At 40.9% G+C, this 512140-nt stretch overlaps 12 protein-coding genes and 2 long non-coding RNA genes across 46 annotated transcripts in view; 8 read left to right on the top strand and 6 right to left on the bottom strand.

Moving 5' to 3' along the window:
* Nucleotides 1-33122: 33122 nt before the first annotated feature.
* GLRX (glutaredoxin) lies at nt 33123-40763 on the top strand. Its single transcript, XM_082191510.1, has 3 exons — nt 33123-33392; nt 38006-38118; nt 40486-40763. The coding sequence occupies exons 1-2, from the start codon at nt 33186-33188 to the stop codon at nt 38114-38116; spliced, it is 318 nt and encodes a 105-aa protein (XP_082047636.1). The 5' UTR covers nt 33123-33185; the 3' UTR covers nt 38117-38118; nt 40486-40763.
* Nucleotides 40764-43853: 3090 nt separating this feature from the next.
* Nucleotides 43854-78652, bottom strand: RHOBTB3 (Rho related BTB domain containing 3). 7 transcript variants are annotated; one of them, XM_082191470.1, is made up of 13 exons: nt 77548-78652; nt 74419-74601; nt 73981-74206; nt 69288-69480; nt 65468-65619; nt 61682-61793; nt 60290-60655; nt 58880-58992; nt 57698-57818; nt 53462-53635; nt 50494-50660; nt 49018-49114; nt 43854-47359 (listed from the first exon to the last, which is right to left on the bottom strand). In XM_082191470.1, coding segments are annotated over exons 2-13 (1839 nt in total). In that variant the 5' UTR covers nt 74421-74601; nt 77548-78652; the 3' UTR covers nt 43854-47243. The 7 variants fall into 7 exon arrangements, with proteins under 7 accessions (XP_082047596.1, XP_082047593.1, XP_082047594.1 ...); XM_082191467.1 differs by lacking the exon at nt 77548-78652 and adding an exon at nt 76989-77253; XM_082191468.1 differs by lacking the exon at nt 77548-78652 and adding an exon at nt 77087-77253.
* Nucleotides 77314-90215, top strand: LOC309514379 (carnitine O-palmitoyltransferase 2, mitochondrial-like). The gene is made up of 5 exons (XM_082191453.1): nt 77314-77574; nt 79229-79309; nt 81229-81335; nt 85577-86875; nt 89671-90215. Exons 1-5 carry the CDS (start codon nt 77396-77398, stop codon nt 89997-89999), a joined length of 1995 nt encoding a protein of 664 aa, XP_082047579.1. The 5' UTR covers nt 77314-77395; the 3' UTR covers nt 90000-90215.
* Nucleotides 90216-99480: 9265 nt separating this feature from the next.
* RFESD (Rieske Fe-S domain containing) lies at nt 99481-113751 on the bottom strand. 2 transcript variants are annotated; one of them, XM_082191380.1, is made up of 5 exons: nt 113600-113751; nt 110091-110355; nt 108344-108524; nt 108214-108248; nt 99481-100108 (listed from the first exon to the last, which is right to left on the bottom strand). In XM_082191380.1, exons 3-5 carry the CDS (start codon nt 108519-108521, stop codon nt 99839-99841), a joined length of 483 nt encoding a protein of 160 aa, XP_082047506.1. In that variant the 5' UTR covers nt 108522-108524; nt 110091-110355; nt 113600-113751; the 3' UTR covers nt 99481-99838. The 2 variants fall into 2 exon arrangements, with proteins under 2 accessions (XP_082047506.1, XP_082047507.1); XM_082191381.1 differs by lacking the exon at nt 110091-110355 and having other exon boundaries at nt 113600-113727.
* Nucleotides 102922-107710, top strand: SPATA9 (spermatogenesis associated 9). Its single transcript, XM_082191379.1, has 5 exons — nt 102922-103215; nt 103979-104067; nt 105039-105266; nt 106411-106506; nt 107427-107710. Exons 1-5 carry the CDS (start codon nt 103155-103157, stop codon nt 107667-107669), a joined length of 717 nt encoding a protein of 238 aa, XP_082047505.1. The 5' UTR covers nt 102922-103154; the 3' UTR covers nt 107670-107710.
* Nucleotides 113752-117184: 3433 nt separating the features above from the next.
* Nucleotides 117185-130514, top strand: GPR150 (G protein-coupled receptor 150). Of its 4 annotated transcripts, none has more exons than XR_014211937.1 (3): nt 117185-119291; nt 127812-127924; nt 129977-130514. XR_014211937.1 is itself a non-coding variant. In XM_082191364.1 (2 exons), the coding sequence occupies exons 1-2, from the start codon at nt 117989-117991 to the stop codon at nt 127844-127846; spliced, it is 1338 nt and encodes a 445-aa protein (XP_082047490.1). In that variant the 5' UTR covers nt 117185-117988; the 3' UTR covers nt 127847-128471. The 4 variants fall into 4 exon arrangements, 1 of the variants encoding a protein (XP_082047490.1); XR_014211938.1 differs by lacking the exon at nt 129977-130514 and adding an exon at nt 129058-129950; XR_014211939.1 differs by lacking the exon at nt 129977-130514 and having other exon boundaries at nt 117185-120170; nt 127812-128471.
* On the bottom strand, nt 122157-141540 carry ARSK (arylsulfatase family member K). Of its 2 annotated transcripts, XM_082191362.1 has the most exons (8): nt 141031-141540; nt 139543-139672; nt 137636-137795; nt 135729-136011; nt 131728-131899; nt 128678-128899; nt 126586-126810; nt 122157-124871 (listed from the first exon to the last, which is right to left on the bottom strand). In XM_082191362.1, exons 1-8 carry the CDS (start codon nt 141193-141195, stop codon nt 124591-124593), a joined length of 1638 nt encoding a protein of 545 aa, XP_082047488.1. In that variant the 5' UTR covers nt 141196-141540; the 3' UTR covers nt 122157-124590. The 2 variants fall into 2 exon arrangements, with proteins under 2 accessions (XP_082047488.1, XP_082047489.1); XM_082191363.1 differs by lacking the exon at nt 139543-139672 and having other exon boundaries at nt 141031-141128.
* Nucleotides 141541-143806: 2266 nt separating this feature from the next.
* Nucleotides 143807-187801, top strand: SKIC3 (SKI3 subunit of superkiller complex). 3 transcript variants are annotated; one of them, XM_082191336.1, is made up of 41 exons: nt 143807-143899; nt 145336-145430; nt 145949-146092; nt 146630-146721; nt 147381-147456; nt 148383-148523; nt 149718-149816; nt 152535-152643; nt 153584-153724; nt 154215-154316; nt 155119-155258; nt 155619-155705; nt 155804-155907; nt 156019-156145; nt 157851-158030; nt 158534-158658; nt 159619-159872; nt 160600-160702; nt 161387-161563; nt 162425-162569; nt 162675-162753; nt 162855-162916; nt 163000-163056; nt 164321-164389; nt 165484-165558; nt 165903-166044; nt 166714-166807; nt 167541-167618; nt 168926-169050; nt 170573-170696; nt 173196-173417; nt 174654-174726; nt 175544-175597; nt 175714-175825; nt 176324-176452; nt 176667-176788; nt 178206-178364; nt 181901-182053; nt 183569-183699; nt 185114-185237; nt 186123-187801. In XM_082191336.1, the coding sequence occupies exons 2-41, from the start codon at nt 145341-145343 to the stop codon at nt 186204-186206; spliced, it is 4704 nt and encodes a 1567-aa protein (XP_082047462.1). In that variant the 5' UTR covers nt 143807-143899; nt 145336-145340; the 3' UTR covers nt 186207-187801. The 3 variants fall into 3 exon arrangements, with proteins under 3 accessions (XP_082047462.1, XP_082047463.1, XP_082047464.1); XM_082191337.1 differs by having other exon boundaries at nt 143842-143899; nt 145339-145430; XM_082191338.1 differs by lacking the exon at nt 143807-143899 and adding an exon at nt 143906-144386.
* Nucleotides 187802-189555: 1754 nt separating this feature from the next.
* On the bottom strand, nt 189556-223410 carry FAM81B (family with sequence similarity 81 member B). 2 transcript variants are annotated; one of them, XM_082191377.1, is made up of 11 exons: nt 223396-223410; nt 221631-221810; nt 217934-218004; nt 214404-214517; nt 212678-212936; nt 206408-206526; nt 202623-202752; nt 199591-199697; nt 195206-195341; nt 191572-191767; nt 189556-189927 (listed from the first exon to the last, which is right to left on the bottom strand). In XM_082191377.1, exons 4-11 carry the CDS (start codon nt 214478-214480, stop codon nt 189794-189796), a joined length of 1158 nt encoding a protein of 385 aa, XP_082047503.1. In that variant the 5' UTR covers nt 214481-214517; nt 217934-218004; nt 221631-221810; nt 223396-223410; the 3' UTR covers nt 189556-189793. The 2 variants fall into 2 exon arrangements, with proteins under 2 accessions (XP_082047503.1, XP_082047504.1); XM_082191378.1 differs by lacking the exons at nt 214404-214517; nt 223396-223410.
* Nucleotides 223411-223810: 400 nt separating this feature from the next.
* LOC309514359 lies at nt 223811-229846 on the top strand. The gene is made up of 3 exons (XR_014211953.1): nt 223811-226578; nt 228091-228242; nt 229000-229846. It is a non-coding gene; the product is annotated as an uncharacterized lncRNA (long non-coding RNA).
* A 4960-nt stretch (nt 229847-234806) lies between these two features.
* Nucleotides 234807-408076, top strand: MCTP1 (multiple C2 and transmembrane domain containing 1; the record flags this gene model as incomplete). Of its 10 annotated transcripts, none has more annotated exons than XM_082191343.1 (23): nt 234817-236093; nt 286269-286383; nt 292469-292611; nt 293669-293748; nt 294466-294574; nt 299121-299168; nt 301990-302028; nt 307033-307203; nt 311328-311458; nt 318856-319042; nt 323487-323580; nt 337749-337851; nt 341312-341414; nt 341746-341847; nt 342161-342235; nt 343776-343895; nt 344325-344411; nt 375749-375868; nt 386895-386948; nt 402441-402550; nt 403786-403895; nt 404821-404918; nt 406131-408076. In XM_082191343.1, exons 1-23 carry the CDS (start codon nt 235356-235358, stop codon nt 406200-406202), a joined length of 3009 nt encoding a protein of 1002 aa, XP_082047469.1. In that variant the 5' UTR covers nt 234817-235355. The 10 variants fall into 10 exon arrangements, with proteins under 10 accessions (XP_082047473.1, XP_082047469.1, XP_082047471.1 ...); XM_082191348.1 differs by lacking the exon at nt 234817-236093 and adding an exon at nt 237241-237271; XM_082191350.1 differs by lacking the exon at nt 234817-236093 and adding an exon at nt 250582-250799.
* Nucleotides 408077-417265: 9189 nt separating this feature from the next.
* Nucleotides 417266-450689, bottom strand: SLF1 (SMC5-SMC6 complex localization factor 1). 6 transcript variants are annotated; one of them, XM_082191358.1, is made up of 19 exons: nt 450000-450073; nt 449871-449950; nt 449032-449145; nt 448523-448598; nt 444306-444549; nt 442224-442386; nt 440907-441038; nt 439145-439198; nt 436859-437011; nt 434663-434829; nt 431996-432133; nt 430998-431157; nt 428598-428745; nt 427195-427340; nt 426032-426195; nt 425392-425525; nt 423393-423485; nt 422606-422788; nt 417266-418537 (listed from the first exon to the last, which is right to left on the bottom strand). In XM_082191358.1, exons 3-19 carry the CDS (start codon nt 449143-449145, stop codon nt 418044-418046), a joined length of 2763 nt encoding a protein of 920 aa, XP_082047484.1. In that variant the 5' UTR covers nt 449871-449950; nt 450000-450073; the 3' UTR covers nt 417266-418043. The 6 variants fall into 6 exon arrangements, with proteins under 6 accessions (XP_082047484.1, XP_082047485.1, XP_082047482.1 ...); XM_082191359.1 differs by lacking the exons at nt 449871-449950; nt 450000-450073 and adding an exon at nt 450373-450689; XM_082191356.1 differs by lacking the exons at nt 449871-449950; nt 450000-450073 and adding an exon at nt 450434-450689.
* A 16971-nt stretch (nt 450690-467660) lies between these two features.
* KIAA0825 overlaps nt 467661-512140 on the top strand; it is a 165405-nt gene continuing 120925 nt past the window's right edge. For 3 of the 4 annotated variants that reach the window (XM_082191339.1, XM_082191341.1, XM_082191340.1), the window contains exons 1-11: nt 467661-467768; nt 468565-468704; nt 471090-471258; nt 476944-477619; nt 489435-489602; nt 494855-494949; nt 497298-497525; nt 499191-499456; nt 501547-501697; nt 504808-504998; nt 508237-508419. In XM_082191339.1, coding sequence (XP_082047465.1) covers nt 468574-468704; nt 471090-471258; nt 476944-477619; nt 489435-489602; nt 494855-494949; nt 497298-497525; nt 499191-499456; nt 501547-501697; nt 504808-504998; nt 508237-508419 — 2258 coding nt within the window. In that variant the 5' untranslated portion in view covers nt 467661-467768; nt 468565-468573. Of the gene's footprint in view, nt 467769-468564; nt 468705-470123; nt 470253-471089; nt 471259-476943; nt 477620-489434; nt 489603-494854; nt 494950-497297; nt 497526-499190; nt 499457-501546; nt 501698-504807; nt 504999-508236; nt 508420-512140 lie in introns of those variants that run through there. The other variant, XM_082191342.1, reaches the window with a different exon arrangement.
* Nucleotides 476915-483098, bottom strand: LOC309514360. 2 transcript variants are annotated; one of them, XR_014211954.1, is made up of 4 exons: nt 482251-483098; nt 477967-478113; nt 477201-477273; nt 476915-477100 (listed from the first exon to the last, which is right to left on the bottom strand). It is a non-coding gene; the product is annotated as an uncharacterized lncRNA (long non-coding RNA). The 2 variants fall into 2 exon arrangements; XR_014211955.1 differs by having other exon boundaries at nt 482466-483098.

Raw genomic sequence — 512140 nt, 5'->3', positions numbered from 1 at the left:
TTATGTTAAGGGTCACATATATTGACAGTGCCAAATTAATAATAGTGTTACAAAGCTGTGGCCAGGAACCAAAATGGCAGTCAATGAGATAACATCAATAGTGTAATTCTCTTGCTAAAATTTTAAATTTTAAATACAGCACATAATGTCCTTATGACCTCCAAGTAGATCAGGGGTGCAGGTAAGAATCACATTCAACATGGGGACTTCCACACTCTATACACTGAAAGCACATGGTTTCCCCCAAAGAATCCTGTGCTCTCTTGATTTTTTTAAGGGTGTTGGGAAGTTTAGTTCTGTGTAGGGTAAACTATAGTTCCCAGGATTCTTTTGGGGAAGCCGTGTGGTTTCAGGGTATGGTATGCATATGACCTAAGACAGGAGCAACAGGAACTGTATTATCTAGTAGGTGAGGGCTGTTTCTATTACTAAATGAGTTACAGTAAAAAATAAAAAAGGCATGTCCAAAGTAGTATTTAGCATACACGTATGTCTGTCTACAGTTAAAACATTCTTCCTGACAATCTATGGTGAACTCGTCAGTTCCTTTAACTAGATCAGGCATAGGCAAACTCGGCCCTCCAGATGTTTTGGGACTACAACTCTCATCATCCCTAGCTAACAGCACCAGTGGCCAGGGATGATAGGAGTTGTAGTCCCAAAACATCTGGAGGGCCAAGTTTCCCTATGCCTGAACTAGATGGTTTGTGCAGTTTCTCTCACTAACACTACTAATCAAACTTTAGAAATATGAGTTATAGGGCAGTAGCTGGATATTTTCAAGTGTCTTGCCTATGAAACTGCTTTACTCTTAACTGAAATGCCCTTTAAAAAACAACCAACCAGGCGGCTTTTTATTTTGTAATGGAAACATTACAAACATTTTTCAGTCGGATCTGTTAACGTTGAAAACAGGGACTTCAGAGACTATGGGTTCTGTGGAAGGGTTTAATATAATAAACCAAGGTAAGAACAAAAGGCAGGATTTTTATCATGGACCTATGTCCGGTTGAATTAAATCGAGAGGCAGATCAAAACAAAAAACCTTTGGACATGACCTCCGAAGATCTCTGCACAGAACAGAACATGCTGCAAATAGACACAGTATGTACTGGCCGGCTTAAGACTGCTTCCTGCAGCATTTAAAGTCTCCCATCGGTCCTGCTGGGAAGATGATTATCCAGAATGTGGCACCTTTTAACTTAATATGTGTTGAGCTAGCATCTTGGCCAAATGTCAACGTGGCAAGGCCTTGTACATCTGGAGATCCTTCCTTTAGAACTAGGCCTGAATGAATTTTAATGAGTCCTCATGGCTAATAGTCTATACAAACAAGCATTGTTCTCATCCTTTCCCCACCCTCTTGGCTAAGCAGACCAGCTTGCCGGATAAGGCCAATGGCCTATCTAGTCCAGCATCCTGTTTCCAACCAGATGTCTGTGGTAAACCCACAAGGGCATTAAACATACATTAAAGGTACATGGCGTCCCCAGCAAAGAATCCTGGGAATCCTAATTTACCCCTCCCAGAGCTACAATTCCCAGCAGTCTTAGCAAACTACACTTCCCAATATTCAGTGGGGTGGGGAGCAATGTGCTTTCAATGGACCTTAACATCTTAAGTCTTGCACTGTAAATATGAAAGACTACTGGAACATCATTTATACTGTATTTTATGCTTTTTTGTTGTTGCATCAATTAAGTGTTTTAAATTTGTTGTTAGCTGCCCTAAGCCCAGTTTTCTGAACCGGGAAGGGGGAGTAAAAATTAATAATAATAATAATAATAATAATAATAATAATAATAATAATAATAATAATAATAATAATTTATTATTTATACCCTACCCATCTGGCTGAGTTTCCCCAGCCACTCTGGGCGGCTTCCAATTGAGTGTTAAAAACAATACAGCATTAAATATTAAAAACTTCCCTAAACAGGGCTGCCTATTATTTAAGAAGGGCTGCAATTGCCTAGGTAAAAAAACAACACATGAATACAACCTGCACATTTCCTTTATGTTTAAATGTGTTGCTTTCAAAATGAAACAAAAAACATTTCCTCCGGCAGCAACTGGAAGAGTGTAATGAAATGGCTTGCTTGTGTCAGGGCCAGATAAAACAACTCTGGCCCACCAGGAGCATGCATGTTTCCAAACTCTAGCTTTCCCCCTAATAACCTTCAGCAAATGCAAGTCTTAATGTTTGTTTTCCTGCAATTTATCCAGGCTGTGGTGGTTTCACAAGAGTGCCTGTAGTGTTCTCGCCTACAGTCAACTTGGCATCATTTGTTTCTTAGGCTTTTAATAATCATGGCGCAAGCACTGAGAGGTGAATATTGGAAGACTTTCATCTGCTTTAGCTGAGATTCCTGCATTGCAGGGGGTTGGACTAGATGACCCTTGGGGTCCCGTCCAACTTTACAATTCTATGATTCTACTTCATCCCTGAACAGGACCAGTGATAGGAGTACAGGGGTTTCACATGTACTTAGCCAGCAGAGACCTCAGATTCCTAAATTTATTTTGTTTGTTTGTTTTAGTCAATCAGACATTTCTGAAAAAAGTTAGCACACCAAATGTGGAGGCAGCTCTAAGACTTCAGCACCATTGCTAAGGACACTTAATCATTGTTGAGAAACAATCAAAGCAAAAAAGGCTGACCACTCCCACCAGGGTCTTGGGATGCCCCCCCATACCAGCAAGAGTGGTGGCTGCTACTAGCCTGAAGCTAGACAGAGGTGGATCCTGGGAAATGGTTAAGGACTTTCCTCTACATTCAAACGATTTAATTCACTCCCCAAGAGCACTGCCTTTACAGAATAAAAGGCAACTTGGCTGACTTGGGTATGTGTTACTCAGAAGTAACTCGCTTGAAATAAATAAAGCTTCCTTCCTACTTAGAAAAAAAGATGCTATTGCAACATCCCTGGTGCCGATTGGTTTGTAATCACTGGGCTGTTATTTATGAATATGCAGCAACCATAAACAAAATAGAAAATGCAAAAGGAATCAGCAAACACTTTCAGGCTGCAGCAAGCTAAAATTCCTATAGGCAATGCATTAACTCAATGATCCTTTTTTATTTCTCATAAAAGTTTTGTGTACGTGTTTTGCTGAGAGCTGTGACTTGTGCTCGTGGCTGTAGATTTGTATCTTGATTTTACTCCCAGGAGCTCCAGGCTGCATACATTGTCTTCCTCTTCCCCCTTCACAACAGCCCTGAGAGGGAAGCTAGGCTGGGAAACAGCAGTTCAGACACCCAGCAGTGAAACCGCACACACTTACGGTAAGAGTGTGTGTGTGTGTGCACGCGCGTGCGTGTGTGCGCTTGCCCTTATTTTTCCTTATCAGAGCCTGCCCTTTGCTTTTTTCCCTATGAAATGTTGCCTGTAAAACAAGGGGGCCAGTGTGAATGACATATATTTGTGTTTTGCTTTTCCACAAAGGAGCTCAAGGTTGTGTAAATTACCCACCCCCTTCTTCCGCTTTCAACTTTGCAATAGGATCCAACCTATTCCTGTAACTAATGTACTTTTTAAAAAACCTGCTTTCATATTGGGTTTTATACGGTTTTAACATGCCCTGAAACCTTAAGGTGAAGGGTGGGCAAGAAATCAAATAATAATAATAATCACAATAGCCCTATGAGGTAGGTTAGGCTAAGTTAATATATGTACATTAGCAGCAGTTCTTGCCAATGGACTGAGGGGCAGAGAGGTGCTATGCCTAGGAAATCCTGTTGGCATCCCTCTCCAAAGCTTACTGGCACTGCCAGAGTCTCTTCTCCTCCGGCCCCACCCACTCCCCAGAAAAAAAGCACACATTTCTAGAGCATTTCGATAAGTATTTGAGCAATGAACATTGCAAAATTAGTTACTATTCCAGTTAGACTTGGGCAATGCTGAGCTACAAACAAATACCGCGAGTGGAAAGGCTTTAAACTGTCAGTTGCAAAAGCGGGTGGTTTGTTATGCCTACTGATACTTAAATGTTTCCTTCCTCTGTAAAAGGATCCCCTTTCCTTTCCTTTCCTTTGACTGCTATCCCACATCGCGCCAGCTACAGCATGGCCAATATTGTGGGTGGGCGCAACTGGAGTGAATGGGGGCTGTGTAAGCACATCCGGCAGCCCTGGGAATAAGTTATTTGGTAGTGCTAATGGAGGAAAGAGTTTCACCTGGATCAGGCCCATTGTTCAGCCTTACACAGAATTGTAGAATGCAGGAATCTCAGCTAAAACATCTCATTGTTTTGGGAAGAGATTTTTTTTTAGGGCTTTCAAATTGTATTGTTATAAGAATTTTAAGGTCTTAAATATGTAAAATAAATATTCATAAATGTATAAACCACATGTCTAAGACCCCACAGAAAAAGTCCTGAAACTATTTGTCTCTTCCAAATTGACCTCAAATATTTCTCTGCAAGGTCAAAGGAAATGGGGAGCCTCCCCATTGTCTCTTTGCTCACAAATCCTGTCTCAAGGGCACATTTAATATTTGAATAGGGTAAGCCTGTGACCTGGATTCAGGAATTGAGTAGTTATCATAACAAAAGAGTGGCCAGGATGCCCGGGTAATCCAGTCAGGTAACCTGGCAGACAGGATAAAAACAACTCAAATTTCTGTTGTAGTCTGCCCCATCTCTGATGTTCGTATGGCGTATTTGGGGGGTACTCTTGGGCTACACCCCTTCTGTGATGTTTGTATGATGTGTGGAGGGGTGGTCCTGAGCTACAGGGTGGGCAGTTCAAAAGTCTATATTAGGGTTTGCACACCTTTGTCTTGGTTCCTCTTCTTCTCTCCTGCGTCTGGGGGCAGCACCCTGTTGCAACAGCTTTAATAAAGATCAGGCTTACTAGCTGCTTTGCTACTCAATATTCTCTGGTTGGCCTCTGTTACTTTCTCCTACTGATGGAGAACCTACAAAGGACTCTAAGGGCTCTTGTGTACCCCATAAGGAAAAGGGAGCAGTTTTTGTTTACAACAGTATGTACTCAGGTCTTACATTTGCTTTTAGCCATGCAACTCAGAAGTTCTTTATTTATGCCTGATTGGAACTGGCCTGTCCATTAATTTTTTTTAATATATCTGTTCTCTTTTCCTAAAGCATGACATTCAGTGTCCTGTATCAGAGGAGTGGGGGACATAATGCAGTATGCTTGAGGTGCAACACTGCCAGAATTACATGCACACCACACATGCAATGTGTAGATTCCTGCCATACTTTTCAAATAATCATTTGCCACTTTTTACATTAAGGCCGAGCTCTGACTGTCCCCCCTGTGATCAGAGGCGTTCTCTGCTACAGAAAACTTATTTTCATGGAAAGTTTTCTCTAAAACCAAGGTTTTATTCCATTACTCAGTGTTTTCCTGGAACAGCTGCCAAAACCTTTCACAAAGGTGCGACAGTATAAAATAGGTCAGCGGCTCTTCCAAGAGGTAGAGTGTGGTTTGTTGACTAGAGGTCAAAAGCAAACTTAGACAGCTTTCTGAACTTCGCCTATTTGCATTTCAAAGCTCCAGTGATTGCCCGTAATAGATTTGAGAGGCAGAAACTCTTAATGTAAAAAACGACCTTTTGTGCTGGCGGGTTAGGCCAAAAGAAAGGTAAACACAGCAATCCCACTTTATAAATCTTGTGTCTTCATGACGGCAAGTGGCTTCCTGCAATCATCGCCATTATTTATAAGGCATCTAAATTTACTAAGCAATACACAGATTAAAAAAAGAAGAACAATATATTATTGCAAATGTGCAATCTCTAACACACGGGTGGCAAGATCAGAATATACCGGTAGATCTCTGGGTGACTGGCAGTAAATTAGCTAAGGTCATTTGATTCCCAGTTACCCAACAACTGCAACAACTAAAAAGCATTTTCCCCTGCCCCAAATTACTGTAGGTTAGAGTGCATTTCAACATGAAACAATACGTGACCTTACTTCTAGTACTGATCACCAATCTGTGAGCTGAGCATATGCTCAGAAGCACTCTGCTGTACCCTCTTAGTGTATGCCTGCCCTTGCTAAGACACTATTTGGACCTGGCTCAGGCTGTTGGACCTCAGGGTTCTGGTAAGTAACAAATTAAATCCTGCAAGTCTGGGGCCTGCCCATCTGTAACCTAAAAGAGATAACACAGAAGGTAAAGGGTGGAGGAGGGGAAAGGAAAACAAGCAAACTCAGGCACCACATAGTGGTTAGTATGGCCATCTTGAATGAAGACAGTGCAGGGAGAGGAGGACCCAAAAGGCAGCTAGATTCTTCGCTGAGCTAATGGAGTGGGTCCTTCTGCCTCAGCTGGGCTTCTGCTGCAGCCAGAAACTAATACTGGGAACTTGTACACAAGTGAGAGTCAGTAACTGTATATTACAATGACCCCAAAGATCAAGAAAATAGAAATCTGCCCAAAAACCTGTTCCGACCATAATGCCTTGAAGATGGAAATGAAAATTACAACAACTGGTCAATTCAGATGGAGGATGAATGACACCCTGTTTTGAGATAAAGAGATCCACATGAAGGCCCAAAAAACTTTAAAGGACTACTTTGAAATAAACCTAAAGGCCGATGTGGAAAAAAGAGTGATCTGGGACGCAAGTAAAGCGGTGATGCGAGGATTTCTGATTCAACAAAACTCAATTAAAAAGAGAAAGCAGAGTGAGAAGAAGGAAAAGATTTTGGAAAAGATAAAAGAAGGAGAGAAAAAACTAAGATCAAAACCGAAGTCTCAGGAGAGCTTGAGAGAGATTAAGTTGTATCAAACACAATATATGGAATTGATGAACCAAGAGATTGAATGGAAGATAAAACAAATGAAACAAAAGACATTTGAATCGGCGGATAAATGCGGCAAACTTCTGGCATGGCAATTGAAGAAAAGACAGAAATTAAATACAGTTACTAACCTAGAAGTGGATGGAAAGAACATATCTAAACCTAACGAGATCAGAAACTGCTTTTTGAGTTATTTTAAAAAACTTTATTCTCAAGGACCACAAAATCAAGAGGATATAGATAAATTCCTTAATAAATATGGATTACAAAAGATCTCTCATCAAAGCAAGGTGGATCTAAACCAGAGAATAACAGAACAAGAGATAGAGGGTGCCATTCAAGACATGCAACTGGGCAAATCTCCAGGGCCAGATGGACTGACTTCCAGATATTACAAATCTCTGAAGGAGTGGCTGGTTCATCCGTTAAAGGAAGTCTGTAATGAGATCTTAGAGGGGAAAAGGGCACCAGAATCGTGGAAAGAAGCGTATATTTCACTCATACCAAAGACAGAAACTGAAAAGACTCAACTTAAGAACTACCGCCCAATATCATTACTTAATGTGGATTACAAAATTTTTGCAGACATTTTGGCAAAAAGGTTTAAAAGAGTGTTGATGGAGAAGATTCATAAGGACCAAGCAGGCTTTCTCCCAAAAAGACACCTATCAGACAACGTAAGGAATATAATAGATATTTTGGAATTGCTAGAGGTGAAAATTAACACTAAAGCAGTGCTGATTTTTGTGGATGCGGAGAAAGCCTTTGATAACATTTCTTGGAGTTTTATGAAAAAGAATCTTCATGGGATGGGGGTAGGCCAAGGATTTGAGAATGGTCTGGGTGCGATATACTCTGAACAAAAAGCTAAGTTAATTGTAAATAATGTGGTAACTGAGGAACTCAGGATAGAAAAAGGAACACGACAGGGATGCCCTATTTCCCCACTGCTTTTTATTTCAGTTCTGGAGGTGTTGCTGAACATGATTAGAAATGACCAGCAGGTTAAAGGTGTACAGGTCGGAGATAAACACTATAAGTTAAGGGCATTTGCAGATGACTTAGTATTGACCTTACAAGAGCCTGACACTAACACGAAAAGGGTGTTGGAGATAATCCAGCAATTCGGCCAGGTAGCTGGATTTAAATTGAACAAACAAAAAACGAAAGTCTTAGAAAAAAACTTAACAGCCATGGAGAAGGAGAAATTTCAAGAAGAGACAGGACTGACATTGGTTAAGAAGGTGAAATATCTAGGGGTTTATTTGACATCAAAAAATCTGAACTTGTATAAGGACAACTATGAAAAATGTTGGTTAGAAATTAAAAAAGATCTAGAAATATGGTCAAATTTGAAATTGTCAATGTTAGGCCGAATTGCAGTGATAAAGATGAATGTATTGCCTAGAATGTTGTTTTTGTTCCAAACTTTGCAGATTCTCGACAAGATGGACTGTTTCAAGAGGTGGCAGAAAGATATTTCGAAATTTGTCTGGCAGGGCAAAAAGCCCAGAATTAAATTTAAAATACTGACAGATGCTAAAGAAAGAGGGGGATTTGCCCTGCCGGACTTAAAATTGTACTATGAAGCAGCAGCATTTTGCTGGCTGAAAGAGTGGATGCTCCTCGAGAACACAGACATTTTGGATTTGGAAGGTTTTAACAACGCATTTGGTTGGCATGCATATCTATGGTATGATAAAATTAAGGTGCATAGGGCCTTTAAAAACCATATTGTTAGAAAAGCATTGTTCAATGTCTGGATAAGATATAAAGATCTGTAGGAAAACAAAACCCCTAGATGGGTCTCACCCCTGGAGGCTAAGGCAGTGAAGAAACTCAATATGGAGGTCGGATGGCCAAAATATTGGGAAATCTTGGAACAGGAGGGAGATAAATTGAAATTACAAAGCTATGAGAAAATGAAACCTAAAGTACAAGATTGACTTCAATATTTCCAAATAATGGAGATCTTTAAACAGAACAGGAAAATTGGCTTCCAGGTGGAAAAATCGAAATTAGAAACTGAACTGTTAGAACCCAATATTAAGAACTTGTCAAGAATGTATAATTTGCTGTTGAAATGGAATACACAAGATGAAACAGTTAAATCGGCTATGATTAAGTGGGCACAGGATATTGGTCATAACATCATGTCTGCTGACTGGGAATGGTTGTGGAACACCGGTATTAAATTTACGGCATGTAATGCCTTAAAGGAAAATATTATGAAAATGGTTTACAGGTGGTACATGACCCCAGTCAAGCTAGCAAAAATTTATCATTTGCCTGATAATAAGTGTTGGAAATGTAAAGAAACTGAAGGTACTTTCTATCACCTTTGGTGGACATGCCCGAAGATTAAGGCTTTCTGGGAAATGATATATAACGAAATGAAAAAGGTACTTAAATGTACTTTTCTTAAAAAACCAGAGGCCTTTCTCTTGGGCATTGTCGGCCAAGTGGTGTCAAAGAAAGACAGAACTTTCTTTATGTATGCTACAACAGCAGCAAGAATACTCATCGCAAAATATTGGAAGACACAAGATCTACCCACCTTGGAAGAATGGCAGATGAAAGTGATGGACTATATGACACTAGCTGAGATGACTGGCAGAATCCGCGATCGGGGAAAGGAGACGGCGGAAGAAGAATGGAAGAAATTTAAGATTTACCTTAAGGACTATTATAAACTTGCTGAATGTTAGAATGTCGAGGTCTGAGTAAGAAAGGGTTACAGCGAAATAAGATTAGATAAAGAAAAGAGTAAGAAGACAGAGGACTGACAGATGTATTTAGAGTTGCTAAAAACTTTTTGGACATTGGGATGCAGAAAGGGGAGGTACGGGGAAGTCGGAGAAACACAGTTTATGAAAAAAGGTTATGAAACTATACGTGTTTGTATGTCTTTTTATATGTTTGTATTGTCCTAAAAAATCTGTAAAACCAATAAAAAATTTTATAAAAAAAAAATACAATAAAGGACACGTTCCAAACATTGGAGTAAGGGTACAATGCAAGGCTAGTGAGGCACGTATGACAGGGACAACCCCAAACAGAGGGCCTGAAGCGCCTCATTTAGTTCCTAGGCCTAAAGTTCCCCACCCTTGAATTACAGTAATCCACTTCTGGAAGTAATTGAAGCATGGATGACTGAAGCCAAATTTGCCTTCTCCAGGTAATAATGGTCACATCTGGCATATCAGCTGAAGCTGATAAAAGCCCCTCCAAGCAACTGTAGCCACCTGAGCACCCAGGAAAAAGCTGACAGCTTCTGTTTCTGCAGCAGTTGCACAGTTGGCTCTGCTGCTGGGTGTGTACGTCATGCTGACTTTGTTGTAGCCTGAGCATAACACCCAAGCCTGTGATGGCCAGGAGATTGGCAGGCCAACCAGTTGTGGGTTATTCTGCTGGTTTCTGGCTTCTTATCAACACCAACCAACTGGCAAAGTACAGATCTACTGATATTAGTTCCTGGTTCTGAGCTTCTTTTTGAATCAGTCCTAATAATCCTTTGGTAAATTGTAGCATGGGGTTTGCTCAACCTTATTCCAATACTTGGCATTCCTCCCCTTTTTCTTTTATAATTGCAAGGTTGTTTTCATTTGCTGCATGTCCAGTGAAGATGAGATACAGTACAAGCTTGCTGTCCAGTATTTTAGACTTTTAATTAAGCAATAACTAATTTATTAAAAAAATATTTAAAAAAACAACAATTTATAGTGAACCTGTGGATCCTATAAGTAGCAAAACAAAAAAACCACCATCCATATAGAAGGGGGAGTTATTAGCAGGCTAGGAGGATCCCTAAGATTTGAAGAAGTGCAAAAAATAAAAATATTTAGGGGGTGGAATCTAAGGGGTGTAAATGAAAAACAATCTATTGAGGACTAGGCACATGCCATGGGCATGTTATACTGACTGTTGGGGGCAGGAATACAGAAAACTAGAGGAAGGAGAAATGGAATGGAATTTCCTGAAAGAGGGAATGGCTGGCTGTTAGGTGTACTCTGCACTGCAAGATTTTGTTGCGGGTGCCACCTGTAATTTTTCCTGCTTGTGAGCTGTTTTCCTGTGCCTCTGAACAAATCATAGTATAGGGATAAAGGACAGAATGGTAGCTTCCCCCAAGGAGAAGTGGGGCAGGACAGAATCACAAGGCCTTTCAATTACCGCAATTAGTCAGGGCCTTGATCTTAGGTCTTATTATCCAGCCCTGTTTCTCTTCAAGTAGGAGGAAGCATGGCTCATCGCCATCATCGCTTCCTGCACTCACTTTGAAGCCCAGTTGCCAAGCAAGCTTGGCCATGATGCAACTGATAGGAAGCACTAGAAGATGCAGGTGTTTATCTCAAGAGACATTTAGCAGGTGAGCATTTATAAGAATTTGAGAGGAAAGTCTCATAAAGTGATTCTGAGCCCAAGAAAACAAGGCATTTCTTATATAGCTTACACATTAATATGGTTTATGGAGTTCCTTCAGTGTAAAGGCTGTTCTACAAAGTAAAATACTGTCACAGTTTTTTTCTGACATTTCGTCAGAATCTCCCTTCATGTAACTTGAAGCCATTGGTTCAATTCCTAACCTCCAGAGCAGGAGAAAACAAGCTTGTTCCCTCTTCCATGAGATATTGGAAGATGGCTATCATATCTCCTTTCAGTTGCCTTTTTCCAGGTTAAACATGCCCAACGTTGACGGTCTGGTCTTCCATATACCAAAGATATGCTTGCAGATGACACTACGTGTCTCCCTGTCACATCTAAATGCGACTTGTAGTACAGCTCACAGGTGAGGTTCTTGTGAGCAACTCTCCACAGAAAAGATACCCATTCGCAAGTTGAGTGTGCATTCTGGGCTGTTATGTGCGGTTGTAAATGTGTAGAGGAAACCTGAAATTCTTTGAAATCCAGGAGAACTACACTCATAGGCCATATGACTAAATGGACTGTGGGTGGTGGTTCCTTCCTCAGTAAGCACTACTTCATGTCTGACTGTCTTTGCCGCCCGTCACCTCCTAGGGAGGAGTCACTCGGGGTTGAGCCGCCAGCTCATTAAAAACAAAGAATCACAACCGATGCAAAGGAAGCTGATGACAAACCCTTGAGCAAAAGGGCTTATTAAAAACCCAGCCTCATCTAGCTATTTAGCACTATAGTAGTAGGTCAGGAAATTTCACTGAATGGGTGGGTGAAGGTATATAGCCTGTTTGTAATTAGCAAGCCAGATTGCATTCAGCCGAAACTCTGAATCTTCCTGGGCCAGGCAATTATAATTCCTTTTTATAGCGTCAACTTCCTATGAACCAAGGTGTATCGATGGAACAAAATGTTGGATGGATCTGAAGGAGACAGGAAGGTTTAATTTCTACTTCAAGCAGTGAAACATCGTCAGCTTTCATTCTTTCTCTACCTCTGCCTCCAGCCCAGGCTACTGTGATCAAGAGTGGCTACCAAATTTCACAGGAAGGAAGATTTGAAGGGATTTTTAACAAGAAGTCAATCAAGGAAACTAACATAGTTTTTCCATAAATTGGTCTCAGGACAGGCAGAAAATGAATATGTAGGTTGTGAACAAAACTCTATTGTCCCCCACCTCTCACCAGCATCGGAACATTTAAATATGAATTTGAAGGACCTGGTGAAGAAACTCCATTTCCAAAGGAGTTAATGAGAAACTGCCCCCCAAAGTAACTTGGAATGAAATTCTCGTCACCCTGTGGATCTGCGTCAGGGGTTTCCCATGGTTTCGCAAGTGCCTCTGTCCTCTTGAAATGGCTCGGCCCCTGAGGGCATCCTATTGCGTCAGCATGAATAATTCCTTTGACAAAAATGCCAACTTTTGAAAGCAGCTATAGCAAGCACAGTGAAAAGCAAAAATTCAGCCGATGAAAACGGAACATAACTCTGTTTATTATTATTGTTCGAGTGGGGAGGTGTTGCTTCTTAAAAATCCAGGAGTAGATGAAAGTTTATCTTTCAGTGCTTGGTATTATAGGTAAAGGTACCCTTGCCCGTATGGGCCAGTCATGTCCGACTCTAGGGTTGCGTGCTCATCTCGCTCAAGAGGCCATGAGTCGGCGCCGTCCAAAGACACTTCTGGGTCACGTGGCCAGTGTGACGAAGCTGCAGCTGGCGAGCCAGCACCAGCGCAGCACACGGAAACGCCGTTTACCTTCCCGCTATAAAGCGGTACCTATTTATCTACTTGCACTTAGGGGTGCTTTCAAACTGCTAGGTGGGCAGGAGCTGGGACCGAATGATGGGAGCTCACCCCGCCGCAGGGATTCGAACCGCCGACTATGCGATCAGCAAGTCCTAGGCACTGAGGTTTTACCCACAGCGCCACCCGTGTCCCTTGGTATTATAGGCTTGGTATTATAGGCTTAGTATTATAGGCTGCTCTAATCAATCCCTGGCAATTGGAAGAGAGGATAACTTGGAATGGCTGTGTCAAACCTATATGGTCCATGTTTTTAAATATAAACAAGTTGGGAGGGTGCCCAGCGGGGGGGGGGGGGCGACAACAGGGAGGAATTCAACATCGCACTTAGTTAATTGTTCCATCAGTGTAAGCATTTCAGCTTGCTAGATGGAATTATCTGCACATTCCTTTCTCTGTGTGCAGTTCTGGGGAGTTTCCTCAACCACTCAAGCCAGTTTGGGAGGATGTGTAGGGGGTGCAGGGGGGCAGAGAGTGGGGAGAGCCTCGTTGCACAAGTGTCAGACTTTATTAGGTGAATCAGACCCATAATTGTGTGCCAAAGAAATCGAGATTCTCCTCTCAGAATTAATTCATTATGATATTCAGCTGAATACCAAAGCACATAACTTTTATTAAATGTGTTGTAAAGGTCCTGCTCCGAGGTTCCCTCTGATGGTTCCCTCAATGTGAGAAGTTACAGGGAACCAGGCAGAAGGCCTTCCCAGCAGTGGCGCTTGGTGCTCTCCCTGTGGAATGCCCTCCTGTCAGATGTCAAACAGATAAACAACTATCTGACTTTTGGAAGATATCTGATGACAGCCCTGGATAGTGAAGTTTTTAATGTTTGATGTTTTATTGTGTTTTTATATTTTGCTGGAAGCTGCCCAGAGTAGCTGGGGCAGCCCAGTCAGATAGGCATCATATAACTAATAAAATTATTGTAACATTATTGCTTTTGTCCCACCTTTTCTCTGAAGGAGGACAGTATGGTTCTCCCCTTACCCCCCCCCCCCCATTTCAGGTAAATTAGGCTGAGGCTGAGACAGTGACTGGGCCCCAAATCTCCCGAAGAGCCTGTGCAATAGAGTGGAAGTTTGATCCTGAGTCTCCCCACTCACACACCAACCAATATAACCACTTTACATCATTATTCCTTGAGAATCTGAGGGCAAGTAAAATGACTCAGCAGATGATAAGGAGACAGGAAGCAAGACACCGATTGTGAACAAGGAATTAGGAGGGACAGAAAACAATCTCTCAAACTGGGACAGGAAGTTGTGTGATGCAGTGATAGTTGTTTGAAGCCGGTCCTGCCTTGTGGATACTAGAAATTTGCTAGAGAGAGCATCTGGGGGAAATGTTTGGGATTTAGAGGCTGATTGCCTAAACTTTTGTGTCCTGAATTTCACTTCTAGAAATATGGGAACCCTAAATTAAGAACTCCAGGTTCTGGAATCCAAATACAGTCGTACCTCGGAAGTCAAATGGAATCCTTTCCGGAAGTCCGTTCAACTTCCAAAACGTTTGGAAACCAAAGCGCGGCTTCTGATTGGCTGCAGGAAGCTGATTGGCTGCGGAAGCCCCGTCGGACGTTCGGGTTCCAAAGAACGTTCACAAACCGGAACACTCACTTCCGGGTTTGCAGCGTTCAAGAGTCAAAACGTCTGAGTACCAAGGCATTTGGAATCCAATATACAACTGTAGCTTCCTCTAGCAGTCGTCCTTCCCCCAATCTGTCTTCAAGAGCAGCCCCACTGAGAGTGCATTACAGTGGTACCTCAGGTTAAGTACTTAATTCGTTCCGGAGGTCTGTTCTTAACCTGAAACTGTTCTTAACCTGAAGCACCACTTTAGCTAATGGGGCCTCCTGTTGCTGTCACGCCGCTGGAGCATGATTTCTGTTCTCATCCTGAAGCAAAGTTCTTAACCCGATGTAATATTTCTGGGTTAGCGGAGTCTGTAACCTGAAGCGTATGTAACCTGAAGCGTATGTAACCCGAGATACCACTGTACAGTATTCCAAGCTGGAGGATACCAGAACATGGATTACTGTGGCTAGCTTCGTGCAGGAATGCCCACAGATAGTGAAGCAGCCATAGCTGGAACTACCAGCTATGGAGGCCCCATGGACAGGTCTGGATGAATGAGTACCTCCAAACAATGCCCCTGGTCTTTCAACAGGTATGCAGCCCCATCAAGCACAGGCCATCTCTCCAGCTCCCAGACTCAGGAAGTATCTCCTGTCTTTTCTGGAAGATAGCCAATGCGGCACTAGCTTCTTAACTAAGCACTGGAGCAATTAAGAAGCAAGTTCTGAGCTCGATCTGTTCAGCAAAGCAAATTGTAAGGATTTATACCGTGCCAAAGGTGTGTGGCAAGCCTTCTTTGAAAAGCACTTTGAAAAGTCTTTGGTCTGCTGCCAGCAGTCTGCTATCTAAATTGGATGCACAGCAGCAACAAGGCTAATATTTTAAAAGAATAATTCTTCATTATTTCTGTCTGCCTGGCCCTAATTAGCTCCTACTTTGGTGAAGAGAAAAATCAAATAAATTGTCATTTACATTTCCCTGATTCATTTCTAGCCAGCACCACACCTGCTGTTGGACTAAACGATGCAGTTGGTCATTGTAGGCAAGCAAGAGAATTCTGACTCAGCTGCTGAACCAGAAGTCTCAGAAACCAGCCAAAATTTCGCAACAGAGCCAGAAGTGGAAGGTAGTGTTGTGAGCAGTAATGCACTCAAATGCATAAGTCAGGGGTCAGCAAACTTTTTCAGTAGGGGGCCGGTCCATTGTCCCTCAGACCTTGTGGGGGGCTGGACTATATTTTGGGGAAAAAAATGAATTAATTTCTATGCCCCACAAATAACCCAGAGATGCATTTTAAATAAAAGGACACATTCCACTCACGTAAAAACACGCTGATTCCCGGACCATCCATGGGTGGGATTGAGAAGGTGATTGGGCAGGATCCAGCCCCTGGGCCTTAGTTTGCCTACCCATGGCATAGGTCCTATTCTGCTGTAATGGGCTGATAATAAACTACACCTATATATTTGAGGGGCAGAGAAGGATCTTTTGTAGGCTGCTATTTTTTTTAAAAAAAACTGCCCACATAACGCAGGTTAAATATTGTGGCTCCATCACTTTCATATCTGTCAGGGGTTCAGGAGCAGAGGCAAGGGCAAGGGAGGAAACAGAGAGCGAGGGGGAGGAGGCAGAAGAAAAGATGAGTGATGACGACGACCCGAGATCTCCGAGTCTTTCCAGTGAATCAGAAGATTCACAGAAAGGAGCACCAGTGGCCAGGGCAAGGGGGGAGCCTAGGGGGACACCCCAGGAAGATAGAGCCAGAGGGGACTCAGAGGGGAGCAGTTGGAAATCGAGACCAGCGTCACCGCCAGAGAGCAGGGAAGAGGAAGGGCGCCAGGAATCAAGCGCTGGCAGCTCACAACAGGAGGGAGGGCACGAGTCAGGAGTGGCCACACCTCCATCGGGGAGCGAAGAAATGGTCAGACGGAAAGTGGAAGGTTGGGCGCGCGCGCCAAGTTCAAATGCACAGGGAAGTGACGCAGTAGGCAGCCCGGAGAGGGAGCCAGGTCCTAAAGCCCGGCGCAAGGAGACAGGAGGGTCCGGGGGGTCGGCGTCAGAGGAATCCCGGAGGGAAGAGACCCCGGGGGGCAGAGGGACCCAGAGGAGAACAGTCAGGCGGAAAAGGTGGAGCAGGGCTAGGATATTAAGTTGGTGCACAAGGGGCGGAGACTCAGACGGAGCTTCGCCGATCTAACCATAAGACGTAGAGTTGCACGCAGCAGCTTGAGAATGGAAACTGTAACTCAATAAAGACTTTTACTTAATGATCGCTGGCTAGCGTGATCCTCTGTGAGCTAGGATCGGGGAGCAGCTCTGACAGTATCCTAATCTTAAAGCCTGCTAGCCATTACAAAGACAAAAATACCAGTCTTTTGGCACATCCACTTACACGTCACTGACATGACAGAGCTTTGGTGCAAAACTCTTGTAGTTCCCTGTCACTGCCTTAATATGGAACTTGGCAAAAAAAGAATGATCCCAACAGGCTCCCTGTGAAGTAAATGGTGATGAATTAGCTGCTATGTGGTAGCCAATAAGAAGTAAGATGTTCTCTAGGGCAGCTCAACCCATTTTGCCACCTGAGGCGAAATGGGATGGTGCTTCCTCTGCCCACCATGTCACTTACTGGCTGGCCTTTCATGGAACTCTCTCACAATATCTTCCCAGAAGCTGCCGCCTCACCACACTTCTCTGGCAATGGCAGCCTCTGTGCCCTTCATGGGCCTTGTCCAAGAGTGTCTGTTACTGGGTGGGCTTATTGGTTTAAAAATGTGCTGGAGGTGGGAATTATACATGTTGTTGTTTAGTCGTTTAGTCGTGTCTGACTCTTCATGACCCCATGGACCAGAGCACGCCAGGCACTCCTGTCTTCCACTGCCTCCTGCAGTTTGGTCAAACTCATGCTGGTAGCTTCGAGAACACTGTCCAACCATCTTGTCCTCTGTCGTCCTCTTCTCCTTGTGCCCTCCATCTTTCCCAACATCAGGGTCTTTTCCAGGGAGTCTTCTCTTCTCATGAGGAGGCCAAAGTATTGGAGCCTCAGCTTCACGATCTGTCCTTCCAGTGAGCACTCAGGGCTGATTTCCTTCAGAATGGATAGGTTTGATCTTCTTGCAGTCCATGGGACTCTCAAGAGTCTCCTCTAGCACCATAATTCAAAACCATCAATTCTTTGGCGATCAGCTTTCTTTATGGTCCAGCTCTCACTTCCATACATCACTACTGGGAAAACCATAGCTTTAACTATACGGACCTTTGTTGGCAGGAATTATACATAGTGCTAGTCATTTGCCCAGCCTTTCCCATCTACTGGTGCCTAGCAGAGTTTGGACTAAAAACTCCATACCCTCCAACATTTCTCCGAGGAAAAGAGGGGTTTCCTATTCAATAATAATAATATTTATACCCTGCCCATCTGACTGGGTTGCCCCAGCCACTCTGGACAGCTTCCAACACATATAAAAACATAATAAAACATTAAACATTTTTAAACTTCCCTTCTATACATGGCTGCCTTCAGATGTCCTCTTAAGTTACTTATCTCCTCGGCTCAGGAGTCACATAATGCCATACCCTCCAACAATTCTCTGGTGAAAATAGGGGCATCCTACGACATGGGTGAAAAAAGGGACGCGGGTGGCGCTGTGGGTAAAAGCCTCAGTGCCTAGGACTTGCTGATCGCATAGTCGGCGGTTCGAATCCCTGCGGCGGGGTGAGCTCCCATCATTCGGTCCCAGCTCCTGCCCACCTAGCAGTTTGAAAGCACCCCTAAGTGCAAGTAGATAAATAGGTACCGCTTACCAGCGGGAAGGTAAACGGCGTTCCGTGTGCTGCGCTGGCTCGCCAGATGCAGCTTTGTCACGCTGGCCACGTGACCCGGAAGTGTCTCCGGACAGCGCTGGCCCCCGGCCTCTTGAGTGAGATGGGCGCACAAACCCCAGAGTCTGTCAAGACTGGCCCGTTCGGGCAGGGGTACCTTTACCTTTACCTTTACCTTTACGACATGGGTGAAACTAGGCTTTATTTCTCACAGGTCTAAGACCCAGTTTGACGACCCCCCCCCCAGGCTGGGAACCTCAATGGTACCCCTCTGGAGGTTTCACCTGGGGCAAAAAACCCAGCTAGCCCTGCTGCAGCTACGGCTCTGCCTAAGGAAAAGTGGGACATTCCAGGATCAAATCAGAAACCGGGGCGGCTTCTGTAAATCTGGAGCTGTCTCTGGAAAATAGGGACACTTGGAGGGTCTGTTATAATGTGCTAGAGGTGGGAATTATACATAGTGCTTCTGATTTACACCAGCCTTCCCCAAACTAAAACTCCTGTCGTCCCTGACTACTGATCGTGCTGGCTGGGCTAAAGAGAATTGTAGTCCCAAACAGCTGGAAGGCACCTGGTTGGGAAAAAGTCACTTTACACCCTGTGCTTTATAGAATTACACAAAAGTTCCCAGCCTTAGGAGCATACATTCTACATTTAGATCAGTGTTTGCACTGCTTTTCCTCTTTGTATCTGCTTAAGCCACTTCCAAACAGATGCAGAAACAATTTGTCACAGGATTCCTACGTTTATGGGATGATCTCTCATCTCCAGGTTATGCTTGTTCAGACTTCCATCTTATTTGCATATTTAGAAATACCACACCTAACGCTTTCTTCTTCTATAGGAGAGACCATGTTCCCAGGAGGAGAACCCAGATGCAATGTAAAAATGCCAATTTAATGCACTTCTAAACAGCTGCGCCTGCTCACGGGAATAGGGCTATATGTGTTTTCCAGACTATTCAGATTCAATACCCACATTGCCAGGAACCGCCGTGCAAATTAGCAACACTTGTTTAGCACATTACATGCTGCATTAATTGTATTCCTAAGTTTTGAGAGAGAAAAGCTGTTACACACACATCTGCACAAGCCCTTGTCGGTATCAAATACTCAATGGCGTTTAATGGAAATGGGGTTATTTCTATCAACATCCCCTCCTGACTTTGAATGTGTTTGTGAGTTGCTTATTTAATTTAGGAAAGATGGCTTCCTTGCTCAAGTGAGGTCACATTGTTAAAAGTTTTGGTAACAAAAGACGTAGTAACAAAAAAAAAATGCTAGTACAGTGGTACCTCGGGTTACATACGCTTCAGGTTACATACGCTTCAGGTTACAGACTCCGCTAACCCAGAAATAGTTCCTCGGGTTAAGAACTTTGCTTCAGGATGAGAACAGAAATCGCATGGCAGTGGCGCAGCAGCAGTGGGAGGCCCCATTAGCTAAAGTGGTGCTTCAGGTTAAGAACAGTTTCAGGTTAAGAATGGACCTCCAGAACGAATTAAGTACCTAACCAGAGGTACCACGGTAGAGGTTGGTCAATATGGGCCCTGCCTCACTAACCTGTCTCTACCCTCCAGTCCAGAAGGTGGCACTGTCTGACAACCTCTCCAGTTTAGTCTCAGCGTTGCCGTTGTAGAACTGAGCAAGGAGGAGGATGGGGATAAAAGTAGAATTAGTTTGCCTGTCGTTGGCTCTGGCTTCACCTCCTATTGGTCTATCCGTCTTGTGCCCTAAAAGATCTTTGGATAATTTGGTGGTGAAAAAAGACACAAGGGGAAAGATGACTAATCCCAAGCAGTGGTCACCAGCAGCTGATGGGTGCAAACAGCACCCCACTATTGATGACTGGTTCAGTGGGGACTTTCAGCCAAAGGAAACCTCCACACTTCCACAAGTGCAGAGCAAAAGTAAAAAAAAGAGCAAAGCATTCATAATGGAGATCAGGGAGGATGTGCCAGTCAAAGTAATGGTGCAAGTTGTTCCACTAAAATTGGCACCAGAGATTCACACAGGGCAATACATGTACAAAGGGAGAAACCATGTGCATGCTGCGGTCAGTTGTGTGCCACTAAGAGTGTCCATCTTCACATGTTGTCCCTTCCTGCCTCATAGCCCTTATCCCTTGCACACAAAGGGAACATAAACACTGAACGTATATGTGAACATATTCTCATCCAGGGAAGAAGGATTTAGTTCCCTTCCTTTATGAGTTCATATGGGGTGTCAGGGGAGGGGTAGCACCTCTGGCTGGGGGTGGGGAGAACGTCATGCTCCTTCTGGGGTAGCTTGTCCACCTTTAGTCCCCCACCCTTGAAGTGCCCTGCAGAGCCAGAGGAGGACACATAGGAGTTCGGATACACAGGAATTTCAAATAAAAAGATGCCCAAACCTCCAGAGTGATCAGGTATAACAATTTATCAAAGAAGGGTACAAACTTACAGCAAAGGTCCTTTCTCCTTGCCCCTGCTCACAGCATTCATGTGGGATGGACTCCACAGTGAGGAGATGCCTTGTCCAGACCCAAGTAAAGAGACACACAACCTTTATAGGCCCAGGCAGGTCACATCACATGGGAACACCGGGAGCTGGTCTTAACCATTACCTCCTCCTCTAGCTTGGCCTGGGGCCTGTGGATACATCAAACTGTGAGGTGAGAGAGACTTTCTGCTGGCCATCAGGCAATGGCTTTTCCCACCTGCTTTGCCCCACACTCTTCAGTCCTGGGAGCCTTTCCCAGACCATGACTTTAGGAAAGCAGAAGCACCTGAGAAGAGGAGTTCAGGGATATATATATATATATATATATATATATATATATATATATATATATATGCTTTCGTAGATTTTCACGGGTACAGGAATGCAGGTTTTGGTGTCTTCGGGTGTCTTCCCGTGTAAGAGTCGGGGTGTCTGGGCGACGTTTCGACGAGGTCTCACTCGTCATCTTCAGGCTGGTGCTTTCGGCTTCTTGTTACTGGAACAGAGCAGAATCTGGTGTATCTCTCTTCACTCAAGTACCCATTAATGAAGCCTTGACAGCCATCCAAAACAAATACAATCCCCCCAAATACATCCTGGACCTGACCAACCACTGCCTAACCAACACGTACTTCATCCACAATGGACAAAGATACAAACAGATAGAAGGAGCACCTATGGGATCACCCCTCTCACCGGTCATCGCAAATTTGTACATGGAACACTTTGAAACCAATGCTTTAGACAAGTCAGAACACAAACCCAAACTTTGGCTCAGATATGTTGACGACACCTTTGTAATTTGGCCACACGGGAAAGAAAAACTAGATAGCTTCCTCACACATCTCAACAGCCTACACCCCAAAATACAATTCACTATGGAAATAGAAGACAACAACCAACTCCCCTTTCTTGACGTCCTAATCTACAAAAAACCTGATGGCTCCCTAGGACACACTATCTACCGGAAAAAAACACACACCAACCGCTACTTACATGCACAATCACACCACCACCCTGCACAAATAAACTCCGTAGCCAAGACTCTCATCTCCAGAACCAAACGCCTGGCTGACAAAGACCACTTGACAACTGAGTTACAGAATCTCTCAAATGTGTTAATCGCCAATGGATACCAGAAAAACAGGGTTACGAAGCTAATCCAAAAAGAAACACCCCCCAAAAACCAAGACACAGAAGAAAACAATGGCATGGCCCTCCTTCCTTATATCAAGGGCACTACAGACAAAATTAGCAAAATCCTCCATAAACACAATATCAAAACAGCCTTCTGCACCAACCAAAAAATAGCCAATATCCTCAGAAACCCAAAAGACAAAATCCAGCTGGAAAACCAAGGGGTCTATGAAATACCCTGCAAAGTCTGCCCAGCCACGTACATTGGACAAACAAACAGACGAATAAATGCACGTATCGCAGAACACAAGAATGCCGTCAAAAAAGAAGAAAAAACTTCCTCTCTTTTCCAACACATGAAAGAAACAGGACACGAAATTAATTTTGCAGATTCCAAATTGCTCTTTAACATGGAACATCACCACAAGAGAATAATCATGGAAGCCATCGAGATAGAGAAACACCCTCACAACATGAACAAGCGTGACGACACGTCCCGCCTGCCAGACATCTGGAAATTAGCCCTCCCCACAAAAACCGACACCAGAACCAGAGGCACACAGAACGCCGTCACCAATCAACCACACCAGACCCAAACCCAGACCCTCTCCACAGACATATTACAGACTCCATCCAGTAGCCAAACTATAGTGGCACCTCCGGATGCTGCACCCCCCTGCAATCCCTACACAGATCTGGCTGGCACAAGGCACAAAATCACAGCTCGCCCCTATACACGAAGCCAAGCCAGAGCACAACTAAATGCAGCACAGCCATCTTCTCAGAAAAACTCTTCACAAGCTCAAGAGGTCAAGACACGAAAGCTTTAGCAACTAATCTACACTTAATGACCCACCCAGTGGTATTCAGAATATCACTCATGAAATCACTCAAGATATCCCTCAAGTAATTAAGGAACAAAAGAAGAAAAGGCACACTAATCTAAGAACTTCCTCTCTGCCCAGAACGTTGGAGGCTATACACCACACCCCTCAACAGTATTTATAGGAACTCAAACACCAGATTCTGCTCTGTTCCAGTAACAAGAAGCCGAAAGCACCAGCCTGAAGATGACGAGTGAGACCTCGTCGAAACGTCGCCCAGACACCCCGACTCTTACACGGGAAGACACCCGAAGACACCAAAACCTGCATATATATATATATATATATATATATATTTCTAAATTGTGTGTCTTTGCTTCTCAACTTTATATTTTATATATTGTGTTATTTTATGCACTGTGACTTGCTGTTATTTTTTATTGGTTATAGTTTAGAAATTATTTGTTGCGATCTTTAAGAATAAATTTCTGTTTAATTATTATTTGCTGATATTTAATTTTATTGTGTACTATTATATGCTAATGGATATTACTTTATTCGATATAAGTTGTTTATTTTAAAGCTATGTTTTTATTGTGACATTTCTTTGTTGGATCAGATTGTTATAAGGTGTACGATATTTGTTGTTTCTTCAGCTTGCAAAGCACCTTGTGTATAGTAATATAGAAAGGTGGTTACGAAATAAAAGTAAAATGAAATGAAATGAAACAAAATGGGGAGGGGAAGCTTGTGAAACACATACGAGCTTAGCACTACAGCTGCTATCAGTTAGGCAGGGGTCATCTTGATCATCAATATGCTGCAAGCAGGGCTTCCAGACCAGCTTGCCTTTTGGGTCAACACAACTCTCACCTATGGCTCCTAGAAGCTGGCAATATGCAACAGCAGTCAAACCCTGGAATAGCTTTGGCTGACCAGCTAAACCAGGTGAGGGTAGCCAATGCGCCTCAAACCCTTGGGGAGTTAGAGACTTCTCCTGCCTGCATAGACAGATTGAGCCGATGAGGCCAATAGCGGGTCCAACGATGAAGAAGGCAGCTTCTGCATGTGCTGAATTTGAAGGCTATGGGTGAGCCATTAGTTGCTCATACAAAGCTCAATTAGAGTTGGACCAGAGTCACTGACCATTGATCAATGATTCGCTGACCCGTAATGGCCAACAGTTGTACTCTCCGGGACTGCAAATCTCGGGGAGGTAGAATTTATGCATAACACAAGTGAGATATCAACAGTCCTTCGGGAAAAACGCGATTCTCAAAGCTGATTGCAAGCAGCGATTCTTTCTGCTGTTTAATAAAATGGAAATGTGGTGCAACAATACAATGCTGCCACCTAGTGGATAATCAGCATACTGTATGCACCTTTGAATATATAACACCATGAGAAAATACTTCTTCGAACAAACTCATAAAGCCAGCGGGAGGAGGAGACTTAGACAACTGTGGGAAGTCGGGGACCTTCAGTCCACACAACTGCCTCATAGGGGCAAGATTTACCCGGACGAGTTGCTGTGCTCATTAGGCCTGGCTTCCTGAGCCGACCCAGTTTCCTTGAATAAAGAGTTAACCTCATTGACGCCGTGTGATTTATTGCTGACCTGCTCCTGACATCCTTCTTCAGCTGTGAGTAACAGCTGCTGCCACCATCCCACTCAGCCCCTGAGGGGAGAGGGTCCCTCTGCTGCCACCTTGGAACTGGAACTGGCTCTGAAGGCCCCCCCCCAAGGGCCCCCACCTACTGCCCTTGTTGCTCACTGCTGCTGCCACTCAGCGGCGGAGCATATGGCTGTGCTGCCTAGGGTGGGCCGCACTCCTGAGGGGGCCGGGGCGTGGAGAGTGCCCTCCCAGGTGCGGGATAGCCGCTCAGGTGCACGGAGTGGTGTGAGCGCCCTGCAGCCAGGGGCAGAACGAGCCGCCAATGGCAGACATTTGGCACCAGGCCCAGATGGGGGGGGCCATATGGGCCACTTGGCCCAGGTCTCCAATTCCAAAGGGGCCTCAGTCAGCATATTCACAATCGCAGGGGATGCACTGGGGCGAACGCGGAGGCGGTGGGCGGATTCCCTGGGGCCATGGCTGGCAGTGTGAGAGAAAAGCTTCCCCGGTGTCCGGGGCGGGGCCTGCAATCGGCTCCTCACAGGAGCACAGAATGGGCACCGGGTGGGTGTATTTTTAAAAAGCACTATTGTATATCTATATTTTCCATTTTGTCCTTATATGCAGATACGGTTCAAGCCTTGAAATAAAATTATTTGTCAGCATAACGTTTGTGAAAATTATTTATATACTTACTTATTTATAAGACTTCAGGTATCCTCAGGGTAAAAAAAGGGGGGCACATTATCTACCTGGCCCAGGCCTCTGCCTGGCTCTGCAAGGCCCTGTTTGGCGCGCCACCCACCCACGACTTCCAAGCCTCCCCCAGCTGTAAAAACAAAGAGGGGAGGGGCAAAGCGACGCAGCTCCTCCCCTCGGGGTAGTCTTTGGAGTCGCGGTTGAGCTGCGTGCCAAATGTCAGCCCGCTCAGCGAAGACACCAGGAGGCCGCCCCCACCGCCCCCTTTCTCCGCCCCTGCTGCCACCTGCTCCTCTCCTCTTGACACCTTATGTCAACACTAAACTGCTCTTCAACTTAAATGCCCCCATTCCAGCAAGTGAAAAATGGAAGGCAAATCTTTAAAAATGTAGTATAAACATCGACAACTGGGGAACATTGGCCTGCAAGTGCTCCAAATGGAGAACAGCCTTTACCAAAGGTGTCGTGGGCTTTGAAGACGCTCAAACTCAGGACAATAGGGAGTAATATGCCAAGAGGAAGGCACGCTTGGCAAACCCTCACAGTGATCAACTCCTGCCCGGAAACCAATGTCCCCACTGTGGAAGGACATGTGGCTCCAGAATTGGCCTCCACAGTCACTTACGAACTCACTTTTAAAACTGTGTTTATGGAAGACAATCTTACTAGGCTACGAGGGATCACCAAAGAAGAAGAAGAAGAAGAAGTCTCTTAAACTTAAATGACCCAAACAAGCAAGTGCAGAAGTAAGTTTTGAGCATGCCTTTTTGAATTGCCTTCCGAGATGGGACAGTCAGGGACCAAAATTAAATGGGATAGCTTCTACAATTTCCAATGTAGGAGCCAATGTAGGTCTTTCAGGAGAAAAGTCTCAGAATGTCACCATCACCAACTTAGTACAACAGCTTAAACATGTATTTCATTATCTTAATTTCCCTGAAAAACAAAACAAACCCTATTTCTGTTCTCAGGATGTATATCTTACACTTTTCCCCCCTTCCCCAGTCACAAGTGGTTGTTATAGCAACAAGACAGCTGTATACACCTACTTTTGACTCACAGCCCAGAGTTATTTATAGCTGCTGTAATTCCTCATGGTACTTTAGTAATGGAAACCACAGCGAGCTAAAATTGCACAATTGATAGACTGGCATCTTAATCTAGTCTCCGTGCTTGCTGAAATTATCCACACCTCATGCTCCAGTTCCATATTCATCCCTCCAAAATGAAACAAGGCGACATGGCAGGGTGTAGAAAGGAGCAGACGGTTGATATTCATGCCTGTCCAAGTCATCCTTAATAGCAACACCTCAGGAATATGTTTTATTATTGTTGTTAAATGAACTTGAAATGCCTTCACCGTCTCCTCAACCACAATGAATAAACCTAGGGATGAAATAGTTTATCTATGATAATCCTATAATAAAACAAGCAATCAAACAACCACTTTTTAAAAGGTCAGCTCTGTTGAAATTAGGTACATTATGGCACTCTGGGTGCACCAATATGCTGCTGTTTTCTTTTTCACTTCCCTTACTCCCAGGGATATCAAAATAATGAAGCTATTTTCTGATGTGCTAGAATCTGAAAAGTGGGGTAAGTATAGTTTAAGATGCCACAACATGAAGAAAAACCTGAAAATTGAACAATTGTATGCCTCCCCCCTCAAAATGCAGGCCCCAAAGTGCACACCCAAATTATTTAGGGTTCAAGTTTTTCTAGGGGACGCAAATTTTGGTGGCAGGGCCATGCAAGCTGTATGTTGTGCACAGCTCTGGGTACCCATGGTCGCATCCTGATCTCTGTCACACAAAAAGGTCATGTTACACCCCAAAATAAGTAAGCTACTTCCACAGTAGATAGAAAGCAGTAGCTTGGCACACCCATAGTTCGAAGCATGTTTGAAGATTCGTACGCTTTGTCCCCAAGTAGAATATACTATTATAGGCCACCCGAATCCCTGCCAAACCATCCACAGGATTCCAGGGGTCTTGGAATCCTCAACCAGAGTCTGTGCATAGGCTAATCCAGGAATTTCTCTGCAGATTGTATATTCCCTTCATATCCCAAATAATCAAAATCCTACCATTTCTTAATTTCTAGTGTTTAAGGCCCCCCCAAAAAAACCCAACCTATAACAATACTCTCACGCCACTTATTATGCTGGCACCCGTCTAGAGAAAGGCACTCTGGTTACAAGTCTGAAAACGGGACTTCCAAAGACGTAGCAATCCAGACTGAGAACGTGACATTTACTGCTTATTCTGAAATGGCCCTCAGCCCAGCAAAGGACTCTGAGTTCCTGTACGGGGCAGAATGCTGGGCTGTGGGAGTTCCATTTCCTCTTCACACACTTTAAGCTGCCTTGGAGGAACTTCCCGTAACAGCTAGAAATGTGCATTTCTACTCTCAGAAAGGAAGTGCAATCTGGGTTCATCCCTTTACTTCCTTTAAATTGCTCGCATCCTGCCTTGCAGTTACAAACACTTCAAATGCTGCTTGCAAGACAGAAAGAAATAATTAAAACGCTGGAAAGAGAGAAACTACGAAACTACATTAAAATGGCGAAAAATGACAGCAGAATCTGAAAGAGCAAAGCAGCAAGATCGATAAAGTTTTGAATGAATTAGTGTGCAGATATATAACTATAGCCAAATAGGAATAATATTCAGCATTTGAAACAGAAGACCCTCCAAGTGTCCCTGTTTTCCAAGGACAATCCAGGATTACAGAAGCCATTCTGGTTTCTGATTTGATCTCAGAATGTCACCGCTTTTCCTAAGGGCATCCCTATTTTCATCAGAAAAATGTCGGAGGATATGGAGTTATGCTACCCCCCAAGCCAAGGAAATAAGTAACTACTCAGCCTTTGGAAGACATCTGAAGGAAGCCTGTATAGGGAAGTTTTTTAAATGTTCAATATTCTATTATGTTTTTATACATGTTGGAAGCCGCCCAGAGTGGCTGGGGCAACCCAGACATTATTATTATTATTATTATTATTATTATTATTATTATTATTATTATTATTATTAATCTTCCCTATTTTCATTGGCTAAATGTTGGCAGGTCAAGAACAGTAACGCCACCCACCACAAATATTAATGCTCCTTCCTTAGCAAACTGAGAGGTGGTATGGTGTAGCAGTTAGAGGGTCAGAGTAGGATTGAGATGGTTTGAATACCTGCTGAGCTCTGAATCTGACCAGATGATGTTTGGCTAGTAACAATCTCTCCATTCAGCATATAACAGAGGTGTGATGAGGAAGGAGGAGAGCAATTAATGCCACCCTGAGCTCCTTGGAAGAAGGGCGGCATAAAATTGTAATTGATTAAAATAAACAAACCCTTGTGTGATTCCGGGACACTGCACAGCACCCTGGAATCTGTTTTCTGTTTGTGTGTGTGTGCTTTTTGTAGACTTCTCTGTTCATTTCAGCGGCAGGAACAGTACATATTCAAGGAGACCTATGGGGTTTAAGAGGACCTAAATCAAGAGCACATCTCTAGTCTCCTAGATGTGTTTTCTGTATAAGGCACATGGGTGCTAAATATTGCAGATGATGACTAGATCACAGTCAAAATGCAACTTGGCATCCATAGGTTTGTGCCATGACACAATTTAAAAAATTGGTTGCAATCAGCTTAATCCCTCCTGAGGGTTGAGTCTGCAGGCTTGAAAGGCTGAATAGGCAATAACACAGCCAATGTAATCCTTGTGATTTCTGTGCCAGAGCATATTATTGTATTTGTTATCCTTCTTAATAACATTTTTTTTAATTAATGCAAAGTTAGACAAGTCAATCCAAAATGATAGCTCAGGATTCCCAAGTGCTTTAATAAAAACTCACTCCAGCCAATGATATTTTTAAAAATTCAATAACAAAAACGAAACAAAAAAAAAATCTCCATATGGTAAGAAATTTCAGGGTTCCTAAGTAGGCTGGTCAAACTACGCATCAATTTAAAGTCACAGGGTAAATCAATATCAGTAAGTCTTTTTCTTGATTCAGAGTACAGTGGTACCTCGGGTTAAGCACTTTATTCGTTCCAGGGGTCCGTTCTTAACCTGAAACTGTTCTTAACCTGAAGCACCACTTTAGCTAATGGGGTCTCCTGCTGCTGCTGCGCTGCTGCTGCACAATTTCTGTTCTCATCCTGGAGCAAAGTTCTTAACCCGAAGTACTATTTCTGGGTTAGCAGAGTCTGTAACCTGAAGCGTTTGTAACCTGAAGCGTATGTAACCTGAAGCGTATGTAACCCGAGGTACCACTGTAAGGCACTTTGCTTTGGAAGAACTGAAAACTTCATAGATGAATATCCTTGGCATTTAGTTTCAGGGCAGTAAGAAAACTCAGCACTGCAGTGCTCCCAAAAGACTCTAGATAATGGGTTGCCAATGTGTAAGTGTGCTTGCTAGTACCTCCTGTGAAAGATGCAAGTCAATACAGTGGTGCCCCACAAGACGAATGCCTCGCAAGACGAAAAACTCGCTAGACGAAAGGGTTTTGCATTGCTTCGCTAGACAAATTTCCCTATGGGCTTGCTTCGCAAGATGAAAACGTCTTGCGCTTTTTTTTTAAAGCCGCTTGAAGAGGCGCAGTTGCGACGGACCGTGCTTCACAAGACGAAAAACATCACAAGACGAAAAGACTCACAGAACGAATTATTTTCGTCTTGCGAGGCACCACTGTATCAGCTCAAAAATCCACAATGGGTGAGAGATTATTTGCTCTTCCTGCTCAGTTCCTGTTTGCCCAGGCTTGTCGTCTCCTACAGGCCCTCAAGGCAGCATTTTCTGACTGGCACAGTCTACAATTCCTCAGAATTCCCCGTGTGCTCCCTCACTGACCCAGGAAGCTTCGTCACACATCCTCTAGATTTTGCACGTAGATATGAGAGGCGTTCCGGTGTCCTCTTCTTAAAAGATTTCTGCTGATGAGAAGTGCCTAATCCACACGCGGAACAGCTTCAAACATAATGCCTGCGACATGTGGAGAGACTCAGAGTGGCCTTCAGATGGTGGCCAAAGCTTATAAATCTGGGTTAAAGTTTGCACCCTGATATCACTTTGTGAGTACACATGCTTGTATCCCATTTCGATCAAGCTGATTGTGGGGAGGCAGGTAGCTCAGTTGGTAGAGCATGAGATTCCTAATCTCAGGGTTGCGGGTTTGAGCCCCACATTGGGCAAAGAATTCCTACATATCGGGGGTTGGACTAGATGACCCTCGTGGTCCCTTCCAACTCCACAGTTCTAGGCTTCTGTGATCCCTAATTTATCCTACACTGGCTCCCAGTAAGTTTCTGAGCTCAATTCAAAGTGTTGGTGCTGACCTTTAAAGCCCTAAACGGCCTCGGTCCAGTATACCTGAAGGAGCGTCTCCACCCCCACTATTAAACCCAGACACTGAGGTCCAGCTCCGAGGGCCTTCTGGCAGTTCCCTCACTGCGAGAAGCCAAGTTACAGGGAACCAGGCAGAGGGCCTTCTCGGTAGCGGCACCTGCCCTGTGGAACGCCCTCCCACCAGATGTCAAAGAGAAAAATAACTACCAAACTTTTAGAAGACATCTGAAGGCAGCCCTGTTTAGGGAAGCTTTTAATGTTTAATAGGTTATTGTATTTTAGTGTTCTGTTGGAAGCCGCCCAGAGTGGCTGGGGAGGCCCAGCCAGATGGGCGAGGGATAAATAAAAAATTATTATTATTATTATTATTATTATTATTATTATTATTATTATCCTCACGACAAGTGAGTTAGGTTAAACTGAGAGCATTGACTGGCTCAGGGAAGCCACGTGGCCCCAGCTGATAGCGATGTGCCATCTCCACAGCCGGGAAAACCTATGTCCCCACTGTGGAAGGACATGTGGATCCAGAATTGACCTCCACAGTCACTTATGGATTCATTGTTAAAACCGTGTTTATGGAAGACAATCTTACTCGGCTATGAGTGATCGCCAAAGAAGAAAGAAGTAGTACATGACAAACATGGGACTGCAAGTATGACAGGCAATGACAGTCCAGAGTTATTTGCCGACTTTGTGGCTTGTTTAGCAGCAACATACAGACGCGACACAGCTTTCCTAGCATGGCTGTGGAGATGACACTGTTGCTATATGTTGACAATATGCCAAGTTTCATGACACTGCATTTCAAAAAGGGTTTTGCAATAGTCTCACAAGAGCTGCAGTTGTCATATGTGAGGAGTCTTAGTCAATCAGGGAGTCAGAACAATGCATCATTCATTCATCCCAATGTCCTGTACTGCAATACACAGATCAGAGGTTGTGTCCTAAATGGGACAATCATTTTCCTGCTATCCAGTTTGGTACGTTAACGTAATGGGCAGCTTACCTAACTGATAATCTTATAATCATGTTGATAGATTTATATAATAGTTTTCAGCTCAAGCATGCTACTCCTTCCAGAGGCAAGCAGTTCCTCAGGTCACCTGTGTGAAATGCACTGTGAAAATGGCATTTTCTTTGGGTTGTCTCCAATGGTGTGTTTACTCAGAGTAAACCCACTGAAATTAATGAAGATGATCAACATAGATCTTTTAATTTCAGTGGGTCTGCTTTGAAGAAAACCAACAATGGATGCAATCCTTTTCATTTAAAATCTGTTGCAGGTTAACTCAATTTTTTATGTATTTTTATTATAATATTAAGAGAAGTTATTTCCTCTGTTTCTTCAGACTCCTTCCTTCCTGCCATGTTTTTAGAGAGAGAAATCCAATCTGTGTGTTAGAAGTTACACCCTTTTTGATCTGAAAGCATTCTCAGAATAACCTACTTCATATGATCGTGGGAGGATATAACAGGAGAAGCCCTTGCAATCTGGGCAAAACCAGTTGTGTGCACCCAGCTCAGTCAGATGAGGGAAATCCTAAGGCAGGTGAAAATCTGAAGCTGCTAGCTCTTAGTGAGACTTTTGATCTATTCTTTTGTTCCTCCATGCATAGTATAAGAGGTTGTGTGCATCCAGTTATACCTGATGAGAAAAAGAAACACATGAAAATGTGACAAATACATGAATCTGGAGGCCAAGGCGGGAGCCCCCTCCCATTTCCAGGATCTGAAGAGTGCAGTCCCATATATGTTTACTCCAAAGTAAATTCCACCTTGTTCAATGAGGCTTCCTGCTTAGCTTGGTTTATTTCATTTACTTTACTGTATATTTAGTTGTAATAACATGTTCACTATGGGAACCTTTGGGCCAAAGATAAGTATATAAACACACTGTATGATGAATTCTTCTTCTTCTTATTTTCTACACAGGAGCCCTGCCTTCTTTTGCATCTGGCCACTCTAGTTTCGGATTTCAGTCTTGGAAAGTGCATTGTATCAAGGCACCTGTTGCTTCTAGCTCTGTGGCTATTTTGTCACAGGAACAAGCCCAGCAGAGCCAGTCAATACAATGTCAGCAGGGAAGAAGAGGCATGACTTTCTGTTGCAGACCAAGCTTTTCATTTGGTTGGTTAGACCACAGTGCTGATAACGGCAAGGTTGCAGGTTCGATTCCCCCTTCATTGCAGAGGGTTGGACTAGATGATCCTCAGGGTCCCTTCCGATGGATTTCTAGCCTGCCTTTCAATCCCACAGAAAACTGTGGAAGCATATTTACTTGGAAGTTGGTCTCACGCTGTTCTGTAGGAGTTGCACCTCAGGAAGCAAGTTTGACTGCTGCAAGGAAGACTCTTCTATCCAAAACAAATAAAAGCCATGCAAATGCTATGAAGCAAGTAATTTCCATCCAAAATGGACTAAGGGCGCGCCAGGAAATTATTTACCACGCAGCTTGTGTAGGGAATACAGACCATAACGCTTCCACTGGGCAACTGTTCATAGTCCTTTCTGACATTTTTTTTAAAAAAGAAAGAAGAAAGCCGCAGATAAGAGAGGGCGAGGGCTCCTCCTACAGGGTGTAGTCCCTTAAAGGAGGAGCGACGGCTGCAACTCATAAAAGAGCGCACAGCGCGGCGGGAGCTGCTGCAATCTTCCAGTTGCGCGAGGCTGCTTGTGGCGAAGGTCCCAGAATGGCTCAGCAATTCGTCAACAGCAAGCTGAAAGCTGATAAGGTGGTTGTATTCGGCAAGTCGAGCTGTCCTTACTGCCACGACGCTGTCAAGCTCCTGGAAGGACTTCACCTCAAGCCTGGGCACTTCGAGTATGTGGATCTCACCACCCGAAGCGACATGTCTGCTATCCAGGACTATCTTTTGGAGTTAACGGGGGCCAGAACAGTGAGTTTCCTTTCAATAATCCTAATTCTTGCGCGCGAGGGAGAAGGAAAGCAATAATTCCCCCCCCCCCGCTTTCTAGCCGTGCATTTCTCTTTAGATTCCTCCACCCTACCGTAGGAAGTGGCTCTCCGCCCCCGCCCCCCATGACATCAACTGAAAAAAGCTCTCCAACATGTGGACATCACTGGAAGTCCTTTTACGCACGGCTCAGGAAATGACCCCGCCTTGAGCGTCTACAGCAAAGCCCCTTGCAAAAGGTTCTGAGCTCTCAATGGATCTCTGGGGCTACTTTGTGCGGAAACGAGCATCTGTCTTTGGATCCCGCTGCGCTCAGTGCTGCTGCCATGTAATGACGAGAGGATTGCTGGAATCTTGCGTTAACGCCCATCCATCCCCACCTGAGTCACTTTCTGTGAGAAGCAGGATACTGGACTGTAGAGACTTTTGGTCTGGTCCATAGGGCGTTTTGTGTTTGCTAGCTACCTCACAGGGATGTTGTGTGGATACAGTGGGGTGGGTGGGAATTGTGTGCTCTGCCTTAAGCTCCATCTGGGGGTGAGGATAGGACAGAAACAAAGCTGCGTAGCTGAGGTGGCCCTGATACCTTAAGGGCCACTTCTGCTACCCAGCTTTGCAAAGATCTCTGTTCTTCCAGGGAAGCTCAGGACCACGTTGCCCTTCATATGTCCTTGTGAGGTATTTTTTTTGCTTGTAGCTCACCTGAAGTTAGGGGGTGAACTACAGAGGGAGGTGCTGAGAGTTGTTAGGGAAACCCCTGTTCCTCTCACAGAGATGCAACTCTGTAATTTAACAACCAATCCCTCTTCCCCGGGAACTCTAGAAACTGTTAACTCTATGAGGAGAACAGGTGTCTCCCAGAAATTATCAGCAGCCTTAAAAAACTATGGTTTCCAGGATTCTTGGGGAGAAGCCATCACTGTTCAGTAGAGGTTTCAAACCACTTTAAATGTGTAGTGCAGAAGGGTTCAAAGTCATGCTCATTTAGGCTATGGTGGGGTTAGCAAGCTAACACACCACCCTGCTCTACTTTTTTCCGTTGTGGGCTTTAACAGAGTCCAAGCAGCCCTTAAAAAAAAAAAAAAGACACATAGGCACATGTAAACTGCTTTGTTTTCTTACAATCAAGCAGTATATATAAATGATGGTGGTAGTGGTGAGAGCAAGTGTCACATGAGATGTGATGGGTAAGATAAATCATTCTTGACACTCACAGCAAGAATGCGCATCTTCTGGAACAGTTTCCAGAATTCTTCTATAGGTGAGAAAGATTTTTGTAAGACACAATGTAAGTCTTTTGAAACATAACTATTAAGAAGCGAGTCTTTTGAAACGTTGTACCTAGAAAAATGCGAGTCTTTTGAAACATAGCTAGTAAGGCGTGACTCTTTTGAAAGATATTGTAACTAGTGTACACAGAAATTGAAATATTTCAGTATTTTAAGTACTGTACTTAAAACCAATCCCTCCAGGGGTGGACCAAACTAGCAGCCTGATAGATCACTCCTGTAAAACCTTGTACTATTTCCAAAAGAATATGTGGCAACTATAACGTAAGCTAAGACATAACAAGCTTGTTCTCATGTTGTAATAGAGAAGCCATTCCTGTGCCACTTCTTCCCTTTGTGAAACTTAACGCAACTTCTTCCTTCAAACTTTTCAAGATGAGCAATGTGCCTGGAGCAGGGACGCTTTAGGGAATTCAGATTTCTTAACAGGGCAGGATGTTGAGTAAGGGAGGTAAATCCCTTTTGGAATTCTCAATTAGTCAGACTTCCATTTAGTTATGCACTGCAGGGCGAAGAGTCTGAGTTTTGTGTTCAGGCCATACCCTTGCGTATATGAAGCTGGCTTCTCTGACCACAGGTTTTCAGAATTTCTACCTCAGTGCCTCTCCTTTTGTTACTGGATTCCATCTCCCATCATCCCTGACCATCAGCTAGGCTGGCTAGACCTGACGGGAATTTAGAGTCCCAACAGCTTCTTGGAGCCACCCCAGTTGTAAATGAGGCGCATGGTGTCTCAATCATGATGATAATTGGCACAGCCCGTTGGTGGGTTGCCAACATTTCTGCTGGCCCTGCCCTTGTCTCTTGAATGGCTGCCTATAATGCATAAAGTTAATGGCCAGTACTTCTGTTTCCGCTTTCTGAGCTGGATGTAAAACAAAGGAACAGCTGCACTTAACTGCATGTCATAATAACTCTATACAAACCTTTGGGGCAACAGGGTATACTGTAAACAGTCTGGGTTGCCTCACCTAAAAAAAGGGGGGGGATGCTGTAGAAATGGAGAAAGGTTCAAAGAAAGAGGAACCCAAATTATAGAGCAACATCGCCATGAGGAAAGGTTACAAGCTTTGGGAGGCTTTTAGCTTTAAAAAAAAGGTTATCTCCTCTTCTCTGGGGTCATCCAGTGGAGATGAATGTTGGAAGATTCAGGACAAACAAATGGGTACACTAATTCACATAGTGCATAATTGGAATTGACTACCAACTTGAATTGCTTTAAAAGGGGATTAGATAGAGCTTTTGGTGGCTATCATTCATGATGGGGTATATATTACCTCTATGGGACTTCCCATAGGTGGGCCACTATGGCAGCAGAATCCTGAAGGACCTTTCATCTGATTTCATACGCTTCTTCTTGGAGAGCCAGTAGAAGCCAAATCCCCAGGGAATTCCCTGTTTGCAAGTCCCACTGAAATGAAAAGAACCTGTATATAAGAGTGGTTGGGTGGTTGCCCATCCCATTCACCTCAATGGGATTTGCACCACAGAACTTCAGAAGGAAGGAGGGACTGTGCCTGTTGTATTGTGGGGACCTATATCTAATTAAACTTAACATTATTGCACTGAGAACAGCACCTCCGATTAAAATCCACAGCTTAATGCCGCAAAATGGGGCTTCATGTGAGGAGTTTCATACTGTGCTGGTGAGCAACAGATAACAGATGTTGAGTAAAACCTCCTGAGACATTAGCTTCAGGCCAAGAATGGCGGCAGGCACAAAAGTGTCCTGTTACCTTGGCAGACTAGTTTATAATGTCCCTGGTCTTCTTAAAATGTTCTGGATAGGGGCCCTCTGGGAGTTACTGCAAGCTGCAACGAGAATCCTTTGTGCTAAGAAGGCACTTCCTCCTTGGAAAAAGCAAGTTATGCAAATCTAGGCAATGAATTCCAAGACCTATGGCACAGTGACCTTTGCCGTAGTGCATGGGAGGGTAAATCACACCTGCACCTGATGGAAATTTGTCATGTGCAAATTTCCTGTTACATGAGATCCAGCTGCAATAGTTCTTGTTACAACAGTCTTTTCTGCATCCTCAAGAGATGAACTGCCTCTAGTATTGCTTGCCCTGAAATTTACAGCATCACACACAACAAGAACGTGTCTTCATGGCCTGCAAGATACAGATGTGACCTTGCGGGTCTTTGGCCCTGCTGCTCTGTTCCATTTGCTTGCCATTCTATCCCATGGTTCACAGCACCGAAGAGAAGCGGATTGAAGGAATTATTGGAAGAGGTGCCATCACTGTATACTGTCTTGGGAACTTCCGGCACCCGAAGTGAGGGGAAAGAGTCTTCAGATTTGTACCTAGAAATCCTGCTCACCCCAGGAGTGAGGAAGGTCTGATCCACAGTCTTAATTAGGCCTGGCATGGGTCTCAATTTGCCCTGGGAGGCTGTATTTTTTTTCTCCTCCCCACGCCAACTTGCTGCAGGCAGGGGTGTTCCGGGGGGGCGCACTTGGTACCATTCCAAAGGAGGGATGACAAAATGCACCCCCAGGACATGCACCATGCCCCCTGGAACGAGCGCCGCTCTGGGTACTGGAGCAGGTTGCTTCGCCTCTGGCTGCATGCACCTGACATCACATACGATGGCGGGTTAGGGGCTGCCAATGCCCAGTTGGGAACGTTAAAATTCACTCCTGGTTGTGCATTGGCAAGGGAGGCATGTTGTCACTGTGAGTCACCTGACTGAGAGTGAGAGCAAACCAGCTGGCAACGACTGCCTTACGTAGTTCCCCATAGGGAACGCAGGAGAAAAGCTGAACTTCAAGTAAGTGCCTGTCAGCCTCTCAGACCTTGCACTTCAAGGTCTCTGGGATCAGAGCTCCATGAGGAACTCTGTAGCCAGCCAGGGCTTGCAAAGAGCTTTGTTCTGCACCTTGAACTCTGACTATCAGCTACCTGGCACTTCAAAGCACCACACAGGATTCAATGTAAGCCCTGTGTGACACTATCAAGTCCCAGCAATTGTCAGCACTTCAAAGCACCCCATCGCCAAATGTCATTGTGACATTGGATGATTGGCAGGTGTCTGGCCACACCCAACTGTCAAATTTCACCCATAAAGGTAGGGGAGATAAGGATCAGGTCTGCTGGCTGGATCCAGTTCTCCAGCCCTGCACTACCCTTATCCCTCTAACTTAGTAGTCAAGCTGCCACCTCTCTCTCTCTTAACGTTTATCTTTTGCTGTCATTCTTATAGCTCTGTTTTAAGCTCTTGCCTCCCTCGGAGACTATGCTCCTAAAATCCTTTTTTCTTTGCCGAGTAATCCTAACTAACAACTTTAACTACTTCTTCTAGGTCCCTCGTGTCTTTATTGGAGAAAAGTGTATAGGTGGCTTTACAGACCTGGACACTCTATATAGGAGTGGAGAACTTAAATCCACTTTGCAGAAGATTGGAGCCTTGTGAAGGTAAGTGTTTGGATATGCTATCCAGCCAACTTGAGAATGATGAAGAAATGCAGATGCAGCCCTGTGAGCCAAACTATGTGTTACATTCAATATGTAAGAGCAGTTCATCTAGTGCTTCATTTTGCTTAATACTACAGTAAGTGGTCTGTGGCACTTTCGAAATTCACCAGCTATTGGCCACTTGTGACCACACGAAGACACAAGAATGATGCCTGACATCTCCAAGATCTGGAGAAGCTTGCCTTGAAAGGTCCTTGGATCTTGCCTGTTTTCACACACTAACAACAACATAGCCTTTATAATTCTACCCATGGTATTTTATCTGCACCATCAGAGCGAATTTCAGGAACCAAAACGGTCTATTGCAAAAGACAGCCTTCTGAGCCGTCTGGCCCCCAAATGGCGACTAGACATTCTGTTTTGGTGACTATAATCCTGGTTTAAGGAGCCATTTGGTGCCTAGCTTATATATATCTGAGTTTCTAACACTGGGGTGGGTGGAATTGTATCAGGTAGCACATAGGGAGAGGGGGATTAAACCTTCCCTCCCCTGCTGCAATTGAACCCCCATATAACCATTAGCTGTAGCTGGGTGCTTTTTAATAAAGCAAGCTGCTGTGACAGGAAGGGACTCTGGTCGTGATCTTGGTGATGGAAGGAAGGTTTAAACTTCGTTTCCCCATGCATAGTGGTACCCATTACAATTCCCTCATATTAATAAAAATTTGTAGCTGCATGCTTTGCATAGCATGTTATTTGACTCCAGTTAAACTAATGTTGTTGTTGGCCGTGCTGGCTGGAGTTGTAAAAAAAAAACCCCTACAAACGAAAAAAATCAGGTGGGCACCGGGTTGGGGAAGACGAGCATAGCTCAAGTAGCTGCAAATGCAACTCCTTGCACACAAAGCAGAAACATGTGACTGGCTGCTCCCACAAGCAGCATAAAGGATTCCTGACATGCACAGAGGTTTATTTTGAGAAAAGCTTGCTGCAAAAGTATTTTCAAAATGTGCAGAGGAATCTTGCTGCAGGAATGAGGAGGCAACTTTAAAATGGCAAGAACGTATCTTGGCATCTCATGCTGCACATCAGATGAAGAGAAACGAGGCTTGCCAGCATCTTGCTCGCAGCTAGATATTGTAGGGCAGTCGATTTCCTGAATTGTATTAGTTTAAAAGAGGCATACCAGAGGCGGGGGGGGGGGGTATACTTTTTCTAGGCCAAGCACACAGCTCTTCTGAAGGCCTAGACACTTGAAATAATAGGGTTGGAAACATGCAGGGGTTTGCAAGTGCCTGAGCTCTGGAAATGAACAGCTGCTTCACAGGTCAGTTGCCCTTGGAAGCATTCTCGATGTTCTTCTGTCTGGGAGCCTGGCTTGGAACGCTGGAAGCAACAGCTGGAGAAAGGAGCTTTTCAATATGTTCTGCAGAGCCTGTTAACCTTTCTCATTCCCACAGAGCAGTGACTTCACCCTCCAAGTCAGCTAGAGGTAGCTTATGCTTAACCCTGTGTCGCAGAATAAGTGCCAGTCCTTGCCAAGTGTAGTCATTGCCTCAGTTCAAGTTGCACTTACACCCACGCCATATAATTAAAGCAACAGCTTTTCCCAAAGATTCCTGGGCCTTGTAGTTTACCCTTCACAGAGATACAGTTCCCCAGTACCGTTAACAAACTACATTTCCCAGGATACTTTGCTGGAAGCAATGTGCTTTAAGTGCATGGTGTGGTTGTAACCTTTAAGCCTCTGCTTTTAACAGAGGGGCATCACTCACTGGAGGAGGCAATAGGAAGTGCAACTACTAAAATTGCTAACTGTTCCTACTGTGCAAAGAAGTGAGAGCCTTATAATGGTGTGCAACCATCTCGGTACACTTTTGCACCAACAGAGAGAGTGCAGAAAACATAGTTTAGATAGGTTTGCACAGTCCAGGGCAGTTATTGGTCACTTAATATTCTTTTTTCAACTATAGTGGTACCTCGGTTTTTGAACGTAATCCGTTCCAGAAGACCGTTCGAGTTGCGAAACATTCAAAAACCAAAAACTAAATAGCCAACAGCTTGGCCCCAGGATCTTGCACTCAGCGGAAGCTGTATGGCATGTTCGACTTCTGAGGTGTGTTCGAAAACTGAGGCATTTACTTCTGGGTTTACAGCGTTCAAAAACCAAAATGTTCATCAATGGAGACGTTCAAAAACCGAGGTACCACTGTATTGCATTTCCAGTATAATCGTCTCAGTGGCGATGGGTTTCTTTTTTGAAACCAAGCTTTCTCCCAAAGTACTGCTCAAGATCTTCATAGCTGCCAAATGTCATTTCATGGAAACCTTCCAGTGTTCATAATGTGTCCCTTTTTTAATTTTCAGAGCAGCAATGGACTGGAGGACAGCACTACCTCATGCTACTGCACTATCTTCTGGAAATGAAATCGCAGCTGCCTGCCTCTCGCTTTATCCTGCATCTACTATGTTGCTTATGGTGCATTTCAATGTAGAGTAATGATGGCCGAAGGCTTTGGTCACTGTCTGGTTTTGCTGAGCACGTGGCTGTAACTTCTGGCATGTTTTAGTATGCACCATCTCTGCTAGTTTACATGGGGACGGTCAGAACCTGATGCAGTGGAATAAAATGCTTGTACTAAGAAGGAGTTTTATTATATAATTTATATGCACATATACACTGGTAGCAATCTTCATTCTCTAAGAGCTGGTCCTTGCCTAGCCCAGACAGCACTATCCATGCACATAGGGGAGGCATCAGTGGTCTGGGGGGGAGAACGGCAAAGTTTGCAGGGAGGGCTCTTAAAGGGAGCCACAGAAAACATCCCAGGGAGGTTTGAGCATGCTGCATGAGGCACAGAAGTCAAGTTAACTTGTGGAGAGTAGGAATGAAAAATCCAGCAGGAGAGGGAATGCAATGTCTGGGATTCTGAGTATATTCTGAGAATGTACTGCAGCATTTTGTTGTAGGCCATACTTCTTCCTCTCATACAACCAATATCATTAGCTTTGTTTACTTCCTTCCAACATGGGTGAGTCCATACATTGACACCTGGCTTTTTCCACCTTGTAGAAATTTGGTTCCTGCCCTCCTTCAATCACTTCTCAAAGTTAGCTGGTCCTTCAGGCTCAGAATAACAGAGCCCTTTGTATCTGCCCATACTCATACATTATTGAGTCATCCATCATAAAAGGGATTTAAGTGGTACAAGGCAGGGTGTACCTGCCTTATTTGCTACAGCTGCATCCTAAAGCACCCTTTTGGGACTCTTGTCTCCTATGCATTTGGGCATTGTTTGTGGGGCATCAGTCAGCATACTTCAATTTTTATGACTCTCCATTCTTCTAGTGAGCCCTAGATTGTTAGGCCTCTGGGCAGGGATCTGTACAATGCCTGCCCACAAAAGTTAATGTTTAGATTTAATAGCACTTAATGGCAAAGCACTTAGCAGCTGTTCTCTTGACCTTCACAATTACTTTCTGGGGAAAAAGTTTCACCTCTGTTTAGAGGTGGAGTTTAGAGGATGCAGTCACTTAACTCCATGCCACCCAGGAATGCAACAGCAGAGAAGGAACTTAAATCCTGTGCTTTTAAGGGCTGTGATCAGTCAACTTGTTGCCTCCTGTGCGTTGTACAGGGGTAGCACTGTCCAGCAAGGTGATGAGTTCAGTGTCAGAATATTTCCCTGTATTTGAGAACAACAGCACCCTCAAACTGATATGCCACTAATTCCCTACACAGCTAATTTTCCTATAGAATGGGTGGCACTGTGGTCTAAATCACTGAACCTCTTGGGATTGCCAGTCAGAAGGTTGGTGGTTCAAATCCACGTGATGGGGTGAGCTCCTGCTGCTCTGTCCCAGCTTATTGCAACCTAGCAGTTTGAAAGCAAGCCAGCACAAGTAGATAAATAGGTACAGCTGTGGTGGGAAGGTAAAGAGTGTTTCTGTGTGCTCTGGTTTCTGACAGTGTCCCATTCCACCAGAAGCAGTTTGGTCATGCTGGCCACATGTCCCGGAAAGCTGTCTGCGGACAAACGCCGGCTCCCTCAGCCTGAAGCGAGATGAACGCCACACCCCATAGTCACCTTTGACTGGACTTAACCGTCCAGGGGGCATTTATCTTACCTTTACTTCTGCTATGGTAATTTGAGAGTACAAATCGGTACAGGGGAGACTTGGATTCCAGTCCCCACTGAGCTCACAGACTGAGCTTGGGCCAGTCACTGTGTCTTAGCCAACCCTTCATCAACCTACCCAGAGATGCCACAGATTGAGCCTAGAACATTCCACAGCCCTTCACCTGAGATGCCTTTTGATGCCATTGTTGTAACTGACAAAGAACTGAGTGGGAAGACAGGATCCATCCCTTGGGGCATGTGCATGGATCCTGAGGAGCATACACTGCCACCAAAGTCTAGCTCTGGAATGCTCCACACATGCTTTCCCAAATATAAGCCTACACTGGGACCTCACAGAAGCACTGGGCTCTTGCGCATGTATACCTTTGAGTCATGCATTGTTAAGTTATTGGAAAGCGCTAGCAAATATCAGGTGCCTCTGATGAAAGTGTGACACACCTTGGTGGAAATCTATTTTCTTGTCAGCCGTACAAAATGCAAGGTGACTTAATTTTTCCACCCATGAATGCTATTGAAGTTTGTGCTTTGTTGTCAAAGGGAGAGGCCATTATTCTGCGAAAGCTGCTAAGTTGTGCAATTGCAGATCTTTTTTTGAAGTTGCTGTCTTCAGGTACAATTATGTGTTTTAACATAATTGAAACTCTTATATGTTAGCACATAACATAATGGTTGTATAATAGCCTTTAGTATGAACAAGGCTGTTTCGTTTCATCTCGGGCCATTTCCATCTGGAGAACTAAAACAGGACTTTGAAGGCTGATTGCTGTGTTATGTTGCAAGTCATTCTTGTGATGAAAATCATAGAAAGAACCTACCTACAAACCATAAGGTCCCAAGGCAGGTTATAACATTTGAAACAGTTGAAAACTATGAAGCAGTTTGTAAATTATAAAAAATGGGAAGTAAAACAATTCTCGATGCAGCAAGTATACATGATTAGTCCCACAAAAATACTTTAAACTGTCAAATGTATAGGTGTGTCTTTAGCACAGTGAAAACTGAATAATTATGGTGTTCAATGCACCTCTGCAGGGAGCAAGTTCTGCAACTTAGGGGCTGCCACTGAGAAGGCCCTCTCCTGCATTGGCATTGTCTCTACTTCTGAGGTTGGTGAAACTGCCAATCTTAACACCCAAGAGGATCTGTAGGAACGGAGGCGGTCTTTCAGATATTTGGGTCATTTATGACTTTAAACACCAATGTGTGTGTGTGAAATAGGCCCAGAAACAAACTGGCGACCAGTGCGGTCATTTTAAAATAAGGGTTATATGAATTCTAAATGGAATCCCAGATAGTCATCAGGCTGCTGCATTTTGGACCCTGGAAGTTTCTGAAATGTCTTCAAGGGCAGCCCCATGTAAAACACATTGCAGTAATCCAATCTGGAGGTTACCAGAGCAAGTACGGCAGGTGAGGCTATCCATTTTGCTTTGGTTAAGACCTTAATCCTTCTGAGGCGAGTGCATTGTCTTGGAAGTTTTGTTTTAATGCAGTGCACACTCCTAGTATGCGGCACAATGAAGTATCAATATAATACAAATTTACTGTGGAATATGTTAGACTTCATCTAGCATGAAACTGATTCCCCCCCCCCATTTCTAAAGATGATCAAATACACACTGAGTATAGTTTGAACTATAGCTATTTAATGGATAAATAAGCACATGAGATGAACACTTAGTAGAAACATTTTATTGAGTTAAATATTAAATTTAAAATCTTGTAAATTTTAAGCACCAGCCAACATGTGAAATTATTATTACATATCCAACACATGCCATGATAAAATAAGTGTTTCTTTGAGCTACAAACACTCTCATCCATGTGACAAGACTACAACAAAGATTCTTGTATCTTAAAGTTGGCTCTCTATACATCTCCATGCTGGCTTGACATTAGCCCAGGTTCATAATTTCACTTTAAGAAATTATAAGAGTCTGTTATCAGAAATTATTATTTAAATAAAAATAGACATCGAAGTAATCCCTTCAGTGTGAACTCTCTTGAATGCTACTTACAATACCTGCATATTAATTAATAATTGTATAATTAGAAATGTGAAATCTACTAGTTGTCTTCTAAAATAGACTTACATCAATTGCCCCATGAAACCACTGTAGGAAACTTTAGGAAAGTTACAAGTTGCTATCATGTGTTTGCAGATGGGAGGGCAGTGTTTGACTATCTGAGCAGGGATTATGGTACAATGCATGTGCCTATAAGGGAATCTGGAAGCTTTTCTGCCTTTTTGTGGTTCATTCAGCAGACCCAGGAGTCTAAGCTACCCGGGAGTTTCTTGATTTATTTATATATTAAAACCAAATCATGGCTTGCTAATTTTCAAGCTAAACTAATTCATACATGTTCATACTAATTCTAAACTGATTCAACTATGCATTTTTCCTAATCCAGCCAGGGCCGTATACCATCTGCATGAGCATCGAAGAACACAAACAGGTGACCCATATGTGGTTTCTAATCCTAACCCCCTCCAAAAAAAACTAACTAGTTCCCCTCAGTTCCAGAAAGCTTCTTAAATTGCTATACTTGCCATATTGCAGTAATACTAATGCTCTGTTTTCTTTCTTGCACAGTTCTATCCAATTACTGCTGTACACAGCGTTGGACCATAGCAGGCCAGATTTGGGCCTTAGGGGTGTAATTTTTTTTATTGCAGAATGCACATCTATAGCAAACTCCTATGTGTGGCTATCCTCTTTCAAGTGAAGAAATTGTTTACAATAAATCTTAATTTTAAACATGTTCAAGCCCGGGCGGAATTCAATGACTGAGTCACATTAGCGGAAGTCCTACACAAAAGCCTTGCACAATGGGGCTTTCCCTCTTCTCCTCCCTCCCACTCCATGCCCCCAAAATTTACTTGTGAGAACCCCTGGAGTAGCACACAGGGAAAGGGTGGGAGTACCATTCTGTCCGGCAAGCCAAAATGACAAAACTATCACCTCAGCGCAACAATGAATTCCTCTCATTATTTCCAAGGTTACTTGTCAACATCACCGCAACAAGTTATCAGATCCATTTGAGCCGCTGTGCTTGTTTGTAGTATGCAATGTTGTATCTAAAACATGCAAGTACAGAGTGCAAGTAAGGAATTACAACCTATTTTGTGTGCTTGCGTACTTAACATTAGACATTTAGAAGGGAAACTGTCATGCTTGCCCTGCTGACCTGCGGAAAATGTATTGCAAAATGCAGCAAGTGTGTGTGTGTTTTATAATTGGCCTCCATAAAAACCACACTGCTGGATATTAGTTTCTAGTAAGAGATCCACAAATGCTTCAAAATTTTTTTTAAAAAAGGTTAAAAACCTAATAGAAAACACTATTTACAAGGGGCACTGAAATGCATGTGGGCTGTAAGGGAGGAACGCTTGGTGTAAATCTCATCTCTGGTGACATCAACAGGATCCTACACCTACAACATGTTTGCGCATGCGGAAGGTACAATGTGGCAGCCTCTGGATGTGCACACAGGTGTTGAGGATAGGTGAGGAAATACAGGCAAATATATATATATAGCCTCATATGCACGCAAAAGCAGACAATAGTCTCAGCAGGGACATGCCACTGAAAACCAATGGGAGGCAGCTCCTGCTTTCCAGTAGGGATTCAGCCCTCTGGATGCTGGCCAATCCAGGCATGCAGACTGGATGCGGGGTGGCTACACACAGGACCTCTCTGGAAGAAACTGACAAAGGACAGGAGAATCTTGCTGGGAAATCATACGTCTGGAGATGTGTAAAAAGGAAAAGCCAGGGCTTGTGAATTAAACTTTGGTGACTGGGAGACTGGGGTGGCAGTCTGATCGCAATAGCATGCCTGGATCCCCTGGAATCTGCAATGTCTAGCTCCAAAGTGGTCAAAGCCGATCTGTCCAGCTGGCTCCTTTCTTCTCTCTTGCAGCCTCTAGGACATCAAAGTATAAGCAACAAGCCCTGGTCAGGGTTTTCAAAGACTACACCTGGCTGCTGAGTGTCACCTTGCTCCATAAGATTTGCCTTGCAGATTTCCAACCCTTGCATTTTCATGCCCTTGGCTAAGCTCCGAATGCAATGTACGGTACTTTGGAAAAGCGTTTCTGTCACATGACCCCTTTAGGGAGAATTTTCCTGGAGAAATTCATGTGGACTTAATTTGTCATCTACTCAGGAAGAACTGGCAAAAACGCAGTAGCGTTACACGGTTGTGACAATGTTTTGGTTTTTCTCCACATGGAAACACATTTGTAGAGGATATATACACACACCAGAAACAATGTGGAAGAATGCTTATTACTTGATCATTTCTTTTGCATTGCAGGATAATGACCAGCAAATAAATGGCACTATTTTAGATATATTAGACCATTCAGTGAGGGGAAAACATAAATCAATATTTTCTAGAAAGATAGTGATGTATTTTACACCATAACATAGGAATTTAATGATGCTAACAGGAAGTACATTTTTTCTAATCACCAGTGCAGAAACATAATACTCTATGTTTTTACAAAATTCTTAAAAGGCCCCAAAATAAATTACAGAAATCCTTAACAGAGTAACTAGCAAACAAAATTAGGTTCTACAGTTTCCAGACAAAGAGAACCTACAAACATTTAATGAATTTGGAATCTCCTTCAGACTCTTAAAATCCCAATCACGGGCTGACATGATTTCCAGGCTCTAAATAAGTCTAAACTCCACTAAAAACCTGAAATAATATGACATGAATTGATGTCTCTATACAAGGAAATTAGACCCAGCAGCAGAATTGGGAAACATCCAGGTTAAATGCTTATGCTTTTCTAAATTTTGTTTCACATGCTTTTAAAAAAATACAGTAGTTATTCATTAGCAAGTGCAGTATTAGATCATAGTTTCACAGCATGTAAGCTCAGCATTTGCTTTCAGTCTTGTGAAGTTGTAAGATTCCTGAAGCAATTGACTTTCTTCTCTTCATAACTAAAGATGGATCAGCTTTCAGTTTACATTACTACGCAATGGCATTTTCGAGAATGAATGTAGTTCCTGTACTCTGCAAGCTGTTTCAGGTACATACTAGAAGGCCATCTATGCATCTCGACAAAATTGCGTTCTTCCACTAAAATGAGAAAAAGGGAAATGTATTTCTCATCAGGTTAAAAGATTGCTCTGTCCAGCATGCTATTTCTAAACAACTTCAGAAGCTTTTTCTCTCTAAGCTAGAAATCTGTAAAGTTCTACCTTGTATCAGATCTGAATTGCAGTTTCATACATTCTGCACTCAACTTGGGTTGGAAACAGACAGGGTAAAAAGATTCTAACACACTACGGATTTGAAAACAATATGTGATGTACTTTCATCTAACACCATGTTTAATGGACTTAGTAGATACAATACTAGTTATGACATCCCAATATAATCTGGCTCTTTTTAAGGCTGCAGAGAAAATGGATGTACATTCAAAAGGTGCTACTCTGTACAACTTTTAGAACCCAAAGTATCATATTTTACAGTGCCTGGACCACCAAATCCCTACTCAGAAGTTTTACTTATGTGATCTCCAAGCACATGAATGGGGTCGCGCCAACTAGCCCTGCACCCAATATCATGTGCGCTAATCCTGCCCATTGATGACTGCACATACAATGCAAAAACATCTGCAGGGATGCACTCTTCACAGGTACGACTATAAGCGCAAAGGCTTCCACACAAACTGGAACCCTGTGTAATCTGGGTTCCAGATGCTGTGGAAGTCTTTACACATACAGCTATTCCTGGTATGAGATACTGACTTACAGAACTTTTGGGTTTCACATAAGAGTGCTATAGGTGTTCCAGATAATTTTGTTTCTCACGAAAAATAAAGTGGTATAAGGAGCCGGACTGTAAAGCATTTAGAAAGCTAGCTATTGTAATTTGCTTTGCTTGGGTGTGGAAGCAGATAGTGGACAACAAAGGCCTCTTCCAAATTTGGTTTCTATCTTCCATCTAGATCTGGGCCTCCTTCCTTCTCCTCCGGATGAAAAACTTGGCACCTGATAATAAAGTGCATAGATTGATTTTCCTCCAGACTCAAAGTTCTTGGAGGCTGTTCCAGGCTTTCCCTGCTGTACGAATTCCTTCAAGGTCCCCCCCCCCTCATTGGATCCTTGCTGGAAGGGAAGTTTTTATGAGTCTCAGCTTTCTCCTCCCACAAATGTTACTCTCAGCATTCTTTGCTACGTTTCCCTCATCTTGGGATGCTTGTTTGAGTAAAATGAAGCTGGAACCACAAATGTTTACAGTATTACCCTTGATAATGTAACAAGTGAGTGGGGGGTAGGTTTGTATGAACAAGTTATGCACCGACCTCTATTTTTCTTTACACCTGTAAATTTCTTGAATTAAGTCTTCATAATTCCTCTTCATAATTTTATGTCATGAATGTCCACAGTGTGGCATATCAACAATTACAGATATGTTGTCCCCCTGATGCATTCATGAAACTACCTGTTTGTCTGACAAAGCTCCATCAATTCCATAGTAAAGTTGGAAGGGCAGATTCTAGGTGATTTAAAAGTTGGTGGGCAAGATATCATCCTATCACTGCTAAAATAACATCAGTGACAGTGTGCACTCATGTTGATAATGAGCTGGATCCAGACCTCACCATGCTTAGAGTACACCTACTGAAATCAATGTAACTACTCTAAGCATGACTGAGTTGCTCCAATCCACCCTAGCATTAGTCCAAACATCAACCTCTTTTGTGATTAGGAAGCAAACTGGTAAATTACCCGAAAGGTCTTCAAATTCAGGTTTTTGACTGAAGATTAAGTAGTTAGAAGCAATAAAATGAAGCAGCCAGTTTGAAAGGCAATCAGAGTTGTGAAACTGCAAGAAATGGAAATAAAATACAGAGGTACTCGAATATTATAGAAAAACACATTTTGGCAAAAGCATTAACTAAAATGGGTAGACGTTTATCTAGAAACATCATCTCTCTGATGTGACTGGAACACTCAGTTACCCCATCTATGTGACGCTAATAGAAACTGCTTATTACTCCAGTGTCTGCCTTTTATACGCACACATGCATATGCTTCATTTTGCCTGTTGCAATGTGCTGTCCTACTCAAAGTAAACCCTGTGCTGTTAATGGACCCAAGTTAGTTGTCTCTACTAATTGTAATAATGAGTCTACTATGAGTACAACTAACACTGGCTACAACCTATATATACATTCTTCCTGCACTTTGCAGAAATTACAACCTATCATACAAAAAGAAGAAAAACAAATAAACCAAGAGGATTTAGAATAAGCCAAGTTATTTGGCAATTCTGAGGTAGAAGAAACGGTAACATTTCTCATAGACTTGTGAAGAGAACATCACAGGCCAAGTTAGAAGTGGGTGGAGGCTTTTGATAGGTCACTTTATGACAAGAGTGGTGGACCTGTGGTGCTCCTGATGTTGTGCATTTTAACTTACACTGGCCCCTGTCAGCATGGGCAATGGACCAGGATAACGGGCGTGATAGTCCAGCAACAGCTGGAAGGCGGTCACAAGTTAGCTACCCCCGCTTTATGGTCTTAATATTTGAGGCGGGTATCATTTCCTGATAGCTCTTTCACTGTTGTAAGGTAAAGGTAAAGAGACTCCTGACCATTAGGTCCAGTCGTGGCCGACTCTGGGGTTGCAGCACTCATCTCACTTTATTGCCAAGGGAGCTGGCGTACAGCTTCCGGGTCATGCGGCCAGCATGACTAAGCCGCTTCTGGCGAACCAGAGCAGCACACGGAAACACCATTTACCTTCCCGCCACAGTGGTACCTATTTATCTTTGATGTGCTTTCGAACTGCTAGGTTGGCAGGAGCAGGGACTGAGCAATGGGAGCTCACCCCATCGCGGGGATTCGAATCGCCGACCTTCTGATCGGCAAGTCCTAGGCTCTGTAGTTTAACCCACAGTGCCACCTGCGTCCCTCTTTCACTGTTGTAGCTGACGATTTAACAGATGCTATGCTTAGCTCAATTCTGGAAAAAGGCTAATCTGCAAATTTCTTCAAGCCATTGCTAAAGGGACAGGAGCAGCCCTGGCAATTTGTTGCTGTTATTGTTGTTTACTGACAGATGGCAACCATGAAATAAAAAATGATACTTTGGAACACCACAGCTTTCCCTGGCTGGGGGGGGGGATGCCAGAGAGAAACCTTTTCCTTACTCAAGCACTGATTTAAGGAAATGTGCATGTATTTGATGCTTAGCACTTACCTTTGCTTTCCGAAGCAAGCTGACAACACTCAGGCTTGTTGATGCCAATTCCCTACTAGGCATGCTCTGGAGCTGCGTGATGATATACAGCTCACAGATGTGCTGGAGCCTTGACACCTGGTACATCTCAGCACAAATCAAGAGCGACATAGCTTGCAGAATGCTGGCTGGTAAGAATATCAAACCGGAGTTAGATTACTGACCACTTGATAGCAGGCTACTCAACACAACCCTTACATGTCTGTTACTGGTGCTCTTCTATGCTCCCTAATTCAAATAGGTCAGTGGTCATTTTTAAGCCGCTCTTCCTCTACACGTAATCGACTAGTTTACTAGCTATGAGTCCAAAATGGCTATGCCAAGAGCTATCAGAAGAGTCCCCTTCCATTTACCAATCACAAAGCATCCTTCTTGAGAAAAATGGTGGTTCTAAGGGAGATTTGTCTACAATCTGCTTTAGCTGAAGTATGATTTAATGTCACTGGCGTCTATAGAACTAAATAAACTTAAATACTACTGTTTGTATTTAACTGGGTAGTGAATATGTCTCTTGGGAGACGCATTTTACTAAGTGCAAGGTATGACCCAAGCTGTAGAGTCCTGCATAATCAAGGAGTTCCTGTTGCTGGCTGTAGAAAGGGCCACCCCCAAAGAGTACAAAAGGTCCTTTCTTTTCCTGTAGCTGCCAACTGGGAAACCCCATGACCCACACAGACAGCAGCATAGCTGTAGTTTCAGAATATTTTCGTGCCTGCTTCCTCAAATGGCAGAAAGAAACTAAAGAAAAGAGGGTGAAGTGAATAAAAAGAGAGAGATGTGATTTCTTTCTTTTAAAGTGCTGTTTCTTTTCCCTTTGGGGAAAGTCATATATAATTTTAGGGATTGCCACTGCAATCTACAATACAGTTATCAAATCAACACCCAGTAGTTTCCAAGGTCATACCATAAAATATTCACATTAGCATGCCCTATTTAACAAGAAATCAACCTGAAACATTTCTTTTGAGGGTTTTTTATGAGAATGTATGTTAACCATTATTATCAATAAAAGTTAATTTATAGAAGTTAGTACAAACTCAATTTCAGTGTTGATTCTGACACGAAAAAGGAGATCTTTTGTTAGTCTGCTGTCTCTTTACAATGGGGTCAGGGAGACCGAGTACACAGCTGGGTGTGTCTGGTAAACAACTGTTTAATGAGATCTGAAGCGAGGAATGAGTCAGCTGGGAATGGGGCAGTGTCGGTAGAGGAAATTCCCTGAGTAACAAATAAAGGTGTGGGTGGCATGTCACATATTGATTGGATATAAATTATCAACCCGCAAATTTCTACTTGCACAATGCTGGATAGAAATTTGCGGGTTGGGTATTTCTCTCACAGTGAGACGCATGGATTAGTGGTTTGAGAAATGTGGAGATTTTGAAGTGTAGCTATCTATATTCTATGTTGTAGGTTTTTTTTATTTTCAGCCTTTTATTCTTACTTGTTTTCATTAGCTCTGAGCCAAAAAAATTCTGAATGGTGGATTTGGTTGTCTATTTGTTTTGGGGGTATAGATTTTACAATCATTCACTTTTTACAAGTCATCCAACATGATGACATCATTCAATTATTGCTATCTTATATTTCTCTGTGGTTCTTTTGTCTTTTATCAGACCTCAGAAAGTCTTTTTTTCCCCAGGGGAACAAAAGAGCAGCACAATCTCTCCAGGTGAAAATAAATGCCTTTTGCATTACCATTCCGCCTTCTTTAAAGTTTTTGTGTGTTTTTTTAATGTGGACAGTGACATACTAAGAAAGAGGACCTATCACAGCTCAGCAGGCATTTATTATAAAATTTGCAATGAGTGCCATTTTACGGCCCATTTCTTTTTAAAAAATCAATTTCTTAATTATCACTACAACACTTTTCTGACTGTTTTTTAAAATGAAAGGGAGGCACGGTACAATAAGTCTATGGTGGTTTTTTATGATTTAAACAATCCCTACCCTTTTCTGGTCACACCACCATTAACCATGTCGATAAAACAAGGAGAAAGCTTTAAAAAAAATTAACATAATTGTATTATACTATTACAGCACCATAATAGATTAACGTTATAACATTTTGGTGATAATGATGTTAAACCCTTCTCTCTCTTGAGCTAGAAAAACACTTTACCAATAATTAAAATACTGATAAAAAAATGAAAGATCATAAAAAGGTGCCCACCACAAAGTAAATGTACGCTAAGGTTCAACTGTCCCCCATATACAGCAACTATGCCACACTGTTGTGGACAAAACATGGAGGGATAATAGAAAAACCATCATACTCCTGGGAGTGTGAAAATCAATTACGATTCTGCCTGTAGCTTCCAACAAAAGAGCAGTGACTGAGTAGCACTAGGAATCACTCTTATTGAAGCTGGCCTGAACTGAGCCTTTATAAAAGGTAATCCAGGAATGCCCAGAAATATTTTCACCCAATATAAAAAAATCCAAGGTTAAGAACCAGAAAATTCAAAAGGTACAACACTATGCAAAATGTACTCAGCAGCAAGTCCACTTAGTTCTTAATAACTATACTTAGGATTACAGCTGTGCAGAATACATGCAAGTATACTCGAAAGTAAGTTCCATGGTGTAAAATAGAAATTACCGTATTTTTCTGTGTACAAGACTGGTTTTTTTTAACCAAAAAAATGGTTTAAAGTTGGGGCTCGTCTTATACACAGGTAGTGCTGAGGGGTGTTTACTTAATTTGGAGTCCCGAATAATAGGGGGCATTTATACATGGGGGTGTCTTATACATGGAAAAAATATGGTATTACCAGTGAAGTCTGCACAGGATTGCAGTCTTCCTCAGCTGTAGAAGAAAAATGATATGATGGTATCTACTTCTGTTCCCTCTTCCTTCACCAATGAAGGAGCAACCAGAGCACCAGAAGTATATGAATATACAAAAAAAGTTTAAATATTTGTTTACCTGGACAACAGGAGTCCGTATACAGATACTCTAGAAAGGACAAGAAAGTGTCTTTGGAAATCCCATAAACTGGAACCAGAAAACTATTAGATTCTGCATAGTTGCCATTGAACATAGCCGCCATTACCTCACAGCGAGCCACGAGGACTGCTCTGTGAGCGGGCACTGTAGCACCTGCAAGAAGAGGGGTCGGGGAGAGAAAGAAAACCAAGGCAATGATTTCAACATTTTTATGCTGAAATGTATTTAAGTTAGGGATGCGGAATCTGTGGCACTCTAGATGCTATTGGACTAAGGGGTTGATGGCAGTTACATGTATAATAACACCCAAAGGGCCACAGTTTCTCATCGCTAATTTAAGAGCAATGTTTTCTTAAATTATTGAACACTGGTGTTCCAAGAAAAATCTGCCATTGTTAACAAATTTTACAATATAAAACAAAATAAAGTGACAGGATTTATAGTGATGCCTTCACTTAATGGGATCTGAACCCACTGTCCATTTAGGATGAAATATTTGGTTTCTGGATCTACTCTGGTTGCCTTCAGTACACCTAAGTTTACAATCCTCTACACATTTACTGCGGGAATCAGTCCAATTTAATTCAGTAGGTTTTACTTTTGAGTAAATATGCTTAAAATTATATGGCACACTGGCCTGAACCCAAATTCCGTAATTTATTGCACCAGCAAAGAAAAAGACTGTGTGTGTGTTTCTATTAATGCTGCCCATTGAAACTTTGTAGTCTGTGGCACCAATCTGTAAATATGGCATCCATGTGTACAATGCAAATGTCTGCAAGGAGGCTTCCACATCATCTGCAACCCTAACTATTCAGGGTTCCATATAGTATAGAAGGCTTTGTGCACTCAGATATTCGAGTAAAGATTCCCACCCAGCCGATGTGCATCCTGTAGACAGAGGTGCCTGAGAGCAGGGCTACTCAGCACTGGTATCAGGGTCAGAGTTATGTTCTTGTTTACTGCAGCCCCACTCTTTCCTCACATGATCAATTCAGTTTTGAATAAAATGCCTGAATAGGACTTAATTCTTTGAAAAAAGCACTGATAGAAGCAAAGTGACATTTGCTCTGCCACAGAAAAACTTCTAAATGGCTCCAGCATTTCACATTTCTAATACAGTGGTACCTCAGGTTACATACACTTCAGGTTACATACGCTTCAGGTTACAGACACCGCTAACCCAGAAATAGTGCTTCAGGTTAAGAACTTTGCTTCAGGATGAGAACAGAAATTGTGCCCCGGCGGCACAGCGGCAGCAGGAGGCCCCATTAGCTAAAGTGGTGCTTCAGGTTAAGAACAGTTTCAGGTTAAGTACGGAACTCTGGGACGAATTAGGTACTTAACCCGAGGTACCACTGTACATTGATCTGCAGCAGTATGAGAGAAATAATGCACTGGTGAGGCATTTACCCATAATTTTATTCATTTCCAGGCCTAACTTACGAGAACTTAAGTATTTAAAATGCACAATCAGAGGCTCATTTTTTAAAATAACTGTTTCAGGTTCAAAACTGTCTTAGTGCCACGCTCTATAACTTGGAACTACTGGTTTAATTCCCTGGGATCTTTCAGTAAGGAAGGAATAGCACTTTTCACATCCCTAGAGGTACTCCTATTATTACTGGAATTAAAAGATCTGTGTCCTGACAAAAATCTGGATGCAATCTGGTAAACACAACTGCACTCTTTTGTGCAGTGCATTCTTAAATTAGGTGTTTTTCGCTCTAAAGACAAAACACTTTAAAAAGTACAAATTCATTTTCATTGTGTTCTGTTTGTAATAGATGGTTGCACTCTTGTTAATATGAATATATTCCTCTGTGGCATCTGTTTGAGACAAGCAATGAAACCTATTGCTCCCTCAACTTCCTACAAGAATTGTCCAAAGAGTAGCCCTTAGAACTGAGCTGTCTGTCTCACCAAGCTCTGCATTTGTATTTTGTTCTCCTTTCAAAGGACTGTTTGTTTTCTCTGCATACTGAAGGCGGCATCTAGAAAAGAATTCCCTTGTACGCATGTGCCTAGTTCATAGAGATTCAGACTTGGCTGTGGCTTTTCAAAGCTGAAAGCAAAATAATTAAACAACTCTTTAATCCTGTGCAAGCAGAAGTTTGAAGTTGATCAAAAATACTTGCCACTACTTGCAGCAAAAACTGCAAGGTTTTTAGCGGAGGCAATTAGAATAAGATCTATTATTTTATTAGTGATGTAAACCTCCAAAATGTATTTGGTATAGTTAAGTTTTTACCTCTTTTGTCATTACATTTTATTTTATTGCTACGGCTAGTGGCTGATGCAAATAAAGATTCTTCTAATTCTTGCCACTACTCCTGTCTGTGTATAGGCATAGAAGTAGTTAAGGGTTGCAATTTTGTACAAAATCCTGCTTAAATCCCACTGAAGTCAATGAGATTAGGCATTGTTAATAGTACACAGGACAGCAAATAAAGGTCCATGACTGGCACGGCAAAAATGAAGAAATGCCAGTATCATCTGTAAAGGCAGCTGTGTTGGCGTATAAGAAAATTAGGCCAATATATAGGCCAACCAAAATAGAACAAGTTAGAATTGCAAGTTTTTGAGTTTTACAGAACTGTTCATCAAGGTAGACGGTAAACAGAGCAATGTGGGGACAGGTGGGCGATTTCTTTTTTATTGTTTGGTTGCTGTTGAAAACATGGAGTTTGAATCTGGACATAGTCTTACAATGGAATGGGGGGGGGGAGGCACTAGCAGACATTAACATGAGGCTATTTAGGTGCTATGTGGCTCTCACCTTCACTAATATAAGGCCTGCGTCCTGGCCGAGAAGTGGTGCCAGGATAGGTGCTGATTTCCTGCGAGATCTTGCGAGATCTCAGCAAAGTCTTGAAAGATGTCTAGGAGTGCCAAATATCTCTTGAGATCTAAGAGAGATCTTGCAAGCTCTTTCACGGGTAATAGCCACCACTGCTTCTCCACAAGCGGTGACACAGCTGGTGGTACAGCTGCAGTGCCACCAGTAGGTGGCTAAGTGGTGGTGAGTGTCCCACTGGTGGTGTGGCAGAACAGTATGGCACTTCCTGTTTTGCCTTAAGTGGCAAAACAGGATGTACCACCCCGATCGTAGGATTCCAGAACTTACAGCTGTCAGCTCTGAGGGAAAGCAGGCAAGGACCCCCAGTCCAAGTGAGGCTCGCTAGCTCAGGGAGGAGGTGTGTGATTCCTTGGCTGGAGAAGGCTCAAGTGAGGGTCAGATGCCTTGTCAAGCCCAGAAGCTATAACAGGCCTGCATTGTGGTTTCCACTTACTAAAAAACCTGTGTGTTTTGCCTAAGGGTATAACAGACAATTCTTGAGTTTTGAGGGATCAGGTATCAGCCACATTTATGATTCTTTTTCCCAGCTGGCCCCTAACCATTCTCATATTACCTCCTTCCTGATTGTTTTGAGATTTTGGTTGTCGAAAGCTTCTGAAATAGAAAGTTTCGGTTTTCAAACTCTTAGTGAATGCGCCTCAGAAGTCAAATGGCTTCCGAGGTGCATTTCTCCATTTTTTCAATGGGTTTTGCCAACTGGCAATTGCACCTTAGTTGTTGAATGTTTCAGAAGTCCAATGGTCTTCCAGAACGGATTACATTTGACAACCGTGGTTCAACTGTACAGGCTCCGTGACTTTAAAATCAGCTTTAAAAAATGTTTCCTCCTTCCCATATCCCACTTCTCTGTTTTTACCATCTAGCCTGCTGAAAAGGTCTGGGAGACCTGGAAGCTTTGAAACTATTTTGTGATTATTTTAGACAGCCTACTAAAGGCACTACTGTAATTGGGATTTTGCAATATAATCAACTATCAGATGAGATTCCCCTCTCTCCTATCATACATTCGGCTTTGAAACATTTTCGCAGCACTATAAGAAATACTGCTGGAAACCACAGGAGGGAAGAGTGCTCTTGGGCTGGAATCCTGCTTGCAAGTTTTTCACAGGCATCTAGTTGGTCATTGTGGGAACAGGATCCTGGACTATATGGGCCATTGGCCTGATCCAGCCGGCTCTTCTTATGATAGGCTCTTACATATGGAATTCTTCCTCATATTATGATAATGAAAGCATATCGATGATGCTACTCATTTTTATTGAAATAGTTATTCAATTTATCACCAGGAGGTATTTTATCACAGTTTGACTACTTAAAGGGAAAAGGTGGGGAAACAAATGAGATAAGCTTCATACCTTGTATTTTGAACATGACATCAGCTAATACAGTTGTGTTAAAGAAGAGCCTGAGAGAGCTGTTACATAACTGCAGGGGCCTTTTTGACAAATATGATCTGCAATTTCTTGAGTTGTTAACCTGAAAAAGGAAAAGACAGAGGAACATGTGAGTGCCAATGCTTTTTAAGTGCCTACCTTTGTTCCTGCTTTTGAAGCAAACGATATGAAACCACTGAGCCTGTTTTTTCCACTTCGTTCACAACTGATCAGCAACATCTGTTGCACACTTTCAAAAGCTCTTCCTCCATTTTCATTTCTACTACCATAAATAGGTATCTCACAATGGTTCTTACTCTAAATATGTATCCTGCCATTGCAAGCCCCCCACCCCCGGGATGCACAGACCATAATTCTGACACAGGGTAGTAATCAATATTTCCCCTCCAGTAGCAGACCCTAGCCCCTCACATTTTGGGAAGATCCTCTAGCTAGACACCTAACATCGGGAAGATCAAGGGGGGAGGTTGTAAAAAGAAATGTAACATTCTCCTACGCATACATAGAATCCTGAACACGACACTTTGTTTCTGACCAGGGGGCACAATCCATCACAAAGTTATCCTGCACTTATCTTGTTGAAATAAACAGGAGTTGTGCAAAAGACCAGCCTTGCACATTGTGTCCCAGCCTTGGGTCAGATGAGTGTGTCTCTCTTAAAGGTATCCAAAAGCTGGCAGCCTGAGACAGCTACTTCACCTAGAGACAGTAGGGCTGCTTCTGCATCAATATTCATAAACAAAATAAAGTAATACTCCCTTATATGAACCAAATATCTTCCCCTTTGAAACCTGACGCTTGTTAGAATTTAAGCTTCCCATAGCTGCATTTTAAACTCTTTCATTGTTAGGAAGAATATTAATAAAGAAATAACTGTTTAATAAGGATCGTTTTTGAATACTCTGTCATCACCCCCCCCGAGTTATTAAATCCACTTATTCAAAAAGTTTATAATCTTTCCAGTTGCTGAATTCACCATCTTCCCCTGTTTCTATAGCCTAACTAATACTGAACTTAATGGTGAGTCATTTGGACTTAACACCCTTTATTGATAAATATTGTATCTAAGGGATCCAAACCACTCCATCTGGTCCTTTTTGCAATCCAATAAGTGCAATTGAAAGATAAAATAATGTGGCTTACCTTTCCTGGAATTTTCAAGATACATTTTACTCTCTCAAGAACAAGCTCAACGTTCCCAAGATCCTTCAGCTTCTTTTTGATATGTTCTTCTAATAGTTCCCATTGGAAAGCACCTGTGGAGATGAGATAAACAATACTTCTAGGCTATGGCTCCTCTCAGACTATCAGTTTTTTAGCTCCAGAAATGTAGTTATTACCAATATGTGCTGCACACAACCCAAGCATCTTCTCAGGGGGTGGCATTTCTGCCGCAGGGACACTGCATTTTTATATCACTGAAAGAACTATATTTGGTACCTGGGAAAAGGAAAATCTCGTCTCTCCACATGCCCGAATAGCAAAGTCACTGTTATTGTGCTTGATGTTAGTAATGTGGGTGTCATCAGCACTAATAAGACATCCCTATGGTGTGAATGACGAGAAGTGACAAAACTGCCTCCCCAGTTCCTGACTTTTAAATAAAGAAATAATTAGAACTGGAGAGGAGGAATCTGTTTGCCCTTAAACAACTGGCCTTGCAAAGGTTGTGAAGTTGCATCCTTCAATGCACACATACACAACAACAACAACATTTCAGCATCAGACTTGGAAGAAAATACACGTTTAGACATGCCGCCTAGATTCAGAGTTCTGCATGTGTTTTGATGCATAAACAGATTTCCTGGAGAATATGGCATCCCCACCTAGTGCAATAAACCCAATAGGCATGTGACTGGAGTTGTCCTCAAACACACTGAAAGGAACAGTCCTTTCAAGAGCAAGAACTCCATGTGTAGACAGGAGCACACAAGTTTAAGGAATCTTAGGGCAGTAAAATTGGGTACAATCCACCAAAGAGTGCCACTGCACTATTTCCATTTTGTTTGTTTGTTTATTTCCTTCTTCAAAGGCTGTTGACTGCAATAGCTTGGTGGATTGCTTTATTGCACCTCCTTAGTAGAGTAACCAAGTTGCACCTCCTTAGTAGAGTAACCATCTCCAAGTTTAGTCATCAATATCACTTTTCCTCCATCGCCACTATTCAGCAAAAGTTCTTAAAATATGTAACAATCAGAAAACAACAAAAATGACTTGATCGGGATAGTCTGGTGCCCAACCAACTTAAATTGTGCAAACAAAAGTTCTGGCAACATTTACACTTCCCACTGAAATCTCCTTCATTAAAAAAAATAAATCCCTACATAAAAGAACACCAGACATTTGGAAGAAAAGTTTTCAGATAGTCTACTCCCTGACATAATAGTAATCTGTATGCATCTACTTCAAGTCTGAAGTGGTTAAGTTCAGGTGCGGATTTATTACAACAACGAGAACTAGGCCTCTAGCGAGATGGTATGCAGCCCCATTGCAGTAGGTTAGCTCTTTCTTGCTAAAAGACAAAAAACAGCCAGAACCATTCTGACAGGATACCTGAGTAAATGAAGTGCAGAATGTCTGACAAACAAGAACAGAAGAAAGAGTCTTTAACAATGACTCTTACTGGTGAGTTGCCTGATGAGTTGTGGTTTAAAACAGGAAGCACAGCTTGCCGGTTTGCTGCAAAGAGGGTCTGGGCAGTTCGAATGATGGAGGAATCCTGAATGTCTGCTGGACTCTTCACATTAAAGAGTAACATGAACACATGGCTAACAGAGCACAGAACAATCCTGTGAGCTTCTGCTACTTCCTTCAAGTCTTCAGAATAAAATACCACATCTGCACACTGGCAACAGAACAGCAGGTTATGTAAATCGGAGTCATAATGCGAGGCTTCACCTTTTAAGATTGGCATTTTTTCTAAAACAAAACCAAAAAAATAGAAATAATGAATAAACTGTTTGTAACTCCAAATTTGCACTAGGCACAATGCAAACAAAAGCATTTTTATTCCCTGGGACTGGATTAAATGAGGACATAACAGTGTTTTCCTAACTGCCCTAAATACATTTCTCTTTACTACACTTTGGCCATCAAAGGAAGCCCAATTTCTCTAACTTCTCAGGTTAATACAAACTGTAAAAACATTTACTTAAAAATTAGATGTTTCTGAAATTAATCATTGGAGAATTGCTTGAACTTCAGTTGTTTTAAAGGATATAGCCAGAGACTGTGAGGATAAAAGGCTGCATACTCACAAAGGCCAAACTACGTTTTATACTGAACATCATCAGCAACTGCTTGTAATAGTGAAAAAAATGCAGAACATTCTGATGCCAGGGTAAATTGTACTAGATGCCAGAGAAGTCTGAGGAGCTACACAGCATTTTTGACAGCAGCCATGCACTTAACATAATCAGAGTTCAAGAAACTCACCTGATTCCTCATCATGGGCCAGGGCCCTTTTGCCATCTGGCCAGTAGAGGATGTAGGGTGGGGTGGAAAATAATACCAGTGGAGAGTGAATAACAAAAGCTGTTAGGTGCCAGAGAACTTACAGCTGGCATCTATTTAGATACTGGCACCAGTACTATAATTATTTGTTGTAGCTCATACTTTCCTCTAGGCCCTGAAGCCCCTCTGCTACAGCAAGCCTGCCAGGAGTTAGTCCCAAAACAGGGCATTCCAGGGATAGGGCAGCCTATCGTCTACCAGAGCCCTCCATTCCCCTGAATGATCCTAGGATCAGACCCATCAACTACACAAGTATAGAGCTACTGTGTTAATTTCTCTTCCATTGAAATGAGAGGGTTTGTCAAAAACACACTCAAAAGAACCATAAAAAGAAGACCCCCACCCCTGACAGCGCAGGCCAGCAGGGCTTTAAAATTGATAAATTCTCCCTCCATCTCCTGTCACTTAGATGTGCTCTGTTGGAAATTATACCTGGCTGATCAAGTTGAGGTGGCTTAACTCCATGGCACTTATGGTTTTTTTTCCTTTTCTTCATTTTTTCAGAAGATTTCTGATTCAAGCTTTGTATCATAAAATATTCCAGCTAAAATAAAATATACACATATATATTTACTTAACCTTCTAAGATTTATTTAAGAAGCCACAGCAGATCAATTATGGTTAAATGCTGATTGGACACTTTAATCAACTTGAAAGATAACAAATTTCTTATGTACCTTTTCATACAAAAGCAGGAGCACTGAACATTTAGAAGATATTAAGCAAAGTAGAAAGGATGAATCCTATAGTTTTGATGTTAGTGGCAGGGAGTTTGGCTGTTTCAGAACTGACCAAGAGCCCAAACCTCCATGTGGTTTTTAACCTTTCTCCCATTAAATTAGCCTCATCTGCCCAGTACAAGAAACAGGGCATTTCCTGCAGCAGCCTCTATGTCTATTATGGAATTCCCTGTCAGTGGAAATGCAATAAGCCTCCGCCTCTTTGAAATTTTAAACATTCTTTGAAAACGTTTTGTAGGAAGGCTTTTTATGTAAAGGGTGTATAGGGTGCCCAATGCAAGAGAAGACTATTCTGGCTCCCACCCAAGACCAAACCACAGAGGCATTTACTTGCAAGTAAAGAAGTAAATTTTGATAAAAACTTAGCAGCTAAGAAAGAACATAATCTAGTCCATAGATTTGCATACACTGGACAGGCTGCAGAGCTGGCCCTCTCTGTATGGAAGTAGACTCTAGAGCTCACAGGTACATGCCAGTCCCTATGCCCATGCTTATGAGTGCCTTGCCATAGTTCTGCTAGGTGCTGTGTTGTGCACAGAGCCTCCTTGGTGCAGCAATGGGGGCCTCATAAGCCTCTCTGAAGGAAGAACATGAAAATCATCCAAACTTGAAGTGAGGTATTGTTTATTATACCAACAAATCTTGAAAAGATTAGCCTTTATCATTCCTGCTTCAAAATAACACTAATAGAAATTAGTACAAGGAAGGAACACCATGCCCAAAGTGCTTATAGAATAAATTTAGTAGGCAAAGCCAAGCAAATGAGGACAGCTCTCACAGATGTTAATTTAAAAACAATAACAAATCAACATAATATGTATTCAATTAGCTCCCTCACAGCTAAATTACTACTCTGTACATTAACTATCCTGTTTTCCATGGGAGAAACCGAACGTCTATTGAAGTTCATTTTTAAAGTAGCTGATTCAACAGACAAACTAAAGTGCCTACTGACTGCAAACCAAACTGCAGAAATCTTAAAACAGGCTCACTTCCAATACACATTTAAGATTGGCAAATCCATTAATGGCACTAAATATTGTTTCCCAGAAATAATTTGGAATCTATTGCTACTGTTTTCAAGACAGTGATTCATTTGAGAATGCCATTTGCTCTATGATCTTGGGTGTAATCTGTATCCATTCAAACCATTTCTTTAAAAAAATCTGATATGGCTAGCCAATGGCTAATGTAATTAATGAACTGAAATGAACTATTTATCACTTTAGAGACCTTTTAAATTAATAGCCCAATCCTCTGAATGTCTACTCAGAAGAAAGCCTTCCGTGAGATTAATTACCAGGAAAATGTGCATATAACTGCAGCCTAAATCATTTTTAAACTAGTTGTGGCATGTGAGGGAATTGCCAATGTACCATCCTCAAAGCTGCTGTTTGCCAAGACTGGGATGAGGAAGGACAGGTTGGTGATGCACATGTGCTTAGGCCCACTGCTACCAGAGGTGTACCTAGGCTCCTTTGTGACCTTGGCAAGGAGATGTATCAGCACCACCCCTATGAAGAGATATATTGAGGAGATATATTGGTTCCTCTGATGCCAGGAAAGACCATGGACCCAAAATTCAAAAACTTTGCTTTTCATCACCTATTGTACTCTGCCAGTTGTTTCCTCCTTCGCCACTGGAGTTGGGTTGGGTCTGCTCTGCACCGCCTCCCCTCCTCCTCCATTGATCCATCTGCCTGCTTTCCTCCATCCCTCTGGTTCCTGCTTTCCCTTCTGCCTTCTTCCACCCTCCCTTCCTTTTTCCTCCTCCTGCAACTCTCACCCTGCCTCTTCTTTCTTCCATCTGAGCCCTCACAATTCTAATAGCACCACCACCCACTGGGGAGGGCCCCCCAGCAAGTGACTGGATTCTATTGCAAAGGCACCCAGGAGCCTGCAGGTCTTGCTCAGAAAAGAGAGCACAGATGGGCTCTGACAGGGCCATCTTCAGCATATCTGGTGCCGTGGTGCAAAGATCCCTCCGGCGCGCTGCCTCCCCCCCCCCCCCATTTCTCAGAGTTGTTGACCTTTTCCCAAGCCTCTATGGGGATCGCTCTCCTCCCGCGGAGGCTTGGGAGGCAAGCTGCACACCCGCCATCCATAGGGTTGACGGGGCACAGCTGGTGGGTGTGCAGGGAAAGGGGAGGCCGCCAGCAAAGCCACGCAGCTCCCCCACTCACTGGGGTGCCCCTGAGAGGCCACCGCCCTGGCGCAATGCGCCAGTAAGCCCAATAGGAAAGACGGCTATGGGCTCCGAGCCACTCGAAGTGGCACAATTTTTGTGCCCTCATGGGCCTGTGTCCTTAGCAGGGGCCAACCCGACCAACCCTTACGTACACCCCTGAATGCCACCACCAACCCATTGCTTCCGCTGCCCTGTCCATACTAATCAGCGGCAGCGTTGCCCCAGCTAGGAGTATGCAACAACAGCACTTCTTACATATTGCAACTGTAAAAAATGTGTTCAGATTAAGGGTGTAATACTATACTCGCATACTAGGAGCAAGTCCCACTGAACTCAAAGGCACTTGTGTTTCAGAAAGCACGTTCACGATAGTGCTGAAACACTTTTGCTGCATTTCAATTTAATTTAGTTCCACTCCTCCAAGTACTATTCATTACACTGGTACCTCGGGTTAAGAACTTAATTCATTCTGGAGGTCCGTTCTTAACCTGAAACTGTTCTTAACCTGTGGTACCACTTTAGCTAATGGGGCCTCCCGCTGCCACCACACCGCTGGAGCATGATTTCTGTTCTCATCCTGAAGCAAAGTTCTTAACCCGAGGTACTATTTCTGGGTTAGCGGAGTCTGTAACCTGAAGCATCTGTAACCTGAAGCATCTGTAAGCCGAGGTACCACTGTACATGTAGACTTTCTCCTTCCAAAATAGTGGACTTTGAACAATGAAGGAGGTGGCCTTAAAAATGGCTTGGAGAAAAGGCAGTGCAGGACTGCTGTCAGTGAAAATACCCCCACTTCCTAATATGATTTCCTGTGGTACCTTGAGCAAACTGTTCCAATTATACTGTTTATTTCACTTATACAATTTACCCTTGCAACAACTCTGATAGCTTTAAGCTAAAGTTTAAACTGTAATAATGAGTTGCCACATTTATACCCCATCTTTCCTTCAAGGAGCTCAAGGTGTCATACAAGATTCTCCCCCTTCCCATATTATCCTCTTAATAACCTTGTGAAGCATATTAGGCTAAGAGGGAGTGACTGACCCAGCTTCACAGCTGGGTGGCAATTTGAACTCTGTTCTCCCTGGTCCTAATACAACACTTGAACCACTACACCATGCTGGCTCTATAATTTGACCTATGTCATCCTCCAGTGGACTTCAGGTCAGAGCAGGGGCTGTGATCCTGAGTAGCCAATGTCCATATCCATCCAAAAATAACCATAGTCCAAATTTCAAAAGATATTTGAAATCTTACCATTTGATCATTCTGAGATTCTTTTCTACTTACCACTCCTCCAAAATATTTTCCTATGTAGAAATCATTGAGACTGTGCAGTTCCAAATAAGTAGCTCCAAGTTCCTTAGCAAGCTGAATCCCTTCAGAAGCTGTAACACAGCTCCCTCTGTCTGAGATGCACAAAGGACAAGTGCAGGGAACTTCTGAGAAAACAAATTATTTATGCAAAATATTTTAATTACATTGGCTCTTCTTCAGTAGCTTCAAAATCATACTAATGAATTAATAGCACATTCAACAAAAGGTAAGATTTTTAAATCTATTAACAGCATAAATAATGCAAGTACAAATGCAGAGCTACTCCAACAAGAATTAAACAATATTTTTCATGTTAATTATATTATACCTTACTATTTTTGAACATGGGTTTTATTCAACTAAATCCTACTCAGCGTAGATCCACTGAAATTATTGAACCTAGTAATGTACATATACTTCAACAGGTCTACTCTGAGTAGGACTAGCACCGAATACCACCCCTTATCTTGTTATTCGCTGTTTGTCTGATGTATAACACCTAAGGTTGCACCAAGGCTTTCTACAATGATCCCCCCTGAAATGCAAATATGGCTTGCCAAAATGATTAATGTGCATGACACAGTATCCCCCCCCAAATGAAATTAAGTGTCTTATTATTGTCACTTCACTTTTCAATTTATCAAAAGTTTCAAAAATTTAAGACAAGTTTCAATGGTAGGCCATTATAAATCATAAGGCAAATAATGAGGAAAGCTTGGAAAACTTTTCAAGGACATTTGCCAGACCACAATTTCCTCTAATTGCAGTCAGCATGATATTACACAAGAATTCTGCATTCCTTACTAGGCAGTGTCAGTAGAACCACGGACAGAGTAAACAAGGCTCTGCAGACAGCATTATCTATTATTTTCATTGTTAACTGAAGGAAAAAGGTTTCCATATAAAACAAACTTGTGCTGTTATAAATAAAAATATTTAAGTGCATTATTATATTGTATTATCAGTGTACATGGGACTGATATTCAAAAAGACAAGATCTTCTTGCCCCCTAAATTTAATCTCTAGTATGCCCTAGGATATATCAAATTGCCTATGAACCACATCAGATAATATTTCATGAAAAAGAAGACTGCTATCTACTGACAGTTCTTACTGTAAAAGCAGTGGTGCAGTCACACTGAAATAATCTCTCTTGGGTCATTTATATTCTGATTATCAACTACTCCAAATAACTTGTTGCCTTGCAAAAGCATGACAAAAATGACAAATATAAGGTTGGATCCAATGGTAGACATAGTCAAAGCAGACCCACTGAAATTAATAGACATGACTAACTTGGGTCCAATAATTTTAATGGGTCTATTCTGAGTATAATGCAGTTTGCTAGAACATAGATCTGTATATATAATTGCAGAGAGAGAGAAATTTGAGACATCGATACATTTTCACCAAGCATCAAGTTCATCACCTATGGGTAATTTTCAAGGTTTACTTCATAGAGTTTGGCTAACATGCAACACAACCTTTTTTATACTTTTAGTGTTAACTGCCCACAAGTATTCCAGTAAAGAAATTTCAATTGGGAATCAGGTATTACATCAATGAGGATAAATTGCAGCCTTTTAAATAATAAGTGTGATGAATATCAAACTGGTTCATATTATTACAATCTTACTATGGTAGAAACTATTGTTGAATTTGATGGCATGTTTTCAGATAAAGTAGAATAGACTGTTTATTAACAGTGTGATCATACAAAGCAGTTTCATTCTTGTACATGTTCTCCTTTTTTACACAAATTTAATCTGGAAAAGTTTCTCCTTTTCCTTCATGTTGCTATTCAATACAGTGGCATCATAGTTTTAATTAAAAAGCATTTCAAATAGTCTACCATACGGAAATGGTCTGCAAGGTATTGGGACCCATAATGCAACAAAGCTTAAGAATACAGTGGACTGCATTACAGCAACCATATTTTAAAAACCACTTAAAAGTAGCTGCAACTTACAACAATATAATGGACAAAAACATGACAATGTATTAAGTAATGAATAAACTTTTAAACAAATGCTTCCCAATAAGAAATTACAGACTACTCTGATGCTACTACTTTTCAATAATCGCATTAGCTTGGAAGGTACCAGAAGTAAGGAAGAAACAAAAACTTTTTCCACTTTTGACACTGTATCAGATTTCACACAAATAATGCCTTCATCAGAATTCATTAAACATCATTAAAACTAAAAGTGCATAGCTCATAAATGCCCAAACAACATTCTAGGGGGTAGGAACGCTAATATGCCTGTCACTATGCCACAATGAATACATTATGTTAAAATTTCAATTTTCCTGTCAACCTGAAATAACCGCTCAAAGATGCTACCCACTATGCCCCTGCCTGAATAAATGCTCTAGACAAGCCTCCTTCAGTTTCCACTGAGAGCAGGGTAATTTTGCCACAGATGTGTTTGGGTCATTCAATTGCTCATGATACAGATACACAGCAAAATTACCCATGAGGCATACCAAAATGGAGACATAAAGTAACACTACTCTGGGCCATGCTGAGTAAACCTTTTCTCGAGCAAGGGCTCAAATCTGTATCTCAGCTATTAGAAGCTTGAGAAACAATGGCACAGCTAAAGTTATGACAATGGACTCTGCTCATGCAAAAGCTAAGGACGATGAGATTCAGAACAGATCTTCACATACACGAGAGAGTGCTGTAGAAATCAAATGTGCAAAATCATTTTTTACCATGTTTATCAATTTTTCAGAAGATGGCATTCATTGTTTCATCAGCCAGAGCATAAGTTTCACCTAACAAACTTGTGCAGTGGGATAAATAGGCAGGGATTTGCCCAGAGCTTCATAGCTCAAAAGGGATTAAAGCCTCAGTCCAAGTTCAAGTCGAACACATCAGGCAACCTTTAAATAACTTTTTCATGAGTGGCTCCCACTTGGGCAGCAAATAATCTTTTCGGTTCTAACCAGAGAAGTATCAGGAGGGGATGCCAATTTCATGGGGCGGGCACTTTTGATCAGCCCTGCCCATATGGTTGGATCATTTTAATGTAATTGCAACTGTGCAGGATCCACTCAAATAAGTTAAGCTCCTACACAGTCTGTGGGATCCCAGCAGACCACACACCTGAAGGGTACCAATGTGGCTTCAGCACAGACAATACAGCCTGCATGACTTCAACTTCTGAATGCAAAGGTGACAGAGGTATGCCCTTTTAATAGAATCCCTTAGCTACTGGAATTGACCTACAGTATGTAAAGTCTATACTAAGGAAAGGAAATGATGTTAGGAAGTTACCTGTTACACACAGAACTGATACTGTGAAAGAGTAGGCAAATGTTTGGCAAGTAATGCTAACAATGTAAAGAATTTTCCAAGCAAATGACTGATATGCAATGTCAATAAGCATTTTAATGTTGCAATCTTACCCACACTTACTAAGGTATAAGCCCCACTGAACACTCTGGGACTTACTTTCAAGTCAGTGTGCACAGGAGTCTGCTGAAACATATCAAAAGCGGCAATTCTGAAACCAACTAAATTTAGCAAACTTGCATTTCCTGGCTTAGCCCCAGTAACAGCCCAAGAATACACAAACCTAAGTGCTTTACCAATCATGTAGAAGTGCAATTCTGGAACAAGTCTCTTGACTATAACAAATCTAACCAACAGTACAAATATTTTGTGACCAAACATTAAGCTTATCGTAACTGAACTAACAGCATAGTTTTCCCCCACCATGATTAACCCAACACTTAGTCTCATATCGATACCTCAGCTGTTTATAAGATGAGCTCCAGCACATACCGTTTTGTCTTGCACCAACAGCAGAAATTATGACAGGAATTGAACAGTGGTTTAATGCTTTTTTTATCAGTGGTGCATAAATGTCCTTTACTTCTTGAAATGAAGACTTGTCATTTACAGAGTATTTAATCACAATGATATCTGCTTCTCCAATAAGGTTCCGAGATGTGTACCAGTCACTGTCAAAAATATCCTATACAAAACAAAAAGATGGAGCTAAATTCCATTTTCTATGGATCAAGAGCAACTGGCAAAATAGTCCTCCACACAAAAGTAATACAAAAGAGTGATTTTTTATGATGAACTGAATGGTTGCTAAAGTCAAGAACAGAATTTGTAATCACAGTTTTGTTTGTTTTTACTTTAAAGCCATTTGCATAGAGATGGCTAGAATTAACAAATTCATTACTATGAAAAAATACCTTTAAACTTCATCTCATTCATTTTTGCAGCAACCCTGTCTTCGATATTTCCACTTTAGAGATAGGGAACTGAGTGCATGACACTAATTGGTGAGTTAATAGGTGCACAGCAATTTGGATCTAGACCTCCCAACTCAAAGACCAACATTCAGTATGGTTTTAGAACCTCTGGTTGTTGTGTTTACTGGTGTATTAATTATAAGCAATCTTTATGCAGCAAAATTGTTTTTAATTTCTAGTAAATTGTAGCTACAACAATCTGTTCACAGGTACAAATATAACTTAAAAACACATGAGGTTCGTTTTTAAATATGCTGCCTTTTAAAGAAATTAATGGGAAGGTGTAATTCAAAGTCACCTGCACTACTGACAGCTTAATCTAGGCATAACATCCCTGGCGTGGTTGTACCGTATGAATACTAATCATAATTTAAATAAATGTGTCTTCTTTTCTGAATATCAGTAACATTTGTAGCCATAAAAATGGGAGAAATCATTCAAATCCAAATGAAGTACTTACTAATTTTTAAATGCATACCCAAACTTTCTTTTAATAAAGAACTAACCAACTATAGTGTTATAGAAGAGAACTTGGCTTATTTTTCCTCTGTGAGATACTTTACTATTATTTGAGCTTGTTCCAGCCTACACATTCCCAGCATACAATAATCTGCATTCCAGTACTTCCTTTGACTGGCACTTTCCCCCATTCTCTTTTCAATTATTATAATAAAATTCTGAATGTCCAAGTATGGAGAATGACAATCTTTTGTTTATTCTTACAAGCAGAGGCCACCGGATATTCTACATTTGTTTCTCCAGTAGTATTCTGGAAAGTTCACTACTAGAGAATGGAAAGGCTAGTCCAATATCCTTGCTTCTTATGCAATGTATACTTATTACTAGCTGATGAAAGGCTTTCAGAGTAATCTCCTGCTCTCCTTATTTTTCAGTTTGTAAAATTCCAGTCTGCAGAAGTGCAGAAATAGCACAACAATTTGAGATTAGCATTAGACTTCCCAACATTCTAAATAACACCAGAAAAAATAGAGAAGGAGATAAATTCAGAATGTTTAGATTTGTGGGAAGTAAACACAAGTCGGGAACAGAACAGAAAAGTACATTCAAAGGAGAAGGAATAGAGAAATGTGAAAATTGAAGACACAGAAAACAAGATCTGGAAGATTAATAAAACCAAAATTAATGCATTAAAACTTGTTTAGTGAATGAATGTACTGAGAAGTGTTAATTCACAGGCATATCTCTGTACATTCTTCACCCCACCATTCTAAATGTTGATCAAATATTTGCCCAATTAGAGAGTAACTATGCTGAAATCCCAGACTTCCGCAGGCACATTAGGAACCTTGATATAATTCTTAGGCCATGATAGTTAGGTCCTTCTAGACATCAATTCCCTCCATTTCAGAAGTTCATAGATGGATGTAGATCCTTGTGCAGCCAAAGTAGCACCATCCATACTCAAGGAAGAGGGAAATGGCAAGATTTGCAAAAGTGCAAAAAAAAAAAAAACCCAAAAAAACCCCCACAACTTTAGGGGGAAACCCCAAGGGAGGGAACCCCAAAAATAGCCCCGTGAGGACTGAGCATGCTCAGTGCAACAGAATGTTGACTGGGTGGAAGAGGGAGAGAAAGTGTTCCCTGGGAAAGGGCATGAGTAACTGACTGAACACTAAACAGGCATAATTAATGCTGCAATGGTCTGTTACAGGTCTCACTTGTTTGCTTTACTTGCAAAACAAGTTAACAACAATGGAAGTATTTTATATCTAAAAAGTACCTCTTACCCATAGGATTTGGAGCTATTGTGGCTACTCTTGCACAACGGTAATTATCCTATATTTCTACCACATTGTACTAGAGCTAGACTGATCAACATGGCAATAGCTGCCTGACTTGTAAATATCTGGAAAGCTCAGATAAATTGCTGCAAAAAACATTATGCCTGAAGAAAGCTGACACTGCAATTGTATACCTACGCACCTAAGAGTTAGTTTATTTCTAAGTAGATACATATAGGAATGTGCTGTTTAGTCAAACAATTTGAGATATGCATAAAATACTAGTTTTCAACACTAATAATAAATAGCAGAAGTAAGCCAACTTCATTGCATTATGTTCCAGACAGTAAATGCAAGGTCAGATGAATCAATAATGTTGACTGTCAGTTGTCTCTGCATGCTTCCATACACAAACATATGTATGCATATACTAATCATTGCACAGCACAGATGGGTAAAGGTAAAGGAACCCCTGACCATTAGGTCCACCCCAGTCCGACTCTGGGGTTGCCGCACTCATCTCACTTTATTGGCCGAGGGAGCCGGCGTACAGCTTCCGGGTCATGTGGCCAGCATGACTAAGCAGCTTCTGGAGAACCAGAGCAGCGCATGGAAACACTATTTACCTTCCCGCCGGAGCGGTACCTATTTATCTACTTGCACTTCGTGCTTTCGAACTGCTAGGTTGGCAGGAGCAGGGACCAAGCAATGGGAGCTCACCCCGTCGCAGTTTCATTACTGAGTTACTAATGAAAATTCAATTTCTCCCCTACAACAGCTACTATCGCACTGACGTTATATGATCATGGTTTCACTACTTAATAGTGCTTACAACAATGTAGTGAAGAGTAACACAATAGTAACGCCTCACTCTACCCGTGCCACGTTGTACTTTAAGTGCCCTGCCATTTAAATTATTTTTTGTTTTTCCTGGTTTCCATATACAGTGGTGCCCCGCAAGACAAATGCCTCGCAAGACGAAAAGGTTTTCCATTTTTGCGTTGCTTCGCTAGACTGATTTCCCTATGGGCTTGCTTCGCAAGACGAAAACGTCTTGCGCTTTTTTTTAAAAGCCGCTTGAAGAGGCGCAGTTGCGACGGACCGTGCTTCGCAAGACGAAAAACATCGCAAGACGAAAAGACTCGCGGAACGAATTCTTTTCGTCTTGCGAGGCACCATTGTACTCTCTTCAGATACTGTGCACTTCTGCTATACAACACCTATCCCAATATGTTGAAAATGGCTATAGCTCAGCAACAAGATTACCCCTCTTCCATTCCAAGGGGTTGCACATATAATGGCACTAGAGATGGTGGGTATCAAAATTATAAGCTGCTTTTTGGAAAAGGCCCAAAGGATGTGGTCCACATCCATCATATAATTTCAGGGAACAGATTCTTGTTAACAATCTACTGTATGTTACATCTTTAGATACCAGTCAACTCCAAAATAACCAACCGTTCAGTCACTTGAAAGATTTTCCTTGATGTACGCCATCTCAAAACATTTAGGAATTTCTAAAGAACCATAGTCTTCAGCCATTTCAGACCTGGCCCCCATGTTTAAATTTTAAACTGCATATGTCTGCCTTTCTTCCCCTCTCTTTCATTTTACTCACATCACATTGTTCCTATTAAATGCATACACAAACACTCCAAAAATGGTGGTGGTGGTGCTTTCGATGCAGCCCAAGTGTGGTTGGGAAGCCATGATTTTTTATAGAATATCTGTAAATGAAGATGTTGCATACAAGGATTGAGGGTAGGGAGGAAATCTCTTTAAGTGAAAATAAATGAAATTTACTAACAGAACCATAAGTTGACCAATATAATTTACCCAAGGTCTTATCAAAAAGTTATAAATATGATTCCTGATAAGTGACCCTATCACTAACTCCAGAAACACTATTAAGAGCCAAATTGGTATATGGTCAACTTATTACAAAAATAAATAACAGAACATGCACTCTTTTCAAAACTTTGTAATCATGCAACTGTCAATCAAATTCAAAGCTGAAAGCCTCATAGAAAATTAGTTGCTTAAACTGCTTTACTGTTCTATCAGTTCCAGCTAAATGTCTGCATTTATACAGTTTTTCAACCCTCCAAGATGTGTTTATTCTCTGAAACACATGACTTCCATATCAGAACAGGAGGTGATGGTCCTCTTTCTTTTGATCTTTTCACGTTTCTTCAAGGAATGAACTTATTCTAATGGCTGTAATTTACAGAAGATAGTGTTTTCAGTTCTCTTTTTCTATGAAGCTATATTCTAATAACCTTATACTGGTTTAGAAGTTGACCAAACTAAGGCAGCAATCCTAATTCCACTTACCTGAGAGTAAGCCCCACTGAATTCAATAGGACTTACTTCAGAAGACATGATTAGGATTGCACTGAAAAGCTACAATATTAGCATAATTAAATACATTTAAGATGGCTCTGTTAATTTCATATTACAGTCTCTTACCCAGAGAGGACAGTCATGTACCACCAATCTGACATTTCCAAACACACAGGCTTGATATTCGGTGAATGCAGGATTTCTAACATAGTTGGCAGAGTTTAACAACAAGCTGCTGTCAGTCTCTGAAACCAGAGCACTTCTCCCAAGATAGGTCCAAATCAGACTCCTCTGCTGATCATCCTCCGAAAAGCCGCCTCTTTCATTTCCAAAAGCTACAACGTGAACGGACCTACAAATAAACAATGTTTTTAATCTGCTGGTATCAAACATCTATTATGACAAAATGAAGAGAATGTGGGAAGGGGAGAAGAGGGGGGGAAAGCAAATGATGTTTTTCAAGCGACGACAAGAATCATGATTATTTTCTCAAGGCACACGGGGTTTTTTTGTTTTTGCCGGAGACAGGAAACACTCAAGGAACAAATAACACAACCCACGTACATGATCTTAAATCCAAAAGCAGGAGAGCAAGGTGACTATGAATCCTGCAAAAGCTGCTTGCATTATAAATCCAAAGCTGCTTGGGTTTATTCTTTCTCCATTTCCTGAGGTTGTTTCATTCACCCCGTCGACGGCTGTGGGGTGCTTCCGCCACCGTCCTCCTCCTATTCAGCAATCCCTTCTCTGCAAGTGGAAAATGAGCGTTAGCTCTCTGTGACAACAGCTCGCTGCTGCCGAAGGTGAAACCGGCACGTAAACTCAGCAGCTCCCAGCTTCGAGCTCAGCCATTTGCCTCGTGACGTCAGTAAACCCTACCAACAAAGGGTATTAGCACCCGCAAAGGGAAGAGCGGCTCGACATTTCTGCAGAGCCAACATAATACGGTCAGGTCAGCAGAGGGAGAGAGAGAAACAAAGTGTGGCGTTGGGAACAGCAGCATCTCACCGAACGGAAGGAGCCTACGTGGTACATTGCTGTTGCTGCTACTAGCGGGAAAGAGATCCATAAATACATGAGCTCACTGGCAGCCAATCCACTTCCAGTCATTCCCAAATGCGGGAAGGCGGGCAGCCCGAGCTGGGGCAGAGGCGTCAACACTCAAGAAAGAAATGCCCTCAATTTGAAACATTTGCTTTCAGACCTTTCACTGGCACAACAGTGTCATTGTTTTGGGGGGAAAGCGTTTCAGATTCTGCATCCTGCTTTGTTATTAATAGGAAGGTTAAATTGCATCTTATATTTGATTGTAAATATACATGATTTTTTTTAAAGGTGTGGTCTCTAAATAAAGTATATTTTGTTCAGTAAGAATTTGTTCACTATGTCTGTTACCTTTTTAAAAGAGAAATAGGTATTTTATGAGGCTCTTAAAAAAAACCCTGCTCCTAGCAATGCCACTGCAAATCAATTTCGCTATATAAAAAAGGAATTCTTAACAGTAATAATATTAACAGAATATGCATGGCCTCCAACTTAAGTTGCAGATCTACTGAAAGCAATGGACTTTTACTTAGATGGATGCAACAATATGGGCTGTCGCCAATGTCTGTTATACTCAAGAGTATATCTATTAGAAGTAATTGACATGGCTTAGGCATTACTTTAAATGGGTTAACTTTGAGCAGAAATTAGTTGGATATCACAGTATGGCTACCAAATATGAGGAGGGGGAGAGTAAAAGCAACAAAGAGCACTTCAGACAAGTTTGCTCTGGATCTTGTAGCACATATTTCTTACAAGGACTATACAGAAATCTTAATTTTATTTGCAGTAAAATGTTTTGGCTTCCACCTTCATCACCTGCCCTGATAAAAATGATGCTGTTTCACAGGTGGTAGTTAAGAGACCTTTGAGGATGCTCAGAAAGCCTTCATTCCCTCAAGGGTACTGGTACTGGTACCACCCACTAGGCTGAGGTCATGTGGTGTTAATGTGTCCAGCATGTACAGCCAGAAGTTCTCCCTTTTTTGCTAACACTGCTGGATCTGTTGGCATATGTCTAGAATTACTATTGCTAATTCCAACAGACCGCATTTCTCAGAAGTGTTTGGCAAACGCTTTGTCAAAATTGCCGATCTGTGGTTTCTAAAACTGTGCGCCTAGCTTGTAGCTTTACCTACATATAGTTGATACACATGAGAGGAGCCTTCGTTTGCTTTGTTTTTAATCCTTAATAAATGCAACGAAGGCAGGAGGCATTGAAATACTACTTCTGGGTTGTGCAATGTGTTGCTGTCCCAAATAAAATATGCAATTAATTCCAATAAAAACATACGGTCTGCAGACAAGGATGTAGCCAGGATTTTTGTTGGGGGAGGGAAGGCTTTTGTTGGGGGGGAGGCTCAATTAAGTATTTTTATTGATTTTAATTGATGGGTGGGCAGCTGCCACCCTGCTCACCCCCTTTGGCTACACCCATGAGTCTTCTCTTTGAGGCTGCAAATGTATTTACACCTTAAAAAATACGAGTGACCTTATTTATACTGTGGAACTATTCTCAGCATGCCTCACTAGGCCAATAGCAGAAAGAGATGGGGCGGGGGGGGGGTTCAATACTTTTGCTTGCTGCTCCTTAAAATAACAAGGTTTGCCCTCATGTTGGAAAACTGGTTTTAGGTGTGGGGAAGCAGAACTTCCTTTTGCACCTTCTTCCATAAAATGGGTCCCACTCTGGGACAGATTTAGGTTTGATGAGGTCCTAACCTACTGAAAGTAATGGGGCCCTTTATATATCCAGCTGTTCTTTGTCAACAACAAATTGTTGCTGTTTTTTGTGTAGAATATATGCTATATGGTAATTTATCAACCTAATAGGTATCTAAAGCCATTTGCACATAACAAAATATGTATTTTATCAAAGTAATTATTGAACTGAAATACAATTAAAAAGAAGTATATTAATAGCGAAATGCAACCCTATATATAGGAATGAGCAAACCAGTGGTATTTTAGGGAGCAGGCTAGCAGGCAGGGCCCATTGCTTACATCATAGGAGTCTACACAACACAAACCACTGGTGCTGTACGTAAGTTTTTTTTATTTGTTTTTTATCTTCTATTTTGGAAATTCACATCGTTGTTTTTTTCCTTTAAATTTTTAAAGCTGTAGCTTGTTTAGCTTATACGTAAACCCGGCGCTGCAAGGTAAAACGGGCGACCTAGAAACATACACCGACCGAGGTGGAATAAAATATGAGGCGGGGGAGCTCTACCCCCCCACCCCCGACCAGAAGAAGAAGAAGAAAAGAGCACGAAACGAGGGGGCCATGAGGGAGACTCAAAGAACAAGGCCGCCTCAGCGCTCGCCTGCGCCGCCTCTGCAGAAGAGCAACGGCCTCCCTCGCGTTGCCCTGGTTACCGCCCGAGCGCCCCACCCCACCCGCCGCGGCCGTTTGCCGCCATTCTAAGAAGCGCGTGCCGGCGAGGATCGGTTGGCGCCTGCTCTGCTACTCCCGCCCGCCCCCCCTTCTCAACGTGACATGCACCGAGCAAGGCCACGGTGGGGCGCCGCGGCCCTGTGGAGCAGCGCGGCCAGGAGCCGCCGCTACTGGAGGACCGTGGGGCAGCTGGAAGGCATCGTGTCGGAGCAGGACACGGACCATCACTTCGTGCACCGGAGCACCATTCCTACCATGCACTTCCAGCCCAGCTTGCCCAGGTTCCCCCGCGTCGCCGTTGCTCCAGACTTGCAGGGGGTGGGTGGTGGTGTGAGGGAGAAAGAGGAGCTGAGGAGGAAGCGGGAAGGCCAGCAGGTCCCTCGTGCCTTCTTCTTCTTCCTCCTCCTCTTCCCCAAAAGCCACTCGTTCCAGCTCCCACAGGGGTTATATACGCACAGTAGTTTGCACTTAAGAGCAAACGCAACAAGGCACCTCAAGTGAAAGCCGGCCCGCTTGTTGGGCAGAGTGCTTGGGGCTGATCCTACTTGAGTTAGCGCCTCCTTACACCCTGAAGTGCAAAATGTAAGATTTGACCACGTTGTGAGTCGTATCAGGACCATTTTTAAAAGCTGTCGCCTTAAATACTAATGCAGTCACCATCTGCAGAAACTTATCCTGTGCAGTATATTGGGTTGTGATCCTATGGCCACTTACTTTAGGGCAAGTTGGTTGAGCTTTGTGGAAGTACATTTTCTGGTAAACAGACAGGATTGCGCTCTTAGGCATCAAGGCACCACAAGACTCTTTTTGTTCATGCCAGCTGAACACTAGGATCCTTTATGGGTACACCATGCAGAGATGGAACACTGATAAGGGACATTAGCAAAGCCCAGAGCTTTCCGAGCTTTTCATGTTGGTGACACACTTTTTAGACGTGCATCATTTTTTGACACTGTAATTCAGTTTCACTAGCAAACCAGGGGTTAAACTAGCCTGTTTCCAGCTTCTGGAGGACTGCAGGGAGCATTTGCACAACACACAAACTGCAGCCGATGCGCTTATGCATGTCCTGAGTAGAAGGACCTGAGAAGGATTCCTTCATTGATTGATTTATAAATAATATTTATTGACGTTGTGTGCACATCTGCCCACCTAACATTTGTTCTATTAAAACTAATCTCATATCAGTTTTCCTGGTAAACCTAAACATTAATTAAGACTAATTACGCCTTAATATGTCTAGTTTAACGGGAATAGTTGCACCCTGTTCAATGGCTGCTCACAGTCCATAAATGGATGTAGTGCACAGGTGGAAAGTGTGCAGCATTTAATAACTGTTTAACCATCCTGATTATACTGCAGGATATAAATTTGTGTATCTGTTGTGTATCTGCATGCATGTTTCTATGAGCATGGGGATAGCTCATACTGGTCCTCACCTGCTGACATTGCAGATATAAATCAGTATGAGTCAGGCACTGCTGGTTTGCTACTGTAGGGGGTCCCTGATATGTGATTTATTTTGCTTCCTCTGATTTTCATTGTGCATTATATCCTTTAAATCTTAGAAGGCATAAAGATTCAGTGTGAATGTATCATTGTGGAAATAGAACTAGTAGTCTTTCCACTCTTACTGTTTTTAACATTTGTAGATAAGAGGCTTTGGTGTCTTCATTATTTAAGTTGTCTTTAATTTTTTTAAATAATACTTGTAGCAAGTAAGAATCACCTCTGGGTGATCAGGCAACAAAGGCTTTGCAAATTAAAAGAGTATTTATTCTCCCCCACTCCAGGTAATCTATAAATTATGTGTCTATGTGCCATAAATTATTAATTTAAATATGAATGAACAGGTGGGCTGGTATATTGAAGGGGAGGTAGTAATCTCTGAGGATTTATGTGCCGGATCTATAATTTGTCAATATCCATTTGTAGATTGCCTATTCCAAAACTGGAGGATACTATTAATAGATATTTAGCTGCCCAGAAGCCACTATTGAATGAAGAAGAGTACAGGTACAAGAAATGACACTTGCAATTATTTCAATATGTCAAATGTAAACACAAAAATTAACATTTGCTCTCCAGCTCTATCACCAGCAGCTGCTTAAACAACTACTCTCTTGTATGGCTCTGTATGTGTTTTCTATTGGTGCTCCTTGCTAATAGGAAGAGCTGTAGCACAGTACATGCTTGGCATACTGATTGTCCCAGGTTCAATCTTCAGCATCTTGTCTGAAACCCTGCAGAGATGCTATTAGTTAGTGTAGAAATAAGACAGAGGCTGTGTACACACTAAGCCATTTGTAGCACAAAAATGTACCGTAACTTTTCTGTCCTCAACAATCTTGATGCGCTGGTTATCTCCCACTTGGACTACTTTGATGCGCTCTACGTGGGGCTACCTTTGAAGTGACTCGGAACTACAGTTAATCCAGAATGCGGCAGCTAGATTGGTGACTGGGAGCAGCTGCTGAGACCACATAACACCTGTCCTGAAAGACCTACATTGGCTCCCAGTACATTTCCGAGCACAATTCAAAGTGCTGGTGCTGACATTTAAAGCCCTAAACGGCCTCAGCCCTGTATACCTGAAGGAACGTCACCACCCCCATTGTTCAGCCCAAGGCCCTTCTGGCGGTCCTCACACTGCGAGAAGTGAGATTACAGGGAACCACGCAGAGGGCCTTTTTTCAAATGGACACATTGTGGGGTAATGCAGAATCAATCTGCAATGAGCTTTCCTTTTTGAAAATGGAACCAATTTCTCAAGAAGCACTTTTGGGGGGCCCAAAAAATAAAAAAGATCTAGATTGTGTGTGGACTATGTAGAAAAAAACAACTACACAGTCTCCAGTGGCTCTTGACGAAACTGTTGTGTATACACAGCCTGAGCCAGCTGGACATATTCTCTGACTCAATGTAAAATAGCTTCTTATATTTACTGGTAACTCCTTCCCAGAACAAATGTATGGTGCCACTTCCCGCTCCTCAGAAACCACAATTTCTGTGAAACCTTTGACTTAAAAACATAGTTTGCATCCCTTTGACTTAAATACATAGTTTGTATGTTGATGGTGCTGTTTCACTGATAATTAGGGGTCCAGCCCTTGTTGTTGGTTGGCAGTGCACTTCCTCTCCCTCTTCCCCCAAATTCTTTGGTGTGTGCAGATTATGCAAGGGAGTGGTATGCTCTACCACTCACTTCCTGCTCGGCTTTGGAGAATCAGAAGTGGCACAATATACTAGGGATGGACTTCTGCCTCTTCTGCCTTCTTTTGCTGAAGGAACCAGGGAGAGGGGTTCTGGTGTGACTTCATACTGGGTCTGAGAGGTGGCAGAAACAGCCCAAGTCCTTTTGCTGCTTCTGCTTCTCTAAAACCTAGCTGCTAAGGCCCCTGATAAGAGAGACAAGTCCCACCTCAGGTTCTTTCCGCATGCACAGTGGAAGACTCTTCTGAGTTCTCTGGAATTTGTAGACACCATAGGGGACCTGGAATTTGCGTTGATAATACAGGTCAATGATTCATGCAGCAAGATCAGGAAGACCTGTCATAGCAAACTGTCTTTATGGACTCCTAAATAGAATTCATATAAACATTTACTTCCTCAAAAACTCCAAGCCTGGAATTACAACAATTTCTGTTTACAATATTTGTTAGCCTTGACTTTGATTAAGGAGCACACCTAACTTGACTCTTTTCAGAGTCATATTTACTTCACCCCTAATTTCATATAATGTTTATTTAATGTGTGATTCATTGAAACACTGCTCCTGCACAACCTACATTATTGTCCAGGTGTGTAAGGATGGCACTATATATTGCATATATGTGTTACATAAAAGGGAATATATTAATGAAATATTATAATTTATTATAATAAATACTATTGAAATCCAGTGCTAGGATGAGTAACACTTTTTCAATTTCTAGAAATACTGAAAAAATTGCTAGAAAGTTTGAAGCTGGAGAAGGGAGGTTAATACATCGTGATCTTCTGGAACATGATAGACTTAATAAGCATACAAGTTATATAGCAGGTTGGTTTTTAATTTTCTTGCAATTAAAAAAATGCCCATGAACTTTCTTACTATTGTTGTTGTTGTTGTTTAGTCGTTTAGTCGTGTCCGACTCTTCGTGACCCCATGGACCAGAGCACGCCAGGCACTTCTGTCCTCCACTGCCTCCCCCAGTTTGATCAAACTCATGCTAGTAGCTTCAAGGACACCATCCAACCATCTCATTCTCTGTCGTCCCCTTCTCCTTGTGCCCTCCATCTTTCCCAACATCAGGGTCTTTTCCAGGGAGTCTTCTCTTCTCATGAGGTGGCCAAAGTATTGGAGCCTCAGCTTCACGATCTGTCCTTCCAGTGAGCGCTCAGGGCTGATTTCCTTCAGAATGGAGAGGTTTGATCTTCTTGCTGTCCATGGGACTCTCAAGAGTCTCCTCCAGCACCATAATTCAAAAGCATCAATTCTTCGGCGATCAGCCTTCTTTATGGTCCAGCTCTCACTTCCATACATCACTACTGGGAAAACCATGGCTTTTACTATACGGACCTTTGTTGGCAAGGTGATGTCTCTGCTTTTTAAGATGTCTAGGTTTGCCATCGCCTTTCTCCCAAGGAGCAGGCGTCTTTTAATTTCGTGACTGCTGTCACCATCTGCACTGATCATGGAGCCCAAGAAAGTAAAATCTCTCACTGCCTCCATTTCTTCCCCATCTATTTGCCAGGAGGTGATGGGCCCAGTGGCCATGATCTTCGTTTTTTTGATGTTGAGCTTCAGACCATATTTTGCACTCTCCTCTTTCACCCTCATTAAAAGGTTCTTTAATTCCTCTTCACTTTCTGCCATCAAGGTTGTGTCATCTGCATATCTGAGGTTGTTGATATTTCTTCCGGCAATCTTAATTCCGGCTTGGGATTCATCCAGCCCAGCCTTTCGCATGATGAATTCTGCATATAAGTTAAATAAGCAGGGAGACAATATACAGCCTTACCGTACTCCTTTCCCAATTTGGAACCAATCAGTTGTTCCATATCCAGTTCTAACTGTAGCTTCTTGTCCCACATAGAGATTTCGCAGGAGACAGATGAGGTGATCAGGCACTCCCATTTCTTTTAGAACTTGCCATAGTTTGCTGTGGTCAACACAGTCAAAGGCTTTGGCATAGTCAATGAAGCAGAAGTAGATGTCTTTCTGGAACTCTCTAGCTTTCTCCATAATCCAGCGCATGTTTGCAATTTGGTCTCTGTTTCCTCTGCCTCTTCTAAATCCAGCTTGCACTTCTGGGAGTTCTCGGTCCACATACTGCTTGAGCCTTCCTTGTAGAATTTTAAGCATAACCTTGCTAGCGTGTGAAATGAGTGAAATTGTGCGGTAGTTGGAGCATTCTTTGGCACTGCCTTTCTTTGGGATTGGGATGTAGACTGATCTTCTCCAATCCTCTGGCCACTGCTGAGTTTTCCAAACTTGCTGGCATATTGAGTGTAGCACCTTAACAGCATCATCTTTTAAAATTTTAAACAGTTCAGCTGGAATACCATCACTTCCACTGGCCTTGTTATTTGCAGTGCTTTCTAAGGCCCATTTGACTTCACTCTCCAGGATGTCTGGCTCAAGGTCAGCAACCACACTATCTGGGGTGTACGAGACATCCATATCTTTCTGGTATAATTCCTCTGTGTATTCTTGCCACCTCTTCTTGATGTCTTCTGCTTCAGTTAGGTCTTTACCACTTTTGTCCTTTATTATGGTAATCTTTGTACGAAATGTTCCTTTCATATTTCCGATTTTCTTGAACAGATCTCTGGTTCTTCCCATTCTGTTGCTTTCCTCTATTTCTTTGCATTGCTCGTTTAAGAAGGCCTTCTTGTCTCTCCTTGCTATTCTTTGGAAGTCTGCATTCAATTTCCTGTATCTTTCACTATCTCCCTCACATTTTGCTTGCCTTCTCTCCCCCGCTATTTGTAAGGCCTCGTTGGACAGCCACTTTGCTTTCTTGCATTTCTTTTTCATTGGGATGGTTTTAGTTGCTGCCTCCTGTATAATGTTGCGAGCCTCCACCCATAGTTCTTCAGGCACTCTGTCCAGCAAATCTAAATCCTTAAACCTGTTCCTCACTTCCACTGTGTATTCATAAGGGATTTGGTTTAGATTGTATCTTACCTGTCCAGTGGTTTTTCCTACTTTCTTCAGTTTAAGCTTGAATTTTGCTATAAGGAGCTGATGATCTGAGCCACAGTCAGCTCCAGGTCTTGTTTTTGCTGACTGTATAGAGCTTCTCCATCTTTGGCTGCAGAGAATATAATCAATCTGATTTCGATGTTGCCCATCTGGGGATGTCCATGTGTAGAGTCGTCTCTTGTGTTGTTGGAAAAGCGTGTTTGTGATGACCAGTTTGTTCTCTTGACAGAACTCTATTAGCCTTTGCCCTGCTTCGTTTTGATCTCCAAGGCCAAACTTGCCTGTTGTTCCTTTTATCTCTTGATTCCCTACTTTAGCATTCCAATCCCCTATAATGAGCAGAACATCCTTCTTTGGTGTCACTTCTATAAGGTCTTGTAAGTCTTCATAGAATTGGTCAATTTCAGTTTCTTCAGCACCAGTAGTTGGTGCATAAACTTGGATTACTGTGATGTTATTACTATTATTGATGTTTATTCCAGAGACAGTTTAGGAATTATTTTTCAACAACCATGCTCTCTCATTATGTGCTGATTGTTTCCCCCCACCAGATTATATGTTTGTGATAAAGTAGTCATGTAAGAATTCCACTTCATGTGGAGACTGCAGTTGAATACTCTATCCCAAAACCTAAAAAGTTGATTGCACAATGGCTAGTTCACTCATGATATCTAGGTGAATAACAGAATTGTCACATGATCATTTTCCATTTTCAAATTGCAGACAAAACATAATTCAAGCAGAAAAACTAAGCACTCAAAATGGTCAGCTGAATGAACTCTGTACCTCTGCTGAAACTTTCTGTCTGGTAGACTACACATTATCCTGTATCTTTTGGTCCTCAGAAGCACATATAGTATGACCAGTCTTGACTTACTTGACTATTACTCTCCACACACAAAAAATAATTGTTATCTTCAGTGTTTTTCAAAGTTCTTAAATCACTGGTTTTGTTTCAAGTTTTGGAACAGTCAAATCTCTGTGTTGCATATTCTCCAGATAATATCCTTATTTAGTATTCATTAGCTTATTGAATTCCTGCCAACCTAGCAGTTTGAAAGCACACAGTGCAAGTAGATAAATAGGTACTGCTCTGGCGGGAAGGTAAACGGGCGTTTCTGTGCATTGCTCTGGTTTCGCCAGAAATGGCTTAGTCATGCTGGCCACATGACCTGGAAAAACTGTCTGCGGAAGCAGACAAACGCTGGCTCCCTCAGCCTTTAAAGCGAGATGAGTGCTGCAACCCCAGAGTCGCTCACGACTGGACTTAATTGTCATGGGTCCCTTTACCCTTTACCTTTAGCTTAATGAATACACATATTCTGTTAGTATTAGGTGAATAAATATTGACCAATATAAGAAGAGCTTATTGGATCAGACCGGTATAGTTGAGCACTCTGTTGCTGTTGACTAAGTAAATATCTATGGGAATCCCATAAGCAGGACATAAGCACAATAGCACTCTCCCACTTAAGATTCCCAGCAACTAGCATTTAGAGGCATACTTCTGATATTGGAGGGAATATATAGCCATCATTGATAGGTTTATCCTCCATAAATTCATCTAATCCCCCTGTGGAGCTGCTTAAGTTGTCAGCCATCACTAAATTCCATAGTTTACCAATACCCTGCATGAAATACATTATTTCTATTTCTCTGTCCTGAATCTCCCTGAAATTCAGCTTCAACTGATTACTCTGGGGTATTGAATTTTTCAACACCACACATACTTTTGTGCATGTCTATCATGTTCCCTTATGCCTGCTTTTTTTCTAAGCTAAAAAAAACATAAACAAAAATCTTCTGCCTAGGGAAGTTGCTCCTTCCAATATCCTTTTTGAGGTGTGTGTGTGTGTGTGTGTGTGTGAGAGAGAGAGAGAGAGAGAGAGAGAGAGAGAGAGAGAGACGAAAACTGTTCTTATTTGGGTAAGACTTCAACTTTCTTAAGGTAGACTTTTTTCTTTAATGGCACATGTGACAGTGATTGTTATCCACACTGGTGACCTCTTGGATTTGATTGTGCAACTATCTTTGATATATCAAAGAGCCAAATGTGCATTTTATTAACTGGTTTTTTGTTTTTGTTTTTGTAGGGCCCTGGTATGATATGTATCTTTCTGCAAGAGATCCAATTGTTTTAAACTACAACCCTTTCATTACTTTAAATCCTGACCCAAAACCGGAATACAACAGGCAAATAGTGAGAGCAACAAATCTGGTTGTATCATCGTTAAAATTTCTTAACAGCCTGAAGAATAACTATTTGCGGCCAGATATATATTATGTCAATCGCAAATGGGGTCAGAGTAAAGTATTCAAACATTTTATCCGTATTCTTCCACCTAGTATATCCTGGTATGGAGCGTATTTGGTGAATGCATATCCTTTAGACATGTCACAATATAAGTCACTCTTCAACAGCACCAGAATTCCTAATTTAAGCAAAGATGCATTGTTCACAAGTGAATTTGCAAGACATTTGTTGGTGATGAGAAATGGACATCTCTATGTTTTTGAAGTATTGGATGCTTTTGGTAACATTTTACACCCATCTGAAATCCTGGCTCATTTAACACAAATAATACACGACGCTGATCGGTTGCCTAAGTTTGAACTTTGCTACCTGACAACTGAAGATAGAAATACCTGGGCAACATTAAGACAGGAACTTGTTCAAAAAGGTAACGAAGAAAACCTCAAGAAAATTGACAGTGCCGTATTTTGTCTTTGCTTAGATAGAGCTTCCCCCCAAAATGAACTTGAGCTCACTCATTGTTTTCTTCATGGATATGGCTTCAATCGCTGGTTTGACAAATCTTTTAGTCTGATTGTCACTAGTGATGGTACTGCAGGAATAAATTTTGAACACTCTTGGGGAGATGGAATTGCAATTCTGCGTTTTATTAATGAAGTCTATAGGGACAGCACAGAGCACCCGGCTCTTGTACCACAAGCCAGTCCAGCTCTATTTGTTACATCATGTGACAAGCTTGAATTTAATATGGATCACACAATAACATCTGCTATAAGTGCTGCACGTCAGAAATTTGATCAAAAAAGGGGAATGTTCTGTGTTAGAACGCTTAAGTATAAAAAGTTTGGAAAACAATATTTAATAAATCAAAATTTGAGCCCTGATGCTGTGTTTCAGCTTGCATGTCAGATGGCTGTCTATCACCAGTATGGAAAACTTCTTCCTTCTTACGAAGCATGTAGTACCGCAGCTTTTAAGCATGGTCGCACTGAAACAATTCGACCAACATCTGTGTACACAAAAAAATGTACAGTTGCATTTATTGATCAACGAGGGAAGCATAGCACTGAAGATATGAGAAACATGATTGACGAATGTTCGAAGTATCATAGGCGCTTGCAGCTGGAGGCTACATTAGGTTAGGCCTTTTCAACATTTTCTCATTCATATTGGATTTCTGTTGTTTGACTTGTCTTACAGAAAGGGTAATGTTTCCTAGGAGTTTTCACATGGAGATACATTCATTCTGGCTTTTCTTCATTTAACTAAAGACTTTGCTGAGAGATAGTGCAGTAATATTTTTCATACTTTATTTCATTTATATATCCCCCTTCCTCTGAGGAGCTCAAGGCATTATACGTCATTCTCCCATGCCCATTTTATCCTCACAACAACCCTGTGAGGTAAGTTAGGATGACAAATTGACAGCACAATCCTGTCCATGTCTGCTCAAGATTAAGTTAATTGAATTCAATGGGGCTTACTTATTACTAGGTAACAGTGCAAAAGATTGCAGCAGCCTTTGTGACTAGCCTGAGATTTATGGCTGAATGGGGCTTTGAACTCCAGTGGCCTTAGCCCTGATCTGATCACTACACCATACTGGTTCTTAAGAGGAGAAAAATGCCCTTTCTCTAGTATATTTATAATGTTAACCTCTCACCACATGCTTTTAAAATAAAAGATCTCTAAATGAAGGGTACAAAACATGTTGAAATGAAGATATGTGACTTTTAAAAAAGTCTCTTCTTTGAAGGATTCTCTGTAATTCAAAATTGGCTAGATTTGCAATTATGAATAGCTATTTGCATTTTGGTTATTATAGGTCCAGTGCTGTGTCCCTAGAGGAGCTCTTTGTATTAATCCCACCAGCAACATCTATTCTTTACGGTGTCTGCATTCTAAAATCTTGTATCTTTTGTTATTCTAGCAGAACTTGGTAGGTAGCATCACCCCAGTGATACAGCATTAGGGCTTTTCTTTCTTTTGGTCTGATAAAAGATTCTGAATAATTCAAAAGCCAGCTTTATTCATTTATTTTATTTATTTATTAAATTTGTATACCACCCTTCATCCGTAGATCTCAGGGCAGTTCACAACAAAAATACAAGCTGAAAACATCTTAAAAACAAGAACAACAAAAACAAAAACATTTCGACATTTAAAACACAAACTGACATAACAGTAATAGCACCTCACTTGATAGCAGCTTACAGTGGTGCCCCGCAAGACGAATGCCTCGCAGGACGAAAAACTCGCTAGACGAAAGGGTTTTCCGTTTTTGCGTTGCTTCGCTAGACGAATTTCCCTATGGGCTTGCTTTGCAAGACAAAAACATCTTGCACTTTTTTTTTTAAAGCCGCTTGAAGAGGCGCAGTTGCGACGGACCGTGCTTCGCAAGACGAAAAACATCGCAAGACGAAAAGACTCGTGGAACAAATTCTTTTCGTCTTGCGAGGCACCACTGTACTTAGGTCCTTTGGAACTTCATGAAACTAGGAGAGTCTATTCACTACTGCCCTGTCCCTAAATTAAGGTCATTGAGGGATGCCAGTTATGTTTTACCACACTTCAGTGACATCTGCTGTGTGGTAGCCTAAGAGAGGGCCTCCTCTGTGGTGGAGCCCCAGTTGTGGAATACCCTCCCTTTCAGGATATGGCTATCGCCAACATTTGAGTTTTTGTCACCAGCTAAAAACAGTATTGCTTAGATATTTGCTAAACAATTCTCTTAGTTATGTAGGTTATCTGAATTTGTTTTAATTACTATTGTACTTGGTGTGGTTCGTTTTTATCTGCCCTGTAATTTGAAGTCTGTTTATTTGTTTCAGTGTACTCTCCTGAGATTGCTAGATGATCAAACACAGCCTTAAATAAAATAAATACTCTATGAAACAGGAATGTTCTAAAATTTGGCATATTTCCTAACAGTCATAGACATTCAGATGCCATGCTAAATAGTGTTTTAGGATGGCATTTATGAGCTACCTTCCTTCCAGGTTTACATGCTTCCCCCTCCTATTTCCTCCTGTAGCCTGGAGGCGCTTAGAAGCTTAAATTTCCCTTTTTGCATCTAGACCACAGACCATAGTTTACCATTAAATATACCAACTTGAAATCATAGATTATGAAGCTGGTTTGTTGAGACCAATTAATGCTAAACCACACAATGAAAAGTAAGAAAATAAACGCTTTCAGATTCTTGCGCTCAGTTGTGTGGGAAAATCACAGAACTGTAGAGTTGGAAGGGACCAACCCCCTGTAATAAGGACTATGCAGCTGTCCCATACGGGGATCATACCTGCAACCTTGGCTTTATCAGCACCATGCTCTAACCAACTGAGAAGAGATATAGCACAGAAGATCGGGAGGAAGGTAGGCACATGCATGTCATGCTAAACCAAATGTGGCCATACAGTAAGATGAAGTATCGTTATGCTTAGTGGGGAGACATTTCAGTGTATCTTTGGGGATACTCATGGGTGTCTAGCTGTCTGGCATCATTAGACAAAGTTGCAGGTCATTCCAGGATAACAGGAAAATATAAAAATCAGGAATGGCATCAAGTCAATGCTTGAAGAAACCGCTTGAAGCTGTTTAAAAGCTATCACTTAATGGAGGTGTTTTCACAAAACCATGTGTAAATAGTGTTTTCTATTTCATATAACTAGAATGGAAAATTATATTTACTAAGTATATAATCAAAATGCTGTAGCTCACTTTCTGTACATTAGGTTGTATCCAAGGGTAGTCATAATCAGGGCAGACCGCTTGAAATTAGTAAACATAGCTAGCTTTGCTTTTCACCTGAGCTTTTGGTCATTCATGTGTGGGTTTTCAAGTATTTGTGGCCTTTTTTAGTAGGCAGGATCTATAAGCCCTGTTGTTGTTTTAATACTTACCCTATGCATTTGCCCTTTTTTTAAAATCCAGGCCAAGGATTTGATCGCCATTTATTTGCCTTGAAGTACCTCGTCCAGCGCAGAGGTGGACGTATGCCTGATATTTATAATGACCCAGCCTACAAAAACATAAACCATATTATAATTTCAACTAGTACATTAGGCAGTGAAGCAATTAATCATGGTGGGTTTGGACCAGTCGTGCCAGATGGTTTCGGAGTTGGATATAACATGTTTGAAGATTGGGTAGGAAGTCTTATAACTAGCTATTTAGAAAAAGACTCAGAAGAACTTATAAAATACCTCGAATATACATTGAATGATATATATGATGTCTTAGAAGGAAGAAGTCTTAAATAGTATCAAATTTTCTATTATATGGAGCTAGCAAAATAATGATGCAAAATTAAATATTTATATATTTTGCAGAGGACTATGAAATGCAACAGTTAGAAAATAAACATTGTAGAAAGCAAAAATTTCAGACAATGGTTAAAGTAGTTCTGTGTCAATGTCAGTATACTAATATTGTAATTTCTTGTTCTTATTGTATATTATTGTTACTACTATTAATGATTTTATAGTAAACATTTTTTATGCAATATTTTTTCCATTGATTGTATTCACTGCTGCTCATCTAGGGAAATCATATTGTGCTGAAGAGTATATAATTTTGAGACTAATCCCAAACACTGCAAAACCAAGCAATATATATGCTGGTGTTTATATGTGTCACCCAGTCAGCCCGCTCTCAAAATGCTTCTTTCCCTCCCATTCTCAAGTGTAGGAAAATATGTATATACATTTTAGCATGCAGAGTCTGCACTGCATTATATTATAATTTCAAGGAACTTTTCCTTTCTTATATGCACATCAACATGGGAGCAAGGAGCAGATCTGAGTAGCTCTGCCCCTGATGTCCCCTGCTCCTCCACTCAGACTCTTAAGTCAGCATGACTATCTGAATGGAGGGGAAATGCGGGTCTTCTGGGGAGGAGTGATGGCAGACTAGTTGTTGATTGCTGACACTCACATTGGCAGAGATAATTATGTGGTGATTAAAGGTAATCAAGATGTAAGTCTTGGTTACCAAACTCCCTGAATGGAGGGGAACTTCACAAGTATGTACAGGTTGTGTGTGTGCAGTTTGTTATACCACATCAGTTAGAAAAGGATATAAAAATCCTCCCGCATTTTTCTCTCAATAAACCTAATCCTATTATAACAGTCCTAGTAATTTGCATGAATTCCCTTTAAAAAGAACTGGGACAGGAGTTTAGGGATGATTCGTGGAGAAGCATGGGGTGGTGAGGAGGGGCTCCAACAGAGAACTACTTGTTGTAGCTGTTGGTTGATTAATCAAATCACACTGTTAAGTCTTGTCTCAACTTATTACTCGTAGAGGATGCCATTTATACTTAATATTTCTTCAATAAAAGCCATGTTACTGACTTACAAAGAAGAAAGATAGCCAGTGCAAAAACGGAGTAAAACAACACTTAAATAAAAGCAATGTGGTGTCTGCAAGGCTCATTTTATAAAAAGTAGCTTTCAGTGAAATAACAGTCACCCAGTAGACGTGATAAAGCTTACAAATCCTAAAAGCTACTGAATAGTTTGCAGAGACAGAAAAGGAACACACACTAAAAGCAATTGATTAATCTGTGTACAGAGAAAACTAGCCAGTTTAAAGTGCACAGGTCACAAGTTAGAACCGTTAAGAAAGTAAACAATTAACGACATAACTTGCCGAGCAGTCAAAATAAACAGACCAGAACACAATGGGATATTTTCCTCCTTTGCATCAATGGAGATTTCTGCCACATGGAAAGCAATGGAAAAGAATATCCAGATTTTTGACAGATGAAATATGCATGTTTAGTTCTTTTAAGTAATCCCACTGACATGCAGGCCGAGACCTAACCTAGATGTATATTTCCGATACCGGTGAAGTATGAATCCTGAATTTCATCCAGTAAGAAATAGAAAAGGGGTAGTAATCAATTGTTGGGGATAATTGGGCTTTGACAGAGACAGCAGCCACTGCAGATATTCAGTATTGGACCCTCAGAGAAAGTAATTTATATATGTAATTTGGGACTCAGTCTGGTACTACTTCCCGCCCCCGCCCCATATCAGGCTTTGAAATTAGTGTGAGAACATTTTAAGCAGTGGATTTCTTTTGCAACATCGATGGCATTTGTTTCTGGCAGTTAACACACAGCAGCAGCTTCTGCATTCTGGACCAACTTAAGTTTCCAAACTATCTTCATGGGCAGCCCATGTATTGTAGTGCATCAAGAGGTGATGAGGGCATGCATAACTGTGGCAAGACCTTGTCTCTGTGGGACAGATTACCTGCATAATTCAGGAGTACTCACTGTTGCTCAGACACAGACCACTTAGTCCAAAATTGGAGTTATGAGTATGATGTGAGGACCTTTAAAAGTAGCATCCTCACTACTGCCTCTTTCGTACAGTTTCTCCCAGAGAAGTATTGGTTAGATACAACAGGGATGGGGAATCTTGGGTCCAACGGCTGAATGTGGGTCCCTTGGTCTCTACCCAGCAGTCAGAACTCTCCCCAGCCACACACCCTCTCCCTAAACTGTAGTCCTCACCAACCCTGATCTGTACCTTTTCCAGGTACATTTAATGTTTTAATGAACAACCTGGCAGAACGAAAGCTCCTTTTGATTTTAGTCCTTCGAAAGAGGGAGTTTGAACAAAGTATAGACGTAGTAGGATTTATAAATTTTTTCTCTACATTGCTGGAAAGGTAATTTAGCAAACAGATTTTATCAGAAACGATTTATAATTGCCAAAGGGAACCTAGAGTATGGCATGAAAGTATTACGCACTACAGCTACACGTACTGTAATATTAGAAGCGTAATGTGAAATTTGCAGCTATTGGCAACAATCCAGTACTAAGCAGGACTGCAAAAAACACCTAACTCAATGGCTATGAACATATTACCAGCTAAAAATGCTGCTACATCATTTGTTTTCTCAATTCGGATTAAAGTTGGTTAAGGGGGGAAAGCATCAAAACAGTATTTTATTAAAAACAACAGAATAGATACAGGGCAGATATAGACTGTGGCTAACATGTTAACATCACTTCCCAAACCAGCGGTGGGAGCACCCTTGATGCAATGTAAACAGAAATGTGTGCACATCCTGTTTGTCCCCCATGACTTCAGCAAATGGATTCCAGGAATGGTGTAATAACAGTTTATTTCACCAGTCATGTGAGGAGGGCACTGCCTGTCTAATATGTCCTAGCAAGAATTGGAACGAAATATATAATTAGTGCCTTTCCAACCAATCTTTTTTTGTCAGTGTAGAAAATATATATGCAGTTATGTGCAGTAACAGTACAAACATATAAATATCTAAGTTCTATTAAGCTAAATATAACCAACTTTCCTGAGTAGATATGCATAAGTCTGCATTCTCAGTATCCCAAAGCATACAATTGATAAACAGAAAAATAAATTGTAATATTAATATACCCATGGCAGAGTAGGCCACTAAATTTTCTTAAAGTAAAACTCACACACATTCCATCCAACATTCACTGTACTCTGTTTTAAAAGTCAAGGGAGGGGACTTTGGAACTTTTCATTCATTCTGAAACAGAATTCTAAGAATGTTAGGCACTATATAACCCAGAAACCAGAGCATTTTCCCCACCTTGCTTTTTGGACAGGATCAGTCAAAGGAAGATATGAGTGTCTTTAGGAAAATAATAGGAATTGTGACATACATACATAGGCAGCTATTTTGCTGTCAAAAATTCCAAAATAGCCTTGTAATTATCAACTAATAAAAATCTTAGTCATTCTTCAACTTTTTAACATTGCTTTTACTACTTTAACAATTGAAGGGAAAAGGTAAAGGGACGCCTGACCATTAGTTCCAGTGGTGACCGACTCTGGGGCTGCAGCACTCATCTCTATAGGCCAAAGGAGCTGGCATACAGCTTCCGGGTCATGTGACTAAGCCACTTCTGGCGAACAAGAGCACCGCACGGAAATGCCGTTTACCTTCCCGCCGGAGCGGTACCTATTTATCTACTTGCATGTTGACGTGCTTTCGAACTGCTAGGTTGGCAGGAGCAGGGACCGAGCAACGGGAGCTCACCCCATTGCGGGGATTTGAACTGCCAACCTTTTGATCGGCAAGTCCTAGAATGCCCTAGGTTGGCGGTTCAAATTAATTTAGTTCCCTCTTAAAGTTTCCTCTTAAAAAGAATAGTGACCCAGCAGTCTTCCTTTTAAAAGTAATGATAAAGTTTGCTTACATGCAGTTCACTGTATGGTCCTGAAGGCAGGCTTTATCTAGTAGTCCCTTTCCCCTGGTAAGGGAATTTCAAAGGGAGGAGCATGTTTTGGAAGCTAAGTCTGCTGAAATTCATCTAGAAAACAGTTAAAGGTACAGGAGCCTTGTCCTCTTTCACATCTGACCACATCACTTTCCCTCTTTCCCAGACACATAATGCATACTTAAGGTGAAATCTGGAATTTTCATGTGATCCCGAATGCTCTACCGAATGCTCTAACTGTCCTCCCCCACCCGAGTACCGTAATTTGATTATTTTTTTCTCTCCCTCCTTGTATTGACTTATTTTTCAGGACGGCAATCGCACTGTTCAGGAGTCTAGGTCTGTTGTGGCGAGAGTGTTCTCTTCCGCTCATGCAGTAATGATTAGGCATGGGCTAGGTCATCTCTCCCGCTCTTCAAAATCAATTGCTAAATTTGTGCAGCCACACCTTACTCAAAAATTGGCAGAGCTGCATAGGGTATCACATGGTCTCTTTCAGTAACTGAATGCTCCCAAACAACCTCTTTATAAATTGAAGGTAGGCAATGAGTGTGACTGCTCCATCTCATATTTTCTTTTCTTTTTATTTTTTAAAAAAATATTTTATTAGGAATTTCAACATAACCATCTCATATTTTCTAAGTGAGTTCTAAGTGAGTGTGTGAGGGATTTTCCCCAAGGCCCCCCCCCCCAATAATTTGTCTGGGGCAGCAGCAATAGTGTGTGGGCACACAGAGAGTTAGCAAACCACATCAGGAGCTCTGCATGGAAATATTTAGGAACTGTCTAGCATGTGAACATTAGATTGTTATCCATGTTGAGCTTTATGTCCCATTGATTTAAATAAGGAAGATATAAGCAAGTTCTTAACTCTCCTGTTCAAACCAAAGGAACTTAAAAGTGCTAAACTTTTAAAGGATCATGTAAACCAAACTGCAATATGGCAGAAGAATGAATCCCTTGATTATGAATCCCAGCTTGGTATAGTGGTTAAGAGCGGTGGACTCGTAATCTGGTGAACCGGGTTTGCGTCTCTGTTCTTCCACATGCAGCTGCTGGGTGACCTTGGGCTAGTCATTCTTCTCTGAAGTCTCTCAGCCCCACTCGCCTCACAGAGTGTTTCTTGTGGGGGATGAAGGGAAAGGAGATTTTTAGCCGCTTTGAGACTCCTTAAGGGGAGTGGCATACACAGGATGAACAAGTTAAATCGGTTATGATTGATTGGGCACACAATGTGGGACATAATATAATGATGGAGGATTGGGAGAGGCTATGGAAGAAAGGGGTAAAGTTTACTGCATGTACAGTGTTAAAGGAAAACATAATGAAAATGATGTATAGATGGTATTTAACTCCGGTTAAATTAGCCAAGATTTATCATAGCTGTGATAATACATGTTGGAAATGTAAGGAAAAGGAAGGTACTTTTTACCACATGTGGTGGACATGCCCCAAGGTGAGAGACTTCTGGGAAAAGATTTATAATGAATTTTAAAAAATGATGAAATATACATTTATTAAGAAACCAGAGGCCTTTCTCCTTGGAATAATAGGTTATGAATTACCCAAGAAAGATGTAAAGCTATTTTTGTATGCCACAACTGCTGCTCGAATTCTTATAGCCAGAAATGGAAAACACAAGAATTACCAACTGTGGAAGAATGGCAGATGAAAATGATGGACTATATGGAGTTGGCAGACCTTACTGGAAGAATCCGCGACCAGAAAGAAGAGGAATATCAAGAAGAGTGGAAGAAATTTAAAGACTATTTGAATAAATACTGCAACATTAAAAATTATAAATTACTTGAAAGTACTAAAAAGACCTAGGATGAAATTAAGAGTTAGTTAAATAATTGAGATTTAGAACCTTAAGAAAAGTTAAGAAATTTTATTTTAATTAGAATACTGTGTTTTAATAATGATATTAGAAAACTGCTATATTTAAATACAAAGAAATTCAGATGGGAGGGCTCAGAGGAAGTCCAAAACATGTTTATGACGTTAGAAGTTTAAATAACTAATTAATTCGTATTGTCTAGGTGTTTGTTGACATGTATTTTTTATTTCTTTTTTCTATTTTCTTTTTTTGTTTATATTTGTGATTTTGTTTCTTTTTTGTCGAAGTATGTGTTATATTTGTAAGAAACTTAATAAAAACTATTTTAAAAAAGAGGAAACAGCAACCAACTCTGCAGCTGCCTCCACACACCAAGTGACTATGAAGGAATCATAAAGCAGGGGAAGCATCCAAATGCCACTAACCAATCCCTGGAGAGAATTATAAGAATAATTGAAAGAAACAACTCTGCAACTGCCTCTTATGTGTATACAAGCAGATGTACCTCTTACGTGTATACAGGCAGACTCCATTAATAAAGCACTGGAGAGAATTATAAGCATAATTGAAAGAAAAAAGAGCTCCAGGGAAAGCAGCAGCGATAGTCTCAATGCAGATGGATGGATCTTGAAGAATGAAGGAAACAGCAAACTCTGCAACTGCCTCCACAAGCGGCGGAAGCATCCAAACACTTTTGGCAATAGATAAAGAAAACAAAGAATAATACTGCCTTGTACCTAATGCAGGTAGGTAGCCGTGTTGGTTTGATGCAATTGAAATAAAAAATAGTCCAGTAGCACCTATGATTGTTCTAGATTTAAACTTCTGTGTGCATGAACACTTCTTCAGATACACTGAGACAGATGTCACCAGACCCTTGTATATTGTGGGAGGGTGGGGTGGGGTTTTTCTGGTCCTGGGGCTTTGCCTAGTTGTATCTGATTTATTGCTAACTCAACTTTCTGTCTTGTAATCATGCCATTGAGTAGAGATCTTTTGTCTACGGGAATTTTCTGCAATTCATTTGCATTAAGAAATTGCTTGATTCTATCTTTGTCGTCTTTACCTTTTTTATAGAGTTGTTTGAAATATTTCTGAAAAAAATTCCTTATGTCTGCAGGGTTTTCCACAGATTTCCCATCAGATACAATATTTGTAATAGTATTTTGTTTCTGTCTCTTTTTTAATTGCCAAGCCAACAATTTTCCACACTTATTTGCAGATTCAAAATTTCTCTGTTTCCTTATTTTTATTTTCCATTCTATTTCTTGAATTATAATTAGAGAAAATTGAATCTGCAAGGCCTTAATTTCTTTTTGTATCTGTTGGCTCTTTGGCATTGATCTTAAACTCTTCTCTTTTTCTTTTATTTGAGAGAGAATTTTTTCTTTTTTCTGTATCTTTTTCCTTATTGAATTCTGTTGTATGAGGAAACCTCTCATTACAGCTTTACTGGCATCCCAGATGACTCTTGTTTCTACCTCTGTGTTCATATTTAATTCAAAGTAATCTCTTAGAGTCCTTTGGGCCTTGCCAATCATCTGTTCATTCCTCAACAACTCATCATTCATCCTCCATCTGAAGGAACCCTGCGGACATAATTTCATTTCCAAAAACACTGCATTATGATGAGAGCAAGTCTTAGGAGTCGGTCACCAATGGACCTAATGGTCAGACGTCCCTTTACCTTTTCCCTTTAATTGTTAAAGTAGTAAAAGCAATATTAAAAAGTTGAAACATGACTAAGATTTTTATTAGTTGATAATTACAAGGCTATTTTGGAATTTTTGACAGCAAAATAGCTGTCTATGTATGTATGTCACAATTCCTATTATTTTCCTAAAGACACTCATAGCTTCCTTTGACTGATCCTGTCCAAAAGGCATTTAGTTTCACAGTATTTTGTCTTTTAACTCGCTCTTCCAGTATGTATGCATTACTGTACAGAGCTTTCCTATGGGCTTGGTTTTAAAAACAAAGTTCAATCGTACACTAGAAAATGGTTTCAGAACTCTGAACTCCAGAAAACCGTCATCAAATTACCGTAAGGGCAGTGCAGGAATTTGGTTGTTTTCTTTTCCTTCTCAGTTGTCCTTGTCAGTCAGCTAGCCACATACTGTATAGGAAGGGCAGATTGCTCCCAGCAGCTCCACCTACACAGCAGTGAGTGCCAGGCTTATCCCAAACTACTGTGTAAAAGGGGCTTTGTTGCTCACAAACTCTTTCCTGTGCACAGTTTCTCGCTACTGGAAGAAAAGGGCTCTGTTTGCAGCTAGGAGAAAAGGGCAGATTTCTTTACTTAGCAAAACCCCCAGACCGGATTAAATGTTACAGATATGTGTGGTTTCTGCTGCTGCTGCTTATCCTTTGTGGTGGCATAACTTTTGAAAGCTTTTGCAGCATCTCTGCATCAGTTCTAGCACCTACCAGGGATTTGCAGTGTTTGTGCGAGGTTGGCAAACACAGTAGGATGGGTTTTTAAATACTACATCAGCCACATAGAAGGGCGCCACACGGTATTGCTTTGCACTTAGATAGGCCATCATCCAGGGGTACCAACTTGAATAAAATATTGTGTAGGCTCAGGTAAGCCCTCCCTGCATAATCGATCACATGATGTGGTGCATGCATACCATTTGAATGGCAATGCCCATCAACATTTGGGGGGGGGTCCTCTCAAATATTTCATGGGGGGTGGCGAAGGGACCCTGGCCTCTAGGAGTTGGCTCCTTTGCCATCATCAGTTGCCAGAGTTTCCAAAGACCAGGAGAAAGCAATCTGAAGACCTGTCAACCACTTGTTGGCAAGGGAGAAAATGCAGTATGTGGCACATAAGAAACTACAATATGTTCCCTGACTTGCTTTTAGCCTTACCTTCTGCATTTTCAGCAAAAGTTTCATAAGTATTTCAATAGACCTTTGTGATGCATGCATATCATCTAGAAACAAAACTGACAAACTAAGAGTTAAATACTTGCATTCCTCAGAGCATGGCTGTACCTAGGTAAGATGCATAACTGAGTAATTGCACATCTATCAAGACAAGAATAAGCATGAAAAAATGCCAGTGTGTCAAATCCTTGAGCATCATATCGTGAAAGTGAAGCCATTATCAGAGAAGGATTACGTGTCTCTGTGTTAAAGATGAGTGATAGACTTCTCTAAGTCATGGTCCTCCATCCTCTGGCAAGCAATTTCACCCTTTTCTGGAGTACATTCCACCAATTTGGGCCGCCCAGGTGTTTATCACTGCATTAGCTTACTGTATCTCTCTCTCTCACTCACACACACCACACCCCTACCCTCTCTCCCTACAGCCACATAGAGGCATACCTAGTACTCTGCCACAACACACACCAATTGCACTCTTCTCCTTGCCTGTCAAGAGAGGCATGGCAAACTACCAAGGAGTTCAGCTTTTCCAGGATATACCTTCAGCACAGTCAATTTGGCCCAAAAGCAGCCTGTCACTTCCAGACGATACATGGCTGAGCTGGCCTCTTGCATTAGGCAGAAGCTGGGCTCCGTCCTGCCCCACTTAAGGGGAGATCTATGCACTGCTAAACAACTGCACAGCTGGACAGCCTTCGGGAATTCTTGCAGGAACCAATATGAACTTTGGTGATCATTTTGAGAAGGATTGGATTAAGCGTGAGAAAAAGAATCAAAGACTCCCAACAATAACAAATCATATTAGCATACAAGCACAACATCTCCAATTATATTGATAACATTTGTACATCATAATACTTTTAAAACATCATTTTATATTCTGGAAGCGAGACACACTTCTGAAGGCTGGATCAATATAAATCGTCTAACATTCTGATTACTGGCAAAATTAATCTATTATAAGCACACTATACTATATTCTCAAAGGCACAAATACTTCTCTGATCAACACCCTTTTTAGAGAGACTGGAGCTCAGTTTCATATCATCACTCAGAAGCTGAATGCACTTTAGACAGCAAGGATAACATTCACATTCGCTGTTATTTTAAAGCCATTTACTATGAAGCACAGAAGATGCTATTTTTTCTTAGGAGGCAGTATAATCCTATTGTGTATGTTAGCATAATGATCAGAATCTATATTGTCATCTGTATCTGAAAGAGTCACATAAACATTTCCGCTATCCACAGTAACTCTATGAGTCCTCTGTTTTACTCCTTTCGACTGCCATTTGGGTTTCGGAGATGGCTCCCTGGGATTTATTGCTTGATACAATCCTTCACCTGTTGCCAGAGTTATTTTATACCTGTGCCAGGGACAAATAATGCACGGCTGTCCATTGATGTCCTAAACACACAAAGGAAGGAGGGAAGAACAGATGGGAAGGGAAAAATAATAAAATTATTATTATTATTACACTGAACATGCCCCCCACAAAATCCTTCATACCACTATAATAGGAGTACTAGGTTCCTGGTTGTTTTTTAAAAGCATATAAATGTAACAAATAAAACAAATAAATAAATATCTGAAATTTCACAAAACGTGGAAATCTCAAGAGTGCAAACTCCTGGAAAGTCTCCCTTAAAGTTCATTGGAAAATAACTTTAGTACTGGTTCACTCTTAAGGACACCCCCCCCCCTTCTGAGATTGTGTGGCGAGTTCCCGTCCCCATCCCCCAGAGGAAATAAAGACACATGACACAATTATTTAAGGTTAATGGGCTAAATATGGCCACAACTTTATTGGTCACAGGTGATGAGCGGTATTGGCTTAGGCATTGGTCCTAACAGACTATCTGGCTTCAGCCCGTCCGCTTGAAGTCCAGGAAGGGTTAACCACCACTAGGGGGAGTCCTGCTGATGCACATCAACTAGGAACTCCCCTGGGGTCACAGCTCGGGAGCGTGCCTTAGGCCCTCACCTCCATTGGCTTCGGATAGGGCCATGCCCCCCAGAATCCTTTATCGGACTACCCTTCGCGGGGCGGGTGATGGCGCTTCCTCCCCTCTTCCATCTACAAAACGTTGTTAACCCAAGGTGTAAATTTGGCAGAGAAATAGATGTTTAATTCCAAGCACAAAAGGACAAAGTTCCAGAGCAGGTTTGCCACCCTAGGAGAGTGCGATGATTGCTTTGACAGGACACCGACAACCGCTTGATTGTCAGTCCAGAAGCATACCTGGTGATTCCTGAAATGGTCAGCCCGCAAGTGCACCACAAATACGATAGGAAAAATTCTAAGAAGGTGAGGTCACGCATGATAGTTTTTCCTTGCCAGCTGGTAGGCCAACGCTGAGCACACCAGTGCCCCCTAAAGTAGACACCAAACCCCAGGGAACCAGCTGCGTCAGACTGTACCTGAAAGTCTGAACTCAGCATCAAATTGTCCTGCCACTAGGAAATGCCATTGTACTCATCCAGGAACTTTAACCAAACCTCCAGGTCTGACTTGACCATTTTAGAGAGGCGAAGTCATAGAATCATAGAGTTGGAATAGACCACAAGGGCTATCGAGTCGAACCCCCTGCCAAGCAGAAAACACCACTGACAGCTTAGCCAATCGCCCACAAAAAGGGTGGCTAGCGGACACTACCCGGCATGCAAAATTGAGGTGACCGAAGAGTGATTGACTCTGCCCAAGGGTGACCTTCTTGAGAGGCAGAAGTTGCAGAATTAATTCCTTAAGTGCTGCTAGCCTCTCCCTTGAGGTTTGAGGGTACTGGCGGCGAGCGTTTGCTCGAGTGGCGGTTAGGCATTGATATGGGTATTGGTATGTAGATGATGGGGGGAGTCAGGAACCTGCCACGCAATGGTGTAATAACAGTTTATTTCACCAGCCATGTGAGGAGGGCACTGCCTGTCTAATATGTCCTAGCAAGAATTGGAACGAAATATATAATTAGTGCCTTTCCACCCAATCTTTTTTTGTCAGTGTAGAAAAAATATATGCGGTTATGTGCAGTAACAGTACAAACATATAAACATCTAAGTTCTATTAAGCTAAATATAACTAACTTTGCTGAGTAGATATGCATAAGTCTGAAATTATCAGTATCCCAAAGCATACAACTGATAAACAGAAAAATAAATTGTAATATACCCACGGCAGAGTAGGCCACTAAATTTTCTTAAAGTAAAACTCACACACATTCCATCCAACATTCACAGTACTCTGTTTTAAAAGTCAAGCGAGGGGACTTTGGAACTTTTCGTTCATTCTGAAACAGAAATCTAAGAATGTTAGGTGCTGTATAACCCAGAAACCAGAGCACTTTTTCCCACCTTGCTCTTCAGCTTTTATGCTAGTCTATCAAGGACAATAAACTCAAGAAAACAATACAGTGGTACCTCGGGTTAAGTACTTAATTCATTCCGGAGATCCGTTCTTAACCTGAAACTGTACTTAACCTGAAGCACCACTTTAGCTAATGGGGCCTCCTGCTGCCGCTGCGCCGCCGGAGCCCGATTTCTGTTCTTATCCTGAAGCAAAGTTCTTAATCTGAAGCACTATTTCTGGGTTAGCGGAGTGTGTAACCTGAAGCGTATGTAACCTGAAGCGTACGTAACCCGAGATACCACTGTACTTGTTAATGTGGTTTCTGTGATGTAAAAAGAAAGCCATCGGTTTTTACATTATGTTATTTTGGAAAAGTAGAGACATCACCTTGCCAACAAAGGTCCGTATAGTAAAAGCTATGGTTTTCCCAGTAGTGATGTATGGAAGTAAGAGCTGGACCATAAAGAAGGCTGATCGCCGAAGAATTGATGCTTTTGAATTATGGTGCTGGAGGAGACTCTTGAGAGTCCCATGGACTGCAAGAAGATCAAACGTATCCATTCTTAAGGAAATCAGCCCTGAGTGCTCACTGGAAGGACAGATCGTGAAGCTGAGGCTCCAATACTTTGGCCACCTCATGAGAAGAGAAGACTCCCTGGAAAAGACCCTGATGTTGGGAAAGATGGAGGGCACAAGGAGAAGGGGACGACAGAGGATGAGATGGTTGGATGGTGTTCTTGAAGCTACCAGCATGAGTTTGATCAAACTGCGAGAGGCAGTGGAAGACAGAAGTGCCTGGCGTGTTCTGGTCCATGGGGTCACGAAGAGTCGGACACGACTAAACGACTAAACAACAACAACAACATTTTGGAATGATCATATTTGAAAGTCCTGGCTGTTGAGACTACAGTGATGGGGGGGCTATTTTCTTGTGTACACATGATGTCAGGAGTCAAGGAGGCACTGTGCTTAAGAGGCACATTGTGTTCTCATAAAGGTTTATTGCCTTGGAGGTGAAGATGCACACATGTATGGCGTATTGACATACATATATGGCATAAGACCAGATTAGGCTAAATTCAGGAGCTGTAGATAGACACCAGGGCATGCAGGATGTCTTTCAGGCCAATTGGCTGGATATGTGGACAGCTGGTCAACAAATTTGCTGGACAAGGTATGAGCTACTCTGTGTCTGAGTCTTGAATCCCCGAATGGAAATGAGTTCTCAAATCCTGGATTCTGGGAACACTGCATTCTCTACACCTCGGTACTTGATTATTATTTTTTAAATCAGTTTCTACCAGATAAGCCAGGGGTAGGGAACCTCATTTCTGGGGGCCAAATATGGCCCTCAATGCCTCTCTGGCCTGTGGAATTTCCCCCAGGCCACACCCCTTCAGCACCAGCCATGGCCCTCACTAGCCCTAGTCCACACATACATGTTTTTGCCTAGCGGGAATGCCTTGGGTCTCACCTACCACTAGCATGTGGCCCTTGAAACGTTGGCCAGAAGGGAAAGCGGCCCTCGGTCTGGAAACGGTTCCCCAACCCTGAGATACACATGCACCTGTACTGTGTCTGTATCATATGCCTGGTTAAATACTGGAGAAAACTCATAGAATATGTTCTTGCTTCCTTCCCATCCACTTCTGCCATCCAGAAGTTTCAGAAGGCAGCAGGGCTCACCGGCTTATTCCCGAGTCATAATAAATGCAGGAGGTGAAGTGGGCTGGCATTTCAGATCCCAATATTGGTTTCAGGCTCAATAGAACAGAATTCTGCTAATTTAGATCAGCCAGCAATTGGCTGGACAGCAACCATAGTTCTTTGTTCTGATGCTCCAACCTGAATATTTCATGTCTGAACAATGCTTAGACGATAAGTATAATTTTGAAGACAGGTGCTTTATTCTTTTTGACTACTGTTTTTCAATTCAGCCCAGATAATTCAGAGACTCTTCTTGGAAATTATAGATGAGATTAGGGATGAATTCCCCAATTTACTGAGACTGACAAGCTCAAACCAGGTAATGTTTCTGAGCTAATACTAATACTGTTTCACTATGATTAGAAAGTTAAGTTTATTTATGCAATAGTCTGTTAAAGACTGCATTTGCTACAAACTCAGCAAAGTTTCAGCTTAATGTTTTACTTATACACAAAGTTAGAAAAATAATTAATATATTCAGGGGACACAAGTTTTGGCATAGCATACCTCCAGAAAGCTGCTCCACAGATTATTATTTTTTTTAGTATTATTTTTATCCAATGATGATAAAAACGATATTATTACTAAATCCCCAAAATAAGCATACCCGTGTGTGCATCTATTGAGTTTTGGCTAATTTATCCAAGTAAGCAAGGTTAAACTAATGTTTCTAAAGCAGTCTAAAGATCTATGGCATACAATGTTCTTTAGTAAAGAGCCCAAGGGTTGTAATGCTAATTTCCCCCCTACTGGTGTTTCTGTGAATAATTGTCTAAAATACATGTCAACTTGGTGCATTTGCTGGAATGTTGGACTAGGAGGGACCAGGGTTCAAATTCCCACTCAGCCATGAAGTCACTGGATGACAGCCCAGTCACTGTCTCTCAGCCTAACCTCCCCCATAGGGTTGTGGGGAGGGAGAGATCCATTTATGCCATCTTAAGCTCCTTGGATTACAAGTGAGATATTACTATAATAAATGAATGAATGCCAGGGTCAGATGTTTGAAGATCTCATCATATATTCATTGTCCCCAATGGTAAACTATTACTACATCAGCAATAGGGCCCAGTGTGGGAATGTTGAGGATAGTAGGAGAGACTATATTGATTAAATATTATCCTTCCTCACTCATGCTAGTGAGCTAGTAGCAGAGCACATTCCCTTCTACATTGCAGGAAGCTAGTTGATGCATCAAACCGGCTTTCTCTGTTCTAGGCCTTTCCCCCCACAAAGTACCGTAATTTGACTATTTTTTTCTCTCCCTCCTTGTATTGACTTATATTTCAGGATGGCAATCGCACCGTGCAGGGGTCTAGGTCTGTTGTGGCGAGAGTGTTCTCTTCCGCTCATGCGGTAATGATTAGGCATGGGCTAGGTCATCTCTCCCGCTCTTCAAAATCAATTGCAAAATTTGTGCAGCCACACCTCATTCAAAAATTAGCAGGGCTGCATAGGCTATCACATTGTCTCTTGCAGAAACTGAATGCTCCCAAACAACCTCTTTATAAATTGAAGGTAGGTAATGGGTGTGACTGCTCCATCTCATATTTTCTTTTCTTTTTTTAAAAAAATATCTTTATTAGGAATTTCAACATAACCATCTCGTATTTTCTGAGTTCTAAGTGAGTGTGTGAGGGATTTTCCTCAGCACCACAACAGAGGATGAGAAGGTAAAATGTCCTCCTCCATGCCATCTTGAGATTCTCATAATTATAAGCCCCATCAGCCAATGCTATTTGCTCTAAAAATGTTAGGTGCAAAGACCCCTTTTTTTAACATTCACATACAGTTTGATCTTCCTTGTGCAGACAAGGATTCAATATGAGATAAGATTGAGTATGGCAGCTTCCAATGTTCCAGTGATAGCATATTACAGCACAAACAAACAAAAAGGAATCTTGTGGCAGACTAATAGATATATTGTGGTACAGGCTTGTGGATTAGAGACTAGTGTTTTGTGCATATTTGCTAGAAACTAAGTCCCACTGAGTTCAAAAGGGTTTACTTCCATGTCAATATGCGTAGGCTTGTAGCTTTATGTTCTATTGAAATCAATGGGAACTATTTCCAGGAAATATGTTTAGGATTTACATAATGACCTGTCAATTTGTAAACCTGATCTTCCCCAATAATTTGTCTGGGGCAGCAATGATAGTGTGTGGGCGCACAGAGAGTTAATAAACCACACCAGGAATTCTGCATGGAAATATTTAGGAACTGTCTAGCATGTGAACATTAGATTGTTATCCATGTTGAGCTTTATGTCCCATTGATTTAAATAAGGAAGATATAAGTAAGTTCTTAACTCTCCCGTTCAAACCAAAGGAACTTAAAAGTGCTAAACTTTGAAAGGATCATGTATACCAAACTGCAATATGGCAGAAGAATGAATCCCTTGATTATGAATCCCCGCTTGGTGTAGTGGTTAAGAGCGGTAGACTCGTAATCTGGTGAACTGGGTTCACTTCCCTGCTCCTCCACATGCAGCTGCTGGGTGACCTTGGGCTAGTCATACTTCTCTGAAGTCTCTCAGCCTCACTCCCCTCACAGAGTATTTGTTGCGGGGGATGAAGGGAAAGGAGATTGTTAGCCGCTTTGAGACTCCTTAAGGGGAGTGAAAGACAGGATATTAAGTCCAAACTCTTCTTCTTCTCTATAGGAAAAATCCATGTTCCTTTATGATGTCCTTTCCTATCCAACGAAGACCACCCTCATTGGTGTAATGAGCATTTCTTATGCAGCACTAATTTATTTGGTAGGTTCATAAATACTGTTCTTTCTGATCCTTCTTGTTTCGTGCTTCCCCTTCCCTTCAGCAAATAATTGAAGCCATGCATTATTCTTCAATTACTGTGCACCTTTTTAGTGCACATTACCAATGCCCAGCTGTAGCTGGCTTGCTAGCTGTGACCTTTCCTCGACCAACATTGCCTACCTACAGTAGCATATATACGGGTAACCTGTAATTTAGGCTGTTGCTATTGCACTCTGCAAAGGGCAGCTATTCAAGACAGTCCAGAAATGGCCACTGGCACTAAAGCAGGATCAAGGGTCACTCATCCTTAAATCTCAAGAGGATGATCATGCAACTGTCAATATGCCAGCATTTATTAAAAGTGTTCATGAGAACAAGTGTTGACCACATGCAGCATTTCTTGATGTGATGGTTCAAGGGGTGGGACAACACACACACGTATACACACAGCATTTTAGACTGAAACCAGTCCAGAAACCAGTGTGATCTGCTCACCTCATCCCCACCATGATTCTATCCTTTCCCCCAGGCATTTAATGTACAGCAGTACCTCGGAAGTCAAATGGAATCCGTTCCGGAAGCTCGTTTGACTTCCAAAATTTTCGGAAACCAAGGTGCGGCTTCCGATTGGCTGTAGGAAGCTTCTGCAGCCAATCAGAAGCCGCGTTGGACGTTCGGGTTCCAAAAAACATTCGCAAACTGGAACACTCACTCCCAGGTTTGCATTGTTTGGGAGCCAAAACATTTGACTCGCAAGGCGTTCACGAACCAAGGTACGACTGTATTGATACAAGTAAGGCATCCTAACCAAGTACGGCTATACTGCAAAACTGTATCTCTTAAAGTTAGGCAGAAATGCAGAGGATTCCAAACCTTTTCGTTTCTTTATGCTTAAAAATGTACCTCTTATGTGTATGCAGGCAGTCTCCATTAATAAAGCACTGGGAAGAATTAAAAGCATAACTGAAACAAAAAAGAGCTCCAGGGAAAGCAGCAGCGATGGTCTCGATGCAGATGGATTTCCCAGAGTCAAGGAAATGGCAAGCGACTCTGCAACTTCCTCCACACACCAAGTATCTTCAGAGTTGACTATTAAGGAATCACCAAGCAGAGGAAGCATCCAAACACTACTTTTGGCAATAGATAAAGAAAATGAAGAATAATAATGCTCCCTTGTACCCAATAAATGTAAAGGCACCCCTGACCCTCAGATGTCACTTTTGTTTCTTGGACGTGCCTTTTTAAATTCAGAACTATCACTCCCTAAATAAAAAAGCAGTATCACTCTTTTTTTCAGTTGGCAGTGCTGAAGTGAGGATAGAGGGGCCTGTACAGTAGTACCTCTGGTTAAGAACTTAATTTGTTTTGGAGGTATATTGTTAACCTGAAACTGTTAACCTGAAGCACCACTTTAGCTAATGGGGCCTCCCTCTGCCACTGCGCTGCCGAAGCATGATTTCTGTTCTCATCCTGAAGCAAAGTTCTTAACCCGAGGTACTATTTCTGGGTTAGCGGAGTCTGTAACCTGAAGCGTATGTAACATGAAGCGTATGTAACCTGAGGTACCACTGTACACATGTTCCATGGGGCCTCTTTTAAAAGACTCACCCTGTATATGCACAGTAGTACTGCATTACTGTCGCATTATGTTAATAGCATTCTTATTTATCAGAAGGTTCTGAATGAGGAAGTACTGTATTTGCATACCTCTATATCTCCTTCATGTAAGGGACCTCCTGTATCTGTTAAAAGAACAGAATACAAAATTAGAGCAGAGGCTCAAACTAGCTAACTTTTAAAGTTGTTCCAAAAACACTATCTTTGGAAAAATTCTTACGGTAACAGCGGCAATCCAGAGCATAAAACCTTCCATCGTGATAGAAAACAACAACTTCTCTGTCATGGATGACCACTGTTGTCCTCCGTAGTTTTTTAATATCATCTTCTCTGCCAACACAAACTGGACTTCTGTCTTCCTTCTTTTTAGACCTTTCAACAGAGCTGTCCTCATTCATATTCTAAAAGCAAGAGAAAATGCACTATATTACTTAATATGACTGTCAGAAATAACCATGTTGAGGAAAGAAAATCACAACCATTTATAGCTGAACAGTAGGCTGGTGCACAAAGAACTTTCACTGCAAACAAACGATATACAGTGGGACCTCAGTTTACAAACTTAATCCGTTCCAGAAGTCTGTTCTTAAACCAAAACCATTCTTAAACCGAGGCGTGCTTTCCCTAGTGAGATCTCCGTTTGCCAGTGCCCTTCCACCGTTCGGCTTCCATTCTTAGACCAAGGTAAAGTTTGCAAACTGGGACACTACTTCCGGTTTTGTGGAGTTCGTAAACGGAATAGTTCGTAAACAGGGCTGTTCTTAAACCGAGGTACCACTGTATTTATTTTACGTGGATCAAATGGTATCCTCCTATTTCAAGCATGATATGGAAAGGGTGAATAAAAATAAAACAGGCGTAGTACATCCTGTTTGGCATTTGAAAACCTTTCTGAAATTTACTGTAGACTACGTATTTTAAAAAGAGGAATTCATCCATTCATGTGTGTGGCGATCCATTCTGTGAACTGGACGATTTTCACCCTATCTTTTATCCACGTATGGTGGTGTGAAAATTTTAAAGGTTATCTGATTTATGTGGCAAGCTGTTGAATGCAAATGGCTTGTCCCATAAGGACAGCGTCACAAGGATCAACTCTTTAAAAGTCCTCATCTGATGGCCAGTATATTGAAACAAGTAACCCTTGTTCATGGCCGCAACATAGCAACAACTTTCCACAGCAATAGCAGAATGTTAATCAAAAGCTAAAGTAAAGGGTGGAGGTTTTGTGTGTATGAACATTTTTCTTTTCTTTTCTTTTCTGAAATGCTGTCCATTTTCATTCTGTGACAACAGGGTATTATTTGTTCAAAGGTATGCAAAAACCTTGATTTTACAACTTGTCACAAGTTCTTCTGAGGATGCAGTGGCAGCCAAAAACTAAGATATAAAGCATATAGGACAACCTGAACTGGAGGAAAAAAATCACATTCATTTTGCCATCAGTGACAGCTGTTAATTTTGTTGTATAATACACAGTTCTTGAGGTGTTTTTTTAAAAAACATATTGCACAAAAATGTGTTTTGAGAGCCAGAACAGATAAAGTGTTTAATGATTTTCTGAGTGCTTAAAGCTGCAATCTAAGAGACAGTGGAGTAAATTGCGTAACTGTCAGATCTGCAGTCACTGTGTCTCGTCTTCGGTCTTAGCTTATAATACTTTCCAGCTTATAGACCAACACTAAATGAGCCCCAGTGAGTTCAATGTGAATTCACTGCATTAGGCATGCATAGAATTGTAGAATAAGATAAAAGGAAATACTTAGCAGCACAAGATGAAAGAATACATATAATTACAGGCAATATCTTAAACTTTCGCAATGGAAGACGTTGTACAAAATAATACATATGAAAGAGAGAAAACAAGATACTTTCTGAATCTACTTTAATCATATTTCACAATCAGAAACACCTTTAAATGAAAAGTCAGTGGCACTGCATTTAAAAACTATTGTTAAGAATGGTACCTGTGTGGAAAGTGGCAGATTCACATTCCCAGGGAAATCTGAATGGTGATCCTCTAAGGCAGTAGTATGGCAAACGACACAGAAGTTGTATTATCACAGAAATATAGAAGGAAGATTGTAAGAGGTGGGTGAAAGTTCTGAATCATCAGCTTCCAAAGGTCATATCCACCACGTATGCCTTTATACAGAGAAGTTCTTTACTGGGAAAGATGTTTTCGTAGAGCTTTCACACAGTGACGTTGACTTAGGAGAAGATGCATCCTGCCTGAGCAGATAGGAAAGTTAAGAACCAGGCTGCACTGAATTGATAAGGATGTTTTAGATAATCGCTTGTTCACCTTAAAAGTAACCCCTAACCTAAAGCAACTAGATATTTTAGAGTACTGTAATCAAATGAAACTTTATTACGGAGCATGACCAAAGCCTGCAATTTTATCATGACAAGTTGTTTGTTGTTTACTGTCGTTACAACATGTATCTTCTGTACCATGAAAAATAAATAAAAACATGGTTTTTAAAATAAAGAAGTAGCCCTAAACCAGCCTCCTCCAGGAACGCTGGATCGCAATGATGAAAATATTACTCATGTCTCAGGCTTAACAACAACAACAACAATTTATTATTACAGTTGGAGACCAGCTTGTGAAACACAAATGGGACTGCCATCCCAAATAAGAATTATTTATTTGTACCCCGCCCACCTGACTGGATTTCCCCAGCCACTTGGGCAGCTACTGTTGCCCATGATCAAGGGTGAATTTCCACCCCCCCACCTCCGTGCTTTATTTTCTGATAAAACATCCTGTTTCCTAAATTCATTAGTAACAATGAATAGGTAAAGGTAGGTCCAGTCGCGACCGACTCTGGGGTTGCGGTGTTCATCTCGCTTTACAGGCCGAGGGAGCCGGCGTACAGCTTCCGGGTCATGTGGCCAGCATGACTAAGCCGCTTCTGGTAAACCAGAGCAGCGCATGGAAATGCTGTTTACCTTCCCGCCGGAGCGGTATCTTTTTATCTACTTGCACTTTGACGTGCTTTCGAACTGCTAGGTTGGCAGGAGCAGGGACCGAGCAGCGGGAGCTCACCCCGTCGCGGGGATTCGAACCGCCGACCTTCTGATCGGCAAGTCCTAGGCTCTGTGGTTTAACCCACAGAGCCACCCGCATCCCTAACAATGAATAGAGGCCAACTATAAATCCAACACTAGACAAGTGTTCCAGTCTTGTACAAGTCAAAGTGGTGTATAAACAGTACAACTGAACTTTGTTTGAGAACTCACTCTCAGACAAACATGCATATATATAGGATCAGGCTCCAAAAGGCCTCCACTCATTCCAGTGAAACAATACTGACCCAAGCAACATCAGAACCCCACAACTTTTGCAGACATAATCCCAGTGAGATGAATGGGCTTTGTGCTATCACAGAAGCTTTGAAATATTTAATCTATGCAGTTCCCAGCACACCAATACAATCCTTATTCAGCCACAAGCAAGTGGAATCTGATTGCTCATACAGGTGTGTAACTCGTAGCAGGGTCTGTATAAACTGGCCATAAAAACTCTCAGTACGGAGAGAGTGTAAAAGGATTTCAGCTGCAATGGGAGAAGGCCAGCTGTGGACACTCGCCGATGTCTATAGCAAATTTGATTAACTTATGTTTCCCAGCTTTCATTCTTCCTGTGACTCACCCTTCTTACTGCCAAGCAGACTCTTAGCTGGGAACACTCTGAGATTTGTGATGAACAAGGAAAGAACTGCCTGGAAGTAAACATACTGGCACAGCATCCATAGAAGCATTGTGTTCAGAATACAGAAATGTGAAGGGGGAGGGGAGGGAACCACCTAGTAGCGGTTGAAGTTGCCAACTCCACTGTGATGCAATGACAATCCTTACTGTATGTTAATAACTAGATCTTACCCCTCTCTGGGGCAACCACCTGAAAGAAAATGGGTTCTTCTCACTTGCACATCTTCTTTTATTTGTATGCACATTTTTTAAAGTTGTCCTTTGCCTAATATCTAACTGTAACTTAAAATAAGCCAGATGGCTTAGAAGCCAAAAGTCATGCAAGTGTGGTTTATTACATACTTATTAAAATGTAAAAAAAGAGAAAAACACCACATGTGGGATTTATATAATGTGAAACACACAAGAATCCTTCCGAATTTATAAAGCTTTCGAGAAATCTATGGAATAAGATAGGAAGTGGGGAGGAGTATTAAGTTGCCACTGAAATCATATAAAGCTTAAAACATACATTATGATAATCACAGAATTGTAGAATTGGGAGGTCATCTACCCCCTGCAATGCCCAACGTGAGACTCAAACCCAAGACCCTAAGATTAGGAGTCAAATGCTCTACCAACTGAGCTATAATATTATAATGGGCACAATTATTATTTTTAAAAAGTCAAGTCAAGTAACTTAGAAAAATATATCATGGCCATAATCCAGTCTCTCACTAGATCATCTTTGCCCACTCCTGTGTGTGCTGTTTTGGGGTGAGGAGCTGTCCTTCTAATTTAATCACTTCCCCTTCTTTCTGGCAGCTTTACTACAAGCAGACAGCTGTGGGAAGCTAACAGCATTCATGAAGTACAGCCTGGATGGGGCTCTATGATATCCTATGCGAGTCATACTCACGGTCATTTGTATCCTGTGTTACTCAGAGTAGACCACTGGAATTAATGGGCATTATGACAGAGGATTCACTGCCTCCTGCTGTTTTTGCAGTACATTTTTAGAGTAATTGGCTAGAGTGGTTATATAGCTATAACTGAGCCACAACTTTGCTGTACTGTAAATTACAAGTGTCTAACAGGAGTAGCTCATAGGGAATGCCCATTTTTTGAAACATGAGCAGAGAAACCTGAGACCCTTATCGATTTAGTTTAGCTCCTCACGGCAAATGTAAATATAAAATTTCACCCATGCTACACAACACTCTTAACAATCAAACTGCAGAAATCTACCAGGTTAAATGCACTGTTTAAAATATCCCTGCTTCTTTGAATAGGTCTCACTTTCCAAAGAATATAACGACTGCAAGATGTAGCGCGTGTGTAAACGGGAGTTACACAAATACATTATTTGAAAGGCGTGCGGCGGATCCACACGCCACGGCGTGATTTATTTCCATTTATACTTCCATTTACAGCTTCGGAGCCAGGCGTTCTCCTCCCTCCGTACCCAATTTGGCCTCAAAGCTTAGAAAAACGTCGGCAATTAAAGACAATATAAAACTGATAACAACAACCGCTAGGCGGCGATCGACACAAAAAGTCTTCAAGCAGCGTAGCCTTGCCTAGTAGGCAACACGCATGTGCACGAGCTTTATCTCCAAGCTCAGACTGCAATACCCAGCAGCCACCGCGCTCCATGAGACTACAACTCCCGAAGGTCCTTGCGCTGTCACCCCCTTCCCCCCGCCTCCCTTCCTCTCGCGCGTGTTATGTGGGCTTAAGAGGGAGGGGGAAGGGAAGTGGCTTCTTGACGTCTACAAACCTGCTTAACGTGGCCTAACGCTGCAGTAGCAACCGGAGGGCGAGACCCACGAGTTGAGGCGCGACCGCAAATCGCTGAGGAACCGTTTTTGCTTCTCCGAGGCGTCACGCCATTAAAACGCGAAGAGAGAAACGCTATTGGACGGCGATGTATCACGTGATAGCGGCTGCTGCACCTTTCCTAGATCTAGAACGCAGCCCTAAATTCACGCTGGAGGAGAGAGCAGTCCATTCCCACTGAGCGGAACGTACTTCTGAGTTAATATGCGAAGGGCTGCGCTGTTAGGAAAGCCAGAAAAGCGTTGGGGGGAAATAATAAAGAGACACCATATGGTAATGCAATCTTTAGGCCACCTGTACGTACACACAGAGATAGAGAGTGCAACCAGGTCCTAAGCAAACTTTAGAAGTACTCCAGAACTCTTCATCACACTCAGTGCTGGCTTTCCGTATAAGCTAAACAAGCTATAGCTTAGGGCCCCACTCCCTCGGGGGCCCCCCAAAAATGTAAAGGGGGGGAAACTGGGTGTACATTTCCGAAATATCAGATAAAAAATAAAATAAAACCTACATAAATTACCATACAGCATATATACAACACAAAAAACAGTGACAATTTGTTGTTGACAAAGGACAGCTGGACATATAATGGGCCCCATTACCTTCAGCAGCTTAAGGCCCCATCAAACCTAAACCCAGCCTTGATCACACTTGAGGAGCAGCAGAAAGGATGGAGGGCATGGGCAATAGCCAGGGACAGGGAACAACAGCTCCCCCAAACAAACAATCTAGTAGAAATAATTAGAATGTTTGAAATTGAAATGCTCACTGAGGTCACTTGGATGATGCTATGGTGCATTCTAGCAACGCAACTGGCAACCTGACTGGGGGACAGCGCTAGACAGAGGATGCTGACAGGTGAGTGTCCTGCCCCCCCAACATATATCCTGGCTACGCCCATAGGTGGAGGAGTGGGTAGAAGAGGGGTTGCATCCCCTCCTCTGCAATCATGTGGTGGTTGGGGCCAGAGGCAAAAGTGGGCAGAGCAACAGAGGTAACTCTAACTTTGCACAGTTGTCTACACTGTGGCCACATAAAAGCCAGATGTTTCTACACACCTGCACATATCTTTCCATCCAGGCAAGCAAGAGCCATTGTCACAATTTAAGAACACGTTTCAGACATGCCCAAAGCACTAGACAAGGGTACAGAGCACAGCTGGTGGGGATGGATGTGACCTGAGGACATGGGTTGTTGCCTGGGGAGGGTCCATAGGATCGGGCAGAGAAGTCTGAAGGACTGCATTCAACATCTGGGCCACTGGTTCCACAGCACTATAGTAGCCATTATGGCTAGAAGCCATTGAGTTCAGATGGAATCAGACTTTTGCCTTACAATCCAAACTCACTGATTACAAGTCGGCTTCACTGGTTTCAGGCTCAACCTATATCAGTGTTTTGAGGGTCAAAAATGAAATAGTAATATTAAAAAGTCAATAAAAAAATGAACAGAAAAAGTAGTAGCAAATTTTAAAATAACACAAGCAGCATTCTTGTTGTTGTTTAAACAACAAGGAGTATTTCTAAATCTTCATTTTTGGATTATTTTCTTTATTTGAAGATGAAAACCTTGGATGCTTTTCTACCATTTCTGATTCATTTCTGATGGGGGCGTACTTATAAAGAAGTACCATCTGGTAGAAATCATATTAGAAATGCCTTGGTGTAGCAGAAAGATTTATCCTTTGCAATAAAAATACAAGTACATTCATGCAGTATTAATCTGTGGCCAACCTTTCTGCGGCAATTCTTTATAATGAAAAGATGCAGAAAAAAAATATTGTAAATCATAGCACAATAACAAATATGCCTTCCAACAGGATACAACTTTCCAAACTACCATGGCAAAGAATCGCTTTTGGTTGAACAGGATTTGTAAACAAATTTAGCTGTGTATGTGTATATGGGTTGTTTTAATTAATAAAAAAATACCATAATAACCAATAAATACCAATAACATAATGACAGTCAATCAGCCTCTTTGTGTCCCCCCTCCCAAGTGATTGAGCTACTCTCCCCAAGGACCTCTGTAAAGTCACTTGATCATTTAGGCTTTTTTTTGTTCTTTAGGATTTTTTTTTTTAAATTCAGGGGGAAGGTAACTGTGTTTGGCTACACAAGAAAAAACACATTCATATCCTATCTTTCTTTCACCATGGAATTTAAGACAGAATACACAGGCAGTCTTGCATCCAGGACTGAGCAGACTCAGACCTGCTTAGTCTGAGCAAGGTGGCAGCACCTTAAAAAACATATTTCCTGTTTGATGAAGAGGGCTGTAGTTTACAAATATCTATGCCTCAATGCACTTGTCAGCTGTTAATGTGCCACAAACTGTGGGTCTGCATCTTAGTTACTTCATTTGTTCCTATTCTCCAAGGGAAAAATGGAGAAGACCTTTTGCTGGTCTGATTTCCCCTTTCTACCAAGTTGGGCCCCTTCATGGATCACTGCCTTGCCGTGGCAAAGGGGCTTGAATAACTCAGAGAAGCTATGAACTATGCCGTGCAGGGCACCCAAGATGGACAGGTCGTGACTATGCAAAAGCCTTTGACTGTGTTGACCACAACAAATTATGGCAAGTTCTTAAAGAAATGGGAGTGCCTGATCACCTCATCTGTCTCCTGAGAAATCTCTATGTGGGACAAGAAGCTACAGTTAGAACTGGATATGGAACAACTGATTGGTTCAAAACTGGAAAAGGTGTACAACAAGGCTTTATATTGTCTCCCTGCTTATTTAACTTATATGCAGAATTCATCATGCAAAAGGCTGGGCTCGATGAATCCCTAGCCGGAATTAAGATTGCCGGAAGAAATATCAACAACCTCAGATATGCAGATGACACAACATTGATGGCAGAAAGTGAGGAGGAATTAAAGAACCTTTTAATGAGGGTGAAAGAGGAGAGCGCAAAATATGGTTTGAAGCTCAACATCAAAAAAACGAAGATCATGGCCACTGGTCCCATCACCTCCTGGCAAATAGGAGGGGAAGAAATGGAGGCAGTGAGAGATTTTACTTTCTTGGGCTCCATGAGCACTGCAGATGGTGACAGTAGCCACGAAATTAAAAGACGCCTGCTTCTTGGGAGAAAAGCAATGACAAACCTAGACAGCATCTTAAAAAGCAGAGACATCACCTTGCCAACAAAGGCAAGGTTTATATAGTTAAAGCTATGGTTTTCCCAGTAGTGATGTATGGAAGTGAGAGCTGGACCATAAAGAAGGCTGATCGCCGAAGAATTGATGCTTTTGAATTATGGTGCTGGAGGAGACTCTTGAGAGTCCCATGGACTGCAAGAAGACCAAACGTATCCATTCTTAAGGAAATCAGCCCTGAGTGCTCACTGGAAGGACAGATCCTGAAGCTGAGGCTCCAATACCTTGGCCACCTCATGAGAAGAGAAGACTCCCTGGAAAAGACCCTGATGTTGGGAAAGATGGAGGGCACAAGGAGAAGGGGACGATAGAGAACGAGATGGTTGGACAGTGTTCTCGAAGCTACCAGCATGAGTTTGACCAAACTGTGGGAGGCTGTGGAAGACAGGAGTGCCCGGCGTGCTCTCTTCCATGGGGTCACGAAGAGTCGGACATGACTAAACAACAAACCAAGTTGGGGCAAAAGCTGTGAAAATACCACAGGAGCACTGTGGTATGGAAATCAGGAGCAATAGTTTCTAGCTGTTTAATCTGCATCAGTGAGTTGCAGTTGTCAGCTATTTAACTGCCCACTATAGCTATGCCTATAACATCAGCTTGATGTGCAGACATCAGCTGATAAGTGTTGATGCTGTGAAAAGCTTAACAATTTCTGTACATCACACTGCTGCAGGGGGCACAAGACAATTTTAGCTTTGATAAGGTTATGAAGAATATGCAGTTTGTTCTTGGTGGCATCCGTGGCATGACTTCTGGGCTTTTCTAATACTGCAGGATTTGTTTGTGCTTTCCTTGCAACAGGTTTTCTAGCACATTCAAGCTAGATATAAACCCCTTTGGGAAAGCAACAGTGAATTGATGCGGCCGCTACACAGGGGTGCGGGGAACCGATCTTTTTCGTTTAGTGAGAATTGATCGCCGGTATTTAGCTGCGAAAGGCGTGTGCTTTCGGGAGGCGTCTGTGGAAAATGTGACAGTGAAGATACCCTGATTCCGCTCAAGACGACTGCAACCGTTGAATTGGAGGGGAGGGCGAGATGGGCTGAGGAGTGGGCAGAGCTCACAGGCGCGATGGCTGCAGCCTGCTGCGCCCACCCACGGTGAGTGACAGGTGACAGGCAGAGCCCCTATATATGCTGCCGAGGGCACCCGTGCACAATCCTCGCTGCCATGGAAGACACGTTCAACCCGGACAGCCTTGCCGTCGGACCCAACTTATCCGGCATCGCGATTCCCGGGTGGAACTTGAACCTTTCGTCCCCCGGGGCTACTCTTGGGCAGCCTAGCGCGCGGACCCTGTCGGCGGGCGCGATCCTGCTGCTGGCGCTGGTGGGCAACGGCTTGCTCTTGCACCGGCTGCGCTGCGGAGGGTGCTGCTGCGGGGCCCGCTTCGGACGGCGGCGCAAGATGGATTTCCTGCTGGCGCACTTGGCCATCGCCGACCTCTACGGGTGCGGGCTGGTGCTGCTCTCCCAGCTTCCGCCGGCCGACGTGGAGCCGGGGCAAGCAGCGTGGCCTGCAGGGGACGCCACTTGCCGCCTGCTGTGGCTCCTGCAAGGCTCCGGGCTGCTGGCGCCCTCGCACATGCTCGTCCTGATCGCGATCGAGCGGCACCACATGGTGAGGGGCCCCGCGCACCCGCCGCTCTCTTTCCTGCCCGTCCGGGGCGCTTTGGCTGCGCTGGGCTGGCTGCTGGCGCTGCTGCTCGCCTTGCCGCAAGCTTTCGTCTATCGGCTGGCGCCTCCCGAGGCTGGGGGCCGTTGCCTCAGCATCTTCCCGCAGCGACCCCGCTGGCACGGCCAGACCTACGCCGTGTACTGGGCCGTCGCGGGCTTCGTGGCGCCCGCCTGCCTCCTGGGCGGGACCTGCGGCCGCATCCTCAGCGCGCTCGGCGGCGCACCCGGCGCCAAGGACGACTACGACGACGCCGAGCCATCGCGGGGGGCAGCGGGCAGCGGCCGCCACTACGGCGCGGAGCTTCCCGGCGCCTCCGCCGCTCCTCGCCCGCCTCCGCCGCTCTTGCTGCGGCTGCTGCCCGGCGCCAAGTGCGCGCTGCCCTCGCCGCCTGCGCCGCGGAGCCTGCCCCGCGCGCGGGCCCGGGCGCTACAGCTGACGCTGGCGCTGGCCACGCTCTTCGCGCTCTGTGGCTTCCCGCGCTTTCTCCTGGAGCTCGCCTTGGCCTTCGCCTCCTCCGAGGGCGGCGACGAAGCGCGGGCGGCCCTGGGGAGCATCATGGCGGCCACCAACAGCGCCCTCAACCCCTACGTGTGCCTCTTGTTCCACAGCCACGGCCCGTGGGCGCGGCGCCTCCAGCGCAGGCTGTGCCGCTGCCCCGACGGGCAGCCCCGACGGCGGGCTCGCCACCGGCATCGCCCGCCGCCGCCGCAAGCGGGTGCCGAGCGCCCTGGACGCTGGCTGTGCCCTTGCCAGACCAAGCCGCCCACCGTCTCCACCGTCGTCCACCTCCAGGAGGGTGAGAAGCCGCTCTCCGCCGCTTGCGAAAGCGGCTTCTAAACAGTTTCTGGTGGGATTGCAGGCACCGAACGTTTTATGCAGTATCCCCAGGACGTCGTCAACAAGTATTTTTGACTCATTTAGCCCGGATATTTCTGGGGAAACCCGACGTTTAACACCTACATACCCCACGACCTCTGTTACCGCAATCCCTTGGGGATGTCTCAGCAGCCGATTTGCCATATCTGGCCTGGAAAGTACCCAAGGAGGAAGACAAAAAAGCAAAAGAGAACTGACAAATTATTATAACGCCCACCTCAAGCACACTAGGTGTTCTCTTCACACAGTGTGTCAAAGAACTTTGTGCTGGGGTTCAAGCTTCCCTGTGGGCTGCTCACTTGCTCAAATCTGGGAGACTCCCATCTTAACACCGGAAGTCTGAGGGCTACTGCCTACTCCAGTGTGGAAAACGCACTCTGCACTTGCTCAAGAACCTTAATTAATACTTCACACTTCACAGCGCTGACCCATTGCTGAAATTTGGCTGTGAATCTGGAGCCCTTGTGACCCTTGCTTAGTTTAATCGATTATGAAGCCATGACCCTCTTTCAAATCAAGGAAACCCAGAAGGGCCAGGAGATTCCACTTGACCATTTCAGATCTAGCTGCTATTTTAAGCCCTTGCTGGGAATGTAGGAACTTGTTTCCAAGTAAATGGGCCTAGCTTGGACATGGTAACAGTGAAATGTTTTAAACTTCCTGAAGTTTTGTTCAATTCATTGCACTCCATAACTTATGACGGGACTTGCACAATGTGGTTTTAGCACAACCATTTTGTTAGGTTTGTCAACAATGGGGTTCTGCATAATCTGCTTTCACTCATCACAGCAATTTTCAGGTGTGTTATTTTCAAATTCCATTGCCACAGATTTTGTCCCTTTTCAAGAGAAAGGGGCAAAAATAAGGACTGCTTTTGCTATGCAAACTGACCGTTTATACTGCCTTTCTTAATTTTGTCATCTTCCACACAATCAGTGCAAGTGAACTTAATATTAGAGATTTTGAATATGAAACATATAATTGTCTCTGTTCAGTACAATTGGTCTAATTAGCATATAAGCTGTAATGAAAGCTGCCAGTGACCTGTGGGCAGAGGTTGAGAAAAATCAGCAGGTACAAAATGTAACTTGCAAAACTGAAAGGCTTTTAAGAATGCTTTATGCAAATGTAGTTCCTTTCTAAGTGGGCATTAGTGGCAAGTATGCAAAAATATGTGGTCTTGTAACAGGTGTGAATAAATGTCATATATAAGTACCCCTGACTGATAATCTACAATTGCAGTAGTTTCTAAAGGAGTATAATTACTTTCACCTTTGATAGTTACTATTCTGTTCTCTTTTCTCACATAATAGTAGAGTTCATTCCAGCAGGTGGATTTTTATTTTATTTTTTGCACAATTTGCTCTAGAAAATAGCGCAAGGAGTTGATAATATGTCTATGTTCTGGGTACTCCACTCCTTTTTCACATAAAAAGTCTGTTTCTCAGTAAAAAGGTTGAAGCTTTTGTACAGTTGGTCCCTTGCACACTATATAAAATGATATTTGGGTGTGCATGGGTTCAATGAAGGAAATTAGCATTTATAAACAAATAATGAACCCAACAATTCCAGCACAAGCAAGGATGTATGCACAGGATACATGTAAGCAAATTGTAATAGAACAGAGGGAGTGAAATAAAATGAAATGCAACAAGTGCTTGTCTGAACACAGCCCAAGCTGTTTATTAATGCTGAAATGAATTCCAGCATCCTGTCCTATTTCTCCCTTCAGAGGCAGCATTGCTTAAAGCAGTAGTAGCTCAGTGTCCCACTAGCTTTCATTTGGGAAAACACACAAAGATGTTGTGTAGCTCGTGTAACAAAACATTAAAAAGTAGGAGCACACAAAAAAGGGCACTTCATCATTAACCCATGACAGAAGTTCTGTTGTTCAGGATTTCCAAGCCATCTGCAACTGGAGCTGGGAATGTTAGCCTCAAATGCAAGCATTTTCTGAGAGTAATGGGGGTATATTTCTGCTGTAGGAAAAGGCAAAACTCGTTTTTCCTTTTCCTTCAGAGTCCCCCCCCCCCAACGCTGCAATTCTAGGATTCCTGCTTAAACCATTTATTGCAGGGAGAGGAGTTTGGGGCTGTTGTTTTGAATTTCATAAGGCAATCTCAAATGGGTAGCATACTGGCAGCCTGTACGGTTCTTACAGCAAGGGTGTTGCATGCTGATGCTAGGCTGCTCCATTCACGAGACTGGCCACTGTATTCTGCTCCAGCTGCAGCTTCCAGATCAACCTCAGCCTCCACATGTAGGTCTTGGAGGCTATTGAGCACAGGTTCATAGCATGGGGCCACTCATGTTCAGCATTTGAGGGAAATATGATGAGATTTGCCTACACAAATACCACCTTTCTTTCATTTTAAACTTCACCTCTGTTCCAATACATGGAGGTTTGGCAGGGGCAGGGAGACAGTAAGACAACTAGTTTTTCCCACTGCACTAGAGAGCAGATCCAAATTATTCTGAGTTTCTTCTTATTCTTTGCCCTTGCATTTGCTTGAAGGATAGGGGACTAGCTGTGTGTGTGTGTGTGTGTGTGTGTGTGTGTGTGTGTGTGTGTGTGTAATCGAAAGGACAATGGTTGCTAGGGAGATTTAACATATTTGAGTAGCAAAAATCTGCATGCATATGTCTTGGATATTTAGACCAAATGAAACAACATATGCTGCTCACACTTAAACTGCAAATGCAAGCCGTGTTGGTATACCCAGACAAGTATCTGGCGTGTGTTGCATGAAGGTTAAACAGTACTTAAAAGGCTTATGCAATACAGTAAAAGAAAACAGCGGTTTTTAATAGCTGCAAGCCCTTAGAAGAATAAGAAGGAAGTGTAGATGAATCTAGCATTACCTCACACAATGTTAACCACCACCATACTACTAACTTCATGGGGGGGGGGTGTTGTTAAAAAACCCCACTTGTAAATTGCTACACAAACCATTAACCCAAAGGAATTCAGGACTGTATCACACAATCATTAGTCACAAATGGCATCAGTATGGTGGGGACCTAAAATTGCATGTATCTCTTTTGTGTTCAGTAGTAACTGAGGGCATTGCCAGACTTCTCTGTTTTGTAGGAGGAATTGAAATGCATACCAGAACTTCAGGTTTCTACATTCAAGGTGGGTTAAAGGGTTATGTTGCTCTTGTACAACAAATCCACTTTTTTAAAAACTCAAGACTCTTTGTGGTTTTGAAAGTGACAGAAAAATGCACCGAAAAGTGGAGGGTGAACAAATGATTCCATGTAAACATAACCACAAGCAAAATGGAGGATGAATGCTCAATAAGACTAGGTATAATCTAACCTTCCTATAAGCTTTGTGCAAACAAATCGGGATGAATGCAAATGGATCACCTGGAGGGAGGCTGAACAGGTGTGCTTGCCCTTGTTCGGCCCTAAACTGTTAATACTGCACTTTGAAATGTTGTGTTCTGACCAAGAAAAAAAATCCAGTTAGAACACAAACTCACTCACAAAATGAATACTTTAACTAGTGCAAGAATACGGTAGCTTACAAAGTATCCTGTGGATGCTGTTGGACTCCAATTCCCATCATCCCTGACTATGAACCATATTGGTTGGGGCTGATGGGATGTGGTGTTCAATAACATATGGAAGCTCAAAGGTTAGCCACTCCAGTTAGGGCACTGCAAATACTATACTTGCTATTCCAAGTATAGTAATACAAATGTGTATAGTGCTTTCAGAATGTTTTACATGCATCTGATAGTTATCCTTACAACACTGTATGGTAAGCCACTGATTATTCCCCGTATTGCAGGCAACAGCGGAGAAAGAGTGCCTAAGGCACCTAGTGAGTTCATGGCAGTGACAAGATTGAAACCTGAGAATTCCTAATTCACAGCGAAGTCCTAGCCACTACAGTATATACTTTCCCACCTGAAAAAGTATAGTCTTGGGGCTAGTGCAGATGTAATAAGCAGCTTTTGTTTCTGTTTTCAGTTGACTGCTTTTTATTGCTTTGTCCAAACCTAAAACTCGGATTAGTCTTAACAAAGGTTTAGGGAAACAAGCAAATTGTCCTGCTCCAACTATGTCAGGGCTTAGTTCTTAGGCAGAGGCTGGGGTAGCCCTGTCTGCTCCTGCAACTAGGTGAAAAGCAGACTGAAGTCAAGGTGTAGTCCATGCCAAAGCACAATAAAAGCAGTCCATCAACAAGCCTAGCTCTAAAGGCAGGATCTTAGTAGAAGCCAGCAACAGAGGCCATCTGTCAAAAGGCATGGCAGAATAGACAAGGTGGTTCAAAAGAGTTGCTAGATTTCAATATGTGCTGTTCCAGCAGCTTCTATAGTCTGGTCTCCCACACTTCACCCAAGACTCCTTACTATGAGTAGCTCTATAATTTTGGCCTATCAGACATGTACTGTTTTGGTAGGTAGATGCCCAAACATGGGACTTTCTGGGCTCTATGCTCTCCGGGGCTGGGAGATGGTTCCGTCTCCCCCTCTGAAAGGGGGATGAGTTGGGAACCCACCTCAAGAGTCCTTCTAGAGCAACCTCTGGACACAGGCATGGTGAGATTTCCCCTGGATGTTAAGGGCTTCTTATCAGTGCTAGAGATGGTGGAGGGGTGGTGGTTTCCATTTATCCCCTAGGGTATCCTTTGCTCAGGGGCTTTGCTGGCAGAATACTTTTCCAAATCTTGGCAGGGCCCAGTGTGACATCACATTCACAAAATGCAGCTTGAAGTTGGTTGGTTTCTCTGAACCATAGTTGAGACTCAGCATGGTTTGCTGAGGTTTGAACATAATGGTAAACTCTCGTTAAAAATGGAAGGAAAAGATTTTGATATCCCCTTTGTGGCTGTGCCAGAGGAGAAGGGGGATGGGAAGTGCAGACAAGGCTCACGCTAACAACCATAATTTAACATTATGTCCCAATAAGGCCATTATATCAACTTCCATGTTAATCACAGGTCACTTAGCAGGGATTCTTAACCAGAATTGAAATCAGGTTCTGAAGCTGGCTAGCAAATCCTGTTTAACAGGCAACTGGGGCTAGCTAGCATTTATAGCTTAGCAGAGTGGATTTGTGTCGGGAAACGGGAAAGACTGGAGGATAGCATCTGACCCCACGTCCCATTTCAGTATCTGTTGCAGTAAGAGGTAACTGCTTATTGCACCCACGCTGCCTTTTTATATTCAGGAGCAGATTGTCCATTCTCACTTTCTGCAGACATTTCACACAATTGTCTTCTCTTTAATCCATCTATCAATTGCATCCTCATACTTCTTTGGGTCCTTCTTCCAGTTCTGGTGCCACCTGAGGTTAGCTAAGGTATCAGAATAGTTTTGTCCTAAACTTTGTTTCCAGTTGATAAACTCCTGTTTGTTGTACTGTTCAACAGAGGCAGAGACTTTGGGATAATCAACGATGGAGTAGAGTTTTTTGTTCAAATACTGTGTGATCTCTGGAAACTTGGTTGCTACGTTTGTTAGTTCATCTGGATCAGCAGAGAGATCTGCAACAAAGAACGATTAAGACAAATTAATGAGCCTGAACTTGAAAAAAGCAGTAGCGCAGAACTGGAGCATTTGTTTGGCGTGCAGAAGGTCTCCCAATTTCAATCCCCAGTATTCATTTTATTATTATTATTTTGCTTTTATATCTCAGCTTTCCTCAAAGGAGCTCAAGGTGGTGTACATGGCTCTCCCATCTCCATATTATCCTTACAACGAAGCTGTGAAGTAGGTGAGGTTAAGAGATGGTGCCTGGCCCAAGGTCACCCAGCAAGATTCCTATCTGAGAAGGGATTTGAACCCTGTTCTCCCACATCTTAGTCCAACACCCTAATGGCTACACCACCCTAGTGTAGGTTGGGCTAGTAAAGCCCCCTGCCAGTCAGTACAGAGCAGGAGAAGGGAAACTTTCATCTGAAGGACCATACTGTGTTAGATACTGGAGGTGGTACATAGCTCCATCTTCCTTGAAATCCCCTTTTCAAGCCACCTGAGTTGGCAGCCATCACTACACCTCACAGTAACAAATTCCATTAAGTATGCGCTGCGTGGAAAAATACTCCTTTCCCTCCCCTCGAAACTCTCACCATTCAGCTTTATTGGATGGTCCCAAGTTCTAGTTTTACAAGAGGAAGAAAAACGTCCTCCACTTTCTCAACACCATGCATGCTTTTATATACCTCTCTCATGTGCCACTTTACTTACCCTTAACAAACAAACCCCCCAAACCCTCAAATGTCATTACTCCTCATAGGGGAGTTGCTCCCTTGATGATTTTGGTAATGTACCCAGGCCTAGACTACAGCATGCCACCTTTTTGGACCTTAACCTCTTTGGGTGCCTAGTCATCTGACCACATTGTCCAATTTGAGAGGATGGAACCGTAGTGCAGTGGTCAAATTCAAACCCAGGTTTATGGGTTTAAGCAGACTGGGCTATGCACAGTTGAGACATTAAAGAGACAACTGTCCTACCTGTCTCAGACTTTGGCCAGTGATTCTAGTGTCTTCAGACTGCACTTTTGCTGTTTCCAACAGTGCAGTGCATTGACTGCAGAACTGTGTTTTGATTTAACTGTCATATTTTGTTTGTACAAACTTGCTTTGTTGCAAAGGAGGGTGCTGATCCTTATGAAGAATGGGATGCTAATTACTATCGCTACTACTTTACTACACTGCTTCTCTGCTCTTCTGGTGAAACACACAAGACATGATGCAGCAACAATTAATCATACGTCTGGTAGTTTGTGTTGCTTCAAGACAGGAGCTACATAGTTTGATTTGTCCCTCCCTATGAGATACTCGTGTGTGGCACTGTGGGTTAAACCACAGAGCCTAGGACTTGCTGATCAGAAGGTCGGCGGTTCGAATCCCCGCAATGGGGTGAGCTCCCGTTGCTCGGTCCCTGCTCCTGCCAACCTAACAGTTCGAAAGCACATCAAAGTGCAAGTAGATAAATAGGTACCGCTCCGGTGGGAAGGGAAACGGCGTTTCCGTGCGCTGCTCTGATTCGCCAGAAGCAGCTTAGTCATGCTGGCCCCATGACCCGGAAGCTGTACGCCGGCTCCCTCGGCCAATAAAGCGAGATGAGCGCCGCAACCACAGAGTCGGCCACTACTGGACCTAATGGTCAGGGGTCCCTTTACCTTTACCTTATGATACTCGTGCGGACCAGAACAGAGGATCAGACTGTACATTAATCAAGTAGCAAACGTACCAAACAGCTGAGGAGATACTGAACGACCATCTGAGTATGCTATGTATTTCCATCTGTCAGTTCTCAGCATGTAGGTCGAAGAATTCACATTGCAGCCATGGAATTCACTCAGAATCCAAGTAGAATGTTGCTTCCTAGTTGGGACTTTATCTTCTGCCTGTTTCAATACCAGGGGCATCAGTGAATATCCACTGAGATTTTTTGGTATGGGTATTCCAGCAACGTCTGAAATTGAAATTGTGACTTACGTCAATTTGTTTTTAAAATTTGGTATTTACATTATTTAAAAAGAATTAAACATAATTAAAAGAAAAGGCAGAAATATATAAAACCAACAAGGAAATAAATTATATACTATGTCAACCATTACAACTTGCCCTTTGCCCTTTATAGTGATATTTCTGATCCTCTTATCTTTGCATTTATATTAAGTCCAAGATGCCTCTTACATTTTCTTACTGCAGAATTAATACTAGCTACCTAGGGAAATTATTTCCACAAAACTTCAGTTCTGTTCTAACCATTAGCAGTTTATTTGTTACTTTTAATCAACTCATATGCGATGCAAAAGAGACAGATAGGGAGATTTTTAAGTCACTGAAATTAAACCTAACATCTTTCTGAACTAAGGGTGGCATCTAATTGCAGTGTCCTGTTTGCACAAGTAAGACTTACCCTTCCTTCTCCCTGAAGCCCGCCCCCCCCATCTGCCGAATTTAAACAACCTTTAAGATGGAAGTACAACACCATAGGTTGCATGCAGTGCTGTCACTGCACAAAGGGAACAGGCATCCACCTGCGCAATAGAACTTCCTGTCCCTTTCCATCCCTGCATATCCTCAAAAACATACTTCAGAGGGCTGAGGAACCCTCTGGAGTGATTTTTTTTGGGGGGGGGTGTCCATGGTGTACTACAAAGAGAAATACAGGATGGCAAAATCTGCTGCAGGAATAAAAGTCTGTTTGTGCCATGTTAGATACAACACCACACTTTTAAGGGAAATTGTTAAGATGTGACACATACATGTACAGAAACAAACTGTAAAATCAAATGGTAAGGCACACAGACAGAGACTATATTCCTATCTACTACAGATAAGGTCAGAGCTTACTTCATCAGTCGGAGTGTCTGAGAAAATAACATTAATCATTTGTTTGTTACTCACCTAAATAAATTAATCATTTTTGAATATATTTTTTGTATTTTTTTAATATTCTGAATACAGGAAGGAAGAACCAGGAGAGAACATATGGAGAATGAGAGCACAGGAAGGAAGGTGATTTAAAAATACGAACTTCAAGAAGAGAGAGGGGAAATTAAGACAGTTGGAACAAGAAGGTAGGGGCTGAGATTTGATTGAGAGACTGTGTGACTCATTGATTAGTAATGTTAAACTAAAGTCTCTAGTTAGAATATTGGGTTTGAACTAAAAGTACTAACTATCTTCCAGCAGTGTAGAAATCCCCAACTTCTTGGCGACCTTTCAGTGATTCCTTTGTAAGAGCTCACCTATTCAGAAGGCTTTGCCCTCACTCTGAATTGACCCAATTTTCCCTCCGTAATACTGTCATGTCAAATACAGTTAACTATGAAGCATGGCCATCTTATCATGTTCACAGAGTGATTTCCAATTGGTTAGGATCGCCCATGTGACTGTGCCCAGGAAGCATCATCCTCGCACTCATTAATTTTATGCTGCACATTGGGTTACTATCCAAGCATTAACCAGACCTGCTTTGCATCAGAAAGGTTGTTGTACCATGAGCCTTCAGACAATGCCAGGGTAAGTGAATTACCGTATTTTTCGCCCTATAGGACGCACTTTTCCCCCTCCAAAAATGAAGGGGAAATGTGTGTGCGTCCTATGGGGCGAATGCAGGCTTTCGCTGAAGCCTGGAGAGCGAGAGGCGTTAGGAAGCTATCCGCAAGCCTTGGGAGCCCGCAAGGCTGCTGCCCGCCGGGCTCCCAAGGCTTGCGGGCAGCAGCCTGCAGCCCGAAGCACGGGGCGCGCAAAGGGGATGGTTTAAATTTTTTTTTATCCCTGCTGGTCATGTGAAGTGAGCTTGCTATTCCAACAGAAATATTGCTTACCGAGCATGGTAGGGTAGATATCCACAAGGGACACCACATTGGGGATGAATTGCAGCTTAATACTCGGTCCCATTATAAGGAGAGGAACATGTGAGCTTGCTTCGTACATGCTCATTTTGTAAAACTGCCTGTGTTCCATGGCAAGTTCTCCATGATCTGCAGTGAATACGACAAGAGTCCTTCTGAGTAGTCCTGTGTCATTTAGAGCAGAAATTATCTCACCTGCAACAAAATATAAGGGAGGGTTAATACGCAAACATCAAAATATTCATTAAACATTGACATGCATAAAAATAGTTTTTAGATGTCACAAGGAGGTAGCTCTTCTGCCAGTGCAATGAAAGCACTAGATCACGTTGCCTGTGTTCTCATTTATACAGAAGCCATTGCTGTTTCAAGGATTCCAAAGAAAAGTCCTCTGGGAGGATGGAGAGAAGCTGATTATGGGAGATCATGAGGGGCAGTTTATTTTCTCCTTGAGAACTCTGAATAAGTTCTTTCCACAGCTAAATATCAGCATGCACAACTGTGGCTTCCATACTTCCAGAAATCTCCATCCGAAATGCTGCATTTTGCTAATCTGTTGCTAAACACCCACAGTTATCCACTTTTAGAAGCTCACATTTATGTCTGCCCTACAGATCTCAAAGTATGCTTTAATAGTCTGAAACTTGCAAGAGTTTTTAAAACTGCACTGAAAGATGAATCTGAATCCCATTTAAGGTGGTGCACAAGCTCAGATGCAAGATTTAGGCCACAATCCTATACATACTTACATGGGCGTAGCTGGGGGGGCAGGGAGGGGCAGCTACCCCCCATAAATAAAAATCAATAAAATACATAGCAAACTGAGGTTCTGCCCTCCCTCCCAACAAAAGGCCTGCCCCTCTTAACAAAAGGTCTGCCCCCACAACAAAAAATCCTGGCTACCCCCATGCATACTTATTTGGATGTAAGATCCACTGAACACAATGGGACTTGCTTCTGAGTAAGTGTACCTAGGATTTGAGTTGTCAATATCTGGGTTTGTTGTAGTTCTCTTGAATTCACCCAGTGTTTATTATCATATATGAAACTGTCAAATTTCTCCTGAATTTCTACATACACTAAGGATTTTCAAAGAAGTTACAACTACTGGCATGGATTGTAATAACTGATCAGTAAGCCCAAAACATGGAGATTTTCCATACTGCTCATAGATCATCAAAGAGACAGCAAGGCACCAAAATTCTACCCAAATAAAACACTTGACGTAAGCTCCTTCTCACTTCTGTTCTCCATCTCTCTCATTACACTTAGGCTTTTAGGAATTAAAGCTGAAATTCTCAGAATGCCAAATTCTGCAGCAGATGAGAACAGCATTCCAGATGTGAAGCCAACATATAAAAAGAAGATTCATAATAATTGAGAGGATTCCTCACTCTACCGCACTTCAGTTTCAGTAGATGTTCCTTGACCATTTTTCTGCTCTTCTGGCAATAACAATATAAAAATGCTACAGTGTCAGAATTGATGTGCCTGAATATCCTTTCATTTCCAACCTCTTCCCCCAAGACAGCCATCTCAGAATATTATTTCCATAAAGTACATGTCTTACATGTATTAAGCCACAGAGAACAAATACACCAGATTAATTACATTCCCTCCCCAATGACACTCCTGTCAGAATTGTACTGCAGGCACGACAACACTCAACACTCCCTTTGCAGCACTTTCTGCCACAGATGTTTGGTAAAGGTACAGGTACCCCTGACCATTAGGTCCAGTCATGGACAACTCTGGGGTTGCAGTGCTCATCTCACTCTATAGGCCAAGGGAGCCAGCGTTTGTCCACAGACAGCTTCCAGGTCATGTGGCCAACATGACTAAGCCGCTTCTGGCGAACCAGAGCAGCGCACGGAAACATTGTTTACCTTCCCCGCTGGAGTGGTACCTATTTATCTACTTGCACTTTGACGTGCTTTCGAACTGCTAGGTGGACAGAAGTTGGGACCGAACAACGGGAGTTTACCCCATTGTGGGGATTCGAACCGCCAACCTTCTGATCAGCAATCCCTAGGCTCTGTGGTTTAGACCACAGTGCCACCCGTGTCCCTCAGATGTTTGATACAGACATCTAAAACCAGGTTAATGTCATTTGTGTGGTGGTGGCTGAGACCAGGTCTCAGGAAGATGTACATGGGCAGAACCACATGAATGATGCCTTATGTGATACATGCAAAGGCCCAGCTCCTTTCCTCAAAGGAGTTGCAGAGTCATGCAGCTCAGATGTATCGGATGATATCTGGACTGAATCAAGAGTAGACCCATTGAAATAAAGGTGGTCAAGTCCATTTATCTCAGTGGGTCTACTAAGTTTGACTTAGTTGAATATCCTCACAGTACAGAGCTACATTTGTAAACATAATTACTTGGCTCACATAATACATTATTTGCATCAAGATTGCTGTGTACACTCCTGAGATTGTGTCCCGGCCTCTTGCATTTTGCCACCTGAGGCAAAACAAGGAAGTGGCTACCCTTCTGCGCAGCTGTACCTTCCTCCGGGAAGATCTTGCGAGAGTTCTGTGAGATCTTGCTGGAAGAAGATGCAGCTGCCACTGCAGCTGCGCAACCGCAGCAGGGGTGGGGCGCAGGATTCTGTTGCCAGAGGCAGCTGCTTCAGCCTACCTCATGGGTGGACTGGTTCTAGTCCTGGCCTCTGCAACTGAAATGACGTTACCATAGTCCTTAATACATGAACTGAAACATATTGTTTTCTTCATGGATCAGATTCTAACTTTGTAGGCAGAGTATGATAGAAGTTTTATTAAATAATAGATTAAAGAAACCCCAACAGAAAACATCTAGTTGTTACTTTCTGGAAAAAAATCTTTTTACGCGAAGCTTAGCTATGAAAAATATATAGGCTGCAGTTCTAAGACTTTGAATAATGCATAATTAGGACTGTAGCCTCTACATGGCTAGAATCAGGGAAGAAAACGATCTTTGCAGTAATAGTATTGAGAAATACATTATGATATTAGTAAGAGAATCAGGATATCACTTACCAAGCATTGCATCCGTTTCTGCACACATGGCATAATAATGTGCTCGGATATCTCTGATTTCTTTCTCCGTAAATTTCTCTGTGCAGTTCTTTGTATAAGAGGAATAGTAATCTACTGGGTGCATCTCTGAAAATGGAAGCCATTTTGGAATCTTGATGGCTTCGTATCTCACCTAGTAACAAAGGAAAAATGTTTTATTTTGTCAAAAGGTAACTATCATCACCGTCCAATTTGCCAGCAGCCCAAGGTAGACATACTGACTGAACATGAGGACTCCATGTTTTATAAATGAGGGGAGAAGAAGAGGGGAGGGCCCCATTGCGCAAGCAGAAGTCCTCAAACAGGGCTTGTGATGATGTGGCTTCTTAGGCGAATCCTGCCCAATGCATTATTTACAGAGCAGGACTAAAGTGCATAGTGCTTTACAGAGAACAAGAGCACAGGATCCTGCCCTGAGGGGAGTGCAATCTGTAATATGACCCAGAGGAAGAGGAGGGAAATGGAGACAGGGATAAACAGGTATGTTCAGTTGCACATGCTTAGAGAATGCCATGAGAACTAGGGACTTGCGCCAAAAAGCTTTGCAGAGAAAGTGCGCTTTGAGGAAGGTGTCCAGGGTGGTGGTATTCAATGAAGGGTAACACAAAGTACACTTATTGAAATCAGTGGGCCTAACTTAGTCTTGTTCACTAACTACAATGGATGGACTCAGGGTAAAACTTAGCTGAATACCACCCCCAATCTGCTTCTCAATAGGTTAGAACATTGGTGTAAGGAGAGAGTCCCTGACCCACTGCTGTTCTTATCAGAGATCTGTGCAGCAAAATGTAGCATGTGTTTAGAGGCAATACTCCAGGCATTACCACTACACTTGGTGCTTTTTTCCTGCCTGTGCAATTCATTCAGAATGCATAGGTAAAGAGTTGGATCTGCTACAGCCCGCTTCCATAAGGTTCAGTTAGATTTTAGGAGATTATCACAGCCTTCCACCGCAATGACATCTTTTGCAGCCAGCAGCTTCTTCCGGTTCCACTATCCCCTCCCTAACTATACTAACGCTTACACAAATCATCTACAAGAAAGACTTTTCCTAAAAAATTGAACGTGTGGTCTTCCTTGCTCACCGCAGTGCCTGCGTCTAGGAACAAAGCCACACGTCTTAAAGATGGCTCCAGCTGATACCTTACAGACCATCTGCTTAGCAACATAGCGTACTGTGAGACCATCAAGTTGATGCACTGCTTTGAATTGATTCAGCAAATGAGAGAGCTTGATCAGCTCTATAGCGCTAAGTTCCATTCCAACCTAGAAAGGCCATTGCTGCAACCCCAAGAACTACAGAATTAATTCTATGTGCCCGGCAGGACACATACACATACACATAAACATAAACATAAACATAATGGCAACTCAATATTCAAAGCAAAAGTCAAAGTGTGGCATACTGCATAGAAACCCATGGCTCACAGAAAAGAACTCCTTTGTTTAGCAATCAAATCATTGCAATATATTAACTTGATAGCAATCCTCTGGAAGTGAACACCCAATTATTATTTTTGTAGAACGTGTATTCAAGTTCATGTTCATATTTAGCTTCAATGTTAGTTGAAGCCGATTCAACTACAGTGGTACCTTGGTTGTCAAACGTAATCTGTTCCGGAAGACCGTTCGACTTCTGAAACGTTCGACAACCGAGGCGCAATGGGCGCTCGGCCAATTCCATTGAGAAAATTGAGAAATGCACCTCGGAAGCTGTTCGACTTCAGAGGCACGTTTGAAAATGGAAGAATTCACTTTCAGGTTTTCGGCATTCAAAAACCAAAACGTTCGGCTTCCGAGACACTTGAAAACCGAGGTACCACTGTACTGCTACTGGGCAAATGTGTTCAAGTTAATTGCCATCAATGGAGACAATGTCACAGCTAGAGAAATGAACAGTGCTTATTGGTTGATGTGAGGCAACAGCACAAGAGGTCTACCCTATTGCACTGCTTGGAAGCATGTGATTGGCTACTGTGAGAATCAGGATGCTGTAATTAGATGCATGTTTGGTTTGATCCAGCCGGGTTCTTGACTTCTTAGATGTTCACAGCTGTCCCCTCAGAAAACTCTGGAGCGAACAAAAGACTATTTTTGTCTGGCTCCAGTTTTTCCATGGAATACACATTATGGTATACTCCAGAACATACTACCCATACTTCTCATTAGGCATTCCAACACACAATTATGGGGTGGATCCTAGCAGAAGGCACATAACCAGGGCTTTTTTTCAGCCAGAACTCACTGGAACAGAGTTTGCACACCTCTCAGATGGGCACCATTGCCATTATAAGAGAACCAGGGAGGCATTCATGGTGAGTTCCGGCACCTCTTTTTCTAGAAACACTGCACATAACTTTCCTCCCATTGGGCCTCTCCTGTGTCAACAGTCAAAAGCCTTCTCTACAGCTCATGCTGGCCATGAGGTTGTCCCTGCCACACAGAGGGATGAAAGGTGACCTGAGAAGAGTGAAGAAATTGGTTGCACTTGGTTCCCAAGCTAAGAACAACTTCATGTTCTCCCTAGTATAAGGATATTCAGGGACTAGAGCTAAGACAAAAATTCTAGCACAGAACCTAGAAAATGGAATACAAGGTGTACACTTTCTGAGCTTATTGTACTTCACTAGCTCAATACAGATCCCTTGGAGTGGATGGCAACAGGAAAAAAGGAGTAATCAAGAAATCATTCAAACAGCTGAAATTCTAAGACATTGCAATGATGGAGACTAAAATTGAGCACTATTCGCATTATATATATAAAAAGTAAACCATGTGCTGAAGATGCTTTTGTGAAGAAATGGTTGTTTCCTTTAAAACATTCTGCTGAATTACAGGGTTACACTGCCATTTAAGCAGTGGGAGCCATGGCAACCAGTCTGGAGAGTTTTGTGTGACCATTGTAAAAACAGAACCTGGAAACAACTCAAATGGAATACAAATAAACAGGAAGAGCTGACTCCCCCTCACAGAAAGAAACCATGTATGCCATCTTGAACTCATTGGAGGAAATGTGGGATAGAAATGTAATACACAAATAAAATAAAGAATATCTTTACATCATAAGCTTAAACTGGTTTTATTAGTCATTCTCAGGGCTTTTTTTTCCAGTCAGAACTCGTGTGGGACTCACTTCTCAGGTGGGCGCCATTGCCATTCTAAGAGAAAAAGGGAAGCGTTCATGGTGGGTTCCGGCACCATTTTTTTCTAGAAAAATAGCATGGGTCTTTCCATTTATCCAGGGAACCACAAGCATAGCGGTTTTTAACAGGAAGGATGTAGGACTAGATATTCTGAAAAGAGAATTCTCAGCACTATCACCCTACTATAATTCCTGGGGGGCCAAGGAGATTACAGTTTAGTATAAAAACGTAAGTACATATCTGCTGTACTTGGTCACAGACAATCTGGCAACATAATAAAATACAGTCGTACCTTGGTTCCCGAATTTAATCCATTCTGGGAGTCCGTTCGACTCCCGAAATGGTTCAAAAACTAAGGCACAGCTTCCAATTGGCTGCAGGAGCTTCCTGCACTCAACCGGAAGCTGCATTGGGTGTTCGGCTTCCCAAAAAGTTTGCAAACCAGAACACTCACTTCCGGGTTTGCGACGTTCGGGAGCCAATTTGTTCGACAACTAAGGCGTTCAACTACCAGGATACCACTGTACTGTGGTTAATCTTTCATTTCAGATTTGAGTCACACAGCATTAGGAACATAGGAAGCTGCCCTATACCGAGTCAAGCCATTGGTCTATCTTGCTCAGTATTGTCTATACTGATTGGTAGAGGTTCTCTGGGGTTTCAGGCAGGAACCTCTCCCAGTCCTACCAGGAGGTGCTGGGGACTTGAGACCCTCTGCCACTGAGCTATGGTCCTTCTGTGGGTTGAGGAATAAAATGCTCTAGAAATACAATTCTTTTTAAAAAACTTATATCAAGCTATACGCTAATATTTGCATACCCTCTGTAGCCAATAAGGAGACGTCCGAAATGTAGATGCCCCATAATTTTCTCCGGAGGAAGGTGAAGGATATGGATGAGGCAAATTTAGCCCCAAGTAAAGAACGAAGGGTTGTGTCAAGTTGGTGGCTTTGTTTCTTAGCCAAGCTGCAGCATCGTCGGTGGCCTTCCAATCTTTTTGCATGACTCTCATATAGGTCTTGTTACCTACGAGTTCTGCCACAGGCCTGCCTTCTTGCTGAAGCAAAAAATCAACGCTTCTGGTCCAGGCTTCCACACGGTTACTGAAAATCAGAACAGTATTCAGTATATACCAGTACTTTATTTCCATGTAGATACAATCACGGGCATAGGGACACGGGTGGCGCTGTGGGTTAAACCACAGAGCCTAGGGCTTGCCGATCAGTAGGTCGGCGGTTCAAATCCCCACGATGGGGTGAGCTCCTGTTGCTTGGTCCCTGCTCCTGCCAACCTAGCAGTTCAAAACCACGAAGTGCTAGTAGATAAATAGGTACCGCTCCGGCGGGAAGGTAAACAGCATTTCTGTGCGCTGCTCTGGTTCGCCAGAAGCAGCTTAGTCATGCTGGTCACATGTACGCCAGCTCCCTCAGCCAATAAAGCGAGATGAGCGCTGCAACCCCGCAGTTGTCCGTGACTGGACCTAATGGTCAGGGGTCCCTTTACCTTTACCTTTATAATCACAGGCAAATTAACATTATGTTCACATTTCTGACATGCCTGCCATTTGTATTCAGTGGTTTATGACATTAAATTTTAACTGGGTTTATAAAAAGATATTCATATCAGTTTGCCTTTGCAAATGATGTTCAAACATGGCCCAGCAGTAAGCCTTGTACCTGGCCACTTCTTTCTCTTCCTCTGACTTTGCATGGCTGTAGCAACAAGCTGGGAAGTTAAATTTTGCTTGTTGTGACATTTAAAAACGGAGAAACCGTGGCTAGGCTTAAGTAAACCAGGATTAGTGAAAACAAGTCAACTCAAGTCATACTGAAAAGAAAACAGGTTTGACAACTAACTAATTTATATTAAACATGGTTTAGGGTTTGGCTGTAACAACAAACCATGGTTAATTTAAAATGGAAAGGGACATTTCTGATCTCTTCCAAGCGATGCTGGAGAAGGGGAGGCAGCCTCCCTCTTCTCCCCTTGCAATCATCTGCATTTTCAACTCTCTGCAGCATGCACAAAGGAAAAGGGAGAATATGAAACTTGAGCTTCAGTAAATAGGGCTAGACGTGTTAGAAGTGGAATGACACATCCAATTATTTTCTCCTTATGCAGCATAAAGAAACTATGACCCTCAGAAAGGTTGCCTACAAGTGGCTGCATTGTGAAGAAAAAGACCAGACAGTAATATTTGTTCAAGAGCAAATGACTGCAGCTCTCCCAAGGTACTTAGTTCTTACAATAAACCCTTCTGAGAAGTTTGCTGCCTTTAGAATGGATTTTGTAGCTCCCTGACAATAAGGACTTCTTTGAGCAATGATGAGGATTTTAGTTACAAAACTAAAATGTTTCGAGAAAGTGTTTTTTAAAAAAATCATCTGAAAAAGTGCTACCAGTTTCATATACTTAATGGAACAAAAATTTGACGGGAACACATTTTACAGATGAGTGAACTGTCAGAACTTGAGGTTACTACAGAGAACACATCCATTTATGAGTAGGTTTACAGATAGCACAAAACAAAAAGTACTGTTTCAACGTAAAGTCTTAGGGCCTCAAAAGGGGTGTTGTCAGGATAAATGAAGTAAATATTGAAAAGCACTTTGTACATAGAAATGATAAAATAACAATTCTGTTTTAGCCAGGAGGCTTTCTATTAGCAGTTATCACACCTCTGATTAACCAGTTTTAACCAGAGATAGGGTTTCCCCAATTGCTTACCTCACTGAGTGATGCCCTGAAGTATAATCCAGTTTTCCATATTTCTGAGCATAGTAGCCATGTTTTTCCATGAGGTCCATCCATGTTGTGTGATTTGGATCTAAACCCTTGAAATTATTCCAAGATTCTGTTATGTGAGTGAAGAGGCCACTCCACATAGCTAAAACAAAAACAAGAAACACACCCATAATAGAATTGGTTGATGAATCATATAAAACATATATAATCCGACTAAAACAAAGTATGCACAGCTTTCCTCTTGCATGTTTATTAGACACCTTTGGGCACCAGGCGAAAACGTTCCTCTTTAACCAGGTCTTGGGCTGACTGACATCAGATGCCCTTTTGAATGTGTTGTGGAAGGGGGAGATTATTGGGTTGTCTTTGTTCTTATTTTTATTACATGTTTTGTGCTTTTTATATAGTAATTTTATGTTGTGAACCTCCCTGAGATCTATGGGCACATAGCGGAATACAAAATAAACAAATGTTTATGACTTCCACTGCAGCTAAAAGGCATGGGCAACCGGTAGCCTTCCAAATATTGTTGAAATACGATTCCCATCAGCCCCAGCCAATGGGACTAATGGTGACGGATGATGGGAGCGGTAGTCCAGCAACGTCTGGAGGGCCACAGGTTCCCTACCCCTGCCTTAAAGCAAGAAGTTGTGGCTTCAAGGACCCATAGAGACTTTGCGACTATATTTTTCTAACCCAACATTACAATGGCTCCAGGAGGCCAGAACTCGTTCAGCAGCATGAGGAATCTTCACAACCCCTCTGCCCTCTCCAATCACCAGAAAAATATTTTTATTATTAGTTCTACCTTGCCTTTTAAAGCAAGCCACTTACAATAAAAATATTAAAAGCAATACAATTCTCGCCAGCCTTTGATTACTTTGTATTCAGCAAGGAAAGGAACTTGAGAACTGTTACTGCCACTATTTTCCGAACTACGAGTTGGAGTCAAATCTCCTACGTTCAGTCACACTACTGACAGGTTAATTCTCAGAAGCCATAATACAGTAAGAGGTGTGAAGAAATGGAAGCAGGTTTCTGCTAATGGATAAGCTCTCAGCTCTGACAATCCATGGAAGGGAGAGGGGAGAGGAGCCAGTGCTGGACTCAGTCTAGGTATCTTAGCCATCTATTGAGTGTGGTCCATTCTGATCATGAGTGTGAAGGAAAAAGGAGGAGCACCAATAAATGTTGTAGTCCATTTAATCAATCCTCAGTTCAGTGTTTGTTTAGAAGGGCTTTCCATTTTGTCTTCCCACTTCTAGGAAATGCCCAAGGCACCTAATACTCAAAATATGTGATTAACAAAATAAAAGAAAAAAGTAGAACAGACAGAGCAGCAAATTAAAATAGCCATAAAAACAGAAAGCAGCCAATTAATTGTCAAAATAAGGGGCTACAAAAATGATAATAAGGGGGGGAGGTCTCTCCCAAGGCAGGGAGTTCTTGTAACACAATCCCTAAAGAGTGTGCAAGGTGTGTAAGTCATATAACTTATTCATCTAGAAGAAGACAAGCCAATGAAGCCCACTGAGTGACTTTGTGCAAGTCACTGTCATACCCAGCCTAGTTTCTCCACTTATAAAAGGGGTATGACAACAGGCTTAGCCCTAACTCACATGATGAATCTTCTAACGTTGACCTTCAGCCATTCTGCACTTGGTAAATACAGACAACAACCCACTCCTAATGTCCCACAAGCATATTATTTATTTCCTTTTTAAAACATGCAAGTGATACTATGTTTATCCTGAAGGCCTGGCTCACAAGACACTAAAAGGAACCAGAAGTTTCAAGGTTGCCCAGGGAAAATCTTTGAAGTTTAGCTATCATAAAGTAGTATTTAAATAGGTTCTACTTATGTATTTCTTGCTTGAGTATGATCTTACCTGCACGGGAAGGACAACATATTGGAGAATTGGTATAAGCATTAAGAAAGAGACTGCCATGTTTTTGCATGAGGTTCACAAAAGGCAAGTCTACTGTTTCATTTTTTGGGTGAAATGTCAGCCTTCCATCCTGCATGCGGGGGGGGGGGGAAGCATTTTGAGAATTACTCTGGAAATTAATCAACGCAACATTAGAAATCACATTAATCAATGCAATGTTACAAATCACACTGTAAAAAAATCACACTCTACCAAAACACCCATTTCAGTGGTTCTGGATGCAACAGAATTTTTCTAGGAACATATCTTCACTGACAGGACACCAGCATGGTTTGAAATATATATTCCTACAAATACAGTGGTACCTCAGGTTACATATGCTTCAGATTACATACGCTTCAGGTTACAGACTCCACTAACCCAGAAATAATACCTCGGGGTTAAGAACTTTGCTTCAGGATGAGAACAGAAATTGTGCAGCGGCAGCGCAGCAGCAGCAGGAGGCCCCATTAGCTAAAGTGGTGCTTCAGGTTAAGAACAGTTTCAGGTTAAGAACGGACCTCTGGAACGAATTAAGTACGTAACCAGAGGTACCACTGTATACATATTGACAATTGAAACATTTCAGTGAGAGGTACAATTAAGCAAGAATGTTTAAGAGCAATTTTGGAGCTGGCCATTTGCAATAACACAGACAAAGAAGACAGTGTATGGGCCAGACATACGAAGTATGACAACGTGGGCAACCTTTCCACATCCCCTGCTCCCAATTTAAATCAGAAGAAGAAAGAACTCATTGCCAATGACCCATTTGCAAAGTAAATCCCAATTCTGGAGCACCATTAGTGCTCCTGTACCTTTTATTTTTTCACTATTGAGCAAAACTTGCAAGCTGCTTCATGTTCACTCCCACATATTCACTTATGCTAGTGGTGTTATAACCCCTAGCGTACATAAAGCACTACTTTATGTAATTTATGTAACATATAATGCTCTCCTTTTCTCAGTATAATGTTAAATTGTTTTGTATAATGCTAAATTTCCCCCTCCTCTCCTATCACAGGCAGCACAGTCCGAATGCCATAATCTTGCAAAAAGTTACATCTAAAGTGCTAAAAGTTAACCTTCACTGTGTTGACTGAATTTCTTCCCAAAATAGGCGTGTATAGGACTGCAACCCAAGCGTGACACAAGAACATGCTCTCCAATTATTAAGTGAAAGCTTAGCAACAAACGTCACTCTCAATACAAGCTCTTTTCGCATGGGGTTCTCTAGCATGTACCGGTAAATGGCACCTCCAAGCGGAAAAAAACAGCAGCTATGCTCAAGCAGCAGGGAGATCAGGTCCACAGCAGCTGAGCCTGAAAGAGTAGATATTTTAATTTACACCATCCCGCCTCACATTTCTTCGCAAGCAGCAGCAGCATGACTGGAAAGAAGTTGCTCTGGACAGTTTTGCTTTTGTTTTGAAAAAGTCAAATACTTACTAAGGAATCGCACATCACCATCACAATGTTAGGCTTCCCGCAGCTGCTGCAAGAGTAATCCTCGTTGAGCAGGGGCCTCGCCTTCACTGCTCCCCCAAAAGCGAAGAGGACCAAGGCAACGAGGTGACTTGCAGAGGTTACATGATTTCTACCTTTTCCACCCATTTCGGCCAGATCAGGAGCTCAGCGGAGCCTCCACGCAGAGCTCCCTGCTCTGCCCCGCCCCACCCTTCCCTTCACCCTGCCAGACGATCACGACGCGTCCCTTGAGCAACCGGGGTGGTGCATCTCGTGCCGCACCCGCTGACCCGGCCGGGAGCAAAAAGCTCACGAAGGGAAGGAGGGCAAGCGACACCGTTCACAAACTCAGCCGCCGTGTCCGGGAAACAGCGACTCTCGTCATGCATGTCGGTAAAGGAAGCGGGAGGAACTAATGTCAAAGGCCGTTGCAACGCGCCAGGGGAGAAATAAAGACGCACCCCCTTTTTTTAACATCATTTCTTTAGGGAGGGCGGAAATAAACGTCGGGTGGAGAACTACAACTCCCATAATGCAACGCCACTGGGAAGGGTTCTCTGTTGTCAAAGGACGCACATAGAGTTGTTTAGAGTTACCGTTCCAGTGTTAACTGGTGAGATCGCTTGGTGGCATTTCCCCCCCTCCCCCTCCTCCTCCTGCGGAGTAAAATTAGACAGCCGCCCGTTCTAAACGACGGAGAAACCCGGGAATTCTGAGCAGGTGTAATTGGATCATAGCTGTCAACGTTTTCCCTTTTTTAAGGGAAATTCCCTTATTCTGAATAGGATTCCTCGCAAGAAAAGGGAAAAGTTGACAGCTGTGAATTGGATAGCAGCATGATGACCCTTCTCCACGATAGTAGAAAAGAGGGCAGGAATGTATGCTCCTTATAACTCAGGCCTGATCGCATGCTTTAAATAAAAACGAAAAACCCAGTTTGCAAGCTGCATTTCCCTTGCTATGCAGGGTACACGCAATGACCAAACAGTCTCATTGAACTCTATGGAACTTTCTCCCAAGTAGAGTAGACTTACACAGAATCGCAGTGTGTACTGTTCATTGGTTGCTGATGCAATTTGGGATTGCTCCGCTCAGAGGGTGGCCGCATCTGACTGTGCTCTGTTGTCCACCAATCCCATCCTCGTTGCCAGTGTTAAGTTGTGGGTGAACATATCAGATGACACAGCAATTCTTCAAACAGCTCTTGTTATTCACAGGCCAGAACAGAACTGAACTGAAGGGTTCAGCCAACCTGCTTATATAGAGCTCCACTAGAACGCAACAGTAACCATTTTATGTAACTATCCAATCACTGAACGTCACTTTCGATCTCTTATTTACATATGTGGACCTGAGTGAAAACTATCAACAGTATCCCCCAGCTAGCCCAGGGTGAGAACTTCAGTACATAACAATGTGAGAAATTGTACTGTCTCGGGGTGCCCTTCTCCCGTGTCTGAGTTCTGTTCAGGGTTAGACTCTGAACCTTTGCTGGACTCCTCTGCAGGTGCTGCCCTCCCTACTCTGCTGGTCACACCGGTATAGATGTGATATCAGTGTTACCATAAAGCACCAATGCTGCAGCAAGCAAAGGCTCCAGCAGCTCAGTCAGCTGCTTGTGGCTGGAAAGCCAGACAGGATGTTTGTGACTGTTGCCATGGAAACAAAGGGGCAGTCCATTCTGTACTGAGCACCAGATGTTAGCTCAGTGTGTGTGTCATATGACCTGTACTGGAAGTACATGGGTGGAGTTTCTTCTTGCTGTTGTCGAGTGCAGACATGTTTCTCTGTACTGATATGAGAGACAGAAATAAAGGATGTAAATAGTTTTCTGTCTGCTTCTTTCCCCTCCTTGGGGGACACCAAAGGGGAGGGACGAAGAACAGTGTGTTCCTCTCACACATCTGAGATGAATCGCCGGGACCTCGCCTGCTTATCAGCAGAGTGGAGACGCGGGGAGGTCGACAGGAATATCTGCCGGTGCCTACGCTGTGGCACATTCCTCTGACCCAGGCAGAATTCCAACAATATTACCATTGGTGTGGTGCAGCTTAACAGAGTGGCGGGCTACTAGTATTACAGTGAAGACCGGGGTTCAAATCCCTACTCTCTCATGAAACTCGTTGGATAAGAGAAGAAACATATGCCACCACGAACTCCTCGGGTGAAAGGTGGGGTGTTAATGCAATAATAAATAAATAAGCGTGCGAGACTCCACTCTCACCACTTTGCTGAAAGCAAAGGGCCATTGCTTTGACAGCTTGACCGCCTGAGAAACACGTGTGTTTCATGGCGTAAGAAAGCCGATACATCAATATTAGAAAATAAGCTAAGGGCATAAAGCAACAGAGACAGTGCCATCAAGAGTAAGCCCTATGGTGTTTCGATTCGACTTTTTCACAGGAACTGCTCAGACCTTCCAAGTGTCCCTATTTCGCAGAGACAGTCCCGGATTTACAGCAGCTGTCCCAGTTTCTGATTTGAACTACCCCGGTTTTTCCCCCTTAAAAAGGTAAAGGGACCTCTGTCCATTAGGTCCGTCCCTATTTTCATCGGAGAAACGCTGGAGGGCACGCGCGTTTAGGATTGCAGGGGCTGGAAAGGGGGCTCAGTCGTAGCTGAGGCTGGCAAAACCGCGCCTTGCTGCGCGAAACCAAGGAGAAATACGACCACTGCCACGCGGAAGGCCGACTTGGCGTTTGACAGCGGCGCGCCTCTGAGGGATTTTTCTCTCCACGACATCGGTTGAGGGGCGGAGCTAAGGAGGGGCGGAGCCTTCCGCGCGTGCGCGGGACGGCATTGATGGTTGTCTGCTGCCGGTGGTAGCCGTGGCCGGAGTCGGTAGCAGCCGGTGAGTGACTGTTCGCCGCGCGGCTTCGTGGCGAAGGAAGGCCTGGTCCCTCAAAGGCTCCGGCGGGGCGTGCCTGTCGCCAGCGCCTGCTTTTGTGAAGGGCCAGCAGCCCTCCCTGGAGCGGGGCTGCGGTTCCTCTGGGCGAAGCGGAGGGGAAGAAGAGCAGCTGGGTCAGGCTCCGGAGGCTGCGGCCCCTGCTTTAACGAATCCCCCTTGAACTCCTTGTTTAAATCCGGGCATTAACGCGCGCAGCTTTGGCTTTAACACCTTAGTCTTTCGCCCTGGCTTGAATTGCGTGTAAAAGGAACTTATCGTAGGATTGCGGAGCTGGAAAGGGACCCTGAGGATCATCTACTCCAACCTCCCTCCCCCCCCCACCCCGCGAGACAGGAATATGCAGTTACCCCATACGGGGATCGAACCTGCGACCTTCGTGTTTTCAGCACTAGGGCTCTAACCGACTGAGCTTTGAATGGGCAAGCAGCAGGTATCAGATAAAGCAGTGAGGGGTTGCTCCCAGGTGTCAGAAAAGGTTATTTATGTATGTTATTGCTGCAGCCCGTCTTTTGTTAGCCCCAAAATGGAAAGCCAGCGAGGTCCCAACTAAAGAAGAATGGCAACTTAAGCTGACAGAATATGCACAACTTGCAGACTTAACATATAGAGTAAGAGAACAAGAAGAACATGACGTTTAAAGAAGATTGGAAAACGCTTATTGAATATATGGGAAATAACTGTGTTCAGCTGAAAATGTTGGCAGCATTAAGATAAATTCAACAGTGTAAATAAGTTTTGGTGGATGCAATTATGGAATACTGAATGGTATAGTTTTTGTAAAATACGCAAGGATTTATGATACGTAAAATGAACCATGGAAAGAGAATCAGGGAAGTCATTGATGTCTTAAGGATATAAAACGAGTATTTTAAATTGTAAAACAGAAAGTTTAATAAAAAATTATATGCGGGTGGGGGGGAAGCAGTGAGGGGTTGCAGGTCAGAACGGTGTGTGGGCTTGTAGCCTGCCCCACACCCCAAGCTAGCCTCTTCCCCCAAGTTAAGTAGAGGATGCTGTCCTATGGTCAGTGTTGAAGGTAAGATCCAGTCAGTTTCTGTATGTGGAATGGAAGCGTATCTCTTCACTATAGCCAGCAAAATGTATTGGTTTGGCCCTGAAGAGTTAGAATCGCCATTGTCTATAATTATAAACCTGGGTGATATTGCTCATTTTTGTCCTGTAGGAAGAGGTCCATTTAGTGGCAGGACTAAAACAAAACAAAGCAAAACCCTGCATCATAGGTTTGTGGCATAAATTATCACTTATTTTGTCAAGAAGCAAAAATACCATGAAAAAGAAGGGATTAAAATAAGACTCTCTTGAAAATTCTCCATATGGCCTGGTATAATTGCTGTAATTTTCTTCCGTTACTTTGCCAATAGTCATGTCCAACAAGGAAGTGAAAGCAGCATTGAAAAGTGCCAGAGATGCTATAAGGAATAAGGAGTACAAAGAAGCACTGAAACACTGCAAGGTAACTAGCACTCAAATGTACAATTAAGCTTTTGGCATGCGAAATTGTATGTTCTATTCATAGTACTCCTCTATGATATTTTAAAGTATTTCTTCATCGTCTTGGTGTTCCTTTCTGTATTTGTTTATCTGCTGCCAAACTAAAAGCTAAAGTTGGGCTGCACAGCATTGGTGTCATTTTCTGTTTCTGCCCTGTTGGTGGTGGTTTGGATGTTTTGTTAACCAGGCCATTGGTTCATTTCGGTCTGTACTGTCTTCTTTAGTTGGCAGAGGCAGTGTCTTAAACAGGTTTTTTGCTTTAGCTTTGCTGTTGAGAACTTTTGAGCTGGAAATGTTTGGGATTGAGCTTGGGACTTTGCACATGCAAAGCACTTAACTTTGGGCTCCTTCTGCAGCTTTAGAATCTTTTGATGATAACATCTGAGCATGCATCAGTTCTGTTTTCTTCTTCAGCTTTGAAATGATTTATTAATATTGCTTATTGTAAGTGTTTCAGTGTTTTTTCACTTGTTCTTGCAGGCAGTATTGAAACAGGAGAAGAATAACTACAATGCCTGGGTATTCATTGGTCTGGCAGCTGCGGAGCTAGAACAACCCGATCAAGCCCAAGGTGCCTACAGAAAAGCTGCTGAACTTGAACCAGGGCAGTTGCTAGCATGGCAAGTACGTAGAATCATAGAATTGTAGAATTGGAAGGGACCACAAGGGTCATCTAGACCAACCCCCTGCAATGCAGGAATCTTTTGCCCAATGTGGGGCTTGAACCCACAACCCTGAGATTAAAAGCCTCATGCTCTACAGAGTGAGCTATCCCAGTTGATGTTGTAATATGACTGGTTCTATTTCCCTATTCCATATATTTATATGAGTAAAATGCAAATATTCTGCAAATAGTATGCAACATTAGATTCAAATTTAGGAGACTGTACATTGGCCTATCTTCTAGGCATCTTCCTGACTACATGTAACAAGTCTAGTATTTCTTGCTTAGAAGTTATAAATGATGTGGAGAATGTAGACAAATTACTCACTGCCTCTGCAGTGTTATCTTCACACAGTCAGTTTGATGAACCTTGAAATGCTATGCTTCAAAAACTATTAAACAGTAACATGGTTATATCTCAGGAATGGATATGAATATGGAGATGATAGTTGTGACAAGGATTTGCTTCAAAAGTTATATGCTTCACTTTCCCCTAGGGCTTAGCAAATTTATATGAAAAAACAAACCATGCAGATGTCGGAGAAGATTTGGTTAATGTGTATCAGAAACTCCTGGAACTCTATGAAAGGTAGGAAATCAACTATTTTACAGCATTTTTAAAAAATAAGCTAAACATTTACTTGAAGTGAATATTATGATACTAATTATAGAGGAAATGTTGGCAGGAAGAGCAAAGGGGAAGGTCCCCAGTACCTAAGGGGAAAGGAGACTGCAAGGTGGCATAAGAAGAGGGGAGAGAGGACTGCAGGGAGCAAGGTTCACAGGTTGAAGATGGAGTGGAAAAAGCCACAATTGGAAAAAAAGAAGTACAAAAGAGCAGATTGTTAAACAAATATTTTAAATTGAAAAAAGTATGTTAACTGAGGATTTCCTTAACAGGCAGAGACATATAAGGAAAAATATGTGGCAGTAGAACTGTCAAGTTTTGAGCCCTATGTGGTTCACCCCAGCCAGGGTTTAAAGGGGGGGGAGTCTGGAGGGGAAAGTAGTAGGCAGCTCCAGGGCTGGCAGATTGAACCCCCCCCCCCCATCCAACCTCAACACATTCCTTTCCCCCTCCTATTGCCCTCAGAGGACTGATCTAGAAAGAGGGACAGCCAGTGCAACAAAGGGTGGGTTTCCTGCTCCATCTGCAGGTCTACAAAATCTTATGTCTCCTGAAACCGCCTTTCCAGGTACAATAGGATTGCACCCTTATATTGTAGACATTTTGTCTTTCTCCCCCAGCACTGATAAACAGAAATGGTGTGAAGTATGTAGAAAGCTTGTGGAACTGTATCAGCGAGAGAGAAAATACCTTCAGGTTAGTCGCTCTCATGTTCGTTGTAACTTATTGTTATCAGTGTTAGTAGTCAATGTTTGTTTGTTTTGCCAAAAAGCACACACCAAATTTTCCTTTGCAGAAATATTTACTAGCTTTATGACTTCACCAGTCTTGGCTGTGGTTGCACCTTTTTTTTGTCCATTACATTGCCTCAAGAGTCAACTTCTGTTTCCACAAGCCTGCAGGAGGACTTTAATTACTTTTTTCTTCTCTCTCTCCCATTTTTAAATAATGGAATAGCAATATTTTGCGCACGCGCTCTCTCTCTCTCTCTTTTTAAAAAGGAACAACCATGAGAGGAAGCCAGTGACTAAAGCGTCCCTTTTTGTGAAATCAAACACTTCATTGCCCCAAATCTAAAGTTTGTTTGAGGGGTAGCTGGTAGGCTAATTCATCACTTTTCCACTACCCACTATAAAATGAAAGCAAGGTGCAGTCAAATATGCTTATGTCTATGTTTAAATGGGAAAAGGAAGTGAGGAGCCCATAAAAGCCCCAGTAGTGCTTTGCTGTTCATACTAGGCAAGGCTGGTGCTGCGATTGCATTTTATTACAATCAGTCAATCAATCAATCAATCAATCAATAAAGGCACACGATGTGGAAAACATTAGTGTGGAAGCAACCTGTATCAAGGTATTTGAAATGTCATGAGAGATACTGCCCATACCATACCACTAAAAGAATCTGTATAGCTGTGTGACTTGGTTGGCAGCAGTAAGAAGGAAGACTGCAAAATCATCTCATAACACTGACACCTTATTGCTTCTGACATCTCATTTACGTTAAAAGGCATACGCCTTGATCTCTGGAATTGGGAAATGTCTTCCAGTGCTCCAGTAGTCAAAGGCGATAAATGTCTCAGATTTGAGAAGACATTGAGGCTTGACTGGTTTTCTTTGGACAGGTGGCTCGGACATGGCAGAAGCTAATAAAAATACGACAGGAAGAAGGTGCAGAAAAAGCTGAGCTTCATCAGTTATGGAAGAGGTTGGTCCAGTTACTGGAAGAAGGCACACATCTTCAGGATAATGAGACACAGCAATTGGTAAGGGTTTGTCCCCTGATTTGGCTATATTTATTGTTTTTCAGACAATAAATCTATATAAAATTCAGCATAACAATTGTAGCTGATTCTTAGAACAGCTTGGAAGGAATAATTCCGAATTTCCATCTTACAGATGGGAAGTGATACAGTGATTTTCTGAGGACTGCCTGCTTGAGGCTATGACTAAATGGCATATGCCCAGCTCTTGGTTTATACAAACTGGAGGCTGTAAATCACAAAACCTATTAGGGTAGAAATAATATTTGGCAGTGCGAAAGTATAAGCAGTAGTCCTGCTTATAACACATAACTACATTAGGGCATTGGGGTAATTTTTTTCAATCCCTGCTTCATGTGCTTTGGCTTACTTGCTCGAGCTGAATTATTTCACTAAATTGGTCCTTCCTGCATCTTCCCCTTAACGTGGTACATTATTTGCTTCTGTTCTGTTCTTGAATCAAACTAACTAGCTGAAGCGGTTTGTATAGAGTCATAGTTCTGAAAAAAAAACCACCATTCTGTAAATCAACAGACAATCTTGCTGTGGATAGTGCCAATTGACCAATGCTTGTGATGTCATGGAGACTTTCTAGCTTACACCCCAAGAGCAATTTTACAATTGTTTTTAAAATCTTGAAAATATGTATGATGCGTAGGATGAACATAGAGAGAACAAACGTATCTCTTTTCTCCCACTAGTCTTGAATGTCACCAGCTCCACCTTGTGGTTGAAGGCAGGAAATGTTTTGGCTACCTTCACCCAAAGTCAAACAGGATCATAGTGAGATCCTTTTTATTTGCCTGTCCGTCTTTTATTCATTCTGGTGATTAAAATGAACTTCAGGCATGCTCCTGGCACTGGAAATTGTAGTATGGGAAAATAAGCCATGCTGCATGTTGGACAGAAATAGGCAAAATAGCAATTTTGGTAGCAATACACAGTATTCACAATTTTACCATATTAGTTTGGTAATCTTAGGACCAAACCATTGTGCCTACTGTGTGTAACTGTATGAACTGTGTGACAGTTGTTGATTTTTATTTTTTTAAAAAGGAAAATAAAAGTTGAGATCAGAGCACCAGTGTGAGCAGACTGTCTTGAAGGGAAGAGGGAATGCCCATCACTTGTTAAAAGCTTGCTGCATTTTGGGCTTTGTTGTTCCATATTGCAGTGCCTATACTATTTGTTTTTCAGCTCCTCAATGCATTTGAAGAGGCTGTGAATTCCTCAGACCCAATTCCAAGTGAAGAGCATCAAAAGACTTACAGAGAGTTCATTCACTGTTTGTCAAAAGTAAGGATTATTTATTTTGCTGTAAGGTAAAACATCCTGCTTTGAAATTGACAGCTATCTACAGACAACTGCCTTGAAGGGAAGAGGGAATGCCCAGCTCTTATGATGCTATTTATTCACTCTGTGTTCCCATTCATGGACATGGAGAAAAGATGAACTCTTATCTATTTTCCCCTCCCACTGCGGGTGGGAAAGCACTTTGTGGAAGGTGTGGATCAATTTTGACAAATGGCTAACAAGTTCCTCCCTCTGACCCCCAATGGATATTGGCAATTACTACCGTATTTTTCGCTCTATAACACGCAGATTTTTTCTCCTAAAAAGGAAGGGGAAATGTCTGTGCGTGTTATGCAGCGAATGTGTGGTCCCTGGAGACGAAAAATCGGGCAAAAATCAAACCGCGCTTCAGGGAGAAGGGAAACAAACCTGAAAAGAGGAAGTGGGTGCTTTCCTGCATTCTGCCTCAGGGTCTTACTGCCCACCCTCTCTGTTTCGTTGCTGTGTTTGCTCAAACGGAACAAAGAGCAGGGAAAGCCCCTCCCCTCCAGGCAAGCAGAGGGGAAAGCAGACTGCCGCTCCTTCCTCTCTGTGCTCCGGTGCTGCTGAAAACATGCAGGTGGGAGAGAGAGACAGAGAGAGAGAGAGAGAGAGAGAGAGAGAGAGAGAGAGAAAGAGAGAGAGAGAGAGCTGGCTGGCTTGGGTGGGTGCGTGGGGGAAACTTTTGCCTTCCTTTCCTCTCTCCCGTTATACCCCACTCCTGCATTCTTAGCCCTTCTGTGTTTTTCCTTCCCTCCCCACTTAAAATGTGGTTAAAAAGCATGGATCCACATGGATCCTCAGGATTTTTGCACTGGGTCACCCCAAATTCACCATCAGAGCACATAGCATGTCCATGGCTACAGCCTGCCCCCCCCCCCAAAATCATGCACCCACTGTTGCCTGGGGCTGCAATGGTGCAAAAATGTGGTTAAAAGGCATGGATCCACATGGATCTTTGCATTGGGTCACCCCCAAATTCACCACCAGAGAACATAGCATGTCCATGGCTACAGCCTGCCCCCCCAAATCATGCACCCACTGTTGTCTGGGGCTGCAATGGTGCAAAAACGTGGTTACATAGCATGGATCCACATGGATCTTTGCATTGGGTCACCCCCCCAAATTCACCATCAGAGCACATAGCATGTCCATGGCTACAGCCTGCCCCCAAAAAATCATGCACCCACTGTTGCCTGGGGCTGCAATGGTGCAAAAATGTGGTTAAAAAGCATGGATCCACATGGATCCTCAGGATCTTTGCATTGGGTCACCCCCAAATTCACCACCAGAGAACATAGCATGTCCATGGCTACAGCCTGCCCCCCCAAATCACGCACCCACTGTTGTCTGGGGCTGCAATGGTGCAAAAACGTGGTTACAAAGCATGGATCCACATGGATCCTCAGGATCTTTGCATTGGGTCACCCCCAAATTCACCACCAGAGAACATAGCATGTCCATGGCTACAGCCTGCCCCCCCAAATCACGCACCCACTGTTGTCTGGGGCTGCAATGGTGCAAAAACGTGGTTACAAAGCATGGATCCACATGGATCCTCAGGATCTTTGCATTGGGTCAGCCCAAATTCACCATCAGATCACATGTCTGTGGCCACAGCATGAAGCACAAAAATGATACATCCACTGTTTCATTCAGAATGTTTTTTCCCTTGTTTTCCTCCTCTAAAAATGATGTGCGTGTTATGGTCAGGTGCGTGTTATAGAGCGAAAAATACGGTAATTGCGGGGGCCCAATTAGTGCCATTGCCTTCCGTTAAGAGTTTGGGTGTAATCCTTGACGCCTCCCTTTCCATGGAGGCGTAAGTTACAGCAACAGCCAAGGCTACATTTTCCCACCTTCCCCGCATCAAGCAGTTGGTCCCTTACCTTTCCCGCCCCGACCTGGCCACAGTGATCCATGCGACAATCATCTCCAGGCTTGACTACTGTAATTCGCTCTAAGCGGGGCTGCCCTTGAAGCTGTCCCAGAAACTCCAGCAGGTGCAGATTGCTGCAGCGAGGCTCCTCACGGGGTCTCTGCCATGGAAGCATATTCACCCAGTGCTTTTCAAGCTGCACTGGCTCCCGGTGGAGTACAGGATCAGATTTAAGGTGCTGCTTTTGACCTTTAAAGCCCTTCACGGCCTAGGACCCTCGTACCTACGGGACCGCCTCTCCCGGTATGCCCCATGGAGAGCCTCAAGGTCCATAAATAGCAACACCCTTGTGGTCCTGGGCCCTAAGGAAGTTAGATTGGCTTCAACCAGAGCCAGGGCCTTTTCAACTCTGGCTCCGGTCTGGTGGAACGCTCTGCCTCATGAGACCAGGGCCCTGCAGGATCTGATTTCTTTCCGCAGGGCCTGTAAGACAGAGTTGTTCCGCCTGGCCTTTGGCTTGGAGCCAATTTGATTCCCTCCCTCCCTCTCTTTCTTTTTTCTTTTCCTTCTCCTTCTGCGATGAGGCTACATTTTAATAGTTTAATGTTTCAATATTTTAATGTTGTATTTTTTAATTTTGTTTTTAAGTTGTAATCATTTAACTTGTTTTTATTATTGCTTGTAAGCTGCTCTGAGCCTGGCCTTGGCTGGAGAGGGCAGTGTATAAATAAAAATTATTATTATTATTATTATTATTATTATTATTATTACATTGCTAATTGCTTTTCTCCTCCTGAAATAAGTTTCCTCATGAGGATTTCAGACTGAAGAAGGCCTGTGAAGATATGATGATTTTGTATCCTGCTGCGAGTTATCCTCTGGAAGTTCTTTGCTTGCGATTCATTCAGTCAGGTAGTTTTAGGTTTATTTATTTTCTTTTTTCTTTACTACAGTACTTTCTTTTATTTGACCACTGTATCTGCTGCCTTTCTGTACTTTTTTCATACATTTGAGTTGCTCTGAGATTATCTGGGAGATTTGAGTTTGTCACAGAAGAGGTTCTAAAAGGGAGGGGGAGCTAAAATAAAAAACTAAAATTTGTTGGTGGAATTCAGCGACTCATTAAGACAAATGTTGCATCTGCCCCTCCCTGTCTCTTGCACTTTGTTCACCTGCTTTTTGTATGCTGTTCCAAGAGCTTTAGCTGAAGAACAGCTAATAAGTATTTTAAATAAATGAAAACAATTCTGGTGGGCATAGAAATAAAGCTGCCTTAGTGGTCTTGAAATAATCTCCTTTTCCTGTATTGCTCTGATTAACATTAATGGCAGCATTCTTGACCTCGAAAGCTTTCAAATCCTTTGGCCTCTATGTGTGTGCCATATATGCTATTGCTTCCTTTCTTTTCCATTATGTACCATCACGTGTCCCAAGACTGGTTGAAAGTGCGGTACTGAAAGCAGCTGGTCTTTATTTATATCCAGATTTACATTCTGCCCCATTCTTAAAGCTCTGGGCAAGTAACAGTTTAACAAGCAATGTAGCAAACATAGAACAAAAGGCTTGCCTAAATACTATTAAAACAGTAAGAGCTGCTAATGTAAGCATTTTTTAACTTAAAGCAGCTTGCTCTTACTGGCAGTGGCCACTAGCCAATATGGCTATGCTCAGCCATTGCAGTTGGAAGCTGCAATGCTTCTGAATGCCACAAGGCATTCAGTATTTGTTTTGGACAACTCAGAAAATAGTATGCGACGCCAGAAAAATAATATAGCGAAAGCACTAGAGAGATTTTCGTTTTCTTCTCACCTTCTAAACTGTGACCAAATGGAAATTCCTCCATGTATTCTAGGCAGTTTCACTGATGAGGCCCTGAATTGTTGTCGGAAGCTGTTGGATATTGACTCAAGAAGTGGGCCAGCCCTTATTGGATTAGGGATTCAGTCTCTCCAAGAAAAAAAATATGATGAAGGTGGAAAAAAGCTAACAGAAGGTGAGCGATATGGGAAGAGAACAATGGGTGTACATAATATATATTATAGGAATAATATGATTGACTTGGAGTGAAATGCTATTCTTGTTTTTTAGGGAGGCATTATTGAGTCTGGCCAAACTATCTTTTTTTCTCCCAGTTTGGGCTCTGATATATTCTTATATGCAATCAGTTTTCAGAGTTTATGCTGTCTTTAGGACTCTGCACTAGACTGTAAATTATTATTAGACACTTTTTGAGGGAAGGAGTTCAAAGTTAGTTCTGAGTGACAATTTATGTCCAGTCTATATGAAATCTAATTTGTGTATTGTTGTAGGTTTGAGGTTGTTCATGTATATCCGATACTAAGATCAAATATACATAAGGCTATGGTTATTGTCTGGTATTCATGAATTGAAAAGTTAAATAGCATTAAGATTCTAGTAATTGCAAGTACCATCTGAACTCATGTGTTTAAATCATGTTAAACATGCAAAATCTTTCCTGCCAGGTTTGCAGCAGACCAGCCAGTGTCCGGAAGCATGGTGTTACTTAGGAAAGGCACAAGTGAAAATGCATAAATACAAAGAAGCTGTTCTTTCTTGCAATCAAGGTAATTGCAGAGCTAAAATACAACTTCTTCAGAAAAAAGGTAGTTCAACTTTTGATAAAATATCCCAAAGGCAGGCAACCACAATATAATAATAAAAAGTGAATAAAGCAATCAAATTACTATAGAGGCAGTAGAACAGCAATTTCAAGCAGTAGTGGTAAGCTTGAATTGCAGCACTCCACTAACATGCTCAGCAGTCAAAGGCTAATCTAATAAAGGTTTTCAAGGTCTGTTTAAAAAGAATGGGCTCTTGCATCTGGTGGATTTCTTGTGGAAGATTGGTTCCACAATCTTGATACTAATAACAGAAAAAAGCCTTCTCTGCCACTGTAATTTTATAGTAGCAGGCACATGCAATAAATTGGTACTACACCTCAGTGTTTAGTATATTTAATATTTTTCCGTTAACGTTATTTCAGATTTCTATGATCCCCAATATAGTAACACAGTAATTGGGCATGCTGTATTGCTGGTTTTGTATTGTAACTCACCCTGGGATCATTTCAGTGAAAGGTGGGCTTATAAATTGGGGGTGGGGTGGGGGTGGAATACATGTTTTATATAGTGCTAATAAAATATAGGTTACAAACTGGTAGATCGTAATAGCCTTTTCTTGAAATTGCTTCATAGGGTACAGATAATATGTTGAGATGTCAACCACTTCTCAAGCTAGTGGTTTATTTTACAATCCATAATTGATGGGTGGTGTATCGAAAGAGCAACGTTAAACTGTATGGGCAAATACAATGTCTTTTAAACCAAGTTTAAGTCAAACATAGAATTACAATTCTTTCTTTGGCAGCTTTAAAGATATTGGGACAGCTTAATGAATCCAGTTCCAATCAGCAGCAGAAAAACCTTGCCCATCGTTTCAAAGCCATGGCCTTGATTAAAATCCCAGGTGCCGACTCTGCAAAAGAAGCTATAAGTTCCCTTGAACAGGTATGTGAATAGCTTCTCCCTCCCCTCTTTAAAAAACTTTGGTAAATGAAATCTGCCTTAGGCTTTCCAGTTTAAGATGCTGAGGGGTCCTTTGTGCCTTTATAGGAGGGAGAATTCCATTGAGTCTATGTTTCCCCTTCATAGTGTTGTGGTGATTGGGGAAAGCTGGTCTCTTTACTGAATACTCTGAAACTATTGTCTGTTTCTGGGCGGAGAGACAGAGGAATCATTGTGTTCACAGAGTGGCAATATTATTCTACTATTTAGACTTTAATAAGGTTTGGTTTAATAAGTATTTCCCTCACAAGGTAGCTTCAGTTTTCTGAAGATTGACATTTCAAACATGCGTTTGGTTCCTAGGTTTTGGATAGAAACAATGATCCCAAGCTTATAGCTCTTAAAGGAGAGGCCTGTCTCAATAAAGGGCTTGTTGATGAAGCTTTGAAGGTTAGTATGTCCTGTTTCCCCCCATAATACAGCCTGTTGTTAAAAATATGACATTGCTCCATATGAAACTGTAGAATTTAACACTTTTTATACTATAGATTGCTCAGGAGCTTAAGCAGACCCACCCAGACTTAGCAGAAGCTGACTACCTTGAAGGTGTGATTCATTATCAGCAAAAGAACTTTCATCAGGCAGAAACAAGGTAAACCATGCTCATTTGGGGGAGAAAATTTGAAATAAACAAATATATATATATATATATATATATATATATATATATATATATATATAAAGATAAAACTCTTTTTTTTAGTTTCCAGAGAGCTATTGAAAAAGAAGCTGAAATAGCCGACTTCCATTTCTGCCTGGGCCTCACTTATTGGTTTATGAGTGAAGAGACAAGAAAAAATAAATCTAAAGCTCTTACTCAGTTTCTGAAGGTAAACCATGAGGACGGAAATGGGTTACAGCTGAACATATTTCATAATGATTTTCCCTCTTCCAACAGTGGTCAGCAACTTGATTACTAGCCTGTGGGAAAATCAAGGGCAGAGTGAAGGAACCAAGGAGCCAAATCTTTCTCCTTATGTGTTCCTCCCACTTCTGGAATGTTCCAGATGAACACACAGTGGTTATCATGAGACGGAAAGGGAATTGTGAGAGATGCAACCTATGTGTTTCAGGTTGTTCCTGCCACACCCATTAGAAGCTAGTGGTGCGGAAGTTAGCTGCTTCCAAAAGGTTCCTGTAAGCCCCCTTGAGGTGATAAATGAGGGGAACAAATACGAATCTCCATGCTGCTTTTTAAGCCTCAGAAAAATTTGTTGACATTGTGCCAGTGGTATGCCCACCGCGTTATAAAACCACATCAAAAAGAGGCCTCTGCCCCAAGGAGCTTACCAGATACCGTATTGGCCTGAATATAAGCCTCACGTTTTCCCCAAATTCCAACCGTGAATAGTTAAAGTGCGTATTATATTTGCGACCTTATGGTATGCAGCCAGGAGTGTGGTGAAGCGGCGCCCGCCCTGTGCGTAGTCCCCCATCCTCTCCCCCGAGGCCGGGAAGGGAGAGAGAGTGAGGAAGGGGAAAGGCCGCTAGCAACGCAGCGTGTCTCCCCCACCCCCAAGTATGCAGTCAGGAGCAGCGAGGAAGGGAGTGGCTTATAGTCGGGTATTTTTCCTTTTTTTCTTTTCCCTCCTCCAATTTTAAAGGTCTATTCGTGTGGCTTATATTTGGGCCCAGTGCTTTTTTTTCTGTGGGTACGTGGGGGTACGCATACCTCTAAACATTTTGTGAATCTAAGTTTGGCCTCATTGAGGGGCAGTATTTCAATATGAATAGGAAAAGGAGAGTACCCCTAAACATTTTTTTAGGGGAAAAAAGCACTATTTGGGCCAATACGGTAAATATTGTGATGCAGACAAGAGAACCAAAAGTAGCAAAAGAGGAGTGGGGGAGGGGAGAAATATATATATATATATGTATGTATGTAGAGTTATACTATATTATAAAATATAGTTTATGTTTTGGGTTAATAATGAGGACAGAGTGTTAAGTTAATGGCTCCACAGAAAACACGAATTCTTAGTGATTTTAAGAGAGAGATTGAAATTTCATTATTTCCTTGCTTTTCTTCCTTCCTTCCTTCATTAATGTATTTCATTTAAAAGATTATGAGCTTGCCACTTCCAGCTTTAGAAACATTAACAACAATAATAAAACATACCAGTAAAACAGTAGTGTACAAAGCTAGTAGGTTAGTAAAAAAACAACAACCCATTAAATCACAGCAGCATAATAAAACCTAGACGCTCAACCACATTTTAAAAAGGTCTGGTAAATAATAATAAAAAAAGACTTCATCTGCAGCTGAAGGTTGCTAGAAGGGAGGAGGACATTGCAGGTCTGGAATCCACAACGGAGATAGCCCTTTTCCCATTCACCACCCATCTCGCTCTTGATAGTGGGGGCACCCAGAGAAAGGTGCCAAACATTATTTTAAAGTGTGCACAGGATATTATGAGAGAAGGTGCTCTTTTGGTGTCCTTTTTGTTAGTTTTTTGTTTCCTCAGCTAAAAAGCCATGTGCCTGCATATGAAAACGATGGATTGAAATGTACTGTGTTGTTATTTTTCTTCACAGGCAGCAAAACTGGACAATTACCTGGGAAGTGCTTTCCACTACTTAGGTCAATACTACAGGGATATAGCTGGAGATAAAAACAGAGCACTTGGCTGCTATAAAAAGGCTTTTGAAAAAGATAAAACGGATGGGGAAGCTGGAGCAGCGGTAGTGGACTTAAGCACCGAGCTTGGAGACTTGGTACTGTAATAAGTTGGAGCATTTTAATGTACTGCACTGATCAGAATAGCTGTAAAATGCAGACATTTCATAAACATTTTCTCTTCCTGTATGTTTTATCACCTGGTGTTGCAGAGGGTCACTTTACCTTATTTTGCATACATTCTCGCTCTAATTAAATTGTCACTGTTTGAATGTCTTCCGTTTCCTTCTGACCTCACTGCTTACAGTCCCTACATGTGAATAAATACCTACAGCTGAGAATTACACTTTATGCAGCTGAAGCTTATCTTTAAGATGCCCCAACTCAACGCCATAGCAAAAAGAACAAACACTGCTACCCCTCTGGATATAGTTCGAAAAGCTTCTGTGTGTTTGCTTGATTCTGTTACAGTAGTAGGAATGCTGAGAACCTGCTTCAGAGACTCATACTTAAGCTGAAATGTGCTTACACTTTTGTCTGTTCTTTGTAATTCCATATGCACACATAATAAACTATTCATAACCTTATATTTGTACATTAGCAAACTGCCCTTGCCATCTTGACGGAGGTAACAGAACGAGCAAGTGCTGGGAGAGCAAAATGGGCCTGGCTTCGTCGTGGACTTCACTACTTAAGAGCCGGTCAACATTCACAAGCAGTGGCAGAGTAAGAGAATAATTGCATTTCAATGTCTTCTGCAAAGGCAATATAAACAGATGGTCTGATAATGCACATATACATTTTTTTAAAAAAACTGCAAATCTTCTGTGAATTTGACTGTTTGCTGCTGATTTTCAGTAACAGTTACAAACAACCTGCCTTTTATCCTGTCTCTGCAAAACATTTGAGGTGCAATACTGTACTTTTTAGTTACAAAAGGCTCACACTGGACTGTATGAACACCCCTAACCTCTCCCTAAGCAGTGCCTCTGTGCATGGGATGCTGCTGTTAATCCAAGTATGTTGCAGCTTGACAGGGTCATTCAGTAGCAGCTTCCTGCATCTTACAACAGCATCTTATTGCGAGCTCATTGCCAGCCAGCCAGCCAGCCACAGCCCCAACCTGCAGCAGCAGCAGCATGAACTCAGAAACCTTGAGGATGGAAGGATAACATGCAAAAATTAAATTTAAAAAATCCTCTGGTATAACTGAATGGCCTCTGCAAATTGTGACAAGTTTGGAGGCTGAAGATGGGGTAGGGTTGTCATGGAGCTCCTAGGCAGCCTTGCTATACTCTCTGATGCAGGGTGCAGGATTCTACGTTTGTACAAAAATTGGACATGGCCATCCAAACTTGGTTATTTAAAAGTGCAAGTTACTTTGAGACTTTAGGTAACAAGTGACCATTATATGTTATAATGATGAAGAAGAACCTGGCAGCTTCCATAGCATTCTTGCATGAGTCCCAGTGAACTGAATGTGCTGCTTTTGTGAAGACTGGTGGTTTCCCCCCAAATTAACCATTGGTACATCTTAAAAACCAAAAACAAAACTAGTGTAAATTCTGTTTCAAATCGGTAGCCCCCAATAGTAGCCTGTTTTGTTTTACTTGGGGCTGTGATGGAGGACTGAACAAAAGCAGCCCGAACACTTCTGAATATAAACTACTATTCCAATGTTCCCAGTTTGCAGGCAGCTCTGCGAGCAGATCCAAAGGATCCCCACTGTTGGGAATCTCTAGGCGAGGCCTATCTGAGCAGAGGCGGCTACACAACTGCATTGAAGTCTTTCAGGAAGGCCAGAGAACTGAACCCCAAGTCTATATATAGCATCTATAAGGCAGCAGCAATTGAACAGATTCTAGGAAAATATAAAGATGCTATTGCAGAATATCAGCACATCTTGACGAAATCAAAGGATTATGTTCCTGCACTGAAAGGTACTCATGTTTTGTTTTTTTGTTGGGTACAAAGATATACACTATATATTCACTACACCTACAGAGTTAGGTTGGTGAGGAACCACTGACCCTCCAGATACTGTTGGACTACAGTTTCCATAATTCCTGACTGTTCCCTATGCTGTCTGGAGCTGATGGGAACTGGAGTTCAACAATACCTGGGAGTGTCACAAGCAGCCCAGCACTGGTATAGGTGATTGGAAGTCAATATAGCTAATTTAGAAGTGAGAGAAAGCGGTAGTCTGTTCTTGAAACATGAGTAAAGAGTACCGTATTTTGTAGAAATCTGCCTATTTTGGAGCTATGCATTGTTAACCTGTGACATACCTTAAATATGTGGGAGATTAACAAATAGCTAGCAGGAGTACTTTCTTCTATGTATTCTAACAAAAATCAAGAGAAGAATTCATTCACTTGCTTACTTCTTCCATCATTCTACATCTTGAAGGAGGTAAAGATATCCCTCACACCTTAGTTCCTTGTATTCACTTATTTGGAAATAACTTGCATATATATGTGATACTAATATCTTCATGATCCTTAGCTTATTGTTGTATTTCTGGTAATGTGCATTGTAAAATTATGCTAAATATGCATAGTGTTCATCAAATGGTTTTCCAGCATCGGCCATTGTATGAGACTTAGGAGCTTAGTTCATCCTTCTTGCAGTTTTACCACACATTAACAGGCTGTTAGTTCTATTCAGGTCTGGGAGAGTGTTATCTCATGATGGCCAAGACTGCCCTTGCTGATTACCTGGATGGGAAAGCCCTGGACTACATAGAACAATCTCTTGGCTTTTTAGCAAGGTTAGTGTTTGTATATTAATCTCCATTAGCAGCTAAAGGGTTGCCTTATTTCAACAAACAACATCAATTTTAAATGGTAAAGTAGTAGCAAACACACAAACGAGAGCTGAATCTTATAAATGATAAAGGTCAGTATATCCCGGCATGGCAAACTTGGCCCTCCAGCTGTTTTGGGACTACAATTCCCATCATCCCTGACCACTGGTCCTGTTAGCTATGGATGATGGGAGTTGTAGTCCCCAAACAGCTGGAGGGCCAAGTTTGGCCATGCCTGAATATACAGACCATTTCCTGTTTGTTTCAGCATTGGAGGTAAAATGCATCCTCATGCCTGTTTTGAAAGAGGTTCCCAGCATTGATAGGGAATGACAAAGCCCATGTGCTCATTGGAACTCCCATAGATTTTGGGATCAGAAAGATGGGCAGAAATCCAGGAAGAGTTGAATGCACCTAAGTCTCTAGCTCTGTAACCGGATGTTAAGAATTAACTGTAGAATGCGTTGAGGCATATAGAAGAAATCCAGCACCATTGGTTTTTCTTCACAAGTTGATACTTGGGGTGTTTTTAGGCGTGTAAGGAGAATGCTTTTTTGTCAGCTGAGAAGATTTTAGCTTTATCTTTTGTAAAAGATAGCAGGTAAATTAGATGGACTCCACTTTTCTGATTTTTCTTCCCCCTTTCAGAGCAGCAAAGCATCGTCCTGAAGTATCTTGCCTTTGGAAACTGCTTGGAGATGCCTGTAGCAGTATTTCTGTCATTTCGCCATCCAAAGTGAATGTGAAAGTTTTAGGATTCCTTATTGGTCAGAACACAGACAAATGTGTGCTAAATAAAAGTGACCTGCTCAGTCTGGGAGGAAGGTAATGTATAGCGTGTGTTATAAAATATTCTACGGCCTATAAGTCCGGATGCCTTCACCTGAACTGCTTTGCCTAGCACAGACCAGAGAACTATAATCTCAAAGCTGAGGAGGAGAAATTAATAGACTGCTGTTTTGAAACTACCCCCCCCCATTCCCCTGGAAGTGCTTAACCTTGCTTTCCCCGTGCTTTGAGGAAATTTCAGTGACTTTGGGTGGCAGCCATCGCTCTGATTCCCACCATACTTCAAACATATTTTCACACCTAGCAATCAGTATACCTTACATCAAAGAAAGGGGCAAAGACCTCAAAGACAGGTCTGGGAGCAAAGGGTAAAAAGACTGGATGTGGGCATACAGATGTGAGCCAGCAGACTGCATAGCTACTGTGTGAAACCCCCAAATGTTAGATTATGCATGCCTTGGGTAAACAGGGAGAGGAGCAGGTCCCAAGAGATGAAGAGAGGGAAATAACTTAGGCCTTGGTTCTGGCACTCCACCTGCTCAGCTGCAGCCTAGGCAACATATTTTGGCTCTTTTAATGCTTGCCTTTAGAATGTGTGGCTTTACAATTCTTCAGTACTAAATTTGCCCCCAAATTGATGCCATGTGGGCCAAGATGTATTCAGATTTCTCTCTGTCTAACTGTCACTACATTGAACAGCATTGCTGTCAAGTATGAAGCTTGTGTAATGTTCCTATCTCTCTTTCCTTAAAGGTGTTTGTTTTCAGGAAGACAGGATAGAAACACAACAACCTTTGATAGCATCGCTGAATTAATGTTTTTGTTTTTTTACTTTCTTTCCCATCTGTTTTGCTGATATAAATCACACTCTTAATTTTGTGATTTATATTTCTGTAGGTGTTATGGTAGAGGATTAAAACTGATGTCTTCGCCAAATACGTGGTGTGATCTTGGGATAAACTACTATCATCAAGCACAGCATCTTACGGAAATGGGCAGTAACAAGAATGAGATTAGTGAGCTGCTAGAGAAATCTGTACAGGTAATTTTTTAAAACCTTCTTGTGTTCAAAAACAAACCCTGTTGGGATAACACACAAAACAATTAACATATTGAATTACAGCACTGCACTCTCAATCTCTTCCAGTGTCTTAAAAAATCTGTGAGGTTAGACAGTAACAACCATCTATACTGGAATGCTCTGGGCGTGGTGGCCTGTTGCAAAGGTACATTTCAAAGTAAAACTTCTAAAATATAGTCCTTCTCTTAATTGCTCAGAGCTCTGTGGAATACAGCAGAGGATGTTATAATTCGATCTGTCTTTCAGGTGTTGGAAACTATGTCCTTGCACAACATGCATTCATCAAATCTATTCAAGCTGAACAAATTGTAAGTGTTCTACACAAGTGTATCTGTTCCAAAGGAGATTCAGTAATGTTAAATTTAATTTTTGTAACCTTTGTTTTGTCTAGAATGTTGTTGCCTGGACCAATTTGGGAGTCTTGTACTTAACAACTGGAAACATAGAGGTAAATAAGTATGAGTGCACGTGCTACCTTCTCTAAAGACAGAGCCGTAAATGGAAGGACTTAAGTGATGTGCCAACCGTAAAAAAATAGAGTTTGTATCTTCCTGTTTTAGTGTGCTTATCAGACCATTTAAACACCAAAATGTCATTGTCAGTGTCAACCAAGGTATATTTATTGGGATAAAGAACATAGCCATTGAACATGCCTTGCCAGCATTATTGATAGCTTGCCTGTCTCTCAAAGATGTCACAAAAGCCTTTCAGAGACTGTGGCAACAAAAACCTTAAAAACTTTAACACACACTTTTAAATTGTATTTATTTTATTTATTGAATTTGTTAGCTGCTTTATCTTGCCCAGAGCAACCCAAACCAACCTACAAACAAGCAAACAAACAAACAAACAAACAAAACTACACACAAATACATTAAAACCAAAAGGAAAAAGAGAAGCATTAAAAAAATATCTCACTGATAGGTAATGAAGGTGCCAGACGAGCCTAACTGGGGAGAGCATTCCATGAACAGGGAGTCACCACAGAAAAGGCCCGTTCTCGTGTTGCTGCCCACTAGACCTCTTGTGGAGGGAAAAGTACAGGGAGTTGAAGGATGCATTATATTGAAAGATGAACCAAAATAGGAAGAGGAGTAAATTGTGGTATCAAAAAGGGTGGTTCTGTGAAGGGAGGAGAAGAGCTAACATACTAGGACTACGCTTGATAAGAAACAGAGAAATAAACTGTGAAGGTAAAAAGTCAGGCCTTGCTTGCCTTTAGTTCCTAAGAGAGTTCATGCTTCCCTCTCAATTTCCTAAGTTTTCAGAGTTATAAATTAGGCAAGCTAACTTTTGTTAATTGCTGCTGTTTTGCACAGAAAACAAGAATCTCTTCTTGGGAGAACTGATGCTAGTTTCTGGCCTCCATTTGAGACCTCTGTGTAATATTTCCGGGGGGTGGGGTGGAATATTGTCTTATTTGAGGGCCAGTTTTCTGCTTACTAGAGATACTGGCAAAGCTCACTGTATCCAGGCTCATATGCAAGCTTTTTCATTAGTTCATTGGGGGTGGGGAATAGAAAATGACGGTGATATTTTAAAAATATTTACAGTATTCAGGTTGCCACATATAGCATTACCTTACATTATTTGTAAGTCAAACATGAGAGGAAGGAACAATTTCACTTGTATCTTGTAAAAATACTTAGTGACATTCTCAGCCACTGTCAGCTAATTTAACACTTCTGTATCAATTTTATATATTCTTTCAGCAAGCACATGAAGCCTTCAAAGTAGCTCAATCCTTAGAACCCTCCTATCTAACATGTTGGATTGGGCAGGTAAGATGTTAAGAAACTTCTTTCAGCCTTGCATATACCAGCTGTGTTTTGATTGGCATTATGATTATATTGAAACTGAATCTGATCAATCTCCTGCAAGTTAAGTTACTGCATATGAGTGCTGGCTTACCATAAAACCTGGCTTTCTAAAAAGACTTCCTCACTATTTCCTTTCTTTTTCATTCAAATTCTAGTTCGTTGTATTCCCCTACTTTTCTTGGTGTCACCTATTCTTTTATAGTGAAACTGGCAAAAATGGATTTTGTGGCATTTCCACACTGTGCCAAGATATTGCTGTGCCTCTGGTGGTTGTTCAGAGACTGTAACAGCACTGTTGAGAACACAGTGGAGCTTGAAGTACGGACCCTGAAATACAGGCTCCAGCACCCTCAGTTTGCATTAGCTTGATGGTTTAAAGATGGGGGTGCACCACTGCAGCTAAAATGGCCTCCTGTACCCAGGCAACTAGGGCAGAGGACATTTCCTCTGTGTAAGGAATCTAATCACCCATGCATTGAAATCCTAGGTCAGGCATCGCCAAATGTTTTGGGACTACAGTTCCCATCATCCCTGACCACTGGTCCTGTTAGCTAGGGATGATGGGAGTTGTAGTCCCAAAAATATCTGGAGGGCCAAGTTTGAGGATGCCTGTCCTAGGTGCTCAGAGTACTAGCCTACAGGTTTGGGAGTGTTACTCCTGAGGACCTAACTAGAACTGGCTGCACTGAATTTTAGTTCTATCATAGATGAATTTAGCAACTGTTGGTGACAACCTTTAGTGAGGAAAAAGATAGGAATAAGCTATTTATAAAGAGGAACAAAGCTGATAAAATTAAGTTTAGGATTTGCTGAAATAATTTTGGAAATTGGGATGTAGAAAGGGGAGGTTTGGGGGAGTCAGAGATGTGAGGTTTATGAAAAAAGGAGATGAAATTATACATGTTTGTTTGTTTGTTTCTTTATTTGTTTGCATTGTCTATAAAAAAATTTGTAAAACCAATAAAAATATTAAAAAAATAAAATAAAGAGGAACAAAGCTGGTGCATGTTATGTCAAATCAATGAGCTATTTTCCCCCTTTGCTTCCCCCCTCAGGCGCTCATTGCAGAAACTGTAGGCAGCTATGAAACAATGGACCTCTTCAGGCATACCACTGAACTCCGCATGCATGTAAGCACTTGACCCTGTTTCAGGTTGCGGACCGTTAAACAGGAAGCTGAGGGACTGTCCAAAGGCTGCCACTAGAATTTCCCATGTTCCTGGTGCACTTTGTTCAGGTGTATTATACAGATCTTCTGGAACATGGTGGCTGAGTTTGTTTCAGAGTGATGTACATGGAATACGTTTGGGGCTTTAGCCAAATGAACGAAACGACTGGCATTTGGCTCGAACAGTATTGATCCAGGTGCTTTGTATACATTTCAGAGGAGTATAAGCTTAAAACCAGGAGTAAAAGATTTAAGGCTTCCTAGTTGTGCAGTTATTAACTCCGCTTGTGTTTTCTGTTCAATCAGACTGAAGGCGCTAAAGGTTATGCCCACTGGGTGTGCTCAACCCTGCAAGACAAAACCAACCGAAACACTGAATTGTATAAGTACAATATTCTTCAAATGAATGCTATTCCAACAGCACAGATTGCTCTGACCAAATACACAGGTAAATTTCTCGTATGTTTTAAAGCAGCTGCCTAGTTTCTCTTCCTTGTAATCAGGGATGTCACTTATTTAAACCTCAGTCAAGTCAGAATGGAACCCAGTGGTTTATTAAGTTATGCATTATTTAGCTTTCTCGGTGGCTGCTCCCAGACTTAGGAAAACCTTCCCTAGAAAAGCGAGACTGGCTCCCTCCTTGTTGTCCTTTGTCCAGCAGGTGTAGACTTTCTTGTTCCAACTGGCTTTTAATGAAAGGGCTGGTGCGGTGTTATTTTTATTGTAATTATTGGTGTCGTTTAAACAGATTTTATATATGTATATAGTTTTTATTCTGTCAATATCTAATAGTTTTCAATTATTGTTTTTATTTTTATCTGTAATCTGCCTTGAGTCCCATTGGGGGGGAAAGGCGGGGTATAAATAAATATGTAATAATGATAATAATAAAAACGTGAAAGTGTGGGGGAGAGGACTGCTATTATGATGACTATTTTATTATTAGGCTGTGTGTCAGTATGCTTTTTACTATGTTTTTATCGTTGATGTTCTATAATGTGTTTTTAATGTCGTACGCATTAAAATGTGGTATATAAATTGAAATGTAATAATAATAGTAATAATAATAATGGTTTTCTTTTCATTTTGTTTGTGTGTACATCATTTGTTATTGCAGAAAGAATCCAAAATGATGCATGTGCCTTCATAATGCTTGGTTATTTGAATGAATATCTCCAGCTGAAAAAGCAAGCCATAGATGCCTACCAAAGGTAAACTGCAGAACAACAAGAGATGCTCTCTGGCAGATCATAACAAAAGGGCAGGTCTATACAGGAGAAGGTGTTGTTTTAGGTATTCCAAGTATAGATAGGCCTTTGTAAGTCAGTGAAAGTACATTGAAGAGGAGTGGACTCAGTAGCATACAAGCAGCTGGTGCAGTTGTTTCAGAACTGGTGTTACATGTTCCCGGCTCATCCAAGATATAGGAATTAGATATGCTAAAAATGATCAACATATAGACAAAATCAACACTTTAAAAAAACAATTAGATGTCATAAAGTTACGTGTTTGCATATGCTTGCCTAAACAGATAAGTTTTAGCATTGAAAACAATACAATGAATCTGCCTAATATTAATCTGCCTAATATGAATCAGCAGAGAGTTTCAGAGAATAGCTGCTGTCACACTAGAAGATTGATGATTTGCAAGTGTGAAACGAACATTATTTAAATATAATCTTCCTTGAGCACTGAAGATAAAACAGGATATATAAGATAATTGGAAAGATAAAGATACACCTCTGAAATAAAGGTTTTGTCAAAAAATGCAATAAAATAGTATCCCCCCCCCTTTCTACATGGGGCTTGCATACCTGAGAGTTTTTTAAAAAATAATTTTAATTACTAGAATCAAGCCCTGGTTCTTAAAATTTGGATAAAGTGATCTTACTGAAATAAGTATGTAGAATTTTGAACCTTTTTTTTTTTACATTCACTTTACAGGGCAGTTCTGCTGTTAAAAAATTCTGAAGATAAAGAGAAGTACTGTATAGCAATGAGAAATTATGGCAGAGCACTGTGGTAAGTCTGCTTATTTTTGGACAAATTGTTATTTTAATCTTCACCTAAAATTAAGAACTCTTATTGCCAAAAACCTTTTAATAATGAATATGACTCTTACTGCATTTGCACATTGTGCTTCTACTAGGATATGTTATTCCTGTGTCACTTGATATAATACATTTTCATACTAATAATCCATTAAGACATAATTTAGCATATATCAAACCTGGGATCTCCATTGAGGTAGGAAACTCACTAAGTGACCTTGGACCAGTTGTCCTCTCTCATTCCAACCAACCTAACAGGGTTCTTGTGAGGATAAAACAGAGAACAATGTACTCTGCCTTGAGATTCTTGGAGGAAAGGCAGGATCTAAGTAGTAAATAATGAGGAATCCACCAGTATTTTAATTACTGAGATTTTCTGCTGTTTTCAAGGGGTGCAATGGACTGTCACATTGTAAATGGTTTGACTTGCATTAAGCAATTGCTCTTATTAGAAGATTGCTTCATCTGCTATATTAATTCCATAATTGATTCCAGACATTAATAGCCAAGATGCAAGCAGAACAAACGGCATTCTCCTTTGGATCCCAGCCTACACATAGAACTTAAATTGCTGAGTGTCAGTGTTTGGATATTAGTTTTTGACTAGATGGGTATATATTTTGTATCATGGGTGATTGATTTATACAGTGCCACCAGTGTGTATGGGAGGTCCCAGTTCAGTTTAAAATTTGGCATGGGAAACAACAGAGAACGGGTAGGATAGGGGACGTGGAGAGATAACATGTGGTTGTTTCAGTTGCATGTGCTTAGGCTTAATTGCAGTCTAGGTTAGAATAGGGTGTGTGAACTAGGCAGTTCTGCCCAAGGCTTCATGGAAAAGGTGGGCTTTGAAGAAGGATTTGAAGGAAGACTAAAGGTGTTGTTGTTTTACCTTAATTCCTTGTATTCTGATTGCATTTTAAATCTTATAAATAATACGTTTTCAAAGTTCATCAGTGGAGAAGCAATTTTTAAGGTAGCCAGAATTCAAACACATGGCCTTACAATTTAAGATCAGCACCTTAAATTATATTCCCATTCCCCTCTCTTTATAGCAGTATTCCATTTTGAAACAATTCTACATCATTTCTGGAGGTGAATTGACCTATGCACTAAGTGTTGCTCACAAATGAACTACTGCATCATGTCCAGTATAGTGGGTAGCATTTACTCCTTATAGTTTTTTATGGAGCTTGATTGCACCAAACATTTGTTGTGAGCTCATAATTAGGCCTGAAATTGATATGAATGAGTTTTGTTCTTTTTCCTTCTTGAAAGTGCTCTAGGTCATTATGATGATGCCATCCAGGCTTACTTGTTGACTCGTCTCACAGAATTTGATGATATTTTAGGAATTGCCCAGGCTTACTTCAAGAAAGGACATTTCCAAGAAAGTCAGAAGGGTAAGTGTTGCACATACATAACATCTCTTCAGGGTAATTAGTATGAATTTGCAACGTTAACTGGATTATACTGTGATGTAGAAACATGCATTAAGATCCCAATGTTTGGGGGGGGGGGTTCTATAGATAATCTTCTCTCAAATACCTTTCTAATGCATACAAATGATACCTTTTCTCTTCATACAAATGAGATGCACTGCAGATTGGTCCATTCAGTTGACCCAAGCTATATTATGAGCGCCCATAAATTTTGGCCGGTCTTAGCACCCATCCAGAATTTGTGGTTGCCAGGATCCAGACCTCAGCAAGGCAGGGCAGAGTCTTGACTCCAGCATCACATCAAGCTTTTGCAAACCTCCTAAGCACAATAGTCGTACCTTGGAAGTCGAACGGAATCCGTTCTGGAAGTCCGTTCAACTTCCAAAACATTTGGAAACCAAAGTGTGGCTTCTGATTGGCTGCAGGAAGCTCCTGCAGCCAATGGGAACATGTGGAAGCTGCGTCAGACATCTGGCTTCCGAAAGAACGTTCGAAAACCAGAACACTCGCTTCCGTTTTTTATCGTTCAGGAGCCGGAACATTCAACTCCCAAAGCATATGGGAACCGAGGTACGACTGTACAACATAGAATATTCCCAGCTCTCTTTCAGTATTGGAGCTGAAAAGTGGGAGCAGGAAATCATCACTGCAGTTGCTCTATGCTTAGGAGACACCTGTAGAGATCAGGGCAGAATAAATACTTCCCAGCTCTCTTCCTGAGCCCTGCCATCGTAAGATTCATGATGGGGGGTCATCCTCACAGGCATGCTTCTGATGCACTCCAAGCATCTGCAAAATGCAACAGGGCACAAATCTGAGTTAGGAAATATATGCTGGGTGTGTTTGTATCATTAGGCACACTGCATTTCCAAGCTCCTTGGAATGTCTTCAAAGTGCAGCACACCTTCAGGGATAACCATTACCTATCATCCTTTCAAGCTTAGGACAAGGCTAGTGTCATTATTTTGCCAGTGACACTTGCCAAGATAAGTATGGCAAATGTATATGTGGACCCCTGCCGTTGAAGAGTTTTGACTAAACAGCTTTTTCAGCTAGGTATTCTGTATTTGTTTGCAGTCAACTCAGAAAGGGCAAAACTTGCTATTTCCAGTCATGCTCCCTCGGTCAAATTATGATTGTAAGCTTGAGAGTATGAGCCAAAGCTGAAAGTGGTCCTCACTGGGCCACTTCAGATATTCCTTTGCCCTTGGGATCCTGCCTGTGAGATTAGGGCAAGTTAAAGGCTTCTGCTCTCTCCTACCTGAAAGAATAATAAGCTGGAACCAAATACAAAACTCTGTTTTGATGCACTTAGAAATTCCCATTCTAACCACATGAGTGATAAACAAACAGCCCATTACAGAATATGTTTTTTAATGTATTGTGCTGCTTGTCTTTGGGGAAATCAAGGCAATAGTTGAGCATGGTTCCTTTTTTTGCTATTGTTTTGAATTTTTAAGCTTTCTTCCTATTTTATTACTAGCTTATGAGAGAGCACTCTCTGTTGCCGAATGTGAGCAAGACAAAGCCTATATCCTAACGGCCCTTGCAATAATGGAGTACAAGCAGGATCAAGTGGATGATGCGAAAACCCTCTTATTTAAGTGGTATGTAATAGGTTCTTGCATTTACAGAAGTCAATAATTAAAGTGATTTTCTTGTACTGCAAAATATCTTCAGAAACACACACACACACACACACACACACACACAAAGGAACAACCCCCCCTGCAAAAAACCCCAACAACCTACAGTCCTGTTAGCACTGTATATGCCTTACTAGCTACCAAATGTAAAGTAACAGTTGAGGAAAAAAGAATGCAACTTGAGAGGGAGTAGAATGCCCTACTTGGGTGGAATGGCATGACAGAGCCCTAAAGAGAAGCACTCCTTTTAGGTGGAAAGGGTCCACAGCAGCATTTTGTTGTAGACCCCACAGTAAACTGAGTAGCTAAAATACCTCCTGGTTGAAAGCAAGATGGGGACGCCCCAGAACAAGACAGCAGCTCTTCATGCTAAGAGGACTTTCTAGGTATGCAGAAACACATAACTTTGTGAATTTAAAGAAAGCCCTGTTTAAAAATATCCCAAAACAGGATAAGAAGGACCCCTTCACTTTCTACTCTTACACACAGGGGAGGAGCTCATAAGGACTCCTGCTCTCAGGCTTCACACAGGCATCTGGTTGGCCACTGTGAGAACAGGATGCTGGACTTGGTGGGCTGTTGGTCTGATCCAGCCGGGTCCTTTTTATGTTCTTAAGGAGGCAGAACTTGTAAAGATTGATTGATTCAGGCACTGAGAGGCACTGAGAATGGAGAGTTAAGATGTCAATTGGAAAGTCAATCTCTCTCTCTCTCTCTCTCTCTCTCTCTCTCTCTCTCTCTGTGTGTGTGTCTTGCTGCTGCTCCTCTTCCTGTCCCACCTCCTGGGCAGTATTCAGAGGTCTGAACAATACTTGTAATGCTCCTTTTCCAGATTTACTAGAGCCAATATTCTGTTGCCGGTCCCACTTATATTCACCTATTTGGAATGTTTTGCATTAACTTCATTTTGCCCTATTAATTTTTTTTTTTTTAGTAAAATGTCTTTGAACAGTCTACAGTGGTACCTCTGGTTACGTACTTAATTCGTTCCGGAGGTCCGTTCTTAACCTGAAACTGTTCTTAACCTGAAGCACCACTTTAGCTAATGGGGCCTCCCACTGCCGAGAGATTTCTGTTCTCATCCTGAAGCAAAGTTCTTAACCCGAGGTACTATTTCTGGGTTAGCGGAGTCTGTAACCTGAAGCGTATGTAACCTGAAGCCTATGTAACCCGAGGTACCACTGTACTATGAAGCCTTCAGATGATGGCACTGATAACTGGAAGCAGAAAAGGGGTGCAGAGATTTGGGTTCAGTACCAAAATGCAACATTTGGGAGGAGGCAGACTTTGTTAACATGGATCAGAAATTCATGCCTGTAGCCATTAGACCTCAGATTTCTTGAAATAGCAAAGGATTCTGATCAACTATTCTTCAGGCCTGGAGCACTTGGTAACCTAATACAAGAAAATGTGAATGCTCACCACTCCAACACCATTCTTGTTTTAGCCATCTGTTGAATCACTAAGAGCATCCTACACAATATTAGTCATTTATCTTAGAGAGTAATGGTAAACATGCATCGTTTTATCAGGAAGGGCAAAGCAGTGCTGTAAAATGTAGACTTATTGCTCTAGAAGCTAAGTTTTATATTGCTTCAGTAAACCGGCTGTAATAAATGAAAATGAATGTAGTTTCCATCTCCTGTTAAAAAGAAGAAGAAAGGAACAGCAGTCTTGCCTGGAAATAGGGGAGAACAGCCAACGGTCAAGGTTGTTTCACTGTATTTCTTCATATCAATTTTCAGTCCAGTTTTGATGAGTCATGATTTTTAGGTCGTCCCCCCCCCCCCAGTTGCCAACAGGAGATGTTGTAAGAAGTATAATAAAGCTGATCTTTGCATTGATTTTCCATTTGCAATCAAAACATTAGCTACAAAGGATACTGCCTCCAACTATGGAGGCAGAACAATAGTCACCATAGCTAGTAGCATTACACTGCCCCAGATGATCTCAAGGAGGTTGCATGTGAAAAGGTTTTTAGGGGAAAATATAATTCACAACTCAATAGGTTATGAGTTGTAGATTCAGCAGCAGGCAAGGAGAGTAGTGTCATGAAAACTAAACTTGGCATTGCCAGTAATGTGAATCTTGTATATCTGCAAGATTCTGTATGAGTGCACTAAAAAGATGTAGTTACCGTACTTGTTAGTAGTAGAAATTCAGCTATCTTGATCTGAGGATGGACATATCAGGCTGACTTAAACAAAGTCAGACCATTGATTCATCTATCCCAGAACTATGTATTTAGGTAGAGGCCTGCATTCTTGACTTATCCAGTTAAAAGAAGCAATTGGTGATGGTAGGATCTAAACCTGGGGATCGTCTACATATGGAACACATACAGCACAACATTGCATTCTACTCCAAGTGAACTCTAGCCCATGTGAACAACAGATCCTTCATGTTTTACTTTATGGTAATAGTGCAGTGAGTAACCATTTATCTGTGTTGTACTTACAGTTCTATATTACAGGAACCTAATATAGGAAGTCTGCAAGCTCTGTGCGCTTTAGGGCTGATAAGGCAGGATGCTACACTTGCAACGGCAGCTCTGAAAGAATTATTAAAGCTAGCAGAAAGAAAGGATGATGTTTATGAGAGGTGCCTTCTTACATCAGCTGTCTATGCATTACAAGGCAGAAATCTGGCTGTTCAGAGACAAGTTTCAAAAGCTGTTCACAGGTATGTAATCTGTACTTTCCAAAATGAATTGTGTTGCATTTGTATCCCTCTGTTCCTCCAAGGAGTGCTCTTTTGACATAAAACCACCCTGCAAGGTAAGCTAGGCTGGAAAGAAGCTTGCCAAGACTGCCCTATGAGTTGCATACTTGAGTTGAGCTGAGTGGAGATTTGAACTTTTACACTGGGGCATGTTCATTTTTTATTCAAAGTCAAACTTTTTCTTCTGGTTGTGTTTGTTCTCTATTTCATTTCATGGTGGTGCAGAGAGTTCTTATCAAGCCATTAAGTAGCCAAATTCTGTGAAGTGAACTTTCCCAACTTAATGTGGATAACTGATTAAATTTCAAAAGCACTAGGTGCAATTGAAACAAATGAACCTGCTTGGAAACAGATTTTTCAAAACTTCTTGTCCTCTCTGAAGGACCATTTCTCTGTTGCTTCAATAACTGAGGGTTATCTAATTATTATTTATTAGCTTTTCATCTGATAAAGCTGGAGTGTGTTGCAACTACCTAATCTTCATACTCAGTTGATTGCTTTCCCCATATTCCTGTTAAATATTTTATGCTAAAAATAGTAGCAGTGAAATTGTAACATTTCATGCTGCTCCTTTTGATAATATTTAATTTAGGAACGATCATCTTGTGTGTATAAAATCTCAGCACGGTATCTAATCAGATATCAACTAGTAATAACAAATTCACAACTGTGAGACTCATAGCTTAGTTCACCTCCAATGCATTACTAATAAACCCAAAAACTAATAGAGAGCTCTATTGCACTTCAGTTCTGTTATCAGGAGTACAGAAGTGTCCGAATTTCAAAATGGCAAGAAAAAAAAGTTACTTTCTATTCTGGCTAAAAATAAATCCCAACTCATTTGGTCAGATCTATCAATAATTGCAGCTGATAAGAGAAATGTTTTTTGATCTTGAGTAACTTTTGCTCCCTTATTTGAAACCTTGATCTGTCAGTATAATTTTGAGATTTAAAACTTAATAACCCAATTGTTATGTATGTTGCTCTTAGACTAATTCCTGCACTTGATTATGTCCCCCCCCCCCAATTCTTAAACTACTATCATTTTATAAATGAGGGCTTCCTTTTCTGCCTTGTAAGTTAGAAGTTGCTGACTTAGAAGCAATCAGAGAACAAGTTGTATAACTTCAGTCCATGTTGATTGGTTCTGCTACCGCATAAGATGGCAATTTAAAACTACTGTGCTCTTTTCTCTAGCAACCCAGATGATCCTGCCCTGTGGTCTCTCCTGTCCCAACTGGTACCTCGGTATACACCACAAAATGCAAAGGTGAATATGCATAGGTTGAAATAGAATCAAGGCATTTATTTATATGCTGAACTATCATTAAATAAATAAGAACTTGGCACCAAGAACTGTGTGCAAGACTGTTAATTGTTTAGACAATTGCCCTTCCAGACGATCTGCTTGCCAAATTGGCATTAATGTTACACATCCCACTGTTTTACAAATAGGTTTATAACATCTCTATCAGTTGTGCCATCAGGTTGCATTTACCAACCTGTGCAGAATTCCCTTCACCCTTTATTCCTCTTCTCAGAAGGGTAAGAAGTAAGGATGAATGATGGTTGCTACTGCAGAATTGCTCAGCACATGGAGTTCCCTGTCTCAGAGCCAAGCTGGATACGATGTTTGTCGCATAGCTTGCCTTTGCATAGCTGTTTTTTCTTCTACAAGTAGTTGGGGGGGGGGGGGAGCTAAATTGGGACCATGTCATGGTTGTGGTGGACTTTTTAACCCCATGCTCCTGCCTCATTCCCAAAAGGAATTGCCTCATGCCTGCAGGAGGAAGGCTTTCCTTCCAACGCAAATAGGGTAGAGAGTGCTTCTGCCTCTGCTTGTTCCCTCCATGGGATGGAACATTGCCAACAAATATGTAGAAAAAAGGAGAGGGCCAAGGGAGCAACTTACAGCTTGATTCTCTCCCCCCAATCATTTTAAGAAGTCAGAGTATTTAAAAATACAAACTTATTTGACATTTCCATATGCGTTCATCCAAAGGGCAGAAGAATTATCCGACTTAATTGATGCCTCAGACTTGTAATACTCTGTCATACCATAATCAGATCAATATTTTATCTTGCAGGGTGGGGCTGCTGCAGGAACTATTGCTCATATTCACGATTTAAACCACGGAAAGGTTAATATCTTCCCTTATCAAAATATTTTTCTACATCGAGAATTTAGAGTGATGCTTTTCATTAGACAAGGAATATATTTAAAGTTCTCTTTTGCTGTGCATGCACCCTTATTTAGAGAGCCTTGCTGAACACTGCAGTTAATCAGTTGGCGTTAGGATGCCACACAGCGGAAAGTAAAAAAAACAATCCATTGAAGAATATCCAAAAGGCAGTCCATCTTTCTCCAGGTAACTTTCACTTCTAAATCCTTAATTTTAAACCAGATTCAGGGCTGTAACTGAGGAACATAATAAGTTAGTTTTTCTGGGACACTAAAAAATCTTGGCTCTAAACTATGCGACATAGAAAATGAAGTTACAGTTAGCTCACCACTCTTAATGAGCAAAGGCAATAAACATTTTCATAATAAACTCCCCAATTTTATCTGTTTGCAAAATGAGCAGTTAACCTGATGGTCATGATGATTACTACTAATACTATTACTACTCCACTTTTTCCCAAGGCAGCTTACAAATAAAAAACAGAATTATTTAAAACCATAGAAATAATTAAAGAATTAAACATTTATAGAATTGAAACTGAATGTCAGTTTTTTAGTATCTTGGGCATGCAAACTTCTGGGGATTTATTCATTTTACTTCTTTGGTTTTGCATCACTAAGTACACTCTCATGTATAACTGCTTAGTGTACCTTGAAAATGACAGTTCTCTCATATTTATTTCAGATAACCCTGCTTCTTGGGCTGTGCTCCTGGCTGCTTGTCATGCTGAAAACACGATTGTTTGCCTGCATAATACACAACCCAAGAGAACAGATTTGGAAAAAACGATTGTAGCTACAATCTCAGCTAAAAGTAAGCCCTTGCATTGTTACAAATAGTTACTTATGAGAGGAAACCTTTAGAAATTTTTCTTCTCATTTGAAATGATTAGTGAATGAGAGTACCACTTTTATCAATGTTGTTGATGTTTGATGTTTGTTGTTTTATAAAAAATATAATAATGAATACCACTTTATGTAGGTGCAGATTGGGCTTTGACAAATAATGACCTTTACATGTTTTCTAGTCAAAGATAAGGATCTTCCAACTTCTTATGCCCAAGCTCTTGAAGAATGGTCTCTTTTCCAAGCTGTTACTAGCTTAAATGAGACAGGTAGAACTTCGGAAGCTGAAGCACTCTGTACAAAGGTATGCATTAGTAATAACTCAGTTATCAGCATATAGGGTTGCCACTTGTCCTGTATAATACAGGTCTGTTCCGTATTTCAATGTTAAATGCTATGTCCTGTATTGATACAGGTTTGTCCTGTAGTTCAGGTCTTCTCTTTCTTTCTCTCTCTCAACTTAGGGATCCTCTTCATGTGTGTGAAAGGGTGTTTGAAAGGTCATGCATTTAAGCTCTGAGAAGCCAAGCACAGACAGATTTAAGAATGCATGAGAGTAAAACTGTGTCAAAAGAACAGCTGGATGCATGGCTGTAGTTATTACAGGTGTGAGAGTGATTTTAGTTTTCCTTAAACAAACAAGTTTCACTTCAGAATTGCTAATAAATGTATTAGCTTGAAATGGCCAAGCCTTTGTCAGTTTTCCATCTCTACCACAGTAAAAGAAATAAATGATGTGCTGACCCTTGTCCCTAGCCAGTATTGTGTAATAGCTGAGAAAAGTTTCAAGAGACAAGGTCACAAAGGTGCAATGAGTATTTAGCACAGAGCTTTCCAAACTGTGTGTTGTGACATGATAGTGTATCGGCTGTAGTGTGTAGGTGTGTCGCACAAGCACTCCTCGCACTCTTCCTGGGGCTGGAAAGTGGGTAGTTTAACCTCTGTTTTGCTAGTAAAACTGAATTACTGTGTCACGAAACGATGTGTGTCCAAAACGTGTGTCACCAACTTGACAAGTTTGGAAAGCTCTGATTTAGTGAGTGATTTCTGTCACATTTCGGTTGTCTTCTTTAGGGGGATTTATTCCAGGAGTTGCCCAGACACAAATTGTTATTGCCTTCTGGGAAAATATGTTTGGAGTCGCATCTCCTCTCTGTAAGGGTTGTGTCTGGGTTTGTTCCTTTGCCAAAAAGTACTGGGAATTATTAAATGTCATGGCGATTTTGGTTTCAGTGGGGAAAGTATTGACTGGCTTGTTGAAAAAGAACTGTACAGTGGTACCTCAAATGCGAACGGGATCTGTTCCGGAGCCCCGTTCACATCTAGAAGCAAACGTAACCCGTGTCTGCGCATGCGCGGGTCACGTTTCAGCACTTCTGCACATGCGCATGATGTCATTTTGAGCGCATGCGCAAGCGGCGAAACCCAGAAGTAGCACGCTCCGTTACTTCTGGGTTGCCATGGAGCGCAACTCGAACGCACTCATCCCGAAGCACATTCAACCCAAGGTATGACTGTATCTTTTGAGCCTTCTCCTCTTACTTCTTTCCTGTTGTTAGAGAAGCAACACTATTCCCCCCACCCCTTTTGCTTACGGATTGACAGATGAGCATGCCGTAGTTCCTCCGAGTCACTCCACTGTTCATATGAAGGCACTACTTTTCTTTGAAACTGCTTCGAATGATTTTCTGTGTTCAATTCAAAATGTTGTTTGCCTCTAGGGACTGAAAATTTTCCCTGAGCAGCCAACTCTGTACTTGCTTTTAAGGCAAGTTCAGTGCAAACCACTTTGGCAGTCTCACAAAGAACTTCCTGATGCAATCTTGGAAGAGCTCCGGAAGGCAGTGATGTCCAACTCTACTTCAGTTACAGCTTGGCATGTAAGTTTGGATGTGCTTTTTTGCCCTGCGGTTTTGGGTCTCTTTATCCTATGATCACAATGTGGTATAATAGCAGCTGGTAGTACGAAAGTTGAGAAACGCTGCACTTGAGAGCTGCACCTAAACACAACCTAGAAGTAACGTCCATTGAAATCTGTCTGGAAAGCAGACAAAATCAGCTCGAGCTTTTTTTGAATCGCACAAAACTTGGAAAGTCTCAGCCCATGGGAGCTGTTCCCCCACTATCACCAGCCTCTCATTTGCCCTTCTCTACACTTTCCTGTGCTTACCAGATGGTGAGGTGAAGCCAGAAGGAAAACAGACTCAATGAGCTTAAGAAACGATGGGCGAGGGCTTCCCATGCAGTTATTGGATCTTCAGTGAAGGCTTTTGAACTTGCTTTGTTGATGGGAACAATGCGGTGTGGTTTTGTATTCCTCCTGCTTCGTTTTATAGAAGAAAAGTTTTTTAAACCAGTTCCCTGGGTTCACATCATTAATGCATGTTCTGAGCATACTCAGAAAAGTTCTCATTGCAGAGATTCAGGAACTTAGACTCTTTGAGCTGCTGTTTCCTCTCGCCTCTCCCAGCTCTTAATTTAGCAAGCTGGGAAGAGATGTGAGAAGGAAAATTGGTACAAGACTGAAGACTACTATTATGAGCAGAAATAAAACGGGGAGAGGGAGGGCATTGGTATTAGCTTATAATAGCTTGGGGGTTTCTGAACGAGGAGAGTTGTTCATACGGGCAAACAGGTGTGTAAATGCTCCTCTGGCAATCTTTGGTTTTCCTCCTGGCTTCTTAGTGCTTCTGATCCCTGTTTATATTTCAGTGTATTGAAATCTTGAGTTCTCTGATCCATGATTCCAAAATGTTTCCCTTTTGTAGTGCTGGATAACCAGTGATGCATATTGGCTGCCATGCTGGAGTCATCCAGAAGAGGCCAGCTAGGGCCACATGACACAGATTTGATTGTCTTTCCCCTAGTTCTGTCCCTGACTCACCTCTGCTTCAAGGCTTTTCACAGTAGCAATTCCTACTACCAATTCTTGTTTCTTTCTTCATTCTATATACTACTCAGCACTTAGCTTTAACTCAGTATTTTGTCCTTTTCTTACCATAGCTCCTGGTCTTAAAAAAAAAAGATCATTTCTTGTTTTACTTATTTTGTCTTTCACCTTTTCTTCACTCTTGACTATGACATCCATTGGAAGAAGCATCTGGAGCTACCATTTGTAAAATGAAAGCCTTTAAAAATGGGGGGGGGGGGGAGAGCCAAGCCTGTAGTAGACAGACCTTGTGTGGCACAGGCCACCAATGGGGCTAGCTCAAGTCAGATTGCAAAAGGGATTGCAAGGCAGATGAAGGTGCATCCATAATCGGGGGTTGTTTAAGTCCAATCATGAGAGAGACAAAGGTGCATCCAATTGTGACATTTTTTTTTGCAACTGAAGCAAGCCTTACAACTGAGCTGTTTAGCCGTCGTGGCACCTTTGACATCACTCTACTTAAATCAATAGAAGTTGACATGACAGCCTGTAGATGAACAAATACTGCAAATTAATTTTGTATCAGCACATTGGTCCTTGGAAGCTCCTTCAGCTGGTCGTTTAGAATTAAAGCCTTGAGATTTTCTCTTTGATGCCATTTTTGTGCAGATAAATGCACTTGATACATTGCCCAGAGTAGATGGCTTTTTGCATTTTATTGTTGCAAGCAAAGATGTTTTAATGTCAGAGCCAAGAACTAAAAGAACAAAAGGTAGTTAAGCACTGAGCTGTTGTTTCACTCTTTCTTGACAACAAAAGCTTTAGATCACAGATCTGCACAGGGAAGTCATTTATGACTAAGAATTATTCTGTTCTCCCAGGAACCCCCCATCCCATTCACGTACTTCCCCTTTCCTCCTTTGAAATTCCTCCAATATTACCACTACTAATGTGGGCCAATCACCAAGTCATAAAAGGAGAATAGCTTGCTTGGGAAAGAGCTACATAGGGGCAACCACCATTAGCCCAGCTTAATCTAGTTTGGCAGTCATGTTACGTAACAGAACTTTGCTTAACAATTTTGATTTTATCAATATAGGCACATCTAGTGCACCCAACATAACTGTGCACTCTCTCTTTCTTAGTTCTCTCTGTTTGCTCACATAAAATAAGTTTCAACTTCTACAGTTCCCCGCCAGCATCGTTCTTTTTTTTTAAAAAAAAGTCATTCTAACAGTTGGACTATTATTGATTAGACTGGAAAAAATTATAGGAATTTCAGTACTCTGTGCCTGAACCACATTAATACGGAACAAGTAGAACTTGCAACAAGTCATTGCAGTGTGGACTGCTCCAACCACTTGAACAGGCAAAGCTCAGTCAGATGCTCAGCAGGGGTATGTAAAGTGTAGGAGCACAAGGGGAATTGTGAAGAGATTAAAGGAACTCAGGCAGGCAGAGCAGTTGGTGAGTGACCAGCCCTTAAATCAGGCATGAGGAACCTTTGGCCCTCCAAATGCTGCTGAACTCTGGCATCCCTGGCTGGTAGAAGCTGCAGTTTGCAACGACTGGAAGACCAAAGATTGCACACACCAGCCCTAAATAATTACTTGCATGTCTGAATGAGTGGAGCAGAGGCAAAAATGCAATTATAATGACTTAGACCTAAGTGTTGTGTGGGAAATGCAGAGGACAGATTATGATATAATGAAAAATGAAAATGCAGATGGATTTGGTGAAACCTTATTGTGGCAAGAGTTAAATTCTGTGGTTCTGTCATCAGACTGTGAGTTGGGTGTGCTGAGCAGACGGGCGAAAACTTTTCAAGGGGAGGATTTAGCTGTTCAGCACCATGATCAGCTCCTCTCGAGCCGTTTCCCAAATGTGTGTGCTGAGTTGGGATAGCTGGAGTGCCAGTATATCCCAGTTTAACGATGGCTGTGTGAGTGCCCACAAAAAAATAAAATAAAAAATAGAAAGCACCAGAGTCAATTGTGTGGGAGTCATCTGCTTGCCTGGTAGCAGCTACCTCATTTTGCTAATCCGTTTTGGCTAGTACTAGGACCAGTACAGGCTCCTTGTGGCTAGCAGATGTTACACATGCTAATTCAAAACTTAATATACTTGCAGAAACCCTCTTGTCTGTGGGTATGTCTCATATGCAGCAGGTTAATAATCCTGTTTTATGCTATGCTCTGTGGCACTTAAAGGGAGAAGCTGTCTGTCATCTTTAGGTCCCTCCCTTCAGTCCCAAATTAGATTGCAAATTCAAACTATGTGCAAATTCATTTACCTTTTCCAGCTCTAAGATCCATTTTACCCAAATCTAATAAGTCAGTCAGGAAAACTGTATATAGAATTGCAGATTATAGTTTGAAGAAATGGTATCTCTTTTCTGCAGATGCTTGTATTTTTACTCAAAAGCAATCTTCACCATTTGAGTGTTTTGTTTTTAAAAGAATATTTAATAGAATTATAAGACAAGGAATTTGATAGGCAGTAGTCGTAGAAAAATATGAAATTTGAACTTTGCTCCTCTGCTTTCAGTGGTTGGCTCAAGTGTACCACTCACAGGGAATGATGGTTGCAGCAGAGATGTGTTACCGAAAAAGTCTGCAACTGGCATCTCAGCAGGGCCACTGGAGTGGAAAGCTCTCTAGTCTACTAAGGCTTGCTAAGCTTGCCCTGGAAATCTGCATGGTAAGAGAGCCAAGTTAATAAATATGTTGTATATGTGGGGCTGCCTTTGAAACCAGTTTGGAAACTACAGAAAGAAGTTCAGAATTCAGCAGCCAGCTTATTCACCAGGACCAGAAGGTCTGAGCATCTCACACCAAGTCTGGCCAGGCTGCATTAGCTACCAATTAGTTTACAGGTTCATTTCAAAGTGCTGGTTTTGCATGAAGCAGCTGAGGACCTCAATACCTCAAGGGCCTCTTGTCCCCATATGAACCCGCCTGGACCTTCCTGTCTTCATCAGAGGCCCAAATCCATGTGCCTCACCTGAGAAAGGTGCAAAGGATGACCACACAATAATGGCCTTTTTCAGTGTCCTTTCCCCCCAGGTTTCTGGAATGTTTTTGTAGGTAAACACTCCTGAAACTGTCATAGTCCAGTTTTAGGTGGCAGGCTTAAGACATTTTTATTTACCTAGTAGTTAAGTTAGTCTCTGCTGTAGTGCTCATCTTCGTCCTTATTGTGTTGCACAGGAATTTTATATTGCACATTGCTTTAAATCTTCTGGGTTTAAATTGATTTTATCTGTTTTTATTTTATCCTCGTAAGCTGCTTTGATTCTTTTAAAAAGTAGTAGTAATAACAATATGATAAAATGAACTGATTGCATGTGAACTGAGTTTAAAACGTAATATGGTGCTTCTCATCTCACAATTGTGCGTAAGATAGTGCTCTAGCTTCCAGCAAGATAGATTACAGGCTATTTCAGTACTATATATGGATTCCTAACATTTGGATAGTTGGAATAATGAAAGTTCAAAATGTGCTTGTCCAACACTTTGGTGACAGCCAGAACAGTAACTCTGGCTTAAGCACTATTTGGAAAAGGCTTCATCTCGTCTGCATAGATTACCATTCCATCTGACAGTAGGAAATACTGCTTTTACCCTTCCTTTCATAATTATTTTGCTATTTTCGTAATACATTTTCTCTGAAGGTTGATCAGCAGAAATACCCTTATGCAATTTGTATGGATGAACCATTTTGCCCGTACATTTTGATTCTGTTTGTGGATTCAAAAGTACTTCAGCCAACATGTTGCATTAATTTAATTGAAGCTGGCAAGTGAGTTTTCTAGGAGTTGATCTATCACTGTCCAGGGATTTTTCTGCGATGAGAATGATAAGAGATCATAATCATCATGATTAAGATGCAGGTGAAACTTTCAAAATGATATTTATGCATTACGTCGCACTTCCACTTGTCCAGGATAGTGTTTGAAACTATCAATTGAAAGCTGAAAATACATTTTTTTTAAAAAAAACAACCTCTAGGAAGATAGATTGGTAGTCCTGGTTGTTCTGTTACATCAGCAATTCTAGGAAGCCGTTTTATTACATTATAATTCAAAGATGCAGGTCATAATTATCTATGTGGTACATGGGTAAGCAATCTGTCAAGCAACATCGCAATTAAAACCACTGACCATTATGACACAATGATATAAAACATTGTTTTTAAATTTGTTTTTGTTTAAAGGGTAATATTTCAAATGATCACTGGCCATCCCTGGTTCAGGAAGCCACAACAGAAGCTTTGAAGCTTTCCTTCTGTCCGTTGGGTGTTCTGTTGCAGGCACTTCTGCAGTACAACCGCAAAATGGGGTCAAGGTGTGCATTGATCTGTATGTTATATGTTAACTGTCTATGCATTTTGTCAGCATTTTGGCTATAATTAAAATATACCTAATGTAACGTGCCCATATGTTCTAATTCAGAAAATGTCCAGATGGTAAATTTTATAAAGAGCAGGATTTTAATAAGGTTTTGCTTTATAAGGGGGCTAAAGTGTAGGGAGAAACCACAGGTTTTCCACTGCAATAAGATACAAAATAGACGGATGGAAGATTTTTAAAAAAACACCCATAATGGTAAAGATCTAGAGAAGCTCTCTATTCATAATATGAAAATGATGTTTGCAATTGTAGATTTTTATGAAGTTTCCACTGACTTGCTTCCTCAAGAACAGGAGCTACTAGAGGGAGAGCAAACAACATTTCTGGATGCACATTCAGTCATTTTACTCCAGGAAGGTCCTTTCAGAGCTTATCTGAAGCCCAGGGCTGGAGTCTTGTTCTTGGCATGACATCGTAAGTCTGGCAAGCCCCTGGCAGGGCCTCCTGGCTGGCTTAACCCTCTGAGGCCTGGGGCAAGTGTATCTAGCTGCCCCCCATGGACCTGTTCTAGGGGGTGGCAAAGCTCTAGCCCATGGGTCTGATTATCTCATGAGGCTGTTTTCAAAGGAACATGGCGACAAAGGAACAATCAGGACCTTAAAGTTCCTGATTGTTCCTTTGTAAGTGGGGATCACTGACAATTGCACTGTGTCCCTTTGCAGGTGTGGTTTGAATTCAAACCATACCACTAAGCAGACTTCAAAGGGGCTCACTGTAGCCACTGGTCAGCTGGGCTCCTCTGCCCACCTGTCGTCAAAGTTCCCTCTCAGAGGGTTGTGAAATGAAGGTTTGTATCCAATAAAGTAATTTTCTTGCACAAGGACTTCCAACTGCACCATGGGATGTTCTCTTTCTACATATCTCCCCCAAATCTGTTCTGGAGCTTTCTGCAGCCCTTGGGAGCAGATTGGAGGACACAGGGAGAGGAGAGGAAGTACCATTGTGCAGGTAGAAGTCCTTGTGCTAATAGGCTTGTCCCTAACGAAGTCGTCTTAAGCTTCCAGCCCATCAGCAGGATCCAGTTCTCCAGTTCTGGTGTGTAAATTATTTGTTGAATCACAACAAAGCAGCCTGACATAGTGATGATGAGTCCATGCAGTAGGAGATTAGTGACATGTAACAGGTTGTTCTAATGGAGTGGTCCACTATTTTCTTTTTTCTCCAGCAGTAGGCTTGTTCCCTGCTCTTTTGTTGCAAGTGCCCCAGATTTATGTAAGAGCTTGCTGTACAGATATAAATTTTGCTTTTTGAAAGCAAGGTTAAAACCTGAGCCCTTACAATGCTATAGACTCACTCTTGTTTTCTAGTTTTCTCATTGCATTTTGCAACGTTTTCTGTTTCCTTTGTAGGGAAACTCGCCGCATGCTAGAAAGAGTGGTGTATCAACCTGGGTATCCAGAAACTGTTGCATCAGTTGCCCGGTGGTATCTCTTAAGACACTTGTATGCCAAAGATGATTATGAATTAATAGATGTGAGTACCACTTACCTTTTGAATTCTATATCTTAGGAATTAGATAAGGCCACATGGTTCTCCTAAGTACTAGAGACCAGGAGGGCTCGTGGGCTGCCTGCCTTGCTGCACCCCAAGTACGCTGGTGTCAGGAACAAAATGTCAGGTGTACTGATGCTTTAGCAGAGGGAGTGTGTTCATCTCCCTCTGGTCAGTAGAAGAATTACCATGGGGACATAGCTCAGAGGTAGAATTATATTAGGCCTTTGTAGCCTGGGATCAGCCACATGACCTCCTTTGCTTGTAACTTATGTTGTAGTCTTGTTGCTGAGCAACAATGTGGAGTGGGAGGCCAGCCCACCAGAAGAGTCTCTGAGGAGTACTTGCCTAGAGACAGAGTCAGCATCCAAAGTCAGGTCCAGTCCTAGGGTCAGGGAAACATCAATCCACGTGCTTAGACGGTCCAGGGGTCTGGGAATCTGATGATCAAGGGTCAAGACGAGCAGGAAGCAGCAAGGTAGGGCCAGGAACTACAAGTGCTGTTTCCAGCATCTAACTGCTGGTGGAAGCTCTGCTTAGGAAGGCTGAAGCCAGCTGGTTCTCATCAGCACCTTTCCCTCTATGACCCTGAAGGCTGGTCAGCTGCAGGTGGAGTCACTCTGCCTTCTCCCCCTTTGGGCTGCTGTTCAGCAGGCAAAGCTGACTCCTGGCCCATGACAACTTCTCTGGAACGCTAGTCCTTCTTGGTCATTGAAATTAATTAACATAACTAACTTAGGTTCCTTAATTTTAATACACTTACTCTGAGTTGGAGTAGCATTGGCTACAATAACTTTAACTTTAATTCCTCTCCAACCAAGATATATTTCAGCATTAACATTATTATTTCCTCCATTTCTTCCGCAGGCTCTTGTAGCAAATGCCAAAGCTAATGGAGATGTTCGAGCTTTGGAGCTAGACAAGAAACTCTCAGCCGCAGCAGCATCCTAGTGTCATTTTCACTGGGAGATTGACAGATGGAAGCCCATGGCAATAACATCCACTTAGCAATTGTTCTTTAAAAGTCAAGGTTCCTGTTTGTTAAACAATTAGGATCAATTTTCCAACATATTTTAAAAGGAGTCTGTCATTAAACCAGTTGAAAATCAGTGGAAGTTTGTTTTGTGCTCAACTGAATCTACCTATTGCATGAAAGATTCCAGCAGATGTCTATGGACTTGGGAAGCACAGAGTAAAACATTGTTTCTGTCTGATGAAGAGCCTGATAAATATTTCCATGAATTAAGCAAATACGAGCTGAGAAATTACCAAACCCTATACTATATTGCACCAAAGCTTTTGCCAATTTGCATATGTATCAGTATCTCTTTTTTGCTATTTAGAGGTGAACCTTGGCGCACCTTCTCAGGCATAGGAAATAATATAAGTTTGGTGGTGTTGATGATTAAATGTGTATAATGTGTTGAAACACATGCAAAATGTTTGTTTTGGAATTTGCAATGCTGCTTCTACAGTTCAGGGACATTTGATGATTGCAATAAGACATAACTTTGTTCCATTGCTAGCAATTTTCACATGAAATTTAAAATAATGCATTTACTCTTCTGTTGGCACTGAACTTCTGCATCAAGGATATCTTTCAGAATGTGATCAAGTACTGGAACAATCTGCAAATATCCATGTCCTAGCATATGTTGCTTGGTTTTGATTTCTGGGACAGAAATCAATTGCCACAAAGAAAAACTTCAGTTTTGTTCCTTAACTTCCTGCATAATAATCTTTTTTGTAAGAAATTGTTATTCGTATAAAATGTTTTTATGAATGGTGTGAAACTAGTAGAGACTTCTGGGGCACCAGGGACAAGTCTGTTCCGAGTCTGGTTGCCTAGGAATGTACCCCAAAGTGAGTGGAAACCTTCATCTAAGGCTGAATTTGTTTGTGGAGGGGTTGAGAATGAAAAAATAATTTATGTTCATTCTGTGATTCTATTTTCAGATGGCTTTTTTTGTTTTTTGTTTTACAAATGTCAGGTTTCTTTAAGCATGAAGTCAATGTCTTGAGGCTATAATTGGAAGTGAACTGACATGGGGCTGGGGAGAGGGGTTTTTCAGCCCCTTGGTTCTCTAATGAAATTCTTCCTACAGTGGCTTCTATCCTCTGTAGAGAAAAAAAATGCAGGTACCTGCACTTTGTTCAAGCAAGACTAGACAGCAGCTGGAGGCTGTGTGTATGTATTTTCAGCAGAATGATGGTGCACAGGGGAAAGCTTAAGAAATTTCTCCCTCCATGCCAGTCTACCACTTCATGTTGCAATCTCAGAGATTGTGTTGTGGGGTGTGTGTGTGTGTGGTTTTTAAAAATATATATATTAGAATTAAGCCTTTGTTTCAAATATTCTGGAGAATTCCATTTTTGACTCAGATGCATCAGATTCTACATGGTTTAGGCCTGTACTGATTGTGGGCTTTTATAATTAATATCAATGTTTTTGCTTATTATTTTACTGAAATCTTTCTATGTGTTGGTTTATACGCCATTACGATGTGATGATAATTGCAGTAAATCTAAACACTTGGGATTTCTCAGTGCCTGAAAGAGTGTTTAATGCCTTGGGAGAGCTGTATTTTTTTATTATTTCAGAAACTCATTATCTACATTGCCAGGTTTTATAAATGCCAGTTGTGAAAGCCATTTAAGTATTAGAAAGACATACAGAGTGTTGTTATGCCTGGAGCCTACCATTCTGCATCCTGTAAAAATTAAAGAACAAGTAGCAAGAGAACAGAAAAAGTGGCATTCATCTTCGGACTGTAAGGTATGTTGCTAACATCTCCCCTCAAACAGTCGCCAACATTGTTGAAGATAACACGGTTAAAGGTAGTCAAAGTTTCCTCCCCCCGCCCCTGCCTCTATTCATTTCTATCACTCACAGATGGGAAGGTAAAATGCCACTATTTCAGAAGTAACTCCCTGAGTAAGTGCCCCATTTTCCCTCCAGTGCAAAAAGACTAGCTTTCTGAAATGTCAGTAAGATCGAGTCTGTAAGCCTACTGCTGCACACAGTACTTTTTATTGCTGGATGTTTCAAGATAAGTAATTATAATTCCTAAACTGCACATTGCGAGACTGAAGAAGAAGAATGTAACTAATTCCCTCACGGCTTTAAATGAAGACAGTGACTGATACGGAAGAGCTATCTACAGTGCAGTCATGTTTTGTATCTGCTTGGCACTATATTTTCCTTGAAGCAGAACTGTAGCTCAGATACTGCAGAAGGTATCAGGATCTGAAAGAGCCGTGGTGCTTGGAATCTAGTCCTCCCAGGAGCCACCAATCTGTCAGTCCTCAGGAACCGCGGAGCACATGATGACATTGAGGAGAGAGGAAAAAGGGGGCACCTTGACACTCTTGGCTACCACTGCTGTCCTGTATGAAGATAAGGAAATAAAAGGGCCAGCATAGTTCTTGGGAAACTAGCGGGGAAAGGGACATTCATTTCCCAAGCCTTTTGAATGGCCCAGGAAATAAGCAGTTTACTTTTTTTGGAAACAAAATTGGTGCACTTCCAGGTTGTTACCCATTGCAAAATTACTGAACAGCAATCTTTCGAGGTTAAGAAAATGGTGATGAATTGTATTTGCGATCTCTTAATGCGAGAGAAAGTACAGAAAGTTGGTCAAGGAACAGTAATGAGTTGCACAGCCTTCTTCATTCCAGCTTTGCAACCTTTCAGAATGCTTTTCATCCTTTATGCCATGCTACCTTTGAGAGAGGTCCAACATTATTCCAATGGATACAACAGGACTTTCCCTTTCTCTCCTCCCAACCTGCACCCCCCATCTACTCCACGGGTCCCCCAACCCTCCAAAGTAGATTTTAGGGGTGTGAGGGGAGGGCAAGAATGAGCCATTCCCTTATACAAGTAGTCATCCTTAGTCACATACCTGGATATCACTTAGATATCACTTTCTGCCTTTTTCCTATCCTAATTCTCTGTGCCAAAATAGAAACAGCAAAAAAACAACAACAAATCTGTAGGTAAAACATTATGTAGGTAAGAATAATCATTTGAATTTTCAAGACTGGTTACTGAAGGCATGAACTTACGGCATCTTCATAAAATTAGGTGGGTTTGAGGGGCAAATTATATGTAGGTGTCTGTTTATATGAATAGCACCTGTACCTGATTTTAAAAAATACACTGCAAAGATTTAGTAGGCCTGTTTATAATTTCTGTCTGAGGCTAGAAAACAGGCTTTTATGGCTTTGAGAATTTCAGAATGTAACAATTACTGGTTAATAATTACCAAAGTAGACCAAGCAATTGCTTATACAACAATTACTGACAGCCCTTATATTTTATTTTTTTCCAAAATATAAATTCTGATGTAGGAATATGATTCAGATTGATTTGACTTAAATCTATTATAGACATTGCAACAGTAATATACAATACTAATCTCCTAGAGAGACATAAGAAAACAAGCTTGATATAGTAGAATTCTTGAGCTTATTTTTTGCAATCTCTTACACACTTTCCCAAGATGGACTAAATGCAAATGTTTTAAGAAGTGGGATCAGTCTTCTTGAATTTCCGTTATCTTCCGCCGTATCTTTTTCATGTCTTGCTTGAACTTTTCTTCTTCGAGTTTAAGCTTTGCTGTCTGTATTTGTTTAAGTGCATTAAGCGAGTCACGGATTGACTGAAATCCTGGTAAAAAGCAGGCATGGTTAGGGTGAAAAAAACTCATTTTAATAATTTATTTTTTTATAAAAGCTACGGAACAACCCTTTACCTACATACTACCTGTGCTAAAGTTTGCTGAATTAAATCAGTTTCTTCTCTTCCCATGAAAGTGCAGTAATAATTACTTTCAAACTCTTTGCTGGAGGATATCACCCTACTTAATTTTTCTTAGGTGCTATGAGCAAAATTGCAAATTTAGGGGAAGGGGTAGCCAATATGGTTCCCCACCTCAGATGTTTCAGATTCCCTTTGGAGGTTGTGGACTCTCCTTCATTGGAGTTTTAAAAGCAGCAGTTGGGTGGTCATCTGTCATGGATGCTTCAGTTGAGATTCCTGCATTTCAGGGGGTTAGACTAGATGACCCTCCCTCCCAACTCTACAATTCTTTGAACTCCCATTAGCCCAGGCCAGCATAGCCAATAGCCAGGAATCATTTTTTTGGGGGGTGGAGTCCAAAGCATCTGGAAGGCAGCATGCCAGCTGCCCCCTGTGTTATGTGTTTTCCACACTCTGGAAAACCCCAAACTTTGAGAGAAGGCTATTTTGTGGGGTGTCAGGAGCTGTTCATTGAATAGGAGAGCTTTAACCATTCTCATGCTTGAGCACAGGCAGCTGCTTGCCCTGGTGTGGAGCCCAGTTGTGATGCTCACTCATGGAAACATAAGGGAGCCACTGCACCCTTCCCCATGGCCGCCCTGGCAGGCTTGTATCACCTGATGCATGTCAGGGATGGCCCCAAGTCAGATTTGAGTCCCACCCTACTTACCAACCAGCAGTTGGGCTGCTTGATTCTGGATACATACCCAATGCCTTGGCCAAAACCTACTTACATCTGTAATCAATAAAGTTGTGGCCTAGTTCAACCCAGTACCAATGCCCTGGGTCTTATTTATGGTTGGCCCCTCACTGGGTCCCAGGCATCATGCGCCTGAGTATGCAAACATGGCATCTTACTAGGATGGAACCCAAGGAATTTGTTGTGGGTTTGTTGGTTTTCCTTCATTAACCAGAGGTGAGTTCATCTGATAAGAATTGGTTCTTGAAGTTGTTCCCCAAACGAGCAGGCTCGTAATTACAGGAGAATTTTTGTAACCCTTCCTGGTTATTCACAGGGATGCATTTTTGTGGGCAATCAAGGCTGCTGCTGCTGCTGCTGCTGCTGCTGCTGCTGCTGCTGCTGCTACAACTACAACTGCCCAATGGCCAATGTGCTCACAGCCATCATGAGATTGTTACTGGAAATAATGATCCACCCACAGATAAGGTAACTTGCTACTTGCTTTGTCTCATAGTAAGTGTGACGTCTAAAACACACCTTACAGTCAATGGGTACCCCCTGATTAGTAAGTGTGACTTGGGGGGAAAGGACCAGAAATAGTTAGCAGATTTGTGTTTCATTATTGTGGATTTCAGTTATTGTCAGAACAATATGCAATGGCTTGATTTTGACATTACCGACAGAAACATCCTTCACCGAGCTATGAGGGCGTTATGAACAGCACACAGAAATATGAAATTTCTGGTGTAGTTTGGTAAGTACACCTGATTAGAGGGTAAGGCGAGGACTTAATAGGTTTCTCCTTAAAGAAACCCACCCAAAAATCTTACCTGATCTATATTCACTTTGGATTTCCTCCAGCTCATGCCACATCAGTTTTTCAAATCTAGCAATCCTTGCATGAAGCTTATTTTGGTCATTTTTCACTTGGTTCAGCTCTGCGTTAAATTGCTCTGTTTTATCAGTGCTTTCTATTCTTTTGCAGAGGAAATAATAACTATCATCCGTTTTCTTTTCCACTGTGTCCTTTTAAAATAAAGATTTATGATAAATCAATATAATTACAGAATTTGGAACCGTTTTTACTGCCTCCCACAAAACTGCATCTGAGTTACCTTTTCTTTCCCATAAAGACTATTTATAAATATTTTAAATTTTACAGGATTATGTTTGGGGTGTTAGGGGAGGGAATAGTACCTCTGATGAGGGGGACACTGTGCTCCTTCTAGTGTAGCTTGTCCACTCAGTTTCCACCCTGCACTTGACTCTCACCTGTGGCTCCTAGAAGCTGTCAGCATGAGACAGCAGCCACATCCCAGGAATGGCTTCGACTGGTTGGCTAAACCAGGTGAGGGTAGCTGATGGCTCTCAAACGCTTGGTGAGTTAGGGGCTTCCCCTACATGCAAAGACAGGCTCTGGTGGGATTGAGGAGATGAGACCAATATTGGGTCCAACAGTCAAGAAGGCAGTTTCTGCATGTGCTGTAGAGGGAAGTAAGGGGCAGATGAGATTCATCAACCTGGGAAGGTAGCCCATCTAGGACAGGCATAGGCAAACTCCGGCCCTCCAAATGTTTTGGGACTACAATTCCTATCATCCCTGACCACTGGTCCTGTTAGCTAGGGATCATGGGAGTTGTAGTCCCAAAACATCTGGAGGGCCAAGTTTGCCTATGCCTGATCTAGAAGAAGGAAAACCTTGACCCTAAACATCTGCTTTATAGGATATCTTTGGGAGAAGAAAAGGCTAAGGATTGAATGCAGTCGCTAAGATGGTTGAATGGCCCCTTGTACGCCTCCTTCTGGCAACACCTGCAGCCAAGCCTGTGCCAAATATATCACTCTGCTTTCCTTCATCAGAGAGACTGAAAGGAAGGTCTTCTTGTCTGGGCAGCCCAGGACCTCCATACACACTGCCCAGGCATGCATTCCGGGGAGGGCACTTCAGTGCTGCTAATGCAGCAGTTTGACTTCACCCCACTACCCAGAGGCGCACTCTGTTGTCTCAAGACAGATGGATGCCAATAGAGTTCTATCCAACATTATGGCAATAGAATTCTATTCAGTATCAGTCCTACTTAGATAAGCTGTAAGCCGCCCAGAGTGGCTGGGGCAACCCAGCCAGGTGGACAGGGTATAAATAAAAAAAATATTAGAGTAGATCCATTTAAGTGAATGGATGTAAGTTAGCCATGTACATTAATTTCAGTGGGTACTAATGTTGGATACAACAGATTTTTATTTCAGTTTTTAATCCTGGTAGAACAGGGTCTGTAGATTTTTTTTACTGCACAAATTACTTTGATAAATTTTTCAGCTGGCTCAGCTCTGTGTTAGATTGCTGTGGTTTTTTGGTGCTTTTTGTCCTTTTGGTGAGAGGAACCTTCCATTTTATTTCCCTCCATTTCTGTTCCACCAATATGCCTTAGAACAAAACAAATAAACAGATAGGCACCTGCCTCAATTATATGGGGAAGTGTCACTTCCAGGCAGCAGCCAAGAACTTGTGTTGGGCTAAGATGAGACAGGGTGGGGTAATAGTTACATAATGCTGTTCTAGGACTGGGGAGACAGGTCTTTTAGTTGCCATTATGCTCCCTGGGACAACCTTGGACCGCTCACTATCCTACAGCCTAACCTACCTCACAGGGCTCTTGTGAAAATAAAATTGACTTGAGGGGAGAAAGGACATGGAAACAATGTAGGCCACCTTGAGCCTCTTGCAAGAAAGGTGAGATATAAATGCAAATAAAAAAATTTAAAACTGCATCGTGGAGCATGTTAAGGACACATTTTGAAATAGCAAGCAGCTGTACTTAGACAACGCTCAACCACTTAATGAGCATCTTGCTCATTTATATATTTCTTGTTGCCTTTGCTCAGTTAACAAATAGAAATGTGAATTGTTAATAGTGGTTGCAGCAATCCAAGAAAGTCTTTGAATATCTACTTGGGGCAGCTGAAATGAAAGATCCAGTCATCCTCTCATTGTGGTACTCTAGATATCTCCATTAGCCTCTCCCATCAGCGATGAAATTAACTATGGCCAAAGGAATGTTCACCCTGTACTTGTTATTATGGCAATAATGATTACTAAGAGAATGAACCTCCCAAAACCTGCCCTGTTAAAGGAAGGAGACCGTTTTTTCCTTGAAAATTCAAAGCAATCCAGCACTTGATATTTTTGAGGTTACCAACATTGACCTTGATGTTTTAATATAGGAAATGTGACATTTTAAACTTGCTATGCAATGTCAATAATTTAGGCTTAGCAGTTACTTAGATTTCAGACTCTTGTATATAAGAACTGGATCTCTCACTCCTGTGATGTGACTTAATGAAATGAATCTTTCCAGCTGCATCCAGAATTTTGTGTGAGACATTTAATTCAGATAAACACTGAGAGCCCTAATCCTGGAACAAGGATTTCCTGAAGCTAAACACTCAACTTAAGTGCTTGCATGGAGCCAGGAACTCTTCTACTGCCAAGAATCTAAACTAATTTAGAATGTCGCTCATTGAAAAGTAGGCACTTTGCCATCCATGGGGAGGCTTATTGAAGCCACTGTGTTAAGATTTTGCTTGTGATGCAAAGTATGATATCCATAAGGTAAAGGTAAAGGTACCCCTGCCCGAACGGGCCAGTCTTGACAGACTGTGGGGTTTGTGCGCCCATCTCACATCTATTGGCCGGGGGCCAGCGCTGTCCGAGGACACTTCCGGGTCACGTGGCCAGCGTGACATCGCTGCTCTGGCGAGCCAGAGCCGCACACGGAACGCCGTTTACCTTCCCGCTGGTAAGCGGTACCTATTTATCTACTTGCCCCCGGGGGTGCTTTCGAACTGCTAGGTGGGCAGGCGCTGGGACCGAGCAGCGGGAGCGCACCCCGCCGCGGGGATTCGAACCGCCGACCTTTCGATCGGCAAGCCCTAGGCGTTGAGGCTTTAGCCCACAGCGCCACCCGCGTCCCAATGATATCCATAGTGGAAGGTAATTTTATTTTCTATGATGCATGCTTTCTGTATGTTCCATTTCATAAAAGTAGTATTTTACCACTTGACAGCACTATATTGAGCACAAGGGCTAAAATATTGCCAAATATCAGATCTCTGATAGTAATATTGGACCCCCTTAGATTCCTTTCATGTGCAATTGCTTTGCTTCTGTGCCCATTTTCCCTTCTCAGTTTATCCTAAGAGCACTCTCTCCCAATTTTCTCTTTGCCTGAGTTGTCCCTGCTCTCCCCAGTTCCCATTGCTTAAAGGGGCACTGTTCCTCCTATGTGTGCCCTGAAAGTTTGTATTCCTTGTTGGAATCTCAGTTTGTATTCCTTGTTGGAATCTCAGTTTGTATTCCTTGTTGGAAAATCCTTAATTACGGTTACTTTCACAAGGTCTAGGTAAGTAAGTCTTCCTGGGTTCACTGTAACATCCATTTGAAGTAATAATTCTAAGTATACTTACCAGCCTTTCTTTCACTGAATAAAGACACTGATTTATGAGAGAGGCCTGCTCTTGCTCAGATCTCCTTAACTCATTTTCTATCCACTTCCTCTGGTTTTGGATTTGATCCTTAAAGTCATTTAAAACACCATTTATCCTAGCATTTAAAGATACCATTAGTGAATATTCATGCAACACAGTACAATAACTATATCCAGTTAAATTTGGAGACCTTCCTATCTCTGTCTGTCAAAAAAACACACACTCAACATTTACCTTTTAATGTGGCTGGAACATTACTAAGCTATATCTCACACAGGCCTTTTTATATTGTCTAATTTTGTGTCTGCTAAATATAACTTTCTCAAGGCAGCCAACTTTCATGTGTGGCAGCATCGATCAATCAAGTAAATATAGTCACCACAGAATCACATTTGAGATATATTTTTAATTCGTTCCATACTTCCAAGTTTTGTAAAGTTCTGTATGTGAGATGAAATTACTGACTTTCTGCTCAAGGGTGTACAGTAGATATCAGCGTAATACTTGGACCCAAGAGTATTCCCAAATAAGAAGCAATTAAAAAAAACTAAAACCTGACACTTGAGTCATTTGATTCCACTCATTTTTCAGTATAATATGTTAGCTTATGAACACAATTTCTGAACTAGAAAACCTAAGGCCTTAAAAAGAAAAAATCTGAACCTAACATCCAGCTATGCAACAGGTGGGTGGGAGTATAAAAGGCCAGAATAATACTGAGAAACAGAACTGGTTGAGAATACGAAATCTCCAAAGCGTAGCCTGAGGATCTGAAACACAGGCCTAGTTAGACCATCCTGAAAGTAAGAGACGAGACGCCTTGATATGAACAACAGTGACAAAGTATGAGCCAGAGATGGGAGTCTCTCTGTGGGAGTGTGTACCTACATCCATAACATCAGCAATAATTGGTGAAGTGACTCAAGGCCATGTTTTACTCATAGCTCTGAACCTATGTGATTTTGTGGTTCATTTTAGCATGACTCATGTAGTTAAGTTTTGAATTAGTTATATATAGAAAAAGAGTCACAGATAAATTAAGAAATTGGCAGAGAAAACCAGAAGCCCTGTGTAGAGAGACCTTAGTGTGGAGTGAAAAGTTGAAAGGGGTGGGTTGCAAAAAATAAACCTTAAGCCTCATAATGCGTCTTCCCCTGTAAAAAGACTTTTGGCATTATGGTGACAGCAGTCATGAAATTAAAAGACGCCTGCTTCTTTGGAGAAAAGCAATGACAAACCTAGACAGCATCTTAAAAAGCAGAGACATCACCTTGCCAACAAAGGTCCGTATAGTTAAAGCTATGGTTTTCCCAGTAGTGATGTATGGAAGTGAGAGCTGGACCATAAAGAAGGCTGATTGCCCAAGAATTGATGCTTTTGAATTATGATGCTGGAGGAGACTCTTGAGAGTCCCATGGACTGCAAGAAGATCAAACCTATCCATTCTTAAGGAAATCAGCCCTGAGTGGTCACTGGAAGGACAGATCCTGAAGCTGAGACTCCAATACTTTGGCCACCTCATGAGAAGAGAAGAGAAGACTCCCTGGAAAAGACCCTGATGTTGGGAAAGATGGAGGGCACAAGGAGAAGGGGACGACAGAGGACGAGATGGTTGGACAGTGTTCTTGAAGCTACCAACATGAGTTTGACCAAACTGTGGGAGGCAGTGGAAGACAGGAGTGCCTGGTGTGCTCTGGTCCATGAGGTCACGAAGAATTGGACACGACTAAACGACTAAACAACAACAACATTAATGTCTCTAGTAAGCAAAGTTATTGTTAGATTTCTGAATACTTTCTCACATAACAAAATAAAACAAAGAAAACACTTGCACATACAAAAACTAAACCATCAAAAAGGGGCCTTGGGGGAATTCTTTCTCATGAATGTGGTAGATTTCTATACAAAAGGGACTTCCGGGTTAGCGCCTTCGGCAATGATGGAGTTCCTCTGACCGAGAGGAACCCACTCCGTGAGAATCGGGTCTTGCCGCCGCCTGGGAACATGGGATTTGGCGGGCACCAAGAGCGCCTCCCCTACTCGCGGGGAAACCCATTTTGGGGCTCCGGAGCGAAGTGGGGTGAGCGGTGCGGTGCTTCGAACTGATTGCTACTTTCACGGAGTGAAGCCGCACAGCTGTTGCCGGAGAGCGCTGACTTTTTCCTGTGGACAATTGGATTTAGAAGTAACTACCCGTGAGTAAAGTGAAGAATTGGAGTTTTAAAAGTTGAATTAATTTGGCACTGAAGTGGGAAGGTCTAAACAGGAAGTCCGCCTTCTGCTTTTGTAAATAGATTGAAGCAAAGACATTGCAAGCTAAAGTCTGGAAAGTCGTTTGTAAAGGACTACATTTTCATCAGCTAAAAACACCAAACCCCCCTTGGAAGCAGGAGAAGAGGGGGGAAATCTTAGATTGTTTAAACCTGCAGGAGAGAGAGTAAAGAAAGATAAATTTCCACCGTCTTGAACCTGGGAACGGGGTGTCAGAGACAGACGCTTTGGGGAAGTTCATTGGCTGTGAATAAAACGTTTTTTGACAGATAGTTTAAAAAGAGAAACATATTGATTCCAATGTTTCCTTCTGCATATAAAAAGGAATAAAATATCTGGAAAACGATAGTAATTTTGTTGCTGGAGCTGCTTTCAAAAAGACGGATACAAACAGAAATTGTTTCCTCTAGAGGGAGCTTGTGATACTGTTGCTGGAGTCGATCTGGGGAATTTTACAGCTGCAGAGATTAAAGATCGTGGGAACCTGACCTTGAGCAAGAATGTGTCTAGAAGAAGTTTTAGTTCTTGCTCTTTGCAAGACAAGCGCTTTACTGGAACAGCTACATGAAAAGATGGATTTGATGACTGTTGCAGTTAGCAATTTTGGACAAACGGTGAATACCTGCATAGAAACTACTCAGGAACCATCTCAGGAATTTGCTTTGACAGGGCAAGTTGTGCAGAAGACAAAGGAGGAGGTTGTTGCTGAACCTCAAGTAATAGAAATGGAGAGAGCCGCAGCCTTGCAGGAAAATAAGCTGTTGTTTCTGATGACTGAACCTGGAGAAAGTCAGATTGGGAGAGATGGAGTACTGTTTGGTTTGGAGATGGGAAGCTGGATGGATCCCCCTATGCAGGGATGTTCTGACTTTTGGGATCTGGTTTTGGGCCAGGGGGAGCTTGGAGTTGTGGGGGCCCTTAACTTTGGAAGGACTTTGAAACATGCCTTCAAATATCTTTTGGATTTCAGTGCTGACTGTGGAGAGTAGGCTGACCTGTCGAGAAGGGATAAAGACATTGTCAAGTTGGAGTCTCCCCAAGATCTACCCCTCAGCGAGAAAGGAAGGAAATTAAGAATAAGATCAGCAGAAGATAAAGTAAAGTGCAGGTATAAACATGAAGAAGACCTGCAGAAGGGACATGGAAAAGACTTAAGAGCCTCGGGTAGAAGGTCAGCAGGTTAATGGACTAGATGGAAGGGATAGAAAGGACTGACAAAACCCGAGACCAGGAAGAAGAGACGATGGATGAAGATTGGAAGAAAGTTTAAAAATTCATTTAGAGAATTAGTGTAAAATTAACGAGTGTTAGAAAAAAGCTGGAATGAAACTATTTGGCTTTAGTAGAAATATTATAAGGAATTATGTATAAATAAGTTTTAAGTTTTAAGCTCTAGGGCTTTTTATGGTAAGATAAGGTTAAAATAAATTAAGGTAATTTAATGATAGAATATAGTGAAAGATGGAAAGGATTTGCTGAGATAATAATTAGAATACAAAAAGGAGGTGTGAGGTCAATGAAACAAGTTAACGAAAGATAAAGATTTGGGAATATTGGATTTGTTTTTAAAATTTTTGTTTTGTTGGTTTTGATGTATTGTGTGTTTTGTATTTTTCTTTTTTTCTTTTTATTGACTTGTATTGCTTAATTCCTTGTTTTTCTGAATATATATATATTTCTTTTTTTTCTTTTCCTTTCCTTCTTCTTCTTCTATCTTTTTCATTCTCTGTAATTTTAAACTTTCAATAAATATCATTTTAAAAAAATAGATTTCTATACAAAGGGATTTATAAATGCAGGGAAACAAGGTGCAAACACCTTTACACATGCATAATTTCTGGGCTATGGTTCATAATAAATGGTTACAATAAAGGGGGAAAGTGTAATTCTTCCTTTGCTTTTTGAGGGGCAAGAGTATCACTTCGGCAATTTACTCTGTGACCAATATTGTTAGGTTTCTATCGAACTTTTCTCACTAGTTTGTCAGGATTCCCAAAAGCATGTAAATAAATGGTTCTATTTTGCTCCCTCAAAAAAATTCCATTGGCCTAAACTAGGTGTGTTAATAAAGTTAAAAAGCTTTCACCACCTACTTGAGATCCAGGAGCTGCAATTCATGATGTTGATTTCCTTGTATTGCCTTCAAATTTGAGTTTTGCTCTGAGTTTGAAGTGTCTATCTTGCCTAAAAGCTGCATTACCTAATAAGAATTCAACAGGGAACACTCTTTATAAGGCAGAATTCCAGCACTTACATTAAACACACATTATTGCTGCAGTGAGTGGGAAAAGCCAGAATTTCCGACAGGCCCATTCTTAAAAGCTTTTCTCAGAATTAATTTAACCCAGTAATAAAGGCTTGCCATCAACTGGTACAAAATAATTTAGTATCCGCCAGAATTTCGCTGATTGAATTATGTGTATTGACAACTCTTAAAACCCAGTGAATTCAGTGTGGCTTTCAGGAGCAGTTACAACTGACTAAAATGTTAGGGTCATGATATAGTTGGAGAGTACATAAGGGTGCTTAGATAAGATTGAGGAAAAATCAGTTTTATATTTGGGAAATGTATCCTGAGGTACATCTGCACTACAATTCACCGCAGGCCATCAGTGAACAAAGCCAGTTTAGTACTCTTGAAGGGATAAAGTGGTGTGAGATTTTAGTGTTAGCTGTTGAAGTTCTGTTTTGCATTCTGATCTTATGTGTAATCCAGGGAGGGCTGTATCGTGATTATTTCTGGATGTGTGGCTAAGCTCTGGACATTTTCCCCTGTCTCTCTGTGTGTGTGTCTTTTCCTGTTGAGCTTTTATTTGTCATTTTTCCCCTGCTTGATGTCTCTCAATAGTAAAAAACTAACTTTGTCTTTACATTCTTTGGTATTCTGGTATATGTGATTCATGACGTGCATTTATTCTATTTTACTTGGATTGTGGAAACATCATTTTCTGCCAAGAGGAAGACAGGTTTGAAACATGCCTCTGACCACATTTTTCTGGTGAAATATTTCCACTTGCACCCTCTCAAGAATACCTGTCCTTTGAGAAATACAGTAAACTGTCAGTAAGGAATACAGGAGATTGGGAAATAAAGTGTGGCTACTATACTATGAAGAATGAAGGCAATACTGAAGCAAGAGAAAAGACCAGCCACCTAATGCCTGCTAAAGAATAGCTTTGGTCTTTAATAGAGCAGGGCTTAATCTCCAAAACTGAGAAGCCATGAATATTATATGTAGCAATATACGTGGGTAGCTTATTTTCTATTATTACTGCAAACACCTGAACATTCATGTTAGATCAGATACCTTCAAAAAGTATGCAATTTTAAAAGTTCTTACAATGAGGATATGTCAACAATCTTTATCTTACATACTTGTCAAAGAATGGCAGAATTATAGAGTTAAAAGGGACCTAGAGGGTCACTTAGTGTAACTCCCTGGAATGCAGGAATCTCAACTAAAGACAGAAGGCCACCCAACCTCTGCTTAAAATCCTTTAGTGAAGGAGACTGACTCCAGGTGTAAGGGGGCTATTGGTAAAGTGCCCTCTATGGACCCCCCCCCCATACTCCTATATTGGGAGGCCACCATGAATGTGGGTTTACCTGGTAACAGCGGTGAATTGCTAAACCAACTACTATTAATTTCTCACAATTCCCTTGAGTGATACGATTGTTGATGCTCCAGGGCTCTGTGAGAATCTTTTGGCTGTCTAGCACTCAGTAAGTTGGCTGGGAATCCAGGGGAGGCACTAGCAGTGGTGGGCCCTGTCTAATGCCCTAAGGTTGCCTGGTGCTGACACTGTTTTGGGGTTACAGGCCTACTATATATGTCAAAAAAGGTAGAGCTAGCAAGCAATAGCCAATCTCCTTATAGATATGAAAGTGTAATCCACTGTTGTCTATTACTTTAATAAGTCTGCACATGCTCAGTGGCAGAGTTGAGGCTGGCAGCAGTCACCTTTATGGGCAGCTGGCTCATTACCTCAGAACAGTTTGGATGCTGCCTTTTTGCCTCCTTTCTGTAAGGCCCTGAATGCCTAAGAGCAGGTTAGTAGTAAGGTTCCCTTTAAAGTTTTAAAATGAATTACGAATCTCCTCAGCAAGTTCCTTGCTTGTTGATGTTTTTGTGTTGCAAAGGGCTGTAAATTTCAGTTCCTGAGTGCCAGCTTGTTTGCGAGAGAGCTGCTGTGGAACTGAAGTGAACAACAAAACTCTCTGTCTTCATCGCTTGCTAGCCGCACCCAGATTTCACATATCTGAGATTTACAGATTGGGTTTCCAGACAGGCTTATGCAACTTTTCTTTCTTTCTTTTTGGTATGATTCTTACATTCTTTTGTTTATCAAAGGTCTTTATTAAGTGTCTCTGAAGGGATTCACACATAGGTAAATCAAAACACCAAACAGAAGTATATAAATAAGCTTTTTACATAATTTTAGGACACATGTAAATTGCAGGATTAATAAAACAGAGCACTATTCTCCCAAAGTTCTTTCTTTCAGGTTGTGTCGCCACAAAACCTTTTCCTAAAGCTTAATCTATATGCTGGCTGGAAGGGCAAATTGCCTCTTCTCTGTGCTCACAAACAATTTTGTCCTATTAATATAGACATTCCCAGACTGAGCTTTTGCCCTCAAGCATGAGCCTCAAATGCACAAAACACTGAAAATTGGGCTCCTGTAAGATTAAATCTAAAATTATTTTGGAATTTCAATCTTTTTTAAAAAAAAACAACCTGGAAAAAACTGTATTCTTACAACTTCATTCTATTAATGTTAATAATTTTACACACCTTTGTACAGTGTTTAGTTTTCAATACTGAAGACGTACTACCTCTCGCAATATTTAGTATTAACAATCCAGTTTGTCTGTTTAGATGATACAAGCTGTCATTAAACAAAAATGGTAGTAATTGCTTCCAAACTGCTCAACAGAAGAAGCAAAATGGGAGACCATGTAAGCCAAGGCTTTCTGTAACTCCTTCATGGTACATTAAATTATAGTTCGAACTCAGCCTCCGTCTTTCACTAAGGTCAGTCAGTAGTTTGGAATCAAATGGGGAACGGGGGCAATGTCTGACACACCTTAAAGATTTGAATAACAAACATTCAGATTCACTCACCTTCAACTCCAAATTATTAGCATAATTTTCTACAGTAGATTTGATTGCATGAATTTCTTTCTCTTGTTTTGAGATCTCATGCCTGATGATATTTATATCTCCAGAGAGTTTTGCAATGCTGGCATCACACCTGGAAGCAAAGGTAGATGACAGAATGCAAAGTAGTGTTAACAGTCCTCAAAAATTCCCACAACCCCATTAATACCTGACACCATCTCTCACCTAGAAGCGCATCGACCCAAACCTTTAACTTTCCTCCATAAGGCAGAATCCATACACCATGCACTTAGCTCTTTGACTCTTACCTAAAGACTCCAATCAATTCATTCTATTTGAGGCTGCCTTTGAAGAGTATCTTGAAACTACACTGGTGCAAAATGTTAACCAGAGCAGTTGCTGTAACACCCATTCTGCATAATAGCACTGGTTTCCATGGTCATGTTATTTTGTTAGGCAACATCAAGGCTTGCAAATATGGAGGTAATCATTTGTGCTCCCGGGCACAGAACCAAGAGGCTGAGCTTTCTTTTTTAAGATAAAAAATAAGTCTATAGCCCTCTTAGAAAGTTATGAAGCAAAACATGTAGATACCCTAAGAAATTTCTGTGAAATGAGGCAGCCTGGCTGCTCCTGCCTATCAATGCTTTTAGCCAATGGGTGAATAATTGCTATGATTGAAAAGTGAGTTGTTTGGATACAAGGAAATAGGAATCCATGGGATCCTAAAGAGAATCCAACACGCCCATTCCTTATTGCACTGTTCCTAGTTTACTCTTATTTCCTAGTCCTTGGCAGCTTCATAGTTTCTCCTTCCGTTTTTCTTAGCAGCAAGGAGGCATTTTTCTGGTGGGTATATATTGCTCTACAGGAGGGAAAGTACAGTCTTTTATTAAGAATTTATTGTATAATTAACTTACAGCGCAATGCTATACATGTCCACCCAGAAGACAGTCTCTTTGTGTTTAATGGGGCATATTCCCAGGTAAGTGGCTGCAGGATGGCAGCTTAGGTTTTGGTTTGGCACTGGGGGAAACTGGGTTCTTCTGCCTTGCTGGATTGCAGGGGTGTAGTATGGGGGGGTGCCAGAGGGGCACCCCCATGGCCCTGGGCATGGATTTTTGAGGGGGCTTGAAGCAGCCGCCCCCATACAGCCGCCTAGCCCAGCGCTTCTCTCCTGGGCGTCAGAAGAACCAACACCCACAGCGAGAAGCGTCAGGGTGGGCTGCACTGGGGGCATAAATTTTCCCCATCGCTCATGTTCTAGAAGGGCATATTCCCTTAACATGGAAAAGTAGCTTTCAGATGTGTAGAGACGGGTCCTAAGCAAGCATAGTAACAGCTTTTGTACTAGAGGTTTTTCAGTATTTCAAATTAGGCTAGCTCAACATTTCCATAAGAGAGCACTAGTAACAAGCAATATGCAAAAAGTGCTCATAATGTGGTATCAATCATTCCCTTGTACTATAGCTTAATCTAAGAGCAATTACTCATTTAAAATTGACTGCTTAAATACAGCTACTAAAGCCAGCCTTTATTGCTGCAATGTCAGGAGGTTGTGCTGAGCCTAGAGATTTGTGCTCGCTCATCTCACTCTCACAAAAAAGGTGGAATAAATTGGCCTTACTTTAATAAAATAACCCAGGGAACTAACACTAATTATTTAGATCACTACTTGCTCTGTTAATTATATAGGAAAGTGTCACATATTAAATTGTTTATCCCCTGCAGTTCCTAATACGGTGTTTCAGTGCCAACCTTAAGGCCGGAATATAATGCACACTCTTTGAGACACTATTAAATACGCAGGCCAAGTACAATAACTACTCCAAAAGGGGTGATCTCGTGGCAGATGGGATATCTGTGCAAAAGTATTGAATGGTAATTCAGTTTCATCGACCACACATTTTCCTATGTTGCTTAATATTTGTGTACTTGATCTACACAAAGCTGACCCACCAATACCATTCCAAGGCCAATAAATAATTTCTTTCTTTTTTTTTACTCTTGTGACTAAGGAGTTTGTGAAATTAAGACAGCTTCTGTGATCCATGGATAAAAGCTTGAAAGTGCAATTCCTGTAGTTTCTGCCCAAAAGCCTCTTTCCAATTCCAGTCTATTTAAAACCCAGTAACCACCTGCAAAGCAGCACCATTGTAACTTAACCCATATCCCTGTTTCTTGTTTCTTCTCATGCTAAGAATTTTATTTTTATCAATCCTCTCACTGCGTGAGTTTAATTAATGAGGCAATATTTATACCAAAATTTAACATAGTATTTTAAGTTTGGGGTGGAGGAAATAGGCTCTGTGTGAGATCCTTCTGCATCCATCAAATGTTAAAATATAAGCCAGGCCAACTTCCTGTGTTGAAGTGATAGCATGGGTGATGGGCCATTAAAGGGAACAAAGGAACGGGACTCTGTGTGAGGCAGCAAATGGGTGGGGCCCCTCCCCCAGATCACAGTTAGAAGATAGTGCCAGAGTCTGGAGTAGAGTTTGGCTGTGACGTGACCTAGAAGTAAAGCAGCAAGCTGGAGAGTCAGAGCAATGTTTGATTTCTATTTGAATCCAAGGCTGTGGCTGTGGGAGAACAAGATGGTTTTTGGGTGTTCATGCTGTGAACCCCTCCATCAGAGGCTCAGGTGGTATATATGTGTAAATAAACCATATACAGTGGTGTCCTGCAAGACGAATGCCTCGCAAGACGGAAAACTCGCTAGATGAAAGAGATGAAACGAATCTCCTATGGGCTTGCGAGTTCCTGCGGGTTTTTTCCCCTCCCCTCCCTTTTTCTAAGCTGCTAAGCCGCTTATCAGCTGATCCGATCAGCAGATAAGCCGCTAAAAGCCGCTAATAGTGCTAATCCGCTAATCTGTCAATGGGCTTGCTTCGCAAGACGAAAAAACCGCTAGACGAAGAGAATCACAGAACGGATTCTTTTCGTCTTGCGAGGCACCACTGTATCAGGAAGACTCCACAGTCTTGGCTGTGTGCCACTTCCAAAAGGAAACACGAGCCCTGGGTAAGATCCTGGAATGCCTGGAATTTCTCACTGCTCAGAAACTGGGGTGGTGTGCAACAACATGTACAGAACACTTCCTCCAGCTTTGAACTTAAGAGGCACCAGTTCAGTGTTCTGCAAATGGGAGTCTTCAAATATAAAATCAAGGTATTAGAGGAAAACTTCAAAACTACATGATACATTAAATCACTTGTGTCCCCCCCCTGAAAAAAAGAAACCGCCAGCAGTGGCCTACGTGTTTCAGCACCATGGCAATGGAATGGGATCTACACTTCCCCCAGATACTGTGATACCGATCATTGCCACTGCATGCCGAAGCTGCTATTTGACCCAGGGGAGAAGGTTCTTTTGGGCAAGTAGCAGCTTCCTGTTCAGAGCAAATGGTGCTGAGAGGAGCAATTTTCATCAGGTCCATGGTGCTGGTGTAACGTAACTCCCTATGCCACCAGCCCCAGGTGGCAAACCACACATTTAATGTAACACGTAGTTTTGTTATTGTAATGTGCTTTGTTTAAGGACACTCCGTTTTAGGGTTGGGGTTTTGTATGGAGAAGGTTCTTTCTTGTGTCGCCACACAATGCATCTGCCCCCACGGTGGAACACAGAGAAGGGCCTCTTCCAAAAATCTGAAGGCGCAGCTATGATGATAAAACTAGTGGTACTCCTTCAGGTATTTGGGTCCCCAGCCCAGGATGTTGTAAATGTGAGCCAAGGTGCAAATATTGTTGAGGTAGGTTTCCCTTAATAGAGTATGTCAAACTTACCTAGCTACTCTTCCACGTAGATCTCCAACTCCCTGCAAGTGTTTATGGTCTAGACTCTGCATAGCAAAGTTAGTTCCTGATGTTGCATCATCTCTTGATTTTATTTGCCTCTCCAGAACCTATAATTTGAGCAGAATTGCAAAGGACTGTACCAATACGTGTTCAGTTTATTGTTTTATACAAATTATTGTTGTTGCTTTTATTATTATTTATTAAATCTGTGTACCACCCATCATCTGAAGATTGCAGGGTGGTGGTTCACAACATAAGAACACGTGTTATACAAACACACAAACTGCTGTTATTACTTAAAATGGGGGGCCTTAGATCCAACACAGCTGAGTCTGCAATGGTTTACATTTTTAATGGGCTAAGGCAATTCCTTTACCTTAGAGATTATCACGTTCCTCAGACCTGGTGGTACCTTTGGTCCCACACTGTCGAAGCTTCCAATATCTGCCTGTCTTTGTGTATACAATTTTCATCCATATTGCCGACATTCAATATAGAATCTTCAGATATGGGGAAGGTTCCTAAGGCCCTAATCACATTATTTATATTTTCCCTGGCAAGTGAACTGGTCTCCAAACCAAACAATCCAATGGATGAATAAACTAGGTCTGACAGCATAGTGGCAGCTGAATAATGAAAGCGTAGAGCGGTTTGTACTGTGGAAATGGGGACTTTGCTGTGGTCTAAATGGAAAGAAGGGAGGCCATGCATAACCTGAAAGCAGGAAGGCCAAAGCTAGGAGGAAAGTTCCTTGAAACCACACTACATTCCTCACACCCATCTCCCTAAAGGCAAGACATTTGGTCTGGTTCAGATGTAAGGGGAAATCATCATTTCCCACTATATGAATTGGAGTTGTATGGGCCCTGAACATCCCAGGCTCTGAAATTTATCCTGGCTTCTTTCAACAAATCAGCTTTAGACAAACCATTATTTCCATTCTCATGGCAATGAAAGGGGAGGGGGAGCATGTGAGTACAAGGCTCACCACAATTCATTCAGATATCAGGAAACCATGGCTTCTGTTATACCTTAATTGGACCATAGTGTGTGCCTCTAGAGCTGCCCAGAAACTTAATTTTAAGAAATATATTGCTGTTAGCTATCAACAGGGAAGGCATGCATAGCCAGGCTGCAGGCTGCCTAAGAATATCACAAAGCTGTGTTACTGGTACTGTCTGTGCCACAAGTTTGCCACCTAAGGACTAAATGCTAATAGCTGGATGGGAGAGCTGAAAATAATGCCAAAATATTTCACACCTGGCCATCAATGTGCCACTTTGATTCCAGATACTACATGGGTCGACAAGTCTGAAAAGCTCGGGACACAATGTTTCCCCCTGTATTGTTCACACAGTACATTTGCTAATGTGGCTGATACTTCTGGCACTCAATTATATGTAACATTCAGGCCCAGATAAGACATTTTATTTATTTTCTTCAGTGACGGTGTGAATCATGAGAGCTATATACAGTGAGAGGGTATCAAATAAGGGTATCAAATCAAATAAGGCTGGGATGAAGGTTTTATGGTCATATTTGCAGGGGTTGGGCTAGATGACCTTTGGGGATACCTTCCAATTGTATAATTCTATGATTTTGAGGGGGGGGGTAAACCTGGTGTTTATTTTGCTCTAGGAGGCTTAGTTTGGTCAGAATCTAGTAAAAACTTCCAGTGTTAATGCAAAATACATTACTTCTGATAAATTAGCCACTATAACTGCTAGAGGGCCGTGAAAATTTGTGTCCTGGGCTTTTTAGACTTGTCTACCCATGTACTATCTGAAACCAAAGGGAAACATTGGTTGCTGTCTCACTCCACTATAAAGCTGTTAATTCATGAGAGTGTGGGAATAGAGAACATTCTCTCCTTGCCTGCCTTTAACTTTGTTCTAAGTGATTCGTTATTATTTCATGAATATAACTGAAACAACAATGTTTAAGTACTCTTTTAAAACATTTTTAATTATGCTGAATCTCCCCATAATTTGAAATACTCTATTAGAATGTGTCTGTCCTCCTAATGGTTTTGTTATTTTATATAACATGGAAGTGCTGATTGCTTAGCAAGTAGCAGGACAAACTAAATAAATCCATCGTGCCTTTATGACTCTACTCAATTTACCTCCTCATGTGGAATATCATTAATGCTTCCATCAGTATAGTTGCTATGACTCTGAGAATAGGGTTGTTAGCTTACAGTCTCCCTGGTGGCCAACTCTGCCAGGATCCAAATTCATGGTTATTATGGCAGTCTCTTCTTCCAGTGCAAAAGAGGCTAATTAAAAACAACCTTTGTGCCAGGAAGTATTTCATTATTATGACAGTTTTTTAGATGCTAAGTTTGTGTGTGGGTAAAATAAATGTCTCGACTCAAGAGGGTGGGGTGGGGGATTGCAACTACCTGACCCCCAATTAACACCCAGTTCCATGCATGGAAGAAGAGAAAACCACAATAATCTGTAAACAAAACATAAGGTATGAGGGAAGCTGGCTGTAAAATCCTTAGAAAAAAACTTGAGAAAGGTCCAGTAACATATAGTACATGTAGGGAGCTTTTTCATCAATAGAGTATGGAGAAACATTCCCCACCTGCAATTTGAAAGGCTATAGTCCATAATTCTGCCACCTCGCAGTTTTAAATTTTTAAGCTCTGGGGATGGGGGTGTGTGGCTGGTGTTTCTCTAGTGTTTGAGCTGTACCAGGGAATGCAAAGACACAAGGGCCCAAAAATGTTTCAGGAAGGCTAGAGTCTAAGTCAGAGCTTTCCAAACTGTGTCACAACACGTTAGTGTGTTGGCTGCAGTGTGTAGGTGTGTCGCGTGAACTCTCCCAGTGCTTCTCCCGGGGCTGGAAAGGGGTTAGTTTAACCTCTGGTTTGCTAGTAAAACTGAATTACTGTGTCACATGAAATGATGCATGTCTGAAAAGTGTGTCACCATCATGAAAAGTTTGAAAAGCTCTGGTCTAGGTGCTTTGGAGAATCATCGCCTATCACTTAGGCAGTACGGGCCACATGATCTCCTGCAATGATTTTGCAAAGTTTTTTGCAGATAAAATCGCTCAGATTCGGGAAGAAGTAGACTCCACCGTGGGAGCAGGGCCAGGGCGGGAGAGTGCTAGAGTCCTGTCTCGTCAAGTTGCGTGGAGGACTTGACCTGGCATGTGTGACAGAGACTTGGTTGGATGAAGCAGACGGGCCTGTCCTTGCCGCTGCTTGTCCACCAGGTTTCTCTTACGCACAGCAACCCAGGTCATGTGGGCGGGGAGGGGGGTTGCAGTGATTTTTAGGAAGTCATTAGTTTGCAACAGGCATCCTATTGGGAAGACCCAGTTTTCCGAGTGCATGTTCTGGAAGTTGGGCAATAGGGGCAGTACAGGATTCCTTTTGGTGTACCGACCTCCCCGCTGCACCAAGGATTCCCTGCCCGAGCTGCTTCAGTTTGTGGCAGATGTTCTCCTGGAGACACCTAGCTTGGTTGTCCTAGGGGATTTTAACATCCATGCTGACACGACCTTACAAGGGGCCGCTCGGGACTTCGTGGAAAGCATGGCCTCCATGGGGCTGTCCCTGAATAAGTCTGGCCCAACCCATAGCCATGGGCATGCCTTAGACCTGGTGTTCACCTCTATGGATGTTGGTGATCTAACACTAAGTAAAAGTGAAACGAAAGAAGTGCCATGGTCAGATCACTTCCTGGTGCAACTGGACTTCTCTGCGACCCATCTCCTCTGCAGGAAGGTGGGACCAATTCGGATGGTCCGCCCCACCACTTAATGGATCCAAATGGTTTCCAGAGAGTGGTAGGGGATGTTTTATCCCATGTTGATGGCCTTTCAGCCGATTCCCTGGTGGCCCGCTGGAATGTGGAGTTAACCAGGGCTATTGACTGTTTGGCTCCTTGCCCATCCTGGCTTATAAAAGCTAGCCGGGAAGGACTGGGCGATGGGCTTCGTGGGGTGGTGAATGCTTCCCTCCGTGAGGGAGCCTTCCCAGACCCGCTGAAAGAGGCAGTTATTAAACCGCTTCTTAAAAAACCATCTTTAGATGCGGCCACGATGGTCAATTATCGCCCAGTCTCAATTCTTCCATTCTTGGGCAAGGTGATTGAGCGAGTGGTTGCTGAACAACTCCAGGCACGCCTGGAAGAAGCGGACCATTTGGATCCCTTCCAGTCGGGATTCAGGCCTCATCATGGGACTGAAACTGCCTTGGTCGCACTGGTTGATGATCTCCGGCGGGCTAGGGTGAGAGCTGTTTCCTAGTTCTGCTGGATCTCTCAGCGGCGTTTGATACCATCGACCATAACATCCTTCTGGACCGTCTTGAGGGGTTGGGAGCTGGGGGCACTGTCATACAGTGGTTCCGCTCCTTCCTCCTGGGCCGTTTTCAGAAAGTGGTGGTGGGGGATGAGTGTTCAGACCCCTGGGCTCTCACTTGTGGGGTGCCTCAGGGTTCTGTCCTCTCCCCCATGCTTTTCAGCATGGAGGTTTGGATCATCAGGAGGTTTGGACTGGGTGTTCATCAGTATGCGGATGATACCCAGCTCTACCTCTCTTTTAAATCAGAACCAGTGAAGGTGGTGAAGGTCCTGTGTGAGTGTCTGGAGGCGGTTGGAGGATGGATGGCGGCTAACAGATTGAAGTTGAATCCTGACAAGACAGAAGTACTGTTTTGGGGGGGCAGGAGGCGGGCAGGTGTGGAGGATTCCCTGGTCCTGAATGGGGTAACTGTGCCCCTGAAGGACCAGGTGTGCAGCCTGGGAGTCATTTTGGACTCACAGCTGTCCATGGAGGCACAGGTCAAATCTGTATCCAGGGCAGCTGTTTACCAGCTCCATCTGGTACGTAGGCTGAGACCCTATCTGCCTGCGGACTGTCTCGCCAGAGTGGTGCATGCTCTGGTTATCTCCCGTTTGGACTACTGCAATGCGCTCTACGTGGGGCTACCTTTGAAGGTGACCCGGAAACTACAACTAATCCAGAATGCGGCAGCTAGACTGGTGACTGGGAGCGGCCGCCGAGACCATATAACACCGGTCTTGAAAGACCTACATTGGCTCCCAGTACGTTTCCGAGCACAATTCAAAGTGTTGGTGCTGACCTTTAAAGCCCTAAATGGCCTCGGTCCAGTATATCTGAAGGAGCGTCTCCACCCCCATCGTTCTGCCCGGACGCTGAGGTCCAGCGACGAGGGCCTTCTGGCGGTTCCCTCACTGCGAGAGGCCAAGTTACAGGGAACCAGGCAGAGGGTCTTCTCGGTAGTGGCGCCCACCCTGTGGAACGCCCTCCGATCAGATGTCAAAGCGATAAACAACTACCTGTTTTTAATATGTGACATTTAATATGTGACATTTTAGTGTATTTTTCATCTTTGTTGGAAGCCGCCCAGAGTGGCTGGGGAAAACCCAGCCAGATGGGCGGGGTACAAATAATAAATTATTATTATTATTATTATTATTATTATTATTTAAACATGAAGAAAGAATCAAAATGACGGCACCGTCTCTGAATTCTAGGGGCCAAAGTGCAAAGAAAAGAGAGTCAAAATTACCTTTCTGGATACTCAGCTGAAAATGCCTTTGAAGATAAACTAGTACATATTTTACCTTGGTGACTCGAACGCTTTGGCTCTCGAACACCGCAAACCCAGAAGTGAGTGTTCTGGTTTGCAAATGCTTTTGGAAGCCGAATGTCCAACGCAGCTTCCACGGCTTCTGATTGAGTGCAGGAAGCTCCTGCAGCCAATCAGAAGCCACACCTTGGTTTTCAAATGTTTTCGGAAGTCGAACGGACTTCCAGAACAGATTCCGTTCGAGAACCAAGGTACGACTGTACGTAGATCTTAAAGCCTGCATGTACCATTTCTGAATATATATTATAAGCAACAGCCAAATTCTGTGATGAGTTATGGGGGAATGAGAATCAAAGTTCTTCTACCCAAATCCCTCCTTCCCCTGGTTTGGGGGTAAGAGATGTATCTGAGCAACAAGTCAGAATCTGTCCTTTGAGGCTTCCCCTGTCCTAACGGTGATCATCGCTCCCAGGTAATTTGCATTCAGGAGTCGGTGCAAAAAGCAGATGTTGGCAGCTAGCTGGCTAGACTTGCTGCCTCCTGGGGAGAACAAAGATATGCATATTTTATAAGTAACTTAATCTTAAGTAAACCCATCTGGAGCTGAACACAACATAGCTACTGAATAAACCAGAGCTTTAACAAATTGTCGGCAATGCCAAACACAACTGCGGTGGTGGTACCTCTATGTCGTGGCTCAGCTTTTTAACTATGCTTGTGATTGTCTGTATGTGGTTCTCCAGGAGCTGGCGTGCTGCTGTCTCCCCTTGCTGAAGGCCTTTGTTTCCATGAAGGTAAGAAACGAGGCCATCTTTGATCCGAAAGGCCTGATCCAGGAGGACAGCTGTGGTCCTCTCCTGGTTGGACAGCCGGTCTTCAAGGGAATGCACTCTGCTTCCAGAAACATGCGGAATCGTAGGCAGGAAAGGCTGGCTCTGACTCCTGTCCAACAAGAAACCGAATGAGTTAAAAGGTTATGGAGTTAAAGGTAAGGCATATATTAGAATGCCCAACTATGACAGCAGTGTAAAATAAGAAAGGTAAAGTGTATTCAGGTTGTTGTAATCCCCCCCCTCTCCCCGCCCTCACTTCATACCTATCTTTTTAACAAAATTTATACAATGCTTGAATCTAAATAAGCAGTTTACAGTAAAATAAAACGAAACATTAAAATTTTAAAGAACATAATGTTAAAAAACACATTTGAAATCATTCAGAAACTTAAATCAACAATAAGCTGAAAACATATTAAAACACACGTAACCTCTTCATGTTTGGATAGGCTTGCCTAAACTAGGGCTGCCATATGTCCAGACATTTCCCCTGGACATTACTGGGATTTCAAAGGCAGAATTGACGTCTGGGGGGAATTTTCGAAAGGCGGCGCTTTGTCCTGGATCTTAGGCGTTGGGTTTTTGGGGGATTTTTGTAAAAAAAAATAAAAATCCGGGGTGTCCTGGCTTTTACTTTTTGAAATACGCGGTATGTCAATCCCAGAGTCATCTACGACTGGACCTAACGGTCAGGGGTCCCTTTACTCTTTACCTTTTACAGAGTATAGGAACCAAATGTGTTTTTATTTCCTTACATACTGCACTAAACACATTCATTTACAAGGTATCTTCACCATGATAGAGACATAATATAAATTACTGTACTTTTCCATGTACAGTGGTATCTCTAGATGCGAACGGGATCTGTTCCAGAGCCCCGTTCACATCTAGAAGCAAACGTAATCCGTGTCCACGCGTCTGCGCATGCCACGTTTCAGTGCTTCTGTGCATGCGCATGACGTCATTTTGAGTGTCTGCGCATGCACAAGTGGCAAAACCCGGAAGTAACACACTCTGTTACTTCTGGGTTGCCGCGGAGCGCAACTCGAACGCACTCATCCCGAAGCACATTCAACCCGAGGTATGGCTGTATAAGATGAGGTTTTTTTACTCAATAATAATGTCAGAAGGGAGGTGTCATCTTAAATACGGATAGTGTGGGGGGGGATGGGTGATTGGTTGCAGCCACGAGCAGTAGCTTGTAAGTAGTTTTTTGGGGGGTGATTGGGGGCTGCGTCAAGTGCTGTTTTGGATTGGTTGCTGCTGTGGTAATTGGGTGGGTGATTGGTTGCTGTGTCAAGGGCTGCCACTTTGGCAATACGGGTTGCGATTGCTGTCTGCCGTTGGTGAGCAGGCAGACACATGTTGGCTTCAGTGATGTGAGCAATTGTCAGTGTTTGTCAGTTGGGTTAGTGATTTTCAGCATTTCCCTTGAGAAAAGCTCAAGAACCCTGGGCAATCCTCCCCAAAAAAGCTCAACAACTTTGGCAATCTCACCCCATTTTCTTAAATTTGTGTCCCCAAAAATAGGGGGAGTGTTATACACAGAAAAATACGGTACTTTGAAGACACCCACCCTCCACTTTGGCCTGCCATCATCATAGGAATATAGGAAGCTGCCTCAATTGAAGTCAGAGCATTGTCAGTGTTCATGTTAGCTTAGGCTGGATCTACATCAATTGTAAAAATGCTGTGAAAAATAAAAATGTAAGAAAGCTGTCAATGCAATTTTCTATTGATGGCGGATCACTGCTCTACAGCAGCCTCTGGTGTCACATTTTTATAACACATTTTAAATGTTTTAACTGACCATTGTAGATATGTCCTTAGTTTTGTCTATGTGGACTGTTAGTGCCTTTCCAGGATTTCAGACAGTGATGTCTCCCAGTTCTTCCTGGAGATGCCAGGGATTGAACCTGGGCCTCATCTGCATACGAAACAGATGCTCTACCACTAAGCTATAACGTTTCCTCATGTACCTCCTGGGGGTTATGTGTGTGGAGTCCCCTGACATTGCCAACTATCAGAATAGAAGTGACACACAGTCTTGCTTTCTGGCTTCATAAACTAACCGGGCAAATTGTGGGCAAAACAGATCACAAATAAAAAGTGGTCTCGTTGCTAGTCAGATTTGTCCAGCAGATTTTGGAACAAGGACTGGCATATCTTATCTTGCCTCTAGCAAAGGATACCCTTAAAAGGGAGGGTCACACACTGGTGCTGGAAAGATCAAACCCTAACTTTGAATTTATTATTTAACAATTAAAAACAAGAGGTATTAGAAATTTCTTAAAGAAAATACTTGAAAATTAGAATAGAAAACTATTTTGAAAATGTCTACCCCCCCAAAAAAATGCATTTTAAAAAAGCCGTTCCAGCAAGCAGTGTTACAAATTTTAGATCACCTGGGCTTGATACTTTGACAGCAGAATTGTGCATTATAAAACATCCATGACATTTGTGTTACGTCTAGATCTTGAGCTGAAACAATTAATGCTAGGAGCTGTAATAAAAATGCAGAGTTGGTCTGCTGGCGTGACTTCAAATTGACAGTAGCAGTGCCAAATCACATTAATTTTTCAGGGGATCAGTCCATATGGAATAGAGTATCCATCTCTGGCTCCAGCTCTAAAATCTTAATGGCTGAAGAATGAATGGCTCTAGCAGTTTCATTAGAGCATGTCCCAGTTGCCATAAGACAAATTATTTACACCCATATTTGTTAGAGGCAAGAGCTGAGTGCAGAGGGGGGGGGCAAAGGTGGTCAAACTACCCCCGAGGAAGCATGACATGCTCCCCACCAGAGGCACTGCCCCTCCCTGACACCTCATACACCTTTGGTCCCCACTCTACACTCAGCTGTCACCTGTGGCTCCTAGAAGCTGTCAGCATGTGCTAGCATCCACACCCTGGGAAAGTATTATTACTGGTCAGCTAAACCAGGTGTGCGCAGCTGATGGGTTTAAACTCTCAGTGAGTTAGGGACTTGTTACCCCCTGCATGTGAAGAGAGGCTCCAGTGGATGGAGCGGACAAGATCAACAGTGCATCTGCACGTGCTGTAGAGGGAAATGAGGGGCAGATGGGGCTTGCTAACCTGGGAAGGTAGCCCACCCAGGAGGAAAACTCTGGCCTTAAACCTCCACTGCCTTTTGCCTATACTCATTTGTGAGAAAGGCTTTGGGAGTAACCTCTGAGAAATAATCTCTATCTGCTGCCATTCAGGATATCTTTGGGAAAAAGAAAGACAGAGGAGTAAACCCTACACAATTCCAGAGTGGAGTCCCTAAGGCGGTTGGATGGCATCTTTTGTGTCTCCTTCTGGCAACTCCTGCAGCTAAGTTGGTATAAAATGTACTATTTTGTTTTCTTTTGGATTACATCAGTGAGGCCTAGAAGGGGTCTTGTCGTCTGGGCAGCCCAGGACTTCCATATACACTGCCCAGGCTTGCTCCCTGGAGAGGTCGCTTCAGTGCTGCTAATGCATCAAAAACAATGTGGGAGGCAGCAGCTACAAGTTATAAGCTCAACCAGACAGGCATAAGGTACCAGCGCTACAGGTTGCCTTTGTCAGTGGGAGAGAGATCATTGTGTCTCACTGGTCAGCTACCGCCCATCTTAAGCCAGGCAGACCCCGGTCAATACGGTGCAGACCCACCACTGTCCACCTGCTTCAATGGGCATGTGTAGCTTAGAGTATAGCTTGACAAGCAGACTGAACCACTGCACCAGGCAACAGAGTAAAGAAAGAAACTATCTTGGGCCTAGCAAGCTGGAATGTCAGGACCATGTATCCTGGCTTGTCCACCAACCTGGTGCAGGTTAATGACTCATGGAAGTCAGCCACATTGAAGAGGCAACCTGCAATATAGCTAAGTCCTCTTTTGGCAAAAGTGAGCAACAGATCCCCAGCTGGTTTGAGGCTCAAATCTGAAAAGTGGAATGAAAACAAGTTTGAATTCACCCCTATTGTCTCTCGAGACAGACGGGTGCCAACAACTTTAGAGGCAACAAATATAAACAAAAAACAATTTGGACCTAGAAATGTGCATGTCATGAGCCTTACAACATGCAGCTAACTGTTTCATTCCCAGCAGATTCCATGGGCTCAAGGACATGATTTCAAGAGCACTGAAATTCTGCCAAATAGTTGCATATCTCTTTTCCAGCACTGCTTTCCTCCCAGAGCTTAAGTAAATAAATGCAGCTGAGTCTCCTCCAACACGAGCAAAGGGGTTCTGTTTTTCACAGATAGAAACCAAATCAGATTCTTGTATCATATAAACATAGTGAACCCAAACATAGGCCAGACTAGCCAATACTTCATTCCTTTGGAAAACGCTGGTTACTCTTACTACCTGTGTTTGTACTAATTATATTTCTTATGAGAAATGTGACAGCAGGTGTCAGAGTGACTGGTTGCAGGAGCCCATACATGAAACATGGATAAATTATTTATGCTTGTTGACCTTGTGAAATTTGTATCTGAGAAGAATGTAAATGATAACCTACTGCAATGACCTTGCTTCCTGAGAAACAGCAGCCTGTGGAAATGTGTGAGGTTTGTACCTTTAGCTCAGCTCAGCTTGTTTTCTCTGGCTTTCACTACTTTTTATCAGGAACCATGCTATGATTTATTTCTAGCTGTGCCATCATGAATGCTTCAAGGTTGTTCTCAAAACCTGCAAAGAGGGTTTTCTTTGACTTCAAAAATTCAAATTTTAGTTCAGCTATACTGTACTTTAAAAAACGCTTTTTATTTCTACTATGGTATCTCAGATTGCCCAAAGAGTATCAGAACCTGCAGAGAGATTTATGGAACTTTTGTTTGCTTGCTTTTTAAGTGAGCCATTCTGAAAAGTGGGATATAAACAATTGTCTATAAAGAATTTGTACATCAACTAGTTAAAACACTTTGACAAAGTTGAGGAAAATATCTGCAATATGAACAAAAGACAGACTTTGCATATTGATTGTTGTCAACAGCTCTTAGCAATGTCACATTCTTTAGTAATGATGAACATCATCACAAAGTCTTGTTTGCCTTAACAATTTATGTCAAATGAATGGTATCTTAAATGATGGAAATCCTAGATGACTAACTTACTTGTCAAGGTATTTAATCGGCTCAGTTGTGTTCTCTGTTGACATCTTTATTTGAAGTATTATCTGTAAGACCTTTACAAGGGCAAGAAAACATTATTAATCATGAGCTTCAGATGAACTAATCAAACCAACTACAGCCCACTTATAGGGCAATATAACCTCCATTTACTAAACGGCTTGCAGAAATGCCAACAGTGTCAGTTAATCTAATGTCCACATAAACAAAGAGTTTGCTTTCATATATGGAGGATGCACTCAGTTATTCATTTAGCCTTTATTGGCATAATTTAGACAATAAAATCATAAAAGAGAAAAAATATCCATAAAACATTGGTAATCCAGACACATTGAAAACATAAAATACTCAATAGCCACCATTAAATAACTGTTAAGCAGTTTAAAATTTTACTTTAAAAAATCTCGGCTAATTATCCTGACACAATCTCAATAGTCACCCGTCAACAGACATTGGATGACAAATTCTTTGCAAGTAGATACTTTAAGCTTTAAAGGAGTCACCAGTAGGTTTCTCCGAAGTGTGTTGAAGAGGGGGCAGTCCATAATTACATGGTATGTTGTATCTTGTGTATTCATACCACAAGAGCAAAGTCTATTCTGGAAGGGTATTTTTTGGAACCTTCCAGACAGTACAAATGAGAGGAATGCATTTGAATGGGCTAACATAAAAACTCTATGATACAAAGGGCTATCTAAATTATAAAAATAGTTGGGCACAAACCTAAGTAAACAGATGAGCATACAGATGGGCTTAGTGTTATGCATTCAGTGGTCTGTGTTTGCCTGAGCTTGAGTCTGGATTAAGAATTATGAGTTCCTGTGTTCTGATTCAATACATGATATCCAATCACAGAACATTTCAGGATGTGGGCCTCTGCCATTGACCCTTAAACTCTGAGTCAAGATTCACAGCTTGGAAGTTTAGACAGCCAAACACGTTGGGAGTAGCAGTGGCCCAGACCCTCAGAAATGTATATAAGCAGTTGCTTTGTCCCTGTTGTTCAGCTCTGTGGTTCAATAAAGGTTCTTGCTGTTATCACCTACGCTTCACTTAGTGCGGCAAAGTTTTTGAAATTTGTGATCTAACAGCCTCTGCTTAATGAGAGAGAATATGCGTAACTCATCCAAGTAAGAGGAGAGAATGTATTGCAATCTCTATTTGTTTGAGTTTAAAGGTAATTAGTATGCAAAATAGTAACGAACTGACATCAAACAAAATCACCCCATCAGGCATGACAAATTAAGAAACAACAAATGGGAATGCTGGCAAAAATACAATAGACAGAATGCCAGTGACCATGGGAAATGAACAAGTGTAAACAGATAGGTCACATCTGCCTTCCCTGTCCTATGGAACTTATCCACCCACAGGCCATGTCACCCAAGCCTCTGAGGGATGACCAAGTAGTAGACCATCTGCTTTGCATGCAGAAGGAGGTCCCTGGCTCAGTCTTCAGCATCTCTAGGTAGGGTTGGGAGATATCCTTGTCTGAAATCCTGGAGAGATGCTTCCACTCAATGTAGAAAGATGATACTGAGGTAGCTGGACCAGTTGGTCTGGCTCAGCATCATACAGCTTCCTGTGTTTCTATTCACTCCCATTCTGTCTGAATGTGGCATGTGATAATAGAGTCCCCTGTACAAAACCTAGCTAATAAAAATATATTAGGAACCTGCACTTTAGAACTCCCCGCCTATTGCAACAAAGCACTTGCCTTTGGTAGGCTCTTTTTGGGCACCTGCTAAAAGCATTCTTCTTTAGGCAAGCATACCTAGATGCTTAGAAAGTTGAAGTAATTTTAATCTTAATATTTTAGCTTTTGTATGTTTTAAAGTAGGATTATTAATTTTTCTTGATTTTACTGCTGTGGTGGTGGTGTTTTTTGGTGTGTGTGTTTTGGTAAACCACTTTGCAGGTTTTTAAAAATAAATTTTATTAAATAAACAATAAATATAAATAAAATAACTCAAGCCAAAACACAATCCATCCTGTAGATTTAAGTATCTGTCCATAGTCGCCTACTTGTTATCAGAGGCCCAGAATCCACATTCCTTTGTAAGAAAATATGAAATAACGTAAAACCATTTTTGCAGGCAACAAACAAACAACCCCCCCCCAATGTGTGTGTGTGGGGGGGGGGTGACAAGAAATTTTCTGCACCAGGTACCACCTGATCTTCCTATGCCTCTGTTTACATGTATAAGGTCCTGAATTCAATCCCTGGAAGGTAGGAATCAAAAAAATGGTTTCAAGTTACATGAAAGGAAATTCCGACTAAACATCAGGAAGAACTTCCTGACAGAGCTGTTCTCAGTGGAAAGGTCTTCCTTGGGAGGTGGTGGACTCTCCTTCCTTGGAAGTTTTTAAGCAGAGCTTGGATAACCACCTGCCACGGATGCTTAAGTTGAGATTTCTGCATTGCAGAGGGTTGAACTAGATGACCCTTGGAGTCCCATCCAACTATGATTCTATGTCCAGTTCAAAGAGTCAGGTTGCAGGTGATGAGGAAGACCTCCACCTCAGACTAGTCTGGAGAGCCAATATTGTTTTGAGCAAGGCAGAACTGGGAGAGATGAAATAATAGTCTGGCAGGTTCCTGTTTTCCCAGAAGGAAAATTCTTGTGCAGGACTAACCTGTCCTATGAAATGGCTTTTCCCCTCCCCCCCTCCCCCAGCCTTCCTCTGTGCAATTTTGCTCAGTGATGCGGTACTGAAGTAATAGTTAATTCATTACCGTAATTCAGAATGCTTCTACTAAAAGCAGCTTTTTCCTCCTGCTGCTATGATGATCATACCACTCACACAACTATGATCTCTATACCAGCTCCTGGCTTTCAAGATCAACCCTCTGCGCTCCCTCTTCACATTTAAAGCTCTCCGCCCCTGACTATATCTCTGTGTACATCTCCCTGTATCCCCCTTTGTTCTTTCCACTCCACATTAGCTCACTTCGCTTATGAAGCTCTGTAGGTCCCTTTCACATACTTCCCTGCTGTTACCTATGGTTGGGGTAATCCCTTTGCCTTTGTATCCAATTAAGCTTGTCCCTCCATAAAACCCACTACCCTAAGCAAAGCCTTTTCTGAATTCTGCCATCATATCTAATGTCAGAAGGAGACTGGGGCTGTCCTATGCCAACTCCCTTAGTGCGGAAAATTGTCCCCCATAGCTAGCTATCTCTTTCCCATCCTCCTCACTTAAAAGTAATAACCAGGAAGCCTATCTCCCAGACACCTTTGGATTTTCTACTTTGGTTAAGAAAAATCAAATGCTCCTATGGCACTTTAACTGACATAATTTTATCATATTATGTTAAAGTAAAATATATTGCTCCGTCAAACCCCAGCACTGTCGACTAGGGCTTTGGATCGCAGCCTAAAATAGCAAGTTATCTTGTCTATGTTCTAAACCCAACTGCATTGCCTAGCGTACTGTAATTAATAACTGCTAATATTTCTATTATCAGACATTCTGTTCTTTATTTGGTAGCATTCCTAGCAGTGATACATAAAAAGATTTGATGATAGAGAACAAAAACATAATTCAGTTCTATCTGAATGATATTTATGGAAGAAACCTAAACTAATGAACACAACAGCACCTAAAATTAATTAAACAGCATGACGATTACAAATATCACAAAGATTTCAAGAAGCAGAAAACACCTTAAATGGATTACCTGAGACTTAAGATGGCATAACTCTCTTCACTGAACAGTAGGTGCTCAGCAGCTTTTTGCTTAGGCGATTTGACTGTTGTTCAAATCTGAAAGATGCTTAGAACCACAGCATTGCTGTTTCCCCGGTGATGCCTTGAGGTCAACATTCCATTTCCATGACTCATGACAGAACTTGGAAACCTGTATTAGTAAAAAATAGTGCTACAGTAATCTTTAACTTACAAAACAGTATTTGAATTAGTATGTACGATAATGGCTGCATGGGGTTGAGCAGAGAATCAAAAATGCCCTTTAGTACTTTTAGATATGTCTACCCAGGTTCCTTGTTTATCCATAAAAAAATAAACTATGATACTGGCGTGAAGTTTCTCTCTTGGGCTTAGCTATATTCCAAAAGATTATTTAATACCCTCTCAATAAGATTTAATGTGCTTTGGATTTTCCACATGGTAGCTCTTTTTAAAAAATTGGCACCACTCTTCCCAATAAATGCATGCAAATTGCTTCATGGGGCTTCTATTAGCATGCTTGTTTGCATTTTCAGGGAGAAAGGCTGTACTTCAGTTGATTGTTCATTTACACAGGTTCTGTGTTCTCAAAAACTCATATCACTGTCCCATTGGAGAGACAGAATAGCTTTTATTGGGCAGAAAAATTGTATCATGAGTGCTCTTCAAATGACCATGTGGTTTGATTTCACCCACACACACAATCCAATTATGCACAATCCAATGTCTCTCAAGGCAGACAGGGGTCAACAAAAGCAACAAAATACACCAGCAATATAATTCATAAATATTATTCAGAGTACATTAAATTGTAGTTAATGCTTATTGTACATTCATTTCTGCTTTAACTTGATTCTAATAATCAGTGTATTTTCCTGCCTCATAATATCTGAAGCATGTTAACTTGTTCCTTATGGCTATCTGCCAAATTTTCTCAGTCACTCAGAAAAAATAGATGGGATATTTTGCTAATAATGCTCTGGCTTTCAATCATAAGTTGCTGACAGGTTCATGTTTTCTTCTTGCATTTCTTTTTAAATAAACCATAAGAATGACTAACTGTCATAAAAGACACTTATTCGTAATCCTGAAGTTTTTTTTGTTTTACCAATATAGTTTCACTCTCCATCATATGTGAAAAAAGGATTGGCAACTCTGTAAATTTCCCAAGCAATTTGCACACACTTTCTGCAATACAAAATGTTGTAGATGTGATCTTTCTTTGAGATGCTCGAAGCACATCAAAGCTACCTAATATAATTCCACCATTCTTTAGTAACAAGCATATTCAAATCCCTTGGGAGAAGTACTGTAATCCAATTTCTTAGGAATGCAGAACTGGAAGAAAATCAGGGAAATTACTCCACTTATAATTTTATTATATTACGCAAAGAGCAAAAGTAAACATACACAATTAATATCATGGCATTGGGGGCTGGTTCATAAGGGTAAATGGGGCACTGCCACCACCAACCCCAGCATCTCCCTACTTGCCTGCTTTCTTTCTCACAACCAGCCAGGTGGTAGCTCTGCCTGTCATTGGCTGTGACTTCATCTACGGTTGCCTTCTGTCTTATCATTCCCAATGGGCACCACCAGCCACTTCTGTATAATGGCATGGTATGATTTCTTTACGTACCACATTTTGGCCCAAAGGCCGCCTAGGAGCTAAGCTGCATATTAATAAAAAAAAGACATGTACAGAATACAGTCAACAAAATAAAAGAAATCACAATATAAAGTCACAAAATACCCACCAGTCACTAGGATATTTGTTCCTGAGCTGCATTCGTCCTCTTGCCACATATACAGAATATAGATATTTTAATAAATCAATAATAAATACAGGTTTGGTTTTTCAGGCAGTGGATTATAATTATAAGCTCTTCTGAACACCACCGCAACCTTTAAAGGCCTGAGAGTGCACCCCATCTTTGATCATCAGAACAGAGCTGTAAAACTAGCATTTTATCCCAAGTCTGACAGGTTCTCTCTGCCTTTAACCAGCCCTATTAGTAGTCTCAATCCCACAACACCTGACTCCAAGTAACAATCCCAGAGAAAACGCTGCTTCTAACCCAAACCCAGAACTCATTACTGTTGTAGTCATTTGTTCCTCGTTTGCCTAGCAGCTTGCTAAAAATGTCAAAAAGATAAACTATCAGTACCTGGTGGGAAACTTCTTGGAGGAGCTACTGTGCTTCGTTTTGGGTGAAAATCAAAAGACAAAAGCCCTAGAAGATGGATTCCCTGCCCCCCTTCATTTCTCACGAAGAGCAGCAGCAGGCAGCTCCAGGAAACTTCGCACTCTTGTCACCAAGATACTTTTGTTTACTTCTGTCTCCAGGCAACTAGAACGCCAACTTTCAGACAGGGAAATGTGCAGCAAAGCTTTGGGCTGTGTGCTTTACACTGAAAGCTGGATTTAACATTTAAATCTGCTTGTTTTAATTTCTGTACTTTACCTTTTGATCTAAAGGGCTGTTGTTTACCTATTGCAAAGTGGAAATAGCCTCCTTAGCCCAAGACCAGAGTAATCATCAAAATAGCCACCCACCTATTACCGCAGCTGGTATAAAGCGGTGATTTTTTTTTTTTACAGGATTAAAGCAGGTGAATATTTAGAATTAGCCAAATTGACAGATATAATAAGACAAAAACAAAAAAGTGGAGTGAAAAGGGAATGGGAGTGCCTAAATGAATACCTTAAAAGCCAAGGTTCAAGGACAGAAATCTGGCTGAGTCTGGAATAACCTTGTGAAGTGAAAGGATAAGAAAGAGGATTTATATCTAGATGCTAGGATAGAGATGATAAGGAAAACAGGAAGACATAATGAGAGGTAAAGGAGGTGCTGTGGGATTGGTGGAAGTCAGTGTTTGTTTCTCTTTTTAGTGCTTATATTATTAACTTGTAAGATATGGATTTGGGGTTTTTTGTATGCTGGTTTTTGTGTTTTGTGTATTGTTAGTTTTTGATATTTTTCGTGTTGTTGTTTGGAAAATACTAATAAAATTTATTATAAAAAAGCAGGTGATGTAAGTTCAGAGAAAGAAATGGCACACATTTAAAAACAAACAAACAAACAAACAAACCACCTCTTTAGCACTGTTATGTTCCCTGACAGGACTCCCCAAACTTTAACAGTTGTGCAACAGGCAGAAATTCAATAGGTGCAGATTTGCCCACTTTGGATATACAGTGGTACCTTGGGCTACATACGCTTCAGGTTACATATGCTTCAGGTTACAGACTCCGCTAACCCAGAAATAGTACCTCAGGTTAAGAACTTTGCTTCAGGATGAGAACAGAAATCGTGCTCCGGCGGCACGGCGGCAGCAGGAGCCCCATTAGCTAAAGTGGTGCTTCAGGTTAAGAACAGTTTCAGGTTAAGAACGGACCTCCGGAATGAATTAAGTACTTAACCCGAGGTACCACTGTATAGTGATGGGGAAAACTACAGCTGTTAAATTTGTGCATGATGATGACACAAAAGGTCTGTCAGAACAAAAGGTGACCAAGACTGCATACAAACCACACATCTAAAGGACATTTCCGCTTCAGGAAACCTGGGAGCTGTCGTTTACCTCTAACACAGCTGCAATTTCCAGTACCCTAAACAAGCTACTGTTCCCAGGATTCTCTGGGGCAAAAAAAAAAAGTGTTTTCAGTGTACTGTGTATGCAGTCTAGGTTTCAGCCTCTTTATGTTTTTGCACCCTGCTCTTCCTTCAAGTATCTCAGAGCAGCATTTAGGCTGAAAGTAACACGGACTGCCCCAAATCTTCCATGGAGTTTTACAGGCCCCATGTGAGCCGGATGAGGATTCTCACACAGGACATTGCAGGCATGGAGACAGTGGACTCAGCTATACAGTTGCAAATAAAACATTTTGAGTGTGTTTTAAGTGCAATATACAATGTGACACTAAATGGCGCTGGTGAGCCTTATGGAAAATTCAATGTATTTTTAAAACTGCTTTTAAAAAAGCATTTTCAGAATGTTTTTTATATGTGTGTAGATTCCATCAGTCTCCATTTTGAAGTAAGCCAGCTGAGAGCTGTCTAGCCCTCTCCTGGGCCTAAAAAGGAAAATGTGGTAAATTACACTTTTTAATGTAATATGGTAACTATCGATTGTTGGGTTATTTTATGTCTAATGTATTACTTATATTTATGTATATCAATTATGTATATCAATTATAAAATATGTTGGCCAGCCTCTTTCTTTCGTACTTGTCAAAAATGACAATATAAAAAATATACCATAGTATTTAAGGTCCACTTGCTAAGAGCTAGACAGATGGACTCCTGTGTACCACTGTACCCAAGGAAAGTCACTAGAGGCTTGGCTTAGGTTTGAAAGAGTCACATACTGTTCCTCTTGAGCCTTGTACTTTGAAATCTGATGTGATATATTTAGTCTAGAAATGAACAGATGGGCTGTTTGTACTTGGTACTTTAAATTCCCACAATATTAAAAATGATTGTATAGGTTTTTGACATGGTTTAAATGAATGATTTCTCATTATATAACAAGAGTGGGATTTTGCCTTTCCACTATTAAGATCTTTTAAATTTTTGGTTAAGAGTTGCTTTTCAGATTCCCCCCCCCCCAATTAACTTATATAGCCACTGCTAAACATTGTGATAATGAACATAAATATTGTGCTCAAGTGCTGCCCTTATAACCCACCCCCTTTTTCCAGGCAAGAAGGGAAAACATCAATTTCAACTGCATATGCCCAAATCAAATCCTGTTTTAAGTACACAGCTTTGTGGTTATGTTTGGCTTTCAGACACTTTGGAAAGATCACAAAATATGCACTGTATTGCATAGATGGGGAGCTTGTGGTCCTCCGGATGTTGCTAGATTACAACTTCCATCATCCCTGACCAATGGCCATATTGGGTGTCCTAACAACTCCCAGCATCCTTAACAAAGTAGGATTATTTGGGGGACATCATAACTGTTCAAGTGGTATAAGAATGCTTTAAATGTAATGGTGTGGATGCTGCCTGTCTCATCTGCTTTTTTGGGGGGGGGGGCAGATCCCTTCCACTCTTCCAGTCCTCTTCTTCAGCATTACTACATTTTCAGAAATGTGCAGAGCGTTATCAAGCAAACCAGCCAATACAAGGAAGAAAGGTGTGCAGGCAGCTGGAACAAACATTGAGAAAAGAGCTGGAAGGTATTTCATTAGTCATGCAGCCCTACTAATCTATACCTAAAGCACTTCTAAAACATACATTTCTAGCTTTTGCTCCAGGATCTCCCCATAAGGGAGCACCTTTAGGGAATTTATTACGTTAATGATATTTTATGAAGAATAGGTTTAAGATCCAAGCCAATAGTTAGCAATATCCGTGCACAGAGCAATGTGTTGCAGTTCCAATAAATTAAATGTATTTCTTGGAACCACAACACATTGCTCTGTGCATGGATATTGCTATTAGCTCATATTCCTCCTTTGAATGGAACAGAGTTCACCTTCAGGGAACAGGGATTTCCTACCTCCCCATTCCCTTCCCCTGGAAGTCAGCTACTAATGGTTGGTGGGACCATTGGAAATAATGTGTGAAGAGTCAACAGAAATCAACTGCTGAATAGAGGAACAGCTTAGGATCTGAGGCATTCCCCTGACATCCCTTTTGCTATTGTCTTGGACAGCCAGTGTGGTGTTCGTACTATGACTGGGGAGACCCAGCTTCTAATTCCCACTCCCTCATGAAGCTCACTCATTGGCCTTGGGGAAGTCCCTATCTCCCGGCCTAATCTGTCTCAGAGACTTGATGATAAAGTATGTGTGTATACGGAAAGAAAACAATGCACAGCACCTTGGGCAAATGGGACAAAAGAAATAAAAGCTTGCATTTCGATTCCAATTTGGTATGTAAGTGGAATTTATTCGGCTCCCTTTATTGCTGTTTTCATGTAGCTCATAGAAAGCAAATATGCTTATTGTACGCAGTGTATCATTCTGAACAATATATCCTCAAAAGGCTTATTGCTAACAGCAGTAATGCTGATGGAACATTACTTCCAAGCTAGGTTAATCCTAAAAAGATGAGAGCATCTTTTCCCCAATTATTGAGATTATATTCCTGTATTAGGGGAGGATATGTGTAGCAGCAAAATCACAATGGAACTCGCAACAGAATAATCCAAAAGGCTGAAAAAATAAGTGCTCTGCAGCACAATAACTCAGTTATGGAACTCCGAAGAACGCATTAGGGATAAAAATGCAATCCTGTAGTTCTGAAAGCTAATGGAATTTTAAACAAAAATGTTTTTCCATGCCCCCAAAACCTGTTGGGTATTCTTTTGAATAAGATGCCATTAGTAAATAAATTATACATGCTTTGATGAATGTTTAATCCAATTTGCACACATACACCCCCAATGTAATAGGCTTTGTATATGTCTTCTAACCATTTGTATCATTTCTCCTACAGGTTCTGGAACATATACTTTGTCCAGAGAGAAGTAAGGTCAAATCCCTCCTCAGCTGTGTAGCTCACTGGGTGTCTGTGGGGCAGTCACTTTATGACGATAAAATGGGGTAAACTCTATCCATGAATGCCGCCCTGAATGCTTTGGAAGATGGGTGAGATATATTAGTAGCAGCAGTAATAATAAATAATAAGCACTTTTCTAAGGATTGTTACCTGTTGGGGAATGAAATGTGAGAATTGTGGATATTCTGCAATTTCTGTGTTAATTTTCCATGGTAGTTTCCAAAAAGTTTGGGTAAACAGATAAAACATCATATTTTAAAGCAGCATTTTCAAAGTGCTGCTCAGTTTATTTTAACATTAGCACTACAGGACTGAGAAACAGACTGACTGCATGAGCAATCCAAGTTGTTGCCTGAGAGACTGCAATACTTCTATAGGCATCAATAAAAGTACCTTATAATCACAGGATCCTTTTGCAGTGTTGCATGGTGGTAGAACATAGCATGAGACCATGGGGTGCAGCTCTCTGTATACTACAGCCAGTTTGGCGTGTCAATATAGTTTTGAGCAGCACCTCTAGATGACATGAAGAGCAAAGCTTCCTTTGTTCTGAACTGGAAGAAGGGACATTTGTGAACTCAGCCTACTGGGCCCTGACTGAGGTGGGGAAACACTGCATGCTGAAGTAACCCACATACTGTATCTGGAACAGGATGGACAACAATGACTGCAGAAATCAAATCTGTTTAGAGGTGCTCTAACAATTGTTTCAAGATGCTATTGTGCTTATGTCCTGCTTCCAGGCTTCTTACAGGAATCTGGTTAGCCACTGAGAGACAGGATGCTAAACTAGATGGGATTTGTTTTTTGTGGTTTTTTTGCTTTAGAATGGCTCTTCTTTTGCAGAGATTGCTTACGAAGTGAAGGATTAAAAGTCAAATTATCTGCGGCTCATCTTCTGCCAGCTACTACTAGGAAGGGGGATAAAGTCTATGGTTGAACCCTTTTGTGGCCTATTACATGTCATTCTAAACCTTCAGTGCTGGAAACTGTAGAAAATGTTTCTACATTTATCTTTCTTTTATGTGGTGTGAAGCGTACATCCATTCTACCCCAGGACAGAGCCAGTGATGGGGGAGCAGGTTTGTGGTACCAAGCACTGTGCAAAGGTAACATATGAAGTTGCCCTAATTATCCTGCATAGAAAATGAACACCAACAATCAGCAGGTGGCACAATTGCTGTCTCCTTCATTAACTCATTTCTGTCCACCTAACCAGGAGGCAAAGGATAGCGTCACATGAGGTTTAAAGTAGCTCTACTGTTCTTGGTATGTTAACAACTATTGTGGGTGTTAACATAAATCGCCTGTGAGAGACTCAAAGGCAATTTAAGTCCAATGCGTGAAAATATCCAAAGCTTTTTTTAAAGCTCTGTTTTCCTCTGCTGCTCTTAAAAGAAAGTGCTGCTGACTCTTGAACTAGAACATCATGCAATTCTTTCATCGCTCCTCTCTCCAACTTAAAATCAAGAGTGAAAGTCTTTTCGAAAACTGTTTTAACTGCATCAGGACTGGTTTTTTCAATATACTTCAATTTATAGTTCTAGCTTGAATCTCTATAGCGTATCTGTTACTTGAAAATCATTATATGTAAGAAATGCCTTTGCTGCTGTTGTCCAGTTCTGAACTTCTTGCCTTGCTCTTGAACTCCTGAACCATGGCTCTTGAGGCTCCTGTCTGCTTCTGCTAAGCCTAAGTACCGTATTTTTCGCTCTATAACACGCACCCGACCATAACACGCCCGTAGTTTTTAGAGGAGGAAAATCCGTAGGCATGCCACCCGTAGGCATTCCCTCCATAACACGCACAGACATTTCCCCTTACTTTTTAGGAGGAAAAAAGTGAGTGTTATGGTGCAAAAAATACGGTAAATATCTCTTGCTCACTTACAAGTGAGAGACTCCGCTTGTGTCTTTTGGGTTGGGAGCCAGGACACTCTGAACAATTTAGCACTGTCAGCAAACATAGCCAACTCACTGCTCATCCCTAACTACTGAAAGTTGATGAACAAGTTTTAAAAGCACAGGCCCAAAAACCAATCTTGGGGGATTCCACTTCCTACATCTCTCCAGAGAACAGTCCATATATTCCTATTCCTTGCTTCCGGATACTTAACCAATTCCTGGTCCACAAGAGCACCTCTCCTTTTATTTCATGACTGCTAAGCTTGCTCAGGGAACTCATTTCTAACTGAACTGTCCATTTATCCATTTTAATCTGTTTCACTATCTTAACTTTTGTATGTTTTAAAGTCTGGTTGTGCTCTGATGAAGATAAAAACTTAGCCCTAAATTTAAAAAGAATTTCTAGCTTGCCTTAGCTAAGGTTGCCATATGTCCGGGATTTAACCAGCGAAAATAGCATCTGGGGAGAATTTTGGAAAATCAGCAAAATGTCCAGGATTTTGAAGTTGATTGCTCAACAACCTTGATTTCCATTTTTTTAAAAAAAGGTTCAACAACTTTTTCCATCCTGAATTTCATTTCTAGAAGTATGGCAACCCCACCTTAGCAAAACAGCAGCAGTCCAGACACTTGCCTGGATACCTCCTCAGAATGCCTCACTCTGAGGCGGGACCCCTCTTGGCTCTTCCTCAGTGTGAGGTGGACAGCCTCATAGATTCCTCAAAGGCTTTATAGTGGCATCAAGGCTGCCGCAGGAGGTGAAACAACAAGCAATTTTGCCTCAAGAGGGGCAATTTCCCACTTTTGCCACCTGAGGCAAGTGTCTCAGCTTGCCTCATTATACCAACAGTCCTGTCTTTGGGCATGCTAGCTCATCATAAAAGTAGGGAAACACATTTCTCTTGTATTTTGGGGAGGCATTTGGGTCAGTAAAGCGCTTTTCTTCTTCCCATTCCCTGCTGTCACACAAACTATCACGTCCTGACCCTATAGCTACATGCAAAGCTAATAATGATTTGGCTACCCAATTTGTATTATAGTTCTGCCTCCATTTTGCTATTCAACATGGAACAGCACAAAAAGTCAGTTGGAAAGTGAGCAGCGCATTCAAAATGGGTAATAAGCTATGCCTTGCTAAACCACCTATTCTGAATCAAATCAGGAGGGATAAGCTCTGTAGATACACCACCCCTGCTTCTCTATCCCCACTAATTGAGTTGGTGTTTCACTTTAACGGCGGGTGGGCTCTCTGAGGTGCAGTTAGCTGTCCTCTTAGTTCCTATTAATAGGGAATGCTTTCAGAGACTCGCAGCTTCAGTTGGGAAGAGCACATCAGATGAGCATACTGCTGGAGGCAGAGAATGTGAGTCAAAAGCTCCCGGAGAAGCAGCACGAGTAGCAGAAAAGTCCACAGTTCTGGGGATTTCAGTCAAATTAGTTTTACAAGAAGTCACTTGCTTGAAATTTCCGAGCCTTTCCTTTCATGCAGTAGAATCCATTTGCAAAATCCTAGTATTTCTTGTGAGCAAATAAAACCTCTCAGGCGGCCTGAGGCCCCTGTAAAAAAACAAACAAACACACACACAGCTGGAGAGGGCTTTGCATTGCAGCGGCTCAAGGCAGTCATGCGGAACAGGTTGGAGATCCAAGACTGGGCACATTTCTGTGCAATGAAAGAGAATATGACATTTGTGCTACTATAAATAGAACATGCCTTTTTGGTCTAAATTAAAATGCTGAGCATCCATTTCTTCCCAACCTCCAGATGAAAAGGCAAACATAATCTCAGTAGAATCTGGTATCTACAAGTTGAGGATAAAAAAGTATAGTCTTTTCATTACGGCTCGTTGTTCCTAAATGTGATTGCAGCAGGAGGGGGGGGCTGAGGGCAGAATAGCATGATGTAACATTTGATAAGTCATTTGGGAATCATATAACCCGTTTACCTCATCGGACAAGACAAAGTGGGCTTTGGATGTGACAGAGGGACTGGCCTGAAACATGAACTTGCCTCTTCTTTGTCTCTCTCTTCACTCCGTTCTCAAAACACCACTGGCTGCATTGACAGATGGCTGGAACGGCAGCTGCTGAACCAGCAGAAGAGCTTCCTTCATTTTCCATTGCAGGCAGCTTCTGCATAGGAAACTAGAACTCTCAGGTTGAAACAGTGATGAGGGACCGACTGCACGCTATTTCAATATTGTGATTAGAAACCGTATCTTTATATATATATATATATATATATATATATATATATATATGCTTTCGTAGATTTTCACGGGTACAGGAATGCAGGTTTTGGTGTCTTCGGGTGTCTTCCCGTGTAAGAGTCGGGGTGTCTGGGCGACGTTTCGACGAGGTCTCACTCGTCATCTTCAGGCTGGTGCTTTCGGCTTCTTGTTACTGGAACAGAGCTCTGTTCCAGTAACAAGAAGCCGAAAGCACCAGCCTGAAGATGACGAGTGAGACCTCGTCGAAACGTCGCCCAGACACCCCGACTCTTACACGGGAAGACACCCGAAGACACCAAAACCTGCATTCCTGTACCCGTGAAAATCTACGAAAGCAAATATATGTATATATATATATATTACAAAGTGGGGGTGGGGCAATTATCAAAATTCCATCCCATTTCCCCATTGAATTGGGCTTTTAAAAATACATATAAAAATCTGCATGATTTGATCTCTGATTTCTGCAGTAAAAGTCCAATGCTCTGTCTAGGATGCCCACTTTTCTCTTGGTCAGAGTACTGAAATAAACTGTGCCTGCTATCCAATATGGTACAGGATCCAATATGGGATCCAGAGGGCAGCTTTTGCTCAGTTGCTTCAGCAAAGGTTGTTGAAAATTACCTGGTTCCAGTGGACCTGCTTTGGGTTGTCAAAACACCACTTGCAGAGCAATGTTTCTGAGGACTGGCCCTATCATTAGGCAGGGGTATTGATTCCCCTGGCCATTCCTCTTGAGCTGTTCCCATCCTCCCAACCTGGTGCCCCAGCAGTGCCGGTTCTTGCATCGTGCTATCCTTTGCAGCCTGTCTGTGTTGTCTAATCACCTTCTACCAATGCATTAGTCAGTGCCATTGGGGAACACTCCCAACTAAGTAAGCAGGCAGACTGGTAAACCTGCTCAGGCCATGTGCTCCGGCATGCATCATATGTGTGCACATGTTGCTATACTCATGCGATGCACGCTGTTGCATAGGAGCAGCTGTGTGTGGGTAAAGAGTGCAGGAGCCAGGTGGAGTGGCAAATGAATGGCAGCAAAATGTTGGTGGTCAGAGCAGCTGTGTTTGCAACATATTATTATTATTTGATATTAAATTTATATGTTGCCCTTCATCCAAAGATCTCAGAGCAGTTCATGACATAAAACATAGTGTGCCCTGACCCTCTCAGCTAGCTTACTGCCCTCAAAGGGCATGTTCACATTACCACTTACTCTGCATCCAGTGTGCTCCTACTGCTAGTTTTTGAAGCCACATTCACACTTTAGCCACAATCCATACCAGCCCTGTAGTTTATTGACAAATACTGTTGCTTGATGTGTTTTCCCTTCAAACCAGTTCTAATAGAAATGAGGATGTGGAGTAAGCGGTAATGTGAACATTTGAGACCGCCATTGCACACGCGAAGATGAGTGTCCATGTGTAGATCACAGAATCACAAATAGGATTTGGGAGGCTGCAGGGGTGGGGCAACCAAAAGGGTCATGTGGTTCAAACGAAGACATCACAAAGGCCCCTCTCTCAGGTGAACTGCACTGTGCAAATGTGGCATGAAATGCGGGACAGGGGGAGAAGGACCTTGCTGTGTTTTAAGCTGCTAATGTGAACATAAAAAGGTAAAGGGACCCCTGACCATTAGGTCCAGTTGTGGCCGACTCTGGGGTTGCAGCGCTCATCTCGCTTTATTGGCCGAGGGAGCCAGCGTACAGCTTCCAGGTCATGTGGCCAGCATGACTAAGCCGCTTCTGGCGAACCAGAACCTATTTATCTACTTGCACTTTGACGTGCTTTCGAACTGCTAGGTTGGCAGGAGCAGGGACTGAGTAACAGGAGCTCACCCCGTCTCAGGGATTCGAACCGCCAACCTTCTGATTGGCAAGTCCTAGGCTCTGTGGTTTAACCCACAGCGCCAAGGTTAATCAGGCAACCTGATGTTTGTGGCTGTGTTTGTGTGTGTATATATATGAGAGCGAGAGAGGGACAGAATATTGTCCTTCACATCCAGCAGTAAAAGAAAGTTGGGCCAGACCTGCGTACTGGTATTGTGCAGGGTTCCGGCTTGTGGGATCTACTTTAAAAAAAAAAAAAACTACAAAAAACTATAGCAAAACCCTTAGAGATCAGTCAGAGATCTAGTACCAGTAGACCCCAACCCACCTTCTCCTCCCCACCTTTCTTTTGCAGGGTACCCAGTCCAATGCCTCCAGTGAAGCCAATGAAAGTGACAGAGACAGGATAAAAATGAAATGCCTCTTCACCTGGAGGCGATATTCACGCTCCACTTTTCACCCGCCCCCTTCTAACCTCTAACTTAGTTTGTAGGCTAGCATGAGTCGTGCGTGTCAGCCTTGTCTCCCGGTTATCTCATGCCATATGCATCCTTCCTCTACGGGCCAGTACAAACCAGCATCTCGTTCCCCTTATCTGCACCCAGCACCTCTTGGTCCCGCCCTGGAGCCTTCCTCCTCTTCTTCTTGCACCTCCGTGAAGGCTGAGCTCTGCAGACCGCCGCGATCCTCCTCCTCCCCGCCTCTTCCCCCCCCCGCACTTTTTGGCCAGCTGCCTCCAGCGAGCGCGCACGTGTCTGTCATTAATCTAATCACCCTCCCCCACCCCCCGCCCCGTCAGTCAGCCGGCACGAGCCTGCGCGGTCCGTGTGACTTAGCAGCTGCGAGGAGGGCGAGGAAAGTCCGGCGCGCGAGACACAAAGTTCGGTGGAGGCGCGTTTCTTGCTCGCTTGCGGCGCCTCACGCGACGGCGACGACGGCTGCTGCTGCTGCTGCTTCCTCCTCCTCCTCCTCTTTCGCGCCCACTCGCGGCTGCCACCCTGCGGGTGGTGCACCCAGCCTTGAGCCGCAGCCTGGGCACGCCGCTGAGGTAGCTGCCTATCGCGGGGCTGAGGCGGCCAGCGCGCAGCCTCTTCCTTCGGCCGGCCTGGATTGAAGCCTCCAGGCTCCACCGGGCTCTGCTGCTGTTGCCTCCGCAGCAGTAGACGCCGGCGGTGGTGGCGTTTGTGGAGAAGCGGGAGGAGGCGGCGGCCAAGAGACGAGGAGGAGGCGGCGGCGGTTATGGAGCCTGAGGCAGCAGCGGCGGACAAGCCCAGCGACCCCGAACCGGCGTCCTCCTCCTCCTCCTTCCAGGCCCGGCTGTGGAGAAACCTGCAGCTGGGCGGCAAGAGCAAAGGCGGCAAAGCGGCAGCCGCCGAGCGCCGCAGTGCGGAGACCTCGCCGTCGCTTCCTCGCGCTCGAGCCGAGCAGCAGCAGCCGCTTGAACAGCCGGCGGCGGCGGCCAAGGGGGATTTGCTGAGCGGCGGCGCCGTCAAGTGGAGCGGCTTCAGGCGCAGGAAGCACGTGCTGGACCGCGTCTTCTCGTCGTCCCAGCCCAACCTCTGCTGCTCCTCGGCGGAGCCCCTGGAGGCCGTGAGCAGCGAGGCCGGCTCGGCGCTGCGCCGCCTGCGGGAGCACATCCTGCACCACCACCACCACCAGGGCAGGGGGCAGCCGCCGTCGCCTCAGGGCCGCCGCCGCCCCGACGACGCGCGCGCCGCCTCCTCCTCGGCATCGTCTTCGCTTTGCCCGTCGCCGGCTGCCCCCGCCCGAGCCGACAGGGGGCGCGGCGGGGATGGCCCCCTGCAAGCCGAGAAGGGGGAGGAGCTTCCCCCGCCGTCGCCGCTGCCCCGGCCGGGGGCTCACCTGTCCCACCAGAAGAGCTCCTCCCTGCCGGGCACCGCTTGCTTGGAGCAGCTGCTGCAGGAGTCGCCCACCAGGGGCAAGGGCAGAGCCAGGGAGGGCAGCGGCAGCCCCGCGGTGAGTCCCGGGAGGGGAGGGGAGGGGGCGGTGTTTGGCTCCCCAGTGCTCGCGTGGATACTGGGGGTTTCCCCCTTCGGTTTGGGAGGCAGATGGTTTTGTTTTGGCAACTTTTCCCCCGGCTCATAAGGGTCAGGAAAGGGTTAAAAGGTTCACGTGCTTCGCGTCTGAACCCGGATTTGTGTTTCACTTTAAATGTGATGGGGAAAGGACAAAGAATTCAGTTATTGCTCCATGCATGCATAGGCCGGAGTACCTGACTGGGGACTTCCACGACAGTACTAGATGGAGCACAGGAAACTTTGGCCTGAGTTGGCCATGGATTGGTATCCATACTCAAGGGTGTGCAGATAGTTGTATTTTTGTATTACATAACCATACAAAGTAGGCAAACTAGGGGCCAGTGTGTGTGAATGTGGCAAGGTTTGGCAAGAACCACGGGAGTCAATTTTTTTCTTTTTTGAGGAGAGGAGTGCATTGGTGGCTGTTGCTCCAGCCACAATTTCTCGGTGTATCAAAAAGTGTACACCCTTGGCCCAAGGACTAGATGTTAACTTGGGAACAACTCACCTTGACATATTTGGGTAACTTGCTCGATGTTCAGCTTTTTCTGAAAACCCCCCGCACACATTTGCCCTGTAAAATAGCAACTTTGAGCACTAGTTTGCTCCCCCCCCAGTAGTTCTGTGGTATCTTCACCAAGATCACTTGGCAACATTTTCTTTGCAAAGTTTTCATTTGGGGAGGGGGGGAGTGGAGGAGTTTTGGTTCAGGTGTTCTTTAATTCTGGAGAAAACGTTTTACACTTGGTTATGTAGGAAGGTCCAGGCAGGTGAAAGGTGTTAACACCTGTACACATAAGAATGTGCAGTTGGCTCGTTTTCTTAAACAGCAGGTTTGAACACTGGAAACTGGTCTTGACATTGAAGTAATCTACATGTGTGTTTACTGGAGTGCAGTTAGCTTGGATGTATAACGTCTGACACTAGAGAGATACAGAGTGTAAATTAGAGTTGGGAATATTTGCAGTGGCTGCAGTATTTGGATTTTCCCACCCTATATGATGTCAGAGCCTTTGTCAGCAAATAAGCGCTGAATAAGATTGATGTCTAACTCTGAATGAAGAAATGATGGCTCAGGCAGGACACATGCAGAGAACCAATGCTGCTTCTGTGCAGGTAACTTATTTCATTCACGCTTACTGTGAGATTGGTGTGAGATATTGAGTGCATATAGACTTACTCTGATATTTGCAGGCAACTACATTAACAGCATGATGTGCAAAGTAATTTGTAGTGTTAGTATTTTGAGACAGCCGCAAGGCTACTTGTTCCATCCACTTGTTCAATCCCCTTTTAGAAACAACATATATCATCTACTTGTTCAATCCCCTTTTAGAAACAACATATATAAATATTTTGAAGATGAGATGATTTCTATTAAAAAGAGATATTTGTACTCCATAGGTTAAATATTCCTTAGCTAAACAGAAAATGTGCACAAACCAGAAGGAGTACTACCTTCAGTACCTCAGAGACATCTGCCTCCCCCCCTCCCAATTTGGATTATACCCACTTAAATGCCATGCATATGTAACTGTACATATACATTTAACACTTCTCTTTAGATTTTAGAAATTCCACTCTAAACACAAGATTAAAGATGAAACAGTTGTAAAAAATAGGTGGTGTTTCTATGTTTCTGTTCATTTAATTTAGTTTGTCCTGGAAGCATAATAGCAATGGGAATGCACGTTACGGTAGGTTTGTATGATGGAAAAGCTGAAGCTCATTAGAAAGATTATGAGAGATCAGTGTTCTTTTTGCAGCCTATGAGATAGTTGTCTTGGGGGGGGGGGATCCTTTGTACACCTTGCTTGACATAATTATGCCCTGATAAAGGGTACAATTCTAAACAAATGGCACTAGTTGCATAATCTGTCTTCTGGAATCCACTCTTGCTGTTCTCTTGAGCATAATTTATTACTACTTTTGTTTACTCTTAATGCCTATGTGGTTACAAAAATCAATTATACTAGCTCCATCTGTGCACAATACTTTTTTTTTCTTGGAGAAAACTTGATAGCTGAATGCATAAAATCCTTGCTAAGCATTGTGTCTTGGAAGCTCTTTAAGGCACTGTCAAAACAATGGGAGTTGAACTTCAAGAAGCAAGATTCCGAGGTCTCTAGACTCTAAAATAGAAAAAGTGAGAGATAATCTTAGGCAACAACTTTTTATACATTTGTGTTTTTCCCTTGGCTTCAGTAGACCTTCAATTTGCTGATCGAAGGTTGGCGGTTCGAATCCCCACGACGGGGTGAGCTCCCATTGCTCGGTCCCTGCTCCTCCCAACCTAGCAGTTTGAAAGCACATCAAAGTGCAATTAGATAAATAGGTACTGCTCCGGCGGGAAGGTAAACGGCGTTTCCATGCGCTGCTCTGGTTCGCCAGAAGTGGCTTAGTCATGCTGGCCACATGACCTGGAAGCTGTACACCGGCTCGCTCAGCCAATAAAGCGAGATGAGCGCCGCAACCCCAGAGTCGTCTGCGACTGGACCTAATGGTCAGGGGTCCCTTTACCTTTACCTACAGCTATACAAATCAAATAGGTTTGGCTGCTAGTAGTCATGGACATGGGTGAGGCAGGGGCAAGAACTCTGCAGGTGCTCAATTCTTGATTTTGAACTGTGTGTGGCAAAATAGCTGAAGAACATGGCTTGGTTCAACACCTGATTTTTCTCCCCAGAATTCAATAATTTGATCTAGGCATTGAAAGTGAGTGGGGCAGCGAAGAAGAAAAAAAATGCATTGGTCAGGAATAGAACACATCTATGTAGCACTATTTCTGGAAGTTGCATTTGCAACCTTAGGATTGTACATCATCATCTGAAGACCCCACCTGCACGCTTCCTTCATTATAAGTCTGCATTTGAAGTTAGTTGTATAGCCTGGGAGAGAATAAGTTTGTAGCTCAGGGTGATAGGTTGTTCCACTTCCCCTGAGGTGTACCATTCCTGTGGCAGAGAATCTTTTGCTGGCAGACTTGCTTTTGAGTATTATCCTTCACTTTCTTCTTGTTGGTATTGTTCTACAAAAAGGGGAGGAATGCAGAGGTGTCTATTTTTGTTACTACTCTTGGCACTAAATTATCTCCACCCAGGAAGCATAGCGGATGAATTTTGAATATCATTGTTATACGCCTATCTAATTTGAGCTCCTTACAGAAAAAGTAGCTTACATGAGCTTTTTAGCATCCCTATTTGTGTGTGCACTCAGACCATTCCCTACTTAAACATTACTGTGCGTGTGTGAATGTAACGGAAAATGACTGACTTAAGGAGAGAATTGGAATCCTAGCATATGCAGAAGGGCAAATCTCTCAGATGTGTTTTGGCATTCCCCCCCCCCCTCCTGTTGCCTCAGTTCAGTATCTTAATAATGCTAAAAGAGCCTTACTGGTTCAGAGCAAAGATCCACCCAGTTCCACATTCTAGACTCACAGTGACTAAACAGATGTTCTGCAGGCGGGACTTCTATGGCCATGAGAGGAACAGTGTTCTCCCCATTTGTGCTCCCCAGCAACTGGTATTCAGATGCACACATCTGTTCTGCTCTGTGCTCCATTTGGAAGAAGAGCTGGATGTAAATATAATACCACCTTCAGTATCACAAGGGGAAGTCAGCCTACTTATGAGTTAATGGCTTGCTTCCTGGGAGGAGAAAGTGGGATAATGTACACCGAGGTCTAATACTTACTGGGAACCAATCTTCTGAGTTGTGGGTGCTGAACAAATTAATCTCATGTAGTGCCTTGGAAGGAATATTCCCACCCATCCCCTACGAGAGAAATCCTTTATTTACAGTGTGTGTGTGTGGCAAGGATGGGAAACTGATGACTTAGCAAGGATCTCTTAAGTCCCTACCTGACCTTCCAATCCTAAAGAGTCTTTACCACCCATGCTTAATGATGCATGCCTGGCTTTCCCCCTTAGGGACTTGTGCAAAGAAATCAAAACAGTTTCCTCTCCAATGTAAATTGCTATAGAGGCTCCAGAGTTTGCTTCTTCAGCACTCTGAGATTAAGAGTATCATGCTCTACCAACTGGGCTATTAGGGGGCAGTCTTCATTTTCTGTTGCCTGTGATTTTAAAACACACACACACACACACACACACACACACACGAGTCTCTCTATATGTATGTATTTTTGGCCTTTCAATCTTCATTCAATTTGTCGCTATTGTTAGTGTTGTCTCTTAGGACCTTAATGTAGCCCACGGCAGAAAATTACATAATACCCTTGCCATGTGCTCAAGGTTGACGTGCTATGATCGACGCATTCAGTGGAATGAGACAGAAGATTTCTGAGTTGGCAGTGTAGATTGCACCACCAGAGTGAGGCTGAGTTATGCATTCCTTCATATGTGGATCCTGTGGCCTTCACGATGCTACCACTCTTGTAATCCCTGACTATTGGTCATGCTGACTGGAGCTTATAGGACATGGGAGTCCATCAACTTCTGCAGGTTTCGCATTCCTAATGTAGAATATTAGCATTGCCAATAGATGTTTTTGTGCCATATAAAAGGCAGAAAGGTTGATTGGGGTGCCTGTTTAAACTTTTGTGTATTTTGATACTTGTATGAACTTTAATTTGTAGTAAGTGGTTGTATACTAGCTCTCTGTTTATTGTGGTAGTTGACTATTTGTATGGAATTTCTTCTTTGTACAGGAGAATTTAAGAGTATAAACCTTCACCTGCACTTGGAAGGGATCCAATTTAATCCATCACCTCAGAATTTCACCTCACCATATTGTTGCATGTGTTGACATGACCTAAGATATTAGATAACACAAAGGAGGTAATCAGTTGCATGCAAAAGGAGTTAAGTAGCGTATTTCATATGGCAGTCAAGGGAACCGCTAGGAGGTAGAGCTCTAGTAACAGGAGACAATAAGCTGAAAGATCTTGAATCTGAGCATGTTGCACATCAAATTTTCACTTTTGCACATGCATATTTTTGCCAAACTAAGAATTTGCCAAGAGGTTTTTTTTTTTTTAAAAAGTAAAAGCCCACCCAACATGATTAACCTACCATAGGAAGTTCAGTCTTAATGAAACACTTGGAGAGTCAATTCTGAAACAAATTGTGAACATGATGGTATTTTTCAGGATGTTCTTCAGGGATCCTTGTCAGTGTGGTGAAATGTTGCATACAAAATGTTACAGCTATAAATAGATTTTCTCACGAACACTCATTTCATTGCAAGTAGATGTGCCTTTCTAGCTCATTTAAAATCAGCACGTAGTTCTGAAACTGACAGCCTGCCAATCAGCGGATACAGTGCAGTCCTCTACTCAGAAGTCCCATTGAGTTCAGTGTAGTTTACTTCCAGATATAGGACTGCAGTACAAAACTTGCTGTGTTCTGTACATGACTAATGTGTTTGACTAATATATATATATATAAAACGTTCTTTCCAGGAATATTCTCTTACATGGCAGAAACAAAGATTGGTGGGGAGGGGCAGTTAAGCTAAATGGCATGGGATTTACGGTAGTTAGGAAAAATCGTGGGGAAGTAAACAGCCTCCCTCAACACTGCTTCACTAGTCAGATTCTGTGCCCCCTGTGACTAATTTGAGGGGTTTGTTTTTGGAGGCTTAAATGAGATATCTTTCTTGCTTCAGTGTGACTCTATCTCTATTTTGTGGGAAGCTTGCAAGCAGGACGTGAACACAACAGCAGTCTGCCCACCTTCGATTACTGCCTTTTGACAGTGAATGTAGAGCAAAGCCATTGTTGGCCATGCTCTCTTCTGAGATACTAAAAGTCAGGTGTGGGAAGCCTTCACTTTATGGGGCTGATCTGGCTTGTTAAGCCTTTCCAAGTGGCCTGCCAACCCTGATCCATTGTGTTGGTATCATTGCCTTTGGCAGCAATGCTCTTCCCATGTCACCTTTGAAACTAATGATTGCTCTTTTCCTGGGTTGTCACTGGAGAGAAGAAGCATAGAAGAATGGAAACAAGGGGAAACAAGTAATTTTTATGTTGGGTGGGGGGAGTAGTTTTGCCCATTTTTGTTTTGTCCATGGCCACCACTGACCTGCAGCCTCATATGGTCAGCCAAGAAACAATACAACCCCTGGGATGAAAAGGTTCCTCAGCCCTTGTTATATAAGCTGTAAAGAGTTCAGACCTGGATTTCCAGTATTCTTTTCCAACTGATGTTTCACAATCTGTGACTGCTGAGGATATTCAAGCCTTGCTGGAATGTTTTTGGATGGACTTTCTCCTTAGATGCTGAAACATTTATTTTTTTTTAGTACGTTTGCATACATGGTTTCCCTGATCATGCTGATATCTTCCTCTTGTTTCACAATGACCCTGTATTTTTGGCTCGGTTCCTGTTGGCACTCAATCACCTGTTTTGGTTATTAGAGAGAGTGATAGCTGCAGTTCTGAACAGATTGCTTTAACTAATTATGTTATGCTGCATTATAAAAAGTCCTGTCTACAGGTTCCTTTTTATTCTGTCCATACCATTATTTTATAAAATGATCCAATTATAGTGCCACATTGGAAACGTAATATTCAATTTGCTTCTTTGTGATAATATGTTGGGTGGGGGGGGGGGGATTAAGATAAAAAAATCCCTGTGCCAAATGTTTGTTCTTAAAATATATTTCTTTCTTGGCTGCGTTTTGCTTTAGGGCATTTATTCATTTAAAATGTTTCCTTTGCTTAAATTTTACAGGAAATCAATTAATAAATAGCTTTCATTTTACTTATGAAAGACCTGTCTAACTGCATCTGTCTGAAGCAGGGTTATTAACTGTAATGACACAGGACAAAAGAACAATGAATAGCAATAACCAGAGCAGTGATTTTTGTAACTTTCATATTGGATTTCATCTAGAAGGTGCCTGCTTCATTTTGCAGGATATAAATTTGTGAAATTGCTAAAGCATCATTCTAAGTTGGAGGTATCTATTTCCCTCTGAAATCAATAGGACTTGTTGGGGGGGGATGATATAAGAGAACAGGGGAGCAAAATGTATTGCTCCACTTGCTCCTGTACTGCAGAAGAGCGATCTGACATGCTTTCACAAGGATTCTGTGGTAGACTACAGTTACCCTTTGGCCACACTCTGGCTAATATTTGTATAATCCACTGTGCTGTCATTGTTGTTTCTCTAGAAAACCTTCTGGATGCAGGTTCTTGATTCTCCTTGAGGCATTTCTCGGATGTTGCAAGTGAATCTGTGGTACAGTGGTGCCTCGCAAGACGCAATTAATTCGTTCCGCGAGTTTTGTCGTCTTGCAATTTTTTTCGTCTTGCGAAGCACGGTGTCGGGAAAGTTTTGGAAAAGCTTCAAAAATCACCAAAGTCTTTAAAAACCTCAAAAAAGGCTACCACACCGCGTTCTATGAGTTGCTCCTCGAAGTCAAGTCGCAACTGTATTAGCAGTGTTAAGAAAAAGGAAACAAACTTGCAAGACGTTTCCGTCTTGCGAAGCAAGCCCATAGGGAAAATCGTCTTGCGAAGCAGCTCAAAAAACAAAAAACCCTTTCGTCTCGTGAGTTTTTTGTCTTGCGAGGCATTCGTCTTGCGAGGTACCACTGTATATGGAAATGGGAGCCATGAACAACTGCCTAGGTGTAATTCCTTGCAGTGGAGAGAGAGCTTGTGAACTTAAAGCACACAACTGCTTTCCATCATTCAGGTTGGGCTAGAATTATCCCTGGGGAGCCTTCCAGCTCTACGATTCTGTGATTCCAGTTGTGCTTTATGCTTCTGGCCCAGTGTGAGCCACAAAAGTGGTGTGTCTGATGCAAATAGAAAGCTGTTGATGGGGGGGGGGGAATACACTGGGGTGGCCTGATCTTTTTCCTATCTTAAATTTATTCTGCCTTCCCAACTTTCATTGTGGCATTTGGTTGAATCTAGAGCATAAAACCAATTTACTTTGGCTCCTAGCACACATTGTTTCCCATAATCATCAGTCCTTTGTAAGGTGCAAAGAGAATCTAATCTTTTTACTTTCAATATTGTTTCTCCTTTGGGACCATTTTTATTGGATTTTATTTTCATTATATTGCAAGCTTTCATCCTCTTCGATGGTAGGTCAGTGATGATGTATAATTTTATGTGAAAAGTTCAGTGTATTTGGTTCCTTTTATAAAGGATTTCTTTCTTTCATTTTTTGCTGAGAGCTGCTCTGGCTTCAGGGGTGGAGAAGGAAGTCCATATAAGAACCCTGCAGTATTCTCCTGACTAAAGGGTAACACATATTATATTCAGCTTACACCGTGCATATCTGAATTTCACTGTAGATAACCAGGACCGAAGAAACTTGGGTCTTAATTACCTCTTACTAGTGAGCCACGAGAGGGACACGAGTAGCGCTGTGGTCTAAACCACTGAGCCTTGGGCTTGCCGATCGGAAGGTTGGCGGTTTGAATCCCTGCAACAGGGTGACCTCCTGTTGTTTGGTCCCAGTTCCTGCCAACCTAGCATTTTGAAAGCACGTCAAAGTGCAAGTAGATAAATAGGTACCGCTCCGGTGGGAAGGTAAATGGCATTTCTGTGTGCTGCTCTGGTTCGCCAGAAGTGGCTTAGTCATGCTGGCCACATGACCCGGAAGCTGTCTGTGGACAAACGCCGGCTCCCTCGGCCTATAGAGCGAGATGAACATGCAACCCCCGAGTCTTCTGTGACTGGACCTAGCGATCAGGGGTACCTTTACCTAGTGAGCCCTGAAATGTCAATAATAGATACATAGCTTCCTCTCTCCCTGACTTCTTGGAGAATCGGAGGAGGATGTGTAGAAGTCTGCCCCAGGAGTGGGTTGGGGAAGAACTTTCTCTCACATTGCTTTCAGTAGTTGGGTGCAGGGAATGAGGTGAGCTGCTGCCTGTAAAACACCAGAATAATGAACTGTGAAGGTGACTTCATTCATCTTTTGGAATTTAGAAAGAAAAAGCAGTGCCTGTTTTCTAGGCAGTTGCTGTTGTGGTTTCTGTTTTGAAGCTGCATCCCTTGCTGTGGAATTGTCACCCCTGGTGTTCGTTGGACATTGAGGTGGCTCTGTAATGACAGTTGCTCTGAAGATCTTCAGTCTTTTATTATGCTTCGTGGATTTACAGTGTAACCCTATGCATGTTACATTGAGGAATGTGCTTGTGTTTGCAGCCTTAGATTTCTTTTCAAAATAATAAGTGTCAATATTTAAGATAGAAATTCTTTAGCGAAACTCTTAACTGTTGGATTAGCAGCCTCATATAACCAACATGCTTACAGTTAATTAATGCAAGAAGGGGTTAAGACCATAGAGTAAGCTGTGCTACCAGGTCATTCCACCTCACCTTGAGAAGGATGGTTATCAAGCCTTTGTTCTTCTCATTCCACCATGTGAACTCTACCAATAAGGAGGTCTTAAGATGGTCACTCCAAACTAAGACCCCATGGCTTAAGCAAGCTATCTTTGTGTTTCTATACAAATAATTTTGAAACATTTATCACTTTTGGAACCTGTGTTTTACTGACTATGCGTTCTTAACTGCTGTATGGAAATCTGACCTTGGTTTGTAAGTAAACCAATTTTAACTTACCAGTGTATGGTCTCTTTCTCTGTTAAGGGAAGAGGGGAACTTTGGAAGCAACTTAGAAGGGGATATTTTAAAGGTTAAACAGCCTATATTTTTGCATTTGACTTTGCTGCATGTTTGTGATTTTAAATCTCTGCTTGGGTTCTCTCACAAAAGAGCACTTGTCCCAAACCTGGATCTTGCCATCCAGATAATTCACCTATTTATACTCGGTTTTTATCTTTAATCAAGCAAACACCAGCACTAACTGAGACAGTACAAGCCTTAGCCTTCTTTGTGGTGCCCCATGCTAGGGGATGTAACAAACAAGTCAGAGGCTCAAGTTGTTATCCAGTCCAGCCACTCCTGGGTGTCAGGATGAGATCCTCATAGTATATGCAGTAAATATATTGTCCATGTTTTCTGACACTTGGTTTATAATTACTTGATTATAAAAACACAGGTTTTTCACACTGCAGATAACCTTATTTTAGGAGTGGTCTCTTTTTGGTACTGCCATCCTTCTGAACACTGACTTCTAACTGCAATATAGGTATTTGCCTCCCCAAGGAAATTAGTCTAGCCAGATGCTACTGCAGATACTCTCTCTCCCTGCCCCCATCCTGTGTATCAGTGAGTTGCACTTGAGATCTTATCTTCTGCTTGTTTAGCAATTTCCACTTTAGCAATTTGCACTTCAAGCTCCTTATCCATTTTCTTGGATTGAGACCAGCAAGGAAAGCATATGGTATTATTTTCAACAGGAAAAAAAACAACCCCAGCCACTTTCCATATATAGATCAAAAGAAATACTGAATGCCTTTTTAACTGAATTACATATGAGAGAGTTAGTTACAGTTATGGCTTTGCCGCTCACATTTGCAGCAGTAGAATTACTGGGCGAATGTACCTTTGACAGTGTAAGATGTTCATGTACAGGTAGATCTATAATAATTACTTTGGCTGCTGAGTGCAGCAAGATGTACTAAATTCCTGGACTAGTGATTCATGGTAATTTGTTTGGTGCTTTTTGGAAAGAAACTCAGGTGCAATCATTTAGAAAACAAGCCAAGAAAAGTAAATATATAGATATAGATATATACACGTGTGCTAATTTATCTCTGCTTTCTTCTTCAGTAATTCCATTTTATGGGGTTGTGACGGAGCATTCTTAAAGCACATACCATTCTCTAGCAGATGCTGCATATCTTGCTGATTTAATCTGCACTGGATTTGTTTTAAATGAAGAATGGCATATAAACTATCAAAAATGTGTTGAGGGGGGAAGCCTTGGCTTGGGGAAGCTTTTGGCACTGACATGTATTCTGAAAATGGTGTGTTGGTACTATTGACAAGATGTTCAGAAGCCAACCTTCTGGTTTCTTAAAAATAATTTTTTTTAAGCTGCTTAGAGACATAGGTACACAAGGGCTATCCATTCTTTCCCCATAAAATTGTGCTTGATACTTGAAGAGGAAGCATGCTGGTACTGACGCATTACAAGTAATACCTAGTTTGCTTTTAGTTAGCCAATCCCTCTCAAGACTGGTTTATGAGTCACTTGGCTGACTCATATTTGTACAGGGTATTTTACTGCTTATATAGAGCTACTATTCAAAAAGGCCTTCAACAACATTACATCTCTGGATTTCAAAAGCTTTCTAAATCAGAAATACACAGTCAGCAGTTTATTAATAGGCTTTCTATGTGTCAAGAACAATGTTCATTGAGAATACAAATGTCAGTGGTACCAGCAACCTGTGGTCTATTTTTATTTATAGGTGAAATGTTAGTAGCAAGTGAGTTAACTCTGCAGTAGCTGGCCAAGTGAAAAGCGTATGTAAAGTCGCTGAATTTATTCAGTGCTGAAGTGTCCAGAGGTTCAGCAGGAGTTGGTTTAGGCTCCTCAGCCTCCCACTTGCTCAGCCTCCCCACATAACAGCTGACTTGTGGGTAGCGCAGCCTCCACAGCCGCTTTCCTGTATGTCCTCCAGCCTGCAGTTGGCCCTGGAGCTTCAACTCTGGATATTTTGGTCTGCATTGGAGAGAGAGCAGGGGAGATAGCTGAAGAGCAGGTAAAACCAGGCGTTTAGAGGCTATTCCCCACTTACACAAATTTCACTTATGCACACGGGGGCCTGGAATGTAACCCCCACGTAACTGGGGAGTCACCTGTATTGATAGGATTTGCCTTAGGGAACCATAATATTATCAGACAAGCTCTTGAGTGTCTGTGTCGCTACTATATTAACCTTCTCTGCTTTATTCTAGCCTTCATTTAGGGATAGAAATTGCCTCTTTGAAGAATTAAGAAACTGCTGATTGTAGATAAAATCTCTCAATCCTTGCTCCTACATATGTGCTATACACACATGTTCTGCAGGCCATGGGATCGGTGTTCCTATATAGGAAGGGGTTCGGTGCATTTGGAGATTATCTCCCCTTATAAGAACACTGTTATTGCTAATTCCAAGCAAGCAGTGCAATTTAAAAGGAAAAAGAAAACTTGGAGTAAACTTGCTTGGGGGGTGGGAGAAAACCTTGGGTGAGAAGGGGTCAGAAATAAAATAGAATTCTGCCACAAAGCACAAGATCTGAAAGATTTTCTTTAAATGAAACAGGCAGGCTAAAGACTGTCTCCCACTTTATTACAGGTTTGCTCAGTTGGAACAGATTTACAGGGGACCCAATGATTCTTCACGGTACAACTCTTAATAGCACTCTGCATCAAATTCTACACAGGAGACCCTGGGGCTTTTTTTACTTTGAAATTTGTCTTCACAGCTGAATAAATAGCTATAGAGGTGGCAATTGTATTGTACCAGCCCAGCACTGCAGGGTGTGATTTCTTGTGAAAGAGAGCAAATGCAGTTAGTATAACCACAATGTTTCAGTATTTATGTGTGTCTGTATTTGCAAGGAATATATTTTGGGAATAGAATTTCAGTTGGGGGGGGGAATACAAAGGGAAGCTAACAGTTGGCCCTTAACCAAACTAAATCCCAAGGTGCCCTCTGTAGTTGACTAGCCATATGGCAGTTTGCTTTCGCAACTGCAGAAGCTGTCAAGCAGCCTGCACATAACGTACACATGGAATTGCAGCGAAGATGACAAATGAGGGACTTGTTCCCATCATGTTTGTGCCTTTGCCACAGGAAAGTTTAAAAGAAATAAAAGTGCTATCTTCTCATGTTTAGTCTCCTAAAATACAAAGTCTGCTGAATAAATTCTGTTTCAAGTGCTAGAGCTTAAGGCAATGCAAAAATATACTGTATGGACCTTTCAATCCCACATTAGATCCCTGGATATAGAGAGAGCACAAGGAATACAATAAGTAGGGGAAACACAGCTGTGTGTTCTAAGTTACTGTGTGTCTGGTGCTGTTTTGTTTTGAATATGAATTATGGAATTGAAGTAAACAGCCTCTCCTGCCCCTCCACCTCTTCTGCCACAAATCTTTCCTGCATTTTTGTGTTAGTTTGCAGCTAGCTATGCTTCTAGGGATGCTGTGTCAGAAGGGAAATAGGGGAGACTCAAGGCACTTCCAGATGGCCCAATCTGCCAGCTATATACTCATGTTCCAGTTTTCAAGTGAGGAGGGGGAGCAGAGTGTACTGAAGCACATCCTCCTCCCCTTCTTCTACTGTGCTAATTAGAGATTTATAACCAGATTAAGGCAGGGAAAATAGGGGGAACTTATCAAAAGGAGCTTTCCTGAGTAGAACTTCACCACTTCCTTCTCCCCCAAACTCATGGAGAGCTGTAGATGGGATGAAGGAGATGGGGTTTGGCAGCTTTTCCTTGACCCCCTCGTACGTTTACATGTAATTAAATGAATACCTAAACACAGCTCTGCAAAGGCTCTTGTCAGTTTCAAGTCAGATACGGTACTTAGTTGGGACAAGGGCCTTCTCCATGGCCACATCCAAACTTTGCAACTTCATGTCTAAGGAGGTTCCTCTTACCATCTTCTTGTTGGCCTTTCACCGCAGTCTCAAGACTTTCACATTTAATACTTTCTTGGTCTTTTAGCGACTACTATAATTATGCAGTCTTTTTAGGACTTTCATTTTCGTTTTTCACTCCAGATGATGATGATGATGATTATTAATTAGTTAAACTTCTGGCTTTAGTCTGTCTTTCCCAGTATATTGCTGCTTTCAGCGCTCCACACATTGCAGGCATTGTGAATTTAAGGCATTGTTCCTCCTGACCTCCATATCTCTTTTGATTGTTCTATTTATATTGCCCATATCATGGTTCTGACTACAGAAGGAAGCATCAAAATTAGGAATTTAAAGTGTTTGCCCCTTCTATCGGTATATGAATTTAAATTTCCTAGTCCGGGGATTCTCTGTTTTCAGTGGCTGTAATAAATACCGTATTTTTCGCTCTATAAGACGCACCAGACCATAAGACGCACCTAGTTTTTGGAGGAGGAAAACAACAACAACAACAAAATTCTGAATCTCAGAAGCCAGAACAGCAAGAGGGATCACTGCGCAGTGAAAGCAGCAATCCCTCTTTGCTGTTCTGGCTTCTCTGATAGCTGCGCAGCCTTTATTCGCTCCATAAGACGCACACACATTTCCCCTTAGTTTTTAGGAGGGAAAAAGTGAGTCGTCTTATAGAGCAAAAAATACGGTAAATAAGAAAGTTGCTCGATGGGAGCAATTGGACTGTAATCTAAAAAGAAGTTTTGTGCATTTGTAAAGCAAGAACTCTGTGCACAATTGGTTTTGACTGTTTCTGCTGTAGCAGTTCCTGTTGCTGAAAAGACAAAACCACATTGTGAAAATTACTGTGGCAGAGGAAGCTGCGTTCGCATACCTTCACTTCTCCTTTTTTACATATGTATATTGCTACTGTTGTGTTGCACATCTGTAATCTTGTTCCTTCTGTGATCATCTTTTCTGCAGTATCTTACTGTTTCCGTTAAGATATTTGAAAGTGACTGTTGCATTCTAAAGGCATTGATACTAATCTTTCCAAACACTGATGCTGGAACTTTGCCCTCAACTTTTAGCCTTTGCTATTTCCGTTCTGTTCTCAGTGTTTATTTACTGCTGAAGTCCTAGATGCTGTGTGGAAGTGTAGAAGATGCATGCTCTGGTAAGTGGGTCATCCTTTCTTAGTAGTCGCACTAAGCTTTAATAATTCACACTCTTAATGGCATTTGCTCCTCTCTCTAATAACATTAAGTGGATTACTGAAAGTGTGTGTTAAGTGTCAACACAAACGTTAACTGGTTGGAAGAGTATGTATGAATTAGAATAAAAATGGATATGGTTTTTGTGGGGTAAAGGTAAAGGTAAAGGTACCCCTGCCCGAACGGGCCAGTCTTGACAGACTCTGGGGTTTGTGCGCCCATCTCACTCAAGAGGCCGGGGGCCAGCGCTGTCCGGAGACACTTCCGGGTCACGTGGCCAGCGTGACAAAGCTGCATCTGGCGAGCCAGCGCAGCACACGGAACGCCGTTTACCTTCCCGCTGGTAAGCGGTCCCTATTTATCTACTTGCACCCGGGGGTGCTTTCGAACTGCTAGGTTGGCAGGCGCTGGGACCGAGCAGCGGGAGCGCACCCCGCCGCGGGGATTCGAACCGCCGACCTTTCGATCGGCAAGCCCTAGGCGCTGAGGCTTTTACCCACAGCGCCACCCGCGTCCCGCGTTTTGTGGGGTATTCAACTATAAAAGAATCCATGGCAGCAGTGCTGCTTGTTTTGATAGCTCTCCTCTAAAATAACATCTTATATTAATGTAGGCAATGACAGTAACCTACCTAACAATATCTAAGTGTGAGAAATTTGTTATCTGTCAACACTGGTGCATTCTGACCTCCTGAACTAATTTGTGAACCAAAACACCATTATCGTTCAGATTTCATACTTCTTCAATTTTTTTGTTATACTCTTCTTGGCTAAAAAATGTATGAAAATGCACAATATATATTTCAGGTCAAAATGTTTTTTAAATGATTACAATGAGAGAAAATATGTGTTTTATTATAAAATGCTATTTAAAATGGCTTAAATAATGTTTCTGTAAAAAAACCCTCAGATTTAATTTAGAAACAGGAACAAGGCAACCAAATTATAAATGAAACTTACAAATGAACATGCAAAATGGATATAGGCGGGAAATAGTCTGATCTGTTCACTCCTAGTGAAATGCTTGGGACTTCCTTTCAATGCTGGATGTCCAGGTCTTGCTTCTGTCTTGTTAAGCTCTTTACTTTCCAAAACTTTGGCAGTTTTCAACAGAAAAAAAGCCTCAGTATTTTTCACTCAAACATGGAGTGCGGTTATGTTTCTGAACTTTTGTAGTGAACTTACCTAGGATGCACCTCTGTGTCTTATGTCACAATAATGAAAAGTACACACAAAGTCACAGAGAGGGTAAGGTATCCCTTGTGGATTTAAAAATGAAAAACAAGCAAACTTGGAAGCCTCATTGCACAAAATCCCTCTACTTACTTGCCTGTAATTTGGCAGCTCTCATCCCTTCAGAGCCTAGGCTTCAGAGCCTAGGACTTGCCGATCAGAAGGTCGGCGGTTCGAATTCCCACAACGGGGTGAGCTCCCTTTGCTCGGTCCCTGCTCCTGCCAACCTAGCAGTTCGAAAGCATGTCAAAGTGCAAGTAGATAAATAGGTACCACTCTGGCGGGAAGGTAAACGGCGTTTCCGTGTGGTGCTCTGGTTCGCCAGAAGCGGCTTAGTCATGCTGGCCACATGACCCGGAAGCTGTACGCTGGCTCCCTCGGCCAGTAAAGCGAGATGAGCGTTGCAATCCCAGAGTCGGTCACGACTGGACCTAATGGTCAGGAGTCCGTTTACCTTTACCTTATCCCTTCAGAAGGGGTTACTACTCGTTGTTGTTGACATCTAGCAAACAACAAATAAACAAGACATATAAATAAAACATTTTAAACACAAGAACATGTGAAAATAGTCACGTTAGTGCAGCTAATAATTTCAAGGCTGCCAGGAACAGTATATTACAGCCATTGAATTCCTGGGTGAACATGAATGTTTTTAAATTCCTCCTGAATGCTGTTAATGGCATAATAAAAATGTCATCCCATCCTGGGGGAAAAGGGGGGGGATTATGTGGTTTTCAGATTTCATACAATGGAGAAGGCCTCTGAAATCAATGGAGTTGTGTGTGTTCCCTCCTGTGCACACTCATTCTTTGGCATATGGTTCTCTATAAACTAATATAAATTACAGAATGCAAACATTAAATGAACTGTTAAGAGTTCCAAACTCTGAGTGCTTAAAAGGGTTATCTACCAGTATTAAGTGTGAATTAGCCTCTCAAGGCTGTATAATTGGCCTGAATCTTTATTCATCACCCGCCTTGAACTGCAACTACTTACCTATTGGTCAGATAGGAATCTATCTCCAGACTCTTGTCTCAGAAATACTTGTGGTTCTTGTGGTTGCATAGACTCCAACAAAATGTCTGCTCAAATGATCTTTCTTCTTTAAAGTTCCAATACTTTGCTACATCAGAGTGAGTCCCAAATATCTGGATACTGTTTTCATCCTCCTCTGGTAGATGCATGATGTGAAGGGCAGCAGATGAAATTAGGCCAAATCTTCATTGACTGGCAGCCAGCAAGATAGGGGTTGGCATGGCTGTAGGGCCAGGATCAGTTCATCATTCAACTACCCAATGCTGGTGGAATAGAATCCACTGGGTTGGACTGAGACAAACCCATTCCATGGGAATCAGCCCATGCTGAACCTTGTTGTGGTGCAAGTCAAGCTGGTAAGGTCTTACTGGGCGACTGGGATGAGAATTTCAGCCAGGCAGAGACCCCAACCCGAGCTTGGGGGTTCCATGGTCAATTCCCCCTCAGGCTCCCCTTTTACTATGTTGATCCAGCCCAATGCCATTTTTGCCCCTCCAAAAGTCTTCCACCTAACAAAGAAATCCATAATTTTTACTGAGGGAAATGGGGGGAAACCCAATCACGGGCCAGTCAGGTTGGGAGAGAAAAATAATTTCCGGCCCTGTCAACCAGCTACCCAAATTACACAGTGAAGGCTCTAACCCGAGGGTGGGCAGGTGGGAATCCTGTGGGGCAAAATGTCCCTGAACTCCAGAATGGGGAGGTCTTGTAAAGGCTTCTACCTCCTCTGTCTCCTATTGCACCCATAGTACAGTGGTATCTCAGGTTAAGTACTTAATTCGTTCCAGAGGTCCGTACTTAACCTGAAACTGTTCTTAACCTGAAGCACCACTTTAGCTAATGGGGCCTTCTGCTGCTGCCGCGCCGCCGGAGCACAATTTCTGTTCTCATCCTGAAGCAAAGTTCTTAACCTGAAGCACTATTTCTGGGTTAGCGAAGTCTGTAACCTGAAGCATATGTAACCTGAGGTACCACTGTATTCTCCTGCAGGCCCAAGCAGAGATCATGGTATAGGTAAATCTGTTCCTATTTGCTTCTCATTGGCCCACACACCCCTGGGCAGAGGGGGACCAGGACCTAATTAGGCCTGAAATGAGGCTAAAATCCTTATGGTACACTCCGAATAATAAGAGCATGGTGTAGTGGTTAGAGTTGAGCTAGAACTGGGGAGCCCCAGGTCTCTATGTAGGCATGTGGCTCAGATGACCTTGGGGTGGTCTCTTTGTCTCAGCCGAAGCTCGCAATGACCCTGAGCAGAATACATAGCAGGTGGGAGAACCATTTAAGGCACTTCAAGTTTTCCCCAGAGAAACTATGGGATATAAATGTTTCAGTGTGCCACCAGCGAGGGTAGTTCTATTCCAGCTAATCACAAGGTTTACATTTCCTCGAACTGGCAAAGAGATGATGGAAAGCTAATGACTATTGGAGATAGACAAGTTTTGAAAGGATTTTGGATGGCATTAGCCTGAAATGTCAAACCTTTTTGAAGTTCATTGATCCATGTGACATTTTCTTTTGGTCTTCCTTAGATGGTATATTGCAGTAAAAATGTACTTCAGAAATAGACAGATTTTTATTGGACGGAAAATGATAGAGAGAATCAGTGTGTCTAAAGCTGACTTTAAGATTGGAAGGCAGCAAAAGGATTAAAATAGCAACATTTTAAGCAGTGGGGGGGGGGAGAAGGAAGTTCAAGGCAAGTATTTCCAAGACAAGGCATCCTCTCTCTCCTCTCTGAGTTTTTCCAGAAATTTTGTGAAGGTACGTGTTGCTGTTTGCAATTGACAGTCCTTCAAAGTCTGCTTGCTTACCTTTTAATAGTGATAGGACTTTTGATCCTGTAGTCTAGTCCAGTGTTTCCCAACCGGTGTTCCGCGGCACACTAGTGTGCCGCGAGACGTTGCCTGGTGTGCCGTGGGAGGGAGGCGGGCGAGTCGGGCGGCGAGAGGCGGGGCGGCGGCGGCAAGGAGAGGCCGCCCAGCGCGGGGCTCTAGCCGTCTGCCTGCCTGGCTGCCTGCGTGGCGCCGACGTCACGGGGCTGTAACGTGCCCCACATAGGCACACGCGGGGCAGCGAGCTCCCTCCCTCCCACATCCCATCGCCGCTCGCTTCGGCCGGCCTACTGGGCTGTCGCAGGCGGAAGGCCTGTGCATGCGCGAGGTTTTCGCGCCTTCCTCCTCCCGGGGCCTTGAGAGCGTGGTGTGCCTTTGCCCAAAAAAAGTTGGGAAACACTGGTCTAGTCATTGCAGAAAGGGATTAGTGGTCCTGTGTTCACAGCACAGTATTCTGTAGAAGTAAACATGTTTTGTGTACTTTAGTCTGCCTAACTAGTGTTGCAGATTAGTAATAAAGTGAGTACTTAAAAGTGTGTGAAAAGAAACTGTTCTAGATTTCTAATTATTGAACTCTTTTGCATTGCTCTTGCAGTCGTTGCTCCTAGACAGTTTAATTATTATATCTCAATATGGTAACTCCTTGAGGCCCATCCTGCTGAGTATCCCAGTTTTGTGTGGCATCCACTAAATATGGATTTTTTTATGTCAGATTTGATTTATTATTAAAGTGTGCTTAAGTAATGACAATGGATTTCTGCAGGATAAAGGTGCATGCCAGTACTGGCACGGGATGTTTTAAATTATTTTTTAATGTTTTAATGCTGTAACCTGCCCTGGAACCTTACAGTAAAGGGTGGGTAATAAATAAAAATAAAAATAATACTGAGTTCAGTTGTCATGGCTATTCAGTAAATTACAGTGTGTGTGTGTGTGTGTGTGTGTGTGTGTGTGTGTGTGTTTAATTGCATTTGTAGCCCATCTTTCCTCTAAAGAGTCTAAGGTAGTGCACATAGCCTCCCCCCTTTTATCCTTTATGAGGTAGGTTAGGCTGAGAATGAGTGACTGGCCCAAGATCACCCAGTGAGCTTCATGGCTGAATGGGGGATTTGAACCCTGGTCTCCCAGCTGTCTTTGCTTTATCTTGATGCAATTTGCACCTGATTCCTTAACATTTTTAATATCCTGACCTACAGGCTTAAGTGTAGTCTTCACATGCTTTATTGTGATATGCTCTGATTTATTAATGGGTTTTGAAGAAATGCATTTTAAAAAAATCATTCACTCTTTTAAAAAAGTTAGTTAAGCCCTTAAGAGAGTTTCATACTTAGATATTTTGTGCATGCTTAGCAGAACAGTAAGTCCTCTAATTTAAGAACAGATATTAATTTAAACACTGATGGATGTCTTGGTGGCAAACTGTTAATCATACTTAGTGTGCTCAGCTGCAAATCACCATGCTATTCTTATTCACTTAACTTCAGCATTTGTTTTCCTTTCAGTAGATTCTATTTTTAACAAAGGAAACAATACTACTGAGTAAAGAAAACAATTTTGAGTTTTGTATTTTGCAGTTGCCACAAATGAACAAATTGCTTAGAAACTTTGTATATAGTTAATCCTTGACGAACATTCTGTGATTACACAAAGTAATTAGTCATCTTCTAAAATAACCCACGGCTTGAAACTCATGAATTTAGTAGCATGTCATTTGAATGTCTTTGGTCACAGTTCTGAAACTTAATATTTTGATTAGTCATTTGCAGCAAATACATAAAATTTGAGATGCAGACATTAAGAAATGCCAAGCAAACTAGGTTAAAGATGGCCAATCCACTAATGGTAAAACTAGGCATGCTTTGAGAGCCTCTCTTGAGTATAAAATGGAAGTTAGGTATTCTGAATAAATAATAACATAATTAATAATTGTGTGAATAGCTTTTAAAAAGAAAATAAAAAGTATGATTATCAGGGCAGATAGTAACTTTGGTTAGTACTAAATTCAATGTGTAAGGGACCTGAATGTCCTGAAATAGTTCTTGCTACTTATACCATTGCCTATCTACAAAGTGATTTTCCTCCATTCATTGTGAATACTACATTGTATTCTCTCTGGGGCCAAGCAAATTGTAACCTTGCATTATGATGATAGTCTATCCCTGGATATTTTAAATTGGAGGGCAGAAAACCGAAAGCAGGTCAATCAAATGGGGACCCACAATCACATGTTGCAGAATATTTTGTTGATGACTACTGCCCATTCCTGTTGGTGGAAAATGAAGCATTATACTGGGGAGACAACAAATGTTGAGAAGTAAACCTATTCACAATTGGAGATGCTGAGTGGCCTTGGCACCACTAGCAGAAACTTGACTGGTTGCTGGAGGCGGTGGCTATCTCTTCTTCCAGTATTGAAAATCTCTCAGAAGACCAGTGTTCCCTCTTACCTTAATGTCCAAGCAGGAGCCAAGTTTTGGCAGGATGAGGGTGGGATTTGAGGGGCAATAAAAAGCACCAAAGACTAGATTGTACAAAGGTGAGGTGCAAGTATTGTACCGTTTGTAAAATTGCAATTGTACAAATAGCTTCAATAAATAGAGTTTATGGTGGGGGGAAAATTTCTGAGTTTGTGTGGTCTATGCACTGGTAACCTCCTAGTTCGATGACTGCAATGCACTGTACATGGGCTGCCTTTGAGAATAGTCCAGAAACTTCAGCTGGTGCAGAATATGGCAGCTAAGCTGTTAACAGGAATTGTGCGCTCTGATTGCATTATGCTATTCCTTGCCCATCTGCATTGCCTGCTGATTCTTTTCTGGGCCCAGTTCAAGGTGCTATATTAACCCTATAAAGCCCTGCCTGACATGAGGCCCAAGTACCTGGCAGAACATCTCTTTCACATATGCATCTGCCCAGGCCTTAAGGTTGCTGTCAGAGACTCCTCTACGTGCCAGTGCCTTCTGAGGTGTGAAAGCTGGCAACAGGAGAGAAAGCCTTCTCAGTGATGCCCCCCCATCTGTGTAATATTCTCTCCAAAGAAACTTGTCTTGGTGCTCATCTAATGTCATTTCAGTGTCAGCAAAGACTTTTCTCATTTATCTTCAGGAGTGCTTTGGAACATTAATTTTTTAAAAGAAATTATTGCATAGAACATTATGTTTTGCTGATCAGCTATATGATTATGCTGTTCTGTTAGGTTCTGTAATAAGTTGTACATTACCTAGAGACTGTAGCAATAGGTAACTTCTAAATCTGTTAAAAAGTAACTTTAGGTTCCCTTATCAAAGTACATGTATACTGTGTGTACATCGTGAGACAAAGCGCTATATTCTGATATACCCTGGGTGCCTGGGATTTGGAATCCCTACTCAGGAAGCAGAATTTTGGGTTTTGTCTCCAATACACTTTGCCAGTTTGATCATATTTCTACCATAGGCTTGCCGGTCTAAAGTGACTAGACTTTTTCTTCAAATGGAAGTTCAGGCCTTCTAAATCCAGCCTGCGGACAGTCCGGGAATCAGTGTGTTTTAACATGAGTAGCATGTGTCCTTTTATTTAAAATGCACCTCTGGGTTATTTGTGGGGCATAGGAATTTGTTCATATTTTTTTTCAAAATATAGTCTGGCCCCCCACAAGATGTGAGAGACAGCGGACCGGCCCCTACCTTAGGCAAAAAAGTTTACTGACTTAGAGCAGGGATCAGCAAACTTTTTCCTAAGAGACTGGTCTCAGATTTCCATAAATATGTGAGGCTGCTTCTTGCTTCCTTTGACTCTTCAGAACCATCCCAAAATGCAACATGATTAAAGCTTCTAACTTGATAAGCTAGGATAGCATTATAAAATTGATGATCACTGTTTATCCGTTATTTTACCAAAAACTAACTGTTTTGCCTGGCCATAAACTTTACAAGATTCTAGTGGAGGCTGTTTACATGTAAAAAAAGAAGAAAGGCTCTTGCATGTATCCTTCATCATTAGAATTCAATATGCAAAAGTACTCCACGTGTAGGGGCCAAATTGAGATTGAGAAATGGCTGGGCTAGTTCAAGACACCTTGCACCAGGCTACTTCCAACACTTCAGCATGGCTTGCTCATGGCTGGGTCTGACAACAGCATGCTCTTCCACTAAAAAACACACTTGACAATGTTGGAGTAACGGGACAGTGGTGATGGTGGCACCTGCATACATTATAGAAGCAGAACAACACATGCACACTTGCTGGAATGCATCATCTGGCTACCTCTATCTGTTCACTTGCCCAGGGGCCTTTCCCAGTGCTGCTGCCAGTGTTGAATGAATGAATGTGACTAGGCCAAGTGGACAAGGCAGGCTAGGCCAGCGACAAGCAGAGACTCAGTCAGGTGAGAATGTCCTGAGGACTTGGGAGAACAGCTCAGGGACTCCCCATGCTTCCCACAGGCATTAGTTGCCTGGGGCAACTTTCCAATTCTGTCTAATGATAGGACTGGTTCTGTGAGCACACAAAACCCGCCTAATGGCAAGGGATATCGGTGACTAATCCCTTCCGGTAATTTCCAGAGTTAAAGCTGCACTGCTGTGTTGGATTTCTGTTGGGTGTGATCAAGGCAACCTGTTCCTGCCAACTGCAGTTGAGAACGTTGGGCATGTATAAAAATAAACCATGTTGTATGTTCAGGAACATTTGCCATTGTAATGTTGAACCATCAGGCAGGGTAATATTTACATCTTCCATCACATATAACATCATTAAATCCCCAGTCACTCCTTATCTGGCTATAGGTATGCCAAATCTTGGTATCACAGGTTTTAGATCTAGAATAACTTTTCTTGTTCAACATACCTTTTGTTTATAAAACGTGACTTCCTTTCATTAAATATTGGGGTGGTGTGCAGTATGTATACAGTATAATGTAAAAGCATAGGCAGAAACTGCTTTCCTCTTTATTTGAGGCTGCCTGGAATAAATCACTTTTTGCACTTTGTTAACATTTGTCATGTTCCTGAAAAACAAATTTGTTGAACCTCTAATAATGAGAATGGAATAGTATTACCTTCTGTGAACCAAACAGGTATTCTTGCTCCTGTAACTCTACAGACTGGATTGTTGTCCTTCTCCTTCCATTTCCCCACAGTTAGGTTTTTTCAAGTTCTTTTATTCTGATGTATCAGCAAATTTTAAACAAATGATTGACTCGTTCTGAGTTATAGGTATGTTTTTTTCCTGATTGTAAAACATTTCGGACTATCTGAAAGAGAATGCATCCCTTTATTCCAGTAGGAGGTATAAGTAACTTGAAAGAGCTAAGCCGGGTTGTACACCTGTGCTATTTTTTGATGACTATTTGCATTAACTGCAAGAAAAACATGCAAAGTATTGCAAATCTTTCTTGTTGACAGCACAGTAAGTCTCATGTTCTGCAATCTAAGGCTACTTCATGTAATTTGACAAGATAAGCACTTAACACTCCTCATTTTGTGTTTTCTACAGTTTGTTCATCTGTTGATTTTATCTATATAGCCTTACTATTCCCTCTTGGTGTTGTTTTTTCTAGTCTGTTGATGTTATCAGTAATCTTTTAAGATTATTTTATGTAAATCACTTAGAGGCCTTTTTATTATTAAACAGTGTATAGTCTGGTTAAATAAACAAGAATTAAGCAGAAGATCCTGAGGCCCAAGTGGCGCAAAGGAGGATCTGTGTGGCTTGACGGTTCAGGGCAGTAACTGCATAATCCAAAGGTCATGGAGGTGCCCCTTCAGTTAAGGTGTGTTGCAACAACAACAGAAGTTACACCATTTAAAGCCTAAAATTCTTTATCTTACAAAATGATGCCTGTTGAGCTTATATCTTGAAAATTCATCAAAACCATCTGCCTGATTAGGTCTTATTAATGTCATTAAATTTCAAACTGAGCAAATTACCACAGGTTCAGCAAGCTTAAAAGGTCTAAAAATTGACATGTTGATCTTTTTCATTGCTGTTTATACTGGCTGATATAGTATATATTTCTTTCCCATTTTGGTGGAAACTATTGATGTACAGTTCTTCCTTCAGGGTCGTCAAGGAAGATACACTTTCATTGGTTTGGTGAAGTTCTGAGCTCAAAGTTACTAAGGGCATGTTTGCATTAACATCTCAGAGAGCAGTGAAATGGGTTTCCTCTCCCCTGAGTTTGCTTCACAGGGCTCCCCCCCTCCTGCTATTCAAATAAGCCTGGCATTACTAATGTCAGATGCATTTCTGTTTATGTCTTGAGTTTGTTGTTTAATGTTCTTTGAAATTTCTGCTTTGCTAGGTATGGAAAAAGAGAACCTTTCTAAATCCTAACACTTTCTTTGCTTCACTTCATTCTGTCAGTCTCTGATGTATGATTTGCAAGCTGCCTTCTTGCTGAAGCCTTGCAGACTTGATAGTTCTAGCAGTATACTGATTTTTCTCAGTCCCTAATCAATGCTGAACTTCAAGTCAAGTGATTAGTGCCAGTCTTGAGAAAGGAAGTAAGTTTGCCAATTACCGGTAAATGTTAAAGTTTTGTTTGAGATGGGTATTGTCTAGCCAGAATTAAGAAGCAGATGTTCAGAGAAAATATTTGTGGTGCGTGGAGAAATCACCAAAGGAATATCTTTAGGAAAACAAGGCTTGCTGTGGTTTAGAATTCTTTTTTAGAAAACAAATCCTTCAGTAATTTCCCACACTAACTATGAGTAAAGGAATTAGTAAATGACTAGGTGAAGTTTGTTAACTATTTAGTACAGTGGTACCTCAGGTTACATACACTTCAGGTTACAGACACTTCAGGTTACAGACTCCACTAACCCAGAAATAGTACCTCGGGTTAAGAACTTTGCTTCAGGATGAATAGAAATTGTGCCCATTAGCTAAAGTGGTGGTTCAGGATAAGAACAGTTTCAGGTTAAGAACGGACCTCCGGAACAAATTAAGTACTTAACCCGAGGTACCACTGTACTGGGTTCTCTTCTCCCTTTTCTTGTGGGAAATGTGTTTTATGCAGTTGCTTCCAGTACTCTTATGTGGTTAAAAAAATTATATCTTATTTACAGTACTTAGAAATTGCTTTTCACAGGAGCTGAAATCAGGTAATGTAAAATCAGCAAAGCAGAAACCGCCTTCAACATAATTAAAATGTAATATTGGGAACCAAAGGCAACAATTAATTGTGGCATTTCCAGCTGAGATGTCCAATGCATCATTTCCCTCTGTCTTGTGGGATGATTGTCATTTTTTGCAGCCTGATGATGTGGACAGGATAGGTGTAGCTTTGGATCCAACCACGTGCTCTCTGGATCCCTGCCAAGTTCTGGGTGTGGTAAGTGGATCACATTGAGAAGGCATTTTATTTTACTGTTATTAGTTTATTGAGTTTGTATACCATCCTTCATTCGAAGATCTCAGGGTGGTTCACAATGTAAAATTACAGAATAAAAACACAACACGCATCATACAAACAAGAACAAAGCAAACCCATAGCCCTGCCTCCCACAAACACATTTAAATTGACATAGAATGTTGATCGTGGTGCCTGCCATCTTGGAGGAAGCAGCTGTGTGTCTATTCTGTAAAAGCTTTGGATCTGATAGCATGTAACAAGTACTGTCCAGTTGCTAATACTCAAGTTTGGGATAAGGTGGTAATGAGGGTCATAGTGGTAAAATTATTGATGTTTCTTGAACCTGACCGTGCCTAGTGTTTCTGATTACAATTCTATGATTCTATTCCTTTAAGAAAGGCAGAGTTGGAAGGGACCATGAGGACCATCTAGTGCAGCTCAGGAATATTTTGCCCAACATGGGGCAAATAGTTTGCCCCAACCGTGAACTTAAGAGTCTCATGCCCAACTGAGCTATCCCTCAGGACTTTCTAACAGTCTAAGCAGGTGCAGTGAGGATTTAGAAACATTTCGATAACACAGGAATCTGCTTGGTTCTGCAGATTCTCCTTTTGAGCTGTAAAGTTTCCATTTTACTTGCTGCATTTGAAGCTCCTTTTCAAGTTGTGCTACCATGTTTACTTTTCAACCTAATTTCCCCCATTTAAAGAGTCGATTAACTCGTTTTACATGTATGTGAAAGTAAGCAATGTGTCTTCCCATAACATAGGTGTACGTGGATACAAGCCATTGTGGTTCCCTCAAAGCAAGGAATTGCATAGATGGAGATATATAATGTTTGAGCATTTTTCTTGTTTTTAACTTGATTTCCAGATGATAAATTTAGGATTGCACTCTTGGGGGGGCCCTTTAACAAGGCATAGTACCGAAGGTAGTTTCTAAAGCATGTTCAGTACTAGCCGATTGCTAGATGAGTTTAAACTTCTTTTTAAAAAAAACACAACTTTATAAATTATTATTATTATTTTATTAATGTTTTTAGAGTTAAAACCATTCTTATAGTAGCCAACTCTCCTGAGCCTGCAAACAGCACTGCAAACATTTTGCAGCTTTACAGGGATAAATAATAGTTCATTCCTTTTACTTTTTGAAGAAGCTCTACCCATGCCTAGAGCAGTGACACATAAACTGGAATATCTAACTTTTGAAATTTATAATCCTGTGAGAAGTACAGTTTGTTCAATTCTCAACTTGCTGTTTAAGCAGTGACTAAGATAACATTTAGAATTTATTCAGTTTATGACTACTTCTCTCTGATTGTAGGATGTCCAGTTCTACAGGAAGTTCATCTGGACTAGAACAGGATTCTTTTAAGGTCATTGAATCCAAACCATTTTAATAAGTTTTGACTAATGTGTGCACCCACCCAAAGTGTAATTAATCACAGAAACCTAAAGCAAATATCTAGTGTGTTTATACACTTATAGGCTTCTAAAGGCTTTAGCCAGCCACCTCTGTTGTATGGGGAGCAGTTGACAGAATCTTTGTCCTTTGCTTTTAGGGCTACGTTCTTTCTTTTTAATAATAATAATAGTTTTTATTAAATATGTTCTTTGTTTACAAAAGTATGTGCATTGTCTCTTTTTTCAGGTTGTGTTTTCTACAGACCAGTTACATTTGTTATAAAACATAAGTGTTGCATGCAGTATACAGTGGTGCCTCGCAAGACAAAATTAATCCGTTCCGCGAGTCTCTTCGTCTTGCGGTTTTTTCGTCTTGCGAAGCACGGCTATTAGCGGCTTAGTGGCTTTAAGAAAAAGGAAACAAACTCACAAGAACTCGCAAGACGTTTCATCTTGCGAAGCAAGCCCATAGGGAAATTCGTCTTGCGGAAAGACTCAAAAAACGGAAAACTCTTTCGTCTTGCGCGTTTTTCGTCTTGCGAGGCATTCATCTTGCAAGGTACCACTGTACCAAACACTCCCTAGGCCACCCCCAACCTCCCTCACTTAACAAGGAAATATAACAAGCAAATATAAAGAGAACCTACCCAAGTGATGTTGACTCTAACCCTGCTCCACCAAAGTAAAAGAATATAAACTTTTAAGGCTACCTTCTACTGTCAAGCGCAGGCTGTGAAGATAAACACCGGCAGCAAAACTGAGAAGGGAGATATCATTTCTGTGCACTGTAAAGTGCCTCTTATAGCTGTTAACAGCTCCAAAAGTTTGACCTGAAGACCAGCATTACACATAACACAGTAATGCTGTGTTCTCTTGCCTTTTGTGGTGGGTAGGCTTGCCAAGTTCCAGGCAGTCTCATTGCCCAGGCACCAATGTAGGAAGGGAATATGGGTACGTGAGTGCATAATTTTTGAGTAAGCAAAGGATTGCATGGCTCTTCTGTTGTAAACTGCTGTTGCCTTAAATGTGTCAACAGCCACATAAGGGCAACATGTTCCTTATGGTTGCTCCTACCATGTTCCAAGTACAGTCATCCCTCGGGTTGAATGTGCTTCAGGTTGAGCGCTTTCGGGTTGCGCTCTGTGGCAACCTCGGAAGTAACTGAGTGCGTTACTTCCAGGTTTAGCCGCAGGCGCTCAAAACGACGTCACGCATGGAAGCAGCAAAACGCGACCCGTGCACACGCAGACGTGCCATCGAGTCTTACGTTCCATTCAGAATGCAAACGGCTCTGGAATGGATCCTGTTCGCATCCCGAGGTACCGCTGTACTTGTATGAGTTGAAGCCTTTCTGACGTTATTAGAGTGGCTTACAAAAATCAGTATCAAAGGTAGTCTCTGTTCTCATGCTGACAATCTAAAATGACATGACACATGAAAAAGGAATGGAAGGGAGAATGATATATTTAAGTTAAACAGTTTAAATGTATATTATGTGATAAGATGATAGCAGTATGTTCGGGAAAAGGACAATAGGGATTTTGAAAAAGAGTGGGAACCTTTTATATTATACTTGCAGAAACAAAGAAATAATACTGACCTGATGGTAGGATTTAAATAAACATTCACAACTTTATGGACAGGGAACAAATAATGTAATAAAAGGAAAAATATGATATTTGTAGAAAATAGGAGAATATACTAACGAGGTTAATAAATCAGAAATGGAAGTTGAGGGAAGTCCAAAAGGGGGGAGGCAGAGATGTTATGTAAGTTGTATGTTATATTTGTCATGAGAGAAAAGAAAATTAATAAAAAAAAATTAAAAAGATGATTGCAGTATGAAATGAATTATATTCAACTGCACATCATAATATGAATTGCATTTTAAAAAATAGCACATGAAACAAACTGGACTAGTTGATTCTGGTTTATCAGACCAGACACAGCTGAAAAAATGGTAAATAATTCTTTAAAAGGAAAAACAAGGCCTAGAAACTACTGAACCAAGCAAATGCCTGCCGATATTAGTCTCGTGGGACGGTTCCAGCGCCTGCCAACCTAGCAGTTCGAAAGCACCCCCGGGTGCAAGTAGATAAATAGGTACCGCTTACAAGCGGGAAGGTAAACGGCGTTCCGTGTGCTGCGCTGGCTCGCCAGATGCAGCTTTGTCACGCTGGCCACGTGACCCGGAAGTGTCTCCGGACAGCGCTGGCCCCCGGCCAATAGATGTGAGATGGGCGCACAAACCCCAGAGTCTGTCAAGACTGGCCCGTTCGGGCAGGGGTACCTTTACCTTTTACCTTTATTAGTCTCGTAGCCCTTATGAGAAACACTCAGATATGGGTTCTAATGTGTTTTGGTCTACAAATATAAACAATGGTATGAGGACTAGCAATAAAACACATCTTTAATCTACAGAATGACAGTGTGTATAGCAGTTTCAAGCCTTCCTCTGCTGTAAAAGCCCATGTGACCTTAGGACATCTCCGCAAGTTATTTTTAAAATATTAGTACCCCTTGGAAAAGAATGGTTATGTCTCTAAATTATCAACCACTATGGCAAGCTGTTTCTCATGTCTAAGGCCTGTTGTTGCAAAGCCTAGTACCCACTGTAGTTAAAGAATCATGGTTTGAATTGCTTGAACTGAAGTACAGTGGTACCTTGGTTCCCAAACTTAATCCGTTCTGGAAGTCTGTTCCAAAACCAAAGCGTTCTAAAACCAAGGTGTTCTTTCCCATAGAAAGTAATGCAAAATGGATCAATCCGTTCCAGACTTTTAAAAACAACTCCTAAAACTGCAATTTAACATGAATTTTATTATCTTATGAGATCATTGATCCATAAAATGAAAGCAATAATCAGTGTACTGTACTATAAAAAAGACAGTATTGTAGATGATAAAAATAAAAAAAAATATTTTTTCTTACGTGCACGGATGATAGTCATTGTTTGGATGGGGGGCTTTTATCCATTTCTGCAGTCACACAATCAATCAGTAGCTGAACTGGGTTCCACACAGTCACAAAAACAAAGTCACAAGCCACAGTCACAAGTCAGTCCCATAAAACAAAGAACAAGTCGCAGTCAAAAAAATGAAAAAGCCGCAAAAACGCAAAAAAATAGCAGAAACAAAAGCTCCAAATATCACCTCTGTGTTCCGTGGGAGCTCGGGACTCAACAGCCAACAGACTCAACAGGAAGCCTCTGATTAGCAGCGGGGGACTCAATTTACAAACTGAATACACTCAGCAGGAAACAGAACATGTTCAGCTTCCAAGGCAAAGTTCACAAACTGGAACACCTACGTCCAGGTTTGCAGCTTTCTATTTCCAAGTTTATAAACTAAGCTGTTCTAAAACCAAGGTACCATTGTAGTAAATCATTGCACAGCAAATGCTACACTGGCTGATACAGAGAAACGTGTTCCCTCAGGTTCTAGAAATCTATAACCCATCCATCTGCTTGCTGTGATGATCTGTTGGAGTCAGTATAAATACATGCACACAAAATTATGCCCACGCTTATATTGTTACTAATGCACATTTTTGGAAATGTCATAATTGTACAGGAGTGGAATGTTTTATTGTGTTAACCTTAACTACAGTACTTAAACACACTGCTTTATGTTGTAGTAGCCAAGAAAGGAACACAATGATTTGATTTTTAATGACCTTGATTTGAAATAACTAGCCAGATTGTTTGTGTCAGGCAGTCCCAACAAGTTTTGTTTTGTAATTCCTTAAATACTTAGTTCCAATAAGGTTATTAAAATACAATACTTGGTATTGGGTGGTGTTTTTTTGGGGGGAGGGGTGCAATTTAATAATGCAATCCTATTCATGTCTCAGAAGTAAGTTCTATTTAGTTCAGTGCTTCTTCCTCCTGGAATGAGTGTACAGCATTGTATTATAAAACCATATTTTGAAACAGTAGGCAATTTTATTTCCATCAAAAAATATATATTCTTGCTGTTCTGTTTTTGAAGGCTGTGGGGGGGGGCACACTGTGTTTTATTATTAAGCCTCTTGCACACAAAACCCAGTATATCACTATGTGTTGATTTTCCTTGTGGTCTTATCATTGGATTCATTCAGCATTACTTTAAACAAGTAACTACTTGTTTCCAAACTTTAAAAAGGTTAAGTCGCATTTAATTCTAGATGTTTACATGCTTATAACCTCTGACATGAAGCCTTGGTTAGGACTCTTCCCTACTGCTTCAGCATTGCCAGTCATCAGATTAATTATGGTTCACATCCCAGAATTAAGTACATGCAAGAACAATGCATGTTATTAATTTTAAAGAGAAAAAAATAAGCTTCTCTATGAATATTTATAAATACTCATATTTAAGCTTTGTTTATCTTAAAAATGGATTTTATCTTCTGTTGTTGTTTAATTTATATTCTGAACTAATTCTTGTAAAAACAGCAGGAGGACTCCAAACTATGGGTGATTTTATTTCATAGATGATTTTTAAAGGCTAGAGGTAAATGACAATATGCATGCAAAACAAAATAACCTGCAAGGTAGTTTTATTAGCCATTCTAGGAACAAGACTTGAGATGTTACAGCTCTTTCCATTTACTCACACTTAATGCAATATTCAGTACCTGGAGAGCTGCATCAATAAATCTGTATTTAAGATCTGTCAAGGTTTAACTTAATTGTGCACTCTGTCTTTTAGTGAAGCTTTTACTACCTGTGTATGTTCAGCCCTCTGTATGTTGAGCCTGAGCCTGACCCCCCCCCACAGTAATTCCCTTGTGCATGTGGTTGCAACCAATTTAACCATGCAAATCCCAAAAGTTTAAAGCTTTTGTTTCTTAATTACATTAACAGGCTTTTGACAGCTCAACTGTTTAGATACTCACGGAGTTAAATCGGCTTGAACTTTGACTCAGTTGGGTATAAAATTTCAGCCTTAACTTCAGCCCAGTTATGCTTTAAAGTGAACTGGTTATGCTCACCCACTTCGTCATGAGCACCTCAAATTCAAAAAGTGGTGGTTTCCAAGTTACAACACCTTTAAAACGAAACAATAATCTGGAACTCACATGCAAGTTAAATACCTTTTTCTGTGTAGCAGTACAGAGAGCAAGGGTACCGGTCCTATCCCCTCCCCTGCCACCAGGCTTGGTTTTTATTGGTTGATTCATACTGATCAAATAGCAAGATGTTCCTTACCTTGCAGCATCAATTTTAGCTTTATGTTTAAGTGAGGAAACCCTTGTGGTGTGGCCATTAATGTGTTTACCCCAGCAAGAATCCTAACACAAAATCTTTCTGCCAAGAAATAACCTTTCATAACAATCTATATACAGTGTCTCTGATGTCCTGTTCCCCTCAGTACATATACTGTAGGACAGCTCAGGGTTTTCTTTTGTTTTTGTTTTGTTTTGAACCTTGAAACTGAATGGAAAATTTATATTTGATTAAAAATTTATTAAGGATGTGTGCCGATTTGTTCTTACTGTTAGATACCCTTCTGTGTGAGGACAACATTGTGGCTTTCATCTTGCATCTATAGATAGATCGAAAGGGAAATAAGTTGCATCCAGGCTGAAGTGAAGCCTTTGATGTCATGGGAAGGCTGCCATTCTATTAACAATGAAAAAACAAAACTAAGATTGAGACTTCCTATAGAAGGCAGTTCTCCTAAGGCACTTTCACTCAGCAGAAAGATCTATCCCAGTGTTTCCCAAACTTGGGTCTCCAGCTGTTCTTGGACTACAACTCCCATCATCCCTAGCTAGCAGGTGATGGATGATGGATGGATGGATGATGGAAACTATAGTCCCCAGCTGGAGACCCAACTTTGAGAAACCCTGATCTATCCAAACAAGTTGGATCTAGGGGCAGATGCACACCCTTGAAGTACAGGTGTAAGGAAGCTGTGGTTCTCCATGTTCTCACATCTCAGTTCCCATCATTCGTAACCAGCATGGTCAGTAGGCAGAGTTGTAGTTGAGGAACATCTGGATGTCAGCAGGTTCCTCACCAATGCTGTAATAGATGAGAGTTCAGAATCCGAGCACTTCATATCTCAGGAACACTTTGGATCTCTTCCTAACAAGGTGCCACCTTGTTTCATGATCACATTGTCTCTTTTCTTACCTTCCCCTGGCCCTCACTCAATTATGTATATTTGGGTCATGAGTGGCTAGCTTTCAGTTTGCCCCAATTAGGACTGTTCAACACAATGTGTGATGTTACAGTGGCTCCAGGTTGCATTACAGCTATAGTAACACTCGCTTAGAAAAGAAATTAGTGTAACTATGTGGAGCACTCAAGGCAGGCGACAGTAAAATGCATAGGTCATGAAAAAAAGAAACTGGTGGAAGGTTTCTTTTTCCGTTGAGGATCTTTCTGAACTTCTTCCCAAATGCATATTAGATGTTGACTGAACAGAAAATATCAGAACATGGGCCAATTAAGCGAACTGTTAATGTCATTTTACAAACTATAACCAGCACTGTGAATAGCACCTGGGGATGTATTGGCCACCAGTATAACTGCTGTAACCTTGGAGGTGTGCGCTCCCTGTCACCAGCCACATTCAGCAGCTAGTCTGCAGTGTTCTGAAGCAGCTGACATTTCTGAACACTATTCAAAGGCAGCCTGTTGAACATGAGCACGTTGCACCCTGATGGAACTAAGGCACATGTTAGTATGGGCAGATCTGACACCTCCAGTAACAAGCATAGCTGGCACATCAGCCTCAGCTATGCAGAGATGTTCCTGAGTGCAAATCCATCTAAAATGGGTTGTGCCTCTGTTTCCTGAAGTGCCTTCTACCAACCGGAAACATATCTATATTGTTTGGGTTTGGCTTCAGTTTAATTGTTCTCATTCCAGTCCAGTACTGACACAAGGCATGGATTCAGGACATCAATAGCAAATTTGGATTAAGATGGAAAGGAGAGTTATAGTTTGGTGTCATGTGCATATTAGTAGTACAGAACTCCAATACTTTGGGCAAGCTCAGACCAGTGGTTTCTTGTAAATGTGAAATAGTATTTTAAACCACTAACAGAGAATAGCTTCGTAGGTGGTTATTGGAGGAGAAGTGATACACTAGTATTTGGTTTTTAGACAGCCAAGAACTAATCAACATAGCCACATCCTAGACCTCGTCACATAATAGAAAAGCAAAGAGGGTGCATGTTGACTTCTTTGAGTATGATGGAAAAATATAATTGTCCCATAATGTTATTCTACTTAAGAGTTTAGAATGAGCCTCACCATTGACAACATATGACAGTGATATGTAGGAACAGGTACTAGGAAATATGGACAGCTGCGGCATATGACAGACTCACCTCAAAAGTCTGACTCATGAGTAATTCCCATTGAAATTAGTAATTGCCTTATATGAAGTCTGTTTGCCTGATACAAGTTTACCTGAAAAAAGTTTGAAAATGCTTTATTCAGCCAAAACTTTAGAGCTGAGGCACAATTATGACTATAATTTAGTTCAGAAGTCTTGGGAGTAATTATACTACTGGCAGAATGAAAAATGTCTGCAAGTGGAGAAATTATAGAACACAATTTTCTTTCTCCTATTTGAGAAGAGGTTCATTAAAATACAGCATTTTATCAGAAAGGAGGAAAGAATAAACTGAATAATAGATCCTAATGCAAGCTTCGTCCTTATTTTGGAAGCCCAGGTTATTGCAAATGTAGGAGTCAAATATTTCTATTCTCCAATTTATTTAAAAATATTCAATATTTTGCAGGAATCTCAGTGCCACAGAAATATTAAAATTGTGTGTAAATTCTTCAGAAAAGTTCAAAAGTATTCAATGCTAGTCATACTCATTGTACACCAATTTAAATTAATTAGTGTGTTCAACTTCAGTTCATTAATTTCAGTGTACCTACTCTGAGTAGAAATTAGTTGGATACAATCCTCAGTTGGCAAAAGTAATCTCTTCTTCTTTTAAACAGTCTGCAGGCATGTAGTTCTTACTTGGGTCAACTTCTGCTGTATTCCATCTTTGGCACACAAAACAGAGAAGTGACTGTTCTGGTTTGAAGCATTCACATAAGTGGCATATTGGGCATGTTGCCATGTTGCCACAGTCTTTCTGATTCTCTGTTCTCTTCCTGTCCCCACCCCTTTCTCTTCATTCTAGACTCAACCGCCTAATGGCACAACTCGTTTTTGGTTGAAGCAGTTGCCTTAATAATAGATGGAATGTCACTGTTTCATTTTAAAATGATAAACAGTCTTTTGAGAGAAGATTAAGCACTGAAGCTGATTTATATGATTTACACTGCCCTTTTTCATGTCTGTGAAGCCTAGCATTTGGGTCATACTTGACTTGATAGTACATCCTTTTTCTTCTTTCTGATGCAGTGACATAGACATCATCAAGCCACCATTTCCGTCCCATAAATTTGGAGTACTGCAGTGGGGCAGGGTGGATGGAGAAAGTGTATTTCAGCAATTGTTCAGGTGACAGCAGTTCTAAGTGAGGAGTAGAATTCTAATTAATAATTCAGTTTTGCAAATAATTTAGCTTTTTCGGGATGGAAGTACCACTATAGGAAAAATCATATTGGGCCATGTTCAGCTAAATCATTGTGCTAGCAGAAGCTAGTGCAGCTATTCCCAGTAGTGCAATGGGACTACAGTGCCCTCCCCAAATCCCTCTGGAAGGGATTTGGGTTGGGAGAAACCCTAGAACCTTGTTCAGGGGAAGGAAAGGAGAAATTATTCCATCGGGCAAGCAGAAATGCACTGATGGAACAGTGGTCTCCGTACTATGAATATAAACCACAGAGTTTTTGTTTCGGTGAGTGCTTCAACACCAGAGTTGGATTAAAGTTAGGCTTTTTCAGATTGGTGCGTTTCTCTCTCTCTCTCTCTCTCTCTCTCCCTCCCCCCCTCTCTCCCTCCTTCTCCCCCCCCCCGTAAAAGATTGCTGTCTCTTTGCATGTTGTTGTCTAGACTTGCATGCACAAGACACGGTCTTCTCAACTATGGAAGTCTGTCCCAGTAAGACTCCTTCTTTGCAGGCCTTTAAGTGAACAGCAGAGGCTTATTTATTTCAGGTGCCTTGTGGGTGGGGTTTAAAATATTATTTTGCCCCAAAGGATTTTTTTGTAGTGTAGTTGAAACATAATGTCAGGCAACTGGTAACAGGAACAGTCTTTATTATCTCATTACAGAATGACATTTTGTGTGTGTAGCCAGGGTTTTTTTCAGTCAGAACTTATGAGAATTCTCATTGCCATTATAAAAGAACAAGGGAGGCGTTCATGGTGAGTTTTGGCACCTCTTTATCTAGAAAAAATAGCACTATGTGCAACTTTTGCTGGTTCACTAAGCAAGCCTCTACAGAAGCTCAAGAGGGACAAGGTACAGTGGTACCTTGGTTTGCATACGTCTTGGTTTGCATACGTTTTGGATTACAAACACGTCAAACTTGGAAGTGCGTGTCCCAGTATGCAACCTTTTTTTGGATTGCAACCCAATTTTTTTGGATTACGAAGAAATTTTTTTGGGAGTCCGCATTGCGAAAGCATGCTTTGGGTTACAACCTATTTTGGTTTACAAATGGACCTCTTGAATGGATTATGGTTGTAAACCAAGGTACCACTGTAGAACTGAAAAATACAGAAACCCTCCTAGTGGTTGTTTTCATCATGGTACCTCACATAACTGGCTTCTTAAGGCATTGCTGATTTTACGTATAGTTAAAGCTATGGTTTTCCCAGTAGTGATGTATGGAAATGAGAGCTGGACCATAAAGAAGGCTGATTGCCCAAGAATTGATGCTTTTGAATTATGGTGCCGGAGGAGACTCTTGAGAGTCCCATGGACTGCAAGAAGATCAAACCTATCCATTCTGAAGGAAATCAGCCCTGAGTGGTCACTGGAAGGACAGAGCCTGAAGTTGAGACTCCAATACTTTGGCCACCTCATGAGAAGAGAAGGCTCCCTGGATGTTTCCTGATGTTGGGAAGGATGGAGGGCACAAGGAGAAGGGGACAACAGAGGATGAGATGGTTGGATAGTGTTCTCGAAGCTACCAGCATGACTTTGACCAAACTGCGGGAGGCAGTGGAAGACCGGAGTTCCTGGCGTGCTCTGGTCCATGGGGTCACAAAGAGTCGGACACGGCTAAACGACTAAACAATAACAACAAATGCTGGTGTAGTTATTTTTCATGATAGTTGGGTTTATGACTTTTGTGTTTTTGTATTGTATCCTGTATGCAATTTGTTTATTTTTTGTGTTTTAAATATCTATTGGGAAGGTAGTCAACCTAACAAGTTGCTTTATGAATCTTAAGCATTCATACCCTTATTTGTACTGAAAGCAGCCTGGTGCACTTTTATCACGTCGTCAATCAACAATTCTGCTGATGCTGTTTTAGAAGACTGAAATCAAGAACTAGCATTGCCTGTAATGGGTGGTCAGTCTGTGGAGTGGGTGCCACAAATGGTAGGTGTTGGTCAATGGATTTTTTCTTGGTGTACTCAAGGGTACAGCAATTCACACCCCCCCCAAAAAAAAATGTTTAAAGTGTGGCACTTACTGTAACAACCTCATGCTGAGTACCAGTACCTTTTTTATTTTTTATTTTAAAAAACACTGGTCTTGGTGCAGACATAGGTTTATGCAGACTTAAAAGAGAGAGTTCCATGACAGAGTAGCAGAAGTAGGAAGATGTCTGCTTTCACTATTACCATAGTTGATAGGAATATTACATCTGCACCAGGTCTGAAAGATGGAAAGGTGGAGAAACCTTTTAATGGAGAAACCTTAGATTGCCTTGCATTCCTCTAAAAAGAGATGCATTTGTGAACTTTTTTCTAGAATGTATATAATTTTACCTTGCTCTTCAACCTTAAAATGGGTAGTTCATACAGTTTTCTTTATCACTACCGTTCTGGTAATTACTGGTTGGCAACTTAACACTGCCAGAAAAGGGAACACAGATTTGCATAAAACTTGCATATGTTAACTTGCATGTATAGCTGCAAATTTAGAAATCACTGTATTTTAAATACGTACTATATTTCTGCCACCATACTGTGGAAGACTAAGGGCCAGGTGACCTGGGGATCTATGTGCCTGTATGGACTGCAATCTGGGTGCTAATTGTGGATGGGTAACTTCAAGACACCTGTTCTCCCTTCTTATTGGGTCTTCATCTTTAAACCAGACTTGAATTGGATGACACTTCAAATAGGGGGCAGTCCTCTGTAAATTAGAACACAGGGATTTCCTGGGTAATTAGTCTGCAGTGGTAATTAGCTTGCCATAGTAAGCATGGAAGTGAAGTGACATCTTTTGAATCAGATCCTCTGTGTTTTAGCCATATAATTTTAGTGCATGTTAGGAATAAACCGGTGTGCTGTTACTCACCATGAAGTTGTTATAGTAAGTGCCATACTTTTAACAACTGTTGGGGGGGGGAGCCTCTTGGGCTTGCTGATCGGAAGGTCAGTGGTTCAAATCCACTCAACGGTGGCAAGCTCCCATTGCTCTGTCCTAGCTTCTGCCAACCTAGCAGTTCGAAAGCACACTAGTGCAAGTAGATAAATAGGTACCACTGCGGCGGGAAGGTAAACAGCATTTCCATGCGCTCAGGCTTTCATCACGGTGTTCTGTTGTGCCAAAATTGGTTTAGTCATGCTGGCCACATGACCCAGAAAGCTGTCTGTGGACAAACACCGGCTCCCTCTGCCTGGAAAGCAAGACGAGTGCTGCACCCCATAGTCACCTTTGCCTGGGCTGTCCCCAGAAAAAAGCACTGGCTTAAACCATTATTTTTGAGATCTAATAACATAAGTAAGGTAACAGGCTATATGTGTTAATGGTAGGATATGCTGTGTCTTGTGACTTCTGCCTATTGAATATTTATATGAATATTAAGCATTTTGAAAAGTAATATTGTGTTTTTGCCCACTTGTTGAAAACATCCAACAAAACTGGTCAGCATCTCATGTTCAGTGTTTGGAGACGCTAAAAGATGTAGTACAGTGAGATGGGAGATTAGATTCGTGAGTCATATCCTTTTAAAGCTGTGAAGCAACTGTATTCGCACTCTATGGTTTCCTTTTACAGTCCCTCCCAGTGACTGCAGTTCAGAGCAGCATGCTGTGTGCTAAGAAGTCACTGCTGCTAGATGGAGGCAAACAGTATCGTTGGGGGATAACCCATTTATAGGAGTAATTTTAAGTGTTGATGGATGGATGTTGAAGCCCAAACATCATTGTTTGATTCTCCAAACTGAAAACAGGGAACATGCTGCCATTTGAGAACAATAAGGTAATTTTTCCTTTCCCTCCCTCTTACTTTAATCTGTTGCTAGTGATTCTAACAAGGCTATATTTAGGGGATTAAATGGGTACATTTTATGTGTTCTTGGTTGTTTTTTTAAAAAAAGTAATTATAAGAACAAAAGACTTAAAGGTGCTACATCTGTGGAAAAATTACAACAGTGTAAATTTCATAGTTATTAAGCCTCTTAAGAGAACCACGTGAAACCTATTTTCTACTATATACGTTTTTTAGAGCTTTTCAGTACTGCGTCTGGCTTCAAATGTATTGATTTAAAAAATTGTCAGTTTAGATTATTTGCACAGAGATGTAAGAGTTCTTGCTGCTATAAAATAGTGATACTTCAAATCACATCTCATCTGTATTTGCTGAGAGTTGAAATCACTAGGATGATTATTATTTAAATGCATCTAAGGCTGCAGTCCTATATCACACTTAGCCTGGAAATAAGCCCTATTGGTGTGGCTTTCTTCTGAATAGACATGTGCAGGATATATGAAGTTGCTAGCAGGTATCGTTAGTATGCATTTAAGATACTAAGCCTTTTATTGAGCGGATTACTAGCAGTGCTGAAACAAAACAAGCTTCTCAGATGTCTACAGTTTACTTGCAGAATCTAAACATATGCTACTGACTACTGAATAGGCAACAGGAGAATTCGAGTTTTTTTAAAGGTGTATACAAACTTAGCTGCTGGATGTTTTTAAAATATTTTTGCTAGTTTGACTTTCTAATACCGTAGACCTAAGATTACTAAGATTTTTGGTTTTGGAAGCTATTAGTAGAATTCAGCTAAGCATGCCTGCAAAAAGCACTAGAGCATATAAGTAGGTTTGAAGAAGAGAAGGATGCACCCCTTTAATGAAACTTTATTCTGAAATGTAGCAATGACAGAATAATCATACTAATTTTCTAGATGAATCAGATATAGTGAATTTACAGCTCTGACTGCTTGCCTTTTAAAAAATCATTGCCAATTAAAAAATAATGGTTCTGAATTTATCTTGACTTGATCAGTAACCTAGAAACTAGAAGTAGCTGTCAGATTGGGGTAATAATTCTGAGACTGTAAACTCAGCTTTGTTTGGGCATTCAGGTTTCCTTTATGGCTCTGTTGCAGTTAAACACATGCAAAGGATTGTGTATATGGCCAAATTCTGTTTTCTCGTGTTGAAGTGTGATTAAAGTATGGGGTGGGTGTGAATTAAACAGCTCATTGCTTTGACAAAGCTCATCAAGAGCTCAGCTGTTCACGTGGATCATGCATCATTGGTTTGGGGCTTGAGTGCCATTGAACTGATAATGTGATAATATCTGTACAGTAGTAAGAGGATTGCTATGATAACAGCCTCAGTTGCTACATTTTGTACATTCTACTGGCATGGGAACTTCTTGCTGTATATTGTTTTTTGACCCAAGTCACCCTCATTGTAAGATTATCAAATGAACTATCAAACAATACAACTTAAGGAAGAGCAGAATGTATCAGGAAACAAAGAGTGAGCAACAGCAAAGGGAGAAGTAATGTCTTCCCACATATTAGTTTCTAATAATAATATCCATAGCGGATTTAGGAAATAATTAGTGGGTACTGACTGTGCTTTATAGACCTTTGGTCTCCTTCATGTTAGTTTCTGCTAGAATGGAAGTAGCTAGGAAGTGGAGGACAGCAAAGGCTTTAACCTATGAATCTTGGTTTTCACAGCTATGACATTTTACCATGGCAGGGGAAAAAAGACTTTTAAAATAAACTTAGTGAAGGGTACAGCAAAGGCAACAGACTGTCATACTGTTTGGAACATGTTTGTAATGTATGTTTCAGGATAATCATGCTTCAATATCCACGTCATCTGCATTTCTTAAACTTTGGGATTGTGATTAATATTTCCCAGTAAGTGATAGCAACTGAAAGAGATACTGATTAAGTGTTATTTTAATTCTCAAGTCTTCCCATTTGAATGGTGATAGTCCTTCCTGCTCGCCAGTCTATCTAGGTGAACTCGAGATGGGGGAATGTATGTTACTATTGTTAGTTTCTACTTATCAATATTGAACTAACGTCTATTTTTTTGCATCATTGACCTATGTATGCTCACTGCATTATCCACCTTGGACAATCAGCAGGTACTTCTACATCTCCACTTAATACTCTGCTTTTATACTTCTAATTAAAACAAGTATTACAAATATTTGATAAAGTGATGCCTCTGAAACTTCTCAGTACTGGGAGCACACAACATAGATGAGGATATGATGGAGTAGAAGGACAGGTACCTGCAATCTGGGGGCCTGGCATCAATTTTTATATTAGCCGCCTTGGTTGCCTGCTTCACAGAAGGGGCAAATGGGGAACGGAAGTTATTAAAACCTGATGAAACGGGGCTTAATCACTAAAGCCTTCTGTAAAGCCATTCTGAGCTCCTGGAATAGAATATACCAGGGGTGGGGAATCCTTGGTCCTCTAGATGTTTTTGTACCACAACTTCCACCCTCCCTGATTATTCAGGGTTCGGCCACACTTCCACTTGCCTAGAAAGTATAGGTCCAAGACGTTTCCCACATGCCATGTGCTTTATAGGCACAGATCCAAGTGGTATTTTGTTCATCTCCGGGAAAACCTACTGTTTACTGCCAAATCGAAACAAATGCCAATCGACGTTTGTTCTGATTCAGCAGTAAACAGCAGATTTTCCCTAGGTGAAAGTGTCGGGACAAGCAGAAGTGTAGATGAACACTCACAGTTGGAGTCCAGTAACATCTGAGAGCCACAAATTACTGGCATTGCTCCCCCCCCCCAATTTTTCAAACTTCTATCCAGAACTGTGACTGTGTAGCTGAAGTGCAAATGTTGCTGAACTGTTTATGCAAGTTGCATCCATGAGTCAAGTATGGTAAGAGATCGCTTTATGTTGCTGCTACAAGGCCCCAGCAAACAATACCAGGAAGTGCCATACCACTGCATGTTTGTCAAGTAGCAGTCTGCAACAGATGTCCAGGCCAGCATGACAATATTATCAGATTGAATGCTCACATTTTTTGCTGTAGCTGATAAGTCTTTGGTTACGCATCTGTTTCTGATCAGTTGACCCAGCAGAACTGTGCCTCTGGTGAGCTCGAATTTAACTCCACTTCCAGTCAAACTAGGAGGAAAAAGAAAATATGGTTTCAGAGCCCTGTGTAACATGTGCTGGTCTGACTGGCCCTGCAATGTGCTATGGTTTTGCTAAGTGGTTGAGCTCATTTTTAATTTTTTTAAAAAAAGATTCCTGCACTGGTAAAGAAAAAATAATTAAACTGATATTGGAAGATTGTAATAGCGGCTGGAATAGCACAGCCATTTGCTGCAAACCTGTTTTCAAATGCACAAATTTTGTGAATGAGGGAAAAACAGCAGTCCAACTATAATCTTAATCCCCTTGATGTTGATGACTGGAGGAGGTTGAGATGACATATTGGTGCTCCTCTGCTGGCCACTACAAGTGCAGTTTCTTGGTGAATACCCAGCTCCACCCAGGTGTCTAGAAGACTAAAAGGCCCACCGCTTTGTGTTGTGTTGAATCAACCACTTTCTTCTTTCCCAACCTTAATAGTTGCTCTGTCCCTTCTCCACTCCTCGCCTAATTAATGTTGAACTTGAATGTGCCCTTAATTGTAATAGACACTGTTTATTTTCTATGATCAAGCAGTTTAGATCAGGGATGGCTAGTCCCTGGCTCTCTCAACTACCACGAGCCCAGCTAGCATGGCTGGTTATCAGGGATGATGGGGATTATAGTCCAACAACATCTGCAGGACCTGAACTACTTAAGTTACCTTCCACATCACATGACATAATATAATTTTTGCTTGGCCAGAATTTTGAACTGGCCAAATGTTATTTTTGACTGCTCCTCACCCTCCTTTTTTAAAAAAGAGCCCTACTGACTTGTTCATGCATATTGTGAGGGATGCGGACCATGTGGATAACCAAGATATGGTTAATGCATCCTTGTGTGAGAGAATAATCCACTGCCTTGAATGAGTCCCATGTTCATCATTTTAGTTTGGTACTGTGGTGTGTATAGTTCAAACCTCATACCTCTGGAATAAATTTTAATTTGAATGTATTTTTGAAATTATATTTTTAATAAGAATTAAAAATTTCAAGAAGTATTTTTAGATCATTGAAATGAGTGGGAGGAATAGCACCACCATGTTTGGAAAATGATATTGAAAACTGGACCTAGCCAGTCTGTGCTGTAAGTATACATGATACCTTGTTGAACTATTAGTGGACAGCCTGAACAAAATACAGGAATTCAGCGTTTAAACCAGTAGAAAATGTGACATAAACCTTGGTTATCAATCAAGTGTAGAATTGCTTAATAATCCTTAAAATTCACTTTATAAAAATATATATAATTTATAGCAAGGCTATAACAAAGTAAAGTTGCTTCTGAATGTGAATCCAGAAAGACTCTCCTCCCTGAAAGGGAGGGGAGGGGTTGTGGTCGGGACCCGAGCTCCGGCTAGCAGGGGGCGTGGCCCCCTGCCGCACGCTCACCTGGCTGGCGCTCACGCCCCCTCGGTGGCCACCCAACCAGGAGCCACGGAGGGGGCGTGTTCAGCAGCATTTTGCTGCAGCGCCAGCCTTCCCCGGCCTCATTCTTCCTTCGCCCATCACGAGAACTTATATTCAAGTAATCAAAGTAGTCTTATAAACTCTGGTATTGTGAATTTTTAAAAAATCCATGCAAAATACATTTGTAGCTTCCTGGATCTGAAGACCCTATTTGTGTAATTTGTACAGTACACCTAATTTGCTTGACTGGGAGTTAATTATTCTTCTTCTTCTTGGATATTTTGTGCTACCCCTCACTTCCCATCCCAGCCTTAGGCCTGGAGCTGGAGAGGGAAGCCAAGGGTTTTGTCCTCACCTTGCTCTAGGTTTAGGAAGTTCAGTGTGAGATCAAAATCAGGGCTCCACCCTTTGGAAGAAGGACATTGTCCTGGTAATCACACATTTTGGTTGGCTGCCAAAGCCAGCTAAAGTCAATGTACCCTCTATAAGAGACCTTAAATGGTACAATTAATATTTGTATAGAATTTTGGAGTGCTCAGAGTACTTGCTGAAATGGTTTATAAACTTCAGCAGATGTTTCGGTGGATTCTTTTTATTGTTGATCTGCTGCAAAACTGCAATATAATGTTGAATAGGTCTAATGATATGTTGGCTGTGTACCGTTACTACTTTTGATATGCAATTTATATATGTAATTCTCACAATGCTATGAAACAAAAAAGTCAAGACTACCTTATGTCGTTTTATATTACAATGTTGTTTCTAATTCCCTCCTGTAATGATAACAACTTGTAAACAACAGCATTTATTACTGCAAGGTACATAGCTAGCAGGCAGTGGATCAGACATACGTTTCCTGGCTAGCATGTTGATTGCTGTTGTCACCAAGGTAGTCATACTTATATATAAACTTGGCACATCATTTGAAAGCTGGATGGTGAACAGAAATCAGAGTTTTAGTACATACAGTATTAAAAAAAATCTACTTTTATCTTGTCTAACCAGATTTTTATAAATATATACATATAGAAGTTCAATGAAGTAGTGTTTTAATTTTAAATGCCATTTTCATCTAATGAGTACTGACCAACTGAATAGCCTGGTCGAGACGTAATGTTAAACTTTGGTTTAGTGTTTCTGATACTGGCCTTGGGTTTGCAAGCTCCCCTCCTCTCTGGCATAGCTGACAGAAGGAACTGGGAGCGCTTGTTTTAAAATTAAATTGAGTTTTTTCATGTCCAATCCAAAGGAACTCTAATTGGTTTAGCCTATGACTGGTGAGCAAGCCGAGGTAATTTTAACCTGGGTTCTTTCCCCTTTGCAAAGTTAGCAGATGAATTAACTTGCTGTGCCGAGTGGTAGTATATCTGACCATGCTTTGTTGTCTCCATGCGAAAACTGTGATTGCATTCAGATGTAAACCATACTTTGTTGTTATGAGAAAAAACTTAGAGGTCTAGCTCACACACTTCAATCCACCTCTCCTCTGGTGCAGGCATGGAAATTTCTGCTTCAGTTTTTTAGATTAATTGCTGTTGCCTGAACCCTAATATGTGGTTCAGATAACTACTGTAGTGGAAACAAACCAGCCTCACAGATTATGTTCTGAAGTTGGTTGGCTTCCATTAAACATAGCTAACCACAGGTTTTCAGAGGTTGCGTGACAAAGTAAACTTTAGTTACTTTAAGACGGAAGTGAATGATTCTGCACTGGAGAAGAAGGGCGGAGGAGCAAACATCTAAGCTCAAGACACTCTCTGTGGCTTCTTCATGTAATGTCTAATCAGTAGTTTGGTATAACAACCAAATCAGCCCACATTGTACTGAAGCAGCAAACTTAAGGTCAGAGGCTTAGAGTTCTACAGTGGTACCCCGCAAGACGAATGCCTCGCAAGACGGAAAACCCGCAAGACGAAAGGGTTTTCTGTTTTGGAGGCGCTTCGCAAGACGAATTTCCCTATGGGCTTGCATCGCAAGACGAAAGCCCATAGGGAAATGCTGGCGGTCGGGAGCAAAGACTTTCGCCCACAGCCGGCCTTCAGAAGAGGACCTCTTCTGAAGGCCGGCGGGGGGGCAAAAGTCTTTGCTCCCCCCCCGCCTGCCTTCCCCCCGCCTGCCCCGGGCGATCTTAAAATGCTGGCGGGCGGGAGCGAAGCGTTCGCTGCCGACCCCCAGCATTTTAAAATCTCCAAGGGACAGCAGAGAAGTCTCTGTCCCGGGGAGATTTTAAAATGCTGTTCCGAAGCGGGGGGCGGGAACATCTGCCCCAGCCGCCCCACTTCGGAACGATGTTCCGAAGTGGGGAGGTGGGGCGGGAACAGCTGCCCCAGCCGCCCCACTTCGGAACGATGTTCCGAAGGGGGGAGGTGGGGCGGGAACAGCTGCCCCATCCGCCCCACTTCGGAACGATGTTCCGAAGGGGGGAGGTGGGGCGGGAACAGCTGCCCCAGCCGCCCCACTTCGGAACGATGTTCCGAAGTGGGGAGGTGGGGCGGGAACAGCTGCCCCAGCCGCCCCACTTCGGAACGATGTTCCGAAGTGGGGAGGTGGGGCGGGGACAGCTGCCCCAGCCGCCCCACTTCGGAACGATGTTCCGAAGGGGGGAGGTGGGGCGGGGACAGCTGCCCCATCCGCCCCACTTCGGAACGATGTTCCGAAGGGGGGAGGTGGGGCGGGGACAGCTGCCCCATCCGCCCCACTTCGGAACGATGTTCCGAAGGGGGGAGGTGGGGCGGGGACAGCTGCCCCATCCGCCCCACTTCGGAACGATGTTCCGAAGGGGGGAGGTGGGGCGGGGACAGCTGCCCCATCCGCCCCACTTCGGAACGATGTTCCGAAGGGGGGAGGTGGGGCGGGGACAGCTGCCCCATCCGCCCCACTTCGGAACGATGTTCCGAAGGGGGGAGGGGGGCGGGGACAGCTGCCCCATCCGCCCCACTTCGGAACGATGTTCCGAACGGGGGAGGTGGGGCGGGAACAGCTGCCCCAGCCGCCGGGCTTCGTAGCGCTGCTGCGAAGCCGGGCGGGGGGGTGGGAACACCTTCTGAAGGCGGGCAGGGGGCGAAAGTCTTTGCTCCCCCCTGCCTGCCTTCCCAGGGGCTTTTAAATCGCCCCGGACAGCGCAGAAGTCCTCCGCTGTCCGGGGCGATTTTAAAATGCCTCCCGCCAGCATTTTAAGATCGCCCGGACAGCGGAGAAGTCCTCCGCTGTCCCAGGGTTTTTTAAAATGCTGGGGGTGGGAAGAAAAGCCCTTGTCCCCCCCCCCCAGCCTTCAGAAGAGGTCCGGGGACAGACTGTCCCCGGACCTGGTCTGAAGGCGGTTTCCCTAGGAACGCATTAATTGATTTTCAATGCATTCCTATGGGAAACCGTGCATCGCAAGACGAAAAAACCGCAAGACGAAGAGACTTGCGGAACGAATTAATTGCGTCTTGCGAGGCACCACTGTATACTTTTTCAGGGTGTCTTAATGCGTGCAAAAAATTATGTTGCTACTATGTTCTACTTCTACTATGTTCCACAACCTAGACTTTTTTTTTTTTACTGCTGTTTGTCCAAGCGCTCCAGCAGACTACAGGCTTAGTGGTGTTACGGAAAAATCTAGGTGCGAGGCTGCTCAGTCACCCAGATCGTTGGGCAGAGCCCACGGGTCTCTGCAGAATAAAGGAAGGAGTCCAGCCACCAACTGGAGCAAATAACTGTAGACCAAAGTTTACTGCGCAACAGGTTCAAAGAGGAATTTTGAACCCCGAGGATGGAGTGACAAGGACTTTTAAAAGTTCCTGTCTTATCCCAGCATACAGTTCATTAAGCATCATTGCTACATCGTTGCTACATCAGAAAAGGGGAGGGTTATACATTATTAACATAGGACGAATGTGTTGGGGCAACAGGATATGTATTGGGAAGTACATTCTAAGCACCTACTACAAAGGGACAATAGAACTTAGGTTTGCAAGCCCAGAGGAAGAGTGCAAGTCTGGAGGAGTGCCTTTGCCCAGCGATTGATACCTATGAGTACCTTCCTGTGAGTACGTGACCTCCTGCTGGAGGGATTATGGCGGGGACCTAGTGGTTTCCAAGTCCTTGGCCAATGAAGCAAATTGGCAGTGGAATGAAGGAGACTGGCAAAGGAGTTGATTTTATATGATTTTTAAAACTAGAGAACTTTCCTGAGCTGTCAAGTTGAAAGGATACATTTATCCATAATATTTGTAACATGTAACAACTTTAAAGATGTCCCCCCCTAATTTCCATAACAGTGGAGATTCTACTAGATCAGGTATCATCAACCTTTTCAGATTCAGGACCTATTTTTATCCCAAACATGCATTTGGGGAACCATTTCTTAATATTTTAACATATATTTGCATATGGTGTTCCTGTTGCAATCTACCTTGGATCAGGCAGCAATCACTAGTAGGTTCTGTTCCAATCTTAAAGATTAGTGTGAGCAACAGTGTTGTTAAACTACTCAGATATGAACAACAGAATAAAATAACTAAATATAGGAAATAGCTGTTTGGGGGACTCCTGTAACTCTTTCATTCTTTGCTTTGAAAATAAAGGAGGTGTTGCAAAAAGGGATAAACATAATTACTTAAATCTACCCACATCACAAAATTTTTCAGGTCTTAAATTAATGATTTGGCTCCTTAGGTATATTGCTAACTTCAAGTAGAAGTATTTATGAATATGAAACATCCATGACATATTAAGAGCAGGAGTAACCAAAATGGTGCCCCCAAGACAATGTTGCACTCTTATCAAGCAATGGTCAGGGATGATGGAAGTTGTAGTCCAGCAACATCTGGAGGAAGCCATATTGGCTGCCTCTGTCTTTGAGTTTGAACCTTGGGAAGAGGAAAGCACTTCAGGTGGGTGGTTTCTGTGTCTGGAAGTTTGGTCAGTTAGTTGCCAGTTCTGGACTCCCTCTGAAAAAGCCAGTTAGTAGTTTGGGGGTGCTCCTGGGCCCATTTTTATCTCTAGAGGTTCAGGTTGCTTCAGTGGCTAGGAGTACCTTTTGCCACCTATGTTTGGTATGCCATCTACAGGCATTCAGGACATGGTAATTCATGTGTTAGTAATCTCAATACTAGATTATTGCAATGCAGGTGTAAGTGAAGTAGCCCCTGGGCCTTGTTTGAAAGCTACAGCTGGTACAAAATGCTGAAACTAGAGCACTGGTGGGAGCAGTCTATCATCAGCACATAGTGCCAGTGCTTAAAAGTTTGCACTGGCAGCCATACACTATAGGGCTAAGTTAAAGGTTCTCGTATTCATTTCCAAGGGTCCATGATACCTAAGGACCACTCAGTGCTTTATATCACTTCCTAGTCATTTTTAGTGGTCCCCCATGGCTCAGACACATGGCTCATATTCACCAGGATGTGTGTGTTCAGTATTGTTGACCTAATTCTGTGGAATTCCCTCTTGATTGGGCTCAGCCAGGCCCTCTTCCGGTTGACCTTCCGGTGCTTGGTGAATATCTTTTTTTAGTTCAGCAGGCATCTTATGAGGGTTCCCCCTCCCTGATCTTATGTTTCATTTTAACTGACTTTATGGTGTATGAGAAATCCCTTTTGTACACTGCTTAGAAACTGCAATATTGCTACATAACTTATTAAGATGAATAATAAATAGTTACATGAATACATAACTTTGCGAAACGGCGAATCAGATTAATAACGTTGGGCATCACGTATGTATTTTCTTTGTTCTTTAGAGAGCCAATCCTACTGGAACTAGTAATGCAGAATTGTCTCTGGCTGAACCGGGAATGTACCAGTTGGACATTACGTTAAAAAGAGGTCATAATCTAGCAGCTCGTGATCGAAGAGGTAAGAATATGTTGATCAAACACTGTTTTTACATAAAAAAACTCTGCAGAGGCTGGAAAGCTTAACCTACCTTGGTTACATTTTATACATTTTTATTTTAATATTTGTGCACTGAACATGCTACGCTTGTAACAATCTCCAGCGGAGAAGCTTTGTTTGGTCTGTTGCACCAAAACCAACAAAAAGCCTTGTAATATCTTAAAGTGCACCTTAGCCTATGATGAAGCAGCTCCTTATTTATTTATTTCATACAATTTCCACTTGAGTGTTACAAAATTTCCCTGGAAGCAGTTTACAAAAAAAGATAAAACGATAAAGTTATCAATAAGAAGAATTAGCAACAACAGTTTACAACTTTCAAAAAGTTAAAATAACAATAGACTACAGATTAAAACTTGAAGCAACTGTCTAAATATCTGGGTAGGCTTGTCAACTAATACATTTTTAGCAGGTACTAAGAAGGCCTAGTAGGGACGCGGGTGGTGCTGTGGGTAAAAGCCTCAGCGCCTAGGGCTTGCCGATTGAAAGGTCGGTGGTTCGAATCCCCGCGTCGGGGTGCGCTCCCGCTGCTCGGTCCCAGCGCCTGCCAACCTAGCAGTTCGAAAGCACCCCCGGGTGCAAGTAGATAAATAGGGACCGCTTACCAGCGGGAAGGTAAACGGCGTTCCGTGTGCTTCGCTGGCTCGCCAGATGCAGCTTTGTCACGCTGGCCACGTGACCTGGAAGTGTCTCCGGACAGCACTGGCCCCCGGCCTCTTCAGTGAGATGGGCACACAACCCCAGAGTCTGTCAAGACTGGCCCGTTCGGGCAGGGGTATCTTTACCTTTTTAAGAAGGCCTAGTATTGATAGGCAGGGAATTCCAAAGTATTGGTGCTGCCACATGGAAAGAATGAGTTCTTGCAAATGCGGAACAGGTATTATTTGGCACGTGTAACAGTTCCCCACAATTATGTAAAGGCTACTACTTGCATTCAAACTAATTAGGTTGAATCAAAAGCACCTCGTTTTCTGACAAATGGAGGGCATTTTTGAATCCAACCTTGTATGTTGAAGGCTCTGTGATGATGGAAACCTTTGGTTATATGAAACAACGAAAAGAAATATACAGGTTAATAATCAAGATTGCTCCCTGTTGAAATTTAAATATGAACTAAATTTAAATTCTGGAATTTATAGGAAGATTTGATACTGTACTTTCAGATATAGGCTGAATAGGCACTGGGAAGAAGCTAGCTCACCACAGAAAATATTAGCCCCTTTTAGATTGTTCTGAGTAGTATTTATTTTGCTGCGTCAATTTATTACTTGAATTTAGGCCAAAAAGGTTAGGCATCCCTGCATTTACCACTTCAGAATTTTTTTACGGTCTTGTTTGCATTTGATTATATATGACTCTTGCATTGCTATCTTACTTTGAAATCATCTTTCTTTGGAATAACATCCCCCTTCTGTCTTGACTCTACACCAGCCTGCACTATCTCTCCCTCCTCCTGCACCTTTTCTTCATTCTCCAATGCTGTAGCTTCTCCTGCCTCTGACTTTCATCTCCTGGCTGTTAAAGGCTCCCCCAGATCACTGATCCCTCCTTCCAAGTCAGACTCCAGCTCTGCCTGTCCTGGTGCCCAGTCATCAGCATCCAGTATCCTCAGTGTCTAGCCAGACCCTGATGCCCTGACGCTTGCTTGCTAGCTATTCTGCCACCATCACCACCTGGAGTAAGTTAAAAGTGCTCCTCACCTGGGTGCCTGAAATGTAACTGGAAAGTGATGGAGTGAGGTGGTGTGCCAAGACTGAAAGCTTCAAATGGTATTTGCTTGACTCTCCTACTTGGCATTGAGTACCACTGTGAAGTCGGGAAGAAATTGCTGCTTTGAGTCTTACTTCTGGATTTTTTTGTTAATAACATCTGTCTTGAAACCACAGTAGCCCTCTGAATTGCTATTAAAATGGAAAAGCTATTAATGTTTGTCACTGTAGCCTTGGATTTTCCGAATGTCACAGGCATGCAAAACATTACTTGTGAATATGTAAAATCTTATGTAAAGAACTCCTTGAACAAAAACAGTAAATCTCCTTTGAGTGGTAGTTAGATAATCCCGGTGCTCTAGGTTTCATTTGCTTCAGAGATAATGCTTTGGGCATATAATGAGGAATAATTCAATGTGATAGTCTAGTCATTGTAATAAGCTTAACACATTCTGAATCACTTTTTATCTGTATTGCAGCAAATAACAAATTGCCTCAAATAGATTTATTGCTGACCCTCATTGAGTGGCACTGAAAGCATTATTTTGTGAATGCTGAAAAGGCAGTGCTTTGCTCTTTTTAATGCATAACCACAGAACAGGGCCTGCCAGACTGCCTAGTAAATGAAAACACTTTTATACTATGCAGTGTGTGTGTGTGTGTGTGTGTGTAAATAAAAGCAGTGTTTAGATCTGAGCTGTGGGACTGAGTGTTAATTTTAGAGTGGTTCCCCACTCCAGCACCAACTCTGTAGGGTAGTTTCATAGCCCTAGGGAACCCAATGCCATCCTTTCTCTTTGCTGCCACCACCAGCGTATGGGTCACCTAGGGACAGGGGTGTGGGACTCCGAGTGTCTCCTCAATAATGCAGCAACAGCCAGCTGAATTTCCAGGTCTCTGGCATGGCAACTCCCACTGCCTCCTTTCTGCTTTCCCAGGCCCTTTAACAATCCGTAACATGGTACCAGCAACCTAAGCCATGCGGAGAGTTAACAAGCCTTTGAGCGTATTCAGAAACTGCTATAGCCCAATTAAGCATTTTATTTAAAAGGAGCATATGGGAAAAGGATGTGGGGCAGGGAATGGCAGATAGGCAGTTCAGCATGGAAATAAAACATTACACCACAATATTGGTCTGACTAATCCTACACTTGATCCAAACTAACATTGCAAGAATTTACACACTGTGTTTGTCTCTGGCTCAGGCAGCTTCAAACATCAGTTGCAGGTTGGGAGTTTGAGAGGGACAGTAATATGGCCACCATTTTAAAGGATTTATTACCCATATTGGTTTGGAAAGGCAGCTGGTTGATTCCTGCCAGATGCCAAGTCAGGTACAGTGGTGCCCCGCAAGACGAATGCCTCGCAAGACGGAAAACCCGTTAGACGAAAGGGTTTTCCGTTTTTGAGCTGCTTCGCAAGACGATTTTCCCTATGGGCTTGCTTTGCAAGAAGAAAACGTCTTGCGAGTGTTCCGATTCCCCCCCCCCTTTCTAAGCCGCTAAGCCTTTAATAGCCGCTAAACCGCTAATAGCGCTAATCCGCTAAGCCGCTAATAGGGTTGCTTCGCAAGATGAAAAAACCGCTAGACGAAGAGGCTCGCGGAACGGATTAATTTCGTCTTGCGAGGCACCACTGTAGAAGGGAACTGACACCATTTGAGGAGTGGGAATTGGTAGACCCCCCCCCCCGAGAGCAGAGGAAGATAAGGAAGATGGTTATCGTGCATGGAAATTACCACCAGTTTTCCCCATCTACCTGCTAAACAGACTTAATCAATAACCAGCGGGTGTGACTTTCCTTACCCATAATAGAAGCTGGATATCCTTAAAATGACAGAGTAGGGGACATCAGAAGTACTTAAGAGGCACTGGAGATACCTAGCATTGGTGTGAGATGAGAGATGGAGTAGTAAGGCTTGGCTAGGTGGTTAGAAGACAGGAAGGAAGAAAACGTGGATTCATAATGGGCAGTCAGCGAACTCTCATGTTCTCCTGAATCATTTGGCTATATAATAGGAGAGAAAAAAAGGTACTGAATGGAGGCATTCAGTACTGATACTTAATGTGCTAGGGAGGTGGGTGGGAGAGACAAATACCGTATTAGGAGAGCAAGGTAGACTTGTAAATATTTTTGATGATAGGGATGAACTGATTTGCAAACAGTGATTTCGTATGATAAATGATTTCTACACTTGTTGGTTTTGATTTCTTCTTACCCCTCTGGAGTCTCTAGTGCGTTTTGTGCCATTACAGAGGTTCGTGCTTCTGCAGTTGTGTCACGTTTTATTACAGTGTGCCTTTGAAGTGGCTTCATGCTTATCCTAGGTGATGTCATTCCAGCAAAATTACTATCCTGCAAGTAGTAGTTTTCTCTGTGATAAGTTAGGATTAAAATATGAACAAGTGTCTGGGGACCCATCAATTTCTGTCAATTGGAACCTGCAGTTTCCCTTCCTATTCTTCTGAACCAATTGCCACTGGAAGTCGGCCCATATAATTGAGACGAGATCTGGATTTTATTCAATGGTTTCTATTTGACAACTTGAAACGATTGCTCTGAGAGTAATAAACCACTGCATGTTTGAAGTATAAAAACTGGCATGAAATCTGAGAGCTCAGGTGTATGTTAAAGGAATTGTAGCAGTCATAAAAAGGATGGTGGCACTTAACAAACCTTCGATGAGAAGGTCTTGTAGAAGTTGATAGAGTAAGGTAGAATAATTTTGTTCTTTGAAAACTGAGTTGAATAACAAAGGGATGCATAATGTCAGGTGGCAAATGCGTTATTCTTATTACTTTATTTGCATGAAAAAATCCATACTGCAAGATATTTCAGTTTCTCTTCTGTATGATTTTTGTAAGCAGATATGTTCAGTGGAACTTGCAGATCATAATTTGGTAGGCGTTATAGAGTATGGGGACATGGGTGGCGCTGTGGTCTAAACCACTGAGCCTAGGCCTTGCTGATCAGAAGGTCTGCTGTTCGAACCCCCGCGATAGGGTAAGCTTCCGTTGCTCGGTCCCTGCTCCTGCCAACCTAGCAGTTCGAAAGCACGTCAAAGTGCAAGTAGATAAATAGGTACTGCTCCGGCAGGAAGGTAAATGGCATTTCCATGCACTGCTCTGGTTTCGCCAGAAGCGGCTGAGTCATGTTGGCCACATGACCCGGAAAAACTGTCTGCGGACAAACGTCTGCTTCCTTGGCCAGTAAAGCGAGATGAGTGCTCAAACCCCAAAGTCGTTCATGACTGGACTTAACTATCAGGGGTCCTTTACCTTTACCTTTTTTATAGAATCGTAGAGTTAGGAGGGGTCCCAAGGATCATCTATTCCAACCCCCTGCAGTGCAGGAATCTCAACTAAAGCATGCAGGCAGAAGGATAGAAGAGTGGCAATTGACATTATATTAGCATACGTGACCCACCCCATTTGCTAGTACAAATGGAATAACAGGTTGTGGCAGGCATGGTAATTTTCATGCAAAGCAGCTGGTCTAATGTTGACTATAGATTTGTCTTTATTTTAATGCAATGTTGTATTAAGAAACCCCCATTTCCTTTGTACAAGATTGTAGTCTGTAACTGAGGTATCTGTTATAACGGGAAAATACTGCCACCATGTGCCTAGACCTGTTGTTGCTGCTGTAACTATTGTAGCAAGCTGAAAAAGACTTGCACTATTTAAAAACAGCAGTGTGTTAGAAAGCTAGACCTTTTGTGCGTGCATTCAAGTTAGTATACTTAGTTCACTGGTTCTGCTTATGTGCACTTTGAATTAGTATGGAAATGTGTTTCAGGTAATTTAATTCATAGGGTATACTTGTTAAATGTCTCTTAGGTGCAAGTCCTTTAATCTAGAATTTAGCATTTTATGGACAAAGTCATACAGCGAAAGCCATACACTTAATGTGTAGTTTTACTTGGGTCTAGATTCTGGAAGTTCCCTCATTGAGAGAAGTGAGGTTCCTGGAAGCCAGGCAGAGGGCCTGCCCTGTAAAACGCCCTCCTGTCAGATGTGAAGGGAATAAACAACTATCTGACTTTTAGGAGACATCTAAAGGCAACCCTCTTTACGGAAGTTTTTAATGATTGATGCTTTACCGTGGTTTTAAATAGTTGGAAGCTGTCCGGACTGGCTGTGGCAACCCAGTCAGATAGGTGGCATATAAATTGTTGTGGTAGTAGTTATCATTATTATCATCATCATCACCATCTGCTGCTGCTGCACTTGCTAGTTTTCTAAAAAAGATAAGGACTGCCATCTTGTTTTAAGGTTTTTCCTTATAACTTTCAGAAATCATGTAGTTGTCGTACATAATCTTGATTTTTGTTTCAGGGACAAGTGATCCATATGTCAAGTTTAAAATTGGTGGAAAAGAAGTGTTTAGAAGCAAAACTATCCATAAGAATCTTAACCCTGTATGGGAAGAAAAAACTTCAATCATGATTGAACATTTAAGGGAACAACTGTACATAAAGGTGAGCTACATGTGATTCTCCTTAAAAACAGGTAAGTACAATGTTGTTGTATCACTCCACACAGTGCTGTAGTTTTTCAATGGAATGTTATACAGCTTGATATTGCCATAATAGAAATTCAAGTTATGAAAATATATCATAAAAGAGCTTATGAAATTTATAATGTTGTGCCCTGCCAATTCTCATAACTGTTCAGAACTCAAATATCTGGTACATTCTTTGAAACATAGGCCAGTGTTGTGCTTTGTTGTTGTTTAGTCATTTAGTCGTGTCCGACTCTTTGTGACCCCAGGGACCAGAGCGCGCCAGGCACTCCTGTCTTTCACTGCCTCCTGCAGTTTGGTCAAACTCATGCTGGTAGCTTCGAGGACACTATCCAACCATCTCATCCTCTGTCGTCCCCTTCTCCTTGTGCCCTCCATCTTTCCCAACATCAGGGTCTTTTCCAGGGAGTCTTCTCTTCTCATGAGGTGGCCAAAGTATTGGAGCCTCAGCTTCAGGATCTGTCCTTCCAGTGAGCACTCAGGGCTGATTTCCTTAAGAATGGATAGATTTGATCTTCTTGCAGTCCATGGGACTCTCAAGAGTCTCCTCCAGCACCAAGTGTTGTGCTACCCAGACATAAAAGGGAATGGCCAAATAGAAATGTAAACCCCAATGAGGACAGTGTACAAATAGACCTAACGTCCAAAACAGTTTGAGACATCACTGATTTTGTAGTTGGGATATTCCACCAGAGGATCTCCTTGTGTAAGTATATAAGAAAAGCCTGCAGGATCAGGCCAATGGCCTGATCCTGTTCTCACAGTGGCTGACCCAATGCCTATGGAACCCCCCAAGCAGAACCTGAACGCAACAGCACTCTTCCCACTTGTGAGTCCTAGAAAATGCGTCTGATAGTAGAGGTAGAACATAGCCTTCATGGTTAAAAGTCATGGATATGTATAGGCAGGGTTGATGCATTATGTTGTATAATGTTTGCTTTCGCTAATATTCTCAAGTAATTGTTAATGGAATCCCCAACATTGAGAAATGCTATTTCTTTTGTTCACCTTAGGTCTTTGATTATGATTTTGGGCTTCAAGATGACTTCATGGGATCAGCATTTTTGGATCTCGGCTCACTAGAGCAAAATAGGTATCGTGTTTTAAAGCTACTGACGTAGATAATGACGTTTTGGACAGGATTGGAGACAAAGATCTAAGCAATGCTACACTGACGGTGTTATCACCAGTTACTGCTGTTGTGAAGGGACACCCCATACATTTTAATTTTTTTAAATGAATTTTCATAGACCCATCGTTTCATTGCCACCTTGTACCATTTTTCTCTATACCTATGTGTGTATAAGGGGTGTGAACTGGCCACAAGATTTGGATTGCAAGCTCAGTTTTCTGAAACAGCTTGCTTTGGACCAAGGTGCTCTGTAGGATGCCCAGTTTAGCTCAAGGTCTGTTCAAATTCACAGAAAGCCTGTCCTTGCTCCCTTTCCCTAGAAGGTCTCTGGCCAGGGATGTTTCAGTGCTCCTGGAAGAAGAGGCAGCTGTCTGAAACAAGGGAGGTAGAGTTGCAACTTCACCTGTGTAATGGTCTTCTTGCTGTCTCCACCAAACATAGTTGAGATGCAGTGAAGCCCCCCTCTCCTTTTGAATCCAGACAGGATGGAGATCAAGTGCTGTGTATTGCGTGGAACTTCTGCTTTTCTCCCTTAGTAGTTTTGCAACCCTAGCTGATAGTTTACAGGCAGAAGGTAGCAACAGGCACACCATTCTTGTCCCTTTTTAAACTGTATGACCTAATGGAGGCAATATGATGAAACTTTTATTTATTTAGTTTCTAAACTTGGTTTCCTAGGTCAACCGAAGTTACGTTGAGTCTCAAGGATCCACATTATGCTGACCAAGATCTTGGAACGATATTATTGTCTGTTTTGCTGACGCCGAAAGAACAGCAACGGGAAGGGGTAAGTGTGGATTGAAACAAATTATGTAGCTTCCCCCCTTTCCTAATGGGAAGTGTATCACTTTCGCAATGTTTCCATCAGTGAGCATTATTAAATGAAGCCATTTTCTTGTGGGTTTTTATATATTATTCCCCAGTAAATATTGAAAGGTACTGATCAGTTTTTGGATGCATTTGACTACCGATGCCTTGCTCTGGGTCAGCTCCTCCATATAATGATATTGGTACAGATGGGATTTTGATAGAATGCAAACATACAGTGGATTCACTCAGAATTTATTCAAGATAAAGAATTTTGGATCTAGTGCTGTGGTGTTCAAACTGCAACATTTCAGTCCTATTATAGTAAAATCTTACACAGTTATGAAAACTACTCAGCTAATCGGTTCTGTGTAGAGCTTTGCTGCTGAAACAGGCATTTATTTGGAGTCAGTAATGTTGTTATTGTGCCAGAACATTCCTGGACTTAGGGCATAAGTGTAGTCAGGAGCTAGAAGTTGATTATCGGTAAAAGCACCAAGAATAAATATATGAAATGTATTTCCAAGAGCACAATTTTAAGTCTAATGTAGCCAGTAAAGGCTTAATATTTTCTTAAAACAAATCAAATCGAAATCACTTTTCATACACTGCCACTCTATACCTATGGTCTGGAAACCCAATACCAAGTCAGTGCTATGATTTGTTTCTTCCTTGCTTGGCAAAGGGAAGAGCAGGTTAGCTGCAGTTTGAGCAGTATGCACTAGCATGCTGCTCTTTCATGGTAAGCCATAGTTTCTTTCAAACAGTGGCTTCTCTGATAAGCTTTATTGTAATGTGCAAAAGCTGCCTTAATGTGAATTAGCATGGGATTTCAACGTTCAAACTGTAAGTGTTGCTATTTGGAGTTGTGATGTTAAGTACTCAAATAAGTGTCTACAAATACGTGATGGCTCACTTTCTACCTCTGCAGATATAAAACCAAATTGTCCAAATTGCAGGTTATTTTATAGAGTTCAGTTTTACCAGATTGCCTAGAAATTCAAGAGAGCAACATTTCTTAGTGAATTTTTCTTTTACCACTTGAAATGAATTGCAGGTTTGTGTGCTGGAGTTTTTGCAACCCCAACTCAAAACTTGGCTATGTTTTTGTTGTTGCAGTATACTGGAATTGGAAATATGTAACATGGGAAAGCGTTCGTGAGATGTTTAGCATTCTGTCCTGCACTCTAAAACATTAGGTTTACTGTGGCTGTAATTTGGGGACTGTAATAAATCTTTAAAATCCCTCTAGCTATATCGCGTAGTCAAACATTTTTACTGGCAGCTTGAGAACAGTTTCAGGAGGTAACATACAAGCCTTGTTTTACACGTAGTGTATTCCTAAATATGTCTACTCAGAATCAATCACATTGAGCTTAATTGGGCTTAAAAGGGACATGGGTGACACTGTGGTCTAAACCACTGAGCCTCTTGGGCTTGCTGATCGAAAGGTTGGAAGTTCGAGTTGGTGCACTGGGGTGAGCTCCCATTACTCTATCCCAGCTTCTCCCCATCTAGCAGTTCGAAAGCATACCAGTTCAAGTAGATAAATAGGTACCGCTACATCAGGAAGGTAAATGGTGTTTCCATGCGCTCTGGCTTCTGTTATGGTGTTCCATTGCACCAGAAGCGGTTTAGTTATGCTGGCCACATGACCCAGAAAGCTATCAGTGGACAAACACCAGCTCTCTTGGCCTGAAGTGAGAGATGAGCACCACACCCCATAGTTGCCTTTGGCTGGACTTAACCGTCCAGGGGTCCTTTACCTATTTACCTTTTACCGTAATTGGGCTTACTCCCAAGTAAGTGGGTATAAGAGTGTTTTCTTTAATATATGTGGGAGGAGAAGAAATTACAGTTAAAATTTCTTTGATGGGTGCAAAACACTAGACATTGATGCATGAGACCTAGCTAACTGGAGGGATTTTGGTGCAGTTAGTTTTTTGTGTAGCATGATGAAATGTTTAAGCAGTGTTCTGTAAGTAAGTCAGTGTGGAAAGAAAGATTTATCATACAGCAATGATAAATTAAAAATAGATGCTGTATTACATAAGAACAGTTTAGCAAGCTTTCCAAGCTCTGTATTCCTTTTGATGACTATTATTTTATATGTTATATTGTTAACTGAAACTCAAAGCCAATAATATGTTTTTTTGGGGGAAAGTATTTCTAAAGTAGACCTTAGTTAAACTTGGCAAATAATCTATTTTACTGTTTGTGCCATTACATACACTGAAATTTCCCTTTCTTTCTGGTCTCAGTCTTCCATGCAACATCTTCATATTCGCAGGCTGCTCAGATACTCTATTGAGTTACTCTGTTTGAAATACCACATACATTGCATTTCACATAGGAGACACCTAATTTTCAAGAATAAAGTTTGGTTTAGTAAAGATTGTAATGCAAAGGAATGCACTTAAACACTGTAGGACAACATCCATCCTCTGGTTCAGAGGTTCCATACTATGGTTTATGAGGTTCTTTCGGGTGGTCTGTGATGTATCTGTAAAAAAAAGAAAGAAAGATGGCTTATGTTTATTTTGAAAAGTTTTAAAGTCAGTTGGCTCAGTTGTTGATGTTAAGGCACAGGGCCTTTTCGGTAGTGGTGCCTGCCCTGTGGAACGTCCTCCCACCAGATGTCAAGGTAATAAACGACTACCTGATTTTTAGAAGACATCTGGAGGCAGCCCTGTTTAGGGAAGTTTTTAATGTTTGATGTTTTATTGTCTTTTTAATATCCTGTTGGAAGCCGCCCAGAGTGACTGACTGCCAGATGGGTGGGGTATCAGTAAATAATAATAATAATAATAATAATAATAATAATAATAATAATAATAATAATAATAATAATACTAATAATAAATGCAACATACAGGCAAGGAGCATATTTGTTTTAACTGTTTTACTTTTATGTGGGCTTAGAAGCCATATATTTTAATTGGAGGACAGGCATCCATTACATCCTCAGTGTACCATCCAGCGGAACCTTTCCAGGTACTGCAGGACCTCTTACAGTCTGGTCCAAATGAGGTGGTAGCTCAATGTGACACATTTGCAAAGCATTTTGAGGACAATGCATCCACCGGAATCCTGACTCTGCTATTCAGCAGATGAATCTCAAGGGTTGTCCAGAGCACTCTCTAGTCCTGTTGCGTTGGATGAGTTTCAGTTAGTAAGGCTCAAGGATGTGGCCAAAGTGCTTGGATCGGTCAAGGTGACCGCTTGTGCTATGGATCCCTGCCCCTCTTGGCTGATAAAAACCTAGTAGGGAGGGAATAGATAGCTGGGCCAGGGAGGTGATTAATGCCTCCTTGCCAAAGGGGGTGGTCCCTGCCTGCTTGAGGGAGGCTGTGGTAAAACCACTTCTCAAGAAACCCTCCCTGGATTCAGAAAATCTAAGTAACTACCGGCCAGTTGCCAGTCTCTCCTTCTTGGGAAAGGTTTTTGAATGGGTGGCCATGGACCCAGATACAGGCACTCTTGGAGATAACTGATTTTCAAGATCCATTTCAACTGAGGTCACGCTCAATCTATAATCCTCTTATTTTAGAGTAAAACACGCTGGGCTGTTTGTTTCTGTAGAAGTACCACTGAATTATAGTTTTGGTCTGTGGGAGGGAGTTGTAATGATTTTTACAGGACTTAATTGGATGCAGGGCAGAATGAATATGGGAAAAGATGTGCAAAGTTTGTAGCATGGTTTCTTGTGATGTATAACTGGTTTAGTAAAACTTTGTGTTTGTTTTAGAACTAGCAAATCCTCAGTGGAGAGATGAAGGTAGATTTGGATCTAGTGTTTAAGGTACATACTTTGGCAATGCCTACCTATAGCAAATTCTGGCCTGCAAAGAAAAACCTCATGTTGCTCAGTTTATTTAGAGTTCTACCAATCTATTAGCATTTGAGAGGTCAATATGTTATCTCTATAATTCTAGTATTTGTGCAATTTCTTTCCTAATTTTGTTTATCGTAACTTAGTTGCAGTAGCACTAGTTCCAATAATTCTCAATTGGATGTCTGGTTTTGCTTAAGTAGTATGAACACCAAGAAGATCCAAAAGGTACCTTTCTATTTGGATTGACTAATCTTTCCATTTTAAAAAATGGTAAATTCCAGGGGTAATAAACTATTGTTTCTAATTAAGCAATGGAAGTAAAATAGGGAATAATGAACATACAATCTAAACTATTAAGGCTACTATCCTATGCACACTTACTTGGGAGTAAATCCCACTTAATTTAGCTGGAGTTACTTCTGAGTAGGTATGTATAGGATTGCACTGCAAATCTGGTAAGCAAAAAAAAAAAAAAAAGATGTATTCACTGTATGTTATATATTGTTTATTGTTAACTAACATGTTTCTATATGTAAGAATACTGCATGGCATGCATTGTACTATTGCATGCACTGTTTATAGCTGTGTATTGTTTTTTATTTGCTTATGCATACTTGTGTCTATTATGTGCATACTTTGCTAAAATGAGTGCATGAGTGGATTTTTTTTGTTTCATGTGTTGGTTGTTTAGCAGAGTTCAGTGCAAAGATTTCATCACTGGAGAACTCGCAGATTAACAGTGAGTTCATTTGAGCAGCTTGCTGTCTTATCTTCTAGACCTATAATCTGCTTGATTAGCGTTAGAAGATATAAAATCCTCAGAAACATATGAGTGATACCTTAAATCCTGGGATATAACTAATTCAGCGCCACTGCATCTCTCAAGCATTAAAGGGATTTCCCCCTTGAAAATGGGAATTCAAAGCTGTTGCATAATTTTGGAAGGGGGGAAAAAAGTGACACAATCCTTATTGAGGTGTGCCAGCCTTAAATCCAACACCTCTAAAATACATTTAATGTATTTATTTATATACCATTTACAGGCTCCCAAAGTGGCTTGCATTAATATGTGGGTACAGGGCTGAATCCAAGGCAAGCATAATGGAACTTTTATTCCTTTTCACTCCTCCCCCCCCCCCCGCAGCATCTCCAGAACTGCTCCAGAAGTTGGAGAAACCCCAAGAACAGATTTGGGGGGGCATGCAGAGTGGGAGAGAGGGAAGAGGAAGTTGCATTGCACTCATAAAAGTGATTACTGCTTATGCACTGGATATAACCCAGTGCCTTGAAATGTACTGTTGCAAACCACCCCAGTCTCGTGGGTGGTGCAAGATTCCAGCTTTTCCAGCGCTTACCCAGAGTGTTGGTTTCTTTTTGGAATGAGGCACAGCAGAGACTGTGGTATTTTTAGGATATATGGTTTGTTTACACATATAAACAACCTGAGCCTACAGTGGTGGGATTCACAGCATTAATGCCCCCAAAGGATCTTGTTTCTCCCATGGCCATAGCCTTGGATTCCAACAGACATCAAATATTGCTGTGTTTGTCTTCTACTTGCTACTCTTCTTCTAGGTCACATCACTGCAAAACTCTGTACTCCAAATTCTGACTTTGTCTGTTGAGGGAGGAGGCCCCACCCATTTGCCTTCTCGTACCAAGCTCCTTAATGGCTCATCACCCCGGCTATCACCTCACCAGGAGGTTAGCCTGGCTATTCCAAGAAGTAGAAGACTTGATTAAGTTCTAACACTTGCTGGATCCAGGAATTAGAAAGGTCTGGCACATAGCTTAACACCCGGAACTCATAACAGTATTACGAAAAGGAAGTGACCAGAATACCTGAGTATATGTTCCATTTAAAACAAAATGTTTTGGCTCTGAAGTTTCTGACTATTACTACAGTGTTTCTCTAATTATATTCAAGTAATCATCATATGTTTCTGTTGTTAAAATGCAAATAAATATTATCAAGGCTGAAATAGAATTAGATTTCTAGCTAGGCTGCAGGCTTCATTATTCACCTGTATTATGGCTTGCAAACCTATCCAAGCCAATGACCATTACTTTAATCAGCTAAAGTGTCATCCTATGTGATGTACTTCCATTGATTTAACTAAAGACATTCTCTGTAATACGTACTAACCCTAATTGTCTACAGTGATTGTTCAAATTCAGTGCTTTAACTAATTTACTTTTCTGTAAATTTTTTGGCAAATAATATCTTGAAGTATAAAAGAGAGAATAAAGCAACTCAGATGAAGCCATTAATAATTTGAAAACAATTTTTTGTTTCCTCCAGCATTTTTGCTTCCTAACAAACTTTTTTAATGTGTCCACATTTACAGAAGTGGTAGAATTTTGAATGTGCTAACATTTTGCCCCCTGTTTACATGGAAGGTATTACACTTAACTCCAGGTGTGTGTTTGTGGGGTGGTTGTTTTTTTTTTTTTGGGGGGGGTAATCTAGTATCCAGAAGAAAGCACATTCTGCCAGTTTTCCTATGTACAAAATGAGGCCTCTTTTTATTCAGTCTCAGTCTGTTCTAAGTTCTCCATGTTGAAAATTGATTAATTCCCACTCCAGCTGCCACAAAATCCCAAAACCTGCTTCACAGTCAACCCCCACAAAAAAAGCTTGTAACACAGCTTTCTCTCCAATGAGGAGCCACAGCTCAGGAGTATAGTTCATATTTTGCACATATAAATTCCAGGTTCAATCCTGGCATCTCCATTTAAAAGGTTCTTAGATAGTAGAATGGGGAAAGGCCTCTGTTTCAGATCTTGACCCGTCAGAGTACATAATTCAGGAGAGCTTGCATAGCAGGGCTTGGATTCTAAAGTATTTGTGCCATGAATTAAAAGGAGAGGTTCTACTCACATTTTGTGGAGGTGCTTTTCATTCACAAAACCTTATGTTCTAAGTTTAGGTTTAATTCGGGGGGAGGGGGGAGAATCATGTTTTCTGCACTCTTTGCAGGACATCTAAGCAAGGTTATCAAATTTTTGTTCTCCTGCATTTTCTGTGTGGTTCTTCAGCCTTGTTTGAGATCAAAAAAATCCAGCAAGAACAATATAGCAGCATGATCTCTACTGTAGAGGTGGAGAGATATTAGAATGGCTCAAAATGACACATTCTGTGACTGGAAGGGCCTATTCTGTGAACATCTTCTTAATCAAACCCACTCATCTTCCTTGCTGATGCATAACAATTAGCTACATTATTGTAATTGGAATAAGTGGCCTTAAGTCTAAAACCACTAATTTTAATAAAATCTAAAAATTGAGATAATTGGTTGAGTTCATTGACATTTGTACCTCTTTTTTTATTGATCCCAAACATCTTCCTATTAGTTTATCCTGTTTTTCTTTTTCATCGTGGAATAATAGGAGGTTGGCATCTCTCTGAAATGTGAATGATGCTTGTAGTTTGATTTCAGTCATATGTAGTTGTTTGGAATGTGTTTGGCATTTCTGTATGTGCATTGCTCCTTTGGAAGACAACTGGCCTCCAGTGCAAATAAGTAAAAAGTTATTAAAATGCTCTATTTCATTTGCAGACAATGTTAATGAGGAAGAGTTGGAAAAGATCAAGTAAGGTAATTCTTAGTATGTGGTCTTGAGAAGAACTGTGGTGCTCTATATTGTGTCACTTGAATGGAAAGTTGTGACACATAGACTAGGTCTGCAAAACTCAGTTTATAATTTCGATAATGAGGCCTTTTTAAGTGATAAGGATTTGTTATATAATGCAACACTATTGAACTTCCTTCATCATTGTAGAACACTGAAGTACCGTATTTTTTGCTCTATAAGACGCACCAGACCACAAGACGCACCTAGTTTTTGGAGGAGGAAAACAAGGGAAAAAATATCCCTCTTGCTGTTCTGGCTTCTGGGATAGCTACACAGCCTGCATTCGCTCCATAAGACGCGCACACATTTCCCCTTACTTTTTAGGAGGGAAAAAGTGAGTCTTATAGAGCAAAAAATACGGTACATCTAACTAGGCAATGGTCAGGGAGATCCATTTATATTAAGACCTGTTTCATATTTTGTGCTCATTTTTCTTGGTCAACACAACCTAAACTAGTGAATGCATTTTTCATCGGGTGGTAAGGAATTCCAAAAAAGTATGCAGTAGAAATGTAGGGTGAGATCAAATGGAGATCCAATTCTGCAAGCAGAATGAACTCCCAGTTGCATAATGCAGACCCCAAATCTTCTCTGGAGAGTTTGGTGACTCCCAAAGCACATTTGGAAAACTGAAAGGTTTGGAGGTAGGGAAAGAGGAAGGGGAATTTTGTGTGTCTAACACATCACTTCCAGAATTCAGGTTACCTTTTTCCATAATGTGGTTTGTAGTATGAACAAGCTTTGAACAGGCAACTAAATATATTCACCTGAATAGGTCGGTGGTTTGGCGTTCTTGCCACTTCTTGCAAATGATACAAAACACACATGGTTTTATTTAGTTCTAACATTGTGCTGTGAAATATATATGAATTGATCAGTGGATTATAAACTATTAAGCAGCGTGCACACCTGCATACACGTTCATTCACCCCTGCATCAAACTTCTCATGCTACTTGATTTTTAAAAATTCACTCTTGACATACCGGTAAATAATCTCATGCCATCCCCAGATGCATAAAATGAAGGCTAAGTTTTGTTACCAGTCCACAGACCTAATTTAGGAATAAAAATGGTGGTAGGCATGAGTCTTCATCCCTTCGTGGTGAAGAATATGAGGTTACGATGAAATGGGTCCTATGTCTGCAACCTCTGTTGCACATATTAGATATTTTGCACAACTAGGCAAGGATTCGCAAAGTGCATTGTAGCTGCAACTTCATCTTTGGTACTTGTTGTCAGCTCCAAAATGTTGCATTTTTGTTGTGTCGATCTATATAGAGAATATTCCTCAATCTACTTTACTCTGAAGTTGTACAAACACTTGCATATAAGAGTTTGCGAGAGGTTAAACCAGGGATAGCCAACTGGTGCCTTCCAGATGTTGTTGGACTGCAGCTCCCACCAGGCTCAGGCAGCAAAGCCAGTTATCAGGAATGATGTGCTCCAGATGTCATTGTGGTCTTGCAACATCTGGAGGGAGGGACTACATTGGCTTCCCCAGATTAAATAATAGACTTGCTTACTTAAACCAGAAATAATGAACCTCAGATTTCTATTCGCTTTTGGCTTTTAGAAACATTTTCTTGCAATTGCTGGTACAAACTTGCAGGCCTGCTGCTTTTATTTTCATAACATGATCGCTTCTCACTACCACTTACAGAATTCTGTGGAGAAATGGCAGTATTAACTGGGCTTGTGCAATTCCACAATCATAGCAGAACCTGTTCCAATTACCATTGGTGCCGGTAGTGGTCAGCTCTGGGTTTAGCCATGTACAGCCTGGTCTTCAGAGACTCTCTTATGTACCTAGCAACCGTCAGGAGGGGTTATGGAGAGGGCAAATGCAACTGAGTCGCATTTGTGAGCCAAGCCTTAGAGTTGCTTCCTGTTTTACCTTTTGCAAAAGAAAATACATTCTTCAATACTCAGAAATGTGCACAAAATGTGCATAATGTGTGAAATGCACATGAGCTGGCTTTAAATTGTTTGGGACTGGAGTATCTGAAAGTCTGCCTCTTCCTATATGAATTTGTCTGTTGGTTATATGACACCCTGCTTTTCATCCCATTTAAAGCGATTTCCTGGTGAGGACATGAAATGGGGCATCTTCTGTAGCATTCCCTCCTGAAACGACTAGTTTTGTTTTATCAGGCCTTTAATTATGATATATAAATTTTAATTTTGCCTCTCTCTCTCTCTGCCCTTTCAATCACTGTTCTCTTGTGCATGTGAGATGACATAAGGTGGGAGTTGAGCTCCCCCTAGTGGTTGAATGCAAAATCACTGCTCAAAATTCAAATAAGCTTCTGGACTTCCGTTCTGCCCAGAAAATAGTTCAATTGTGCCTTCACCCAGTGGTTGTCATGCACTTTTTTGCAGCTTCGTCTGTCTGTTCTTTATTAATTTTATGTGTGTTAACCCTTCCACCCCACCCAGTTCCCTCTGTCTCCTTCCTACTGGCTCCTGCCCCCCCTTAAGGTTTTTTTTAAAACAACAACAAAAAACCCTGTGTATTTGCTGCTTTGTTCCTCTACTCAGAAGACCAGTCTCAGTCTGGCCCCGATACCCTCCACTGTCCTAGCTAGTCCTCACCATCCGACCCCCACATCTCTTTTCAAGTCTCAAGTTTACCCCATTCCCACCCAAAACTGCGCTGTAGTTTTCAGCAACTGGCATTCAACTGGCATTCAGCAACTGGCATACCATACCACAGACAATTTTTTTTTTATCTCTTCCCTTAAATAAGTGCCTTCTTTTAAGATGTATCTCATATCTCAGGGCAGGAAACCTTTTTTGGCTCATAGAAAATGAGAAAAGCTGTCTACCTTAGTGCTGTGGACGACCACAGCGCTCTGATCAGAGAAGTCTCTGCTTGCTGCCTTCTACTGTCAAAGAACTTACCTCTGATCTTAGCACTGTGTCAGTGCTACGTTGGAAATAATGCATCTCAGTACTTGACATCATATGATGTCAGATGAGTGGAGTTTGCCACATGGCCAAATTCAAAGGCTTAGTGGGCCTTATAAAATCTGCAGGCTGGTAAAAGAATTGACAGTATTAACTGCTTGTTTAGATACAGACCTCAAAATACAAACATGCAATAAAGATATCCATGTTTACATGATGAGCTTAAAGTGGCGTAGATTGTGGTTTGTGGATCTATTAATCTACATTGTATTGTAGCTGTGAAAGTGAAGTATCTGATGAAGCAGGTGCGATAGCTGGCAAACCTCAAAACATATTGTCAGGGTGTAGAGCAGGATGGCCCTCCAAATATTGCTAGACCACAACGCCCATCATTCCTGAAAATTGACCATGTTGGGTGGGCCTTATGGGAGTCAGAGTCCATAACATCTGGAGGACCAGAGATTAGTCACTCTTGTGTAGCGCTTCCATGGTTTGTAGCCTGAGCAGTCTCTCATGCTACAGCTTACTCTGCAACTAAAAAAAAAATACTATACATTTGTTAATTCACTCTGGATTGGAGACTGTGGAGAGTGGGAGGTAGGTGCAGGGAGGAGGAAACCCTATTGTGCAGGTGGAAGAGCAGATTTTTCTGAGCACTGATGTAGTCTGTTGATTGCTAAGGTAGTTTGCGGATTGAAATTAGTATATCTAGTATATTTCATTCGTTTTGTGTGTAATCAACTTTTGGGTTGGCAGATGTGAATTGACAGGTTGAAATGCCAGTAGAAGGGTTTTGGTTTTGGGTTTGCAAAAAAAAAACCCACCATGACCACTATCTTTTTCTGCATCATCATGCGGCCACCCAAACTGTACTCATAATTCCTAATAGGAGTTTCACTTGGGACATTTTGACATGAAAAGAAACTACTGAAATATAAAAAGAGAATGTTTTAAGATCCAAATGGTGTCTAACCTTTAGAAATAGTGCCACAGAACCAAGTATAACATCCCATCCCATGGAATATTCTTAATCTACCCTGCATTTGGTTTCAGGGACCTAGAAGCCAGCACCAGATCTCCACAAACCCAGTGCTACTAGCCAGTCCATCAGTCAATGATTAGATAGATGATTGCCCGGGATTGTCTGGAAGCAGTGTGGGTAGCCTTGGTTTAGATTAGTTTCCTTAGGTCAGGAAGAGAATCAGGGCTGTGGGCTGTTTGGTAGATATGATGGGAGAATGGCAAGCTTGTTGAAAGGATTGCCACCTAGTTGCCTTCCTGCATGCTACATCGCTAACGAGACTGGGGAAGCTAGGCTCTAGAGAGAACATGGGAAACTCTTAATGGGCAACCAAACAACCAAGCCTATATGATTTGGAGGTTTCTTTCTGGATCATAGCTGGTGGTAGCCCTTTCATCTCCAGAGCCAGCTCTGCCTCTTAAGGGACTGTACTGTGTACAGTGACATGGTAGCCAAAAGGGAAATGAAATCAATGTTATGTAATGAAACCATAGTCTGTATAGGGGTGTACATACATATAAGGTTATAATTCCCAGCAGAATGTGAATAATTTTGAATTGGACCAGTGTGCTGGTGGTCTGAAAGCACAAAGTGCATGGGATCTAATCTTGAAAAGGCAACTGGGTATAGATGACCTATGATAGGTATAGCCAACATGCTGCCCTCCTGATGCTACTGAACCTCAACTCCTATTACCCCCAGCCAGCATGGCCAACAGTCATGAATTATGGAAGTTGTAGTCCAGCATCATCTAGAGAGCACCATGTTGGGTTTCCTCTGACCTATGATATAATTCATGGCTACATAAGAAGGCAATGTACTGATGAGTTATGCCCTATCACTATAAAAATGGTGATTACACTGTGCCAATTTGGCAGGGAAATCCAAGTTGAATATATTTTTTAAATTTGTTTTTTTTTAAGTTTTGGGGTATTCACTTATGCACTTTCTTTAAATAGCCATTCAGGTGGGAAGCAAATCACAGGGCTATGGTTTGCTTGTGCTCTAGCTAAATCAGAGTTCTCTCTATACCTAAAGTTTCAGGCCCAGAGTATACGTCTGTCAGACCTGCACAGAAAAGCTCAGCTGTGGAGAGGGATAGTCAGTGTCACTTTGATTGAAGGTCGTGAACTCAAAGCCATGGATCCAAACGGGCTCAGTGATCCCTATGTGAAATTCCGACTGGGACACCAGAAGTACAAGAGTAAGGTAACTTTGTTGAACTGTTATTCCAAATGGTGGTGGTTTAAAATGTATTTGCAGCATTTTGAGTGTTAAGCAGAGTCACTGAATAATTCTTGAGACTGCCAAACTGAAATCCAAGGATTCTTGTTCAGTCAACAATGTTGTAGCTGTAGTAGATCTAAATCTAGTTACTACATATACATTAGACAGGCCTAGCCAACATGAAGCTCTCCAAATACAATTGTCATCACCTTCAACCATTGACCATGTTAGTTCAGGCTGATGGGAACTGTAGTACGCAAGATCTGCATGTTTTATATGTCTAATGCAGATTTCAAGTTTTTCTTTTTAAACCGCAGACACTTGGGCCTCTGTGTACTTACGCTGAAACTCTCTTGAGCTTGGATAGGATTCTGTAGTTCAAGAACCATATCCCTGAGCTACACCGGATGTATGCACCTAGCTTTATGGTTCTTGAACAGTGACCCTAGTTCTAAAAGGACATTTGGGTCTAGACTGAACAGGATCTAGTACAGTCAAACTTGGTTGTCGAACGTAATCCATTCTGGAAGCCCATTCAGCTTCTGAAATGTTCAACAACTGAGGTCAGTTGGCTGCAAGAGCTTCCTGCACTCAAGCGGAAGCTGCATCGGACATTCAGCTTCTGAAAAACGTTTGACAACCGGAGCATTTACTTCCGGGTTTTTGGCGTCCGGGAGGCGAAACGTTCCAAAATGAAGGCGTTCAGGAGCCGAGGTGTGACTACGTATTACTTTAGTTATGCCCAAGAAAAATGTGTTTCTTGAAGCTTTGGGGAGCTAGACTGGGGATAGATGGTCTTCTGATTATTGTTTATATGAAATTAGTTATATATATATATATATATATATATATATATATATATATATATATATATATATATATGCAGGTTTTGGTGTCTTCGGGTGTCTTCCCGTGTAAGAGTCGGGGTGTCTGTGCGACGTTTCGACGAGGTCTCACTCGTCATCTTCAGGCTGGTGCTTTCGGCTTCTTGTTACTGGAACAGAGCAGAGTCTGGTGTTTGAGTTCCTATAAATACTGTTGAGGGGTGTGGTGTATAGCCTCCAACGTTCTGGGTAGAGAGGAAGTTCCTAGATTAGTGTGCCTTTTCTTCTTTTGTTCCTTAATTACTTGAGGGATATCTTGGGTGATTTCATGAGTGATATTCTGAATATCACTGGGTGGGTCATTAATTACTTGAGGGATATCTTGGGTGATTTCATGAGTGATATTCTGAATATCACTGGGTGGGTCATTAAGTGTAGATTAGATTGCTAAAGCTCTCGTGTCTTGACCTCTTGAGCTTGTGAAGAGTTTTTCTGAGAAGATGGCTGTGCTGCATTTAGTTGTGCTCTGGCTTGGCTTCGTGTATAGCCTCTCCTATCAGTGAAGAAATCCAGCTAAGAATCATCCCCAGAGAAAAATCATCCAGATGCCCCAAACTCTACGGTCTCCCCAAGATACACAAAGAAGGAACACCACTCAGACCAATAGTCAGCTCCATAGGCTCACCTCTACAAAATCTCGCTAAATTTCTCGCTAAGCAACTTCAGCCCTATGCAGAATCCATCGCTTCACACGTTACTAACTCCTTCCAGTTCATAGAAACAATAAAGAAACAATACCTACATCCCGATGACCTACTTGTGAGCTTCGATGTTGTATCTCTCTTCACTCAAGTGCCCATTAATGAAGCCTTGACAGCCATTCAAAACAAATACAACCCCCCCAAATACATCCTGGACCTGACCAACCACTGCCTAACCAACACGTACTTCATCCACAATGGACAAAGATACAAACAGATAGAAGGAGCACCCATGGGATCACCCCTCTCACCGGTCATCGCAAATCTGTACATGGAACACTTTGAAACCAATGCTTTAGACAAGTCAGAACACAAACCCAAACTTTGGCTCAGATATGTTGACGACACCTTTGTAATTTGGCCACACGGAAAAGAAAAACTAGATAGCTTCCTCACACATCTCAACAGCCTACACCCCAAAATACAATTCACTATGGAAATAGAAGACAACAACCAACTCCCCTTTCTTGACGTCCTAATCTACAAAAAACCTGATGGCTCCCTAGGACACACTATCTACCGGAAAAAAACACACACCAACCGTTACTTACATGCACAATCACACCACCACCCTGCACAAATAAACTCCGTAGCCAAGACTCTCATCTCCAGAACCAAACGCCTGGCTGACAAAGACCACTTGACAACTGAGTTACAGAATCTCTCAAATGTGTTAATCGCCAATGGATACCAGAAAAACAGGGTTACGAAGCTAATCCAAAAAGAAACACCCCCCAAAAACCAAGACACAGAAGAAAACAATGGCATGGCCCTCCTTCCTTATATCAAGGGCACTACAGACAAAATCAGCAAAATCCTCCATAAACACAATATCAAAACAGCCTTCTGCACCAACCAAAAAATAGCCAATATCCTCAGAAACCCAAAAGACAAAATCCAGCTGGAAAACCAAGGGGTCTATGAAATACCCTGCAAAGTCTGCCCAGCCACGTACATTGGACAAACAAACAGACGAATAAATGCACGTATCGCAGAACACAAGAATGCCGTCAAAAAAGAAGAAAAAACTTCCTCTCTTTTCCAACACATGAAAGAAACAGGACACGAAATTAATTTTGCAGATTCCAAATTGCTCTTTAACATGGAACATCACCACAAGAGAATAATCATGGAAGCCATCGAGATAGAGAAACACCCTCACAACATGAACAAGCGTGACGACACGTCCCGCCTGCCAGACATCTGGAAATTAGCCCTCCCCACAAAAACCGACACCAGAACCAGAGGCACACAGAACGCCGTCACCAATCAACCACACCAGACCCAAACCCAGACCCTCTCCACAGACATATTACAGACTCCATCCAGCAACCAAACTATAGTGGCACCTCCGGATGCTGCACCCCCCTGCAATCCCTACACAGATCTGGCTGGCACAAGGCACAAAACCATAGCTCGCCCCTATACACGAAGCCAAGCCAGAGCACAACTAAATGCAGCACAGCCATCTTCTCAGAAAAACTCTTCACAAGCTCAAGAGGTCAAGACACGAGAGCTTTAGCAATCTAATCTACACTTAATGACCCACCCAGTGATATTCAGAATATCACTCATGAAATCACCCAAGATATCCCTCAAGTAATTAATGACCCACCCAGTGATATTCAGAATATCACTCATGAAATCACCCAAGATATCCCTCAAGTAATTAAGGAACAAAAGAAGAAAAGGCACACTAATCTAGGAACTTCCTCTCTACCCAGAACGTTGGAGGCTATACACCACACCCCTCAACAGTATTTATAGGAACTCAAACACCAGACTCTGCTCTGTTCCAGTAACAAGAAGCCGAAAGCACCAGCCTGAAGATGACGAGTGAGACCTCGTCGAAACGTCGCACAGACACCCCGACTCTTACACGGGAAGACACCCGAAGACACCAAAACCTGCATATATATATATATATATATATATATATATATATATATATATATATATATGGATAAGCACTCTTTTGTTGAAATCCTGTTTATGAATACTACAAACAAAAATATCCTATGCTGAGAAAAGGAATTCTGTGAAGGAAGGCATAGCATTTGTTACATTTTACCTGTATTCTTCAGGCAAGGTATGGTTGGGGAAGTCATGCTTGAGTCTATGCCTTTTAAAAGACCGGGCAAGAAACAACATAGAAACTCAGCAAACCAACTTCTTTTCCTATGCAAATGGTAAAAAGAACTGGTATATGCTGTAGCTAATCATTTTATCCTGTTACTTTTTAAAAGGTAGCTTTGCTGAATTTTTATCAGTAAGAAACTGACTTTATTAACGCACATCTAAGGGAACATTTTAGGGAACCTGAAAAAATTCTAAAATAATTCATACTTTGCGGAAAAGCATACTATATTTAATCTTTAGTGTACCTTATTTCCTACATAAACATTTGAAAATGTCTGATGAAGCTGTTGGTTTTCTGAACTATTTCTTAACTATACCAAAAGAATATTCTGTTGTTCCAGGAGGTACAAGTTTCCATAACTCCCTTTACTTTCCCCCCCAGATTATGCCAAAAACTTTGAATCCTCAGTGGAGAGAACAATTTGACTTACATCTCTATGAGGAACGAGGTGGAATTATTGATATTACAGTGTGGGACAAAGATGCTGGCAAAAAGGATGATTTTATTGGCAGGTTTGTCTAATTACAAACAACTTGTATTCCGAGAATGAGAAATGATTATTTTATTTATTTGTTTGTTAAATTTCTATACTGGCCTTCATCTTGGCACCACAGGGCAATTTACAATATAAAACCACAAAAATGCATAACACAGTAACAAACAAAAACCAAAAAAGCTCCTCATACACAGTTTAACTAGACTGACTCCAACTACAAAAGTTGAGGCTGTTGAACAGATTCTTGGGCTGGGGTGTTGTTTAGGGGTTTTTGTTGAGTGTCTGTTTTTTGCTGCTTTTATTGATATATATATTGTATCTTTTTAGATCTTATTATGATCTATGTAAGGGACGTGGGTGGCGCTGTGGGTAAAACCGCAGTGCCTAGGACTTGCTGATCGTATGGTTGGCGGTTCGAATCCCCGCGGCGGGGTGAGCTCCCGTCTTTCGGTCCCAGCTCCTGCCCACCTAGCAGTTCGAAAGCACCCCTAAGTCAAGTAGATAAATAGGTACCGCTTTATAGCGGGAAGGTAAACGGCATTTCCGTGTGCTGCGCTGGTGCTGGCTCACCAGAGCAGCTTCATCACGCTGGCCACGTGACCCGGAAGTGTTTTCGGACAGCGCTGGCCCCCGGCCTCTTAAGTGAGATGAGCACACAACCCTAGAGTCGGACACGACTGGCCCGTACGGGCAGGGGTACCTTTACCTTTACCTTATTAATATATATATTGTATCTTTTTAGATCTTATCATGATTTATGTAGAATTTTTTTTAATTCGCTTGTTTACCTTTTGATGTTTTATTTATTGCTTATGACTAGTTTTCTCCTCCTGAAGATGTCTCGCAAGGCAGCTGGTAAGGATTTCTCCTCAGGGTTTACTCTTGAAGTCTTTCTCACAAAGGCCACTTTGGTGCTGCAAACGCAGCAAAAACAATACAGGAGGCAGCAGCAGTATGACTCAGTTCATTATGTTTGTAATTATTTTTTCCCATGTTGTAGGCTGACTTGAGATGCTTTTAACATGCAGCATACAAATAAAATTATGTATGTAATGTAAAAGGCCAAAGATTGTTTAATTAGAGAGGATGAAGTTTTGAATTGATATTGCAAACTGCCCTGTGATCCTTAGATGAAAGGCGGTATAGAAATTTAATAACTAATAATAATAGCAATGAATAATAATAATGGCAGTGATTTCATATACACTTGTGCTACTTTTAGGGGGGGGCACCCTAGAAATTATCTGTTGTTGACTTTTTCCACTTTATTTGGGAAGAAATTTCCTTGACCAGTAGGTGGCAGATCACACCAACTGAAAGATGTCATTTTTCAAAACTCAGTTACAAAAGAATCAAGATGCAGGAAGTTCCACTGATGACACTGAAGAGGGAAAGATGATTGGTTATTTTGTCATGACGACCATTACTATGCTTGAGTGAAATTGTTCAAAGCAGTCTGCTTTGTTAAACACAATATTTTTAACAAGGTGGATTGTTTGAATGAGTGTCTATCTCTCTTCCAAGGGAACACACAAGAATCACAGGATCTGTGTGTGGTATTTTGCACTTTCCCAAACCATGCTTGTTGTGCTGCTTATGGTTTCCACACCTGGGTTCAGCATGATAACCTTGAAGGCTAGGCTTTCCTAGGTCACTATGGTCAGTGAAGTGATAGGTAGTGAGGAGTCACAAATGTCTCTCACAGAAGCAAACTTACCACCACCAACAACAACACGTGTGGTAGATGTCGCCATTGTAGTTCCTCTGTGTAGGGTCCCATCAGTTTAACAATTGATAGAGGTTACTAGAAGCAATGCTTTACTATTGACATCTATTGCTGGATAGTTGTTAGTAAAATTGCCCATACTTACTGTTGTTGTTGTTGTTTACTCCCACCACACCTGCTGTGGAGCTAAGCGGGCAGCCTGGAGAGGGAGAGCTTCTTAGTAAGAAGGTAGGCAAGGAAAATAGTCTGTCGCTAAGCAGAGGGGGGAAGGAGGGTATGCAAAATAGCCACTGAGCATAGCTTTCATACTGTTCTTTCCTTGTATGTCTACAGCCAGATGGGTAGCTGGATGGAGGAATGAAACACTAGGATTAAGCCAGGATAGCTGGTCCATATAAATAAATATAAATAATAAATAAACATTTATTTATATCCCGCCCTCCCCTGCCGAAGTCGGGCTCAGGGCGGCTAACATGAAATATATAACATTGGTGTAAAATCAAACAATAAATTACTAAAAACAGGTTAGAAACAAATTAAATTCTAATTACTGCTTCCCGCAGGGTTAGGGTTGGGAACAGTAAGTGCTCAATGACCAAACATGGTTAATGCACAGCAAGATTCACAGGCCAACATTGCTACAGGTTATGTGATCTGTTAGCTGCAAACAAGTCATAGGTCTGAGCAAACAAACCATAGCTAAGCTAAACAAGTAATGGTTTTACATTGCGTCCAAATGCAGCCATTGGGCATGGGCATGGACTATTGAAAGTTCGTTGTGAATAGCGCATGGCTGTTAGTCCAAAAACTAAGTATGGTTGAAAGGTATTTCATACATGAGAACTATTAATTGGTTATCCCTTGTTTTCTGCTACTCCCTATTGACCTGTTCTATCAGTGTGTGCATGCATCTGTGTGTCTGTGTGTTTAATCTGGGAATGAAACACACTGTGAATTATTCACACTGTGAATAATGTAAACATCATGACTGTTGTTGTTTTTTTCATTTCAAATTTTTACTGTTTTGAAGTAACAGCCTGAGCACAGCCTCTTAATATTGTTATCCACTCTTGTGTTGTTAGTAGGCTTTAATGGTCGAAGCTCTATTTTAAAAGCTATGAGCTGGAATTTCATCTTTCAGAATGAATTTTCTATAATTTATACATACGGTTAAAGGTCTGAAACATCCTGCCTGTTTGCCATGAACTTAATTTTCATGCAGTACATAAGGCCAGTCTCGACTGCTCATTATGCTTTGGAGAACAGCTTTTTGCTGTTACTCGAACAGTGTTTCTTCCTGGGCAGGTTGAATTCTCAGGTGTTTTACCAGGCTGCTTTCCTATCCACTACCTCATGCAATTTTATTATTAGTATTCCTGTAGTTGCTTAAGAGCTTCAGAGAGAATCTCCATTCCCATGCAACCATAACAGTGTGAGAGGCGCCTCCCTAATCCTAGCAGTTCTCCATTGCTTACCCTTTTTTTGGCTCCATTGTTATAATGGATCCAGTGGGGCTAGAGAGACTTTGCTTGTGTTGCACAAATGCTGATATGTGGCAATTGCTAGTTCCTGGCTCTAGCACTAGGGAATAGATGGCGCTGAAGCATAGTTACACCAGTTATTTTCCAGTTTTGTTTCTACCCTCATCCATTTGTGTATCTCAAGCACTTATTCTATCATCGGTAAAAGATGGGTCATCCTAAACCTTTTGCTTTCCAGTCTCTTGGCCGCCTTCTCCTGTCACTTCCTTTTCTCTTTTATGTCAAGGACAGTACCAGCAATGTTTCCACTGTAGTCTTATGGCACCTTGTTGTGAGAAAAACAGACTTTTTGTCAGGTAAATAGCTCAAATGGAGCCTCATTCCAAACCCTTGTTATTTTTTATTTTATTTTTAAGTATTGGGGGTGTCTCCTGCCCTGAAGAACAGCCCTCACCTTTTGTACAGTCAGTGTCAGCATAAATTACTGTGTCCACAAAAACATAATAATGGATAGCTATGCAGCCCAAAGAATATAGCCACAAAGTGTGGCTATATTATGGCAATTGTGAAACATACATCTCCACTTGCATTGTCTTTTAGGCAGCTAATTTTCATCTGCTAATATTGAAGTAAAATTTTCAAATGAAGGAGACTGTCTTAATCTCCATGTAATTATTTAACTTTCTGTCACCTGTGCTTTTGAACAATCGTGACTCTGCCACCTATACAATGATAAGCTAATAAATCCTTGTGATTGTTATAAATTTAACACGTAAGAGTAATCTGGCCAAATTGGCTGCTGACAGCTGCAATATATTTCTGGGAATGAGTGCTGTCGGTGAACAAGTTGTTTCAGCGAGCATACAGGATAAGTAAAATCCCATGTTGTGTAATTTTATTCTCTTGGAGTTATTTACAGTCCCATACTGCAGGATTTATAGTGTTGTTTATTAGTAGGAAACCATGCATGTTTATCTTCAAAATGACATTGATTTTTGCTATATTTTTATGTCGAGGGATTACTGGTGACTGATTCATTTTCATTTTCTGTGAGTCATCACTGTCCATTCTCAATTGCTGGCAGCTCTCTCTGCATTTTGGCAAAATGTGTAACACATTCGTATTGTGTGTGGCAGGGTGTGTGTGTGTGAGGTAAATAATCACAGACCACCATTAAATTTAACTGGTTTAGAAGTGTATTTCTATATGAACAAGGTCTTGCATCATTTTTGTCCGACTTAACCTACCGTAAAGGCTGTGGGAACCTATGCTGAAATAAGATTAATCACCCCATTTCCCCCTGCACTGTACATACTCTGTTGTTACGGTTTTACTACAGTACCATTTTCAGAGCAGAGGCTTTTGGCACACACATGAATGGAGTAAGAAATGTGGCTATTTCATATGAATTATCTCACAATAATTGTTGTTCAATACCTTAAAATGAGCCTTGAGCATTTCTGCACCAGGACTCCCCCCCCCCATTTGTTTGATGTTACAGGTGTTTTCCACTTAGGATCAGTGATTTACTCCAGCTGAGTGGGGCAACCATTTATAGAAGGCAGGTGACAGACCTGTTCTATGTTCTGAATATATGCAAGTATTCTTTCAGGTTTTTTCTGGACAATTAAACAAGCAGAAATTTGTTGCTGAGAATGTATGCTAAAGACAAAAATTCACTTGCTCTTAGTGCTCTGCTGTTTTGAAATGTGCTTTTGAATCTATCAAAGAAAATAAATACGGCTGTCGGGAACTTCTGTGAAGCCATCTTCTCTTTGCCCAGGTGTGTCCTACCTACGTTCAGCAATGGGTAAAAGACTGATCCTTGATATTTACCGTATTTTTCGCTCTATAACACGCACCCGACCATAACACGCACGTAGTTTTTAGAGGAGGAAAATCCGTAGGCATGCCACCCGTAGGCATTTCCTCCATAACACGCACAGACATTTCCCCTTACTTTCTAGGAGGAAAAAAAGTGAGTGTTATGGTGCAAAAAATACGGTATTCACAAACCCCTTCCTATAGAAATTTTAGTGTGAAAAGAAGCTTCTGTGTATGTGTCCAAGTACAAATGCATAAGCACACCAAGTGGTCCATGTACAGGTTTCACTGCGTATACATGCTCTTTATGCCGGGCAGGGTAGCCAATCAAAGTATCATCAATTTCAGAATATTTAAGAATATAATTTTTTTAAAAAAATTAATTCAATGATATGCTGCACATGAACACTTACCAGTTAATCTCCCTTGAAAAATAATGTTTGACTTCAGCCCAGTAGAGAAAAGATGCAAAGTTTCACCATATATGATATAAAAAAGACACATGACAATGTCATCGACCCCTTATTTTAATAGATTTTGGGGGTTTTTCCTGTTGAACTGTATTTGATGTGCTATTCAGGTGGATCGGTGCATATAAGCACTTGGCTATGATTCTGAGTTGCGGACCGTGGCGTAGCGTGGGTTGTCAGCACCCGGGGCAAGGCAAGTAATTTGCGCCCCTAACCCGTGGATTTGCGCCCCCTAACCCTAACCCCCAGATGTTGCGCCCGGTGCGCCCGGCCCCCCCTGCACCCCCCACGCTACGCCACTGGTTGTGGAGGCTATGCTGTACTGTGTTTATATTATACATTTATGCTATGCTTCATGTTAATGGAAGTTCATTGTTCTTCCAGGCTTTTATGTTAGTTTTTAATATTCAGGGTTTCTATTATGTCTGCTTTGTTTAAGGATAGGATGGTCCTGTGCTGATTTGTCTGGCATGTTTTCTATTCTTCGCCTCCTCCTCTCCAGCTGTTCTAAGGCACTCCCAGTTAAATATACTATAAGTAGGTGTCCCAAATTGCCCTTGACCCCATTCTGTAAAGTAACTAACAGAGGGATTAATCCATTGCTGGTGTCCAGACATCTTTTCTGATTAACAAGTAGAGCCTCCCTTGTTTTCATGCTTGCAACTGAAAACAACAACTTGCCTTTCAGAGGGAGATGGGAAAATCTGTTCATTTTGGTTTCTCTCTCTTTTCCCCCCTACGCTTAAGTTCAGTTCCGAATCAGTTGGTGTTTTTATATCATTGTTATGAACATTCAGTAGCCTTTTAGTGCAATTTTCTCATAATATATACACCTTTGTATGCAATTTTGTCTAAGGTACACATTTTTGCAGTGAATTTTCCCTTATGTAAAATAGTTTTGTCTGTTATGTCACCAACAGATGCATTTCTTTATGGGCAGTCTACTCCAATATGCATTTTTGTACATGTTACTTTGCTGAAGAATTTCAAAGGCGACTGTTTCAGTTCTCATATTGTTTCAAAAAGTGTGAGTTAATAGGTTCACCTGAAATGCAAACTGAATAAACTTCCTCCACCATTCGTATCTGCAAGCCGTTCAAACAGTTAAACCTTATTTGGGAATGTGGATGGGAGAGTTTCTTTTGGTTTGGTTTGGAACTAGGCTTGGGAAACCAAGCTACCCTCGCCAAAATGAAACTATCAGGAAATTGCTCAGATTTCCAAATTCAGAGGCTTTTTGTGCTTCCGGTGCTGACACCCAGAGCACAAAAAGCTGTCTGTCCTTTTCCCTTACATCTTCTTAGCTTTCTTCCTTCCTTCCCCAGCGCCAGGAATGCTGCAACACAAGGATAGATAGAGATGCACAACATTGGAATATGACCCAAGATAGAAATGGTACTTGGCTCAGAATACAGTAGAGCATTACAACTTAGACATGTATTTTGATGGATTTCACTGACATCCCTAAAGAATTTAAGACATTAGCTGAGTTGGTTAGAGTGTGAGGCTCATAATACCAAGATTGCAGATTTGATCCCTGTACAGGCCAGCTGCATATTCTTGCATTGTGGGGGGGGTTGGACTAGATGACCCTTAGGATCCCCTCCAATACTATTCTATTATTTGGATAAGAAAGGCGCAACATTTCAGTTCTAGCATTGTGCCTTTTGAGCATCTTTCGCTTCAAAAGCAGCTATATAATTTAGTGTATTTATATATAAAGAAGAAGAAGAAGTTGTGTTATCTTTCTTATGACGGAATGAGTTGAACAGCAAAAGAACAGGGTTTTGAAATACTGCCTTCTAAACCCCGGGACGGCTGCCTTTGTTTGTGTTTTGCATAGCTGAGTGCGTGTCATTCCACACTGCTCTTGCGAAGGCAGCCACATGCTAATCAAAACATTTGTTTCTAGGTGCCAGGTTGACCTGTCGACCCTGAGCAAAGAGCAAACTCATAAGCTGGAGTTGCCTCTGGAGGAAGGGGAAGGCTTTCTGGTATTGCTGGTCACCTTGACTGCCTCAGCTGCAGTCAGCATCGCTGACCTCCCAATCAATGCCCTGGAGGACCTAAAGGAACAGGAAGAAATACTAAAGAGATATGTATGTAGTGCCTCTCTCTTGCTCATGCTATGTATGATTGCAAATGTGAAAAACCATGGACTGTATATTCCGCGATGAATGGGGGAAATGGCCTGTTACCCCTAAAAACCCATCCAAGCTGTTGCTTTTTCAGAATGTTTATTTAGTACTACAGATTTATACTAGCCAAGTTAATATTTGCAAGTACTGCTGTTTATAATATCCCAGTGCATTGCCCTAAAGATTATTCTGTTGGTTCCTGCCAATTAGTTTTTCTTCAGTGCTTTTCACTTCCAGTCACCACGTGAATTTACTTTGTTGCTGTTCTCAAATGAAAATTTAGTGCCATAATTAAAAAGTTATGCCACTGATTCCCCCCCCCCCCAGTAAGTCAAATAGCTTTAAGAGTCCAATAAATAAGTGGACCAACTTTGCTATTGTTTAGAGTGTTATGATAGGTTTTTCCTTCGTTAATGCGTAAGAATGGTGGTATGACCCTACGTAAAAATAATTGTGCTAAATTTTAAAATTGTGCTCAGATATTTTGAAAACAAATATTTCCCAGCATCCTCATAGCATGTCAGCTTCTGTGTAGTTTTGGTAAAGCAACAGCAAGGGGAGCTCTTACTCCAGCATTTATGAATACTGAACTCACTAAAACTGACTTACTAGACACAAAGAATAAAGAAGAAAGCTATTTTCACCTAAAATTACAAAGCTTTTATTGTACAGTGCTGCCAGGTGTTTAGAGGGCTTCTCTAGACACTCTGCCATTAAACCCAAGCTCTGACTAACAAAGGGCTGTTTAATTTTTTTTATATTTTAAAATATTCCTATTCCCTTGCTGACATCCTTTCAATAACTGAATTTAATAAAGATGTACCTTATCAGGCTCTGCAGATAACATGAAGTGCTAGTACTAATGCTGTACAATATTCTTCAAACAGATTAGCAGGATGTGCGCTTCAGCAAATTTATTCTACCTATCTCCACTGAATCAGCTGTCTGCTGGTGCTTGTACAAATCATACACCAATAGTGTTATCATAAACACAGTTTAATAGAGGTGACTTAGCAAGGCTAAACATTATATTTCCTAAACCAACTGAGAGCTAAGATACAGTGTACTATGCCTGAAAACTAATAATTACGAGTATTATTTCAGATTTTGGTATCAACCAAGACAGACTGGTCTGTCAGACTACATCTTAATAGATATAATGCATTTCTGATGGATTAATTGCAGTGATACACATTTTGATACCAAGTAGTGAGAATAATATTTTTTCTCCATTATCAGGTTAATGTGAAACAAGTGATACTGTCGATACTGATAATTTTATAACACCACAGAAATATTGCCATATATTTCACAACTTTTTTGAACCTTGAGCCATTTTTTTTTTACCCCCAGAATTGTGTCTCTGGTATTGTTGGTATAAAAACAGGATTGCATTGTGTAAAAAAGAAAAAGAAAAAAGCCTGGCATGTCAATTTATTACAATGGTTATTTCAGGCATTGTTATGTTTACTTACAAACTTAACTACCCTTTTCCCTAACATGACCCATACATACATAGCTTCAGAAAGACAGATTAAAGAACACAGTATTGCACAGTATTTGTGGAACTCTTGCCATTCCTATATGTTGTCACCTGTTTTATTTCCAGCGTTCGTGCTGCCACCCTTTTAGGGAATATACAGTGCATTACTGTGCAGCTAGAAAGATTCAGGAATCCTTTTATCATCTTTATTTTATAGATTTTTTTAAAGCTTTCCTAAAGAGACTTTTCCATTTTAAAATGTATTTTGTGTCTATTCTTGAGACAGAAACCAGTAAATGAGCTGACCTTGCCATCAGATCAAATAGCCTTGCAAAATGACTCTATTACTGTCATTTAACCATTTGTAGCTGAACATCAGAGCCCTGCAAATTAAACAGGCATTACTGTTTGAACCATTATTTTATCACTATTGTATGAAAAGCTTAATTCCTTTTGGGGTGGGGGGGAAGGAGGGCCATAATGGGTAGCAGACCAAGAGAGAGATTGTATGACCTTTTCAGAACGGGTGTGCTGAACCCCTGCTCCCCCTTGTCACAGTTTAAAAACCAGAGAAGCTAGTTTAGTGAAGAAGTTGTTAGCATTCCATTTTTATTATGACATTTCACAGTCATCCGATTTAATGTCCCTTGACCGGATTGTCCACCGTGAGACGATGGGCTTGAAATGTTATTTAGAGCATTGATAAAAGGTGAGCAGTTCTAAGATGACAGCGAGTCATAAGGCTGGTGGTGTGACATTAATTTTCTCCATAACAAAGATGGAATAAGACGTCATGGTGACAAGCTGTCAATCAGTACTGGCCCCTCAGTGTATCTCAATGCCATAGGATGGGGTATTGGTTCTCCCATAATAGAGCTGAACTGAGATGCTCTCCCTGACAGCTGCTGCAGCCATACAGAAAATATATTATACAGCCTTTCATTAAAAAAATAAAGAGGACTCATCTCCAGAGCATTTCAATCTTTTCCCATCTATTGAGGGCTGAAAGGATTCACAGCAAATCATAAGATTTCACTGCTATGGAAATTTCAGGCCTTCGATACCATCCAGGTTTTGAAGCCTTCAATAATAATCATAAATAAGAAGGCTGACAATCGGCTGATAAATCATTACTTTAAGTTGCATGTTTAAAGTAATGTATTAAAGTAATTTGCTTTTCACAAAATCCTACAATAATATTCTATGGTATGTCACTGGCCCAGATTGTCAGAATGTGCAGTAAATTGCTCCAAATCAGCTGACTAGCTGAATCTAAGTTCAAACTATAATTACCCCATAGAGCCCTGACAAATAGTACCAAGTGAAATACTGCAATCTCTCCCCCCCTCCCGCCCCCCATGTGTGGGTAATGTGAGTGCAGGTGGAACAAAATTGAATTTGTGCTTTTGCTTTTATCATGTAGGAAATGTGAGATAAATATAGTTTCAAAACCTACAGAACAAACATGTAATTTCCACATGCCTGCTACCCTTGTTCTACATATGTGAGAACTGGAAAATATCTGAATTTAGATACAAGCTTGACAAAAAAAGCCCGCGAAACCTTCTCGAGAATTGTAACAGATGACACGCTACCAGCAAAGCATCTGTATTCTGATGCTATCTGTAACATAACTTTCAGAATCAGGCAGTTTGGAATCCTATAAACAGTGTTTGTTTAGCTTTGGTCCTATGATTAAACACAATTCTGATGATAGACAAATGTTTTCAAAAAATTGTAATAAATGGGCATGTGTTTCCATAGAAAGCAATAGATATAAATGCATTTATATGTGAAAATTGATGTGCCATATAACTGCAGTGCTTCGACTCAGTATGCCAAGGTCAGACCTTCTCTGTACGCAATAAGCGTCTTAGGGGATTTATATTGTGGGCTTTGTGTCTGACTCTTATTGGTAAAAATGTTTGTCTAACACTTTAATAGTTGATATTTCAAGCAGAAAATATTCCTTTTTTCTTGAGCAATATACCACTAATGATTATCCATTAAGCAGCAACATAGTAGAAAGGAAAAGTAATGTCTACTTCTATTAAATCCAACTTTGCTTTAAGCTGGCACATTAAAACATATAGAAATCCTGTTTATTCTTGATATATCTGGCTTGGGTTTTATATATACATAATATACATATATGCACACAAGTCTTGTTTTGGGAAAAAATGAAAGTTTGTTATAAAACACAATGTTGCTTTTGGAAGAATGATCAGCTATTATATAGTTTCCTTTATCTAATATATAGTTTATACAAAAACTGTATGAGAAATTAATGTGCACAAAATTTATGATACTTTTTTTAAAAAAGTTGCTGGTTTTTTTCTCCCTGTGTCTATTTATAGGTTAAATACAAGTTGTTGAATGCATTAGTGATATTTTTGCCAAGAGATATGGAAGCTGTTGTGAAGGGATCTGCTTGCTCTAGCTGCATAAAGATAGCTCTAGCCTTGTTTAAGGTATCCCCTAAAACCAGCAGGCATTTGCCATTTAAACACGGGCTTCTGAATTGCATCTCTAGAACTGGATATACCTCTATCTTAGGGTATACAGAAATATCTTTTGATGCATTGTGACTTGGGGCATTCTCTTTCAGCATCATTCTGGTGCACTATTTATTACAATTAAATATTGATATATTCAGAATAAATAATGCACTAACATGAAGCTGAAAGATGAGTGCTGTGGTTTAGATCTTTTAAAATCAAATACTGGGAATGGAAATAGATATTTCCTACACTGAGTGGAAACTATACAGTACTGAAAACACATAGTTGATTTCCAAGAATAAGATTTAAGAATAATCAAACAACCATTATAAAATGTGATAGATGACTGAATCGCGTTCGCCTGTTTTCCCTCCCTTTGCAAGCTCTTCCTAACTTCATAGTTTTTTTGTGTGTGTTCTAGAGTCTAGTGCGGATGTTTCATAACATGAAGGATGTGGGATTTCTCCAGGTGAAGGTTATCAGAGCAGAAGGTTTGATGGCAGCTGACGTTACAGGCAAGAACTACTTCAATTTTTGTGGTGATAGTTATCCTATTGAAGCATTTCTGGTTTATAGCCTTTTTCAAAACTAGCACTCCCGACAGGGTAGAAAACTTAAGTTTGCTAGGATCTTTGCAAATGAACTCTATCTTCTCATATTTGTGTTTGTGTGCAAATTTGTTTCAGCTACTTAACGCTTTCCCAAGCCGTATGTGAATTGAAACAGTCATCATTTGAAATATGCATGTCTTTGAGTTTTTGAATGTAGTTCTCTAGTTAAATGTGTGCACATACTAGGGTAAAGCGTGCATATAAATGCATATATTAGTGAAAATAACATAAACCACCTTTTATTAGGGGAATTTGCTTTACAAAAATGTATGTTTTAGAATAAATTTCTGGTGAATTTCCGTGAGCACCTTAAATTAAAAAATTGCAAACTAACGTGGAAACTGAATTTAAGATTAGAAAATTGAGAAATCAAAATTAACATATTTGCCCATCCTTAGTTTGGACTTTGTACGGCTCAGAACCTTACTGAAAATAGTAATGGAAAAGGATTTTAATGAAACAATGCATCACAGCCCCTCCAAAAGGTTTTGTGTTGTTAAGCTTCATTCCCAGTGGGCTACTGCAGATACAGAATAGTAAAACAAAATGGAGTCCAGTATTTTGCAAGATAAAATTCACTTGTTCATGGCAGGGCAAGTTCATATGTTAGTCAAAAACAGTATTTTACAAAATTGTAAAGCAGAGGAGGGCTTAAAATACAGCTTCAGAATAGTATGTTTCTGATGGATGTTCCTCTGAAAATGTAGGATATTTGCATCAGCACTCTGGATAGCATCATCATGCCTGTTGCCATATTTATTTTATTTTATTACATTTGTCTGCCTCCTTTCTTCAAGGTGGCACATGTGGAGTTCTCTGGTGGTTTCTCATCTGTGTTGACAAGACACAGACCTGTTTGGGTTCTGCAGGATTGCTGAATCGTAAATCTTCTTACGAAGTCGCAAGCATCATGTATCTTTACATTTGTCCAGAGATATAACTACTTGCTAAAATTTCTAGCACACATTTTCTTCATGGGCCTTCTTTAGTGGTTTAACAGCTGATTCCACACCCACACACCCATTGAATGGATGGATGGATGGATGGATATATGGCACCTTTCTGCCAAGGCAGTCTGCAGTTTTAAAATACTAAAAACAAATTGACTTGAGCAGGCATTGAAGTTGTCTTTGTCTCCTTCCCACGATGTTCATTGGTTGTATGGCCGTGGGGCAAGTCTGCCTGGAGGAGTAAGCCTTGGGGTTGCCTTTGCCTGACTGCTTCCCTCTCTTCCTCACAGGGTAGATTGTGTCTATGGCCCCTTCTTGGGCAGAGAATGTAATGATAGTAATATCACAATTAGTTATTTATGGCTTTACGTTTTAAGATTTGTTGCAGTCAACTGTAAGTTAGGTTAAGGGCTTTCTGGTGCAGAAAGGTAGGTAGAAATATTGCATGTGATGGTGGAAGCAGGTAGTCTTCCATTACTGAGTCAAGTGGAGGTTAGTCTGTTGCAGTCGCCTGCTTCTTCACTGACGGGATCTTGCTCATTTCGAGGATGAGCAGTGGGATCCCCCCCAAAAAAAATCTGTGTGATTCGCTACTATTATCTATGCAGTACATTACAAGGTGTATTTCTGCATGCTGGACAGTTCTTCTGTGTGTGCAGGAACCCATAGCTTGTTCATGGTGGGCCATTTGGATTAGGATGAATTGTGTATTTCAAAGTGTTTTGGTTTTAGCTAGGTTTGGTAATGGAATGGTCACATTGCTTTCCTTTTGTCCTTAGCGCCAATATGCAAAAATCATCCTTATGTAACTAAGCATTTTACATCACAAATGTAGAAACATTGTTGGTGCATACATAACCATTCTAGCATGTGTTCTGCTTGCAGAAAATCTTCCAGCTTGGTTATTTGACAAATAACATCCATACATCACCTGATATACACAATAGAAATAGACATAAAAATCATATTTCAAGATGCAGCATTTTTTCCTTCTCATATTTTGTTTTGTGTTCCATAAAGCATTGAATTCCAAATTATCACATTTGCTATGAGGTAGAAAGCATCGGAAGGACCTTTTGTGTGCTTTCAAGTTCAGGTTTGAACAATACTTGCAAGAAATCGATTATGTGTTAGTTTATGTTACTAGATTGGTTTCAGTGCTTTATGTTTACACCTGCAAGTGTTGAGTCTTACACAGTTTTAATGCTTCATCTTATATTGAGTATATTGGTAATGCTTCTATGCAAACAAGTATTGCATAGGCAATGGTGATGTTTTGGTTTTGTTTCCAGTCTTTCTATACAAGTATTTCACAGACAAACATAAAAAGAGTATATGCAGAGGTGTACATAAATAAATGTTGACGCATGATAATAAATAATATAGTTGTATGTATGAATTAGGCTGCAGTTCTGTGATAACTTACATGGGAGTAAGTCTGGATTAGTTCCTGGTTGGGAATTTCATGTATGCTGCCTTGAGTTCTATAATGGAAGAAAGACAGAATATAAAATGTAATAAATATATCGGAGGACCTTGCTTCCCAGTAAACATGCTTTTACCAATATAATAATAATAATTTCAAGTATTTCCAGTATTTAAGAGCCAAAATATTAACCTAAAAATTGCATAATTTTGCCTTGGGATAGACTATCATATTAAACGTCTGAAAATAAAAAGTAAAAGCAAATGTAAAATTTGATTAGATTTTGCTGAATTCCAAAATATTCTCTCAGTAAGCAAAGAGGAGGATTTTTAAAAAATATTTCATTAAGCTTTTTTTTTTTTTAGTGGGGGGGAGCATTTAAAAATGTACACTTTTGTCACAGTTATATTTTCTAAATGAGTGAATAAGAAACACAAATTATAACTGAAATGGGCCAGTCTTCTCCTTTCCACAAAGCACACATCCTTAATTACCTGAATATTATTAGAGTCAGTTGCTCCAGTTCACTGTTACTAAAATGTTGCTTTCAGTAGAAGAGTATTGGGTAGTGTGCTTAAATGTAATAGGCATATTTAAAAGATTCATTGACTAGTTACTCAACATTAAACTACAACAATAAATTGAATTTTAAATCAAATAATACAGACTTTCACAGTCTCCATACGTGGATAAAGCTTTTAAGGGATTATACGGGGTCATTATTTCATTTGGAAGAATGGCTAATGAAATGGCTCAAACTATGGCTTATCATGAACAAGCAAACTTGCAAGCATCTAGTGCAAAGATCATGGATCCAGCAATCCTACCCTGGTTCTGCTTTAGCTGTGCTACCCACCATCAAGCTATGGTTTGGCTGAACCTGGTTCATGGTTTGTCCAGATAAACCATGAGCTGTAACCAAAGTTTGTTCTTGGGTTACTCTTCGTGGTTCAGGGGAAGCAAACCCCAGGAACTACACGAACTCTCATGCAGTTACTAACAGCAAACCTTTAGCGGTGCAGTACCACAGTGTTTTGGAGTTGCATTACAGTGAACATGGTGATTAAGGAAGATACAGGCTAACACATATAAAAATTGGGGGTGGGTGACAGCAAAATTTCGTAGAAGAGCTTACAAGAATGAAATCACTTTCCTGAATTAGGAGGAGTTGCTGTTTACACAGCACCAGGTTGGAATCACACAGGTTGGAATCAGCTCTTCAATCAGCAGAAAAGACTTCTCGCTAGCAGAACGTATCTCTGGATCCAAATCAAAGCTATGAAGAACCTGGACTGCATTGGTTCATATGTAATGTGAAACTATGTTTTAATGCCAGGAGGGGGAAGCTGCTCAGGCAGTGGAGCAGAGGAGTTGAAGAGTGCGCATTCTCAGTTCTCAGTGAGTTTCCATTTGCAAATGCTATCACCAGCCCTAGGTTTTCACCATATCTTACAAAAACCATGCCCTTGTAGTTATTCATGCACATTTTTAGCAGATGGAAATACCATGCAATAGACCACCTTGCTCTTGGTTATAGTATTCTTTTAAATGCTGCCATTATTATTATTATTATTATTATTATTATTATTATTATTATTTATACCCCACCCATCTGGCTGGGTTTCTCCAGCCATTCTCAGTGGCTTGCAGCACATATAGTAAAACGTCAAACATTTAAAACATCCCGATACAGGGCTGCCTTCAGATGTCTTCTAAAAGTTGTGTAGTTTTTTTCTCCTTGACATCTGAGTGGAGGGCATTCCACAGGGAGGTCGCCACTACCGAGAAGGCCCTCTGCCTGGTTCCCTGTAACTTCACTTCTCACAGTGAGGGAACCCTTAGAGGACCTCAGCGTCCAGTCTGAGCAATGGGGATGGAGATGTTCCATCAGGAATTTTGTGACTATTTAAATATAATTTGGAGACCATTTAAATATAAATGGTCACAAAACAGCTCACAAAGTTGTTTTCAAAGTTGAAGGATGGGCCAGTATCTATCGTGTGAAAGACATGTTATACTGTGGATATTTCTGTCTGTGTTTGACTGAAACTTGAGAAACAGAATATATTATTTCAGTGATTTGAATATTCAGTTGCTGTACTTAAACAAAGGTATGTAGAATTAGGTGATACAAGGCAGTAGGTCATCACTAGCACCAATCTCCATCTTCAGTATAGGCATAGCAGCAAAACATTGGAATTTTGTTTTAGATCTTTCCAACCTCTTACAGTTCCACTGCTAAAACATGATTCTGTGCCTCTGTTCTGTAGACGTTGGCTAGTTTTAAGGCATTTCAATGAATGTTTCAATTGTAATGGCATAGACATCTCATGGCTCCACTACAGATCCAAAGACTCATAGGACTGGGATGTTGAAAACAAGAGAATTCTAGTCCCCCAAAGTCATGAAAATATTCAGTGAAAGGACCCTATATTCATCTTACCTTCAAATCTCATGGTCCTGAAATAGGCTGTGGTATTTGAGGAAGTATTTTATCCTTTTCTCATCTTGTGAGATAAAGAATTAGAAAATTATTTTGGGATAAATGCATCACTTCCCCCACCTTGGTAGCTAGTACAATCGTGCCAATAACTATTAAATACACATTGCCAACATATGCAAATCCTTTTTTGGGACACCTACCAACTTGTTGGCAGCAGAGAGATTCTTGATAAGGAGAACAATACAAAATGAATGAACATTATTCATTGGGTAATATGGCAAGAGAGTGAAAAAATGGTTATATTCAGATAAATTTACATTGATAATCCTAAAGCAGGGTGTTATTGAATGAAAGAATGTGGAACTTGCCTTTCTATAAAGTTGGCACAAACCACCTTAGGCCAACTGCATTCTGATGTGAAATAATTCTCTAGCCCTCCAGTGGGAGTTTGTTTGTTTAATAAGATGTAGATTTTTTTTCATCAGGTGTTGTCATGATTTATTTATTTTTTTAAAAACCTAATACTTCTGACAGAAAATTAAGAAGTAACAGTAAGAATTATGCTGAATCTTGTATCCAATGTTAAGCGAATCTTATTTTTCTTAAGAAATAAGGATAACTCGGTCTCATTAGTGAAGTTAAATCTAAGTTGCATTTCACAGGCTGCCTGGGAAACAGTTTATTATTATTTTTTGCTATCTGTGGGTTTTAATTAAGATGTGTTCAATTATAGTCTCCTCACACACTCACTCCCCCTGCTTGCTGTGTCACAGACTGGTGATCAGGGCGCTTTCAGATGGTCCGGCCCATGACTTTGACCTTCTGCGCGGTCCAGCGTTCCCTGGGGAACCGTTCAGCTCATGAGGTCTGATTTCACACTTCCAGGATGCCTCGGCTCTCTTAACAATGACAGGGAGACAAAGCCCTTTAGAACGGGCCGCACGGGGACTTGTTTAAATTGGAAACTAGAGAGGAGTCAAGGAACAAGGTTATGGACTATAGAATAGTGTTTTTAATAAAGAGCTCACAGCTCTGGTTCAGCTCAAAGAAGGTTACCTCTGTACAATTAATTGAGCCATTTATTTTGGCTTCTAATTTTTCACAGAATGGTATGCTAAATATTAGCTAAAAGGCAAACGAGATATGATGTCATGCATTTCAACATTAATGTAGGCTTTTTAAAAAGCAATCAAAGATATATTTGCTTGGATTTCCCCCCATTTTCTTAATTGCCCAAGGTTTGGGATTTTCCTGGATAAAAGATGGAATTTGCTTGACGGCTTACTGTTCTTGGATTTATTATCCTTGATGTTTCAATGCTTCGTGTTAGAGGCCAAAGGGAATGTAGCATGAAAGATGCAGTCATCCTGAATGCAAGTAAAATTCCCGGAAAACTTAATGTTCTTACTGCTTAGTATCATACTTTCGACTTTCATTTACGCTATTGTTGATGAATCCTGCATAACAGTAGTGTAATTTGTCTCAAACAAAAAACAGCAGCCCAGTATTAAGTTACAAGGGTAGTGTGCTGTTCTAGTTGGGTGGGAGAGCCAGCAGGCATCAGACAAAACACCAGAAGTGGCAGGTGAGAAGGTTTTGGATGGAGATTTGGCAGTTAGCAGTGAACAAGTTTGTAGCTACCACGGTTGTGAGCTAATTCTGCAAAAATGCAGTAGCTCCTTGACTAGTGCACACATTGCTCAAACAAAAGCCATAGTTTATTTGAGTCTGGTGTAGACTTGATGACTCCTGAAATCCTGCACCTTGTCTTAAGAATGAGGAAATTTAAAAGGCAACTCATTCAGTCACTATTGAATGATTTCATGCTGCATTGCACATCATCTCAACTGGAAGGGGTCTACAAAGAGTGAGTATTATTGTGTTTGAATGTGGGGTTCTGAAGGGAGTTATGAGTTTTCACTAGAAAAATCTTAACAGTCCTCTTTCTGGAGAGGGCTCTGGCAATACATGGACTTTGATGTTCCAGGAGTGTTCCTGACTGTGTTTCAGTCAGATATGATTTTTTTAAACTGGTAAGCAATGCTTCAATAAAAGTTTTCAGGTTGGTTTACATTTAAAAGATACAAAATAATAAACAATAAAAGAACAAAACTAAAAAAACAACTGCATAAAATATCTCATAGGTTACACGTTTTGGGGAAATGTAAAGGCTTTTTAACTAATGCCAAAATGAAATTTATATAGATACCAGGCAAGCCTTCCTGGAGAGATAATTCCATAAGCAGGGGGCAATGACTGAGAAGGCCCTGTCTCCAGAAAGTGGCTTCCAAAAATTATTGAAGAGGCCTCCACAGCAGGCTCCTCTGGCTTTTAATGTCTGTCGGAAAGCAGAGCCACAACACCTGGGCATTTATGTTACTAAGAACAGTTCATTTTCCTAGTTTTTACCTTATGCTGCCCTTTGCTTTGCCTTTTTTTTCAGTATGAAGAACACTTGGGATATTAAGATGGCTGAGATATGATCAAGTTGTTGAAAGCAATCAACACTTTGTGGTTAATATCTGAAAATGTAAAGCTAACAAGATGCAAACTTGTTTTAAACACTGGTGTTGACTACATATGTTGAATGGAAAACTCCTAGCCTGTTTGTGTTAGGAACTGCCCAAATGTATTATTAGACGCTCCCGTTATCTGTAAATGCTTTCTTTAATATCCGAAATGGAGCAGTAGATTTTTTGCATATATTCACACAAGTAGGGCAACCCATCCCTTAGGGTGTCTTCCATACCTGTCTCCTAGCCCTCTTGCAGTTTTGAAGAATGCAGAAAAAGTAGGTCAGCTAGATATTACCAAGGCACAGAACCTGTGATTCACTTAGAAATACCTACCTCAATCCCCTGGAATCAATGAAATCAGTTCGCAGATCTCCTGTTACTTGAACTCTTCTTTTGTCCAGTGTAATCCTTTGCTTCCTCAGGGTGGATTTCTTTTCCTTCGCCCTGATCTATCATTTGTTGCTTTGAGCTGCATATCTGAATTCCACCATCTTCAAAAAGAGTTGCACATGAAAAAGTGGAAATGTCTGCCTATGTATATAAATATAAGTGGAAAGCATTGTAAGTGTAGAATGAGATTTATTTTTTTAAGGTGGTGTGGCAGTATTAAGCTTTTTTTAAAAAAATGTGGGGGCTTATTGGCAAGGAAAAACTTGGTACTGGGGTGGCAGTTATGTGGCACAATTCTTTTATGTTTATAAGTTACAATTAAACAAGAAAGGACAACCTGTTGCCTCAGTCACTTCACCTTTGATGAGCAAGATAACGAGGTCAAGAGCTTCATGTGCACTTTTGTTTCTTCAGCAGTGGCTCAGATATTCCACAATCCAGTCAGCGCCACAAAAATACGTTCCTATTGCCTACATTTCCCTCATGCATCTTGTTTGTCTTAGATGCTTAGTCAATCACACTTCCCAGTGGCATAGCGTGGGTTGTCAGCACCCGGGGCAAGGCAAGTAATTTGCGCCCCCTAACCCGTGGATTTGCGCCCCCTAACCCGTGGATTTGCGCCCCCTAACCCGTGGATTTGCGCCCCCTAACCCTAACCCCCAGATGTTGCACCCGGTGCGGCCGGGGCCCCCTGCAACCCCCACGCTACGCCACTGACACTTCCTCAATTCTGCAAACGCCTTTTGTTCTCTTTCTGCTACTTATGGCAAGTCTCCACATCAACAGTTAACTTTTATCTTCTTGCAGCACTCATGTCTGTGAACCTCAGTCCTCTAGTTCTTTGCTTCTAAAAGCTCCAGGTAGTAGCATTCTCCCATTGCCTGTGATGGTTATCATGCTGGGTTGGGTAACAGTGCCACTTTGTGGTTGAAGCCAGGAATAGAACTTGAGGGAAGCAGGCAGCTACCATAATTCTGTTAGCTTCCTGCTTTCGTTTTTATTGAAGCTTTTTCATAAAACTGTGCAGTAAAAAACTAATTGAAATTTAAAAAAACCTGAAAAGAAAATGCAAGGGTAAATCTTAACCCTTGTCTCACACAGAAAGGGGGAGGGTCCTTCCAGCCCTTACCTAGGAACTTCCCTTTCTTCTCCCAGCCTCCCACTCTGGGTATCTTCCCTTCCTGCCTCTCACACAGGAAGAGGCCACTCGTTGGCCAATTTGAAATGCAGCTGCTGGCAGGAACTTGAGCCAACTACCCAGGCAGCTTGGAGGAATTCCCCCAGTTGCTGCCTGGCCATGTGCGTTCCATTCTAGCTGCCCAGGGATAGACACCCAGCACCCACTGCCAGATCCAAAGGTATATCCTTTCTCTGCCCTCCTTTTGTCTATTGGAGTCCCTCAGTGCTTGTGTTTGACCCTCTTCTAAAGAAGACCAGTAGACATTGCCTGTAGCTTTCAGTACTACACAATATGCTGATGACACCTAGCAATTCCTGTACGGTGGTACCTTGGGTTACGAACTTAATTCATTCCAGAGGTCCGTTCTTAACCCAAAACCGTTCTTAACCTGAGGCACGCTTTTGCTAATGGGGCCTTCGCCACCACTGCACCGTCGCCACATGGTTTTCATTCTCATCCTGGGGCAAAATTCTCAACCCGAGTTACTACTTTCGGATTAGCGGAGTTTGTAACCCAAAGTGTTTGTAACCCAAAGCGTTTGAAACCCGAGGTACCACTGTATTCCAGAACTTTATTCCTGCATCCAATCGCACATCTACAGCTGCCTGTCTCGTATTGTCACTTGGATGCTTCTGTCATTTTAACTGCAATACTTCAAAGACAGAACATCTTATCTTCCTTCCCAAGACCTCCTCTCCTTATACATTCTCCATCCACTCAATTTAACAGGTACAGAGCCTCAGTTTTCTTCTTCTCCTCCCTTTTTTACTTCCCATATGCAATTTGTGACCAGCCTATATTTCTTCTTCCCTTTGCATATAGTGCTGCAAAATTATGCTTCTTCCTTGTAGTGAAAATTGGATAATGCTCTGGTCCTTTCTCACTTGCCCTATTTCACTTGCTACCTTATGCAGATTATATTACTGCAATGCATTATATGTAGGGCTACCTTTGAAGGCAAATTCAGATGAGACAGACTCCTAGTCTTCTAGGGCTGCTGCCAGTCACTAGATAAATCAATTGGTATAAGACAGCATCCTAAATTAGGAAACTACAGTTTGGAATGCACTTAGATGCAATGTTGTTTTTGGCATCCATCTGTCCCAAGAGACAATGGAGTGCCCCTCCAGAGGTGAAGTCAAACCACTGGAGAATCGCAACGCTTGCTGTGGCCGAAGAGACCAGAAACTTGTAACTGCTGCCTCCAATGTTCTTTCTACTGTATTAGCAGCACTGAAGTGACCTCTCCATGACACAAGCCTGTGTAGTACATATGAAGGTCCTGGGCTACCTAGATGGCAAGACCCCCTTACTGGCCTCGCTGATGTGGTGCACAGAAAAGCAAAGCAATACATTTGGCACCAGCTTTGTCACCAGCTTGGCTGCAGGAGTTGCCAGAATGACGTCTCGTCCATTCCTATGCCCATTTCAAGGTGCTAGTGTTGATCTTTTAAAGCTCTTCATGACGTGATACCAGGTTACATGAAGGATCACTTCTTTCCATATGTCGCAAACCTAAGCACTTCATCAGAGTCTCTTCTCTGGGTTGAAGTTCAACATGTGGTCACCAAGGAAAGATCCTATGTTCACATAGAAGGTACATACATGTTGCAGTCACAACAAAGAAGTAAAGTTTCCAAATATGGTAAAAGCTAGTACCTTAGGACAATTAACAAAAATCAGACAAGGCCTTTTTGGTGGTTGCTTTGCAGCTATGGGACTCCCTTCATGGGGAGCTCCTTCAAGCTCTCTATCTGCATTTAAATGTACTTTCAAAGCATCCTCTCATTTGGGGGGAAGTTTCTTCTTTTCAAGTCAAATTTGACTGTATTGGACTTTATAGGCAATTGTCCACTTACGGTATATCTGCTGAATTAGATAGTGCTATGTTTATTATTCCTCAATGCCATTTAATAGTAAGTCCAGATTGGCCACCATTTTGGTTGGTTCAATGTCAAATTGACCTGAGAATTCACAAAGCTTTGTTTCACAAAGCGCTGGAGCAGTGTGTATCTTTATAGATAATTAGGTGAACATCAACTTTTTAAACAGATGTGAATAATTTTTCTGAAGATCAAATCCTAGAGTGTCATGATTAAGGGTTTTGAAGTCTTTTGCTCTACATATGTCTTAGGTTTAGCTAATGTTTGTGGGATCATTTTTAAAATAACTAGATATTTATATCCATTTTTTCAGAAAATATACTTACTATTATTATTTATAAAATATATATACCATCCTTCATCCAGGGTGGTTCAGAATATTAAAAGACAATATAAAAAAACCAAAATACATAATAAAAATAGGAGAAAAACAAACCAGCCATCCCACCAACCCACATAATGAGAGACATCAGGCCTATATTTTGCATCTTAAAATTATTAGCCTATAATATTAATTCTCTTGTCTATGCAACGTTAGGAAGCTAAATTGATGCGATTATATATTTGGAACGCATGAATTTGTGTGTTCCCAGATTAAATCAACACAGTGAAGAGTATTTTCGTAACGGTAATGCTATTATATGTTAAAATTATTTGTGACCTTAACATTAGCTGCTGAGAGTTAATTATAAAACAGATTTTAGTTGTAGTAAAAAGATGAACTTTGGACTTAAGACTTATTACTACAAGCATATAGGCAAACACCCCCTATGTGCAACTGCATTTTTGCAGACAGCTGTGAAATAAATAAATAAATAGGCTTTCCCTTGCTTGGGACTACTGCTTGAGCAAGGGAAGACAGCCGCCTTCTCCTCACCTCCGTGCCCCCATCCTGGCACCAATTCTTCTGGACACCTTTCTTGGCCCTCACCCTCCATGGCCAGCTGTTGCTACTCTGGGCACTAGCTCCCCTCAGGCAAACAGGAAGGCTTGGGATAGGTCGGTCAGGGGCCCTGAGCGATTTCCAGGCTGAGTCTCCTCTCTCTCTCTCTCTTTCTCTCTCTCCCTCTCTCCCTCTCTCCCTCTCTCCCTCTCCCCACATCCTCCACACTTTACCTGATTTCACTTCATTTCTCAACATGTGAGTGGGGCCCTGGAATGTAACACCCATGGGGGGGGGGCACCTGTACTGGCCTTTGTTGTTTGTTCAAGATCTGCAATGAAGGCCCTTCTCCAGGTTCCCCCTCTGAGAGAGGTTTGAAGGTTGTGGAAAAGGGAGAGGGCCTTTTTGGTTTTGGCCCCCTGGTTATGGAATACTTTCCTTAGCGAGGCCTGCTTGGTACTATCATGACCATATTTTTGACGCCAGGTTAAGATCTTTCTTTTCTCCCAGGCGCATGTTGGTTTGTGATATAGTGATTATACTGTTGTTTGACTGGTCATCATAAATTGGTTGGTGTGGTTGATGCTCTTAATCATGGGTACGCAACCTAAGGCCCGGGGGCCGGATACATGAGTAGAATGTGTGCTTTTATTTAAAATGCGTCTCTGGGTTATTTGTGGGGCATAGGAATTCATTCATTCCCCCCCCCAAAAAAAATAGTCTGGCCCCCACAAGGTCTGAGGGAGAGTGGACTGACTCCTGTAATATTGGTTTTATCTGGTGATGTCTTTAGGTATTTATGATTATGTGTATTTTATTGTTTGTTTAAATTGTAATGGCTTTACTTTAAATTTCTTTTGTTTCACTAGAGGGGGTTGATGAATTCATTCTTCAAGTTTGGGATAAATGATATTTTTTGCAAAATAAAAGCATCAACTGCAGTTGCATATTTAAAATAATTTTTATTTGCCATTAAAATTCATAATGTGCACATTAACCTGTGATGGCGTTTGAATCAATATTGCCGTTTGGAAGATGTGATTCCTGGACAGCTTTGCTAAATATTGATTTAATTGTCATTTGTTTAAGGTATGAAACAAATTGCATGCCTTACTGATATTGTTAATCTGGCCCCTTTGAACTGCTGAATCTATGGGTTCATGTAATACATGGCATTACATTACAAAAATATTGAAATTATTGTGGAATACAATTGTCTTGTGCATTAGATTTGCTGGACTGCTGCAAAACCCCCCCCCCCAACCATTTTACCATCAATATTAGATCAGGGGCCTAGTCTTACCACTTCTTCCCCCTCTCTCCCTTTCAATTTATGCCAACATGTTTAATGTGGTAAAATTGAGCTTGTGACTATTGGCTGTTTGGCAATGTATTTTGAATGGGAAGAGTTTCCTTGATGGAAATTCACTGTGGTATCTGAAATATGAATTCAGATGGAAATTGGCATTAATACATTGTTATATTACGTTGGATAATTATAACACTTAACTTGGCAACATAGACATAGGCGCCGACTCCATGGGGCTTGAGGGGGCTTGAGCCCCCTCAAAAAAAATTTGGGGGGGGCTCAGCCCCCCCAATAATCTCGGGCGCCGCCGCCGTCCCCTGCCTCCTCCCCACCTGCTCCCTCGCCAGCCAGCCAGCCGCAGCCCTAGCCGGAGAGCCCCGGCCGTCCCCCGCGAGATTAGGGAATCCCCGGGGGCGGGGGCTCCTGCCTCTAGCCCCAGGTTTCCCGCATATCAGCTGTTCCGGAGCTGATAAATAGGCAGCAGCACGCTCTCCCCTATTCGCTCACGAGGGGGCGGCGCCACTTTATTTGCATATTCATGAGCTTATTTGCATATTCATGAGCTTATTTGCATTTCACGAGCTTTCCCGGCCCCCCCAATATTTTTTATAAGTCCGCGTCCCTGAACATAGAGTTCAATGAGATTTACTCTCTAGTAAGTATTAATTTAAATGTTTGTAGAATTGAAGCCTAAATTAAATTAAAGGCAACATGAATGGTGAAATTAGTTATTTTCAAAGGGAAATAAAATTGGTAGACTTACTAATGTTTTATTTCCCCCCCCTAGCACAACCATATTTCATTACTCCAAAATTAAACCCAAACCTTGCTCTCTGCATTGTGCAAAACGGATTTGTTATCAAAACTAGGCCCTGTTTCCTTAGTTTTCTAGCTGTCCAAATAATTTTTGATCTGTTGATCAGCATTTGACACTCTAAAACTTATGTATGTCTTGTTCCACTGCAGAATTAGTGAGTAAACATGCAGGTTGCTTTCACTGTTACAGTGTGAATTCAAGTTGCCGTACATAGAATGTGAAGATAATTTTAAGTTGCAAAGTATTCATAATATTGTTAAATGGTCTTTTCCCAGGTAAAAGTGATCCATTTTGTGTAGTTGAGTTGAACAATGATAGACTGCTGACCCATACGGTGTACAAGAATCTTAATCCTGAATGGAACAAGATCTTCACATTGTAAGTCTTAATGTTTCACTTTTGAATTTTACTTGTATACCTGGCTAATCATTTCAAAGCTATCAAGATAAAGCTAAATTGCTTTGATTTCTTAAGTGGAACAAGAGATTTCATTGGAACGAACAGAAGTATAAAGTAGATAATTTCTCTCTTTGATTTTGCCTTCTGAGTGATGATACTCCAAATGTCAATATACTTTGAAGGTACCATAGTATACTGCTGTGCAGCTACTAGGCTGAAACTTTTTAATGTTCATTCCAATAATTTTTAGAATTTATTGGGCAGTTTTACTCATATTCCTGACCACCCACACTGCTGCTACCAAGTTGATGCCAACGAAGATGTCCAATATAACCCCATGCATGTTATTTTAACTTTAAATGTGAGTAAGCGAACTCACCAATATTGGACTCAGAATAATGCTGATTTTCTTTCACAATGATCCTCTCTTGCATTTAGAACTGTAGGGCAGAGTCTGAGAATCCTGAACATTTGTTGACCCTCATACTGTATAGTGTCTTGAATGCTAGACCTGTTGGCTCCTTCATTATATTGAGATTATTCCTCTGAATTAATTTTAGAGGGGAGGGGAGGGGAGGGGAGGAACCATAGAGGTAAACAAAAAGTTAGAGTGGATAAAGTGACAGTGAAGTATGGAAATATTATTGGAACTTTTATATATTGTTTTCCTTGGTGCATTTATCCTGGAGGTGTGAATTTGGTTTATTAACTTTAAAAGGTGAGCAGGATGAAATTCTCACTGTCTCTACTAAGCCAGTGGTTTGTGGGGGTGGGGAATGAAGGCCTGTTGTGATTATAGGTGAAAGCCATTGCTCAGTAGTACAGCACGTGAAACCCTGCCTGGTGACAGAGGGTTGGGCTACACAGTATTCTGAACAGCAGATTGTTGGCCACACAAACCTAAAGCTCTGTTACTATGATTATTCACATAATGAATGGGAGCTGGATATAGGAAAGAATATTAAGAGGCTTATTCTTCTGGAAGATCTTATTTCCCCCCTCTTATTAATTATGCTCATTCCTTTGCTTTTTGTAATGTTCTGATCTCCGGTCTGTTGGATTGAAGATGATATTTTAGATTAAAAGCCCTAATCAAAGGGGTTTTCTCTAGCATCAGGGCGCTGTGCTAGATGAGTTGCATTACAACTTTAGAATTCTGTGAAACTTCTATTTATGAAACACTCTTTGTGATGGAAAATTACTTCAGTACTTAATAGTTTCTCAGTGGCAATATTTTGAAACATTTAAAAATTAAAGAATCAAGCATCTTCTTTTTCTATGGCTGCTCCAATTGCACTACAACACAAAGAGAAAGTAAATCTGTTTCAGGTTTGTTTGTTTTTGCTGTTCACTATCCACTAAATGTTCCCAGCTGGAAGCTTTAGTCTTATGTGTGTTCAGGCAGTCGCCTTCTACATTTTTTGTTTTATAAGAACCAAGTTAATACTTACTATGTAGCCTGTAAGATCTGTTTAACCCCCTTCCCCCCTTTCTTTGTGAGATTGAAGAAACACAACAATAAGCTATCAATTTAATTGTTATCATTATTGTTATTTGTTTGTTTGTTTATTATTTGCCCTTCACCATAAGGTCCCAGGGCGGGGTATAACATTAAAACAGAATATTAAAACTGCCTAAAACACCTTACAATCAAAAAATAAGGTGAGTCAAAAATATACACCTCAAGTGTTCAATTCCAGGGTGAAGAGGTGTGTATTAAGGGGTGCGTCCCCTTCAGTATTCTGTGTATTTGCAAAATATGCTGCATTCATTGCAAATTTTGTTTATATGCAAAAGTTCCAACAATCAACCCCCATTATTTCATTATACAACATCTCAGTTAACTATTGCAAATTATCTTGAATGCAATATATCATGAGTCACACATCTTTAATCTTTGATTTTTGCCCCACTCCTTACTTGTATATATTTTTCAAAGTTGATTATGCCACATTCCTCTACGTATTAACTGGATATGAAGTGCTAATTATTTTTCCAAAGTAAATATCAGTAGCACCTAAATATTTATAAAAGTACACATGCAGCTTGTTTAGACATAAGGGCCAAGCTATAGTTTAGCGTGAACATGCAGGCTCTTGGGCAGGCATAGGCAAACTCAGCCCTCCAGCTGTTTTGAGACTACAACTCCCATCATCCCTAGCTAACAGGACCAGTGGTCAGGGATGATGGGAGTTGTAGTCCCAAAACATCTGGAGGGCCGAGTTTGCCTATGCCTGCTCTTGGGAAGAAAATTCCATGCAGCTGCTTTGTTCTTCCTCTGGTCCTGATGGTGTAAGCTAAGTCATTGTTTGACTTAGTCATCCAAATTTGGGGTCATGTCTTCTCTAGACAAACCATGATCTTGGAACTAAGGCTTATTCTTGGGGTTTGTATGGAGAAGAAGCGTGGCCGCAAGAGGTCTGGAAGAGGCTTGCATCAGGCACAATCTCCTCTTTGAGGACCCTCTCATTCACGCTAAGCTATAGTTTGGCTCAGCACTGCATGCCAACTAACTCATAATTAAACCATATTTAAAGGTTGAAAGACTGAACCTTACGAATCTTCAGGCTTGCACATTTCATCCCTCCTCTGGCACAGCCATGCGGGCTTTAGGAGGATTTACTTCCATCTTAGGTTAACTGTGGCTTGCAATGTCATCTGAATGTGGACAAGCTGTGGTCGAACTTAGCTATAGTTAGTGAAAACAAACCAGCTTCTAGTATTTAGGAAACTAACTTTTTTTTTTTACTAATAATAATTAAGACTAACCACAGTTTAGGGGTTCATATAACTTGCCCAAGCGCAGCATGCTAAACAACCAAAGGGAAGGGGGACGTGTGTGAACCTGGTAGCAGCCTAGACCTAACATTCTTTTCCTACTAAACCATGATTTATGTTTACATCTGAATGCAGCCTAGCTGGCATACAATTTAATACCAGAAAGTTGAAACACTGTAGCAGTTTAAGGAATGGAGAAAGTGAGAACTCTGGAAACCTCTTAATGGCTTCTAAATCTGGTGGCAACAATTTGATTGGGTTTTTTTGGGGAGGGGGTGTCTATATGAAACCCACCAAGGATCTGGTCATGTCCATTTTAAATTTCAAGTGCTTTTTGATTGCAATCTTGCTTTCTAACTCTGCAAACGTATCACTTATTCAGTACACTAGATCAGGGTAAGTATTAATGAAAGGCTTTCTTGTGCTTCTTGTAGGTTGTATAATGCATGCCCAGTCATGAAATGATCGGTATCATGCCTGAGTTGCATTCCTGGACATTTCTATTTCAATTCATGCCCTCTTTTTAACTCCCTTTTTCTAGTTTACACTTCTAAAAATCCACGCAGCTTTTCATTTTCCTCTAACTTGTTAATGCATTTGCCTTGATAATGATTCAGTTAGGTGACTTTCCTACCTCTGTTCTGCCCTATCACTTTCATAGCAATATTAAGGATATCCACTCAGTTCTTGAAGTGACAGTTTATGACGAAGACCGAGATCGGAGTGCTGACTTCCTGGGCAAAGTGGCTATACCATTGTTGTCTGTAAGTTTATTATTATTATTTGGTTAATGCACTGCTCTGTATATTTTTATGCTCGTGGAAAAAAAAATCAGGGCTGTCTGCCATTTTTCAACCAAGGTCTGTAATAAGAACACTAAAAAATTTAACATACTCAATTCACGGCCATGTTGAATCCCATGATAGTTAATTTTTCCTGACAGACTTGGTCCTGGTAATGAACAGGTACTTGTCAGAATTGCCACAGTTGTTTTGGGTTCTCTGTCAGTTTCAGCAGCTGGGGGTCAAAGGTCACTGAGGGAGTGTATTCAGTGGAGACTGCGAGACAGACGGCTGTCATGTCCTTTTCCCGCAGATTCAAAATGGTGAACAGAAAGCCTACGTCTTGAAAAACAAGCAGCTGACAGGGCCAACAAAGGGGGTCATCTATCTTGAAATAGATGTGATTTTTAATGCTGTAAGTCTTAACTTTGCCTTTTTTGTACTGCTAAAGAGTTCAGTTTCATGAAAGCTTTTGTTCCTGATTTGTAGAGAATTTCTGTCATTCCTCATTTTCTCTAAACCTTGATGTATGCTGCAGAATGCTCTTCTGCCACTGGCTGAGACACCCACTTTGCTACTACTGCTGCTAATGTATACACAAGCATAAGTTTCTCTGCCTCACATTTCTGGATTATAGTCTTGGCCCCATGACTTTGAAATGCTACAGTGATGATTCTATAGATATTTGTGCAGTTTTCAGTCCCTAAACAATATATTTTGATATATAGGTGAAAGCCAGCTTCCGAACGTTAATGCCCAAAGAACAGAAGTATATTGAAGAAGAAAACAGAATTTCTAAACAGGTAAAGAGTTGGAAACTATTATTTATTCCCAATAGAATATCAAGTGAAACCTTATGACTATATTTTGTCAAGCATTGATTAACTAAGAGAATAGCACATCTCATTTATATTGAAAAACGTATCTGGAGTTATCAAATAAAATTTGCACAAATGCAGATTTTTAAGTCTTCTAAATCCCTTTCTGCCAGATTTAGTTATTTGTAAAATGTGTGCATGATAACTCTAATTAAAGTTGTCAGTCTGCCCCCATGTATCAGGTTATAGCACAGGTGGCTGTAAACTTAGTCTAGCATAAATTTTGGTGGCCAACTTTGACCTGGAGGAACTCCCATATTGTTTTGGATTATGGTATGTATCAGCCTTTTGTTCTCTTAGTCCTCCTTTTAAGGTGCTTATTAGAAACTTAACTTAGGCAAATATATAAAATCCCATTGATTCTGCAACATGATTGACAAGATTTTTCTTTTTCATTCATGTTTACTAACTAATTGCTGCAATATTTACCAGCAGTAACTGTTTTCAAAAGTGCAATCCTACTGAATGCTTTCAACTTAAATAATTTTTAAAATCTTGCAGCCATGATGTTCATGTTTCCTTCTGGAGGATAAGAATGTTGGTCACTGAAGAGTCAAACACTAAACTCTTCTTTGTAGAATCTTATTTGTGTGCTGTTCAGTGTTTTATAATTATTGCATGAAATCATCAGTACAGAGATTTTATAAGCAGCAATATAACACTTCCATTATCAGAAAGTAAGCAGGCGTGCCTTGCGGTGTGGTGGTGGGGAGTATACAATACCTATTTTTCCAGATGTATAGGTGCTGCTCAGAAATGGCTAGAAAAATAGTAGCAAGGAACTTATGACTATTACTAATCAATGAATAGTATCAAACCTTGGTTTGTAGTATAAGAATCTCCTTAGAGCAAGTTCTTTTCTTAAATATCAGAGATCTTGAATTAGTGAATATAACCTAATACTGTAAAATGTAAGTTTCGTAAAAGTTAGTGAGTTCGTCTCCAGTTGAACTTCTTGGTACTCAACTATTCGTTTTAAAACATAATTTCTTAAAAATCTACTTGTTCATCCTTTTCATGAAACGTATTGTAGTTTCACAGATTACATGGGAAAAGTTACTTCAGTTTCCTCAGAGATAATTACAAAGAACTGCATATGTGGTTTCTCAGCAGTCATCTCTTTAGTATCAGAAACTGATTCAGCCAACTCCAGTGCAAAAAATGTAGGTTGATATATTAAATCTCTGGATCTCAGTTCTTAGAGTGTGTTTAAAGATTGAGAAGGAAACATTAGTAGGTACAATTGTACTGTCATTTAAATTATTTTCATGCTGTACAGCAGAACAGTGCAAGCCTACAAATACTGATAATACTGATAAATATCTAGATAATGAGTTTTCCCCTTTAGTGCAATACAAAATCTTGTCTGTACAGAACAGAATTTTCGGTTGAAATGTGTTGTGAGCCGTTTTCATAGCTAAAATGCACAAACTGAGCCGACACATTCTACGTTTCTTTCCTCCAGCTTCTTCTAAGGAACTTCATGCGGATGAAGCGTTGCGTCATGGTTCTTGTAAATGCCGCCTACTATATAAACAGTTGCTTTGACTGGGATTCACCACCAAGGAGTCTTGCTGCTTTTGTGGTATGATATTAACTTTAATATTAATATATGTGTATACAAAAAAATAAATAAATGTAATGGTCTCATCAATAGGACATATATGAAAGATCACAGTCAATACCTAATAATCAATCTGTAGTTTAAAGCCAATATTAGAACACCCAGGGCTTCCTAGAATTGGCTTTCTTCTACAATCAGTGACCTCTAATACCCTAACCTTAATTTCCAGTGGTATAGGAAACTTCAAAGTGCTTGAGTTCACCATGGCATCATAGCCATGCTCCCAACGATAATCTATAAATGTAGGCAGGTGTATTGATCCTAAATCAGCTCTGTATAGGCATACTTGCATACACATATACAGTGAGGGGGGGGAGTGTTTGATCCCCTGCTAAATTTGCCCATTTGCCCTCTGACGAAGAAATGACCGGTCCATAATTTTAATGGTAGGTTTATTGTAGCTGTGAGAGACAGAATAACAACAGGAAAAACCCCAGAAACCCAGAAGACAGAAGACGGAGATGGATGTGCATTATAGTAAGTGAAATAAGTATTTGATCCCTTTGCAAAAGATGACTTAGTACTTGGTGGCAAAACAGTATGGCACACATGCTGCCATTTTACATGCTGGTGGAACCAATTTTCAACTGATTAATAACAAATTATAGAACAACCGTGTATTCCCCATCACGTATTCCCCATCCCTCTGCTACTACAGTCACCCCAATTTAACAACACTGGCAAATGTGGTTGCTGCAGATGGGTGGTGCCATTAGCACTTGTTTCATAGTAGGAACAAAGTTAAACTCCTTTGCTGTCATGTCCCATGTCAACATTGAGGACCTTTAATATGCCATTCTTTGGGTATGAGATTCTAAAGCTAAGCCATTCATACATGCCAGCCTTAGACGAAATATCTGACTGTGTGAGAAATGGATCCTCAGTTGTTTATGTTATACATATCCACCAGATCCCAAAAAAACTTCCCACCCAGTATTTTCTGTGTGTCAGTTTAATACAATTTTCTTCTAGACGTCTTAACTTTTTTCTTCTACATCTTCACTTCCTTGCCACGACACCAAACAGGAGCATTTTGAGGAACAAAAACAGAGGCCCCAAAAGCTTGCAACTTCTTTACGTTAGTCATCTTGGACTCCTTTAGGAGGAAGGGTGAAACGGAAATTTAATAAATAAATAAATAGACAACTGATAATTTTAAGATCTGAGAAATGTGATAAGAGACATTCCAGGAGCCTTGATAAAAGGTTATGCCTGTATACATAAGCTTCAGAAACCGTCGCGTAATAACTTTACTCAAAATGCTTCTGCTTTTGTGTGTTTACTTCCTGCATTAGCTCTGGGAGGTGCTTGTGACATAATGGCACAATGTTCCTTTTGCCTGATGAAGGGAAGCACTCCTATAGGGCATCCTCTCCCTTGTGGTCTCCTGAGCTGGAGTAATAAAGGGTGTGACCATATGGTTTCTGTAACATTACTTCTTTAGACAATACAAGGTGTAGCTTAATAACAGAACCAATATGTTGATATAGGAACAAACTTTATTCTGCAGGATATACCCGCCATGGCAATACTTGTCATTATTTTATTTTTATTATTTAGACTTGTATGCTACTTTTCCACATAAATGTGCCCAAAGCAGTACATATGATTAGAGGCAGCATGCTTTGAATACCAGGGGCTAGAGAATCAGGTTCAGTATCAGCACATAGCACAGTCAGGCAAATGCCCACCACCACTGATACTTATGCACCACTGCTACCTATGCACTCTTCAGCTGCTTGGCATTGAGAAGATTCCAAGTGATTGCAGTGAGGAAGTGTCACTTTAATCTTTCCCTAATGACTTTGAATGCAGCATTGTTCCAGAGTGGTGCTGCATTGAGGGTGCTGGGAAGAATTAAACTGATAGCTCTTGCATGCTGTAGCAACCTGGAGCTTCTGTTAGCTCCAAATAGCAAGGGCAAAACACCAGCAGCACAGGATCCTTTAGGATTCCTCCCTCTTCATTGATCAGCACAGAGAAGAGTGCCAAGCAGTTGCAAAAAGGGACCATCAGTTGAATCTCGCCCCACTATCTTTGATGTTGTAGAAAACTGGGTTTAGGTGGGATTAAATTCACTTTAAGAAAAGCAGCCAACTTTGAAATCTGTACAACGCCCCCAAAAGTGACCTTCTAGATGAGAGCACAGTCATGTCCTCCAGCATCTTGCTTCCAATAGTGGGCAAGCAGATGCCCATGCGATGCCCAAAGGCAGGAAGTAGAGGCGACTGCCATCTCCCTCTTGTTCTCCACAGATTGTCCTCACTGGGCTCCCCAAATGGCCCTGTCTTGGGGGGACTTACCAAGCAATGGGGGTTATGAATAGTGGTGCAAGCATTGCCTTGAGAAAGCCACTGTTCTTGAGAAAGCTGTAGTCAAAACAAAACTACTATGAAAGAAAATTAAATTGTATTTCCCCCTGCTCCTCAGATATATCCATCTATCCTAAATATTTTTATGGTTTATACATGCCCTTTAGAATCTTATTCAAGATCTACTGTAGGATCAACTTTGTGCCTCAGGTGTAATGAACATGAATGAGTAGCGACCTGTTCTTTCTTAGATGCTGCCTGCCCTTTTACAGGCACTGTTGCTTCAGAACTGACAAGCTAAAAGTCCATCGGTGCAATGGACTGTATTTTTAATCTTCAATAAAGTCTCTTCTGATCCCTGTTCCTGCCCTGCCTCTTTTGAACCTATTAAGTAATCTGCTGTGATGTCACAGCGTGGCATTGGAGATATCACAGCCCATCTGTCTTCCACAGCCTCTGATGTCATATGTGGGTTGCCAGTGTTGGTCTAGGCAGAAGTGCTGAGAGGGTCTTGTGAAAGACTCATAAGTTGACAGGCAGATTAAAAAAATTAAACACTTTCATCTTTGCATGTCGTGGTCTTTAGAACCTCTTTACACCTTGTTGAGAGGTTTCAAAGCCTTTTAATAGAGGCAGATAGCACATGGCAGCTTATACCCTAGAGTTTTGACCAAGATCGTAAACCAGAACTCAACAACCTACAGTGTTGTCAGAAAACCGCAACATGTACATCATCATCGTCATCATCATGATCATCATCATCATCATCATCATTATTATTTTTGCAGTTCTACATACATTTCCACATTGTGTGCCCCTGTGAAATCTCTGAATCTTAGACGGGTTGATTAGCTCCAGGAATGTAACCTAAGGGTACAGTTGTTCAAACTAAAGGAGCACATCTTGAGGTTTGAGTTAAGGAAACATTTGATTTAAATAGTCTCTTTATCATAACATAGTATATGAGATTTAAATGTTGCAGCACTTTTTTTGGGGGGGGGGAGATGCTGAAAACAACCAGATTTCCTATTTTAATATCCCTATTGCCTACTCTATATTTTATTTGGGTGAAATCCAACATAGTGCATGCAGCAGGGCTTCTTCTGTTCCTGACTGTCGCCCTGCCCTCTGGATCAGATTTTGAACGTGGACAGGGGGCTGCGTCAGGGTGGAGAGTAAATAGTCTTGCTTCACAACCAGAAATCTGTTCTGCCTGCACTTGGGCCCAACTGGATATCACCCTTTGTTTTTAACACTTGGAGAAGACAATAAGTAAAAGCAACTTGAATATTTCATTCATGAGCTGTTCTATCAAATGCATTGCGGTGCTTAAATTAATCAGTTTGCATTACTCCTATGTAATTTTAGCAAGAAATGGTTATTACAGAAATACTTTATGCAGTTTTCTCATCTGAGGAAATGGCAAGGTTTGTCTTTAGAACAACCTAATGAAGATACTGAAATGCTTTCTAAATTGGGGTTCGTTTTCTCCAGGCTCTTGATTCATGCACCTGTGGATGTGGGCAATTGCAGGGAGATACAGGGCAGGAGATGAGGGGCCGTATGCAACCTCTTTCACTGTCACTTCTTACTTTAATGAGCCGAAAAATAATTGGACAACTAAGCTATCAGTAAAAGGACACACTTCAACATGAGTCAGTGAATTATTTTGCAGGACAAACTTTAATCTTTATATATGATTGTGGATAATTTGTGGTACCATTTATCCAGCTTGAATTGTTTTAGCCTTTTCAGTTGTTATACAGTAAGTACTACTGTGTTAACATTAACATTTGATATTTTACACATTTAATTCCTGTACTGTTGTGTGTGGTCTTCGGGGAAATGCGCTCCGGTGCTACAAGAGAGAGACAAAGTATTGATCAGCTAACATTTCAGCTACATTTATGTATGTCGCAAAATTAATGAAAATGCCAGACAAAAATGTCAGAGTGCACAAAAAGGTAGGATTTGAATTTTGGTAGTTTAATGAAAAGTTTAAGATGAACGTTATCACATGTCTGTTAGCCTACATTGTGCAGTTCATAACACAATAGCTAAAGGGGAAACACACATTTTACTGGGGGAGCACTGAACATGAATCTACAAGGAAATTTAGAAGGAAATATGCAGTCCTGAAAGTAGGTGATGTTCCCAAATTTGGGAAATGTGAGTTCATTTATTCTAACATGGCTCAAAATAACAAATAGCATTTGCAAAAATGGTGCCTACATTTTCCTCTTCAGTTGGGGGAGTTATGCAGTCCTCTCCTTTCTATTGTAGCTTATATTCTTCCAAAAACTACTTTTGAAAGTAAAAGAAACCCCTGGTAGTAATAATAATCTTTCTCTGGATTTTCCTAACCGTTTTTTGAGGTATCTGAATAAGGCCAACTCATTCAATATGTTTGTTCCTATTGTCAGAGCCAATGCGAGATACTGTTCTGTGTGAGGCAGGCATCACTTCTATCCCCTACTGCTGCTGCCCCTCTTCACCACTGCCTACTTACCCATTTAACATTTTTAACGTCACTAATGCAGCGTCAGTACTGGCCGTGCCCCCAGCTTCAGTCTCCCCTCTCTCTGGGCAAGGAGTCCCAGGAGACTGAGTGCCTGTGCTGCAGTGGCTTTATCACCATAGCTGAAAATTATTTTAAAATTCTAAAAGTTACTTTAGAAACATTAAATTTAAGAGAGCATGTTTAACTGCTGTGTCAAAGCCACAGTGAGGCAAGTGCTCTCCTATTAACAGTTGAGAGATAAGGTAGCGGTTGGTGGGAAGTAGTGGGGGCTGCAGTGGTGAAGGAAAGGGATTGGGCAGGATATCGCTCTCGAAAGCCTATAGGAGCCAGGTGTGCATGGATAGCTTTGTGGGCTGACTTCTTTGGGATTTCCAAGAGAGACTGTTCTGATACAACGGCAGTGATAGTACTCTTGTCTTCTGGGCTGTGAGCATGGACCAAGCGACATGCATCAGTTGCTATATGATAGTCCTTCCTTCAGTTATAGAAAGTTTTCACAATGATGCAACATGAGTATAGCTTTGGGCTGCATAATATGACAGAAGATAATTCCTTTTGCCGGAATCTAAAGGGTTGCATGTACCGTTTAGCACTTTCACCATTGCCCTTGCCACCACCATGTGTGTTAGCTGAGAAGCTTGTGAGAGTCAGAGGCTCCTCCAGTACAAGAAGGGGGAGATATTGGAAGGGGCTTGGTAATGCGCACACCTATGTTCACATAGAAATGCTTTCTGCTGTCAAGACAGGAGGACTCCTTGGAGACACAGCTTTAAGCTGAAGAAAATGGCTCGCCACCAGTGCTGTTTTTCTAGAAAAAGGGGTGCCAAAACTCACCATGAACACCTCCCTTGTTCTCTTATAACAGCAATGGTGCCTACCTGAGAGGTGCCAGAACTGAGTTCCGGTGAATTCCTGCTGAAAAAAAGCTCCGCTTGCCATACTGATTTTATCCTGATTAGTATTTAAATGCCCTATTGCCCCCAGTTCTGCTAGACGTTTTCTTAGGGATGACAGAAACAAAATGTGCAAGAATCCTGCAGTTTGCTTCATGGTGCAAGCGCAGTGCACAGAAGTTATTTTTCCATCAGTAAATTGTGTGCCAGTGACCTAACATGGATGGTAAATGATCAGATTCATGCACAAACAAAGCAGTATTTAATGGCAGGATTTGGAGAGGTATTCCCAACAACTTTGGTGTGCCTAGTGGGATATTTGACTCTGGGCAGTAGAATTCTGTGCCATTTCACACATTGCGTCTGCAGATAGGGAGGGGAGAAACAAACTATTTAAATACATCTTTGTTCTGCACCATAGATTTACTGGTACAGAATCAAACATTTTTTTCTGATCTAAACCCTTGTCATCCCCTAGAAATCACTGTTAGCCTTTCCGAGAGGGGAAAGACAAAAACCTCTTTTTCCCCCAGTGGGCTAACACTAGGTAAAGGAGGCAATTTAGTCCAGGGAAATACGTGATTTCATACAGTTTAAACAATGATCAGTAATAATTTATAAAGCAGGATAAATGGGAGATGTGGCGTATTTTATTTGATTAAAGAGTATTTAATAACGCAAGTAGACAACTAGCAAGGAAACCGTTTTGAAACGTGTCATGTAAGGAAATACTTTTGCATATGGAATGTGTAAAGTTATTTCCTGTGTAATTACATCACTTTAATCTGCAGTTGATCATACGTATAGTGATTGTACAATAAAAGATCCTATCCAACAATAAGTGTGCTTAATAGCTAAATATTCCAACTGAATGCAAAACAGTAAGATAGAGAAATATATATTTAATATGAAATCCCTGCTTTGTTTAGGAATAGGAAACATGGTCAGTCAACTTTTTTTAAAAAGGAATATCAAGTGTGCAGCCAAGGAAGAGCTTACTTATCCTTCAGTTTTTCAAAATGTTCTTCCCTGCCAAACTAGTGCATCAGATCACTTTCGTTATATATGAAGGAAAGAATTATCTTGATTCTCAGCTTAGGACATCTACCACAGGTAAACATGAGTGTTGAAAGCCCCCCTTCCTCTGTTTCCAAGTCTTTTTGTGTCCCTTTTCAGGCTCATCTACTTGTTGCCCTAGGCCAATACTGCTTTGCTGACCCGGTCTTCTTTGATGTCCCTCACTAACAGTGTCGTTTTCCCCATTTGTTTTCACATTTCCAAGGGCTGCTTTTGTGTTGACTCTTTGGTCAGCAGGTGCAATTCCAATTGACAACAATTCTTCATTAAAAACAGAGTGCAATCTAGTCTGTATGTTTGGCTAGATTCCTTAATTAAAGAGTTAAATAAGTAGCCGGCGAAAGTTTTAGAGAAGACTCTAGGACTGGCAATATTCTTTTGCTCATGAAAACTAGATGTGTGCAATTCTCAGTGTTAAATTAAGCATTAGAGCTAGGTTACTATTGAGAAAGAGTAGATCTTGCCTAGTTATTCAAAGCAAGCACCCAACTTGCTTGAAAAGCCAGAGGAGCTGGATATCATTGGACAGCAGATTTGAAATTAATCTCCTTCCAGAAGAGAGTAATCTAATTTACAGTGTGAGAAGCTGGATGATTAGAGGTGGTTTTGTGGTGTTTTTTTGCCTGAAATGGAGATTTCTTTCAGAAGTATTTTTCTGTAGAATGTAGAATTGGTGGGAAATGCTGTTTCGTGGGGAAAAAATGGATGTTTTCAGAACTGAAGGTCTGCATTTTATAATCATTAATGCATTTGAAGGAGAGTACATATAATACTCTACAAAGCAGAATGTTGATCAAATTCATGATACATTTTTTTTTAAAAACAAACCCAACAGTCATTAGCTCAGAAAAAGTGAACTTTCTGTTAAAGGGCAATGCAAAATTGGAATACAGTGAAACTGCAATTAATGTCTACCTCACAGTAGCCTTTATTGCTTTCTAGAACTATATTGTCAACATGATTAGGCATGTCTGTATTCATATTATAATGGATCACCTTCCTTAACTAGAAATAAGTCATTAATGGGCCAATTCAAGTTTTCCTCCTCATTAAAAAGATAAAGCTAAAAAACCCCACCTCTTTTTGACTAATCTTGTATCAGTTAAATCCTGCATATTTATTACTTAAAACATAAAGATTCCCCCATATGGAAGAAATGTGTAGAATCCATTCTAAGATGTATTTGACTTCCTAGTAAAATGCAACATTTGATAAAAATCCAAAGTATTCATGTTGGTATTCAAGGAAAATCCAAAAATCCATAATGGCATTGCCATACTCTGCATTTTGGATTGTTTGAGAATTTTGCTTTGAACAGCTTTTGTGTTTCCCCATGTAAACTTAAGCAAGTAAGTAAATGCTGTGTGTGTGTGTGTGTGTGTGTGTGTGTGTGCAACCATTGGATCAATTTCAGCCCCCCTCCTCCTAATTTTTCTTCCATAAGAATCTGTATGTCACATGTCAATAAGTAATGCATATTACTCTGCTATAAGATTGTCACCAACTTTTCTCTGTTAATGAAAGCAGTGTGTGTGGGCAGCATCTCTCTCCCTCTCTCTTCTCTGCCTGTTTATAATGGGTGGGGTGGGGGAAGAGAGTCTTCTCTTTCATTCTGTGTAGTGTTTAATCCCAGTGATTCTCTCCACATCATCCCTGCCAGGGTGGTTTAGCTAGCTAGCAACATTTCATTAGCTTCCTTTCCTCCCCACTTTTCTTGCCATAACGCTGTGCAACTCCCAAACCTTCACTCTTTCCTTCTCTGCATTCTTCCACTTGTTGTGCATAAGATCAAGGCAAAACTTGCAGACTGGAGTACTTTCAGAGCTATGATGGGATAGTAAAATCTGTTGCTTCCCCCCTCCTCCAGAAAAACCCAGGAACTGGTAGGAGGCTTGTGTGCCTACAGCAACCAAATTGGCAAGCATACAATGGCTCTAGTTTAAAACAAAGCCTATTAGAGGTACAAATAATTATTATTTAAACTCCCTTGGTAACTTGTGGATTATTGGAATTCTTGATGAAACAGTCTGCAAGATTTTGTATTGACTGAAAGAAGCTCTAATGCAAAAGAACAACAACCCACTATATGCTTAAGATGACTGCGGATTTGAGAAGTAGTCTGCCTCCCTCATGTCGTACCATTAGCATAGAAAACATGAATTAATAAAAAATGTCACAATGTTACATAATGATAACAATTAACAGTGTGAGGACTCATTAACAGTACTCTTAGCACTCAACTTTTAAGTAAATTGTCACATTTCTAACCATGAATTTATAACACTTCACAGATTTAGTTTCTACCAAAAAATTAATTTGGCTAGCTAAATGCTAACACTTTTTTTGTGGCTGATAGCAATTAAGCATTTTAGATGCATTGTATAGTATTCAAACCTGTTTATTTTCAAAGCTTAGAAAGAACTGTGAAACTAATAACAACTGAGTTATGAGAATGCGTTGTTTCTTTATGTGTCCTAATGCTACAGTTGTTGTTCACTGTATATCATCTTACTATCAGCCTTTATAAAATGTATCCATTTCAGCGATGGATCATTTGAGCATGCCTATGCAATTCACAATTGAAAACTCTGGCAGCCCTATCTAGTACTACCAAAATGATATCAATGAACTGGATGGAGTTACCTACCACAGGAACAATTACCCGATCAGGGTCAAATACCCTTCCACCTTTCTACCTGAACACCTGCAAATTGAGCTGTGTCCCATTCAGAATTTTAAGAACAGAGCCATTGTCAGGGAAGTAGTTTGTTTCTGGGAGAAAATTATGCCAGTTCTCTTTTAAATGAAAGACAAGTCTGTTGTTACTTAAGGGATATTAGGCTTCACTGCATTTTTGAGGAAAACAAATTTGCTGTAACTTTATCTGTAATGTAGTACTGAATAGGTGCAAATAGGGTCTACATTGTATGTAGCAGAGCAGGGGAAATAAGGGTTTGTTAAAACCATAAAAGGGATTTGTAACCATTATATTTCTAAGGAACTGCTTTATCAGAGTCTGGGTTATAGGGGAAATGTTTTAGTTACAGCCTTAACATTAAATGCTTGCCTTGTATTTTACTCAAATGTAGTCTAAAAGAAGCAGGATTTTGTTTGTTCTGCTCACTTTGTGAAATCACAAATTTCCTGAAAGTAAACAGGCGTTTTTAGCTAGCCAAGGATTAAAGCACAGACTAAACCAAATTAATCATTCCCAAAACTGAACATTGATTTGTTTTGTGCTATGATTTTAGTTTATTCATTTAGTAAATAGCTGCTGATTTTACTATTTCACTTTTTATTTTTTTAAAATACAACTTTAAGTGTACTTAAAATGCATCAGCGCATTAATTTCCCATTTACTCAGAGAAAATATTTGAAGCTAAATATTTTCCTTAGGGTTTCACTGGGTTATTTTACTTGGCTCATTCAAAATTGCCTTCTGTATCTAATATTAACAATACATCTTGACTTCACCATAGCAGTTTATTCTTATAGAAAACAAGACAAAACAAATAGTATAGAGAATACTTTGTCTTCATGAAAAGTGTGTTGCTGAGTCGTCTGTCTTAGCATCTTTTTTTTAAAAGTACGAATGTGAAGTGAAACTACTAAATTTATTGAGAGATATTTGTGAATGGAGTCTACCTTATATATTTCAGGAAGTAGCCCTGGGAATCAGAGGAAGGGCAGGTGAACAGTTGTACCTGCTAAACCCAAGGGTCAATTAATTAAACTCAGCAATTTTTCTCCATAGTTTTCAGGATCATGCATGCAGAATATATGTAAACCAAGATCCATGTGAAATTGCTGGTTATGAAATAAAGGTAATGGAGATTCGTACAGTTCAAAAGACTGAACCTGCACTTCTCTGTACACTTACTTGGGAGTAAGCCTGTTGAAGTTGGTGGGACTTGCTTTTAAGTAAACATGATTAGGAACAACCTGTAACGGTGTGAACGTTTACTTAAAAAACAAATCTCACTGTGTATTTGAGTATTTATTTCTGGGTTAGAAGTTTATTTTAGGACCAAACTATTAATCTGTAACCTTAAGAAAAATTTCTTGGGAGTAAATTCCACTAAAAGTTACACCTGCAAGTAAATGGGACTTGGCAGTAAAAGTGCAACCCAGAGCCCTTTAATAAGTGGGATTTCAGTATACTGAGAATAAAAGTGTTGGTTGCCTGAACAGAATCGTGCCACATCTTCTGTGCCCTTTTCTGTCAGTAGCAAGATGCAAAAGATGCTTCTTGACTGACAGAATGGATCCATATTTACCATGATGTTGAAGTTGTCTGTATTTAGATCTAGAAATAAAAGTTATCCTTTAAAATGGCATTATATATGTTTCTGTTGTAAAAGTTAGAAAGTATAATTTAATTGCCATACCACTAAAAACCATTTTATGTCCAGGATGGATGAGGCACAATTTTAGTGAGATTTAAAGTACAAAGCAGCATAGGCAAACCAGATTAAAGAATGATTTATTATATTTGGGTTTTCACATTTATTCACCTTTAAGACATCTACTTTAAAAGAAAGTTTAAAAATAATCTTGATAACCAGAACAAATGATAAAAATGAGACATCGAATTCACAAAGGCTTTATAACTTTATGACAAGTAATTCATCTTTTGGGGTTAGTATAGCATTCTGCACCAGCATATGACTCATAATTGACAATCTCAGTTGTGTATTTGTTCTTTTATGGATTTTAAAGACTGAATAATGCTAAAGATCAGAAATCTTCTGGAAAACCCATGCATTAATTATTATTTTTCAAGAAACATTGTTAAAAGTTTTTAAAGGTAGTGATGCTTCTTTTTGTGCAGAGAGAAATTTTGTGGGAAGATATTAGAAATATGGAAATAATTCATGTCTTATTTCATACGCATTCTGAAACATGGAGCTTCTGAGAACTAATGTAGAATTTCAGCAGAGTTTATAAGCACACTGAAGTAATCTCTAAAAATATGTAATTGGCCAAGAATTGATGTTCACATGTGAAATCCAGTTTTGAGGCTGACTTTTCCTCTTAGTATTTCAGTGGGCACAGTTCTCCTGTATAATTTAAGGATCTGTGTTGATCATTTTAAGACTAACCCTATTCATTTTAAAATCTGTTAAAATATTTTTTTAGTTTGTATTTTTGCATTTTGTATTTTCCTTAAAAAATAATAATTATAAATTGTTGTAAATTTCAATACAGTTGAATTGGTTTTTTCTAATACAGTCCTCTTGAAAGCCTATAATATTGCCTCCCACCAAATATATTCACCATGATTACAGTGCAAATAAAAATGGCACTTAAAAAAAGTCAGCCCAATAAAGACGTTTTTGCAAAGTAGGCATAATGCATTTTTAAAAATTAAATATTAAGTAAAAATGCATTTCTCAGTTTTGAATTGCAATCATTTCATTATAATGAATACATTTATTTATTTTTTATTTAAAAAGTTTGCTCTTTAAATATTTCCAAAGCATTTTTTAAAATTGTAATTAGATTATTAAGTCAAAAATCTGCAGACTTCCATCCTGATTTTTTTAAGCTGAATAGAATAAATTTACAGCAATAGAAAGTGAATTAAAAAAAAAAATTCAGCAGTGTTTGCATTTAGATGGCACTCTTTCTTGATTTTAGACTCTTAAATAAGATTAGTGGAATTGAACTGTTACTGTAAAATCTGTATGCATACAATACTTCAGGCTGCAGTAGTCTTAAAACAAATATTAATCCTATTGATAGTTCTTTTGAATTATTTTAAAAAGAGTTTGTTTAATCAGTAATATGTATTGACATAGTTAATTTGCACATTTAATAGAATAAGAAATGTGAAGTGAAAATGTTGAATTCAGCTCACAGCTGTTTTACAGAGAAAAGCCATCTCATACCGATGTTGAAAACTAACGAAGTGGGTAAATTCTTTGGGTGATATTCAGCTAAGTCATATTCAGAGTAGACCCCCATTGAACTCTGAGCATGAAGGACAATGGATATCACCCGTTGATTTTAATGGGCTTACTCTGAGTATGACTCTCATTGGATAGCACTCTTCATCATTTGCACAAAAAGCCTCCAACACGTATAGATTCTGTCCACCATTTAATAAAATTCATTATTATATGTAGTTTGGAAATATTTTTTAAGATGCTACTGTGTCCGTTAATGACAAAATGTAGTGATTCTGTACAATGCATTAATTGTCTTTCTGAAACAGGTGTAGCTGATGCCCTGATTATGCTTAAACTATTCTAGGAAATAGTATTTAGAAGTCAGCCTGATTCAAAGGCTCCTTTTGTAGTTGCAGGAATGCTGAGATATTCGTAGAGTTCTTGTGCCTGTAAGTGATTTTCCCATTCACTTTCCTGTTAAGAGGAGTTCTGGCCAGGCATCTCCACTACATCCCCTCTCCTTGATGGAATTTCAATGTAGGAGCATTAGATCATGATCAGTAAGCACCAGCGGTGGAAGAGTATCAGTGTCTTCCCCCACCCCCAATTTTTAAGCTTGCCTATATCTTTGTTGTAGAACGCTAACTTGCCTTGTTTCCTTGAGTTCACTGACTGCACTTTTAGAAAATGCAAAATAAGAGAAACTCAAAAGCAAATGTGTGTTAAATATTGGATTAACGGGGGTGGAGGGAAAGAACAGTTTAAATGTTGGGGTGGGGAGCTAGACAAAAAATAAGGCCATTCTAAAAACTATGTATAATAAGCAAAACAAACCTTTTATACATCTGCTATGTCGATATTTTAATATGGGGCGTTGTGATTTTTAAAATTTCCATCTTGTCTGTTGAACAAAATAACCATTAAATGTTGTTCTTCATTTGAGCCTGTAGGTAGCACTGTTGCCTCACAAAAGCAATGATCTTTCAAAGAGGCACAGCCTGTTTTATTTATTTATTTAATCTTGGTAGCCTAAATCCTAGCTAGCAGTACATTTGCATAATTTCCAGACTTTCATGATGATCTGTGCTATTACAACAAGTGGCCTAAATATTGTCTTGGCCTTGGTGGGTCTCTCTTTCAAAGATGTTGTGTTCTGTTCTTTCCCTCTGTGATCTGATGGAGCCTCAGCTCAGCACCAAAGCCCAGTATGCTATTTGAAATCCCGAAAGTTACAGTGATAAGCTATCTGAAAAGAAAATTCTTTTTTAATGCATTGCTTTTCAGATACAAATGCATCTGTGGGGTTCTCTCTTAACGTTCTGCATTCCATTTTCTTCTTTATACAAAACACTATTCAGCACTTGCTTTATTTTCAACTCACTAATGAGGTAAATGAAGTCTCAATCTCTTAATCTTGCTTTTCTTTTCATCTCCGGACACGGCCACCTACAGTATTTCCATTAACTTGTGTGAGAACTGGATTGGTTCATATGAGAGTGGCATATAGCAGTAGTAAGCGGTCCCTGCACGGTGCTTACGCCATTTATTAACAAGTACTCTGAAGTTAGCAGCATGTGTGAATAACAGTTGCTGTTTTGAGAGTTCCCTGGTAAATGCTGTGAATAACCGCTGTAGGTGAAACAACATAATTCAAAGCTTGCACGTTTGTAATTCTCCCAGAAGGGATGCATTGTCTTAAAATTTCCCAGAATGGCTAGTAAACAGTACACCAGCTACCAAAGTGCATTTTTGTCCAAGGTTCACATGGCTTTACCAGTGGCACTTTGAATCATCAAAATAGCTTTTTTTTTTTACCAGAGGGATTGTTCTGCCCCTTAATACGTACTTTCTTTTAGATCCATTATACCCATAATCAGTATATGCTACCAAAGGAGATTTAGTTATTATTCTAACTAGCAATCATAGCTTCCCTGAATGAAAATTTGGAGCTTTATTCTATTTTATTAACAACAAAGCAGAGAAAAATACTGTTTTGAAGTTATCATAGATTTGTTATATCTTGTCTCTAAGGAAGATGGCCTTTAACGATTACAATAGTTTCCTTTTATTCATTTGTTTTTTTGGTTAACATAAGGCAGCTGTGAGTGTAAAATTCATTGAAATTCACTAAGTGGGATTCAAAAAAAACTTACAAAGGCCTATTAATGTGCATCTTTATTATTCCTTTGTCAGTGTGCTGCACCATGGGAGACTTGAGAAGGGAACACTACAGCCTTCTATGAACAAGCTGTTTTCTAATCATATTATCTGTGCATTTGTGCGTATACTAGAACATGCAAAGTCAAATGCAGGTGGGAGGGAGCTAACCTTTGACTCACTGTAGCAGCAAAAATATTTCAGGCTATCAGCATGGGAGTTTTCAGCTTTTCATTGTCTCAATAGAATAGAAGGTATCTTTATCTTGAAGGCGAAGAGCACAAATAGATCCCCTGTGTATGCTGTACCACTGTTTGCATGGATTCTTATAAAATGTGAACCTTGCAATTTGAAAAATTAGTGAGGGAATTCAAGCATAAAAGAAACCGAGAAAAAGTATTATGCTATCTTATCTGAGTGAATTCAATAAGGTTAACAACGAGAGCCTCTCTTGCCTTTTTGGGGGGTGTATGTGATAGGTTCTCCTTTCTCTTTTTCTTCTCCCCCCGCTGCCTCCGCCCCAATTTTCACTGTCACCAGCGAAGTTAGAACAACTGGTGTTCACAAAAATGTTCATAGCTTTATTAGTCAGAGAAGGGAGACCATTTCCATTGTAGAGGGCCCCAAAGAATGAATAAGAGCTGTTGAATGCCTGGGCTCCATTGAACAGGAACACAAACTGATGTAAAGGAATCTTCTATCTATACATAATGAAATCTTCACAATGTTTTCTTTTCCCCCCCTCCTTGTGGAAAGCACCCAATACAATATGCTATAGCAATAATGATTTTTTTGTGTGTCTATCTACAAAGTTATAAAGCTTTTATTTACATGAGAAATAGCTAAGCCAAGTAGGTATCTTAATTTTGAAAATAAGTAAATAAAAAACTGCCCTTGCCTAGTAATTTGGCAAAGTGAAAAGAAACGGGGGGAAGTCTGTCGGTAACCGTAAATGCTGCTAGGATTCAAAGAGTTACCAATCACTTTTGCCAGCTCAGTAAGCTTTGCTGCTTTCTTCTTCTGCCTGCAACATATATGCACTGGGTGGCAGTCCAGAAGAGGCTCCAACTTTTCAGGTGATGCAGGAGGGCTTCAGTAGAAAGGTAGTGGGCTCAGAAGCCCCTGGCTCAATTGTGCTTTTTGGAAAGTGTAGAATTGGATATAATTTAAGCAGTGCCAAAACACTGGTGATATTATGATCCTATATTATTTAGCTGAAATAGCGGTCTTGTAGCCCTTTAAACATTAACAAATTGATTGTGACATAAGCTTTCATGGTCTGGAATCCACTTCATCAGATGCACGAAGTGTTATCTTCAACTGGGAGGTGTATATACATATGGGTGTTGAGAAAGGAAAATTATAAATAGCAGGGTCAAATGGTAATGAAATGCAAAAATGCAACAGTCTGTGTACTTTGACCCTACTGTTTACATGTCATGCATCTGATGAAGTGGACTTGAGTCCCCTAAAATTTATGCCATAATAAATGTGTTTAGTTCTGAAGGTGCTGCAAAAAATCTTCATTGGTTTTGCTACAACAGATTTGCACGGCTACCCTTCTGGAAGCATTTACATGGCGTGGCTGAAGGTGTTGTAGATGTGGTGTGGTAGTAGTTGTTGCTGTTATCTTCACCAAGTTGTCCAGGGCTGGTCTTAGGGAAGTCAGTAGTCAAATGTAAAATGTAGAGTACTTGTGTTGCCACCTTCCAGACCTCTCAAGGAGGTGGCACACAAAGAAGGGTCTTGGAAGATGATCTCAGGGTCCAGGTAGGTTCATTTGGAAAGAGGTACCTTGAGGTATTGCGGTCCTGAGCCATTTAAAGCTTTATAGGTCAAAACCAGCACATTAAATTGGGCCCAGAAACTAATTGGTAGCCAGTGCAGTCGGGCCAGGATCGGTGTAATATGCTAAAACCGTCTTGCTCCGGTGAGCAACCCGGCTGCTGAATTTTGCACTAGCTGAAGTTTCAGAACCATCTTCAGAAACAGCCTTATGTATAGCACATTGCAGTAATCTAACCTTGAGGTTACCAGAGCATAGACAACAGTAGTTAGGGTGTTTTTTTCCAGATAGGGGAGTAGCTGGGCCACCAGCCAAAGCTGATGGAAGGCAGTCTGGGCTACTGAGGCCACTTGAGCCTTGAGCAACACCAAAGGATCCAGGAGTAACCCCAGGCTACGAACCTGCTCCTTCAGAGGAAGTGTAACCCCATCAAGAGCAGGCAATCTCACACCCATCCGGTCTAGGGAACCACCCTCTAACAGTGCCTCAGTCTTAACTGGATTGAGTTTCAGTTTGTTGGCTCTCATCAAGTCCATTACTGAGACAAGACACTGGTCCAGCACTTCCACTACCTCACCTACAGATGTAAAGGAGAAATAGAGCTGAGTGTCATCAGCATACTGCTGACAATGTACTCCAAAACCTCCGGATAGATGTTAAACAATGTAGGGTATAGGATTGAGCCCTGCAGAACCCCACGTTGAAGATTCCACTGGGCTTAAAAGCATTCCCCAAGCAACATCCTCTGGGAAGGACCTTCCAAGTAGGACTGAAACCACCGCAAAGCAGTGCCACCCACCCCTAGTTCGGACAGTCGCTCCAAAAGGATACCATGGCCAATGGTATCAAAAGCCATTGAGAGGTCGAGAAGAATTAACAGGGACATGTTTCCCTTGTCTCTCTCTCAGCAGAGGCAACCAGAGCAGTTTCTGTGCCAAAACCGGGCTTAAACCCCATTTGAAATGGATCCAGAAAATCAATTTCTTCCGAAAGCGCCTGGATCTGGTCTGCAACCACTCGCTCCAGAACCTTGCTCAGAAAAGGGAGATTAGGTTTTCCAAATCCAGGGAAGGTTTCTTAAGGAGTGTTTTTACCACTTCCTCCTTCAAACAGGCAGGGACCACCCCGTCTCATAAAGAGTAAAGTTACCAGGCGTCCCCATTTCCCGGGGACAGTCCCCGGATTTACAAATCAGCCCTCATACAAAATCCATTGAAGTTGAAAAGTGTTCCCAGATTCATTGAAAAAAATCTGGTAACCTTAATAAAGAGGCATTGATTACCTTCCTGGCCCAGTCAGCTGTTACCTCCCTGCTGCTTTTTATCAGCCAAGAGGGGAACCCTGACTGATCCGAGCCCCTTGTCCACATACTCAAGCCTTACCAGCTGAAACTCATCCAACAAGACTAAACTGTTCTCTGGACACCCCATGAGATCCATCTGCTATAACAGGAGAGTCAAGGTCTTGGTGGATGCAAGCAATTTTATCCTCAAAATGCTTTGCAAACAAGTCACAGCAAATGTGGGGGTTTGGGGGGGGCAATTGAGTTGTTGTTTTTATTCTGATTAAGTATTTTGTGGTTTTATATTTTGACTTTATTCTGTGAACCACCCTGAGACCTCTGGTTATAGGGTGGTATATAAATTCAATAAATAAAAATAAAACAAACAAATACTTGTTCCAACAGAAAATAACCCATCTCTTTTTCTAGATGAGTTTTCACAGCGCATCTTGTAATCACAATTTAGATACTTTACTGGCATAGTTATACAGTGGTGCCCCGCAAGACGAATGCCTCGCAAGACGAAAAACTCGCTAGACGAAAGAGTTTTCCGTTTTTTTAGTCGTTCCGCAAGACGAATTTCCCTATGGGTTTGCTTCGCAAGACGAAACGTCTTGCGAGTTTGTTTCCTTTTTCTTTAAGCCGCTAAGCCATTAATAGCCGCTAAGCCGTTAATAGCCGCTAAGTCGCTAATAGCCGTGCTTTGCAAGACGAAAAAACCGCAAGACGAAGAGACTCGCGGAACGGATTAATTTCGTCTTGCAAGGTACCACTGTAGTATGCATACATGCCTGAGTATATAGAAAGGGATGACTCCAAGCATTTGCTAGGATGTGAGCAAAGAACTATATGTTCTGCTACCCAGGACATGCTCAGATCACATGCTTGATCTGTGAGTCCTTTGTGTCTCGTATTGGGGACATTGTGTTGCACATTCTGACCAGAGGCAACCAACTTCAGTGGCTTTAAAAGAGGATTAGACCAATTCATGGAGGATAAGACTATAAGGGGCTGCTAGCCAGCATATTCCGCTGTTCGCTGCCTTGGAAGTCAGTATGCTCCTACAAAGCAGCTTCTGGAAACCATAGGAGGAGAGAGTTCTGTCACACTCAGGCCTGCTTGCAAGCTTCCCCTGGCATCTTGGTGGCCACTATGATAACAGAATGCTTAACTAGAAAAAGGGCACTAGCTGGATCCAGCAGGGATCTTCTTACTGTCTTATGTGAACACTACACCTCTTTGCTTTTGAGATTCTTTCTATGGCATGCTATTCTATTCCTATGGTCCTATCAGAGTTGTTGGATATCCTTGTGCACTGTACTAACATTTCAGGAAGGCAGATCCTGTGGATGCCTGAAAACGTAATGTGCTCCCAGAGAGCTCCGGGAATACAAGTATATATATACAACTAACATACTGTAGTCATCGAGGCTTTAAATTTCCATTTATTTTAATCTTACACCTCCTAAGTTACGGAAGTATCAGAAATTGTGAAATGCCAAAATTTTGTTGTGTTGACTGTTGATATCAAGCTGAATTCCTGTGATGGCACACATTGGGAATTTCTGGTGTATTTTGGTAGGAGGACTGGGAAAGTAGCCAAAATTACAGTGACTTTCCAAGGGTTCAGACAGGTATGGGTTAAATGAACCAAGGCAACTCTACATATGTCTGAGTCACAAAATTGTGCCAAGCAAATGTGTTTGGGTTAGTGTCTCTCTTTTTGCCACATAGGCTATATACGATAAAGCAATGCAAAAATAACTTTTGGGCCTCCAGGGGGCCAAAAGTTACAAGTCCCGTCATCCCTGGTCATTGACCATGCTTGTTGGGGTTCATGGGAATTGTAGTTCAGCAGCCTCTGGAGGCCCAGAGGTTCCCCTCACCTGATGTGTAGACAATTATTCTTTGTGCTTCAAACCCCAACACTGAATAATATGCCCACAGGGTGCCAAGAAGTTATGTGTGAAGACCCAGATTAGGCAGGACTGTACTTTCACCTGCTAAATTCGTTTTAGTTTTTAAAAAGCAGGTCTCCTTAATCCAGACTTGTTTTACTGCTTTATTTTGAACATTCTGCCTGCCACCGACTGCTACATATTTCTATGTTTGCTTGTCTGTCTTGGCGTTCTGATAGGACACAGTGATTTTCTTGGAATGATCCTGACTTTTCTCCTCGGATGGTGAAATCTTGAATCATTCTAACCATTTCCTTTCTCAATTGGTTTTGCCTTTTCTTTTCTTACATTTGCATTTGCCTGCCTTCCAGAGCACTGTTGTATTGGCTAGGCAGATGATAGGAGTTATAGTCCAGAACGTCTAGAGGGCACCAGGTTGGGGAAGGCTGGTAAATATACACTTGTTTTTCTGAGTCTGTGTAAATGCTGTGAGACCCGAGTGGAAGCTGCTTTTAACAATGCTAAGCTTGGTGTTAATTAACCAAAATAGATTATCCCCTTGCCTCTGCCGTTGCATTTGTGCTAACATTTGGTTATTACCCTTTGCTACGGATTTCAAGTTTTATTTTCATGTGTTGAAGCAAATTCTCACACGGTCTTCAAATTATCTCCTTGGGGGTGTTTTTCCTGAGTTAATCCTGACAGAATCTTCCTGCCAGATATGCCCATCAACTCTCTACATACAGGAACCTCTGTGCTTCAGGCTGTATGCAAATTTAATGCCCATCTCATTTCTGTTTCTCTTACATGGATGACAGATATTGTAACAATAACCTACACATTTCCCTATGGGGTTTCGATTGGATTTCCGTATATAAGAGTGCTTATATATGTTTTTTTGTTTTGCATGTGTGTTTCAGTACAATATTGGTAATGTATATATGGGAGGGAATGTGCGTTGTTTGCTTACATTTATGCATAGGTAAAATGTATATGAATGCATGTGTCAAGGCAGTAAACAGCCAAGGAATATCAGAAATGTATCTAGATCCCAGGGAGACTAATCAGTTACTAAAAAATAGATATGGTGGGGGAAAGTGATAAACAAGGAATGATAAACACGGGATGTATACTGGAAAATAATTCCTAACATTCGAGGGTTTCTGCCTTCATAAGGAAAACAAGAAGCAACAGCATAGGAAATGAGCTTTTGTTTTCTGATGTTTCAAAACCAGCATAGTGAGGGCAAATGATATACCAGCAATCACAGAGTTTTCTTTACATGTGTCTGCAGTTGTCAAGGCAGACTTCAAGTGTTTGTCTGAAACTAATTTTCATCATAAGTAGCTTAGAAGGATTGGGATCAGTTTAACACCACCTGCTATATTATGTATCTTAAACGGGAATGGTCCTCATTAAAAAGAAAAGAAAGAAGCCTAAACTTAGATGGTGTGTGCATGCGCCTAAGATGGGGGGAAAGGTTTGAAGTGCAGCTGCTTCATATTTTACTGTGCCCCTTGCACCAGCACCTCAGGAGAATGCAAGGTTGCTGTTGAACTCTCAGCTAGCCATGCTAGTGTGGTTTCATGCCACTGTACATTTGGTTGCTATAATTGGAGTCATTGCTACATCTTGGGAAAAGAGCTGCTATAATGACTTCATTACAGCAGTGGCAAATGCAGCTCCCACAGTTAGTACACTTGCTGCTTCTGCTTGATCATAGTCCATCTGCAAACCAGATGATGGTCTCACATGGACTGAGGTGCTCATATCAGGCCCACCCTAGAATATGAACCACCCCTGAGAGACTGGCTGAATCATGGGCACCATTCAATAGTGGTTCATATGCTTCATAATTATACCACACTATAATTATGCAGATCAGGTGATTCAGGGAAATGGACAGTATGGTACTGTTGTCCAAAAACTATCCTCCATTCAGTTATCACCCAACCCTTAGAGTTTCTGTGCTTTTAAAAAAATGATGCTTCATACATATTGGCACGATGGCAAGTAGACTTTGCTATTCTGAGGAGGAAAGTGGTTAAAGCTCATTAAGACAGAATTTGTGGGGGTTTTTCCTGATGAAAATGCTACTGATGGAATATTGCTTTTTGGTATTGGGAAAATTAGAAAGGAGCTTCAATCATAGTCAAACTGTGAAATATTTGTCACTAGCAACCTCATACCTAGCGTTGCTCGGGAATTCTAAGAAACAAAAAAAATCAGTGCAGTTGTGAAAGGTTCGTTTTGCCATCTTGATTCAAAATGGTGTCCAGATACTGATGAAAACAAGTTACTTGATCTCAGGAACCGTAATATATCTTAAGAAGTATGTAAATGCATAGCAGACAAATAACTTTCTAAAATATATAGTATATATCTAGAAGGCACATGAATTGTAGATTTTTCACAAATACTGAATAACCACTTACATGGAATTGAGGGTGCAAGTAGACTAATTTTTTTAAAGAAAGACGGTTGAAATACACATAACACCTTCTCTGTTGGTAAAGGGAATCTGCAGATATCTCTATAATTTTAAAAAACGTGCAATATCTGTGTATATACCATGGGAAGCAAAGCCTCTCTCTGATCACTTTCACCTCTTAAAAACTATTGTCTGTGTATACGTCGTGAGGGAGAAAGCAGCAAGTTAATGCTGGATTTCGCAAAAACATCTTTGTAACAATTTCTTAGCTGTTCTTGGCCTAAACATGGATCAGAGGGGTTTGCTCTTTTGTGGTCTCATTTTACAAATCGCTGATAGTAAAATTGTTACTGTGCTCAAAATCTGTCTTTCAGAATAAATCTGTGTTGGTTTTGGGAGGGTCTGACTGATGAAACTGAGAGCAAAACCAAGAACGGGGATTTTAGAAATTTGTTGTGAGAATGCCAGACAAAGTCCTCATATCTAGTTTAATTAGATTTATTGGGAACAGATTCAATTAAAATATAATTGCATGTGTTGTGTATACTTTGAGACTGTTTTCAGTAATTTTCTTTTCCTCTACACCAACTTTGTGAAACATGATAAAAATTTCTCGTGACTGAAACATTTCAGTTTAGTACATCTAGTCAGGACGCTATGTATGCGTGTGTGTAATTCTACATTTGTTCATGTTGAATAATATATGACTAAAATATCTGGAATAGTAGTAGTTGTATGATTTAGAAGAGGCGCTTTTGACACTATAGATACACAGTTTGATTAGTGTAATAGCATGGCAATATATTTGCATTAGAATATTTCACAATGCACTTTGATAGAACATACATTCTATCAGTAGAATTTTGCTTGTGTTATGTTTCTGTGCTTTCTACATCTTTTTTTTAAGCTGCAGGTAAATCTCTAGGTGCATATCTGAAACACTGTAAATATTCAAAAAACTAAAAGAACCTGGTTTTGGGGCAATGGTACTATATCACTGCATTCATCACTGATTTTATTGCCTCCAACATAAATTGTACAAGTTTCAATGCTATTAGTATGGTTCAGATTTCCAACTGGGGCTAGCCATTTATATTTCCTGTTTTGCAAGAATCTCTAGATTGTTTTCCTCTGTCTCTGACACTATAGAGCTACCTTATATTGAACTGTGATCACACGGCATCATGCATGTTGAATTTTCTACACAGAAGTAGCTTCCATGTAGGGAATTGCATGAATCCCTTCATTGCAGTGGGGGCAGGACATTTTTCATCAGAACCACACTAAGAGGAAGAGTTTGAATCCCCACCTCTGCCCGTCAGACTCCCAGGCATGATTGGAGTCTCAGCCAACTGTTCTTTGCGCTTCTAAGATGATTTGTGCAACACAAACATTAAATATGTAGGCTCTAATATCTACTGCTCTGGCAAGTTCACCAGTCTGGGTTACCATCCTGTAGGGATTACCTGAATATGAGCTGCTGAAGGAACCTTCCTCCTGGCATTAGTTGAGAGGTTTTAATATTGTATGTTGCCTCAGTTGCCTTTGGAAAGAGAGGCGACCTATAAATAATAGTACAGGAAGCCACGCAAGAAGCACAGAATCAAAAGGTGTTTTGACAGCTGTTTCAAGAAGTGTAGCTAAGCCTTTACATCATATCACAGGTTCCCTTTTGACTGCTTTTTCAGTTGCTTCAAAAGCTCTAAAATCAACATTTTTCACACACAACCCCTTTCATACACCAGGGATGGGTAAAATGATGTGGGACAGTGTCCTCAAGCTAAACTAGATTTGGGGGGCATAATATATTTCAAACTCACAGGCAAGGGAGTGGGCTTGGGTACTTGAAGTTGGTGCTGCACTCTTTCCGTTCAGATTGTTATGAAAGTTGGGTGCCACGTCCACTCTCTGCAAAATTCCAGGGGAGTCCAGACACTCACCCAAGGTCTATGTTCCTTTGGAGAATTGAGACACAGCAGAGACTGTCGTAGCTTTAAGAAATGTAGTTTATTCACCTAATTACACCTTCAGTGCACGTGGAGGGAGTCCAGATCTTACAGCATTGTCATTTCAAGAGGGGCTTGTCCCCCCACAGCAGTGCAGCCCTGGAGTCCAAGCCATCTCTCCCAGCCAGCCTTCAGCCTGCCTACCCAAGATGGATCCCAGTCTTTCTTCTTCTCTCTTCTTTTTCCCAGCACACCTTGCTTAAAGCATTTCCTGTTACTTCGAAACCACACCCCATCACCATCACAACCTATGTCTGCAGAGGCTGTCAGGTGGGCCATCTCTGAGCTGTGACCTCCCAAAAGCCACTGTTGTAAATCTATACTGTCTTCCTCTTCTCTGGAAGGTTCAGGCTGGGGAGGTGGTATCCACCATTCCTCCCGCTCCTCTGCCCAGTGCCTGGCAGATAAGTAGGTCTGTGTCTGTGTAATAAGATGAGAAGAATCCTGCAGGATCAGACCAAAGCCCCATCTAGTTCAGGATCCTGTTCCCCACAGCAGCTAGCCAGCCTGTGGGAAACCCACAAGCAAGGCATGAGTCCACTGCATTCTCCTGCTACTATTCCTCAGTTACTGGTATGCAGAGGCAAGATCCCACTGATCCTGGAAGTATCAACTAATACATGCCACCCTGACTTCCATGATGGGAGGGAGGAGGAACAGGGTTGTCAAGCTGTATTTTTATAAAGAACATGTTCCGTATAAATTTAGCTGCAGAATTGGACAGAACTGGCTAAATGTACTGCCGTGTAATTTTGAGTCAAATTCTTTGCTAATGTGCCACTTATATGTAGCATGTAAAAGGGTTCTAGTTTTTTCTGCTTTATTATTGTAAATAATATTTGCCAACATATGTTGAAATGTCAAGTAAGCAGATGTAGAAATTAACTCCAGCATCAAAACAGTAATTTGAAAGGTGACGTTCTTGAATAGTCAAGTACTTAAAAAGCAAAGGCTTTTGCATGAAAACTTGTATGCCACCAAAACTGAAGTTATTTGCAGCTGTTGACTGAATCAGTGACTTGCAAAGTTAATATTCTCTGACTCAACGCTAACACAGGCCCTGTTTTAATACCTAAATGACTCAACAGACCAATCCAAGGCATACAGTATTTTTTACATTAAGCAAACAATAAAATCCTGTAAGTAAAAATTAAACACAATTTAATTGGAAGCACCTTACATGAGTTTCAAATGGAATGTCCAAGTAAGCATTCAGAGCCAGAAGAATCTGTTCAAGCATGTCCACCCCCAGGAATGAATCTGAAAATTGGAGGCTAAAACTTACAGATTTGTGCTCATGACTTGCAGCTTTTTGTTTTACCTGAAACTATCTTTTTTTTAATTTGGAACTAAATCAGTGTATGATGCCATAAAACAAATACTTTCTGGAATACAAAAGTGCCACCAATTTGTTGAAAGTGCTCTTTTAAAAAACACCTAAAATGTTGCTTTGCATCAGGATCCTTCTAAATTAAAGAGAGCACTTAAGTTTTGTAACTTTGTTGGACAATTGTTAAGGAACTTTACAAGCCACAAAGAATCAGAAAGCTCTCCAACCTGAAAGGCATGGATAATGAGAGGGTTTCCCCCCGAAAGCTTAATAGGGACATAATTGAATTACATAATAACTTCTTATAGATTGTGATTACCTCTCACATCAGCACTACATTGAAAACATAACCTGACTTTCAAGTCGTACATAATAATAAAGCAAAAAACAAATTGAGAATGGGCTATAAGAGTAATGTGTTCGTTTAGCAAATAATTAATGTACAGAATGGTCTGCTAGGTAAAATGACCAAGACAAAGGCCCAAGAAACAATTGGCAACTCTGTTGGGGGAAATTGAGTACTAAAAAGAGATAAGCTTCAATGAACCTGAAACCTTTACTACTTAGACATTATTTGATCCAGTCATTAATGCAAGCCAGCTGCAATTTGATACTAGTGTATTTCTACCATGAAAAATAATGCCAGCTCCTCTTGGTTGGGACTGTAAATCTGAGTGAGTAAATGAGTACTGAACTGCAGTTAAGTGCCACGTTGACTGCAATGTGTGTATTCTACTTGGATTCTTAAAAATGTTTGTCAACTTAGTAATGTATGAAAGATCACTAACTCTTTGAAGAAATCATCTACCTGAAATGGCTTTGATGAGCATATATTAAAAGACTCTTATCCAACCATATGCATATGAAAATTATGTGTCCTTGAGCGTTTTCTTATGTAAATGTTAAGATTATATCGAGTATATAAAGAGAACCCATGGCACAAAGCAGAAAGTGTGGCCTCGGATCAACACTGCCAGAACAGCAATACACAATATGGTTGCGTCCTTCCACAAGAACATGCATGGCACCATCCAGTATGATGGCTTATCCTCTGACACCGTCCTTATAAAGAGTGTTGTGAAACAGAGCTCATTTGCCCCAGTGCAATAAAGCATGTCTCTCCCGTATTGGTCTCTACAGCCACAGCAGTTGCTGTAACTCTCCAACAGTTTGACTTAACCCCCAAAGATGGACTCCTCTATTGTCTCCAGAGACAAATGGATTCCAACACACAAAAACTCTGGAATTTTGATAACTTGGTAACCTTTGTCATTGAACCAGTATTTTTCCTCTCTCCAAAGCTAGGACCTATAGAAATTCTCAATTTGTTGTAAACAAAGATTTATCTATCTTTTTCAAAATAGGTAGCTACAGGTGGCACGAGAAGATATAGGAGGAAGATTTGAAATTTGGAAAGCATTTAATCTCACCCCATTTCAAGTCGTGTTCCAATACACTTTTTCTTTAAACATGGTAGCCACTTTCCCCTTCAGACTTCACAATAATGAAAGGTTACATGTATGTATCAAGTGTTATATTGCACTTCGTTATATAGAAGCTGGCAGCCATCTAAAACTCTATGAAAAGTTTAAGAATAAAATAAATGCAGTTTATTAAAACTGCAACTTTAATTTAAATATTGATAGCAAGTGGAACAGAATGAAACCTTTTTTTAAAAAAACCCACATACAGAATACTTCTGGTTTACAATATTAAACACTAAACCTCACATGAAAAGTTCATGCTTGTCTTATACCTGAGTTGACAATTAAGACATGTGATCTTGGCTTAGTCAAGAAGAAAGTTAGATCCAACGTGAGCTTCAAGCGCTAGGTGTAGTCGGCTTTTATCCTTATCCTTTTATCCTTAGCTGGCGGCCCAGAGTGAGAACTTCCACGCTCAGGTCCTCTGGCCAGACTCTGTCCAATTGGCTGCTTATGATTGGCCAGTTTAAACTTTAGACTTGGAGGGCTATCCCACCCTGCAGTGCAATCAGACAGGGAATTTGCAACAGCTGGTTGCTGGGACGTGACTCCTTGCAGCCCTGGGAATGGAGGGCAGCTCGCGAGGGTTTGCAACCACTGTCCACCGGAGCAGGGTAAGCAGCCATTATGGTACAACTAAACGCATAAAATTTCCTTCCAGTATTAGGCAGGATTCATTTGATGTTATTCGGCTTATCCAATTTTAGTATGAAACATTAACTGAAGATATTCCACATGAAGAACTGCAAAGTTGATGGAGCCACCTAATCAAAACAAATTTACCTTGGCAGATTTGTCAACATCAGTGAAGTCTGCTTTTAGCTAAGGCCCTAGAAGTTTTGCAGAATTTCTTGTTTTAATATAAATTTGGGTTCCCACCCCTTCCCTTTTCCCACTTACAATCGTGTAAAGACATTTCACATCATTTTATAGAAGTTAAAGATGAAAGTGCTGTGACTTTGCTTTGAAAATACTGACAATTCCACAATGCAAGCCCCAGAGTCTGTAGATACAAGCATCACATTAACAGTCCACGAATTACCGATGAAAAATTCATGCCACTGTAGTAACTTTCATATTGGCAAAAGTCAGACAGAAGTGAAAACAGCATATTTAACAGAGAAATCTGTAAATATTCACATAATGATGATGATCTCCGAGACACTTTGCTCCCCCTCAACTGAGGATTGCATTGTACACAAAAAAGAGGAAGGAAAAGTCTCTATCTGCAGCCCAAATTAATGGTGTACAGCTTTCTGTATCACTAATTCCTTGTCTGACTTCCATAAAGCAGTGTGTGCTCAACATACAAGCATGGTAGACCTTTACCTTGGTATTGGTTGTTAGCATCACATTCTCCCCAACCCTCTTCAAGAGGTGAGCCACTGCTGTGGCTGCCTTGACAATATGCTTGTCCAGCTCAGCATTGATGGAGAAGTTGCTGGTTATGGTGGAATCTAGGGAAACAAAATCATTTACAGCTTGGGCTGTAGAGCTTCCTGGAAGTGCGCTGTAAATGCTGTGCCAGGTTGAACAGACCCCCGTTGTTCCTTGAATGGAAGTACACACCATCTTCAGTTGAGCTGAAGGCAGAACAGAGCAACAAGGCAAAGTATATGCCAAAGAGAGTTGGAGCAGAAACACAGCTCTGTTTCACAGCACTCTTTATAGAGAAGGCATCGGAGTATGAACTATCATATTGGAAGGTGCCATGGATGTTCTCGTGGAAGGACACAATTATATTGTAGAGCTTAGGTGGGCATCCTGTCTTATTGAGCAGTATGAAGAGTCCTTTTTGGCCCATACCTGAGAGGATCGTTGTGGCTGGGGGTGAATGGTAGCTGGTAACCATCTCCTCCCCTTGCTACACCAGATGATGAAGGCCTACCTAGACCCACCACAGCTGCGGCATGCATCAAAACGTTTCCCACCCGGAGTCCCAAATGAGCTGTTATTCCCTCCCCCTGTACTCCAGGCATTGTTTGTCCCCAGTGATGTCACTGTATAATCATATCTGCTTTGACTGCATGATCATCACCAGGTTTACTGATGTAGCTGCAAGAAAGGAGCACAAATTCTAAAAAAACAGCTGATACTAATCTCACAGAAGATTGAATCAAGTGCTTTGTGTGGATGGTTTCAGCATCAATTTCATTTCATTTTTTCCCTCAAAGATGTTGTAATTAAATATATGAAAATGATGCATCTTTTATTATTAGCTCTTTCTCCATTGGTTGTGATCCTTCATTTAAAGTTGAAATCTTAGGTTGCCCAGCAACAATGCAGTCCTGTGTATTTATCTCTTATTAAAAACAAGGTAGCTTTCTATTTGCACAGGTGTGTTTAAAATGGCTGGACAAGAATCATTCTACAATTTTAAGAATTAAAGGGTGTTTTTTGTGAGTCTAGACTCCCACATTTTATACATTTTTTCCATTTTATACATTTTAGCATGTATGGTTTTATTTTGGACTTGGGCTTGGTGCGGATCATTTTGGATGTTCTAAATGTATTAGAATTATGTGATCATTGGTTCCCCGAAATATAATAAAATGAATCTGAACCCAGACTACCACATTATGCCTACATTTCCATAGTGTTATAAAGGATATAGCCGTTACACTTCCTTCTTTTTTAAACGCCTATTTGCTTCATAGGTTATGGTCTACTTTATGGTCATAACTGAAAAGGGTGAAGCATGACTGCTCATGAGGAGGCAAGTCATCTGTGCATTGAGTTGTTTTCTTTTTTTAAACGTAGCTGTTAATTATTTTTTTTAATTGGTCTTGTTTTTATGGGTTCTATATGTTTTGTATTTTCTCTGTTTATATTTATTATTATTTATTTCGTTGTTATGTGGAATTGAACACTTCAGTGAAGAGTGGGTTAACAACAACAACAGCAACATTGACTGTGAATTTCTGTTTGGAAAGAAGTATGGAGGACATTCCTTGATAGAGATGATGCCTTCTACTGGAAAGATCAGGCAGGCCTTTTGCCTCCTCTCTAGGAGGAGGAGGAATCCTCTTTCACCAGACCAACTGGCAGAGTGGACAACTCCCCGACCCCTAAACGATTATTCAACTGGAACCACATTGATGACTGGAACCTAACTGTTACAATGCTATGGATAACAGGAAAGAAAACGGGGAACTAACAAAGGAGACAGAAGAAACAATAGAACTTGCCCTAACAAGAAAAGACAGAAATCTCAATTAAGGAGCAAAAACCTAAGGAAGGGAAAGGAAGCCCTCACAGTATGTGAGGCAGCAACAGAAGGCATAACCCACACTCATCAAGATTGTCGGTAGAGGCAGGAGTGGAGGGTGGAACATACTAGATCTCCAAACAGAAATTCATAGTAAGAACACGTTTACATTTTTGTGAGATGAGCCCGGAGGATATTCCTTGACAAGGGACATATCAGAGCAGTTTCCTAAGCCAAGGCAGGCTTCCTCTGCCCCCCACCCCCATTCCTTGTTCCTCTCAGTGTTTTGGATAACCTTCATACTGGAAGCATTCTCCAAGGAGGCATCATCCCTATCAAGAGATGTCCTCCAATTTTGTCTCATAAACAGGCAGTAGTATAATCTTAGGATTATAATCTGCTTTATACCATTGCAGAGGTGTTATGTCGCTTCCCACATATTAATTAATTAACTAATTATCCATAAGTTTTAATAGATGAATTCATTGATTATATCTGCAGAAACTTGCATATAAATAAAAGTCACCCTTAAATAAGATGCATGGCAGGCACCATGTTAAGAGGCCTTCTCTGAAAAAGAGGCAGAAGAATATCTTCTAAGATAGCGTCTGTATATGTTTGTAATACATTTTCTCATTTGCTGTACACCACTTATGGACATTTATATATTAAGCAGTAATATTTTAAAATAAAATTAATCTGCCTCGTGGGTTTTTTCATGAAAATATGTTTTAACACAAGTAAACATTTCTTTTAAGTCTGCTTCTTTAAGTCTTCTGTGCGATTGGTAGTTGTTATAATATTTTTGTTAATCGACTAATCTGTTCTTAATTACAGTGAACTGGGGAGGGGACTATATTTGTTTTCAAATACTTGTGCCTTGTTTCACTTCTGAAAAGATTCCTTATATCACCTCATGTGAACAAATGAACTGCAAAATTTATAATCTCTTTAGTGTTAATGTGGCTACAGAAGACTCAAGTTTTATTTGCTAACACCTGCTTTGTTATCCAAGCTCAGTTGTTAGGGCTCCAAAGCTACTTTCCTATCCCAGTAGTAATCCAAATGCTGGTCTCAGTTGTTCCTGTTGACTTCTGAACCTGTACTGTTTAAAGTACACTTCCCAAGAAGCCTGTAAGTTTCTCAATACTTGACTGCCCTCACATGAATCCTTGGAAGGATCATGGTAGCAGGCTGCTGCTGCTGCTACTAATGTTAACAACATTGAAAACATTGTCTTGCATGAGTCCTTAAAGCTTTGGGACACTTCTTTGCCAAAATTACAAAATTCACAGATGGTTCTGCTGCTATGAGAGAAACGGTGTCTAAACTCTAGGCTTTGAAAAGTATCAATTTTTTCTTTTTGCCTGAGATAAAGTGGGTTGCCCTGTGTAAGAACTGCTGAAAGCAACAGATTTAAGGACATGTTTAATATATTTTTTCTGTGCCAGAAATGGGAAATTTTAGTGTATAATACTCTACTTTGCATATTGTCACTCAAGGAAATCTAAATACCTTTTTGTTCTCTTTGGTTCCAGCTGTTCCTCTTTGTGACCTGGAATTTTGAGCTGTACATGATTCCTCTAACACTGTTGCTACTGTTGGTGTGGAACTACTTCCTGATCATTTCAGGGAAAGATAATAGACAACGTGATACGGTAAGTGTCTCTTAAACTTTTTTGCTGCAGAGGCAGAGGGCAGAAGACCCTTCTCTTCACGGAGGCAGAACTTTGAAGTGGAATTTAAGCAATAAGCCTATTTGGGTGTTGGTTCACCCCTAGAGAGACATTAAGTGATTGCCTCTTAGGCTTTGCAGTTCTACCACACTCCTCGCCATAATAAGAAGTTGAACATCCAAACAAGAGACCCCATAAATATGAGGACCTTTCATGAATTGCTGCCAACCTTCTTAAAATCCCAAGGAAACTGTGGAAAACACCAGAGACCTGGTGCAAAGTTGTGGATGCCGGAACATAAAATCTTGGCATGTACCTCCTTCCAGCACTTCTTTGATGAAAATGGGGACAATGGGTGGGGTTCAGGGCAGAGTCTGGGAACCCAACAGCGCTGACAGTGGCAGGGCAACACAATCTAGACTTGGAAGTGCAAGGGGAAACTAAAAGCACATGAGAATAGATGGCTCCGGTTGACAGAAAAACAGTGCTGTATGCTGATCAAATAACAAATGCATATTTATTAAAGAGTATTGGTCTAATTTTATAAAACACAGCAATAAGTGACTAGCTGAAGTCCAGTTAATAGATGGTAGATAATAATTATGTACAGGCAGCTACCATTTTGCACAGGGGTTCAGTTCCTGATCCTTGCACGTGTTGGCAGATTACACATAAGCCCACCCTGTTCTGCCACCATTCTGCCACCTTCTGAGTCCAAAAGACCCCTGTGTAGGCGAACACCTGTCAGTTGGGTGCGTGTAAAATGGTTGCTGCAGTTAGAAGCATTTATGAGTACAGGTAACTTGCAGCTTGGGCGCATTTAACTTACACAGTTTCAACTTTATGCACCTGATGGATGGCCAGTTGAAATCACACAAACTGAACATAAGGAAAGCGGAGAATTTAAAAATATTCCCAGTGCGGAAAGAGTTTTTAAGCTTTCCACCTTGCTTACTGGGGTTTAGGAGGCCTTTCTTGGGGGATGAGACCCATTCAGTGCACTAGCTCCGGAAGGGTGAATCATTGGTTTGATTCACCAAGCTTCCTTTTCTGTTCTTATTCCTCTTTAACATGCTGATATGTATTAAAGAAAATTAAAATGCAGCATCTCAGAAGGCCTTTGCCCATAGAATGCCTCTCCTACATAACAATCTCGGTTTCCCAATCAATTCCAGCATGAGAGTCTGTAATAATGCTTCAGATCAATGACATTATTCACCAAGTTGCTGTCTGATTATGACAGATGGACCAATCTTGTCTCGTCACTTTTAAGTGGCAGGGAAACATTTTCCACCTATATGTATGCTTTGTTCTACTTTGTAGTATTTTTAGCTAATTTTCTAATGGCTTAAAATGTTCTTTTATTTCTGAGTGTTGCTACGTGTCCAAGAGCAAATACCATTAATCTTTTTTTGTCTCAGCCTAGAGACAAAATGGTTGCCTTTTTACAGTAATTTACAAAAATGAAATAAATAAATAAATGGTGGTGAGGGGTTTGCCTTGTGGGACAAGGAACAGGGCTTCTTCAGTTGTGGAACATCTTCTTTGGAACTCGCCTTCTCAAAGAAACATGCTTTGTTGTGTATTACATAGGTGATACTGAGTTACGGGGAAGGACCTCAGTAGTGTGTTATAGATAGGGATATTTCTATTTAGAAATATTTATTTCTCTTTATTTCTACTCTGTTTATTTCTCCTAATGATCAAGCTCTTTAGCCTGCAAAGGGCCTCCCCTTTGTGGTCTCTTTTCCTTTCACTCAGTCTAGAACAGGCATAGGCAAACTTCGGCCCTCCAGATGTTTGGGTCTACAATTCCCATCATCCCTAGCTAACAGGATCAGTGGTCAGGGATGGTGGGAATTGTAGTCCTAAACATCTGGAGGGCCGGAGTTTGCCTATGCCTGTTCTAGAAGGTCAGTCTTGGAGAAAAGGAAACGGAATGGAACTCAACTTAGAATAGGTCAAAAGTATTTATGAGCTGAGCTGAAATTGAAAGGGATATTTGACTCTGATTACAAAAGCTCACTATGTGTTTTTCAACTGTCACCACCACCCCCAGTTCTGAAACTCGACAATAAAACAACTGTTATATATTTTGGTCTTCTCCCTATGTTTCTGCCACTCTTTCTGTTAGTAATGCAAATAGAAAGTACAACACAAAACAGTGATGCCACTGATATAGCCCAGGTGTGGGTCACAGCTTCTCAGTTGAACACTATTTTTAAATTATTCATTTGTGGGGAGGGGTTTCAGTTTATCATAATTAGCTGCAGCTTTTCCAGTATCTCAAGGTAGTTATCAAATTAATAGATCAAATATTTGATTAAGATGCAGTTCTGTGCAGAAAGGATGGCGATGTGCCTTCCCCATTTATCTTTGCAATGCAATGTCCCAGTTCCTACACTTGTTTGGTGCTGCAGTCCACAGAGAGTTCCTCATTCACGCACTGCACTTCCCTGTCCCCCATATAAAGTTCCCTTAGAGCAATTCAACTCTCACCTCCTGTGTTTATGCAGTGTTTTTCTCATGACTGAAGGCTAGTTTTCAAACAGGGCAGTCCCCATGTTTGGGGCCGTCTTCTTTCAGGGCGAAAATGCTATATTGCTCCCACAAGCAATAGAATGTGTAAACACATGGTTGAGGCTGACTGTAAAGCATGTCTTCATCCTTATTATGACTGCTGGGCAGTCCATTTGTGCCCTCAGACTCTGAAGTCGTGCCATAAGTTTGAGCTTCCCAACTAAGGCCTGTAGTCCTATCCCTTTTATCTAGCCGATTGAATGCAATAGGACATACTTCTGAGTAGACCTGGCTAGGATTCTCTTGTATATAATGGTATTAATAGGAAGACGTGAAACAACTTGTTCATAACTGTTTATGTGAAACATGCTTAACTGCTAAGGTCCAAGTTCCTAACTGAGGATCCCAGTGCCATGATACTAAAATCTCACTTGATAAACTACAGTGGTACCTCAGGTTACATACGCTTCAGGTTACATACGCTTCAGGTTACAGACTCCGCTAACCCAGAAATAGTGCTTCAGGTTAAGAACTTTGCTTCAGGATGAGAACAGAAATTGTGCTCTGGTGGCGCGGAGGCAGCAGGAAGCCCCATTAGCTAAAGTGGTCTTCAGGTTAAGAACAGTTTCAGGTTAAATACGGACCTCCGGAACGAATTAAGTACTTAACCTGAGGTACCACTGTATATTAATTCATTTAGCCTAATCATGCATACTTTGAAATCTCCCTTGAATTTATGGGAAATTGTAAATGTGCATTTTGGGGATATGTGTACAAGAAAATTACAATGGACTTTAAAATCCTTTAGATGGAGACATAGTTCAAATAAACATTCAATATACTGCATAGTTCTTTGTGAAAAATGTGAGAAACAGCACACAAACTCATTAAAGATATATACAAGTGTAGATTTGCAGTAGTCTTAGTATTAACTGTACTAGCATAAAGGGCACATTAAGCTAACAATTAAAGTTGCATATTGCAAATTACGTTGGATTTACTGTAGTGCCTGTTTATACTACATAGATCTCAATTGTTTTAAAAATCTGTTGATCATGCAAGGCTATTATGTAATGAATTGAATGCATCACAAGTAAAATCCCCACTTCCTATGAGATGTCTGCCTAAAATTACAATATTAACATTTCCCTTTCCCAGACTAACGCAATGAAACTTTGGAAAGCATTTCTTTAAAGATAAAGATGCCTGTCTTTCCACTGCAAAGTACCAGTGCTGCTTTCTTTCAACTTGCCTCCTTATGTAGAGCAATATATTCAACCTTTAGTGGCAAGCTCATCATATTAATTATGACATCTAATGGTTCAGTTACCTTGATGACTATGGTAGATGAGATAGCCCAAGGTCAAATGTTTAATAGCGGCTTGGTTTTATTCATGCTGCCATGGGTTTTCCAAATACTGTTGCAGATATGCCATACAATTAACATCAATTGTTTATAAATGCCTTCTAGAATTTATACCTGTGTGTAGAAGCAGGCTTTACATGCCTAGCCTGGGGATAACATTGTGCACAGGAAAGCACATCCTACATAGGTTGTGAGCCTGGTAACCGCAATAACTTGCTTAAGCGGCTTGAGCCTGCATGTGCTCTGTCCACAGGTGCATATGTTTATCTTGAAGCTGCCATTCTGTAAGAGATGGATGTTTTGTTTCAATTACGGCATTTTAAAAAGTTCTTCTTCCACTGTTCTGTGTGAGAGAAGCAGATGCCCTGTTGTGAAAATGACCACATAAGACTCTGATACTAGGCTTATTGACTGTAGGGAATCTTCAGCTTGACCTAAAGTACTTTCAGATGACCTGCAATAGTCTGAGTGGTTTTACACATCCTCTTCAATCCATGCACATTCAATAATTTTATATTATAATTATGTGTAAGCACTGTAAATCAACTGACACGCGGACGCATATTGTGGTTTAGATTTTGCAGAGACAAATGGGAGGGCAGGGAATTAAATCAGCTCCAGATTCCTCACGAATCCCTTTGTGTCCCTAGAGTAGAAACATTGACTCAGGACTCAGTTCTGTTCCCATTATTGAATAAAAAAATAGTGTCAGGCCACGGTTTCATATCATTTTAGGTCAAAATAAATATACAGTATATGCAAATATTTGTTTTGGTAACTTATGTTAACTTCTGTGTACTTTCAAAAAACAGGTGTGCTCTGAATGATGTCGGAATGCTCCAGGATTATCCAGCATTTCACTAATTCAGATGCCTACACTTTTTATTATTTTTCAACTATTGAGAATGCCCACATGACTTGTGATTTTCTGTAGCTTTCATTCTTTATATTATGCAATTCATTCAGAATTGTTGTATGGCTTTTTAACTTAGCCATGTTTCTATGCTTCTTGGTAAATATTAAAGTCAGCACTATTTTTATTATATATGTGCAGGACCATGATGGTGGTACAACAGTTAATAAAAAAGGACTGCCTATCTTTGTATGGGAAACATTTTTCTGTGTTGTCTGCCAAGTGACAAAAAGGGCCATTCTGCATTTTATTCATTTCAGAGGTTTACCCGGGTTTGACACCCAAGTGAAGAGTCCATACAGAGTTTCTGTTACCCAAGGTTCCCTAAGAAGCATTTCTTTATGAAAAATGATTGCAAATAAATGTTGGTAGCATTCATATTCCATATGTTTAGGTGTAGGGCATGATTTAGCCAAAGTTAAGTTCTTTTAAGTCATATTGATGTCACAAGGAGAGCTAATCAAATGCCTTTTCTCTAATTTAACTATCATGACCATAAAGTGCTAAGTAGCCCTGTGATTCTGTAAAATTGCCATATTAATATGACCCTACCTAACAGGAATCTAGTTGCAAAGAACAATAATATTAATATACTAATAACCCTGGCTACATGCAGGGGAAATGTGCAGCCATGTGCTAGGTTACATAATCATCTGGGCTGATCAACATAGATATGATGGTTACGTGGAGTGAGCCTATTTTGTTGTGTGTCTGTTTCTACATATAACATTGCATGCATTAGCACACTTGCACATCTACAAACTTTCCTCTTTTCACATGTTTTTCGTGTGAAATATTCTTTCACATATTTAAAAGTACCATTGGTCCAGTGATATTAAACCGTATTACATTGCAATTGGAGTTATGTCAGCTCCAGAATTTAAAGTCAACTGTGTCCTTGGGGTGTTTGTTTGTTTGTTTTTTGGTGTGTAGGTCAGCTCTGTTGCTTGAACCATCTGGGGCTGTTCATTCTGCAGGGAGCTTTGCTGCTTTCTGCTTCTAGTCTAGCATGCTGTGGTCTGGTTTGCAGAGGCTGATCTGTGGCAGGATTACTTGGTTGGTTTTGTTTTCCTTCCTTTTGATCAGGATATCAAGCTCCCCAATGTGTCTTTGCATGACACAGAAGGTGAAACACCCAGAGAAACACCAGTGGAAGTATTGAGTTGAGGGCCAACAAAACCGGTTTGATTGCCATAGCCAATTCAAAGGAAACATAAAGCCAGAATTGAATGGAGCCAAAACTAGAGTATATTCAGGGCGGTAGGAAATTGAAGTTAGCACAAACCTAGAAGGCAGCCAAGGGAGAGGGATGACTGTGAAGCACCAGGTCCCACCTGCCCCTGAGGTTTGGCTGGCCAGACCTTTAGTGTGGCGGGTCCTGCCTTGTGAAACCCCTTCTTGATAGAGGTTTGGCAGGAATCATTCCCAATCATTTTAGACATCTTTTTTTAAAAAAGAAAAGCCTGTGTTAATCAAGCAGGCCCTTAAAACCCAAGATCTTTCAAACCCGAGACCTGTGATTTCAGCTGAATTTGGGGAAACCACTTGAAGCATCCATTGTGTCAAGCTATTTCAATTCCTTTTGTTTGATTTGCTCATTGCAAACAGCTGAAAGTCTGCAAATTTTTATAATAAACCTGATTTGCAACGGGAGTTGAATAATTTCAATTACAACTGTATGAAGGTGCAATTTATAAATATTTAAGTGAAATCAATAAATCTTGGCTACATTGGGGGGGGGTCAGACAAAGGCCTGAGTCTCATCTGGAACCTTTTAACTATAGGAGGGTTACCAGTGACCTGTAAAGAACAAATCCTTCAATTGCAAATACCTGATTCAGGAAAATAACTCAGAGACCCAATGGTGTTGGTTCAACACTCTATGTATCTTACTGAATATAAACTGGATGAACTTCTGTCTCCTTCCAACCAGTGAAGGCTGGTCTATTAAGGCAAATGGGATGCTGCCCCGTCAACTTCAGTCTGCCTTCAGCCAGCTCACACTTGCCATTATAACCAGTTCAGGGTGGGGAGCTTCATCCCTCTTATTCTCACACAGTGAAGATGAGGATGGGGACAAAGCTAGAATTCGTTGGTTCTGTCTGTCAATTGGACCTGGCTCCACCCACTGTTGGGTTTCCTGCCTTCCATCCTCCCTGTTCCAATGGGCATCAGTCACCACCGCTTCTAACTATATAATTACATGATTTCAATGTATTCTGCATATTTCAATTGCAATTATATCTGCTATGTTGGGATGGATATGGGCATTTAAGCAACTTATGTGTCATGTTGTCTGCTGCCTATTTCTGTTGCATTTGTTATGTGTATACTATGATGCTTGCATTCTGGCAGGAGGAAATGATATATGGTCTGAATGCTGTCATACAAATAATTCTGTCTTGCTTTTTTGTCAATAAATACCTTGCAAAGCAGAAAGGGAAGAGGGTTCTTGAGCCATATTGTGTAATTTATGGCTAAACAGTAAGCACAATAAAGAAACTCGTGTGTAATATGTGAGACCATCTTATGTGTGCTCTTAAGTGTCATCTATATTCGTATAATAATCATGGATCAGCACCAGGAATTAGGTTCTTTCAATATCTTCCACTGCTATGTGTCATATACATCTGTGACAAGTGACATTACAGAAGGTCATGTCACTTTTAACTGCTTGCATTAGAGCTTTCTGATTTCCCCGGTGCCTTTCCTTTGTTTGATTAATAATGCTGGATTTCAAGCAAGGTTGCAGACAGCAAAATTTAAAGCACAGATTCTGAAGCAATGTTAAGCATTCCCCCCCTACATAAACCTTAAGTAAAATACTGTTTCCTTAATGTTTGCTCTATAATCTTTTTTTCGACTATTTAGATGCTATGCCATCCAAAGGTCTGAGAAGGAACAGCAGTGCCTTATAAAGCAAAGCTGAAATGATCCTAAATAACTACAGAATAAATGCAGTTGAAATGTATATGCTGTGGAATAAACTTTCTCTCCAACAAGTCGGCTGCATTACTTGCATTGCCCCCAATAACACATGAGTTATTTGAACAGAAAGGTAGAACCAAAGACAGAGGATGGAGGGAGTGTTGTTCTCTCACCCCTGAGAACCACACTTTGGTTACTACAACACCTTCAGGTGATCCTTTGAATCGACAATGAAAATGAAACATTGATGGCCTGCTCCAGCACAAACAGTAGCAGAAGCTACATTAACACTCATATTTTTGGCACTCCTCCTGTGCTGCTCTTTTCAACTTATAAGGATAAAAGGAAGTATTGCTGTTTAGTGGGAAAGCATTGCTAGGAAAGGGATGGGGGGGGGCTTAAAAAAAACCAAGTAAAAATAATGGTCTCTAAAAAGTATTTGTATAAGTTCTTCACACAACTCGATAGACTTCCAAACTGCAGTTCACATAGAAACCTAGCATACAGTGGTGCCCCGCAAGACGAATGCCTCGCAAGACGGAAAACTCGCTAGACGAAAGAGTTTTCCGTTTTGGAGGTGCTTCGCAAAACGAATTTCCTATGGGCTTGCTTCGCAAGACGACAATGTCTTGCGAGTTGCTGCTGGTTTTTTTCCTCCCCCCTTTTTCTAAGCCGCTAAGCCGCTTATCAGCTGATCCAATCAGCAGATAAGCCGCTAATAGCGATAATCCGCTAATCCATCAATGGGCTTGCTTTGCAAGACGAAAAAACCGCTAGACAAAGAGAATCACAGAACGGATTCTTTTCGTCTTGTGGGGCACCACTGTATAAGGGCTTCAGTAGTGTGTGGTCAGTGGACTAGGGGGACTAGGCTAGTCCCCTCAATGTTCCCCTGGCACTTCCTTCCCAAAGCCTGGGAAGTTTCTGTCTGGCTTAGAGAGGAAGATGCGATGCCTCTGGCCTGAACTGTTCCCCTATGGAAAATTTCACTGCATGCTGCTGAAGGGCTTCTTCCTTACTTTCTCCATGACTTGTTCATGAATTCCATTTCCTGCTAAGGACAAGCCAGAAATATATTTTCTGATTCTAGCAAGACCTTCCCATCACCACTTATGCCCTTCCACTTCTCAGCAATATGGGGAGAGAGATGGCTGGGAAAGAGAAACTGAAAGGATAGAGGCAGGCATGCTTCATTTAGGTTTTTTAGCTTTCATCAAGAGTAGTTGGGAGGAAATGATCAAGGTTACCTACCCCCGCAGTATTATCAAGGAAAGGGTAAAAAGACCAAATAGATGTTCAATGAGAGTTTGCTCATCACAAATAATGACCAATTTGGGATGGAGTTTATTCATTGCCACAATTTATTTCTAAAAGGGGAAATACTTCTTTCCATCGACTGCCCCTTCTCTAGCCTACACTGTGTATATCCATTCTCTTACAAGCCTTAGCAGTTACCTCCCCCCCCAGCTATTTAATAGGGATAACTACTCACAAAGACTAGTCAGCTTAATAGGCAAACTTCTCTATCATCGAATCACATAGATAGCCCTGTTCATAATCTGTTCTGAGAAAATGGCTAGGATTAATCTCATGTGTAGAAACAACCTACGGTACAGATTTTCCTGAATCTTATACCGAGGTAGTAGTTACTTTGAATATTTCTAAAAAGCCTTCTTACACATAGAATTTAAGAAACCAGGGTATTTTATATGGTTATTGTTAGTAGTAGTATTTATTCATCTTTGTATCACAGGTCCATATCAGATATATCTATGCCGTGCATAATATTTCAATTGGAATCCAAAACAATGAAAACAAAACAATTTTGAGGCGAAATATATTAAAGAAATAACCCTCGCCTTCTGCATACACTGTATTGTTCATGTGAGAGTGTTGTTAACCCCCACCTTAAATCTAAACTGTTACAAGGGTTAAGCATGCAAAGGCTTTTGGTACATATTGGCTGTTAATACATATATCAGAAGTCATGATAAGTCATAAAACAAGCCATAGAGAATTTCTGGTTTGCACATTCCCCAGCCCTCCATTCGTCTCCCCATTTTCTACAACCAGGAGGATGTGTTTTGGCTCTTTCACTCCCCTTTTGATCAACTACAGCATGTTACTTAGTTCAGACTTGGAATTGTGCTAAAATTTTACTATGGTAGCTTCCAGTAGCTACGGTTCGAAGATTGTTTGAAATAACCATATTAATCTTAACCGCAGTTTGTTCGTCTTGATACTATGGCAAAGCACAGTTAAGTAAAACCAAATGCAGCAGTTTCTGGATAAGCAGGGGGAGGGAAGAAGGGAAGTGAATGAGCCTGATGCTCACTGCAGCTTGTTGCCACAACAGACCGTCAGTCATGGCCATATGGCCATAGTGTGATCATGCAAAATATGGCTGCAAACTGTCTAGTAACTGCAGTAATACTATAAATAATACAGTGTCAACATGCAAATAGTGTCCTGTTAGGTGAAGGTCGCAATCTTTCAGTGGTTAAAAAAAATCTACTGTTTCTTCTATTCCATTTCTATGCTTCTCAATGTGTGCCTTTTGTATATCTTAGTGTTCTAGCACTCAGTTAAGGAGTCCTTGTCCTTGGACTCTTTACCTTCAGGGACCACCTTTTACTTTGTTTTTGGTCTGCTATATATACAGTCGTACAGCTTGCTTTTTACAATGATAAGTTAGTTTCCACCCAATCATTGCAAATCTCCTTTCAGTTCAAGGATCAATTGCTTGGCAAGGCTATGAGAGTCCTGGAAAGGAGATCACAGCTGCTTCACTCCTTTCTGGTTGCTTTGCTCTAGGGCTGTGCTGACCTAAGCCATAGTTTGCCTTAGTGTGCCATCAAAATCCTAGTTTTGGCTCTAACCATGAGCCATAACGAAGGTTTGTCCTATATAGGTTACTGCTAATGGTTTGTCCCGGAGAACTATACCACAAGTCTGGGTTCAAATGACATGCTAAACCAAACTATGACTTAGCTGAGTGCCAAACAGCAGCAAAGTGACGAGTGCAGACTCGGCGTGCACATTCATAATGAGCCATGCTTTTTTCTTAACATTCAAATCAGGGCACCATCTTGATGGGATTGTATACAGGACAAAGCTTTTCAGAGTATTGCCATAGTTTGAATCTGTAGGTTAAATTTTCCTATTGTGCATTTATTTGGAAATATTTAATAAAGATTTCCAACCACGAAAGGCTTAATGATTTGGCAGAACAAAACACTACCTTGTTGACTCATGACAACTACTCCTGTTTGTGTCTGCAGGTAGTGGAGGACATGCTAGAGGACGAGGAAGAAGAGGATGACAGAGATGACAAGGTAATTATCTTTCCTAGCACTTGGGTACCTGGGGATAGGAGAATTTAGACATGACACTGTTCTTGCAGACAGTTAAAAAGGAGCTGAAGTGTTTTTAGTCCAGAAAATTGGACAGAGCTGTTTATCATCCTAACAATGCCAGTGTATATTGTAGGAAGGGAAAGAGGACTATAAATCCTCCCTTTTTTGTCCAGAGCTGGGTCAATTTTTTTTCCTCCTACCAGGAACAAAAATAATTCAGCTTCTCTGGAACTTGATAGCTGTTGTGAAGATAACTGCAGTGACAACTGTTTTTGAAGGACAAAAATTTGTCCTGTCTTGAGTATTACAAATAGGGCTGTACTTACTTGTGGGAAGAAATGTTGTAAAAATAGAAAAGCCACACTGTTTGAAGGTGGTCTATTGCCATCTATAATTTTCTGAGAATTACTTGGCAGAAGAATGTTTGGTGCGTGTTTCGCTCCGTATGATATTTAAATAATCACAATTCTCATGGGCCTCTTACAGATGGATTTGGGATTGGTGTTGTGCAGCCCAGCATCAACCTAAGGGACTATGGTAGTTCTTTTAGCTCTTGAGAATGTTGCTCAGTTCCCAGGTTGCTGGTCAGGTCGAGGATTTGCCACCACAGTAAATAACAGCTAGTTTCTACAGGTTATTGAAGCAAGCAATAGGACTGCATGGTTGTCCCTAGAGGGGAGGGAAGAGACACAGAGAGGAAATTAGAATGACCTTGTAAGAGTGAAGCAATGGCATTAGTTGGCAGGACTGGTTTGTGGGGAAGTAAAAGTACAGCAAGATAAATGTTTTGTTGTGTTTTAAGTTTTGAAATGAGGGTATTTATAGAGAAAAGTATTCAGATTCTTTTAAAGCACTTCACGTTAAGTACAGAAAACATTGACCTTTACAAACGTTCTTGTACTTCTGTTGTAATAAAGCACTGACTTTTTTTAAGGCTAGAGAAAGAAAGAAAAAGTATCTTAATTTATGCCCTTGACCTTTGTTGCTAGTAGAGATGTACAGTTCTGTACCGCTTTAAGAATTTGTAGGCTGGCAGCTACTAAACATTTCAAGTGTCAGAAAATTCACTGTGATTAGTTAGCCCTTTGAACAATTAAGGTCTGTGTTTTGAAAGATGAAAATTTGGACTATTTCCTTATTATCTTAACATTCAAGAGACAGAGATAGCATTTCCCCCCTATACACATTTAAATCATTTTGCTAGAAGCTGCAATCATGAAATAACGTCATACCTAAATTTTCTTTGTGCAAAGCCACGTGTGCTTTCTTTCAGTACTACATAGTGTGTATATGTCTGGCAACAGAATATGTGATTTATTGTGAAGGTCAGCCATGTAGATGTAGTGAGCGTGTATATTAACTCAAAAGCATTTCTCCTCTGATAAACGTAGGTCTGCTATCCATTTGTGAGTATTTTCCTCCTCTTGTTCATATTTCATTATAATTATAGCATATTATATGGGAATGTCCAGTAATTTTTGTATCCATAGAAATAGCTTCAACACCTGCAAAATGTATACACATAAGAACTTCTAATATACCCTTTGTTTAAATAAATCTTAGCTACTTAGTAATTAAGGAATTGACCTATTCTTTTTGTTACTAAGTAATCAAAAAAAGTATTTTATTGTCTTGTGTAAATTACTTAACAAGCAAACCATACTAAGCTAAAAATAGCATACTATCGGGAACGGTATTTGGCAGTCTGAACCCAACAAAATGGTTCCAAAATACTTCTTGAATGTAACTACTCAAGCCATGAATATATGAATTCAGTGCTATTTATTCTTATGGGAAAACATTTAGACTGAATATTCACAACATAATGTTCATAAGTGTCTGGGTTTATGTAACACTATAGTTTGATGCAAATAATGTACACAGGATTATTTTGCAAAGCATTCCTAGAGACTAGACACTGTATTTTTAGAAGAGAACCTTTACATTTGCAGAATTTTAGAAGGATTAGTTTTAGTTCTCCTCCATACCCTAAACTAGACTTGTATTGCATGGATAATTGTGTATAATACACAACAAGAGTGAATTCACACATTTTAACGGTGTGTATAATACAGTTTTGAGAGAAAACAAATGTAAATTCTGCAGTGTTGATTGATGCTGACCTCTAGCTCTCATTACTTTTCTGTTTTCTCATTTGGTAAAATAGCAAAGTGAGGTCAGTGGGTCCCCTTATAGAATAAAAGTCAAAAGATTAATAAATGTGCCAAAGCCTCACTTTAATTGAAGCTGAAGCATATGTTGCAAGCATATAAAATATGTCCCAGATGTTTGACCATGCCAAGTAACTTAGTTTTCCCCGATTACCACAAGGCAACTATTAGTCCAGTAACCTTTGGACTTGGGGGTAAATAGGGTATTACATGGCAGACAACAAGAGCACCTGTTTTCCATTCAATAAAGACCTTTGGCAAGCTTTGCCTAAACTGCGCCATATGTTTTCACTTAGCAGATAGTTGGGTGATTATGAAAAGTGTCTTTCCTCAGAACTGGTATAGATATTTGCCTCTTACTCAAAACGAATGGATAACTCCTTGACTACTTCTAGAAAGCCTGTGTGGGCACTCCCTGCAATAGGTTTTTAGATGAAAAGGGTTTTCTCTCTGACAGCCCCAAAGAAACTGTAGATTCATGAGCAGAATAATTAACCTTTCTGTGATATATGTTTGTTAGTAGCCTATGAGGAGCTTTTAAGTGGCTGGAGAAGGGTAGTTCTGATAAATAATCTTGCCCACTCAAATATTACTTCAGTACTGATCGCATTACATTGTTCTGACTTGCTCTTCCACTGATGTTCAAGTCATGTGCCATGTAACACTCTTATCTTGTTTGCTGTCATCCTGTTTAAAACATTCTAAATATTACAGTTAAATATTCAGTTGGTTAAATTCAAATCAGTGGGTGATAACCAGTGTCAGTCATACTCAGAGTAGATCCATGGAAATAAATTGAGTTAAGTCTGTTCATTTTGACAGGCCTACTCTGAGTATTACTAACATTGGATATAACCCAATAGGTAAAACTCAGTACTGCTAGACTAAGCCCCATATGTTGCAGAATTCCAATTTCCTACATATGTAGCTACCGCTTATTCTGCAAATTCCTCCCTCTGACCACCTATTCCAGCTGTGCCTGCATCTTGAACTAAGGGGTGTGATCAGCTCTGCTAGTGTTTCGTCAGACAGTCAAATAATTTGAAACTCCAGATCACCTCATCAACGTAAGAATACCTGCCTGCCTTGTGTGATGGCAAAGGCCATCACCTATTTGATGCCCGCTGTTTTGGCTCTGGAATCCTTCAGAAAGGACGGGATGAAAAAATCAAATACAATAAAAGATAACAGAAAAATTGTTTGATTTCCACAACCCCTTGGTCCAAACAAGCTACTCTTATAACTTTGGCTTTCCCAATATGCACTTAAATTGGTGCTGGTTTTACTTGGGACAGTCAGGAATTAATCATGCCCATCTTCAAAGCCATGTCTCTTCACAAATTTTACAACTCTGTTTCTAGGGGCTGTCACTCAAATTTAAAATGTCTTGTTTCTTGTGTTAAATGCAGAATTAGCCATATTAACATTTTCTTCAAAGTGTTAATAACTAAAAGACACTCTAAGCATCACTTTTGAAAGCAGCCTTGATCTATCATAATGCAGCAATCGTTCCTGATCTCACATTAAGGCAATTGACATCAAAAGCAGTACTGTATGGTTCTGAATTAACTTGCAGTAGCCATTCTGAGTTCAGCATTGAGAGATCACATTTGGACTTGTGTTAGTCTCTCTGGGACTGTGGGCTTGCAAACTATTGAATACATTACTCTGATTCTTGCAAGGAGCTTTTTTTCTCTCGTCAAATATAATATACATAACAGTGATCAATTTATTGAGTATTCCAAGTATAACGCAAATCATATTGAAGGCAGTTCTTAACTTTATTAACTGTTTAGGAACATAAACTAAATTAGATTTCTCTCTTTACTAAAATGCCCCTGGATTTAGGGAACTTGTTACTTAAATGTATAGATAAACGTTCTAAGAATGGGTTTACAAAATAACACAATGGAAATATATTTGCTGGGAATTTCTGAATCTAATGAGGTTATGTAATTATTTATTATAGAATTAAACATTTTAATTACTGTATGTCCAAGCTCTGGACAAGGACATTTTAAAACTATAGCCCTGGAGTATTAAAGAGAATATTAAAAATGAACTGCTTGTTAAAAATAATGCTCTGCCCATCTCTAGTCACGATAATGCTTCCTTCACACACACACACACACACACACACACACACACACAAAAGGTCAGCGCCAAGTTTGCCCTTGTTTGCTTTCTTTCCCATCAATTGCATTCTGACACTTTTGCCAAAGGTACACATTTCCCACAATTTCAGATGTCCACTTATGTCCTTAGTTGGCACTTAAGTTCCATATTCCAAGTAATCAACTTTCTGATATATAAGCACAGTGGCTTAGTTTGAATGTGATGCTAACCCAAATTATGGTCTAGCACAAGAATGCAAGCATGTAGAGAGATCACTGCCATTTTGACAGTTCCCCTCTGATAGTTTTGCTGCCATGCTGAACTAAGCCATGGTTTGGTTTGGGGTGAAAAGGAGTCCTTCTGTGGAATGTATTTGTTCATACCTCCTAGGAACCTTCCACTAACCAGCTCCACCCATTATATCAGAGTTTCTGGCTTGCAGATGGGGCTGAGCTTATACAGGCACACTTTGCGCTTTACAGATATTGCTCTTTATGAGGGCACGGGTGCAGCTGTGGGCAGCTCAGCTGCTTCCAGGGAAAGGAAGCCTCCTGCTGCCATCTCCCCTCTTCTGACCTGACTAGGGCTAGAGCTTGGTTTTCCGCCCTGCAGCCAGCAAGCCTGGTTTAATAGAATATACTATAGTGTAAACATAACTTTTATATGCACTGGGAAACTTTTAAAAAATGGTGCGACTCACTTTATTGCGATACTTGTTTTATTGCGGTCGTCTGGAACCAAACCCGGCATATCTCCGAGGTATGCCTGTACATTTTTCTTTTCGGAAATTAGCCATTGGCTATATAGGTGTAATTCATGCTGGTGAACAACCAAGATGTTAGAACTAATGGCCATGAAGATTAATGGGAAAGGAAAATTAGATCTGGTCTTGAGAATTTTCCTTCTGTGAAGTTTTATTTGTTTAACTGTGCTATATTCTTTGGCTTTCTTACTCTTCCAAATAGGGTCATATACTGGAAGATTAGTAATAACTGCTTCCATGCAAGCTAATTCTGTGGTGGTTCTGCATTGTGGAAAAAAGTGTGTTCTGGTTATTCTTGGAAGCTACATATCTCATGACATTTTAACTGGCAGGGACTAATTTAATTTGTTTGAGTGTAGTATTTTGTTTGAGTGTAGTATTTTTTTAAAAAATGGTGCAACTCTGATTCCATAACGTTAATCACTCTGCCTAATAAATGGTGAGTGCCAACAGGATTGAAGCTCATTTGAGACCACAGACAAACAAGAGGGCAAAACCACTGAGGACTGAGTACGTTCAATAGCCACAGAATATTAGAATGGCAGCAAGGAACTTCAGAAATGGTTCTGTGACCAGCTAGGGCAGAATGGTGGAATACCTTCCTTGGTGTGAACGTCTGTTTAAAATCCTCAACAAGAGCATTCCTTTTAGTAAGGAGGATACAGTGCGACATCTTGTTGTACGTCCCACTTGTTTCCTGCCTGTTTTTCTGCAAAAATATTTGTGTTGACATAAGATGTTTTGTCACTATACACCTGAGAAAGAAAGGGGGTAATACCTTCTTAAAATGTTAGTGTTGGTTTGACTTGGGGTCAAAATGTGCAGCAAGAAGAGCATGTTTTTAAAAAGCATGCTCATATATAAATATTTTCAAGGATGGATTATCAATGGCGCAGTTGCTGATGTTTTCAAGGGGCCCCAGGATCTGACTTTACTTTTTTTAAAAAAGGAAGTTAGGCAGCCCTCTCAGAAAGGAACTTAGGAGGCAGGCAGGTTCAGTCAGCCTCACTCCTTCCACCATTCTGCCTTTTTAGCCAAAGAGTTTCTAATTAATCAGATTAGTTTGTAATTCCTTTGTTTGGGATATGACACTTTCAGCAACTTCCACATTCTATATACAAGCAAGCACTATAGCCACCAAGGGAGGAAAGAAGTCGTTCCTCTGTGTTCCTTCAACCACCTGCTGCCCCCAGAACCGGGAATGTGCAATTGCAAGTGGATTTAGAATAGTTGAAGAAGGGGGCAGAACTTTTACATGTATGCTCATATCTTCCGGTCCCAGTTCAAATTAAGTGAAGGGAGTTCACTCATCTCTACCCAAAATGGCCTTGCTTACCATCAGTGGTATCTGCAAGACCTGGCAAGATGCTTTATGTGCATTTTCGAGGTGGTAAATTTTTTTTAAAGAGTATCAATATGCGTAATTACAACACTATTTCAGTTTCTATATTTTGTAGTGGCTATTTCCATTCACTACTCAGCATTGTGGAAGTTACTCAAGAAGATACCTAATTCATATATTAATACTTCATTGGAATAATAAACAATTCTTTCTTTCTTTTTGAACAAATCAGTATAGTGTGTATGCTTACACATTTCTTTGGGGTACATCATTCCCACTATTCTTCTGACACTCATTCTTCTAAATATATACATTTAGAATATGAGCTATCTAGCCCTCTTGTATGGCTGGAGCACTTTTGTGAATAAGTAGGTTACATTTCTTAATCTTTTCAAGGGTTTTTCTTTTTAAGAGACTTTCCTTTTCAGTGTCGCACCCTCCCCCACAAGTACATTTCTTCTGCTTTTGCCCTGTGGAAAGAAATTAGAACTGTGATTTGGTATGCTAAATTACCTGTACTAAAAACTGTAATTTGCAATATTAAGTCATCACTGTCATAGTTTTAGAGTTCTTTCCTCTTAAATCAACCAGCCCTAATTACTTTTTTATTATTAAAGATGTTCATAGTGGCAATGAAGCTAGCTGAAAGTGTTAGTAACAGTAAAGTGTATTGCCCACTTAAACCTATTCCAAACAAATTGTATCCTTTTTTGCATTATAAGCCCATAATTTCAGTTTAAGCATTCCCCCCCCCTCTTTTATCCTTTACCTTTCTAATGGTATCAAAGCATTATAATCTGATATCATGACATTGCATCAAGTTGGAGGGGTTAGTTAGACATTGGTATGTGTATTGAGCTCAGGATAATGCTATATAATGTACACGAATATGCAAAGCTTTTAATTCTACTTGGTGATTTCCAGCAATCCCCTCTATTGGCTGCATCACACCTAAAACTGTTTTTGAGTGTAGGGGGATCCTCTGAAATGAGAGGATTGCTGAAAATTTGGTGCCTTGCCACTTGTGTGTGGAGGCTCTTTCTGCTAGCCCAAAACCACCCTTGGATACTACTAGAGCTGGACAAATATTTTAGTTTTAGTTTCTCCTAGCTTCTCACTTTTCAAGTTCAGTTCACCTTTCCAAAGCAGTCTGCAATAAAGAGGGGTTCTCATGAAAAATCAGCCACTTTAGTGTCTATTTCTCCTAACTTACACCTCTTTGTATGCAATTTGCCTAATGTGAACATTTTTGCAAAGCATTTTTGACTAATGTAATGCATTTCTGTATGTTATTTTCACTATAATATGCATGCTTTTACCCTAGTATATGCATTTTCGTTGCACAGTACCTGGCTGTAGAACTGCATTGAATAACTCAGAAAGGGGCGAATTTTGAAGTATGTCTATGCTTCAGTTTGCGTATCGTTTTGCAAAATGCAAATTAGGCAAGTTCGCTTTACATGGGGGATTTCTACCCCTTCTGCAGATACAACCTGTTAGGAATGGGCCTGAGTGAGGAAGTTCCCAATTGTTCCTACCATGTTTCTTGTTCTTGGTTAGAACAACTCAAGGAGCAGTTGAAGGTCCCACGTAGCCTCTGCCTCTGTTACACTAGCTATAACAATCAGCACTCCTCCCTTAAGACAGAAGCAGTTGTTCTGTGTGCCTAAACAAATGGTAGCTTTATCCATGATAGCATTGCATTCTGTGTTTTTGGTGCTGCTTTTCTAATTCTTATTCTCCATTTAATAGACTGCCTATTTGTAAGATTTGTTTAATGCTTCTAAACATAGCTTCAGTGTGTTCTAGCCTTTTCCCCTCCTCCCCCTTCTTCTTTGGGCTCCTTTTGTATTTAGCTCATTCCTTCTCATGCTTGTGATCTGTGTCCTTATTCCAGGCAGGGCAAACCCCTGTATTTTCTAGTCTACTGAGATCCCATTCCTGCCAAAGGAAAGGAAGAAAGAGAGGACTATTTTCCTTGTATCTCCCTTTTCTTCTATGAAAAATCTTGCAACAAAGAATACGGCTCCTTTTCCCTGTAGTGTGAAGAGATTTCAGACAAAACACTTAACCTGCATCCAATCAGGATTTGCTGCCTCTGGTTGCCAAGGGAACTTCTTTATATTCACATCATTTTAGCATAACTCAATGACTACAGTTATTTGCGGTGACTTGGTGGGAAAGCACTGTGCGTTGGTGACTTTTCCAGTGTTTTCTCTAGTGTTTTGGGTAAGCCTTCCTGGAGAATATCCATTATTTCTCTGTAACACATAGCTAACAGAAAATGGCCATTGTAAGGAAACGATATAATACACACACAAGTGAAACATGCACAGGAATATTGCCCATTGCCCAGAATATATAGTGAAAGTTGTTATTCATCGCATATTTGGTGAAGGATCAGTTTTCTAAAACCTAGTTCACCTTGAAGCTTTTTGCAGCAGCGACGAAACAATTCCTGAATCTATCCCATCTGTGGTGGGGAAGACCAAAAAGGAATGTTGCCTTTGTAATGTCAGAGATCAGTATCTGCCTCTGTTCTGAGTCATAATGAAAGTCAGTAGTGTTCTGTACAATACATATAGATAATGCATGAATATATCCAGTGGAAATCTGGTAGCCTTCCATATTAACGTCAGTATAATATGTTGTGGTTGTGTATTGAGTATTCCTTCTGAATCTCACCTGGTACATTTTGGAGAATAAGCATGTAGACTGCAGAATATATTTATATTTATTTTTCAGGTGTGGCTTTGTTAATAATTGTTAAACTTCATCCAAAGTTGGCTAATTGGCAGAGAGAGAACTCTCTCCTGCCCAGTCTACAGTGCCATTGATCCTCATCCAGACAGCCCCAAAATCATATTAAGACCTCCAGCTGCCCTTGCTGCCTTTGTCAGCAGCTAGAAAAGACATTTATTAGGTATATGGCAAGCTAGTGCCATTAATTTTCTTTGTGTAGCTAGTTAAGAGCCCATTAAATTTCACAGGTAAAGGGAATACAGAACATGCCCTGAATTCATCTCTTTGTGGGAATGAATAGGCTGTGTATATAAATGGGAAAACGTGTTGCGTAAAATTATATGGGTCTCTGCTCATGAACAGATTTCAGATCATATTCTATTTAGGCTAAAATTGTGCATCTTACATCCCAAGGGCTTGTTCACACATTCCTGTTAACTGTTTGATAACTGCAGCAATGACTTGTATGAGTGTATGAACCAGCAGAGAGTTAGATACAATTTTAACATTACTAGAAATGTTGAGCTGAAGCATTTAGCTGCTAGTCATTCCTTGTAATCAAGTTACTAAGCTGATGCTGCAACAGAATAACATGGTTGCCCCAATGAAAACTGTTCCGGTAATGTGCCTGCATCTGTGAATCAGCCCTAAATGTCTGGAATCTGACAAAATGTCTGTAGCCATCTAATCTTCCGCAAACCTGCAAGCATCTTAGGGGTGTGTGTTAATAAAGTTGAAGCAAGCTACTAGGCTTGAGGAGAACAGATACACACACACACACACACACACACACACACACACACATATTCTTTTGAGGGATGGGGGAGAGAAAGTGCAGGAGGCTGAATATGTTCTGTCTTCCACTCCTGTTCCAAGGATCATAAAAATTTCACAACCCTCCCCCGCCCCGTTTACTTAGCATTGCTGTGCCCTAGATCTGACAATATATACCTCCAGTAGCTATAATGAAATCCATGGAAAGGAGGCACAAAGAATCGGGGGGGGGGAGGGGGGAGGAAGACATCAAATGATGGCAGCTTTTATTCCCTGCTGTTGAACTGAAAATGGGTAGATAGTTTGCAACCAAGGCTGGGGGGGAAAGCATTTAAACTTTATTTACAAGACAATAAATAATACAAAACCTACCTGACAAATACTGGAGATGAGTGCTGTCATTGAATTCTTATATTGTAGCTGGTGATATTTTCTTTGAGACTCACTGAAATGAGCCATAAGTACTATTTTGGGGAGGAAAATGTTTTTACAGAGGCCCAAACAGTGCCATTGTTGCGGAAACATTGTGTGTTAGATGTGCAGTCAAATTGCTTGCCTTTATCCCATTTATGTGATGTATTAACTCCTCCGTTTATACACGGGGATATCAAATTTGTAGATTCAGACATTGTAGAGCTGCACATCTTTGTCCTGGCCTTTGTCTGATCCACCTTGCAAGGATTGCTGCCCCAGATAGTTTACTCTGAGATCTAAATAGTGACGCGTTTAAAACACACAATAAGAGCTTAGTTTGGAACAAGGATTTCACCTCAAATCTTAGCCTCCATGCCAGCATTAGCAAGATGTGATTTGTGGGGGTCCCAGCCTGAGCACGTTCATGCCCCTTGCTAGGAGATTCCTGCATTGTAGGGGGTTGGAGCATAGCTGTCAACTTTCAGATTGAAAATAAGGGATCAGCAGCCTCACCTATCCCGGGGACCGTCTATGGGATATCTAACAATCTGGGATAGCAGGGAAGCAGCAGGAAACGGCGCTGGAATAAGGGAATTTCCCACAAAAAAAGGGAAGGTTGACAGCTATGGGTTGGACTAGATGGCCCTTGGGTCCCTTCCAGCTCTAAGATTCTGTGATTCTATGAAATGCCAGTCTATGTGCTACAAGAACTTTTAAAAATATTTGCATGACAATGCTGCTAGAATTTTCTTAAATTCAGATGGAGCTGACTGAAGTGTCATATCACATTAAGGAAAGTAAACTGTATTCCATTTCCAAAGACTTAATTTTCAGACATATTACTCCCTCCAATATTGAACTCTGGTAGAGAGCAAACAGGATGGGGGGCAAAAGGGGAACCACTGAGAAACAGGTGAGATGTACCAGTATTTACATACTTGGATGAACTCGTATGGTGAAGTCTAGAAGATTTTGGTTTTTTTAAACGCAACAGGGATAAAAAGCACACATGCCTAAAACAATTCATTGGGGGGTGGGGAGTAGTTTGGTGTGTTTGAGACACAGCTTAAAATGTGCTAGAGGGCACACGAGTGACTTTTTGGAGCCCGAAACAGGAGCAGTCTGGATGTAGTTGGACAGCAGCTCCTGTTAATCTATGGCATGGACCACATGGGTTGACAGGGCCTGGATTCCCAATGATTTCTGGGACGCCACAGGTTCCGGACCCGTGTGTTAGGATGTGAGGATGCACTGCAAGATTTTAGGCTACAGATTACCAGGGAGCAAGCCCATTGAACAGAGCTGAATTTACTTCTGAGTAAAGCTATATAAAGTAAAGATGTATAAAGTTGTGTTCTTTACTGCGTAATCTCAGATGCCATTTTTCAGACTCTTTTAACCATAGGATTCTTTCAGAATTAGAATAAACAAGTAAGGACTTAATCCTTGCAGCAAGATTTTGCATCTTCATAAACATGGCATTTAGAATATATCCTGCTCCCTTCTTACAGATTCAGAAGACTGAGATCTCTGGTTGTTTACATTTCTGATTGTTTTTTTTCAGAGTTCTGTAGTTCCCATGGCTACAAAAGCCATTTCAAGAACTCATAGATTCCGAAGCCATGCTGATAGAATTCTGCAAATTCTGTTTCCACTGCCCCTCCACAGAAATTCTGCCTCTGGTGTGTTTTCAACATGCCTCTGGGACTAGATCTTCAAATCAAACCCTGAATTAAATGTTTCCAAACAGAAGTAACACTTCATTCAGCTATCATGACGTTATGTGCAGGCTAGAAATATGCATCTGACTATAACAACAGGTCCTCCAGCTCTCAGTGACATATGTCACTCTCTGGAATGCTCTGTGTCTGAAAAAACGGCCTAGAACTTTGTGAACTATCTGGTGTGGCAGGCCAAATTCTGTCATTAAGGGGGGAAAGAGCCTGCACTAGATGGTTTTGGTTTCTTTCAGCAGGTAGCCTTTCTGTAAAACCACAAACTGCTTTTTAAAACTTTCCTCCATTTCATAAGCAGTTTGCCGTATGGAGAGTCTACCCCAGCCAGCCAATTAGGAGCCCTGCTTGGCCTCCCAGAGGAGAGGGCAAAAGTAAATAATGTGCATCACATTTTGTTCTTGCCTTTTTAATACATTAAGATGTTTTGAGGGGAAATCATGACCTGCTGATTTATTTATGAGTAACCGAAATGGCAGAAGATTTTTCAGAATCTTGACAAAACACCCATCTTGAAAATTGTACGTATTGGATTTAGAAATATTTGGGTAGTATGTGGAATCAACAATGTCTATACATTTTATTCTGCTATGTAGCATATTATACCACCTTATAAAAGTTACTGCAGAGTAGTTAAAGGAACAAATTTTTACACCCCCCCCCACTGAATCCCTTTTGATTTTTGTGAATTCCAGACAAGCAACAAGATTAACCTGACAACTCTAATACTTAATTCCAATCTGCTCCCCTGTAAAAACAAACAAAAAAAAACCCCTTGCTTTTGTTAAACTAACCACACACAAACATACAATGGAAATTAAATAGCTGTAAAACTGTTGTTTGCACTTTTACCCAGTATTTAAAAGACAATTATTTCCAGAAAGTTGGCACTTGTAACCATACAGATGATAAAATTGATTCCAGTTACAGTCCATCTTTGTTTGGACAGGAAATACCAGTAGTGTTTGAAAAATGGATTATTAAGGACTTTTGGTTCGCTGAAGGTGGCTCACACAGCAGCGTACTAGGAAAAAGTGTAGCGTTTCTCCTGCCCAGATTATTTTCTCTGCAAATCTTTGGAACAGGAAATAAAAAACAGCTAATGGTTCATGGGGCATGTGGAATTAGTTTAAGCAAACCTCAACCCTTCTCCTTCTGGCTGCCTCCTCTTTCCTATGCTGTTTTGTCTATGCTTGCCTCAGAATATGTCAACAAATTTCCTTTAAGCTCCAAAGAGGAGTGAGCAGTGGGAATGCAGGCAGTATAGTGGTCCTTTCCATTAAGGGGGAAAATTTAGAACAGATGTGCATTCAAGAAGGTACAAGTTGGTCTTGTTAAAATATTTGTAAAGAAAAATAGCTTCAGGATCTTCCAAATAAATCTCTATTGAGCTCTAGAGATATAAGAAAGGGGTATGGTTTTTGTTATTCTGATAGCATTCTTTCCACACAATACTTGATGATGAATCAAGATACACTTAGATCTGGGAATCTAAACTGAAGAGGCATAAGTAGCAACAGTAAACAGTTGTGACTTGAGGCTGGATTATTGTTTACTTAGTAGTTAATGAACAGAATAATTGTTTCATGGTTCTCTTATATCATCAAATTTGCTGGAAAGAATGCTGCAGCAGCAAAATGACTAATTAAAATAAAATCCTATATATCCTAGAGGTCTACAGCTTTGGATACAACTACACAACCATGCTTACTATATGTAGGATTCCTGGATGAGGTTTTCCCTTAGGAGATAAACACTTAGGAAATATCAGGGTATAGTTTGATGTATGTTATCCAAGTGGCATAGATCATTAAGAACAGGTTTTTGGGGCTAATATTTTCACAGGGACAAGGGAAACACAGTGACCCTTGCAAAGTGTTTTTTTAAAAATGCATTGTCATTTCTAAGCATAAATGGCATCCAAATGTATATTGAATCATTACAATTAGTTCAGTAATATTTGGATACTTAAATGCTACCTGATGATTCATTCTTCCAGTTCAATTTCTAAAGAACAATGGTGCAAAAAAAAAAATGAAGCCACTATTTTTTAAATAAACTATTACGTATTAGACCTTAAGACATATTGAAACAGAACAGAACTTTTTTTTTTGTAATGTAGCTTTTATTAATTTTCATATTTAAACTGTTTAACAAGGTTGCATTGAGATTAATCTTTGTTTACAGTAGAGCATATGGCGTGAAACAATTACTTAAAAATAAAAATAAAACAACAATAAACATTCAGATAAACTTTTCTGAATATATTAACAAAGTTGTGGCAAAGTGTATATACCAAAATTATTACGGTTACTACAGAGAACATAACTTTTATGATACTCCTTGCAGTTTGGTCTTGTCATGTCATCGGTCTCTGACCATTTTTAAAGTTTGCATGTTGTTGTGTGTTTAAAACATGCTGTGCATTTATAAAGCTTTTATCATCCCAACTAATGATTTGGCTCCATGTTTTGGACATAGAATTTTGAAGTTGGGGAAGAAAGAGAGAGGAACAGGAGGAGCTCAAGCTTCTCCTCCCAAAACCTTATCCAATCCTGCTCATGACATCCATGAGCCTTTAACAAATATTAATATGTTTTAGGCTTCATTGGAATGTCAGTTGATATAGTAAGCCATATAGTAAGGTCAACGGCAAAAGTCAATTAGTCTTATTAGTCTTCGTTTGCCAAATCAGTCATTTTGTACCATGAGTCCACATTCTAGTTTATTGGCCAATTATGTTTTGCCCATTTGACATCATGGCAAACCATGTTTTGTCTGCACTGAGCCATTGTGTATCAAGTACTGAAGTTAATTTATCTCCAAAATGTGTACTTTTACTTCCCTGTGATTAAGAACAACATACCACCACTCTTTTCTAATACAGTGGGGGGAAGGCACAGAAACATTGCCGAACCCTGGAAAATTGAAGTGCTTGTCCTTAGAATCCAGGTGTGTCTGGTTTCTTACTTCACCAAAGAAGCTTTTATTATCTTGAAATGTAGATATACTCCTGTCAGCAGCAGAAAATGCATTTCAGAAATGTGAGCTGGTAATATACTGATACTTATCTCTTACCAAAGTGCACAGGATATGAAATTGGCATCCTGAACATATAATAATAATAATAATAAACCAAGTTGCTGAATTATTGGAACATATATCTAAGTAACTGATACAGTGACAGATGAAGGTAGCCACTATTGTGTACTCGTTTTATATGCCCTCTGTGCACACAGTTCAAAGTACAGGAAAATAACCAATTCCACAATGTGTGTGTGAGACACACACACACACACACACGTACAATTTTAATGGTGGCTTCCATGTGTTTCTAGGGAAAACTGTAATAATTCCAGTATGACCAGCAAAACTTGCCTTTGATTGCTGATTTGGCCTCTTTCTCATAATCCTTAGGACAGTGAAAAGAAAGGATTTATGAATAAGCTCTATGCCATCCAGGAAGTGTGTGTCAGTGTCCAGAACATCCTTGATGAAGTGGCTTCCTTTGGAGAAAGAATAAAGAAGTGAGTGTTGACACACTGGTGCTCAGTTTCTCTCAGATGGTGTTCACATGCCTGTGTTTCCCCAAGGAAGTTGTGAAATGTTACCTGTTTTAATTTAGACAAAAAACATGGTTATGATGTACATTGCAAAATAACATTATACATGTTTTGCCGCTGTTTGTAATTTTTATTGGGATTTTACAAAAAATATGTAGTACAGAACAGAAATAGCAGTGCATCTCTGAAGGAAGAAATAATTCTGAGTCATAGTTCATAGGCTTAACACTTCGTGACAAGAGATACCATGCAGATGGCCAAGCTGCCCCTGACACTCTTGAGAATAACTGGTACTCTGTATCATCCTGCCAGATGGCAAGAGCACATTAGGTGCTGATGTGGGGCAAACAGGTTATTTGTATGGGCTCTTGGGCAACTTCAGCGCAAGAGCCTGAGAAGATGGGGTGGGTAGAATCAAAAGGATTTCAGAGACTTACACCCATTCCTAAAGAACTCACTTGAAAGCAACACTGACTGATTTCAATGAAAATGGGTGTGTTTAAAAATCAGAGCCTTGTGCAAGTGCAGCTGGTTGTGTTTTGTCTCTCCTGCCTCTCCCACGGCACCGCCATCAGCACCTGTTTGGGGCAGGATCTCACCAAGCTCTGAGCGGTGAGAAGTTTTAGGGGTTCCTACGTGTGCCCTGTGTTGTTGTTTTTATTGGAATGAAGGTAACTGGAGACTTCTGGCATGTATGTGAAATCAGGTTTATTTATACAGAAACAGCATAAGATGGAAGGTTCACTCATCCTACTCTGCCATTTGGTTCTTAGGGGACTCTTGCATTTCAGACTCTGTTCCAAGGCTACAAGTCTACTGTTGTCTTTCAGATGGAGAGGTTCCTTGAGGAGATGACCTCTAACTGGGGAAGCAGGGGGAAGAAAGACATAGCAAGATCACCTCTACTTCACCATCTCTTTAGTTATGCAAAGGGACATTTTCTCAACTAAAGGGAATCTGCCAGGCTAAATTTGTCCAATCAGTCTGACCTCTTCAGTAGTCTTTCATTCTGCAGAATACAACCTTGCAACTATTTTTAAAAACCGAAGGGTCCCAGAGTATTTTATTCCCCTTCCTCATTTCATTTCATTACAATACAATACCATGTTCGATTTGGCAGTGTGTCAAATTGCTAAGAAGTTGATAGGAAGGGATGGGAGGAGACAACATGCCTTACTTCTGTTAATTTTTTCATTCAGTACATTCAATTGGACTGTTCCGTTCTTGAGCTGGCTGGCAATCGTTGCCCTCTGTGTGTTCACAGTCATCCTGTATTTCACTCCACTGAGATACATTGTCCTTGTCTGGGGTAAGTAAAGCCTTTCTTTCCCCTCCAAACCTGTCTATGCCACATAGAACAAACTATTTATAAGGGATGAGTTATATTGTCAGTAGTTTTCTGTATTTATGATCATGAAGCTACTACATGATGGAAACAGACAGGTTAGTTAGAAATCACAACTGTGTAAAGATTTAGACTCACCTGCAAAATACATTTTTCTTGCCCAGCATCTTAGACTTAATCATGCTATAAACATGTATCCATGAGGATTCTTCATATATCAAACTGTAGCTTTGTCTAGATATAACTCTGATTTATTTTCACCACTTATATAAAAATAGTGGCATTTCAATTTATATAGCACATTTAGGACAATATGCTTTTGTTTAGCCTTTTATCAAATAGAAATGTATAGAGGCAGTTCCTATGAACTAGCAATGAGAGGTCACCTTTAAATGAACAGAAAAAGATACATGTATATTACACAGGCTGCTTCATACATTTTTTAAAGTGTGCATTTGTGTGTATTTTAGAGCAGGAATAGCCTACATTGTGCCCTCTAGATGTTATTGGACTGCAATTTCTGCCATCCCTGACCATTGACCATGCCTGCTGGCCATGAGGGGAGTCCAAAAGCATCTTAAGGACACCATGTTGGCTAGTCTTGCTTTAAAGTAACCAGCAGTGTAGAACGGCATGTGGTGAGTGAGAGTTAAAAGGTGTTTCAGTTAAACACTAAACTTGGGAGGCCTTTAGTTAGTAAAAATGTTCGTTTGATTTACTAGTTGGGACCAGAAGGCAAAATCAAAATTCCCTCTGCCCCAAGGAGGAAAGGAAGAAAAATGAGAATCATAGGAGATCTTGGCAAGAATGGGGTTGTAGCCAATTGTGTCTTAATATCATTGTAAGAGCCACTGGACAATGTATTAATATGATTTATCACTTTATTTAGGGATCAATAAATTTACAAAGAAGCTCCGAAGTCCATATGCAATTGATAACAATGAAGTACTTGATTTCCTTTCTAGAGTTCCTTCAGATGTGCAACTGGTATGCATTTGACTTTGATCTTAAACTCATTAATTACTATTATCAGGCAGTGCTAATTTCACATTTTGCCAATTTTTAATGTAATACCTTCAGTTACAGTTCTGGCAGACAGACAGATAGATATATATATAACAAGGAAGAATCTCAAAAGCTTCCATTCATTGTCTATGGATTTTGTAATAGGCATGGGTTTCTTTTGTGGGGATTTAAAAAAATAATAATCTTAAAACTAGTTCTGTATTCCAAATAGGCCTATGTATATGTCACAGAGGCCTGCTGTTTGGGGGTGGGGACGGCAAAGCATCGCACTTGGCATGCCCCTGTGCCAAATATAGAGACAATGTATTGCCAGGCTGTTTTGCCAGACACTCCTCTCTTCAACCATGCATAGCCTGTGGTAGCAAACAGGAAGATGAAAGCAGAAGGAACCAGCTTATAAGCAGACAACTTTGCCCAGTATTTCATAGCAGCAAGATGGTCATATGGAATTGTTGCCACCATTCGCTGATGGTGGAAATTATTCTTGAACCGTACGTTGCATGATGGGGACATTTTCAAAAACGTAAGGCTGTTGCACACTCTGCACATAAAATCATATTTGCAGAAGTGTGTGTTGTCTGTTTATATAAAACATTTTCTTTGCTATAAATATTTCCATTAACTGAGGCTTGAATTTGAAACTGGTTTAAAATAGCTGAAACGTCAGTAGAAAGACACCTGGATACCTGCAGTTTTAAAGTTCCTGACAAGGTGGACCACATTATTTTGAAGTTGTCAGTATACAACTGGGAGCTCTCTGTTGGTATAGCAAGAGACTCTTAATCTCAGGGTCATAGGTTGGAGCCCCATGTTGGGCAAAAGGTTTTTCCACTGCAGGGGGTTGGATTAGATGACTCTTGTGGTCCCTTCAAACTCTACAATTCTGTAAAGAAGTTTATAAAGTAGGTACTGTTCATTTTTAAAGTCGTATCCCTTGGGGGAGACTTCACTGAAGTTTCTGCCACCATACTGCATTATTTCCTGGCATTATTTTCCTTGTGTTGCTTTTCCTCCTAGCAATACATTAAAGTATTTGACCTTTGGGTGCAGGGCTCAAATAGCTTGTAGGTGTGAGAGCAAGAATACTTCCTTACTCCTTTGCATGGATATTTTTTAAAAAATCTTGTGGTTGTGTTGAGTTGAAATTTCTCTCTTAACTTTGTGTTTAAACAGGTGCAGTACCAAGAACTGAAACATGATCCTACCCACAGTCCAAGTAAGAGGAAGAAAAACAACCCTGGCTAGCCAAATCCGTGTGCTGAGGAGACCATCATCTGTTCAAGGGGAAAATAAAACTAAAAAGCTCTAGACCTAAGGAGCATTTCCTCTCTCTAAGCTTTATTTATTTTGCCTTTTGTTCATAATGGGAAAATTTATAAATACTGTACAAAGGGATTTATCAGTGAAATTGCACTTGAAGTTGGACAGAGTTATGACGAAGGCTTCAAATTTAGTTTAAGCTGAAGTTTTGTTGGAGTCCATTTATAGCATGAATGTGAAATGGTAAGTGATATGATAGGCACACATGACTGGATAAGTAAAAGATACATTTTTAAACTCATGCTCTGGTTAATTTTTAAAAGCTAACTGAGGATTTATGCATGACCCATCCTTTTATCCAAAGAAGATCACTCTTTTTTATATTTTATACATTTTGCCAGAAAAACAGAGCAAAGGAACTTATTTGTGTGTTTCATCCAAAATAAATAAAACTGTAATTAGACCCTGCTGCAAATAAACAAACTGACTAGGGCTTGCCTAAAAGGCAAGCTATATATACACTAAACGCAAATGTCTTACTGGAGCTCCAAAGATTTAAAGAAGTTCTTAACACTTTTATCATTCCACCACAAGACTTTGAAAAAAATATACCTGTATCTAAAATACTGCCAGGTTTATAATGGATTGCATCTTTAACTTTTTATATTGCCACTAATCTTGATTTGTACTTACTTAGCCTAGTGAAGAACCTGCATATCGTTCAGTAGTGAAAGAAATATTATCAGATTAAAACCATATTGCTTCAGGTGTCAGGCTGTGAACACCTTTTGTGCACATATAGTATGTCAATACTAAAATCTGTTTGCTTCCTAATCAAAAGGCCATTTTAAAAGGCTTTACAGCATAGCACTTGACCTAGTACTGTGGCAAATGAAAAAGAAACAATGTGGGCTGAATTTATATACCTGTTTTGTTTCTTCATTTGATTCACCTAATCAGTCCTCCTGATAGTTAAGTGCCCTGTTGCGTGGAAAGCATTTTTTAAATTGTGGCAGATGGGAATATAGTTTACATTTCAAAACATTGCCATTGCATAATGAGTGGCTAGGAATATATTCTTAAACTGTGACCAGTGGAGCTCTTGAGTTGAGTCTGTACACCTAAGGACCTTATCATGTAGTCCTTACAGAAAACCTGCAGTGGGTGTCAAAAGGACCAATTAAGAACTAATGGATTTGTGCCCTCAGGAGGAAAAGAGATTCCACACTCTTCATTACAGAACATTCATTCTGCGTGGTGGCTGCTTCCCAGATTCTATTGCACTACTTACTGTTAAAATAGTACTTTTTTTGAGAGAGAAATATTCAATAGTATATGCACAGGAAAATGTATATACATTAATTTACATCTAAAGGTATTCTTAAACTACATTTCTCATGAAAGCTGATTTTGAAAATTATTTTTATCTTAGGGATGTGTTGCTGTTTCTTACAAATGAACTATTTTGAAATTGCCTATTTATACAACATGCTTGAAAGAATGCCAAACAAGTTATGTATCTGCAGGGAAGACTTGACCCGAACATGTTCTGGTTATGTAGCCAGGTGATCGTGACTTATTCAATATGCACATGTATGCAGGTCGTGTCTCTGTTTATTGCTGATGAACAAATATGCCATTAATGAAGTTAACCTATTGAATCGTCTGTGTTAATGTTGATAATTTCTTTTAGTCTGGAATATTTTGTTCACAGTGAAAACCTGTTACATAATACATGAAGACTTTTCTCTTTATTTCTTCACTTAATATTATCTATCATTCTGTGGGCTTTTTTCCCCCCTGTACAAAATGCTGACCTAACTTATTTATGCCATTAAACTCATATGACAAACGATTGATTTACTGTGTGAAACATTACGGGATAAAGAAGAAAGAGTTCATATACTCCCCACTCTCCCATGCTCAGGGAGAGCAAATGTCCACAATTTGCATAACGGTATTGATGGGAAAACATCTATAATGACCACTTTGGATTGGGGCCAGCAATTAAAAGTAATATTGGTGACTGCTTAGAGAAGTTATTTTCTCTCCTAGAGTTATAAATGCACTTGGAATTGCTGCCTTTGGATCTCCCAAGACCCCATCTGAGCTCTTCACCTGCAGGGGGCTGTTGCCTTTTGGTTTCTGCAATGGTTAACCGGATCATAGAACCATAGAAGAGTTGGAAGGGATCTAAGGATCATCTAGTCCAACCCCTCAATGCAGGGATGACCCTAGGAAGCCCACAAGGATGACATAAAGACTACAGACCTCTCCTGCTGTATGTTCAGTGGCACGCTGAGTACTGAGATTCCAATCAGCTACCATTAATAGCCATTAGGGCTTATCACCCATGAGTTTGTCTGATCCCCTTTTGAAGCCATCTAAACTCATGTCAGCACATTCTGTAAATGAACTGCATGATGTGTGCAAAAGTGTCATTTGTCTGTCCTGAATATACAGTTAATCAGTCAGTTTCATTGAATGATTCCAAGTCCTAATAACAGGAGGGATAAAACCTTGTCTCCTCATTTTCTTCAAAACATGCATTTTTTTTATCGGCTTCATTCCTGTTCTCCATTTGTTATATGGAAGTTCCATCCATGTAGTAATTTTGTTTTCCCTTTCTGTACTTTCCCAGGTCTTTTTAAGATGAGGTTACCAGAACTGCACATGGTATTCCAAATGTGGACTACTCCATAAATTCATATAGAATTCAGGTGCGTGCCAAATACATATTCTGTGCTGCGTAATCATGAGACTCAGCAGTATCTTTCCATAGCACCAGGTAGAGTATCACAGCTGGACTTCAGCTGCTGAATGAGTAAATAAACCACGTTTTTCCTGCCTGAGAACATGCTTTGCATTTCCACACATTTATCAAGGGTTACTGCTAAGTTTACAAGCTTAGAATCCATGCAAGAGAGTTTGCATGAAATAATTAGTACCAAGTTTTTCATATTTCTGTTAGTGACTTGTCTGTAAGCTGTTGATGTTTCTCCTTTGGAAAGGAAACTTCTTTGGGGAATAACCCTGCCTTAAGCATCAAGTGTTTCAAGATGCTCTGTGTGATAAAATTAATTCTGGAGTAAGCATCTACACCTGTTAGTGTCCTTATTTTGATAACTCACCTCAGGCATTTTTTAAAAAGGCATTTGCTTTCAGAACCACATAAAGCTGCTTTGTAGTAGAACAACATTTGCTATAAACAATTTTAAATCTATTGAGAGAGACAAAAGAATTTTGCAAAATGTTTAGGTTTTCTGTCTACTGCTAAAATCCATTCATAACTGTAATTTTCAAATATCACTTAGGGAGAAAAATGTTCATTTTTCACAGTAGATGTTTCATGAATTACTGTTTGAAATGCAATAAGAGAGAGAGATGGAAATAGTATTTTGGGTGTTTGTGTTTTTCTTTAATCCAGTAGAGTGGAAATCAGGTCACACTTTCAAGTCACATTTTCCACAGTTCGGTCTGAAGCGATCCTTTGAGCCTGAGGTTTATGTACTTTTACTTGGAAGTATTTCCCATCAAGTTCAATAGAATTTTCATCCAAATAAGTGTATATAGGAGTACAGCCTTGATGTAGTCTTAAGTTTGCACGGCTTCAGACATGGGAGCTTTAAAGTTCAAGCAACTGCAAAGTTCTGAGCTTGGTACCCTGAGCAGACCTACAAGTTGAAACAGTGAACAAAATGAAAAAGCAACCATTTTAAACTAGCGACCAGGAATATTTGGCTAGGTCTGCAGTTTGTGGAACAGAGAGTGCACTCCGTTCAGAGATTTGACAGGAACCATTCCCATCAGAGTGGCTGCAATCTGCTGCCTCTTCTTATGGGAAGCAGAATACGGAGATGCGCCTCATCATAGCATGACTCTTCCCATTGTCACCATGCCACCCCTGTGCGGTTTTGCTAAGTGTTTTGTGATGTGTCAGATCAAGCTTCCCTCCACTTGCTTCCCTCCAGATGTTACGGACTATTTTATTTATTTGCTGCTTTTTACGCCAAAGTGCCTCAAAACAAGTTATATTGTAGAAAGAACAAGGGACATTAAAACATAATTTAAAAACAAGATAGAAAATGCCTGTGTGTTATGTATGACATCCTAGGTACCACACCGCTTAAAAGGAGGGCACAAAGAGTCCACAGACATAACTGGTTACTCTCCCAATTAAAGACCAAGGGACTGAGTAAATAGAAATGCTTTTGCCTGGTGCCTAAAAACCGACAACAGTGGTGCCAGGTGCTCCACAAATAGGGGGGAAACAAAGAGAAGGAGGAGTGTGGCAGTGAATGTAGATCTGGCTGAGCAGGTGGTGAAAATCACCTCCTCCACTGATGGTCCTAGCTGCCACACCCAGCAAAGCCTTCAGCTGGGGCCTACTTCAAGCTGACAAGCCTGACATGGCTGTCAATCAGTTCAGGGGGTGGGATAATAGTGAAGCCAGTGTTCTCATACATTCCCAAGCAGGAGGGGGGAAAGAGGAGGAGGAGGAACATAGCAGCAAGAATATCAGGACTGGCTGGGTAAGTGGACTAACAAAGATTCCGTTTCCCACTATTGCTGACTATTGGCTATGCTGGCTGGGGCTGATGCAGGCAAAATATTGGGTGCTTTGCAGCACATCTGAAACAGTGGCAGACTTGGGGACAGGGAAGAGAATTAAGCAGAAGTTCAAACTTTCTGAGTAGCCGGTAGTCTCTTCCTGTCCCTGCTCTCTCTCACACACCGCACACTGTCTTGAGAGCTTCCTGTAATGATTATGAATGTAAACATAGTCTGTTAACTGATGACTGCAAACAAAAATACTCATAATAAGGATGTTGTTAGGTACAGTATTAAAGCAGAGATGCTAAGAAAAGTTTCAAACAGTCAAGAAAAGCTGTACTCAGCTTGATCCTGCAAGCAGCTGCCCCTTTCCCCCAACCAAGAATGGGGAAAACTGGTGGAAAACGTTATTAAAGATTAATTTATGAAGCAGATAGAAGAACCAGTCTAGCTGAAGCAGATTCAGCATGGCTTCTGCAAAGGCAATTCCTGCCTCACAAATATATTTGCATTTTTTGAGGGCATATGAATCAGAAATGGTGAGCTGCAGGCTTCCCAATTTGGCTCTTGCAGTTGTTTTCCCCAGATCATGACCACCTGCCCCACGCTTGATAGAGGCAGTTGGATCGGATCTTGGTTTTTGGGTTTTTTTTAATGTATTTTTTATTAAATATTTTCTTGATTTACAAAGGTATGTGCAGTGTCTCTCATATTTTTTTCCCCATGTAACAATTAGGAAGAATAGGGGGAGAGGTGGAGGGGAAAAAATATGAGTGGGGTTGGGTGGTGATATTTCTATTTTACTTAATATATGTAGGGTTTTGTGTCAGCGTTGCTTGTGCGGGTTCTCTGCTGTTCACTTGTGTTCCTTTGGTGGTGAGAGAGGTTGGGGTTGGCCTAAGATGTGGTTGTCCATTTGTGATTGGCTGTGGTGATCTTTGTTTTCGTGTGTGGGTGAGGTGGGTGGGTGTTTTGGATCAGGTTAGCCATATTGATTTGTATGCTGTTGGTGGATTTTTGTCATTGTCTTGTTGGGCTGTGTATGTGATAAAGGGGAGCCATACCGGGGTGAAGGCATCTTCTTCTATTTGTCCCCATGTCAGTTTCAGTTTATTGGTTAATTTTTCTAGTAAGGCTGTTTCCCATACTAATTGGTACCATTGGTCCATGTTTATTCCTGATAGGTCTCTCCAGTGTCTGGTTATGATGTTTCTGGCTGCTGAGAGTATGTGGGTTCTGAGTTCTTTGTGGCGTAAGTGGGCATTGTTGTCTTGGAAGATGTTTAGTAGGGCCATTTCTGGGGTGATTTCTAATACTTGCTTGGTTATTTTACATATTTCTTGTATGACTGTTGTCCAGAATCGTTGGATTTTGGGACACTCCCACCACATGTGGAGGGGGATCGGGTGCTTGTTCAGCCAATACTTAGTGAAAGCAAAATTGTCACCCCCACCCATCCCCATTAGCTGCATAGGGAGCTCAATCCTCCTTTGCTTGTGTGCAAAATCATCAAATTTCAGATTTCAAAATTTGAGGCTTTTTCATTTGCAGAAAAACAAGAGGAGACATGATAGAGGCATAGAAAATTAAGCATGGTGTGGAGAAAGTAGCTAGAGAAAAGTTTTTCTCCCTCCCTCATAACATTATAATTTGGGGGGTTCAATTAAGCTGAATGTTGGTAGATCCAGGGCAGAATTAAGCAAAGGATTTCTTCATGGTTAAACTATGGAATTAACTCCCACATGATGTAAAGCCATCTGTCTTATCCTTCATTAATTTGTCTATCAATGGCTACTGGCTCTGTTCTGCCTCCTCTGCTGCAGTGAAATAAGTCCCAACTTGGATTGTCATTTGAAGGAAAATGCTTTGGGGCTCAAGTTACGCAAAATATATTCCTCTGCCTATTTTTGTAAGACTATTCGTCCCGTGTGAAAGGGAAGGAAGGGGTAATTGGTTGCTTTCAAAGGATGGGTGAATTAAAAGTAATTCTAATTTTACCTTTTTAAATGCAAGGTTGCTGAGGGTGGTTATTTTCCTTCCCCCTCCTCTTTTAAAAACCTAATGAATGACAAACTTAATGCCACTTCAAGCAACTTTTCTGGGTTGCAATACCTCTGGGAATGGCACCTTGTCATGACACAGCATCATTCCCAGGTGCATTCTGGGAGGAAGGGGAAGAATGGCCACAATGTGGCCGCAGGTTTATGCCACTGCTCTAGCGCAGCCATTAGATGTGGCAGCCATTATTTTGTGGATTACAAATGTGGGCAAAATGTAATTGTTCATGCTGCAGGGCTCTAAGCAAGAGCTGAAACTAAAATTCTTTTGTAGCAATCACAAAGTCGCAATAGGGTATGCTCATTCCGTCATTTCTCTATTAAAACATAAAAGGTGCTGTAATTTTCGGGCAATGATCCAGGAGAGCCTCAGGAATTCAAAGTCAAGCCTGAAAACCTGTCTGTAACCAATGTTGTTTTCCTTTTAAATTGGTTAATTCTGCATTCCTGAAACGTTGTAAATAGCCATCTGCATGAACATCTGTTCTAAACCTCTCCTTTAACTATGCACTAGTGGTGAAATCACTACCACCACATCATGCAAGAACTTAAGATGAAATGACCATTTAGTCCAGCCTCCTTTTCTCCGAAGGAACCACTAGTTGTCCACGACAGCCCCACAAGCCGGACATATGTGCAACAGCAGTCTCTCGTGCTTCCTGTTAAAATATAGTCATTGTGACTAGTAGCCATTGTTAGGCTTATTAATCAAGAATTTGGCAACACCTTTTCAAAGCTGTTCAAGCTGAATTCCATTCTTTAACAATGCAGTATGCAAAGAAGTACTTCTGTTCTTCCAACATTCTGCTTCTTTGGATTGTCCCATGTTGTAGAATTATGGCATCTAGAATCTAGGAGATGGGAGAGAGAGAAACTGCTTTCTATCCACTTTCTCCAAAACATGCAGATGTTGCTGGACCACAACTTTGACATCCCTGGCCATTGGCTATGCTGGCTGAGGCTGATGAGAGCTGGACTCCAGCATCTGGAAGGCAGTCAGTTCCCATTCCTGAAGTAGTCCTTAATCACACTCCATCATGCTCCTGTATGTGAACTCTCTCCCATCGATTTATATGACTGCAAACTGCTTATTCATACATTTCCTTTCCTTTTCAGCATTGTAATTGCTGAAATACTGATCTTGACTCCTATATTGTGTGGGTGCAACCTTCTCCACACAGAGGGCTATTGGGAAGCATCTCTTGGTTGGCTGGAGAAACAGGACATTAGATCTTTTCTCTGTCCTCCTCAATCTAGGCAGCTTTTCACTAACATCCTGGAAGCATTGCATACTAGAGCCAGCAGTCCCAAATAGCTAAAATGCCACCACATACTGTTGAAATTCATCTCCCATGAACCATTGTTAGGGATAATGGAGCATTTCACTTAACAATATGTTTAGAAAAACTGGAACCATCACAGCAAGTATTAAATGAAAAAGCCATAAAATGAGAGGAATGCAGTCCATCTGGTTATAAAGCTTCTTTGGGGATAGAATATTTTTTTGCTATGGACTCAGAAAGCATCATGATGTAGCCTGCCTTTGAAAGGATAGCAAACCTAAGGATGGTTGGAACTTCTTGTAGGCAAACAGGTCAGTAATAGTTCAAAGGCTTGTTTCCTACACCTACTTCAGCTTTGCTGCAGTACCGCATACTTTCAAAAGCAGGGTTTTTTATGAATTTGCCAAGGGTAAAAAAAGTCTTAATTTAATAACAGGAGTGAACTCCCTATAAATACATCCATGACAGAGCCTTTGATAAGTGTACTCAGTCATTTAATCTTATCAGTTCCCTCCCTTCTTTTTGTGCTGAGTCTGAAAAGGCACATCAGGGAACAAGCAATTCTTCATGTTCCATGAACACTCCTAAAATCATAAGGGGTTGATAGAGGAGATAGACTACGTTATCATCAATCCACATGGTATCCATATGAAAAAAAACCATCTTTAGCAGTTTAAGAGCCATTATAGATAGCATGTCCCCCACACAGAGAAGGTCTGCTTTGAAAAGGTTTAAACTAATGATAGGCTGACCACATCAAACTGACACATCACATTTATTCTTCTCAGAGAGTTTAGCACATAACAGAGAAATTTTAGGACATTTCAGATAATGTAATAAGACCTCATTATAAAAAAGCACATAAGGATCAGAGTTGTTTCGGTAACATAGACTTACTGTGAAGCAGAAAATATAAGCTACTGTACAGATAAATGGGGAACTCAGCATGGTCAGAAATGTCACCAACAATTAAAACTTGAAAATAATACTTTAAACGCAGTGTGGTTTTAAGATGCTGATAAGCACTTGCTCACGTGAACATGGAAGAACTTTCAGTGGAGCTACTGATTTAGAAAGCAAAATTTAGAGCATTATGTGGTTTATATTAACTAAACCTTTTTTTGTACCTACAGAGGGAAGTGTACTTTAAGCACTGTTAATAAATGAACTTTCGCAATTCATTTTTATGAATTGGGATGTTTTCTGCAATTTACTCTCTACTCTTAACAGCTTGTGCAACCAGTCCTACACATTAAAAATATTTAGCGTGGGACTGACATTTTTAGCAGAAATTGGTATTGAATCAGGTTTTTATAATCCAAATTTTAGTGGACACCTTCAGATGTGACCATATATTAACATTGCTCTTGAAATGCTTGTGGTGTTTTGAGCAAGTAATGCTTTAGGAAATAGGCTTGAATCTTGATTGTATTTATGCTTCACTCATATCATCTCTGTTCTGATGGTATTATAATACAAATTTGTATTTTTTGGGTTGTACTGTAACAGGACTTCAGTTGGTTAGTGTGGTGCTGATAATAACAAGGTTGCAGGTTTGATCCCCATATGGGACACTGGCATATTCCTGCACTGCAGGTTAAATGAGATGATCCTCAGTGTCCCTTCCAACTCTGTGATTTTATGACTACTTCAGACCAATGTCTCTAGGTACTATAGAGTAATTATTTGAATCACTGTATTATACAAATGTCCCAACATGTTAACAGCATGCTTCTGTGTTCTGAACAGTACCTGTACGTAGCTCAGAGACCCTGATGGTAAGATCTGGACCTCCTTATTGTTCTTAGAGCATTACATCACATCATTAGGATGGCTGACGTAACCTTACAATGCTTCGAACATCAAAATGTCTGGTTGAGGGTTTGGGGAAGGGGAAGGTATTAAAGTGTTTGGTTATTTGTGCAAGCAAAAGCAACAAACCATTGTGTAAGAAAGTAGCATATTTTATTACATGGATGTTTCAAAAGATACACTTCTTCTACCGGTAAAGTTTGTTTTGTTAAAATAAGGTCACTTTTTGCTTCTCTGTTAGAATTGATTGTTGCTATGGTTAAGGCAGAAGGCTCACTGAACTATTCAAAATAATGATTAAATGGGTTAATTATTTGGGATAGCTCAATCAGTAGAGCACGAGACTCTTAAAGGTTGTGGGTTCGAGCCCCATTGGGCAGAGATTCCTGCATTGCAGGGGGTTGGACTAGATGACCCTTTGGGTACCTTCCAACACTATAGGATTCTATGATTTACATAGATGAGTAGCTCCCTAATATTTACCTTGCAAAATAAAATCTCAAAATGCCTTGGGATTAAAGAGTTCTGTACACAATCATTTGTAGATTAGTCCTCTGAGAAGGCTATTGTTGGCTACTATCTACAGTGGCTATGTTCTAGTTCCATTTTTAGAGTTGGGACAAGTGATGATGTGCTCAGCTTCTACACTTGGGTTTCGCATGGGCATATTTAGAAACTGAGTACATCTACTCTCCAAGGAGTTCAAGGCCCTGTGCCATTTAAGTCTCACAACAGCTCCGCGAGGTATGTTAGGCTAAGATCTCGTAACTGAACGAAGAGCACCCAGTGAGCTTCATGACAGATTTCAAAGCCAGGCCTCTTCAGTCCTAGTCCAACACTACCACACCAGTCCCACTTAACTTGCAAAGTGCTGCTTTAGCCTAAGGTGCTCCTGAATTTTGTTTCAAATCAGCATTGGATTTTTTTAAATACTTTTTTTTCAAATTACAAAATGTTTGTTTAATGAACATACATAATAATGAAGCTATGCTTCAACCATTTTAATTTATTGAATGGTTTTTGGTTCCAAATTACATTTATAAAGCTTTAATAAGAGTCCAGTCTTAGGGCATGTTTTATGGAAGCTTCAACTTCCCCTAGATACTGTTGCCTCCTACACAAGATAATTAACATGCCCTACCTTTTAGAGTGGCCTTAAATCTTCCATATTCCCCCACACCACCCAAGGTGGGCTGCCTCATAATTTGAGAATGACAGTATTAGGATCAAGAACATCTTTATTCATTCTCAAATAAATTGTGAATGCAGTGTGTGATTGTGGTAGTATATTGCCTCCTAAAAGTAAATGAACCAAGTATACAGTACTCTATTCAAATATTGATCACATTACAAAAACAATTTTATTAACAAAAATATTATACAGGATTAGTGATTGCAGACAACAAAATGAGGTAGCCAACAAAATGAAGTGTTGCTTGATAGGATGAAGTAAAAGGATCCCCTGAGTTGGTGCCATAATCGTTGCTGGAGCTCACCCCCCTCCCTCATTTCACAGCTGGTGGGAAACCAGTTTCCCAGGATGGGAATGTGCTGTAGTGCCCAAGTAAGAAGCATCCACTTCCTGTTTCCTATGACGACTGAGCCTGGAGAGTAGTTTGTTTACAAACTAGCTGGTGAGGACAAGCCAGCATGTGAGAAAACAGTTTGCTTAATTAATAAGTGTGAACAAGATAGGATCAAGTAAGTTTCCCAAGTTCAAACAGCATAAGGGAAAATGTGGTTAGTGCAAAACTGGGAACAGAGGATTCTGGTTTTCTCTTATGGGAAAGGAAAGTGTGCAAACCTGATATTCTGTACAGCTTGTTCGCATTGTAGTAGGAAGCCAGTTTTGTGTTACGGCTAAATCAGGCAAATACAGTCTTAGTCCCTTGTGGGGATCAGTAGTTCAACCAGGCAAGGGTATTATGCTTATATGTTGAAGATGATAAACATGTTAGACCAGGATCAATGAGGTACCAGATGCTGCCAAGACAACAACTCCCATCATCTCTTATCATTGGTCAAGCTGGATGGAGCTGATGGGAGCTGGAGTCCAAGGACACATTAGCTACCCCAGTGTTAAGACTATCAGCTTTTGGCAAGCAGTCCTAGTTTGGAAGCTAGTTGGCCAAATAACAGTTAGACATTTGGATTTCCACTGAAATTTGCTGTAGTGTTGCTGCAAAAGCTTGCTGCTGTTCACCTGTGCCCTTTTTAAGCTCCTCAATCATCTTCTGAAGATACACTGGGAGATGTCGAAATGTTTCAAGCTCTCTAAAATAAAGATCTAGGAACCAATGGCTAGAGCTAGCATTAAACTTGCAACAATCAGATGTCATCAGCAACGGTTTGGAGCAGGCTAGCTTTTTAAAGGCTACAGAAAAAGGCTTAAATAGCTTATATACAGAACAAAAGTTTAGTAACATCTTGCAATATAAGACCGTCCAAAATTCTGTCTGTGTTTTATGAAAATTGCTTTCCACTTGTGCATGGAATTCCTCAACTTTCTCTTCTGGATTAACAAGATGCAAAAGTTGCTGCTTAGTTGTTTCACACTTTATGATATCCAGTGGCAGGTTCCCCTCAGAATCTTTCTGCTGTAGCAATACTGGTCCTGCAGAAGAAACAAAACATTAAATAGGAAATAGCTTATTTAGCGCAGCTAAACAACTGGCTGTTTTTCAGTATCTGCAGTTTTGTCTGCAGCATCTAAAGCTTTTTGACTAACAAATCACATTTTAATTCCCAAACGAATTAGAATTGTTAAGCCTCTTTCAGGCGTATACTATGTGCCTTAAAGATTATGGGGTGAAATGCCCTGCTAAGACCTTTGCTCCTCACCCTCATAGTCATGTGGTGAGTCAGTCAAAGGCTGGATGTTCTAGAACACTGGATCCAAATTCGCTAAGTACTGCAGATCCCTGTTTTTCAAAACCCCAAGCCATGGACCCTCTGGTTTTGAAAAGTTGTATATCTCTAAGGTAGTTTTTGTTATGTGAATGGTGCCACAAACCCTTGGGGGTCCGGAGACCACCAACTGGCAACCACTGTTCTAGAGCAAAAGCTACTTCCTGATCTCATCAGTGTACTACAGATTTCTTTTTGTTAACATAGCCAGATGATTCAAGTTCTTTGTATATGTATCATGCTTCAGTATATTTAAAGAAATTAGTGATACCTATTAAAATACAGGTTTACAAAATGTGTTTTGCAAGACACACAAAATAGATGATACTGATAGATGAAGATGATAAAAAAGAAATGAGGGAGCAAACTTTGGGGTACACAAATATAAAATGGGGACTGCTGCCATCCATGGTGACAAATTTACCGTATTTCACAATGTTTATATACTGATAGATTGTAATAAAAACTCAAAGTGGTTTACAAATCACAGTAACATTCAATTAAGTTGAGCGCATGGGCAGAAGGCTGTGCCAGCAGCTGAGTTACGTAGCATTTCACATGTCTCAGCCACATGTATAAAGAATCCTAGCCTTGTTCATACATTTAGGGGGAATTCCTTATGTATGGCAGATAGCATTCAGTATGAGCCAGGCCTTCTATGTGAATGCCAAAGGATGGTAGTTGGTGGCATTTCTCTGCCTTCAAAACGTGGGAGAAAGGTCTACAAGTCAGCAGGATCACTACTATTTTGGAGAAAGAAAAATGCCACCCACTAACTTTCTTTGAGCATTCACATGGAGAACCCAACTCAAACTCAAAGGAAGGCCTTCCTGCTCCTCTGTCACACTATTTCAGCACTCCCTTGACAAGTCAAGGTATGAACTGGAGTTTGGAACATATTTTTAAGTTTAAACAGTGGCACAATAAGAAACAGCAGATTAGATATGCTAAAAATATAGTTTCCTGTTACTTTCCCTAAGACCTATAAAATTAGAAGAAAAGGCTATATAGCTTGCTTACATAAAGCATTTTTTACATGCACCAAAAGCAACAAACTATTAGCATATGCTGTTTATCAGGAGGGAGTATGTGCCATTGCACTGAATGCCCTCTAGACAAACAGCCTTGGCTGTCAGATGAACCTTGGGCTGTGTGGTTCCACCAGAAGTAACTCTTCCTTAGTGGCTGAATAGGACAGAATGCAAGAATGCAGCTTCTCAAATAACCAGGGCTTAAGTTTTTATTCCATAAACCCCCTAAACATTCACAGAGTCAAATGTGTCTGCATCTAGCAAGCACACACAGAGAAAAGCATGCCTAGATTCACCCACGTTTTGGCCTATAAGCGGTATATAAATTAATAATAATAAATAATAACGGTTTCCGGGATGGTGTCTGTATACAGAGAAGACTGCTGTGCACAGTTTAAATGCCCAAGCCTGTATCTAACACCCAAGCCTATGAGTGCAGCACTCATCACCTGCTTGGCAGACAGGTCAGAGGGATTTAATGATCTTGCTTCTACCTAACAGGTCATCAGTACTGACACTGTTTCTTAGATTGGCGGACTTTTTATGTGTAGCAATGTGGTCTGAGCTTGCAGCTGCTGCTACTAGAGTGATAGATCAGCTGCAGCCTTTTAAAAAAATAAAATAAAATAAATTAACCAACAATTCAACTACCATAGATTACAGGTTGCACAGAGTTTTTCGTCATGAAGAAACTGCAATGTACTTAACTGAAATGCTTTAATGTGCAGGGGGAAATGGTATGTTAAAGTGACATATGGATCTGGGTGTGGGGTGGGGAGAGAAGAGCAGCCTACTTTTGTGAAAGGTAAACTGCAAGACCAGGAATAATATAATAATAATAATAATAATAATAATAATAATAATAATAATAATAATAATAATAATAGTTATTATTTGTACCGTGTCCATCTGACTGGGTTGCCCCAGCCACACTGGGCAGCTGCCAGCATATACAAAAAACATAATAAAACCTTAAACATTAAAAACTTCCCTATATAGGGCTGTCTTCCAATGTTTTCTAAAGGTTGCATAGTTACTTATCTCCTTGACATCTGATGGGAGGGCGAATCCAGGAAAACCTGGATTCAAATTCCCACTCAGCCTTAGTGCTCAGTAGGAGACGTGGGCCAGTTGCTATTTCCCAGCCTACCCTACCTCAGAGGACTGTTGGGAAAATAAAAAGAGGAGAAACATGGATGCCCCCCTTGAGCTCTTTAGGAAAAAGATGGTATAACACATCAATAAAATTAACAGGTTGTGTGCCTACAGAGAGAGGGCCATGCACACAAGAGCAATATTTTAATTTTCAAATGTAGATATTGCATCATAGTGTAGATTAAAAAAAAACCCCAAAGCTAAAAAGGATGGCTTATGGCTGAGGCACGTGCCAAAGGACTCTATAAAGTTTAGTTACCAACAATTAGCAATTGTATACTGAATGTGCAGCCTAGTTCCTGCCATGCGTCTGTCAAACTGCTTGACAGGCGAAGGCCTGGCATGTGACAGGCAAGATAACTCTGCACACACCGTCTGCACCGTTGCAAGAGGACCTTGATGAATGAAAGTGCAAGCAGATCTTCTCCCCTAGGACACGGGGATCATCCGCTGCCCATTCTTCACAGACACCCAGGAAAAATGCACATCTGTCAGTGTAATGCCACGTTCTATTGAAGACTTGGGCTTTCGGTAATATTGGCTCTTGCATCACTTAGACCGATTGAAGTGAGGCCAGGTATTGGCTTGGCGTGTCAGTCGCATGGTGCAGTAGATAAATAAAACACCTGGGAGACAGCATTAAGGTTCAGCACAAGCACACAGAGGGAGAAGAGCAAGGGATGTATTGATTGTGAAAGAATGTCAGCCAGAGACAAAGAAAATAGCCTTTAGGGGGCAGGAGAAGACTGCAAATGCACAGAGGTCTTATAAAACAGACTAACCAGTATAATGTTTGTGTTTCTGGCTGAGTTTAGCTAAAAGCTATCTAAGTACAGAACATTATTTTGCACTCCACACAGCAGAATTGGTATAGCCATAACAAATCTGAAAACATGAAATATGTGAAATTAAACTGACATGCAGAGTAGTGGTATGAGCTACATAAACTCTGTGTTTATATATGGCACACACAAACGCTCTAAAATATATATACTTTCTCTCCTTTGAAGATGAGTACTTTGTGAGAGGAAAACATCTCATGGAGGGTATACACAAAATGTTGTAATTTTTGAACTGCTTTAAGTGGGGTTTTTTTAAAAAAATGCAAAATTCTAAAGTAAGCTATTTCTAACCCTTTCCCTTCCATTTTTTAAAAACCTAGACTTTTCAAAAGCAGAATTATCAGCCTAAATGTTTGGATAACCATAAATATAAACAGAAACACAATGAAATTAAGCAGCACAAAGCAGTTAAGCTAACCACTTCTGCAGTACATTGTAAAAATTAATTTAAAATCCAGATTTTGTGAAAAATGCCTGGTAGGCATGCAGTCCACATCACTGCTTGTTCATACAGCTTTTACAAAAAATCTGCAATTCAGCAAATGTGAGAAAGCAGCCAAAGTTATGGTCTTACTGAAATAATTTAACTGACAAGATGAATGAGTATAAATATGGCATGATGCACATCAATATTTATGAAAACCTCTAGCTTTCAAAAATCACATCAAGAACACCCTCAAATTTTAATACTCTGCAGTTTTTACAGATTCAAATTTCTCTAAGCTTATTTAACACAAACACACTCACCCCCGTGCTGAAGTAGAAGCTTAGCAATTTCTACATGTCCATTTCTCAGGGCATCATGCAAGGGAGTCACCCCATCCACTTGGCTGAACAGGTTTACCTCTGGACAATGTTGCAAAATTTCACGGACACACAGAGTGTTTCCATGGTTACAAGCTTCATGCAAAGGCGTCCAGCCAGCATAGTCTGAATTACAAATCAAGGGAAGTTTGAGAAAACAGTAAAATTAGTAGCAGGATGTTCATAATATTGTCGTTCAGATTCCGTTTACCCTTTCCCCCCCTCTAACTAGTGCTATGACAAATATTTTGAAAAATCAATATGCTAATTCTGTATTATACTTTTAAAATGAAATGAGGCAAAGATCTACTTCAGTGTCATTCTACAATGAAGCTGTTTCTTTTTTTCTGCAAAGCATCGTATTTGTTATTGCTAAAGTAAGAACAAGGCATCTGCAGTCAAAACCACACACTGGCCCTGGTCTGTTCAGACCAGAATTTCACATAAAAATCTTGACTATAAAGCCATTCACAGCTTTTATTCTCCTATCTATAAAAAGGCCAGAAATGAATTATTTTAAACCACGACTGTGCTTTAATAGAAAAACCATGCAGACAATTAAGTGCAATCAATAAGCTTTAGCCGCAAAACTACCCATAAAATCTTTGCTTTAATTCATAATCCCGAAGCAGGAAAACAAGGAATGAAAAGAACTCTGCGAACACACAAGTATCACAGCTATTTGGGAGGCTTAATGTGTTTGTTCAGGGAAGAAAATAAAACTACTTACCTTTAACGTTAATATCTATTCCTGGAAGAGAGAGAAGATGAATCAATCTCTCCACATTGTTCCTTTTGCAAGCAGTATGCAGGGCAGTCTCTCCTAGCAAACAGAATTAATAGATTATACCAGTCTAGGCAAAATGGCAACTGAAGAAAATAATCAAAGCGCAGGAACTAGGAGATCTGGCTACACGCCAGAGCACTCAGTAATGAATAAGATTTCCCTTTGTCCTGTTTAAATACCTTTTAAGAAAACTCAAAAAGCCCACAGAGCTTCTGTTCCATCAGAGATCCAGCAATGGAACTGCACTGCTAAAGGGTTAACACAGGAATTATCTCTCCCTCTCCCCCACCCACCCGTTCAAGCTGTAAAGCTTCAACCACATTATAAAAGCACCGAATGATCACAGAACACCAAAAATGCTTGGTTTTGAAGCAATAAAAGTTTAGAGCGCAGTTGCCCTCCCTTAAATTTATTCATGAACCTACATTAAGTGTATGGTTCTTTTTACACAGCGTTTGTAGCTTAATTCAAATGAATGTTTCTGGCTAAGCACGAGTGCCTCTACACACTCAAGTATAATTCAGAACTTCAAATCCGTTAACAGATGGTTTGCTGTTTCTCAATAGGCTGTCTGGCTTGCCTACAGTACCAGAGAGAAAAGGGGGGGGGTGGAGGAGGGAGAGGGAGAGAAGCAGTCTTAAGAAGAGGGAACACACACACACACACACACACACACACACACACACACACACACATTTAGACCCAGGAAAGAAGAGAGAAGGAAGACAGTGAAGACTGACTGCAGTTTACAGGTAGTGGCTCATTTAACGAAGGCAGGCTGTAAAATTCTGATATTTGTTTACGTTTTTGTCCACTGATTATACTGGAACAAGAGTTGACAAAAAACACGTTTCCAAGTGAATGATGACATTTACCCAAATGAGAACATTCTGCCCTCCCCATCCCCACATTTGCTCAATGGGACTGGGTCAGTAAATTTCCTTATTTATATTCAACAGGATATTATTCTTATGCAGAATGTCTGGTTGTTCGTTGTGGGCAACAATCAAGTCTATCTTTCCCAATGTGTCATATTTTAGCCACTTCTTTTAAGAGTAATTATATATCAGTTTGTCTTACCACTCCAATAGTATACCAGTAGGGGGGAAATCAGATAATTTTTTTATCAGTGCATTTGCTGATAGAGACTTTGGTATAGGGTGGGCATAAAATTTAAATCCAAGCAAAATGAGGGTTCTGCTGTTTTTGGCTCTACCAATAGCTTAGCATATGGTTCTAAAATATCCCTTCTGATATCCATTACTGTTATACTTCGGAGCACTTTGAATGGCAATAACTATATATGTCTGGGTTAAATTCATATTAAAAATATTTCCAGAAATTGATTTAAGACAGATACAAGCATGTAAGTACATTTTATTACATTTGTGTATTGAATAGAGCCTATGTAAACTACTGTACTGTGCTATTTAAAACTCAAGTGCTTGGGTTCTAGTGTAGTTAAAACTAAAATCCAAATGCATTTCATAGCTTGGGCTCGATGCCTAGAAGAAAACAGTCCATATGCTTAATGGGGCTATGTAATTCAGCATACACTTCGGTCTTTGTTTGCAAAACGTCTAGGACGGAAAGAGATGAAGACTGAATTAGACTTTCAAATCAGAGGACGATGCTGATTCTTACAAGCACAGGTTGAGGTGGATTAGTGAAATAAGGCTATGACTGGGATGGACTCATTTTAGGATGCATTCTCAATTTACAACTCAAGAGAAAATTGTGTGTGTCTGTTTGACTGATTAAAACAAGCAGACAATCATATCCCCAACTTTTTAAAAAGGGCATTGCATAACAAATAGCACAAGAAAGCCATGTTTGACTTGTGGCAATAATGAGATACCACTCCATCTTCACTGGGACCAAATGTGGAACTACGGATTGCAAACTTGTGAAGTACTAAGCACAAGTTAGGAAATCACAGTACCTTTAAGGTTAACCTTGTTAACAGTCCCCTGCTTCCCTGAAAAATGATGATTATCTTTGCTGCGCATCATCTCAACTTCAGCTTTGTTTCCCAATTTCTTTTGAACACAAGCAGAGTTACCAGTGCCTTGTATACTAAAAGCAAGAAATGGTAAAAGTACATTAAAAGACTGAACTTTATTTACATTTAAAAAACCAACAACACTCCACTTGTTCAGAAGTAACAAGTGTTCTCGCAGACAGATACATCTACATGCTTTCATATTTTGAAATTTAAGTCACTGTAGTTTTGAAACATTCCATACAGTATGTGCTTGTAATAAACCCACCAATCATTCAATATACAGGGCTTAAGCTCACTCTAAAAACATTATTTCTTGAATACTTCTATTTCTCCTGGGAAGCAATTTACATTAATAGTGGGAAAGTATGTATAGTCTGTGAAGTCTACATATATGCAGGGAAAGGGAAAAAAAACCCTCACCATTCCCAGATGTGTTACAGGATTAAAACCGAGCTTTCTGCCAGTCACAGTAATTTGCAGACAACAACACAGGTCACATAAAGTTCAAGAAATGTGTCAGGTCAGAAGCTGTCCCCCAAAGCAGAATAAAACCGGTGATGTTATAGGTATTACTTACGGTACATCAGGCAGCACTTCGGCTTGGTTCTGCTTATCACCATTTAGCATCAGTAATGCCCTCTGAGACTTAGGGCAAGGCCATTGCCCTATTTTCCTTTTCTTTGCTTTGTGTATCCTTGGCTCACACAGCCCAACTTGTAAAGCAGGGAGATAGGAACAAACCTGTTGCAAGAGTCAAACTTTAGTCCAGCTGTGTTAAATATGACATTAACACACATCTGGTAATTAGCAACTCAAACAGTTCCCTCCAGATCTTTATTGCATTTAAAGCTTATCTTCCAGATTATCATACCTAGGCTTCACAAAAGCCTTTTAAAGTAAAGCTTATGGTGTGAAACTCTTAAGGACCCATATAGTTTCTCACACCCCTATGCAGGTTATGTTGTTAGGGTGCTGCTGGGAACTTGACTTGCTCTTCTCACACATATTTTGGCTTTTGAGTGGTTTGCTGTATTGTGGGCTACTGTGCTTTAGGGTTCAAGGACATGCTGGAAAGTAGCATCCATGTGTTGGAATTGGGGAAAATATGCTGCACTACAGCAGAAGGCAATTTGCCATGGGGAATGAGAGTAAGATGCACCGGGCTGGATCCAATGTTGCACCAGCGAAGTCTAGTTTGTAATGTTTACCATTAAGTCCTGCAACACTAGTACCCAATTTCTGTTGATTGGAATGAAGCAAAAATTCACAACAGCAACAGATGAAATATAGATATGTATACAATTAGGGGGACAGGAAGAGAGGTTGAAGCAAGACAGTTAGGGGTATCCTGACATTGAGAAACAGAGGAGCCAGAAGGAAAACTTGCGAAGTGGTTTCTAAAGAGTCCTTTAGAACCCTCCCCCAATCCCAGAACAATACCAGCTGTCTAGTTGCTATCATGGTTTGATACCTGACATCATGGTTGGAATAGCTCAAACATCAGTTTCCCAGTTCAGTTGCCACAAGAAAATTGGTTTAACAAACCAGTAAGCATTGAGTTAATGTGTATGAGAGGGAGGGATGAGGAAAGAAGGTCAGAGAGGGGGATGAAGCATGCAGGCACATAGTTAATTCCTGGTGCAAAAATGAATGGTTTATTGGACCAAGATCATTGCATTTGATCTAGGCCAGAATGTTTTTGCATTAAGAAATATATTACTTAGAACAAATGACACTTACCATTTTTTGGAGAGACAGCAATTCAGTAGAAACAACAGCATTGGTTTGGAATGGCAAGTTTTTAAAAACTGCCTCTGCAACAAACATTTCAAGCCATAGAGATGTTATGGAAGAAATGAACGTTTTTAATTCCTGCGGTGAAAAATCTGAAGAAAAGGGAGACAGTAAGAAAGTGTTAGGGAGTACAGAGACTATTATTGCTGCATTTCTGTCCTTTAATTGCTATTCCTAAATTGTTAGAATTACTAAACCAGCTGTAGAATTGCTTGCGCAATTCTAGAAACAGAAAGATGCAGCACTCCCAACAGATAACTGCCCAGCTTCTAGAGAGGGAGAGCTACTTCTTTTGGTTCTTCTGTCAGACTATTCTTAGTGTCAAGCTTATCCTAATGTTCAATTGAAATCTACGCTCCTGTAAATTGAACCCAGGGAACCTAGTCTTCCCACCTGTGGCAGCAGAGAACTGGACATAGTACTCCAGATATCAAATTGATGAAAACACATTATGCAGTAGCTAAGAGGAACAGTTTGCAAAGCTGAAGTACTTAAAATATAAGGTAAATGCCATTTTAAAACAGTATGTAAAATCCATGCTTGCATGGATTTGGGGTTTTTTTAACGGAGAGATTTTTGTTCATGAAAGTTACATTACAAGAAATTTTAAAATCTGTACTAGGACAGAGATTTTATACTGCCAGCATGCTTGTGGATACCCAAACTTTACACTTTAGCAATCAGGCTCTAACATGAATTATATAACCTGTTTAGGTGAAATATATAATTAGTTGTTTACAGTAACTCCCTACACTAATACTCTTGGCAATGCAGATAGTGAATGCACAATTTTGTGTCCCCATTTGCAAAATGACAATGGAATATATGGAAGATTGCCTGTATAGCTCTGGGCACTCTCACGTCCTCTTCCACCAATTGCTTATGATTTACAAACATGAGGTGCTTGATTTATTTATGGAAACATCCTAATCATTATTATTACCATCAACATTCTTATTATTTATTATCTAGCAAACATGAATAAAAATTACACTTTCTATGCATAAGTAGTGCTGTAAGATTACAGTGCAGAACCAGAACCAGTGGCCTATAATAAAAAAAAGAGGCAAGGGAAGTAAGCTGGTAGTTAAAAATGCCAGCTAAAGTATTCTGATACGGGAAGAACACCAAGAGAGAGAGAGAGAGAGAGAGAGAGAGAGAGAGAGATAATGAAGACGAGACAAGGATAAATTCAGGTGTCACAGATGAGGAAGGCTTCACACATCGAGTTGGAATAAGTGATGAAATAAGCAGCCAAATATTCCAACTACAGTCTTCTGGTTCAGATACAGAGAACTGAAGAGTTTCTTCACTATGCATGTGTATGACAAAACATATTACAATCTTACCATTACATGAAATGGCAATATAAGATGCAAGATCAGCAGCTACAGGATGTAACATATTTTTGTCTATTAAGAACCCTGAAAGAATCCAGTATTCGACCACAACTCCCAAAATTCTATTCAACAGGTCAGCTACTTCATGCTTGATGATCTAGAAGAGAAGATCACCTTTAAAATCTCTCTTATTACTATATTTTTTCTTAACGTAGAAATTATAAAGTCTGTTTCATCCATTTTAAACTGCTCACACAAGTGGTCTACCCTATGAGCATCCAAGAAATTTACCAGGTCTTACTACAGTTTCCTTAATTATACCACAATCTTGCCAGACAATTATGACTTGTTTGTTCATGTGATTGGGAGCTAAATATTTAATCTTATTGATCACCAGTCTTTATCCACTAACATTCAAGAAGCACAATTTGCAGGTGCTTGGATTGATGCTTGGATGGAACAGATAATTGCTCTATTAAACATGCTGAGGCCCTGCTATCATGTGCTGCTAACTTCAACACCAGGATTGGACCAAGCAACTTACTCTTGAATTCAAATTCCCTCTGCTAAAATATTTCGAGGACAGACTACTCCCCTGGGGGAACTAAAATGAAGGCCAAATTAATTAACCCTGCTTATGTTTATTCCAATTAATATATTGTTTCGCCATTCTAATCCAAAATAAAACTACAGGCTGATACATAGGGAGAATTTACATTCTGCGTTTTGTTTGTGAGGCTCTAGTATAGTTGACTATATGGTAGCTTCTAGAATACCTTTCCAGTTAACCAGGTCTTCCATATAAGTATTAAAACAAATGACAATCACCATGCTTCCAGCAGTTGTCATAATTTAACTTTGCAATCCACAAAACCCACCTTTTGATTAAAAAAAAACCCATAAGAAACTGATTCAAATAATTAATTCTTGCATTTAAAACTAGATGGTTCTCTTCAGTGGTTTGACTCATGAGTACAGGCAACTCCTCACACGACTACTAACACGCATGCTGTTTTTGGTGCTCCCCCATCGTTCTGCCCGGACGCTGAGGTCCAGCGCCGAGGGCCTTCTGGCGGTTCCCTCACTGCGAGAGGCCAAGATACAGGGAACAAGGCAGAGGGCCTTCTCGGTAGTGGCGCCCGCCCTGTGGAACGCCCTCCCATCAGATGTCAAAGCGATAAACATCTACCTGACATTCAGAAGACATCTGAAGGCAGCCCTGTTCAGGGAAGTTTTTAATATGTGACATTTTAGTGTGTATCTCATCTTTGTTGGAAGCCGCCCAGAGTGGTTGGGGAAACCCAGCCAGATGGGCGGGGTACAAATAATAATTATTATTATTATTATTATTATTATTATTATTATGAAAGGGGGTGGGGCAGAACAGACTGGAAGGCGCTGACGCATGCAACAGCAGGGATTCCCCTGTATAGAAATTGTCAGAAGGGCACTGACTCTGATGCTACAGGAGCTCAGAGTTAAATAAGCTCCCATCAAGCTATTTCTAATTAAAGATTACAAAGTCTTGCTATGTTGAAATAAATAGCATAGTGTATGCCTCACTTAATCATGGCTCTGGGACATTTTGAACCTTGTCTTAGGCAACTGTTTTCCAGGAACCAAGCTCTCCATTTTGCATATTTTACTTGAAACCAGGGGGAACCCTTTTAGATCTATCTTTACCGACACAAAGGGTAAAGAGTCCATTACTTTGACAACATATTGGAGATTACAGAAACCTCTTATGATATAAGCTGTTAACCAAGATTTTCAGGTATCAGCTTTTCAGATACATCAGTTGTGAGAGAATTTATTTGCATTCATCAGAAGAAATTCACAATTCCAAAGATCCATTTTCACTAGGATTTTAAACAAATGTGAACCCATGGTTTCAAAACATACTTAAGATGACATTACTAATCAGAATAAAAAAATTCCTTCCAGTAGCACCTTAAAGACCAACTAAGTTAGTTCTTGGTATGAGCTTTCGTGTGCATGCACACTTCTTCAGATACCACACTTCTTCTTCAGATACTTCAGATATGCACACGAAAGCTCATACCAAGAACTAACTTAGTTGGTCTTTAAGGTGCTACTGGAAGGAATTTTTTTATTTTGACTATGGCAGACCAACACGGCTACCTATCTATTACTAATCAGTTAAGTGGCAGTGCCAACATAAAGGAGATATTCAGCTAAGTCATGCTCAGAGAAGACCCACTGAAATCAATAGACAATAACCTTTAACAATGATTAAGGCCATCTGGGGAACAACGCAAAAGTCTTGTTCTAGGGAGTAGGGAACATATACAGTCATGGAACATTATTAAGAGTCCTGGGAGAAAGCAGCAAAACACAAAAAGACATTATTGGGCTTTCTTTACTCTTCATAGTTGATAAATCACTCACATCATCTGTCTTGTACTTCTCTCTATAGGAATTTATGACCCAGTCTACTAGAATATTTATACGTTTTGTGAAAAGCACCGATTCACTTCCTAACCAGAATGTTTCCAGAAGAACAGTTTGTGGCATCACTTGTGCTTGCTGTGAATCTTCTTCACACAAACTGTAAAAGAAAAATAATTCCTAAATCTGTTTTTCTGTTTTGTTACAATGATTACATAACACACAGTATATCTTCTGTTAAAATCTGCAATTTAGGATGTTTTAAATTACAACAGAATTCAAACATTGATAGAAATGATGTCTCTAGCTACAATCCAGAGTGATATTCGGGCATGATGAAGTATATTGAACCCCCCCAAACTTGGGGGGGGGGGACAGTGGATAGAGTTGTATCTACCTAGGTTTTGCTCAGAGAAGACCCACTGAAATTCATAGCCTGAAGTTAGTTGTGCCCATAATTTCAACAGGTTTACTCTGAGTATGGCTAATCTTGGATACAGCCCATAGTAATGTTAATTTTAAAAATTTGAATTTTTGCACTTTAAGAACAAAGAACCATACCACCACATAAAGGAAGAGGTTACAAGTCTCAGGCTTTTTGCTGTTACAGTGTAATTTCCAGAATTGTCTCCAGTAAAATCTAAGTATTATGTGCACATTATGAAAAAAGGCTTTTAATCTAAGCCTAGACTAAGAAAAATCACAGAACTGCAATGTTAAACACTTACACACTTAAGCACGTGTGTGTGTGTGTGTGTGTGTGTGTGTGTGTGTGTGTGTGTAAATTAAAGAACTAATGTGTAAAAGTAATTTTTGAAAAAAGTTTAGAAACATATCTGGCCATTTACCTAGAATCAGAATAGCTTTCTTAAAAACTGACATAAAAGTACAGGAAAAGTAATCAAGTGGGTAGTACAATGTACTTTGGGCACAACTTGTTGGTAAGATACAAAAATGGGTTAGAAATTAAAAAGGTAAAAACATTCATTGAAACACACCTTCTTGTTAATGCTATTACTTCATCTTGGAACACATTCATAAGAAACATTAACAGTGTTTTGTGAAACATTCTTGCCTCATCTGTGGTTTCTGTAACAGGGACTGAATGACAAATATTACTGCAGTAAAGGCAAGACCTGGTGGGGAAAGCAAAAGCAATAGTTAAGAGTCAGATAAATCAGAATATTTTCTGATCTTCCTTTCTGTCCCCACAGCCCAAAGTTCACCAGCTCCACTAAGGTGCCTGTGAGCTCCACATAGTGCTAACCTTTTTTCAGCGCTGGGTGCCAGCAGAAGAACTGTGTTTCCATAAAGTATCTAGAAGGATGTTTACAGACTGCCTACAGGGATTGACAGATTGTTTTTACTTTAAAAGTGTTGCTATTTTATTTTCTATGCATTTGTTATTGTAACCCAACCTGCACTCTTCAGATAAAGGGCAGGATATTAAATTTTTAAAAAACCAATCAAATAAATACACAAATCCCCAGTCAAATAAGGAATTGTAAACAGAAAGTGTGCTTTGAGCCTGATTCCACTGCTTGGGCTATGCATATGGAGCTTGCAGACAGGAATGATGAAATCCTATTGATTGAGAAAACCAAGGGCAGGATTCTGCACTCTGTGCTCCCCTATTCTCTCCAAAGAGCTAATTGTCTGGCTTCCAGCTTTTTACAACAGTCTTCATATGTACAGACCATATATATGTATGTATATGCTTTGCTTGTAATATATCACTTTAATCGTTAGCTGTTTTAAATGCAAACATTCAAGTTCTGAGGACTTTACAATGAACTCAAGAAATTCCTGAACCTAAAGAAAAACAGTAAACTTGAAAGTTCTTCACTGCATTTACTGACTTGGATCCAGTCTTGCCTCAGGAATAAATCCACTACAGTATCTGGAAACTCCTATGGGCAAGAGCAATTTCCTGCAAGTCTTCATTCACCCTGCAGCACCTGAAAAAATTCTTGGGAGGGTTGGGAGATCCTCCAGAAGTGTACAGAGATGTTGCCAAAAACCACTTACTCTGGCTTCTGCACATGGGAATAACCAGTTAGCAGAGGAGTCTCCACTGGATCAAACTCCCCTCTGTGAATGGGAGAAAGACCTTCCTTTGGAGATAGAGATACCTAAATCCCATCCATCAATTGCTTTATCTTAATCTTGATGTTCCACATCCAGAATTACATTTCCATCAAGTTTTCCACCATTACTGTAGCTAGGCAGATGCCTCTGTGATGCTCACAAGCAGGGCATGGGGGATGATACAGCAATTCACGATTTATAACAGTTTATATACTTACTCATCTTTAATCTGACTACGTCACTTTTAAAGCCATCTAATCTAGCAGTCAACACACTGTGTGGCACTGCATTCCATAAACCAAAATTAATTATGCCTTGTGTAAAGTACTTTCTTTTATCTCTCCTGAATCCACTGCCAATCAACCTCATTGCATGACGCTGACTTCTAGTACTATGAAAGGAAGAAAACTTATCTCTGTTCACTTTCTCTGCACCATGCGTAATTTTAAAAACCTCAATCTTCCTTTAGTTCATATTTTTACTGAACTAAAAGGCTCAGAAAGCATAAGCCACTTTAGTCAAAAGTCAAATTAAAATCTTACAAATATGAAATATTTTTTACTTGAATATTTCAAGAGCTTTCTGAGCAACTGATTATACTTATGCTACACTGTAGTCCCATGGGCTTGAGAAGTACTACACCTGACAGAGTGGTTTGTGAATACATACAAAAAAATAGGGAAAATAAAAATCATGTGATGCATTTTTCAACCCAATTTTTCAAGGTTGAAAAATGCAGGATAAAACCTCATTGACTTGACATACACACTGATAATCTGCTGAACAATTCTGACACAGCACTCCAACTTAAATCTGTGGAACTTTGTGGAAGTGCTCTAATGAGGCATGCTTAAACCCCACTGAAATTAATAGCAAGTAAAATTGTCAATATCCAGACAGTTTTATTATCTGGATTGCACCTAAACTTTCCTACCCCCCTTAAAGTAAGATTACTTATTTATTACATCTATATATCACCTTTATCTTCCAAGGAGCTGAAGGTATTGTATACGGTTTGCCTCTTCCCCATTTCATCCTCACAACAACCCTCTGAGGTAGGTTAGACTAAGAGACGATAACTTGCCCAAGGTTGCCCAGTGAGCTTCATGACAGAGTGGGGATTTGAACCTTGGTGTCTCAGGTCATAGTCCAACACTCTAACCTGATTGTAAAAAACAACAACCCAAGCCACCTTCCTTCACTTTTCCCTAATATTGGGGTGAGTATACATGGTTAAGAAATAACATTGTACGTATTCCATGAGGAGTTACTTTTTTCATAGTCTATTGTAATTTCAGTGCCTCATTAAAAAGCATGTCGTTTATAAATCTTAGTTAACATTAACCATAGGTTTAGTATTATGAGCAAACTTGGATTCCCTCCATAACTATGGTTATGGAATATTTACCATGCACAAGCTATAGAGCTGCAAGTGAACAGCAGCTCTTGTGTCTCCTTTAATGGAGATCAAGGTTTAAATGATAATTTACTAGATGCATCAGCTTTAACTATGGTTTGTTAACCATACTGTAGTTTGTGCAAATCAGGCCAATGTAATTATTCCAGAGTGGTCTTACCTCACAAGCATCTCTAACAGAGGCCATGTTCCCCTCATGCAAACGGGACATTGAAGAACTTCCAGGTAGTATGTTAACATAGAAGGTGATTTCCAAGGAGGATCGTGTTGAAGAAGAGAATACATGATATGAAAGAACTGAACAGGAAGTGCAGGGTCTGAATTTCCCTGTAATCAAACATGAACACATCTCATTCTATCACTCTGTTCCAATCTTACACCTGTTGGCCCTGCCACTGAAATTAACTAGTTCGAGACAAATCAATGGTGTTTTAAAATACGTACCACCCTTCAACAATGTTTCCACACTATATCTATCTATCTATCTATCTATCTATCTATCTATCTATCTATCTATATCACTAAGCCATCTTTCTTTATTGGATCTGCCATTTAAGCAGCATTATAACCCACTTTTTTCTATCATGAAACTCAAAGTGGTGTATGTAGATTTCTCAGGTAATCTTTTACCATTAATCCCAAACCATTAAGAATAATTTACAGTTAAGGACCCCTGACCATTAGGTCCAGTCGTGACCGACTCTGGGGTTGCAGCGCTCATCTCACTTTATTGTCCGAGGGAGCCGGTGTACAGCTTCCGGGTCATGGGGCCAGCATGACTAAGCCGCTTCTGGCGAACCAGAGCAGCGCAAGGAAACGCCATTTACCTTCCCACCAGAGCGGTACCTATTTATCTACTTGAGCTTTGACGTGCTTTTGAACTGCTAGGTGGGCAGGAGCAGGGACTGAGCAACGGGAGCTCACCCCGTCGCGGGGATTCAAACCGCCAACCTTCTGATCAGCAAGTCCTAGGCTCTGTGGTTTAACCCAAAGTGCCACCTATGTCCCACAATTTACACTTACACAGTATGAATGAAGTGGGAATGAAGTGCTAGCTCTTTTCTACGTCGAAGACTGGCAGCCTAGAAACCTAGGAATACACCGTAGTGAAGGTCCTTAAATACAAAAGCTGCCTTATACCATTGGGTCCATCTAAGTCAATACTGTTGCCACTGACTGGCAGCAGCTCTAGGTGTGTCTGCCAGTTCTACCTGGAGATGCCAGGGATTGAACCAGGGATGCTCTGCATGTAAAGCATGTACTTTACCAGTGAGCTACATACATTTCACATAGGGCAATCAGAAATGCTCCAGACTTGCATGCATAACTAGGAAGAAGGGCTGCTGTTTCACTTGAGCTTGACACCCAGAGGTGGGTGGCTTGAGGGCTACCTAACAAATGCTGATTAGTTCTTCCCACATGGATATATATGGGACACGGGAGGTGCTGTGGTCTAAACCACTGAGCCTCTTGGGCTTGCCAATCAGAAGGCTTGCAGTCCGAATCCCCGCAACAGGGTGAGCTCCCGTTGCTCTGTCCCTGCTCCTGCCAACCTAGCAGTTTGAAAGCATGCCAGTGCAAGTAGATAAACAGGTACCACTGCGGCGGGAAGGTAAATGGCATTTCCATGTGCTCTGGTTTCCATCACGGTGTTCCGCTGCGCCAAAGGCGGTTTAGTCATGCTGGCCACATGGCCCAAAATGCTGTCTGTGGACAAACGCCATCTCCCTTGGCCTGAAGTGAGATGAGCGCTGCAACCCCATAGTCGCCTTTGACTGGAGTTAACTGTCCAGGGGTCCTTTACCTTTACATAGATATATGTCTGTCAGAAGTGACAGAGTTCAGTGGTACCTTGGGTTACAAACACCTTGGGTTACAAACACTTTGGGTTTGTACTAACTTTGCCCCAGGATGAGAACAGAAATCACACGTCGGCCGTGTGGCAGCAGCGGGAGGCCCCATTAGCAAAAGCGCACTTCAGGTTAAGAACGGTTTCGGGTTAAGAACAGACCTCCAGAACGAATTAAGTTACCGTATTTTTCCCCCTATAGGACACACTTTTCCCCCTCCAAAAATGAAGGGGAAATGTGTGTGTGTCCTATGGGGTGAATGCAGGCTTTCGCTGAAGCCTGGAGAGCAAGAGGGGTCGGTGCGCACTGGCCACTCTCGCTCTCCAGGATTCAGGAAGTTCTCTGCAAGCCTTGGGAGCCCACGGGAGTCAGTACTGTATTAAGCTAATTTTGAAGATGAGGTGCTGAAGGCACAGTTGGCTAAGGTAAGACAAGAGAAACCAGTGACCCGGCCACTCCTTCTTAGCCACTGCAATGTGTCAGTTCTCATAAGCTGCCATTCTCACCTGAAGTATGTGCTTTAATAGAGAGTGAACAAGTTTAGCAGGAGGAATCAGATCTTTTCCAGATAAAAATTCTGAGATTGCTATAGGAAATAAGTGGTCATCTACTAGTTCAAGTATATTGTTGGTTCCTCCAGAACAGCGAGTATTTTTTACCTAGGGAATGAAAGACTAAGAATTAAAAGATTAAGCACTGATCAGATACACATAAACATAAGTTAAGGCCGTTTAAAGAAACTCCTAAGTTTGTTGGTTAATCGATTAAACTGTATTTGCATATGAATTGAGGCAATTCTAAAGCACAAAGAAAGCCTTTATTTTTAGAGAATGCACAAAAGTGCCAAACTAGGTATAGTTTTAGAAGTCACATTTCCTCCAGTGTGGTAGAGAAAGAGAAAATAGTTATCCATAGTTTTTATAAGTATAGATGTATTAAAAATGATTGCTTTTAAACAGTCTGTTGCTTGATTAATTGGGACTCTTCTTTGGTCAATCAATTCTTTAAAAATTGATAAATCCAAGTTGAAACCCTAACACAAAGTCTTTACTTTAAAAAAAATAAATGTAAAAGAACAGCAAATTTTGTAACAAAAAATAAAATGCAAAAACAGACTGCCTGCTTGCATCCCCCAACCCCACTAAGCCACTTTGACAGTTGATGGGGCCGTGCCCCCTGTCAATCACCCAACATGCCTGGTGACAATTTTTTTCCCTTGTAGTGGGACAAGCTGAGAGATGGTAACGCCAAGCTTGCTTTTAACAGGAATCAGATGCACAGCCAATCCAGTGGGCTTGAGGTTATTGCTTATTACCATTGATAGGCACTGATAAGCCCACTAGAGTTTGACATGCTCTGTTTTGGGCAGGGGTCAACTGCACTACTAAGTTCCCCCAAAGCATAATCAAGGAGGGCACTTTTAAGGTTCCCGCATATCTACCTGCCCCACACCTGGCATCACATATCATGAGCATGCTTTGGGGGAAATGGTCTGATGGGCCAAACTGGGACCCCTGCCAGGCCTATTAGGCCTGTGAGCTGGAGGTTTTCCACCCCTGGCCTACTGGATTAACCCACTGGGAATAGCAACAATCCTTTACCAATGTCATACCCCAGGTCTATCCCAAGTATTCCTCTAAATACTTTCCATCCTCGCATCCACCATATTTGCTGTTTAACACAGGACAGTAAGAAATAAAAATGAAAGTACTTTTTTTTTTAGTTATTCGTTTAATTATGTTGTATTGCAGAACATCTATTATTAAACTTAATTTTCTTAAAGGGTGATGTACAGGTGGGTTTCAGGATTGCAATCTCCAAGGAATAAGTTGTTGGGAGGATCAGTGCATGACTCACTGGGGGCTTTCATAAAACAAAATTATAAATCTGGCATATACCTCACATCATTACTCTAGCTCACAGAGCTATCCCAAATCACAACTAGCTGCGTTCCAGATTTATAAATTGCATAACTCCCATCGTAAGCAAGAAGAGCAGCAAGTGCTGAATTACCATAAATTATACATTAAGCACTGGGATATCCCTTTGTGAATTTCAAAAGCTATAAAAGATAGATATGCTGTGCAGATATTTAAGCCTACCTAATTGCCCCATGCTGAGGACTCTGAAATGATCCAAAGGGTTGCTATGTAAAACATTTGTATGTGGCAATTTCTGTGGGCGTAGGATCTTTTAGTGTGAGCTCAGCTAATTCTCTGGATTGCAGACACTATCCAGCACACACAGATACGTTTAATTAAGGATGAAGTCGCATTCTACATTGGCAGCAAAGCTTGTCATTTGAACACAAGGGGTTGCAATTCTAAAAAGAACAGATTTCCCAGATGGGAACCTGGCGTGCACCCAGTCAATATTTGTAAGCAAGACATGGGGAAAAGGGGCGGAGAGTCCATAGCCATAACCTCCTTCAGGTTTGAATACTCATACATATGTGGGAGTATCAATAGCTGCAATAGAAAGACTGTTTGTTCTGCATGCATGCCAGTGCTTTTTAGGTGTTTTTTTCTATTGCCCTTGAAAGCTGCAGCATTTGAAGTAGAATAAAGAAAACATGCATGAATGTGCTATATATGTGTATGTTGAGCTGTGATAGACACACTATGAAGTCACCACCATTCGTAAGCTTTCCTCTCTCCTTACTTAGCATAATATTTAAAGGTAAAGGCAACATTTGTTGAAACCCAATCACTGGCAAGAAACTAAAACTATTCCAGCATCATCTTTTTCTTTCTCTCTCTCTCTCCCCTCACAGCCCAGTATCCATATCTTACCACATTTCTGCACTCAGTCATTTGGTCTATTTGAGTATATTTTCTTAGCATAGCCTGTAAATTAAAAGCAAATTATTGATTTAAAATAAGAATGTACGCTTACTCGAAATTTGTCAGTCATAGTGCATGGTAACAATACAAAGGAAATTGGTTGATCCTAAAGCTGTTTACTTGGAAGCTAGTTTCACCAAGTTCCGGAGTGATGACTGAGGTTTACAGTCATAGGTTCATAGGGGATAGTTACTGAGGCATTTTGTGAATATCGTAAGAGGTAGTGGCAGGCCTTATAGGGAACTGCTGCTGAGTAAGCACATGGGGTAAAGAAATGCCATTGGATACACGGAATAAGTTGGGAGGGTCCTCGGTATCAGCAGCATTTTGCAGTTCTTATGAGATTCACTATTCAGACAATGCCCTTTCCAAAATCATTACCAAGCTATGGGTAGAGAGTTACGGGTAAAACACAAAAAAGTAATCAAGTAAAATTTACCAGATGTTGGCAGACATATACACAAACAGCTGCCTGTGTCCCACAGCACAGAGCCAAACCCAGGTATTTAGACTGTATGCAATTGGATGCATATACTGAAAAAGTTTCCTCCATTCAATTTGAACAATTTCCCCCTATTGCAGTCACCCCCCCCCACCAATATAGCCCTATACCCTCCAACATCCTACTGATCAAAATTGGGGTGCTCATTTTTTGGGTCCTGAGCTCTCATGGGATCCAGCTGACCAGACCAAAAAACAGGACATTCTGGGATCCAATGAGAAGCCAGGATGGCTTCTGTAATTCCATCATGTCCCATTCAATTCGGGACAGTTGAGCAGTATGCAGTCAATGATATTTGGGATGTAGGCAGAAAGGAAAGAGTAGTTGTTTAAGTAGACTTCTGCTCTTGTAACTGCTGGATGCCACTCATTAGCTAGGATCCAACTGAGCCTATCACAAGTAATGACACATCCGCTTGTGTAGGGGGTGCTTCCACAATTTTCTTCCTCTAGCTGCAGTCCCCTACGCCACATCCCATGCCTTCCCAAAGGGATCCCTACTGTTCATGAGCAGCTTTGGAAGGAGGATGGAAGTAGGGGACAAGGAAAGTCCCATCGCACAGGGAGTAACTACCAATAATTAATCCAAAATATTGATTTTAAAAATAATCCACCACATTTTCACTCTGTTTGCACCCCTACCAAAGTAGGCATCAGTTAACCTAGTTGTGCATAATATTCATCTCTTTAAGAGAGTAAAGGGGGTTTAATACACTGTTTAAATATTAAAGTAGTTAAACCCAGAGATAGCTCCAACTCTCACAATGATTGATTTTTTGATAGAAAGAAGTCCCATTTGAAAGGTGAAGAATTTTTCCAGTGCGTGTTCTCTCCACCAACTTAATAACAGTTTTTCATTAAAGCAGTATTGGCAGATTGGGCCTATATCATTTTTGTATAATTCTAAAACTTTTAAATCCTTTTCATTGATTTATCACATGGCATCATTCCTTTTGTAATAATTCCTTTCATGATTCCTTCACAAGACCTCATGCATTCTCTGTTTTTCACTATTTGCATTTGTAACAGCCATTTCATCATTGGACCTGCTCTGCTCGATGAGACTTTAAGAAGTGGATCCCAACCTCTATACACTATTTTTTTTAACACAGTGCAATCAGCTTTCTTCCACATTTATTTCTGTGGAGACTTTTTTCTTCAGTTGACTTATGCTATAAAAGTAATAAATGTACATAAGACTAGTTTTTACCTGTTCAGAATATATATGCTTTATAAGTTCATTTTTCATTTCAGCAAGATGCCTGCCAGTCATCACCTGTCTTGACTGTTCGGGTTTAAGATGGTTCTCCTGGTATTTTTCAGCATCGCTTTTAATTTCCTTCTGGGTGATAAATGCAGCATATTATTGTCTATTCAAATATAGAGAGGCCATATAGCAACACAGACAATTACAGTTAAAACACTATGGGTTGGATCCAGCCTGGTCTTTTGGTGAATGGAATGACTTCTTCCATTTGCTATAGGAATTGAGATCCAGAAGAAGCCTCCCCGCTGGAAGAAAGTGCCCAGTGCCCTCTTGTCATCCTATTCCAGGGAATCTCCTGATTTTTCTGAAGCAGCTTTTAGGGGCTCATTTTCAGGGGTTCCTCCTGCAGGTAGTCTGGATCCAACTCAAGCAATTTGGACTTTTCCTAGAGGTGGCTAAACTTTGGCCCTCCAAATGTTCCTGAACTGGAACTACCATCATTCCTGGCCATTGGTCCTATTGGTGGAGGATGATGAGAACTGGAGTCCAACAACATCTGAAGGGCTATTAGTTAGCCTCCCCTGGCTTAGAGAGGAGAGCTCTATTATTGAAACAGCTGAGAATATGTGAAAATATAATTAGAAAGAGAGCTTGTTCAAGCATTCAATATATGGCCCCCAATCTTCAGGAAGGCACACACAAGGCTTTCAGTAATATGCTGTTAACAACCACAAGAAGAGGCCCAAGGAAGTGAATGATTTCCATTCCCATCTGGATCCTGAGTTGGATAGGAAGGTGCATTCTGCTCAAAACTTAATGTCAATGGGATTGCACACATAGACTAAATGCACCAATCATGTTCGACTACCAAGAGCAACTCCAAATCCAGTGCTGAAAAAAACATGCTTGCAACCCTGTTAGATGTGGGCATTCAGTTAGGTGATCAACATACATAGTGTACTGATCCAGAGATATGGTCTGAAGTCCTGGCAAACATTGTCACAAGGTCTCCAACACCAACCTTGCCAGGATTTGCTAGCCTCAAACACACAAAAGCAAATCACGGTCCAATATTTCCTTAATGCTGCTATACTTCACTGTCTTGTATGCAATCTAAGGAAGATGATACAATAGCAGTCTGATAATTTTCACTCTGAAGTATTCATGAGAATTTAAATGCTTCAAAATAAAAATCAGAGTTGAAATATTAATCCAATGATAATTTGGCTTAAATTGGTCTCTTAAATTTGCCACAAATCAACAGTTACATTTAAAATAATGTATTTCGATTATGATTCTCATTATATTAAGTGTACTTGCCTCTAAGAGATAAATTTCTAAATAGCCAACTGGACAGTATGGCACACCAATGAGATGCTTCTCTCTTTCTTGATCTAGTGCTGGGTTATTAGTTAACACATGAGTAATGTCCTTTGGTGCACTTAATGCTGCATAGACTGTGGCTTTTCCTGCTTCTAGAACTCTGTAGGAATGAAACAATATAAACTTGATGGAAATATAAAATGTAACTCTTATTTTAAAACCTACACAACATACAAAAAAGGAAGCATAAATCTACTCTTTAATTCTGTGGTGGGGGTGAGGGAACACATACCTAAAAATGCAGTTTTAAAAATTCCTATCCGAAACATGCATATTTGCTTTGTCAATGCATTAGTTTAAAACTGAACAGATTTCATATAGTCAAAATGCTTGATTTGGTGGTTGTTGTTTTTAAACAACAGTTTTTAAACTGATCAACAGAAATTACTACCAGATTTACATGCAAAGAGCCAACTGTGTGAAAAAGTCCCATGTGAAAAACGGGCAGAAATGGGAATGACCATAATAGACAATATTCATTTCCCATTTTTTTCTTCTCTCCAAGTAAGTTCATGGTTCTTCAGATGGGAGCAACTTGATAGAAACACCAAACCTAACATACTCACAAAAGGAAATGCAAATATGGCCTAGGAAGCACAGTGGACATAAGATCCTTTCACACAAAAAATAATTCAGTTAGGATTTATCTACACTTTACGGGCACGGTCAACGCTTTAATGTTCTCCTTTTTTTGCCGCTGCGAAAACCTGCTCTTTAAAGTTGAATCAGAGCCAACGTCAATCCATGGAAAACCTGAACTGCTTTTTCTTGCTTGGGCACAGAACTTTGAAGCATGGACCTGTGAGGGCACCTGTTTGGATAAGCCCCAAATCTCTAATGCCAGATTATTGGCTCCTGTGTGTAACCTAGGCCATCTTCACTCCAGTCAGTATGAACACCTGGCCCCATTCTGCAACCATATGATGCAAATTGCAATAGTGCATCCTACTACAGTACTTCCTTTTTCTACCTATAGTTTGTTGGGCAGCACAATGAGGCTGCTGCTTCCTCTCCTTCACTGTAGCTAAATGAGGGTGTGAAAGCACCACATGGACTCCCCCAAAGAGTTTATGTTGGAAAATCAGCAAAACACAAATACATGTGGGAAAGGGGCTGCCAATTCTGCTGGAGTTTTTTTTTATGCCTTTTATCAAATACTTGAGGCTTGCAAGGGCCTAAGTCTGTATGACAATGAGTGATTTGAATTGTACAGTTTACTGGGAAAGGAAACTAATTTTAATTTCATCAAGAAAAGGACACTTCAGGTACAACAGTACAGGTGGATTTGTAACACTGTAATACAAGTACCATCTCCTCCTGTTAAGCCCCCACAATCAACCATGATGGGGAGAGCTATGGGCAAAAAGACAGAGAAGCAAAAGAAAAGTAGTAAAATAACCGCTGAGTTTAGCAGTGAAAACAGTAAATTAAAAATAAATTCTGAAGAATGTACGATATATTGAAGGTGCACAGGACAGCATACATGCAATTACCTCACCTTATCCTTACAATCCCGAGATCATTTGTCCTAGGTCTCCAACTGAGCTTCTAATAGAGATTTGAACCCAAGTCTCTGTGGACCAAGTCCAATACTTTCCAATGAATCACACTGGTTTGGTTTTGGAATTCAGTATTATATTTGTTCCAATTACTAAAAACATATTCAAGATCTTTGCAAGACAAAGTTGTAGACTGAAGAAAAGGACCTTTTGTCCACATGGAAGTAACCCTTGTGCAGATTCTTCTATGCAATCGGTTGTGGTATTGTTATTTAATTTGCTGTGCAGCTGAAAAAACCCCCAAACATCCAAAATGCACTTCACAATTCATAGCAAACAGTTTCTCCTACACCAATATTATCTCTATATAACTAAAACATTATAGTTGAAGTGATCCTGTAGAAGAATTGCTGTGGACCAGAGTAAGTGAGAGGGAGGAAAACACCCACAAAACTATTTTCATCTAAATCAAAGTGAATTAACATATTAATTTCTTCAGTTTAAAGAAGTCTTATCCTACCTTCTCAAAGAATCCTCTAGTTTATCACCATTCATAACAAGGAGGACAACTTTCCATCTGTGAAAGGCCCCTGCAGCACCAGAGCGTATCAGCTCTTCGCGCCATCTTTTAGGTGCAGATTGCATTTGAGGTGAATAATGGGAGACTTTTTCAATTTTATATCCCCATTCGTAAGTTGTTTCATCAAGCCATCTGCCACTTTCGGCACTATTAATTATGTAGTCCTTGGTTAGTATCCACTTTCCTGGAAAGCAAATGAACTGTCATCCACAAAAGAATTTTTTTTCTGCAGACAAATGGCAATCAAATGAAGATCAAATATAAAAATTAGTAACAATCTCTGTTAGGGCGGAAAAAAGGGGATCTTAATGTAATTTCTTACTACAGTAGCTGACCTTTTCTATAACGTTAAAATGTTTTGGCACATTTTCATTAAAAACAGTGATCCTAATTTTTTGGGTAAGAATTCTTTAGCTTTTTTAAAAAATGTGTTCATTCATTTTGTGAAATTTTGTACTAATTAACATTTCATGCTTATACACTAGTTTCTATGCATAATATATTCTCAAAAATATAATATATTTACTTCCAAGTGTATATGTATAGTATTGCAGCTTTAATCGCGCTTTCAAAACACTAAGCATTCTTTTTGGGGTGGGGGTGGGGAAATGCTTTGAAAAATCAACAGATTTTTTGCAAAGGACTGCAAGCAAGAGAATAAATGCCTGCCCATTCCTACATGTGGATTCTTTCTTTAAGAAACCCCCTCTTTTATTCTGCATTAGCATATTTCAGATATATTATTCTATATTCTGTCAGCATGTGCTCTAAAAGAAAAATATAGCTGATAAGACACTCATACTTCTGAAACTTTTCATCTTCAAAATGTGAACCATAAATATCACACATCCACCAGCTAACATACTCTGTAAAGTTTAACTATAGCCATGCCCACCCTAATTCTGGAGGCCGCTATAACCTCAGTCAAACATTAAATTTTAGAGAGAATTATTTTATACCAGCAGCTTCCACCTCCAAAATTGATTTCTCTTCTATTAGCAGATCATGTACTCAACATGCTAGCTTAAATGTGATTTTGATGGTATTGTCCCCTTTCCTCCTTTGCCCAAACCTTATTTTCCCATTCTTTCAGGGTTCAAATCAGTAACAGCAGCACCATACGCTTTACATAAAAACGAACTACAGCATATTTCATAGTGAAGCAGCTAAAACTGTGATCCTAATCAATTTTACAGCCGAGGCGAGCAGATTGTGCCATTGCAAGGCAACGTTTTACCAGATGGTACTTCTATAGGTGCTAGCTTTGCATGCCAGCAGTCATCTGATGGAAAGGGAGGGGGAGGGGAAAGGTACTCTCAGCCTCTTTGTTTAGGAACCATTACCCTGTATTCATATTTCTTGGTGAAAAGGTTCCCCATCACAAAGGCATGCTACCTGAAACACTCAGATTTTGTACGAAAAAAATTCAGTCACAAGTTTCCTTTGAGTAGCTAGTGTGCATTTGTAACAAGTTTGTAGGGAGTTAACATTCTAGGACAGAAGCGTTTTCTGTATTACTGATGCTGATACAAGAAAAATGTATAAATTATAATTGACCTTTATAGTCCAGTGTGCATGGCACTTTATAAAGAACTGTTATAATAGGTCCCTACCTCAAGGAGTTTACAGTCTAAAATAGACACAGTAAAGCAGGGGAAGAAAGGGGGAAATAGAGGCAGGGGTACTTTGGTTTATTTACCATAGGGATTAGGTGCTTATCCATAAGCTTTCCAGAAAAGGTTAGCATTGAGGAAAGGCTTAAGGGAAATAAGAGACATGGTTGAATGGAGACATGCTGAAGGGCGAATTCAGGCATTAGGGCCAGCAAGGAAAAAGGTGCAGTCATTTCATGGAGCTTGAGATGCCACAGTTCAAATAAGAGCTCTGGGTTCAAACCCACATGAAGAAGAGGCTGAAGGGAGGTGTTTGTGTATCCACAGGTCTCTGAAAGCACGAGTTGCTATTTTTTGTGAAAAATCATGATTTTAAACTTATTGATACCTTCCATTTTATCACGTTGGATGTTTTAGTTAAAATCTCGTTGGGATCTAGAATAGCAAAAAAAAAAAAAAAAAAAAAAAAAAAGGAGAAGGTAAAGGACCCCTGGACGGTTAAGTCCAGTAAAAGGCAAATGGACTTTTCAGGCCGAGGGAGCCGGCATTTGTCCACAGAAAGCTTTCCGGGTCATGTGGCCAGCATGACTAAACCGCTTCTGGCGCAATGGAACACTGTGACGGAAGCCAGAGCGCACGGAAACGCTGTGTACCTTCCCGCCACCTATTTATCTACTTGCACTGGTATGCTTTCAAACTGTTAGGTTGGCAGAAGCTGGGGCAGAACAACAGGAGCTCACCCGTTGTGCGGATTCAAACTGCAGACCTTCCGATCAGCAAGCCCAAAAGGCTCAGTGGTTTAGACCACAGCACCAAATGCATCCCAAATTAGAATAGCCTAACCCAGCCTGATGTCCTCTTAGATGTTTGGGAATGCAATTCCCTGCATGGTCTACCCCCTGCCTTGCGGGACATATGTGGGAGGAAAAAAGGCTAAGGAGTAAACCCTACACAAATCCAGAGTAGAGTTCCTAAGATGGTTAGATGGAGTCTTTTATGCCTCCTTCCGATAATTCCTGCAGCTAAGCTGGTGCCAAATGTATTGCTCTGCTTTCCTTTGGACATCAGTGAGGTTGAGTGGGGCTGCTCTTGGACAGCCCAGGACCTCCATACACACTGCCAAGGCTCGCACCCCGGAAAGGTCACTTCAGTGCTGATAACGCAAGTTTCTAGTTACAGCAGATACTCCATTATCTCTCAAGACAGATGGATGCCAACAATTACAAGGTATTTTCAAATTCGCCAAAATCTTTGCCATTAGCAAAAAATGTGTTAAACGATCAATGAGAATTGCCACAACTATGAAAGCTAAAGAGAAGTTATTGTTGGGAAATTTATGGTGATATGGAAGAAATGAAATGAAAACCTTGTTAAATAGGTACAGTACCTAAAGTGCTCACTAAGAATTAGTATCTGCAGGATTTTTAAGGTCACAGAAGATATAAAACACAACCAACTCTAGTTATGTACACACATATGCATAATTTTATTTGTATGCCACCGATCCACAGTTCAAACCATGATCAAGGCAGCTTACAACATAAAAAATGCTAAGTATCTGTACAACATAACAAAAGTAGTCATAAACCATAAATAAAACATAAAAATACACAACCAAACTGAAAAAAATCTACATAAATCGCAACAAGATCTATAACACAGATACAAAAAACCAACAGCAACAACAGCCCCCAACAATCATACCCCAAGAGTATGTATGTGGATGCCAAGAAAACATGTAACAGATTAGAATGGCCTTTTAAAAATCTTATGCATTAAAGTTTTTAAGGTAACTAATTTGATAAATTGATTGTTTATACTCAGTGCATCTTCAGTAGTTAATGGTTACAATTTTAAAATGTTTAATCTGAGTACAGGTATTATTATTTAACAAACTTATATACACTTTACAAGAAAATATTCTTCCAAAAGCACTCTATAGACTATATATCAAGATGTTACCAATTAAATGTAATTTAAAACCATTAAAAATACCCTAACCATTTTAACACACTATTATTTTAAAATGTTATTAAAGACAACAATGGCCAACACTAATGTAGCATAATAAACACACTTAAAAGGCCAAAGAATGTTAATCAGTCAAAGACCTGGTTATAGAGAAGTGCATTTACTTGCCACCTAAAGATATGTAATGAAGGTGCCAGGCAAGCGCAAGCCTCCCTGGGGAGAGCATTCCACAAACAGGGAGCCACCACAGAAAAGGCCCATTCTCGTGTTGCCATCCTCCAGACCTTTAATGGATGAGGCACACAAAGAAGGGCTTCAGATTATGATCACAGGGTCAGCGCATATGGGAAGTGACAGTCCTTACGGTATTGCAGTCCTGAGCCATTTGAGACTTCATAGGTAAAAACCAGTACTTTGAATCGGGCTCGGAAACTAATTGGCAACCCGTGCAGTCAGGCCAGGATCAGTGTAATATGCTCAAATTATCTTGCCCTATTGAGCAACTTGGCTGCCAAATTCTGCACCGGCTGAAGTTTCCAAACCGTCTGCAAAGGAACAGCACACTATACATACCTGCTGCACATGCTGCTAAGAACTTTTCACTCTTGCAAGGCCTCTTTGCTATAAGGTGAGTGCAATCTCTGTATTCCTAACAACAAAAAGAACACACAACCATAAACTAAAAATTGCATACACATTTTCAAAAATAATAAGGTAAGAAGTAGAATTTGCTCTTTTACCAGAGTGTAGCATGCACTCAGTTTTACCACTATGAATACCATATATTGTAAAGTACAGTCATACCTCTGGTTACAGACGCTTCAGGTTGTGCATTTTCAGGTTGCACACCACGCCGAACCCAGAAGTACCAGAACGGGTTACGTCCAGGTTTCGGCACTCGTGCATGTGCAGAAACACTAAATCGCGCTTTGCGCAATAATGCCGAATCACAACCTGTGCGTGCGCACTGTGGGTTGCAAACGTGCCTCCCGCACGGATCACGTTCACAACCTGAGCGTCCACTGTATTCTAGGTGATAAAAATCCACAAAATATTTAGGCTTATAAATTATCGTAATTTACCATAGTGTTAAAAAAAACACATTTTAGTGTCTGAAGCAATTTGATTAGGGTCTTCTTTTCTTGCTTCTTAAATCCAGTTAGCTGGATCCTCCGTTTTTGGATGTCACTTTCCATCTGTTAAAAAAAAGAAAAGAAAAAAGATGTACAACATATATTCTGGCACAATTTGTTAAGATGCAGAGTAGATGCACTTAAATCATCAACTCCAAATTACTATACAAATCTGCTTATTATTACTATTCATTTCTATATCACTTTATATTTTTAAGGGAAAAAATCTCAAAGGAGTTTACAACCTACATTAAAATATCAAAGAGAAGGTCTTCCAGGACACACACAGCTTAATGCCTAACTGTATCACTTACAATGTACAGTGGTACCTCGGGTTAAGAACTTAATTCGTTCCAGAGGTCCGTTCTTAACCTGAAGCATCACTTTAGCTAATGGGGCCTCCTGCTGCGGCTGCGCTGCCGCTGCACGATTTCTGTTCTCATCCTGAAGCAAAGTTATTAACCTGAGGTACTATTTCTGGGTTAGTGGAGCCTGTAACCTGAAGCATATGTAACCAGAGGTACCACTGTATATGTAAATGGAATGTTTCTTAGCAGGGGATATTTGGGAATTGTTTGTCATAAATATTTTCAGAAAAGGGGGGCGTGCAGAAAGGTAGGCTTGAGACTTCAAGATTCACACACTTTTATTTGAGTATTCTACTTGAGTTATTTGAATTAGTCATGCTATGCTAAACCAATAACCTTTCTAGGATTTCACCGTTCTCTGCAGAGCGAGCAAAGTTAAATATCTGTGCCCCAAGTTTGAGAAACTATGGAACTACCAGCCAATGCACATTTACTACAGCCATCCCCACTGTATTCAGCGGCATTTTGCTTCTGGATAAACAACGCCTAGGAAAAAAAGGCTGAGATTTTGCCACGATAGTGGCTAAGCCACCTGCTCGGGCACGCAACCTTCTTACCTGGAGAGACAAGTCCGCAGGAAAGAGAAGCTACAAAAAGAGAACGTACCCGCCGGAACATCACTAAGTCAAGCGACTTCGCAATACAGTAGTTCTGGAGCCCGCGCAGAGATTCCTACGGAGACTACGCCCGCTACGCTACTCGCGTACCGAGACCCGCCGCCGCGTTCGGAGCGCGGGAAAAAAAGGGGGGAAAGAAATCGCAAGCCAGAAGTACGGAAAGTGGGGGAAGAGGGGTGGGCTCTCAGGGAGTTTCTGAAGAAGACGCTCCCCACCCCCCACAGATAGATGCAGTTTCAAAAGAAGAGCGTGTCCTACGAGAGCCTCGAGGGCTATGCTGCTGAGCTGAGGAGAGGAGAGCGCACCGTTGCCAACCGGCTCGAAGAACTCCATCTGCCTGTATTTACAGCCCCGCGCGCCGTTTACCTCAGGCGATTTCCCCTCAACGTCGCACGGCGCGGCCTCTCAGTACTTGGAGCGTTTCTCCCGCCTTCCTTCCTTCCCGCGTAGGCGCTCGCTCGCTTTCTCTCTTTCGCGCGCGGGAAAAGAGCCTGGGCCTCCTCCTCCGTCTTGGTGGCTCCTCCTCCGGATGTCGGAGCCCGGCCATTCCGAGCCGTGGTTACTGACGCTCGTTTGGTCTCCGGGGCTACCAGGCGCCGAAAGAGGGAGCGGGGCCCGGCCTACCTGGTAAGTGACGTCGGAGTCTGTCAGGGCAGCGGGGCGGGAAAGGGGCTCGGCCCTCCTTTCGGCCTCTGAAGCGCCCACCTGCCCGCTGCTGCCACCCTCGCCTTCCGTCCATGGTTCTCCTCAAACGCCGAAGGGAAACGAAGGAGACGGAGAGACTCACTGACAGATGTGTTGTTGTTGTTTGTTATTATAGGAGCTTTCTAGCGAATGGGTTTGGCCTTAAAAAGATGCCTCAGGACTGCTTTCTTAGCTGAGGACGGAGTGGGCTGCCCCCCTGGAACTTAGTAGGGCATATTCTGTGCATCTCCTAGTCAAGGTGCCACAGGACTCTTTTTTTTTTGCTACTACTGCTCCTTGGTTAGGTTTTCATCCAAACTAATGTAGCCCCACGCATAGGGGGAGCAGGGGGGCGGTTGCTATAGCCTAGCCAAAATCAAGTAAGTAAATAAAACTACTTAACTAACTGCCTCCCCCCCCCCCCAGGCTTTCCCCGCTCTAAAAATAAATCCTGGCTATGCCCATGGCAGTCCCCCCCCCCAATCAAGGAAATGAAAATACTTAACTAAAAGAAATTGTAGAAAGTTTGACAGGTTTTTCTGAGCACTTGGTCAAAAGAAAGTAATTTAAAACAGCTTGTTGAAACAATTCATTCCGAATCTGCTAGACAGAAGAGGATGGCGGGTGGGGGGGGGGTCCTGCCCCCCTCCAACACAAATCCTGGCTATGCCCATGGTCCCAGTTTTGTATCTTGTTTAGAAGTTCCTGAGCTTTGGTTTACAGTGGTACCTCTGGTTACAAACTTAAATTGTTCCGGAGGTCCGTTCTTAACCTGAAACCGTTCTTAACCTGAGGTACCACTTTAGCTAATGGGGCCTCCCGCTGCCACGGTGGCACAACTTCTGTTCTCATCCTGGGGCAAAGTTCTTAACCTGAGGTACTACTTCCAGGCTAGCAGAGTCTGTAGAGGTGTTTGTAACCCAAGGTGCCACTGTACTACTTTTCTCCTCTTCCCCACATTGTTCTTCAGTATTAACTCAGGTAGCAGGCTTATGTCCTTGTGAGCAAGACCCATTTTATTCAGTGGGATTTACTTCTGTGTAGAGAAGCACAGGGTTGCACTGTCAAGTTCCGTTGAACTAAATATATGATGTGATGTGCAGCAAGAGATACAGTGGTACCTCGGGTTACATACACTTCAGGTTACATACGCTTCAGGTTACAGACTCCGCTAACCCAGAAGTAGTGCTTCAGGTTAAGAACTTTGCTTCAGGATGAGAACAGAAATCATGCTCCGGCGGCGCGGCAGCAGCAGGAGGCCCCATTAGCTAAAGTGGTGCTTCAGGTTAAGAACAGTTTCAGGTTAAGTATGGACCTCCGGAACGAATTAAGTACTTAACCTGAAGTACCACTGTACTTCAGTTTGGGGAAAATTGATAGTTCTAGATAGCAATTACCGTATTTTTCGCTCTATAACACGCACCTGACCATAACACGCACATCGTTTTTAGAGGAGGAAAACAAGGGAAAAAATATTCTGAATGAAACAGTGGACGTATCATTTTTGTGCTTCATGCTGTGGCCACAGACATGTGATCTGATGGTGAATTTGGGGTGACCCAATGCAAAAATCCTGAGAATCCCTGTGGATCCATGCTTTGTAACCACGTTTTTGCACCATTGCAGCCCCAGGCAACAGTGGGTGCGTGATTTTTTTGGGGGGGGCAGGCTGTAGCCATGGACATGCTATGTGCTCTGATGGTGAATTTTGGCTGACCCAATGCAAAGATCCTGAGGATCCATGTGGACCCATACTTTTTAACCACGTTTTTGCACCATTGCAGCCCCAGGCAACAGTGGGTGCGTGATTTTTTTTGGGGGGGACAGGCTGTAGTCATGGACATGCTATGTGCTCTGATGGGGAATTTTGGCTGACCCAATGCAAAGATCCTGAGGATCCATGTGGATCCATGCTTTGTAACCATGTTTTTGCACCATTGCAGCCCCAGGCAACAGTGGGTGCGTGATTTTTTTTTGGGGGGGGACAGGCTGTAGCCATGGACATGCTATGTGCTCTGATGGTGAATTTTGGCTGACCCAATGCAAAGATCCTGAGGATCCATGTGGATCCATGCTTTGTAACCACGTTTTTGCACCATTGCAGCCCCAGGCAACAGTGGGTGCGTGATTTTTTTTTGGGGGGGGGACAGGCTGTAGCCATGGACATGCTATGTGCTCTGATGGTGAATTTGGGGTGACCCAATGCAAAGATCCTGAGGATCCATGTGGATCCATGCTTTGTAACCACATTTTAAGTGGGGAGGGAAGGAAAAACACAGAAGGCTAAGAATGCAGGAGAGGGCTATAACGTGAGGAAAGGAAGGCAAAAGTTTCCCCCCACCCACCCACACAAGCCAGCCAGCGTGTGCTCTCTCTCTCTCTCTCTCTCTCTCTCCCTCTTTAAATGGAAGAAAGCATATTTGAATGCTGTGTGTCTCCAAAAACAAAAAGCAGGAAGTCAAATCAGAATTTTAAGCCGAACCTGTAATCTCTCTTCCCTTCACAAACATTGTTCCTCTGGAGCAGGGAGAGGATAGAAGGACGGACGCTCTGCTTTCCCCTCTACTTGCCTGGAGGGGAGGGGCTTCCCCTGCTCTTTGTTCCGTTTGAGCAAACACAGTAACGAAACAGAGAGGGCGGGCAGTAAGACCCTGAGGCAGAATGCAGGAAAGCTGCCACTTCCTCTCTTCAGGCTTCCCTTCTCCCTGAAGCGCGGTTTGATTTTTGCCTCATTTTTCGGCTCCAGGGACCACACATTCGCTCCATAACACGCACAGACATTTCCCCTTCCTTTTTAGGAGAAAAAATCTGCGTGTTATAGAGCGAAAAATACGGTACCTTCAATCTGAAAAACGTTTACAGTGTTGCCCTCTTCCACTTTTGTGTTCCACTTCCCCACTGAAGCACTTGCTATATGTGCATGTACATGTGTGAGCCCTTAAATATGGACTAAAGATGGAGTGGAATTCTTCTGAATAAAATAAGACCTCATGAGTAACTGTAGTAGACCAGTGTATACTGTTATGAGGTTGGGGGCGGGGTCAGTCTGGATGATACCCTGGGTCCTTTTCCTGTATCTGTGAGGGTAGGATGTATGAGGATGCTTGCCAAACCAGTTTGTTTTTCAATGTAACTTTGACTGGCTACTTAAGTACCATGGTTTAGCATATCCAAAGAAGTTGCTCTGTGCTACAGAAATAGATGGGTGGGCCTTTTCCCACCCCTCTTATCTTCCAAGTAGGTAGAAGAACAATAGTCAGAGTTGCTGTGTGAGTGAGCAGGAAACTTTAAGATGGAGAGACATGCCTTCCTTTATGCTGGACTTTGGGGCTCCCCTAGAAACCTAAGGGGAAAGCAAGATCTATGTGAATGTTGCTGTTGCAAGTCTTTCCATCCTATGCTCACACTTTACATAGCTGTAAATAAAACCATATACTGTATCCTAAAGACTCCACGGTCTCTTCTAACCATCATTCCAAGGAAACTGAACTTGGTTGAGCGCATGAACCCTTGGAGTTTTTGTGGTCTCTCACTGCTTGGAGATTGCGATGGCGTGTAAACAATACGTTCTACATGGCAAAAAAGGCATTTTAGCTTAAAACACAGTTTTTTCTTTATTATTATTTCATAAAATTTATAAACCACTTGATTGTAAGCAAGAACACTCAAAGCAGTTTATAAGAAGGATAAAACAAAATCATCAATAAGAAAAAATAACTACAGTATAATTTAAAACTTTCAAAAAGTTGAAATAATAGACTGGAAACAGATTAAAACTTGCACCAACTTACTAAACAACTAGTAGGCTTGTCTAAATAAAAATGATTTTAGCAGGCATCAAAAGGAATACACAGGGTGCCTGCTTGATATCACTAGGCAGGGAGCTCTAAAGTTTTGGTGATGCCACAATAAAAGATCAAGTTCTTGCAGATGGTAGAACAGATATTATGTAGCACCTGTAACAGTATCTGTTCTGATGATCGAAGCAGCTGAGTAGGTTAACTGGTCCCAAGTTGTTAAGGGCTTTAAATAGTAATAGTAACACCCTGAACTCGGCCAGGTAGCAAATCAGCAACCAGCGCACATCTCTGAGCACAGTTGTTATAATGCTGACAAGGACTCATTTTTGTCAGCTATCATGCTGCAGCATTCTGCACTAACTGCAGCCTCTGGATCAAGCGCAAGGGAAGCCCCACATAAGAGTGCATTGCAGTAATCCAGTCTTGAAGTAACCAATGCATGAAATACTGTGGCCAGGCTTTCCTGGTACAGCAGTGGCCATAGCTGTCAAACCAAATGCAGCTAGTAAAAGGCAATTCTAGCCACTGAGGCTACCTGAGCCTCCAGTGATAGAGCTGCATCCAGAAACACCCTAAACTGCAAACGTGTTTCTTCAAGGAGTGCAACGCCATCCAGGATGGGCAGTTGACCAATTTCTTGGACAAGGGAACTAGTTACCTACATTTGTCTCCATCTTGCCAGGATTCAAGCTCAGCATGTTTTACCTCATCCATCTCACCACTGCATGCAAGCAATGGCCCTGGGACTGCACAGCGCCTCCTGATTGTGATGTTATGGAGAAATAGAGTCAAGTGTTATCAGTATACTGATGGCACCTGGCCCCAAAACTCCCAATGACCACTCCCAGAGACTTCATGTAGATATTAAATAGCATTGGAGGAGCTAGTGCTCTGCAGCATCCCATAACGTAGCCTGCCAGGCTTTTTTTCTAAAGTGTTCTCTTTTCTCTTTATAGTAAGGTAAAGGTAAAGGTACCCCTGCCCATACGGGCCAGTCTTGACAGACTCTAGGGTTGTGCACTCATCTCACCAGAGGCCGGGAGCCAGCGCTGTCCACAGACACTTCCGGGTCACGTGGCCAGCGTGACAAGATGCATCTGGCAAGCCAGCGCAGCACACGGAACGTCGTTTACCTTCCCGCTAGTAAGCGGTCCCTATTTATCTACTTGCACCCGGGGGTGCTTTCGAACTGCTAGGTTGGCAGGAGCAGGGACTGAGCAACGGGAGCGCACCCCGCCGCGGGGATTCGAACCGCCGACCTTTCAATCGGCAAGTCCTGGGCGCTGAGGTTTTACCCACAGCGCAACCCGCGTCCCTCTCTTTATAGTACTATAGCTATATATTTCAAATCCCCACTCCTTTTGTCTTTCCCAACATCACACATCTCTCTATAGAACCTTTCCTTTTTTTCTTTCTATACCTCATAGAACATCCCCCACTCCGAATTGTCCCTCAACAATCCCTTATCTCTACTATTCCTTCTGTACTTAAGTGATATAAATCCAAGATAAAACTTAAGATACCGTACCTTGTGGGTATACCTTTTGGGCTAGGAACTTTTGCTACCTACTATAACACAATTAAGCACCATATAGCATGAAGTAAGAGATCAGATCATAAGCAAAACTAAATTAAAAATTAAAATGTTGCATGAACTATAATGTCAGCATATTATTGAAAATTAGTCTTCTTTAGTACTTAGGTGAAAAAGAAAATATGTCCTAAATTCCTGACCGCTTGAGAATGTTACTCTAATACCTTACTCCTTATCACAAGGCAATGCTTTATACTTGTAATCTTGTACTCTCTTTTGACCTACTTACTGTTCTAATCCCTTTCGTTGAAAAGTAATTAACTAAAATAGCTTTACAATGTTCTTATATATGATTTTGTAGCATCCCTGTTGATACATTAATACAGTGAGCTTTCTATGTTAAGTGCTTTCTAATATTTATCCTCTTCAGCCCCACAGTATCCCTGCAAGAGAGGCTATTAATATTAAATGATAGTAACTTGTCCAATCCCACCATATGAATTGTGGCTTTGCTGCAATAGTGTACTGTTCTTATAAAATTTCCTATTGCTAATCAGTTAATTGGATGCTTACAATAAGGTTGATAATAATAGTATTTAGTCTTTGTATCCTTAAAATTGTTCCAGGTATTATGACCCAAAATAAGTATCAGTCTTATTTACAGCTTTGTTTCAGTTCATTCAGTCCAACACCAGTCAGACCTTCCAACAGGATCACACTAGGCACTGTATAATAATAGAAAATTATAGGCCCTCGTCTATGGCTTACAGTCTATGAAGATACTGTTTCAGTTAGTGTAATAGGAGGAATTCTGGATTGTTTTACTTAGAACAAGTATGCTCAAAGTATTGGGGTATGTGGTCCGCATAGAATCATAGCTGTCAAGTGTCCCTTATTTGAAGGGACAGTCCCTTATTCCAGCGCCATGTCCTGCTGCTGTCCCTTATTGATAGATGTCCCTTAAATGTCCCTTAAATGATGTCCCTTAAATTTCAAAGGAAGCAGCTCCTCTCCCTCCCTCCCTCTCTGCCGGCCAGGGAGGAGGGAGGCTCAAACTGTGTTGCTTGGCTGTGCTGCTCACCCAATAAGAAGTCTTAAGAATGACACGGGGGTGGAGCTTGCATGCCTTGTGTGTGGCTAGTTAATGCAAGCTGAGGGGTTTTTTGAATGCTGGACACCATTTTGTTGCACGTGCTGCTGCAAACTTTGCAGAGCAAAACCAGACTGGGGTATGTGCTTGCTCCTCACTTGCATGGCACATGCACATACATGTCAATTTAAAATAACAGAGCCATCCAAACCCCTGTGTTGGAGAGAATTTGGTGGCTCTGCCTGGATCCATTGTGCTCCACCAGCAGGGGATTTGTGCCACTATAAAGGTTTCCTTTGTGTGTGCCAAAAATGCTATCAGGGTGTTTATGGGATGAGGAAGAAGTGGAACTGAGCTGTCCAAGGAGCCAGTGGATCCTAAGCTGGTTCACCTACTGACAGTGGGCTCAATCAGGGCTTCTCTGTTGTGCCAGCAAAACCTGGAATGAAACTGTTCACCTTCCATCATGAGCTCTGTTCCACCCAGCCACTACCAGATGGGAGATATGATTGGTCCCTAAGTCCCTTTAAGTTCAATAGGGCTTATTCCAGTTTGAATATGATTGCAGTCTTATTAGTGGCCTTCTATAGTTCCTTCTCTACTTCAGACAGTGTAAAGGCAGAACTACATGTTATATGCTTTTTCACATTCTCTCTCTTCTTTTTTCAGCTTTTTAAATGCAAAACAGCCATTTGAAGGGAAGATAAGTACAGGAGAAGTGGAGCTTCTTAATGTTGCAACCTGCTCTGGAATGCCTTTTTAGTAATGAAAAGCAAGCTATATATTTTAAACAAATAACTAAAACTTTTTATTTTTGCTCAATTTTCTCATGGAAATTTTGCCTTCTCAAGTGTTTTTACCCTGCATGAAAAATATATGTGGATGGTCTGTGATTCTACTTTGTTATTTGGTACAGGAGATCAGTTGGATGGCTACCTGGTACTCTGCTAGGGTATGTGATGAATGCGGTTACGTTACACAGCATTGATCCATCTTTTCTATCTCTTTTCATCTGGTCTGGCTCTATGCCTAGGAAGACTGAGCTATGCCAGTTCATTTGTTGTTTGAGTTTTGTTTGCTGTAGTTATATTTGATGAGGCTCAGCTGTGTAGCTGGGAATACTCAGTATGGCAAATTATAAGAACCATATTGCAGAGGACAAGTAATTGATGTATTCACTATTTTACATCCTGAGTTTCCAAAAGGTTGTGTAACAGTTCTCCTCATTTTATTCTCAGAATCCTTTCTTATAGGTTAGGCAGAGAGCTAGTACAGTGGTACCTCGGGTTAAGAACTTAATTCGTTCTGGAGTTCGATTCTTAACCTGAAACTGTTCTTAACCTGGGGTACCACTTTAGCTAATGGTGCCTCCCGCTGCCACCGTGCCGCCGCCATGTGATTTCTGTTCTCATCCTGAAGCAAAGTTCTTAACCTGAGGTACTATTTCTGTGTTAGCGGAGTCTGTATCCTGAAGCGTCTGTAACCCGAAGTGTCTGTAACCCGAGGTACCATTGTACTTGGCCCCAAGTTACCCAGTAGGCTTCATGGCTGAGTGGGGTTTGCTGGGTCTGCCCAATCCTAGTCAGACACTGTAACTACTAGACCATGCTGGTGTTCCTAGTATAGTAATACTGACCATAGTTATGGGGTGCTCTTACGTTGATCACTGAAATTGGAGACTCAGGTAACCTTTGTAGTGAGAAGTTCCTTCTACCCAATCCAGCTGGTATGCCAACTATACCTGTTCCTGGGCTTCATCACTGTGACCCATACATTGGTAACCTCAAGACTGGAGAATTGTAATATGCTCTGTTTGGGACTACCCTTAAGGTTGGTTTCGAAGCTGTATCTATTGTAAAATGCAGCCAGTAGGAGCAGCCTCTCATGTAACATTGTACTGCTCTTACAGGAGTTGTACCAGTTGCCGGTAAATTTTTGCATTGACCTATAACAACTTGGGATTAGGACAGCCAAAGTAATGCCTTTCTTCCTGTTACTCTACAGCAGGGATGAGGAAGTTTATGGCTTCACAGACCAGATTGGTCTTGTTGGCCAAATTTGACATGTGGGGTCCGCTCCCACCATCAATTACTTGAAATCACAATGATCTGGCACTTGGAAGCTCCAAAGTTGAGACTGCAAAGCACCTCACAGGCAGCAATTCACTACTAAAATGAAGCGGGGAGGCATGGGTTTGGCAGGGGCTTCAATGCAAACCCATTGGAGTGATGTCAGGTGATTGATAGGTGGGTATGGTTTTGAGAAACTGGCCTCATGGACCAGATTGGAACGCCTGGCAGGCCAATATTGATTCCCCACCACTGCTTTGGATAACATGACAATCAGGTGGTGAGGCCCTTCTAGTTGTACTGCAACCTCTGTAGGTACAATAAACAGCCACTAGAGGAAGGACCTTTTTCTGTGATGGTAATAGCAATCAAAACTCTTGAGGAATTAAATTCAGTAGTTTCACTTTGCGGTCTCTGTTTTGAAGTTCAAGTATGGCCACTTTAAGGTCAGTTAATAAGATTCTTGTCCATTGGTCCTTTCATGTAGAGACTGGGTGGTTTGTACTATGTAGAATGTAAAGGGACATTGTTGGCAAATCACATATATCACATTGGAAGATGATCAGATAAATGAATGTGGAGGACATTATTAGGTCCTGTAATATGGTAATTTATCCAGAGTAGACAAATCCAGCATTGTACTTCAAGCATCTGTTGAAGTGGACTATAGTGCTCAAGCATAGTCTTTAAGATGCCATAAGATGCTTTGTTGATTTTGTTGCAACAGACAAATATGGCCACTTCTTTGGAAATTGTTTAAAATGTTTGCTTCTGCTTAAAGAAAGTAGCTTATTTGACTTCCAACTTCTCTAAACAAGTCTGATGCACAAGATTCATACTCTGAAATGTAAATAGTGACAAGTTCAGTCAAAAGGAAAAGAGTAATAATTTATAAGGGAACTGTAGATAATGATGCCAGCCAGTCGTTTTAAAGTGCATCTATCTCACCTTTAATGAATTAGATTTGTCAACAATGTATGTTTTATGCACTACTTCTAATGAAATGGCATACCAGTAAGGCGGTGTACTTTGAGGTTTCCTCTATCAAAGCTTTTTGCTGTCTTAAAATAGACCTTTTAAATAATAGATACTAAAAACTACATTTAAATAACATTAAGGTTGTGACACAGACACCAAATGACAAACTTCAGGCAATTCAAAGTCTGACATCTTGTCATTAACTCATATTGTTGTTTTTTAAAAAGAATAAGCACAATAGCATGATTTAAGGTTGACTGTCAGCTTAACTTTATATATCTTGGCTTTTGTTATTGGTGTCACAACCTTAATGTCATTTTCACTTAGGCTTTCACATTTCTTTTGCTAAATTCTTAAAGGAAAAATAACTGAATGGCACATCTAAAACACATAAATAGCTTCTTCAATAGCTTATTCTGAGCCTCAAACTAAAAATCTAGAAACTCTATTTTAGGGTGGGGTGCTTCCAGCTAAATTGCCAATGCTTTGTTTGTGTGTCTGCCCCTACCAAACACAGAAACAGATTCCTATATTTAATTTCCTTCTATTCAAGGCAATTAAGATTTTAAATGTTCATTATTTTAAATATAAGCCCCATTATATAATAACACAACACATGCATAAGTGCTTAACATTTGTTATTTGACACATTTTATTTGCCAACCAATTGCACTTGCAATTCTTTTGCATTTGTTTTATGGAAACGTTGTTTATTTAAACTGTATTTGATTAAAATATTTCTGTCTTACCATTCTGCTTTCCCAAAAGCACTCAAGTCAGCTAATGGGATAAAACTCAAAAGATACCTAAAGTACAAAACTCAAACAAATCTATCTATCTATCTATCTATCTATGAATGAAACATTTAGCAAGATCACAAAACCAAAAATCAGAAAAGCAGGCAAAATTATGAAAAACCACTGCAGCTTCACAGAATCAGGATCATTCTAAAAAGCCTACCTCAAATGCCTTCCAAAATAAGAACATTTTAATGGATCACCAGAAGGCAAGGGGCAGTTTTGCCAAACAAGATCCTTGAGTTATTTGGCCTGGGTGTAATGTCCCATGACTCAGCTTCCTCACCTCAGATAGTGAGGGGTCTCAAATCATGGCCTCCTCTGAACAGAACAGAAGATTCATTTAAGAGGAGGCAATCCTTGAGATATCTAGGTCTCGGGCTAATAAGAGCTTTGGAAATGAAATCCTTTCAGTGTCTGGGTGTATTTAAATCTGGCTTCAGACCTGGTTTTGTTACTGAAGCATTCTTGGTTACCCTGATGGATAACCCCTACTGGGAGAAGGATGGGTGGAGTGTGGCCCTGTTAATTCTGGATTTCTTTGTGGCTTTCAGTTCCATTTACTTTAGAATCTGGATAGGCTGGCAGGGGTGTTGGTATGCTATACCTCTGTGGTTCTGGTCCTGCCTGGTGGACCAACTCCAGAAGGTGGGATTTGTGTTTTGGAGGTCATTCAGGATTCAGTATTGTCTCTCATGCTGTTCATCACGTACAGAAAATTTTGGATGTAGCTATTGAAAGACTAAAGTAGCAGCAGTACACTGATGATACCAGCATTCAGTTCTTCTTTTATTCATCTGAGTGCTGGTAGATCCAGATTTGAAATGAGAGGTTGTGGCAGCCAAGGCATGTAGCATCTTCCACTTGCAAAGGCAGTTATAACCACTCCTGGACAGAGGGTGCCTGGCCATGGTTATCCCTGCTCTGGTTAACTTCCAGGTTAGACTACTACTTCAGTGTCTGGGTTACATGAAAATTTCAGTTAGTCCCAAATATAGCTTTTGTAGTTAACTTGAAATAAGTTAAACGGTGGAGCTCCTTGCCCCAAGAAAATCACCATGGCAAATAATTTTGAAATTTCCAAAATGGGATTAGATATCAATACAAAATGATGCTGGTAATTACTAACTAATTATGCCAAACTCTCCCTTTACCTGCCACCATTTTGTCATTGGATCCACCCCTGTACCTTTTGACTGAGGCTCATCAGTTTTGTGACTGTTGGGCTCATATTTTTCCACCTTCTCAAGTGGGAGGAAATGAGAACCCCTGTTGTAGAGAATTGCTCTTAGAAAATTCAGATATACTTTCTGAATATAACTTTCTATACTATGTCTCTGTAGGAATATTGTTTGTTATATGGTGTGACACTGGAAAGTAATATAAATCAGATTCTTAGGTTGTCTCCCATTCAGATACAGCAGCCTTCTGGTCAGTTTTGTGATCTCATTAGTTGCTTAGCAAATTAAGTGGTGAAGGAAAACTTTAACAAATAGCAGAACTAGAAATATTGGAAATAGTCGTGTTGTCCTAAAAAATAAAATAAAGAATTTACACCTCCTTGAAGGCAGTGGTGCTGTACATCCTCCATGAGCAAGGGAAGACCCACAATCATATCTGCATGCATGGTGTGAGCCAAAACATTGTTTTGTTTTGTACTCTAGATTTTGTGATTGAGCTGTGGCAGCTGGCATCATGTGTGGCTTGTATTACTTGGTGGTAAAGGACTTGAAAGCATATGCTGTAGCTCATGGGTAGGCAAACTAAGGCCTGGGGGGCGGATCCGGCCCAATTGCCTTCTAAATCCGGCCCGCAGACAGTCCAGGAATCAGTGTGTTTTTACATGAGTACATAGAATGTGTTCTTTTATTTAAAATGTATCTCTGAGTTATTTATGTGGCCTGTCCAGTGTTTTTACATGAGTAGAATGTGTGCTTTTATTTAAAATGCATCTCTGGGGTTTTTGTGGGGCATAGGAATTAGTTCATTTCCCGCCCGCCGCCAGAAAATGTAGTCCGGCCCCCCACAAGGTCTGAGGGACAGTGTACAGTTTGCTGACCTCTGCTGTAGCTGTACACAGAGAGAGCATTTTCTGTAAGCTCTACCCTCAGGTGGCTGAGACTCTGCTTCTTTGCACCCCAGGTTGCACCCAGATACCAGAACTTTGTTTTTCAAGAGTTAGTAATACTGTGGATTTCAATTAGAGAACAATTCAGTTCCCACAAATAATCTCTTCCATTCTGCCTCTCCATATTATGCATTTGCTAGCAATGATGTGTGTCATTTGGGGAGGGGGCACAATGCTATCACATCATCCCTCAGCACTATTGGTGAGGCAGGTATTAGGATTGAGCAAAGTATAGAGTTTGTAAAATATGGTTTCTCTCTTGAAAACATAAGTTTCTGAAATTATTTCTGATCTTCCCCTTTCTTATAAATTTTTATATATGATGTTTCTTTCATTCTGTAGTTTTTTTTCTGTGCAACTCATTTTATTTGGTCTTACTTTTTAAAATACAGTCCCAGTTGTTTACCTACTAATCCCATGAATCTACATTAAACAAGCAGTTTATATCAAACTCCTGGCAGCCTTGGTTTAAAATTAAAATACATGATTTACTGTTGAAGTTGTCAAGACTGGAAATAATATTTGTCCAGCTGGACAGCTTTCTTTTGTACTTACTAAATGAAAGTTGAGATTCTGTCTCCTCCATGAAAGCTTCTGTGTCAAGAAGGTAATTTGGACAGTTTGTGCCTTGACAAGGATTATTAAAATCAGATGGAGTGAAGGGAAGTGAGTGTGAGAGAGCAAAATTGACACTGACACTCTCTATTATTTGTGGCTAAGATCGTGATGCCTAGGTTGATAGATTTTAAATGTTAGATTTATTCAGACACATTAAGCAGTGAACACAGTACAACTGAATTACAGTTGGGTTCTCAAACACTAGGAGATGTACTCTTTGTTTTAAAAAGTCAATTTCAGTAGTTGCGAGTTGATATAAACCCATAGTCCATGTTCCTTCTCTATATCATAACTAGTAGCAGAAATGTCAAAGGAAGTGAAACTGATGATTATATAGTGTAATGTGTATGGGTTGCTCGTGTGTAAGTTGCCGCCTCTCCAGGCTTTGTTGCCTTGCTAAACCTTTCAGTCTGGGCAGCCCTTCACTTCGTGGCTGCCTCAGTCGCTAGCAGAATCCGTCAGTGGGCGTTTCTTAAATCTTTTCCAACAAAAAAGTTGTTTGACACCCAGTCTCCTCCTACTCTCTCTGCGCGGAAGTCTTCTGCGCAGGGTGGGCGTGGGTAGCGGAGGACCCGTGCTCTCCCCGCTGGTGTCCGGTGAAGAGTCCTGGAGCCCTCTCGCCGATTCCCCCATCAGCCCCTCTATATCCCTGGTGTTGCGCTGATTTGCTTCCCCATCTGCGGAGCTGCCTCTCTCCCTGCTGGGCCCTTCTCCAGCATCATTTGAGAGCCTTCCCTCCGCCTCTAGCTCCGATGTCAGTTCCCTGACACATAGGGAAGGAAATTATGATAGTTTATTTTTCTGCTTATGTATTCTGTGAGGAATTTGGAATACAAAAATTCATGAATCTGAATATTATGATATCGTGTTCAATAGTAAAGGACCAAAGAAGAAATATGAGACAGAAACTAAAGAGGCCTCTGAATGCATGCAGCTGCTTATGCATGTGCACTGGGGTTCTATGGATTCTCTGTTGTAGCTGTAGCTCCCTGTGCTGCATCACAGGCTGCCCCAGAGTCTCCCAAGTTTTTCTATAGCAGTTTTTGGCTGGAGGAGATACAAAGGTCTATAGCAGGAAGTGGGGAGGATTGGCTCAGGAGTTCTGAAGTGCATGCAGAAACTTTGGGCCATTTTCACTGCTGCAGCTCTATTGGCTCAAAGGACTCATATGTGTGTATGTCTTCCTTTCCCTCTCTTGTACCCTCCAGCTCCACACACTCTCAAAATCTGCTTCAGAGGTATGGGAGACCCTGTGTAGCAGATTCTGGGAGCACAGGGGAGAGAAGGAAACAGAAGTCACATTGCATCAGCAGAATCCTTGTTGGCCCAGCACTGAATGGCACCCTTCATCTCTTCAAACTATTCCCATGCAGAAGAAGGAAGTTTTAAAATCAAGCTACTTACTTTGTGTGATTTTAAGGAATTGTTCATAAATATGAATAAAATTTAAATATGATACTTTATGATTATAATGTACAAAGTAGTTAATTGTTTCATTATTCATTGAAAAAGTTACAGGAGGGTGCCATTTGAGGCAACGAGGGCTTGATAACGATAAAGAATCGTCTTACCCCATATGTTCCCACTCAGCTGCTTCGATCTGTGGATGGGCGTTTACAGGTGCCACATAGTTGTCTGAGACATGGGCCTATACAATAATAGGAGGAGTGCAAGGATCCCTTCTTCAACCTTTCTTTCTGTTTGTTTTCAGAGATGTTAGTAAAGAATGATTTCAACACTGAAAACCTAGTGCAGCAGAATATAACATAAGGGGACACTTTTTCTAAAAAATACAGTGGTACCTCTGGTTACGTACTTAATTTGTTCCGGAGGTCCGTTCTTAACCTGAAACTGTTCTTAACCTGAAGCACCACTTTAGCTAATGAGGCCTCCCGCTGCTGCCGCACCGCCGTCACGCGATTTCTGTTCTCATCCTGAAGCAAGGTTCTTAACCCAAGGTATTTTTTCTGGGTTAGCGGAGTCTGTAACCTGAAGCATATGTAACCTGAAGCGTATGTAACCCGAGGTACCACTGTACAATTTCAGATATAATATCAGGGGTTAGTTGATAGATGACAGAGCTTCATACTGTGGTCAGGAATTGGCAGCCATAGTTTAGTATGATCATACTTCCCAGTAAAGTGGTATGTTGAAGACATTATTAATAAATCTGGCTAGACAAACAGTAGCTTTTAAAATAGTTGAAGGTGATATGATAGATAACATTGCCTTTGGTGCATATGCTCAAGTATATTGTCTCATTGTTTCTAATAAAACAGATTTTGAAGCATTCCAGAAATTTACAAAATGTGAGTGTACTGTTGGCAGTGATGCCTCTACCATACCACTGGTCAACACTCCGAGAATGCTGTCATCTCCAGCCTAAAATAATAACTTCTAAAGATCCTCAGAGTTTTAATGGGCATGCTAATTTTGTACCTATTGTTCTATGTTCGCTGCACTTCACTGAATTATAACCTGCCAAGCCTTTCTTTTAACATTCCTGGGATTGTGGACAAAGCCATAATACCTTATTTTGATTCAGTTTCTTATATCCAGTCACAGAGCTGTCCTGTGCTTAAAAAAGAGCAGATAGTTTTACAAATCTGCATCTATCCTAATTTAGCCTCCTTTGTTACTTCTTGCCACTTCTTATCTCTTGCCATTTCTAAAATATTGGAAGCTGACGTGAACCTGCAGATGGCAACAGGGTGTAAATGTAAATTGATACATCTTATTAGGTCTCCTTTGGATGGTTGTGCCAGAGCATGAGCTGATTCTGACGTTACTTTTGTACTTTGCTTCCTGTTGCTAAATATAAAATAAATGCTTGTCCCATCAAGTACCGTATTTTTTGCCCCATAGGATGCACTTTTCCCCCTCCAAAAATGAAGGGGAAACATGTGTGTGTCCTATGGGGCGAATGCAGGCTTTCGCTGAAGCCTGGAGAGCGAGAGGGGTCGGTGTGCACCGACCCCTCTCGCTCTCCAGGCTTCGCGCAGCTCTCCGCAAGGCGTGGGAGCCCGGCGCTGGGCTCCCGCGGTGAGTTGCCTGCATGCCGAAGGCTGGGCGCGCTGAGCTCAACACGCCCAGACTTCATGCAGCTCTCCGCAAGGCGTGGGAGCCCTGCGCTGGGCTCCCGCGCCTTGCAGAGAGTTGCCTGCATGCCGAAGGCTGGGCGTGCTGAGCTCAGCATGCCCAGGCTTCGTGCAGCTCTCCGCAAGGCGCGGGAGCCCGCGCCAGGCTCCCATAGCTTGCGGAGAGTTGCCTGTTCTGGGAGCTGGGGTCGGGGGAAGCTCGGGCTTCCCCCGCCCCAGCCCTGTGCCTGGGGGAAAAATTATTTCCCCCCCCTTTATTTCCCCCCAAAAAACTAGGTGCGCCTTATGGGACGGTGCGTCCTATAGGGCGAAAAATACACTATGAAGTTTCAGAATTGAGTATATATCCCTACTTTTAAAAAAGTTTTGAAACAGTGATCTGAATCTTTCCCTTAGATTTGTACCTTTCTTGAAAAAAACATTTAAATGGATGAATGCAGATTCTGAGGAATATGTTGGCTAATATTTACTGATTACTTTATTAAAATGACATGCTCTGAAATTCTGTTTTAATTCCCATAATAAACCAAGGAAATTGCATGAACCTAACATTGGCAAATACAATGTTTGTATTTTCACAATAGATTGTAATTCGTATTGTAGAAAACACACAAATGGGATGTTTTCTTTTTCTTATAATCAGCAAAAAGTGTACCAAAGCATGAGCACTTTGCAGAAGCAATACGGTATTGTTAAATTCAAACATTTGAAAACAGTTTTGTAGCCTGTGTTGAATATGAATTATTTTTGGTGGCTAATTATTTAATATGAATCTTTATGTGTTCTGTTTTCTGTAGAGAATCTGAACACTGATGTGATACCTATGCCCTCTGGTGAGTCGTTGTGGAGGACACAGATGCTTCTCCAGCCTTTAGCCACCCTTTTGCCTTGGTTCTACCCATCGGGTGAGTTGGACTCTTGTTATGCAGGCCCTCCATTCCAGAATAACCTACATGAGATCAGTAACAAAAAATACAGTCCCTGCTCTCTGTTACCAGATCTGCTTGTGTGCTAGTACACACACATGTGAATTTATATCTTAGGTATATCTTAGGCAGACAAAAGGTTATTTGGGGGAATTAGCTATACTGACCTTTGGATCTTTACAGGATATGAATGTGTGCTACAGACAGGATTGCATTGACTAGTTTGCCTTGGGTAATTTTGCAATAATTAGTAAGAAACCAATATTAGTGTGCTGGCTTTTGAGAGCTCGCCGTAAGCACACCAGGGAGCCTGAGGTAGCTGGTTTCTCTGCATAGTCAGGGGTCAGCGAACCTTTTCAGCAGGGGGCTGGTCCACTGTCCCTCAGACCTTGTGGGAGGTCAGACTATATTTTTTGTGGGGGGGAAATGAACGAATTCCTGTGCCCCACAAATAACCCAGAGGTGCATTTTAAATAAAAGGACACATTTTACTCATGTAAAAACGCACTGATTCCCGGACCATCTGCAAGCCAGATTTAGAAGGCGATTGGGCCGGATCTGGCCCCCGGGCCTTAATTTGCCTACCCATGGCATAGATGATGGATTCCCCATCTCTCTCTCTGCTGCATTTTGACTGTTGAGGGAGGAGCTCACTATACATGGTCTTGTATATCCCAGTATGCTTCATTTCTCTTATCATTTAGCATTTCTGCAATCAAATTTTCAAATATATTTAATCTTACTATTTATCTTCTATTTTTATTATCTAATTTAGTATTTGGAAATGGAGTGGGGAGGTGAATATTCTCTTGATTCTTCCAACTTGGATTGTTTGTTAAACATACTTCCTGGAGATCTGGAGTTTCAGCAGATACTTGGTGACATTGATGAGAAAATAAAGAAAAATGCTTCTAGGTAAGCTGTGTGGTATTGGGGCAGAAGTCAACTTCAGTTGCATTTATGCTGATTGCTACTGCTTTTGTTAGGTAGTTTTCTGCAACCTGATTTTAAAAATTCCATCAGTTACTTATATACTTATCCTTATTTCATTCTAAAAATGAAACATGTACTTCCCTGGATCAAGAAACTAGTACCAGAGTCAGACCTGATAAAAGAATACATTGAGAGAGTATACATTGTATTGCTACCAAGACATTCAGGTGAGGGAAACTCCCTCAATATAATTGTTCCTCCCCTCACTATTGGTTAAAGGATATAGTGCTGAAAGCCCCGTGGAATGCATGGTTCATTAAATTCAAAAACATTTCAGTGCTATTTGGCAAGAATTCAGCCTTGAGACTGATATGCACCATATTAAGTCAGAAATTATTTTGCTAAATGAGTTAGAAGATTTTGTGAATATACTTATTGAAATTTGGAGTTCTGTGGCCTATTAATAAACTGGAACTGAACTGATATATATTTTGCTATAATGAAGCATTGTGGTTTTTACCAAAGTGGTGTCTCTGTGCCTAATCCTAATCCTTCTATCAATGTTAGGACAAATTATTGGAAACATTTTGTTCTGTAAAGGGTTGTAGTGGCTTGTAATAATTAGTTATCACTTATCAGGTAGATTAGTCTCAAACCTTATTTTTAATGGAACCAGGTTTAGGTAACAAACAATAGTTGAGCCTTTACAGTTCACAAAGCTATAATTCATTAACTTTGATTAAGTGAGACACATTAGATACTACAATAGAAGTCTTTGACAAAATGTCCCAGAAACCAAAGTCTATGACTAGTGCATTGAGTTTCAGATTCCCAAGACAGGCTTAAATAAGTTACGAAGATACATCCTGGCTTTTTATCACATTTAGAACTCGTGTTGGAATGGTATATTATATCTGGAAGTTGAGTGTGGACCATAGGGTATTATTTTCCATAGTAGTCTTTGAATTCATGAAAAGGTTCTTTGATAAAGATAAGTTATTTGTTTCAGGGGCACCATTTCGAACCCATTCTTTCTCTAAGGTTTCTTGAAAAGGCCTTTGAATGTGCTTGATAGGCCACCCATACTTGATTACTTTTTAAAGACGCTTTCATATATTACAGTCATTAGTATGGTTTCAGAGGATGATCCAACAGGGGAAAATTGCATCTTTATCAGGTTAGATAGCATCTGCAATGTTTAGATATTTTTGAACTTTGTTTAAAATGATACAATCAGCACATCAACCATGGCTTCCCAAAGAATCCTGAGAGTTGTTAGGAGACCCCTAGTCTGCCACAGAGCTGCAATTTTCAGAATGGTTTACCCTTCAATTTTCAGGAAACCCTTGAGAATTGTAACTCTCTGTTGTAGACTGGTGGGACGGAGAGGAATGATGGGGGAAACTGCTGGGGAACCCCCAAGGGAAGAAGGCTGGGAACAGGAGGTGTTGAAAGCTTAAAGAGTAACAGGGCTTAGTGAGCGGGGAGAGTCTGTGGCAGAGAGGTCAAGAATCGGAGGCAGAAGCTGAAGTAAGTGAAAGGAGGGAGGTCAAGAGGCAGTGATGAGTCAGGCGGCTGAAAAGCCATGGGTGTCAAAGAGCGAGTCGGCAGTAAATCACACCATTCAGAGTTGGAGTTAACTCTTTATTAGCAAAAAACATGATATTCACAGGGTTGACTGTCATTAGTGAGACCTAATGAACACAGCAGCTAATCCCCATTAGCTCTTACCCCATTAATCAGTTGACAAGACTGAAAGTCCCCACCTCCCCACAGCCGCGTAAGTCTCCTCCTCTGCTGGGCTTTTCCCAAGCAATTGGAAGCTGCACCTGTTGCTACTGCACTCGTTTCAGCCCTCTTCTGGTTCTAGCAGATGGGAGGGAGGGGAGCGGAGCTTGTCTCCGCAGGAAAACACTGTGGCAAATAATTCAGCCCCCAAATGGATTACATATTTGTAGAAAATGGTGTCAGTAATTACCAGCTGATTAAACCTGCCACCATTTTGTGACTGGCTTTGCTCCTGCACCACTGTTATATTACTAGTGAACTTCAGTAATTTTCTACCCCTGAGGGTAGAAAGGATAAAATAATCCCTGTTTTAGGAGTGACGGAAATTGCTGATACAAAGCACACACATCCAATTGTTTTTAAGGTTGTAAGGTGGTGATTAACCCCAACTGTATTATGACACATGCACAGTGAGGCCTGCTCACCAGCACAGGCTTCTGCATTGATAGTATCCATAAAACTAAATTACTGTTAATATGGTAAATTAAAGTGTTATATAATATAATGCTATTTAATGTTGAATACTTTGCCGTAAATGATAAGTATTCCTTTTTTATGTTTGCTTCTTTTCTACTTTAGTATGGAACAGTGTCTTAAGGAGCTACAATCAGAAATAAATGAAACTTGTCCTGATGAATTGCTACAAGACACAACTGACTGCCTTCAGTGGTTAAATAATTGCAGTTTCAGCTCAATCAAGCCATCTTCAACCCCTCACAGAGAATTGATCAAGTTTCTCCAAACACTGGTAAAAATGCTGTTGTTTTATGCCATAGTTAAAAATTATTTTCTTTTATAAAAAAATTTGAATATCATACAATGCAGTAAGAAACAAACTAATTAAATGATAAAAAAAGAAAAAGAAAGATAGAGTGGACTTTCTCAAACATTGATCCTAATCCTTGTCTCACATAGAAGGGGGTGGATCCTCCCAGCTCTCACCTCAGAGCTTCCCTTTCTTCTTCCAACCTCCCACTCTGGGATATCTTCCCTTCCTTGCCTCTCACACAGGGTCCTTCACCAGCCAGCCATCAGCTTCATGTGTGCACAGTCCTCTTAATGATAAAAAATAATAAAAGAATGAGAAAAGAAAAAAGGGGAAAGGGGAAGATATGAAAAGTGCTTCTGCCACAGATTAGGATGAAGAATCAGCATGGGGAAGATGGTGTCACCAGCAGATCCCTGGACTGGCCACCTCTTCAAGCCTCCTTCCTGTGGTGCTTCTCCTGCCAGGCTGACTCTTCTAAGGGGTTAGTGGGGTAGGGATTGAGATCTAGGGGGCAGCAGGTAGGGTATCTGCAAGGTCTAGGGAGTGGGGTAGTTGGAGCTAGTGAGCCAGGGGTGCAGCCTCTGGTATTTAAATATTTTGTTATTGTTGAACTTAATGTGTTTAATTATATGCTTCTTTGGGTGTCCCCCCCATTTTTTGCATTTTATGTGTTTGTATTTTACTTGCCAAAGTTTGTGTTCCTCTTCATGCTGTTCATTTGCACAAGGCTTCTGTTTTCTGAAGGAAACCTTCTTTCTTCTTTTAGCTTCTTTGTCTTAGCTCATTAACCTTGTTGGCATCCTCTTGAAATTGGCGGTGCTTTTCTTGATCTGCAGTAAAATTCTAGCTGAACTGTTATTATGGCTTTAAATAATCACAAGCATTTTAAAGAGATTGAACCCTCTTGAATAAGTGGCCTGTAATTTCCTAGTTTGCTCCTCTCTTTATTACGTCATAAAAAATGGTATTATATTTAGCTAAAGACTAAACAATTAAAATGACTTTAAAACCATTAGTATAAAGACTTATTTTAGTGGCAATTGCTTTTTTTAAAAAGTAAACCTGTAATTTCACATTGAATTCCCGAAGAGCCCCTGTAGATGTCACTTGGATCCAGTGATTTGTTAATTTTCAAATTGTTAATTAGCCTAGAGCTTCAAATCTCATCACTTCTATTTGACTCATTTCTTCAGACATCTTCCTTGAAAAAAATGATTCAGGCATGTGTAATTATCTTTTATCTTCTGCAGTTGTTCAGCTATTTGATCCACTGTATACAATATACAAGACAGAATAAAAAACATAGGTTTTTGTCACACACATATTGAAAGCTATTACTGAATTTATGTAATTAAGTTTTATTTGCTGGCATTTTGTTTAAACATTCTGAAATCAGTTAAATCAGAGTTCTAGATTCTGAGTGGGTATCAGCTAATGAGTCCTGTCAGTGGAAGCTCCATGCAAGGACTGCCTCTTTCACAATGGGGCTGTCTCTCCTCTCCTCCTTCCATTCACGCCCCCCTTAAATTGGCAGGAATCAGTAGAACTCCTAGAACAGCACACCAGGGGTGGGATCATGCCATCTGGCAATCCAAAATGCACTTTACCACAACACTGAATTCATTCCTCTGATAATATTTTTGGGAAAAATGAATATATTCTGATCAGTAATCCATCAAGATTAAATGTGTAAAGTGATCGGTTAAGAAGAGACAAGTACAAATATTCTGTAAGGTACTATGTAAATTCTTAGCCTGAAAATTCTAGCAACTTAATAAAAATCAGTACAATTTTTGTTTGAACTGTGAGGAGCTTATTAAAGCATTTATAAAATTGTGGTATATTTGCAAATTAACTTTATTGTGTTTGGTTGCCACCAATAAAATACACTCATAGGATATGTACAGTCTACTCTGAAAGAGCCTGCGTCCACCATTTTGGATACATTTCTTCCGATAGGCACTTGCAGCACTGTTGGAAGCCTTTTGAAACCTTGACTTTCAAATACAAAAGCCTGTCTTAACATAGGCAGTTTTCAAAAAGACTTTGAAATGGGAAACTAAGCTTGCAAAGCTTCAAAGCCAGCTGCAGGAACTCTTCTTTTAGGAGTACCAACTCCAAAATGGTGTGTGTAAACCACCTGGTGACCATTTTAGGGATGTATTTTCAATTTGAAAAGACTTTGAACACTGCTTAGGTTTAGGTAGGCTTTTGTAATTGAAAATATTTCTGTTTAAGCTTCAAAAGCAGCAGCACTTTCTTGTGGATGACATTTTTGGATTCATATTCCATAAGAAAGAAGCCCATTGGCTGGTTTGAAAGCTATTGAGCTTTTATGCTATCTTTAATAAAATAGCATATTTGATAATCTCACAGAAAGTTAAGATTGTTTAAATGTAATATTTCTCATAACTTCCCATATATCTTGAAGATTAGTAATTTCTCTGCTAATCTGCTCTAGGAATTGCAAAAATAGTGAGTGGATTAATTTGTATCTGTGCATTTGTATATCACGTACCCACAAATACGCCCTGTTATTTAAAATTATATTATTGTGAGTCCATGTGTAATATAATGCAATATTACACTATTCTCTCCTAGAGTGCAAATAAATATTGTACTTTGAGAAACCAATAGGGGGTTAAAAAATCCTTTTTATTAAGACATATTACATGTATAACTAAACACAGTAATAAAATACATATGATGAAACAGAATTCAGGAAGAGGTTGTTAAACTTCTGGCACCACCCTGAGATCTTTAGATGAAGGATGGTATACAAACAAACAGCTTTCCTTCCTTTCAAAGTCCCTGGTGGGCATTGAACACTTTCAGGATGGCAACTGCTACTGCTGCTCCCAGGTAGAGCTATTCAGAATTACTTCTTCCTCTAAAAGAAGCCACCCACCATTGGGTCAGTGCTCCTAGAACCTGATGTGTTTTGGGACTGGAGTGTGACAAGTAATCTGGGCTTTGTTTTATAGTTGAATTCATTTTTGAGGCCTTTGCAGAGTTTCAAGAGAGTGAATTTAAGCAACCTTTTTCAGCCGTGGGCCGGTCCACCATCCCTCAGACCATGCGGTGGGCCGGACTGTATTTTGGGGAAAAAATAATGAACAAATTCCTATGCCCCACAAATAACCCAGAGATGCATTTTAAATAAAAGCACACATTCTACTCATGTAAAAACACCAGGCAGGCCCCACAAATAACCCAGAGATGCATTTTAAATAAAAGGACACATTCTACTCATGTAAAAACACACTGATTCCCAGACCGTCCGCTGGCCAGATTGAGAAGGAGATTGGGCCGCATCCGGCCCCTGGGCTTTAGGTTGCCTACCCCTGATTTAAGCTGTTGATGACACTCATGCACTTGTGATCTTCTCTAGTTTTGTCTGGGTATGGTGGGCTACTCCTCCTACAGGAGGAAGCAAATTGTATGGTTATGCCTTTGAGCTCCAATAGGAACTCAGTGGTGTTCAATGCCCTATGGAGATAGACGTTTATAGGTAGGAAATTTATATTTTCTCCCCTTGAGGGACCTTATTTTAATTCTAGAAAGCTTAAAGATACCTATGGCTAGTCATACAGTCCATAGACTAACTATTGTATGATTCACGTATAAACTAAAACAGTCAATTGTGAGTTAAATGAATTGTGTCCATTATTTATTATTTTTGTTCAGCTGTCATAATCATGGAAATTGCTGTCAGCCATGTCTGTGATTTCCAAAACAACCCGTTTTGTTTGTCTGCATTGCCAGGGGGCCAAGACTGCTTGCACCAGCAAGAAAGTACTACACAAATCAGCTCATTTTCTTAAAGTTTTTCAGAAGCTCTTGAGAAAGTTTATTTAATCCTTCTGCCCTAGTAGGCTGGAATTTTGCATTTATTCATCCATGTCTAATTTATTTGAGTTAGATTTATGCACATGTAAATGAGTGCATATTGAACTCCTAATATCTAGGCTCCATCCAGAACAAATGGGAAAGAATACCATTTAGTTGTAGGAATTAGTCATAACTTACTTTAAAAAATAAAATTCACATTTTTCTTCCAGTTTTCAAGGCAATTATGTTACCCAGCATAATATGAAATGTTCAACCTCCTCTCATCCTTTTGTGTCCATAATAGAATGAAGTTGGACTATGAGAAGAGTGACTACTGTAAATGCTGTTACATTTAGCATTAGAACAATGTATATCTGATCTTATAGAATTTCAAATGCATTTAAAAGTATATAAAATGTTAATCAGCCAAAGCCAAAGGCCTGAGGAACGTTTTCACCTGGCACCTAAATATATACAATCAAGGTGCTAGGCAGGCCTCCCTGGGGAGAGCATTCCACAAGTGGGGAGCTACCACAGAAAAGGCCTGTTTTTGTGTTGTCACCCTCTGGCTCTCTTGTGTAGGAAGCACAAAAAGAAGGGCCTCTGATGATGATGATCACAGGGTCTGGGTCAGTTCATATGGGGAGAGGTGGTCCTTGAGGTATTGCATTCCTGAGATGTTTAAGGCTTTATAGGTCAAAATCGCCCCTTTGAATTGAGCCCAGCAACTACGTAGCCAGTGTAGCTGGGCCAGGATTCATGTACTATGCTCAGATTGTCTTGCCCCAGTGAGCAACCTGGCCACCGCATTCTGCACTAGCTGAAGTTTCCAGACCATCTTCAGAGGCAGCCTTATGTATACTGTGTAACATCATCAACAACAGTTTTATTATTTATACCCCACCCATCTGGCTGGATTTCCCCAGCCAATGTAGGTGACTTATAGCACAAAAAATTGCAAAACATTAGACATAAAAAAAATCCAGATACAGGGTTGCCTTCAGATGTCTTCTAAAAGTCAGATAATTGTTTATTTCCTTGGTATCTGATGGTAGGGTGTTCCAAAAGGCAGGCACCACTACTGAGAAGGCCCCCTATTTGGTTCCCTGTAACCTCAGTGTCTGAGCTGAATGATGGGGGTGGAGATGTTCCTTCAAGTATACTGTGTTGCAGGTGCTGCAGTAATCTAACCTAGTTGCAGTAATCTAACCTAGAGGTTACCAGAACATAGAAGGCAGAAGTTAGCCTATCCCTGTCCAGATAGGGGTACAGCTGGACCACCAGCTGAAGCTGATGGAGCCTCAAGTGACAGCAGATGATCCAGAAGTACCCCCAAAGCTACGTACACCTTTTTTCCTGAAGGTGAATTTTTAGAGGTGTATTTTTTTTATTTTTTGATACTAAACTTCCTGTGTGTTAACACAGAGACTAAGTTTTACATGCCAACAGAATTTATTAGAGGGCTTACATAAATGTATACAGATGTGTGTAGATATTGTGGTTTATGGTATAATTAACCTATCAAAATATTATACCACTATTAATGTACAGGCCATGCATTCTTTTGATCTAATAGCTGCTGTTTCAAGTGTACCTTAAAAAGGTCCAGGAAGTCCCTTGTGTTGAATGAATGACAGTTTTTGCCTTCTCTCTAATAAAGAGAATTGGATCAGCTAACTGGAGGAATATTGGGGGAGGGGAATTCTATATTAGAAAAGTTCATTTTGTAGGCAGTAATTAACAGTAATTTGCATAATTTTTCAAAAGAGCCATTGTTTACTTTAAATGGAGTCATTCACATAACTTAGCATATTGTTATTTATCTTCTCTTAGCAAAGCTTACTGAAGGATGAACAAAACCAAGAAGAAACTATTCTTCACTTTCTTCTTGATCTCTCCAGTCAATGTGGTGTATTATTTCCCTGTACTCCAAGTGGGACATCTTTTGAGTTTATATCCAGTGCTTCCCTTCATGGTGTTGAAGATGATTCTGCAATGGATACACAGTATATTTGGGATGATGTAAGATTACATCTTCGGCGCTTCTTAGTAAACCAGCTGCAAAATCATAATGAAACAAAAACTGGTACCTTACAACAGCAACTGCAGTTTAAAACTCGGTGTCTACAGCAGCTTTTATTTCTATATCCTGAGGCAGAAGTTCTGGGGAAGTATCAAAAAATGCAGAATAAATTGGTTAGTGATCTTTTACAGAAATGTGTTCTAGAAAGCATGGGTGAAACAAACTTTGAAAAGATGGTTCATGGTTATGAAAACTCAATTCCTGCATTGTGTGCAATGATAAAAGAAGATTTCTATGTACTGAGCGGAATTATTGACCCTTCTTCAACACTGAAGTTTATTAATGAAACTTATTTGGATACCATCACGGAAGAAATGACCGTTCTTCTTGAAACACTTTGTGAGCTTCAGTTTAAGGAAAATGCATTACATGGTGTTAAAGCAAGCAAGAGCTCAAAGAAACACAGAGGAGTACCTCATGTTGGGGGTTAGTAGCATTTTTTTCCCATGAATTGTCTTAATTGTTTTTATCCTTTCATTTATCTTAATTAATTATTAGTTATTTAATTATCTTAATTGTTTTTATCCTTTCATTTCTCATACATGTGTCTCATACATGTCTAGTGAAGGACATAAGTACATGAATACGGTAGCCACAAACACTCAGTGGCAAGGCTTAAGCAACATCCATCTATATTCTTCTATTCCCAATTGTAGGCTGTGTTTTTCTGCTTGAGTGTAGGCAGATCATAGAGATAAACCCATGACAATTTGCTTCAAGTTACTCCCCCTCTTGTCTCCTTGTGAGCAAAGGAACTGGACATACTTTGTTACCTTCTTACTAGTGCAAATTAGGTCATGTTGGGGTGAGCAAGGGTGAGGCAGCTTCAGAGATTTGGGCAGATCTTATCCTTTTCATGTTTGCATCTGAACAGCCAGGTGCAAGAGGAGGATTTGGAGGTAAGCCTCTTTCTAAGCATCCTGCAAAAAAGAAAAGTGAACTGTGTATATATTGTGATAAGGTTGCTGTTGGGTTGAAATAAACGACAGACGAATGACAAGTGTCATATGGGAGGCATCTCCCGAGCATGTCTCGGGGAGTCCCTTTTATTGAATATTACAGCATTGCCACATATGTGCTTGTTGCTGATTGGTTAACACAAATACAATGAAAGGGTTGCATATAGACATTAATCATCAATAGATTAAAGGTTGGGAAAGGGAACACAGAATTGGACAGGAATGAAAACCTCCTTATTAAACTATAACTAGTGATTGATATAGCAAAACTTAAAGGAGCATATAAACTATTACTAGTGATTGATATAACAAAACTTAACAGGGCATAACTATTGTATTCCGTAGATGTGGTCAACCATGCATTAAGAACAGGTCAGGGTACGATGTTTCATGGACTTAATGTGAACTGAACATTCTAGGGTAGGAAGGGTAGGAATGAATGCTTCAGCTTAGAACGGTCGTGTGCAAAAGCAAAACTTCCCATCATCTCCCCCTTTCTTTTCTTTTTTGCGAGATGTTGCTATATGATTTCAGGGTGAATGGGACAAAAATACTTTGGGATACGTGGTTTGCCAGCGCATGCCCGAAGTAAGTCCGCCCACATCTCCCCTATTATTTACTGTTGGTGCTGCCACTTCGCAAAGTAGGCAGCAATGATTTTATTGGGTTCTTCCACAAGAAGCTTGGTTTTTTTCACTGTTGGGTGCACAGAAATGCAATGATCTGCTGCTCTCAAGAAGGAAGGGGCAGGGGGGGAGGAAGAGAAACTATGGGCCAGATGAGAGACCACAAGGAGCCAGATCTAGCCTGAGGGAGGGACTGTATTAAACTGCAATAGCCCTTTTACTTAAATATTAGTTACGCTTTTTAAACAAGGACTTAATCTTGAACTTAGTTTTTAAATATCTGATAGGTATTGTGTTCTAAAATACGTCTTCTGAAAATGCCATCAAACACATAAGGCAATGGATGAGACACATTGCAGATGAGTTCGGAGAGTCTGTATTATTTTAACTTCATTTTCATTAAAATAATATTTTTCTTATTATAAATAATAATATTTATCTTACTACCTCAGGGCTCTATCCTCTCCCCCATGCTTTTTAAGATCTATATGAAGCCCTGGGGTTGGGCTGGGTGTTCACCTCTCATTTAGATCAGAACTAGTGAAGGTGGTGAAGGTCCTGTGCAAGTGTCTGGAGGCAGTTGGAGGATGGATGGCAGCTAATGGATTGAGGCTGAATCCCAACAAGACAGAAGTACTGTTTCTGGGGGAGAAGGGCAGGCAACTGTGCAGGACTCCCTGGTTCTGAATGAAGTAACTGTGCCCCTGAAGGACCATGGGGTGCAGCCTGGGAGTCATTTTGGACTCACAGCTGTCCAGGCGGCTGTCTACCAATTCCATCTGCTACACTGGGTGAGACCCTACCTGCCTGCTCACTGTCTAACCAGAGTGGTACATGCCCTCACTTGGACTACTGCCATGCACTAAATGTGGGGCTTACCTTTGATGGTGACTCGGAAACTACAACTAATACAGAATGTGGCAGGTAGACTGGTGACTGGGAGTGGCTACCGGGACCATATAACACTGATCTTGAAAGACATACTACATTGATTCCCAGTATGTTTCCAAGCACAATTCAAAGTGTTGGTGCTGACCTTTAAAGCCCTAAATGGCCTTGGCACTATATACCTGAAGGTATTTTAAACTGTTACATTTTCATTCATTTAGCTTCTTTTTATATTACCAAGATATTTGTAACCAAATTTTGTATTCTCTTCCATGACATTACTTGGGCATTTAATGATAATGAGGCAGAAGAATACTGATTAAAAATGACTAACAATTTTATTTATTTATATTATTTATTAACTGTGTATGCCACCCAAGGCTGTTAACAACAGACAAATACAAAATGAAAATACACAATACATAATAAAACAAAAACGAAATTAAAACAAACCAATAACTCCCCTTCCACAAACACATTTAAAAAACCATAGAATGTTAATCATCTGAACACTTGGTTGAAGAAAAACGTTTTCATCTGGCACCTAAAAGTATGCAATGAAGGTGACAATAGTCACATGAACTAGGCCACAGGTTCCTTATGCAGCATGTAGAATTTTATCAAGAAGAAAGTCAAAATTAATTAACACAGTGACAAATCACAGCTGATGCACTAAGTTTGTTGCACTTGTTGGAACTGATGAGCACAGTTAGAATCAGACATAGAAAAGAATAACATTTACCTGGATGTTACCAGAGGGCGGTACCTTGTTCCATCAGTGCAAGGATTTTTGCTTGTGGAATTGAACTTCCTTCCCCCTTTCCCTCCCCATAAGTACCTTGTGTCATCCCACAAACTACCCCAGCATTGGGGTAAACCTCAGAACAGATTTAAGGAGTGTACAGGGATAGGAGAGGGGAGGAAGTTCTGCTGTGCAAGCAGAAATCCTTGCTCTGATGGAACAATTTAGTTGCATACTGTCCACAATTTCTGTTAACTTTTACTGGCAACATGTTATAATATTTTAACTGTGTCTGAAATATAGTGTATAGCTTGGGAATATAAGGATGAATTCTAAATAAATAATGAAACAGAGGCTTGAAGGTTTCCTATATATAATACCCTAGGGCCACATACAGTATTTGTTTCTAGAGGGAGCATGACACTTTAAAAATATTGCAAAAGAATTAAGCTTTCTACTTTTAAATTTATAGTAGGGGGTATGATGATACTAGCTAAGTTACCGAAATGTCAATTGAGCTGAAGAAATTTCAAAGCTGCTAGCATGTCCAAAAACCTTACTGTTGCTTCAAATCAGTTATTAATCCCATAAAGTGAAGCTCAACAGTAGAATTTCATTATTGACCCCTATTATATTTAAAAGATGACTTCTTAAAGGCTTTCTTGTTCTTGCATGTATTATTTGAAAGAAACAAAATATTAGATGTATTAATATTTGTCATTTAAATATCTATTTTTACAGATGCATTTTTATTTTTGCATCATGTAATGTCTGTTTGAATCCTGCAAAAGTTACGAAGATTCACGTCTGTGATTTGATTTTCTTATGCACACTCTGCAAACAAAAAAAGCAATATAAATTTTGAACATTTTTTCATTTGTTAAAGAATATTTCCAATTAGGAAACACTAATTATTTTCATCTCAAAGCTTCCTTTGCACACCTGGGTGTTCTTCCTAAGGGTGAAAAGAACATTTAACTCACCATGCCCCCTAATTATTGCATTCTCCTCCCAAGTATAAAAGATGAAAGTGATTTACTCTTCAATCCATTTTCTTTTGAGCGGTCAAAGGTCAGTCTGAGATTTATATATTAGAGTAGTCTCTTTAATAAAAGAGTGTGACAAAGAAGTTGAGAGGGAATTATTAAGTTGGTTTTTCTTAGGAACATACAGTAGTGTGTAAAGGAAATAATAGAGGGCTATGAACGTCAAAAGAAGGAGGACTTCTAAAAGGTCTCCTGAAGAGGTTCCTAAGGCTCCGACAGTATTGTTTGACAAGGAAATTGATACATGACTCTTTACGCGACTCTTTTCAACACACACAAGCTATCTCCTGAGCAGAATGTAATTAGATGCTCCTTGGTGAGATACCATTAAGTTGTGGGGCATTTTGTATACCTTCATTAGTGTGAGGCTTGGTTAGCTTTATGATTTTTATTTTTATTTTAAAGAAATGGCTCGTTATTTTTTTTGTGCACGTTACGTTGGTTTCTGTGAGGAAGTAATATTTAAATATATAGGTCTTGATGCATCAACCCTGCCCCACATTTATATGTTCACTTAGCATAGGTTGCTATTTCCCACGTTGTGCGCTCTCTCTCTGCGCAATAAAAAAAAGTATAATCGGTTTTATTTAATTTGCAGCAATCATTTTTGTTAATAGACAATGATCTTAAACATTCATGCTTACTAAAGCATTCATAATGCTTCCATAAACCAGAGGTTTTCAACCTTTTTGAGTCCACAGCTCACTTGACCAACTACATTCTTTCTGTGGCACCCCTGTGGGGCTCAGGAGCCCAGTTATGTCACCCCCTGCCTGCAGAGCTAGCAGCCTCTCACCCTTTGTTGAACACCCTCCTTTGTGGAGTATTCCCTCAGCCTCCTCTCCTCTTCCCTCTCCTTGGGAGTCCTCTGGGGAGTCGCTACTGTTGTCCCTGGTCCCTGAGCTCCCCCCCCTGCCCCAAAGAGAGGTGCCTTCTCACACTGCTCCACAGCGGCCTGGGACTTGTCTGTCCATTACCAACAGCTAGGACTAACTGGCTGGGCTCCCTCACCTGCTTGCTTGGTTACTCGGAGGCTGCTTCAGCTCCCAGCAACCAGCACCCCCCGAGGCACCATTTGCCTTCAGAGCTTGTAGCTAGGGCAACTGCAACAAATAGCTGTGCAAGCCTTTGGGAGGCAGAGACGCAAAAGGACATCAGAGGAGGGTGGGCAGGGAAGAGGGACAGAAGCCAGTGTTGCCTGCGACACCCCAGATCATCATTCAAGGCACCCCAGGGTGCCACAGCACACTGATTGAAAATCACTGCCATAAACCATACCCTCCAGCATCTTGAGTCCCAGAACTTGGACACGTATCTTCCCACCCATGCTTCTGTGTGAGTCACATGATGTGAGATTATGTAACATATAATATTTCCTTTTTTCAGGGCCATCCTTTACATTGCCCAAAACATGTGTTTTGGGGGGTTGCATGAGATTGCAGCCCTCCAAAATCTGTGTTTTTCAGGGTGATATCTCTGTGCGAAATCGCATGAGGTCACAGCATCCAAAATGGCCACCCTGCTCTCACATGAGAAAACAGAAATGTCCACAAAGCTCCAGATTGTCCTCAATGCTATTTAACAGCTATATGAAACTGTAATAAGAAAAACTATCTTCCTGATTACTTGTGTGCCCTCCATAATTTTGCCAATGTTCTGTACCCATCAATTTGCTTTAGAATTGTAATATTGTTCCTGAATATCAGCAAGGGATTCTAGAAGACTTGTTAGTTCACATTTATTTCCACTAGCCTTTTGAAAGGCATGGCTAGTGAGATTTTTTTTTCTTTGAATAACAAACCCATGTTGCCTCAGACTCTGCTTTTGAAACACCTCTCATCTTCAAAAGAAGCTTGCCATGTGGCATGGCAGCTGCTGTTCGGGAAACACATGCTCAAAGCCCTCTTGAGCGCATGGAACTAATTGTACTGTTCTTTGGATTCCAGCCTATATTTTCACTGATAGAGTTTATGAAACATAGTGCTTTATGATTAGTGGTTCCCTTAAAAGTGACTTGTGTCATCTCTTACTGGGTCTCTTTGCAGTTCATAGCAATAAGTATGAAATACAGAACATGCATATTTTGTGCATGTTTTCCATGGTTGGCAATCTTTCATAGGCTTTTATAATTTTGACATGATGAAGTATTGGGCACACAGATACATATCTAGAATTACAAGTAGGAAAGTATATACTTCCTTTTATTTTGAGAGGAATAGTGTAAACTGCAAAGTGTAGACTGGTTGCTTGGTTTCATTTGAATCTATTCTCCCTGCCCCTCAAGATATTTTCATATCCCTAGATTGTAGCAGAGCAAAAGGGAACTGAAAAGCTGGCCACTTTTTTTTAAAGCCTTAAACACTTTGATAATGGTTTGCATCCTTGTGGTTTCCCATGGTGTACTGATAGTTCTTTATGATTCTGTCATTTTCAATCAGCAAAAAGTACATGTGATCAGTATATCTGATAAACTTGTCAATGCCTTTTTAAAACAGGATTCCCCAATCTATTCTATTCAGCCCCCTTCTTCATCATTTCAAGTATAATCTTGATAAGACGGAGATATGTAACAGACAGCTGTGTATAGCTAGCTCAGACTACAACTAATTTGTGCAGGAAAAAATTAAATCAGGAGGTAAATTATTTCATGATTGCTCATTCCCAACAGAGTTGGGCATCATTCTGAAGAAAATATCAAATAATTGGTTTCAGGCCGTGTCAGACACATGCAATTCCCTTCACTAATGGCTGTGTGAGGTAGCACCAGGCCTCAGGGGTCACAAAAGAACTGGAATAGCTTACTGCTAGGCACAGCAATAGAGAGGCAGTGCACATAGGAAATGAAGTGGCAATAAGTGCAATCCATAGGGGAAATGTGCTTCACTTGGAGTTTAATATATTGGCTCAGAGTCTGGCAGTAAGCCATGCAACAATTGTTTACCTTTTTGTTAGCATCTGCATCTGTTCTGTTTTGTAAACAGCACTTAAACTCAGTCCGTAAATGCTGGAATCAATAACAACTGTTAAGGGATTTCCTTCCTTTTTCATATTTTATAACAAATGCAATCTACAAACAATGTTTGCCTTAGATTAACAAGGAGCAGACATTAACAAGGTCAAAGGGATTTGCTTGTGAACATTTTATAGCTTCTTGGATGTGCAGTAATTATATCTGCAATTTGAACATATCCTGTTACCTAGTCAAATGTAACTGTTTTGAAAATTGCTGGTGTATAGTAACGAAGCAGATTTTAAGTACCTTAAGTTCTGTGCATGAAAAACTGCTGGCATTCTAGCACTTTAGGTTGAAACAGTATTGCAGCTGCTATTCAGAAATACACCTTTTGAATTCATAGGTGTTTCTTATGCATCTAACATTTAATGCATTAGTATTAGGTTGCAGTCATGCACATACAGGCAGCTTAAATCCCAACTAAGTCATTTGTTTGCAAAACATAATATTTTAAAGCTACAGCTGTAGTACCATTAACATTGTTCTAGTATAAAATGAACGAGGGCTGATCATGTCTAGTGTGTATAAAGTGAATACAGCATTATAAAAAACATGTGGAAGCATAATCTTCTACAGCATTATAGAAAACTTGTGGAAGCATAATCTTCTCTTTAAAAGAGACTATGCAGATGATGGATGACTTAATTGTAAAGTGACCATTAGCTTTGGCATCACAAAAAGATTGATATAACTGAGAGCACAAAAACCATTGTCATTTGTATTTTTGCTTATAAATCCCCATTCAGTGTTTTGAATATTTATATAGCAAATAATTGCAATTATATTTTTTGCCAAATATTAGCTACATGCTGAGAGCATTATGATCATTTAAATATAATGTGCAATTGACCTTTGAAAAATCTTTGGCCAGAATCCAAAGAATGGAAAGATGTGTATGTATGGCATTGAACTATATGTGGGGCTGGATCTTTGTTTTGTTTCCCTTTTCACTGTGGATGTTCTAATTGCTGAAAATCAAATCTGCTTTTTAAAGTTCAAAATCAGTTTGTTTCTTGGGCAGTAAGAACTACTGTGGAGAAAGGTGCTCCTGCTGTTTTGTGTGGTTCCCTCACATGCATGCAATCTCAGCTTTCTCATGCTCACCCAATAATAATGGGGTTGGTCAGGATTTCTTTTCAACAGCTGATAGAATTATCAGAATATTGCCCACAGAGCTGCTGTGAAAGTTGGTCCTTTCTCTTTTCAGTGATGCAAAGAAAATGTGTTTTTTTGTAGGTTTCCCCCCCCCCAAGTGTTTCTCACAAAAATGGGTAGTGCTAATCTTTTTGTTGTCATACCCTACCTGTTTGGGTTATTAAATTCTACTTTCATTGTGTGATCTGACTGCCCTAGAGTAGACCTACATCTGTTTTTGCGTAGCCAAGTAGTTTGCTTTTGTTTGCCCCTACAGCTTCTGAAATGCTATTCCCAAATGCTATTCCCAATAGGCCAAAGAGTCTCACTACTCTCAACTAATGAAGCGTGATGGAAAGGGAAAAATAAATATTAGGAGGGATCTTTCACAGGTTAACAGTGCAATTGTATCCATACCTACTCAGAAGAGCAAACCTTATTCAATTGAATGGGACTTACTCCCAGGCAAGTGTTTATAGGATTATAGCAGGCTTAATTTATTTCACTGAAGTTTAGAATGTAATCTAGAAGTGCATGTGGAAATAAAAACAAAACGTAAAAGCAATTTGAGGCTTGTGGCACCTTTGAGATTTATTTTTGCATGAGCATTTATGAACTTTTACCAGACGTTATAAGCATCAGTCAGGCATTCTGACAAATTTCACTTTCTAATATGTGGATGAATTAAATGTTACTATTCAAGAATATAAATACAACAAACAGTCATTCTGACATATTAAGCGCACACGTGCACACACGCACACACGCGCGCACACACACACACACACACACACACACACACACACAATAAATACTTCAATGTAAAACACATTAGATTAAAGTCACTCACTGACAGGGTCTATCCCAAATCACATTGAGACTTTAGAGCTCAGAGGTCAACAGTCAGCATGATTTTCTCACTGCACCAGCTGCAGGATAAATGCAGAGAACAGAGACGCCCATTGGACATCACCTTCATTTACCTGACAAAGATCTTGGATATCACCAGCCATAAGAGACTCTTCTCAACACTGCTCAACAAGAAAGGATATTCATCTAAGCTTCACAATATGATATTTTTCTTCCAGGAGAACATGTGTGGCACCATCGTCTTTGATGGTGAATCCTTGGATGCCTTCCCTATAAAGAGTGACATGTAGCAGGGCTGTGTTCTTGCCCCAACTCTCTTTGACAAATTCTTCTCCTTGGTGCTTTCATATACCTTCAGCTCAACTGAAGATGGTGTGTATTTTCATTAAAACAGTAATGGAGTTCTGTTCAACCTGGCACATCTCTGTGCCAAAACAAAAGTGTGGCAGATCTTCATCCGAGAGATGCTTGCAGATGACACAGTCTTGACAGTGTACTCCAAGGAAGCTCTACAAAGACTCATCAGCCATTTTGCCCAAGCTTGCAGGGAGTTTGGCATTACCACCAGCCTGACAAAAACCAACATCCTGCGTCAGGACATCACCGGCACTCCACACATCAGCATTGGTGACCACAAGCTTGAGATGGTAGACAATTTGGTCTCCCAGAGTTCCACCATAATCAGCAACCTCTCAATTGATGCTAATCCGGACAAGAGTACTGGCAAAGCAGTTACAGCAATGGCTAACCTCCCCAAAAGGGTTTCGGAGAATGTGATGCTAATGACCAATACCAAGATGAAGTTCTGCCAGGCTTGCATGTTGAGCATGCTACTTTATAGAAGTGAGTCATGGGCAGCTTACAACCGCAAGGCGCGATGTCTCAATGCCTTCCAAATGCTCAGCATCAAGAGGAATTTGGGCATCACGTGGCAGGACAGAATCTCAAACAAAGATGTCCTCTCCCAAGCCCACATTCCCAGTATGTTTGCACTCCTGTCTCAGCAATGTCTCTGCTGGCTTGGTCATGCCCACAGAATGGAAGATGGCAGGATCCTCAAGGATGTGCTCTACAGGGAGCTGGCTTATACAAGCCTTTGTTTGGCTTGTTAATATTTGCTCATTAGCAAACTTCCTTGTTTCCCTTTTCTATTTATTTAAAGCTGAAGAGATAGCCTCTCTTTTCACTCAAATTTATTATCTGGTTATTCAGTGTGAAAATGACAGAGTGACTTAGAGTGACAGCATATTTATGTGATTTGAACTATTAAAACAGAAAAGGGTGTATTTGATTTACTCAGTCTGCTATTTTCACTACAGAGATTTTCTACATTTAAAATGTTTTTATTAACTGCCTTGAAAATGTGTAAAAATGTTAAAATAAATACTCTTCAAATAAAAAGAAAATCAGGGTAGTATCCAATGTTTTGCTGGTTTAAGAGACTTGACCTAGTGGGACGGAACTTGCCCCTCCTCTCCCCTGCATGCTCTCAAAAGGACCTCCAGAGCGTTAAGGCACCCTCTGCAGATTTTGGGGGGCTCACAGGGGGAGGAGAGGAAACTGCCAGTGGAACTCCATTAGCAATGCTTGGGATACAACCCAAAGAGTTTAAAACAGTTGATAGTATAACATAGCTGCAGAAATCATTAGTAATTTATATGCTGAAGTGCTGATTTTAACTTACATTCTTCCCTTGAAGTTGGTTGTGTGTGTTTTTTTTTAAGGACTTTGAAAGAAGTGAGAACAATGCAAAACAGAATGAAGCACCTTACTATGTCAACTAAGTTGACTTTTCTGTTCTGGTGGTATTTAGAATACACATGATCTTTATTTACACACACACACAAAAGAACATGCCATAGCCAAAGTCATTAATATGGTATAACGAAGATTTCACTACTTGCAGAATGTAAATTCTGGGCTTCAGGTAGCTAAGTCTTAGTGCTGGAATTACAAGTTTCAGCAGGAGTAAGAACAGTGTCTAGACCATGGGTAGGCAAACTAAGGCCTGGTGGCTGGATCTGGCCCAATCGCCTTCTAAATCCGGCCTGCAGAGGTCCGGGAATCAGCGTGTTTTTACATGAGTAGGATGTGTCGTTTTATTTAAAATGAATCCCTGGGTTATTTGTGGGGCCTAGGAATTCGTTCATTTTTTTCTTTTCTTTTTTCAAAATATAGTCTGGCCCCCCACAAGGTCTCAGGGACAGTGGACCATCCCCCTGCTGAAAAAGTTTGCTGACCCCCTGGTCTAGACAGAAAGCTGTGGCAGATCTCATGAAAGAACTAAGACAGAGTTGAGGAATAATTAGATGCATATCTTGCACAAGTAGGGGCAGCTCAGAGATGGCAGCCAATTTAGGGAGGCAGGAAAACCAAAAGCAGAAATGTAGTTAGATAAATGAAAATAAAGACAGGACATGGATATACTTGAATAGGAAACCTCACTATCCCCATTTTGCCTGGATTCAGTCTCCATCTACTTGCTTTCATTCAATCTAAGAGGGTCCCTAGACAGTTATTCTAGGCCGTGATCTGTGGTTATGTAACTTTTGAAAATAAATAATAGAGCTGGGTTTCTTTAGCATATTAACATCTCACCACAGATGTTTGGATAATTTATTCCAATGATTTCATAGATGTTCAACTGTTGAACAGTATCAATGACAATATACAACTTTGTTGTACATCATAAGACAATTCTTGTGGATTTGAGAAATAAACACTAATTTTATGAACTTGCCTGGTTAAGAAAAACAGACCCTTCTCAGAGGCATCAAAAAAGTTTTAAATTTTTATCTATAGTGACCTACATTTCATACAAGTATTCTTTATATAGACATCATTTTTAGTAATGTTTATGTAGGAGATAATATATATCACATTTGATGTATTTTAGTGCACTTATATATATATGCTACAATATAGATATTGTATGAAATTAATTTCTCCCACTTGTTTTGCAGCGGCTCAAGAATGTTCTAGAAAAGGGAGAAACTTCTGTTTGACACTACATCAACTCAGATGTCTTTCTGAGCTTATAAAGCTTTTTTTGTTGATGGAAGAAAAGGTTGAAGAACTATCTTCAGAAATGCTGTTATTACCATGTTTTTCTGAGAACAGAAATGTTCAAGGTAATGTACATTTCCCCCACTTACCTTATTTTTCCTTCAAAAGAATTGCCTTGTAGAAATTCAGTAGATAGAATAATTGGGATGAGAAAATAACATACCTCTTTATCAATCCCATAATGTCAACTTATTTCTGGTGTACTCTGGAGTCTTTTGAAATATTTTTTCTCACTTTTTTCATAATTAACATAAATATGAACTTTCTAGCTATAAGATGATGGAAGATTTAATAATCGCCCAAAATTATAATTAGTTTATTGCTCAGAGTGGGGAGATCTGGGTTGAAAGTGTGTTTTAGGAAGCAGCAAGTCATTGGGAGGGGCAGCAGTATTTTTTGCAGGGCTTATGCCAGAAGGAAAGACCTATTAGTAACCTGCTAATCTGGAAGCAATATAGAAGTGCAATGGCAGAGTACTTTGGATGGTGCCACCATATTTCTTGTCAAGGTATTGCACTTCATATGAACTAGGCTACTTTGTCTGTGGGCTGTGGGCTGGGTTTTCTCAGCATGGAATAAATTGGAGCCCTGCACTATTTTCATATTAGCATTATACTGAAGTTAGTTAGACAAATGAAAAAATTGACACTAGAACAGAAAGTTTAGTTTTTCTTTGTTCAGGATATCATGCGGAACCTTTAGATTTGATGTACAGAACATTTGTAAAGCTCCATCAAAAATAAAGTGGTCCTTTGAGAAGTTCCTCATATTTTATTTTATTTTGCCAGAGGTGGTATCGTGAGTTTCAGCTAAGCCAGAAGGTTTCTTGGCCATCATTTTTTTCCCCTAGACCCAGCGATGACAAAGAGCAATGGCTGCATAAATTGGATGTAAGAAGAACACTTAGGGTTTATCTCAGAAAAATCAAAGATTTCAGATCTTCTGACAGATTGTTTGTACTCTTAGGGGGTCTTAAGAGGGGTCAAATGGCTTCTAAGAGTTCCTTAGCTAGATGGTTAAGGAACTGTATTAGGGAGGCGTATGTAGTTAAGGGTAAAGTGGCTCCCAGGGTTTGTAAAGCTCATTACACTAGGACTATAGCTGCTGCTTGGGCGGAGAGGTCGAAGGCTTCTACATCGGAAATTTGCAAGGTGGCCACCTGGGCTTCTCTTCATACGTTTTCATAGCATTATCCCTTGGAAGTAGTCTCTTCTGCAGATTCTGCTTTTGGTAGGAGGTTGCTTGTGAACCAAAAAAAAAACCTGCAAAGAAAAGAGAGATGCGTAGTTCACACTACTTCTCGCTGCCATCAAGACAAGTTCCTTTGCAGTTTGCACAATGGAAACCTATGAAGGCCAATTTAGGTGGCAGAAAATAGAAGTTACAACTCAAGGAAGCACTGCCAACTGATGCTCTCTGATTGTAATCCCATGGCAGACAATAGCACCAAGGGACATAGTGGGGGGAAATGAACATTTATCAGAGAATATATGCTGAAGTAATCAGGACTTTTTTTTTATCTCAGTTTAAATTCTCTGGAATTTGATTCTTTTACATCTGCTTCTATAAAACGCAGAACTTCATTTAGAACAATAATTTCAAAAGTCTCCACTTGATTTCAGTATGCTCACTTTTCTTTTTACATTTAATTCTTTGTCTTTATACTAAGAAACACAACTAGTTCTCATTGAGGGCCATATATACGTGAAGTATCAGGAAAAAACATTGACCAAAATGTTAAAAAGAGCAATCTGAAAGAAGTCTTCAGTTGCATGAATGCAAAAACAGTTGGCTTAGAAAAACATGGATTGAAACATAATGCATAATGAATTCTTAACCTAATATGAATTTGATTTGAATAATGGAAAAAGTGAAAATGTTTTTCTTCCCACCGTGAATTCTGTGTCATCAGCGCAAGGGGGTTATATTTGTCATTTTCAGCTAAGATTTGGTACTTTGAGTGTATTCTGACTTCGCTTCCTTGTTTTTCTAGAACTAAAATTGACCAAAATTTGAGTAATACATTGATTTTGTCAGGTACCAGCTGAAAAAAATTAACCTTTTCTTTCTCCATTCCTTTGTCCATTCCTGCTGTTCCATTCTTGCTATACACTGCAATTAAATTAGTGGAATGTTCAGACATACCTAGTACGTTCATTATCACAGGCAATATGATCCTTTGAAGGAACCTGGAACATTCAGCAGCAGTCATGGATAAAGCAGAACATTCTTATATGGAATGAAGAATGCTTGGTCAAATTATATTCTCCTTCTGCCCTTCTGGTGTGATTTCTCTTTCCTCTGGTCCTTCAGAAGTCTCTTGTTGAGATTTTCAAAAACATCTAACACACTTTTCATCTTCCTCTCACCTTTTTTTTCTCCATTTCAGCGAGAAAGGTGAACTTTAGACAGATCTGATAATGAGTGCCAAGAAAAGCTTTTTCCAGTGGAGCTCTTTGAAACCACTCTGGGCAAACTTGTCAAGGCCTTAGGTTTTCAAGCTTTGCCTCAGGGGACTAGAAAGATTTGCAAAGGTCTTCCCTTCACAGCTTAAGAAGAAATCTATTACTTCATATAAATCTCTAGAAAGCACTCTAAAAGAATAACATGATCACGTTTACAAAGTCACTGCTGTAATGGGTAGCCTTTTAAATCATATAATGTTAGTTTTGTCTCTGTGTGTAGATCCTAAAAATAGCAGCAGCAGCTTCTTTCATAAAGATTATTTTCAAGAAACATGGTGATGGGGAGATGGAATGTACACTGAGAACATAGCAGCTGGAAATACTTTATTTTCATTAACTTGTTAGCACTTTATTGGAATGGACTAACAAATAAAATTCTCACTCAAAATGTTTGCAAACCTCCCCTCCCCCACTTAAAAATAATAATTTATGTGGTGCTAAATTTTCTTCCAGATCCCTTTTCTCTATGACTATCACACATTGCCCTGGGCAAACTATGGGAAAGAATACTGCCTTGCAGATCCTTTTGGATATTTATTTGACTGCTTAAAATACATATAGTAGTAATACTATATTAGCTTTTAAAAGAGTGAAGTGTCAGTTTTAAACGTGTTTAAGGGATCTCTCTTGTTAAAGTAGTGTAGAGATTCATGTCCTTTGTTTACCGTATGTTTTTGTATATAATGTAAATCATCTGGATCTGGATTCCTTGGCAAACACAAGCATTTGCAGTTGTTGATTTCCTCTTTTCTATAAATGTTTATATATTTCTGGGCAAATAAAAGACAGAAACTATAAATCACTGAATGGTATAAAGTGGCACAAGTACTTTCCAGCCACTATGATTATTAAGAGTAGCCAGAGTGGATTTCAAAACTTGAATTTCAGAAATAGTAAATGTGTTTCCTTAAGGGAGGGCATAGTCTCTGTTGCCCTTAAAGAATCAGCAGATATTAGATTGTGTGTGTTTAGTTCCTTGCTGGTACCAATTTCAGGAACTAAATCCCCAAGATTAGACCCTATGAACTCAGACATTTACCTTCCAGTCTAACCTCTTTTGGAGCAAGATACTAGAGAGGGTGGTGGGCTTTCAACCCCACTGGTTTAGGAGAAAACTGATTAGTAAACCCATTCCTATCCATATTCAAGACTGGATAGGACTGGCTTTGAGACAGAAAGAGCTTTGGTCATTGTGATGAATGTCTTAAAGCTGGCGACTGAATGATTACAACACTTGGTTCTACTCGACCTCTCTGAGGCTTTTGATATATCAACTATGGGTGTCCTTCTGTGACTGGATTGGAGCCAGGATGCAGAATATTACAATATTACACCCTTCCTGGGTGGCTGATTACAGAAGAATGAATGAATTGATTTATTACAGTCACAGATCAGAAATATAACTGATAGCAGAAGGTAGTGCTGGGTGATAACTGTTCCACCCTATGCCTATAGGTTGTATCTTGTCCCCCATGATTTTCAAGCATACACATGAAACCACTGGAGGTTTTGTCTCCCCCCCCCCAGTATTTTTTCTATCTTACCCTCCAGTATAAGTGCTCTCAAGTTAAGGCTCAACTGTTTTAAGAGTTGTGCTGTTTTTGTTTGTTTGCATTTTTGCAAATTTTAATCATGGATGTTTTTAATGTTTTGATGAAATTGTGTTGTTACACATTTTAATTATGTTTGGATATATATATTATAATTGGTTTATTCTTGTGTAATAACCATGTGGAAGCCATTTTGGTGTGTAAGTGGTATATATTTAATAATTCTAACAATAGGTTTAATCCGCTGCCCCATTTATCCTCACAACTACCCATGAGGTTGAGAGAGACTGGCCCAAGTTAGCTTAATGTGTCAGTTTGCCAGATCCTAATACCACATTCTAATTAGTACACCACATTGGATCAGTAACATTGCCAATATGCAGATGACAAACAGCATTACTGCTTTTTTCCACCACTTAATCTCAGGGAGCCTGTGGAACTCTTGAACAAGGGCTTGTCCACACTTGGCTTGCCTCATGCCTGGAAAGCATGAGTTCAAGCAGTATTCCATTTGCCCCACCGCTTTCCCCAGGAAAACCCACTCGTTACCACTGAATCGGAGCAAACGTCAATCCACAGAAAACCCGATTGTTGTTTGCTCCAATTATGCGGTAAAGAGCAGGCTTTCTCAGGGAAAGTGGTGGGAGAAGCAGATGTGTGCATGAGCCCCAAATTCCTTGAGAGACTATGGGAGAGCCTTTGAAACTTAATCCAGGTTAGATTGTCAGTGTGTAGGTTGGAAAGTTGGCTGGTGTGAAATCAATCCCAGATGAGGTTGTACTATTCTTTACATACCAGGTGTACAATCTGAAGGTGCTCCATAACAGACTATTATCTGAAGAGGCATCCTTGGGCAGGTGTGCCTCCTGCTAGGCTCCAATTTGTGCTCTAAAGTGCACAACTCCTACTTTACATATGATTGAGACAAACATTTGTTTAAAGATATGGGTCTGTCACTGGCAGCCCACAAACATGTCAAATTCTGCAATGAGCTGGGGAAAGATTTGAATATTTTCTTTTTAACCAACTTTTTCTAAGCTACTAATATTTTTATGTAAGTATCTTAATAGACTGTTGATTCCAACATTTAAATATCTAAATATTGTATATACTATATATACCATTAAGTAAAACAAAAATGGAGTTATCAAAAAGAGAATTTTGTTTGCAACCTGAATTTTACTTTTATTTCATTACTAACATTCCACTGCAGCTTGCTGAATATCTTTATAGAATGTATTGATATATCAAGTTTTCCACAGCCTTAATCTTAACTTTGATCCCGTTTGTCATACTGTGCAGGAGTTCTGAAGAAAGCTGGTGGGGAGCTTTTAATAGGGGAAAGTAGAGCAAATGAAACCAGTGTGCTTCCTGAACAGTTACTTCAGGTAAAAGAGGTGAGTAAAATAAAGAGTCAAACTCTCTGGGAGCCTGTTTTGTCTGCGCCATCAATACAGATAAGGACCTATTAACATATTCATTACAAATCCCTTATGCTAAGATGCTAATAATTTCAGTGCTATTAGTAATTTAAGCCTGCAAAGACCAAGGGTGGAAAGAAAAAAGACCATATACAAAAATTTGTGAATATAAAAGAAGCTGTTAAACCATTTTGTGGCATCACTATTAGAAGAACAAAGTCGCTATCAGAAAGGCAGTGAACATAAAAACATATAAAGGTGCCATTGTAAGTTTTTATTTAATGTTCCCGATGTTTCCAAAAGTATTTTCAGGCGTGTGTTGAAAACTGAGGATCTATTTTTACATAAGCTTGCTCTTACAATTTATGATGGCCATTTGCACAGGCTCTTTTCATATTAATATATTCCATATCATCCTACAAATAAAAAGCACTCATCTCTATTTCTCATAGTCTAGCATAACCAAGAAACAAGCCACTTTCTGGAGCTAATGCATAACTACACTGGTGCTGCAATCTCTGTGGAGCATATGAGTGAGGGGAGTTCTTCTCCCACTTTGTCTGAGCAGTAAAATATATTGCTTTTGAGCTGCATCTCACCAAAATTAATGAATCGGTTCTATCACATTTTAAATATAGTTTTAAACAACTATCAGCAACTTAATAAGTCTGAATAAAGAACACATAGGGGAGTAATCAGTTCATCAAGAACCAAGTATCAAGAGTCCAAGTTATATACACGTACAACATTTTAGATCATCAATGAAACAAAGCTTGGCATCAAATGGATTACAAAGATGATTACTGAAGAAATGAACTGAATTGCTATTCTCAGCTTTTAGGGCTGGGATCCAAAAAACTGGTGACACTGTAAGGGCTTACCAGTGAAAATGTTTACTTTTTGTCTTTACATGACAGATACCTATTGCACCTCACAAAAGTCCCTCACTTTCAAAAGCAAGTTTCTGTTTGAGAAAAAAAACCCAAACTCTGCAGTTCTTACCTACGTTGTTCCTTTATTTAAACATCATCAAAACATCATGAATCTTCAGAGTTCCATCCAACTGCTGTCCCCTGGTGACAGAAGACTGATCTAGCAGACAATTTTGTCAGCTGAACAATGTCCCCCTCCTCCAGAAGCTTTGGGTGTGTGGTGGGGTATGTGTGTAGCTTTGGGACAGCATGGGAGGTGGCATGGAGAGCTGCAGAGGACAGAGGCAGTTTCTGCAAATTGCCTCAATCCCTGCTTCTACTGATGGGAGCCTCAGTTGGATCAAAAAGATTTCCCTTAGTAGGGACTCAGCTGGATACAATTATTTATTTTCTTTATATCCTGTCTCACCAGCTTTGGTTGAAACACTTTATAATGAATGGAATCATCAGTAAAACATTTAATATACAAAAGAAATATAACAATAAAACTGACTGCAATAGCATCTACAGCAGCCAGAGAACATAGATATTACAGCAAGTAGAATCTCAGTTCCATAGCATTAAAACACTTCACATTATTTCTCTGAAGAAGTGCAAGTAGACACTTTGGCATAGGCAGCAGCAACAGCCTTTAATTAATACCCACACTACTGAGAAGAAAAACACACATCTGGGTGCAGGACTTGAGTGGCTTTCCTGAGTTGTGAGTTTAGTTTGAGTTTCCCCTTTCTGGCTTGCTTCTCTTTGTATTATGTGTGAACTGATCATTTTAAGTAAAGGAACCTGAATAAGGCAAAGAAGTTACTCAGCTATAATCAGTGGGTTTGTTTGTACACCATCCAAAGCATATTCTGGAACTGTGGGGTAATTACTAAAGAGGCTAAAAGGAAATTTTGAGCAGGCTGTTGCCCTTAAACTTTAAAGAACAAGGGGTGGGGGTATGGGAATGAATAGCAAATTAAAAGGCTTGACCATCTAAAATTTTGCAATGTTAAACGTTCCTGCTTTGCCAGCTAATCCGGACCACCCATTTTCCAAGTCAGTCGCCAAACACTTCTGACAGTTGCTGAAGCTTGGGCTCTGGCAAGTTTACAAAAGCAGTTTCATACCAGTGGAATGAGGAGGGACATGATGCGGGGTAGTGGTGAAGGTGGGAAGCTACCTAAAATGTTTCCTATATGGACCCCTGTGAAATGAATGGGAGAGGAGGCATAACACAACAGCACAAATAACAGCTTCACACCACATCCAGAAGAAAAGAGTCGGTCAGTTCCAAGTGTATTGTGTGTTAAGTATACAAAGAGCTTCAGTATACCATTTGATCAACTTAGGTATAATTGAAACAGAAACATTTGACTGTTCAGATTTTGTCTGTATACTTCTATATTTCAGACTACCATACTAGATTTCGGCTGGAGAAAAGCATTTAAAGACCTGTCCTCTTCAGTAGCTCACTGTATAACAATTGCAGTTGAAGATTTTTCCAATAAAATTCTTCAACATGAGCAGAATGAACACACTTCAGCTGCCTGCTATGTGATGCATATTGTAAAGGTACAGCACATGAAGGAGCTCAGGGAAGTAGTCCACGAGGAAGAACAACCAAAACAAATTTCAAAGGCATGTATCAAAAGATCTGAAGTTTTAAGGGGATTACAGAATGTCGGGTTTGTTTACCCATAAAGCATTGAAGTACTTGTACGTCCAGTATTTTAAGAGTCAAATACATGGAATGAAAACCTGTGCTAAATTGTTTAATAGTGCTTTATAGATATCAACATATATTCTAAGAAACTTTAAATATGTATCCATTTTAATACTTTTAAAATGTATCCATTTTAGCAAATAGCCTAGATATCTGTCCCACAAAGAAATTAATTTTGTAGGTGAAGACGCATTGATGAGACTGAGATACATCAGTAGTTCACTACGAAAAGTCTAAAATGCAATGAATATAAAACCATAAAAACATACAGGGGCAAAAGGGGTTCAGATCTGAAGCTACAGGGGGAGAAAAATTAAAGCCTGATTCATGGAGTTGTGTACTGGGGATTGAAGATTAAAAACAACTCAACCCGGAGTAGTCTCTTCTACTCCAGTTCCTTCCACACTTACGGTCAGTTTAAATTGCAAAGCTTGTCTTGGACTGTATTACATGTTTGAATACCACCTCATCTTTAAACAAAAAACCTCTCTTATCATACAAAGCAAGTGCATCAAGGAAAACAGTTCAGCCCAGTCTTCCTCCTCATGTCCTTTTTTATGTTCAGGGAGATTTTCTTGTGGGATAGCATTCAAACATTCAATTTATCCAACTGCAGCCTGAAATGATGCTGTCCAGGTAGAGTTTTACCGCTTATATGACTGAATGAATAAACTGACTCTTTTTGAGGCTTTCTCTGGAACAAAGCAGTCTGCAACCACATCACTTGTTAAAACTGTGACTGCCGCTTCTCTTCTGAGAAGCATGTCAAGAGGGGGCAATCTGCAGTAAAAAGGGGTAGAGAGTAAGTTTCCCTACCTAGTTAGGGTTCCAGGTGCATGCTTATAAAAAGATACTTTTTTTTTTTTATAAAGTGAAGGCAAGAGTTATGGCAGCTGTACTTAGAGTCAACTGTGTGACCACACTACAGTATGTGTTTAATGCCCATACTAGAAGCTACCGCCCTGCCCTGACTGAAGCATCTGGTAAACAGTGCTCTTCATTCACTTGGCGGAAGAGGGAGTAAAAAAGCATTAAATATCTAGGTGCACAGGACTCAGTCACTTATAACCATTATATGAAAATCTCAATCAAATCAATGAGTTTCATGTAACATGCTTGGACTTAGAGGGAGTTGAGCTCAAAAACAACCACTATTATTGTCTGTTTTGACACTTGATTAGAAGTTAATGTGTGCATCTATGGAGATCACAGAGTTCTTCATATAGGAACTATGTCAATGGAGGAATTCAATCTGGTAAGGTCATCATTACATCAGGGCAAACATTTCAGCTTGCCAGAGGAATGACCCCCCTCTTTCTTCCCCTGTGTGCTCATACAGGGCTTCTGCTCATTAGTTAAATTGTTCCTGGGTTTTTTTTTAAAAGATAAATTTGGCAAATATTAGCTTCAACTTACATGGTCTCAGCTTTTCACGTATACATGTCCATTTTAATATAATGAAGTAAAAACAATATGAAGCTTACATTTGTCTTTTGCCAAATGCAGTATTTGTCGTACTGTACAGGTATAAATAATGCTGTCAGTATAAAATTAACTGGATGTCACATTTATTTTCCTAGTTTTGTTCTGACATCATGGAGGAACTTGACATGTTGCTTCCCCTGGCTCTGGCATGCAGAGATGAGTCTCTCCAGGAAATTAGAGCAAACTTTGTAGAGGCCTGCTGCAAAGTAGCAACAGCTGTCCTGACAAGGTTGGAGGAGAGAAGTAAAGATGTCCCTTCCAGAGCTCCACTTCAGAACTTGTATACTATTCTCTCCACAGCAGTGCATGTCTATCAGCATTTTAATATGTATCAGCATCTAATGAAAGATACCACTAGAAAGTGAGTCTGTTGTATTGATTAAAACACCCATAAATACCAGTAAATCAAACAATTCCATTTCAGTGATACCACAAATATATTTAAAAGAAACAGCTTAAGACAATGTGCTGTTTACTGCCAGTGCCTTGAATTTTTCTCTTTCTATCCTGGTTTACTATGATCTAGCATTCACTCTGTACACCACTGTAACTTCAAAGAAGCATCTAAAACTTTTGTCTAAGACAGAAGAGTTCCAGCCTTGTCTTTCTTCATCCAGACCTTTAAAATTATTCATGTAGTCTGGACCACTTTGGGTTTCAAATTGTGTTTGAATGTTGTGGATGTGGTGAGTTTTATTTTCCTTTTATTTTCCTTCCTCATTTATTATAAGCTTCCCAGAAACCTTTTTGTCATGGAGCAACTTACAAATAATATTATGCACATGCACACACACACACACACACACACATACATATGTTACATATAAATCAGATTTGGGGAGAGGGTAATGTCATATCAGGGATGTGGGTGGCGCTGTGGTCTAAACCACTGAGCCCCTTGGGCTTGCTGTTCAGAAGGTCAGCGATTTGAATTCCCGCGACAGGGAGAGCTCCCGTTGCTCGGTCCCAGCTCCTGCCAACCAAGCAGTTCAAAAGCATGCCAAAAGAAGTGCGATAAACGGTGTTTCCGTGTACTACTCTGGTTTCGCCAGAAGCAGCTTAGTCATGCTGGCCACATGACCTGGAAAAACTGTCTGCAGACAAACACCAGCTCTGTCGGCCTGTAAAGCGAGATGAGCTCCGCAACCCCAGAGTCATCTGCACCTGGACTTAACTGTCAAGGGTCCTTTACCTTTACCTTTTTTTAATGTCATGTCAATTCCCCCATACCACTTTAGTCAAATGTCATTTTATTACTCTATTTGTCTTTTTCTCTCCTCTTCTGTTGTTACTCTTCCTTTTTCTCTGCTGCTAAAATCATTCACTTCTCTTGAAATTCAAACTATGTGATGTTCTTCTTCAGCAGCTTCTGCATTCAACACAAATTCACTGGATTCCCCCCCCCATTTTGAAGCTCTCCGTGGGCTTGACTTACTGTACCTTTCTGCCACAATTTTTCACCAGGTCCTTTCCTGTGGCCTTGACTTCTTCAGAAGGTTGCTTCTGTCTCAAAACCCTTCTCCCTTTCTTCACCTTAGATTTGGAATTCCTTCCTGAGAGTTTCTTTTGCACCATCTTCTCTAAATTCCTCCTCAAAATTCACATTTTCAGTGTTGCCTTTCACTTAATCCACATCCCCAAATAAAACTAAGCCTATGTGTAGTTGAAATAGCTGCTATTGGGTGCTTGATAACCTTGCCTCACTTATTTTTATCCCCTCCCCTTATTGTGTTGGGTTATAAATTGGATTATAAAGTTCCTCTGTTGTAGCAAGCTGTGGTGTTGGCATAGGCACCCTCTTTGCCACTGTATCTGAAATGTTGTGCTTTCAGGAAGGATTTTCTTGCTTCTTCCTCAGAACAAGACACTGTGGCAGAAAGAATAGGCAGTGCGGGTGGCATGGGGAAGAGGAGAACAGCTCCACTGCTGGTGCAAAGAGGAGGATGGGGTGGTGGGAATAGAAGGCAAGGGGGTAGCAGCAGAACCACCACCCTGGTCAGAAGAGGCTAACCTTTATTGTGCTAACCTTGATAATAGTATATATTTTTATAATAATTGTATATGTATCAAACAGTTTGGCATTTTTCCTACCGGACCACTTTTTTAAATAAAAAGAACTATCCCTTAAGTATTGTTTAGAAGTACCACTTATACTTGTACATTGCATTTCAATAATAGTGATCCAATCATTTATATGCACATTGTTTTAGCAGTAGATTGACGGTGCTGTTTGCCTAAGTAGTATAGTACACATTTGTAAAACAGTAGAAGTAGATTTTCAAAGAGCCTCTGTAACAAAGACCAGATTTTAACGTGAGTGTAGGTTTAGATTCAAGAATCAAGAGGAAATGAATGATTGATACTTAATAATCCAAACCATTTGTACAACTGTGGGTTGTTACCTCCTACTGCACTGGTCTTAAATCTTTCCTTCTTTGATCATTTGAACAGGCCCGTATTCCTAATGCCTCTCCAGCAATATCAGGAATTGATCAGTGTTCTTCAGTTTCAAATTACAAACTACTGCATCAGAATTTGTGCTACAACTATTTTACAGGATGCCGAGAGTCACTACTGGGATGACTACAAAGCTTTTTATGAGGTGTGATGTTAAGTTTACTAGCTTTTCCTTTTACACAAATGTTTCTTTCTTTTGTTTTCTTCTTGATTAATTTGAAACATAGGTTCAATACTACCTGAAATCAAGGTTACATTTTAAGCTTGCTGATCTATAACAACTATGTGTGCATATGCCTCATTGAGTTCAATGGGCTTTATGTGCATGCAGCAATGGTCATGAATAAAGGCCAAGCTATAATATTATGTAATTACAAAACAATATTGAGTCGTTTTAGATGTTTACATTCTGGTATGAGTACATCTTTGTGTGCTTTTTAGTACTCTTCATTTTTAAAACAGATGAATTAATTATTGTCTTATCTACACTCCTGTTAAATGTCCCCAATTGGTTGAATCAAGTAACTTCCAAACTTTGTTCCAAACTACTGTGCCATAAATGAACTGCAGTGTATTGCAAGAAAGTATATACATAAAATAACTATAGTTTACTATGATCCCAAAATATGCACCTGTAGAAGCAGCTGCCTGCTTCCTTTGAATGATTTGCTGCTTGGGAGCAGGGCTGGCCTGTAACATTTTGCCACTTGAGGAAAAATGCTCTGCCATGGTGGGTGTGCCCCACCACAGGTATAGCCCTACTGTGTTGCCATGCCCCACATGGTGCACCCATGGCAGAGGCAGCAGCAGGACGCACCTGCAGAGCAGGAGGCAGCATGGGGGGGCACCCACGGAGTGCAGTGGCAGTGTGCTCATCAGGCCCATATCTGCCCCCTGGGGCAACCACCTAATCTTGTTTCATGGGTGGGCCAGCCCTGCTATCAAGGATGCATGACCAATCAACACTCACTGGAGCAATGAATTTTTCCATGGCTATGCACTGAGCTCAGTATTTCTTGGTGGATAAAATAATTAGCTAGTATGTGAAGTGTAGTAATTCTGACATTGTCTTCTTTACAGAATATAAATATTTCAAAATGACAGTGAACCTTAATTTCAAACTCTGGATAGCTGAACCATAGTTAATGCCACAACCAAGGTGGGCAGTGGGGATTTGCACTCTATAACAGATATAGTTTGCAGTAGCTTGTGGTGTGATGTGAAAACAATCTAGTGCAGTATCTCACAAACTAAATAGATGGAATACCTGCTTGGCTACCAAACTGAAATAAAGCTTTTAATGAAACAAACATCTGCTGCAATCTCCAAAACGTATGTTTTCTAGTTGTCAAAAATAAAGTTGTCTATTTGTAGATAATACTGAGTGGCTTATGTAGTACTGCCCAGCTGCCTGTTTCTTGACATACAATTTAAATAAAAGCCCACATCTGTTTTATTGTATGAAGCTTGCAAAAATAGCAGATGTTTACCCATTCAGATACTTTGACATAACAACAAATAGCAAACAGGAAAAGGTTCCCTGTAAATCTCAATGAGGATTCTATTTATTACCAAGAATCTACTTTGATATGAAATAATATAATTTAAATAAGAACAATATATATTCTGGTATATTAGAAGTTTCAGATAATTAAATATCAAATAACTACATAAAACACAATGAACCGAGTATAGGATATATACCCAGTAGAATATACTGGTATATTTAAATGTATTGTAAATACTTTAAAAAATAAATAAATACTGAATTCAATTAAAAAGGCTTCAAAATGGTTCATAAATTATTAAATAGTTTCTAAGAAAAGTGATATCCAACAAAGTCATACACAACGTAGATCCATTGAAATCAGTGTTCTTAAATTACTGAAGGTCACTTATTTCGGTGAGTCTACTCTGAGTATGATTAATATTGGATATCACCCTATTTATTTATTCATATTACTATTATTTTAACAATGTTTACTCATAATGCCTACTGATAATTTAATGCTATTGCAGCAAATGTTCAACAGTTAATGACTTTACCTGTATATTATAAAATGGATGATAAAACATTAATATAATGTCCACATATAAATCATTTAATTTGATGCTAATCTTGGAAGCATTATTTGCAGAGCTCTTCACTGGTAAGGTTTTTTCAAAAATAGTTATGCTTCATTATAGTGACCCATAATAATAGAACTTCATAGTATGTTGCATATCAGACAGGAAATTATAATAATCTCTGCTATATGAAAAAAAATCTGCAGAGGCATAAAATTGTCACAGAGTTTAGACTGTTACTATATTTGTTTCTGGTATTATTAAAATATAATAAAACAGCTAAAGGATCTTTAAAAATAATTATAGCAATGAATGAACATTTACATTCAGCAAGGAACACTGGGTGTACTTTCAACTCTTTGGCTGTATTTAAAGGTTGTTGGATTATAATGTCTATAATCTATCAATGTAGGCAAATAAGTGTGTAAGTTAACTCATTCAGTTGGTCTGTAGGTACTTTCTCTTATATTGTGGTAGGATTAAGGCTCTCAGCAAGGATCCTCTAATTTTTTGCCACGTGTACCTCCAAAGGGTACTTTAATTGTATGCATATCTACTCAGAAGTAGTTCCCATTTTGTTCAATAGGGCTTGTTCCCAGGTAAGAATGTGTACAACTTCAGCCTGAGTTACCTGTGCTACATAAAACATAACTCAACTTGTAATGTGGATATAAATGCCCCATTTGGAAAACATCTACTTATGGCCTTCAGTGAAGAAGTTGGAGCACCTGGAGATGTATTAACTTGTTGGTGACAGCTGCATAGAAAGTTATTCTCAGTAGCAATTAAGAGTCTAAATAAGAGTAACTGCTTCATGGTTGGTCAGCCGTTTACAATGGGATTTGCCCTTGATCACAGCAGAGATGGTGAGTACTTGTACACAATTTCGTAAATTAGTAACTACACAGTACAGCATGCTTATCCAAAATAGGTTTGGGGAAGGTAAGTTTATGGTAGGTCAAATGTTTGTGGTTTTGGAAGAAAACTGCTTTCCCAGCTGAAACAAGACATGAGTTGTTTTTGGGAGGGGAAATATGTTTTGCATCTTGCAAGGTTTCTGGTCTAGTTATTCAGCAGTTCATACTTTTCAACTATTTCCTCTCGGCCTGAATGGATTAGATTCACTGATTCCAACCTGACATTCAGGAAGATGGGTTTCTATTGTTTAACATTTGTTGGTTTTGCCAGGGGGAAAGATGCTCATTCTCCATCCAGATGTGGCATTATTTCTGCTGTGCTCTTCATCATGATCTATGGACTGTTCTACCTCCTGTGCTAGCCCAGGAGATTTTAACAGAAGTGCTGGAGGAATCCTTGGCACTCCTGGCTTGCAGATATTTTCAGGCCCAGCCCAGTTACAAGAGAACACCGCAGATAAGGTAATGATTGATTTGAATTTTGCACTGTGGGTGATGTGAATGTGTTATTATTGTTTCCTGTTCTGCTTATTGAGCATTCAGAACAACTTACATAAATTAAGATGAAATAATCATGAAATATCTTATTAAAGACAATACAAGCTAACAAAACTATACAGTTTAACAAGCAATGAATATAAAAACGTTTTTAAAAAGCAGCAGAAATTACACATTAAAAGCCTGTTGAAATAAATCCATTTAAAGTTTTGTCTAAAGCACAAGACTTAAGAAGTCATCCAATCGTTTATAGAAGGTTAATTTTGTTTTATGCCTAAGCATTGTTGTTTTGTGCCTGAACTTTTTACTCTGTGAATGTTAAGTAAACTCTTCTGCATTCAAATGTAACAATACAACCATGGGTTAGGGATACACAAACAAGCTACAGTGAGCATTTGGCTTGCAAACTCATGCCTCCGTTTTCCCCCGGTGTAGCTGTGATGAGATTAGAAGCATCTGCTTCTGTTTTAGGTTAACATGGCATACAAACCTGAACTAGGGGAACACCACATTTTTTGGCCTGTGGATACATTTGGACATTTTGGTGAGAACTATGGGCCATGTCCCCTCTGGCAATTTCTCTCCACTTTCCCCACAGAGGTACAGAAAGTGACTCCGCGCACCCCCCCCTATACATATTCTTCGCTTTTCCAAGTAATATAAGTAAAAGTTGGATCCAGTAGATCCAACTTAAGAAACCCGTGGAGTTGAAAGAGGAAGTATGAAAAATCATCACTCTCCTGCAGCTCTCTGTACTTCTCAAGGGAGAAGAAGGTAACCAGCTTAAACCACCTCATGACCAAGGGATAGTGAGTAGAAGGGGTGGCTGAGAGACTTCATGAGTACTTCAAGGGAAAATTTCAGAGCTGCCGTTGCTTCTCTTCTATAGGCACCTCATTGGCAACCTCTCTCCTAAACTGTGGTTTATTGAAACAAGTTAGCTTGATTTAAAATACTATAGTTGAGACATCAGTTTGTCCAAGGTTATGTGCTTACTGTAAATCAGAAGCTCTGCTGGAGCCCATGGTTTGCTGTGAATTGTTCTAAAAACAATATAATATCTCCCTGGAAATTTGTTTTTCATGCATGAAAAAGTGCTTTTTCTAGTCCAAACTGTAGTTGCGTATCTTTTCAGTGTTCACCAAAATTGTATGCCTTTGATCATTCATACTGCAGCTTTTAACCTTTAAGTTCAATATGTGATATGTTTCCAAGGTTAGTTGTGGGCATGATATTCACCAAGGAGATGATAAAAACGGCTAATGACAGGAAGCAACTAGCAGTGGAAGTAAAAGCTACAAAATAAATATATATGGTGCAATATACAAAGCTTTATTTTTACAAAAAAATAACATGGTAGACTAAAGCAGATCCAACCTTCAAATGTCACATATTTTCCAACATCTAGGTAAAAACTACAAAGGAACTTATTTGTCAAAAGGTTGCTTGTGTGTATAACCTCATTATACAGAGGATTTATAGATTTCAGTATATATGAAAATACTTAGACTATTGTCTGTAAGCATACATAAAGAATGGAAACACCCTAGTGATTTCTAGATTTAATTTTCTTTATAATTAAGAAGAATGAGAGCATACATACTCTATTGTGTAGCAGAGCAGGCTTTTAATATTAATTCTGGAATTAGAAGTATGATCAAATTCAGCTGCTAGGGTATTTGAGTCCTGATCTGTTTCTGCTGTTCTCTGCAGATTCTGTACTTTATTTGCTTTTTGTTGAAATCATGACAATTGATTCATTCTTCTTGAAAATCTGATAGGCAGATGTATACATTGTTTGGATAGCAATCCTGCCCTATTACAATCAAAATGTGAGCTTTGTCATTAATGCCAGTGGGATGTAGGTTGTATCCAGAGTCTTTGCAATCCTTTTTTACAACTCACTGTTCCTCCATTGTCATGCCAAAGACATTTACAGTACCACGTTAACTGGTAGCTATGTAACACTTAAACAGCTTCTGGCATATACTCGTTATCATAATATAGCATGTTCATACAAAAGCAAGAAAGTAATAATAGAGGAACCATAATGAAACAATGGGAGATGGGACAAGTGGCAAAGAAATCTTGGGAGAAAAGAGAGGGTACTCAGAAAGCACATCTGGAGCCCATGATGAGAAATCAATATAAAATGGAACTTGTATACTAAAGGAATGGGGAAAGGGCGCCAGTTTCCAAAACTCTTTATATAAAATTGTGCCATGAATATTTAAACTAATGTCTTCCTTTTGCGGGTGGTGCTGTGGGTTAAACCACAGAGCCTAGGATGTGCTGATCAGAAGGTTGGTGGTTCGAATCCCCGCAACGGGGTGAGCTCCCATTGCTCGGTCCAAGCTCTTGCCAACCTAGCAGTTCGAAAACATGTCAAAGTGCAAGTAGATAAATAGGTACCGCTCCGGTGGGAAGGTAAACGGCGTTTCTGTGCGCTGCTCTGGTTCGCCAGAAGCTGCTAAGTCATGCTGGCCACATGAGCCGGAGGCTGTACGCCGGCTCCCTCGGCCAATGAAGCGAGATGAGCGCCGCAACCCCAGAGTCGGTCATGACTGGACCTAATGGTCAGGAGTCCCTTTACCTTTACCTTCCTTTTTGGAAAAGAAAATATGTGTGTCTAAATATTATAAAGCAAACAATCAAATGAATATATAAATTATTTAAAATGTATTCCACTCATATTCAGTATTGTTTCTGAAATTTGTTAAGAACTGGGGATAAAAAGTTCTGAAGAAAACAGAAAAAGAACATATTTAATTTTCATTTTATAACAGGTGTAAGGAACAGAGAAATTAAAATATATTTAGTTGTAATGTTTTATTTGGTGTATCCAGAATTGGATAAAATTGCAAATTTTAGCAAATTCTAATCCTAGCTTGCACATGTATAACAGTGCAAATGGTGAATTCCTTCCTCATTCATATCTATGGAGGGAGCTAATCCACAGATAATCTTCATTTCTTGAAATCCGTGGGGAAAGTGAAACATGAGAGCTCTGGGTATACTTTGGGAATGTTGTGCCAGGGACAAGATTATATTATTATTACTTAAAATTCCTGATGATTTTAAATAATGTAAAAGAGATCACTTGTATATAAAAATCCTTTCTGCATTGTAGCAGATTACTTGATGGAATGGGTTGAATCGCATGCCTCGATTCATTTCAGGGTTTTTGCTTTGTCTCTTACAGAATAGATGTTATAGCAATTCTGATGACCTGTGAAAGCATGCTGTGGTCAGTTTGCAGTTCTGTGCAAGAACTGTTGTTCCCACAAAAAGACAGAAATCGTCGTATTTATAAAATACACAAGTATTGCAACAATTTACTTGCAGCAGCTGTCTTTTTAACTGCACCATTGGAGAACCTGTATAAGTAAGTGTGATGTAATATTTTAAGACAAACAGACATTTATCCTATAGAAGGAGTAACAATCGTCTATCTTTGTGTAATGGCTGGATTCCAGTATGGTAATGATGCACCAAAATCTGAACATTGGTTTCAACTGTGGATAGGAAGCGGCGCTTGAATGTACATTATTTTACCCTGCAGCAGATTTGTTTGAGGAAAATAGTGTCATTAGAATCTGGTAAACTTGAAACCAGTCTATATTCAGTACTCAAGGCTGCAATCCTAAACATGCATACTAAGGAGTAGTTGAACACAGAGAGACTACTTCCAAATACACATGCATAAGATTGCGTTGTTAAGAATTAGATAATAATAGCAAAGCCTCTAGCAATATCTAACTCTACTGCCTGCTTGGTCACATTCACACCATACATTTAAAGCACATGGCTTCTTCCAAAGAATCATGGGAACTGCAATTTGTACAGAGTGTTGAAAATTGTAGCTCAGGATTTTTTGTGGGAAGCCATGCGCTTTAAATGTATGATGTGGATGGGACCGAGGCTGGGGCTGGGGCTGGGGCTAAGTCGTCAGGAGGGCTGAAGCTCATTGCCCAAAACTCTGGAGAACTCCTGCCAGTCAGAATACAGAGCTAGATGGGCTTAGCATCCTGTGTTCCTAAGGGCCTTTGATCTGTTCTAATCCTAACAGGAGCAGGCCAGGTAAAAGACTGAGGGAAGAAAAATATTTTTAAAAGTCATCGACCTAGAAGATAAAGGTTGATCCTAGACCAGGCATAGGCAAACTCAGCCCTCCAGATGTTTTGGGATTACAACTCCCTTCATCCCTAGCTAACAGGACCAGTGGCCAGGGATGATGGGAGTTGTAGTACCAAAACATCTGGAGGGCCGAGTTTACCTATGCCTGTCCTAGACAATAAGGAGAAGAGGACAAGGAAAGAGGCAGGAGTTTGAGGGGGCAAAGGGTAAGTGGGAGAGAGAATAAGCACATGACCAAAAGTCGTGAATGGGAAGGCACATGATGAAATGTACACATGACCAAAAGCCCCCAAAGTGAGGAAGACTGTTAATGAACTACAATATAACTAAACAGTATAGTATCAAGACTGTTCTTTTTTTAAAAAGGGGACTTCAAGTTTGTAACGTGTTTTGAGTCTATTACAGTGGTGCCCCGCAAGACGAATGCCTCGCAAGACGAAAAACTCGCTAGACGAAAGGGTTTTTCGGTTTTGTGTTGCTTTGCTAGACAAATTTCCCTATGGGCTTGCTTTGCAAGACGAAAACGTCCTGCGATTTTTCTTAAAGCTGCTTGAAGAGGCGCAGTTGCAACGGACAGTGCTTCGCAAGACGAAAAAATCGCAAGACGAAAAGACTCGCGGAACGAATTATTTTCGTCTTGCGAGGCACCACTGTATGTTAGGTGGAAGGTGAGATGCAAACCAAGATCTTTTAAATACATTAATAAAAACAAATCTCTCAGTTTATCTCGTAGCTTTGTGATACTTCTAAGTATAACTTCATAACATTGGAGGGAGCAGGCATGCTGATTTTAATTCAAAACACACTAAGAAAAGGAACCATATTTCATTGTACAATTCTTACTGCTGTCATCTACTAAACTCCATATTTTAGCTGTTGGGAAGAATATTTTTTCTTCCAACTCTTTGTGCATTCATGTCCTGATACACAGCCCTTTGAGACTGTAAACAAAATAACACAACATGGCTATTTCTAAGCTTAAATCCAGAGGGTTTTTACATATTGTATCCAAGGAAAATCACAACAAACTCATTATTGATCAAGCAACAGTTGTACATCTAACATTCCATAACCACATGCTAGTGATAGCTATCTGTGTTTCCTTGGAGAACTGAAACCTGCTTTGCAATCAATAAACTACATCAAGTAAGTGACACACACGACTCAAGACTATCTGTCCTGAAGCCCTTCAAAATATTGAATTCCTTCTATTCTTTCAAATAAGAATTTGGTTTTTTGTTTGTTTGTTTGTTTTCAAAATGTATATTTTAATACATGAAGGAAATAAACAAAATAGAGAAAGTGATATCTACTATTCCTGAAAAAATTGAAATGTGTTCACTAGGGTTACTACAGGTTGCAAGTAGCTCATATTTGAAAACAAGATTTATTTAACTGACATGCTAGCTCAAGCCATATATAGAATATAGCTATTTTGAATTGTTTCCTATGAGTCACATACCATTCTTTCCTAACACTGATATAAATATTTTTGACTTGCAATTTTAAACAAAACCTCCTTCTCTTTCTTGCCAATCCACATTTTTTTCCTGGCCTTTGTCCCCCCCCCCATTTTGTTTGGTCATTTCCCCCGCTGTTCATCCTCCCTTCTTTTTGGCCTATGTATTGTTTCTCTTTCCTCCCTATCCATCTCTGACTTGGTGGGGGGATGTGTGGAGGCAGGTGGTCCCCATTCTTCGGGGCTTGGTTTGCTGCTTTTCCAGCCACAGAACTTAATCCACCACACCCATATACCACTGCATGTGTTGACAGCAAGACCTGATACATTTTCAACTACGACGGCCGATTTTTCTTCAAAGGATGCTCCCAATCAGCCCTGGTTTTCAGTGCAGCAAGCCTTATCAGCCACTGATGCTTCTGTGCTCTGTCAGTCCTCTGTCTTAACTGCCCAAATGGCTATAGCCCCTAAAATTCTCAGGACACACACACCCCGTGCCCCCCAAACCCAAAAGAAAACCACTTCAGCTACTGCAGCAGTTGCTGATGCAATTAGTACCAAGGCAGTGCTGGATGAGCTGCCACACAGGGTGCAATATATGGGACATTAAAAATCTTCCAGCAGCAGTGCCTATCTCCCCTTCCCTGTTCTTTGACTGATTGCTGCATGGCAGAGACAGTGATCTGGAGCTGATGGATGAATGGGAGCCAGAGTGGCAGAATTGTTTAACTCTTCCCAGCAATTCTCTGAGAAGGAGTCTTGCGGCTGCCCTGTTCATGCTTTTGACTTTCAGTACTGCTACTGTTGACTTGACACAGGCATCACTTACCTCCTCAAACAGTTTCAACTGGCTTTTATTCCCAGCCAAAGTGTTTTTTAAAGAGGGCATCCCTATATGTCCTCCTGTGGTGCATCGTTTTCATTCGAGGAACTTAAAGACTCTTGTGTTCAAACCATTCCAAAGTGTTCCTCTCCACATCCTTTCTCATAAGGTCCTCCTTTTGGTGGCCATCACATCAACATGGCTTATTTTGGAATAGAGTGCCTTATGCATATTCCTGAAAGACTGTGGAAAGACTGTGATTCTTTGTATGGATCTATCATTCGTGCCTAAGACAAATACAAGTTTTTACTACAACCAGAACCTCCTTCTGGCCTAACCGGATTCATCCCTTAGAGAAGGCCTGACACATAGTGGATCATCTACTGGGTGCTTAAAGTCTGTATCAGCCAGACTAAGGACTTCAGGTTGACAGAGGTGTTGTTTCTTCCTTTCCACCCTCTTGGGGTAAGAAAAGCTAGCATGCTGGCTGAGGGTATGTATCATCTTGGCTTATGGCTCTCTCAAGCTGCCTGCCCTGCAGAATATCACAACCCATTCCACAAGGTCTGCTTTTACTATGGCAACATTTGCCATCAGTCATCTTTTTATTGGCATCCACAGAGCTGGCACTTGGTCCACACCAAAAACTCTGGATAAACATTATAAACTGGACTTCTATGAATCTGC

This window comes from Podarcis vaucheri, assembly GCF_965113315.1.
Source record: "Podarcis vaucheri genome assembly, chromosome: 11".
Classification (NCBI taxonomy): domain Eukaryota; kingdom Metazoa; phylum Chordata; class Lepidosauria; order Squamata; family Lacertidae; genus Podarcis; species Podarcis vaucheri.
Note: the sequence above shows the minus strand (reverse complement) of the source record. Positions and strands in the feature narration are given on the sequence as shown.

Bases quoted from the DNA above. Each gene is read 5' to 3' on its own strand.
- GLRX (XM_082191510.1), top strand. From the start codon at position 33,186: ATGGCTCAGCAATTCGTCAACAGCAAGCTGAAAGCTGATAAGGTGGTT. The intron at 33,393-38,005 runs GTGAGTTTCCTT...TACTTCTTCTAG, and splicing joins AGTTAACGGGGGCCAGAACA to GTCCCTCGTGTCTTTATTGG.
- RHOBTB3 (XM_082191470.1), bottom strand. The intron at 61,794-65,467 runs GTAAGTAGAAAA...ATTTTATTTTAG, and splicing joins GAAAATATTTTGGAGGAGTG to CTGGAATATTTTATGATACA. The intron at 53,636-57,697 runs GTATGAAGCTTA...CTCTTCTTGCAG, and splicing joins TGTCATGTTCAAAATACAAG to GTGCTACAGTGCCCGCTCAC.
- LOC309514379 (XM_082191453.1), top strand. From the start codon at position 77,396: ATGCACCGAGCAAGGCCACGGTGGGGCGCCGCGGCCCTGTGGAGCAGC. The intron at 77,575-79,228 runs GTTCCCCCGCGT...ATCCATTTGTAG, and splicing joins TTCCAGCCCAGCTTGCCCAG to ATTGCCTATTCCAAAACTGG. The intron at 86,876-89,670 runs GTTAGGCCTTTT...TTTAAAATCCAG, and splicing joins GCAGCTGGAGGCTACATTAG to GCCAAGGATTTGATCGCCAT.
- SPATA9 (XM_082191379.1), top strand. From the start codon at position 103,155: ATGTCTTTCAGGCCAATTGGCTGGATATGTGGACAGCTGGTCAACAAA. The intron at 103,216-103,978 runs GTATGAGCTACT...TTTTCAATTCAG, and splicing joins CAACAAATTTGCTGGACAAG to CCCAGATAATTCAGAGACTC. The intron at 104,068-105,038 runs GTAATGTTTCTG...CTTATATTTCAG, and splicing joins GACTGACAAGCTCAAACCAG to GATGGCAATCGCACCGTGCA.
- RFESD (XM_082191380.1), bottom strand. From the start codon at position 108,521: ATGAATGAGGACAGCTCTGTTGAAAGGTCTAAAAAGAAGGAAGACAGA. The intron at 108,249-108,343 runs GTAAGAATTTTT...TTCTTTTAACAG, and splicing joins TCTGGATTGCCGCTGTTACC to ATACAGGAGGTCCCTTACAT. The intron at 100,109-108,213 runs GTATGCAAATAC...TTGTGTGTTTAG, and splicing joins TACATGAAGGAGATATAGAG to GACATCAATGGACAGCCGTG.
- GPR150 (XM_082191364.1), top strand. From the start codon at position 117,989: ATGGAAGACACGTTCAACCCGGACAGCCTTGCCGTCGGACCCAACTTA. The intron at 119,292-127,811 runs GTGAGAAGCCGC...TTCTGAATACAG, and splicing joins CGTCGTCCACCTCCAGGAGG to GAAGGAAGAACCAGGAGAGA.
- ARSK (XM_082191362.1), bottom strand. From the start codon at position 141,195: ATGGGTGGAAAAGGTAGAAATCATGTAACCTCTGCAAGTCACCTCGTT. The intron at 131,900-135,728 runs GTATGCAAATAT...CTTTGTTACTAG, and splicing joins CTCCTTATTGGCTACAGAGG to GTGAGATACGAAGCCATCAA. The intron at 126,811-128,677 runs GTAAGCAATATT...TTTCAATTTCAG, and splicing joins TATCTACCCTACCATGCTCG to ACGTTGCTGGAATACCCATA.
- SKIC3 (XM_082191336.1), top strand. From the start codon at position 145,341: ATGTCCAACAAGGAAGTGAAAGCAGCATTGAAAAGTGCCAGAGATGCT. The intron at 167,619-168,925 runs GTAAGTCTGCTT...CCTTCTTGAAAG, and splicing joins AATTATGGCAGAGCACTGTG to TGCTCTAGGTCATTATGATG. The intron at 176,453-176,666 runs GTAAGCCCTTGC...CATGTTTTCTAG, and splicing joins AGCTACAATCTCAGCTAAAA to TCAAAGATAAGGATCTTCCA.
- FAM81B (XM_082191377.1), bottom strand. From the start codon at position 214,480: ATGAACACTGACAATGCTCTGACTTCAATTGAGGCAGCTTCCTATATT. The intron at 199,698-202,622 runs GTGAGTGAATCT...AATTCTTATTAG, and splicing joins CTAATAATTTGGAGTTGAAG to GTAATGCAGCTTTTAGGCAA. The intron at 189,928-191,571 runs GTAAGATTTTTG...GCTTTTTACCAG, and splicing joins CCAAAGTGAATATAGATCAG to GATTTCAGTCAATCCGTGAC.
- SLF1 (XM_082191359.1), bottom strand. From the start codon at position 449,145: ATGGAAAGTGACATCCAAAAACGGAGGATCCAGCTAACTGGATTTAAG. The intron at 448,599-449,031 runs GTAAATTACGAT...TTTTGTTGTTAG, and splicing joins GTGTTTTTTTTAACACTATG to GAATACAGAGATTGCACTCA. The intron at 426,196-427,194 runs GTAAGTGTCATT...CTCTTGCAACAG, and splicing joins TGCTGTCTCTCCAAAAAATG to GTTTGTTCCTATCTCCCTGC.